At 39.9% G+C, this 564408-nt stretch overlaps 20 protein-coding genes across 47 annotated transcripts; 5 read left to right on the top strand and 15 right to left on the bottom strand.

Moving 5' to 3' along the window:
- The first annotated feature begins 1182 nt into the window (after nt 1-1182).
- On the top strand, nt 1183-5534 carry LOC147326361 (ubiquitin-conjugating enzyme E2 L3-like). The gene is made up of 4 exons (XM_086301565.1): nt 1183-1338; nt 3953-4048; nt 4792-4978; nt 5080-5534. Exons 1-4 carry the CDS (start codon nt 1312-1314, stop codon nt 5232-5234), a joined length of 465 nt encoding a protein of 154 aa, XP_086157691.1. The 5' UTR covers nt 1183-1311; the 3' UTR covers nt 5235-5534.
- A 1510-nt stretch (nt 5535-7044) lies between these two features.
- On the bottom strand, nt 7045-16031 carry ckmt2a (creatine kinase, mitochondrial 2a (sarcomeric)). Of its 2 annotated transcripts, XM_086301564.1 has the most exons (10): nt 15888-16031; nt 14206-14382; nt 11197-11395; nt 10602-10697; nt 10286-10507; nt 9407-9492; nt 9032-9155; nt 7905-8039; nt 7510-7635; nt 7045-7393 (listed from the first exon to the last, which is right to left on the bottom strand). In XM_086301564.1, the coding sequence occupies exons 2-10, from the start codon at nt 14346-14348 to the stop codon at nt 7277-7279; spliced, it is 1248 nt and encodes a 415-aa protein (XP_086157690.1). In that variant the 5' UTR covers nt 14349-14382; nt 15888-16031; the 3' UTR covers nt 7045-7276. The 2 variants fall into 2 exon arrangements, with proteins under 2 accessions (XP_086157690.1, XP_086157689.1); XM_086301563.1 differs by lacking the exon at nt 15888-16031 and having other exon boundaries at nt 14206-15304.
- Nucleotides 16032-17230: 1199 nt separating this feature from the next.
- rasgrf2a (Ras protein-specific guanine nucleotide-releasing factor 2a) lies at nt 17231-66799 on the bottom strand. Of its 8 annotated transcripts, XM_086301561.1 has the most exons (30): nt 66020-66799; nt 57461-57567; nt 50792-50939; nt 50457-50546; nt 50126-50379; nt 49672-49751; nt 45393-45586; nt 44599-44708; nt 41192-41310; nt 40939-41102; nt 39325-39391; nt 39093-39220; nt 38926-39008; nt 36762-37010; nt 36484-36576; nt 35892-36400; nt 32957-33082; nt 32217-32306; nt 27739-27845; nt 26091-26141; nt 22688-22800; nt 21686-21746; nt 21559-21588; nt 21232-21335; nt 20579-20663; nt 19824-20021; nt 19661-19740; nt 19465-19582; nt 18749-18817; nt 17231-18524 (listed from the first exon to the last, which is right to left on the bottom strand). In XM_086301561.1, exons 1-30 carry the CDS (start codon nt 66308-66310, stop codon nt 18429-18431), a joined length of 4014 nt encoding a protein of 1337 aa, XP_086157687.1. In that variant the 5' UTR covers nt 66311-66799; the 3' UTR covers nt 17231-18428. The 8 variants fall into 8 exon arrangements, with proteins under 8 accessions (XP_086157687.1, XP_086157681.1, XP_086157680.1 ...); XM_086301555.1 differs by lacking the exon at nt 26091-26141 and having other exon boundaries at nt 39325-39388; nt 66020-66796; XM_086301554.1 differs by lacking the exon at nt 26091-26141 and having other exon boundaries at nt 66020-66795.
- A 17253-nt stretch (nt 66800-84052) lies between these two features.
- Nucleotides 84053-94524, top strand: ankrd34ba (ankyrin repeat domain 34Ba). Its single transcript, XM_086301553.1, has 2 exons — nt 84053-84263; nt 90077-94524. Exon 2 carries the CDS (start codon nt 90125-90127, stop codon nt 91721-91723), a length of 1599 nt encoding a protein of 532 aa, XP_086157679.1. The 5' UTR covers nt 84053-84263; nt 90077-90124; the 3' UTR covers nt 91724-94524.
- A 2591-nt stretch (nt 94525-97115) lies between these two features.
- oclna (occludin a) lies at nt 97116-106414 on the bottom strand. Its single transcript, XM_086301552.1, has 9 exons — nt 106300-106414; nt 105715-105792; nt 104682-105345; nt 104431-104598; nt 102878-103008; nt 101869-102051; nt 101487-101658; nt 99413-99454; nt 97116-97794 (listed from the first exon to the last, which is right to left on the bottom strand). The coding sequence occupies exons 2-9, from the start codon at nt 105765-105767 to the stop codon at nt 97696-97698; spliced, it is 1512 nt and encodes a 503-aa protein (XP_086157678.1). The 5' UTR covers nt 105768-105792; nt 106300-106414; the 3' UTR covers nt 97116-97695.
- Nucleotides 106415-108851: 2437 nt separating this feature from the next.
- Nucleotides 108852-120580, bottom strand: marveld2a (MARVEL domain containing 2a). 6 transcript variants are annotated; one of them, XM_086301549.1, is made up of 9 exons: nt 120457-120576; nt 119011-119069; nt 117108-118076; nt 115640-115860; nt 114546-114581; nt 114257-114420; nt 112027-112198; nt 111378-111428; nt 108852-109284 (listed from the first exon to the last, which is right to left on the bottom strand). In XM_086301549.1, the coding sequence occupies exons 3-9, from the start codon at nt 118057-118059 to the stop codon at nt 109165-109167; spliced, it is 1716 nt and encodes a 571-aa protein (XP_086157675.1). In that variant the 5' UTR covers nt 118060-118076; nt 119011-119069; nt 120457-120576; the 3' UTR covers nt 108852-109164. The 6 variants fall into 6 exon arrangements, with proteins under 6 accessions (XP_086157675.1, XP_086157671.1, XP_086157672.1 ...); XM_086301545.1 differs by having other exon boundaries at nt 118978-119069; nt 120457-120575; XM_086301546.1 differs by having other exon boundaries at nt 118978-119567; nt 120457-120541.
- Nucleotides 120581-127558: 6978 nt separating this feature from the next.
- On the bottom strand, nt 127559-169142 carry pi4kaa (phosphatidylinositol 4-kinase, catalytic, alpha a). Of its 3 annotated transcripts, none has more exons than XM_086301542.1 (54): nt 168693-169142; nt 164844-164960; nt 164648-164741; nt 164473-164561; nt 164126-164198; nt 163750-164012; nt 163589-163655; nt 163310-163458; nt 163168-163233; nt 162984-163080; nt 158626-158817; nt 158437-158537; nt 157835-157964; nt 157620-157749; nt 156955-157050; nt 156699-156882; nt 156053-156153; nt 155524-155692; nt 154864-154914; nt 154649-154757; nt 151632-151768; nt 151410-151543; nt 151186-151268; nt 151035-151105; nt 149731-149855; nt 149543-149624; nt 149382-149465; nt 149008-149097; nt 148789-148908; nt 147096-147188; nt 145823-145979; nt 145571-145698; nt 145320-145478; nt 145069-145220; nt 144869-144976; nt 144089-144309; nt 142770-142925; nt 142264-142343; nt 141974-142173; nt 140653-140740; nt 140399-140566; nt 138847-138900; nt 138504-138624; nt 134824-134953; nt 134648-134718; nt 133738-133810; nt 133455-133635; nt 133260-133364; nt 132290-132415; nt 131318-131438; nt 130896-131055; nt 130617-130706; nt 128616-128699; nt 127559-128398 (listed from the first exon to the last, which is right to left on the bottom strand). In XM_086301542.1, exons 1-54 carry the CDS (start codon nt 168789-168791, stop codon nt 128347-128349), a joined length of 6381 nt encoding a protein of 2126 aa, XP_086157668.1. In that variant the 5' UTR covers nt 168792-169142; the 3' UTR covers nt 127559-128346. The 3 variants fall into 3 exon arrangements, with proteins under 3 accessions (XP_086157668.1, XP_086157669.1, XP_086157667.1); XM_086301543.1 differs by having other exon boundaries at nt 144182-144309; XM_086301541.1 differs by having other exon boundaries at nt 162984-163233.
- A 151-nt stretch (nt 169143-169293) lies between these two features.
- On the bottom strand, nt 169294-181405 carry slc25a1b (slc25a1 solute carrier family 25 member 1b). Its single transcript, XM_086301544.1, has 9 exons — nt 181010-181405; nt 177518-177625; nt 174928-175027; nt 174186-174324; nt 172973-173057; nt 172682-172786; nt 172461-172576; nt 172303-172376; nt 169294-170823 (listed from the first exon to the last, which is right to left on the bottom strand). Exons 1-9 carry the CDS (start codon nt 181119-181121, stop codon nt 170709-170711), a joined length of 954 nt encoding a protein of 317 aa, XP_086157670.1. The 5' UTR covers nt 181122-181405; the 3' UTR covers nt 169294-170708.
- A 3709-nt stretch (nt 181406-185114) lies between these two features.
- Nucleotides 185115-197899, top strand: LOC147326353 (non-selective voltage-gated ion channel VDAC2). 3 transcript variants are annotated; one of them, XM_086301539.1, is made up of 10 exons: nt 185142-185247; nt 185725-185820; nt 187928-187998; nt 188724-188773; nt 192861-193013; nt 193100-193152; nt 193981-194202; nt 194678-194828; nt 194930-194987; nt 196650-197899. In XM_086301539.1, the coding sequence occupies exons 3-10, from the start codon at nt 187932-187934 to the stop codon at nt 196739-196741; spliced, it is 846 nt and encodes a 281-aa protein (XP_086157665.1). In that variant the 5' UTR covers nt 185142-185247; nt 185725-185820; nt 187928-187931; the 3' UTR covers nt 196742-197899. The 3 variants fall into 3 exon arrangements, with proteins under 3 accessions (XP_086157662.1, XP_086157665.1, XP_086157666.1); XM_086301536.1 differs by lacking the exon at nt 185725-185820 and having other exon boundaries at nt 185115-185247; XM_086301540.1 differs by lacking the exons at nt 185142-185247; nt 185725-185820; nt 187928-187998; nt 188724-188773 and adding an exon at nt 188784-189368.
- tor4aa (torsin family 4, member Aa) lies at nt 194892-207659 on the bottom strand. The gene is made up of 4 exons (XM_086301535.1): nt 207422-207659; nt 207273-207293; nt 202588-203055; nt 194892-200993 (listed from the first exon to the last, which is right to left on the bottom strand). The coding sequence occupies exons 3-4, from the start codon at nt 203053-203055 to the stop codon at nt 200136-200138; spliced, it is 1326 nt and encodes a 441-aa protein (XP_086157661.1). The 5' UTR covers nt 207273-207293; nt 207422-207659; the 3' UTR covers nt 194892-200135.
- Nucleotides 207660-208611: 952 nt separating this feature from the next.
- On the bottom strand, nt 208612-223967 carry brap (BRCA1 associated protein). The gene is made up of 13 exons (XM_086301534.1): nt 223520-223967; nt 223182-223343; nt 221237-221438; nt 220797-220986; nt 220287-220400; nt 218552-218700; nt 218112-218187; nt 217861-217999; nt 217039-217148; nt 216874-216963; nt 216134-216237; nt 215322-215461; nt 208612-210749 (listed from the first exon to the last, which is right to left on the bottom strand). The coding sequence occupies exons 1-13, from the start codon at nt 223596-223598 to the stop codon at nt 210520-210522; spliced, it is 1785 nt and encodes a 594-aa protein (XP_086157660.1). The 5' UTR covers nt 223599-223967; the 3' UTR covers nt 208612-210519.
- Nucleotides 223968-225012: 1045 nt separating this feature from the next.
- naa25 (N-alpha-acetyltransferase 25, NatB auxiliary subunit) lies at nt 225013-245186 on the bottom strand. Its single transcript, XM_086301533.1, has 24 exons — nt 244993-245186; nt 243377-243462; nt 238493-238631; nt 238297-238415; nt 236744-236818; nt 236550-236657; nt 236125-236203; nt 235740-235851; nt 235510-235599; nt 234178-234350; nt 233958-234070; nt 233657-233864; nt 232249-232338; nt 231986-232166; nt 230266-230365; nt 230004-230155; nt 229795-229920; nt 229458-229701; nt 228527-228650; nt 228369-228434; nt 228187-228284; nt 227983-228093; nt 227718-227858; nt 225013-227090 (listed from the first exon to the last, which is right to left on the bottom strand). The coding sequence occupies exons 1-24, from the start codon at nt 245048-245050 to the stop codon at nt 226968-226970; spliced, it is 2916 nt and encodes a 971-aa protein (XP_086157659.1). The 5' UTR covers nt 245051-245186; the 3' UTR covers nt 225013-226967.
- An 11484-nt stretch (nt 245187-256670) lies between these two features.
- On the bottom strand, nt 256671-279544 carry pitpnb (phosphatidylinositol transfer protein, beta). Of its 2 annotated transcripts, XM_086301532.1 has the most exons (12): nt 279450-279544; nt 273874-273904; nt 272778-272923; nt 267550-267641; nt 266890-266897; nt 266128-266202; nt 265650-265733; nt 261886-261963; nt 261684-261788; nt 261169-261291; nt 260876-260962; nt 256671-259333 (listed from the first exon to the last, which is right to left on the bottom strand). In XM_086301532.1, the coding sequence occupies exons 1-11, from the start codon at nt 279467-279469 to the stop codon at nt 260915-260917; spliced, it is 810 nt and encodes a 269-aa protein (XP_086157658.1). In that variant the 5' UTR covers nt 279470-279544; the 3' UTR covers nt 256671-259333; nt 260876-260914. The 2 variants fall into 2 exon arrangements, with proteins under 2 accessions (XP_086157658.1, XP_086157657.1); XM_086301531.1 differs by lacking the exon at nt 260876-260962.
- Nucleotides 279545-282163: 2619 nt separating this feature from the next.
- ttc28 (tetratricopeptide repeat domain 28) lies at nt 282164-446072 on the bottom strand. Of its 4 annotated transcripts, XM_086301527.1 has the most exons (36): nt 445972-446066; nt 445816-445876; nt 437967-438329; nt 359837-359984; nt 355197-355469; nt 354989-355119; nt 333264-333485; nt 332197-332385; nt 332000-332096; nt 313949-314145; nt 313715-313868; nt 313460-313631; nt 312804-312972; nt 312541-312704; nt 310752-311240; nt 309297-309489; nt 309069-309149; nt 308675-308927; nt 303376-303485; nt 300430-300559; nt 299959-300186; nt 297506-297680; nt 295629-295769; nt 294313-294457; nt 294013-294192; nt 293286-293854; nt 292949-293196; nt 292158-292282; nt 290836-290913; nt 290582-290741; nt 289999-290075; nt 288569-288592; nt 288153-288282; nt 284679-284786; nt 283951-284578; nt 282164-283869 (listed from the first exon to the last, which is right to left on the bottom strand). In XM_086301527.1, exons 2-36 carry the CDS (start codon nt 445843-445845, stop codon nt 282759-282761), a joined length of 7692 nt encoding a protein of 2563 aa, XP_086157653.1. In that variant the 5' UTR covers nt 445846-445876; nt 445972-446066; the 3' UTR covers nt 282164-282758. The 4 variants fall into 4 exon arrangements, with proteins under 4 accessions (XP_086157653.1, XP_086157652.1, XP_086157654.1 ...); XM_086301526.1 differs by having other exon boundaries at nt 445816-446072; XM_086301528.1 differs by having other exon boundaries at nt 312541-312701; nt 445816-446072.
- A 1142-nt stretch (nt 446073-447214) lies between these two features.
- Nucleotides 447215-455377, bottom strand: pla2g3 (phospholipase A2 group III). Its single transcript, XM_086301525.1, has 7 exons — nt 454673-455377; nt 453086-453218; nt 452852-452986; nt 451151-451497; nt 450941-451064; nt 450513-450623; nt 447215-450017 (listed from the first exon to the last, which is right to left on the bottom strand). The coding sequence occupies exons 1-7, from the start codon at nt 455190-455192 to the stop codon at nt 449801-449803; spliced, it is 1587 nt and encodes a 528-aa protein (XP_086157651.1). The 5' UTR covers nt 455193-455377; the 3' UTR covers nt 447215-449800.
- A 2605-nt stretch (nt 455378-457982) lies between these two features.
- Nucleotides 457983-514432, bottom strand: rph3aa (rabphilin 3A homolog (mouse), a). Of its 3 annotated transcripts, none has more exons than XM_086301522.1 (16): nt 514245-514432; nt 482209-482340; nt 481935-482064; nt 474509-474592; nt 473922-474066; nt 472990-473175; nt 472626-472853; nt 472447-472526; nt 468392-468466; nt 466795-466904; nt 466579-466705; nt 464769-464822; nt 461500-461651; nt 460990-461071; nt 460807-460903; nt 457983-459358 (listed from the first exon to the last, which is right to left on the bottom strand). In XM_086301522.1, exons 1-16 carry the CDS (start codon nt 514430-514432, stop codon nt 459225-459227), a joined length of 2004 nt encoding a protein of 667 aa, XP_086157648.1. In that variant the 3' UTR covers nt 457983-459224. The 3 variants fall into 3 exon arrangements, with proteins under 3 accessions (XP_086157648.1, XP_086157649.1, XP_086157650.1); XM_086301523.1 differs by having other exon boundaries at nt 482209-482337; nt 514245-514371; XM_086301524.1 differs by having other exon boundaries at nt 472626-472841; nt 514245-514357.
- An 8985-nt stretch (nt 514433-523417) lies between these two features.
- Nucleotides 523418-544811, bottom strand: ptpn11a (protein tyrosine phosphatase non-receptor type 11a). 3 transcript variants are annotated; one of them, XR_015130445.1, is made up of 17 exons: nt 544334-544811; nt 542760-542882; nt 539271-539465; nt 538693-538885; nt 537867-537986; nt 537612-537725; nt 536153-536249; nt 535945-536042; nt 535594-535755; nt 534440-534571; nt 534082-534236; nt 533936-534003; nt 532647-532798; nt 532450-532568; nt 532257-532363; nt 523766-523928; nt 523418-523680 (listed from the first exon to the last, which is right to left on the bottom strand). XR_015130445.1 is itself a non-coding variant. In XM_086301520.1 (16 exons), the coding sequence occupies exons 1-15, from the start codon at nt 544345-544347 to the stop codon at nt 532294-532296; spliced, it is 1812 nt and encodes a 603-aa protein (XP_086157646.1). In that variant the 5' UTR covers nt 544348-544811; the 3' UTR covers nt 528030-530717; nt 532257-532293. The 3 variants fall into 3 exon arrangements, 2 of the variants coding, with proteins under 2 accessions (XP_086157646.1, XP_086157647.1); XM_086301520.1 differs by lacking the exons at nt 523418-523680; nt 523766-523928 and adding an exon at nt 528030-530717; XM_086301521.1 differs by lacking the exons at nt 523418-523680; nt 523766-523928 and adding an exon at nt 528030-530717 and having other exon boundaries at nt 535963-536042.
- Nucleotides 544812-547577: 2766 nt separating this feature from the next.
- Nucleotides 547578-550865, top strand: tmed2 (transmembrane p24 trafficking protein 2). 2 transcript variants are annotated; one of them, XM_086301518.1, is made up of 5 exons: nt 547578-547935; nt 548455-548647; nt 548779-548796; nt 549169-549276; nt 549366-550865. In XM_086301518.1, exons 1-5 carry the CDS (start codon nt 547756-547758, stop codon nt 549488-549490), a joined length of 624 nt encoding a protein of 207 aa, XP_086157644.1. In that variant the 5' UTR covers nt 547578-547755; the 3' UTR covers nt 549491-550865. The 2 variants fall into 2 exon arrangements, with proteins under 2 accessions (XP_086157644.1, XP_086157645.1); XM_086301519.1 differs by lacking the exon at nt 548779-548796 and having other exon boundaries at nt 547581-547935.
- A 1860-nt stretch (nt 550866-552725) lies between these two features.
- Nucleotides 552726-558893, top strand: ddx55 (DEAD (Asp-Glu-Ala-Asp) box polypeptide 55). Its single transcript, XM_086301514.1, has 14 exons — nt 552726-552953; nt 553035-553085; nt 553743-553829; nt 554098-554189; nt 554989-555051; nt 555319-555468; nt 555881-556073; nt 556149-556231; nt 556412-556543; nt 556637-556729; nt 556821-556935; nt 558017-558185; nt 558301-558587; nt 558665-558893. Exons 1-14 carry the CDS (start codon nt 552846-552848, stop codon nt 558812-558814), a joined length of 1773 nt encoding a protein of 590 aa, XP_086157640.1. The 5' UTR covers nt 552726-552845; the 3' UTR covers nt 558815-558893.
- On the bottom strand, nt 558894-563233 carry eif2b1 (eukaryotic translation initiation factor 2B, subunit 1 alpha). 2 transcript variants are annotated; one of them, XM_086301517.1, is made up of 9 exons: nt 562930-563232; nt 562741-562842; nt 562169-562305; nt 561054-561170; nt 560845-560957; nt 560688-560756; nt 560519-560594; nt 559176-559301; nt 558894-559092 (listed from the first exon to the last, which is right to left on the bottom strand). In XM_086301517.1, exons 1-9 carry the CDS (start codon nt 562940-562942, stop codon nt 558937-558939), a joined length of 909 nt encoding a protein of 302 aa, XP_086157643.1. In that variant the 5' UTR covers nt 562943-563232; the 3' UTR covers nt 558894-558936. The 2 variants fall into 2 exon arrangements, with proteins under 2 accessions (XP_086157643.1, XP_086157641.1); XM_086301515.1 differs by having other exon boundaries at nt 560519-560756; nt 562930-563233.
- Between the last annotated feature and the right edge of the window lie 1175 nt (nt 563234-564408).

The following is a 564408-nucleotide window of genomic DNA, read 5'->3' as shown; positions in this document are numbered from 1 at the left end:
CTGGCCTGTCTCTTTTGACCTGTAGCATCAACAAGGTATTTCTGCCCAGAGGAATCTTAGGACCTTAAAAAGAAACAGCTGGACTTCTTTAATTTTGTTGAAGACATTTCACCTCTCATCCAAGGCTAAAAAGTGGAGAGTCACAGATATTTAAATCTTAGTTGGTAGTGTCCCTTAGGAGGGGGTAAGTGACCCACTATTAGTCATGTGACTCATCACATAAGGTGTGAAAAAACCACTTGTGGTTTCAGGTGAAATCAGCGTGATCCCTTAACCCACCCTAACATGTGAACAATTGAGGTCACCTGATATAAGATGCGACTGAAAAGAAAACTGCTCCTCACTGTGAGTCACACTTAAAAGGTTGTAATTTAGAGAATTATGAGTAAATTAGAACATTTCTGATAGCTAGTGAGAGTAGGATGTTCTTAGACTCTGTGATTCTTTTTCTTGCATTTTCATTATTATGTCATTGTATCGTCAATTCAATTAAATTCAGTTTTATTTATACAGCACCAAATTACAGCAACAGTTGCCTCAAGGCAATTTATATTGCCTACCCAACAATCATAAGACTCCCTATGAGCAAGAACTGTGGTGACAGTGGGAAGAAAAAACTCCCTTTTAACAGGAAGAAACCTCCAGCAGAACCAGGCTCAGGGAGGGGTGGCCATCTGCCACAACTGCTTCATGGTGAGGGGAGGAAAACAGGACAAAAGACGTGTTGTGGAAGAGAGGCGGAGATTAATAACAAGTAATGATTCAGTGCAGAGAGGCAAGGTGACAAACAGGTGACAAAAAATTTAATTTAATAGAATCACTTTTCAAAAAAATCCATAAAGACTTTTTGATAAAAGGACATTCACCATTTCATCACTTTGAAATGTGGGGAAATTATCTTTTTTTTTCTTTAATTGTCTTCTAATTTCAAAATAATTCATGTGTGCTTGTTTTTTTTATAACTGTTTTGCATCGATTTTCCACATCTCCTTTAAATGAGCCATGGTTAAATGAATGTATTAGATAAACAGAACTAAATACTGGACTAGCTTACCACAATAGATGGATAAATATAATAGTTTTATTCTAAAAGGATGTCTTAAAGAAATGGTGATACCTAAAAGGAAACAGGAACACATATCCAAAGCAAAGCGGTAAAAATTTGGTTAAAATCTGTAACCCTCCGGGCCCAAAGAGGGCGGTAACGCAAGAGAATCCCGCCCGTCATCCGTTTTAAAACAAACTGAAAAGAAGTCGAGGTAGAGCGGAAAGAAAAAGGAAGAAGAAGGAGAAGACAGAATCGGTACCACAATGACTTCGGCTCGGAGACTAACTAGGGTAAGAAAAAGATCTTAGTTGTTGGATTTCTGCAACTTTGACATGGTTTAAACAATGGTTTCGACTTTATGAGTGTAGCTACAGATTCGTGAGCAAAGAGAAAATGTCCGGGTGTTTGTCGCTCAAGTGTCTGACAAAACGAAAGGATAATGACGGCCGATAGACGGTGACTCGGGGTTTAGTTGTTAATTTGAAATGCCAGCAGAGCGTGATTAAGCTTTAAGATAAAACTGTCATCTACGGCTTTAAGTCGGAAAGCAAGCTGGTGTTTAATAGGCAAGCATGGTGGAAACTGTAGCAGCTCGTTTTAACCGCTTTCGCCGTCTGAAGGCAGCCGCGGAGGCGAAAACATGGAGACTTTGGGGTTGGGACGTGACGTCAGACCTCATCTGAGCCGTATACGTTTAATAAACGTTTAATAATAAAAAATATATATATATGAATGACATTATTCTCTTGTTTAGGGGATTAAGAGTTAGTTATTTGCAAAACAGTATACAAAGTTATTTTGACTTGGTCATGTACTTGCATGTAAACAAACGCAATATAAAACAAACAGAAGGAGTAATGCCTTTATTCAGCTTTTTTCAGCAACAAAATAGAGTAGTCAATAAATTATGAAGAATTAAGTGTAACAATTGGAAAGAATTGTTCCTGTAAGTTAAAAGAGTAAGTAGAAAAATGTGGCTATTGTAGACATTGATTTTTATTTTTAAAGAGAGAAAAAAATGAATTGTATGCTAATGTTGTAAACAGTGTAGTGGCTGGCCAGGCGTTCATACTTTCTTTTGTTCTGACTCGTTTTAGTTTTGATTTGCTGTATGTTAGTAATTTCCTCATACCAAAAAGAAAATGGTGAAGTGTGCTGTCACGACTTCTTGAAATCTCCTGACAGTTCAGTTTTACAGTTCACGTAAATTCCAAATTCCACTGGGAATTAGAAAATAACTACTATTTGCTTTCAGTTAAAACTGTTGCAAGAGAATTATCTGAAATGACTGGGACTGTAGGGCATGTACAGCTTGAATTGATCGGTATAAAATATTATGACTGTCACTTTCTTTCTGCCAATCACTTGCAACTGTAGGACCTCAGTGGTTTGATAACATTTACTAGTTTCTTCCTCCTGTTTGTCTATCTCACCTATATGTTCTTCTGAAATTTATACTGGCAGACTTTTTGACCATATGAATGAAAAATATTTGATCTGAGTAACCAGATGGATTTGTTTTGTAACGCTATTTTTTTTTTAAACTAATGCTAGTGCTAGTGTTCAGCTAACAGCTGGTTGTGGTGGTTGAAGGTGACTGTTATCACAAGGCTGCTCCTTGATATTCTCTGCAACTGCTTTGCTTTATACCTGAAATCAGTCAACCGCAAACAAGGTTAACAAGTCACAAATTAAACACTTTTTGTTTTTTTGTTGTTGTTTTTTTAAATAACTAAAAGTAACCATCATGGAACCATTAGTCCTCAGCCAATGTTGCTGCACACGCACATTTTAAAGATGCAATACCCATTTAAGTTTGAAGCTGTTTCAGGTTTTTGTTTTTTAATTTTTTTTCTTTAATTTGTTGAGGGTTATGTTAAAAAGCTTAGTCTATATGAATCCTTGAGTGTTTCATACATCACAGGCCTTCATAGCAAAAAACTGAGTTCTCCACCTCTGTCTGTTTGCCATACACACATGTCATTGCAAAGGTCACACTTTGGCAACCCATTATTTAATTAAATTTATTTATTTATTCATTAATTAATTTATTTATTGTTAATTAGTATGAATCTATGACTGCTGCCCTGTAAGTATGCAGAACTGTATTAGTGGAGGTGAAGGTCTCACACAGGCCATCATTGTCCGATGTTAATAAAATTTAAAACACCATAATTGTTTTTGCAGTATTTATGTGAACAGCCTGGAAGGAAAAATGCATTGTGTGAATAGTAATCTGAACCGAGGAATGAGCGGGTATGAGTCATTGTGGAGGAAGTGATGTAACTGTTTACTGTCTGACGGGACTCGGTCCATCAGGGCCATATTACACAGTTCCTCTGAATCACCTACACCCAGCAGATTGTATTTCTTAGCTGGTTTCTTGACTTTTCCTCACGTTTTATCGACATCAATCAGCCACAAGTTTAAAACCACAACCTCATAATGTGGCGCTCACCCTAATGTCACCAAAAGAACACACCTTAAGTCAGTGTGTGTGTGTCCGTGTGTGCCCATCCCAACAATGCTTGTCTCGGTTGAGATCTTGGAAATTTGGGGACCAAGTCAGCACTGTGTTGTTCATGTGGTCATTGTAGGTTCTGACAGTCTGCATTTGTGCAGCGTCATGCACAGCAATTTGTGTGCTGACACATTTTTATCCTAGCCAGCTGAAGACTGTTTTTCTGTGGGCTAAAACGGCATGGTCCAGTACTGCCCTTTCTGAACCTGCCGAGTCACCATTTCTCCTTCCTTGGATCACTTTTAGTAGGTTCTGGCTACCAGTTTGGAGATGTTGTGGCTGATTACTCTACGTTATACATTCACGCATTTGTCTGTTTGTTCTTCCTGTTCTGTCACTGCATAATTTTGCACCAAATTTCAATCAATTATGTTTCGTTTCAGGAGATTCAAGACATTCGCGATTCTGGAATAAAGAATTTCCGAATCATTCAAGTGGATGAATCTAATATTTTGAACTGGCAAGGGCTTATTGTTCCTGTAAGTATTGACCCTATGTAACTATACATTTTTCCCACTTTTGTTTCTCTAATGGCTCAAATTTCAGATCACACATTGTGAAGTTCGAGAAGAACATTTTGGTAGAAATTTGGGTTGACTTGTATGAAAAATATTGTTTTTTATATATATATATATATATATATATATATATATATATATATATATATATATATATATATATATATATATATATATATATATATATATATATATATATATATATATATATATATATAGATAGATAGATAGATATATAGATATATAGATATAGATAGATAGATATATAGATATATAGATATAGATATAGATATAGATATATAGAGATATATAGATATATATATCTCTATCTATCTATCTATATATATCTGTTGTGAACAGTACATTATCAGCTTACTTGTTTTTTGTTCACTTATTTTATTTTTTTAAGGTTTCTGTTTTGGTAAGTGTCAGACACAAGTTTTGGTTCTGTTTAATGCTGTAGAGAGGGGCATCCTTGATATGTTCAGAAGTATAAAAAAGAAGAACATTATTAGAGAAGAACACTGAAATCATTTTAGCAACATTTTTAATTTTCACTATTAAAAGTATCAAAGCGCACATAAAAATGACCCCCACCAAGTCATCTTAAAGTCAAAGAGCATTATTAATTAAATTATGTAATTATTGTTGACTAAATATTATTCCGATTTTCCTGAAATTAACACATACTTATTTTCTTCAAGGACTGTCCTCCATATGACAAAGGAGCATTTCGGATTGAGATCATCTTCCCTGCAGAGTATCCTTTCAAGCCACCTAAGATAACCTTCAAGACAAAAATCTACCACCCCAACATTGATGAAAAGGGCCAGGTCTGCCTGCCCATCATCAGTGTGGAGAACTGGAAGCCAGCCACGAAAACCTGCCAAGGTGAAAATGGACATCCACATCTTATTATTGTTTTCTTATCTGTTCCAAAAAGTACCAAATATGCTCACAAATGTTCTTTTCTCATTCCCTCTGTCTGCCAGTGATTCAGTGTCTGGTTGCGATGGTGAACATGCCTCAGCCAGAGCATCCACTGAGGGCTGACCTGGCAGAGGAGTACACTAAAGACCGTGCGAAATTCATGAAGAACGCAGAGGAGTTCACAAAGAAACACAGTGAAAAGCGACCTGTGGACTGACGATCCGCCTCTTAGACTTCCTTTTTGTTTCCTGTTCAAAGAACCCAGCCTGACTCTCTGTTCTTATCCCCTTATTTCACAGAGATGGCCTGTTCTCCAAACCTGCATTGTTTAGCACTGTCCAACCACTCTTTAATAGAGGCTTGTGTTGCTCTTTCACTTTGCCAAAAAGAAAAGCAGGACTTTTTGGTGCACAGGCAGGCTCTGGCCTCAAAGTGTCACCTTTTGGTTGTTTTTGACTTCTTTCTACTGATTTTTTTTTTCTTTCCTTTTTAGAAAAAATAAAATTTTCTGAGGTGGCATCGTCGAAAGTGAAATCTCTGAAAAGTGCTGTTCTGCTTACTTTAATGCTGAATGTGTTCTTAGATTAATCATTAGCTTATGCACACCTGTTTACAGATTTTTAAGCATTGTTTCAAATCTTGACGGCATTTATGCTGTGGGTTATATTTGTCGTCTACTCCTTTCAGTCGTTTTCCCCCTAGGATACACCGTGATCTGTAAAATCACCCGTGGCAGTGGCAGAATTTAAATTTGTTGCTCATGCAAAATTCACACAGGAGCAAAGAAACTTCTGAAAATGCAACAACATTCAAGTCATTGAATCATTTTTGTATCTTTAGAAATATTATTAAACTTCTTCCACCTCTGTTGGCCCCTTTGTAAAGTGCATGTTGTCAGTGAACAGATCCATTATTACTGATGTAAAAACAAGATACAAAATTACTGATGCTTACAAATGTGAGAAGCCAGTAGGAAATACAGAGGCATATGCAGGATCTTTCCTATTCCTGTAGTGGGATTTTTAGGCATAATCCTTACCAGATTTACAGCTGGGTCCAGCTTTGGAGAGGTAAAGAAAGGCGATTGACATTACTTTGATAATGTCATGGTTGTTGATGCTATAGATGGGCTCATCTAAGGATTTCAAAAACTGCACATCTACTGGGATTTTCCTGCGCAACCATCTCTACGGTTTAGATAATGGTTAGGAAAGGAGAGCGTATTCAGTTAACTTATAGATTTTTAGAGGTCAGAGGAAAGGGACCAGACTACTTTGAGCCACTAGAAAGGTGGCAGTAGCTCAAATAACTACTTGTTACAGCGACACCAACTTTGAATGTTAAGCGTTGAAGCTGATAGGCTACAGAATTAGAAGACCATACCAGATGGCGCTCCTGTCAGCTAAGAAGAGGACACTGAGGCTACAATGTGCACAAGCTCACCAAAATTGGCCAGCAGAGGACAGGAAAAATCTTTATTTCTACTGTGATGTTCAGATGGTAGGGTCAGAATCGGCATGAACATAAAAGCATGGATCCATACTGTGTCAATGTTTCAGGATGATCGTGGTGGTGAAATGGTGCGCAGGGTATTTTCTTGGTACATTTTGGACCCGTAAGTACCAACAGAGCACTATTAGCCTACCTGAGTATTATTGCTGACCATGTCCATTCCTTTATAACCATCACGTGCAACTGGAAAATCTGCAGCAACTGGTTGACGCTATCATGACAGTATGAACCAAAATCTCAGGAATGTTTCTAGCACCTTTTTGAATCTCAGCCACTAATAATTAAGACAGTTCTGAAGACAAAAGGGTTTCCAACCCAGCACCAGCATGGTTTACCTAATAAAGTGGCTGATGATGATAGGAAAATAAACTGACATCTAATAACTACAAAACTGACATTATCTTCATACAAACAACAGACCGTGCTTCAGTGAAAGAATTCTGAACCACTTTCTACACTTTATTGCTCAGCCAAAGTGAAAAACAACAACAGCAAAAAACAAAATGAAAGCAATAAAATGTTGTATAGTGTTTATTCATTGAACTTGGGGTTACAATTTTCTTGAGGTAGAGTTTTCCTCTAAAGAACACGTCTAAGATGATTTATCTTAAAGAAATGCACTCTGTCTTGGAAACTTAAAGAGAATGCTTTCTCCTCGCTGATGGGAGTCCCTCTCAGGTGCTCTAGCAGGCTCAGTTTGAGAGGGAGGACTGATCAGGTCACCGAGGAAACTGAGGAGTTCAGTTTTCATTTCCTAAACTGAACAATGGGAGATGGGATTTTGATATCCTGGCCTTTTTCCAGCCGTTTCTCACACTCAATCAGGTAGTTGACGCCGTCAACCAACAACTGGACCAACTCCACCTAGAAGCACACAGCAACAGAATAGCTCAGACAGGGCGTTATATAGAACTGATGCATGTGAGCTTATTAGCATGAAAAAAGAAATTGTGCAAAGGGCAACAAAAGAATCTCCTCACTTCAGATTTGCCCAGACGGTCAAGGTTGGAAATGTCAAAGGTATCACCAGTAGCAGCCGTGTCGACTCCCCCTGTGCCGCGTTTCTGCAGCCGCAGGTTGTCAAGGATTTTGCTGAAACGTGTGTCCTGTAAGTTGGAATCATTTATAACATGTTGAAACTGTAGTTAAAAGATTTCTTTTTCAAGAACAGAAATAATAACATGAATAGAAGTTGGGTTTTTTGGGGGATTTAAAAAAAATTCTAGATGAGATCATGAGGAAGAATTTGGATTATAGAAACCTTTAAAAATTAGCTGACAGAAGTCCCATGAGACAACTGTTGTCGTAAATTGAAAATATTTAAATAAAAGTGAACAGAACTTAAAATTATAGTGTTATAGTGTCATTATATTACCTTGCTTAGTTTTGGCAGGCGTACATGGACACCCGCCCTGAGGCCGGTGCCCAGGTTGGACGGACATGTGAGGACGTATCCCAGACGTTCATTCCACATGAATTCCCACCCTCTCTCCTGGATCAGGTGCTCCACCTGTAAACAGTATGTTCATGGTTGCCCAATCACATTTTATCTATACATAATAGTTGAGAAAGATAATCACTTTTTGCAGCGCTTTAGTTGAGAGCTGAGAAGTTTGAAATTTGAGGAGTTTTCATGTTAACAAAATAAGTACATAATGAAATAAATGCAGTTTTCTTTTATTATGAGTCAGGATAGATAATATATAACATTTGTTCCCTTTTTCAAACGTAGACTGTAAGTAAACTAGTCATCAAACAGAAATTATTTATTAATAAACAGAATTTTAAAACACTCAAAGTGCTGGATCAAAGACTCAGAATTATGACACTTGTTTTCAGATGCCCCAAATGACCAAAATTGGATAGTGCTGACATGTGAAGTAACATAGCTAAATTAATGAAATGCAGTTCCTCTAGTGGCCACTGGAGCCTGGCTCATAATCAAGCCAATGCACATAATTTTGGTGAGTGAAATTCTAGTATTTTATAAGTCTGCTACTTAACAGGTATATGTCTTTGAATAGTTAATGGATCCAACCTGCTAATCGAGCTAGGTAGTACTAGCTAATAAGTTCTACCCTCTTGTCCAAATATGGTTTCTTTTGGTCCCCAAAAACAACATGACAATGACTAAAATGCTGAAACGTTATTAAAACCTGTCAGGAATGGAATGGTGGCTTTGCCCATCTTTTATATACAGTTTGGGAGTGTGATGCATTTATTTTTTAAACCAGTGGCCAAACAGAGTTACAACAGCTGAGTTTGCACCTCACAGTGGATTTAATGTGTCACAAAGAATAATCCTTTTTGATGACTGAAATGAAGATGTGTCAAATATGAAATTTGACACAATTCGTGTATAAACACGAATGTTTATAAACTGAGTAATAATTGAGATATTTCAGCCTGATACAACTCAGCAACATTAGCAGCCACAAAAAAGACTGTCTAATTATCAAAATGATATCCCTTTACTCTGTTTGACATCACACTCCACTGTACCTGTTTGAGTCCGTTGCAAAATCTCTCAAACACTCTCTTCATGTTGCCGCCCTTCTCCATGGAGATAACTCTGGTGTGGTCCTCCTCATTGACCCAGATCAGGAAGGTCTTATCATTGTTGTGCCTGAGGAAAAGAAAACAAGAAAACTACTCGTCTTTCATTACTGCTGATGACTCATGACACAAGGCACTTTGATATTCACACTTGTCGTCTGTGCAAAAACATGCGTTTATAAAAAGCTATGCACACCAAATGGAAAACACAGCATCAAACTTCCTGCTGTTTTAGTGGCTCAGTTTCCAGGAACAGGCACAATAATAACTCATACATGGTCACACAGCAGCGGACATGCACAAGAACTGAATAGACCATACCAGATCCCCCTGGCATCTGGCCAGTCTCTGGCCATAAAGGCACATGTCAACAGTGGAGAGACAGGCTTGTCAAATAAGAAGTGATCCTACAGGTGGGAATGGTTAAGGGAGGATCAAGAAGGAAAGAGATGTAGATTTTTAGATTTTAAAGGGAAGAAAGACTTCTTTACAATTTGGTGATGAAAAGATTTCAAAGAGTCATATATAAAAGGGCATTGGTCTTTTTTAATAGGTATTGTTGAGGCTGCAATGAGATTAGTCTTTAAAAAATGGATTTAAAAAATATATTCTCAAAAAATAAATAAATATATATATATAAATATAGATGAACAGCCTTTACAGAAGCTACACGGGGTTGCTGCACCATCTTGTGGTTCAAAGTGGTATTATGCAAGAGTACAGCTTATCCCATTTCACTGTCAGTTGATATCCCTGCAGATGACCTGAACATAAAGCCACAGCTGCTGTTTCTTCACCTTCTGTTGAAAGCCTTATTTCAGTTTGGAAAGTTTTAAACTCTATTTAAGCAACATATTTTGTTAAGATTTATTTTTGTCCTTATCTGGCAGTTCAGCAGTGAAGAGTAGACAGGAAAGAGGGCGAGAAGGAGAAGGAGAAGACATACAGCAAGGGGCTGCAGGTTAGACTGAAATCAAGCCACTGCATTTCAGCTGTAAGGCATATGGTGCCTGTTTAACCAGTAAGCTAAACGGATACCCAACAAAGTGCTGGGTGCCAAAGAAACATCCACCCCATAAATCTCTATATTTACCATTTTTAAATTTACCATTCACACAAAATAATAATTACAAATAACATTAAATCATAAGTTTAAATATAAAGGAAAGCGTATACATTTCTCTGAAATGATTAACTGACATCAATAAGTTGCTGCTGCTCCTTTTCCGTCATGTCTCCTAGGCTGTAGTAGTGTCCAGCCAGGTCTCCTTTAAGGCCAGCTAGGGCTGTCACTACTACCCGCTCCACCTCACGGCGCTCAGCCCTCGAACAGGCTGGGGGGAGGCTAAGCCCACGGATACTACGGCCAGTACGCACCCGGGATGACAGAACATAATTCTCATCAAACATGCCATGGGTTATCTGGAAAGGACAAAGGCAAAGACAAGTGTTTCATACGTGTAGAAATCAAATATGGATGCACTGAAATTATAGTGGCAAGAAGCTATGGTCTAACCTTGGAGGCATCCAGGTCAGTAGGATGTTTCATGACTCTGGGGTCATAGCCATTATGTCTGTCTTTGATGACAGGGTCAAAGAGCTCAGCAAACACCTAGAAGCACCAGCAAACAAAGTCTGCAGTGTAGGTTTGTTTCAGGAAGTCAGAAGTTTACTTTGACAGTTGATGTCTTATGATATAGACGGTTTGGAATTGCACCTTTATAATAAGGATAATCATCAGCTCTATGACAAAGAATCAACAGTTACTGGCTTAATGGGGAAAAAAGACTGTTCCAACCATACTTTCATTCAGGTACTACACTCTGTATAATGACACATCATTTCTGACAGTATGCATGATACTTTAGCTATGAACATATGAATCAGTTCATAAAAAGTCTTCTGCTATCTTCTGTTGTCGAAACATTTTGTAGTGAGTAATTCTTATGAAATGTGCAAGTGATATGAGGCATGCTTTTTTTTAACCTTACTGCCTCAGTTTTTGAGTTCTCACGTATTACCAGATTTACAATTAATCAATATACTGATTATTATTAAGATAAGCACAGGTTATTCAGTGGATAATTTAAACAAAACCCACTTTGTTTTACCTCATAGCTCTCCTCGTCACCAGCCACGCAACCCACTGTCTTGATGAAAGGGTGTCCAGGGTTGTCGACTCCCGTTTGGATGCACTGGTCAAGGGTCCAGTTGTTGGGGGTGACTTTGTCCCTCAATTTGGCATAAATAGCTGGAGTAAGAGCAGAGGCCATGCAGTTGTTGTGCTTCCTCAGGTCAGGGTAATCAGAGCTTCAAGAGGAGACGGATTGAAGAAATGTAAAAGTTTTGAGAGTTACGACACCCCTGGAATAATATTCCTTCTTACTCCAGCTAATGTTGACAACATAATTTTCCCTTCAACGTATTCAGTGCTGATCTAGCATATAGCTGTGGTACAGAATACCAGTTGGTTAACCTGGAGATATCTCATTTGTAAGCAAATAGACAATTTGATGTGTACATTGTTGGTTTGGGGTTGGGGGAAAGATTTTTAGGTAATTTTTGTTCTTTTATTTTGCTAACTTAGGGGTTTTTATTTATTTATTTGTATAGCGCCAAATCACAACAACAGTCACCCCAAGACACTGTATATTATAAGGTAAAGACCATACAATAATGGAGAAAAACCCTAACAATAAAATGACCCTATCTAAGCAAGCACTTGGCAACAGTAGAAAGGAGAAACTCCCTTTTAACAGGAAGAAACCCCCAGAAGAACCAGGTTCAGGGAGGGGCAGCCATTTGACAGAACAAAAGACATGCAATGAAAGAGAGCCAGAGGTTGATAATAGCTACTGGTGGCTCCCATTTGTCCTCAACTAGCTGCTAAACTTAGCTGCCATTTAGGGGGTAAGAGTACTATAACTCTGGAATCAGAGAGTTCATCAATATCAGGAATCTAATATTGGACAAAGAGTATATGGAGTCAGTGGCTAAATTCTGAATCTTTATATTGTGTAAAACTATTAGGAACTTAAGGTGCTTTTAGATTCTGATCCAGCATGCAGTGGCACTAAGTAGGCTTCAAATCATTCCAAATTTATCCTGGAGCCTAAATATGAGCACACTATCAGAAAAATCTATCTTCAGCCACCAGAGAAGCAAGTGTACTCTATGTATGCATAGGATGAGTGGGTAAAGGCAGTAAAAGGGGAGAGCATAAAATACAGTGTGAAAAAGTAAGTGAGAGTGAGCCAAAGGTAACCCAGATGAAATGTGAGAGCGTCACTGATCTTGCAAGACATCGCCAGCATATCTGACATGACATTGTGTACTCTTTGAAACTCTCAGATGTTTAGTTGGACTGTGTTGACACAATCCACACATGTTTATTAATGCTGCAGGCTCAGTGCATAAGATGAGATCAGAAAGCCCTTATTTATCCCAGAAGTTGGAAAATTGCTGTGAAACAATAACTTGTTATATAGAAAATACAAAACAGTATGCAGGGTACTTTTACTTTGAACACATGAATCAGTTCATAAACAGTCTAGTGATGTCACCTTCTGCTTATTTCTGTTATGGAAACATTTTGTAGTGAGTCACTCTTATGAAATGTGCAAGTGATGTGAGGCACGTAGTTGGTCTGTCTGTTTTTAAGGGAGATAATTGCAGTCTAATACCTACTCACTGACTGGTCAAGGTCATCTACTGCAGAAAGAACTTTTTGCTTCAATCCTCACATCTCTTATTGTCATCAGTCCCTATGATGTAACCTACTCTTTCACCTCACTTTTGACTGTCTTTCTTCTTGCTTAAGCATAGAGTGTATATGAAAGATGTACAAAGCCACTGTGACATCATTCTATTCAATTCAGTTTTATTTGTGTAGTACCAACTCATGCTTGAAGGCACTTTATATTGAACAGTAAACACCCTACAATATTTTAGTGTAAAGGCACAACAATATTAGAAAGTCAACCCCATGAGTAAACACTAGATGACAGTATAAAGGAAAAACTTCATTTTAACAGGAAGAAGCCTCCAGCAGGCTCAAGGGGAAGTTGGGGGAAAGGGAAATAGAAGTGAGCAGGGAGAGACAGGACAAAAGGCGCGCTATGAAAGAGAGAGCTATTAACTATTAATGGTTAAATATAATAGTGGTGTATAGCATCACCAGAGAGTGAAAAGATGACGCAGCAGAACTAAGGATTGAGGTTCAGGGTCACTAAGTCAGCAGTAATTATAAGCTTTATCAAAAAGACAAGTTTTAAACTTAATTTTCAATTTAGTGGTATTGCGCAAATGGATGAAGATATCCCTGCAAATGTTATCAATGGAAGAACATATCCTGGTCAAAAATGACTCCAAGATTCCTCACACTGTTACTGGGGGCTAAGGTAATGCCACCTAGCATAAGATTCTGGTGAGAGGCCATGTTTTAATATTTTTAGGGTAGAGTAAAATAACCTTAGTTTTCTCTAAATTTAGAATGTCATTCAGGAACTTCATGTCTTTCAGACATGCCCATAGATTAACTAGTTGAATTGTATCATTTGCCACTTGGTATTTTGAAACCACACATCAGGGGTGTCCAACTCCAGGCCTCAAGGGCCGGTGTCCTGGAGGTTTTAGATGTGTCCTTGGTCCAACATAGCTGATTTATAGGGCTATATAAATGGCCTGTCTTAAGGTTCACCAGAGGCCTGGTAATGAACTAATCATTTGATTCAGGTGTGCTGACCTAGGGTGATATCTCAAACTGGCAGGACCCTTGAGACCTGAAGTTGGACACCCCTGCCGTACATAGCCAGTGAGGGGCAGATGTGACTGAGCGATGTGTAAATATACTGTAACAACCTGTCAATAACAAGGTAATGTAGGCTGAATCTTAGAGCACCCCTGGTTTTATCCTCCTTTTTTAAATTGTTGTCATATTTTACAAAGTAAAGCTTTAGTTGCACTGAGATCATAAATTCTTCAAAAAATAAAAAACTATTAAGGTCATAGAACAAGGAAGCCAAATGGTAATGTTCTAACAGATTTCTAGCCAACCAAGTTCTTTTTACAACTGGTCACCCCTTGGTGGCATTAGTGGTGCTAATGTTGACCTGTCTTACCTGGGAGGGTAAAGCTTCTTCTTTGCCTCAGCAGCCAGAGAACTGTTTTCACTCAACAAGAATCCAGCTGTTCCTGCTCCCAAGCCGGCCAACAGCACAGCTGTATTGCGCTTGGAGATCAGGCGTGTGAAAGAGCTTGCCATTTTTCTGCTAGCTGGGTTTTCAGTAGCAAAAGGACTACATATAAAAACACAAAAGCAAGGTTTTGTTGATGACTTGTGAATGGTGCTAACATATACACGTACAGGCAAAGTGGAAATGGACACCTGATGTGTATCTAGTATCCTCATGTTGTGGTGTCCCTGGATCATCATAATAAATGTTGCTGTAAATTCAGCATTGCAAGTGACCAATCACATTGTCATGATGTTATAGTTTTGGGGTGTAGAATAAAACTGCGAAAAAAATCCAAAAAAGGATCAGGTCAGGGTTAGGGCTGAGGATTGGGATGTGATTGTAGTGAGAGTTCTAAAGATTAAGGTAGGATACCCAGAACAATCTAGGCCTAACTTGCTCTTATCTAATGACCTTTCACCCATGAAAAGTTTTATTCAATATTATATCAAGCTTAGACCATGGGAGGCTCTGGCAAACACTCTTAGTGTTATTATCGCAGTCTGAATGGCAGGTTTCATATGACACAGAATGGCAGGTTTCATATGACACTAATGCTTTGCTATTGAACAGTGAGAAGTCAGCCGTAAGCTAACAAAAAATGCGACATTTATTCAAAAAGAAATGGCTTTAATAATCATTCTTGTTAATTTTGTCGAAATGTCCCACAAAAGCAATTCATTTAGTTTCATGGACCTGGCCTGGAAGGTCAAATTTTAGCTTATCCTCTGTGGATTGTGTCCATGAGAGTGTGTCTTTATATAGAGGGGAGCTGTGAGGTCGTTGTTAGTCCTATTAATCAGAGTCAGACCTGAAATTAAAAGTCACTCAGTTAGTCACATGATTTTTATGAGCTCCGTTTGTCCCACTCTAAGGCTTTTCCTTTCTCTGTGTAGGTTAAAGGCAGTTCACTCTGTGGGTCAATGGGCGTAGTATTTATAGATTGGTGGAAGGCGGTTGCACTGCCAGGATTCAGTGTCAAGATCCAAGCCATGCCTGGCTCAGACGGTGACATTCAGAACTGGTCATAAGACCAGAACCTCATAAGGCAGTGGGACAGACAGATGGAAACAAGGCAGTTGGAAGGTGAAGTGTACAGGAGAGCTGATGTATCAGGATGAAAAACAGGTGGAAAGAGAGTGCAAGAGTTCTTTCTAGAGATCAGCCTGTGAGAAACCACCTCTACTAACCAACACTGAAAATTATGAGATCTTACAGATGCTCTAAGATCACTGTCCCCTCCCCTGGTTGCTGTGACCTTTTAACTGGAAACTTTTCATGTAAAAAAAAAAAGCACCTACTCTCTGTTTGATTTTCTACGTTTCTTCCTGTTGTTTGCTTACATATCACCTTGAAATCATCATCAAATCCTGCTTCACCTTCCACCTGCTTTCCTTGTCCATAGCTTTTAAACTTCACATTAATTTTGAATGTCAAAAGCATGCAATTTTTTTGTATACAGCCTGGATCTTTAATACTAGCTCTACAACCAGCTCAATAATTTTCCCAAGTATTGGAAGCAAATGAAGGCTTTCTGTAGGAGAAATAAGAGAAAGGAGATACAGTACCTGTAGAAAAGCTGCTGCCTTCTTGCTCAGGGTCTCTTGTTAAACAGCTTTTCACTCTCCTCTTACACAAGGCTCCACCCCGTCATGTGGGATTAGAAGGTCGGAGCCAATCAAAAGTTCAGAAAGAAATAATTATAAGCCAATGGACGTATAGTATGCTTTCTGCTGAGCCATGATTAACCATGACCACCAAGGCTCCAATATCACTGTCCAGTTTGACCTTGATATTTGAAAATGATCTCTTGTTCCACTTCTGTGACCATGAGAGCTATGTACAGCAGCAGCCATGCCCTGAGTTAGAGGATTCAATATTTGCACATTACAAAAATCCCATGGATAAAATTTAGTGAGAAAATCCTATGTGGATAGGTAGTTAAACTAGACTCACTGTAGCCAATACCAAGAGAAACTAGATCTCCCAGTATAAACCTTAGAGTTTTGTACACAAGTACTGTCCTCCCAATGCACTGTCAGCTAATAAGCTGCATGGGTATGGGTAAACTTCAGTGCAGCTTGTTTTATTTGATTAAGATCCAGCAGATCCCAGAAGACTCTCTGTCCAGAAGACTTCAGTCTTTGGAACAGCAAAGATGCAGGAACCTCAAGGTCCCAGGAATCTGGTAGAGGAACCGAGCTTTAAGTAGGGGTAAAGACCCCCGCAAGGGCGAGAGGGAAATGAATTTAGAGAGAGAGAGAGAGAGAGAGAGAGTGTAATATTATGGCCGATGGCTCAACTCATACCCTGCTTATGCTTATGTAGGGCACACAATTTTGGCTGCTTTCCTTACAGTTGCTGCACATCTGCAACCCAATTTTCAACCCACTTTTTATTTGGTTTTCTGTTTTTGTGCCATGTTTTTTACTGACATTTTCCCACACTGTCACTCTCAGTGCTGACATCATTAATCTAGTCCAATCATCTTCTTGCAATCGTTAAACCAACCCCTGTTTCGCATAGTTTAAATATGGGCTCTCAGTCATTCTCCCTTTCAGGCTCTCCTTCATACAACCTACCTGCTCCCCGTCTAAACCTCACAGACCCTCAGTCTTCATCTTCACCAGCAACCACCAGCATCTAGACTTTGGGGGTGGGGTGGGGTGGGGGTGGGGGCGTCCTAAATCCTATGACTGCTGAGATTCTGGTCTGCCATGATGGGTCATGAGTCTAATTATGAAATCCATTATTTTTCAATATCTCAGTAAATCATGCTCAATTCTTCCAAGTGATCTCTTCTCAGTGAACTTGCATTAGTCTGTGTGCAAGTTTTATTTTGGCAACAATGTGTGTTCATTTTTTTTCTTTTTGATGATTTTATGTGTCCTCTTTCTGCTTGATAAAACAACAATGTGCATCAGAATTACAGTTTGAACAGTTTATTTTTTATTTTATTTTTAAGCTTATAAATACATTAGCAAAACTGTAACTTCAAAGTATGCAGCAGTGTAAGAAAGCAGATTCCGGACCTTTGAAATGGCAAAAAATACGCCCCCAGACCCAATAACCCATCCCTACCACATCCCAAAGACATCAAACAAGCACAAAATTTTAAGTTCAGGGGAAATCACACTATATTCATGTTATAATCAAAATTACAGTCTAATGAAAATCTTTGAATTAATAATAAATTAATAATGCAAAGATCTTACTATTTCACTAATACACTCAATAGAGTTTGAAATATGAATATGAAAAATTGATCACATTGACGGGAACTATTAAGAATAGTGCCACATATCAAGAATATGTGGCACTATGCTTTTGTAGCATGAAAGAACCCCTTGAGTCCAACTCTCAAAAAGTGAAGCTCAAAAAGTTTTGTGTACAAAATCATAAACATTAAAAAACTCAAAAGACAGGATCTGATTGTAAAGAGAAAGAAAAATGTCTTAAAAACTGTAATGAGCATATTTCAAAACCTGCAATGTGTTTAAACTTTAAGGATTTTTGCTCTGACATGCGAGAGAATCTGTAAGAACATAAAGCTTTCATTTTTCCTTTTTATCATAGCGTAAGATTAAAAAAAGATAAAAAGCGAAGCGTTAGATAACGTCTCCTGTGAAACAGACAGTATTAAAGTAGATAAAATATGTGACGTACTCCAGCTGTTTAGGAAACCCAGCATGTCTACACACACACACACACACACACACACACACACACACACACACACACACAGAGACTTTCTCAGTTACTCAATTATGCAATTACTTGATTACTTGCTACAGGGTCCCCAACAACCCCAACAACCCCAAACTTACTGTGTAAACTAGTGCAACTAGTTTGTGTTCATTTGATTTGTGTTACAGAAAACTGATATGTTGTAAGGACAACTTTGAATAGGTAACAGAACTGTACCACTGTTTTATAGTCTGCTCACTAAATATACACTTCAGTAAGGCACATTTTCTCCTGAGTTTCCCAAGCGCAGTGATTGATGGCATTCTATGTAACAACCCCTGCTGTGTAATGAATGAATGAATGTGTTGCTCTGAGCTAGAAATTGTATATATATCAACTATATGTCTGTTTAGAAGATGCAGTTAGCCAGGTGGTAGTCGGGGTTCAATCTTGAGTGAGAGTTCATAAAGGGTATCTTCATCAATCACTAGGCTTTTATCCAGCAGGAACTGAGTCACCTGGAATGGAATGAGATAAGTTAAATTTAAAGATTTTGGATTTTTTGAAGGTTAAGCAGTGAAAAATTATACACTTACTCTGATATTGACTGTTTGTTATTAAACACATTTTCCTGCTAAACTGGCTTCAGTATATTTTTTTAATTATGTAAACAGCTCATATAAATCTGCTTAAAAAAATCATTAACAATAATTACACGTTACAAATATCTAATTAGACACACCTTTGGTTGGTGCTCTATCCTGTACGGTGTTTGCTGGAACTGACGGATCTCCCGGATGATATGAGAAATCTGAGATACCAAGGACAAAGTTACTGGAATGCTTCAGACATGATGTTTTTTTCTAGAGTGTGTGTGTGTGTGTGTGTGTGTGTGTGTGTGTGTGTGTGTGTGTGTGTGTGAGGGGGGTGGGGGGTTCACTCGCTGTCCTGGTAAGAGACTTGTTAGTCTCTAACCAATAACCTGAAATTACTCCCTGCTACATGCTTGTATTTCGAAGGAAATATCTGAAACAAGCTCATTAAAAAAGATGCACAGAGTACAGGCCTTTTGGAGAGCCAGTTCAATAGTATTGTTTAGGCCTCCAGCAGTAGTAAAGGTAGATATTCAGTGCAAGTATTAAATTATTTAAGACAAAATTCTGGAAACCATGACTTTAGGTATTGTAGTATCATATCACAAAGATGGACAAAAACAGGGGCTGTGTGCATAAATGTTCAATGTCTAAATAGATCATCATAATCAAGTCCTAGATGACCGTTAGTCAGTATTCAATAGAGTATGGCATATGTGCCTCAAACGGATTTAAGCAGCTCAATAACTGACATCCAGATTCAAATTTTATGTTTTTAAAGTTTTTTCTGCTATATAGACCATTAAGGCACAGTGAATTGTGAGTTTTGTGCCAAATTCCAGTTTTTGGAAAGTGTAATCCTTACCATCCTCATCTTAGAGAAGTTAACAAGGCCTTCCTCTGTAAAGTTGGGTGTCCCCTCCTCAATGCAGGCCAGGTCAGTGAGGTACATGCCCAGGTAAGGGACACATGGAGGATTACAGCTGTGCAGACAAAGCAGAAATGTACAGTGTTTATGAACTGATTTGAGACATTTTCCTCTGCTCACTGGCTATATTTACTTTTTCAGTGTCTCTCTGAGGTTCTTGAACCGTCCCTCTGATGACACAATCTTCTGAAGTCTGTCCCTCAGTCCCTTTGTCTGAAAATAATGAAAAAAAGAGTAATTTTTTCAGTACACAGATGTGGTATTATTTTCAGCAGCTCTCTGAAAGGAGAATCAACCTGTTTGCAGACTTTTGCCCAGGTCTTTTTAAGCCTGTAGATGGCACTGCCTTCGAGTGCAGCAATGATCTCCAGTACTCCGTTGTAGTTATTGAGGCAGCGACAGATGTCAGCCACTGCCAGCCACTTCTCAATGGAGCTGGCTCTGGAGGCCACATCAGTATGGGTCATTATCTGAGACGCTACCAGGTTGCTCATCTGTGAAGCAAGGTATAGAGAGATGAGAGATGTGTCCAATAATCTGTCTGCCTTCAGTGATATGCCAAATTATGTCACTGATATTAGTGGGCAAAAGAATACACCACCAATCTAATGTGGATAATCATATATATTTAGTTTGATTGTGAAAGCTTTCTTCTTTATAGACTGAAATTTTAGGAAAGACAGCTATTAAATGCAGCTCGTCCTTTGATTCTTCAGCATTGAGAATCCAGTATTTAAAATGTAGAAATATATTTTAATTAAAGGCACTGCTCTTACTTGTATTTTTCCATTTCCACTTTTTGATTACTGAATGCTTTTGTATTATTAAGTCTGTTAAATCCTCTTTTTCAGTTCTGTCTCCCTCTAGCTTACAGAGGGATGTCATGTGTACTGGACTCTAAGTAGTGGTCACTGGCCACTTTTTAAGAAACTGTCTGGCTTTTGCCCCTGACTGAACAAGAGAGACAACTGTTGTACCACAGACTTTTTATAAAACTCCCTATAAGCCCCACCACTACATCACTGCTCAGGATAAAAAGTCACCGTCTTACATCATTAAAGTGCTGGGTGGTCTTCATGATGTATGGAGTCCTTTCCGTTTTATCCAGCTTCATAAAGCCCTGACCTAGGAACTCCCTGCAGGACAGAAAATATCCAAAATCATAGGTTACACATACTGTATGTCCACATGTCATAATCTGTTCCCTACAATCTCTGAGCTTTACTCCTCCAAATCTTTAGCCCCCTATGGGAAGTTATCTTTGAGTCAAATACTATATTTCTTTAAGTGTAATTTTGTTTTATGCTAATCATATTAATCAAGGATATTGTTAGTTCAGGTAGACCATAAAATCAAACAGCCTAGATCCCAGCAGATCAGCTGATATCATTGGCAGCCTACATCAACTAGATGTAGGCTGCCAATGATATCAGCTATTCTGCTGGGATCCAGGCTTATAGTCCTCTACACATCTAATTTAAGGTGTTTTAGCAGGCCAATAAATCCTAGTTAAATTACTGTATAATTTGTTAACTTGCTAACTTACTATAAACTGGGCAGCTGTATTCTTAAGGCACGTTGAGATACCCAACTAGACTCAATATAGGCAAATGCGCTGTACAAAGACATTTTAAAGAGATGATCATATTAAATAACTCCAGGGTGATGCAAGGAGAGCTTGAATGTCTTGTATAACATACTTACTCATAAGGAATACTCCTGAACACAATATGATCCAGCAAGGTGATCTGTTCTGCTAGTTCTAGGGCTGAGAGTGACTCAAAACACTCTGATTTAGGACTCTCCGCCTTGAAAACACAGACAAACAAACTGCATGTGTAAAAAACAGTACTAAACTGCAAAGCTCTTCAGGGGACTACAGTACCACACAAACACAAATTAAGTCCACATATAAGGAAACGACCTGTGGATATTTGAGGAGGGAGGTAACATAATTCTCCTCAATACAGAGTAACCACAGCGGCTATTTTTCACAAGGCAAGGACATGACATTACTGACATTATTCTTACCACAATGAAGTGTAGAAGCGGGCAGCTCTTCTGTGTCATTCATGAGATAAAGGATTTCGACAAACAAGTTATAAACTTGTCAGGAAAATCTTTTATGAAACTCGTTCTGCTAAATGACAGTACTGACCATTTGTAATATGCCTTCCATCCCGAGCTGAGCATCATCTTGTTCTTCTTGAGAAAGTGCACTGAAAACCAAAAATGACATAGCATTACATACATGCAGTGCCAGTCATATGAAAGCTGATCTCATGAACATTATGTAAACCTCTACAACACTTTGTGTTGCAATGAAAATAACTCAACTAAACATTCAAAATCATGATCTAAAATTTGCATGAATTTTTGAAAAAGTAATTCATCCATAGTTACGTGACAACAACAAGGGTCTTCACTAACTAATGGGTGACAGCACAGTAGCTATGCCTATCTTTCAGATAAAGTTTATTTTATTGAAAGGGACCTGCAAAAGCAGGGTCATGAGGCTAACAACACAGGGAGCTGAATTAGCAGTATCAGTTCTTTTTATATGTAATCTGCTGTTTACCTACTTCACCCTAGAGGCAATCTGCTATAAATGTGACTTTGTCTGCATAAATTCTAGTGTTAAAATGCCTAGGTTAACGGCACTCAAAACCCTGTTTAACTCACTCATCCTAGATTTACACTTGTATGACTTAAACTGATTGGACTGACAGGTGCACAGACACAGGCAGCTGTTCTGGATAGACCATCACAAGAAATTTGTGCTTCAGTTTTGACGATTGAAATTCTTGTCTTGGATAAGTCTTTTACTAATTACAGATATTTACTAATTGCACTTTGTCTGCACATTGCCCCCTTACAGTTTATCAATAACAGCTATAACCAAACCCACTAGAATGTGCTATCTTAGCACTCCAGCTTCTTTTCCAAATATGGAAACTTTTACTACAGAAAAAGCAAGGTAGGGTCTTAAACACTTACACTGAAGTTTCCGCCTGCAAACTAATGGGTGACAACATGTTAACTAAGTCTATTTTGCATGCACAGTCTATGGCTTCACCTTGCCTATTGCAGAAAAAAAATTCTAGGACAGTGTGTAGATAAAAAGAAGTACACAATGATATTTACAGCAATCCCTTTGTACCTTAATATGTTTGTTGTAGCTTTCCTCTCTTGCGGCAGCAGATCTGGATCTCGCAACACCTCTTCTAGTAGACTGATCACCCCCACCTTCAGCTCACTGTTCATTTCAAAGTCCTGATTGAAACAACACATGCATATATATTTATAGGGAAGCTTAGACTTGAAGTTAAGATTAGAGTAGTGGGCACTCACAGAAAGATTCATTTCAGTGGTTTATTGTGTATTTAACATCTAATTAAGCTTGCACTCATATATGACAGTGGGAAGGGGAAAGGGTGAGGTTGTACGTGAAGGGAACAGAGGTTATGAGAGGTGTTGGATAGGTATGGTGTTAAGAAGAGAAATACAGGGGAACAAATAGTAACCAGAATTTGCCAAGGAGATGGAAATGACTTTAGTGAGCATGTGCTTTAAGATAGGGAGGAACATGGGGTGAAGCATAAGAATGGAGGAAAGTGAACACAGCTGGACTACATCTTACACAGAAGGTGGAATCTGAAAGGCTGAAAAATGCAAGGACATAGTCTTTGTGGAATATGATGTTTGCAGATGACATTGTGATCTATAGTGAGAGCAGGAAGCAGGTGAAGAGATGCAGGTCTGCGAGACAGACACATCCAGATTTTGTATTTTCGAGACAGAACAAACCCTATTAGCAGTTCACTATGATGTGAACCAGTGGGGGGACTGAAAACCTATCTACACCTTTACCTTAGCAAAAATTTGATGTATTTGTGCCCGATTCCATCCTCCAGTTACTCCAGTTCTCATTCATTACTGACATTATCCTATCATACCTCAAATTCTCATGTCTTGAAATAAATTGCCCCAAGACCATTAATAAAGGCGTCTGTGTTCAAAGATGACAGCACCTCCAGTCGCACAGCTCTCGCTGTAAGACGCCTTTCACACTTAACCTAAGAAGGCCCAAAGCAATCCTCTCTAATCTGAGTAAATGGAGATTCATCTGGAAAGATCATCAGCTGACGTCCCATTGCTGCTTGAAGTCTATATTTAGCTAAAATCCTCCTTATATTGTAGCAGTAGTTGCACCTGGAAACAAAAAGCTTTGCTGAAACTGAGAAAGCATGTGATAATGTCCACTCTGCCATGTTTTTGGATGTACATGTTGAAGCACAAGGTCAGAAGTGTGAAGATCCCAAGCCAATAAAACCTGATGCCTTGCCTCCTCTGGTATAGCGCTCTACTAAGCCTAACCCAACTCTCAAAATGCCATCCATAAGCTTGAAAATAAGCCTACTGAGGTGACTGCTCTTCTTCATATTTCACCTTTCTGCAAACCACTGATCTCATCTGAATATTTCTTCTTCTGAATTAGCAAATAGCAACTAACTCTGAAGCCTTGCCTCAAGCCAGGCAAGCTGACCTAGGCTAGATTCAAAGCTGTTTTTAGCTGTCTCCTTCCTAAGCTCCAAATGAACCTAATTAACCATGCAACCCTCCCCCGGATCAATCTAGAAAGAAAATTAAATGATGAAATCCAAAAGTTTGTCCAAATATTAATTTACATCACTGCCTTGACTCCTTTCTAAACACCTTGTCCATTCTACTCGCAGCTAAATGAGCTGTACATGTCCAAGGGCATGTGAGGAATGCTAGTTTGTTTCAGTGGAATTACACTGAGCAGAAGCAGAAGCAACATCTCCAAAGTTATAAGATTTAAAGGGCCTCTCAGTATTATAATGTACAAGCTGTCATCCATCTAGATTGTCCATGCTTGTGCAAGAGTGGGTGGCAACATGTCATCCCAGCCCAGATGTTAGTAGATACCATAACACAACATAACAGGTCCCGAAAACTTAAATGGGTCATAGAGAGGACTTACAGTGGATAATATCCTTCTCCTTGTGAGAGGTTTGCTCTTAAATGTTATTTAAACACTCAATGCTCTCTCTACTGGCAAGTTTTCACTGTCCAAATCCAAGTCCTTAACCTTTGATCTCTCCTGCTGAGGTATGGTAGCAAGCATAACTCGTCTGTTACTAATCTGTTGCTTGTTGGTGAACTTAAAGCCTCCTTAAGCACAGAGAGGACCAAATGCTTGAAGCTGCCTCCTCTTCAGAACCAATAGTGACAAGACAATCATCTACATAAAAACCACATAGAAGAGTGACTACAACCTCTAGTCTGAATTGCTGCCTGTTATCCTCTGTGCATTTCTCCAAAACAAAACTTACACAGTTTGGAAATGAGGTGCCTGCAAATCTGTACTGCCATTCTGCATTCTAACTGACCTGGTGTTGATGAACATTAAGGTAGAGTGAACATGGATCAGATTTAAGGCTAAAATGTTGGGTTCTGACTGAGTCAGCATCTTAACATCTGCATGGGAGAGCCACAGGGCCACCAGAGAAATAACAGGTCCAAGTCAGCTGTTGGTACTTTGATCTGACCCGTGCTCACCTCTTTATAGTTGTCAATGCCAGGTATGGTAAACAGGTGAATACAACTACCTTGCTCCTATAATGACGACACAGGAACAACACCAACACAGGGATATCAGATATACCTACTAATTAGACACATTATAACTCTAACATGCACTTTTGAAAACTTTACCAATGGTTTTTAATTTTTCTGTGTTCATTTGTTTTTAAATTTCCCAGCATCTTTTACATCCCATTGGGGTACATTGCCATGATAACATAGACTGCAGGCCTAACTTCCTCTAGAGCAATGAAATTATGATCCATTAATTCTCTGTCTCACCATTCTTGGAAGATTCCTTAGACCTTACTGGATGGTTAGCATGAGGCTCTAAAGTACATTTCTCAAAAATAAATAAATAAATAAATAAATAAATAAATAAATAACTGACAACACTTGATCATTACAGTATAACACAAAGCCAACTTCAGGGGTAATAATCTTTCCAGTTATGAAGCATAGGTCAATGTGAATCAATTTCACCCGCTTTGAAAATGATAGTGACTGCTGATGTCCTGGAAATGCAACAACAAAATAATCCCAAAAGTACTTGTCACTTTTTAGGCTCCTTTTTATCTGTTAGAGCTGCAATTTGCAGATAAGTGTTAACAATTAAGACCATGTTTTTAGGAAGAAGTAGCAGTTTTACACTGTTTACAATGTTGTTATAATAAGTTAGATGTGGCAAAGCATCATAAAAAATTAATAAAACTGTCTAGAAAATTACATCAAAACTATAAGACCAGCAGTAGTAGCGTGTAAAAAGCCACAAACTGAACTGACTTTTGTAGGATGATATTTAAAAAAAATTAAAGGTCATGGCCACATAACACTTAACCTAGGACCAACCAACAGAAGTTTACTTTCCAAGCTAAATATTCAGTTGCAAAAATAGCATCTTATATAATGTAAAATGAAAATTATAATCTTTTCGCTACCCTGGGGAAGATGCTGACCTTTTTCCATGCTTCCTGGGTGGGAGACAAGACATGAAGAGCAAAAAGTACCTCCATGAGGGAAAAAAGTGACGGGAGAAAAGAAACAATCAAAACAAACACAACAACAAACTCTTTCAGGTGGGCTGAGCAATGGTCCAGTTAGCCAGCTCTAGGTTTCTTATAAACTTTCTAGAGCAAATGAGTCATTACTTAGGTCACATTTACTTACATGGCTGACTTTTTTATTGTCAGCTATATACACACAAGGCAGCAGCACAGTATTATTCTTGGTTAGATGCTCAGCATGAAGTTCCTCCTCCCACAGACAACAGTGTTTTAAAAACTTCTTCATGGAGATGACAAGAGCCATGAAGGCAACATTTATCTTCAGTATAATTGCTACCAATTTCTACTACCTTAGCTTTATAGAGAACACCTAAAGTCCAGCTCTTCATTCTGTTAATGTAGTAAAATCTTTCTGTCGTGATGGGTCCAAAATGCTTGATGATTCAATGGCAACAGATCTACCGTGTCACTTCTCTCTGCAGTGGCAATAAAACGTCTTTATTCAGCAGGTCTCTTCCTCCAAAGAAGCTTTAATAGAATGGACGAAACTGACTAATACCACTTTCACCCCTCACAAATGAAGCTAAAGTGGTTTATTGCACCATGCACTAGGGCTTGCTGTTATATGTTATAGAATATATATATATATATATATATATATATATATATATATATAAATAAATAAACTTCAGCAACTGTAGTTTCAAAGAAGACAATCACTAGAGCCCTGGACGAGAGTGAACTATAAGGGTGCAGACGTCTGCAGAAGACACAGCTTCAAGCCAGTACGCGAAGGACAACCTGGAGACCGATTTTGCATACTGGAAGTGCATTCTTAGGTGAGATGAGAAGAAATTATTGCGTTTTTTGCCTATACAGATGCTGCCATGTTTATAGAAAGAAGAGAGAGGTTTCACTCCCATAGTGAAACACACTAGTATTATGCTGTAGGGATGCTTCAGTGCATCTGGAAATGGGAATCTTGTCAGTGTGGAAGAAATCATGAAGACAGAAGGATATGTAAAGATTTTGAATGAAAACTTCCAGCAGTCAGCAGGAAAACTGGGTCTGAGTTGTTGCTTAATCTACCAAATTGCTAACGACCCAAAACATACACTGCTCCTGATAAAGAGCTATCTCCAGAAGATCAAAGGTCCATAACGCCTTTCCCTAAAAATTAGTTTGGCAATTAGCTTAACTTTAATGTGTGTTGGACCATATGTTCTCAACTAGTGTGAAGCATGCAAGGAGTTTTGCAACTATGTTTCCAGCTAATGAAAACACATTTTAAAATACCACATTACTCTTAATTAAAAACAAAAAGGTTTTCATTAGTCACTTACATGCAAGTTTTTGTTATTTAGCTTTTGCTTGTTCTAATGACACCATCAAAGACTACCCATGTATAAATATTTTTGTATAAATATTAAATATATACGCAAGACAAGAAGACTGCTGTCTGGGGACTCCTGTCTCTACTACCCAGAGTTCTCAACTATACAGCTACAGTGACATTACACAGGAACAACTATTTATACTGAAACAGAAAATCACCAGAGTCCTTAAATAGGTGAATTTATAACTTAACTGGAAGACTTACCTGGGAATGCTTAGAAACCCAGTGGCGCAGCACATTGAGAACTCTGTTAGTAGCAGCTCTGCGGATGATGAATTCTTTGTCACAGGCTTTCTCAGAATTGTTAAAACCTAGAAGGACAAAACAGAGATCATGGCCATTAAAGATGTTATGTCAGGCAACATTTATTATTTTGGTATCAAGAAAATTTTCATGGTCCTTTCAGGGTTTGGCTTTCATTTTAATGTTAAGTTACTAGCACTACTCAACCTACTCATAAATGTGTATATGTATATGTGTGTGTGTGTGTGTGTGTGTGTGTGTGGTGTGTGTATTTTTTTTAATACATATTTATTTTTGGCTCTTAGCTTTTACTGACAATAAAGCAGAGGGAATGACATGCAGTAAATTTCCCAGGGCAGAGTTGAACCTGCACCTGTCCAGTAGGTAGCCTTATAACATATAAGTGGTCCATTCAACTAAATGAGCTATATCCGCACCAAAACAGCAGAATTATTTACAAAAAATGGAGAAGACAATAAATCATAAAGTGTTGCTAAAGTTTACAAGGTGCAAAGGTTAATACTGGTGCCACTTGTAAGAAATTAATAATAAGCCTTAGGGCGTCTGGGGATTCCCTAGGGACGTTTTCCCTGGAGGGCCTAACCCGGGGGATGTGGCCATGACCTAGTTAGGGGCTCTGGTGGCTCTTAGATGGTGCTTTCCTTGTGGCTGCGTACAGCGGAGATGGGGGAGGGTCTGTGCTGGCGGACGTTGGTTACTGGCCTGGTAGCCTGGCTGCCCCTGGGTGGGTCCGGGATGGGCGGGGAGGCTTGGGGGTCTGGGGGTGCTCCGCCCCTGGTCTGGGGCTCTGGCTGGGCCTTGGGGGCTTGGGTCCTGGCTGTTGTGTTGCCGGAGCTGTGGGCGGGTGGGTGCAGGGGGTTCAGCCCCAGTGCAGGGGACCTCTGGTGCATCGGCCCAACTACGGGGCTCTCTAACTGGTGGGGAGGCTGTTATATCTTTGCAGGTGGTCTCCTCTCTACAGGAGCTCACTCTGCAGGTGGGGGAGATATATAGGAGAGGTAGAGAATGAACTCAACCTGGGTGTCTATTGTCTTGTGTAGTTTGGGAGATGATTGGATGATGGGGTGGGTGCAGTTTTCTCTGGGGTGGAGTCGGGTGGGCTGCCCCGGACTCTGTGGGGCTGGGCGGTGCTGCTGCTGCAGGCCCCGGTCCGGATGGGCCTGGGCCCCCTTGCCCTGGTGGGTTCCAGAGTGTGGGGGTGCCTACTGGGGTCAGCAGGGGAGCTGGCCCCAGTAGGCCGCTTGCCCCTCCCTTTCTTCCCTCCCCATCCTCAGCTGCCTCCCTCTTCCCGCTCTACCACACCCACACACACACGCAGGGCTTGGGGTGCAGGTATGTCACCAGGGTGCAGGGGAGGTACTCCCCCTCTGTCCCCTTCTGTCCGCCTGTGCCTCAATTTTATTCTGCAACCTAGACATCCACATTACTCACACTCTCACATAACACATACATATAGGGCCTTAGGGGTGGGCACGTTTTATAGCATCCAGAGGATGGTCGGTGTACTCCAACCCACCTCTGGCGCTGGTGCCCTACCCTCAATTTTAAATGCATATAGACACTGAGGGTTTTCGGGAGGAGCCGTGCTGCTCTCTGATAGGAAGCTAGTACCATGCTCTCCTGTGTTTTAAATGCACTTTAGAACAGCACACAGCAGCACTACATATGAGCGGGCGGAGGGAGGTTTGGGGTCTTCACTCACCCCGGTTCTGTTAGCCGTCAGGGCTGGGGGGCTGGGAGGAGGTGCTGGCCTCAGACTGGGGTCTGGGATGTGGGGCCTCCCTGCTACTGCAGATAAGGAGGTGGTCCGCTTGCCTCCACCCCAGAGAGAAGGGTTACATCTCCTGGGTCTAGGTGCAGCTTGCACCTCTGAGGGCGGGGGTACCTGGACCTGGGATATAGAGTATGTTTGGGGAGTGTGACTGTCTGTGCAGTGTCTATTTGTGTCTGTCTACACGTTGGGTGAGTGCCGAGTATTTGGTTGTGTATATGGGGGTGGCAATGCACGTTTGTGTCCGCGTGCGCCTGTTCGTCTGTGTCTATATGTCAGGTTGGGTCTTAGACTCAACCTCTATGGGTACATCTCAGGCCCTCCAAAGTACGGAGGCCTATCTCCCCTCACCACACTCCCTGCCGGTGGCTGATGCCCTCAGACGTTGGTGTGTTGGTGGTTCTTGTTGACTGGGGCTGGGCGCTCATGTATGTACCGGCTCACTCCTGGTGGCCGACTGGCGGGGCTGGACCCTTTCCGGGGGGTGGGGTGCCCTCGGGCCTCTGGGCCGGAAGCTCGGTCCTCTCTGGCACAGCTGGCTGCCGGCAGAGCCCGCGGGCACGCCACTGCAACCCCCTCTGGCCTCTGCTCCGTAGCTGCTGGGTGACCTCTCGTTTGGGGCTCTACTCAGCTCTTCCCAGGAGGGTGGCACGGTTCCCCCCCTTTGGTGGTCCTCCTCGGGTCCTCGTACTCTGGGGCCTCTGGATGTCTGGGGCCTGGATCTCCTCCATACCTGCTTCATGCCCTGGGGGACGGGGCTATGGCTCCCCACACTCCCTAGCAGATCGTTACATGGAGAAACCTTTGGAATACAAGCATGCTGATCCACACAGGTGTGCACACAGGTGTACCCACGGGTGTTCACAGACGTGGACTACACCTTTCTTGGCTGCTGCCTCAAAGCACATTGTGCGCTGTCTATCTTGCGTGCTGCACAATAGCGTTTAATATTTAGTATTAAACTGTTATCTACTGCTAGCTAGTTTATTGTGATGGCGCTGTATTTATTATGTTGCTCTTTTTTGTTTGTTTTCGCTTCTGTTTTTTTTTCTCCATACAGGTGATCCAGGTGTTTTGTTTGTTTTTCTTTCTTTCTTCCCCCCTTTCTCACTGTCTCTTCTCCCCTTTGGTTTTCTTTCTCTCCCTCTCTTTCTTTCATTCTTTCTCCCTGTCCTATCTCCCTGTCATTTCTGTCCCGTTTGTAGCAACCGAAAATAAAATAAAATAAATACATAATTATAATAAAGGTCAATAAAATGGACCAATATGGCAAGGCCATGATGATCCACTTGGTAAAATAAATCCGCTTGGCATCTTTCTTGGCCTTAAGACAACAATTCTGATGGCTAAAGATCCAAACGGGACAACAAAAAAAGAAAAAAAGAAATTAATAATAAGCCACTAAAACAACAACATTTCCAGTTATATATATTTTTTCTTGGACTCTAATAGAGTAGCTTTGCATGATTCATTTATTGATGCATATTTGTCTTATACTGGGCCTTGGTGAAGCTCCTCAACTTTCTAAAGCAGGGGTCTCAAACTTAAATGAGCTGTGGGCCACTGCTGACACTGTCATCTTTATTGCTCAAGTAGTGCAAAAAGCAAACAAACAAACAAGAAAACACCCACAAATATTTCAACAAACAACAAACAAATCCTCCCTAACAAAAAGTAACGGGCTAAATTGCATTATTTTTCTTCATGTCAATGTACGGGCCATGAGCAGAGGTGATGTGGGCCATGAGTTTGAGACCCTTGGTCTAAAGGAAACAGTTTATTTCGATTTTCTGCCTCCAAAAAATTAGGTTTTGAAAACTAGGTAGCCACATCAGTGTCTGACTTCACAAATGCACTTCTGGAAAAATCGTCAAAAATCCCCATAAACACTCTCTTTAACCTTGTGGGAAGCCATCCCAGAATTGCTGAGGCTACTATAGCTGCAAAACATGGGTCGACATCATATGAAATCCTATGGATTCAGAATGGGATATCACTGAAGTTCATGAGGGTGTGAAGTCAGACCAGTGAATATTTTTGGCAGGATAGTGTTTCTACTTTCCGTGACATCATAAAGAGCCAGAGTAGGAAAAAAAACTCCCTCAAAATGCCTGAGTTTGTTTCCTGAGCTTTGGGCTCACAGAGTTTCTTTACAATCATATTTATCTCATAATTTGGAACCCTGGGAATGGAATATGAGCATTCACCAGTGTAACAGTATATACATGTCAAAAAACAAACAAAGGCATAGTACTATTAAAAATGGAAGAGTATTAGAACTTTGAGACTTTTACAATCAAATACATCATCACAACAAGGCGACTGCACATACATTTTAACTAATAAAAGTTTGTAAATATAGGCTTTTAGCTACTGTTTTTAAAATCCTGATGGAGTCCCGAGACAAATAAATAGGGTCAACAATTTCAATATCCTCTGAATCAAAGTTTTTTTTTTACCTTCTGTATAACATTCTTGAGTACAAGAGTAGAAGCTGTGAATTTCTAAGCACTAACATTTTTGCAGCAGATGATTTGAGCCCATCATTACATCTAGCAACCTCTTAATATTAATTTAAATGACACCAAAGCAACAGTTCCCTTCCTCTGGTGTGCATCTTTGGATCTTGATGAGTTGACATGCTCACCCTGGGAGCTGCTATGTCCAGCAGCAGCAGTGGCGATTGCAAAAGCTGAAGCTGGTGACATAGAGCAGCGAGAGGTCTCCCCTGATGTAACTGCAAGGAGTCAAAAACATTAAAAAACAGCAAGAAAAAGAGAGCCTGCTCGCTTTACACAGTCTGTTATAAATAATGTGTAAATATGTTTGTGTTATTGGTAATCATCATATTATGAGGACAAATCTGTTTACATAGTCATCTCATGTGAAAGTTGTTTGGCATGGGGACAAAAAAGAAAGTCACCAAAAATAAAATTATTAAACAAATATAAGTGGTGTTGTGAAGGTACCTGTGGGGTTTCCACAGCTCTTCACACACAGTACCAGCATACACCAGCAACCAGTGTAATGAGCAATCAAACCTCAAATCAGGAAAAAAATTACTATAACTATAAAATTACAATAGAAGTGTAACTGGTAGGGGTTACACCTCTATTGTCAGCCACCTTGACCATTAAAAAGGGTCTGCCTCAGCTGCCATACTCAGATCCCAACATTTTTGAAACATCTTGCTGCCATAAAATTTAAGATAAGCTAATATTTTTCATGAAATAATGAAATGAATCAGTTTCAACAAATATATTTTCTATGCTGCACCATGAAAAAATAAAACCATGTTTAGTGTACTCATTGTTTTCCATGCCTCTAGAGATTTAGAAAATTGTGTGTGTGTGTGTGTGTGTGTGTGTGTGTGTGTGTATTTGGTACCTCCCGATTGACGGTAACGGAGATGCCTCGGTGTTGAAGGCGAGCGGCAGGGGGATGTGTCACCTGGCTCACTGGTAGCTGGTGACTCAGGAATGAATTTGTCCAGGGATACTGACTCCAGGACAGCTGTTAAGGAATATACTGCATGTAACATCTGAAACAAGTATTGGAGCATTTTTTAATGAGTATACAGTACTGAGGGTAGAAAACAATCACGTGGGAGTGTAAAACACACAGAGAACAAAAGTAACTTAAAATATTATTAGGGACTATCGAGCACATGCTGAAAATAAGCCATCTCCTATCTAAGATTAACAAGTTAACTGAGCCGCCAAGCAATCCCAAGTGACATGGACCAAACACAACCCCAATTACTGTTACACTGGTAACCTAGTCTCTTAACCCTTTGAGATCGGGTGGCTGTAGCTCAGGTGGCAGAGCAGGTCAGCCACTAATCAGAAAGTCGGTGGTTCGATCCCAGGCTGCCTCCTAGCTGCATGCCAAATATCCTTGGGCAAGATACTAACCCCATGTTTGCCTACTGGTGGTGGTCAGAGGGCCCGGTGGCGCCAGTGTCCGGCAGCCTCGCCTCTGTCAGTGCGCCCCAGGGCAGCTGTGGCTACAATGTAGCTTGCCATCGCCTGTGTGTGAATGGGTGAATGACTGAATGTAGTGTGAAGCGCTTTGGGGTCCTTAGGGACTAGAAAAGCACTATACAAATGCAGGCCATTTACCATTTATCTATGATGACATAGATTTCAAAGGCCCTAACTGTACTCTAAACATACATTTAGGAGAAACTTTTTTGAAAAAGAAATCTGTGTACTTTATGATGTGCATCAGAATGATTTCTTTCTTTGCTGCCTGACTCCTAAGACTGGGGAAAACAATGTAAGAAAAACCAAAAATGATATTCTGATTAACAGGGATAATGAGGGGATTAACAGCTTGAACCTAGTCATGACAGTACTGAAGTTTGTGTTGTCTCTGATACAAAACGTTTCCTAGTCCCTAAGACCCCCCCCCCCCCCCCCCCTCTTCCCCCCTTGTTCTGCTCTGCAGTGTTAGTAATCTTTTCAAGGCAGCATATAAACCTGTTCTCTGCCTGCTGCAGGTTCAGGATAGAATGGTCCTCCAGTTTGCAGTGAAACCCCAGAGCAGAACAAGGACAGTCATGGCCACCTATAATCCAAGACACTGGAACATGGGTCAAGAGACTGTAGAGGCAGTTAAGTGACATCAAAGACCACCAAAAAAAATTGCTGTGTGACCCAGTGTTTTGAGTTTCCTTGTATTTTGATATTCGTTGTTTATGTTTTAGTCTCATTTAGTTAGCTAAAGCTCATTCTATTTTGCTTAGGTTGCCATGTTAGTTCTTTGTTTATTAGGTTCCCCTTGTATCTTCACCCCCTGTGTTTAAGTCTCCCTAACCGTTCATGTGTTTCAGTCTTTGTCTCCCATCTCCTCCTCTTGTTTACACGTTTTCCCCTTGTGACCCATTCCTTCTGTCATTTGTTTCCCCCCCAGTCATCTTGTTCTGTTTGTGCTTATGTCCCTGTGTCATCTCCAGCCCCTTTTTCCCTCTGTATGTTTTTACAGTGTTCATGTTCCTTGTCTGTGCACCATGTTAAGTCCGCGTCTTAGCCTGTCATGCGTTTCATGTCTGCGTGTCCTATGTTGTCAAGCTCATGTCATGTCATGTCATGTCATGTCATAAAACAGGAATATAACGGGTTATGTTCCTGTTTTAGTTTGAAGAGTTGTGGTGTCCCATGTTCATTCTGTTTAGTTTCACTTCCCCTGTGGTGTCATTATTCTAATCAGCTCCATGTGTTTCTACTAAGTTTAGTTTTGCATCAGTTTAGCTTGCCCCTTCGTTTGCACCTTTTTATTAGCCTCAATAAACGGCTTGCCTTTTGTTAATTCAAGTGACGTTCCACATTCCGTTTTGTCTGCATTTGGGTCCATTATTCCCTCAACACACAGTCAGCTTCCGCCTGGCTGTGACAAAAAAAAGCAACCTGCCTGCTGGTAGGGAAAAACTAGATATAACAAGGCCAGTGGCTTACTGGTTTGCTGTAAAAATAAAAGTGAAGGTTTACAAAATAAAAGTGTGAGGACTGTCTACTAGTAAATTGATCATGGTCTCAGACAACCCTAAAATGCTAAACATGCTAAACCATTAATATACACCCCCCCCCCCCCCTTCCACCCACCCACCCAAGAAAAGTCTACATGGAAAACACTTTGATGGTAGGAAAAAAAACATGTCTGCATTAATTGTACAGCTCTACATATCTTTTGTGACAGTTTAAAGAAATCGTACCAACAGTTAGAAAATTATAATTGTTATTATTTTTAATCTAAAAGGCTCCACAGATAACTAAGCTATGTATTCAAAAAAGAAAGCAACCTTCAAATGAACACCAGACAGAGTGTTCATGTGAATGATTGAACTTGTGGATTACAAGCTGCTCTTCTGACTGCTATTGGACTTTGGAGAGGGTCAATAGCAAAGTAGAAAGCTCTCTTTATCTCCTTATTGTCATTCTCTTCCTTGTTGTTTGTTAGAGAGTTTCTGATCTAATGCTTCAGTGCTGTTTTTATAGTGAGCAGGCTGTCAGCTGTGGCCAGATGGTGATGTAAGAGCACGATTATTCCTGTGTTGGGTAATGGTGACCCATTTATGTCTTTCACTGAGTCTGTTTAGGTGGGCAAGCCTTATCAGGAATAAATGAATGATTAGAGGAGAAAAAGTTCATTAGAGGAGAAAAATGTAAGACTACTTCTGAAACAGATGATACAAATTTTTAAACATACTTGTTTTTAATGTATTATTTTATACTAGTTGACTCTCAGGCATGTGCTTACAAATGTGTTGATATAGGGGTCTCACAGAGTGTGACTCATATGTCTTTGTATTGCAGATACCCACCCCTGCGGAAGCTGCGCCTCAGCTTCCCACAGAAGGCATCAATGCGAGGCGGCTCTCCACTGGCATCCTCCCCTGCAGCTGGACTCAGCTCTGGGGAACTAGGACCACGGCTGAGATCCAGCGGTGCCTTGGTGGAGACAGGGGGTGGTGAGGATACCCCAGAGGCCTGGGGGAGGCTAGGAGACCTTGTGGCGGTGGGTGGAGGGGAGGAAAAGCCAGAGGGCGCTCTGGTAGAGCCAGGTGGAGGAGAGGCAATGGATGGGCTGTGACTAGAGGTTGGGGAGTTGGCTGCAGAAGAGGAACGAGTGGTGGACAGGTCTAGGGCTCCTGTTTTCACACTGATAGGGGAGTTCAGGGAGAGCTTTCGGCAATGCACAGGGGAAGCGGTACGAGAGGGGATGGACAGAGGAGGAGGAGAGGAAAACTTGCGGCACAGCCTTGGCGATTTGTTGTTCAAAGGGTCAGTTCCCCACACGCCCTGGTTGGTTGCAAAGAAGAGCTCCAGGGATCTAAGAGAAAGGAAACTAGCTGATGTGCAGTGCTTGACAAGAACACACTCAAATGATTCATCAGTCCTACTGAGGGTCTTTACTTGGACTGGTCCAGTGCAAGTTGTGTGATCTTCAGACTGTAGTCAGGACAGAGTGACATGATGGACAGACGGTCACATGAATGTTGCTCAATTCTGGGGCAGTGACAGAACAAAAAGAGCATGGAAAAAGGAAGGAATGAGGAGGATGAAAGGAGCAACACAAAATGTGGAAATGGAAAGACGTGCTGCAGGCAGCTATACGTGCTAAACATGAAGGGGGGGAAATACATAGAGGATTCATGAATATTTGGATGCCTGTTACAAATGATGACATGTACCTTACAGGTATGGAGGTGAACGGCTTCTTATAGATGTCAGCCAGCTTGTCGATGACCACAGTAGCTGTGGTGAAGATCCTGTAAGTGTGGAGGAATGTGTTGAGGAAATCTATGGAGAGGAAGCGCAGGTCTGTCAGACGCTCTAGCAAGCGCTCCACACTGGCGTATCGGATCTGCGGGACTTTGCAGGAGTTGAGCGTTTTTGAGAAGCAAATGTCAACATCGTCTTTATGCAGTCGAGCATCAGACCTTCAGAAAGAAAATACCACAGTCAGGTTAAATCAGAATGTTTAGGGGGGTGTCTTTGCTTAGGCTGCTGCCCCCGCGACCCGGCCCCGGATAAAGCGGATGAAGATGGATGGATGGATGGATGTTTAGGGGGGTTAATCAGCCATAGTGTTGTGCAGCCCTGGTGTTCTCCCATATGCAGCTGCACAGACTGACTTTTTCCACCAGAAAAACACCCAGCATGTAGCAGCAGCTTAAACCATATATTATCTTTCATAGGATCTGTAGTTGATAATATATGTGCTGCTTTTGAGAGATGACAAGCTGTTCTGTTTGTTCAGAAGTTGGAAGCGAAAGAAAACTTAGATGTGCCTAAAGACCCCATAACAACTGCCAAGACACTAGTGAGTAATTTAGCCAAGTTGGGAATTGTAGTTTTGAAGAAGACTATCTCTAGAACCCTGCACAGGAAGGGAGAGGAGAGACCATCAAATCTGTATCTGCTTGGCAGATTTGTCAAAGAAGAATAAGCTGGGATTGCTCAGGAGACGTGTGAGACTTCTTGAAAACTACAACAGATGCTGCAGGCTGTTCTCCAGCATTTCTGGTAAAATTTCCATTCACTGAATATTAAAACAGTTAGATGATGAAAACAAAACGGAACACTAAAACATATATTTTAACGAATAACTTTTTTATTAATGTCCATACCTAATATTCATCTTAACCTGGGTTGTTAGGTCATGTCACCCACGGCACTGACAATGACCACGGATGGTATAACAGAGGACTAAGTCAGGCACATAGGATTTTATGTAGAACAGTCGAAGGGAGTCATACTTAGTGCTATCAGGAGGTGAGGTGAAGGAAGGCCAGACATTACAGCAGAGGTGAAAGTTCAGAGGAAGACATGCCAGATTTTGAGGACAGTGAGCTTGGGCAAAATGAAAACCTCCTAGGTTGATATGGACAAGGACAGCTCTGGAAGATAAGAGTGTGTGAATTGGAATTAACAAGTTCTTATTTCCCTTTCTAAACATGTCTAAAACCTTCAGAGCCCTAGACTGCAACCTGGGTGCCTCAAAAACTGGTCTTCTCCAGAGTGTTTCACCTTCCAGTTCTAATGTCTGGCCTTCCTTCACAACATCTCTTGACAGCTCTGGGTCTGGGTCTCCTACCACAATTTCACCCTTTCCTCTATTACCCTATTTCTGAAATCCTACCAAAACAAAGTTTAGGCTCTCAAATTGAAGAAACAATCAGATTTTTAGCAATAGAATCACAATATCTGAAAACGATGATCACTTAAAAAAAAAACTGCAATTCCTGTTATTGTTAAAACAGAGTTCATATGCGTTGGTACCCCAACCCCCACAAATGTGGCATCAATAGAAAGCCCAGGATGTCCTCTTGAGGATGTTAAGAATATACTACATGATGACGTGAAAGTCTGGTTCATCCCATATTCTATTTCAATTGTCATTGCAAATCTTAAGAAATCAGGAATGGTTCAAAACTTTAGCACAGTACTGTTAATTTAAAGATACAACATCTCACTGCTAGATTCTGTAAGATTGCAAACTGCAGTCAACAAAGTATAGGCTTTTCCCCCTATAAAACTGGCTCTGGTAAATCTTTGTGAAAGAAGTCCAATATGAGTCAATGACTCAGTTAAGTTCACTTCCATTCAGTGGTAGCAATACTGAGGTGAATTGTTGAGCATATACTGAACTTTTCTATCGGACAAGTGCTTCTGTTTTTGCTGTTAGCCAGCGTTAGTGAAACTTTCTTTGAAGTAGTTCTAACATTGTTAAACTCCCAAAATAAATTCAGAGTTGTACAACCAATTCTTCTTTTTATGACCATGACAAATATATAAACTTCCAACTACGACTGTAGTTATTTATACTGCACTTTTTCACTCATTTTTTCTTACTTGATCATGTGTGGCACAGAAACTTTGGAGTTTTCCTCAAACACGCTTGTCATCAGGCCGTTGCATCGGATATTATCAATGCACTAAAACACAAAGCAGAAAAAAAGCATGAAACCTTGCCACAGGTAGGTAAATTCAATTCCATCTTTGTACCATTGACTTCTTACCTGGCTGATATCACTTGTCCAGGCAGCTTTCTCCTGGCGGGAAGGAGCCAGGAGAACAATGGAGAAGGACTGACCATCAGGAGGCTCAACCACAATTTTAAACTCCAGATGGTTAAATCCTTGACTTGCTGCATTGTCGGAAATAACAAACAACAAACCAAAACATTAGTCGCACCTCAGTTGAGCTATTATGCATGGAAAAAGGAAATAATGACTGAAGAAAGACACTCACAGTCTTCATCAGTGGCATCCAGTTCCTCAATCAGAGTACACTCGATCAGGGACAACATTCCTCCCTGCTGTTATTGGAAGAGAAAACACAGCTTAAGTTAGTTATGTCATTTTTTATTTAGAAGAATATTTCCCAAAGGAAGAGGGAAAAGCAAAGTAAAAATTCAAAATAATCGTTAATATTATAATATGAACATTTCTAAATAAAAAATTAGGTTTTTAACATTTCCTCAAATATTCCTCAAATATCCTTGAAAGGATAAAGAGCTGGTCCAGTGTACTGCATCCAGGACAAAAGCTGGATTGTTCCTCCTGTATTCAAAGTTCAACTAATCTACATCCTCTCTTCTCTAGTACGGTGGCATAGACCTTCCAAGAGAGGCTGAGTAGTGTGAACCCCTATAGTTGGAGCAGATCCTCTGGTCTCCCTTCTTAAAGAGAGGAACCACCACCCCAGTCTGCCAAATCAGAGACGCTGCCCCATAGCTCCAGACAGTATTTCCAGAACCCCACTGGTTTGGCCAAAATCACCATGGCAGGGACCAACCACCTTGCAGCCACAGCTCCTTGCTACAGCCTCAGCAATGGAGGTGCTGAACAATGTCCATTTGGACTCAATGTCCCCAGCCTCCCTTGGAATGCTTTTGAAGTTCAGCAGGAGGTGGGAGTTATAGATCTCACAGATCAGGGCCTCTGCCAGGCGTTCCCAACACACCCTCACAATATGTTTGGGTGTGCCAGGTCTGTCCAGCATCCTCCCCCATCACCTGATCCAACTCACCACCACAGCTCCTCTCTTCACCCAAGTGTCCAGAACATGCAGCTGCAAATCTGATGATGCAATTACAATATTAATCATCAACCTGCGAACTAACATGTCCTGGTACAATGTGCACTTAGAGACATCCTTGTGTTCTCTGCAACTAACAGAGAAGGCGATCGTGGCTCAAGATTTGGGAGTTCGCCTTGTAATCGGAAGGTTGCCGGTTCGAGCCCCGACTTGGACAGTGTAAAGCACTTTCCTCAGGGACTAGTAAAGCGCTATATAAATACCGACCATTTACTAGAAGTCTGTGGCTTGGCTCATATAGATATGGTTTGTATCAGACAGATAGCAAACTGAGGGGCTACACCAAAGCCTGGTGTGAGTTAAAAATATTTTGAAGTATGAATCATGGAAGATTCCAATAATAAAAATGTTGAGATGGGAATTAGCATATGTTTCCTTTAATATTTTTCCCTATTATCTTAAATCACAAGACCGTTATCTTTTGTGTGTGCTGATGCAAAAACAGAGCAAGGAAGGCATTCAAGTTTTCTGCTTTGATGGGAAATAATATTCATGAACATGCTAACCACAATGGAACCAAGATGGCTCCTTTTAGTTTTCATTTTGATTTTGCTCATTTTAACCTTGAAAAATGGTATAATTGTTGAACCTTTAAAGACCACCAGTTGGCTTTTACTATTGTTTTATTTTTGATATTATGCTTAGTGGTTTAAAACTTTTAATGCATCAGTGCTGGTTAGGTCTACCTTAGCAAAGAGTTTTCAAACCAAAGGGCACTGCCCACTGAATAAATAAAATGCAAAGTTGTGAACAGGTGAAGCTGACCTTGAGCAAGTGAAGCTTCCCTCCCGATGTTCGGGTACAGATGAGGAAGTGTTTGGTAAAGAGAAAACATTGTCGCTCTCCTTCCTTCCTCAGTGAGAGAGAGCCCAGGCGCACCTTACTGAGAACACCCCGTTCACTGCTGGATGGTAAATGGATGAGAGAACCTGCCCACAAACAATGAGAATGAGTAAACTGATTAAGAACTGGAATAACATGACTTGGTAAAGCATGAAATACAAAGACAGAAGCTCACCTTGTCTGACGAAAGTTTGACTTGTGTCTAAAAGGATGTCACAGCCCTCTACAATCATCCTTTCAATGGCCAAATTCTTCCTGATGTTCTCTGTGTCGCTGACTTCATCATGTATCATCCTGCCAAAACAAACAATGATGGATGGACAATGGATGTTCTGGGGCCTGTTCTTCGTACCGCGCTAAGTGAGTTAGCTGGATGAGATTGTTGACGATTTCGCGTGATCCTGGATCGTTCGGTTCCCCGAAGCCCATCCGGGACTTGCTGTCATAGCAACAGAGCCGTAAGCGTAAACCTGCTGGGGAGCAGGTTTACTTTATGTAAACAGGATTAGATCGCGGCCACGCAGGTATGTCCGCGTCATTCATACGAAAGCAACAGCGATATTCCACCACTGTTTCACCATAAATAAATAACATCAATGTAACTAAAGATAATGCAGCACTTGATCCTTTTATTGATTTCACACAGATACATACAGGTCATTCCCTAAAAAAGGGAAATGTACTATTAACATTCTATTACATGTATGTGATTATTACAGATGTAATTCATATTTCAGAGTAGTAATTGTAAATTACTTCGTGTAATCAAGATGAGAGACCACGGCTATAAAAGCGAAGGTGGATTTGGGAAGTCTGTCGCAGTCATATCCTGTCCGTTTACGCGAGCAACCCATTGCGGAAGGTGCAAGATTGATAAGGAGAGTCCTCAGAATTCAGCGTATATTGCGGGACAGACAGGATCCTTTAGCTCAGCGCGACAGTGTGCTCATAGAGAGATATCGATTTTCCCGTGAGGGTATTATTTACTTAACCAACTTGTTGACGAGGGGGTGCAGGACCACCACCTGTCTTTTTTTTTGCTCTGCCCTTTTCTTGGTTGCTGTTATGAACAAACAAACAGAGTATTCCAGGGTCTCTTTCCAAGAGACGACAAGCAATATAAGTGATAAATATTACCATTCTGTAGAATATTCTTATATTTCACTTTTACTTGTTCCCATGTTCTAGTGGGTCCTGTTGTGGCTCTAATGTGAAAGGGGATATAATATAACATATTATAATATAATATAATGTAATATAATATTGGATAATATGGTGTGATATGATAAATCTACCCTACCGCCTACTGGTGTTGGCCAGAGGGGCCGATGGCGCAATATGGCAGCCTGGCTTCTGTCAGTCTGCCCCAGGGCAGCTGTGGCTACAACCGTAGCTGCCTCCACCAGTGTGTGAATGTGAGAGTGAATGAATAGTGGCATTGTAAAGCGCTTTGGGTGCCTTGAAAAGCGCTATATAAATCCACTCCATTATTATTGTTATTATTGAATTACTTACGAGTTTGATTTGTCAGCAACTTTCTGCCAGCCCTCTCTCCTTGCTTTTGCAGCCTTTGCAGTGTTCCCTTGCGTTTTAATTAAACTCTGAAACTCCTGAAATCCCTCACTCAAGAGTTCTTGCTCTGCTGCCGAAAAATACCGAGCGCGCTCCTTCGACATTTTCGCCGACCAATCAAAGGGTTGCCGATCAATGTTTCTACTATCGATGCGTAGCCCCTGTTGGGCCACCCAGTGATCTCACATTACTTCATCCAGCTATACTAATCGTCAACAACAGGTGTGTTCGGGGAACCGGAATAGCGAGCTCAGAGTTAGCGCAATGATTTGGTCTTGGATGTTTCATTTGATCTTGGATGTAGTAAGCGACGTACGAAGCACAGGGCCCTGGTCTGCTAGTCATGCTCTTTAAAAATATTTTCCTTCATGGCTAATGTTAGTGTGCCTAGGTCTAGTTTTTATTTTGTTTGTTTATATTTCTAGCGCCCTAAGTTCTTTAGTATCTCCTGATTTCCAGTCTTAGGTTCTGTTTAATATGCCTTTCCTTTATTCAGTGTTATGCCTTTTTCATGTCTCTATCTCAGTGTCAGGTCTGCATCGCCATTCTACGTCCCATGTTAATATTTTCAGTTTTGCTTCCCCTTGGTCTTGTCATGTTCGATTACTCCCAGCTGTGCTCTCCTCCTGTGTCTAATTTCCCTCGTTATCACTCTCTGTATTTAAGCCCTCTGTTTTCCTTGATTTATCTATGATTGCCATCATTCTCTGCCGTGTGTTGTGTCTGCCAGCCTGGCTGCTAGTTATTTGTTTTCTCAGTTTAGTCAGCGTTTTGGGTTTTTTTGCTGTGCCTCCATGTTTGCCTCCAGAAATCTGCATTTTGGGTCCTCTACTCCTGCCTGCTGCACACAGACCATTACACCTAAAGCCTGTTGAAAGCTGACTATAACGAAGAGTAGACATCAACCTAATTCGATCCACGAACTCAGGTTTGCCTACAGCAATTTCATAGAAGTCCAAAGATTACACAGCCAGACATCCATCAAAGCTTAACATATAAACCTCCAAAATTAAAAATGACTGGTTTCTAATCCAAAATGTTTTTAAAGCTTGTTTGTAGCTTGACATTGTTGATTTGGTTGCCTGGCCCAAGTATTACTCCCAAACTTTTAAATTAATTTATTTCTGATCTATAAGTATTGAATAATTATTCCATAGTTTACTTACGAGGAACACACTGATACAGTTTGTGGGTTTATTTTTTTTTCCTAGAAGGTTTTGCTGTTATATTACTGGCTACATCATCAGCATGCACTTCACACGCTGCTTCTTTGGAGGTGTCTGATAAATCAGAAATATATGGGTTTCTCTCACAAAATTTAAACCTGCAGATTCCCATTTTGCAGTTTTTAAAGAATAATTGCAAACCATTACCTTTCAATACACTGCTCTCAGGATTAAAACAATGTCTTAAAATAGCATTCTTGTTCTGAGAAATGTAACTTTTTAAAGCAACAACATGACTCACAGTACTCCTACTACTTAAACAACATCTAGAGATTGCTTAACTTCTGTTAGATGGCGTGTTGCCATTTCACTTAAGTAGCTTGGTAGATACTTGTCTTTCATTTCATTTTCCACCTAATTATTGCCAGCATAAAATCTTTACCGTTCTCCTTTCAATAGCCACTTTGTTTCTAATATGATATGAAATCTAATATGGGGTAATTGTTTCTATATAATGAAGAGTTTAAGAACTTTCACTACTTTTCAAACACTGTTGTTGTTTTTATCTCTTCTTTTTTTTTTGCACGCTCTAGTCTAGTGCACTGTCACTTTTCATGTACTACATCAGTACTGAGGCTATTGAGGCAGTTATGTGCTGCAGGTGAAGCCAATTTTAAGCAGAACACTGGTAACTCATGTTTATGTGGTTCATATAAACCTCAGAAACCAAATAACTGATTCAAGCTAACCATATTTTTTTTATTATTATTATTATTCAACAACAGTCTGAGTATTTAATCAATACAATCATTTTCTTAAACTGTATTCATAAGCACACACTCACTTTGACAGTTCCTCCAGTTTGGATTTGGCAAACTCAAGACTCTTGCGCTCCACATGCTCATGAGGTGTGTGCGCCAGCAGCTCGTGGAGAGTTCTGATGTAACGGGGAATCTAAAATGTAAAAAAAAACCATGTGACTATTTGTGAAATACACACAGCACTTCTATAAGAATTAATTGTAAATGGTTAAACGATGAAATCCCATCCAAGCTATTCCAAAAAAGTTCCGAATGGGAAATTAACTTTTTAAATAAGAGACTGTGTGAAAGATCCACCACAGACCAAACCATGTACTCATGCTTTTCAGCATCTATTATTAATACGGTTGCAATACACTTCAGACGGCTGCAGCTTTGCAGCCACACACAACAACACCAACACTGCAGGACCTAGTTCAGCCTTTAAGCCGACGAGGCGTGATTGCAGATGCCGCTCAGGTGTCTGCCTCCCCTGCAGTGGCACTGCAGACCACGCCCCACCACAGACTGAAACGAAGATATTAGAGATCTTTGAATGACGAAAAAACAAAGTTATTTAGATTCATGCAAATAAATTTACTATCCTGCCATTTGAGCTCATACACAGTATATCAGTATATGAGGGCAAATATATCAGGTCAAGGCATTTAAAAGTAACCATGTTATATGACTAAATATTATACTTTGACTATATAACGCTGTCTTTATTTATTGTATCATCAGTGTTTGTTGCAAATTATTAAGCCTTACAGTTAAGCATATTACATAGTTTTTATAACAGCAGCTAATGGATTACATTGTTTAATGTAAAAAGTACCTGAAGCATTGGATAAGTGAGGAATGTCTCCAGCATCCGACCCTCGCAGGCTGCGTTGGATTCATACTGTTTCAGCAGCTTGTCAAAGTCTCTGTTCTGTTTACAGTTTGCCAGCACCTGAAGACTGTACTGGTGGTTACGCACAAACTCCTGGTAAATGTTCAGCATCGGCAGTAGAATGTCAAACAGGTCCGCTGGGTGTCAAAAAGAAGTTTAAAAGACAACATCATTGAAGGTTTTCTAGATTTTATTAAGCTTAAAAAAAAAAAGAAGATCACATGTAAAAATCCAAGATGTATATTTAACCTCCTAGGACCTGGCGTCCACATGTGGTGGACATCACATTTTGGGTTGTCTAGACCCAAATACTAAATTTTGCTCTACAAGGGCATGCTATCCACTTACGAGGACATTATACTGCCACTGTTCTATCGAAATTTAAAACAAATGCCCTCAATTGTGGATCTCATTTTTCTCAGAAACAAAAATCGGGTAGAAAAAAAAATCTTGTAATTCTTTGTTTTTACATTCATCATGTCCCAATATGTCCAAATATCAAAGAGAACTTAAAATGCATGCCATTGAAGAGTTCAGGTCTTGCATACTGCATACTACACAATGTATTATCAAAAGGTTGTTCTACTATAAAAAGCAAAAAAACAAGTGATTTATAATAATGGGCCACTTTATTTGTGGCCCACACATATCTACTTTAGGGGTGCAACGATACACAAAATTCACGGTTCGGTTCGATACTTTGGTGTCACGGTTCGATATTTTTTCGATACAAAAAAATGTTCATGCCTTTTTAATTTGTCATTTATTAAAATTATAAATATATATTTTAACTCAAAAGTACAGTTTTTAAATTTAACCCTAACCCTTGTGCGTGTTTTTTATTTTGACAGCGAATGCGCACCTGCGGACCACTTATGTGCAGCCCTGGTTATTTAGCTCGTCATATCGCAGCCACAGAAATTCTTTTGTCCATGAAACCATAAAGCTGCACTTTCTTTTTGCCTTATAGTCTGATTTGTCATAACTTCTCCGTTTTGTGGTAAGCTTTTCTTTGGCTGTCACTTCTTCACCCTGACCTGTCTTATTTGGCTCAGCAGAACTGAAATGCTTTTACACGCTCACTCACATAAGCTCAGCGATTCTCTGTGCGATCAACCTCTCACATGTTTAAGTTTGCTGCGGGAGATTTCACTTGTCATGTTTGCATAGTAAGCTAACGATTAATAAGACGATGTCAGAGGAATTGGTGCACAAATTATCATCACTCACAGATCAGTGCTGTCGCTCTCTATACACAGTTCGCACGATTGCAAAGTGAAAGCAAAAAAACGAGCGCAAATTCAAACGCGACTTCAATATGTCACATATTGACAGTGGCTCACCGATGCCAATGACATAATTACCCAGCTACATTTCTGAAAGAATGCAAAAGCATTGACATATATTTTTCCTACAATAGCCCGACGGGCAGGGCAGAGATAGATTTTGGTAGCCCGACTGAAAAAATCGCTAGCTCCAGGACGTCGGGCTAGCGATATTGCAAGCCCTGTATCTGATTGAGGAATCACTCATCTTTGGAAAAGAGAGTTTATTACAGAGAAATGGCTCTTTCCAAAATAAAAGCTATACTATCCGCTTCTTCTGGGCTATATTCTCAGCAGCATAAGGAGAATCATGTGCTAACAGCTGTCTAAATGACTCGGCTAAAGTTAGTAACATGCTTGCTTTTTTTTGTCTGCTTCCACTTGTCTTTGCACTAGGATGATGTCGGTGTAAATGTGCAGTCATATTCGTTGTGTTCCCACTAGTGCTTTCAGGTTAATCTCGTTGAAATGACCTTAATGCCACAACACGGCAAATCTCCGTTAACGAGCTACCGCCGATCGCTCTGTGCATGGGGCTAGACGGCCAACACGTTAACGAGCTAACTGCGCTAGCACACTAGTTCACACCAATGTAATTGAGCATTGCATGGCACATCCAACATACTGTTTTACTTTAGTCCATGACTCGCTTACCTTCAGGGTCATACGTCACATGAAAACCAAAATAATTCCAAACGCCAGATCTGAATGAGGGTGGGGGAGGTGCCCTGCGCTCTTCCTTCTGACTATGCTGTCTGTGTTGAGCGCTCACTGGATCTGCGCTGGACAGTGCAGCCTAGGCGGAGTAGTTGAACACAGATTCACTGAGTGCTCAACACAGACAGCATCGTCAGAAGGAAAATTGATAAAATAAATTACAAATGTTGTATTGTTCGATACATATGTGTACCGAACCGAAAGCACTGTATCGAACGGTTCAATATCGATACGAATATCGTTGCACCCCTAATCTACTTCATACAAATCATAATGCAGCAATTCAGTGCATTTATCAACGTGACCATGGTCAAGAAGACCTGCTAAATTCAAACAATGTATTGAATAAGCAAGATTTAAGTGACTTGATGCGTGGTATGATTATTGTCTGCAAACAGGCTGCTTTGAGTATTTCACACACTGCTGATGCACTGATATTGTTCTACATAACAATGTCTAGGGTTCATGGAAAATGGCCAGTGGAGAACATATCTGGCGCGATGCAAAAATATCTTGTTGATGACTTCAGAATAGAATGGCCAGACAGCTTCAAACTGATAGTAAGGCGACAGTAACTCACCTTGTTACAAACAAGGTATTTCTGAAATCTGAACACACAACACATCAAACCTTGAAGCAGATGATCTACAGCAGCAGAAAACCATACTGGGTGTTAGTCTTGTCAGTGAAGAACAAGAAAGTGAGCCCACAATTCACACAGGCCATCTGTCCTGCCATCTATCATGTGCCATGTTCAGGCTGATGATGGTGGTGTTCAGGATGGTTTCTTGGCACACTGTGGGCTCCTTAGGACCACAGCCTGCTTCAGTACTTTTGGTAACCCTGTTCATCCCATCACATTACATGTTTAGTTCAATGTACTAGAAATGGCCTCCACAATCACCAGATCTCAGTCCAATAGACCACCTTCGGGATTTGGTGAAAACGGGAAACGTGCAACCAGCTGCATGCTGCTATTGTGTAAATGTGAAAATCTCAGAGGAATTCCAGCACTTTGTTGAATCACTGCCATGAAGAATTAAGGAAGTTCTGAAGGCAAGCGTAGGTCCAACCCACAACTAGACAGGCACACCTGATAAAGTGATCAGTTTGGTTGATCTCCCTTTCAAGTTATCTGTTCAAGCATTCCTGCATCAATCCCATGTCTTCTGCTAATTTGCAGATCGATCCCTGTTTGTCCCATTCTGACCAAAACAAAAATCCATTAAACAATCTAATTTTGCATTCACCTAAAAAAAAAACTTTGCAAATAATCCTGCTCCTTTGATATGCTATGAGTAGGCACCTGATGACACATGCTGCACTTTAGTTCATTTGCACCAAAAGCTCTTCCTCAGATGCCTTAGGATGTAATAGTAGAAGTTTGCATCCATTAATGGTGAACAACCCAGTGAATCTAACAAAGAAACCATTAACACGCTCCCGGTGAAAGCTCCTGCTGGCTTCATGTTTCCAAACTTAAAACTTCTATTTGTTTTCTGTCTTGCTGTCAGAAACTCAGTTCTCATCATTAGCCTTGACCATCGTAAATGAAAAATGGAGAGATTCTTGTACAGCACTTTCTACTCTACCACTCAAATATATACAACATGTCTAACTCACCCATTAACACCGGCACTTTTTTCCATGCTTTTTCTACCCACGTGCCTTCTATCCAATCAAGATTTCAGACAGCAACTTGGGGTGGCTGTAGCTCAGGAGGTTGAGTAAGTCATCTACTAATTAGGAGGTTGGTGGTTCAATCCCTGACACTGCTGCAGTCTACATGCCAAATATTCCTGGGCAAGATGCCATTCCTAAGTTGCTCTTCAGTGCATCCATTGGACATATGAATGTTTGTGTGAATGTTAGACAAAAAGCACTTGCATTAAAAAAGTGCTTGACTGAATGAAGCAACTTGTTGACTACTCAGGAAGTGCAGAAAAGAACCAGTTCATTTATCATGTACCACTCTAGTCTACTTCCACAGACCACCCTGTTCTATGCAAGCAGTCAGAAAGCTCCACTGGAAGCTTTGATATACAAGGAGATGAGCTACATGTAAATCAGAGGTGTGGTTTTTGTTTTTTTTGTTTGTTTTTTTTGTCTCTATACATGTAGTAGTAGAACCTTCTGACCACAGCTTATGTTAAAAAAAGTGTAAGCTTGGAAACACTCACCCAGAACTAGAGTAGGCCAGTTGGCAATTCGGGCCTTCAGACCTTGATGGAAGATTTCATGCAGAAACATGATGGTCTCACTTCATAGCGAAAGAGAGGGAGAGGGAGAGAGAGAGAGAGAGAGAGAGAGAGAGAGAGAGAGAGAGAGAGGAGTGAGTTCAATTCACCAAGAATGAGTTTAGTAGTATAACTATAAGGCCAGGAAGGCCGCAAGAAGGATCTAGGTTTGGTGCGTTACACCTAGACAGTTTATAGAAGCCGTTTGCTAACCAGGCTGGCAAGTGTTAGCTGATGACTTACTACATTCTCATATTTGTTCAGAAATTGATGTGTGACATCAGTATTTTATATCTAGTATATAGTTTATTACAAACTTTATTATAAACTATTACAAACAGCTGAAATACAGGATTTGTGTGAAAAGTTACGCAAAACAAAAAAAAGAGAGTTGCACCTGTTGAGGAAGATGCTGCTAACATCATCATGGCGAATGGGAGGTTTCTTGGAACTGGCAGCCATGCGGAGCGGCCTAAGGAAGCAATTCACCAGGATGGAAAGCTGCTGCACGTATTCTGTCTCTGCTTCCACCATGTTGAACACAATATGGTTCCTCTTCCTCATGCTCTCAGCGTGAGGGGAACAGATATAGTCCTGGACAATGATTTTCCACTTCCTCCGACACAGCCAGCCACGCATGAAACTCTGCACCTGTATAGCCATTGCACACTAAGTTTCTCTCACAACCTTGTCTCTCTACATTTTAATATGCAGTTACAATTCTTTACCATTTTAATTTTTTTAATATCGGGGTCTTCCTCGTCTTGGTTGTTCTGGTGCGGCTGCATCCTTTCCTTGGCTTTGTTCAATACTGTAATCTGCAACAACACAACAACAGCGTCCATATGAAAAAATGTGCAAAATATAACAAAATATAAAACATTCATGGGAACATTTTAAAAGGTAAAAAAAAGAAAAATCCCAAATAATAGGCCCCAGAATCAGTGGAGTCCTGCTGTGATTTAATTTAGGAATCTGCATGCTTTGATTTTAGAGTGCATGTGGGTGCCTGTGTGTGACAGTATGTGCATTTATGTAGCCATGCAGATGCACTCATGCATACTTCTGCTTTGAGCCTCTCAATCTCTGTGTCCTGGTCCTCCAGCTGAGTACGAAGCTGATTGGCTGCAACCTTCTCAGTCTCCATGATCTGGTCCAGATGGATGTACTTCTGCATCAGGATGTCACGTTCAATGATGATACCAGAGTAGCTAAAAGGAGCACAGGAGGACAGTACTGAAGTCGGTTAGTGTGGTAATTTAACATGTACAGAGAGCTTTGTGTGCCAATTTGTTTTAGTTATAGACTTAAACGAATGATCAGGCAGTAGCCTGATATTATTGACACCTGCAGTAATATGTCATTGTGGGCAAGTAGAGGCATACTTTCTACTGAATGTTACACTAAAAATAGGAAAGACACAGAAAGTGAGACCAGAGAAAAACAGAGGTCGAGTTACGAGATCAAGTCTGTGATGTAACCATGCAGCACTACAGCACCAGTGTGACCTAAATGTGAACCGCTGCGAGCAGAAAGAACACACACTTGCACACAAATGCACACAGGCATGTTAAACAAATATGGAACAACATGAGGTAGTAGTGTCAAATCTGCATAAACACACAAAAAGAGCAGAAGGTAGAGTTTGAGTCACACTTTTCAGCACAGCACATTTTCTCACAAAAAGTGTAGGAACAACAAGATGAAATTGTGGAACATTTTTACTACAAGATAATAAGAAAGAAAAGATTTTCATTGTAGTGGAAGGTAGTGAAACAAACAGCATTATCATGTACATACATATTTCATTACAAATAAAGGCCCTGTGTTGTCAGTTTTACCATCAAAATGTACCAGAAGTATCAAGAGTAACTTCTGCAGTATTATGTTACACCTAACATTATAAGAAATGTCTTCATCCCTGAAATGCCTTCATTTGATCCAAAACACAAAACAATAATACCTAGAAAGAAAGACAACATTTCTCTCAGGAACAGAGAGGGGGGACAGTCCAGTCTCTATTCTCTATTCTGCACACCTCAGAATTCCACTGAATTGTGCTAACAGCACACTTTACTTTTTGAGGTTCTCCGAATCTCACTCGCACTGACTAAGCTGTAAAACTGTGAGGAACCTTGGAGTCATTTTTGACCAGGACATGTCCTTCAATGCATATATTAAACAAATATGTAAGACTGCTTTCTTCCATTTGCGCAACATCTCTAAAATTAGAAATATCCTGTCTCAGAGTGATGCTGGAAAACTAGTTCATGTATTTATTACTTCCAGGCTGGACGACTGTAATTCATTATTATCAGGAAGTCCTAAAAACTCCCTGAAAAGCCTTCAACTAATCCAAAATGCTGCAGCAAGAGTACCGACAGGGACTAGAAACAGAGAGCATATTTCTCCTGTTTTGGCTTCCCTTCATTGGCTTCCTGTTAAATCCAGAATTGAATTCAAAATCCTGCTCCTCACATACAAGGTCTTAAATAATCAGGCCCCATCTTATCTTAATGACCTTGTAGTACCATATCACCCTATTAGAGCACTTTGCTCTCGCACTGCAGGCCTACTTGTTGTTCCTAGAGTATTTAAAAGTAGAATGGGAGGGAGAGCCTTCAGTTTTCAGGCCCCTCTTCTGTGGAACCAGCTTCCAGTTTGGATTCGGGAGACAGATACTATCTCTACTTTTAAGATTAGGCTTAAAACTTTCCTTTTTGGTAAAGCATATAGTTAGGGCTGGATCAGGTGACCCTGAATCCTCCCTTAGTTATACTGCAATAGATGTAGGCTGCTCGGGATTCCCATGATGCATTGAGTTTTTCCTTTCCAGTCACCTTTCTCACTCACTATGTGTTAATAGACCTCTCTGCATTGAATCGTACTTATTATTAATCTCTGTCTCTCTCCCAACCGGTCGCAGCAGATGGCCGCCCCTCCCTGAGACTGGTTCTGCCGGAGGTTTCTTCCTGTTAAAAGGGAGTTTTTCCTTCCCACTGTCGCGAAACTGCTTGCTCATAGGGGTCATATGATTGTTGGGTTTTTCTCTGTATCTATTATTGTAGGATCTACTGTACAATATAAAGCGCCTTGAGGCGACTGTTGTTGTGATTTGGCGCTGCATAAATAAATTTGAATTGAATTGAATTAAGCTACCCTCCATAACTGGACGAGTAAATGGTGGATAGAAAGTAATTATGTACTTACATGATGGATGCAGGTTGCTGATGAACTACAAGGATAAGTTACTTTAGTTGTTGTTAAACTGAAGTGTTAAGCAGTTATTTTATACTTTTAGTGCAAGTTTTCAAGGAAACTAATACCTAGACTACTTTTGTGCTTACATTTGGCTTATAGTATATTGTGTCATGGATATAATATCATATGTAAGATTAAAACAATAATCAATGGTAAGACTTTGAGCAGTAATGAAGGAGTGGTCTCTAACAGACACGTTGATGGTTTGGAGGAAATGATTACTGAAGTTAACTCAGAATCAGTATCAATCAGGCGGAAAGAAAATTAGTATCAATAGTATAGATAGTATGTGTGATGTTTATGAGTCATTTCTTTCGCAACTGTTAAAACCTCTGAAGAAATTCATGACGTCATTACTAGTTAAGTTCCAACAGAGCTCTGACTCTTGGCCAGCATGGCTTCAGTGCTAGAGAGAAAGGTTTTTCTTATTTTTTTCAATCAGTGAGGAGTAGTACGGCTTTTTAGCTTCACAGTTGGCTTTTTTATAGAGCAAAAAAGCTTTTTTCCACAAAATAAAGATCTTCTAAATTAGTGAGATGTAATTTTTTACGCGTTACTTATGGGTTATCTACTTTAAGGTTCACGTTGAGACTCTAAAACTACCCTAGCCCTCTGATGCATAGTGGTCACTGGAGTGGACAGCTACTAAAACGTACATATCTCTTTAATGCATTGGTTTCTATGGTGGAACTGCATATTAGCCTCTAGAGTGCTCTCTGCTGCCATGCTCCATTGAGGTCAATTCAGTGTTCAGTTAGTGCAACTGCAAGTAAATTTCCTCTGAATCAAAGATGGCAGACAAACTGTCACCCCTGCCGACCACTGCTGGCATATCCTGTCAATCCTTCTATGCTAAAAGAGCCCAACAGGTAAAAAAAAAAAAAAATGATGATATGCAGTAACATCTAGGGAAGGATATTATCTGTTTGGAATAAGAAATTGTTGTGTCTAATATGTAGAAAACTATGATGAACCATGTGTCCAATGAAGTGGACATCATGCATTACCCACTATATTTTTTTTAACATAAGTCATAAATTGTCTCACTGTTTTTTGGGACTGTTTTGGTTATGAGTAAGCATATAATTGTTACATTTATAAACTACTCATTTAAAATATATATTTTTGTGCAGATCAGCTGTAGTTTGAGTTACTATAATAATTATTTTATCATATTTTGTAGACTTCAAATGCAGCAAAGAATAAGGCAGGGTACAGAATAGTCCAGGAAATTCCATCCAGCTCCAGTGATGATGATTTCATTGATGAGTGCAGTGATGATGAGTTCAGTGATAAGTCCAGTGATGATGAGTGGCTGCCAGAGCAGAACAGAGACATAGGAGCTACGGATGATGAAGACACAAACAGTCAGGATGCAGAAAGTGAGAACGATGAGGGGCAGGATGAAGAGGAAGGTCAGCATGATCAGGGAGCTGTGGGAGATGGGTACATGGCACCTGACCATACTCAAGCCCGCAAAAATATTTGGAAAGTCCAAGACAATGACTTTGATGGAGACTTGCCTCCTTTTCTAGGAGAGTGGAAATTGAATGTGGAGGGGAAGGATCTCATAGATTTCTTCAGACATCTGTTTCCAGCAGATCTAATTGATAATATAACATACAACACCAACTTGTATGGGAAAGAACTGTCAGTAACAGGAGAAGAGATTCACCCTCCAGCAATGCAAAAGAGGAAGACCCAGTGGGACCCCACAACCCGTGAAGCGGAGAGCAGTCACCAAAGTAGCCTGTGAGGTCAGGTTTGCCACAGGATATCACTGGCCCCAACTGACCGAGGTGAAAAATGCAAACAGATGCCATGATGTTGCGTGCACACGGAAGACCAAATACATCTGCATGCAATGCTGTGTGCCATTGTGCCCTGGATGCTTTGCAAACTTTCACACAGCCTAGCTGTGATGAACATAGAAGTGTTCGGAGATGCAGAGACTAAGATGTCAGTTTGTGTTTTCTTCCAGCATGCTAATAAGGGCTTGGTAATACTGTCCTGCATCGTTATAGAACTGTGTAGACTCAAAAATGTTTCTCTTGTTGGAGATAGTTTGCCATATTCAGGTGTAGGATTCACAGCTAGGACTGTTGATTGGTTTTGTTATTTACGTCTAAACATTGGGGCCTTATGAGTTGAAAGTTCCAAAAAAATTGCTGAGATGTTTTTCAAAGGATACAAGCAAACAAGTGTTTGTATATTTACAATAGAACACAAGGTAATTAATTTTTACAGTAAATTCACAGTATTTCATGCTAAGTGCTCGGGCGCATGTAGTCCACTGGAGTGGACAAGTTTATAACTTTATAAAAAAAACTTATTTTTGGGAAAAAAAGAGTTGGACATTTTTTTTTTCATGTCCTGAGAAGAATAAAAGCACTTAAGAAAAAAATCTTGACCAAGGCTTTCATAATTCATGCATCAGAGGGCTTTAGAGCCCCCGAGAGCAGCCATTTGGCTTTTCTACCTTTAAAACTCGCCTTCCAGCCAAATGGCTGGTAGGTGTTTAGCTAGGCTTTAGCTTCAGCCAAGTGGAAGCTAAATTGGCTAGTCATTCATATGTAAATTAGGTTGTTACATGAGAATTCTGGAGGGGAGTGGGGGTGTGTGATTGAGGGTGTGGGGGAGCTGCTAAAAGCTGTGCACTTCCTTTTGTGTTTCATCTTGATGCATTCTCAATCATCAAGGGAAATAAATCTCCAAAAGTCACCAACTTGGAGTGTTTCAGTTTGCCATCTTAGGGAGAAATCAACACACATGGGTGTATGTCCTTTGTTGCTGAGATTTATTGATAAAAACAGTACAAAAAACCAACCATTTGTACACATATTTACAAATAATAATAAAAAGTGAGTGAGTACATTTCAACATTTTCAGCAATCACTCACAATCCTGGCACTGCCATGGTATCTGTAGTCTGCATTTACCACATGTGTATCTGTAGCAGTGAACACATCGCACAGTGGCATGATTGTTCTTGCATTTGTGTTTGACCTGACACATGGCTCTTTTTCCAGGGCTAGGTGTGGAGGGTTGTGTCCAAAGCAACTGTTCTTTTCTTGCCTTCTTCCCAGCTTCCCAACACTACCAAAAGGAAGCCAAACACTGTCACCCTTTACAACAAAACAAAGTGTGGCGTGGATGTGATGGACCAGATGGTTCGGGAGTACACTGTCTGCAGAGGAACACGGCACTGGCCAGTTGCCGTGTTTTACAACATGATTGACATGGCAGCACTGAATGCACATGTGCTGTATCAAGCATACACCGGGACGAAGGAAAGACGGGTGGACTTCCTGGTGGAGCTTGCAAGAGAGTTGGCTCACTCTCATGTAGCTGGGAAAAAGGCAAGAAAAGAACAGTTGCTTCGGGCACAACCCTCCACACCTAGCCCTGGAAAAAGAGCCATGTGTCAGGTCAAACACAAATGCAAGAACAATCATGCCACTGTGCGATGTGTTCACTGCTACAGATACACATGTGGTAAATGCAGACTACAGATACCATGGCAGTGCCAGGATTGTGAGTGATTGCTGAAAATGTTGAAATGTACTCACTCACTTTTTATTATTATTTGTAAATATGTGTACAAATGGTTGGTTTTTTGTACTGTTTTTATCAATAAATCTCAGCAACGAAGGACATACACCCATGTGTGTTGATTTCTCCCTAAGATGGCAAACTGAAACACTCCAAGTTGGTGACTTTTAGAGATTTATTTCCCTGGATGATTGAGAATGCATCAAGATGAAACACAAAAGGAAGTGCACAGCTTTTAGCAGCTCCCCCACCCCCTCATTCACACACCCCCACTCCCCTCCAGAATTCCCAGATAACAACCTAATTTACATATGAATGACTAGACAATTTAGCTTCCACTTGGCAGAAGCTAAAGCCTAGCTAAAAGCCTACCAGCCATTTGGCTGGAAGGCGAGTTTTAAAGGTAGAAAGGTAGAAGGCTGGGCAGTGCTGCTCTCGGGGGACTCTAAGTGCTAGACAGGTAAAGCCGTCTGGTGCTGGTTTAGCTCAGTGGTTGAGCTGGTAACCATATGTTACATGGCCTGAGTGGAGCAATGCAGGATTGAGTCTGACCTGCAGCCCTTTGCTGCATGGCTTTCCCATCTCTTAATAATAATACATTTTATTTAAAGGCGCCTTTTAAAATACCCAAGGACACTATACAGAACAAATGAGACAGGCATAAAAACAGGAAATAAACACACTCTTGCTCTACAGCAGGTATTTTTCAGAGTTTTATGCTACATGCCCTTCCTGATGCAACCAAGGGAAATTTGAATCGCTGGCTGGAATTAAACTAAAAACCTTTCACTTACAAGGAAATATCTAAACCACTGCAGTATGGAGCCATTAGAAAGATCAAGTCGTATACAGATGAAAATACATAAATTACAATATTTTATAACATTGTAAAAGAGTGAAAACTCTTGTCACTTCATACCTGGCCTGCTGGATGCCCCCCACCCATTCATTGCAGTCCAACTCATCCTCTGTTCGCATCTCTAGAGGTTTCTGCCCATCGTGGCCAAAATTGACCATGAAGTAGTACTATGTGAAAGAAAAGAGACAAAAAGTAATGTGACTTCATGCTTGGAAAAAAGATCTCTAATCTTAGGTCAGAGTATTTTTTTCAACAGGTTTATTCAGGCTTACAATCTAGACAATGACGGAATTATTATATGTTTTTAACTCAAGTTTAATGAAACTACATTAATGTATGTGTGCAACATACAGTCCAAATCAAAAGATTAAGACCACTTGAAAAATGGAAAAAGAAATACTATTTTGCGTGATTGGATCTTAACAAGGTTCCAAGTAGAGCTTCAACATGCAACAAGAAGAAATGGGAGTGAGACACCGACGCACTTTTAATTTCCCTTTTTAATTTCACTTGTCTTGTGAATTCTTGCTTGATGTCATTTTTTGTTGCTATTATCTTTTGTTTGTTAAAGGTCTAGTGTTGGACACATAAATAATTCAGTGACAAGGCCAGGAAACAGTCCAGATTTCAATCCAGCTGAAACTCTATGGTGGAAATCGAAAGAAATTGTCTTTGACAAGAGTCCTATAAAGCTGATCTCTCAAAAGAGAAAACTAGAACCAGCTTAAATATTATTTTTTATCAGTAAGTAAATGCCTCAAAAAGCCACTTTCCTTGTATGTCTCAAAAATTAGAGTTTTTGTGTCAAATCTGTTATTTGTTTATTGGCAACAAAGTAGAAAAGATGAATGAACATCCTCCAGCTGCGGTGATAAATTCCATAATTTAAGCCAATTGTTATACACCTTGTATACACGGACTAATGAAAATAACTGTTGGCTGCAGCCCTAAGGAACATCCACACTTGGTTCACATTTTCATATTCAGCTTCCTCGTCAGAGTTCTTGCCCCAAGTAACAGCACAAAGAGCACAAGTAACACTAAAATAGCACACAGAAAACAGACCTGCTTCCTCATGAGTGGAGGTAATAATTGGAAGAGTACAAGGACTCCACTTCAAAATGAGAATTAGTGCAAATAATACGAAGTACATACAGATGCACTTACACACATGCATCTGTAAAGATGAGGACAAAATGATTAGTATCCTCCTAAGACCTGAACGCTTCCACAGCATGCATTTTTAATTTTACTTTGCTATTTGGGCTGATTGGCACCTGATGAATGTAAAAACAAAGAATTACCACTTCTTTTTTTTAACCTAATTTTTCTTTCTGAGAAAAATGAGATCTACATATGAGGACATTCGTTTTAAATTTTGATAGAACAGTGGCAGTATAATGTCCTCGTAAGTGGATATCAGGCCCTAAGTATTTTTGTCTGGACATTCCAAAATGTCCACATCCCAATAGGAGGGTATTACCCCTAGTTTTGTCAAAATTTTCAACAAGGGCAATTCTAAACATACTAGTTTTCTTTAAAGTATTCTTATTATTGTTATTATTGTTATTATTATTTTTTCAGAAAAAAATTACTAGGGTCAACATTTTTAGCCCATGAAAATCTTTTCTGTGCAATGATGTTCTTTAGTTTGGTTATCTCCACACACAGTGTAAAACTTCAGCAAGAGTTGTCACTTAAGAAAGCCACACAGTACAGAACTCTCCTGGAAGAGGTTTGGAGTAAAAGATTGCAAAGAATCAGGAAAGAAAACTAGAGAAAAATGTGTCTTAAGACCCTTAGAACAACTCCCAAGACTTGAGCAAATGAATGAGAAAGTCGGGAATTGTATTCTCAAAGAAGACAATCCCTAGAAACCTACACAGGAATGGCTGCACAGAACAGAAAACTACACTTCAAAAGTATTTCTTATCCATTTACTAGATGCCTATGTTCAAATTATGTGATTTGCACAAAGGCGTTGACAAGGCTTGTACTTCCAAAGATAAAGTTGCAAAATTAAACCATGACACCAATGAGTACTTTTCATGAACATGGGCGTAATTTTCACTGGCAGCCCGGTGGCACGGTGGTTAGCACCGTTGCCGCACAGCAAGAAGGTCCTGAGTTCAATTCCACCATCAGGTCTTTCTGTGTGGAGTTTGCATGTTCTCCCCGTGTTTGCGTGGGTTCCCTCCAGGTACTCTCCCACCGTCCAAAGACATGCGGCTTGTGGGGATAGGTTGATTGGATAATCCAAATTGTCACTACGTGTGAATGGTTGTCTGTCCCTGTGTGTTGGCCCTGTGACAGACTGGTGACCTGTCCAGGGTGTACCCCGCCTCTCGCCCTATGATAGCTGGGATAGGCTCCAATGCCCCCCGTGACCATGAAAAGGATAAGCGGAAGCGGATGGATGAATGGACCTGGTGTCCACATATACGGACATCACATTTTTGGTTATTTAGACCCGAATACTCAATTTTGCTCTACAAGGGCCTGATATCCACTTACGAGGACATTATACTGCCACTGTTCTATCAAAATTTTAAACGAATATCCTCATATGTGGATGTCATTTTTCTTAGAAACAAAAAGTGGGTAAAAGAAAAAATCTGGTAATTCTTTGTTTTTACATTCATTGGGCCCCAATCAGCCCAAATATCAAAGAGAAATTCAAAATGCATGCTGTGGAAGCGTTCGGGTCTTAGGAGGTTAAATAAAATATGAAGTAGAAAAATGCAAATATAAAAACAAAGCCAGCTGTGTTAAAGCAAAACTATATCAAGCTAAATCGTTTCAAGACTGAACAAGGTAATCATAAACCCACTTCAACTTCTGGTTTTTAGTCATTTTACTTAGTGCTATTTAGTGCTTCTGCAGCAATTGTGGCAGCCAGCATGACTGCCGAGGACACTCAGCAGATGAGCCTGTGCATGTAAAACTTTGGGAGCGCCATGTATCTTTAAAATTTAAAAAAAAAAAACGGTCATTGTAGCGGGGCGTGGCCTGTGGTGCCGTGCTCTTGGGTGCAGGGAAGGCAGACGCACCTGCACGGCATCCACAATCATGCCCCGCCATCATATGGGACTGCGTCCTGACTCGGGGTTGGTGGTGTTGATGTGGATGTGCACAAAACAATAAAAATATACAGAACACAACTGGGTTGGATGTTCACAGTGGTGCCAAAACCCAGGACGGGAGGCACGGCAGACCCAGGACTGGGCCAGCAGAATGAGGAGCTGGCCAGAATGGTGGCCGAGCTGGCGGCCACGCAGCAGTAGCAGGTGGTGGTGGTAGCACGCCGTTGGCAGGAAGAGGGGCTAGGGATGCCTGCTCCCCTCGCGGGGGGAGGGGAGCAGGATCAGCCGGATGGCTCCCTGGCCTGGCGATGGGGGTATGTGGCGGGGCGTGGCCTGTGGTGCTGTGCAGGGAAGGTGGACGCACCTGCGCGGCTTCCACAATCATGCCTCGCCATCTTAAATATGGGACTGGGTCCTGACTGGGTTGGTGGTGTTGATGTGCACAGAACAATAAAAATGTACAGTACACAACTGGGTCATGTTCACAGTCATTCATTTGTTTGTGAAGCTAGTTTTACAGCAAGGTCTTAATGGAAAATTTCAAAAATAAATAGAAATTTGTTAAGGATTCTGTGAGCTCACAATCAACTATCCTGTGAGGTCGCTGAGCCCCTTCTGCATTTAGAGAAAATGTCTCCAGGTTTTCTCCCACTTTGCCTCTGCAATCTAAGGCTGAGATCTTTGCAGTTTTAGAACTCTGATCACATTTTTCTGAGTATAATCTGGATGTATGATTATAATTATGCACATGGTTTTTGCTGATTTTTTCTTTACATTAGCATTAGCTGGCCGTCCAGTTGATATAGATTGCTGCTGCCTCTGCGGTAAAAGACTGCCTAACTTCTCATTTTAAAGCCAATTTGTTCTCTTTTTGTGTCGTTTCTGAAGACAACAATACCACCATTGACTCCTAAGCTTATGAATATGCTGTAATATTTAAGCTCAGTAGGGACTTCTACTTCTATATATTGCAGGCTAAATCTATTTTTTACAAGTACTTATCGTGTTTAAGTTCACTGGGGCATTTGACAAGGGTATACATAATTTAGAAAAGACACAAATACAAATCCTGACTCCACCTGTTCCACTTTATGCATGAATACAAGATTCTAATCCCTTTAAATCATAGTGAAAATCCATCCCATATCACATTTTCAAATTTCATATTTCATTTACAAGTTTGTTTGTTTTTTTAAAAATGCACTAAGTAAAGTCTGACAGGAATGAGCCCATCATCAAATACTCAAAAAGCAGTCACCAGTAACTCAATGCATGTTTCAGTCCTTTTTTTTTCATTTGTCATATCGTTGTCCCTTCAGCTGTTTGCTAAACCATACTAATGAGGTTAGCACGTGTAACAAGGAACAGCAGTTCATCAAGACTTGGATTTCATAATACACCAAACTCCTTTGCATGGCAGTTTTAGGAGTACTTATCCATTTAAAAGCAAAAGACACACAAAAATAACCTTACAGTAACCTGAAAACTTTAGCATGTCTCTAACTACCTTAGCTAAACCCTGTATTTCAACATTTCACATAAAATAACTTGTATTGTTGCATTTGTCATAAAAAAATAATTAAAACTGAGCTTTAACACACACCCCTGCGTTATATTTTACGGTCTTACCAATGTTCCACACTGGTAAGCTCATAAACATAAGGGACCCTACGGGCTCAGGAGGAAAAAAAATACAACAAAACGTTTAAAAAAAGAATTATCCAGGAGTGACACAAACTTTCAATAGGCAATATGTTAAAAGTAGAAACTGCAGAGGTGCATTCACATGACAAACTCTGTTTTTTATTTAATAAATTAATATGAATTCAAAATAAATTGCTGTTTTTTCTCAAGGACAACTTAACCCAATACGACTGCAGAAATTTGAACATGGTTATGCACTAATTTTCCAGGAAAATTACTATTTTATTAATTCAGCGAAATACGATAGATTTTCTCTGAGGTCAGGCAGTAGAGATCATCTACTAATCCGGAGGTAGGAGATGAATCTCTGGCTCCTCCAGCCCATACATGGGTATGTTACTAAACTGAGTTGTATTTAAGTCATTATAGTCTGTATTTGCCAAATACAGACTGTGACTTTGTTAAGGACTTAATGGTCCTTAACAAAGTCACAACCCTCTAATCCATGAGATATGGGTCAAATAAACATATAAATTACTTGCTGAATATCAGTTTTTTCCTTTCCTATGTCTGACAATATAGTTTGCTAAAAGGGTGCCACAGAGAGAAAGCAGGTCTGTATAGTAATGATGTAACAAAAAGCGGGTGAGGGACACTTGCTAGCGTGTGTCGGCTACAGACCAGAGAGGCTTAAGGGCTTGTTTGTGTGCGTTGGGGGGTAGGGTGGGGGTTACATAACCATCAAGGCTTGTGCAGCATCCTTGCATTGCTAATGCGGCTTCCCTGGTCACAAGCCTGCTTTAAGCACAAGGATAACAATAAGTGAGACGAACAGACGGACAGGGACAGACAGAGTGAGAAATAGGGAGCTGTAAGCTGCCTTGCCCTGCATCGAGCATCACCGCGTTCACTCACAAAAAAACACTTCATCAGTCTGCTATGCACAGATGCAAACATGAGAGCTCCCGCTTACAGCCAGGACCACTTTCAACACGACCTGACCTGCAGGACAATGGTGCTGTGTTACTTCCTTCGTCTCTCTGAGGACATAAGCTGCAGTCTGGGCTACTTTTTATACTATGCAATACATATTTGTGTGGTTTTCACTACAGTTATTTTCATGAATCATTGTCTTTAAATTATATAAAAAATATAATAGACATTAACTATATTATTAGGATGTCATTAAAATCTGTTTTTCAAAGATAATATCATCTGTGTATAAAGAGTATAAATAATTTTATTTAATGTGTAATTAAATAAAATGTCAATAAAATGTCAAGGTAATTACAAAAACACCTTTGGGACTGAGAAATTCACATGTACCCCACTCAATTCATTAAAAAGTGTTGAAATGAAGATGAAGCAGTGTGCTTGTGTCACACATGGAAGATTAAAGTAAATATTTAGTTGATCTGAGCTAAGGTAACTTCTTGTCTCATTTTTTGGCTAACATTTCAGCTGTCCCAGGTTGTAATAAGTAGCTGCTGTTTGTGAAGAGAGGCCTTCGTTAGTTAGAAAAGTGATTCATAAGCACTAATTCTAATAATAAGTCAGCTAAAGTGGTTATAAACTGGAAACCGGTCTCAGTGTTTAAACACTCACAGAAATAAAACACAACACAGTGTTTTTGTGACATTTAGCTTGTTTCTGAACTTAAACTGACATGAACAGGAGTTAGGAGTTATGATTGCTAAACTCAGTAATGCAACAATTATGAATGCTCAGAAAACTAGAAAATGGGAATATTTGATGATTTGTATTAGAAAAGACTACTAAAAAACTTGATCTCATGTTATTGCACTTTTTAATGCTATTAAATGAGCAAAAATGCACACTCATTAAATGATCAACCTACATTGTGGTTATAAAAATTACTGTTGAAATAGATCAAATAGATTTTCTATTAAAGCTCAGTTACAAACAGTTTCTCTATTCCCGAATGTCTGTCAGTATGAGTGGATCTCCCTAATATGGTCCACACAGTGCACTTCCATTTCTAAGAAGGAGCCAATCAAAAAAGGCAAGAGGAAAAGAAGAGTTGCGGGGCAGCACCCAAGCTTTGGTTATTTTGTACTCTGAATCATCCAAAGCTACCTTACTAGAATCCAAGAATAAAAATATTGAGGTAGAAATAAGCATTACAGATCAAGCATTATGATCAAACACAGGATTTACATCACAACTTCACTGTGCAAACACATACCAAGGAGGACTGTGCCATATTTAAAATACGTACATTGTTTTGGACTTTTTCACTTAACTTATTTTGAAGAAATTACACTAGGTTTTGTTGTTATTTGGTTACACGTGTACCATACTCATAGAAAGGCAGTAGAGTACAGTAAAAGGTAGTCTCCCAATAGCACAGGTAGCACTAGTGCGTAGCAGCATCCATGTGTGAGATGCAGTTGTGTTGACTTGGTATTCAGACAGTGACTGCAGGCAAAACAACGAGCAAGGATGCTATTCTTAGTCTAGCACAGCATCATCCTAGAGCAGTACCACATGTCGGATACAAACTCACAAACAGAAAGTATTACATATTCACAGCAGAATCAATTTTCATTATTTAAAAGCACACTAGTGTGATTTATCACATTTAGCCTTTAGCCTCAGTTAAATATCCTTTCAAGAAAACGTCCATATTTTCATATCTCTGATTGTGTAACGTCAAACTTACTGTATGTCCCATTTCACCAACTACCAACTTCATCACTATGGAAACACATCAGTCAAGTGGCACATAGGTGAGGCTATAATGGGCAGCAGCATTAGCATTAAGCATGGTGAGAAGGGGGAAGAAAAAAAAGATCTTTTAGTTGCTTTATATTTTCCTACTACTAACTATAGTACAAACGGTTTTAGCAATTATTTTAATATTATTTGACAGTTCATTTTAGCCTCTTTCAGCTCATTGTTCTGATTTATATTGGTGATTCTAAATTGCCCACGAGTGCGCATGGTCTCTCTGTGTTAGCCCTGCAACCAACTGGCCACCTCTCCACGGTGTATCCTGTATGTGGCAGGAGTATCAGAACAGTTGAGACACATTTTTTCTAAACACCGCGTCTCCGTGGCTTTTAAACCCCAAAACAGGATGCCCCCAAAATTGGTCCCTGACATATGCCTGACATATAGACTTTAAATCACAAAAGAATACAACAATGAACACAACTCCCTTTGTGTGACTTGTTTAATAGGTTTCTCTTGAAATTTCTGCTGTTTAAATAGTGACAGAATTATTTACTAACTAAAACTGCTATACATAATTCTTACTAATGGTTCGTATGTTTTTATAAGCACTGTAAATGTTTGTATTTATTTAGTTAGTTAGTTAGTTAGTTAGTCAGTCAGTAAAGTTAATAACTAACTTTAATGACGGTGTTCTTTCTCAACTTTTACTAAGTAATTCTTGTGAATGATGGTGTAACTTTTCATACCTAAAAATACTCACCATTTAATAGTGTTGCATAAGTATAGTTGAGCAACTGCCAGTTTTAAGACAAACCAGAAACGAATTATTTTATAAGTATATTTGAATGTAAACGTGTATGCATTGAGTACAAAAGGGACACAGTTTCGAATGAAAATACTTTTTAAGTATAATTAGGACATAACACTTCATTTTAAGCGCAAAAGCTTTAAACCTAAATTCATCAAAATTACCTGGTGGGATATTCCACCATAAGTTAAAGGTTGTATCATGAAGGATATCTAATTACCTTCTGAATTCCTGATAGCTAGAGTTTTGGGAGGGAAAATAAAGAAACGCTGAGCAAGACTCATGACACCGTGTATGTGTGGTGAGGACTTTTTAAAGGGACTCAAGAAAGACAGAAATGAAAGAGCAAAGAAAATTGACGGTTTTTCACGCTAAAAGCACGTTTACCGTGGGACGCACCTGCTGCTTCTCAATAGCATCCTTGCTGATGGCGGACACTTTGGACGCCGGCGCCCTCTCGCATGTGCATCCCTCCAGCAGGTATATACCTGAGGGCCGTGCGCTCTGGTCGTTCTCGAAGTAGAAGAGCACATTCTGGTAGAGGGCGAAGTACTTCTCAGCCCAGCGACTGTTCTCTGTGGTCTTCTTGCTCAGGTAGCCGCGCTTGGTCCCCTCTTTGCGCGCAACCACTGACAGATACAGAGCGTGGCCCTCATTGTACCGCACGCTCTTCTGCATTATGTTTACACTGAGTCCTGTCCTTATTTTGGTCCCAACTTCAAAGAGCAAACATATGTATCACATCACGCATCCTCGATATCTCTACCGTTATCTCTACCGGATGGATACTGAAGAGAAAGTGGTTAACATCTCAACTGCAGAAAAAGGTAATCCAGGTTTACCATGGCATAAAAAGTTGGAGAGTGCACCACTCTTACCAGACTGTCAAATACACGCTCCAGTGTCAGCTGAACCGTTGAAAAGCAGCACCGCTTCAACACATCTCCATGCTGCAAAGTTCGGACATGACCTAGAAAGCCAGTGTGTTTCTGTCCTGGTGGTTAAAAAAATGAGGAAAACGACGGAGTGTGTAGTACCGCCAACAACAGCACACAGAAATAGACTCAGTGAACAGACGGTGAAAACAGAATCACGACGGACATCAGCGCTAATCGGCTTTGACATCAACTTAGATCGCCGCAGCCCGCGCGCTGCTCTCTGAGCGCGGAGCCTCGCAGGAGTTCCATTTAAGCAGCGCAAACCAAAGTGCACCAAAGTTTACACACCCACAGTTTTACACAGCACACGTTTCGCTGTGAAAAAACAAAAAAAAGACGTCCCTGCTGAGGAGGGCTGGTTCCCGCTTTGCTCAGGTCCAGTTTGTTGGTTCTCTCAGGTGGATAGTGATATTTTTCATGAAATCTGCCTCCTTTAGAGGTTTGGTATAAAATTGTTCGCAGGTTTGTTGACATCAAACTTGGGGATTTTTTTTTACTCAGCAGTTTGGATATTGGTGCCCATATTAAACCGGATAAATCTTGTAGCCTACTTTTTTCTCCAAATGCCTCTTTTTGGTTTTTGATGACCAAAAGCAAGCAATTTTGTCAAAACAAGAGACCAAAGTATATGTAAGGTGTATTGCTATTAAGTGTGTGTGTGCAATACACCTTACAAAGTATATGTAAGGTGTATTGCTATTAAGTGTGTGTGTGTGTGTGTGTGTGTGTGTGTGTGTGTGTGTGTGTGTGTGTGTGTGTGTGTGTGTGTGTGTGTGTGTGTGTTGGGGGGGAGGTGGGGGTCCGTTACCAGCTATTTCAGCCTAATTTTGTTACATTTACATGAGCATTATTCCCTGACCTCTGAAATCAGCAAGGAACCTAGAGTTGGTTGTGTAACAAAAATTCCAGCAGACCAACAGTTTCAAACCAGGCTGTATTGGGGTTTTTGAGACAAACAGCACACGTTAAAAACCCATGTCAGTTTGAACTTCAGTTCATTTTGACCATGTCTGTGGTTCCTACCTAAACTAGTGCCATGTGTGGCTGATTGATGTTTATGTTAGGGAGCAGTTGATCAGGTATACCTAACAAAGTGGCCAGAGAAATGGATATGTGCAAATCACAATAGCATGATAAACAACTCTGGTGATTTATTTCAACTTAGTCATGTGGCTCTATGAGTAATGTTAATTGCAGTCCTCCAAAACATTTGGTGAAATTTGTTCCATGAAATAGCAAGTATTGCAGTGACTTTTCAAAGGTCTGACTGATAGTCTGACTGATATACATTTCAGACTCCAAATCACCTAAATCAAAAGCAAACCTACTTACTTATTTCTAAGATTATTTCTTTTACAAAATAAGTTGTTATACTAAGTGATGTCTAAGCATAAGTCAAGTCAAGTCAAGTCAAGTCAACTTTATTTGTCAATTCTGCCACATGTACAGGACATACACAGAATAGAAATTGCGTTACTCTCAAACCCTAGTGATTAGAAAAATGCAAATAAAATAATTAAAAAGTAAAAATTTAAATAAATACAATACAATTTTACGTATAACAAAAAAAAGCTATGCAATATACAATATACAATATTCAAGTAAGAAGGCATAGTGGTGCAAAATAGGCAAATAGTGCAAATAAAGGGGATTTAGTAGTGTACGGTAAGAGATAGTGTAACAACAAAGTCTTATGAGGTCCAATGCTTAAGCAGTCCAATGCTCCACAAAGTGACTGGAGCAGGCCAGTGAGTGCGTCAGAGAGTGAGTGTGTGTGTGTGTGTGACAGAGTTCAGTGAGACCGTGGTGGAGAAGAGGGGAGAGGGGGGCAGAATCGGGAGGGAGTTTAGCTTCCTGACAGCCTGATGGATGAAGCTGTCCTTCAGTCTGCTGGTCCTGGCCTGGAGACTCCGCAGTCTCCTCCCTGACGGCAGCAGCTTGAAGAAGCTTTGCATTGGGTGCGTGGGATCAGCCGCTATGCAAAGGGCTTTTTTAGTGAGACGGGTGCTGTAAATGTCCTGGAGGGAGGGGAGAGAGACACCAATGATCCTCTCTGCAGCTCTCACTATGCGTTGGAGGGTTCTATGGCAGGACGCATTGCAGGCTCCAAACCACACAGTGATGCAGCTCGACAGGATGCTCTCGATGGTGCCTCTGTAGAAAGTGTACATGATGGGGGCTGGAGCTCCTGCTCTTCTTAGTTTGCGGAGAAAGAAGAGACGCTGCTGTGATTTCTTGGCCAGTGCTGTGGTGTTGTACGTCCAGGAGAGATCCTCTGTGATGTGCACACCCAAGAACTTGGTGCTGCTCACTCTCTCCACAGACGCTCCGTCAATGGTCAGAGGAGCATGTTGGGTGTGCATTCTCCTGAAGTCCACAACAATCTCCTTCGTCTTCTCCACATTCAGAGAGAGATTGTTGTCAGCACACCACGTGGCCAGGCGTCTCACCTCACTTCTGTAGTCGGTCTCATCCCTGTTGCTAATGAGACCCACCACCGTTGTGTCGTCCGCAAACTTGATGAAGAGGTTGGAGCTGTGTGATGGAGTGCAGTCATGGGTCAGCAGAGTGAAGAGGAGGGGGCTCAGCACACATCCCTGCGGGGCCCCCGTGTTTAAAATGATGGTGCTGGATGTATTACTGCCGACCCGTACTGCTTGAGGTCTTCCGGTGAGGAAATCCAACAGCCAGTTGCACAGTGAGGTGTTGAACCCCAGCTGGACCAGTTTTTGAGTGAGCTGTTGGGGGATTATAGTGTTGAATGCTGAACTGAAGTCTATGAACAGCATTCGAACATATGAATCTTTTTTGTCCAGGTGTGTGAGTGCTGAGTGGAGTGCAGTGGAGATGGCATCATCGGTTGAGCGATTGGGCCGATACGCAAACTGGAAGGGGTCCAGGGAGGGGGGCAGGACAGTCTTGATGTGCTGCATGACTAGTCGTTCGAAGCACTTCATCAGGATGGGAGTAAGTGCAACAGGACGGTAGTCATTAAAGCAGGAGGGAGATGACTTTTTTGGAACCGGAATGATTGTGGTGGCTTTAAAACATGTGGGGACGACAGCCTGGGTGAGTGATATGTTGAAGATGTCTGTGAAGACATCAGTGAGTTCCACTGCACAGTCTCTCAGTGCACGACCAGGAATGTTGTCAGGACCCGGAGCTTTACGTGCATTGATCCTGCTGAGGGATCTCCTCACGCTGTATTTGTATCAAGATTAGACCTTTAAAATCAACATATCACTTTGAGCACTTGTGTTCTCAAGGAGTCTTAAAATATAACAAAATAAATATTTATCACTCTTATGGAAGTTCCCTTTAGAGTAGATATGCCTTCAGCACTAATAAGTGTGTGTGTGTCTCTGTGTGTCCATTTCTAACACACATTTGTAAGGTGGACAAAAGCAGAAGTTTCTATTTTTATAAAGTGGTTATTTGCATCAAAAGATGGCTGTTGAAAGTCCCATCCAGCCTGAAACAGATGTTGTAATGCTTTAGTAGTCAGTGTTTGTATGTGTCGCACACATGCAGAGACAAATGACTGACGGAGTTAAGGTGCCACAGACTTTGCATTTCACTTGTGTGCGTAGATCTCTGTTCAAAACCTCTTAGGAAACCTCTTCTTTATGTCAGACTGACAAAAAGTAAAAAGCAGTTCCTGTATTTTATTTTTTTAAATTTCTTTTATTTAGGATAGTTTTGTAAGCACACTGTATAATTTCAGCTAGCTCTTGTCTATTTTTTATTTTTATTTCATCCATCTTCTTCTGGTTTCAGGGGTGCTGGTGCCATGGGGCAAGAGGCAGGGTACACCCTGGACAGGGCTAACACAGAGAGACAGACAACCATTCGCACTAACATTCATATCTAAACCCAATTTAAAATCACAAATTTACCTTACTCCACTATCTGCATATCTCAGGACTGTGGGAGCAGTCACAGTACCTGTAGAGAACCCACACAGACATAAAAAGGACATGCAAACTCCATGCAGAAAGGCCCACCAGAAAAGAAAGAAAGAAAGAAAGGCCCCAGTCGGATTGTAAATTTGGACCCAAGACATAGTTGCTATAAGGGAAAAGTGCCAAACACTGCACCACCTCCGCCCTTGTTGGATTTGTTTGTTAGTTTAAAGTTAAATAATATATTTTTTATACCTAGTTTTAGTTTAATCATCTATGTCTACTTTCAGTTATTACAGATTATTTTATCAAAAGGCACAGTGAAACAGAGCCAATGCCTGTGTAATCTGTTAGGCAGCTTAGTATCAGTTACCATGATGAAGTCTAACTCCACTCCACTCTGCATTGACCTGTTAAAAAGGTTATATTCTGAGAGGGGTCAAAATAGTACTGTAAAATAATAGAAATTTGAATAACATCATGGAGCAGCTATGGTTAGCACTGTTGCCTCACAGCAAGGTCCTGACTTCAATTTTACCATCAGATCAGGGTCTTACTATGTGGAGTTTGCATGTTCTCCCGTGGTCCCCGTGTTCTCTCTGGGTACTTCAGCTTCCTCCCACAGTCCAAAGACATGGAGTGGGGGGAGGTGAGGTTAGGTTAATTGATAATTCTAAATCGTCCATAGGTGTGAATGTGAGTGTGAAAAGTAGAAAAACACTGCCACTGTTTGATTTTTTTTGTTATTAAAAATCTAATTTAATCCATATTTGTTCTATTAAAATTACATACAACCCACATAAACTGTCAGCAAGACTCTGTTCAAGGTGCTTTATATTATAAATCTAAGATCTTACAATATTAGAAAGAAACTCCCTCAAGCACATGGAACCCCACAACCAAGCTACTGGCAATAGAGTGAATGAAAAACTCCCTTTTAACAAAGAAAAAATCTCAGGCAGAAGCAGCCTCACGAAGGGGCGGCCATTCCCCACAACCAGTCGGGGGTGAGGGGAAAGAGAGAGAGAGCAGAAAGAAACAGGACAAAAGACACACTATGGAAGAAATAGCTTAGTTTAATAGTTTAATAAGTATTTATGATGTTTAATAAGTATTTTTGATTAAATATAGTAGAGGTTTATAAATACATAGAAGCGAAAAGAAATGAATGAAAAAGAAACAGTATATCATGGGAGGCCTCCCAACAGCCTAAGCACAATGCAGCATAACTGAGTGAGGGTTTTGAAAATTCTAGTAACCACAAGTAAACCTACAATGAGAGAATGAAGTCCTCTTTTTGGATAGTAAGATACTACAAGGTCTTTAAGATATAATGGGTCCTAATTATTCAAGATATAGTATATGAGGAGATGGATTGTAAATGCAGTTCTGAATGAAGCCAATAATGAGAAGCTAATAAGGGAAAAATGTAACTGGAAAAACTGTAGAAAGTATTTTCTATGTATTTGCACCTGTGTGTGTGTATGTGTTTGTGTAATTTCTCCTAGTTGTATTGCCTTTTAACTCTTCCTTAAATCTATGTTTATAATGATCAACTGGTAATGCTGAAGTGTTTTAGTAAGCACTTTGTAAGCACATTCTTTTCCCCCTAAAAAGGTAAAAAGTGAGAATTAATGAATGTGTTGAGACTGAAAGTAAGGCATTGATATTGCACATACATAATCCCCGCTTTTGTAAACAGCCGACTATGAAGTCCTGGTGAGCTAGCCCATTAACTCCTGAGGTAGATTAACCTCATCCTGTCATGTCTGATCAGTTTCAGAGCATTAAAAGGCCACATCTGACTACTGTGTCCACAGGCAGACAGTGGCAATGCTGACAATTGGGGGGAAAAAGTCCCTTTGCAGCTTAATATCATGAGCAGAGCTACAAGGGGAAGAGCAAATAGGCAAACAAACCCTGTGAGGTTAAAGGAGTGGACAAGGACATGTTGCATCAGCGCCTGCCGTTAGACACATAGTGCTCAGTTTAAATTGTATTTAGCTTGGAGGGGAATACTGCTTATTCTGAGAATTTGTAAGCTTAAAAGCAGTATAATCATCACACCAACTGTCAGAACACACCTTTGTTATACACTGTAGCAGTATGCTGTAATAAATGTACAATTTTGAATGTACATCAGTGAAGCTTTTCCTCTACTAAATGGCTAAGAACCTGTATCATTTAGAATAAAAAGCTAAACATTATACAGCAAAGACTATGTGGGCAAGCTAACAAATTATTTTTATGCACTGTGGGTACCTTAATAACTAACAAATGTACTGAAAGTGTTCTTTTATCTTTACACAACATCTGCTGTTGGATAATTCATATTGTACATTGTTTACACCTTCCATCAGCAAAGGAGAGTGAAACAGGTAGCAAGACTGTATAATCCATTGCATGTCTCTTTGTGTTCATGTACAATGTAAACAGAGGCATTTATGTACTCATAAAGACAAGGTTTTACAGCGTTATCTTAAAATAATAAAACAGTAATAATTGTTTACTTTTATTATGGCTGTTTTGTTTGGGGGTTTATGCATGGAAGTTGTTCATTGTTAGAAAAGAGTTACTTTATTACACATCTAACAGATGTCTAGAGTTCAGAGGTGGGTTTTTGTAGTGATGATAATAATGATGATGGCAAACAGAAAAAAATAAAGCTGTTAAAGTGCTGTTAAAATAGTCTTCACCACAAGTAACTCTCTTTTTAATTTCTCTTTTGAAGTTATGAAAACTGTTGAGTATGTATACAGAGCCATGTGTAGGCTCATTTGTGGTAAAAATTTGTCAGCCAAAATTATTTCTTAATTTCAGCTTTCCCTTCATCAAAACTGTAAGAGCACTGTGAAGACCCTCTGCATGCACCTCCTTCACTATATCCATAAATTTTCTGTGTGCCGTTCCTTCTTTCCTTCTGCCTGTCAAAATAAAGTAAAATGTTTTTTACATTTTAGGCAGTAAAATACACCATGCAAGCAGCATTGCATGGTGGGTGGTCCTTAGTGGGGCCATACAGAGTTTTAATACTCTCTGTAGATCTCCATCTGACAACTTTAGATATAGCCGGCAAAGGATTAAGGAGGATTACTATTTACTACATGCCTACCACTATGCCTGAAACATATACTATACATCTCTAAACATTACTGACCATAATCTGTATCCATATGTTATTGGGAAAAAGTGTAATAGCTTCCAGTTTTGCAGAATATATATTACTGTTTTCTTATTTCATAGCTAAACTTAACACAAAAGTTAGGAAATTTATGCTTGATCAATGTATTAAGTGTTGTAACAGTGCTTCTTGGCAATAAATCGTATACTGTTGGAAAGCCTGTTTACTTTCGCTTAAATGGTGCCACATTTGTAATGAAAATGCATTTGTGTGTTGAGCAGCAGAAGGGTGGTTTATACCCATGAAAAAATTGCCAACTGTTCCCTGCCAATGCCAAACAACTTATTCTGTTATTCACTCTTGTTTTGAGCTGCTGACACCCAGATACCGCCAATCTAGCTGTGTACCCAGGCAATCCAGAACAGACTGCACACAACTAGTCTCACAGGACTGCTAGTTAGTAGGCCTGCTATTAGTGCCTTTCACAATCAGGAATGTTTGGACTGGTGTCAACAACTTGTGCACTGGAATCTGAAGGTTGTTTTCAGCGATGAGTCCAGGTTCTGCCTATAGCAGTTGGATCATAGGTTCGATGGATGGAGAAGAAGGTGAGAAGGCTATTCTGACTGCTGGACCATTAGGGTAAAAGGTTTTTGTTTAGACAGTGTGATGATGTGGAGCAGCGTCTCCTTTCTGGAAAAACAAGTCTCATTATCGTCAAAGGCAATCATAAGCCAAAGAGATATTAAGATAAGATTCTTCCACCAGTGTAATATTATGTAATATAATAACTCCATAGCCTGGGAGTGATCCATCAACAGTTTCTGACCAAGCTGACAATGATTTATATGGCTCATTCTTATACTACATAACACAAACAAAGGGAATCGGTGAAAGAGAAGTTCTGGTGTTGAGCCTTGTTAGCCACATGAATTGGATATCCTCATCTTTTTTTCTCTCTGAATATGTAATATGTAATTTTGTAATGCATTTTAATTACAAATGAACAAGCGAGTTGCGCTAATGTAAAAAGATACATGTACACCTCCATAATTTCTTTGTTCTTTTCTCTTCTAAAGCAGAGTGTCAGTAATAGACCTGCTATTCAGTGAACTTAGCTATAAAGTTAGCTATAAAAAAAATCTCAAAAGTGTGTTCTTTCCCTCAAAGGGAAATCAAGCAGGTGCCTGGTTAGTCATGATGGCTAAACATACAGTGCTGTGGGTGTCTCTTGCTTCCAGCTGAGAGTACTTGTTCAGAGTGGTGATTTTCATCAGAACAGGGTAGAGAAACTGCAGGTAATAGGCACTTGTTTTTGCTGCTGTGCAGGGCTCAAACACTCCATATGGCTATATCAGGCAGCAGTTTTGTGGTTTTTGAACCACAGAGGATCCTTGCATAGGCATGCATGATAAACAACATTTACTACTGATACTGTAGAGTTAGACTGAAATAAAATTTAAAAAATGACACATTGATAAAAGAATATAAATCATGTGTTTCCTAAACACTAGTGTAGCCCAGATGAAAAAAACACTTTTACACCAATGATAAAGGAAGAGAGGGTATTATTTCCTTTATCTTAACTGTTCACATCAGAGGGGGGCACAAAGAAATACTTTTCTTTCTTATTCTCATTTAAAATATCTAGCTTTTAAAAAATAATTATCTGAATCTTACAACAAACAATTTATAGATTGATATATATATATATCAATCTAGGCAGAATTTCCGAGTTCTGAGTTCTGAGTACAATCGAAAGCACCATGACTGCAGTTTTCGTGTTGAATGTAAAAAGCGCACATGACGCTGTGACGTAGGCTAGAATCATGGCGGCAGTCAATGAGGGTCCAGGCGTGGGATTTCTGTCGTGGAAATATGTACATTATTTTTTCCTTTCTGTTGGTAGATGGTACAGTGCATTTGTGGCAAGTAAGCAAGCTAGAAGACTGGCAATCTTGCTGGGGAAGTTAGGGAAGCAACACATTAACAAGAGAATTCTGAGTAAAACCAAAGTTACTTTCTCTAGTAACTAGTTACTTTGAAAGTAACGAGTAACTTGAAGTAACTGAGTTACTTTTGATAGAAGTAACTAGTAATGCAACTAAGTTACTCATTTAAAGTTAATTACCCAACACTGATGACCAGTTTGGATTTCATACAAAAGTCTGCTGTTAAAATATCTAATGCAGTTGTTGTCACTGGGATAACACAGGTATCTGAAAAAGACGAACAGTTCATTGACCCCAGCATTGTCTATGAAATTAAGACACTCAGTAGCGTGTACACTACCAAGGTTGGGAGTAATGTTACGAAGACCTACTTAGCTGAGCTCAAGGAACTAGCTAAGCTGAGTAGCAAAGACTATGGTGAGGTGCTGAAGGAGATGATGTGTCATATTGGGGGGGGGATGTGGAAGCCATGCCACCTACCACTGAAGATCCTTCCCCCACACATGTCGAGACCACTGACGCCCCCAGCACATTCCAGAGGTTAATGGAGCATGGGGGATATGCATTTGAAGGAAGCGTTGGTCTTCCTTGATGACGTGATAGTATTCTCCCGAACCCTTGAGGAACACGAAGAAAGACTCATGAAAGTTCTCACTCTTCTGAAAGAGTTTCGGTTAAAGCTGTCACCAGAGAAATGCGTCTTCTTCCAGACTTAAGTCCGTTATCTGGGACATGTGGTCTCCAGAAATGGTGTTCAGACTGACCCTGAGAAAATTTCGGCTCTTAAAACATGGCCTGTCCCTCAGACTGTGCGAACGTTAAAGTCGTTTCTTGGTTTTGGTGGGTACTATAGAAGGTTTGTTAAAGGGTATTCCAGCATTGTGAAACCTCTCCACAACTTAACCTCGGGGTATCCACCTAGCCACAAGAAATTAAAAGAAAACTCAAGACAAAATGCACATCAGTACCATGACCCAAAGGAGTCCTTTGGAGGTCGCTGGACGCCAGCTTACCAGCAAGCCTTCATGTCAGTCATCAAAAGGCTCACCACAGCCCCTGTACTTGCCTTCGCTGATCCCCAGAAACCCTATATACTGCACACCGACGCCAGTACCACCGGGCTCAGTGCTGTGTTGTATCAGGAGCAAGAAGGCCAACTTAGAGTCATAGGCTACGCAAGTAGAGGGCTGCCACGGAGCGAAAATCGCTATCCAGCGCACAAGTTGGAGTTTTTGGCACTCAAGTGGTCAGATACAGAAAAGTTCAGTCACTATCTCTACGGCAACCACTTCACCGTGATAACGGATAGTAATCCGCTGACTTACATTCTGACTTCAGCAAAACTTGGCGCAACTAGCTATAGGTGGCTAGCAGCACTGTCCACATTCTCTTTCAAACTCCTCTACGTCCAGGGAAGCAGAATGGAGATGCGGATGGATTATCACGCAGACGACATGGAGGGCTAGCGGATGAGCTGAAATCACAAAAAGAGATTGAACGCATACAACAGTTCACTCAAGATCACCTTTGTGATCCAGACAACGTCAATGGAGTCAATCAGTCTGTTGTGAAAGCAATCTGTGAGAGGCAGTTCACCTACAGCGTCAGTCCTGACGATGAAAGAGGGGCAGATGCAGATTGTGTTGCCTTGGTGGAGGTTCTTGCAATGTCTCCTAACGCTGTACCTGATAGCTATGGGCAAGAGGAACAGTTTGGAGGTCTGCCAACCAGCCCCCATCTAACTGAGGCAGAGCTGACAGACGTGCAAAGTGCCGATCAGTGTATAAAGCATGTTATTTCCCAGATCGAACATAGAGACACACCACCTCCAACCATGCGTACACAGCCAAGACATTGTACAGGCGACGCCAAGAGGGGTCCCAGACAACCTACCAGCTTGTACTTCCAGCTGAGCTTCGCAACATAGTCCTCACCAGCCTGCATGATCATATCGGTCACACTGGACCTTGTAAGGACCAGATTTTATTGGCCAAGGATGGCTCTGGACGTGGAAAGGAAAGTGAAGACATGTGGCAGGTGCGTGTGGAGGAAGGCACAACCTGAAAGAGCGCCCCCCTTGGTCAACATTACCACAACACGACCTCTTGAACTCTTGTGCATGGACTTCTCCCTGGAAGCTGAAAAAAGTGTAACCAAGGATATATTGGTGATCACAGATCACTTCACTAAATTTGCCGTTGCTATCCCAATACCTAATAAAAGGCCCGCACAGTGGCAAAGTGTCTGTGGGAAAACTTTATGTTACACTATGGCATCCCAGAAAAGTTGCATAGTGACCAGGGTCCAGATTTCGAGTCCCGCACAATCAAGGAACTCTGTCAGGTGGCTGGTATCCACAAGATGAGGACAACCCAATACCATCCTAGGGGCAACCCGGTGGAACGATTTAATTGTACCTTGCTTGACATGTTGGGCACTCTACGTGATCAAAATAAGTCCTGTTGGCGTGACCATGTAAGACCCCTGGTCCACGCTTATAACTGCACCAGGAATGAGGTGACTCGTTTCACCCCATACGAACTGATGTTCGGACGCCAACATCAGTTACTAGTTGACCTTGCGTTCAGGAGGAACAGCACTCGTCTCACTCTGAATATGTGCAAAAACTCAAGTCACGTCTCAAAGAAAGCTACAGGCTAGCTACGGACATGGCTGCAAAGATAGCTCACAAGAACAAAATGAGGTTTGACAGATATGTAACTGCCTCAGACTTGGAGCTGGAGATCAAGTATTGGTCAGGAATGTCTGCATCTGGGGGAAACATAAGATTTCAGACAAATGGGAACACACTGTGCATGTAGTGGTGGGTAGAGCAGGCAACTTCCCAGTATATACAGTTAAGCCTGAAAGCAAAGATGGTCCCCTAAGAACACTACACTGGGATCTGTTGCTATCATGTGGCTACCTACCTGTGGAGGAAACCAGTGAGCATGTACAGAATCCAGTGTCAGCAGGCCAAGAACCCATGCAAGTCCTGTGCTAGAGGAAGAGAACTCCTCAGATGAAGAAGATGATCTGCTCATCCCAGTTTGGTTGAGCACCCCTGTCCCCACGGTCAGTGAGAGTCCTCTAAATGTCCCTGATATTGACAACCCACCTGATTTTGACAGCCAATCTCATTTTGGCAACATACCTGATATGCCGGCCAGTACTACAGATAATACTGAGTACTTACCCACCGATGGAGTCACATCAATCGAACAAGTGGATGAAACAGCCTCGACTGAAAATGACTCACCCGTTGATGATCCAGACGTCTAAGAAAAGCAACTTCCAGTTGAGGAGGCTGGCACCAGAGGTGCGAATCCTGAGGAAAGGATGGAGGAAAGGGTCCCAATGGATACAGGGGAAACAACAGATACAAATGATTCTGTCAGGAGATCTGAGAGAAACCGTCGTCCGCCACGACAGCTTGATTATACAGAGTTAGGGAATCCCCTGATCACAGCAGCAAAATCATTCGTGCAAGGACTGTCTTTAGCTTGGGCAGAGGTCATCAGTGATGGTGAAGAGCCTGTTCCCACCCCCTTCCTTGACCCCCTGAATAATCATCATTTAACTGTTTACCATGCACAGGGATGTGCATGAGTTCAGGAGGGGAGGGTGTAGCCCAGATGAAAAAAACATATTTACACCAATGATAAAGGAAGAGGAGGTGTTATTTCCTTTACCTTAACTGTTCACATCAACAAAGCATCATAAGTCCTATGACAATTAAATGCACCTCTCAGTTCACCCCACGTGGGGGTACCTAGCACTCGGCGACCAATCAGAGCCTATGCAGGCCGCATTCACCTTGTCAGCCAGGAAGTGAGGTGAAGGTGCGTGGTCCTCCCCGGTTTTTCTCATCTCAGGAACAGGAGTGGAGGCATCTCCTACTTAAACTGAGAAACGCAGGGACGAAAGAGAGCAATAATCCAGAATTGAGAGGAAGGAAAGCAAGAATACTTACCTGCTGGAAGTCCACAGTTGAGTGGCTGGATGAAGGAGAGAAGCAACGTTGGTAAGACAAGTGTTATTCCTTTTCATACGCACATGGCGGAAAAAGTATGGCAGCAAATGGAGAATGAGAAGGGCAAAAGCGGATCGTTGAATGAAACGGATGAACCAGAATTGGTTTGTAAAAATGCTGCAACTTAAGTGGTGTGGAACTGGTTTAGCTTTCGTCCGTCAGATACACAACAAAGCACTACTTTTGGTAGAGCATGTTAGCGGGCCGTCGTTATTACCGTGTTGTTTGGAAAATACGGCACACTTAAAATCAATCCTTTGATTTTTCTGAAAATCGACAGTGCCCCTTATAATCCCGTGTGCCTTATGTATGAATTCTGGTTGTGTTTACTGACCTCGAAATGATTTTACATCGTACACGGCGCTCGAAAATCTGTCAAATGTTTTAGTACGACTGTGCTAAGCTACAAACCCGCACCGCTTGATGGATTGTCGGAGCATTACTGCTATCGTAGGCAGGAGCCTCGCGGAGTGAAACGTACTGTGTTTCAACATAATATTACCGTATTGTGTGTATAACCTCTTTTTAAGTTTTGTGGATATTATACATGGTTATGCTGAGGATATGTCGGCCAATTTCCACTGGAAATACCTTTTGGTTAAACTGTCAGCAAGGAATTTGCACTGTTAAATTTTTATATAACTTTAATGGACATAAAAAACAGCTGCTTGTTTAAGTGAAAATACATTGATGGGTTTTTGGGGTTTTTTTGCACTAATAAAGTTGTGAAGTATTTTGTCAAGTGTCAATTATATCGTCAGTTATATCGTTATCGCAAATTTTCAAATGTATATCGTGATAAATATTTTTGGTCATATCGCCCTGCGCTAATGGCGAGCCAACCATTTTGAGGACAATTCACCCTGAAGAAGATACACACCCACACACTCGTACTTATATTCCAATTACACTCAAAAGGACCTTTGAAGTTGGCTGTTGTCAACATAACTTGAATTCTTAAAGGGCCCCAACAAGTACTTTTATTTTGTTTAAGTGTGCACACTATTTATTTTATTTTATACTCTTTTTCTTTCCCCTGTACAAATTGGACACTGTTTTTTACACTTTGTAACAATACAACAGTGGCTACTCAAAAGTTAATTCCGTGTCCGAGTCATTATTGCTGCTCAATACTTTGTCCCCTCATGAATTTGGTGTCTTCTGATTCTGGCCAGGGTTTTATTACGAGCCCAAGTAGTTATTGCGCTGTAATTCACCTTTACATCTCTAAAGTTGGTTACACTAGGATTTACTGGTTAAACTTGGGAATGCAACATAATTCATACTCGGGTTCCCAGTACTACTGCTTTGAAGCAGATGGGGCAAAGGTTGTCAAAAAGCAAAGAACAGTCACACTCACATACACACCAAAAACGCTGGGTGAAAAATAACCCAATTTGTAACAGGGCTGGGTTATTGGTTTGACCCAGCACACTGTGGTAGGATATTTATCCAAAAATGGGTTAAACTGACCAAAAATTGGGTTGAAACTCATAACGCTCCATGAGGGTTATATTACCATTAACATTTGGGTTAATCTTCGATTTACTAGGTGCTGGTTTAGCTCAGTTAGATGAGCAGTTAACCATATGCTGCATGGCTGAAAGCAGTTCGGCCTGGGTTCAAGTCTGACCTGTTCCCCTTTGCCGCATATCTCCCCCTTTTACTTTTCTGTCAGTCTTCACTGTATCTGTCTAATAAGGCTAAGAAAAAAAAATTCAGCATACAAAAACTAGATTCAAAGCAGATTGTTCTTTCATTACCCCAGCGCGCATGACTTTGAAATTGTTAGAATTCACTTTTTACTTACCATGTTTTATTTCATAGTAGAGGAGAAGTCCAGTGATATCTGATCAGGTCACAGTGTAGTTGAAAATGGCAGTTTGTGAAGAATGATGTTGCTTCTTCTGAGGATTGTCTTCAATGCAAACAATTGGGTAAAATTCTGACCCAATACTTGATCAAAGCTACCCAACTTAATTATTCAAACCGGGGAGTTAATTAAAGAACCCAGCATATTGCCAACCCAACTCCTGAGTCATGACTTTTAAACCAATATTTTGTCAAACTAATCCAACTTACCCATGACTTTTCCCCAAAAGTTGAGCTATGAAAATAACTCAGCATTTTTTAGTGTGTATATACACACATACAAAGATCTCAAGATTTTAGAGAAATTTCTGTTTCACGTACAATAAAAATATCAATAACTTACAAGTGTGTATTTATCATTTTCTTTTAATCATGGGAATGTTTAATCTTTTACTAACTAAAATGAGAAAAAAAAGCAATTAAAAAATAATAAATATGAGCTGCATGAGTTAATATAAAGTGCTTGTTTAAGGATTCTTTTTACATATACTTTGAAATAGTTTTTTTAAACTAAATATAAGTATTTTGAAGGACCATAATTTGACATAACCTTTACAAGAGACTTAGTAGCACAGAAGTGGCTCAGTAAAATTGCATTTTACTCAAATAATTTGCTTTATTTATATTCTAAGTCAAAAACTGAATAATAAAAGTATTTGATTTAATATACAAACAAAAGGCGTGTTTACATTTTTTGCTTTTATTATGGATAAATAAAATCCAAATGACCATAAAATATCAATAAGACCTCATATGGAAAAACGCTGTCCGATGCTAACATCTTGTGGAGGGATTATATATTGCACTCTTAGTTCCTCTTTCCGAGTTCCCACTTGGGATTTCAAACTGGAATACCCCTTTACAGCCTACCTAACAATCTAAGATATAAGACTGGGCTTGCAAATATAAGTAAAACTTGCAATGGATACTGTCACTAGTGTGTGGGTGTGGCTTGCTAAATAACAATAGAATTAAAAAAGAAAGGTAGAGGAAAAAATACCTATTCCGAGTAATCCATGAATTGCTCTACACTGTTGCTGTAAGCAGCAAAACCCTGTTTTCTTTGCTCAACTCGGAAGTGACATCACTTCTAGCTCAGACTTCAGAGGTGACCTCACACTTGTTTCTATGGCTACAGCAAAGTGATAAGAACCATGTACCATTGTTTGGACAATTACTGTAACAGCTGGGTTACAAACAGCCTTAGCAGAATGTGCAAAGAATATAAAAAAGTCAGAAGCATGGCAGTTTTTATAAATACTGTGCTCTAATGGTTTTGCATTTATTTATGGCCATTCATTTCATTATAACCTGTTAATTGTTTCCCCATCTCTGGCATGATCTTTTATTGAACCATTTAAAACTATTGTTTTTGATTAAAAGTAGCCAGTGAGTGAATTAAGGATGATCCAACCCAGTCACCTTGAAATGGCATATTTATCTGCACTTGCTGATTTGTTTAAGTGTGCATAGACTGTATATGTAAGATGGACGTGGCCACAGTGATATCACCTGATGGTTTTTGAACTTCACATTTTGAAGCCTCAAACTCATTCTGGCCACCTTCATGGTATTTTTTGGAGCCAGAAGTGACTATATTTGGCAGTAGCGGCACTGGGTCTGTTGCAGTTGTAACTTTAGGCCTTAAAAACTAAACTAAAAGAAAGAACGGAAGAAAGAAAGTATGTTATAAAACCAATTTATAATTTGTAAATTAGTTTTAAATGAGGGAACTATTCACTGACACTAAAACAATTTTTTTCTATCTGCATTTAAAGCTTTTAATTAGTTAATTTAGCTTTAACATTTTACTATGAGACTTCTGGAGCCAGCCTAAGGTAGCCACAAGAGAAACTGAAGCTTTTGAAAACTGTTATGAGGCTACTGACAGCTTCCTGCTGAGCATATTTTCCTACTGGGTGGATCACAGTAAAATAGATATAAAACATACACAACCACAGACAGCTTTTACATACTATATGGAAAACTGAACATTTGGTCCAGCTGGGCTGGACAACACAAAGTAAATATGATCTATAGAGCCACATTACTTGCATTAATGGGAAACACATCAGACTTAAAATAATAATAGGATAATTATAGGATAATTATTTGTTAAGATCTACAAGTCTTTTTATGGTGAATAAATTGTAAGTAATCCTTGTCTTTCTTGAGTCCCTGTTACAAGCCTTCACATTCAAGCATTCATATTACAAAAAATAAGGTACATGCAAAGAATCTGGTTCTCACAGAGGTGTGTACACACTCTCCCCCCACACACATTCATACAGACAAAGAACAGTTCCTCCAGCACAATTACAATGTGTGCCGTCATTCAGCCTTCTTGATGGTTGTCATGGAGATATCATTGATAAGGTGGAGAAAATGCAGTTTCCTTTCTGCACATAAGTTAAAAAAAAAAAAAGTCCTTTGTGGCTAATTTCACAATTAATAAGCCTTTGCTGAATCAGACCCCCTTTGATGAAAGAACATGTTGTTGCTATAGTGCTTCACCTTGTGCGTTCATCTTTGTCAACCTTCCTTGTTTTCTCTCTCTCTGCAACTGCTGCTGCTGCTGCTGTAGCGATGGATTAACCATTTCTTAGACCTCCCTGAAATCAAGTCTGTATCACTCGCGCTCATAACACATTTTGTCTGAGAAGCAGACTCATTCTGGAAAACCTTGGTTGCTGCAGTTTCTTTCTCCTCTCAGTTATTGTGACACAATCCTTCCAGCATCACGCCAGTCGCAGCTCTGCAACAGGAGAGTGAATGTCTGCAGGAGAGGACTAATCTTAACTGACTGGAGGCTGGTGAGTCACACAGATACACAGTAGCGATTCTTCAACTTCGCAACTTAATTTTATTATTTTGCTTATCTTACAACCAGTTAATAACTCTGAATGGAATTTAATGTACAAAAGATGTTAATCTTTGAAGTAACAAAGATAGCATTGTAATTATATGGCTCTAGGATCCTCACCATGAACAACACACTTGCAGTAAACATATATCTACACACACAAACACACACACAGTGGTCTTCCACAGGATGAATGTTGAGCTAATACTGTTTAGGTGAGGTGGATTTTTTTGATATTCAATGTGCAGAACTGTTAGAGATCTGCAGAGAGGAAGACAAAAGGTGTAATGTTTGCACTGCAGTTAGTAAGCATTTGAAGGGAAAATAAGGACAGCATAAGGGTAGAGTGAAGATTTTAAGCTACATTGTAGATTGTCATCCCAAATTGTTATCCCAAATCTGTTGTATGCTAGTTTCATGCTACCTTAGAGATCCACATTTATAATGTGCACACTATAAATTATATATGTCAGTGTCACATCTGGGCTTGTGAGATACTGCTCGAACTCCTCTGCTAATACTGTAATAATGTGGCTGAAAAGGTTATGAAGACACAAATGCCAAAGGCCAGAACCCAAGAGATGCATGTATACAGGGAGTGCAGAATTATTAGGCAAATGAGTATTTTGTCCACATCATCCTCTTCATGCATGTTCTCTTACTCCAAGCTGTATAGGCTCGAAAGCCTACTACCAATTAAGCATATTAGGTGATGTGCATCTCTGTAATGAGAAGGGGTGTGGTCTAATGACATCAACACCCTATATCAGGTGTGCATAATTATTAGGCAACGTCCTTTCCTTTGGCAAAATGGGTCAAAAGAAGGACTTGACAGGCTCAGAAAAGTCAAAAATAGTGAGATATCTTGCAGAGGGATGCAGCAGTCTCAAAATTGCAAAATTGCAAAAACCAAGGCGCCAAATAACTGCCCATGAACTGAGAAAAGTCAAGCGTGCAGCTACCAAGATGCCACTTGCCACCAGTTTGGCCATATTTCAGAGCTGCAACATCACTGGAGTGCCCAAAAGCACAAGGTGTGCAATACTCAGAGACATGGCCAAGGTAAGAAAGGCTGAAAGACGACCACCACTGAACAAGACACACAAGCTGAAACATCAAGACTGGGCCAAGAAATACCATACCACCTTTATTTATAAAGCACTTTAACATAAAACCAGAGTTCACAAAGTGCTGTACATGCTAATAGCATAAGTAAAGAAAATTAAAATGAGATAAGATAAAATAAAATAAATAACTAAAAAACTAAAATTAATTGAAACATGTTAAAACAAATTGAGTCAACCCCTCTAATCAATGCCAAAGGCAAATATCTCAAGACTGGTTTTTCTAAGGTTTTATGGACTGATGAAATGAGAGTGAGTCTTGATGGGCCAGATGGATGGGCCCGTGGCTGGATTGGTAAAGGGCAGAGAGCTCCAGTCTGACTCAGACGCCAGCAAGGTGGAGGTGGAGTACTGGTTTGGGCTGGTATCATCAAAGATGAGCTTGTGGGGCCTTTTCGGGTTGAGGATGGAGTCAAGCTCAACTCCCAGTCCTACTGCCAGTTTCTGGAAGACACCTTCTTCAAGCAGTGGTACAGGAAGAAGTCTGCATCCTTCAAGAAAAACATGATTTTCATGCAGGACAATGCTCCATCACACGCGTCCACGTACTCCACAGCGTGGCTGGCAAGAAAGGGTATAAAAGAAGAAAAACTAATGACATGGCCACCTTGTTCACCTGATCTGAACCCCATTGAGAACCTGTGGTCCATCATCAAATGTGAGATTTACAAGGAGGGAAAACAGTACACCTCTCTGAACAGTGTCTGGGAGGCTGTGGTTGCTGCTGCACGCAGTGTTGATGGTGAACAGATCAAAACACTGACAGAATCCATGGATGGCAGGCTTTTGAGTGTCCTTGCAAAGAAAGGTGGCTATATTGGTCACTGATTTGTTTTTGTTTTGTTTTTGAATGTCAGAAATGTATATTTGTGAATGTGGAATTGGTTTCACTGGTAAAAATAAATAATTGAAATAGGTATATATTTTTTTGTTAAGTTGCCTAATAATTATGCACAGTAATAGTCACCTGCACACACAGATATCCCCCTAAAATAGCTAAAACTAAAAACAAACTAAAAACTACTTCCAAAAACATTCAGCTTTGATATTAATGAGTTTTTTGGGTTCATTGAGAACTTGGTTGTTGTTCAATAATAATATTATTCCTCAAAAATACAACTTACCTAATAATTCTGCACTCCCTGTAGTTCAGTAACCAAGTGATTGACCTGGGCACCAGCAAAGAGGTTTTGACCAAATACGGAACAGGATAACTGAATGCACACCACCTACACCTCATCTGTCAAACATGGTGTAGGTGGTGTGTTTTTCTGATGGGTAATAGCTGCCAGCAGACAGACTTTACTTCTGACATCAGTTGCAAGATGAAAACATGTTGCCTGCTCATATGAATGGTAATGCAATCAAGAAGTAAGGTTCATTATATGCATAAGTGGCACAACATCTGTGATTCCCACCCAGCACAGCTGATGTCTGTTTTCTCATGCAAAACCGCAATAACTATATTCTGTAGTTCAAATCCAGAAAAATTAGACAACAGCAGTAATGTTTTCCTGAGATATATATATGTGTGTGTGTGTGTGTGTGTGTGTGTGTGTGTGTGTGTGTGTGTGTGTGTGTGTGTGTGTGTGTGTGTGTGTATTTTCACTGTCATCACAGCTCTAATATGACTGGTAAAGCAGGTATCTGTATGTCCCACATAAACGCCCTGTCGGAATGAAATATTATTTTACGTTCATAATCTATGTTACTATTCCTAATCCTTATTATTACTGTTGCATCATTTGTGATTTATCATTATTGTCATTTCATTGACACATTTATTGAAACTGGTGATGTTATGTTAAAGTCTGTATTTCAGGTGTTAGCATAAGCACATAATAATCTTTCACATATTGCCTGTGTGCATTCAGCAGCTTGCTGCATTGGAGTTTGCCTGGTAACAGATGACGTAGAGGGAGGTCATGCACTTAGGTTAACAACACAGACACATAGTCTGTCTGGGTAAACTGATTGCAAATGTTGTGCAAGTCCAGAAAAGTGTAATAACAGGATGCATCTGGGAGGCGGTAGAGGAACTGAGAAAGGAACTGTTATGTTTTAGACTATCTCCTGACATAGAATTACTGAACATGCATGTTGTTTTTCATCTGCGGTGACGCGAGTTACTGGTCATCATAAGTATACAGTGGGGCAAAAAAGTATTTAGTCAGCCACCGATTGTGCAAGTTCCCCCACCTAAAATGATGACAGAGGTCAGTAATTTGCACCAGAGGTACACTTCAACTGTGAGAGACAGAATGTGAAAAAAAAAATCCATGAATCCACATGGTAGGATTTGTAAAGAATTTATTCGTAAATCAGGGTGGAAAATAAGTATTTGGTCAATAACAAAAATACAACTCAATACTTTGTAACATAACCTTTGTTGGCAATAACAGAGGTCAAACGTTTACTATAGGTCTTTACCAGGTTTGCACACACAGTAGCTGGTATTTTGGCCCATTCCTCCATGCAGATCTTCTCGAGAGCAGTGATGTTTTGGGGCTGTCGCCGAGCAACACGGACTTTCAACTCCCGCCACAGATTTTCTATGGGGTTGAGGTCTGGAGACTGGCTAGGCCACTCCAGGACTTTCAAATGCTTCTTACGGAGCCACTCCTTTGTTGCCCGGGCGGTGTGTTTTGGATCATTGTCATGTTGGAAGACCCAGCCTCGTTTCATCTTCAAAGTTCTCACTGACGGAAGGAGGTTTTGGCTCAAAATCTCACGATACATGGCCCCATTCATTCTGTCCTTAACACGGATCAGTCGTCCTGTCCCCTTGGCAGAAAAACAGCCCCATAGCATGATGTTTCCACCCCCATGCTTCACAGTAGGTATGGTGTTCTTGGGATGCAACTCAGTATTCTTCTTCCTCCAAACACGACGAGTTGAGTTTATACCAAAAAGTTCTACTTTGGTTTCATCTGACCACATGACATTCTCCCAATCCTCTGCTGTATCATCCATGTGCTCTCTGGCAAACTTCAGACGGGCCTGGACATGCACTGGCTTCAGCAGCGGAACACGTCTGGCACTGCGGGATTTGATTCCCTGCCGTTGTAGTGTGTTACTGATGGTGACCTTTGTTACTTTGGTCCCAGCTCTCTGCAGGTCATTCACCAGGTCCCCCCGTGTGGTTCTGGGATCTTTGCTCACCGTTCTCATGATCATTTTGACCCCACGGGATGAGATCTTGCGTGGAGCCCCAGATCGGGGGAGATTATCAGTGGTCTTGTATGTCTTCCATTTTCTGATGATTGCTCCCACAGTTGATTTTTTCACACCAAGCTGCTTGCCTATTGTAGATTCACTCTTCCCAGTCTGGTGCAGGTCTACAATACTTTTCCTGGTGTCCTTCGAAAGCTCTTTGGTCTTGGCCATGGCGGAGTTTGGAGTCTGACTGTTTGAGGCTGTGGACAGGTGTCTTTTAAACAGATGATGAGTTCAAACAGGTGCCATTCATACAGGTAACGAGTGGGGGACAGAAAAGCTTCTTACAGAAGACGTTACAGGTCTGTGAGAGCCAGAGATTTTCCTTGTTTGAGGTGACCAAATACTTATTTTCCACCCTGATTTACGAATAAATTCTTTACAAATCCTACCATGTGGATTCATGGATTTTTCTTTCACATTCTGTCTCTCACAGTTGAAGTGTACCTCTGGTGCAAATTACTGACCTCTGTCATCATTTTAAGTGGGGGAACTTGCACAATCGGTGGCTGACTAAATACTTTTTTGCCCCACTGTAAATATCACACCCACCTGTTGTCAGGCAGGAGATCGAGGCAGATGTTTTGCAGAGCCCATCTTCACCACATATATGTGCTTTAATAAAATCATTTGTGTTGACTCACTATGGACTTTCAGTCGTATGTCTCTTCCTCAAAAATCCGAACCACGACAACCCACTGTTGCTACTTTACATACAAAAAGCAGAAGAATTACCAAAAAAACAGTCTAGGAATGTTTTTCATTGTAGTGTTTTGGTTTCTGTGACTAACTGAAGAAAATGTGTTACTGTCTGAGACGTTGTTAACTGCAGCCTTTTCTCGCCTGATAGAAAAAGGCAAGGACAAACAGCACAAAGGCGGATAGAAAGAGGCTGGCTCTGCTTGTGCTGCAGACATAGAACTGCTGAAAATGAAGATGACAATTATCAGTTTCTTGCTTTTCCTGACTATTTGTTTCACACTTTGGTAAAGAAACTGTAATATATGCAATTCATTTGAAATTATCACTTATAAACAGAGTAGATTAAATTAAAAGTTAATTAATTAAAAAGCAAATTGTAAAGTAAGACTAAAGATAACAAATACATTAGCACATACATATAATATGCGACAGGTGTCGCCATGCGACACCTGGCACTTTCTTTTTTTTCAACTTTTCTAACAACAGCCCGAAGACTGGAATTTTAACCCACACCATGACACTTATCTAAGCTCTAACTGTGTCCTTTTGCACCTTGACGTAACTAAACAAGAATCATATTGGTATAGAATTAAGGAAGATTTCTAGAGTTGTATGTGTGGGTTGCTACTGTTTTTCGACAGGTTTCCTGCTGATATCGTCATCATGGCAAGCAACTGCTCTTCTTCTACAGAACCTTAAATAGTTTTGTTATTTTCCACAGAAATCTGTCTTTCTACATCTTCAAAATCACCATCTGTGACCAAGAAGCATGGAGGCAGAAGGCTGTAATCCTGGTGTAACCATAGATTCAGGTAATCCACTACTAAAAGCAGTGTTTCTCCGTCGCCTGCGGCTCACACGACTGCTCCTGGAAGGGGGAGCCTACATCAATGAGAGTGACAGCCAAGGCCAGACCCCACTGATGGTGGCCTGCCGTACCCAGCATGTTGATGCCCAGAGTGCCAGTCGAGTCAAGCTGATACAGTTTCTTCTAGAGAAGGGAGCAGACCCCAACATCCAGGACAAAGAAGGTCGATCTGCACTGATGCATGCCTGCCGGGAGCAGGCTGGCCCAGAGGTGGTCTCTCTGCTTTTGGCCAGTGGGGCAGACATCAGTCTGGAGGATCAGTCTGGGACATCAGCATTGGTTTACGCAGTCATGACTGGAGACCTAAAGGTGCTGAACTTGTTGCTTGATGCATGCAAAGACAAGGGAAAGGAGGTGATCATCATAACAACTGACAAATTCCCATGTGGTAAACTGCAAACCAAGCAGTACCTCAGCATGCCTCCCCTTCGTCCTCTTGACCAGGCAGAAAAAATGACATTACCAGCTCCTGCATCTCCATCTGAAATCCAGCTCATCACATCTCCCCAGTGCACCTCCTCTACCTTGTGCCCTCCAAAACCAGTCTTTTCTTTTAAAGAAGCACAGATCTGTGGCATAAGCTCCCATCCGTGCTCCCCGTCAAGATTTCGCGGGCTTTGCCAAGCACCTCTAAATGGACTGCAGCAGCCTCTACTGAGGCTGAATTCTGAACCCTGGCTGAAGATCCCAGCATCTCTGCTCACCCAGCAACCTCTTGAAGCTTCAGTCTCAGAAAAAGCCCAGGATTTAAGTCGGACTGATAACTTCTCATTCAGAGTTCCTAGACTGGATGAGGATAACAGCCAAAACTCTGACAGCTACAAATGGTGTGAAGCAAGTAATGAAAAAGCAAGAGATGGAAAAAATGATAGTGCCAAACAAGTTGGACAAAAGATACCACTACCAGGTCTCATTTCATCTCACTCTGCCTCCCATCCTAATCTGCATTCTGAAAACCTTGGTACAGATTCAGTCCCCTCCTCGCTTTCCACTGGTAAAATTCTTGTAACACAACTGCAACCTTGCATGGCTTCATCAAGCCTTCATAATGTCATTCAAAGACGCAAGCTAGGTGCAGACATATACAACTCTGACCCACAAATAGCTGTAAACATTCAAAATGTCCCTGAAGAGCAGAAAGCTAGAGACCTGACAGATGGCAAGAGGCTGGCGCCTTTGCATTCCTCTAGCACAATGGGTTCCAGGGAGTTGGTGTCAGGAACGAGTCAGAGAATCCTTTCTGGATATGAGCGCAGAGGTTCTGGTGCCTTCTTGCTGGATCTTAACTCACAGGCCAGACCAAGATCTCTCCCACCTCTTACTAACACCCCCATCCTTAATGTTTGTAACCTCAGCAATGGAAGTAGTTTTTCTGAGAAAGAGTCTGGCCAAAAGCAATTTTTTCCCTCTGCTCCTCCTGGGCCCCGGAAAGAGCTTACTAGGCGGATGCTTCTAAGAAGACACTCAATGCAGACTGAACAGTTCAAGGCCACAGCTTGAAATCTAGCCAGGATGCAAGAAAAGTGCAAGCGTGTTCCGACGTGAATTCTGTTCTCCTGTGAGCCATGGTGTGTGCATATTAATTGAGGAAAACCAAAGAGTGTATGCAAAATTATTGGATCCTCAGACATTCATGGATTTAACAACATATAAACTATAGATTTTTCTGTGCTTTGGTGTGCTGTCTTGTCAAATAGCTTTAGTGTGCAGTTCTTAAATATAGATCTTCTCTCAAATTATATTTAGACATTTTGGTCACTCGGATGACAGAAAGTCCAGCTAAAAACCTGCTTGTTTGACTTTAATAAATTGTTCTGGTGGAAGAAAGTTAGTAGAAAGTATATCCAGGGGAGTTAAAGAAATGTTAGCTTTAATTTGCAGGCATGCCTCTGGTTACTTAACAATTTTAAGTTTAATATTCAGTTCTTTTTGGTTTAGCTTTTTCTTTCACCAACAGCTGAAAGAAAAAAATGCCGGACATTCCACTCTCTTAATTTAATTACTTGTTATCTTTGCAAATCATCTTTTTATTGCTGTAGGCCATTACACACCAGAACTTCTTTCCACAAGACATCGATAAGAGTATGTGAGTTCAAAATCGAATGAAATGCTAAACTACACTCAAGAGCTGAGTTAATGCAGCTTTAAAATCTTTATGTGCAGAAATGTGCTAACAAAACTTTCAGCTTTCATTGAAAAGGTGTAACAAAAATATTACATTAACAGTTTAGTAATTACACCAACTTTTATACACAGTACCATTTTCAGAGGGTCTAAAGTAATCAGACAAATAAATGTATTTTTAAATATCAGTATTGTTTTTTATTCAATTTATTTCAATTCAATTTTATTTATACAGCCTCAAGGCGCTTTATATATTGTAAGGTAGACCCTACAATAATACATACAGAGTAAAACCCAACAATCATATGACCCCGTGTGAGCAAGCACTTGGCAATAGTGGAAAGGGAAAACTCTCTTTAACAGGAAGAAACCTCTGGCAGAACCAGGCTCAGGGAGGGGTGGCCATCTGCTGCGACCAAAAGACAGGATAAAAGACATGCTGTGGTAGAGAGCCAGAGATTAATAACACATATGATTCAATGCAGAGAGGTCTATTTAACACATAGCGACTGAGAAAGGTGACTGAAGAGTAAATACTCAATGCATCATGGGAATCCTGAGCAGCCTGCACCAAAAGTGTAACTAAAAGAGGATTCAGGGCCACCAGATCCAGCCCTAACTATATGCTTTAGCAAAAAGGAAAATTTTAAGCCTAATCTTAAAAGTAGAGATAGTGTCTGTCTCCTGAATACAAACTGGAAGCTGTTTCCACATAAGAGGGGCCTGAAACTGAAGGTTCTGCCTCCCATTCTACTTTTAAATACTCTAGGAACAAGTAAGCCTGCAGTCAGAGAGCAAAGTGCTCTGAAAAGCATGCTCCCTTTCAGTTGAGTTGAAGTGACTGGCATGGCCACTGCAGAATATACCATTTCTTTATCATGAGGAATTCTTAGGTTGATTTTACTGTAATGCTTTGGGTTGCATTGTATTTGCACCGTAAAGTGCTGGCAAATGTGTTTTGCTGCATTTGGCTGAATCTAAGCAGAGTATAGTCAATGCAGTGTTGTGGCATGTGTATGTTAGCACATACCATAACATTGCACAATCTTTGGCAGATAATGTGGTATCCTTCAGACAGCACAGTGACACAGTCCTTCTCCATAGTTTTCTTTTCAGATCATTCTTGTAAAAAAAAAACTAAAAAACTAAAATGCATTTTTGGAATAAGGCTGTAACATGACAAACTGTGGACCAAGTGAAGCACTGTGAATACTTTCTAGATGTACTGTAATTTTAATTTGGGCTGTTAAAGAAAACAACTATGTTAAATCTTGAGTAATTGAAGTCATTTTTAGACACAGTCCTTACATTCAGGGGCTCAATTGGAATTGAATGATTCCAGTACAGTACTATTGAATACTAAAAACAAGCACACTAAATTGAATGATTTAGTATGCTTTTTCCTTTTTCTTTTTTTTTTTTAGAATAGCTCATGTCCAATTTGTACCTTGTTGTTAACCCTCTACATTTTCTCCCATAATGTCTTTTTGGGTAGAAGTAAGGTTATAATACGTTGACCTTCCTTTTCAGGGTGTTTAGAAACATTCTTTTATACCATGGAAATGATCCTGTAGATCCTGCAGAATTTGGAAGATCAGTTGTTTTCTTCATTCTCTGTGTTCTATGCTAATGATTTGCTATTTTCTTGTTTTAGGTTTAAGGATTGCCTGTTAGGTTTGCCGCAGTAGCTCATGTCGTGTGTTAAAAGAAATGGATTCAAAATGCAAACTGAACTCCAGAATAAACACTCTGGAGTTCAACTGTGCAATTGATTAGAATAACGAAACAATACCCTGCAATTGTCCACCAATGGCTTTTAAAAAAGTGTTGCAGTTAATTTGTACTCTTGAAATTAGGGTATTGTGTATAAAAATGGCTGTAACAAACAGTTAATACAATCTGCTCGATCGTCCTCTTAAAGCTAAAATCTGGATCGTTTCAGTTTATATTTGTTGTTAAGTACAGAATCAAAACTGTCACTGTTCAAATAATTCCAGATCTATGTACGAATTAAATCAGGTAATGATGGGATTATAGTTTCACTTTTATTTCATTACATTTCACAAAAAAGTCCAATGAAATGATCCAACATTCTTCTCAGCTGCAATGTGTTCATGTGCTGCAGATGGTGCATTATATACAGGTTGAGCCATTTATATGGATACACCGTAATAAAATGGGAATGGTTGGTGATATTAAAGTCCTGTTTGTGGCACATTAGTATATGTGAGGGGGCAAACTCCTCAAGATGGGTGGTGACCAGTGTTGGTCAAGTTACTTGAAAAAAGTAATCAGTAACTAATTACTGATTACTTCCCAAAAAAGTAATCCCGTTACTTTACTTATTACTTATTTTCGAAATTAATTAATTACTTAGTTACTTAGTTACTTTTTAAAAACGATTTACAACCTGAATAGGTGATACAGCGATAGATCTTTCAGCCCAGTTCTACTTTTTCTGCATAATCCATCATACAAAATGTAATCAAATGGAAAAGTCTCTTTTTTTTAACTTTTACTTTTATCAGTTTTAATCTTTTTACTTTATGCATCAAGTAAATATTAAATTATATGCACCATTCTCTGACTTGAATTAATTAGTTTAACATTTAAACCTATTTTCTGCACATTCCAGCACATAAAATAAAATATTTTTTGTGTTTACACTCACTCTTTCAAATAGATGCAAGTAAAACACAGCAGAAAATAAATAAAGTCAAAGACTAGTGGTCCTTTTGCTCTATTTTCACCTGTAAAGCAGGAGTGGGGTATGCGGAGGTTTACCCTGGTGCAGGTGTGCGGCAGCGGTCAGTGGAAGAATCCACGAGTTTCTCTGTGAATTTCCCATTACGTCGTTGCGCACTCGGTGCTTGCTTGGAAGTTTAGGGGTTTTTTTCGCTGTAAAAAGAAGTTTTCTTCCCACGCACAACGGACACTAATGTTTTTCTCACTTTTTATGGAATCAAACTCAGTAAGTAAGGTCAGTACTTTAAACGCTGCACGCTCATACTCTCTCCCGTACTCGATATATTATCCATTGTTGATCTGCACATAGCTGTTGTCACGAACGTCACACTCGCTTACGTCACTGTCATGAGACATTCTCGCAAAAAAATCACGGTTTTAGTAACTAAGCAACGCAGCGTTCCTACAGGAAAGTAACGGTAATCTACCGTTTTTGCGATAGTAATCCCTTACTTTACTCGTTACTTTAAAAAAGTCATCAGATTACAGCGTTACTGCCCATCTCTGGTGGTGGCCATTTAGAAGTCGGCCATCTTGGATCTTGGATACAACTTTTGTTTTTTCAATAGGAAGAGGGCCATTTGACACATCAAACTTATTGGTAATGTCACAAGAAAAACAATGGTGTGCTTGGTTTCAACGTAACTTTATTCTTTCATGAGTTATTTACTCATATTTCAAGTTTCTCACCACTTATAAAATGTGTTCAATGCTGCCCATTGTGCTGGATTGTCAATGCAACCCTCTTCTCCCACTCTTCACACACTGATAGCAACACCGCAGGAGAAATCCCAGCACAGGCATCCAGTATCCGTAGTTTCAGGTGCTGCACATCTCATATCTTCACACCATAGACAATTGCCTTCTGATGACCCCAAAGATAAAAGTCTCTTGGGGTCAGATTGGGAGACCTTGGGGGCCATTCAACCGGCCCACGGCGACCAATCCACTTTCCAGGAAACTGTTCATCTAGGAATGCTTGGACCTGGCACCCATAATGTGGTGGTGCACCATCTTGCTGGAAAAACTCAGAGAACGTGGCAGCTTCAGTGCATAAAGAGGGAAACACATCATCATGTAGCAATTTCAAATATCAAGTGGCCTTGAGGTTTCCATTGATGAAGAATGGACCCACTATCTTTGCTAATATGTTCAACTTATGCCACTCTCCAGTGACATGCGGCGAGTGCTACGCTGTGGGCTCTTGCTGAATGAAGCTAGGACAGCCACTGATGTTTCTTCATTAGTGACAGTTTTCTTGTGTCCACATTTTGACAAATCTAACACTGAACCAGTTTCACGAAACTTAGCAAGCAGTTTGCTAACTGTAGCATGGGAGATGGGTGGTCTCGTAGGGTGTCTTGCATTGTAATCTGCTGCAATGACCCGGTTACTGTGTTCACCAGATATTAACACAATTTCGATCCGCTCCTCACGTGTTAACCTCTTCGACATGTCAGTGGCTGTGAACAAAGAGAAACTTGTAAATAACTCATGAAAGAATAAAGTTATGTTGAAACCAAGCACACCATTGTTTTTCTTGTGACATTACCAATATGTTTGATGTGTCACATGGCCCTCGTCCTATTGAAAAAACAAAAGTTGTATCCAAGATGGCCGACTTCTAAATGGCCACCATGGTCACCACCCATCTTGAGGAGTTTGCCCCCTCACATATACTAATGTGCCACAAACAGGACTTTAATATCACCAACCATTCCCATTTTATTACGGTGTATCCATATAAATGGCCCACCCTGTAGATTAGAATTGGAGACACACTGTTTTATAGGTTGTGTGATGTTACAATTTTCTAACAGCACTAAGCATTATTTATATTATGCTTGGTTTATTATGCAAAACATATTTATTGGCAAATGTAAGGTAACATATGTTTATGTAAGGTATCTGTGACAGGCCAAATTAGCTGATAGCTCCCTGCAGGTAAATCAACCACTTTGAATGTTACGCTTGTTTCAATTAAACATCAGTTAAAAAACTGTCAGCTGGAAAGGACACTGAATTGGAAGGAAAAAAATGATTTTATTATATTAAAAATGTACCACAAACCACTGTTAAAAACACATCATTATGCATTAAACATGCTTAGTCAAAATGTCTATTCTGTCTTCAATTAACAGACTTTAACACATAAGGTCACTTATTACCACAAACTGCTAAAAACATTGTTTGCTACAGATTTACATGTTTTTGTTTATCGTGTAAAAGTAGAATGGACTTAAAACTTCAGAGACAGTAAAAGCAAGTTACTGTGAGCAAAAAACATTCAAACTTGGAATTGTGTGTGATTTTGTGCTCAACAGTCTATAGCCACGTAGTAGGACTGATCAAATGGGGCTAAATAAACACATACAATATAATCTATGAAAGTCCTTACTTATACCAATACAAACAGTAGCACAAAATACAAGACAGAAATACAATTTGGGGTTTTTGTTGTTGTTGTTTTTTTCTGCTAAAATATGAACAGCTAGGCAGTTTTATCTCTTTCAGTGTAAGTCACAGTAGATTTATCCAGCCGTTAACCCCAGAGTGACTCGATCCAGTCTCAGACAGGCGTACAGTCCTCACACATTTTTATTTCAGGTCCTGCGGTCGTAATCACTGACCATCTTCTTGATATGGTTCAGTTTGGACTTCAGATATTTACACCTGCGCTTCTTCACCTGATAATCTGAAGACTGTGGATAAAAAAGGTGAAGCTTGTAAATTATACATACAGCAGAAGGCACCTATATATCTTACGTCTATCCAACTATTTTCTTTTCCAATTCAGGATGGGTATGGGCAGGTGGGGGTGGGGCCTATTCCAGCTGTCATAGGGTAGAGGCAGTGTGCACCCTGGACAGATGACCAATCTGTCCAGAGAAAACTTTTTACAGTCACACGTATGGTCAGTTTAGAGAGTCACCATTTTGTCTATAACGTTTCTGCTATCCATTAGGGCTGCCACAAACGATTATTTTGATAGTCAACTAGTCGCTGATTATTTTTGTGAATAGTCGACTAATCAGATCATGCATCCATTGGACGTAAAACTTAGAGCTTATTGCACCAGCATGCATCTGCAATTATATAACTATTATTAGCTTACAGCTTTAAGTGTTTAAGGTATGTACTAACTAAAAATAAAGACAAGATGATGGTTTATTACATTTTAATGAAATTTCAGATTGTTTTGGTGGAGTTTAATAAACTCAGCCGTCTGCTCCTTGCTATCTAAAATATAACAGGACACCGAAGTATATTCACAAGCATCTCACACTTCTGATAATCAGTCGTCTGCTTGACGTTTATTCAGCTGTCTAAAAACTATAACTTTAATCTCAGCCAAACCGATTTACTCAGGAACAAATAAAATACTGAAAAAAGCCAAACAATAACATTTTTAAGTTATCTAAGTGTCTTATATATCATGTTTAACCTGAGTAGCGAAAGACGGTGGTGGGTTTGAAAACGATTTGCCGGGAGTCCGGTGTTCTCACCGGCTCTAGTGAGCCTTGAACCCCGGCTAGCTATCAAGCTGGTGGGTAACAGACGTCTCCGAAAACGTCGGAGCGCTTTTGAAAATATGTGGTGTCTTGATAAACTGAGCAGATATTTGAAGTTTACACAGCTACATTCTCGCCTGAAAATATGTTAAAAGTTTATGTTGTGACCCAGAAAGAATAATAACAGTAATATTAAAACTAACTAGCTGCTGCCATTGTTGGAAACTGAGCTGGGCCGCGCTATGAATTCTGGGATAGGTTGGGCCAAGAAGTATATGCCCGACCCATCCTTCAAATCTAGGGAAATAAAGGACGCATTTGTCGGCGGCATTTGTCAGAGTCTTCAAATTTGGACAGTCTTCGTCGTGTCGCTGTAACGTAATTGGCCTACTAATGCGGGCACAGGAGGATGCGGTTCCTGAATTTGGACACAGGTACGATACTGGACACTGCTTCTTCGGAGTTTAACGACAGCTGGCATCCTTGTACACGCAGTGCTGCCATCTTCTGTTTCAGTCCATTATTACACTCATAAATCCTACTACTTATTCCTGCGTCTTTAGGGATCTTATAAAGCTTCAAACGACGCGATTTTGATAGTTGACGTAATCGTGACCAGTCGACTAATCATGGCAGCCCTACTATGCATCAGCGCTGAGTTATTACAAGAATGTGTCTACAGCTGATATGGATTCTAACAAGACACCAGCATGATAAATTAGTGTCCAGTCACATGTATCACAGTGACAGGACATAGATAAAAAATAAATGAAAACTGACAAGTATAGATTAAATATTCCCCACATACCTTTTTCATATTCTTTATCTTGTTGTACTCATCCAAAGCATCCTGTTGAAAGGGCAGACAAACATTTCAAGTTTAGTCAGATTACTAAAGTCTCACATTTAACTTTCATTGATTGGGTGACAGGTGGTAGAGCGGGCGTCTACCAACTGGAAGGCTCGGCCTCTTGTCTCTCCTTCCATGTGTTGAAGCATCCTTGATACTGATACAAAATACTTGCACCCGATGCATTTATCGGAGTGCGAGTGTGTGAATTTTAGATAAAAGTACTGCATGACTGTGTGTGTGTGTGTGTGTGTGTGTGTGTGTGTAACACCATGGACATCATGGGTAAATGAAACTTGCAGTAGAAAATGCTTTGAGTGCTAAAAACTGAGAAAAATGGTGCTACATAAGTAGCAGTCAATTTATTACTGATTTATTACTTTTTCTTTTTTGTTTAGAAAAGCTTTAATTTAGTGAAAAAGCACTTTTTCATCATCACGCATCCAATATCCAACATTTATCCATCAGCAACTTGGGTTTTCAGATTATCAATGTCAGAAGCAAGGCTGGACTGGGACAAAAAGTCGGCCCGGGCATTTTGACTAGAGACCGGCCCACCAGGATAAAGATTGAAAATGTGACGTCATTCAGGGGTAAAACCGCAAAGGATTCTGGGAACTTGTGGCAAGAGGTACTAGCGCACGCAGGCTTTCAATTGAACTCAGTTACACAGCGATAAAAAGAAACACAAAAAATGGCAAGAAGCTGTTGTATTATTAACTGCAATAGCCGGTCGCATGACAGCCACGGGAAGCCGATCGTTTTTGGTTTTTTTTATCGGATTACGTCGTTGAAGAGAAATTTTTTAAACCATGTTTCCGAAGTAAGAGCCGACGGATGGTCTGGATATACCAAATATAACGTCCCAGAACACTCCAGCTCACAGGTTAGTCTGCTCCAAGCATTCCCACAAAGGTCAGAGTTTTGTAGTAGTTAATACGTCATTTTTCTTAACATAATTGGTGATATAGGTTACAAGCAAGTCTGGCGCTGAACAGAAATTGTTGCGCTATGCTCCTTTGTTTATTGTGCATAAATAGTAAATTGTCCTGACACAATATTGTGTTTCGCTTCTGTTATTACCATGGTACATTGACAAAAACATACTTTTATTCACAGGATAAAACAGTTGTTTTGTATCACTAATTGCCCAGTACGATTACAGCATACAGTATTATTGTCACTGCTACATTTCTGTAATGAACCAGAAATTATTTCCACTACTAATTAATTACCGTTGAGCTCAAAGGTCCTATTAATAAACTGTTAACGAATGTGTATTTATGAAGACGATTTGTGAGACTGGTAAACTTACCTTTGTTCGTACGATGGTCTTTCGTTCTACACGGTGCATTTCAAGGTCCTGCACCCATCCGTCGGTAAACTGTACCTGGGCTTGTTGCAGTGACCTGAAGTTACTAAACTTCATGAGTGTATGCACTCACTCCAAGAACCGTATAATTATAAATATGAGCGTGGTGAAAGTTGGGCAGCACGCTGACGTCTTTTGTCCCTCTGTGTGCTCGTAAGGGTAACCCTTTCACACCTTTGATTTTTTCCTCGTATCTTTTCTTTGTCTTTTCGTCGAGTCTGTCTTTGTACGGACCGGCATTGTTCTACTTTTGTTTTGTACATTCCTTTTTTGTGCGGCAAAGAAAAAACAAGAAGGCATTGGAACCGGAGAATGAACGTTTTGTGGTGCTGCAAATGCTTGCATTTGATGCGGTACTTGGATTGTTTCGCCACGAGTTCCCGGCCTGCAATGCGCGAAAAATCACGTGATTGCTAAACAAGGGGGCGGGTGCATTCGGCCTCCTCGGCTGTAATTGGTCCAGCCCAGAGTCGATCATGACCAATTGGCCAATCCAACACCTTTCATTATATATACCCTTCCTAAAAAAATAATAATAAAAAAAAATCCATCGGCCCATAAAAATAAAAAATTGCCAGCGGCCCACCGGGCAAATGCCCGGTATGCCCGATGGCCAGTCCAGCTATGGTCAGAAGTACTAGAAATATTTTAAAATCTCACCAGGTACTGTGGGCTTCCCTCCTCCAGTTCATCCAGCTCTCTGTCCACTGCTGAAAGGCTCTGGTTAATTGCATCAAGCTCTGCCTGCAGATCTTTGTACTCCTGATGGTCGTGGTCAAATTCACGCTTGTAGTCATTGCGCTCTTGCTCATTTGCAATTGGAGGAAATTCACTGGAGGAAGGAAATGGGAAGAAAGAGAAGAGAAAAGAATGAAAATAATTATAATAATATTAGAAGTTCATATGTGAAAACATTCTTAAAAAATTAAAAGAAAAAAGAAAAAAAGACCGATATATGATAGACTTGACTTGAGGGGTAATAATGTTTCAAAGATGATCAGTTCCAGCGGTCTGGTTATGAGGATTAAAACTTATGTCTTACCTGTCAAAGTCGTTGTCATCCAGCTCGTCTCCAGACGAGTTGTAATCTGTGTCGTAGTCCTGTCCGTCTATGTGGCGAGGCCGACCTGGTCGTCTCGTTCTGGAATATCCGGCTGAACTTGCCACTTCTGAGATACTGCTGTAGGGAGGCCTGCTTTGCAGTGGCAGTTCCTGGACAACAGGCCTGTGTGACAATAATAACAATAATTACTTTAGAAAATCGATGTCAAAGGTTAGTACATTAATAGAAGATTTTGACTATGGAAGATTTTAATGTAAGACGAGTGTCAGGAAACTTCTACTAATGTAGGAGGAAGTAAAACACCGCCATAAATAACCTGCAAATTCATACTGTATGAGACAACCTTTAATAACCTCCTAATTCCTTATAGCTTGGTGTGTTACCTCATCAATACCAGGCCAGCACTGACATGTTTTCTTCATATTCTGTATAATAATATAATAATCAGCTCATTCTGCTTAGGTCTGGGTCATGAGAAAAAATTTCAATCAGTTTCGAGGAGCAAAACAAGGTTGCATAAACAAGGCTCAAGCTGAGTCTGCAATACACTGCAGCAGACCAATGTCATACAGATTGTACTGATAGCACTGTGACCTAGGAGCAGGGCCAGTTTCCCCACAGACGTCTACACAACTGGAAATCTTTTGGAACCAGAGGAATCATAATTGCAGGCCGTTATGAAGAAAGCAGGTTTCCTGCTTTCTTCCTCACTGGCTTCACTTTTCAAACCCAGACATTATGTCCATTTTTTATATACTCTACGGTTATATGCAGTAACCGCAGTGACTGCTAGCATGGCTGCAAACACATGGATAATTAGACTCCCAGAATCAAGACTTCAGTACTGATTCTGGGAGGAAAACTGTGATGCGTATCTGTGACATCTCAGTGGTCTTAGGGTGCTGTCCTCAGTCTTACAAAATGAGATTCAGTGTTGAATTAGGATTGAGAAATAAACACCTGCACTTGTATCAGGGCGCATACTCACTGAGGGCTGTAGCTGTATGGTGGTTTGTCGTAGTTTGTGCTTTCATCATCCAGATGACTCCTCGAGCTCCTTAGTTTTTCTGGGTAGTCTGAAATGGGAACTTCTCCAGGCACAGCAGACACATGGTTCACCTTCACAAAAATGTAAACAAATTAGCAACATATTTTTAAATAATATATAAAACCCATATCCAAAACTTTTACTGCACATCAGTAAGTAGCTACTTTCATGCTTGATTTGGCACATTTACGCCAGATGCTTTTCCTCATGTGACCCCAAAGGGGACTAGTGTCTCTGGCAGGAAAGCAGCAACCTTTCATTTGTCAAGTGAATGTGTAAAGGTTACAGTGCCAACATCTAGCCAAAACTCACTGGTCATTTGCAAGTTTGAGCAAAATCATTAACTATTAAACCTCATCACTTTTTCCATTCACCAGCTAGCTTTAGTTTAGCCAACTATTCATTTTCTTCTTTCAGATACTTTCTCTCACCATTTGATATGCATTTTAGTTAGCTAAATCAAACTATATATCACAAATGAGATACACTTTAACTGTCTACATGTACTGTGTGTGCTGCATTCACACTGCCTCAGCACTTTCAGGCAGGTTCCCATAAGCTCCAGTAAAGTAAATACTTTCTAAGAATCAACTTGTTTATGTGGAGTTACGCATGGGCTAACTGATGACTTTTTCCTTTCTTTCGTTCTTTTTTTTAATAAATACAATTCAAAGTACCAGTAGAACCTGCTTTTCCTGTTCACTACTGTAAAGTGAAGTGTACAGCAAGGACTTGGCTGTGGTGAATATCATCACGACTTTCAAAATGACTCACTGTCTCGTTGCTACTCACTAGAATATATTGCTAAACCCCAATGAAACTCGTTTTACATCATTCATTGTGAAATGTAAATACCTTTGTTTTAATGCTTGAACATAGTAACAATAATAAGCTCTGGTTCATGTTGTGTAAATTCCTTCCTTACTTCATGACATGCCAGCATGTGACTAAAGACATGCCAGAGTGAGACTGAAACTGTTATCTGAGAGCACGCCACACCTTGAAACCAAAAATACAGTGCTAGACAGAAAGAGCTCATTGGTCCACATTTCACCTTCTCTGCTGATAAACAAGTGACTACCATCAAACTGGTTTTACTAGTCCTCTACTGCTGCATGACATCAGATCACAAAGACAGTTCTGGGCTATAACTTCTCTTCTCAGAAAATGGCAAAAATGCTCCAATCCTTTATCATATTTATCATATGTGTTCATATGTGATACCACAAAACAATCATTGTAAACTAAATGCTTTGGACTGCTGGGTGGAATTAACACTAAACATAAAGGCCTAACAATGGATCTTAAGAAATTGAACTGATTACTCAATGAAAAATAATGAAATAAAGGCTTCAAATGCGCTGTCCTTGTCAAAAAAATAGCTGTTTTTACGTCATTGGAAATGAATTGTTTTGTTTTTTTATGTCATTGCAATAACAAATGTTTTTGCGAAAATGTATCTTTACAAAAGCCCATATAAAGCTGTCACTCACCCATGCCTCTACATCCTGAGGTGGTGCCAAGTCATCAATGACTTTCACTTTCTTCCACAAAATGTTGCTTTTGCCAAAATTTTGGATTTTCTGCCGCGTCTTCAGTGCAAAAACCAGCATGATAAGCAGAGCTGCTGTCACCAGGAAGCCAAACACAACGGCAATGGCCTGGAATGGGAAATAAACCACCACATTAGAAACAGAAAAAAGTTAAAGACAGAAATGGACATAAATCAAATCTGTGCCCTCACCTCTTGTGGCTCAAATACACAGTAACGGTAAAGGTATTCATTAACAAATAGTGCTGAGGACTGCGGTTGTTGGTAGGGAGCACACAATGCAGTAAGGGTGTTGCCTTGAAGCGTTCCATATGACTGTGCCGATGGGTTCACTGCCACCAAGTATACTATGGTGGCTATAAGCATAAACAGGGCTAGGATGGCAGAGATGATCACCACAGCCAGGTAGAACCTCCTGCTCTCTGATAGGCTTTGACGGGATACAATGACGATGAAGACCGTGAGTACGAAGATGAACACAATGGCTGACATGGCGATCATAAACCCTTTGCCTGAACGTGGTTCAACATAACTATAACCATATCCTCCATATCCATAGCCACCGCCATAGCCGCCGCCAAAGCCACCGCTATAGCCGCCACCATAGCCGCCACCATATCCGCCACCATAGCCGCCACCATAGCCGCCACCATAGCCACCAATGCCTCCAAAACCAGACAATGCTCCCCGAGAGTCATAAGCCAGTGTGGAGGCAACGCAAGCAAATATAAGCAAGCACAAAAAAGTGCAAATGACAGCCATGATTTTGAGGATGCCTGGTGGAGACGTCAAGCGGTAGAAATGCTGGAACTCATCATCTGGGTAGTAAGAATAGGCAGGCTGCGGAACGATTTTACTGTGTAGGGGGGAGAGACAAAAGAGACAGTGTTTATGGTGAGATATATATATATTATATATACACACATATATATAGTGATAGTGATTATTTAATAAGATAAACAACATTTCTACCAAGATTTGTCAAAGTTAATTAGTTTGTAAATATTTTTAATTATATACCTTTTTTATTTGCATGTAAGGTAAATTAAAGCTACAACAAAAATCTTAACAAAACTGATTTCAACCCAAAATAAAGACAAACTAAAAAAAATGACAAAGTCAGAAAGAAAAACGTAAATACTCTATATTATCATCTTGAACATTCTGATGAACACTTACAATACAAAATGATCAGCAGTAGAAATATTAATCGAAAAACACTCACTGGTCATCATCTGCCTCGTAAGGAGGAGGGCTTCCTACGGGACTGGAAGACATAACTTCTGATCCACTTGGTGCTGATCTGTAAAAAACAAGAATATTTATGGTTAAAGCAGATCTCATTTAGGGTTCATAAGTGTTGTCATAGCTATTAAGTATCATCATTGTTAAATGGTGATAACTGAAGTCTTCCTAAGGTCCATGGATCTGCTGACTTTATTATGACATTCACCAAGAAAAAAAAAAAGGCAGCATTTCAACTAAAAAGTGGAACAGAACATTTCTTTTATTTACAATGATTGACTCTATTAATTACTCTGCTGCAAACACCTACATAGTAAGATATTTGTAAGACATTTTCAGAGACTTATTCCCCACAGCATAACCGTGCTAGTATGCAGCGATAAAAACCCAAGATTACAATTGCTAGCATGACAATCCTCCTAGCAATTTTGCTTCATAGAAGAGATAATAGGGTTAATAGGATAATTGATTTGAGTATCCAACGACACACTTATCTTTAGATCGTTATTTTAAAATGAAAGAAGCCTCTGCTGATAGTCCCACAATTTCAAATCGATACACTAACCTGCTACTTTGTAAGAGTCCTCAGCTGAAACAGCTCAAGTGAAACTGCGACTTCCAATAAAAACATCCTGACCACACCTAGACAGGTTCGTCTCTCGCTCGGTAACAGCACGCCCCGCCTCACAATCACATGTCACATTACAGAACATGAGCGGAAGTCAGCCTTTTCCCTCTGAATTAAAAAACAAAACGTTTCTATAAATACTTTAAGTTGGTTGTGCATGTCTCTTACAAATGTTAAACCAATGTATTCTAACAAACGTGTCCAACAACTTACGTGCAAACCTATTTCGCCTGGCAAAGAAGGAAACTAATATGAGTGACATTATAAAGAAGTTCGCCAATCTTTGAGTGTCACTCCAACAAACGTATCCCTCGTACACAAGTAAGCAAGAGAAGACTAATTAACACGAACTGAATAAAATGACAAGAAACAAGTTTGAATGTATTCTGAGCTTTGATTTTCTGTTAATGTTCGCACATAACCCAGTGCAAAATGTTTTTAATAATGGTAAATGGACTGGTTCTTATATAGCGCTTTTCTACTCAAAAACACTTAACACAACTTTTCTCATTCACATCAGAGCTTTTTTCATTCTGACAGTTACACACATGGATGCACCTTGTCTATGGATATTTGGCATGCAGAGAGGAGGAGATGCGATCGAACCACTTACCTTCAATTTGGTAGGTGACCAGATGTCGATCTACCTAATTGGTTAAACATTTAACTTTAGAGTCAGGATTTTCATGTTATGATTAAGTCCAGATTTGCATCAACTAATATTTTTACTATTAATTAAAGAATTGTCCTATTTTTGTCTACAAAATGTTTTTTAAGTTAACACTACATCTAAAGCAAGAGCTTCTTTAATTTTTTTTTTTTTTGAAAAAGTATTTCAATGGGCTCATTTGCACTATAAAGTCCAAAAGCCAGAAAAAGTATTACTGGGAAAGCAACTCAAAAGATAAAATTTGTTTAATCAGTTGATTACTCAGTCACTTCTTTCATCTCCCATCCAGCCTTTTGTTTTCTTTGGTGTTCTTGCCCATCAATATTTTATTACTTTTTGCCACAAAGCAAAATGGCTGGCTGCTGATTAACAAAGAATATAACTACACCATTGTCCAATAAGCAGAACTGTATTTGGAGAACAGAAAGCATGAAATTATGAAAAAATTATACACATTTAAAGAGAAAAAAACCTTGGAAAATATTTTCTGTTCAGTGAAAAGGTTCACAGTGTTATAAAGCAAATAAATTGAGATTTTTAGGCAGTTACGTGACTATAATGTACAAAATGTTTTTTTCCACTCAAAGTCTGTGCAAGTTGCATCCAAAGTACACATAGCAAACAGCTACAATTCTACAATTCCTTACTTTCAGATTCAGACACTGCAACATAAAAATGTATCCTAATGTAATGCATCCTAATTTCCCCTTGGGGATAAATAAAGACTCTGATTCTGAAAACGTGCACTTAAAAGAGTATATAAACAGTGGTTTTCATGAGGTTAAAAGTAAGAAAAAACAAATTACGCAGACAACTGACAAAAACAAACAAACAACGGATTAAACCCTGACAGAAATAATGCAGCATTATCAATAATTATACAGACATTCACTTGAAACTATTGTCAGATATGAAATTAAATGGACAACCTCAGCTACATTTTTTAGTCACAGCATCACACACATAGAATTTTTTGGTTTGCATTCAATCAAATTATAAAGCTACAAAGTGACAGCAAGCTTAAAGGGTGGTACATAGACAGAACTGTGGTCTGGCTGGGGAGAGGGGTATTTGGGTTTTTTATTCAAGTTAGGGATTTATTAAAGTTAGCCGTGCTATTTATCCTAGTTCCTTAATATCCAGCTAAGCTAATCACCCAAATTTAACCCTGGAGAACCAATGGGGTCAGAGTCGACCCCATTGGTTTTCTAGGGAAACCATAGGGTCAAATTTGACCCCATGGGTTCTCCAGGGTTAAGAGTGTAGCCTAGGGAGTGGTGAGCACTCATATAGCAAAGTGAGACTAACTGGCATGGGTGATGAAGATTGCTGGCAGTCACTGTGAAATCAACTGCTAAAGAATTATTCACTAAGGCCTAAAGACATGTTAATGACACACTGTCAACCTCTATTCACTAGGGAAAAGTGTACACTCTTAACTGGTTGGAAAGTAGTTGCTAGAAATTGCTGACAATTGTTAGCATGACATTGGTTGCATAAGGGTATATGGTGCAGCACCGGAAAACTTGCAATTGCTTCAGTTGCTAGCATTGATCTAAGTGTGCTAGTAGTTTACATTGAAGACGCTAACTTGTCTGCAATCACTCACAAAACTACTCACTAAGCAGTAGCAAACCAGAAATGTAGACAATTCACCTTCAAAGTATAAATTGCAGATTTTGAAATGTGTTGGTTGTAGAAGTCAGGGACAACTTTCACTCTGAAAGCAAACATTCTCCATTTCCAGTTTGCATCACATTTTTTTAAGATTTACTATAGCTGCAAGTTTGTATCATCCACGCAACCCCCCCCCCCCCCCCCCCAAAAAAAAACAAGCTATACATATATATAAGGTATTCCTATTAAAGATGAAACATTGTGGTCATTTGCTTTGGACTCTAAAGCTTTAAGAAACCACACATTCAAAAGAGAAATTGTTGACAGATGTGTTTTCTTCCAGTTATTGTCGCTGAACAGATTTCAAAAGGCAGGGAAAGCTTGATAAGCTCATGGTTTTGACTGCATTCAGCATCAACTTGCAACATCAAGTGTTCATTTTCAGCACTGGTGATGTAGAGATGGCGACAGCAGTTCAGTATTTGTGCTGCAGTACAGGAATTTCTCAGAGGTTTTCAGCTGTAGCCATCATTCCATTCCATGACTTTATCATATTCTTGGATCTTCTGTTTGATGTGTGATAGCTTGTTCTTCAGATACTCACAACGCTCTTTCTTTTCTAGGAAAGTGGGATCCTGTAAAGGTAAGGCAGAAACAGTGATCAGATTATAGTCTACTGTTCTTTAACCACCAAAAGACAAAGCCTAAATAAACTCCTTGTTACAGGAAAAATGATTCTATGTTTCTTTACCTTCTTTTAAATGTACAAAGATGCCTTTTGTCTGCCCTCTGCCTATGGTTAGATTAGTTTAGAATTATCTTTTTAGACTTTCCCAGCAAACACATCTTGTTTCTGGGACATATTGTTTTAGATTGTTTTATCTTCCCTAGCCCTCTGCTGACGAGACTAGCACCATATATGGAGTTGTTTTATTTTATCTGTTTATTATTTGTTATCCTGTTCTCACTGTCTCTGTGCTCTGTGCCTATAAAAATTACCAAGCCACTGTGCATGGTGTGAGTTGTTCTTAGCAGCTCACCCGTGTACACGTTTGATAAAGAAAGTAACTTTGTCTCATTGTGTCTTTATTTCTCCTGGGTTTTTTACAGAGTTTTCCCCCAACACTCCTAAATCTGACATTGCTGTCCATCAAAAACAATGTGCAACGCTGTTGCAATAGGCAACATGTTGCTTCATTACAACACTGTGGTTTTCGATGACTCCATAGATAGTCCTGCTATCCCAAATACTCAACACAACAATAACTACATTCTAAAATTACACAATATCCGTGGAGATTAGTAGACCTTTTCATAACAGACCTCTTGACTTGTAAATGCAAAAAAAGCACATGTAGAATTAATGATGGCTGAAGTTACAATATACTATGTCAGTGGATCCTCTCCCAAAAGGAATCAGGCCAGCATTAACACCTGATACATTACAGCAGAGACAGCAAATCTTTTTGATTTTGATTATAAATTTGACAGGTTATTATATCCCAGTGACCACTGAAACTAAAGTTAATTTAGCTTCAAAATAACTGAACAAAAAAAATTTGTTGCAGAGGGTCACTTTTTGAAGGAATAATAAGAATCCTGTACTTTTCCTGCAAACTATTAAAAAAATTCTTCTGTCTACAGCTTTTGGCTCACTTTTGTTTCTCTGGACATTTTTCCAGCTGTATTTGACATAGAAAGAGCTTCCAGTTTTTTTCCGAGGTATACGCATAGGACCTTTGTCGACCTTTAGCCCTTCAAAGCTCTGTTAAACCTGATCATTTATGGAGCAATAAAAAAATATGTAAGAGCAATAAAAGATATGTCTGTAAAAATTACACCATGTTTAATCAATAAAGACTTTATAAAGGTATAAAAAAAGTATCAGAGGGCTGTGGACCTGAGAACATTTCCATTCAGTTTAATTAAACTTTATTTATATAGCACCTAATCAAGAAAAGTCCCCTTAAGGTGTTTCATAAAAACCCAACAATGTAAGAATGAAAACCCTTGAGAAGACAAAAAAAAGCACATAGCAGCAGTGGGAAGGAAAGATTGTCTACATGTTGCAACTGTTTACTGTCACCAGGGGGCAGTGTCACAAACAGTCTTTGTCATGCAATCCTTGTTGATGATCTGATCTTTTCTTTGGGGTTTTTTTTTTTTTTTTTTTTTTGCTCCTCCCTTGTTTATGGTTAATGTTGCTGTTGCACAGTTTCAAAGAAAGGAAAAGCGTTTTATGGTAATTAAATTTTTATGGAAAGTTTCGGGTCACTATTCTGCTAAAAGACCCATCTATGACTATGGTTCTCATCCATTTTAAAGCACATAGCTGCTCCCCATGTAAGTTAAGCCATCACCATTAGCAGAAAGTGGACAGGTTTTCTTTCTACACATGATGAGTTCAGATCAGGAATATCTTTAAATGACTGACTGACTGTAATCAATGCAAAAGAGGGACACTATTAATATGTGAGCGCCAAAATTTTGGCTGGGTTGTAGGGGTTTCAATATTTAGTTCACTCAGTGACAAGGAAATCAATTTGTAACTTCTGTAATGTGTTTTTATGGAATTTTGTGGTCGACAATCTGTCTCTTCTGCATTAAAATGAAACTAAGAAGAAGTAGAGACTGTTTATACTTTTGTAAGTGAAGAAAATCACAAATTTGGTAGGGAAATAATTACTTCCCCCCATTGTATAAAACAGTAACAAGACAATAAGCTCACATTTTTCTTCCTCTGGTACTCCTGGAGGATTCTGTTAATGCGATCCACCTCCTACAAGAACAGAAAGAGAGGCATAGTTAACTCAAACACTGAAACTCAGTATGAAAATGAGTTGCAGTGACGCAGTACCAGCAGCTTTCTGATGAGAGTGAGGAATTTCAGGGTGGAGGGGAAATGCAGAGGGGACAGGAAGTCCAAACAGGGGAAGTTACGGGATGAGGAAATGAGGTACAATTTCAAAACAAAAAGACAGAGTGTAATATTCCAAACATGCAATCAAAATGCATCCTTATTCCATTTAGTTTCATTTGATTCCTGAGTGGGTTTGCTTGTTTTAGTTTAGCTTTTATAGTTTAAAATGTTTAATTTTAGTTTCATTTTATTAGTTTCAGTGTAACCTATTAGTGCCTTTTATTTTTAAAATAATTACTGTATTTATGCCAAATGCAACAAGCAAAATTTAAGGGAGTCAATGTAGATATAACAGTACAAACAGAACTTTTTGACGGTGGCTAACTCAGTCTTGTAGACATCTATACACATCCAAAAAGGCCTCAATGGGTAGTTTAAGCTTAATGTGAAGCTGTGCTAAGCAAATCAACATCAGTTCTTGTTAAATTAAATTTAAGAGGTGTATATAAGCAATCACCATCTGGTTGGTAGGGTGCTGAGGTAAACTGCCCATCATAGCGTCCATCTCATTAAACTTCTTGAGGGTTGCCTGCACCTCTGAGTGGAGCTCTTTGTACTCTGCGTACTGGTCGTTGAACACGGCCCGGTACTGGTCCCGCTCCTCATCTGACCGGATCACTGGGTACTTACTGTAGGAAACAGGAATACAAAGAGCACAGTTTTAATGTCACATCTTTTCCTAACCATATTTAAGTTATACATGGCGATAGTGGAGATAAAGATCCAATATGCTATCATGGTTGTGTTTTCTATTTATAGTGTTTTACTATTCATTTATTTCATTAAATGAAATAAGTATTTTTTTTGTCTGAAATATGAAACTTTAAATCTTTCTCATAAGTGTTTAAAAAAATGGTAAATAGTTAGACAAATTAGAAAAGCTTTTAATTTGCGATTTATTTTCATGGAGTTTTAATTGCCTTGTACATCTATGTGTGTATATTGGTTTATCAGTTTTCTTTGTATTTACAAATGTGTTCCGAGTAAACAGCTGTATTTAATGCACACTGTGAAAGGAAAAACTTCAGTGTTAATCAAAAATTGCTGTTTGGTTGCTGGAGGACAAGATGTGGTGGACAAACTGATATTCATCTACTACTGAAACACCTATATTACAAATAATACACTTCATGGTAACTGACAAAATGATTGCCAGTTTATATTAAAACCATTTGCTAGTTGAGTTTCAGTGTGTTTGACTTTGTAAAAACAAAATCAGTGCAAACAAAATAGAAAACTCACAGAAAAAATTTCCTATTAGAAAAGCATTATACATGCTTCCCCTAGGCAGTATCATCAGAAGACATAGCATACATTTTCACTACTATGCTGATGACACCCAGCTCTATCTATCCATGAAGCCAGATAACACACACCAATTAGTTAAACTGCAGGAATGTCTTAAAGACATAAAGACCTGGATGGCCGCTAACTTTCTGCTTCTTAATTCAGATAAAACTGAGGTTATTGTACTCGGCCCTGAAAATCTTAGAAATATGGTATCTAACCAGATTCTTTCTCTAGATGGCATTACCTTGGCCTCCAGTAACGCTGTGAGGAACCTTGGAGTCAGACTGCTTTCTTCCATTTGTGCAACATCTCTAAAGTTAGAAATATCCTGTCTCAGAGTGATGCTGGAAAACTAGTTCACACATTTATTACTTCCAGGCTGGACGACTGTAATTCACTATTATCAGGATGTTCAAAAAACTCGCTGAAAAGCCTTCAGCTAATCCAAAATGCTGCAGCAAGAGTCCTGACAGGGACTAGAAAGAGAGAGCAGATTTCTCCTGTTTTGGCTTCCCTTCATTGGCTTCCTGTTAAATCCAGAATTGAATTCAAAATCCTGCTCCTCACATACAAGGTCTTAAATAATCAGGCCCCATCTTATCTTAATGACCTTGTAGTACCATATCACCCTATTAGAGCACTTCGCTCTTGCTCTGCAGGCCTACTTGTTATTCCTAGGGTATTTAAAAGTAGAATGGGAGAGAGAGCCTTCAGTTTTCAGGCCACTCTTCTGTGGAACCAGCTTCCAGTTTGGATTCGGGAGACAGACACTATCTCTACTTTTAAGATTAGGCTTAAAACTTTCCTTTTTGGTAAAGCATATAGTTAGGGCTGGACCAGGTGACCCTGAATCCTCCCTTAGTTATACTGCAATAGACGTAGGCTGCCGGGGATTCCCATGATGCATTGAGTTTTTCCTTTCCAGTCACCTTTCTCAGTCACTATGTATTAATAGACCTCTCTGCATTGAATCATATCTGTTATTAATCTCTGTCTCTCTTCCACAGCATGTCTTTTATCCTGTCTTCCTTCTCTCACCCCAACCGGTCGCAGCAGATGGCCGCCCCTCCCTGAGCCTGGTTCTGCCGGAGGTTTCTTCCTGTTAAAAGGGAGTTTTTCCTTCCCACTGTCGCCAAAGTGCTTGCTCATAGGGAGTCATATGATCTGTATCTACTTGAGGCGATTTTTGTTGTGATTTGGCGCTATATAAATAAAATTGAATTGAATAGATATGTTTATGTTTAAGTGTGTGCAGGTGTGATTTTCCCTCGTCTTCTGTGATGTCTGAGCCTTTTTATTTAACATTTGAAAGGAACAACTGCAGATTGACTGTGTACTGTATCTACTTTTGTCTGACTCTCTTGACTTTTTTTTTCTATTTTCTAGGTAACACTTACGCAATGTAGTCTGGCACTATAACAGGTTTAGGAATGTGCCCCGAAGGTATAGCTCCCTGCAAAACCTTTGCAGGAACTGCTTTTGGTGCAGTATGGATGGGAACCACTGAAGAGCCCTGGACCTTTTCTGGAATTCTGGGAGCAGGAGCAGAATCTGTTACCATCTGCAGAGACACAGCAACATGTTTACTGCATTACTGTAATACTTACAGAGAAATCATCAAACAAGCATTTATTCTTTCTGCATTCCATCTTTAATGTGTGAAGTCTTTTCTTACAGAATCCTTACCAATGACTGCACAGCTCGTATGTTTGATGGCTGCATCTGCACATGTAAGATATATAAAAATATAATTCATTAACATGTGATTTATATTTTTTACATCTCTATGTTTTACTTTTGAGCTGCCATTAAACCCTACAATAACAATAGGAGTTTGTAAATTTTGTTTTTGCTCTGTTATTTTTAAAATGTTGTCTTGTGTGCCTACTGAGCTCATATGTCTTGAATTGACGGCAAATATGTTTATTTTATTTTTTATATAAACCCCCAAATGGACCACAAGCCCACTGGCTTAGTGTGAAAAGCAGGACTATACATCCAGCACACATGTATTTAACCTTCATTCAGGGTTTTGCAAGCAAGGATACTAAAGCTACAACTATAAGCTAGCTAATCTGTACTATTAACCAACTGTTGCCATTAGCCATTACAAAAATACCATAAAGAAATTTAAAAAATAATTAATAACCAATTAAACTACATTAATACCCATTTGTCTGATATCCTTCCACTTGTAAACAATAATTATGGAAGGCTTAATTGTTCTTTGCTACATGTGAACAATGTTAACTGTGATTAGGCGCTTACTTGCAAATGACTTAAGAAATAAACTCCCTGGTGTCTCCCTCTCTCTTTTCACCCACTATGTGCGCACAGAGTACCTACACAAACTGTCCCTCACGATTACAATTTCAGTAGGTTAACAGTGCTTCCAATTTTAGTGCATAACTAGGCAAAATGACTAGTGTAGTTATGACCAGTGGCATAAATCATCTCCTTTAAATCTCCGAATTAAAAACGGTCACTTGCATGTTGCACAATTAATAAAAGAGAAAGAATACAAGGCAAAACTAGAGTGAACTATGTGTACCCCTTTTGGCAACACATGGGCAGGACTGGCAGACCCCACCCACTCACTCACTCCCCTGGAGCTTGTGTGCAAATTATGTGGTTTGTTGTTGCAGTGCAGTCTGCGTCTGCATGTGTGGACATGTTTGAGACTGTTTTTAAGTTATCAAAGTGAAGAACTCTTGACTGAATGTAAGGAATCCCTAGACCCAATTTCATAAACAGAGCAAACCTAAACAAAGCAAGCTTACCTCCTGGCCGTACCTCTCCCGGTATTTACGTGCAGCTTCGTGTCTCCACAGCTTGAGGCACACAATGGCTCCAATCAGATACACGAGCATTGTGACAAAGAGGAAGATAATGGCAGCAATCTGGCCTGCTTCCGTTCTGCAGAACGCTCCGTTAATGCCATTGTTGAACATTGGGTAGGAGCAGAGACCTCCACGAGTTGTGTCTCGAACATAGACAATGCCTGGAGAATAAAAATATTCTATTATATATGCAGATCAAAAACTGATTTAAAAAGAGACTGAATATTTAATTCATTTTAATTTTAAAATCATTACATTATACCACCAGACAAAGTTATGCACTGGAATTACCTCAGTTTTACCTGAATCTATTTTTTTTTACTTGATGCTTCAATCTCTGCAATACTGTATTTCTAAGCACAGCAAATTAATCAGAGTTGTAGTTAATATTAACATATCTGACTTCTTTATATTTGCAATTCAGTGTTTGGTTCTATAGAGAGTATGAGAAGTACATGACATGACCCAGAACCCCAAATCACAGCCTTTATCTTTGTCTTTCCTTTGTCAATTTTCACACACCCTTGGGTTACTGATTAACTCAGACTGGCTCCACATATATATTGAGAACCAAGTTGTCATTAACCCAAGTATACCTAATAGCTTCACTTCAACCTTGCTACAATGGCAAAATAGTTGAACTGAAAATTGTTTTCTCTTTTACATTTTTAACTGCATTCCACCAATAACTGGGTTTGAAATACAGGACTTGCCTATTAATGAGTCTATCATGCCTATCATGCATCATAACCGCTTAAGCTTTAATTAAGAGGGAGTACTGTGCCAATTTCTTGCTTGATATTATTTATTTCTGGACTCTATTAAAGAAGATTTCTATGATTCACAGTTTAAAATAATCATTCATACTGGGCCATGGTGCATTTCTCAGTTCACTGTCTGCACAAAACAAGATGTTTTTAGGTCCCCGGAACAACTTTCACTGTATATAAAAGATGAATGTAGGCATTGAAAAGTGACCCACTGACTTCTGGACTATGCATTTTGAAATTAATGCATAATTTTTAAGTCCTTAGTTGTCAAAGGAGTCTTGGCAAACTTGGTTAGCAAGCCACAGAACACACTGTAAAGAGTTCAACTTTCTTCTAATTTCAAGAACATACAGCTGTCTGGGTAAAAATCCAAGTAACTAGACCTAGAATTGCTTTAACAAAATTTATCAGGTTGAGTAAAAACAAACAAAACAGTAAAATTCCAAGATTTTAGCACGGCAGTCTATGGTGATGTCTGGGTACTTTCTATAACCCTTGCTGTAAAGTCTTCAATGAAATTACATTGATGGTGTCTACCACGCTGAAAAAAACTATTTAAAAATATTCTTTTAAACAACAGATTCTCTAAATAATCCACTGAACTGTCTTCAATGACAAGATGCAGCTATGTTTCCTACCTGCTGCCATGTACAGCAATGCCAAGGCCAAGTTTATGATAAACTCAGTCAAAGGCCACCAGGAGGAGTCCAGCAGGATGGTGCGGTAGTACATGGTCATCCCGAGCACTAACATGATCACAGTTACCACCCATGCCAGCCCTGCCACTACCAACACAAAAGGGGTTTTGGGGCCTGTGTAGTAGGAGGTCCCGTCTATGCTGCCACCATAGTAACCTGCTCCATAAGCTCCACCAGGAGACGAATATCCAAACATGTTGAACCACTCATTGTCTTTGTGGATATAAGCACAGACACAGGCAAATACACCTGCTCCCAGCAGCAGCTCCACACAGCCCAGAATCCTCAGCAGTCCTGCCCAGGACTTCATGTAGGCATAGCGCTGATGGTACTCCTGCACTCGCTCACTGTAGGTCAGACCTGTATGGTAGGTGTGCCCAGACACAGAGTCGTGCCCATCCCTTGCTTCCAGAAGCTCTTTGCGTGAATTGTAGCTGCCGCCTGATCCGCCATATTTATCTTGGAATGACGCAGGAAGAGAGGGGGAGTGTGGGGGGGAGCAGCGAACTCCGTCTGTTGTGCTGTTGTTATTGCTTGAAGACGTAGGCATGGACCACGTCTTTTTACTACTGCGATTGCTTCCTCTGAAGAAGTTCTTCCATGAGTTGGGGATAAAGCGGTGGACTGGTTTGATGTCAATGGCAGGATCAGGCTCTAGATCAGTGTTGTCTTCACTTCCACTGGGGTCAAACTCAAGGCCAACAGGAGGCTGAGCAGGCAAAGGCGGAGGTGGAAGAGGGTCGGTGCTCTGAGCAAGATGAGGAGCTCTCTGCTCTCTCAGGGGCTGTTGATCATAGGAGTCTGATCGGGGTAAAGAGCTGGGTACCTGGTCATAGTGGGGCGCATGGCGGACACGCTCAGTGCGTCCGTAAGAGCCTCCTCCATAGGACATGAGGATGGTGATGGTCCCTAAATGCACAGACATGTTTATAAGTAAATATTTGGTGTACTGTGATTGATATATATATATATAGAGAGAGATATATATAGAGATATATATATAGAGATATATACACATATACACACACACACACACACACACACACACACACACACACACACACACACACACACACACACACACACACACACACACACACACACACACACACACACACACACACACACACATACACATACATGTACTATTTAAACATACATGGTCCCTAACAGACAGTGCCTTCTGATCCTGTTAATTGTAACTTCTCTTAACAATTCATCACTGAGCAAGTCCATTAATTTTTGAGACTTGAAACATAGTTGACTGGTTGAATAAACACTCCCTAATTAAGTATTCAATGAAGTGTGATCCATCAAGTAATTATGAAGTGTGCATTTGTTTTAGCTTCATTCTTATTATCAACTTAAATAACAGAAGAAAGAAAAAAAGGAGAAAGAAAAAAGGAAGAAAAAAATCAAATTAAGTCTCAGATTGATGATGATCTCATAAATGATACTCAAGCCCAACATTCACGAGGAGAAAAAAGTACACCAAACTAAAAAAGATAAGCCCCAGAGTACCAGAAGCCACCAGCAAAAACCCTCTTCATACAAAAAGCCCTTGTGATTTATGATGTTATCCAAGCCTCCTCCATGCAAGCTGAATAAAGACTGTATTTTTGTGCTGCAAACAAGTATGGAGCATGAATTCCCCTGTTGCCTCAATAAGCTATTCAGGAATGCTTTACTTACTGCAAGCTGCTACTGCAGACAGCACAAAAATACATTCTTACTAACTAATGAGCCTTTGAAAGACAGTTTCTTGTGGCAGATTTGATCTTGAGAGGTTAAAAAAAGTATGCTTGAATACCTCGTTTACACGCAGTCACTCAACACGACTTACATTGGCTTGCAGGTCAGAATGCAAACCTTGTATGACTATACAGTGTACAGATGAATCACCTGTAGAGACAGACAAGGGAAGATATGAAGATGAGTTGTAAACTCCATGCTTTGATCAACTGTCTTATCATTTAATGCACTGTACTTAGGCTGAAGCTAAACTGGCGAAAGCTGGCAATGTTTCTCACACAAGCACATTAACCTTACCTTAGTTTGAAAGTTCAGTCTCTGCTAACCAGCTACTTCTGTTCCCTCTCGCCTCTCCAGCCAAAACTAACATAAATTGAGTTGCCAGTCAGTGAGTGCCTTTCACCTGACCATCTCAGAATCGGCTGTTTTTTGTATGACCTAATTATGCTTAATGAAGCTATTAAACAATCAAAATTTTACTGTTGTACTATGAGAACTATCCAAGGTACAGGACCTTAAAGTACACTGGGGTGGACATAGCTCCAGAGTTGTCACATCACTAGAATTTCAAACTCTATACCCATACCCAGGAAATGACTTGCTATTCGATACCATTTTCAATATCACTGGGAAGATGTTGACTCTGCCCTGCAACAACATAAGTAATGAGGAAGAAGTCACATTAACTAGTTAATGTTCAACTAATTTCACCATTGTGAAAAAGATGTAAAATAAAAAGTGTAACAGGTTCACTTTAAGCTTTCTCAGAGTATTGACCAATCAAACGTCTCCTTTGGTTCAGGCTTATCACAACTGGTCAATGCAAGGAGAAAAATATTCTTTTAATATCACATAAAGGGTCAATAATGAAAATAACCGTCTTATTAATTTATTTAACAGATTATTATCATCAGCCGTAGAGTAGTATTTTAAATTCTAGTATGGTATTCATAGCTGGAGTAAAGGACCTGAATTCTTGAGCTGTGACTAAACTGTAGAGTAGCGGCTCACGACGAGGACTGTTAGTTCACTTTTGACTTTATCACCAGTTCAAGTCAGACAGACGCCTGCTACTGTTATCACGAAGCTGTTCCCAAGCTCTACTTGCTTTAATAATAAACAGGTAACGAGAAAATAGGATCACTTTGTAGTCCGTATCAAATGATATCACTGCGCGCAAGGAAGGAGGCCTGGACCTGTGGACTTCATAGTTTGAGCTGGCACACAGCATGAGGGTTCGGGCAAGAGAACAGGTCAGCCCAATATTCTGGTCTGACTCTATGTTAAGCTAATATCGTTTTCAACGTAGTTTGGAGACCGCGATATGAGTTTTTCTTCCGAACACAGCTGTTTTCACATGTTTGGCTGAGTGAACTTCACTCGAGCACTCAACAATTTGACTCAGCCTTCTGTTTACCGCCTACTTTTCGACATAAAAACTTTTATTCCGACACGCCAACCGACTCCTTCTATTATTCTGCGAAACACATAACTCCGCGCTCTGTGTAGTGGAACCATCGCGTTGGAGGTCGCTTACCTTATTCGCTTTCCTTCCTTTTCCCGTTCTTCTCTCTCCCATTTCAGTAACGTTAACCGCAGGTTTCACTCGAAGGCAAGCACGTGACTCGCCCATCCCTTTGACGTCACTACACAGAGGAGCAGTTTACCTGGTTGGAAAAAAGAGAAGTTCAGCAGCAGCTCACCTGACGCCACCACAAACTGACGCTGGCTCGTTTAGATCTTCATCCATGTAGACGCTACCACTTTAATCTGCAATATAATAATAAAGTGTCACTGCTGCTGCTGTCAGGACAGTAATCAAATATAAGACATACTGTGCTTTCGAATACCACGCTAATAACACAACAATAACAGAGAGAACTGGTCCTAGCTGGCAGCTTTTTGAACTGTGCGGAATTTGAACTGTTGACATTTCTCCTTAGATGTACAAAGAAAAGTAAATGATCAAGGACAAAGTATGACAAAGTTCTCAAAGACAGCTAAAAAGACACGTATGACAACAGAGAGATCCAGTATACCTACACAGAGACATAATTTTCACAACGAGACAGAATGGTTAATAGAACACGTCAGTGACAAAACAACGACACAATAATACACACTTAAATTATTATTTTATTTTTATTTATTTTGTACTGTAAAATTAATATTTTGTCGAGGGGGTGCAAACCTAGAATTAAATATAGCATATTATTAATTCGTAAAGATAAAGGTGGCTTCTCTCACACAAGTCTCCGAGATTGCTACTTTGCTGCTCAACTCAAAATAGTTATACAATGGTGTGATGATACTTGTGAGGCCCAATGGAAAAGAAATATATAATATGTGTGGGGTCATTCCAATACAAGCCCTGATAGGAGATCAGAAACTGACAACAGCTTGTCAGAAAGAACTGAACCCCTTGGCATCTTTTACATTGCTTATTTGGTTTGATTGAGTAAAAGAACTAAACCTAAGGAACCACATTTTCAAGTACTTAAGTGGGTGGCTTATGACTGTGAGTTTAAACCAAACCAAATGGATTTAAAATTTAAAAACTGGTCACATAAAGGGATTAATGTATATTGTGAAATTATGGATAAGAATGGCCTTCAAAGTTTTCAAATATTAAAAAATATATATGAGTTAGGAAAAAGTGACTTTTTCAGATTCCTGCAATTACAGCAATATTTGTCCTCAAAAGTGACTAAAGAAATTAATACTCAACCTAATGAAATAATGAATCTGATTTTGCAAACATACTTTAAGGGATGTAAGTCAATAATCTCTAAACTCTACCAGAGTATATTAAAAAGTAGGGGAACATCAACAGATTATATTAAAAAAAGATGGGAGAAAGAGTTGTCCACTGTTATATCTTCTGAACAATGGGACAATATGTGTGAGACTGCTACTTCAACCTCATCTTCTGCCAACTGGCAAAAATTTAGTTGGAAAAACTTGGTATGATTTTTCATAACACCAAAACAACAAACAGGGGGAAATTCCTCATGCTGGGGGAGCTGTGGGAAACTGTTGCAAATCATACCAACATATTCTGGTCTTGTCGAAAACTCTCTAAATTTTGGGGAGATGTCAAAGATAGAATAGACTATAGGCTTTAAATCAAAACAACGGTCCGTCATAACATTTTATTTAGGAGACTTACCCGAAGAATTAATTAATTAATATACTGACCCTACTGTTCTGGATGACTGGTTGAGCGTTGTTGAGGAGATTCATAAAATGGAAAAACTTACCTTTTGATTAACCCTTGGAGGCTTTAAGTCAAAAAAGGGACCCTTTTTTGACTTAAAGCCTCCAAGGGTTAAGGTTGCAAGCTAATATTTATACCACAAGATGGTGTAATCTATCCGAAATGAGTATGGGTCTCTCTCTCTCTCCCCCTCCCTCACACACACACACACACCTTTTTTTTTCTTTCCTGTTTGCGCCTACTCACAGCTATATAAACTTCTGCAGGCCTCTCCTAGGCTGTTCATACATCTGTATATGTGTTGTCAATTCATGAAAATAATGTCATGTTCTCATTGCCAGAATTGCTTTGTAGGGGAAAAGCTGTGTTTTTCAGTCGACTGCTTGTTTTGTTATTTGTTGTTTGTTTGTTGTTTTCCTTTTCTGTTATAAAAATATTTAAAACCTTTATATTAAAAACTAAGTAATAAAAACATTTTATATTCTGTTTTGTCTTGTTTGTTTTTTAATGGAAGAACTGTGCAGACTGCTTAAAGCTGCTTGAGAGTTTGAAGAGTGCATGATATTGTTAAAGGCACCAAATGAGGGGACTTCATCTGGCGCAGCCAAACTAAAGAGGTAAAAATAAACAGAATATATTCAGCAAAATGGAAACCCAAACACCAGAGGAAGAAGCGTGGGACCCCAATTGGGGGCCTTGGCAACAATGTTGGCCCAATCCACACTTTATACCCAGTGAAGGGCCTTGGCAGCAGTAGCCCAATGCCTAATTTATACCCAGTGATAGCAGACCTCCATTTAATATGAGAGATAGGTTGCTGCACTAAGATTCCAACTGCAGGAATCTCAGCACATTCAGCCAACAAGTCATTACAAAATGGTAGCTGCAAATCACAAAGCTGCCAAGTGTAAAACCCATAATGATTGGCTTCGCTTGCAGTTAAAGTGCTGCAGAGAAAATGCAGAAAAATACATTCTCGAGCTCCAAGAACAGCTGGAAGAGGCTCACAGAAACAGGCCTGAGTCCAGCACAGAGGAGAACTCTCTGAGGAGAGTGATGCTCCTGTTGAAGAGAGCAACACAGCTAACACTGCTGTGGAGCTGAGTGTGAAGGCTTCAACACAAACCACAGAGACTCCAGAGCTGAAAATAACTGGAGGGAGAAGCTGAATTGGAATCCAATGTAAGAAACAGCAGCAGGAGATTGAACAGCTCCGTGAGCAACTCCTCAAAGTAAAAAAAGATATAGAAGAGGAAGTTGCAGAATGCAAGAATAAGAACAACAAGCCCACTGTGAGTTCACAGACCTCAAAATCAAACTCTGCACCAGTAAAGCCCTTTGTGGAAAAAAAATCAATTGAAGGTGCAAAACTTTTAACAAGAACTGGAAAAGACCGAAGCTTCCTAATGGAAACTGTAGCAAAACCAGGAGAACACAAACATAAAAAACAAACTCCAGGAAGCAGAAGAAGAAAAGATAATACTGCAGCAGACTGTGCAGTCTCTGGAAGAGACAATGAAAAACCAAGAAGAGTCCAACGTTACCAAACCAGATAATTGGCAACATCATCCCAATTCAAACAATGTATCCAATGATGAGTTGTCACAAACAGAACCCAATCCAAACTTTATACCTAATGATGGGTTGTGGCAACCAGAGCACAGTGCCCACTTTATACCCAATGATGGGCAGTGGCATTACTAAACTAGATCATTCTCAGGCCCAAAATGAGACACTCGACGAGACTGTGCAAGAAAAACACATAAAGGAGGCCAGCAATACCAAACAAGAAAATCCAGAGGCCAAAGATGAAAACATGTGCAAAAAGAAAAAGAACAAGAAGCTCTGCTGGCTGCTTAGACTATTCACTTAACTGACTTCAACTCCATTTCCTATAAAATAATCAATTATACACCACTAAATATTAATAGCAAATAACTGTGTTAGCCAGAGAGTTACTTCCAGTGCCTAAAGGTCAATTTTAAGGCATATTTGCTTTAATTTTCTGACATATATAACCCCCTCCCCCCAAACCACAGCAGATGCCCACCCGTTCCCCAGCCTGGTACTTTGGGATGTTTTCATTTCCACTGTCGCCAAGTGCTTGCTCACAAGGGATTGTTGTTTTTTATCTTTAATTCAGTTGTATGAAAATTCTGCTGAATTGATTAACTTCCGCTTATCCTTTTCAGGGTCGCAGGGGGCACTGGAGCCTATCCCAGCTGTCTTAGGGCGAGAGGCAGGGTACACCCTGGACACCAGATCAACACATAGACCCACTTTCACACCTATGGGCAATTTAGTGTTTCCAATTAACCTAACAAAACACAGGAAGAACATGGGAACTCCAAACAGAAAGACCCTAGCCTGATGGTGGAATTGAACTGAAGACCTTCTTGCTGTGAGGCAACAGTGCTAACCACCTTAACTTAACACTAGAAATAAATATCTACTGTTGATAACCTTTGGAGCAATATTAATGAAATCCATATAACAACATGCCTGGCTCAATGGTTCATGGAACTATTAACAGTTACTGCACAAAAATATTATGCATTATTGATTTCAATATATTGATTTTTGTATCTTGCTACTAGCTAGCACTAAGTCCAGTTTTCAGAGTTTCAGAAAGACCAGCTTGAACAAGAAGAGTTCAGTTCTGCCAGCTATTTGTCTTAGGGCTTCTTTGTGAATGACAATTCATCCCACAATCATCATGTTCTTTGTGCTACTGGTATAAACCACCAGTCTCTGTGATGCCCAGTGTTAAATAAAGGTTTGTTATTTTACAAATTTTTGGTTATTTTTATGGATATCAGATGACCACATTTAGAACATAATTACAGAAATTTAAAAAATCACATTGTTTAAGTATGGAAAAAAAACCTACTAAAATTAAACAACTGCACTTTGTGCTTCTTATTGTTCCAACTGTTGTAAGGAGTCTGCTTAAGTTTCTTCAGATAGGTCAAAGGTCAGTGCCGTTGGCTTTATGGTCTTCCAACTCTTCCTTCTTGCTTGTCTTCATTCAGTGGTTGCCAGGCTCACATAACCTATAAAACTAATGTTATCTGATACCTTCAAACACTATTATTTTAAGGAAAGTTTGATTTTTTTACGGTTTGTTTTGTCTGCTATGATTTTTTTTTTTACTTTTTTTTTTTTTTTAACTTTTCTTCTCTTTTTTTTTCACCTCAGAAAGAAATGAAAAAAAGGAGTAGAGAAAAAATAAAAGAAAGGGGTAAAAGAAATAAACATTAACAAAGAAAAGTACAAAACGTATGTAAAAGAATGAAATGAAAAAGAAAACAAGGAAAAAACAAAAAAACAAAACAAGGAACAGCTAAAAAAAAAAAAAGAGCCAATGTAAGGAGAAAGGAAACATGTCAATGAAATAAGACTTAGAGGAACACAAAAAAAAAGAATTAATGATACACTGACAGTCTGATTCTGGTGAAATGTTAACATTTATTCTGACAATAACAAGTTTCCACACATTAGCAGAAAAAAAAAAAACGGATGCTCATCTAAACAATGCACTAAACAACTGTCCCCCCCCCCCCACACACACACACACCATATGGCTATTTCTATGAGGGCATTAATGAATGCACTCCCAGGCTCTTAATCCTGACCCATACTTAATTCTGTTCTGAACCCTAGAACAGCTCAATGAAGGTCTGTCACAAAATGATGACCAGAAAAAATTCCCTGACTTCACTCCCAGCTAAAACCCAGACTGTACCTCACAAAGACAATCATATATGGGTAAAGCATGCAAGATGACCAAAGCTTCAGAGAGATATTGGTTAACATAAGGGATGACTTACATGTTTAAAATAACAGAATTTCAGTAAAACCTACTACTGACCTCAGCAGGGACATTCTCCCATTTAATTTCCATATACTCAAACGCTTTGAGAAATACAATAAGAAAACATGGCTGCAGCATTAAACTTTTCACACAAGGACTAGGACAGAGGGAATCATTGCAATTTCATTTGCAGAACACAACACACAGATACAAGATTAATACACATAAATATATATTGCATAAAGTTATTTTTATGTCAAGTATTACTACAGTTGTGATTCTATGGGAAGGAGAAATGGCTTTTTAGGTATAATCATCATCTGCATCAGTAAGCCAAGAGGATTGTTTTGATACAAAGATTAATAATAATGTTAATATGAGGAATGCTTCCAAACAGGGTTTTGCAGACATGTTGCACACATGTATTCTGACACATGCTATCAGACAGACAGAATAGTAGTAACCAATGGGTCATGGTCCAGCCTGTGTGCTGTATTTAAGCATTTAATACTACACGTGGGGGAAAAAATGTAAAAACAAACAAATAGTGCAGGAGAAATAAAGAAAAAGACAAGAAAAAGAAAACAAGAGATGGAGAAATAAAGAATTAAAGTAATAAGAAATGATAGAGTGGCGTAAAGCTAAGTAGGAAAGAAAAATGAAAGAAAAAGGGATCGGAATGAAAAATTAAAAATGGAGAGAAACATGGAAAAATCTGGAAGAAGGGTAAAGAGCAAAGTAAAAAGTGAAAAGAAATAAGGAAGTAGTAAAAAGAAACTGAAAAAGTAGGAAAAATGAATTTCTTGGTTAAGTTTGTGGGCCTATTTTAGGTCTATTCACTACAACACCTTGTGCTTTTATTTCCAGTGTTCTCTAACCTGGAACTCCTTTCTGGTGTAGCAGCTGATTCAAATTTGGCTCCTCTCGAGTAATAAAGTAGGCCACAGATGTTAAGCACTGTGTTTCAGTGTACATGGAATTTCACATTTGGACTACCTGGTTTTGCCACCTTTTTGGATCCATTCCAAGAGTTTATAAAAATTTCAGTGAAATCAAAGATACATTATTTGCTCTTTTCCTCTTGGAAAAATATTGCTGCCACCAAATTGTTCGGACTCTTATTCATTGCATTTAATGTACTAGCACCATGGCCCCTCAAGTAACGACAACCTATAACCACTATAAAGTAAAATCTTGTTTTTTTTGCTCATTAACACTGTAAGTCAAGATAAGATAAGGTTCACTTTTCTTTTTTTTGTCTGAGTTGTGCCTCTATTTTCTAATCTAAAGACAGGCAGTAGCAAGAAAAGACGCACAGTCCTGCACAATAAACGCTGCATGAAAGTCTTTTAATATTGCTCATATTCGCGTATGTTAATGTAACTATTTTGTTCATACAAAATAAGTTTTGTATTTTGATTGTGAGTAACATATGCCATGCACATTCCAGCTGCAACACTTGCTCTCTTTATGTGTTATTTAACAGTAATTGTACTAACGTGAGCTGTTTTGCAGATTAAGTAAGTGCTACTTAAATGTATAACTTCGCAGAACTTTCTACTGTGTGCATCTGCTCTAGACAAATAGAGATACAATGACAACTATTGGTAAATTAGTGGAAACAAAAGGCTCAACCAGAACCAAAGTTTAGTGTAAAAATGCCTCCATACAACAGATATGACATATAAAGACTTGCATGAAAAGGTGTAACCATCAAATTAGCACAGTTAAAAGTTTGTCACACATAACTCTACACATATATCACAGAAACCGCCTGTGCTGATGTGATTCTACAGCAAATAATCTACAGTACAAGCTACAGCATGAGTATGTCTGATTCTCTAAACACCTTTACATTTCTAAAGACTACTGTTAGGTTAAATGTTGATTGACTGCTGCGTTCATTTTGGATGAATTTAAAAACATCTACATTTTTTTCAGAGTATTTTAATGTCTTACATTTGAGCTTTAATCTCTCGACTGTAGGCAGGTGAAGCTGCAGAAATACTGTACTCAATAAAGTGCATCGAAATGGGTAACAGCATAGGAACAAAATGATAACAGCTGCTTTTTACAAACACTGTAAAGATGGCTCCCTTTTAGGCCAAGTTCCTCTAATGTGACCCTTAAGTTAGTGTTTGCACAGTAACAAGTAACAGCATCAAGAAAATACTTAAAGGGCGTTTCAGATACCTGTTTAGTAAACGACACACATCATTTTTCAGTCTTGTGTAAGTAATTACATGAGAATGAGATGATTTAGCGTTAAAGTGCATCATTTTTGCCAAAATCTGAGGAGCAGAGTAGTGTTCGGGACCACCACCTCATTCAGTTTTATAAAAACACAGCATTGCTCGTTTGTTCTGGATGCACAGTGGAAGGCTGACAGACGATCTTCAGTATGGAATCTGGTTTTGGTAGTACTGCAGCATGTCGTATGTCTTGCTCCTGTTAAAATGAAGTTAACAAATATTTATTAGAAGGAACAATGTTAAAGCAAAAAGGTGTTTCTATATTTTTATTATTAACTATGGGTGTGTTAATAAAGTTATTTAATATCCCAAAATGACACTATACAATATTTGACCAATTTTGGCAATGGGCTTATACATTTGTCTTCTGTAACAACTGCAGCACAAATTAAGTAATGCAAGTATTTTGTCACCTGCTACTGAGGAAACAGCTTTGGATGACTTTGATGATGAATGCTGCCGCTTCTTTTTCACTCATTTGTGGATTAAAACGTCCTCTGACAAAAAACAAAAGAAAAAAACAATCAATGTGAACACATTTTGGGTGGAAATAACAGTTTCACAGTCCAGTGGCACTGGAAGTGTGCCTTACATGCTGCACTCATTGTTTTGTTTTTTTTAACTCCAGGTGGCTGCGTTTTGTTTGTCTTCCTTTTTTGACACCTACAGAATAGCTGTCAAAACACATACAGGGAGTGCAGAATTATTAGGCAAATGAGTATTTTGTCCACATCATCCTCTTCATGCATGTTGTCTTACTCCAAGCTGTATAGGCTCGAAAGCCTACTACCAATTAAGCATATTAGGTAATGTGCATCTCTGTAATGAGAAGGGGTGTGGTCTAATGACATCGACAACCTATATCAGGTGTGCATAATTATTAGGCAACTTCCTTTCCTTTGGCAAAATGGGTCAAAAGAAGGACTTGACAGGCTCAGAAAAGTCAAAAATAGTGAGATATCTTGCAGAGGGATGCAGCAGTCTCAAAATTGCAAAGCTTCTGAAGCGTGATCATCGAACAATCAAGCGTTTCATTCAAAATAGTCAACAGGGTCGCAAGAAGCGTGTGGAAAAACCAAGGCGCAAAATAACTGCCCATGAACTGAGAAAAGTCAAGCGTGCAGCTGCCAAGATGCCACTTGCCACCATTTTGGCCATATTTCAGAGCTGCAACATCACTGGAGTGCCCAAAAGCACAAGGTGTGCAATACTCAGAGACATGGCCAAGGTAAGAAAGGCTGAAAGACGACCACCACTGAACAAGACACACAAGCTGAAACGTCAAGACTGGGCCAAGAAATATCTCGAGACTGGTTTTTCTAAGGTTTTATGGACTGATGAAATGAGAGTGAGTCTTGATGGGCCAGATGGATGGGCCCATGGCTGGATTGGTAAAGGGCAGAGAGCTCCAGTCCGACTCAGACGCCAGCAAGGTGGAGGTGGAGTACTGGTTTGGGCTGGTATCATCAAAGATGAGCTTGTGGGGCCTTTTCGGGTTGAGGATGGAGTCAAGCTCAACTCCCAGTCCTACTGCCAGTTTCTGGAAGACACCTTCTTCAAGCAGTGGTACAGGAAGAAGTCTGCATCCTTCAAGAAAAACTTGATTTTCATGCAGGACCAATGCTCCATCACACGCGTCCACGTACTCCACAGCGTGGCTGGCAAGAAAGGGTATAAAAGAAGAAAAACTAATGACATGGCCACCTTGTTCACCTGATCTGAACCCCATTGAGAACCTGTGGTCCATCATCAAATGTGAGATTTACAAGGAGGGAAAACAGTACACCTCTCTGAACAGTGTCTGGGAGGCTGTGGTTGCTGCTGCACGCAATGTTGATGGTGAACAGATCAAAACACTGACAGAATCCATGGATGGCAGGCTTTTGAGTGTCCTTGCAAAGAAAGGTGGCTATATTGGTCGCTGATTTGCTTTTGTTTTGTTTTTGAATGTCAGAAATGTATATTTGTGAATGTGGAGATGTTATATTGGTGTCACTGGTAAAAATAAATAATTGAAATGGGTATATATTTGTTTTTTGTTAAGTTGCCTAATAATTATGCACAGTAATAGTCACCTGCACACACAGATATCCCTCTAAAATAGCTAAAACTAAAAACAAACTAAAACTACTTCCAAAAACATTCAGCTTTGATATTAATGAGTTTTTTGGGTTCATTGAGAACATGGTTGTTGTTCAATAATAAAATTATTCCTCAAAAATACAACTTGCCTAATAATTCTGCACTCCCTGTATTACCAAATATTTATTTCTATACTAGTTTTTATAGTGCTCTAGTCTCAGATAAATTGGCAGGATTTTACTGCATGGGAGATTTTTGACATAATATTGACTACATACAATATAACTCACCACAGAAGCAAAAACACTCAGATGTCACACTGTTGAACTTACTTGAGAAGTTTTATGGTTTGTCCTCTGAAACATGGGAGTCCAGTGTCCAGCATAAGGGTCACTAGAGAAACTACTGCATCCATGTATGGGCTGTTTGACCAGAGAAAACAAAACATAAACTTACAATACCAACAACTTCTTCGCCACTACTTTCTTCACAGATGAATCCCATGTAGCACAAAAATTAATTGACAGAAACCTTTAAACAACCATGAAAGCCTTTTTGTTTTCTAAAAAAGTACGCGAGACACTTGTTTGTTTGTTTTTTCAGCTTCATACCGTACAGCCAGATATCCTCTGACACACATCTCCATGAACCATTTAAAAGGTGTGGCCTCCATCTTGCCTCCCATGATCATCACCATCTCATCTGTCAGCTTGATGTCTGGCTCCCAGCCCAGGTTACCTCCAGGAGAGCTCTCAAACATGAAGCCAAAATCTGCAAACAAAATATGCCAAACCTTCACCATTACTCTGTAAAATTGATGAAACTACTCTCTGGTGTGTACAATCTTGTTTTAAAACATTGTGCCCAGATTTGAGCAATAATCAATACAAGTTAATAATGATCATAATTACTGAAACAATAATAACTACTGTCCATCAAGTGTGGACATTCAAGAAGCTTACAGTTAAAAAAAAAATCATAAAATAATAATAGTTAAAAAAGGAAACATCCAGATCAAACCCATACACCCCACCTATGTGAATGAGGTGGCCCTTGCTGTCCAGCATGATGTTGCCATTGTGTCTGTCTTTGATTTGCAGCAGGAACAGCAAAAGGCTGTAAGCGGCCATACTGCGGATGAAGTTGTAACGAGCCTGCAGAAAGAACATACACGTGATAATGAGGTATAATTATGCCCATTTCCCACCACATTCAAAAATCTCTCAGATGACAGTTCAGTCCATGTTCCCCAAAGCATTCACACAAGGATCATGGATATGCCTTTTTCTTTTCATGTCAGGAACTCATTATTAATTTTATACACATCTTATCCATTCTCACAAGGAACATCATAAAGAGTGACAGGTGTCAGATTTTACTAGTGTTTCAGTACAGTTTTAGATAAGCAGGTTAAGTTCGTCTATTAAGAGAAGTGACTGTTAAGAAAGCTTCACAACAAAATTGTTTTTCAGTTAGGTCTTTTGTATGGCTGGTTACACTCAACTATAGCTTGATAAATAGTTAGTTTAGTTTGTCTCATAAGATGGCTCCTGTGTCACGCTAAGAGATAAGAGAGTCATATATCTCTGCTGTGACCACACAAACAATGTATGTGATTTCTCTCGCTTAAACCACAACGTTGTGTGTTGAAAACCGCTTTGTGCTACTATTGGTCCACACATGCTGGTCACTGTTACTGAACTGATGTTTAGGAGTCTTAGCAGACTAAGCTAGCAATATACACCTTGCTTAAAATGGCAGACAGCAAACCACCAACCACAACGTGTCCCTGTGATTACTAAATTTCAGATTAAGACACTCATGACACATGTCTGTAGCCATATGGCTATTCCACTTTTACTTTGAAAAGACTTTTTGGCAGGCTATCCTACTAGGCTAGCCTGTCATACTAGAACCATCTATGAATCCTTCTGAACTATTAATAAATCCTCATTATGAAATATGCAAAACTGATTTGAACAGTCCCATAATTTAAGCTCCATACCTTCTGGAAGGCGAGGGTGGATTCATCACCATACTGATTCCGGAAGTAATCATACATCCCAAAGTCAGTCTGTCTACCGAGCTGGTCCCTGGATTTACAATCTGGGATGCACTCAATCACACCACACTGAGAAAGAGAAGATGCGATGATGTGTGACGTTTATCAGAATATCCTCCATTATTATCCCAAATCAGCTACAGAAGCTTACAGGAAAAGTAACTTTGTGGCAGATGCACAAAATGTCAAGTCGACAATTTTCTCTGATGTACATTAGTTTGTAAAACATACATCATGTTTAGGGTCACTTTCCAACATGGTCTGTCTTTAGAATAACAACAACAACAACAACAAAACTGGATATGCTCATTTACAGTATTAAAAAAATAATGTGGAAGCTTACTGGCATTTGTTTTACATTTAAAGATGATATTTTATACAAAATTAATGTTTTCATTGTTTTAGAGTACAATTACAAAGTATGTAATATGACGATACCATTGTTTTTTCTTTCTGTGTATCTGAACACTGTACTGGTTTACAGTGATGTCAAACCAGGACAGGTACGCACAGCTGGAACAGAGCCAAGCTGGCAGTTGCTTTGCATTGTAGCATTATATTTATTTTTACTGAGTAACTAGAAGAGTTGTTCTAGCATGTTCCAGTTTGTCAAGATGCTGCTGACCTGCACAAACACTGAAACAATAGGGGGATGTAGATGTGTCAGAATGAATTTTACATAGTATTTTAAGCTGTAAATAAAATAAAACATTTTGGGGACAATGCAATTTGAATTAGAGCTACATAGAGCTGTATTCCATTCCTATAGTGTTCTATTTGGATTGTTTTATTATTTTTATAAATAAAATGATGAAAAATCTTTAAAAAAAAAACAAACATTAAATTTTTTATACTTAGTACTGAAGTAAAAAGGAGATGAAAGCAGAAGAGATAATAGAGAAAAGAACCATACCCCTGGTGCAGTAGCCACCACTCTGTAAGGGAAGACGAACAGATCCAGGCCGACCAGCTGGAAGATATTCTTAAAAAGCCCTATGATCTGCAGTGCAAGCATATCCTGGAGAAATGAGAAAAACACAAAGGGAAATTAGTCTGAGTATGAAGTATGAAGTGTCAGACATTGATCAGTCAAAGAAAAATGTTGTACCTGTCTGCAGTCATCTCCCACTTTGAAGATGGCTGCCTGCCAGCAAACCTTCTTTGACCCATCTGGATTCTCCTCTCCATCTTCCAGAGAGTCTGATGGGCAGCGGAGACCCTCCCTCTCTAGTTCACTCACTCCGCAGCGCTTCACCTTGAACTTGGCCAGATAGGGAGCCTTGGCAGCACTGCAAACACAGAAAACACACACAAACACACACTCCCATAAGTTACAGTCATACTTATCATTGAAACTACTCTATGAAACACAAATAAAGACCCAACATTACCTCTGCATAGGTGTTCCAGACTTATAATCAATGTCCAGTACTATGGCTTCAGGATTACTAGGCAGGTAACAACCTAGAAAACAGCAAGACAAGATACAAACATAAGACTCAAACTCTGAAAGGACAGAAGGGCCTGAAGCACAATGACTAATTCACAGCTTCTGCCTTTGCAAGCAGACTAACATTTCAGCACTGCTGTGTCTTTGTCAGAGTAAACAGAGCAGTGTTGTAACCTTAAATCTGTTTGCAAAATTAAAGGGTGTAAATTAAACACTTTAATCTGTCCCTTCAAAGCTTGCTCTCCTAAGAAGCACACTATACAGGCAGGAAGAAATGCCTGACCTTATAAGAATACACCTTTATTTTACAACACAAAGGGCTTATGCAATGTTTTAATATCACAACACAGGCATGTGTTTGTCTGTATGGACAAAAGGTATTATATATTGGCCAAGTGGTTGGAAACAAAACAAACTGATTCTGTGAAGTGAAGATATTTTATCAATATCATTTGACACAATGAAAGAACATTATGTCAGTCTTTAAGGGACAGTCTGTAAATAAATAGCTGCAGGATCCTTATTCAGACCCATACAATATGACTAAGAGCAAGCAAATATATTTATTCATCTTCATATTGATATTTTTTCTTTTTTTGTGCTCGGTACAAGCTCGGTACAGAGTTTTACGTTATAATGTATTATAATGAATGTAAAGTACTGGTGGATGCTCATAATAAACATGACCAAAGTCATTTTTTCTACTCTCTATATGATGTCATTTTGAGCACCCCACCCTGTTTATACAATGTGATGTTAAAATATTTAGATTAAAACTGTTTTCACAGAAGATTTAACTGAAGTTTACAGTTTACAGAGTCACCCATATTTACTCTCAGACAGTTCCTTACCTGGCTGCACTTTGATATCGGACAGAGCTTTGAGGCAAGCTCTCTTTCTCTCCTCGCCCTTTGGAACTGGCCTGGGGAAAAACGCAAGCAGCAAACACAGCAGAATTTAAACTTCTCTGTGGTTGTGGCACATACATGACCCTGACGAATAGCAGAATACTAGCTAACAGACTTACTTGATAATAGCAGAAACGTTGGTGATTTTGTTGAAGAAGTCAAACTCTCTCTGGTAGAAATCTTTGGCAGGACCTGACAGTGAACCTATGATCTCCTCAACCATCTGCTCCAACAGCTCCCCAATGTCAGCTATGCAGAAACATTCATTTTAATTTTAAGTTTTTCTATTCTACTTGAGAACGCTCTTTATACAGCGTGTCTTATTCACACACACACACACACACACACACACACACACACACACACACACACACACACACACACACACACACACACACACACTTTTTTCTATGTCTAAGCTCTCTCTCTATATATATATTTCACACAGATTCACATTTTGAGAAACACAGTAGGGGCAACTCATGTATCATGCCCAAGTATACTTTAATATGCAGACTAATATACATGGTTGATGTGGTTGATTTCGGAAGAGAGCACAAATAGCCTCCACTTTGCTTGGCTTGGTTTCATCTGAAGGGTGAATTACTCTTTAGTACGCTTAAATGTCTGATGTCAATAGGAGATCAACTATGGTTTCTCTTTAGTGCAGCAGGGAATGTGGTTGAAGACAATATCGCGAGAGCATTTCTCTGGTTTCCAGAAAGTCTATTGTACCAGCAAAAGTTGATCATACTGGTGGTGAATATTTTCACCACCAGTATCTGTCTATAATTTGAACTGATGAACTAGAGCTGGGGAGCGTGGGCTCTATTGCTGGTGCTTCACCACTTCATTTGTCTCATGGGTTGTGGCCTTACAGAACACATGACTGGACTTTTCAATAGTGGGCATGGTTTACAGTACTTATCAGAGGTGTGGACTCGAGTCACATGACTTGGACTCGAGTCAGACTCGAGTCATTAATTTTATGACTTTAGACTTGACTTGAAAAAATGTTCTAAGACTTGTGACTTGACTTGGACTTTTACACTGATGACCTGGGACTTGAATTGGACTTGAACCGGTTTACTTGAAAAGACTTGATATTTCACCCCAAATATATAATTTAACATACATATTATATAGAGATTGAAATGTGACGTCATTCAGGGGTAAAACCGCAAAGAATTCTGGGAACTCGTGGCAAGAGGTACTAGCGCACGCAGGCTTTCAATTGAAATCAGTCACACAGCGATAAAAAGAAACACAAAAATGGCAAGAAGCTGTTGTATTATTAACTGCAATAGCCGGTCGCATGACAGCCACGGGAAGCCGACGGGTAAAGAGATCGGTTGTTATCGGATTACGTCTTGAAGAGAAATTGTTCAAGCCATGTTTCCGAAGTAACAAACAGGCGACGGGTGGCCTGGATTGCAGCCATCCAAAGACCAAATATAACGTCCCAGAACCCTCCAGCTCACAGGTTAGTCTGCTCCAAGCATTTACACGAAGGTCAGTGTTTTTTAGTAGTTAATACGTCATTTTTCTTAACATAATTGGTGATATAGGTTACAAGCAAGTCTGGCGCTGAACAGAAATTGTTGCGCTATGCTCCTTTGTTTATTGTGCATAAATAGTGAATTGTCCTGACACAATATTGTGTTTCGCTTCTGTTATTATGGTACATTGACAAAAACATATACTTTTATTCACAGGGTAAAACAGGTTTTTGTATCACCAATTGCCCAGTGCGATTACAGCATACAATATTATTGTCACTGCTACATTTCTGTGATGCTACCAGAAATTATTTCCACTGCTAATTAATTACCATTGAACTCAAAGGTCCTATTAATAAACGGTTAACGAATGTGTATTTATGAAGACAATTTGTGAGACTGGTAAACTTATGATACGTACGATGGTCTTTACTTTCTACACGGTGCATTTCAAGGTCCTGTACCCATCCGGCGGTAAACTGTACCTGGGCTTGTTGCAGTGACCTGAAGTTACTAAACTTCATGAGTGTATGCACTCACTCCAAGAACCGTATGATTATAAATATGCATATAAATATGCTACGATGAGATAGCTGACTTCATCTAACTAGCAAATGTTGTCCAGGCTACGTTGGTGATGCAGTTTTTTTAATGTATATGATATTTTTGTCATGCGATTTTAAAGCCGGTCCTACAACCGCATCCAAGAATAACATGCAGCTTATCTCAGAACTCTCGGTGAAAATTATTCTAGGAGCTAAGTTTAATTGAGCTGCATTTTATAGAGGTGCAATTTCACAATTTGTGTATATTTTCTACGTTCACTATTTCGTCATGTGTTGAGAAAAACACAGATTTAAAAATTACATGGTCTAATATTTACATTTAGCATATAACTGCAACATTATTTTTTCGTTTTTTTTTTTAAAGACTCGAAAGGACTTGAAATTCAAAGTTTCAGACTTGTGACTTTACTCGGACTTTTACACCAGTGACTTGAGACTCGACTCTGACTTGCCTGACATTACTTGAGACTTGACTTGAGACTTGAGGATAAAGACTTGAGACTTACTTGAGACTTGCAAAACAATGACTTGGTCCCACCTCTGGTACTTATGTCGATAGACATAACTGGTAAGAACTGCAGAGCTGATCTTGAATAGTGCGGTAAAGAATTAACTTGGTAGCTTGGTCTAGTAGCTTTGGTGTAGAGCTCCTTAAATGTACTTTTAATAGGTGCGAACATTATTGTAGTTTGGTTCCCTATTTGGTAATGTCTTGGACATTATGGTTAGTGTGGCTTGTGATTCTAGTTCTTCAGATCTGGAGCAACCCTTTGATTTCTTCCCCCCCCCCCCGCTATTATGAGGTTTAAGAATTTTTCCTTATAAAACCTATTTGCAAGAACAGATTTGCAACCTGGGGGAGATACCACTTGCACTCTTCTATATGCCAGTTACACTATTAGAAATCTCCAGCTATATCTAGCATTTTTACTAGCGTTTTCTTTTGTCCTCTTTGAATTTGATCCAGGTTACTCATGTTGCTGGCTAGAGGAATTGGATTTGGTAAGGGTGTTGGTATCAGCTGGCTTGATGGATCAGCTGGCCATTTTATTAAATGGGATATGTTTTAATGTTGCGTTATTGTTAATAAATTATGATTTCTTTTAGATTAATTTCCAATGTCAAGGTGGAACACTGATTTTTTAAGAATGGGGGTGTAAAGCCCCTCTCACTCTCAAGAAATTCCTGGTCTGCTGTTACTGATGACTGGCATGTGAGGATCGTCAGCTAATGCAGCTCACCTCAGGCTATAAAAGTTGGCCCCGAAGAACTGTTAAGTCTGTCTCTTCCAATCCATCTTGCATCAATACATTGGTTATCTTTGTTTTTTTGGTTAGGTTATGTTGAATAGATTATCTTTTATTTAAGTAAACTTTTTGTGTGAACTCTTTCTTGGTTACCCACTTTCAGTCAATTCATGATAATAGAATATGTCACTTATTTCTTATTAAACTTATTCTGCCTTTACTTTTTTATGGTCACCTTTTATCTATTACTTATTTCTCAAAAAGCTTAAATTGGACTTAACTAGGTTAACTTTGTACGAGACAGATGAAGGAGCTTGAAGAGCTGAATAGAAACAGTTTCATGTTTTACTCTGAAAAAGTATTTTTACTGAGTGTGTTCATGTAGGTTTTAATATAACGGGAAGTTAGGGTGAAACTAAATGTTTTTCATTCTTTTCTTTCTTTGTTACTCAGACTAACTAACACAATTTGATAAGTCTCTACTCACGGTCCTTTTGGTGGCCCTCTTCATCCATAAAGATGTTGGTCTTCATGTTCCAGATGAACTGGTGGGCAAGAAGCTGAGACTTCTGGGCTGCCCACAGGATATATTCTCTCACGTAACCCATCTAAGCGAGATAGAGAGTAGACAAAGCTTATATTGGTATTATTATTATAGTTAATTATATATCTCTCCTTTGCCTTTAGCAAAAACACAAATATCTCTCTTTTTTTTGGAAGGGAATATGATGAACTTCTTGTAGAAGGAAAAAAAATCTCCCAAGTTATCACAAAGTAGAGCATGGAATTTTTCGTCATGAAATCAGCAAAGGTGGAATTGTTAATATTACCTTGTCATAACGCAGAGCCTGAACAATCTGAGGAATGTAGAATAAGATGGCATCCTAGGAAGAACAATGAAGAACTATTAAGAAAGATTTGTTTTTATGAAGTTGTATCCTCCATCTTGGTGCTGTGACAGTGTTAAAGGAGGAACAAAGTAAGTTCTCCTCTGAAGTTGCTGTCATACATGAACTCAGGTCAAGACACTGCCTCATGATTCTCTCTCATGTGGCCCATCGGAAGCTTGTTTTATGCCGGGAACACTATACCCTATACTGCCAAAAGTATTCACTCAAATAATTGAATTCAGGTGTTCCATGGCCAAAACAAGCACCTATGCATTCAGACGTCTTCTACAAACATTTGGGAAAGAATAGGTTGTTCTCCGGAGCTCACTTAAGTCCAGCGTTGTACCGTGATAGGATGCCACCTGTGCATTAAGTCCAGTTGTGAAATTTCCTCTCTACTAAATATTCCACCGTCAACCGCTTGTGGAAGTGATTGGGAATGACAACAATTCAGCTACAAATTGGTCAGCCACGTAAAATCACAGATTAGGGTCAGCAGATGGTGAGGCCCATAGCGCGGAGAAGTCGGCTTTCTGCTGAGTCAATCACTACAGACGTCCAAACTTCCCATGACTTTCAGATTAGCTCAAGAACAGTGCACAGAGAGATTGGGAGAATGCGAGCCAATGCAAAGAATGCCACGACTAGAATCTAGAGCAGTGAGGATGTGTTTTCTGGAGTGACGAATCATGCTTCTCTTTCTGGCAATATGATTGACGAGTCTGCCAAGAGAACAGTATCGGTATTTGTCTGATTGCACTGTGCCAAGTGTAAAGTTTGGTGGAAGCGGGATCATGGTCTGGGGTTGCTTTTCAGGAGCTGGGCTCAGCCCCTTAGTTAATATGAAAGGAACTGTTAATGCTTCAGCATACCAAGACATTGTGGACAATTTCATGCTCCCAATTTTGTGGAAACAGTTTGGGGATGACCCCTTCCTGTTCCAACATGACCACTGCAAAAAGCAAGGTCCAGAAAGACTTTTATGAGCAAATTTGATGTGGCAGAACTTGACTGGCCTGCACAGAGTCCTGACCTCAACCTGAACACCTTTGAGATGAATTAGAGCGGAGACTGTGAGCCAGGCCTTCTTGTCCAACATCAGTGTTTGACCTAACAAACGTGCTTCTGGAAGAATGGTCAAATATTCCCATAAACACACTGAAATCTTGTGGAAAGCCTTACCAAAAGAGATGAATTTGTTATAGCTGCAGAGGGCCAAAATCATATTAAAACCTATGGATTAAGAATGGGACATCACTAAAACTCCTATGAATGTGAAAGCAGACGAGCAAATACTTTTGGCAATATAGTGTAACCGATAATTACTAAGCAATTCTTGGTGCAAATCCACATTGCTTTGTACAGGAGAGCTGGCAGTTTAAAGAAGACATTTTAATGTCTAATCCTTTTAAAAAGTTCAGCACATTAATGAAAGCAGCTTGAGTCAATGCCATGCTGAGCCCAAAAAACCCAAAAACAAATCTTGACCTACTGGAGGAAAAGAGCGTAGCACTTTAACCCCATACTGAGCAGTAAGGGGATGAGGAGGGTACATGCTGCTGAAGTAGGACAGACCAGTGGGCGGGTCAGCCGGAGCCCAACACAAGATGTGGCTCAACTCAGGGGAGTCAGCATCAATAGTGTGCCATGTCACCAGGAACTAAAGAAGGATAAATATATAACATTCAGTCACATTAAACATATAAGATTTCCAAAATCAAGCTTTACAAGAACACCTGATCTCACCTTGACAGCCTCAGGCACATCACTGACTGCACCGGGGTCCAGTCTCACAAGTCTGGTCACTTCAGCAACAATGGCGTCATTCTTAAATCTGGAAAATAAGACATTTAAAATGAAAATCTACACTCTAGTACAAGAAGGATAGTCACACCTTTACATTAAGCACTGGTTTCTTCTTAGTCAGAATTTCGACTATTACAAGCAGCAGACCACAAGGAGGGATGTTGTGTCTTGACCTTTTTTAGTGGCAACATTGTTTTCAAAGCTTATTGTTATGTTTCGGTGTTGTCAGTTTTTTGTTTTTTTGCGTGACTGTCATGTATTTCCTGCTTTACTTTGAAAGTCTGTGTTATCTTAGTGTGTTCAGTTTACGTTTCCTTGTCTCGTCAGGTCTAATTTGCCCCAGCTGTGTTTCCCTCCTGTGGTCCATTCCCTGATTGCTCCTTCTATGTATTTAAGCCTTGTGTTTCAGTATGTCATGGTCGCGATCTCCCCCTGTGTTGTAAATAAATAGTTTGTTGTAAATAGCTGTAAATGGGTTTTGTCAATACTTTCGTTTTGAGACACTTCCGTTTTGGGAATTTGGTGGAGAGCCTTAGTGGTTTTTTTTGTCGTGTGTTTTTTCCTTATTTTTATTTTCCTGCGTTGCACGCCGGTTGCCTAGGCCGGGGTGTAACATTATGTAGGGTGAGTCAAGTGATAGGCTGTTAGGTTTAATGTATGTGTTGTAGGTTGCCATTTAAAAAGCTACATAATGCCATTTAGAAAGCTAGAATGCTTCTGTTTGCTATCTAGGTAACCTACGCATATGACTACGTGCATGACATTGATAAGGGGAACAAGCAGCCTTGAGAAGAACAGATTCTACCAACGACAATCTGGGAGAGCTGCACTCCCATCATATAACCACACACAATGTATAATCATGCTTGCACAGCACAATCACCCTTTGTAACCAGTTATAGTAATTTCTCATAGGTAATACAGCTTTATGAATATCCATGTGTGTAACCAATAAAAACAACCTGCAGGGGGAAAGCAAGTTGAAGTGGGTTGGAGACAACTGCTTCCCTCTCGCGAGTGAAAACTTGAGCTCTATGTGACCTGGTTCCTGAGTGAGTTTATCCAGCAGTATCAGGGGTAAAACTCTGACAAAGGCCTTTAAGATGATTTGATCTATCTTATGCACAAAATGGACAGTTGGCCCTGATGACTCAGAACAGTGCTCTCATGGATTTAGTTAATGGGAAATTAAATGGCAAAAGCGGTTTAATACTCATTTAAACAAATGAGTTATTAGAGATTGTTCTTAGAGATTGGCCACCTTGTTGGTAATTGCATAGCCAGGTATGGAGCGATACTCCAGGCCAGGTTGACGTGGTCCTTCCACTGTTTCTCTGTCAGGCTGATGTATTTGGACCTCCAGTTGGCGATGCTTGTCTCCACTGACTGCTCTGTGGCAATGGCCAGCTCTTGTGTGGAGAGGGGGTTGTACCACGTTGTCAACCGTTCGATCTCACTAGCCTGGGTACACAAACCAGAGGTCAAGAGCATTAAGAAGGTTTTATCATGAACAGGCATCTTAAGTGCAGTCAAAACACTCATATTACTCACCAGTAATGCCAGCAACAGAGTCCTGCGTTTCATGTAGTATTTGTGAAGCTGCGTTCCTCTGTTACTTTTTTTGGATGTGCCTAGAAAAAGAAAAGGTACAAAAAGTCAGTCCATAAGTCCTTTATGGACTGACTTTTTGTACCTTAATGTCTCACAGACATTTCCCATCTGTGTTCGTCTCTTTGATTTGGAAAAGGTGATGGCTTGGATATTTCACCAGTTCAAAGTCTAGAGCAGTGCAGTCCAAATGACTGCAAGAGTTTTTGCTATATCAAAGATGCTTTTAATGTCCATATTTTCATTTTACATTTTATGATGCCACCCAGACCGAAAGGAAATGTCAGTCACACTCTTAAAACAAATGATATGACATTGTGATATGACACACTTTAGCAACATTTAAACTATATTTGATTATTGAAGGAAGTGCTATTATCAGTTTCGAAAGGCTCTTGAATAAAATATTCATTCTTTGTACTGTCCGAAACACTGAACCTAGGTTCTACCTGATTTTTTGGATGTGGTGGACATGCCACTCGACAGCGGGTACGTATTGATCCATCCCTGGCCAGTCTGTTGGGTGCGGGAGCTGGAATCCATGTTGCCCCTTAGATCAGCAGCGTTCATCACTGACAGGCTGTTCAAAGATGCATCCTGATTATCTGTTCAAATGCAAACAGAATCAGTGTGGCCATGAACGCAGTGGGTTACTCTCAGCACATCTACATCTGTGCTTTATTAAACTTATACAAGAGCGTTCCTTACACATAAAACAGTCACAAACAATATGAGCGATAATGAGGGAGTTGTTGAAGAGCGAGATGAACCATGTCACTTAGCCCTCTGCTGATGTCATGATCATGTATTTGAAATCGAGGGACTCCGGAATAAATGTAGGTAGCCGGTGCACTGATACTGGATCGGATGCAAGTAATCTGAGCCAGAATTTGCACTGAGGACCTGAAGAGGTATGCTCTGTATGAGTATGAGACAATGTCTAGAGAGTATTTTAAATTCAGGGAATTTAAAATTAAAATAGAAAGTAGCTCGTCCACAGAAGGACTGGTAGCTCCCCTTACGATAAGGGTTCAGATCGCGCGAACAGGTGTGGGATTAGAGCTCTGGGTAGCTCCCCAACTGGGTCTAGACTGGGTCTAGAGAGTATTTTAAATTCAGGGAATTTAAAATAGAAAGTAGCTCGTCCACAGAAGGACTGGTAGCTCCCCTTACGATAAGGGTTCAGATCGCGCGAACAGGTGTGAAATGTGTGTGTTTAGTTAGTTTGTTTGTTTTAATCAATTTTAAATCGTGCTTTTTATTTGTTTTTGTTTCTAATGTCTCTGTCTCTGAATTGTGCTATACAAATAAATTTGCCTTGCCTTGCCTTGCCTTTTGTCAAGGTCTTTGGGTATGAAGAGGAAGGAAATTTCTTGGTTGGAAGAAAAAATTTTTTTTCAATTTATGGTTTCTTTAAAAATGATCACTTGGGGGACTGGTGGGCTGATATGATGAGTAGTCATGCATGTTGACGCAGCTGACAAATTTGTGCTTTTCCTCACAGCTTCTAAATATTTAAGACAAAAACTGACTTAAATTTTATGGATCACAAAGTAGAGGAAATGAGTAAAGAAAGAGTAGAAAAACTGAGCATATGAGAGGAACCAAAATAAGAACGTTTAGGGAAAAGAGAAAAGAAAAGTAAATTAAATCAATATCAAAGATGCATATATCAGGAGGACTGTGAGGAAAAGCAATCTCAAATTTGACCCACGTAAAAGCATGCCCCTGCTGCAATGCAGTCGAAGCTCCACTGCTTTAGGCTTACTTAAGATAGATATTGGAGAAGTGCTGGACACGATAAGCGATCCAAATATCCCAGCAGAGAGCGTGCTCGGGGCTGGGGTAGTACCAAGCTCACCAGGTGGGACCAAATGAGATGCTGCCAGGTACTTCTTGTCAGACAGGATGCTGGCGTAAAAACGGATTATGATGCTGATGTCCTCACGGAGACGCTTGTCACCCTGGGTGGGGAACTTTGGAGCCACACTAGAAAGACAAAAACATTAAATGTCTCACTAGGGTTAGATTAGGGCTAATACTACCTAAATCCTGAATTAGGGTTAGGGCTAACCCTAAGGCTATCTTGGCTCTAAAGGTTGGAATGCTGGTTAACTTACTTCTTTGGTCCAGATTAAAAGAGCTCAACACGTTAAAGACAGCGAGAATGACAGAGACCTGACTTTCGTTCCAAAATGGTTCAATTTTTTCCCCTTTTCATGCAGCACTTTTTCAAGTTTTACATTTTTTGTGATTGATTAACTGCCTTGCCAGTTGTTGGATGAATTGATGAATTGTCACTAGTTTATAGTTTATTTATAAGTTTTTACTTTACAAAGTAATAATATATAGGATGGTTTAAAAAGTTTCAATGTAAATTTAATTACAAACAATAACAGAATACAAATAAACAAAAGCTAGGAGGTTGGGTGAAAGATTGAAGACAGACATGCTGAAGTTAGCATGCTAATCAGCTAGCACTGAAAAATGTTAACTTGTTGTAAGCCTAGATTTGATTGAAGAAGAGCAAGCATCTGAGTCTGACTACCTGAAGTAATCAAAGGCAGTAGAGTAGATCTTCTCCCGGAGCACATTTCTTACAGTTGCATTGGTGACGACGTCAGAGTGGAGCAAAGCCAGACCAAGAGTGAGCAGCCTAGAGCACAGAGAAAGATGGTTTTCATAGAGGAAAGAGATTTTGTATAAGCACACCATAAATACTATGTAAACACTGTGACTGGTATATACCTGAAGCGAGGTCCAATGGCAGCTACATGGCGGTTGAGGCTACTCTTAGCCCCACCAACATCTAGAGACAGAGAGCGCTGCATCAAACTGCCAAAGATTTCCACTTGATCTGCACTGGAGTATTTTGCGATCTCAAATCTCTGGACCAGAAACTAGTTGAACAGGGAGACACAGAACAAGGCGAGAATTTAAAAAGAATTGACTAACAAGATAACACATAAACAACTCAAGCAGATTGGCAGTTATCCAACCTCTATCCAGACATGGTGAGGGGTGACATTTGGAGGGCAGGGGATGGGCTGGCTTTCCTCTGAGGCAGCGAGAGGATCAGCCTCCACCTGAGCATCCGAGAACAAGCCCATCTTCAGCTCCACAGTCATCTGCCATGCTCCTGCCATCTCTCGCATGAACTAAGCGGGCATACAGGATACTGACACTATGTATGCAATTCAAGTATGCCGACAAGAGAGAGAGAGGTTTTTGTTTGTTTGAGTATATGTACCGGTACTTCCATTCCTATACGTGCGGCCAGCAGCCACTCCCAACAGGCAATTGCTGTTTCCATACCATGTTCTGTAAACATCTTGAGTGGAGACCAGCACAGGTGGTGCAGGAGCTGAGGATCACAATCTACAGGCAATTCAGGAGAGAAAATGCCACCCCACCCCCCAAAAAAAGAGAGAGACATGAATTTGATACCAACATCATCACTTATAATACCAAAATACCAAAGTAAATCATAAAGGAAAATAACCTTTGGTGCTAATGAGCAAGGCAGTCAGTTTGAACATGGCCTCAGTAAAAGCCTCAGGCTGTGCAGAGTCTAATGCTTCTCCCAACTGTTTAATCATCAGTCGGCCCAAATCAGACTGTCCCCGGACTGCCTGGGCAAAGTGGATCATGCCTGATACCTACAAATGAAAGAGAACATTTATGGGTATGAAAAATGTATCTAATAAACAGATGTTATGTTTCCAAAATCTGCCTGCATCATATTCTGGTTTCACTCTGGCACCGTTATGAGCCCTTCAAGATTTCAGCATTCACCAAACAAAATTTCAGAAGGATCTGTGTTTTTTTCAACCAAAATAATGTGGCCATGATCACTAACGCAATAGCTAACGCAGTCCAACTTTTCCCCCTTTGATTACATTACAGAGATCTCTGGACCATTAGATCAGGTACTGGTCCATTAGAAGTGGCCATTATCCACAGTGTGATCAACAATGGCCACCGACAACTCAACTAGATTTTGGAACCTCCAGGATCAAAAATTAAGCCAACACATAAATGCCAAAAAACAGCCTCCAGATCTGTCTAGTAGTATTGCTTGTGATGTTAATTATACTAACAACTTACCCAATGAATTAAACTCCAGTATTTTACTGGCATGTTACTTTGTTGTAGTTACTCTAGCAAGTATATGTTCCTGTGTTGTGCACTCTTAACTAAGGCTGTTAGCATTAGCTGATCCTTTCTCAGGCCACCCTTTTCATGACAATATCACCCCTTCACACTTTTGGGGGGGGGGGAATCTACCACAGGTGGAGGATGGACTCAATCTGGGTGACTTCTATTGTCTTATGTAGTTTGGGACTGATTGTTGGAGTAGGTGTAGTTTTTCCTTTGCTGTGGAGTCAGGTGGGCCACCATGGGCTGCGTGGAGCTTGGTGCTGCTGCTGCCATGGACCCCCGTCTGATGGGCCTAAACCTGCCTGTCCTTGGTATATTTCGGGGAACAGGGGTGCCTATGGGGGTTAGCGGTTGGTACCCCAAAGTACCTCCTCTCTGGCTTCAGGGGGGGGAGTACTTTGGCCACCCCGATCCTTTCCTCCCCATCCCTAATGGCTTCTCTCCTCCCACTTCATCACACCAACACACATGCGGGGCCTTGGGGTGCATCACTGAGGTTCAGGTTTCTCTTCCTCTCCCTCTGTTAACTTTCTCCCCAACTTCTCTTTCTTTTTTTTTTCTCCATCCCCCAGTCTTTTAGTGAATATGGGTTGTAATATTTATTGTGACTTTACCTCTCCAGCGTATCTGTTCCTGAGATTGAGGGAGGCCATGAAGTTTGAGTAGTCCTTTTTCACACAGGCTGGTCTCTCAGTTAGTTGAGTGGACTAAAGGAGAAAGTGACAAAGAAGAGCCTAATAAACCACGCTGTTACTATAAGCATAAACTGTTACTAATAAAAAACAGTCATAACTCATTTGTGCTCAACGTGACATGACAGTTACCAGAACAAAAGTTTATCTGTCAAGTGTGAATAGAGTACTGAATAACTTGTTGCAGATTTGCTAACCCTATTGTGTAAACCAGAGCACTTTATATTTTAGGTCATATTTTATGCACTACTGACATTTTAATGTAATAAAACAGATTTAACGATTCACATGCATAGTTGTTCAGTTGAAGACAAACAAAAGCAACAGAGTTATTACACACAGCAATGTTACCTTTACAATGACAGAAGGTTTATTTGATGAAGGTTTTTAAATCACATTTCTGCACTAGGATCAGTCCATAAAGAAAACTTAAATGGCAAAACTCTCCCAAAATCACTAATAATGTACTCTGATAATTAATATATTAAAATATCTAAGAAAACAAAGAAAAAATTCATGTGACTGACTGCACTGCCACTAATGCTAGGGCAACTTTGAGTGTAAACATCTGCACAGACAACATGCTATCACAAAGCTATCAAACAACCCAGGGTGATGTAAAAGTTGAGTACATGCCAGCCAAAAAAACACAACCAGAACCTGATTGTGTTATCTGCAACAGATAACAAAAGCTGATATAAGGAGTCAGGCTTGCAGTATTGCAGCCTTCATTTCTATCTGTACATGTTTCTGGAGAAAAATCATTGTAAATGCATTTTAATATTAAAAGATAACCAGAATAAATAAAAAAAAATTGAGTTTTTAAATAATGACTTCATGACTTCATAAAAACTGTGTTCTGTATTTCTGTCCAAAACTAAAATTTGTTTTATCTGAAACATGTTAGTATGAAAATGATGCACAAATAAAATCAGGCTGGGGGAAAATATTTTTGGAGCACTGTATGTATGCCCTCCTTATGATAGGATTATGTACTGGTGTGTGGGACCGTTATCTCAGGTTTACATGGCTGACTGATAGTTATTTATTTCAGGTGATGTTATGGAGTAACTCAAAGGTAATGTAATAAGTAGTGTAGAGTAGTGTAGTAGTAGTGTTGTAAAAGCTCACCTTTCAGAACACTCACTTCACCAGATGCGCCTTGTTTCTTTTCCTCACCTTTGATTGGGTGTGGTGCTTTCCCTTAATTGCACTCGCCTGTCACTCGTTATATAAGGACTGCACTCACCTACAGCTCACTCTTTCTTCACATGAGGTGGCAGCTGAGGTGAGTTTCTGTTTGAGTCTCCTGAGTTTATGTATTATTTTGAGTTACTAAGTTACTTAAATCACACTTTATTTCCTTTCAGAGATAGCAGTCCGTGTGTCTTTCCTTCAATTCATTCAATAAAACGAAAAACCCTGCAAGTGATTACTGACTGTTCATTCTCATTCTGACCGGATGAGCCCATGATGGTAACAATCTCCAACCTCCTCTGAACCTTCCTCCAAAACAAGTAGAGAAATTACTACTAAAATAACAAAACATGTAACTTTTTTTTTTTGTAGCAACCCCAACACTTGAATTTGTAAAAATGATGAGTGTATCACCCACCCCAAGTGTGGTGCTCTGCCTGTTGTAACCAGCAAAGTGCAGGATGCTTTCTGTGGCCATGGCTAGGCCTGTGTGCTGGGAGAGGCCTGATACCCAGTTCTGATGTTTGTTTAGATACTCCTGAAAAGACCAGGTAAAGCACAGTGGTTTAAAGCATGTTTAAGGCAACATGTGGAGTTTTGCATGTTACAGACTAGAATGTTTCAAAATAAATGTTACCTGTAGGTGGGATTTGGTCACAGATGGAGCCCACTTCATAGCCTCTTTAAGAATTTCTCCACAGCGTGCTGCAAAATCCTTCACTATGCTCTAGAACCAAAGAGACAATAGGTCTTTTATATATGAGAAAAAAAAATCTACTACATAGACAATACATTACAAAAATCTATTATCTAATAGTGCTTGCTCATAGGGGGTCATATGATTGTTGGGTTTTTCTCTGTATCTATTATTGTAGGATCTACTGTACAATATAAAGCGCCTTGAGGCGACTGTTGTTGTGATTTGGCGCTATATAAATAAAATTGAATTGAATTAATACATATATAGGGGAAAGAACTGAAAAACACAAATCATAAGTAAAGCAACATTACCTCTCTGGCTTCATACGTGTCTGGGACAGTGATTCTGTATGGTGTATCTGGGATGTCATAATAAGGCTGGTCTTTATGAATGTCCTGCAATAGATCCAAATTATACAGCATAAGTCATGGTATACAAATGCAGTATAACAGTCTTAATGATCATCACATACTGCACTGAGTGAGAGGGAAAGAGTCTGCAGAATGTCCAACATAGTCTTCAGCACACGGCCACTCCACAACAAGTGGGGGAAACTAAGTAGAGAGAAAATACAGTCAATTAGGAACCTGCTTTTGTACAGTTAATGTGACTCTGGGTGATATTTTAAGTAAATTAACATGTGCATCAAGTCTTGCTCACGTTTCAGCCAAGCCAGACAAGTATTTGTCAGCCACTCTACGGATCCTTTTGTGGATGTGGTTGAAGTTCACCAGGAGGAACTGAGCGTGGCGTTCAAGCTCCTCCTCATGGGCTTTGGTTTTTGGCTAAAAGTGTGACATTATGTAATTTTATTGTAGAATATTTTCAAGATTATGTCATTAAAATTGTTTACAGTGATATACATGACATGAAACTGAGAAAAGCAGTAAATCCTCACATTTGAGAGCTGGAAATTCACTTTCACCGAATTGCTTCTGTAAATCATGTAAAGCAACTCTATTGGAGTCCAAAAATAAAATCTAAATCTAAAATCAGTATATCAGGAGTCCTTTAAGACTACAATTGGGAACCTTTCTAAGTGTAGTTTATGTGTACAGTAGGTCATTTATTTTTGATTTGTTTCTCCCTGGAGAGCAAAGTCAGAAAAGAAAAACTGAATCAGTTTGACTGCAGTCTATACACAATCTGGTTGGGTGCTTGTCTTTTAACTGCAGTGTTTTTCTATTAACTGTGTGTTCTATTTGAGATGAGTGACTAATATTGATTTAATTGGGTCCTGTCTACTTTTGTTCCACAACCAACATGTTTTTAAATGTTATATGATAATCTTCCAGCGCTCCTGCAGTAGTTTTTGGATCTGATGCGTATGACTTCAGCTTTGCTTAATGTTATCTAACTGTTACAAAACATTTGATTTACAACTGAGTCTCGAGATGGACCTTTAGTGTATGTGAGGGGTTATGAATAGCACACCTAAAACACCCAAATTGTTAAATCTGTGCAGTTTATCTTCTGTTTTGGTTAAGGGTAAGAACCCTGTCTTATGGGGGAGAGTGTGACGGCTGCATGGCTGGTGTTGGTTTTCTGTGTCTATCTATTCCAGGTAATTGGTGGGTGGCGCTGACCCAGTTTAGGACGCAGCACACCTGAGCAGATGGTGCTGAGGAAAATCAGTCCCTTGGGCTGACTCTTCTCTACTCATATCCTATCCCCTTGTTTGCTGACTGGTAGAGCACTCTCTTTTGTTTTTGCATGCACAAACTCACTCATACATTTTCCCTGCAATCAGACACTGCATATATACTGAAAACCAGTATTTGTTTTTTTATTTAAATAAATCATTTAACAGCAACCTAATGCTATGTATGATCGCCCTTTTTTGATACATTCTTTTGAGTCAGGTCATGACAAATAATATGTATTTAACCAAAGAACACATTGAATAATAAAGTAAAGATATAAATGCACTTAAGATATACTTTGACTTCTAACATCTTACTTACTTTTTCAGCCATCATTTGCAGGAAGACCTCAAAAACCTTGTCGCTAACAGCAATCACACACTGCATCATACCTGAAAACATTTGAATGTGCAGAATAAATGATTGCCAGTAAATTGGTATTTTTCAATGTTTTTTTTTTAGTTGTTCTTACCAGATTTATCCTTCTGTATTGCTCTGTCCTCAAAGTATCGAAACATAACCTGAAAGCGGTCCAAGTCCAGAGAATGCAGCATCCTAACAGATGTGAGAAAAACAAACCAGAATAAAGGTTAGATATATATACTAGTCAAGTTTTATTTGTCTAGTACAAACTGGAGAAGATGTGCATGAGATTTTATATTAAAAAATAAATAAATAAATCTCATGCTGGCTTACCTCATATACTCCAATCTGTAAACAGACAGCAAATATGTGGACATGGCAAAGTCCAGCTTGTTGATGAGAGCAGCCACCTCTGGAGGAGGATCCAGCAGGTTGATGATGGTACTGCGTAGATCATTCAGCTCTGCCTGGAATTCAACAATCAATCAAAAACTAGTGCCAGCAGGTAAACTACAAAATATCTGGGTGTTTGTCTGCATGTGGGCATTCTCATACCGGAGTGACAGTATCATTCTTCAGGGCAGAGTTGTACTGCAGCTCTGAGCGTAAAGGTTCTCCACTGGGAAACGTGAGCAACGGTGATTTGGTCGCTATCTCACAAACCCCTTCATACCACTCCTCTGGCCACAAACCTAAACATTTCAACAGCAGCAAATTTAGGATTTACATCTTTAAAATGAATGGTGTCATGTGAGTAAATGTCCAAATGGTTAATCTCATCCACATATTACTGTATTTTTCAAAGCTTCCTTACTAACTCACTAACAAATATATCACCCAATGTCTGTTAGAAAAAAAAAAAATTAGAAAAATAAAAACTTTGACTCCTTGGAAGGAAAATGTGGTTTGAATCATATCTAGCTAGCACGGTTAAATTTGTTCATGTAAATAGGGTGTCTTCTTCATTATGGAGTTCCCCAGGGTGCTATGCTGGGACCCGTTCTATATACGTTATATATTCTTCCCTAAAGCTGTATTTTTAGAAGGCATAGCATATATTTTCATTACTATGCAGATGAAACTCAGCTTTATCCATCCATCCATTTCCTTCCACTTATCCGAGGCTGGGTCACGGGGGCAGCAGCCCAAGCAGAGAAGCCCAGACCTCCCTCTCCCCAGCCACCTCCTCCAGCTTATCCGGGGGAACACCAAGGCGTTCCCAGGCCAGCCGAGAGATATAATCTCTCCAGTGTGTCCTGGGTTTGCCCCGGGGCCTCCTCCTGGTGGGACATGCCTGGAAAACCTCACCCAGGAGGCGCCCAGAGGAAATCCTTGTCAAATGCCCGAACCACCTCAGCTGGCTCCTTTCGATGTGGAGGAGCACCAGCTCTACTCTGAGCCCCTCCCGAATGGCCGAACGTCTCACCCCATCTCTAAGAGAGAGGCCAGCCACCCTTCGGAGGAAGCCCATTTCCGCCGCTTGTATCCGCGATCTCGTTCTTTCGGTCACTACCCACAGCTCGTGACCATAGGTGAGGGTAGGGACGTAGATCGACCAGTAAATTGAGAGCTTCGCTTTTACACTCAGCTCTATCTTCACCACAACAGACCGGTACAGCGTCCACATCACTGTAGCCGCTGCACCAATCCGTCTGTCGATCTCCCGCTCCCTTCTCCCATCACTCATGAACAAGACCGCGAGAGACTTAAACTCCTCCACTTGGGGCAGGGTCTTGTCCCTGACCCGGAGTGGGCACTCCACCCTTTTCTGGCTTTATCTATCTAATATATTTCATCTATCCAAAGCAAAAATGACACACACAAAATTAGTTTAACTGCAGAAATGTCTTAAAGACATAAACCTGAAATTCAGATGAAACAAAAAAGGTTGCTGTACTTGGCCCTAAAAACCTTTGAAAAATGGTGTCTCTCCAGATACTTACTTCGGATAATATTAACTTGGCCTCCAGTAATACTGTGAGGAATCTTCACATAATTTTTGATTAGGATAATTCTTAATAAATAAATAATAAATATTTTGGACTGCTTCCTGGCATTTGCATTGTATCTCTAAAATTCAAAACATCCTGTCACAGAGTGATGGTGATTGACTAGTTTATGTATTTACTATTTCTAGGATGGACTATTGTAATTCATTATTATCAGTTTGTTTTAAAGGCTCCCTGAAAAGGCTTTAATGGATCCAGACTGCTGCAGCGAGAGTAGTGAAAGGGACAAGAAAGAGAGAGCCTATTTATCCCATTTGTTATCTTTGCTGGCTCCTTGTTAATCCAGAATGAAATTAAAAATCCTCCTCCTCATATACAGGCCTTGATATACTACCTTTTCACCGCAATAGAGCACTAGGGTATCCTAGGGTATTTAAAAGTAAAATAAGAGGCAGAGACCTCAGCTCTCTATGGAACCAGCTTACAGTTTAGATATAGCAGACAGAAATCTTCTCTAGTTTTAAGTACTGTATATGCTTTAAAAAAAGGGAAAGTTTTAAGCTTATAGTTAGGTGAGTCTGAACATTCCCTTAGTTATGCTACAAAATGCCTAGGCTACTAGCGGGTTCCCATTATGCACCAAGTGTTTCTTCTTCACTCACAGCTTTTCATTGTCTATGTGTATATAAACCACTTTGTGGAAGAGAGCCAGAGTTCAATAGTAACTAATGATTAAATCCAGTGTGTCCTTTGTCCTATTTCTTTCCCCTCATCCCCAACTGTTCACAGCAGATGGCTGCCAATCCCTGAGCCTGGTTCTGCTGGAGGTTTCTTCCTGTTAAAAGGGAGTTTTCCATCCCACTGTTACCAAGTGCTTGCTCATAGAGGGTTGTCCGATTGTTCCGGCTTTCTCTCCATTATTGCAGGCTCTTTCCTTTACAATATAAAGTGCCTTGAGATGGGACAATCACCGCACCACTAGCACTGTTGCTTCACAGCAAGAAGGTCCTGTTTGATTCCACCTATCCTGGCCGGGGCCCTTCTGTGTGGAGTGTGCATGTTCCCTGTATTTGTGTGAGTTCTCTCCAGGTACTTCTGCTTCCTCCCACAGTCCAAAGACATGCAGTAAGTGGGGTTAGGTTAATTGGTAATTCTAAATTTCCCATAGATATGAATGTGAATGCCCCTGACAAGGATAAATGGAAGAAAATGGATGAATGGATAAATAAAAATTAAATTAAATATATAAAGAATAAGGGGTGGATTAAGACTTTTGCACAGTACTACATTTAATCCTAAAAAGAAGCTACAGATATATGAATTCATTAAGGCTTTTATAATAAATTAAAGATAATGGTGATTCCAGGAATAAAAAAATGTTTGCTTGAAAACTTTCCCACAAATTCCCACTGCATTTCCTAATTTAAAACAGACTGATATGATGAGACTACTAAAATAAATGGGAGACAAAATAGTAAAACTGACATTTTACAGGACTAAGGATGCAAAACAGAAATAGAGCTACAAAAATTTCAGTTTGCTTTACTGTGATAAAACAAACAAAATTTTGATATTTCTGATATTTTTGTACACAACACAACAGAAATAAACAACTCCTTCTACCTGAACCCTCCACAGCAAATCCCATGACTACGGAGTAGAGCCAGAAGTCTCTAAAGAGCTTCTGCAGGCGTGGCTTTGCCTCCTTGATTGGTGGTAGCCTCTTTGTCAGCTAAAAACAGAAGAAGAGGAGGGATAACAGACCTTTTAAAAGTGCTAGGTTTACACTAACTCTGAATTATCAAAGATTATATGATGAAAATACACAAATCACTTACCACTGCAATGACTGGAATAAGGACTCCAAGATTTCCGGCACTGCTTGATGCCTGAAGGTACAGAGCTGAATTAGCCACTTGAAAATAGACTACCACTTTATTTAATTAATGAGTTAACTACATTAAATATTTTCTACACAAGCAAAAGTTTCAGTGTTTAACAAATTTATTAAACACCCTAGCATAAAAAAAAAAACCAAGAAACCTGTAAATTCCCATGCTAATAAAAATATTAAAATTTGAAAAATTTAATTTATGGAGCACTGTAAAAACTATAAAGTCAGGGGGGTTGGGATCTGAAGGAAACTAAATACAGTGTGACTTAACAGCTACTATATGCATCACCTATGTTTCCTGGCTCTAGCTGCAGGAAAACTGTAAAAATCGGAATCATTTCCCAATTATAGTATGCTGTTATCTTATGAAAGCAGATTGCCAAGAAAATGAAGCAAAGCCATTTAAGGTAAAAACTTCCTCTTGCATGTGTTGACTTCACTTGACTTGTTTGACCTTATACCTAACTACCCTATGTTGTTTTTAGTTCCACTTGTGTTGTTTTTCCTTCCCATTATAACAAATTTCCCACGTGTGGGACTAATAAAGGTTATCTTATCTTATCTTATCTTATACTGGAATGTGCAATGTGAGTGTGTGCCATACCTTCAGAGTTGGGCCCTTGTCTGAGGCCCTTTCACTGGCTCGCTTGCCTTCTAAGCCCAGCTGAACAAAGAGTTCTAGCAGGTTGACTAGCAGCTCGTCAACCATATGCTCAGCCTGAAGGTTTGCTGCTATGTTACCCAGTGCATTTATAACAGCCAAGGAACAGTGTCTGCAGAAAGAGGAAGGAACATTTATGTACGAGATAAGCAGTAGCACATGCGTTTCTGTAACAGCGGGGGTATGGTTCACATTCAGGCTCCCATAAGAGAATTGATACAGTTTTTGCTTGCTGATGCTCAAGATGGAGAAAAAAAAACAAAAGAAAACTCAGCTGCATTGAAGCTTGAAATAAACATTTGAATGCTAACACAGGACTGTAGAGCAAGTGGCCAACACTTGCACTGAAATGACAATAGTAAAGAAAAAAACATGACGCCAATGTGAACAAGCAAAACCATAACACCAAGGGGGGGGAAAAATGCTCTTTTAAGACTAAAATTCCTCATCTGCCCTATAAGGTGATTCTTACCTGTATCCGTGATCTTTGTAATCTTTAGTAGAGTAAACCATGGAGCTTGCCTTGACACTGATCTGCTGGAATAAATTCCAAACTTCCTGGTAGATGTATTGCTAAAGTGGAAGGAAAAAGAGAAAAAAACCCACAAAGTTCCCCTTCAAAAATAAAAATTACACTTTAAAAAGGTTAGATTTGGGTCTAATATCACTGCATATGATGTCATATACTGTCCTTCCTCTGAAAAAGAAAGCATACCACAGAAGCTTGATTCCCTTGTATAACTCACAATTGTGCGTAAGTATTAAAAGGAACTGCACTGCAGTGGTTTAAATCACAGAGATTCCTATGATTCCAATTTCTTAATATAATTAGGAAGCCTTCTTCACATGCAAAAGTTAGTAATGGAGTTCCACAGGGTTCTGTGCTGGGAACCAAATCTGTTAACATCATACATGCTTCCCTTGGGCATTATTATTGTAAGACACTGCTATGCAGATGATACCCTAGTTTTGTTTAGCCATGTCTTACCCTACAATATAAAGTGCCTTGAAGCAACTGCTGTTATGAATTGGCACTTCATAAATAAAATTGCATTCAATTGAATTACTCTAGAAGCTTGAAGTTCTAAGACACATGAAGTTTGAAGATAAACACTCACATTCCCTGTGATGACCATGCAGCCAAGTTGGTCTATGATGAGGACATCAAGCTGGGAGGGAGGCTGGCAGAACTTCTGCTGCAGAATCTGAAGGATGGGCTCCATTACTCGGGGGGTGTCCCGTAAGGCCACAGCAATGTGACCCAAAGCCCTGATTGTGTGGTCTGGAATCAAGTGAGCATCCCTGTGGGGCAATATCTTGGTTATTTTAACTTCACAAGTCAAGAGCAGAGTATAATTTCGGTGAGAGGCTTACTTGTCATTTTCCTGATAGATATAAAGACGATTAGACAGACTGGCGAGAAAAGCTTCAACAATGACATTATCCATAGTCAGGCCAGCTTTAAGGCACCTGAGAGCAGAAGGAAAGACTGGGAGTGAAGGCTTTGTTGACAATGACATGTACACGCAAGTGGGATGGGTTTCGTTCAGCAATGCCTTATATTAAGGGGAAGCACGTTGTACACCTGTGTGGATTCACAGTGGACATTTATCATTGTTTTTAAACACACTTTCATCTCTTTGTATGTTATAACTTCAGAGTTTTCCACAGCTTGCTGACAGACCAACAACAGCACAAGCAAAAATAGCCCACATACTGGTCTTGATGCATGCTCAATCATCCAGAATCAACTTTTGGAGAGCACACATACTGGTTATAACACATATTTTTAGCACTACCCACATTTAACAAAACAGATGCTCTCTGCAGATAGACAAGCAGTCTGCAGGTTCTGTGGTATGCCGATGCACTACAACTGCTGAACCATTATTTCTCCTTCATAAAAACTCTGTGGGAGTAAATTGGATCTTAAACGGTTCTATTTATGAAGACTTCTGTGAACCTGTTATTTATACTGTTTTCTTGCAAACTGGAAAATGGAAAGCTCCAGTGCCTAATGTACCTGTGGGGGAACTCACCTGCAGATGTTATCAATGGAGATGTCCCGAAGCTGCTCATACATGGAGGGCTGGCTCTTCTTGCTCGAATGGGTGCTGAGTGTTGACTGGGAATGTTCATTGGTCACATGAATCTTTATTTCACTACCACCTTAAACAAAATCATAATCTTGTAAGAACACATTAAACTGGAAGGAACATGGTTGGCTGGCTGGTAGTGGTGGAGCATGAGTTACCTGGGGTGTATTGGCTGTGATATTTGTACAACTTCACCAAAACAGGAGAGGGCACCACCAAGAAGTCTCTCAGGGATGTGGTAACAGAGTGGGCCACCACTGGAAAGCGTTCACACAGACGACCCAACCCCTGAACACAAAAAGTATTTCTAAATGTGCATTTGTAATAATAATATTTGCATTCCTCCCAGGTTTACAGCTATTTACTGTGAAGAAAGCAGGAGAAACATTCCAACAGGACAGCCACAATAGATGTTACTTTAAAGCTTTTAATTTCTGATTTGATACAGTCTGTGATTACCTAAAGCATCAGTGATAACCCAGAAAATCAAGTACCACTAGGTTTCAGAAATTTGTCATCAACACCAAACTACTGATCGTTATAGCTCTAATGTGAGCATCTTAGCCCGATTTCAGCATTGTCAAAATTCTCCTGCTATACCTCAGAAGTATAAACCATACTGATTGGCTTGAAAAAAAAGAAAAGAAAAGAAAAGAAAGAAAGCACTAATCTGTCAAAGAGAATCAAAATCTTAACAGGACACAACACTTTTCTACTCCTGCTCCCACATCATTTTCTTCCCTCTCTGGTAGTTCTTTACCTGTAAGCAGCAAATCAGGAGGGGCATGTGAGCAATGATGACTTTACTGGATGTCTTTGATTGCAGTTTCTCTGAGAGCTTGGTGCAAAGATTCTCAGCTCCTGGCAAACAAACAAAAAAAGGTTTACAATCAAGATTATCGAGACTGATTACTCACTGTTGGACTAAGATACAGGAAGCAAGACTTACCCTGCTCCTCAGTAACAGCCCACACCATGAGGTCCACACAGGCGGCATTAGCCTGACAGCGCAGTTTGAGTGGGCTCAGTTCACTCTGGAGGTACTCGACATCATGAAGAATCCTTTGCAGCTCTGACTGGCTGCTGCTAAACTGCTCCAGTACAAAGTCATGAACCTCCTTCACATAGTCTGTCTGAAGTTCTGACAGAAAACAAATTATGTTTGTATTATTATTATTATTATTATTATTATTATTATTATTATTATTATAGAGACATTAGGGAAGGAGAAATTGTGATTTTGTTATTGAATAATATAAAAAGCACTTATTGTAAAATCCAGTGTTAAAAAAATACTTAATTTTAACAACTCCAAAATCAGCTAAAGCTATCAACAGAACATAAAGAAAAGTCTCCTATTTTCGAAAGCAGCAGTACTTTCATCTAACTCCATTTTGAACCATGTTATGGTTGCTGACCTCTAGTGGCTCTCCCTCTGTGAGAGTTTTTTTTCTCCTTTTCCTATGTTACAGGTCTTCCAGTGAGCAAATCATCCAGGTTGTGCTGTGAGCTAGAGTGGTTTGGGCAGCAGGCTTTAGTGTGTGTGTGTGTGTGTGTGTGTGTGTGTGTGTGTGTGTGTGTGTGTGTGTGTGAGTGAGTGAGTGAGTGAGTGAGTGAGTGAGTGAGAGAGAGAGAGAGAGAGAACTTAAACTCTGTGTAACTTTGGCTTTGGCTTTTTCTTTTTCACTTTTCCTAAGTGTTTTAAAGAGGTAAGTGAGATAATAAACAATAAAAAGGCACACAGGTTTTATCTTGAGGATGGGTTACTGGTGAGGAAATGGGTCTCAAGACCTGCTTTACAGCAGGAAGGAGGTGATGAGGGTTGGGGGGTGGTACGCCAAATAGCCATTCCTAGGGGACAACCGGGGCGGCATATTGCAGCTTGCGCATGAACACCCGCGGTCAGGTCATTTAGGAACCACTTTAACCTATGACCGCGTTCTTCAGCACTTTTTCTGGCCAGGTCTGAAGAAAGACGTTGCCAAGTTCTGCAAAACATGCAAGGTTTGCCAAATTGTGGGTAAACCTAATCAGACGGTGCCACCTGTTCCTCTTAAACCCATCCCGGTAGTTGGGGAGCCTTTTGAGCGTGTTTTAGTGGACTGTGTGGGTCCTCTACCCAGAACAAAAGCGGGTAATCAGTTCCTCTTGACAATCATGTGTGCCACAACCCGTTTTTCTGAAGCCATACCACTTCGAAAAATCACCGCTCCCACCGTAGTTAAGGCTCTACTTAAATTATTTTCAACATTCGGTCTGCCCAGAGTTGTTCAAACCGACCAAGGTAGCAATTTTCAGTCAAAACTGTTCAAGCAGACTTTGCAATCACTTGGTATCAAACACATCCCTTCCAGCCCTTACCATCCCCAGTCATAAGGCGCACTAGAAAGATGGCACCAGACCATAAAGTTGATGATGCGAAAATATTGTCTGGAGACTGACAAGAACTGGGATGACGGACTGCCATTCCTACTGTTTGCAGCTCGTGAAGCAAACCAGGAGTCCCTTGGTTTCAGCCCTGCTGCAGTTTTTATCTGATGTGCAGCCGCAATCAAATGTGCTTGAGTTTGTCACGCAGTGTCGGGAATGTTTGTACCATGCTTGTGCAATAGCCAAGAAGTCTCTGTCAGCAGCCCAAGGGAAAATGAAGCAGCAGTATGACACGAAGGCAGTGCAGCGTTCTTTTAAACCTGGTGATCAGGTACTCATGTTGGTGCCCACCTCTGGTCCATCTCTGTCAGCCCAATTTGCAGGTCCATATGTGGTAGAGAGCAAAGTCAATGGCACAAACTACATTGTTCGCACTCCGGATAGAAGGCGCAAAACACGGCTCTGCCATATAAATATGCCGAAACTGTTTCACTCTAGGGAAGACGATAAAGAGGGCTCCATCTCACTCATTTCTGTGCCCATAAACCATGATGATGGTTTGGTAAAGGGCAGTGAAGGTCAGCAGAGTGGTAGGCTTGTGAACTCAGAGGTTCTTGATGCCTTAGACACGTACCTCTCCTATCTTCCCCATGACGAGAAAGATGACGTGAAAAACCTGATCCAAGCGCACCCTAGTCTGTTTGGGGATGTACCATCTAGAACCCCAGTGTTAAAGCACAACATTGACGTGGGTGATGCGTGCCCTATTAAGCAACACACATACTCAAGAGGGAGTTAATGAAAAAAGAGGTACAGTACCTGCTTGAAAATGGTTTGGCGATACCTAGCCATAGCTCTTGGAGCTCTTCATGTCTGCTGACACCAAAAACGAGGAGAAAGGTTCTCCTCGTTTTTGAAACGAGGAGAAAGGTTCTCCTCGTTTTTGTACTGATTTTAGGAGGGTAAATGCAGTCACAGTCCCTGACTCATACCCATTGCCTCGCATGGAAGACTGCATAGACAGCATTGGAGCCACCACCTACATAACAAAGCTAGATCTGTTACTGGCAGGTTCCTCTAACTAGCAGAGCCTCTGATATTTCAGCATTTGTTACTCCAGACCATTTCTTGCAGTACACAGTGATGGCGTTTGGTACGCGAAATGCACCAGCCACTTTCCAACGACTTATGAACTCTGTGTTAACGGACATTAACAATTGTAATGTGTATTTGGATGACATTGTGGTATATTCTTCTTGCTGGACTGATCATGTGAGTACTTTGAGGGATGTTTTTGCTCGTTTAACCCAGGCTTCCCTAACCCTGAACCTGGCAAAGTGTGAATTTGCCAAGGCGGTAGTGACATACCTCTGAAAACAAGTAGGACACGGCCAGGTGCGCCCTGTGAATGCAAAGGTGGAGGCCGTACTGAGCTACCCGGTGCCCACCACAAGACGGGAGCTCAGGCGCTTCTTGGGTCTAGTGGGCTACTACAATGTTTCTGCCGGAATTTTTCCACAGTAGTGGCTCCTCTGACTCATCTGTGCAGTCCAAAGGAACCCTTCGTATGGACTGCTGAGTGCCAACATGCATTTGACTGTGCCAAGTCTCTCCTTTGCAGTGCCCCTGTACTGGCTGCTCTGGACTTCAGCAAGGTCTTCGAGCTAGAAGTGGCACTGGGGCAGGACTGCTACAGGATGGAGTTGATGACATCAGTCACCCGGTTTCCTACTTCTCAGCTAAGTTCAAGCCTCATCAACTCAACTATTCCACCATTGAGAAGGAAACCCTGGCCATGTTGCTTGCTTTGCAGCATTTCAACGTGTACGTGGGGTCAACCACCACTCCTGTTATGGTTTATACTGACCATAACCCTCTGGTATTCCTAAAACACATGTACAATCACAACCAAAGATTGATGAGATGGGCGTTGCTTGCTCAGGAGTACAACATAGACATCCAACATCAGAGAGGTATGGACAATGTGGTGGCTGATGCACTGTCAACACTTCGTTTTTAAGTGGGGCGTAACAAACCACAAGATGATGTGGTGAGTCAATGCAACTTGCATCCACTTTTTCTTCACCAAACATGGAAGGGAGACAAAATACAGATACTAATGTGAAAGAATCGATGGGCATTCTTGAGAGCTTTACAAGGAAGCTAATGTGTAAGTTGTAATAACTGCAGTTCCTCTAGGTTGCACTTAAGGCTGTAGTTTATGAGGCCCACATTGGCCCTATGTACTAAGAGTCTTAAACTGGACCTCTTCACTTTGTGTGTATGATTCAGGCAGCTTTTAGAGTATTTTAATCAAAAACTCCAAATTAGATTGGTAAGTTAGCTTTGTAATACAAATTTCAGAAAAACAAAATCTATATATGCAACTGACCTAATTTTAGCTCAGTTAGCTGTTTATTACTCTGTTATCTGAGGGATCTCAGATCCATCTACTTTTCTGCACATTTTCTGCAATTAATAGGTAGGGTTTTCATGACACTAAAATTTCAAACACTATACTAATAACCAGTAATATACTCAATACCATTTTCAAGATCACAGTAGATTTAAAAAAAACAAAAAACAAAAACATCACAAAATTAAAAGACAATTTTAAAAATAAAAAGTTAGAATATTACTGGTTCTCATTTTTGCAATCAGTTACAGCACTGTTTATCACCTGTAATTCTGGCACCATATTTTTATTCCTGATCAAAGTGTGCAATTGAGAATGCAGACCACCACTGTTTCTGTAGTTTCTGGTTAACTTTTCTCTTCATCAAATAAGGACTTTACGAGAAACACAGCACTTTTTAGATACAAATAGCAGAATCACCTTGTTAATTTACCACTGCCTGAAGGTGTTGAAAATATTAGTTAGATTTTGTTAAGGGTAAAACTACCTTTAATTAAAGGATCTATTACAGATTTCCTTACCTTTCATATTATAAAGAGTGTCTCTCAGCATTTTAAATATGGCTACATAAAGAGGATCACTGAAGGTTTTGTAGTAGAGATGAAGACCAGGATTCACCTGCAAAGAAAGCAACAGAAATTTACAAATAAAGCGTAACATGAAAAGTAAAGTGAAGAGAAATCTGAGTGGACTTGAGAGGCATACCACTTGAAGTTCTGCCAAGGTGTCATCCAGTGATTTTAAAAACGACTCAGAGACAATCTGTTGAACCTGTTCAAAAGAAGTAATACAATGTTCACCTTGCATGCATGTACAAAACCAAACTCTGAGTGTGGTTACTGCTGACCATGTGGAGGAGTTGTCTGAGCATATCTAGAGGGACGTGAAACTCTCCAGTGCTGCTTCCAGTGAAAAGAGGGGACACAGAGAAGCTGGAGCTTATGGTGGAGAAGTAGTAGTCAGGGTCCACTGCACTGCCATCGGGGAGGTAAGAACCTTAACATAGAGGGAAGAATAAATTATGTACCGTAAAAATGTCTATTCTGTTTGCGGTAAAAAACAAAACAACTTCTGAAAGCATGAAATACTGCACCCAAAAAGAGGTGTCAACCTGATCTGAAATTACCTTCAAAGTACTGTGCAGAGGGATCAGCGGGCGAGTTGGGTGTCAGACCTGCTCTCTCTGGACTGGCCTGAAAACAAAATCAGGATTTCATTTTTTTTTTTTTTTTTTTTAAATAAACACATGTTGTTAGTTTTGCCTTCTTGCCCGTTTCATTTTATTACCTGCTGTGACACACTGGACACAGAGGAGCCTTTGCGTTTCAGAGAGTCTCCCTGACAAACTGTGAGCAAGGAGCTTGGTAGGATTGAACGAAAGTCATTGAAGGACCGTCGCCGGACAGTATCGCTATCATCATTTGTGGACAGTAAGGGAACAACTGGTCGAGGAAACAGCTTGGATAGTAACGGCTCGTCAGTGTTGCTGTATCGGCCAAATGCTCTTGCAACACCAAGCAAGGTGGGCACAGTGTACCTACATAGGTATTCTGTACAAGAAAAAGAATAATACAAGAATACGTACAAGAATATTGTGGATGTTATTTAGCACTGGAATGATCTATAGCAGCACTTAACGGAAGAACGAGGTCTCTGTTGGTACCTTTGTCATGAGCTTCTGGATTTTTGCAGATATCTTGCAGGACCTGCATGATGTCCATAACTGCTTCCAGGATCTGATAACATAATCATTTAAATAATATTTATTAATATTTAAACCATTTTGATTTTTACTCTTCTGAAGCAACAAATAACTTCCAGGAATTGCCAGCACACATGTTAACCAATTGGGGAATATTTGTTTTCTTCCCTAGCGACCGGTGGTTGTCAAATGGTTGCTGACCAGGCTCTAGGCCTGTGTGAATGAGAGCTTAATGTATTTAAAAATCTGAGTACACATGAGATAAACAGCATCTATACCCATGTATATATAGAGTCATTACCACACACCTGCCCTCGTAAGGTTTCATCACATTGGGCGACATCTGACAACAATGTCACAAGACAAAAGCTGAAATTCTCTGCCACAGGAAGGGTATCTGCAACAAAAATAAAAAATGACTAAACAGCACCTCTAAAATGAAAAGAAATGACAGGATAAAGTACATGTAAGACTGTTACCCACCCCTTCCTTTGCGTTCCGAGCTTTCTTCAATCCACTGAACTTTAGGGAGTCCTTTAAGCAGCCCAAGAAGGTAGGGAACAATAGCATCTTTGTGCTGAAATACATGTATTCCAGAGTATAAGAAAATGAACATCCTTAAATTAATACAAGCACAAAAGTACGACAATGAGGAGAGGAAACGAGGTACGCTATTTACCTGCAGGTTTGACTCGACTAGAAAAATGCCAACTGCAATCACAGCATCTCTCCTTCTTTCATCTAGCTGGAAGATTCCTCTGAAGTCCACTGGACACATGCATTGTAGCTTCTGAACCTGTGGGAGGACAATGTGGGTGGATGAAGAGGAGTTGTAAACATTTCTCAACTTTAGGAAGCTATTAAATATAACAATATTTTAAATATAGAGAAATTTCTTGCCTACTGCCCATACGGAAAAGAAATAGTAAAAACTTATATGTGGCCACTTTCATGAGTAAATCATATAAGGCTTACATGATTTACTCATGAAAGTGGCCACTTTGGCATTACTTTCATACATTGTTTTAGTAAGTATCCAAAACATACAAGATTCATTATATAATTTTTCAAGGGATCTTATATCTGTTTTCACACTTATATGCTTTTCATACAAGTTTCACACAAGACAGATACAAACTTTATAAGATTTATATATATCTTTTCCATATGGGTGGGTTTAAAACAGGCACTTTGTTGTCCCATTAATGTTAATGATTTTGACTATCTAAATGGGCCTCAGGATTTGAATCCAATTAAAAGTCCAGTTGAAAACCTGCCTGTGGCATTAATTAGCCCCATGATTGAGAGTTCAGTGAGGGATTAACCACCATTTAAACAGAGAGCAGGGCCACTACTTCCTGTTTGTTTTCCATGAGAGGAGAGAGAGGATATTTTAAATGATTAAAGCCCACAAAGGGGATGTTGTGGAGACTTCACATAAAACATTCCACTAAAAACTATTTGATTTCAAAGCCAAAGACCAAATCAATCATCCAGGTAAGATGACTGATTTGCTTATTAAGACTAAATAATATCTCAATAAGCTTGAGACAAAACACTAATAAATGAAAGAGAGGGAAATGAGTATTCAGCAGGTTATTACAAACTGCTGCTGTCTTTTTGGCTTAGACACCATTGAAATTTTTCATTAAATCTGACTTTTGAAAAATGTCAAAGAAAAGATAAGCAGAAATTAGATTAATAGGACATTTCCATTTTACAAACTGATTCTGAAATTAAACAAAAAAAACACAGGACATTCTAACATCCACTGAAAGTAACTCCGTAACTCAGACAACAAGCAAGAAGTATAATAATAATTTATTATTCATTAATATTTTTAATCTTCAGAAAGAGTTAAAAATCCCCACTCAAAGATGGCTTTTAAGTAGAGTCCCTCCTCTACAGACACGGTCTCCAATACCAGATGTAGTTCTTGGCTAAAATTCAGAACAATGACTAATAAATAAATTTTGTTTATCAGACAACCCCTTAAACATCCTACATCTCTAAAGATAATCAATACGATCACATACAGATTTATAGAGCAGGTTACTGCAGACAGAAAAACAGCAAAATAAAGTCCACAAACTGGCACACACTTCTTAAACAATAACACAATGGGCTGACGGGTCATTATATTACTGCAGCCACGGCTCTTTATCAAGGAGTGTACTTCCTGTTTAGCGTTTCCCCCTTCTGATTCTCAGTAAATGTATTTTCTAATCAGTTCAACCTCTGCATTCTTGTAGAATTTTACAATACACTCAGCTGCTTAATCTCTGAACACATATCCTAACGATTCAACTGAGTAACACTGGCTCATCCAGAAGAGAATTGGCTGTACAATTTAGGTTTCTCAACAACATTCAGTGTCACATTTTCAAGACTGATCCACTGTAATAAAACAATTTCAAATCAGTGTTTGTTAAAATCATGCCATTCAAACAAAACCACTTTTTGCTAGTTGGCATCTGCAGTAGGTTTTGGAACTAGATGGACTCGTGTGAAATTGACAACCTTAAGGTCATAATTTGTTCCCTCTTTGTGTACCTCTTGCCTTGTTCCTCTTAATTTGAGAGAACAGGGAAGTTGCCCCTCTTTCCTGTCATGAACAGATTAACCTGTTTGAGGACCTTGTTACCCATCAACTACACTAAAAATATCACCACAGATGACAGCTTTATCCTACTCCAAAAGGGGACTCAGAATCGAGCTAGTACTCCTATAGTGAAACTCCACCTTACCATATATTCTGCTACCTTCTGCCAGCAATATTAACGCTATATTTGTCAGCTAAAACTTCTGCATGTGACTATGGATTAAAATATTACTTCAGCCCTCATCACTGAAATGTTTGGGAACAGGATCAGAATTTATTGGTCTCACAGTTTCTTTCCCTGACATAAGACCTGGACACATTGAATACAAGCAGAAGTGAGAAAAACTGAATACACTTGTTGTGTGAGCCATGTTGGATTTGGTAACATTACACAACATTGGACAATGAACTTAAAGTATGCTGACACTGTATTAGAGCAACTGATATGCCCTAGGCATAGCCAAGTCAGAGTGTGTCTTGATTTTTTGTCAACCATTCATTATCACTGTAGTGTACAACAACAAGGAGGTAAATACTACATCATTCATCTAAATCATTCTGTCAAAGTCAAATGCTGGATACATATGCTTTTGTTAACTGACTGTAAGCAGTTAAAGAGTTTAATTTTTTTACACCCTCAGCCTCTGGACGACCACTTTGGGTGATAAGGTCATGATGGCACGATATAAAATACACTATTGGAGCTTATTGGAAAGACTAAAGATGTCATTCTAGGTACAGATGCTGAAAATATGCAATAAAACTCTTTCTGAAAGTGCAATTGAAAAAATAACTCATGACACGTCAACAGTTTTAAGCAGATATGAATACAACTGTCACTATAAATTTTGGCTTTCACAAAACTTTGAAAACCACAAGGCTAAAGCTATGACTACCAATTATGAACGTATTAACCTTTCCCATTAAATACGAGAAAACAAAAAACTGATAATGATTTGAGCTAAAGTACAATTTTGTCTTGGTCTTAGTTTACTTAATTATTTACAATATGCTTACTGTACTAAACACACACAGACACACACACTATACAACAGCAAAAAAGATGTTGCTGACCAACAGTGGCTAATATATAATTTATATCTTGATCTGTGTGTCTATTTTGAAGGTAAAGAGTTTAAAAGCAGTCATTTTTACATAACTATCGTTGTTTTCCTGCCACAAATAAATAAAAATACACGCTACACAAACAAACAAATACATAAATACATTTAAAAACAAATTCATTTTGAAGTCAGCCAAATAAACAGCTCATTGGAACAGCTCCAAAATATTTAGGTGACTGGACAAATCTTGATTACGTCATACATATTTTATTTCTTTATACATCGTATAAATTACAGATAAGTAACGCTTTTTAACATATTTTCATAACACTTGTATTTATCCCGCACCTCTCCTGACAACATTGACTACACATGTTGGTCCATTCAAAGAATGTTCGGACCACAATGATTAAAGATCTGGTGCCACCATATTTGGTAATGACCCTCAAACTAAAAGTTTAGAATACCGTGTAAATGTATAACTGTACATACAGCGGGTGTTCGACTGAATCAGGACACAAAAAGGGTTTGCTTTCCTGTGCCAACATGTACGGATGAAGAGTAAGGATCTAATTGTTCACATGAGGGGAAAAGTTGGGTTTTTTTAAAAGGAAAACTACAGGCTAAAAACAGCTAACGTTAGCCGACATTAGCAAGGTACCAGTGATGCTATGTGGCGCCCCTTAATCCTGAAATAACTCTATAATTTATATATTGACAAAACAGTCATGTTTAGAGTCTATTCTGATTCATAACACAGACCACACTGGTAGAAAAGCGGTCTGTGACGGGTTTTACTGTCAGAGACTATTTAGGCTATTAGCTGGTCACCGGTAGGTCGCTAGTCTAACTGAAGCGTTACCTTGTCTATAGGTGCCTGCCGGTGAGCTGCCAGCGACCTTGCCAAAGACAGGACGGTGTTGAAATAAAATCCTCTGCTTCCACCTCCATTGAGAGACATGTTAACTACCCTTGGAAGAACTACAAACACACAAGCATCTTCTTTCAAGCGTCTCTCAACGAGTAGCTAGTGAATACCAATGACTGTCATTGGGCTGTACTGACAGCTACGGCAGGCATAAGGTCCAAGAAGGGCAAATCGACAATATGCCAACAAATAATCCATCCATGGGTTCCGTAGGATTTTGGAGCTTATCTCAGCAGTCACAGGGCAAGTGGCCATAATGTATATAACAATATAACAGCATTTTATCACATTCTGTCAATGATAGCTAATGTCTGTTTGGTGACTGTTAGCAAAGAAGATAACATTTGTGCACAGAAAACCACAAATAACCACCAGTACTACACACAACAGTAAGTAATCACAAAAAATTAATATAGTACAACACAAATAGCACTATTATTATTATTAATCCTACACATTCAAAGAATACAATGCTTATTCTGACAAAAAGTTAGGAGAAATTTGGATGATGGCTTGAAAGAAAAAAGACCATACCAACAGTCTGATCCATGTTTATTTCTGAGCATTGATATTAGAATTAAGAAGATCGAAGGCACAATACCAGCTTTTAACTCCTGGTATATTTTTCATAGAATATTCACCTGTTAACAAGAAAACTCCAGAAATATTTAAAAATCTGTGACAAAGTGTGATGCTCCTGTAGGGTCTGGTTAAACGGGAGGCTGAAAAAGGCAACATGTGGTAAACATTGTGTCTCCTCCACAAAGAGATAAGATAAGCAAACTAATTTAAAAGGCATTGCATGTAAACAACCAGACTCCGTGTCTAGAACTCCAGTTAATAGCATGGCATTATATTTTCAAGCAGCAGTTGGCACATTGGGTCATCAGTTGATTAAAAAAAAGAAAAGGCAACTAATATTACACAGTTAAGAATAAAAATAAACTGCAATTAAAAGTTAATGAGAAAGGAACGAGATGGAAGGCACTAATAACACCATTTCTCAATGAATGAAAAAAACAACAAAAAACTAACAGTTCGAAGGATAATAGAAGACATGAACTTATTAGACACTGACTGGAACAGAGTAGTATGTGTAAATTATTCTAGTCTTTAGTGACAACATTAAATAATCATTCTTATTCGCAAAACACCACAAAATTCATTATACAGCACGTAGGCACTTTTAGTGACATTAGTAAGTTAACTGATTTAAAACATCTCTGCAACTTAATAGTGAACCCTCTTTACCCACAAACACTTTCTTTATGGAAATGTGCATTTCTAAATAATGTGAACATGTGTATTATCATTTAAAGAAATGCTGCATCTTCCACAACTGGTTACTCTGTAATCTTAGCAAAAAATAATTTTCTGGCACAACTTCACCTGCTTCCAAGGTGCATGGAGAGGATAAAAGAAATCACAAAGCAGATTATTCTGTAATCTTGACTTCGGCCATGCAGTTCTTAATGTACCTGCAGCTTTTGGAGCATTTCACATCCTCAGAATGGTTTCTAACCTCTCTGACAACTTGCATATAAAAGGGGTTTAAATTTTTGATTCAATAAATTTGAGTCAACTCCCCATAATTTTTTAACCTATAGTTTATATATTACATTAGGTAAGTAACTGGTTTGTCTTTGATTCAGTACGTACAAACTTTAGTTCCTTGTTTGTGTTGAGAGCACTCTCAGTTCTCTGATTGAGCAGGGTGAAAAAATGTTCTGTGGAATTTAAAAAAAAAAAAAAGAGCATCTGTAAGCAGTGATTCTGCTAGATAATAGTTCCAACTACTGTTTGCTGGGCTATAAATCAATCAAGAACATACCAATCCCTTTCTTTCTTTCTTTCTGAAAAATCACTTGGAGGTAGATATTTGAACCTAGAAACAGGATTTAAGGAGATTGGCCTGTCATGACAGTCCTGCTTATTTAGCACAACTTGATTTTAGTCCGTCTTCCAAACCAAGTTCAGGAGCTTCACAACTTCCTCGTAGATAATGAAGACTATTGCGACATCCATACACACCCGACCCAGCCGAGGCACAGTACCTTTGTAGAACCTAATGAAGTAACAGACAGTGAATGTTACATTAGGCAACCATGATATCAGAGTTTCACAATACTACAGGGTCAATAAAAAATAATTTTAAAAAGTTAGTGGCAATAACTCTGTAAGCCAAATTTAGTCATTTCTGACCAAAAATATCTATATGAAGCCGTAGATCATAGGTGACAGAGCCTATAAGTATAAATTCAGCTTAACTAAAGTTTTAAATATTTAAATGTATAATATGTTGCTACTCTGCAGTAAATTATTTTTATTTTTGTGCTTTGTATATTCATTTATTCATTCCCTAGTTTTTGTTATATTTATGAAATTACAGAACTGTAATGAAGTAATGACAATGTAAGGCACTTGCAATTATACAGTGCTTTTCTAGTCCTACTAACCACTCAAAGCACGTCAGACTATAAGTCACATTTAACCATACAACAGTTTATTCAATATACTTTGCACACTTCATCTACCTCACACCCAATGTCCAGCCACAAGTTGACCTAACATGGGCGCTGTTAAACTGTGGGAGGAAGCCAGAGCTATATTTTTATTATTATTATTATAGTTGGTTTTTTTTTTTTTTTTTTTTTTTTTTTTTTTTTACACCTGATGATGTGACCCTAAATGAATTAGTCTCTCCTGGGGATCTTTTGCTTGTTAGACAAATGTGTAAACTGCTACATTATTGAGCCACTACGGGGAAGGCCGGAGTACAGAGGAGAAACCCCCGCAGGCACAACAGAGTGAACATGCAGACTCGACCCAGAAAGAGCCCAACCAGTGTTTGAACCGGTCCCGTGACGTTACAGTGCTAACAACTCCACTACTGTGCTGCTGACTACTTTTTTAAAGAACAGTTATGAAGTGGAGGATAAAATATCAATTAGCAGCTGTAGACCTAGTCTGAAACAGAGCACCTATAAAGCTATACAGACGAGCCATACAAAGTTTCCCTGTGAATCAAACTAAAGCAACTTTGACATTAACGATAACACAACACCTTGAAAAAAATGGTCAAAATGAAGATAAACAGATGAGTTTTCAGTTTGTGTTCCTCTGGTTATCCAAATCTTACATCATTTTGATTCTGAATTGTCTGCAGATGTGTTCTGAGTTTAAATACACCTTTGTTTTTATCATTCCTACAATGAACAGGCTTAATCTCAGTCTATAGTATAAAGTGGGTTAATGGATAGATGGATAAGTCACCACACACATAGGATTCCCTTCCTGAAACATCCTCCAAAGGATGTATGTGTCCTACCAGGCTTGAACCAGGTATGTTAGGCAGATGTGTAAACCACTACACTATGCAGTCACTAACTAAATTACATGATGTTCTCACCAATATAAATGTGGTAACTGACAGTTTAACAGTTCAAACAAGGCCAGATCCAACAGTGAGAATAAATAGATATATATTTAAAACCTTTAAATCATTTTTCCCCAGATACTATATCAACCAGGCACATGAACTTACGCCAGTGGTCCCTCATGCTTCAGGATCTTGACCGCACAGTCTACTGTGCTTTTGTACTTGTGCGCTTCAAGGCCCTGTTGGAAAATATGCATATATACATGTTAGTTGGAAAGCTAAGGGATAAACTAGGAAAACTGGAAATATGTTAAGGTACTAACCTGCATTCTGGTCTTAATGACATCCAGGGGAGTGTTTCCGAAGACACTGGCAGCCCCGGCAATAGCTCCAAACAGTCCAGTTATCAAAGGGTTAATGGCTTTGTTGGGGTCATCACCTAGGCGTCAGAAAAAAAAAAAAAAGAAACAAAAAGAGTTTTTTGTTTTTTTTTTACTGCATTTTTATTTGCATCAAGTGGTTGCAAATGTATTGACTCCCTTACCTTTGTACCAGTTTCTTAGTGAAGTCATGACATAGAAGCGGATGGCCTGGTTTGAGCCTTGTTTTAGGACAGTGGCTGTTAACCCTTGATAAGTCCCCTTTAGTCCTAAAAGTGCAACAGTAAAATAATCACTTTTTCATGACAACCTTCATTACAGCTTTCATATTTATCACCTAAAATGAATTCATGAACTTCTCAGAAGTCATAAGGAGGATAATTATCTAAATAACACATGTGTATAAATGGTAGGAACAACAGGTGGCAGTATAATGCAACTGAAGCCCTTCTTACCTTGGGATCTAATAATCTCCCTCACCCCATGGAAAAATCCCCTGTACTTTGGATTTGCTGATGTCTGATCATGGATGAATTTGACCTGCAAGGACAAAGCTGAACTGTTAAATGACTGCAGTATCCCATAACTTTAATTTTCCAATTGTGTTCGCACCAGGGATATTAGTTTTGTGTTTTTATTGTGTTTATATTTTCTATTTTGATGCCTGAAGTTTTTAACCGTATAAAAGGTTTATGTTTGATTCCGTTTTAGTTTATTAGTTTCCATTTTAGTATATGAATTAGATGTTAGATTGACTAGAAGTTCTATAATACAACAATACATGCACATCTTACTTCACCCTGACTCATTCTTACTGTATTTCGTTGTGCTGTACTTCAGATCAATATAAATGAGAACCATGAAAAAAATAATTGTGTCATTCCAAAGATTTAACATATAACCTATAAAATCAAATTTATTGCATTTTATGTTTACTCTCTGGGGAGATGATTCAGTGTGAAAGCTTTCATTCTACCTGTTAATGCTTTCAGTGGAATCTTAACCAGAGGAAAATGATCCAATTTAGAGTTCAGCTGTGGGTTCGACAGCCTGTTTACTGAAAATTTAATACATGTAGCAAGTTATGGTACGAAATGGAAAATGCACCTATAATTAACATTACCATTATGCACCACTGTCAGTTTTGTCGATGTTCTTTGTGAATGCATCACTCTGATCCCTTGGTCAAGTGTATTTATTCCTAATAGAGCTAATTAAGGGAGCACTGAAGCACTTTTTCTCAGCATTTAGAGAAATCAGCTAGCCTTTCTTGTGGCTGCCACACAGGTATTTCTGGGTCATTTCACTTAGTTTGGAACCTGTCTAAAGAAACTTTATCAAGGTTAGGGTGACAAATGTACCTACCCAGGCAAAGGCTAAAACTAACAACATTTCCTCTATATTGTTATTTTATGTTACTGTAATACCATGCCAAGATTCATATACCACACAAGTAAGTTTACTTACTCCACTAAAAGCTACATTTGGCTCCTTCCTTATTCACAAGGGACTGCACCAATGGGTTGTTCCATTTATTTGATTTGATTTGATAGAAACACCAGATATCCTTCCTGATGTAAGCCCAGAGAGATTTGTATCTCCACCACACGTAATAAAAAATATTTGAATTGAAACACACAACATGATGTGTTCAACTTATTTTTTTACCTTAATTGTTTCCATAGGACAGACTACAACCACAGCCTCTGCCACTCCAGCTCCAAGGCCACAGAAAAATCCTTGCTTGCTGTCTAGTTTGCCACTCTCATCACGCATCTTATTACCGAGGAACTCAAACATCCCAAATCTGTAGAAGTGAGAGAATTTTTTTAAACAAACTCAGAGATACATTTCATCTCACTTAGAAGCCATTAATAGTAACAACTTTTGGGCTTTCCTATTGTGAATTGCACTAACTAATGAATTAACATTTGGCCTTTCTTACTACAACCATGGCCTGTACTAGGAAACTCCTGAAGAAGCTTGAGGAGAATATAGATTAGGTCTGGATGAGAAAAAATCCTGGCAAATCATCAATTATTATTCACAAGTGACAATCAAAACTAAGAACAAATAAAAAAATAAGCAATTACCTTTATTTACTCATATGGCTATAAATTTTAAATCAACTGATCAAATATTCAGTTAATCATAAAGCAAATACAAATCAATGACAAATCTTTTGATAATATCGTGTGATAGCTACAGTTTGCTTCAAAATTAGAAACATTTTTATTTTGAGTTTTGATGGCATGATGTTATTCCTACACTGTAAAACAAAGTGAAAAACCCTGAAAAAAATCCTGAAGTTAAGTTGGAAAAAAGTTGCTGTAAAGTTAATAGATGACTGTGCACATTCCAAAACGTGTTTAGTGTGCTCATTTGCTTTTTGTTTGTGGCGCTGCAGTACCTGACAGCTGCTTTAGGTATAGAGCCATAGACCAGCGAGCTTAGACCTCTATAAAGACCCCTCACACCATGACCTTTCACTGTCTGCTTCACACAGTCAACTGCAGAGGGAAGGAAACAGGATAAATGACAAGAGAAAAAGCAAAAGGAAGCAGCTTTTAAAAAGAAATTTACTTTGATCCACTGGTATCAAAGATCAGTTGTGCATATGCACAGTTATTTAAAAAAAAAACCAAAAAAAAACAAAACAAAAAAACCTCTAATAAACTGTTAACAGATAAGACTGAATTTGATGGAAACAACAAACAGTCCTTTGTACCGAGGTTTGTACTGTGTACTCAGTTTCAGTACGCAAGCACGATTTGTGCCAAAGTTCATGAGCAAAGATCAATTTACTACACAAACACTATTTGCTAATGTCTGCGCACTCACAATGCTTGTTATTCCAGGTGTGTAAGTCAGGAGAGCTGTGCAAACAGCCCAAAAGATTGCGACAACTTCAAATCAACATAAATGATTAAACAATTAATGATTAACACCCAGTACAGCTGATCCTTAACCGTTTCAAGTAGCCATTAAACAAATACGTTTTTACATCATTGGAAATTCTGCATTGAGCCGAGTCGCGGTATCTTCATGCAAACAACTTTAAATGTGTTTATTACAGTGTTGGTGTTATTTGCTTGTTCTGGTTTTTCATTTTCAAACGCATTTTCTGTATTGTCTACTGTATGTCTCGAGCAATAATTTAAAGATGATGTTTTGTTGTGTTTTTTCTCACCCATCTGAGCCATTATAAGGCCCAGTCCAGAATGCCCATTATCATTGTTTTGTCAATGAGTTGAACTTTTATCTATTATTATTCCATGTTTAACATCCTTTTCAGCTATTTAGATCAGCATGTGCAGCTTTGATTCTCCCCCAGATCCAACAGGAGTCAACTGCCATAAGTACAAAGCCTGATTACTAAGGGATCAACTGTCTTGTGAAACTGGCAGAGCAAAGTTCAAAGGACAGAAATGGTAACTTGGCCCACCTCCTCCACGTTGTCTGCTTGTAAGGGTCGCCCACAGTCATTCAGATCTAGATTAGCCACCTAACGTCAATACCTGCGTATACATAGGTCCTTACCTGACCTGAGAATTGCAATTTTGTATTTTAATAAGTAAAGAAATCCTGAAAGTATTATTCATTCAGATTTTTTCCTTCAACAGTATCTATGATTTCTGTTTAAATAATTAATCTTTGAGATAGATTGAGAGATTCAGAAAGATTTCTATGGTAGTTAGATAAGAAGACTGATACCAGTTTTATCTCTGTGAAGTTACAGATACTCTGCTAAACTGATATCCATATTACCGATGCTCTGAAGCCACTATAACAACAGATAAGTTCTATTAAAAATGTTAACTCTACATCAGCACTGTACTTTATGTAATATAAAGTACTGAAGCATCATAAGTAGGGGTGCAACGACACTCGTATTGATAACCGTTCGATACAGTGCTTTCGGTTCGGTACGCATATGTATCGAACAATACAAAATTTTTAATTTATTTTATCAACTTTTCTTCTGACGATGCTGTCTGTGTTGAGCGCTCAGTGGATCTGCGCTCGACAGTGCAGCCTAGGCGGAGTAGTCGAACGCAGATTCACTGAGCGCAGGGGAAGCTAGCGAGACAGAAGCTCTCCTTGCAACATGGCAAATTGAACCTCCCCCACCCTCATTCAGATCTGGCGTTTGGAACTATTTTGGTTTTCATGTGACGTATGACCCTGAAGGTAAGCGCGTCATGGACTAAAGTAAAACAGTATGTTGGATGTGCCACGCAATGCTCAATTACATGGGTGGGAACTAGTGTGTTAGCGCAGTTAGCTCGTTAACGTGTTGGCCGTCTAGCCCCACACACGGGGCGATCGGCGGTAGCTCGTTAACGGAGATTTGCAGTGTTGTGGCGTTAACATAATTTCAACGAGATTAATGCTGACAGCACTAGTGGGAACACAACGAATATGACTGCACATTTACTCCGACAGCATCCTAGTGCAAAGACAAGTGGAAGCAGACAAAAACAACAAGCACGCATGCTACAAACTTTACCCGAGTCATTTAGACAGCCGTTAGCACATGATTCTCCTTATGGGGACCTGATATGTTTAATATGCTGCTGAGAATATAGCCCAGAAGAAGCGTATAGTATAGCTTTTATTTTGGAAAGAGCCATTTCTCTGTAATAAACTCTCTTTTCCAAAGATGAGTGATTCCTCAATCAGATATTTTTATTTTTTTATTACTTTTTTGTTTCAGCAACATTAAATTTAAAAACTGTACTTTTGAGTTAAAATTAATATTTATAATTTTAATAAATGACAAATTAAAAAGGCATGAACATTTTTTTTGTATCGAAAAAATATCGAACTGTGACACCAAAGAATCAAACCGAACCGAACCGTGAATTTTGTGTATCGTTGCACCCCTAATTATAAGGTATGTTAAATGTGTTTTGTTTTGTTTTTTTGAATTGTGATATCATCAAAAGTGCTAGAACTAAATAAAAAAAAGAAAAAGACAACATTAAACAAGGACTCACCAATGCCTTTGTATTTAGGAGGATTGGCCTTTTCATCTAGCTGCAGTTGTGTTTTAACATATTCTGTTGGGAAGGTGATGCAGATCTCTATGCCTCCTGCAATCCCACCTAAAGAACGGGCAAGGAGGAGGGGGGAAAAAGAAAATGCTGGTTTCAAAAGAGTCAAAACGAGCTATTTAAAAGACTAAAAGGTTTATTTTTGCAGCTCACACAAAATAAAATGCAATAAATTTAAAAAACAAAATCAATTAAATAAAATACACACAAGATGCAAGCCATGTGACCATTTAAAAGAAGCTCAAAGGAATACAGATAAAAACCTTGGTGTGGTTAGGTGTGAAGGATATCTGATACGGCTTGTAGAATAAAAGCAAGTGTGAAAAGAAAAGTCGCTTTTCAAAAATGTTAGTGAGGTGCACATTAGCATTCACCACATCTACACTGCACTGTTTCACGGATGCCTGCTATAGTTATTCATGTACAAGTGCAGACTAGCTCCACCTTAAAAGCCTGGTTGCTACAGATCTGCAGTTGAACAGCTAACAAGCATCCTGCAGCTGATTGGCTCAGCTGTTTTTTCAGTTGTTTTCTGACTACAGATACTCCCCTTGGCCCATCTCCAACTCAAGGGGGTGTGTACTCTCCATACACATTAATGTGCAGCAGGATGGATTCAGCAAGGTGACAGCGGACCAGTTCCTCGACTACCCAGAAGGGACAAGTTTAAATTACAAGTAGTAAACTGTCAAAGCATTAAGAACTGTAAAAAGTGGGGTAAAAAGGGGAAAAGCTAGACAAAATATAGGTTGTTTTGGCCAGTGTGCTTCTGGGTTCAATGTGTTGAGAGTATCTGGCAATAATGGGGAAAACTAAGAACTCAGTGGATGAAAATAAAGGCTTTAATGTGCTTTTTCACTCATGTTTACTTTTGGATTCATTCACAAGTTCAGTTCTGTGTTGTTGTGTAACATGCATTCTTTCAAACAAATGTCATGCAGAAAAATCCAACACAACAATGATTCTAGCTCACACGCAAACAAGCAAGTGGGGCTGTTTGTGAAAAAAAAAAAAAAAACCCTTAATTACAGTCTGACTAACCACTGTCTTCACAACAACATCAAACATGGTAGCATTTTGGCTACCAGCCCATTACATAAACGGTGCCATTTATGACACACCCAGGCATAATTCTGTCTAAATAGAAAAAAACAAAACAAAACAAAAAAAAAAAACAGTCTGCATCAAGACGCAGCTGAGTAGTACCTGCAGCTCGTTCCCCATATTGAAGCTGGAAAAAGATACAGAACTGGTTTATTAAGTCCAGCATGTACAGACATGCCGAGCAGGAATTCTGAAACTACTTTTTCCTTTTTAAAATTACTTGCAACAATAACAAAAATTATTTCTATAAAGAGAAGGCACGTGGTTCCTTAGGAAACATTAGAACAGCAATATTTAGTAGTATCTTTTGGAAATGTTACAGTAGGAAGGAATGTAAAACAGACCCAAGATATTACTGGTGTAAAAGGTTATTAACATGACCTGTACTTTTTCAGAAAAAAAAAAAAAAAAAAATCATACATAAGTATTTAATTTACATTTACTTTTTTTTTTTTTTTACTTCATACTAGCAGGATAAGAGCGCATATTGTGCCAGTAAGCTTATGAGGTAATAGCAACATATAGTAATTCTAATATCTTTGAACAAGCCAGGCTAATTGCTTCATCTTAATGCTGTGTTAACCAGTGAGTGACATAAAAGTGGCCATGTACATCTTTTACATAGTCTGTGACATCACATGGTGTGTGGATAATCTCCCATTCACACTTGCCAAACACTATCCAAGTGAATAAGAACTTCAACTTTCACATGAAAGCTATATGAAAGCTGTATGTTTGGAAAAATGCAGTGAGTCAAACTGTCAAACTACACCTTAAAAAAAAAAAGAAAAGAAAAAAAAGTAGAAGATGGCATTTCAGTGCCAACAGAAAAATGGGATTTCTTGGCAAAAATGCCTCAACAATAGCTCCATCTATGTACATCACATATATACTGGGTTATTAATAGTGTGTTTTACAGTACTTTTGATACAGCCAGATTATTCCCATTATACACAAAGTTGGATATATAAAGTCCTCTTCTAGTGTGCTTCTAGTCAACAAGTGGTCATTTCTGCCAGGATTCAATGAGAGAGAGCAGGAGAACCATATTTGTGGCTGGCATGTTGGAGAATGCATGCAAAGGGTGAGAGAGCAATGTGCTTTGTCACTGTGGCTCATTATAGGGAACATGGAGAGCTGGGCCTTTGAGGACACCATACACAGCCAGCACATCAGCAGAAAACACCCACTGAACTGCTGACTGTGACACAGAGAAAAATCACACGGACATGTGCGGCTTTATCTTTGAACTTTTATAACAAGTTTCACAAAAATGGATTAAAGCTGGACCTAAAAGCAAAGTTCAACAGAAAGCTCCACTTGACATTTATAATCTAGGACAAAGCTTAATTGATATCTGGCATACAACCAGATCCTAATGTTAAAAAATAAGCTTAGTAAAACTGGAGCATGTGTGTGCATGCTAACAATGTTGCAATGTTGACTGTCCTCTAGTTAGTACACACTGAGCTGTGCAAAATATGTGTATGTCACTGACTGACCCGTGAAACCTGCAGGACACCAGAGTTCATTTCACTCAGCTGTCTGAATGCTAGAGTCTACAAGTCCCAGATCATACCAGCTCCTCTGGCCCCAAGCTGAGGAGCAGGGTTTGTCACAGCAGGTGCTCTGTGCAGGCAGGTAAGTGTTTTGTACCACAGCAGACTCACATGGACCTTCTGTTCATGTCTTAGAGGCCATAATTATTCCTCTGTTTAGAAATACTTTAAATTTTGTTCTTACCACATCAGAGTTTGCTTGCTGTAATTATTGCTCCTATTCAGACTGAATCCTGGTTTAATGTTGAACTCTGACATTATTTTTTAAGACACTTGAAAACTTCAGATATGTTTATCTACCCGCTATTTCCTGATTATGGTGTTCACAGATAAGCCTGCTGCAGTCGACTATAAAGGGTGGACTGCTAACTTCTCAAAATAACCATGCTGTACTTGTACAACAGTATAATACTTAGCAAAATAGTAAGACGTGTGCAAAACCCCCTTTCCTGGATCCTGGGTCATAAAGAGGCAGACTTATTTTAAGTTTATCATTTACCAAATTGCTAAATGTTTTGGCTGAACAGACCAAATCTACCAAATGTCAGGTTTTCTACAACAAAAAGAGAAACAAGCAAACACTTTAGCCTGAAAAGATAAAAAGAAGATAATAATAGTGATAACACAGAGGCTGAGCAGCAGATGTTTGCCGGAGACACTAGGAAGTGATTACTGCTATGCTCTGATCCCACCTGCAATTAAAGGCTCACTGTTGAAACTTCGAAACAAGTTGCAGGGCGGCCTCTGCTCAGTCCCACATCAACTTTCTTACCTGCTAAAATGGCCTTGCCGGGATGGGTAAGTTTGGCTTTCCCCGCGGGAGCTGCAGCAGCCAAACACTGGGGTCTGTGAAACGGGCTGACAAATGTGTTTTGTCCAGACATGACTGCGGTACCCCGGCCTAACTTTCTTTTTGAAGTCAATCCGGACCTCCTCTATCGCCGCAAACTCAGCCAGCTGTGAGTCCTGGTGCAGTCTGGGTGTTCAGTGCAGCGGCGGCGGAAAAATAAAAAGGCGAGCAGGCGGTGCTGAACATTGGACTTTTGATGCTGGCTAAGAGTGCGTGTCTGTGTACTTTTGACAGGGAACTTCCCTCCGTGCCATACAGAGGTTGGCAGCATCGACTCAGTATTTATTCAGGGCGAGGCAGGACGTGTCACTTTCCCCCCCAATACCGCACAACGCCATGTTTGTCACAAACATTTAAGGAGGACCGGCCTCATTAAGCGACATACTTGACACGCCTTTAGAGGGCGCCGTTTCTCTTCTTTTCATTCTTCTGTGCGGCGATTAACCTCGTATAATTAGACTTATTTCCGCCACCTGCTGGGCTGGAGTGAGTGTACAGTACAGGACTTTATTCTGCAATATTGCAAAAACAGAGTTTGTACAAGTTCTAATGAACTTTAAAGTCAATATTTCATATGACTACCTTTATTCTTAACACGGACTGAACTTTCTTATTCCTTGTTTCCCTTCGTCAAGACAGTCACCTTGCCACTGAGACCATTTCTGATGAGGAGTCAGTAACAGCATATGGATAAACTATAGGGTTAGATTCACCTCTTAGTTCCTGTGCAAATCTTTTTCCTTTTTCAGATTACTTTGAAAATCTGCTGTTGATTTTTTTTAATGGTCCTAAGTGACTTAACAAACAAACAAACAAAACATGTGTCTGAAAACTGTAAGGTACAAGGACTTGACTGAAAATGACAAGCAGCCAGTGTCCAGTGAAACACTCTAAATGATGGAAAACTATTTCACAGGACCACTTTAAAAATTACAATAAGGTAACTTCTTGGAAGTAAAATATGATGAACTGTGCAGTGGCTCAAGACCTCCGCACAGAGCTCTAGCTTAACCATTAATTTTCCTATAGCTTATCTAACATCACATTAACTGAAGTTGGATGAAGTTAAACTTTGATTTGTATTAATGTTTAACCCTGTACCCATTTCTTCAAGAGGCTTTGCCTTTTCCCAGATGCCATTTGGGGACAGAGAGAGATTGAAGTCCTCCCAGCTTCTCATCACATCTGAGGGTAAAAGGTCTTTAACATCCAGCCTTATATGTTAAAAGTGATGCAGAGTGCTGCAACAGACTTTTTTCTATATGTGCTTTTGAAAAATATAGTAAATCATCCTTATTCTTAATCAAAGATATAATAAAAGCATAAGTCTGATTAATGTGCTGCATGAGAAATGCAGTTTGAGTAATTAAAACTGTTCTAATGTCTGGATTATGTAGACATGATCCAGTTTGGACCTTGGAAAATAATGGTTCTAATGACAGGCCTCTGTCACACTGAGAGTCTGCCTTTGGAGTGAGTGGGTGAGGGAGGGAGGGAGGGAGGGAGCAAAGCTGAAGAGCCACGGATCTAAAAGAATATCTGATTTTAACATGACTGATTTGATAAAAGAAATTGTACTGAGTATAGTGTGATCAATAAACACTGAGTTTGAAGTGAGAGAAAGTATTCCTTTGTATTTGAATTAAAAAGGGATTTACTAAAATGGATGTACATATGAGAATAAGCTAATTGAAATAAAATTGCATAAACTGAATGAAACATGAACTGAATTGTATTTATATTTGATTGAATGTTCATATGTAATAGAATTTTCAACACAAAGAATAACACAGCAAAGAAGAAAATGTAATTAAGTGATTTTAAAGTTTAAACTTTGCTTTAAATCATGCATGTGGAAAAGTCAGAGAGAGGATGATAAGGTGTGACTGGACACCGGGTGATTAGTAGTCAACAACAGTCTATGGATGTCAGAGTGGGTGAGGCCAGATGTCATCTCAGAAAATGTAATGTCCAGAAAGAGAAGGGATGACTGGGTATAAAAATCTTGTGCAGATGAGATAAAGATTTCTGCCCTTTGTAAGATGTTCACGGCCGAAAAGTGCTGCAGAGATGCCAGAGGATTTAACAGCTGCCCAAACTATTAACCTGCAAATCGGTCTTGTATTTTTTGCCTTTTCCTCTGCTCATTTTTGCCGTGTTATATTATAGAATCAAGAGGACTTCACAGAGCACAGAGATAAGCACAACTTCAGATCTGGATGTGCCTGTTCTCTCCAACTTTTCTCCTCACAAAGATCAGACAAAAGTTAGCATTAGCTCAGAGTAGGTTCATTAGATAAGTATAATTCAGATGATTTGATTCCCCCTTTGCTTTGTTCTTGCTAAATTGTTCTAATAAAAAAAAATCTAAGGAGTGGACATTCCCTTTTTAACCCTTTGTGAAAAAGTAAAGGTTAAAACCTGAGTATTAATCTGCATTAGTATAAATAACTCGTACAGGTTACTCCAGCCCTTTAAAAGTAACTGACCCTTGGGGCTTAGTTTTCCAACCTGTTATATTTAACACAGTTTGTTACCAAGTGCACTAATCTACAGGGCAGTTGTCGGAATTGGTGTGGCTGGTAAGATACTGACCGGGCATGTAAAACTACTCAGAGTCTGGTTTTTATCTGTGGAGGCAGGGTAGACACATGGATGACTTTTGAGGCAATTAGAACTGGGCGAGTCCCCTCAACCATCTGCCCCATTTAAGCTCTGTATTGCCGACTGGGTAATACCCATAGGATCAGAGATTAGGATTAGTTAGAGAGCGGATCCAGACTTCCTGTATTGGAGTGCTGGTCCCAGAAATAGACAAATGTTCTTTTGAGTGTTTAAATAAAAGTTGCATTGACTCACTATACCAGTAGAATGGGTCATCTATCAAACTGAAGGTTGATGGATCAGTTCCCCCGGCTACTCCAGTCTATATGTCGAAGTGTCCTTAAGGAAACCACTAAGTTGCCATCTATCGGAATGTGCATGAAGATTAGACAAAGTGCTTAGGTATAGAGAAAAATCCTTGAATGAATGTCTGATGTCTGCTTGGGTGACTGAGGCTTATAGGAAAATGTGCTTTGAGTGCTCAGTTTAAGCACAAGGGTTCTATAGAAATAGCATTTAAAATCCATTAAAAAGTGGTATTACATGAGTTCAATTTCAACTGGCATTTCTTCAACACCAAAACTCACAGTGGTTCTTTCCTCACAATCTCTTTACAAGCTGATATATCAGACTAATTCAGTTTTATTTCAGATAACAGCACATAAAAGTAAATGACCAGAATATATGTCCAAAAGCACAAAAACTGTATGACGACTGATGTTTCCACATTCATTGTCTTCCATACTTAGCAACAGGATGTTGAAGATGGAGCTGCCAATGATCAGTCATTCCTCCACTCTTATACCTCACCCTATATTCCCTCCTATTTTTTAACTTTGTGTTCACCACAGCTATTTTCATCCTTTTTCCAAAATCCACTACCATCTGTCCTGCATTTCTCTCTTTAACACCACCCCTACCCAACCCATCCTCATCACATGTCTTCCGTTCACATACATTTCCATTCCATCCAAGTCTGTTCACCAACCTATCTATCCTTGGGATACTCTCTACCATTTCGTCTAACTTACTAAATTCCTCTTTCTCTTCTTTGTCTTCCAACCTCTGGGATATATGGATTGACAACATTTTACATCACCCCTTTGATTTCCAGCTTCAAACTCATGCCTCATGCCTTCTCTTCCTTCAAAACTACCTCTGCTCCATTTCTCTTCCCAGGTGGAAGGGAAGAACTTGCTTCCTTTCTGCCACGTCTCCTGGACACACAGTGTATCTATCTACAGTAAGATACAGTAAATGTGACTGACAGTCTGAAAGCTGCATTAATGTCCAAAGACTAAGCGTCCACGAAGTGTTCTAATAAACGTTTACTGCCTCACATTAACAGTGTCTCAGATATATCTCTTGCTCTTATAATACCTCTTTGTTCGCTTCTAGTCGATAGCGCGCATGCGCCATGATAGATCTCCTTCATTGTGCCCTGTCCCCGTTATAAGCATTTCCAAGCTAGGTTAGCTGTTAATTCACTCCACCGCATCACGCCAGGGACGCTCCGGGCTGTGCAGACTCCTTTTGCAAATACCTTTGCTGCATCGGTAACAGTGCTGATAAATGTTAAACACATCGCTGATCTTTATAACCCCTGCGTAGTTATTTATATGTGCTGTTGCTTCTTTGAGAATTGTGCGTTTATCTCCAAGGTTAGATGTCCAGCTAGCATGTTGTAACGGTATAGCTAACGGTATCTGTTATGTAATGATGTTTAGCTTTGCAGTGCACAGTTAAATCCTTTGGTTCATTGGTTTCTAGAGCTCCATTGCAGCGACACAGAACAGTCAAGCTAGGCACGGATTTAGCAGCCGTACCAGTGGGGTTTCTGTTTAGCTGGATATAAAAGTGTGCGTGCGTGTGTGTGCTTGGGAAAGGAGTAGGGTGTCACTAATATGCTCGCAACTATCATATTTTTTGCTTGTTAGTGTGTCAGTGCAACTTAGACAGCAACCAGCTAACTGACTGTCAAACCCCCTATACGCCTTCCTCCCGGCCATCTGCTATCCTTTGTCCCAACTAAGAGATGCAGCACTGAACGTTTGCGATGAGCAGAACGAGCTGTTGTTTAGCATTGGTCACTTGGGAACTTATCTATACCAGCTGCTTGTACACATAAGGTAATAGTCCGATTATAACTGCAGTATATTCAGTAGAGAAAGAAACACGGAGCCCCCCTTTTGTATGCTATCCCACATTGAGTTTTTTGTTCTTCATGCAGCAATCGTAGCCGGTTCATGAGTTAGCGCGCGTGTACAAATATATGGAAATGTGGCTTTATCTTATTTACCAAATTATTTTGCACATGTCTCGTTTAGAGCTCCGTGTGAGTCTATTTAGAGTTACATCAGTCATCAGTACAGTACCGCTAGTTTCTCATTTCCTTGCTCTTACTGTGAGTGCATATCTTGTCACACACACACACACCCAAACGTGTGTGCAGTGGTTTCCTATAATATAATATAATATAATATAATATAATATAATATAATATAATATAATAACAACATAGTAGGTAGGTAGGGTAGGTTACCATAAGTGCAGTAATAACAGCAGATGTTTCATCAAATATAATGAGAGTAAGAGAGAGCCAGAGCCTGATAATTACAGTACTGCTGTCAGAACTAAAGTCAACTCGCTTTACCACAGTATATGCTTTAGTAGAAGACCATTACAAATACGCAAGAAAGAGCTCTTGGCGTACAGTAGCTAGAGGGAATTACCTACAAACTGCTGCCACTTTGCTGTTTGCACCCTGCATACTAATTATCAAAGGTTTACTCACTTTAACACCTTGTAAAAGTCATCATCATCAATGGCATGCATCTCACAACAACCAAAATGCAGCAGAACTTGATTCATGTTCACTGTGGCAACTGTTTAAATTCTTATGTTTCGTGGAAACTGGTTTGAATCCAAGTGGACATGTTAGTTGTGGTTTTAACATTGGCGTAGCTTCTGTTAGGTTGACACTGTGTAAAACACAGCTTAGCTTTGTTATTTGGTCCTGTATTGCGCTGTAGATGTTCATGTACAGGTTATGGTTCATTCTTATATTGTCTGTCAAAGCTCTTGAGATCACGAGGAAAAAGAGATACAGAACAGAGCAGTTAACCCAGGTGTTTGTGCAGCTTGTGAATCCCATGTGAAACCACTGTAGCTCTCCAGGTCGTAACCGCTGACTGGTGGTGTAGTAAACACAGAACAGCATAGAGTTGAACCTAATGGATTGGGCATTGAAACAGTTTTCTGCTTGAGGTTTTTTGGACCTTCCTGACTCAGTGCATTGCTTGGTGGCTCTTCTTGCTTAACCAAAGTACACCAGTTTCTGCCTGAATACTGTTGTTTGCTTAAAAGGAGTGTATCAAAGAACAGCTTGTTCCCTTCTGCTGGATGTCAATAGGTAACCCGACTGTTTAATCAGGTACAGGCAGTTATTGCATTCAGTAGGTACACGGGAGTCCATCCTAACAAAATGGGGACTTCAGCAAAAAATCTCAAACGTCAGCAACTTTCAAAAAGGTTCTGGTGACTGTAGAGACAGTGAAGAATGAAGTACAATGAAAATCATTATCATGTTCAAGAACCCAGTTTGAGAATGGCTTGTGATCTTGATGGAACCTGTTTCCAGTTCTTGGCTGACAGGCGGTCTTCTGCTGCTGCAACTCATGTGCTTCATGGTTCAACATGTTGTGAATTCACAGATGCTCTTCTGCATACCTTAGTTGTGATGAGTGGTTATTTGAGTTACTGTTGCATTCCTGTCAGCTTTAAGCAGTCTGACCATTGTGCTCTGACTTCTTGCATCAAGGCATTTTCATGGAGAACTGCTGCTCACTGGATAGTTTCTCTGTTTCAGACATGCTCTGCAAACATTCTCTGTTCTCAGTTTAAACTTTAGCAGGTCATGACCATCTTTATACCCATGCCTTAATGCAGTGGCCTTGTTATTGGCTGATTAGATATTTTTTTTAAAAAGCAGCTGAATATGTATATCTAGTGAAGTAACCTGTGACTATATACAAAAACCACTGAGACTTTAACTTTTGTTAAGTGCTCATTCAGTATGAGCACTTAACTGAGCAGTATAACCAATTGATGAACAACATGGATGGTCATACCCTGTTTCTAAAGATGAGTTTTTACTGCTAAGCCTTTAAACACTTGTGTAGAATATTGTGAAGTTTCAAATTTGACAAAAGAAACATCTGCCTTTATCTTCTCCAGCACAATGGCTGTCCCTCCAGCATACTCAGACCTGGGCAAGGCCGCCAAAGATATATTCAGCAAGGGATATGGTGAGCACTGTTTTAAGCTTAGGAGTAAATTATTAACTGTGGGGAATTCCTAAAGTACAACTTATTCTGTGTGCTTCTTATCCACACTACACATTTAATAAATACACTGATGTGAACAGAACTAAAAGTCTGGATATAATTTCAGACATTAGATACTCATTTTTTGAACGCTGAAATTACAGTTTTGTACATATAAGGTACATATTTGTTTTTTGAAGGAGATACCAGTATGTACAAAAAATATATAATTTATGTATGAATTCATGGAGTATATAAATTGTATAAATCTAACAACAGACAAGAGTCTCTAAAGGAAGCTGAATGAAATGGAGAACTGTCAGAGCAGCACCTCGAATGTGGTGAAGCACTTGAGAATGAGCAGATGTAACTGGTAAGCAGTGATTGAATTTTAAAAAACAAAAGAAATCAACTTGTCTTTTAGTAAATAAATTGGGTGCCCGCCAGCATACCTGGGCAGCCTGTCCAAGTAAAGTCTGTGTAGGAAACCGTGAAGGAAGGTTTACAAGCTCGTCTGTTGCTCGTTTAACATTTTAAAATGATGTTACAGCTAGTCTGACCACAACGTGGCTTAGTCTTTACAATTAATAAACCACCTTTGTGGAGGAAATCTATCTAAAAATGTTAAATTATGCCTTTTTAAACCTTCCTGTCTCTGATTTGTCTTGCACATAATAACTATTAACTCATATTTTGTAATCAATCAGGCTTTGGTGTTGTGAAGCTGGACCTCAAGACCAAATCACAAAGCGGAGTGGTGAGAACACTTTTTTCTTTTCATGTTCTTTCTTTATTCTTCACCTTTCCTTTGCCTTTTCATGCTAATCTCTAACCTCCAAATCCTGCTGCACAGGTACCCTCTCATGCTCAATGCCTTATTTAATTACAGTAACTGGACTCCTGCTGTGACTCGGAGCTGAAAGGGATTTAAAGCTGTTTTCACACATAAACTATACCTCTGAACTCTTTAGACATTGTGCTGCCTGCACGAAGGCAGAAGTCCAGACAGACTGGACATTAAATCTCTGTGTGGCAATTTGATAGGTGATTGTTTAGAGAATTCATAGCAAGTGACTGAATGTCATATACTGTCTGTGCTGCTTCCTTCAGGTGACCCTCACCTTAACCAAACAGAGTTATTTCCATTAGAACACGTCTGTTGAGTTCGTGTGTAAAAACATCTCAGGTGGACGAATGTGGACCTGCTTGGCTTAATGTGCTGTCTGTTCTTGAGAAACATGACAGGCCTGCAGGTGTGCATTTGTGGCTTGTCTGTCTCTCTGGTCACCTTTCCTAACCCCTGCTCTGTCTCCACGCTGCTGCCCTGGACTGCTCGCTCTCTAATGTAGATGGTAAGATCGGTGTCAGGGCTGACTGCTCTGTCTGTCTGTGTAACTCAGAACAAGTTTCCATGGATTTCTGTTCTGTTAACTTACCTAAACCTTTGTTCAATTACAAGTCATTTTTTCAGTTGTTATTGTGGTTAATTTGTTTTTTTGTCTTTATAATATTCATAAAGCATGAAAAAATGATTTTCTCTCTCTTCACACTCATTTATACTATTTCCATTTCTTTATGGAGATTGTCTTTACTTTGGGTTGTACTCCTTTACATTATTTTTGCATTATTATACCTGACCAAACAGTATGTTGTATGATTGATAAAATGCCAGAAAATGGAGAAGAATATTATTAAGCTATTATATTAATTTCAGGCTCAATATTTACATTTTTTGTGCTACCTTTACTGCTCAAAATAGTCCTGTATTTATGTTTTACTTGGTCTTTATTTCACTGGTGGAAACGAGACATTTTAGCTTCTCTTCTTTTTTAGCCACTGATTGGTTACATTTTGAACAGAAAAGGTTTGAACAGTGGGTGGGTGGGGCTTCGGTGCTCATCACTAGTGCTGTGTGCCTGAGAATACCATGTGAGGGATATTTCCCTGCTGACATCATGCTTAGCCAAGAGTTAAAAAAAAAAACTTCTGAAAACGACTGTTTAGAGCAGTCAGGGTAGTTGTAAACAACCAGTCCTCATTATTTGAAACTTTGAACATGTTCAGTGGTAAATGTCTTTTTACTCAAGCGTCATTCACACAATCTCACACACACACACTTTTTTCTGTATCCAAGCCCTTTGTCTAACATTTGCACATACACTCCCACTTCAGCGGATGCATCAGAGGCAACTCGGTGTTAAGTATATTTCCCAATAAATTGAGAATAAATTGGCGGGGAATCGAGGCACCGATCTTCCTTTACCTCCTGAGTCACAGCCATCATTGTAATAAGATATGTATGAGAGAAAATAAGGAAAAGAAGAGACTTGGAGGAATTTAAAAACGGGAAGAAAGCAAAAAGATGCATTGGGTGGCAGGGCTGCACTACACTTTTATAGCTATTTAAAAAAAATCTGAATGGCATTGTTTCATTATTCTGTCAACAGCCCCCTTTACTCTAGAGCAAAACAGCTCAGTAACTTTGATTGTCGTGTTCTGTATTATAGGATGAATCGAATGACTTAACACTGATCAGTTTGCAGTTACCCAGGGAAATGACTAGGGCTGTTCCTGGTCAGTTACTAGGTAATTGATGAGGTTCTTAGTCACACAATCTTTCTTAAATGCCATAAAATGTCACCTGAGTGTGTTAAAGATGGAAGCAGCATCTGTGTTTGTTTGGTAGCTTCAGTAATGGTGACTAAGCTTTTAGAACAGTTTAACTTGGACATTAGGGCTGTTTGATATAACGATATATATCGGATGATGATATAAAAACATCTATCATTTCATTTTACGCTATCGTTTGTTTCGTGGTGTCGCAAAATAAACTGTTTACGGCAATATTTTTTCATCATTTTGATGGTCACTGTTACAACTCCAGCTACACGACGCCCAGCTGGAAACACTTCAAGCAAGTCGAGCTGCCCAAGATTCATAGAATTTACAGAAAATGTTACATTTTTGTGATTTATATCGTTATCGACGATAGAATTCTTATATCGGGATATGAGATTTTGGTCATATCGCACAGCCCTATTGGACATCATGTGCTATGAAGGCCTTTGTCACAACATGATGCATGTATTAGTCAGTCTCTAATACAGCTGCATTGACTTTTCTTATATTTGTGTCTGAATTGAGATTTGCTAAAGGACCATCTCTTTGGACTCACAGAAGTACAATCACAGAAACTGTGCTGCCGTTGTCTCAGTTCGTTGACAGATTTTCACACAGAGATATGTTGTTGATTCATATACATATGTTGTTTTGCGACGCATACATAGTGTGTGGTGATGACTTATCTGATCATTACCTCAGGTTTTTTTTCTGCTTTGACATGTAAAATGAAATTAGTTATCGTTAGCACACACTGAAAGACTTGTCGATACAAAAATCATCAGCAGGGCACCACTTTAAATGTACTTTGTAATAAAGAATTTATTTAGAGAAAAGCCCTGATTGTAATTTAAATCAAATATAATTTGCTTTGAAAATAAAATTTGAAATAAAAAACAAAACAAAAACAATGCCACATGTTGCATTACTTTTTAACAGATTACAGATTTCTGTACAATGCTACCTTAAGTAATTTGGAACACTATCTAACTCGTATTACCTTTCAGATATTATTTTACTGGCAATGATGTTGGCAAGCTAGATACCGTTAGCTAGCTAGCTGTAATTGGGCTGTGCTGTATAAATCTGTGATCGTTAGCTGAGAGGGTTAGCTTATAAAATACATTGAAAAGTGCCAGCTAAATTCAGGCTCAGGATATGGATTAATTAGCTGACCTTACCTTCTGTTATAAAGTACTTTTTTTTAATTGGTGGTTCAATCCCTGCCTTCTCCAGTCTGCCAAAGTATCATTGGGCAAAGTACTGAATCCCAAGTTGGTTTTTGACGCATCCATCACATGAAAGAATTGGATTAATGTTACACAGAAAGCACTTAGGTATAGAAAAAAGTGCCTGTATGAATATAGGTTAAAGAGGCATGTTGTATAAGATCCAGTCCATTTAATATTGTTTACATTTGCTACAGCATTCATGTGTGGTAGCTGTATATATATCTCTATTCTATACACATCCGGTAACATTTAGAGGGCTCTAAAATCATCTTGGCATCCGGTAACATTTTTGACAATATTGTGATTTTAGTGACACAAGGCTAAAAGCCAATTCTGAACCATGCTGCGTTGAATTTGGTGGAATCTTCATTGTTGACTTGAATGGGTGTGATCGGAACTAGAATACATTTCTGCTGGTAGGACTGATGTTGATATGCCAGTACAGAAAAATGTCTTATTAACATTGGGAGGTGGATTTGTGTTTTTCTAATGACTTGGCACTGTTCTTACTCATTTCACTATGCATAAAAGCAGTCTAATCTTATTTTAATAAATGCAAGTCAGGGCAACAGCCACTGTCTGAGAATTACATTGCATTCTTACATATATTTTTCAAGGTTCTCTTTTTTCCTTTGTTTTTAAGCATGCACTCTTGTTTAGAAAAAGTGTTCTAGTGCTTATTGTCAGTGGCAGTTTAGATAATCACTTTGTTGTAATCATCATGTTTATCATAGTTTTTGTGTTCACTTTGTTTGTCTTCTGCCTCATTAGTGTCTTGCATGCATTCATCTGTGAGACTGTCTTATTATGTCAGTGTATCTGTATTGTTTAATATGTAGAGTACATGCTGATGATTATCACTGTATTTTTGACATGACTAATTATATTTGGTCTCAGTTCCTTTTTCCATTTTGATATCCAACAATTCAACAATCTGCGCAACAATACCCTGCGTTCCACACTCATGCTTTGTGCTAATTGGTCCTTCACCAGGAGTTCAACACATCTGGCTCCAGTAACACAGATACAGGGAAGGCCTCAGGGAGCCTGGAGACCAAGTACAAGATGAAGGAGCTAGGCCTGAGCGTCAACCAGAAGTGGAACACAGATAACACCCTGGGTACTGAAGTCACTGTGGAGGACCAGGTGTGTGTTTGTGGTTAAGAAACTGATTTAATTGTTTAAATGTTCCTAAAAAAAACTATTGACTCCAAGTTTTACTTTACCTATAGCTGGCTCAAGGACTGAAAGTTGGCTTGGATACATCTTTTGTACCAAACACAGGGTGAGACTCCATTTATTGGTTTGTGTGACTTATACTGTGTTATGTAATCAGTATTAACTTTGGGTCAATCCTGGATAAACAGAGTGCTGACTCTTTTTTCCACTCTTGCCTTGTTAATAATTAGCTGCATGCTTTAAACTTCTTGTATCCTCAAATTCAGTCCTCCTTTTTAAACCTTTAACTACCGATATAGTAAAAGCTGTACACTTAGTTTGCTAATATTTTCCAAATCTGATAGATCAACAGATAAGAGAAGTTTTCATCCAGCTGACCTCACTCTTTACATGTTATTGTGTGCTGACAAAAGATGGACACACATAGAGGTTCCTATAATTATTAGTAACATCTAACAACTACACCTCGAATATATTCAAATTTGAAAGTTCTTCTGCGTACTTCAATGCCTCTAATAATTAATGTTGTTATTCTTACTTATTGTATCCACGTTGATGTATAGTAATGTACCGCTACAGAGTCTCAAAGAATAAGCTGATTTCTCAGTGTCTTATATTTCCTTTAACTTATTGGCCACTCTGTTTCTCTTGGCATGCCCTTATCAAAGCATTCCCTCTCTACTAATATATTTTTGACTTTCCTACTCTGTCTGTGTCAGAATCTAATTAGAGTTGTGTTTACAGTAATAACAGAACATGTCAGCTTATGCAAAAGTGTGGCTCATTCATGTGGTTTAAATAGTTTTTTAACAGCATGGAGCTGTGTGATCTGGGAATTCAATACATCATATTGTTTCCAGATAAGTTGGAATTTATTGTTGTCATTGGTTTTGGTATTTTAATGGCTCATCACTGTGATTAACCAACTTTTCAGCAAGAAGAGTGGCAAGCTCAAGACTGGCTACAAGCGTGACTATATGAATATTGGCTGCGATGTTGACTTTGAGGGTCCCATCATCCACGCTTCTGCTGTGTTGGGCTATGAAGGCTGGCTGGCAGGCTATCAGATGGCCTTTGATACGGCCAAATCCAAACTGGCTCAGAACAACTTTGCACTCGGATACAGGGCCGGGGACTTCCAGCTTCACACCAATGTGTGAGTGATTTTACATACGTACATAAACAGTTTGTGAAGATGCTTTGTTGCTTTTCAAATCATGGGCATCACATATCTAACTTCTGTTGCTGTAGTCAAAGCTCTGCACAAAAACCTGCTGGGTGGAAGCATTTTTTTTAAAGGTTGTTCAAACCCACAGACAGAATATCCTCATATTGGACTTGATTTGCTTCTACCCCTCTACCCTTCTACCCCAAGAGCAACTACCCCACAGGATTTGTGTCTCCTCCCATCTCGAACCAGACTTTTCTCATGGAAATGTTCACTTGGAACTGATTTGAATTTAGTGGCAAATTGTCCCAGTGACCTAAAACACATTTTTGGGCATCAGTTACTAATTTCATTATGGGTTGTCATAAGTGGAATACAAAGAGGGATGAATTTATAATTTGGAGACTGGTCTGCAGGATAGACTTCTGTTTGCTTAAGTAAATAAATGTCTGTTCTCTCTCAGTAATGACGGGACTGAGTTTGGCGGCTCCATCTACCAAAAGGTAAATGACGAGTTGGAGACAGCGGTTACTCTGGCCTGGACAGCTGGCAGCAACAACACTCGTTTCGGCATTGCTGCCAAATACAAGCTGGACAAAGATGCCTCTCTGTCTGTGAGGACTGACTCTTCACATTCACATGCACTGTTGCTGAAGCATATTCTCACAAACCGTTGTGCTGTTGTGTCTGACGCCTTGTCATGTTTCCCCTACAGGCCAAAGTGAACAATGCCAGTCTGATCGGAATAGGCTACACCCAGAGCCTTCGACCAGGTGAGTTACCTTCCTCAACTGTGCCATTGGCACCCAGCAAAATACTTTCCCAACCTACACAGGAAGATCTTGGTTGTTTAAAAATACAACCCCATTTCCAAAAAAACTGATATTTTTCAATTAAATTCAATTTTATTTATGTCGCACCATTTACAACAGCAGTTGCCTCAAGGCGCTTTATATTGTAAGGTAAAGACCATACAATACAATGGTATATAATATGTAAATCCATGACTTGCAAATCTCACAAACGGAATTTTTATTCAGAATAGAAAGTAAAAAAAATCACTTGTTTAAACTAAGTTTAGTATAAAAATTCTAAGAAAAAAAAATAGGTCATAATGAATTTGATGGCAGTAACACAGTAGTACGTTAATGTCTAGATAATGAGGAAACCAGCTGCTGGACATTTGCGAGGGGAATGTTTTCATATTCTTGTTGCATATATGATTCTAAGCAAACAACAGATTGTGATGCACCAAATATTTTTAGTTGGTTTAAGGCAGGGGTGTCAAACTCAAATACACAGTGGGCCAAAATTCAAAACTGGAACAAAGTCACGGGCTAACATTAATATTTATTGAAAAAAAAATCTTCCTCCAGATATAAGAATGAATCTTTTCTTATGGACTCAAATAAGTTTTGCTGAAAAACTGAATATGGAACAAGCAAAGCTTAATACTAAACAATATATATATTAGCTGTATAATACCAGTAGGCCAGCTCTAATAGTAATTTGGTATGGCTTCGCGGGCCAAATGTAATTAGGCTGCGGGCCAAATTTGGACTGCGGGCCAGAGTTTGACACCTATGGTTTAAGATCTAGACTGCAGACAGGCCAGTTAAGCAGCTAGAATCTTCGAATATGAAGCCATGCTCCTGTAACATATACAGTATGGAGTTTAGCACTGTCTGAACCATGAACGCTCTTCCCTGTAAAAGATCTTGTCTGTTTACTAAAACCATAGAACTTTCCCTATTAATGGTGCATTTTAGATCCTGAGATATTCAAAGTCTTCACAATTATATATTACATCTTAACGTAAAATTAAAGTACATTATTCTAAAAATATTCTGAATATCAACTTTTTTCCCCCCGCAGACTCAAATATCTCCCTGTCTTTACTTCTTAGAAACTCTAGCTCTCTGAAATGCTCTCTTTATACCCATACCCCCATACTCATGTTATTGACCTTTTGCTCTTGTCCCAGCTATTTTGAAATGTATGGCTGCCACTAAATTAAAAGCTAATAGTTTTCATGAAATAGTAAAATGTAAACATTTGAAATGTTTGTGTTTTTTTAATGTTCTAGTGTGAATAAAATATGAGTTTATGATGTTTGCAAGTCATTGCACTTTGTTTTATTTACATGTTACACAGCATAACAACTTGTTTGGTTGTACAAAATGTTTTTATTTTAACCCGTTTCAGTCGATCGAAAATTTGAAGCTTGTGAGGGCAACCTTGACTAAGAAATTCAGGAGTTAAGATCTTGATCAAGCAAGAAGGGGCAAACCATGTGCTTTGAAATTTACACCACACACTTATACAGGATAGTTAGGATAGGATAGATGCACTGATACTCGTGCCCCCATGTCAACTTTTTTGAACAGGTCTAAAATTGAAAGTGTATCTACAACGTTATGACTGTGTCTGTGCAGGTGTTAAGGTCACCCTCTCAGCTCTCATTGATGGCAAGAACTTCAACGCCGGCGGACACAAAGTCGGCATGGGCTTCGAGGTTGAAGCGTAAACACGAAACCTACCAATAAAGAAGAAGAAGCCCACTTCAGCACTTAGTTTTCGGCACCCTCCTATCACGATAACTTGTCTCCTTCTCTTGTCTCTGGACTCTCCCTCACACACCCCTCCCTTTTTCATACTTCTGATGAGCATTTCTGACAGTAATAGTCAAGTCTTAGCATTATGCTTAAAAAGTTGTGTGGCTGATCCTGAAACTGGCGGTGCATAGTTGTGGAGAATTGTTTTTATGGCGTTTGAAATAACTATTTATTTCCCTGTAGGTCTTGAATGAAGTAGTTGTTGGTGTACATGTGTAGCTCATTTAAAGCTTCAGTACTGAGTTATTACTGCATTCCTAAAAGCATGTCAAATGAAGGGTTGGATGCAGAGCTTAAAGCTTATTTGCTTGGTTAAAAAAGGTGCAGAGTGTCGTCGCTTTATTTTTGTATCCATTTGAACGGTTTTGGCTTTTTTTGCTGCAATCCAAGGACTATTTAATCCATGTCATTGTTTTCATACAACACATATCATTAAATATTGAAGTAGTGGTGGATGAAGTTAAAGACCGATTTCTGGAATGACGACATGAACGATGTTAGATCTATTCTTGCACATGTCTCAAAATGCTTTTTTAGCCCTTTGTGACTTCTGTTTTTGGTAGGTGAAATCAACATAATGGAATCTTCTGGTAGCTCTTTGGGTTTGTTTGTGTTTTTACATTTCTACAGTGTTGTTTTCATCTATCTGTCTCAGCTCAACGGTTACAATGAAAGTGAGGCTATTTTGCTTCTGTATCTCAGAGGCACCAGTTATCTTAACTTGACTGCCAGCTGTTTCCTCATGTTGCTCGGGGACCTCACTCGTTGCTGTCAGTGATCGTGTCTTCAAAACTATCTCCACTCTTAAGCTCTGTATATTAAAGTACAGGTGCTTGTCCTCCAAGTAATTCCAGTCGAAACACTTGAGGAGTGTTGTGTCCCCAGATGTCTGTCCTGTTACTTTGGTTGGAAATCCTGCATCAGAATGTTTCTTTTTCATCTTGTGTTGTCATTATTATTATTATTATTATTATGAGACTTTCTTTTCTTTGTCACATAGACACAGTACCTCATTTTTTCCAGTGTAAACTAAGAGAACTCTAATAATAAAAAAAAATGGGAAAACAGCACCTATTAATGAATTGAATTCTTTGTCTCAATTAATGCCTTCAGTATTTAGTATTATATTGCTCTTACAGTGCAGTGGTGGCCAGGCTTCTGTAGCTGTAGCTGAGCTGAGCATGACTTTTACTATCTTGGGATTTTAAAGATCTAAATGACAAGTGAAGATTGGATCTAACTTAAATGTAGGAGTCATTTTCTTTGCCATTACATACCCTAATAGAGAAGCTTGTAACAGTTGTCAGGCCAAAATACATGTACCCTTACTACCATTACCACACATGACATGAATGTTAATAACAAAATCTATCTTATGTAATTATACGTGATAGCTTATTGTTCCTTATAATTTAAAGCAATTATCTTTACATGGGGCTGTTAAGCTAGTTGTTAATCTGTAGCCACCTTATTGCTAAACTGAGCTAGCTAGTTTGTGCCACTAGCTTCATAACAAATGTTATGTGCTATCCTTCGTGCCATGTCTGTTGAGAAGAAAACAGATTTCTTAAAGTATAAAAATATTCTTTTAAAGTTGCACTTGCATCAAGAAGAATAGTGTTGGTGTTTAAAGTGGTGAATTCTGCACATAAAGTTGATATCAATTGGACTGAAAGATACCTTAAACAATATGGTCATTTCCACCCAGGTACTAGCAAGTTCTTGTACTTTGATTTAGTACCTTTACATGATTCACGGTTTACTTGTGCTGGGCTTTGGTGGAGCCCCTCAATTCTTCCACTGTCTGGAACAAGAGGTTTTTAGCTCCTTCCCATTCAAAGTTGTCTTCCTATACCAATTCTAATTAACATCAGAAGCAAGAAGAGCAGGAAAAAAACAGAAAGAGCATTTAGAGCACTACATTGATGTCATTTTATGCAAATACATTTAGTATGATCATCCTCCAATGTAACTGGGTGTGTATTATATATAGGGAATTTATATATAGTATAAGTAAAATAAAAATAATGAAATAATGAAAATAAATAAAATATTAATATATAAAAGAAAATAAGGAAAAATATAATGGGTCCAATTTAACATATATGGTGATGCCCATCTGTGCTGTCTTTGTTTGGATGACCCTACCAGAGACCAGACTTCAAATATATTGATTGCCTTCAAAGACACTTTGCTACCATGTGCTCTTGCGCTGTCTTGCATTATCTGTCACACATCCTGTGAACATCCTGTAATAGGTATTAGTAACTTTTGCATTATGAACTTCCTCCTTCATAAATGAGTGAATATTAATTTTACACAGCTCCAGTGCATGTTATTAACCTTATCCAGGAGATTTCTCAATACCACAAAAGACCATTAGTAAGGTGTATATCCTTCACTTGTTTTTCTTTATTAGCATTCATGACTAGATAGAGCTGCTTTTATAATGCCCCACATTTAAAAATCAATTAAAAAAATTCACCATGAGTGTAACAGACACTGACTGATACTCAATCTGTAGGCAAGGGACAGCTAGGAATAATGGAATAGGACTCCGGTTCTATTTTGTGGGTTTTCTCTCTGAACTGGGGCCATGATTAAGAGGGACGGCCGGGGGCGTTTGTATTGTGCTGCTGGAGGTGAAATTCTTGGACCGGCGCAAGACGGTCCAAGAATTTGGAGCCTGATTTAAAGCACAGTCCAATAACTGAGGGTTTCGACCACAGCCCAGGCCTGATTTATGTATACAGAAGAACAGTCAGTGGGATTTATCCTCCCAGATTCTTTTGTGTCTGCTCCAAATGTCAAGGTGGTCAAACCAGAAACTCTTAGCAGTGTCTGAATGTCTGAACATACCTTTGTGCCAGTTCATTAAGTGTTTGGATTGGTTTAATTAGACAGTTACATTTTACTTACTGGTAGTGCTAGGTGAACTGTCCCTGGAGTTACTGAAATATCCTCTGTGAACCAGCACTGTACTGATGTCTAGGTGTTCTCCTGTTTCTATGCAGCTATTCAGAGGTATTTGGGAGATACAACAACAGGGAACTTAAATCATCTTTTATTTATGTACACTGGGTGAACCCACCCTTCAGGGACTGCCTGCCGCATTTTTAGTGTTCACCAAATTTATTCCTTGTTTCCCCCAACAAAGTTTAATATTCCCACCTTTTTGTGTGTGAATTTTTTTTATTACATTCTTACAAAACCACTCGCGTTGGCTTTGAATCGTGTCATTCAAGTTTCATAATTGTAAATTCAATCCCTTTTCTCCATGTTTAAAAGAATGCAAACAAGAGCATGTCACAGCAGGTTGACTTTAGCCACCACTTGCTTGCAGCCTGTCTGGGAATATTCGTGCCCCCCTACTGCAGGGTAGTATTCAATCTCCCCCGCAAGCCGCTCTATGTTAGCATGATCCGGGTAGAATCCCTCTCGAGTAATTTCGTCCAGGAAGCACTCCATTACGTGACCTTTCTCCAAAAGACTGAGAGGTAAGATATCAGCCTCTGTCCAAAGCGGGTGAAGCTCTTCCAGCATGCTACGTAAAATAGGAGTCAGCTCTTTTACCAGATTGCTATGACGACCTGATGCTGTCATCGCCATGGAAATACTCGAAGAGTTGTGCAGCATATGTTTGGTGATGTGTGCATGACCCAGGTTGCTTAGAAACAGGTAAATAGCATTCAGGTATTCATTGGACTGGTTGGAGGACACGAGCTGCAACAGCGTGTCTAGGATCTCGTGGTGCATGTGCTCTGCCTCGTCGAAGATGAAGAGCGGAATTTTCTCCTCCTCCTCGGCTCGTTCCACCATCTCCGAGATTTGAGCTGAGAGGTCACTGGCACACTGCAGGGCGTTCGCCTCCTGGGGGCAGTGGTGGAGCACATAGTACTGCAGCACAAGCGTGTCACCCACCACGGAGCGGAAATGTCCGGCCAGTAGGCGTCCCAGGTGGCTCTTACCTACCCCGGTCGGGCCGTGCAGGGATACCACCAGAGGCTTGTTGTGGACGTAGGTAGACAGGTAGTCCTTCAGGTGGGACAGCAGGCTCTCCACAGCTCCCTGCTGCCCAAACACTTCCCTCCTCAGTGTCTTCTCTAATCCCTCCAGGTCATATCTAAGAACGTGGTCATCCAGGTTCTCTATGGCGTTGTAGACCTGAAAGAAACAAACCACAGCTATTAAGAATATAGCCGAGTGCAGGGGCATTTCGAGGATTCATTAAAAATGGATGCACTCCTTGGACCAAGAACACTGAAAACAAAGAATTATTTTAGACTCATCTGCAGTCCTTGAACCTTTATATAGACAGTATTACATATAAAGTGAAACTTCAGAAGGTTTTAAAAAGAAGAACAATTGTGTACTTAAATAAATGTAGAATATAATGCTAATAAACTTGTTGAATTTCAATCATTAAACTTCCAGATATGTCAGAATATACAGTTTAAAAAAAACATCTTCTTATTGAAAACAAAAGAAAACCCCCAATTTCCTGGTGTGTTACACAGTTTATTGTACTAGATCAATTCATATATTAGCAATTCAAATTTTGCCAAAGGTAAAACACAATCTCACTGCTGTGTTGGGGAAGAAATAACTGACACGTTTACAGACGCATGCGTTATGAAGTGTTACGAAGTGAAAGTAGGGGTGCCTGTTGCTCAGGAGGCAAAGCACATCATCTGCTTAACAGAAGACTATAGTTGTTCTAGATTGATTATCTTGCCCAAGGATACTGAATCCAAAGTTGCTCCTGATGTATTCATCAGTGTGAATCTTTAGATAGGAATGCATGTTTGAATGACAGTTGTTCTACTTTGAGTGTTTAAGCAGAAAAGTTCTGCGTAGCAGCCAGTCTACTGCTAACGTCATGAATCCAATTTAATTAATAGTATACAGAATTATTTAATTTTGAAATTAAACTGTTAATAATAATATTTCTGCACTAAGTAAAGTATTAAATATGCAGGGTGATTAGACAGTGAGGTGTGTGGCTATGTCCTCGAAGGGACCATATTTCTTACAGTTTTTAAACCTCAATTTCACTCCACCAAATATGTGTTTTTTATAGAGTATCCAAATTTCAGCAAGCATACTACTGTATAAATACTACATTCACAGGACTATATGGCGTTCTGTGAAAATGTTCTTTTTGGCATGACTGTATATCTTTAGAAATATATAAATATACTGATATACAGATTATCTCCTTGGAGTTATACGGCAAACAGCTGAGAGTGATTTCCGCCCAGCTTCTCACTTTGGCAAACTAGAACAGGAAATACACTTGGACCAGTTTTAAATATTTACATTTGAAATGGCAAAATAAACCATAAACAAAGCTGCAAGATACACGTGACAATAAAGCAGCTCGGTGACGGCTAGATTAACCAATCTCTGCTGAACAGTGCCTCAAGGTTCCTCAAAGATGAACACACCTTAGACTGATTCATGGCATGTTGTATTTCTCGTCTGAATGAATTAGGACATGACTGAGCAAGTAGAAGGTCTATATTTAATCATACACATGAGCTGAAGATAGCACAATTTTCCCGCCCTCCCTATTTATACTGTAGCTGGCGACAAAAGAAGCAGACTAGCAAGAGATGAGTCATAATAATGGAAGCTATTCATTCATTCATTCAATGTTTTTGCAAATCAAATTCTTAATGGCACCAGAAAAAGGTCAGAGGAGCACATTAGAGAAGCATTCCACCACTTGTTGGAAAATGTGTTGTTATTTATTTACCTGGAGAAAGACGATGGCAAAGAGCAGATACAGGCAATATTTGGCTCGGCTGCGGTCCTGCTTTGGTGCAGCCCTTCGTCTCCCTCCTTCAGGAAACAACACCCGTTTCTTCTTCCTCCTCTTCTTCCTCTGTGGGATGCTGGATGATGGAGAGGAGAAAGCAGTGGGGGTGATTCCATCAAAGGTGAAGATTTTGGGGCTGGTTCGTCCTGGGGCGCCTGTGAGGGGACACTGGCCCCCCAGGGCCATCTCTTGACGCCGTTTCTTCATCGCTTGGTACTTCTGTTTGATGCGTATAACGGCGCGCAGAGTGGAGGAGATGTTGGAGAGACTGGGGGCCGGACTGCCTCTCCCATTCTCACTTTTCTCTTCTTCCATCTCCGTGTCTCCCTCAAGCTCTTCATCCATCTCTCCCTCGAATTCTCCCTCTGTTTGAGAGGCAGAGATGCTGCTGTCTCGGTCACTCATCTGCAGAGAGGAAATAAAGGACTTTGAAGAAACTACACCAGTGCATCTTAAAAAGTTCACAGTAGTCCAAAGTCTTCTACTTAGGTCAAAGTAAACTTTGCATTTTGGGATAACTTAGATTCTGGAGGAAGAGTGGAAAAGCACAGATTCAAGGTGTTTGAAGTTTAGTGTGAAGTTTCCACAGTCTGTGATAATCTGAGGAACCATCCATCTGCTGGTGTTGCTGATGCTTGGTCCACTGTGTTTTACCAAGTCCAAATGTAATGCAGCCATCTACCAGAAGATTTGAGAGCACTTTGTGCTGCTGAAAAGCTGTATGGAGTAACCAGTTTTACTTTTCTGACAGGACTCAGCACGTGCCCACGGTACCAAAGCTACTACTAATGTTTTGCTGACCATGACCAGTAAAAACTCTGCAGCAGAGGAGCCCACAACCAAGTGCTGAGTGTATAACGGAACATATTTTTCAGATATTCAACTTTGCTATGTTATAAATCTTTTCTTTGATTGCTTTTTAGCAATGTGTAACTTATGTATAGGATATGTGAATGTTTCAGCTTATTTTCTGTGGTTTGAACAAAAAATAAAAACATGTTACATTTTTATGCACCAGTTCAATATGATAGAATCAGCAATGAGAAATCCAGTTTTGGGGAAAACTCATTTTCCCTAATCTTAATTTTGATTCCAGTCCCTATGACGCAAGACATCAACTTCCTCCAAAGTTTCCTTTAATAGTGGTTTTGAAGGCTTTAGTCTTCTTATTTACCTGAAAAGGGGGTTTCTGTTTTCAGTGTTGCCTTTCTGCTTCCCCAGAGTGGCCCAAGAATCAGGGTTAATAATATCTTACTCATCATGGTCACATAGGAACAGGAAACGAAACGGATGATGTAAAAAAAAAAAAAAAAAATCTATTTTTTTTTCACCAGCAAGGTGATTTTTATCAGCCAAAAACTTATATCTGTCAGATATTCTCGCATACGTTAGCATGGTTTGCAGTGTGTCGTGAACAATTTGAGGAAACGGAACAAGCAGAGGACAAAAGAAGAAGTGGCAGGCCTTCAAAACTATCGATTGCAGATGAATGGTATCTGAAAGTCATGTCCTTACGAAATAGGAAAAACTCCAGCAAAGACCTGACACAAGACCTGAGAGATGCATCTGGCCTTTCAGTTGATCCATCTACTGTTCGCTGAAGCCTCATTAGAAATGCTTTCAGTGGAAGGGTGGCTGTCACTTAGAAACTGGAAAACAGGCTGAGATATAATAAAATTACACAAGAACTGGAAACTGGAAATTAATGGCAACACTGACTCTGTAGATATCGTCGGTATGCGTGGAGGTGGAAGAGTGAGTATCTACGGGCATCTATAAAACTTGATGGTGGCTCTGACATATTTTGGGACTACATTTCACCCAGTGTGTTGGGGATCTTGTCACAATTTATGAAATTATAAATGCAGAAAAATACCATCAGATCTTGATCCACTATGCAATACTATCTTGGAAGCATCTGACTGGCAACAGTTTTGTTTTTCAGCTGAATAATGATCTCAGACACACTGCTATTGCATTCAACGTATACCTTGATAGCTGGAATACCTTTAGTATTAGTATTAGTCTTGGATTGATCAAGAGCGCAGTCCTAATATTATTAAAGCAGTGCAGGATAATCTTGACAGAAAATGGAACCAAAGCCAGCCAAAACCCAAAGAGCTTTGGAATGTCCTTCAAGAAGGCTGGAGAACCATTCCTAAAGACTACTTAACCTCCCTGGCATCCACATATGTGGACATCACATTTTGGGTTATTTAGACCAAAATACTTTTAAACGAATATCCTCATATGTGGCTCTTATTTTTCTTAAAAATAAAAATAAGGTAAAAAACAAACAAACTGGTAATTCTTTGTTTTTACATTCATCGGGCCCCAATATGCCCAAATATCAAAGAGAAATTAAAAATGCATGCTGTGGAAGAGTTCGGGTCGTAGGAGGTTAAAGTAATTACGAGAAGGCTTGCTTAAGAGAATTCAAGCTGTGTTGAAGCATAAAGGTGGTCAATTAAAATACTGACTTCGACTTTCAAGCTCAATAGAATTGTACAACTTTTTTTCTCCTTATATACTGCATTTCCATGGATGTTTGAAAGTTTCAGTTTGCTTCTATTTCTCATTTTCATAAAGAAATTAAGACTTTTGCATTTATTGGGGAAATATCTGTCTTTAAGCAGCCATGCTCTATTATGTTACCCTGTCAAATAAGAACTGTGTACTGAAAATTTATTGAACAGCAATGCTAAATGTGCACTGTATTAATGTCATCTTATTTACTAGATGAAATACACATTATTTTCTTCTTTGCTAAGTTAGTGTATTCTAGCTTTATCGTCATTTTCTGTATATCTATGGTTGTTTTGTATCCCTTGGTATAAGTTTTGCATGAGCCATAGATGACAAAATTGATACCAGTATCATATGGGTTTGGAACTTTCCCCCCAAGAGCCAATTAGCATAAAATTAGCATGAAATGACTGGAAACAGGGGGAAGCTAGGCTGCTACATATACAGTACACTTTTAATCTCACCAGTAGAAGCAGTGGATTTTTAGACACAGCAAGATAATCTACTGGCACTCGCTAATCTATTGTAACTTTTGTAAATAACACATAAGTGTTGAAATATTGCCATGTTTTAATTATATATACAGTATATCTTTATTTTTAGTGTTCATGAAAAAGAAAGGACTTTCTAAGCATCCAAATAAGAAGAGCTCAACTTATACACCCAGTCCTCCTTTCTCTTAAAAAAAAAAAAACTTTGCTCAATTTAAGTAAGATCCTCCCACGCTAACCCCACGCTGATATTAGATACTGAAGTGGTGGACGTCAGAAGACACTAACAATACAGCTGCTCCTATGTTTTGAAGCATACTGGAACTCACAGCTGCATGAAATTTGCACGTGAGGAAATGAATTCTGAGAACAGCAGGGTGGCAAAAATGGCAAGGAAGAGAGACCAAATGTGAGAAATAGCTGCAGATATAACAGTGAAGAAAAACAAAAGAAGGATGACACATGCAGCCTCAGTGGCTGTTAAAAATGTAGCCAGCATTTCCGGTAGGGTTAGAAGATAAAGATCACTGTTCCTTTTGATGTTTAGTATGCTACATTTTTATTGAATTTAATTAATCTATTTAATATTTTAGGCTGATTTTTTTGTATTTTATTCATTTATTTATGGGTTTGTTTTGGGGTTTTTTTCACAGAGCTGTTTTGTTTTTCTTCAAAACCAATATTCAGATTCATTTTGGAAATGTTGTTCCACGAAGAGTGAAGTGAACCCTCTACTAGAACCTTCTATGGCAAACCAAAACGCAAACAAGTGAGTGCAACCTTCACAGGAATCTTAAACTTCATAAGTTCTGCAAACTCGTGCGCTTGAGGTTCTGAAGTAGGCTGTGGTTACAAGCTTGCATTTGTAACCGTTTTTGGTCATCAAAGGCTGTCAGGTTGACCCTCTGATGGTGTACTTGATGTACTCCCTTGGGTATTCTGCACACACAGAAACTGTAGTGCAAAGGCCGTCTGCAGTATTATAGCGCACAGGCTATAGGAAAGGAGGAACTTTAAGTGAGTTACAGAAGAGCTCAAGACAGCAGACAAGTGTCACATATAAATTAACACAATCGCACTACAGGATAGAAAATAACTTCTGCTAAAAGTTTTTGGTGCCAGCATTAATGTCAATGAGAACTGAGCAGAGCACATGAACAATGATTGGAATCTGAGTTGGCTTGTTCATCTTGGCAAAGAGGCAGCGTCATTTCCGGAAAAGTTATAATACCCCTGTGTCCAAGCCTCTTTTACTTCAGCATAAAAGAATTCAGGACAGCACGTGAGGGTAGAAAGACTGTATCTGTGCTCTTTCATATCTTTCTAGTCTTTTCCACCTGAAAGATACGGCATGCCAGAGATTTTATTGCTCATGAAGTTGACTTTACAAAAATATCTCTTTGTAGTGAGCAGTTCTTTCTTGTTTCGTGTGTTTTGGCCGTGGAAAGTTGAGCAAATATACACAAATGAGCCTCACGCAGAAAGTTAGTATCCTTCTAAAACCTTTTTCTTTGTCTTTGTATTTTACATACACAACAGTTGATTCACCAAGCTGCACACTCTGCTTGCAAAGCTGTTAGGCAAAAAAAGGTTTTTTGTACTTACCTTTATACGTGTCTAAAGCATCTAAAAAAAAAAAAAAAGAATTTTAGTGCAAGACTAATCCATAGCTCAGCACAGCGGTGAGAGCAGAGAAAACGTCCATATAGTCAACAGCTCAACTCAGGAAGAGCCTTTCCCTCTGACTATCTTACCTCTAAATCCTGTTCTCGGCCATATGCTGGCTCCTCCTCTGGCTTCCTCTTTTATTCTCGCATTCTTCTGTCCAGCTGCAGCTCAGGCTTTTTCACAGTTAGCTATCAGCTTTCACACATGGTTAGAAAACAGCTCAAATGTACCCCAAGTACTTTCATTCCCACGATTAAAATGATATCTTAGGTGACACACATATCTTTTTAACTGCTGGTAATCAAGTCAACAAACAATGCGTTCAGAATTTGTTGACGTGGTTTTGGTTTCTTCTTGGCTATGCCAGTAATGAGAAACGGGAAATGTCAATCATCTCACGAGAACCCACAGACTTTGTTTCTCATTAGCATTTATCACGGTGGACTTATTTGTATATTGGTGCAAAAGATCTCATATACTTGATGTAAGGAAGATTTCAGGAGGCTTGTTTTCCTTAAATTTAGACCACACATTCAAGTCAATTTAATTTTATTTATATAGCGCCAAATCACAACAGCTGCCACAAGGTGTAAGGTAAAGACCCTATAATAACATAGAGAAAACCCCAATAATCGTTGCATTTATTTCCTCTCTATATGATTGTAAATGTTGTTTAGGGAAATATTTGGGGACATTTAGGGCTGCTGGAAACTGTAACCAGCTTGCTCCTGATTTGATTTTTCCTCAAGGATTAATCAATAACTTGAAATGTCTGACCCTTGTAGTTCCACTGGCTGATGAAACATTAGAGGCCATACTTGGGGATATAAATAGAAAAATAAAAGGTGTGGAAAATGTTTGCATGCAGTATCATTTGCCTGTGACTACAGTTGTTACTAAACACAGGCACAGGATTGAAATGTCATCAGGGGGGAGGTATAGAGTGTGACAAATGACAAGTTCCTAAAACTTGTCTTGGAGTGTAGAGAGAAATGCATGCCAATTACCAGGTAGATGGTGTGTCTACGAAGACCAAGCTTTTTAATCTGTCAGCGTGTCTGTGTTTTCCAACTATGTACACAGTTTACTTTCAACAGGCTGCTGGTAATAAACTGTGAATGTAGTAGACTGCAGAAGGATTAGTTAGATCTGACAGTCTGCACTTTAACATCACAGCTGCGTAGTATGTCATTTCAACAAAGATCATTCGTCACTTGACGGCAACCTAGTATGCATCTGTTTCAGCTTAACACACTTTTTACCCCAGAACAAGAAAAACTTCAGAAAATGTTTTATTGAAAGTGGCAGCACAGTTTTAGTGTTAACAACAAAAAACTGAACACTTTCATGGCAATAAAACAAACAACAAAACCCCAGCATGAACGGATGTTTTCAGGAGCATGACTTACCGTATTTTGTTTTTAAATGAAAGCTTCTATGGCTGAAAAAAAACAGCTCTTTATCTCCTCTCTCAAAGCAGTCGCTACAGGTACATTCCAGCTTTTCTCTTGATGATCACTGTGGAAAAACATCTTTTCATTTAACTTTCGAGAGCGATACTATACTCATGTCTACAAACAACAGTAACCAGCAAGCTTGGTTCCTGTTGGCCGTCACTGGCTATATGCGTGAAATATCTTGTCAGACAATGTCACAGTTAGCATCTCAAATAACTGACAGCAAATCTCATATTTCTGAAATTATTATGTTCCTTTTAGAGGGCTGTAAAGAATCTTTTGCATAGAATGATCTTTTGAGTGGCTGTTTATAGAAAAAAAAAAAAAAAAAAAAAAAAAAATCAATGTGTGCTTTCTGCACCAGTTTTTAATTAAGGCCTTAGGGATTCATCTAAAACTTTATTGTGAACATTTTGCAAGGGAAAAAAATCTTAGTATTCAAGGAGGGAGCTGAGTCACTTATTTCATCATCTAGGTTATGACACCATGTTCAGGATTGTAACTGCAAAGGTCACAGTTGCTTCTGGTGTTTTTTCTGGTATGGTATTGTATTTAACACATAACCAGGGTACAACTAATGTACCCTGGTTATTTTAATAATTTCTCTGAAAATCTTAATGTTTATATGGCATAATAATACAGATGCTTATCATAATGTCTTAGAGCCAAAGGTCAATGTCATCAAATGGCACAATATTTGTAATTTAAAATCATCTTTAAATGGAGGAATAATAGAATAGCAGCCAGTAATATTAAGAGTTTTAAAGGGTAAATTAAAAAAATCATATTAGACTTTAGTTTTAGAGTCAATAACTACAGTCTTGGGAATATTATGGGAGAAATTCTGAGAAAGATTTCCAGGAAATTAGCTGGAAAATAAGGGATACTGGGACAATACAGATTGATGGAAGGAGCCACATAGTTTCAATAAATCATTAGCAAACATACACAATCCTTTGAACTACTTCCTGGTAATGCTGTAGAATCCTCTGAGGTACACAAGTTGTACTAGTGGTTGGGAATCACTAACCTAGATGGTGAAAACATGGCAAAACATGCTTCCTGCTCCTCATACAAAAATACTGTGCATTCTGTGAACACTGACTCCTGTCCCAATACAATGCACTGCTGAAAAAGGCATTTTCTCCTCCATGTTCTCTGACGAGTGTTTCTACTTAAAGTGGAGGAACAAAAAGAGAAACAAAAAAAACATTGGAACATAACAGATGAAACAGCCGAGTCCAAAGAAATGAAGGAAAAACTCAGAAAATGTGGACATAAATTTCCTTGATTCTTCTCTCACTTGTAAAAGAACCATCTTTGCATTTTAAGATAATAAAAAGATCACGCAGTGTTTGAAAAGAAGTACTATAATATGGTACTACCTGGGCACAGATGAAATATTTCTGATCAAATAAATATAAATTGTGATCAAAATATATACTTTTAAGTTTTGGAAAGAGAAGAGGACATTTAGATCACACTGATGTTTTGAGTGACTGAGCGATCTATCTCTTATGCTCTTCTTGTAGGAGCTAGGAGTTATGCTAGGAAAATGTGCAGGTAAATATTATCAACATTTACTCCTTCTTCCTGCCTTTACCCTATTAAGAATTACAATAATGCAGATACACATTGAATAAAGGGCTGGGCTCAGTCACAAACATGTCCACAGTGAGAAGCAGCAACACAGTTTCTAGCATGTTCCAGTTGAGTTTAGGCCATGCCTACTTCCTCTTCCTGCCTCGGCCTCTTCTGCCCCTGCCAGAGGAAGGGCCTGCTCCTGCCGAACCCAGAGCGCCGTCAGATGGGCTGGCTGGGATGTTGATCTGTCCCTCTTGAATTTCGCTGCGAGCCTCTGGTGGAAGATGTTCAATCTGCTGCTGGGTCTCCAGATAAAACATCACGTCTCTCAGCTGTTCCTGCAGTTCTGCTATTGTTCCATCTTTACGATCGTCTATAAAAGAAGCCAACAAGGAACAAACAGTGAACAGGTTAAAGTAGAGCTAAACGTGTTCATTCATTCACTCATATTTATCCAGACAGATGATAACAGTTTTAACTAACTAGCATTTATTGAGTAATGATATTATTTAAAGGCCCAAGCAGTGTCAGTTGCAGGAACCCTGTGTTTATACAGATTTGTTATTACTATTACTCCAACACTGTGCCCTTTACTTTTTTCCTGTTCAACAGTCAGTCTGCTTTACAGGTCTTAGATGTATTAAGTTGTGATCTTACACATCTAGTCATTTGCTAAATCCTCAAATGACACAAATAACCAAATGAGTTATGTGTCACTGAGGGACAGACAGCCATTTATACATATACAGTTTGCTGTGAAGCTCTATAAACTTAAACACTGTTGCAAAGTCAGCTGAAGTCCTCTCAAACACTGTTTGAAATTTTTCACCTGACAAACTTATCATTAAAAACATCAAAAGCTACTTTAAAGCATTGTGGGGGTGGAACTGCTGAGGCATTTACACGAGGCTGAACTCGTAAACACAATGTAAAAGAACAAATGCTTTGCTTGAAATGGACTTGAAACATGCTACTGATTACATGCAACCCCCATTGCTGACCTTGTTGCGAACTTCCATAAACATGTAGAATCGTAAGCATTAGAAAAGCTATACAAAAAGTATGGAAATCTACAGAGATTATAATCATAAGGTCTGAAGCTGACAATCTAAATAATTTCTTCCCTAAGAGCTGATGTGAAATACAATGTTCAGTGTTCTATTTCCTGTGCTGATCAGCAGTATACAACGAGGAAACAAGGGGCGTAAAGTCACAGATCTTGGAGGGAAATTCTCAGCCACACACAAAATAGAAGAAATGGGGGAGAAAAAAAAGTGCAACCCTCCAACAACCACGTCACATTCCACACATCACTGGAGGTCTGCCTTTCAGCTGTTATTATTAGCAAACATTATCGCTGATGTATTAGTGTTGCCATATATGTCAGCTAATTAATCACAACAAATGAAAGCTGAGACTGGCAAAGGTGATTATCATTATATCATGCTGGCACTGTACCGCAGGCGTTCTGAAGACAGACAAGAAATTGTGACACTTGTGAAAGTGTGACTGGGAGAAAGGATACTCCTTCTTAATACCCTGCTTAGCCGACTGCCACCCCAAAACGACTTCTGGTGTTTTCATACAGACAAGCTGGTTGGTATATTATTGATCCCATTCAGCTGTCCTAAGTCAACTCCACAGTCTTGGATTTTACCAGTCTTGGACGTGATACTAATATTTGATTAGAATGCTGTCACACTTATGTCACTGTGGATTAAGTTTTTCCGTTCCTAACCCAGATTACTGATTTCTGCATATCCACCACCTACATATCAGCTGCTAATAAATGAAGCTGCACCACAATTACTCTAAACAAAGAAAAGACTGCTATACCTCTGCCAAGAACAGATCACTGTGTTAACATAATCAGTGGCTGCACTGTTTGCAAAAACCTGAAAGAGCAGTTCAGTTACTAAAGTTTACAGAACATAAGAAGTAGGGGTGCAACGATACTTGTATCGATATTGAACCGTTCGATACAGTGCTTTCGGTTCGGTACGCATATGTATCGAACAAGACAAAATTTTTAATTTATTTTATCAACTTTCCTTCTGACGATGCTGTCTGTGTTGAGCGCTCAGTGGATCTGTGCTCGACAGTGCAGCCTAGGCGGAGTAGTCAAACGCAGATTCACTGAGCGCAGGGGAAGCTAGCGAGACAGAAGTTAAGCTCGTTGCAACATGGCAAATTGAACCTCCCCCACCCTCATTCAGATCTGGCGTTTGGAACTATTTTGGTTTTCATGTGACGTATGACCCTGAAGGTAAGCGAATCATGGACTAAAGTAAAACAGTATGTTGGATGTGCCACGCAATGCTCAATTACATTGGTGGGAACTAGTGTGTTAGCGCAGTTAGCTCGTTAACGTGTTGGCCGTCCAGCCCCACGCACGGGGCGATCCGCGGTAGCTCGTTAACGGAGATTTGCCGTGTTGTGGCGTTAATGTCATTTCAACGAGATTAACGCTGACAGCACTAGTGGGAACACAACGAATATGACTGCACATTTACTCGGAGGTAGGGCTGTTCGATATAACGATATATATCGGATGATGATATAAAAACGTCTATCGTTTCATTTTACGCTATCGTTTGTTTCGTGGTGTCGCAAAATAAACTGTTCATGGCAATATTTTTTCATCGTTTTGATGGTCACTGTAGTGGCTATATTAATTTCTTAAAGTTCTCTCTTTCTCTTATATTTAATATAAACACACTACAGACGGACAAGCCCCTGTTTTTATGCGTTGTGGTTAGCAACAACGACGGTAACAGCATCGCGTGTCCGCTTGTTTATGTTCCACATAAACCTTTCACAATAAAGCTCACGATTCTGTTGAGACTTTTCAAAATAAACTGAATCACGTGAAAGAGCAAATTATTTACGGATGAGGATTAAAAAAGAGCCGCCATGTGCTAAAAAATTAACCATAGACTCAAATGTTAGAACAGGCTTTTCCCCGCAGTACACCTATCTATAAATACTCACAAAGAAAACTGCGGCCGTTACAACTTATGTCTAAAAATGTATCGTTTCATGCATCAGTTAAAACACTCAACTCCAGCTACATGACGCGCAGCTGGAAACACTTCCCGCAAGACGAGCTGCCCGAGATTCACAGAATTTACAGAAAATGTTACATTCTTATATCGGGATATCAGATTTTGGTCATATCGCACAGCCTTTTCAGGAGGACTGTGATCACCTCAATTCGAGCCCAGTCAGTTCTAACAGGAAAGAACATGTATGTCTGTGGTTCAGGAGGCAGAGCAGGTTATTAACTATAGCTTTGTGGTTCACCCCCCAGTCAGCATTCCAAAGTATTTCAAAGCATCCCCGGGCAAGAGGCTGAACCTTGAGCTTACCCCCAAATACATCCTTTGGAGTCTGAGTGTCTATGAGTATGCTTAGGTGAATTGAAAAAAACAAACAAACAACCAAACCAGGCACACACACACACACACACAGGTGTGTGACATTGGGTAAATGAAGCTTGTAGTAAAAAGTGCCTGAAGTAGCAAACTGCTATGCAAGTCCAGTCCATTTAGAATATAACATTCTGTGAAAGAGTCAAAACTGACATTTTTACTATATTTTTTTTCTACATTAACACACAGCACATGCCCAGGAGGATATTTGTTTAAATAATCTTGACCCTCACAACTGTGTGTGCCAGGAAAAATACAGGTATGGTGAAACTGTAAACCTAAAATTTCCATTCAAACCTCTGACCTGATACTTAACTTGCCTCAGGCAAAACAGTGATGAAAGCCGCCTTGTGTTGAGTCCAGAGCAAATGGTGCTCTGATAGTAATACACTACAAAGTAGGTGTCAGTAAATGCTTTACACTGCAGATTTTAATCATAAGTAAAGAAGATTTTAATAATCTGAAAATATAGACTGAAGCTGGTTTGAAAGCAGAGAGACTGCTTACAAAATTTATGAATCTCCTAAGTGTTTGACTCTGTCCATCTATATTAAAAACACTTCTTTGGTGTATGTGGTTCCTGTCTGCTTGCAGAATGACTGTACTCAGCCGCAGGCTAAGCAATTTGTTAATGATTTGCAAATATTTCTGTGCAAAGAGGAACTAGTTTCTCACTACAGCCCTGAAATAAAAATAACCCATGCTGTTTCATAGTCAAAGGTCCTTTTTTCATTTTGAGTATTTACATATTCTAAGCAACCAGCAGCCAATCATTGGGAACGGTCCTGTTACTCATTCTTCTCCACCAACCCGTTGCTCTAGATTCGCAACTACTTTCATCAGTTTCTGTTTAAAGCAATAGGTGATGCAATAGTGAACTAGCAGGCTTGAAGTTAAAATATCTAAAAGAATCCTTTCTGTACTCTGGCCACCAGTGTTGTACCTTTACCTCATGCATTTGGAGCATATACACACTAAAATTAAAAATATACAAATGAAAACTAACAAGAAGTGTACAAAGAATTCAGGTTCACATTTATTTGTAGCCGGTGCTATTTAATGCCAATTAAAGAAAACCTTGAAAAAGTCTAAATTAAATTCTTCTATCAGCATGTGTAAACATGCTGTGCCAAATTGAACATGCTACACTTCCCTGTTGGTATATGTTACTCTGAACATAGGGTATCACAACGGTTTTAAAAATAAAATATACAAATCACACATTAATCATGGAAATATTGCACTGCATTGTTCACTCTGAGGCTTCTTTCATTTGTGAATTTGGCAGGCTGACAAAATAATACGTCCAGCACTTGAAGCGTTTTTGTTTTTTCCTCTCAGTTGAAGCATCAACATCCTCAGAAGTTCCATTTTTTGCTGTGCTTCGACAACTTGATATCACCACTGTGATAAAACTGTTTATACCAGCATGCTACAGTTTTCAACCCACTGAGTTAATACAGAGCATCAATATTGAGTACTACTACATGACTTATTGGTCTCTCTTTACATACCGCTTTCTTTTGCTTTGCGTTCGTCCTCTGACAGCTGTACCTGCAGCTGTGCCTGATTGGCTCTCAGACAGCGGTTCATCTCCTGCTCCTCCGTCAGCTCTTGGCTCAGCTTCACCACTCGACTGTTCAACTGAGTGCATCTGAAAGTAGAAATGCAGCAGTGCTGCATGTTGTCAGGTTCCATACAAAAACAAGCCCTATAGATTATTTGGTCTAAAGTCTGGGTGTCTGATTGGGTTTAACTAAACTAAGAAGTTGTAATGTAAATAAAGCTTTTAACAGCAGAAACTTTGGCTTGTTATAGCAGGAAAAGCAATGTTACTATCAATTTGAGCCTGCATCATAGAAGTGACACACCCAATACCTGGTTGACCATGCAGCAACAAAGATTTACTGCTCCACTGCACATTTTGCAAGCCACAATGACAACTCTTCAAATAAGGCATTTAATCCTGTTTCCTCTGTAGTTCCAGTTATTTAAAAAAAAAAAAAAAAAAAAAAGCACAAAAATGGGATCTGAGTAAGTGCTTGTTAGGGCATTTTCAGCTGTCAAACAATCGTTTGCTAAGGAAATGAGGAATTTTCCCACCTCAAGACTACATATTGAGAGCCTTGGTTGAATTGTTTTATGTGCTGTGGGGATATAACTTTATCTCCTCCACTAAATAATTTTTAGAGTTTTAGTTTGCGTTATACACTCAAGTCTATAGTGCAACCACACTGTCCAATTGGTTCATAAAAAAAAGAGCACAGATACCAACAACTACTGGGACCACTGAACACACAATATAAAAAAGTAACCGAACACCTACTTTTTCTCTATGCTCTGTTTGTCTTTGCTCATTTCTCCTAACCGTCGCTCTAGGTTATCACAGCGCTCCAATGTCTCCTTAAATTTCGCTTTCATGTTGTTTATCTGAAATATGTACAAAAAGATAGAGGTTAGAAAAAGGCAGCTGGGACAAAGGACCTGTGTTTTGCATTTCCACAAGAGGGCAATAGATAAATCGAGATGGACTAAGCCGGGACTGGGGTCCTATACTACTGCACATGTGCTGCTTAGCAAACCAATCCACTCTAAACTGCTAAGAAATGTACATTTTTATAAGTGAATAAGTAGCTGTAAGTGATAAGTTATATTAGTGTCTGTGGCGATTGTTCATTGTATTTGGGGCAGCTAGTGAGTCCTTTGCTCTCAACAGTTCTCCCATGAGTAGATATAAGCCAATACTGTTCAAGATGTTGTCAGCAAGAGAACATGATGAAACACAGTCTAACTTACAAGTGTTTACCTTTGTGTTTGCTATGAATTGTTCATTTGTGATTATTAGTTCAGATGTTGTATAAAGTACTTTGAGTGCTCCAGGAGAGTAGAAAAGCGCTAAATAAGAATCAGTCCATTTACCATACCATCCATGTGTATCAGTAAATCGAGTGGAATCTAGAGCTCGACTTCTATGCCTCAGTTTGGTTCTTCTAAACTTTACAGCCTGATATAAGTCAATATTCATTAAGGGATTGCAAAACTTGTGTTGCATTTGTCCACAAGTACCTCTTCAGCTGTCTCCTTCTCCAGATGAACAATCTTATTCTCCCAGTAAATTCTTTGAGACTCGAGCTGACTTGTCAGCAGGTATGAGTACTGCAGACAGAGAGAACTCATTTAGAACATTTTGATGTCGATTGCCGTTACAAAACAACAACAGCAGATGCTCACCTCTAGCTGGAGTGCATCAATTTTCTCTGCCTGGCAGGTGTCTCCCTCACACTCATACTGCACCATCTTCCCGTCAGTCTTACTGGCCACAAGCCGATGTACATAGTTATCTACAATACCAGCAATAGCCTTAGTCAGGTATTATACTTTCCAAAACACATTTCAAAAGACATCAAATAAAATCATTACAGACTATTCTGTCATTTTTACACTTTGCCTTCTTGTTTTTGGCTTCACTGTCTCTCTAGTTACTACAGGGCAGAACTGTTTGCTATCAGGACTTCATAAAAGCTGATAATGAGTCTGGCTCCAACTTATTTAGGTATTCTTCTGCCCCCTATGGGGAGAAAACTGATTATAGCAGCAAATTATTCTGGTAATTTACAGCCACCCTCCTTAAAGAGAAACCATTCTGCTCATTTTCAGCTTCATACTTTTTGTTTTTGGAGTCTACCAACAACTTTGCCTGGTTTGCGGTTCAAAATAATCTTTGTATAACTTTGTATAAAGTGTTTTATCTCTTCTCCCTTAAAACCAGCTTTCTGGTGATAGGTTTGCCCTTGTAAACAGAAGTTTTGAAGATATAGCACATGAGGTTAGACTTCTGTGACTGAGATGGCCATATTAGAGCTATTCTTTCTCTATAACATAGACAGAAAGAACATACATTTAGCAACTGAAAAGCAGTCTGAAGGCCGAGCCCAATATTGAACTCCAGTACAGTATATGAGCATCAACTGCTGTAACAGTATAAGTACAACAGAAAATAAGAAAAAGCAAAACATGCATCATTTTAACAGCAGCATGCACAAAATCCAGTACCTCCTGCGTAGTCCCAGACTCGGTGATTGGTGAGCTGCATAGCGTAGGTATGCTGTGTTTCTTCAAAGTGCTTGTAGGCATGGCGGCTAACGTAGCGACCACATCCAATATGACCGCAGATCAAGCATATCCACAGATTCTATGAAGAAAGATTCAATGAGGGACAAAAAAAAAGAAGGTTAAAAGCAAAAAGCAAGAAGATCAAGTGATTATCTTCTATTACACCACTGTGGGAGAGTGAAACAGCTTACCTCCTGCACTCCACATTCAAAGCATTTGTTCTCTTCAACTGGTTCTGGTGTTTGACAGTACCTACATACAGGACACCTGAAAACAACACACATTCGGCTTTGTCACAAACATGCAGTTGTCTTTTGTAAATCAGGAGAATGCATGTAAAGAGCAGGACAAAAACAACACATGGCACAAAATGACAAAGCCTGGAGAAATATCCAGTGGAGTGAATATCAGGTGAATGCATTTAAACTACATCAGAGAAACTATCACACATGATTGACTTAAAGCTGGCAGATAAGAACAGATCTTTTCACATACTTTGTTAAAGTAAGTCAGAAATAGGTTTTATTGTCTAATATCAAGTGTTTTAAATTGAGTAAGCAAAAATTAGCTAACTACCAAGTTGAAACTGATGTAGTAAATACAGGGGAACTTGTATGTGCATTCAACTCACGAGGCATCTTCCCAGCGCTGGAGACACTGGCTGTGAAAGCTGTGGTTGCACAGAGTGGTGAGGATGCCATTAACAGACTCGTCCATTCTCTCCAGGCACACAGTGCACTTGGGCAACTCAGTCAGCTCCATCACTGGAAGACTGGCTCCCTGAGGAGACGGAGCAGGAAGGAAAGAACGGAAGAAAGGAGGTTGATGGTAAGAGACAAGAAATCACTTTAAAAAAAATTCTGGGTTTTAATACTGAAACAACAGAGAAGGACTGATTTAAACGGACTTATATTCGTTCTGGCTGCACACAATGTAAAGGGTGTAAACAGCAAACACCAATAGGTGAGATGATATAATGTTATTTTTGTGCCTCTATTCTGAGTGCATGTAAAAAAAAATTGCAAGCGCAAATGTTGCATTTTGAGGAGAAAATGATTTTGAGGGAAGAAAAGTTTAATTTGAGCGAACAAAATTCATTGCTGCATGCAAGAAATGTATTTCAGTGTTTGCCATTATCCATATACACACACAATAACGGCCCCTCTCGCTCAGTTGTTGATATTTGCTCTTGCTCAGATCTCTGCTCTGTGTGCTGACCGACATCTGTGGACCTGCTCTCAGTGTGTCGTTCCCGCTCTCAACATCCCTGCTTCCTGCACGCTCAATTCTTTCTGTAAGCCGTTACAAGTGTGCCACAAAACCAACCAATCACAGACTTGGATACAAAAATTCTGACTGGAGACCAAAAGAGCCAATCAGCTTTCTAGCCACTGCATTCCGAACACACGGTCCAGAATGTAGCTAAATCCATTTTCGGTTAGTATGTTTAATTATTATATTTTAAAATATATAATTTTTATTTATTTATTTATTTATTTTTTTTGCTGGTTTTAATCTAGTTTAAACTAAATCACTCCACTAGATTTAGCTACATTCTGGACCGTGTTTCCGGAATGCAGTGGCTAATGCACAGAGCAGATATGTTGAGAGGAAAAGCGACCCACTGAGAGCAGGTCCACAGATGTCTGTCAGCACACAAAGCAGAGACCTGAGCAAATCCAACAACTGAGCAAGAGGGACTGTTATTGTGTGAGTGTATATGGATAAGAGCAAACACTGAAATACTTTTCTTCACTCAAAATTATTTTCTCCTCAAAATGCAACATTTGCGCTTGCAATTTTTATTTTTAACATGTGCTCAGAATAGAGGCACAAAAATAACACCATAAGATGACAAAAGCACCTTTATTAAAGCAGAATGAGTAATATAAAATGCCAAAAAGGGGTTATATTTAAATGCAGTTCTTAGAAACTGTTGCAGTTTAGAGGAAAAAAAAAATCAGTATAAGTTATGGTCAATGTGATATTAAAACATTTTTGGCACACTGCCTGCTGTAAACCAGCTGTTTCACACCAGACACCACTGACAAAAAAAGTAAGTAATTGTAAAGCAATTCTATCTCCCAAAACACAGGATCTAATTAAAAAACACAAAGCAAACCAAACCAAGTTTTTGTTAATGGACTCTGTTGACTATTTAAAAAAAAAAAGAAAAAAAAAAAAGAGTGACTTGTTTCCACAAATCACCAAACTTTTTTGTTTTTGTTCCCACCAATGCACTTGTAACATTAACTAACGTGTATCTCTAATATTCTCAGATAAATATCCTCTAATAACTTCACAAACACCACCCACCTGCTGCAGACTGAATAATGTGTAAAAGCTAAAAACCAAAAATCACTCACTTCTTCAGACTTGATGACCTCTGCTCGCTCCACATAGACCAGCTGGCACACTGCTTCCTCTATAGAGTTGAACTGGCGGCCATTGCATGCTGTGTAAAAACTGTCTGCGTCTGCCTACAAATAAGAGAGCCGGAAACGTATTGTATTTGGAACAGTTATATACAGTTAATTGTATTAAAGCAGCAGTTAATACTCTGTCATCTCTAAGCATGAAGCTCTCAGAACTCTGAATTGATCAAAATCCCAAGGTCTATTGCCAAAAAACTGCGAGAATAAAATAAAACTGTAAAAATCAATATTACTATAGTTGAGAAACAAAACTAAAACATTTTGCAATATGGCAGCATTTGTTTATGTTACAGAGAGGCTGAAAACCCTGAACTGCCTAAACCTCACATCAAGTACCAACAATTATTACTATTCATTGAATTTTTTGATGCAGGCTTACAAAAACATACACCAACATCCTTCAAACTTCACTTGCGGAGGGAAAAGTGAAGGAGATGATACCTGTGTGCAGAATTTAATGAGAACCATGTATTGGTTAGGGGTAGAGTCCCGTATGATCTTCATGTGCTCCATGACATCATTAAAAGGAGCCATGAGCTTCATAAGGTCATGGCTGGTCATGGTCGCTGGGACGGTGATGATGCACACCATAGCGCTGCGCCTGACATCTTCAGTCAGTGATGTCATTTTGCTGCAATAAAGAGCAGGGAAAAACAAGAAAACAAGAATTGTGACTAAAACGTCAATGTTAGCTTGAAATGGTGGAAGTGAAATTGTATCATTACATGCAGTTTGAGGTGGACTCTGGAGTTCAATAAAGAAAGCATCAGACTTTTATCAGCTGCAATTTAGCCGACAATGATCTGATAAAAAGTGCCCAAATACAGATCCCTATTGTTCACCTCATCACATCTGTCATAAACACACCAGATGAGACTCACTTGGTCTTGTAGAGGTGCATGATACCGTGAATGATCTCCACTGACGGGTTCCCGCTGAAGAAAGAGATCTGGTCCGGGAGCTGCTTGGAGGGTGAGTCCGGAGCTGTGCCTGTCGTAAACCTATCCTCTGCACCCTCCTGACTGTCTACACCAGTCTTTGCATCCTGAATTTCACTGTTCCGCTCCTCACGTCCACCTGTGTCTGGAAGAGAAATTCAGCAATTTAGATTATATATATTTTTAATGTGTATGAACAGACAAAACCAACTTACTTTCATTCCTGCTTACAAGAATTAAAAAACAGGTAGAATAGACATGCAGGCCTATTCTACGCCTAAATACGCCAAATGTTCTAATTATTTAAAATGGCTTTAAAATTCGTTGCTTCCTCAGCTCACATCTCTCGGAAGGAATGAAGTAAGATGTGAGTAGAGGCGAAAAGAGAAACTGAGGCTCTACAAACTAAGAAATGAGAGGACAAGAAAGAGGATGAATATGTATAAATGGCACATTTTATTTATGGAGGCCAAAGGTGACTTAAATTACTTTGAACATGTCATGGTTGTTGGTGCCAGAAGGACTGGTATGAGTATTTTAGAAACTGATAATCTACTGGGATTTTCCAGCACATCCATCTCCACAGGCTACAATTCAGACAGACTGACCAAAGCCAAACAGTTAGGTGGATGTGAAAAATGTTGTCTGCTCTGATGAGTCTAGTTTTCTTCTGCGAAATCTGGCTGGTAAGGTGAGAATTTCAGGCAAAAAACATGAAAGTATGGATCCTGGCTTGCATCAATGGTTCAGACTGGTGGCAGAATAATACTGTGGGGGACAGTTTCTCGGGACATTTAGAGTCAAGAGCCTCTCAGTATCAACTGATCATCGTTTTAACACCACAGCTGCTGATCTGAGTATTGCTGCTGACTATTTTCAATCCTCTGATGGCTGCTTCCAGCAGGGAGAATGACCTTCACAGACACCACATCTCAATCCAATAAAACAGCGGTCCCCAACCCCGGGGCCACCAGTCCGTGAGTCATTTGGTACTGGGCCGCGAGAGTTGCGGCTCTGCTGTGAAATTTATGGTTTTCAGGGTTTTTATCGTTACCTTGGTTTCCCTGGGTCTTTTCCCGTGTTGTAGTTGTGTGTCTTATTTTGAAAGAAATATTTCTGCATTACCATAGTGACCAAAGAGCATTAAGGGGCAGAGAGGAGGATGTTACTCTCAATGTTGTTGGCGCATTTCAGGAGGACACTGCTAATAAAGTTACACAATTACACAGTGAATCTGCATTTATTATTATATTTATAAAATACCACAGTTTTTGTCTTGGTCGTATCATTTTATTTTGTTGTATTTATCCGCGACACCTTAAAGGCCGGTCCGTAAAAATATTTTCTGACATTAAACCGGTCCGTGGCACAAAAAAGGATGGGGACCGCTGCAATACAATATATTTGGGATGTTGTGGAACGGGAGATATGTGTCACGAATGCGTAGCTAGCAAATCAATAGATTATAGACCAAAAACTGAGTAACATTTCCAGCACCTTGTTAGCCCTGTGCAATGAAGAATTAAGGCATGTCTGGATGCAAAAGGGGCCTGACATAGTAGGTGTAAACCTAACAAAATAGCCAGAAAGTATTGTGTGTTTTATACATGATACACAGTCACCTGATGACCACATATGGAAAAGATAGTGTATTTTACTGGTGTCAGTATTTTACACTTTCATTTTCTTCCCTGTTATTTCTCACCTGCCTGGCTTTTCAGAAATATTATTTACTAACCATACAAACGTTGACATTAATAGTTATTAAGATGCTGAATTAGGTTCAGTGTGATAAAAACACTAAAGTCTTGCACTCAGAGCTGACCTTTTATGCTTTTCATATTTTATGTCATATATAGGTACACTTAAACATCAGGAAAATTCTTACTTGGGCTGGGCTCAAAGGTCTCTATCACCATGTCCCCCATGGCTCTGCTGCCGATGTGCTGGTGCAGCACAGCTGATCTTTCCAGGTCGGTTTTTCCACTCAGACTGTGTTTGGCTAAACCCAGAGCTTTCTCCTGCAGCTCCTCCTCTGACATGCCTTCAACTGCACACGAGAGGAACAGAGTCAGGCATTAGCTATAATGAAGCAATTCGTTAGTTTGAAATTACCTTGTGAAAACAGTAAAACGACTAACAGTGGACAATTGGGTCTTCACGCCTATTGTTGGTTAGCTGTTTAACTTTCAGCAGATATTTGAAAATTAAGAGAATAAAACTCACCAGCGCAGTACTGGAAACCTTGTGGAAAAGGTGACTGGTCGGCTAACTCCAGACGAATAACGACCAGCGACACACTCATGTGTTATAACTGGGGATGCCACTTAACACAGAACAAAACAAGCCGCTGACAGCTGAGCTAAAAGAGCTAGCACGTAGAGCTAGCTGGATGACTGGCAAGATATTCAGTTCGTGTCTAATTACAGTAAGCAGACAAATACAGCAGAAGCAAAGAGCTTTCAGTTTAGCTTCAAAACTTTCATTTTATGCACAGTTTTTTTCTTTCTTTTCCGCGCATAAAAACACAAATCAGATTTGTTTTGAATACTAATACAAGCTAGCTGTGTCGAACCACTTCCCCTTCTTCTTCGTCTTCTTCAGCTTTTTCTTCTTTAATTTGAGTAAGGCAGAGTAGACGCTACAGCGGTGTATTACTGCCCTCTGCTGTTTGTTTGTTTTGTTTTTTTTAAATTCTTGTTCCCTTTTCCCCTGTGGTGTGACAGAAAAAGATACTAAGAACAGATGGAGGCAGATTATTTTGCTGAGGCGACCCCTAAAGAGAGCAGCCAAAAGAAGAAAAAGATGATGGTGACTACTTTAACAGGAAAAGGTGTTTTTCCTTGTATTGCAAGGCAAAATGTCCCACATTTCTCCCTTTGTCGTAGCACATTGACATTTTTATGACTGACTCACTCATGACTGAAGTGCATTCTCATTATAGAGCAGTCTCTTTTATTTCCTTACAAGAAACCTTTGACAAGTAGACACATATGCTGGTCTTCAGATAAAACCTGCCTCAGAACCTCTTTAGAGACTTCTGAATAATATATATGCCCGCCAAAATATGAATATTCAATTTTACCTTGAAATGTTCTTAATATCTTCCACCAACCAAAAGGCCCCCAAAATTTCCATCATCTTCATTTTAAATACTGATAGCTGACATGGAGTTCAAATGCCACGTTCTCTGTCTCCACACTCTCGGATGTTCATCATCATCTTATTTTGGCTGCTCCCTCTAAGGTGTCACCACAGTGGGTTTTCTACCTTCTCTCCAGTTTTGTTCATCATCTTGTGTCAACTTTTCTATTACACTCTCCATCCTGGGTTTGAGGTCCTTTGTATGAGTGGTTCTTACAATTTGTTTAAAAATTCTTTTCTGTTCCCAGCGTTTCATCCAATCTTACTGTTGCCCGTGTGTATAGGAGAACTTCATGATTTGGGTTTAATCACCATGAACTGACTAACTAAATAACATCAATTCTCTGTACTTTTATTTTGAGCTTATTTCCAAAGTTTCAGTTCATTGTGTCTGAAACAAGCTGGTGTAGCTTCCCTCCTTTTAAAGCTAACTTCTTCTGGTTGGCTGGTCCTGTTAAACAGCATCTGTGGAGATATCTGTAGGACTACAATTTAGAAAAGTTGTCCAAATCTAAAGCAGACTTTTCCTTTTCCTAGTGTTGATAATAACAAAAACATAAAATACAGCAAAATCCTCACATTTACCTTGTTTTATTTAAAAAAAGCTTTGACATTCCAGTGTTTCTGTTTTCCATTTTCTAACAAAAGAGGGTGGCAAGATGACACTCCAGATTGTCAACCATTATTCTCAACACATGTAATCAGATCACAGACACCTTCTGTCCAACCACTCAAACAGATGGGCTCGACTCTTTAAAGAAAAAAAAAAAAGGAAAAAAAAAGGCATTTATTAGCAGATGTGTATGCCACTGAATGTATATTCAGGACTAACAGGAAGGGGAAGAGTTTGTCATTTACTCACATATTCACATTGCTGTGCCAAATTCTTACAACAGTATAAATAAAACTGCACACAACCTGCAGTGCCATCAGTGCCCCTTGGTATTTGTAAACTATGCCTCCATTTGCTTCTTTCCTCCACCTCCTGTTTACTGATGACAGCACAAGATGCTAATTTTGCACAAATTGGGAAGATGCAGCAGCTGATGACACCATTTTGGTTCACGAGTCTTTTAGTAGGGGGAGGAAGGAAGATGAGGGAATAAAGCGGGAATGACAAAACCATTAACACAGGACAAATCTCATAGCATCTACTGCACCTGCTTTTAAAAACACACTGAAGTCCTCACTCACACACAGTACTTCAAAAAAAGGCTGCCTCAGCTATTTACAATTAGGTCCAATGTCTGCCTGTGAAACACACCTGAGACAGAAGAGTTGTCCCAGGACAGTTACTATGAAGCTGCATATTGGCTGGACATATAATCTGGTCTAGTATGAACATGAGTGTCAGTATATCCAGTCTAGTCACAGTCTCCTTTGCATTTATCTTTATAACTGTCACTTTTTCTTTTTCCTTCAGCAACGCAAATTCAAGCAGTTGCATATTCGCAGCCTCAACAGAAAGCATGTTTTTGGTGAACATTCATGTTATGATAGTCATAGATGGTCTCTTAAATAATTCTAATCATTCCTGTCTCTAAAAGTTCTGAAGCCTGATTTCTTCTTTGTGCTGGAACAACCTGATTCCACAAGACCGTGTTTACAAGCACCGCTTCCACTAATGGTGCCACTAGTATTAAAAAACAAACAAAAAAGAAAAAAAACCCAACCCTGATTAAGTAACTCATTCCAACATTGCTCTTTGTAATACTGCAACTACAGAGGTGGTTCCACTTTTAGTGCTAAAGTCACATAAACACACAGGGTACACGAAGCAAAGGAATTTTTTTTTTTTTTTTTAAATGACGATGACAATTTGTGTATGGGGAAACATCAGTCTGAAGGCTTCCTGCAGGCGGTCAGGCGTCCAAAGAGTTACAAAGAGTTCATTGCAAAATTGTGCCCATTTGCTCTCCAATGTGCTGGAAAAGCAATCCTTCAACTGCGTTTTTCTTTTTTTTGGAACTCACCAGAAAATAATAGAGTCAAAAATAATAAAAAAGGAAACATAACTGACCAACACACATAGTGGTTTATTGTGTCTTATATTCTCATTTAGTCACGGAGTTGTGGTTGTTGCTCTTTATTATGTACAATAATTTATTAGATTAGCTGTTCTAAAACTGCGTATTCACTAATTTATTTATTTTTATATATTTATTTTTATTTTTTTTTTCTTCTTCTTCTTCTTTTGCACCTGTTAAAGGAACATGTCTCTTTTCCTCATTTTTACTTAGAACTGTTGTATAAATTCATGAATTTCATTACAAGCTTATGTGCTATAAGAGTTGCAAATGTTCCAGAGGTGTGTGTTGAAAGAAAAAGAAAAAGACATCAAAAACTCACAAACGCCGAGTGAGAATTTCAAGGTCAGAAATGACTGAGAACATGGGAGGCCCAGGAACTTCCATCATCAGTGAAGAGGGAAGGATTTGTAGGATAGCTGGTGGGCTGACAGTAGATGGTGGTGTGGGGCATTTAGGGGTGATGGTCGAGGGCGAGTTATTCTGGACATGCGTGATGGCATTCATATCTTGAGGTTCTTTATAGTTTCTGTTCTCTTCTTGAGCAGATCTCCCACCTCCTGTAGGGAGCGGAGGTAACTGCACTGCACCTTATCCGTAGCAGCTTTCGTAAACGACACTTCCTCCTGAAACACATGAAAGAGGAGGTGAAACCTCACAGTCGGGCAGGAGATACTACAGTTAAACTTTGGATTTGAGGCTTAAAAGATTTAAGATCTGTAATATCCAAACCCTGTTATGTCTTTCTGCAAATTAAGGTATAAATTCAATCCTAATAGAAAATATCTAATGATTATGTCTGTGAAGGTTTCTCAGTCATCCAGGTCATCGTAGTCAAAGGAGCTTGCAAAGAAAAGCGTCTGGACTTCTTTAAGTTGCTTGAAACGTCTTCAAGCAACTTAAAGAAGTCCAGACGCTTTTCTTTGCAAGCTCCTTTGACCATCTAATGATTACTAGTGTCAGGCAAGAAGGTCCTGGGTTTGAATCCACCATATGGGCGGGGCCTTTCTGTGTCTGTGTCGTTTCTGTCCGGGTATTCCGGCTTCCACCCACGGTCTTCTAAATTGCCCATAGGTATGAATGTGAGTGAATGATTATCTGTGTTAGACCTGTGACAAACTATCCAGGGAGTATCCTTCCTCTCGTCCTATGGCAGCTGAGACAGGCTGGAGATTTTGTCAGCTACCAAACCTGTGTTTGTTTCTATTTAAAGAACAAAAACAGAACAAAAACATATTTTTCTCTGCACTAACCTGTGTGTATCCTTCCAAGGTTAAAGTGGACAATTTAAGTGATGTCATGGCAGTCTCTTGGCCCTTTATATGCTCCATGGCCTGTGTCAGCAGGTCTTGCAAATTCCCTGTCAGCTCCTGGAAGCCACACATCACCACTGGCTGGAAAAGAAAAGACACAACAACAGTGTTCAGGGCAAGTAGGTGGACAGCAGAGTATTGTTTATGAGTCCATATGCAGATACAGTACACCTAAAAATGGAAGGAGTGAAAGGGGCAACTGTACCAGAGCTGTGTTTGCATCCTTTTTCTTCTTTTTCTTTTTCTGTAAACTAGTCTTCAGTGGTCGAAGGATCTTGGCACAGTAACTAGCCATCCACAGGACTATGCACACAGTCTGAGCAAAATAAAGTGGTGCATATTATAGACAGCATGAGATTTGGTAGGAAACAAGTTGTAAACTGTGTGTGTAGAAACTGAGATGTTTCACCTCAACAAAGAAGACTAGGTTTTCTAATAAGGACGGCTGGGTTTTTAATTTGCCTTCTTTCATTTCCAATAAATCTCCTTTGCATTTATTCAGGATTTCTGTGGACAGAGGAGGAAAACATGAAGCATCCCAGATGTACAATAATGTTTATTTTTGATAAAGAAAACCATCTAGTGACTCACCTTGAAGCTGAACTACTATTGATTTGAAACCGTTACAGATCTGTGTCTGAAGCTCGGATGACCCATCTAGGAGGGTAAATAAGGAGTGGAGAGAAGAAAATTATCAGGCTAAATCCAATTAGTTTGTTAGTCTTCATGTTACCATTGTCTCTTCTTACCAAGTCCAGCCGTCTCGAGCTCATGTAGGTGGACAGACAACTGCAGGGCTGCAGCCTGACACTGACAGCTTCCACTGGACAAAGCTAGGACCAGACGGGTCGAGGGTGGTCCCAGGAATGGATACTGGAATAACAACATCACCATTACAGCAAAGCACTCCAGTCCGCGCAAATATACAGCAAACGTCATGTGAAAATATGGATGATGTAGAGATTTGGTCGAAACTCTCATCTGACCACTTGGGGTTGCTGTAAATTAGGTTAATTCCAGTTACCCTGTGCAACATGGATCCAATACATTTGGGGAGGATGTTAAAATTGATACATGATGATAATTAAAAGATCATAAGGTGTATTCCTGATCAAAGAGTTTCTGTTTAAGATCGTTTCACTGCTGACTGGGACACGGTGAGCACACCATCACCACACACACACTAACCAGCTGGAGGAGATTTCTTGTTGAAATATTGTGCCTTCGTATTGTTTGATTCTTGAATCTAAAAATAAACTGTTAGTTGCCCAACAGTCACGATTTTAAAACTCAAATCGGACAACTCTAGACTAATGCACTGGCTCCTTCCTGGAGAACAGAATTCATTTTGTGCATTTTCTGGGCAAACGTGTGGACTAAGAAATAGACAGTTGAGATTCAGACTTTGTGTCTAAAAGAAAAATCCTTCAAATTCATTAGAATGCATATGCCATCACCTTTCATGTTTAAAAACAATAAATAAATAAAAATAATCACTCTTTGCCTTCTCTTTCATGTATTGCTGTGAAGTGAGCCTTTGTATATGGGACAAAGGAGTCAGTGAGGTTGACTTCAACTCAAATGTATTTGTGTAGTACAAAATAATACAGTCGCCTCAAGGCACTTTATACTAAACGGTAAAGACGCTACAATAACAGAGACTTGCTTGTTTGTGTGCACCTGTATGTGTTTTTCTGCCATCTGAGCTGCTGTCTGTAGAGCCTGGTTCAGCTGGGAGAGCAGGCTGCTGAGAATTGAGGTCTTGTCTCCCACTCCGTTCTCATTAGATATCTCAGAGTTTTGCTGTGAGGGCATATGTGCCAACGCAGCCAATGAGGCGAGGAGGCGAAGCGTTAGAGAACGTATTCTGAGCCACATGGACTCTTCCTCTAGAGACTGACGTCTGTGTTCATCTGTTAGCTGTCTGTAAACAAAAGAGTAGCACAGGGTTGGATTGGAGACTGTGAGTGAGTACCAGCGTCTCTGTAACCAAAACCCCCCCAAAAAAGGACTATACCTGTCTTTAGGATCCCAGCACGTAAAAACAGTTAGGTCTCTGTTGTCCCTCATACTATCCCAGGGGATGTCATCCTCTTCTGCAGACAAAGACATGGCCTTCACACTCTCTTCCAGACTCAAGACACTGTAAAACAGAAAAATGCAACATCACAATCAACTATAGATAGAAATCCACAAGTTTATGTAAATTAGTGTGAATATTCTTACATATCAGCCTCAAGGAAGAGGTCGAGCAGCATCCTCTCAGTGCGGACCTGGGCAAAGTGCAGCGACTGGTTTAACCTGTTTCTGAGAGCAATGAACTCTGGGATTTTCTCAAACGCTCCATACTTATATGCCTGGATGATATACTCTGAGGTCTGGTGGAAAGAAGACAGAGGCAAAGGAGAGATAAATAAGGAAGGTAACGTAAGAGCAGGAGATCCAGTAAAAGTCTCTGCAGTTAAATCACAAAGAGGGATAGACTTACATCTTTCTGGTTCGAGTGGAAAAACCTGAGGGAGAAATTACAGGACTGGGAGGCTGCAGCAAACTGACCCAGTGACTCAGCATAGCGCGTTAACAGAAAACTGCAAAAATTAAAAAGATGTTTTTAATTAAAGTATCTGAGTCAAAGCTCAGATAATTTCCTTGGGGATTAATAAGGTATTCTGATTCTGATGAGGGCAAGGACACATTCATCCGAAGTACAAAATTAGTCCGAACATTCTTTTACTCCAAATTAGGGCTGCCACAAACGATTATTTTGATAGTCGACTAGTCACCGATTATTTTTGCAATTAGTCGACTAATCAGATCATACATCCATTGGATGTAAAACGTACAACTTATTGCAGCATGCATCTGCTCTTATACAGCCATCATTAGCTTACAGCTTTAAGTGTTTAAGGTCTGTGCTAACTAACAATAAAGACAAGATGATAGTTTATTAAATTTTAATGAAGTTTGCAGATTGTTTCGGTGAAGTTTAATAAACTCAGCTGTCTGCTCCTTGCTATCTAAAATATAACAGGACACCGAAGTATATTCTCGAGCATCTCACACTTCTGATAATCAGTTGTCTGCTTGATGTTTATTCAGTGGTGTAAAAACAATAACTTTAATCTCAGCCAAACCGATTTACTCAGGAACAAATAAAATACTGAAAAAAGCCAAACAATAACATTTTAAAGTTATCTAAGTGACTTATATATCATGTTTAACCCGAGTAGCGAAAGACGGTGGTGGGTTTGAAAACGATTTGCCGGGAGTCCGGTGTTCTCACCGAGCCTTGAAGTGAGCCTTGAACCCCGGCTAGCTATCAAGCTGGTGGGTAACAGACGTCTCCGAAAACGTCGGAGCGCTTTTGAAAATATGTGGTGTCTTGATAAACTGAGCAGATATTTGAAGTTTACACAGCTACATTCTCGCCTGAAAATATTTTAAACATTTATTTTGTGACCCAGAAAGAATAATAACAGTAATATTAAAACTAACTAGATGCCACCATTGTTGGAAACTGAGCAGGAATTCTGGGATAGGTTGGGCCACGAAGTATACACCCGACCCATCCTTCAAATCTGGGGAAACGAAGGGTGCATTTGTCGGCCGCATTTGTCAGTCTTCGTCGTGTCACTGTAACGTAATCGGCCTACAAATGCGGGCACAGGAGGATGCGGGTCCTGAATTTGGACACAGCTACGATACCGGACACTGCTTCTTCTTCTTTGGGGATTTAACGGCAGCTGGCATCCTTGTACATGCAGTGCTGCCATATTCTGTTTCAGTCCATTATTACACTCTTAAATCCTACTTATTCCTATGTCTTGTGGGATCTTACAAAGCTTCAAACAACGCGTCAACTATTAAATTAGTCGTCGACTTGTGACTAGTCAACTAATCGTGGCAGCCCTACTCCAACTTTTCATTTGATTCAACTTTATTTTATATAAAATTGAATTGAAGTCAGTTTCCTAACTTAAGGAATACTATAGATTTTATGTTGCAAACGATTGAAGCAACTACCAATTAAAGTGAAGTATGCTGTTGACCGACATATGACATGGTAGCAGACATGTTAGATATATAGTTAACTAAGCAACCGGAGCCTAGAACGCCAAGGAGCGACCAACCATCGGCAACAAAGTGTTGTGTGACGAGAAATCCGCTTTCTTTCCATGTTTCACCACAGAAACATGTTCTGTACTGACCCTATGGTGTCATGCTGTACATGCTTGGCATCCAGGCTTGAGTAAAGGTCCACTACAGGCTCAAACGCTCCCAGTCGACAGTACAGGAGCAGTAACAGCAGCTTGAACTGGGCGTTGGAAGGACTGTGAGATAGTCCCTCCTGGAGGAGACCCAAACACTGCCACATCATGTCCTCATCTCCTACAAGCATACAGAGACACACATTTAGACACATCACATTACTGAGAGACAGGAAGTTCTGCACTGAAAAAGAAAAACTCACCGGTCTCTGTCCATAAGTCAATGTATACATGAGCGGCCATGAGACAATACATATCAGAAAACTGCAGCTCCGTCTTTAGAGCGTTCTTTCCTGTTCAGAGAGACCAAGAAGTCAGAACAAACAAAAACATGCACAAGGAACACAAGAAAAATCTTTAAAAGTGTTCAGTTCTTGTACAGTAAAGTCACCCTACAATTCTTAGAATGTTGACTGCAAACGTCCAACAAAGTCACCTTTATATCTTAAAAAACATGCCAAATATGACCAAGAAAAGTATGCTTGTCTGTAAAAATGAAAATGAAAAAAATGAAGCCAATACCCAAGTGCTACACGTTGTATATGAAAGACAGGCAAAGCCACTGTGATGTCACCTACCGGTTAGTGAAGACCTATCTGAAACCTCAAGCTGAGCATTTTTACCTTCACCTTATTAGCTAACCGTAAACTGAGGGACACTATCTGCTCATTGGCTAACAGCTTATCAATCATAGCAAAGCATACCCTGTGTGTATCGTCCCTTTTTATTCAAATTGGGACCATAACTTACAAAATGGCCTTTAGTTTGTACTCAATATTGGTCACTGAGACCACAAAGTCATTAGGCAATTGTTGCATACGTGTCTATATATTTGGATGTCTTATTGCAAACATCACAGGAGCTCCCTCTTGCTAATTAGAAAGAATACATGTTTGCTTTGCTCTTCAGACCCAGAAGCTACATCCATCTGCAGTCCATCTAATAGCCACTTTGGGTTGGCTTAAACCAAACCAAAACAAAAAAAACCCCCAACATCTTAAAATGTCTTGTTTTAGTAAAGTAAGTAATACAGATAATTAGCAGGTGCACCTGTGGTATCAATTTGAAACTCCTGAAGCTCGTTTCATTCTCAAGTTACTGCATTCATAAACTTAAATGTCCACATTGCCCGCCCACCTCAGCTTTTTACGGCTGTAGAGTAACAAAACAAGACAGCAGCTTAAAAAAAAAACCCAAACAAACAAACAAAAGAAAACAAACATCTGACACTTGAAAATTTTAAGTCCGTAAACCAATAGATGACATAACGTTACCAATGTCTTTCTATTTTACAGTCTATGTCATGCATAACTGCAGTTTTATAACTTTATTGAACACACAAAAATGTATGAAAGCACTTTTTTATTCCTGGAATTTCTGAGAAAGAAGCCCTATTAGTAATCAACTATCAGCATGTTCAACTGGATGCTGCTGTTATCAGAAGAAATGTGCCAGCAAACAAGGAAGGCATTCACACTTTGCTGTTGACAACATCACATATCTGTCTGGCTCCATGACAAGATTTCACACCTCTTGGCTGTGGAAAATCTGATGATCCTGAATGAATGTCAATCTTATGGGTCTAAGAGTGAATAAAAATGTTGCTCTCACCAAACTTAAGCCCATGATGATAGTGAGCCTTAAGCTCTGTGATAAGATGAAGTTTGCCATCCACGTCGAGGGAATGATGCAGCCCTAGTGCACGGCTCAGCTGACAAACACACAAATGCCTCTGCAGCGCCTTGGTGTCCTCTGGAAAAGCAAATCCTTCCTCTTCCTGGTTGCCCAGTGGAACTGCTTCACTAAGATGATTAATGAACTAAAAAGAATTCAAAGACAGAAATGTGTTTCACGACCATGCTTTTCATTCTGCAAGAGGCAGTTCCACAGTTCTGCTTTAACTTTCTCTCACCTGAACGTGCTGCTCAGGAGACAGCAGGTGTAGGTATATTTTTAGGTCAGTGATGCAGCAGGGCTTGTCTCCAAACTTGTTGAAGAATTGCACCATTAACTCTAAAGGCTCACCTATTTATGGCCAACCAACAGACTGTCAGACTGAGGCAACAGGACATACATAAATACATGCTTATTCAGTATATATGTGTGTGTGTGTGTGTGTGTATGTGTTTTACCTAGCAGGCTTTCCTCAGGACAGCCTCTTTCTCTCAGTCTGTGCATTAATTCAAGACGAGCCAAGTAAGGCCCTCTGAGTGAGCGGGACTCTTTGTTGTCCTCCCCCTTAATCCTCTCCTCCACAAACCTCACCACCTCAACCACAGTGTGATGTACTGAACCCTCTGAACAGCTACAGGATGGACAGAAAAAAAACAAAAAACTTCAGCGTGGACAAGATATAATATTATGAAGAAATAAGAGATAAATTGGACATATATAATATTATATAATGTCTAATTTGGAAAAAAAATATCCTCTATAAAGTTTGGAGAACAGCACAGCAGACGGTCATAGACACAAGGTGTTCCACATCTTGTTTGTCTTGCTGAAGGATGTGTGTATTTTTTAAATTAATAATTCATTTAATAATTAACACATGGCTTTCAGCAACTAGTAGGGATTTTTAAGGTTAAATAGGAGGAATGCCTTAGTGAAGGGACTTTTAACCACAAGGTTGGGCGATTGGACGAATATATCGACGATAGACTCAGCTTTCCGTTGATCGTTTTTACAAGAGTGATTTATTTATTTGCACATGGGTAAGTTTGCTGATAATGTTGGTTGAAGCTAAGAGATGCAGCTGCGAACAGATGCACCCTCCTCAGAGTGCGCTCAAATGCAGCGATTCATTTACTCACAACAGAAAGAAAGAAAGGCAGTAGCCTATGTTCAGAAAAACACAAAAATATTTTATTTAAATAAAAAAACCACAATGGTGGGGAGGGAAACAAAGAGAAACTGGCTTCTTTTTTCCACGATAACAGTGTTTATAGGCTGTTCCAGAGTTTATCTGTCTTACACACTCGATCAAACAACAAAAATTAAAAAGTTAAAAATCAAAATGTCTCTTTCATAACATAAAAAACCCCAAAAAACAACTTCCAACGTAATGTTAAGTCTTTTGTGCGATTTGGCGCATCTCAAATATATAAATGAACAATCCAAAAAGTAGCTATATTAATACTGAAACAAACAAGAAAAGAAAGTCAATTATTAATTATTAAATATTAAAAAGAAATATTCCTTCCAAACCAGACTTACAAATTCTAAACGCGCAAATCAGTCCATACATGGTTATACTGCTCCTCCCATCAAAAAGTCAGCGCATGCGCAAATATATTCCGTCCAATAATCGTTGGTTATTGGACTGACGATTTTTGGTTGGAAAACCGAATTGCCCAACCTTATTTAACCATCATGTGTGGGTTTTGTTAAAGTAAGGGAACAGATGCAGAGTTCACACGGATGGAAATCTTTATGCATTCAAACTCAAACACCTGCGTACTCACTGTTCGCCTTCTTCTGGCGGGCTCCACGACTGATCCACCAAGTGAAAGAGAGAGTCAAAGTAAGCCGGGTAGAACTGCCAATCATCAGGACTGCAAAGAAACACATTTTTTTGGTTGTTGTTGGCTGATATCTGTACTCCATCAGAAGTGATGTGCATCGACTGATGCCATGTTCTGATCAGTTATTGGTCTTGGACAGCTTGTGCACTGTTAAGATAAAACTCACTCACTTTTTAAGTAGCAGTTTGTGGGCCAAAGCGTTGCACTCTGGCCAGCGTTGCAGTCGCTTGTACAGCATCATACATTTGTTTTCTCTGCTCTGCAGCTCACTGGTCAGCTTCTCTGTGCAAAAATACAAGTATTAGCTGAAGAGGAATTTCAGGATGCACAGCATCAGATTTATAAGCCATGTGTGCCACATTACTTCAAACTATCCCTGTTATTTTATTGAGAATGCTGTTTAACACTTTATGTTCTCACTACAGCTTACTTTAAATATAAATAACTTTTTCTTTTTCCTGCCAAACATGACTGATACTATTTCAAAGTGTTAATGTCACATGGTCAATTTAAGAAAGTGTGTGTGTTTGTGAGTGTGTGTGGGGATCTACCTACCCCCAAGTGGGCCCCGGATCACTTCAAGGGCCTCTACACATTTCCCCAAGCGCTCTAGGATCATAAAATACAGTTGCACCTACAGAACACAAAAGTCAAAGTGAAAAAGTAAGGACTGTGCAATATTCTAACATTTGTATTTTCATCTTAAACATGTATGCAGTTAACACTAAAGTGCAGAAATCAGGGTTTTTTTTTCTGGCAATTAATGTGCCATGGGTTTCATTCACTAAAAGTTTTTTTAATGCCAACATGACTACTGTAACTTAAAATATAAGACTCTCTCAGCTGTTAATGAAAATCCAAAGGAAATTCTGAATTTTAAAAATAAAAGTTGAGTAACTGGGATTTTGCCAGAATCCTGCTGTCCATTTAAGTTGGTTTCCATTGTCATAACACTGAAGTCATAAAGCCAACATACTCACCTCTGCTTCTGCTTCAATCTTTTCCTCCTTGACCATTTTTTCCACCATGCGTTCAGCCAGAGGCAGGAACATGGTCTGAGCCAACTTTTCATCTTGGGCTGAGATTGCCTTAGAAACAAGCACACAGTACTTTTACTGTCTGTTACCAATCATTCTAATATTTCAGCATTCATGTTATAAAAGCTTTCTTGTACCTGCATCACAAGACTCATGACCGACCAAAAGTAATAGGGATTCTTCGGGACAATTTTATACAAGGCCATTCCTGCCTGTAAATAGGAGGATGTAGCCATTAATACATTAATTCTGCTCCTAAATCAATGGAATTCATTTTCACGTAGAGCTGGGCGATATGAGATTTTTTTCATATCACGATATGTTTTTTTTCATTTCAGGCGATAACGATATCTATCACGATATAGGCCAAATAACTATATTTGTAAGATTTAAATGTGCCGTTGCTCACAAGTAAAATGTGAAATAATCAGCAGCTTGTTTTTATTTAAATATTTATTTCCCATAATAAGTTCAACAGGGTAGATGTACTTAAGGAACATGAGACTTTTTCAGATAAATAAAGGCAAATATTGCAAACTACACAAAAGGCAGCCGCTAAAGCGTTTAAGTTTCAAAACAGAACAAACGAAACAGACTAAATTGTCAATTCCACTTAGAAACAAAATATTAATTCTAAAAATAAATCTTAGTTTGTTTTACAGAAGAACAGACAAAACTGACTAACTTTTGTCAATATCAAATAAACTGAGAACTAAAAGGAAATTCTCAATCTCTCCTTGTTGTATAGCTTAGCTTTTCAAACAGTTTTAACAGTTACTTTAGTCTGACAAAAGCCGAATGACGAATTAGCGCTTCCAGTCAGAGACTGAGGCTACGTCCACACGTACACGGGTATTTTTGAAAACGGAGATTTTCCGTTTTCGTTTTAAAAAAATAATCCCGTCCACACATAAAGGCAGAAATGAAGGAAAACGCTGCTATGAACATGCCAAAGCAGCAGGTGGAGCGAGATTCCTAACCGTGCAGAAATGTTGGCCAATCAGAAGTCTAGAAGCCTCGGTGGGAAAAAGTAAACAAAGCTGGGGCATAGAAGCAGAACCGAGTCGTATGTGTGGAGGGACAGTAACTGTGTGTATATGTAAGCATTTAAACACTGCAGAGAGTAAAATTAACAGTAACAGTATTGTAGAAATTCATTTCACCGAAACAATAACGTGGCGCACAGTGTGACGCATGCACCAGTTTATTGTATTTCCAGACTTGCTTTCGGCACAATTTACAGTGCACGCTACTCTGTTTTTTGTCAGACTTGAAATAGCCGAAATACCTTCACACTACGGAACTTCTATGGCTCTTCCGTTCGACAATCTCTCCGGCATTGGAACCAACATCTGTGTTCCCTTCGGTCACGCTCGGTTGATTTTTCTAGTCGGCACACGTGCAAACACACGTGCGGCTTGGCACTTGTGCTGTACCTAACAAGTCACGCGACGTGACGCTGCGGCTGTGATTGGTTCGGCTCTGCGCTACTTAATTTGGATTGGCTGACCTTTTTTTTTTTTTTTTAAGAGGACAAGAGCGGCGAGGTCTATCGCGATAGCTTAATTTCTCTATCGCGTAAAAGTTATATCGCGATACATATCGTTATCGTTCTATCGCCCAGCTCTATTTTCACGTGAGCCCATAAACCTGCTTGTTGCTCATATTTGCTCTTTTTGAGCTGTCTCACCTGCTGCATCTTTTTGTATTCTCCCACACGAGCGTACGCCATGAAGAGGTGAGAGTGATACTCTTCGCTTAGAGGAACCTTCTTCACTGCAGCCTCATACAGCTTGGTGACCAACTCAGCTGTGGACAACACACATATTCAATATTCAGTCATCCAATGTTAATACCAGCTTTCATGTGTGCGCATATATACTCACGACGATGCATCTCTCTGTACAGTATAGTCAGAGCCTGAAGCGAGTTGTCATCAGTGGGCTCGAGAGTGGCCACTTCCTGGGCTAAAGTGAAAGCTTCATCCTGCTTTCCAGTCCTCTGAAGGCCAATCGCCTTCAGGACCTGGAGGAAGCAGAAAAGACTGAGTTATAAAACTGAATGAGAAGGAAAAGGCAAAAAAAGAGAAAAAGATAAACATTACAGATTTCATTGGCACGAATAAAATGGCAAGCCATTGCAGAGGTTTTCAGTTAGAGCTAGAAGCACAATGGCAACCCAAACAAAGGTTTTCAACAAGACAATTCCAAAGACAAGGATGCACTAGGAACCTAAAACCTTCTGATGTCAAAAACAGTTTAATAAACAAATTAAATTTCTGCTGTCTTGATCATTTTAGAGCCCCACCTGTAACACTGCAGCAGTGGCCCACCTGTAGTTCAGTGTACAGTGTGCCTTAAGCATGAATTCACAGTACTGCAATGATACTCTGCCACTTTGGCTGATGATTGGCTGATTGCTTGCAGTCTGGGAATGGCCCATCTGACTGCAGAGAGCTCTTTCATTGATGGAGGCAGTGTACAAAGTATGTAATATAAGTGATGGTGATACAGCTTCAACTCCAGGATGAAACTTGGAAATTTTCCCAGCTTCTGGCTTCACTTGGGAATTGGATCAACCCAGAATCAGACTCTTCCTTTTCTTTTTTAAGAAACATCAGGACCTTCTCATGATTGCCTGATGCTGACTTCATTTTTTTTTTTTTTTTTTCACGGTGAGTTTTCAACTAAAAAGCAAAGCGTTTAGTGTTTATATATGTTACGCAACAAGTTCATATTTGAATTTCCTGTTGCTTTTTTGCAGCGGTGTGAAATGGCCTTAACTGTTACTTTGCTACAGGCTGCAAAAAAATAGCGAATGCCAACATCTTTATGCTTTTGTTGTTTTAGAAAATAATTTTGAGATGAGACTGTGATTATGACTGGATACCATTGTCACACCTTGGACATACAGAAGTCGTTTGATCATATAACACACACACACACACACGCGCACACGCACGCACACACGCACGCACACACACACGCATGCGCGCACACACACACGCACGCACACACACACGCACGCACACACACACGCACGCACACACGCACACGCTCTGGAGAAAAACAATGCTGAGAGACAACAATGTGGAAACTTGATGGGCTGACCCAACACACAAATACTGGATGTGTGTTACTGTGTGTCCAAGCGGACTTCAAAAAGAGTATAACAAGAATAAACGCTCGGCCGTCGGGTCTCCTGCCTTCTGTGTAACCAACAGAGTATTACTGAGGAGTTAGAACCAACAGAGTCTCGGGGACTAAGGATGTAGACCTGCTACATCCTTAGCAATCTTATTTTTATTGAATGAGCCACATTGCTCCTATTGGCTGCCCTTCTCTGTCTCTCACAGACCTCTTGCTGAAAGGGGTGAGTGCAGTAGCATTTAAAGCTACAGACACACAAAAAAAACAAAAAACAAATAAACTGGGGTATTCAGGCATGGTCCAAAAAAATTGTGTGGTATTTAGTAGAGCAGGGCGATATGACCAAAAATATTTATCACGATATACATTTGAAAATTTGCGATAACGATATAACTGACGATATAATTGACACTAGACAAAATACTTTATAACTCCACAACTTTATTAGTGCAAAAACCCCCATCAATGTATTTTCACTTAAACAAGCAGCTGTTTTTTTATGTGCATTAAAGTTATATAAAAATTTAACAGTGCAAATGCAAATTCCTTGCTGACAGTTTAACCAAAAGGCATTTCCAGTGGAAATTGGCCGACATATCCTCAGCATAACCATGTATAATATCCACAAAACTTAAAAAGAGGTTATACACACAATACGGTAATATTATGTTGAAGCACAGTACGTATCACTCCGCGAGGCTCCTGCCTACGATGCCGTAGTGCTCCGACAATCCATCAAGCGGTGCGGCTTCGTAGCTTAGCAAAGTTGTACTAAAACATTTGACAGATTTTCCAGCGCCGTGTACCACATAAAATTGTTTCGAGGTCAGTAAACACAACCAGAATTCATACATAAGGCACACGGGATTATAAGGGGCACTGTCGATTTTCAGAAAAATCAAAGGATGCCGTATTTTCCAAACAACACGGTAATAACGATGGGCCATTAGCATGCTCTACCAAAAATAGTGCTTTGTTGTGTATCTGACGGACGAAAGCTAAACCAGTTCCACACCACTTAAGTTGCAGCATTTTTACAAACCAATTCTGGTTCATCCGTTTCATTCAACGATCCGCTTTCGCTCTTCTCATTCTGCGTCACCGCCATTGGCGTATGTAAACATAGGCACTGCGCATGCGCGTTTTACCCATATTCTATCGCGATATTTCATTTTCCTATCGTTGCCCAAAATTACACCAGTATTATCGTGAACGGTATGATATAGCCCAGCCCTAGTATTTAGTGCTGAAACTTGTAATATACATTCTGAGAACAGGGAATAACACATGTCCCTAAGTCTTAAGATATGGGACCTTAACTTTAAAAACAAGATGGGAGAAAAAGTCACTCTAATGAGTCTGACCTACTCAGTCGTCATTTATCAGTTTTAAAACTTTCTTACCAAGATCAGGAATCCTACCAATTTTTACATGTTATATTAAAAAGTAATTATTTTGTTATAACTTGGTAGCAATACAGTGAGAGTAGCTGAAAATAAACATGATCTAAGGGTGGGTGGTATAAACGGTATACGGTAGAAACAATATAAATTTGGCCAACGGTAGAGATTTTGACTATACCACTCTATCGCGATAACGCATGTTGATGTCGTCATCAAGCTGCGCCTGTTTTGGTTGAAAGCATTGCAGCAGCTGCAAACAACATCATCTGCAAATTATGCTGGGCGACAGTAATAGCAAAGAGTCGAAGCACTTTTGGAATATGGGGAAAGCCAAAAACTGCGCTTCCTCCACTTCCGTACCATTGATTCATTAATGCTGAATTCTCTCGCGGCTGCTCTATTCCCATGTTGTTGCAGTATATTAATGACTAACCTCGTAATGTGGATGGATTATCTCAGTTGTTCTCCTAACTGAAGTTTGGTCTGTTTATAGCATCCTACCATGCAATTGCATTTGTCCCTAACCACCAGAAACCCTCACGTTAACTTTTATCGAGTAGAAAAAAAGTTTGCGTTCATCCTTCAGCTTCACTGTGCTAATGTTATGCTAACGTAGCTGTTTTGCTAGCGTTCAAGTAGCACATCATTATATACGAGCTAGTCCCTAGTAACCCTACAAATGTCACTGCTGTTTAGTTTTCTGTCTTCATTTATGTTGAAAGTGACAGCAGAGCTGCACGTTTTAAGTTTTTCAGAAACCTCTCAGTCAGAACATGCTATATCATGTTTAGGTGGAAACTAGCGAGCTAACTTCCTGCTAACTTCTAACTCCATTGAATTTCATAAATTCTGTTTTCATGGATGTCTGGATGTTAAACTTAATTGTTACACCTGGTAAAGCAGCAACACTGATCATTTTATTAAAGATGAAAAAATTTAGACTGTTGTTAACTCTCAGTGATGCCGCAGTGTTCGTTTGACTTTGGGACCTGAAGTTGACAGAGTTTTGGACCCAGATTACTCCGCAAGGCCCTCGACTACGGCAGCCGTAATGCTCCGACAATCCATCAAGCGGTGCGCCTTCATAGCTTACTAAAGTCGTACTAAAGACAGATTTCTGCGCACACTGTCGATTTTTGAGAAAATTAAAGGATTTTAAGTGTGCCTTATAGTGTGTAAAATACGTTCTACAGAAGAAAAGAAATATATCGCGATATATATCGTTGCCGCACATGCTTCAAATTATACCGTGATATGGATAGTAGGCCATATCGCCCAGCTCTAGATCAAACCAGTAAAACAGTTTATTTTTGTGATCTGCAGCGGAGATGAAAGTCAACTTCAAATTTTCAAACTGTTGGACATCTAAAGTGTTACCAGAGTGAGAGTTAGCCGAGTTAACTGAGAGAGTTAGCTATCATTGTGGGACTGAAAATCCAGAGTGTCTATAATCCCAAGATTAGTAAACTCAGTTTTTACTAACACCGGGATTATACTTTCTACATCCTTGAATTTCATTAGACGGCAAGTGTGAGTGTCCACATCAATGTTTTTTGTGACTGTGCAGACTGCTCCGAGAATTTACATTACAAATATACATTCACTCTAGACCGGGGGCTTCAAAAAAGCATAACAAGTATGACTACTCAGCTATCAGGTTTCCAGGAGGCTTTGTCCGCAAATAAGTATAATGGAGGCCCAAATCTGCCTTTTGGACCATGCCCACTTTATTAAGAAGAGGAAAAAAAAGGGGACAAACTGAACAGCAGTTTGGGAAAATGGCACAGCCCCACTCCTGAGACATGCTGAACTGACAAGTGTACCTCTGACCTGTTGTCCAGACGTTATTTTAATTCTGTGACTTTAAGACAGCTGTCCAGTCCTGCTGCAAATCTCTAATAGTGTGCATGAATATTCCGCTTTACAGGTGCTAGATGTGCATGAATCCACTGGATTATTGCAACACCTGTAACTAGCACTGAAATTCAAGCCTGAGCAAAACCTTGATGCGTCCCTCTTCATATTTTGGGACTTCAAATAATGTGATTATTAGAGCAGATGAGCACTGACACTAAAATTTTATAAAATATACTGTTTTTAATACATAAGCTCCACTGACCTACAGACCTGTACAGGTTCCTTGCAACAGTGGAGGAACCCTCACAGAACACCAACAGAGCTCAACACTTTCAGCATGAACAGTCATTTAGTCACCCACCTTGGCACAGTGCAGGTCCTTATGTTTCTTCAGCAGTTTATCTGCCTGCTGTATCGCCATTTTGTTATTGCCATTATCAAGGTAATCTGGGAAGCACAAGAACAACATCGCTTTTATTTAATATTTATTTGGGGGATTGACAAAGTAATTCAGAAACTATTTTGGTTTTGGATTCATTTTTTTCCTGTTTTCTAAGCAAAAACATCAGAGTGGGCCCAGCTTATCAGGGTTCGTGTTGCAGAGCAGGATAGTATTTGCAAGGGTCTGGAACGCTGTTTAAACAAAATTTGAAATTTTACCATATTAATCTGAGTTACAGATGCTTTCACGTCTATCTGACCTGTAAAAATGATCGGCAGATAATGAAAATAACTGCCAGTAAATCTTTCACTATAATTAAATACAGCTTATCTTAGTGAATGGTTAAAGTATGCGGCTTCAGACATAGACAAGAGATACCTCAGTACAGCTGAGTGCCAAAATTAACCGTACCAGACAGCAGTGTGCTTATGTCATGTCTATTCTCTCGGTTTAAACTGTCATCACAGGAGGGAAAAGTTGCCAAATCCTACAGAAACCAGGGGAACCCTGAGGTGTACTTAAGACCCGGTATTGATCAAGTTTCAGCTCTAAGTTGCAGTGAAACTGCAATAACTGCATTACAGTTTAAGCTTCACTCCCAAAGTAACACGGGGGGGGGGGGGCGCAAAAATCCCCCGCGCGCACACGCACACAGATATGTATACACACATAAAACAATGCGTATTTTCGGTTTGTAGACTTGAAATACTATTTATTTTCCATCAGTGCAAAACTAGCAGTAAAAGAAATTAAAACAGCTTCAACTGGTGTGAACTGTTTTAATTTCCCCTCACGGAACAACACCAAATAGTCCATTATTTACGTTATTCATCAGCACTGTTACTGAAAGGTCCGCGAGCTGACAGCTAGCTAGCAAGCAAGCATTACATCTCAACCGCTAGAGTTAGCTTGAAGCATTGTCCTTAAACTACTATGAACCTAAATTTAGCTGGGAGTTAACAGTGGAACCTTCAGTCTGCTACAAAACAACTAAAGCGTCACAGTGGCGTTAATCGCAAAGGAAATATATGTCAGACAGTGGAAGCCAACTTGCATCAACGAACAACTTTTCTTTTTCTCAACCTGCAGCATGTGCAGGAGCTTATTGATTGACTGCAGCTTAGCTGACACACTAGCAAGCTAAGCTACGCTACGCTGTTAAATAGCGCCCATGAGCTAGAGGAGAAAGCACTTCGACTTTGAGAACGAGTCAAGCCGAACGACAAATAATGTCCACACGTTTCATTGCAACAACACCACCGAGAATCTCTATAGATTTAAAAGGGACAGGCTGTTTCATTCAGAGACCCGACACTGGAGATGTGTTCTACCCCGGCTTGGTTGAAAACCGGGTAAGGTGCACTGTCATTGGGCGCTGCGGGCAGCAGAGTCCGTGGCTGCAGCTGGAGGGGCCGCATCGCTGCCCCACGACTCCAGCAGCCTCTAGTTTAAACATATTCTCCAGGACAGGGCACAGCTGTGTTTACCGAACCTCCACACACAAAGAAATGTGTAACTTTCCATTGAAAACTTACCGTATATAGGTCTGAGCCTCCTGTCGTTTGGATCTTGCACATGGCCTCTCGCCGCCATGGTGTAGTTTACCTGCTGAGTAGATGTTCACGCATGCGTATTCGAAGCGACCTCAGGAAAGACTAAAGGATTTTATTTCTCGCTGAAAACGCAAAAGTATTGTCAGGATGAAACCTGTCTCAAGTTTTGACTTTAAACCTATAATAATACAATATGAAAAACAGACAACTTGCTAACGATAAAAAATTTATTTCATAGCCAAGGAAAGTAGTTTTAGAATAGTTCGTGTATTTGTGGCAGATTAAATGTTTCGCTATCCAGATAGATAAAAAAGAATTGTAAATATTGTTTAGCTGTGTTTATCACCTAATAAGTTTAAAAAAAAAAACCCAGTTAGGCTGTGACTCAAAACAAAGCTAATTCGGGGCCACAAATTGTAGTAAGACTGGCTATTTTACTAATAATTCAGATTTAGTCAAAGCCCGGCTTTTAAGATTTTAGATCATAATTACAAGTTAAAAACTGAAACGTATTCAATCAAAGCTCAAAGTTAACAGATACAAAGCACAAAAGCAAAGCCAGCATTTTTTTTACTATAGTTTTTGTAAGATTACCGCATGAAAGAACAACGAACTGTCAGGTCAGTTCCTTGATCATTAATATGCAAATTTTCATGACCATTGATCAACAACCACTGATCAATGGCCATGAGTACCATTCACAGAGAGTTGGGGAATGGCTGCACTCATATCATTGTAAGATGGTGAAAGATGTACCCTTAGTCCCCTACTCGATTTGGAGATGGTCTTTCCCTTTTCACGTAAATGGCCTCCCTGAATCCCTGCTCAAACCAGCGTTCCTCCCTGTCCAGGATGTGTACATCCTCATCATTGAAAGTGTCCACTGGCCTGTAGGTGTAAATAGACTGCGGAGTCCTGGCCTGGCAAGTTAGCTCTTCTGTGTTGTGCCATCCGCTTTGCTAGAGGTTGTTTGGTTTGGTATGAATTATGGCAATCCTCCTGGCACTTAACTCATTCATTGCCATTGACGTCTATAGCCGTCAATTGCAGTGAATGAGTCAATGGGTTTAACTCATTCACTGCCAATGGCTGGCAGTGAATGAGTTAAGAGCGTACACTACATTACTATGTTTGTGTCGGAGGACCCGATCCGGACCAATTTTTGGCGCATCGTGTTTTGGGGTTTAGAAGCCAAGGAGATGTGGTGTTTAGAAAAAAATGTGTCTCAACTATTCCAATACTCCTGCCACATACAGGATCACTAAGGGTTTTCACTTAGGCAGCAGCTGTCATTCTCTCCTGGATAAGCTGGAGCTAGGTGTCTTCCTAGCTTTGACAAATGTCCATTTGGGATAACCACATTTACTCAGAGCCTTCTTGACGTGATGTTCCTCTGCTTCCCTGGCTGCAGTGTCTGTGGGGATGGTTTTCGCTGTATGTTATAGCATCATAGCATCCTGATGACACCCAGCTTTGTGTTCCAGTGGATGGATGAGAGTCAAACCTTAAATACTGATCCATATGCGTAGGTTTACGGTACACATCAGCTTTTAAATGTCCCCCATTACTGATGGAAATCTCACAGTCTAAGACAGGGGTGTCGAACTCCAGACACCGAACTCCGGTGTCCTGCAGGTTTTAGATATCACCCTGTTTCAACACACCTGAATCAAATAATTAGTTCATTACAGGGCTTCTGGAGAACTTCAAGACATGTTGAGGTGATAATTTAGCCATTTAAATCAGCTGTGCTGGAACACGGACACATCTAAAACGTGCAGGACACCGGCCCTCGAGGCCTGGAGTTCGACACCTGTGGTCTAAGATGACTAACCTGCCACTTTTCATATCCTCCCTGGTGAATCTGATGTGTTGGTCCACTGAGTTAACCCTTTAGCGTTCCAGTCAACCATTTGGTAGAGCACATTTTCAGGCCCTATATATAACTGAGGCTTTCACTGAAATTGACCTACCTTGTTGAGTCTTTTCTACCAATTGGTTTACATCTGTAATGCCAAAAAGATCCACCAGAAGGCACTGTGAATGGACACTGTTGCCTCTCCTTATACCTCTCCCAACCAGGAAGTCAGAAACAAAAAAACATCCAAAATATTTTGAGTGCTTTTGATTAAACTAAGGTAGGAAGATATAATTTTTTGATATATGATAGTGTTAGAGGACATACTAAACAGATGTATGTCACTTGACTTGGTCAACCAAACGGCTGATTTGTCCCTTTATGGTGCTAATGCTAACATAACCCAAATGTTATTAAAATTGATTATTTGCCACAAAATCAGACCACTAGACCCATTTTGTTTGTCCATTGCGATTGATAAATCACATTAAGTGTTAACACAGCAAGAATATCCTGAAATAATTTCCTCAGTAAGTCATTTTTGTAACTTTCTGAGTTAATATTAGTAAATATTGTAAAAATCAAGAATAACACGTGGAAATCACAAATATCACAACTGATTAAATTTTAACCAAATTATAGTAGCTGGTAAATTAATATTACTAAGCATATTGAACAAGTACTATATGGATGCTAAACAATTATATGGCTAAAAATCACATGGTCCTGTGGCATGATACTCATGATACCATCCACCTTCAACCACAGTGTGTTTGAGGTCATGGTTTCATATGAAGCCACAAGGGCTGGCACTCTCCACCAATATATTGCCAACGAACCAGATGAGTGGGGCTTTAAATTGTTCTGCCAAGCAAATTCATCTGGCATCATCCATGACTTGCTGCTGTATCAAGGGGGATCTACATTCTTCAATGCTCCCCTGAGTGAAAAGGAACAGAAGCTACCTCTAAGGGGCCAAAGTTGTAAAAAACACTAGGCAAACCCATAAAAGAACCTCAGCTCTTCACAAGTGTCTGCTTGGTCCAGAACTTGCACACCTCCTTGGGTGTCAGATGCATTGGTACTGTATGACCAAACTGCACCGGTGGAGCTCCCATGATGGCAGACAAAGACCTGATGAAGGAGGGCCATGGAGCCTGTTATTACAGGTCTGATGAAGGTCTGAGTGCAATGAAATGGTTTGACAAGAAATGTGTCAATCTACTGAACAATGCCTGTGGGTTCATGCTTCTTTCATCGGTCAAACGGTGGAGCAAAGAGTCCAATGCAAAGATCACCATTCCATACCCATCACTCATCCCTGTATATAATTAGCATATGGGAGGAATTAAACTTTCTGATATGCTATTACACCTGTATAAGACAAGTTATAAGTTACAAGTTAAGGAGATGGCATATTCCACTTTTCGGGTACATCTTTGACTTGAATACCTGGTCTACAAGAGGGACTGTGCCCTACTGGACCAGAAACCGATGGCTCTCAAAAGGTTTCCACCTGGCTGTGTCTGAACCAAGTTAACAAGCCAGCATCTAGAGTTGGACAACCATGATCCAGCTCTCCAAGACCACAGAATAAATGCTACACCCTAAGACCCCAATGACCAAAACCACAAGCAGATGTGCTAGATTTGCACTTTTTTATTTTATTTTTTTAAAAACAAAACTGATTTTGCACAGTAGCATTCAATCAGAAGTGGCCTGTATGGCCAGTATTTTGTGCTGCAGCACATTTTTCACATTTGCAGATGAAAAAACTATGTATTTTGTTGATTGATATATTACTTTGCTGTTTTCATTCCATCAACGGAATGTTCACTGGCATGCTACTATAAATAAACTGTACCCAGGGTAGGATAACAAAACCCTCTTTTCCATTTCTTCCATGTACAAGTTGGCCACAATGGGTGAAACTGGGGAACCCATGGCACACTCATGTTTCTGTCTGTAGTTATCAAGTCAAGTGGCTTTATTATCATTCCAACCATGTGCAGTGGTGTAGTACACAGTGAAACGAGACAACGTTCCTCTAAGACCATGGTGCTACATATGACATATAACACACAATCAACATAGGACTACATAAAGTGAAATGTGCAAAGCTTGCAAAAATTGCAGACAAAACAAGACAGTGCTACACCAGTGAGAACTACCTCCAACGCTTCAGTGACTGGAACACAAGTGAAGAGAGATGTAACATCATATGAGACTATTGTTCACCTGCCTCCACTTGACATCTCTAACCTTCTCAACAAAATCCAAGGTGTTCTGGATATGGTGTTCAAAGTTGCCTACCAACGGGTTGAGGATCGGAGCCAGAAACTTTGAGATGTTAGAGGTGACGGAGTCGATCATACAGACAATTGGTCTTAAAGGTACACCCTGTTTATGTATCTTTGGTTAACAATACAGACCATAGATTCCCCTGGGTATAGCCTGTAGTATTAGGTCCAGTCAGTAGCATTGTCGTCTTCTAACTGCTTCAGACAGTCTATCACCTTCTTCCTGTAACCAATTCCTGGGTCTCATTTCAGGGGCCCATAAGTATTTTTGACATGACAGTGAGCATTTTTAAAAAATGATAAAACAGTTGACAGATTTGTACTTTTTTTTTTTTTTTTTTGCCTGTCCTGTTTGGATCTTTAGCCATCAGAATTGTTGTCTGAGGGCCAAGAAAGATGCTAAGTGGATTTACTTTACCAAGTGGATCATCATGGCCTTGCCATATTGGTCCATTTGATTGATGTTTATTATAATTATGTATTGATTTGATTTGATTTTCGGTTGTTACAGACGGGACAGACATAACTGGGGGAAAGGACAGCGAGAAAGAATGAAAGAAAGAGAGGGAGAGAAAGAAAAATAGAGGGGAGAAGAGATGGTGAGGGGGGGGGGGGGGAGAAAAAAAAAAGAAAAACAAACAACACACCTGGATCACCTGTATTGAGATAAATAAAAAAAAAAAGGAGAAAACAAACAAAAAAGAGCAACATAATAAATACAACACCATCACAATAGACTAGCTAACAGTAGATACTAAATATTAAATATTGTGCACACCTGTGTGGATCAGCACGATTATATTCAAAAGGTTTCTCCATGTAACGATCTGCTAGGGAGTGTGGGGAGCCATAGTCCCGTCCCCCAGAGCATGAAGCAGGACGAGATCCAGGACCCAGACATCCAGAGGCCCCAGAGTACGAGGACCCAAGGAGGACCACCAAAGGGGCAACTGTGCCACCCTCCTGGGAAGAGAGGGCCAGAGGGGGTTGCAGTGACGTGCCCGCGGGCTCTGCCGGCAGCCAGCTGTGCCAGAGATTACCGAGCCTCAGACCCAGAGGCAAGAGGCCTGAGGGCACCCCACTCCCCGGAAGGGGCCCAGACTCGAGCCACCAGGAGTGAGTTGGTACATACATGAGCGCCCCAGACACCAAGAACCACCAACACACCAACGTTTGAGGGCATCAGCCACCGGCAGGGAGTGTGGTGAGGGGAGATAGGCCTCCATACCTCGGAGAGCCTGAGATGTTCCCAGAGAGGTGGAGTCTAAGACCCAACCTGACACAGATGAACAGGCGCACGCAGACACAAACGTGCAGACACAAACGTGCCTTCCCACCCCCATATACACAAACAAATACTCGGCACTCACCCGATGAGGAGACAGACACAAATAGACACTGTACACTGTACACACATTCACACTCCCCAAACATACTCTATATCCCAGGTCCAGGTACCCCTGCCCCCAGAAGGGTAAACCGTACTTAGACCCAGGAGATGTAACCCTTCTCTCTGGGGTGGAGGCAAGCAGACTGCCTTCTTATCTGCAGTAGCAGGGAGGCCCCACATCCCAGACCCCAATCTGACGGCCAGCACCTCCTCCCAGCCCCGACGGTTAACAGAACGGGGGTTCATATGTAGTGTTGCTGCGTGCTGTTCTAAAGTGCATTTAAAACACAGGAGGGCATGGTGCTTCCTGCCAGAGAGCAGCACGTCTCCTCCCGAAAACCCTCAGTGTCTGTATGCATTTAAAATTGAGGGTAGGGCACCAGCGCCACAGGTGGGTTTGAATACACAGAGCATCCTCTGGACGCTGTATAACGTGCCCACCCCCAAGGCCCTATATGTATGTGTTATGAGAGTATGAGTAATGTGGATGTCTAGGTTGCGGAATAAAATTGAGGCACAGGTGGCCAGAAGGGGACAGAAGGGGAGTGCTTCCCATGCACCCTGGTGACACACCTGCACCCCAAGCCCTGCGTGTGTGGGTGGGTGTGGTGGGCAAGCGGCCCTCCCTGGGGCCAGCTCCCCTGCTGACCCCAGTAGGCACCCCCACATTCTGGAACCCACCAGGGTAAGGGGGCCCAGGCCCATCCGGACCGGGGCCCACAGCAGCAGCACCGCCCAGCCCCACAGAGTCCGGGACAGCCCACCCGACCCATCATCCAATCATTTCCCAGACTACACAAGACAATAGACACCCAAGTTGAGTTCATTCTCCACCTCTCCTATATCTCTCCCCCACCTGCAGAGTGAGCTCCAGTAGAGAGGAGACCTATTGCAAAGATGTAACAGCCTCCCCACCAGTTAGAGAGCCCTCCAGTTGGGCCGATGCACCAGAGGTCCCCCGCACTGGGGCTGAGCCCCCATGCACCCACCCGCCCACAACCCCGGCGACACAACAACCAGGACCCAAGCCCCCAAGGCCCAGCCAGAGCCCCAGCCCGGGGGTGGAGCACCCCCAGACCCCCAAGCCCTCATGCCCATCCCGCACCCACCCAGGGCCAGCCAGGCTCCCAGGCCAGTAACCAACGTCTGCCAGCACAGACCCTCCCCCATCTCCGCTGTACGCAGCCACAAGGAAAACACCATCTAAGAGCCACCAGAGCCCCTAACTACGTCATGGCCACAACCCCTGGGTTAGGCCCTCCAGGGAAAACGTCCCTAGGGAATCCCCAGACGCCCTAAGGCCGTCCCTACCCCGATATCAACCACAATAGCGGAGGCAGGAACAAACCATGACCCCCCACCCCCACTAGGTGATGAAGCTGATCAAAGGAGCCCAGAGGGATTGATCAAATGTGATGGCAGAGGCTGTATCAAGACTAATGTGATCTATTAGATGGTTTTTATATTGGTTAGAATTAAGATTATTTTTTATTTTTTCAGTTAATGAGGACCGTTTTCTTGGCAATGCATAGGGCCGTAAAAACAATGTGGGCTGTGTTTATTTCTGTAGTGACCTCATCCAAGTTGCCCAGCAAGCACACTAAAGGGGAGGCGGGAATATTACATTTCAGACACTTTGATAAGTCTTCACATATCTCGCGCCAAAACATCTGAACTGGTGGACAGAACCAAAGAGCGTGGATATAATTTTCCAGTGTATTTGCTTGACAGTGTGAGCAGTTGTTGGAAGACGTATAGCCCATCTTGAACATCCTATGACCAGTATAGTGCACTCTATGTAATATTTTGTATTGTATTACTTGCACACTGGGATTTCTGATCCACTGAAAGGTTTTTAAGCATATCTGAGACATATTAGATTAAAAAATTGTACCACGTATTTCAGCTTCACTGGAATTAAATTTCTTTTTTACTATGGATTTCAATTTTTGATATTCCAAAAATCTTTTCTTGTCGATTCCATATTGTATAACTAGTCTGTTAAATGAAATAAAGTCTGTTCCTTCCAATATATGTTCCAAGTATTTAATTCCTTTATAACTCCAATATGGCAAGTTGATCATTGTTTTGTAATATGTCCGGATTGTTCCAGATAGGTGTACGTTTGCATGGGATTAATGAAGACTCTGTTATTTTTAGAAACTCCCACCATGCTGTCAGAGAAGAGCTGATGTTGATGCTTTTAAAGTATTCATGTCATTTGATGTTTGAGCTGATAAATGGTAGGTCTGAAATTTTTAGATTACATAGTGCCTGTTCTACAGCTATCCAGGGTTCATCTAAGAAGGTGTGTTTTAACCATCTAGAGATGAACTGAATCCTGTTGGCTAAAAAGTAGTGATTAAAGTTAGGCAGATCTAGTCCTCCTTTATCCTTGGTCCTTTGTAATGTTTTTAAGCTGATACGTGGGGGTTTATGTTTCCAAAGGAATTTAGAAATATACGAGTCTAGAGATCTGAACCAATCTTGTGATGGCTTACTTGGGATCATTGAAACGAAATAGTTTATTTTTGGCAAGACCATCATTTTTATAGCGGCGACCCTTCCCATGAGAGATATGGGTAAAGATTTCCATCTAGCCAGATCGCCTTCTACTGTCTTTAAAAGTGGGATGTGGTTTAATTTAGTTAATTCTGCAAGCTTAGGAGAGACACTGATACCTCCAGATATTTCCAGATTGCAGTCGGGTAGATGAAGAATTATGGAAGGAACAATTAATTGGAAGAACTGTAGATTTTGACCAGTTAATTGAATAATCTGAGACTCTTGAGAAAGAGTTTATCAATGCAATTACCCCAGAGAGATTGGTTTGTGAGTTTTGGAGAAAAATTAACACAGCACCCGCATAAAGGCTGATTTTATGTTCTACATTCTTACATTTTATTCCCTTAATTGTTGTAGCCTGTCTAATTGCTGCTGCTAGTGGCTCAATAAAAATTGCAAACAGTGAAGGGGAGAGTGGGCATCCCTGCCTGGTGCCCCTCAAGAGACAGAAGCTGGAGGATGTTTGGTCATTTGTTTTGACACAAGCTGTTGGGGAGTTATATAATATTTTTAACCAGCTTACGAAAGAGTTTCCAAAACCAAATTTGTGTAAAGTTGCAAATAGAAATTTCCAGTTAACTCTGTCAAACGCCTTTTCTGCATCAATAGACAATATTATGGTTTCAATATTTTTACTGCATGAGTAGTCCTATTAAATTAAGGAATCTACGTGTATTTGTTGATGAGTGCCGACCTTTTATGAAACCAGTTTGGTCAGGATGAATTAAAAAGGGGGCTATTTTCTCTAATCTCTTTGAGAGAGCTTTGCAGATTATTTTAAGGTCTACATTAATAAGGGATATTAGACGATAGCTTGCAGGAAATACAGGGTCTTTGCATGATTTTAGTAAGAGACTAATATTTGCAGAATTTATATTTGGTGGTAGTCTGCCATTTTCTTTGATTTCCTGCAACATTCTGTGAAAATTGGTGCCAGAATCGTCCAGAATTCTTTGTAAAATTCTGCTGGAAAGCCATCTGGACCTAGAGCCTTATTATTGGGCATACTTATCAGGGCTTCCTGGAGTTCACCTGGCATCAGTGGTGAATCCAGTGCCATTGCTTGGGTGTCTAATAATTTTGGAAGAGTTACATTGTCGAGAATTTGATCAATTTCGTTTTTAGATGAGTTTATTTGTTGGTGTATATAAAATTTCATAGAAATCCCTAAAAATTTTGTTTATTTTTATAAGGCCATATATTGTATTCCCAGATAAACCTTTAACAGCACATATGGTTGTTTTTTCTTTAGTGATTTTTAACTGGTTAGCTAGAAATTGTCCGGATTTGTTACAGTGTTCAGAATTTTGCAGGAAGTCTTTGTACTAAGAATTTAGTATTTTTTATTAATAATTTCATTTAATTCTAGTTTTGTGTATTTTGTTCAATATTTCTTGATCTTGGTGTGATACATAGGCTTTTTCTAAGGATTTGATGTTTTTTTTCTAGTTCCTGAACATTTTTGTTTTCTTCTTTCTCCTTATGTGATGAGAAAGAAATTATTTTTCTTCTCATCACAGCTTTCCCTGCTTCCCAGAGGACAGATGCTGATATTCCAGGAATGTCATTATAGCCTAAATATAGAGTCCATTCTTTTTTAAAGTATATGATAAACTCTTCATCTTTGAGTAGTGATGTATTAAATCTCCAGTTTTTACTTGACGTAGTATTCTTCTTGTGTATTAGTGTTAAAGATACAGGAGCATGATCGCTGAGAGCTATAGGGTGAATCTCAGTGTCTGAGATGTTACTCAGCAGTGAGCTGCTGACTAGGAGATAATCCAGACGGGAGTAGGAGTGATCAACATGCGAGAAAAAAAGTATATTCCTTACTGTTGGGGTGAAGGGAGCGTCAAGCATCGCAAAGACCAAAGTTGCTCATATACTGTTTGATTATATTTGTGGACTGCCAATTGTGCTGAGTTCCTGCTGTGTTGAGCCTATCCATTTCTTCATTTAGCCCCAGGTTGAGGTCGCCCTCAAGAACAATTGTGCATTCTAGGTGTTCGGAGAGTGTACTAAAAAAATTTGTGGAAGAATGAGGGGTCATCAACATTTGGACCATATATACTTGCAATACATAGCTTTTGGTTAAGTATAGATAGTTTAACGATTATGAATCTGCCCTCTGGATCTATAACTATGTCGAATATTGTGAAATTAATATTTTTATGTATTAAAATTGCTACTCCTCTTTGTCTAGAATTATAAGAGGCTGAAAACAGATTAGGAAACTCAGGTGTTTTAAGTTCATTCAAACCTGTCACAGGCCTATGAGTCTCTTGTAATAACAGATTTGTGACAGATTTGTACTTAACGCAATGGAAACTCTAGGCTCCTCACCACATGTGCTAAATAAAGAGGCAATTTTAAAGCAAGGCTTTGAATGGCTACTTGCAGCAAATAAAAGGAGACTTCAATTAAATAATAATAATTTTAAAAAAAGCTTTTAACATAAGGTTGGTCATCTGTGCATTTACATTAAACATCGATGAGATGATACAGACAGAATGCTGAGTTGTCGTCTCAGAAATCAGAAATAGTGGCTATGACACTCACTGGTCCTTGGCCTCCTTCCTTCCGCTTAGCCTAGTCTCAGGGTACTGGATTTGGGGTGAAGCCCTCCATGCACGAATTACACGAATCACTAGTGACTACTAGTAAATGGTAGTTATGTCAGGAACTCCGATTTACTATCCATTATCTATATTTACAATCTACATTTTGTGTTATAACTCTGCCAAATGATACATGCATGAAGCATATATATATTAATGTCAAAGTTTATGTTGGCTTTTGGCCCACAGCAGCAAACACTAACTATTATTTAAGACTATGATCATGTTTAATATAAGCATTCATCATTGAATGGAGAAAGGTTTCAGACGCCTTTTTCATTTTGTACAATTCTAAATTGGTGAACTTGCCAGTTTAGTCTAACAAAATGAAAAAAACAACCCTGAAATCTTTGCAATACATCTTATTTAACCATTTATAAGATGTCTTGATCATACACCATAGCAACTGTGACATCACCTTATTGTTAATGCCTGTTTTCCAAACTTCAATGCTAATCATCTTTTTTTAACCTGATTTGATGAGAGAGGTGGATTCCATATGGTAGAAACTTGTAAATGACAAGTTAGCCCTGCCCTAAACCTTGCTTTATCATCCTTTTTGACTCTAATGGGAACCAGAATTTACAAAATAAACAGTAAAACTTTAAACCAGCAACTGAGATCATAAATTGATCAAAAACGTTTGGTGATACAATCCAACACCAGAAAGGCTGTTTTCTGATAGACTTTATTCTACTGGACAGTTTTTTAATCAGTTACTCCCTGTAGGCCATTTCAGGTGTTTATGTTCTGGACTGGCTTACCCTTTTCAGGTCAACAATTTCCATCTTATCTTAAAGTCTATGTTCTTGATTGGCCAACTGAATTGATTAGATATGCAAAATCTATTGTATGGCAAGCTTAAAAAAGCAAAATAAAAGGGAATATCATCCCCACAAATAAACACACAAATGATTCATAAACAGAACTGATTTGCTTATTTTTTTAAATTTATTAGATATTTTGTTATGTTCCATTGTCTAGACCTTCTGTCACAGCTTGGACGCTGCAGGAAAAAAGAACTAATTTTTATTACATTCACTACTAATTCCCCTGAATTTTGCCTTATCAGAAAAGAAAAGACTGAATACACTGTGAATCTTTGTCTTTCAAAACAAACAAAAAGAAAACAGAGGGAAAAAAAAACAACAGTAGATTTTGCAGATGCTTTTTCATGATTACAATAAAGAAAACAGTATTTTTGACTCCGTCTGTTCCCTAAGCTTCTATCCCTCCCCTCACAGTCATACCTGGCATCACTGGTAATGCTACAAAAGGCGACTCCCGTCATCAAACTCAGGCTTTTCACTCCTCGTCATATAATTCAGAGGTCAAGCTGAATGGAGCTGGATTTTGGGAGAGGCCACTTCCTTCTTGTGTGATGCAATTCAAGAGTTTCTTAAAAGCATCAAGAGATCAAACCGAGAGAAAAAAAACCTAAAGAAAAAAAAAAAGAGCATGCAAATTAGCTGTTTTGTTAAACCTATTTGTCCTCGTACTGGTGATATAACAGGTCCATGTCATGTTTGTACAGGTGTGAAACATGTCAGTGCTCCCGGAGTTATTAACATCCTGTAAAATCTATCCCTTTATCTGTGTAGCTGTACATTCATAAGCATGGATGAGGTACAGTTCAAGACGTGAACAGTTTGCTCTGCTTTAGCAGCATGCTATCCACAAAGCTGTTATGTGCTCCACTGACATTCCAACTTCCTTAGAGTTACTTGTAGCAATACAGTATTAAATGATAAACCTGACAATGCTGATGAGCGCTTTATCTGTAAAATCGGGCCTTTTATAAAGTACACTTAAAGGCTCTCTTTTACCTGTTAAACAGAAACACACAGAGATAGGTTCTATCAAAACCTACAAATTCTGAGACACACACACACACACACACACACACACACACACACACACACACAACTGATCAAAAGCCTTAACCAAACTGCGTCATCATAAAAAACATCCTAAATATTTTACATTGAGCCTGACCTGATCTGTGTTAACTTCAATATATATATAAAAAAACTCAGCCCGTGCTGTGATGCACTGCTCTAACCTCAAGTCCATGCAGCCAGAAAAAAAAGTTTGTGACAGAGGGAAGTGATCAACACATTTTCTAGATGAGGCTCTGACTAGCTCACTGCAAGAGTCAAATTTGCAGTGCGACCTCATACTATACTACCTTCTTGTAGTTAGTTAACTTAGGTGAAAAGCTTTAGAAAAAAAAAAAGTAATTGTGTGTGTGGGTGGACAAACAAAAAAACTAAACTAATCCACATCTGTAACAAACATGGCAGATCTGCCTGGACCCATTTGTTCTGTCAGTAGAGTGGAAACAGTAGTTTGAGAAAGATATTTAAAAAAAAAAAAAAAACTACCTTGATTCATGCACGCAGCAGTGCACAGACTCTCATCCTCATTTAAATCTAAAACAGAAAATTAAAAAAAAAACAAGAAGAAGCTTTTGGGGAGGTTTGACGGTCCTCCAGTTAAAGCCCTAGCCAAGGAGAAAGGCCATGCAGCGACAGCATGAGGCAAAGTTCAAGAGGCTGCTGGTGGTGTGAGAGCACTCAGAAGCCTTGATCTTATGCTGAATGTTAACCATCTCAGTCCCCAGACTGACAGTTTTAAGAGTGAAGGCAGTTAAAAACACAAACAAGCACACAGATGCGTACGCCAACACAGAGGTGTAAAGTACATACTCTCGTGGAGGGTACTGACTTGCCCTCTAAACAACACACACAACACGCACTGCAGTGGCTGTAGACATGCAGCGACAGTTTAAAAGTGAGGAGTTGCTGTTGTCCACATGCACTTGTGTCGAAGAAAGGGGTGGGCAAAAATAAATTACCCATCATGCATGAGCATCATCTTTGCTTTTAAACCATAAAAAAATAGGCATGGATCTGCCTGAGAATTCAAAATAAAGAAGAAGAAAAAAGGCCAGACATAGTGGGCCAGTGGAACAAGGGCAGAGAACCGAGAAAAACCTTTTACCAGGACAAGTATATCGACAATACTGAGGGGAGAGACGAGGTTTAAAGTAGAGACAGACAGTTATAATACAAGGAGAACGTGGTGAATTCAATTGTCTGATACCTGCTTCAATCATCTCATAGAAATTTGTGTGGGAACGTGTAGCTAAAAACATTCTAATGAATTTAAAAGGCTTGACTTTGTGAGTCACCATTTACACACCTGGATAAAAACAAAGCCCATTGGAATAATCAACTAACAATTACATATCAGGCAATTTACGATCTGTGCAAAGTTTTTTTTTCTTTTTATATGAATGCAAAACCTTTTTTTTTTGTTTTGTTCTTTTTTTGATTTTTTTTTTTTTTTTTTCTTCTCTGAGTGAACAGGAGGCTTGTGACTGGGGGTAGGATCTGTACAGTACTGTTAACCAATCATTTCAAACCCCCCAATGAATCATGTGAGACAGGAAGCGAAGAGGCGACAATCAGGGCCATTTCCTCAGCGTGGTGGACATGTCTCTGATGACATCATCGTGACAGGGTTTGGTTGATTTGCCTCACTGCTCATGAGCAGCACTGGTGCCTCGAATCTGACCTGTTTTACGCAGCTGAATGAAAAAGAAAAGGCAGTAGTCAGCTTGTGTGTTGAATGTGTGGAAAAAGTCAAGTGATGCTTAAACTTTTTTTTAAACAACTTTTTTTTTTTTAAACACAGATAACATTAAAAATAAACATTTTGCCCCACTTTAGTTCACATATTTTAGTTCAATGTACACAAACTAGACCTAAATGAGAGGCAGAAAACTGACATATGGCTAAGCCAAACACAAAAGAATTCTCTTTGCCAAACTGTTGATGTTTTAAGTCTGTTAGTAAAGAGCAATGTGCATGCAGCCGACTTCCAAAAATCAAAGAAAAAAAACAACAATAAGCATCACAAACACAAAACATGAGGAGGAAAAATGAAAGTGCCTGACGTGAAGGTGTGGGAGCTGAAAGAAAATCTTAAAATGTGAGCGAAAATGACAAACAGTAGCAGGCAGGAGGGGGAAAATGAAAATGATCACAATCCTATTCCTTATCTTATCATTGAAGGTTTTTACATACAATGTTTAAAATGTATTGGTCATAGATATTGAGAAGAATCTCTGTCTTACATGAATTTGTTGCAAACCCTCTTTTACTTATAACTTTCACTTATTACCTTTCGTTACCCCCATTCACAGAGGTTCAAATTATATTGCATTACATTCAGAGACATAACTACTTGTATAGTAGGTGTGTCAATTTCAACAGAAATATGTGTTAAAAATACATCCCACCCACTAACACATTACAAAATATGCCAAATAATTAGATTAAAGTGTTTAAAATATGAATATTTGATTAAAAAAGATTAAATTCAATTCAATCTGAAAAACTGCCTAAGAGAGGACTGTAAATCTGTCTTTGTGGAGTTGGCTTGTGAACACTCTGCCATCATTACCACGCGGTTGCTGTTAAATTATTTCAGACCTAATTACACTCCCATTGGGTCTAAGTATTTGAGAGTTTTATTTTGAAGAAAAACTACAACCATTAAGCTAGCTAATATATGTAATTAGGCTGCTGTTATTAAGTGTCATAAAACATAAAATTACTGAATAGAAGAAAAACCCTCAAACATTATTAATATGTTTTGCCTTTTTTCAGCTGACAGCAGCCTACTTATATTCCATAATTACAACATGCTCTTTCTCTGCGAGGGACATATCCATCTACCTGATATAGCTGGCTTTACCAGGTAGGTGGATATGTCCCTCAGAGGTACCTACTGCCCCTGGTAGTGCTGCTGAATATAATTAAGAATCCTCATCGACAGCCTTAACGCTCATTCTAGTTTTGATTGTCATGAATACAAAAAAATAATTAAGAACTGAAATCCACACATTCAAAGAAATAAAAATAAAAATAGGAAATAAAGGAGATAAAGGGATAAAAGGAGAGGAAGGTCAGAATGAAAAAAATGACACTGGGATATAAAGTGTAAGAGACAAGAGAACACTGGTTGGTTCCAGATATAGGTTAAAAACAGCAGGACGACAACAGCCTGAAGCCATGGAGTGGAGACTGATCCATGCAGTGTAACCATCACTCATGATGAAACTTACTCAGCCTGCCTCTAGTGTCAGACCTACAGCAACGGGGTTCTACTCATCTGTGGCACAGGTGCCTCGAACATCTCCTTTCTGACGCATCTAATGTGAAATTCAGGAGCAAAAGGGTTAAATCGCGAACACGAATCATGTTGTGTCTTCTCCAACAGCCCGGTCAAATATTTCAAACCATTACCACAGATTTCCAAACATTTCTAAATATGGAGACAACTGTATGTAATTTCAACTTTAAACTACCCCGAGACAAGGACAGTTATTTCAGATTGGATTCTGTTTGAGTTAATTACCTCCTCAAGCTCTTTTTGAGTCTCCTCTTCCATCCGCCTGATGTCCTCCATGGTCAAACCCACCCATTTGTCAATCCAACAGAACAACTGGCGGTGGAAGTTGGTGAAAATACGCTTTTCTTGCTGTGGAAAACAGACAGACATTTAAATGGAAAAAAAAAAGAAAAAAAAAGAATACCATAAAGGTTGTACAGCAGCTGAAATAAAGACAGATTTTCCAAAATACAGAAGTGCTTTAGTGACCAACAGCAAGAAAGATTTGTTTCCTTCATGTCTTTATGTCACATTCATCACACTTGTGTAAAACACAAGCCACACTCAACTGTAGCATGCAAAGACAGGACATAAATTGAAAAGCTTATCATGATAATAAAAACACTAAAAAAGTTAAATGTTTTTTTTTAAAAAAGAAAGAAAGAAAGAAAAAGAAAGTAGTGTACCTCAGTGACCTTAAAATACTTAAAGACTATATAAGACTTCTCCTTTATCTGATGAGAGAGGAGAGCATATGTTACCCTGTGGATGAAGTTTTCCACTTTGGTCTGCAGACCCCACCATTTGAACTTGACAGTGACCAGTTTGTATGCACACATGTAAGGACAATCTGCCTTCAGCTCACTCTGCAAAGAGCACACAGGAAAAGCATAAATAAAGACAGGATTAGGATTAAGAAACAAAGGACAAAAATGAGCAAGATTCTGTGTCCATGTCTGGTACCTTCCATTCAGGGCCTAAAGGTCCTCTGTCTGTTTTGGCTGAGTGAAAAAGCGCAGGGTCTTCTTCTGGCTTATAGTCCTGCAGGAGAGTCAAAGGAAAAGAAATCTTTAAATGTTGCAGAACATCAACTTGTCTGCTGCAGGAGCACAGAGAAGGCACGATTCTTTGAAGACTGCAGATACTACACAGACTAGAGCCCAACGATTTTTCGGACCAATGTGATATTTGGCGATTAAAAATCTGATATCCCTGAAATTACTTCTTTACCCTCTACCAAACGTTGCTAGCTGGTTGTTCTGTTTGTGGTGTCCCAAATGTGTTGTCAACAAAGAAGATGCAGAGTCCCATCTAGTGGATAAACTATGGAATATCAACACTGAGTATTAAAGGGTGCTGTTCCTGTCTCTTTTTTACATTTTTAATTTTCATTTCTTGGTCATAAATCCAGACACAAATATATCAGTTAAACTGCCAATATATCAACACTGACAAAGAGCAACAATCTCTCTCTCTCTGTTACATGCCCTAAATCTTGCTGTCTCAGTCACACTGAATCCAGCCTACCCTTTCAGCAGAGTTCAGGATGGCCTGTAACACTGAAGAAGAGCAAGAACGTATCTCTGTTACATGCCCTAAATCCTGAGCTCAAGGTTTACTGTGCTGTTTTAATCCATTAGCTTTGTTGGGAAAGTGTGGCGAATAGCTGGAGCAGATGGACATTTAGATTAAGCCTTGACCTCCACACTGATCCACTTAAGTCATTACTTTACAGGAGTCAGTATAAGAAACACTGGGACAATCGAGACCCACCTCAATGACAATGCCTTAATACCACCTTTAAAATTTTCAACCAGAAGTACAATGATTTATGTTCTAACTGATGGCCCAATGGATTACTGAGCTGCTCCAAAAGACAGATTTATAGTTTATTTAATAACACAAACTATAAGGGCATTCCTTTCAAGTCAGACGGTGACAAAATGTTAAATTGACAGAAGCAAAAGACATAGATCATAGTCACACAAAAGACAAATGAATAGATTATGCAGGGAGAAAATAATAAAACCATCTGCTGGGATACTGTGATAGCAGAATTAGGAATTTTAACAGGAACATTTTAAGCTGGACATACACTGCGATTTTTTCAGTCGCGTTATTCAGCTTCTACTCAAACTGCACGATTGACTCGCAGGGGTTAGACAGACACTGTGCGTCCATAACATGGAGGTTATAACAGAAAATCTGTCGCTCGCTCTCCCTTTTTCTCCCTCTGTCTTTCACGCACACAGACATGCACACCGCCACCATCAACTTTGCTAAATTGCTAATGAAAAACATTGATCAGGCAGCTGTGATTGAGCAGCAATGTCCATCCACGGTCGTTGTGGTCATGATAATTTTGTGAGGCCACGCTGACAGTGTTAAAAGTAACCTAGTCAGTTTTGCAGATTAACAATGGCTAACACTGAGCAGTGCTGGTTTTCTAACACTGGAATATTTCTAACATTTTGAGTTATTTTCCAGTGTTAGCCATTGTTAATCTGCAAAACTGACTAGGTTACTTTTAAACATATAACACTGTCAAAAGTGTTAATTTAACACTCAACAGTGTTGTATTTAACACTCAGAGGTGTGGACCCATATAGACACTCTCTAGTGTTAATTTAACACTGGAGATTTTGCTGTGTACAAAGCTCTGTGTAGCTTTGAACATAATTTGACTCTTCTCCTGCACAAAATGAATCAAGCGAGCACAATTTACTCCAAATCAGTTACTCCAAATGTTATCAGATAACAGATGACAGAGCAAAAACAAGATATTTTGGTACTTATTCTTTCAGTTGTTTTCAGTGCTAATGACAGAGGTTAGTATGTATGCAGGAATGAATATAAAACCATATGCTTGACTGTGTTTTTGCACTTTTGGACATATAAACTTGTCTTTAATGTGTGATTTTATTCAATAAAATTCAAGTTATTTATAAAGTGCCAATTCACAACAGTGGTTGCCTCCAGGTGTTCAAACTGTAAAGCACTTTCTCAAATGTTATTACTATTGTTATTATTCAAGTTTATGAAAATATAATGGCAAAATGCAACAATCCTGTAAGTAGGGCTGGGCCATATTATACTGTTCATGGTAATACCGGTATAATGTTAGGCAATGATAAGAAAATGAAATATCGCGATAGAATATGGATAAAACACGTATGCGCAGAGCCTTTGTTTTCATACACACATGGTGGAAAAAGCATGATGGCGACGGAGAATGAGAAGGGCAAAAGCAAATCGTTGAATGAAACAGATGAAACAGAATTGGTTTGTAAAAATGGTGCAACTTTGGTTTTTGTCCGGCGCTCAAAAATCTGTTTAAAAAATGTTTTAGTGCGACTTTGGTAAGCTGTGACGCTGCACCGCTTGATGGATTGTCGGAGCATTACGGCTACCATAGTGAGGAGCCTCGCGGAGTGATATGAACTGTACTTCAACATAATATTATCGTATTGTGTGTGTATAACTAAATTGTGTGAGTAAAGTTAGACTTATCTGACTGTTTTTTACTGCAGTTTCATGTTCCAAACCACCTCTTTTTGTGGAGTTGTAAAGTATTTTGTCTTGCATCAATTATATCGTCAAGTTATATCGTTATCGCAAATTTTCAAATATATATCTCGTGATAAACTTTTTTGGTCATATTGCCTTGCCCTACCTGTAAGTAAGGAAATCCTGCACAAAGTCATTTATCTGGTGAGCTGATCATCACAACACAGAGCATGTGATAATCAAATTAATGTTATCATGGTGATCCAGCCAGGTAAAAAGAGAACCACCTTTGTGACACTAAAAAGTTTGGTACCTGGCAAACCAACTAATCTATCTTCATAGTACAGCCCTCAGGTAATATAGTCCTGTTTGTGCTCTTGGTGATCCTTACATTTGATTTTGTTGTAGACATAGACAGGCTAAAGAACTTATTTTTGTAGTGAAGTGAAACTGAGTATTGATGGACACCTAATGGACCTACTCTCCTGTGATGGGTCCCTTTCAGATATCCTTTGAAAGCAATCAGCATTCAAACTATGCAGAGTCTATCACTCTGTTGCCTTCTCTCGAAGGTCCATACACGAAAGCATCTCATAGCCCCTGTGTAGGTTAAATTCCCACAGTCCTACTTTCTGTGGAGGTGGAGAGCACATGGACAATAATGTGGAAAAAAAAACAGCCTTAAGGCTGAAAACAAATTAATTCAAAGCTTTGTAAATTAGATATGGACTGGTACTGCTTTTATACTCAAAGACTTGTAAGAACACTCAAAGAGCTTTTTACAAGCCTCATTCACCCAATCACACACACATCCATATAAGTGATTTTTATTCTTTAGTCAAGCACTCTTCTAACATGTACAAACAGTCACACTAAAATGGATACATACAGGCAAACTCTGAATTCAGCATTTTGCCCAAAGATACTTTGACATGCAGACTAGAGTAGCCAGGGATCAAGCCCCTAACCTTCTGACCCACTCAAACTCCTGAGGCACAGCTGCTTTACCTGCATAAGCAACTGTAAATACATAATTTTCTAGTTAAAAAAACAAAACAAAACAAAAAAAACCCATAAAGCCCTCACTTTTTTTTTTTAAGAAATGTGTTCCAGCAAAAATATTGTCCCGTATTCAGGTCTATTAAACTTTTTTTTTTTAACTTCTTAATGTGTGGCTTATAGGAGATCTTCATTAAACATCATCCATAATCAAGACTCACCCCTGGGGCCACTTCTTCTTTGTTTGCAATATCTATGGGTACGACTTCGACAGTCCTCCACGTCTGCTCATCCAGTTCATGGACCTGCATAAAGAAAACAAAGTGGAAACATTTCAGTGCAAAACAGGGAGAAAAAGAGGCATTTGTTTTTCATTCAAATTTGTTGAGTCCAAATCAAATCACATGCAAATTCAAAACTGCCGTGTAAACTCTAACTTGGACCCTTCTATCATGCAAGTGTATGACAGAAAGATTTATCAACATAAGGCTGGCCAGCCTGTGTTTTGTGGCTTTTAAATAGGAGCCTGTATCTCAACATAGGGACATAAAAATCATGGACATTTCTCAGGTGTCTAAACATTTACTTCAACCCGCACTATCCAGCATTTCTCAATATTATATAGATTTTCCTTCCCCCTCTCATTTGACAGAATTTCAATGCACTTCTGGGATACCCCCAGCATTCCTTTTCACTTACATTTTCTACTGTTCCCATGTCAGGTTTGTGCCAGGTCTCGATCTTAATCATGAAGTCATCCTTCATGTACTCATTCTGAAAAGTAGGAGACAAATAACATTCTTTATTTGTTGAAGTGAAGCAATGACAAGCTGTCACTCAGAAGTCAGGCAGGTCCCCTACACTGACAGTTACAGCTGATCTTGGCTGGTACCAACAACACTATGAATGGAAGGTTGTGAGACGTAAAACCTGCAGCTAAATCCAATTAACCAATCAGACTAAAGCAACACTGGTGATGCTATACCACTCAGCTCTGGTCTATTTTTAATATTAGTAACGCTAGTTAACTTGCCAGTAATGTAAAGCAATAGTGGGCTCTGAACTTCAAACATCAAAAGGACAGAGAAGCAAATATCAAGGAACAGAGAGTGGATCAAATATTTGTGGCATATGCTGATGAGCATTTGTTGCATACATAAAGTAATATCTGTTTACTTTATGCAAATGCAAACTGGCCTTAGTAAAATTAAACAAATATGTCAATGAAAATTGTAGATTAAGTTTTATGTTAAAGGATTTGAAGCAGGTAGTGGAAGATGTCACATCAAACTCAACTTTGTGGAAGTTTCCTGGCATAAAAATGAGCTGTGATCATCTAACTTGGTGTTAGACCCCTCCTGTCCTAGAGGACATGGAATGGCTAATGGGTGGATTTTCTGGTGGGACTAGGCCTTTAACAACAACAAAAAAACCTCCAAAAAGAGGTAATGAGTAACTCACCGTCACAACTGCAGAGTAAAAAGGAAAAGAGAAAAAAAAAAAAAGAGCATCAGTATCAAATAATTAACAAAAAACTGTACATTTTTAGTATTATTTGAAATGCATTTATAAAATGCCTATTTCTGTAGTGGCTAAGTGCACTATCAAAACTATTAAATAATAACAAGTCTAAGTTTCTTCTGTGCAAACAATTTATTTGCCAAGTATTTTGTAGTAAATAATAGAGGAATACGAGGCTCTTGTTCTATGGATCTCTCAAATTTCCCTGTCTCGGACTGCAGCTGGTAGTCCTTCTTCCTCAGCCTCGATGAGTTGGTCATAGCAGCGCATGAATCAGCCTTCCACCTGCTGCAAGTTCTGGTTAGAGTGATTCTCCCACTTGCAGTGGATCTCTGAATCAAAAGGTCTACTGTTGTCAGCTGCAGTCCAGGATGGTGAAATACTGGGGAAAACATCTGAATCATACAGAGGACTTCCACAATTGCAGCCTGGCTGGCAAGCCAGCTGGTAGGGAAACATGAGACAGGAAGGGCTGTGGGTAACTGGTCACTAGCATCTACTAGTGAATCAATTGCATATTTCCTCACTGACAAATTACTTGCCATAATTTTATCATTAATGCAATTCAAATAACACAAGCACACTTCTGCGTGTACTTACTAGTGCGACAGTATGGGTAGGCATTCCAAGCCTTTTCGTGAAAAACTAATGCTCCTTCTGGTGCAATCATCTTCACGTAACCCGGGACTTTACTGTTATGAAAGAGAAAATTAGACAATACTTATACTTTCCAACTTGTGTCTTTCAAAGGCCATAAAACATTGTAACAGGGAGCCGACTGCGCTCTTTAAAACTAATAATAACTCTGTTTGTAAATGGCTATTATCTGAAATATTTAATCAATTCTCATGCTGTACATGTCTAGAGCTCTTACCCAAACCCATTTCCCGTAATCACATAATCACAAAGACCATACAATATACATACGGTGGACAAAATAAGTTTAAACATCTGACATAAAGCCTGAAACTTTATGCACATTTTATCTATTTTCAGTTGAGGGACTAGACTTTTCATTTAAACTAAGGGAAAAAAAACCAGTCCCCTAAATGCATCACTTGCAGCGCGAAAGTAATTAACACATATACATCTAGTCTTAGACTATTAAAGTGATAAAAAATTGTAACTTTTTGACCAGCTCTCACGTTCCCTTTCAGTCGATTCACTTGGTACAACACATAAGTATTGGATATCACACCCTCGCGTGTCCTGGCTGAAGAAACTTTTATTCACACCTTTAAGGCAGATGACGTGTGATGACACACGCACGGCCCCGCCTGCACATATAGCCGCTTTCATCACAGTCATCTCTCAGTTCTTACGCTCTTCACCTCGCTGAGAACACCTCTGCTGAGTTGGTCTAGCTAGCTGCTGCTAGTTAGCGCCGTTGTCTGCCGACTTGAACTTAGCTTAACTGCCCCTGTTGGTGTTAGCCTCCAGTGCGCAGTTGGTGTGTAGGCTGCCCGCAGAGCGCTAATTTCGAGTTTTTCCTGTACAGCGTTTGGCTTTGCGGTTTGGAATAGACTCCTAACCGAAGCGAGCAAAGCAGAAATCTTCTGTTCGCCCCTGTCCTCAGGGGTGTGGTTTCTCTTTGCACAAAAGTGACCAGCACGATGCCTGCCCTGTCTGCCTGGCGATCGTCAACGCTAGGAGACCGTTGATGGAGCCCAAAGCCTGTGGGTTTTGTCGACGCTCGACCCCGGAAAGACAGGTGACGTTTGTGGAAAATGTGCTGGGAGGGACGGCTGTCGCACGGCATGACCTTTTCCTTTTCGAGTCTGGAGCCCTGGCTTCATCAGAGTCCGAAGACGAGGATTATCCGGTCGATGTCCCCGCAATTAGCTGGGCTGACCACATGGAATACGGTGATGGGTTAGCTGATGATGAGCTGGAACCATGCAGGAAGACGATGACGTGCTGGACATCGGCCTGGACATCGATGGTTTGTCAGAGGATGAGCAGGAGTGTTCACTGTTCACATATGCCGCCGCTGCTGCGCCGGTCGGGAACGATGACACTTCTCTTTTTTTCCCCTGTTTCGCCGTGCTTCTGAAAAGCTGCAATTGGACTGGCCCTCTCCTCCGACAGCTCAGAAGCCATTCAATTGGCAGGCTTTTTCCTCCCTCCGGAGCCCGCAACGACCAAAACCCGCCTTCCCATGTTCCCATACTTTGTCTGCCAGCTAACGGCATCATGGGACAAACCTGTCTACCTGCGTGTGATGACAGGTAGACAGAGGTTTGTCCCACTGTGCCCGGCTATGGACAGTGCATGGAGGGCGACGGCACCAAGGAGACTGGCTTAGCTAACCCACCCCTTATGGAGCCATCACCATGCTCCAGACGTACCAGGTGATGTGCCTGGTTCCTGGTGACAGCACCGCTGGCACCTCTTCTTAACAAGGTCAGAGTTGCCATGGATTACACCCTCTGCACTGTGCAGTGCTTTCCCTGGGCAGACGGATGGCATCGACAGTAGTGGCGCAGAGGCACCTGTGGCTGACCCTCTCTGACGTCCCGGATAGGGACAGAGCTGTATATCTGGACGCACCAGTGTCTGCGGCTAGGTTATTCGGACATTCACTTGAAGCCATTCAGGCTAGACTCGACTGAAGCAGACAGAAGCTCTGCGCAACATCATCATTAGGCGAAGTCCAAGCCCGCAGCTAGCTCTCACAGGCCCACCGCTCCTCTGCCGACTGGCAAGAGACCGGCGCCCACTGCTGTAGTGGGTGTGCCGCCAGCGGGGGCACATCCTCCAGCCCGAGCTCCACGCCAGTTGGCCTAGAACAAAGGCCCACCCTCGGACCCCCGGCAGGACCTGACGCCCAGGAGGAAGAAGCCTCAGCCCTCCTAGTTGTGGTTTCGAGGGGTCTAGGGGCAGGAAGACGCTGCTCTTACCCCTCTGTTGCCGCCCAAGAGGTGCCACTTAAGTTCTGTTCAGGTTGTCAGCCCCAGAAGGCGCTGCACTTTCCTAACACTGTCTCCCAAGCACAACGCCCTGCACACAAAATGCCTCAAGTTGTAAATGTTCAGGTGACCACATCAAGTGTTCCACCTGTTTTTCATTGTTGTGCCCCAGGAAAGGTGCCTCCAACAAAATGGATGAATGTACATGTTCCCATATTACAATCAATAAAGAGTGTTGTTTATTCTCAAACAATCACAAATGCTCAGCCTGCAGGCAGAACGAGCCAGGTCAGCCAGCTGGCTGCTCTCTTGCCTCAGTGGTGGGCTTGCGCCCCTCTCAGTGAGTGCTGCGAACCGTTGCCATGGGTTACCGGTTGTAGTTCAGGGTCAAGCCGCCTCTTTTCCGGAGAGTCGTAAACACGACTGTCGGCACCGAAGCGGCCATGATACTTAGAGGAAATAAAGTTGTATTGCAGAAAAGAGCAAGACGAGTGGTCCCTACTTTAGAGACAGACAAAGGTTGGTACAGCCGTTATTTTGTTGTTCCGAAAAAAGGGGGAGGGCTTTGGCCCATCCTCAACCTGCGAGTCTTGAACACGTATCTACGAACGTACAAGTTCAAGATGCTAACACTCAGACAGCTCTTGAGTGCAGTTGGCCCAGGAAATTGGTTTGCAAGAATCGATCTAACAGATGCTTATTTTCATGTAGCTATACACCCGAAACACAGGCAGTTTCTGGGGTTTGCATTCAAGGGCGTAGCCCTACAAATACCTGGTGCTGTCGTTCGGGCTGTCACTCGTTCCTCGCACCTTTGCGAAATGTGCCGAGGCAGTGCTAGTGCCCCTCAAAGAGACAGGCATCCGCATCTTAGCCTACCTAGACGACTGGGCTCTCGTAGCTTGCTCCAGAGAGCAGGCAGAGACACAGCTGTCGCTGGTTCTGTCACACATTCAGACACTGGGGTTCTCTGTGAACTTTCAAAAGAGCTCGCTTATCCCAAGTCAGCAGATTTCTTTCCTTGGTTTGGAAATATGCTTGCTTTCCAGCCACGCATATTTGTCGGAGCACAAACTGGCCGCGTTTCATCGCTGCCTCGCTCAGTTTCAGCTTGGACGCAGACTCCGTTTCCAGATATTACATTTGTTGGGCATGATGGCATCTATGATCGCCGTAGTGCCACTTGGACTGTTAAAGATGAGAGCGTTTTAACGCTGGACTCTCTCTCACCGCCTGTGTGCATCATGTCTCCTCCTAACTGCGTCTTGCATGCTAGCGCTCTGTCCTTGGAGGGAGCCCGGGCTGCTGCATCAGGGCTCTCGGATTGGGAGGGTGTTGTTTCGCAAGGTGGTATCCACAGATGCTTCCCTAAGAGGGTGGGGAGCGCTGTACGAGGGTTGCATCAGTGAGAGGGATCTGGTCGACAGCCCAGTGCGAGCTGCACATCAACCACTTAGAGCTGTTAGCAGTGTTCTTAGCTCTCAAACATTTTCGTCCAGTCCTGGAGGGCCAGCATGTCTTAGTCAGGATGGACAACTCAACAGTGGTATCCTACATAAACAGGCAGGGGGGTACACGCTCTCTTCCCCTGTTGACACTATCTCGCTCTCTGCTGTTATGGTGCAGTGTTCATTTTCTGTCTCTAAGAGCCACCCATGTTCCGGGCCACCGGAACCTTGGGCAGGACCTTCTCACGGGGGGGGGGGGGGGGGGTGTCCTCTGGTGAGAGAATGGAGGTTACACCCTTTAATAGTGGCTCAGATTTGGGATCTATTTGGTAAGGCTCAAGTAGATCTTTTTGCCTCCAGGGTAAATACTCCCTGGCCCCTGTTCTTCTCCATAATGGACCATGATGCACCCTTGGGCATGGACACACTAGCGCACCAATAGCCACACGTGCTCCTGTATGCATTTCCCCCAGTGGAAATGGTATCTCCAGTTCTAGAGAGAGTGCATCAGCAGTCTCTCTCTCTGTTGTAGTGGCCCCTTGGTGGACCACAAGGTCGTGGTATGCAGAGATAATCAGCCTGCTAGCAGCGAGTCCTTGGCAGCTTCCTCTCTGCAGGGACCTCCTCTCTCAGGCGGGAGGAGAAGTGGTTCATCTGCGCCAGGATCTGTGGCGTCTTCGTGCTTACCTGCTGAGAGGTTAAACTTGATTGCCAAGGGTTTGCCGCCTAGTGTGATAGCGACAATTCAGAACACTAGCGCCTCATCTACTAGAGGCTTGTATGCTTACAAATGGCGAGCCTTCGAGCAATGGTGCCAGGTCCGCCATACTCTCCCATTTCAGTGCTCTATTGTGGATGTTTTGATATTTCTGCAGGAGCTGCTGGATAAGGGCCTTTCATTTTCGACAATTAAGGTTTATTTAGCAGCTATATTTACTTGTCATATTGGCTTTGACGGGGTGACACCAGGTGTACATCCGCTTGCCATACATTTTCTGAAAGGAGTTCGCTGGCTGAGACCCGTGCTTAAGTCCAGTGTCCCTGCTTGGGACTTGTCTTTGGTGCTGGAGGCCCTTTGAAGCCCCACGTTTGAACCCATTGAGTCTGTGGATGTGAAATTTCTTTCATATAAGACTGCATTACTTCTCGCTTTGGATTCGGCAAAGCGAGTGGGTGACCTTCATGCACTGTCTGTGCATCCCTCCTGCACACAGTTCTCTCCTGATGGCCACATGGCCGTATTGCGTCCAAATGCTGCCTATTTTCCCAAGATCATGCCTGCATCTTATAGCTCAATGGAGTTGATGAAACCAGGAACAGACAAGAACTTTGCATATACAGAGCCTGTCAATCAAACAAATCATCCTTATTGAGTGTTTAAGTAATTAGGTCAGACTAATTGTCTCTTATAGAGGACCCTATAATTTCCCCTTCATTCCTCTACGAAAGAAAATTAATTTCAAAGCCTTGCCTTTTTAGATGATATATTTTATGTGTGTACTGTCCCTTCTCTCCATCCTTCTCATAGGGTTCATTCTTCAGCACTTCAATGCCTTCTCCTCCTCCTGTCTCATTTTTGCTGGCCTCAGCCACAGAGTACAGTTGCCCTACTTGATACTGCAAGAAATGGGAACACAAAGAAGACAGAGTGGAAATCAGCTTTGACTACAGTGAAAAATCCTTAGATTAACTGGAAGGATTGCGAAAGGCTTTGCGGGCCCTTGAAGCCTGTGAAGGCACATAAGTGCAAAGATGGAGTATCACTAACAGCAACTAGAACCAACATAGGAAGTAATTGTCTGTATTAATGTACATTAAAAAAGCAATGTTGGGCTGCACGTACGTTTACAAGAGTCTAGCCACATTTTAAACAGCATTTCAGTCACTGAGTTGTACACTTAAAGGTTTTAAACACATTTTTACAAGCCCATCAATAACATCTTTATATTTGTACATTTTATCTTTAAAAAACAAAAACAAAAAAACTTTGTCCCTTTATTTGGACTTGTATGCCTAATGAAGTCCACCATCCTGATATTAATGGTTATTTGACACAATGTGCTTCACAATACGAGCAGTAACAAACTAATAAAAAAGACCCAAACAGACTCATATAGAAAATCCTTCACTGTGTTGAGAAAAAAACAACACAACAAAACAATTATTTCTTGTAGAATCCCAATAATAACCTCCATTAGAAGTGAAAGTTATTAAAGACTAAACAGAAGTCTAGTTTTGAGATTACACACACACAAAAAAAAAAAAAGAGCATAAAAGCATCATTGCTGTTAAGTCAACAGCCAGAATGCAGTTCAAAAGGTTGAGTCTACACCCCAGTGTAACTCTGATCTCTGCAACACACAGCCTGTCCCAATAACATCAGTAGTCTCTAACAAAGGCTTTTTGTCTTAATATGAGGTTCAGACTAAAGCCAGCGTGGATGAACATTTTCTGTGTAAGACAAACACAATACTCCCTCTATTTTATCAAAATATAACAATAGCACAGTGAATTTAAATAATATGCCCATATATATTTTAAGAGAACATGTAGGCAATAATACTCACCTCTTCCACAGAGACTGGCAACACTACACGGCTGTAAGGAGGATATGACAGGAAAAGAAGAGAGAAACAAATAGGTTAAAGACATAAAAGATATGAATAAAATATGAATAAAATTCCATTTTTAAAATAGAACCAAGCTGATCAAATGTTAAGGATTAAACACTCTTTTGGATGGTTGTAAGGAGACAGATGCCACTGCCTAGAAACTTTTATGAAATGGTTCAACATTCCTAAAATTTTGCTTCTTTAAAAACATTTTTTTGCTATAAATGTTTACCAGTCTGAATGTTAACACGTCAGTGAGTAACTGAGTATAGTATATGGCTGTAGCTGAACTCCAATTACTAAGTAGCAATAGTTTTCTGATAAAATTATGAGCAAGCACTTGATAACAGTGTGAAGGAGGAACGTTGTTTCGAAGAAACAGGTCATCTGCTGCCAGAACCTCCGAGGTGAGGGGAAACAGATGCACCTAGCAGATGCAGCTATGGTCCGAATTTCAAAATCCTACGTTCACATATACAAGATTTTCAGAAAACGTGACAGAGAACTCTCAGTGACCTTAAGGTCGAGGTCACTGAGATTTTAACTTGTACAATATTTTTAGTAGATACACCTAGGGCTGTGCTATATGACCAAAATCTCATATCTCGATATAAGAATTCTATCGTCCCGATAACGATATAAATCACAAAAATGTAACATTTTCTGTAAATTCTGTGACTCTCGGGCAGCTCGACTTGCGGGAAGTGTTTCCAGCTGCGCGTCATGTAGCTGGAGTCGAGTGTTTTAACAGATGCATGAAACTATACATTTTTAGACATAAGTTGTAACGGCTGCCGTTTTCTTTGTGAGTATTTATTACACAGCATGCTTCGGGGAAAAGCTTGTTCTAACGTTTGACTCTAAGGTTTATTTTTTAGCACATGGCGTCTTTTTTTTACTTCTCATCCGTAAATAATCTGCTCTTTCCCGTGATTCAGTTTATTTTGAAAAGTCTCAACAGGATCTTGAGCTTTATTGTGAAAGGTTTATGTGGAACATAAACAAGCGGACACGCGATGGTGTTACCGTCGTTGTTGCTAACCACAACGCATAAAAACAGGTGCTTGTCCGTCCGTAGTGTGGTAATATTAAATATAAGAGAAAGAGAGAACTTTAAGAAATTAATATAGCCACTAGAGTGACCATCAAAACGATGAAAAAAATACTGCCGTAAATAGTTTATTTTGCGACACCATGAAACAAACGATAGACGTTTTTATATCGTCATCCGATATATATCGTTATATCGAACAGCCCTAGATACACCTATAGTATCAATTTAAAACTCCTATGCCACTTTGTTCTCGAGTTATTGCATTCATAAACTTGGGTGTCTGTATTGACCGCCTGCCCAGCAGGTTGATGACAATAGATGGGGGTTAAAAGTGCAGCACAGAGAGACAATGATCAGGATAAAACACAAACTATTTCTCAAATCAAATCAAATCAAATCACTTTTATTGTCACATCTAATGACTCAAGTTGGCTTCAAGTTACAGGCTGTCACTTGATGAAATCTGTTGTAGTAGGCATTAAAAAAAACATCTCATATTTAATGACTTTTTCTATTGTTGTTGTTTTTTGGGGGGACTGGGGGTCATATGATTAATTTTGGGGTATGTGGGACCTAGAACCAATGAAAATGACATTTAACCCCATAGAAATTAATATCAAACAACAATGGCAGCATGCCAGGTTGCCTAGAAACTTGTACTAAAAAAAGAAACAAGAATTGGTTCCACAAGTTTGAATTTATTTTTGCATTTTCTCTAACCCACCCAGGATCAAAGAATACATACAGGCTCAAGTGCATACATACACCCACACCAATACTCGGTTAAATGTCCCTTAGCAAATTGGACCTTGGCCAAATGCTTTTGGTAGCCATCAACAAGTTTCTGGCTGGATATCTGGCCACTCTCAGAAATGGTTTCATTTAAATTAGTTTGTTTCATCCAGCTTTTAGGCATAGTTCACAAGTTAGGCATGAGGTTGGAGCTTGGACAGTCCATTCCAGAATCTTAATGAGCCATTTCTAAACAACTGCACATCAGTTTAACCTTCCTGTCGTGTTTGGGTCAACTGTACATGAGTATAAATTATTCAGATGTGTAACCACTTTCCCAAGTGGTTCAATAAATCAAAACTTGTGATCAAATATTCAGCCAATTTCATGCTAGATGCTTGTTAACGCCTACCAAAAACATCTTTCAAGGTGCAGTTGGCTAAGGGACATTTAATAAAATATTGAATGCATTAGTAAAAATCCAAAATAATTTCAAACTTCTGCAACCAGTTCCTGTTTTTTAAAGCCAATAAAAGATACATTCTGTACAATCATTTCATCTTAGCTAAAGAAGAGTTGTAAGAAATCATTAAACCCCCCAAATTACCATCAGATATTGTGTATCTATTAAGCTGTAATCCCCACTAAAATTGAAACTTAAATAGTTACCTTTTAAAAACTAGATTTGACAAACCTAATGTTTCAAGACAATTTAGTAGTAGTAGTTCTAGTGTTAACCTTAAACGTATTAAAATAAGAGCTACTAGACCTGAACTATTATATGCATATTGCAGCTTAATTACAAAATGAAGAAAACCACCAAACAGACAATAACGAATTCTTTCTTGCTTAGATCTTCATGTCCTCATTAATAAAAAATACTCCTAGACTGGCAGAGTTAGCACCCCACCCTTTACCTAAACATCTACTGATTAATCAAGTGTGTGTTCTCTTGTGTACTCAATGTCTACTGTATATAAACACTACTGTGTGCTACACAATATTATACTTCAGAATATCTACATAATTTGCATAATGCATGCAATTTTCAAAGGTACAAAAAGTTGTGTCACTGGTAATCATTAAAGGTGACTTATTTGCTCATTTTCACCTAGTTTTTGTCAGTACATCAATAATCAATACATTACAACATATATTTAAATCTTCAGCATTTAGTGTCAAAGAACAATCATAACCCCAAACTGTATTTACATTGACTAATACTCACTATGTGTAAAAAATAATGGCAGCGAAAAGGTCTACACCAGCGGTGTCGAACTTCAGGCCTCGAGGTTTTAGATAGCACCCTGGGTCAACACACCTGAATCAAATGATTAGTTCATTACCAGGCCTCAGGAGAACTTCAAAACATGTTGAGGAGGTAATTTAGCAATTTAAATCAGCTGTGTTGGATCAAGGACACATCTAAAACCTGCAGGACACCGGCCCTCGAGGTCTGGAGTTCAACACCTGTGGTCTACACTGAAAATGACCTTCTTGGGTTAAAAAGGCCAAAGGCCAAACTGGCTTGTGAAGACATACTTGAATTTCAGACATCACAGACAAATGCAGTACAAGTACTCTGGTGCTCAGACACAACCTTTATTAAAGTTTGAATTATAAGCAGCTTTATTTGTTTCTCTTGCTACAACAAATAACAGTGTAAATTTATAGCTAAAATAATGAGTAAATGAATTGATTAGTTATAGAATGAATTAGTAATAGTCAGTTAAATATTCATGTAGAATCCCTTAAAATGTCAGGATTCTTAAATGTAATAATATGACTAAAAAAAATCAATTTCTACAGTGATCCTACAGTGATACAACAGGCATCTTTTCATCCTAAGTGGAAATTCATTCTACCATTTTTTCCCACAGTCTGAAAGCTCTGTATTCATATGCACATGCACATCCCTTAACTATCGCTTTGAAATTTCAGCAAATTGTATTTGCTGATCATCTATATATTTCAGCTGCTTCTCCAGTGCAACTGTCTGGCAATGTAGCTGCAGAAGGTAGTCCTTGCTCTGCTAACGAATAGAGGGCCTAACCAGATTCTTGAGCAAAGGAAGAACTGCTACATGTGCCGTTAAATCCAACATTGCACATTTTTCACAAAGTCAATTGAAATAACTGCACCAAAGCTGCTTTATAAATAGTATTATTTAGTACCGAAAATCGGTTGTACTAAGAAAGTAATTATGCCTGACATAAAAACATCATAATTAATGCTCATGTTCAACGTATACAATCACACACGTGGCAGTGGGCTAAACCAGCCCAGTGTAACATATCAAAATGTAAGGTCAGCCTTACAGCATTAATATTAGTCATCTGTGACTCAATTCTATCAAGTCTAACATCAAAAGTACCACACATTTACCAGTGGCAGTGGCTTACAGTTATTTTTTGCATCACACCAATTTTGCATGGGCTAAATGTTCAGTGTCATGAAAGGCTGAAAGACATTAAAGCTGTAAGGTTGTTTTGTTTTGAACTAAAAATCTTAAATTATTTAAAATTGCATTATCCAGCAACAAAAAGAAAAGAAGATACATACTACAATCAGTTCAGAATTTTAAAATACGTGATTAACCAGTAACAACACAAGCTTATGTTTAGGAATTTTTTTAATATATTGAGATATAAGCCATTAATGAAAGATTAATTTCAGTAACCAGTATATTTGTTTCTCCCTCCGTGAGACTACGTTAGTTGCTTTTAACCAACAATTTTTATAGATATTAATAGTCCTGGCTCTGATACTGAAGTACTGTATGGAATCGAACCCATTCTGTGCTATCCCCTAACAACAGGTAGCCTCCCGTTATATGTAGGCTACACAGGTTAGCCACGCAGTGAATGCTAGATTTAATAAGAAAGAATGAAAACGTCCACTGCATAGTTTCAATCCACCCGATTGATGGGCAGAAATATTAAGAGTAATTGTTTTAACAATTAATATAGTGTTCGTGTTAGCTGCCCAGTTTTAGAGGGTTAACTTTATACCACTAGCGCAACAAACTAACAGCAAAGTAGTTAGTCCTTCCATAACCCCATGCTAGCTTGTAGGCTATAGCTGACGTATGGTACGGGGGAGTACAGACAATAAACCCTGCATAACTATTTCCTAACAATAAGCTCTCTTCTGCTTTAACAATGAGTTGTACTAGCAGCTGATTGTGGACTTTTAAATAAACTCGGTTGTCAGAGAATTGCCATGCTAGCCGCTACAGCTAACTTAGCCAGCTAGCATAAATGGTAAATCCGACAGAAGGACCCTTAATCTCTCACTCACGGGACCAAAGCTTAACGTAACGGCATTTCAGAGATATAACACGCTGCTACATGGCTAGCTGCAGTCACGTTGGCAATACAGCAAACCGTCAAAGTAGTACTAACTCGCTGAATGTGCAAAAGGCTTATGTGTGAGCGGTGCAGCCTTTTTATGTAACTCGTTTTCATTAAGAAGCTAATTATCCCCTCTGCATCTACAACTCAGAAGCTAACTGTAGCTTGTACTAGCAACGCCTTAAAAAGACCGGTGGGTCCCGTTATCCACGTCCTGATCCAACCTGCTCAGAAGCTGGCTTTTTACAGACTACAGGAGCGTAAAATACAGCGAACGACAACGCTAAATGAAACACACATGCGTACTTCTCAATAATCAAATGTGGGACCGATCTGAATACCCCACTAAACGCACTAAAAAAAACATTTTTTAAAAACATTTTCACACTCACTATTCCTTGATGAGCACCATCTTCGTCACACGGGCTGCGGCTGCGCAGTGGTAATCGACACCCGATCAACAAGTCAGTTCCGCCCTCCGGGAAAAATCTGATTGGCTGAAACATCCACACCATTGTTCATGTAATACTGTACCTCTGTATTCCATTGAACACTATGTTAATGTATTTGTCATATACTACTATGATATGTTCAGTGATATTATTATGGCGAAATATACATAAATACAACTCACTATTTGCCATGTTTTTGGAATAAAAAACTAACAGCAGAAACAAGTATAGTAATTAACAAACCACTGTTTGCTCTCAGGGTACTTAGTGGACAATTTGTTTTCCGTGATCTAAACTTTAAAACTTAATTTTGGTAGGTTTATATCACAATTAGGTTTGGTAGCTTTTGGTCCAGATCTAGAAAAATACTAACTGGCTTGGCTTGCACAGCACTTGGAATTTCCATAATATATTTTAATATGTACCTATATTTTAATACTCATACTTTTCTATAAATTCAAGACTTTTACTTCTAACAGTGTGATATAGCAAGTTTTTAAAAATAAGTAATTGATTGGGTGAACATCGATGCAAGAATATACATGCTGCCTGCTCTATGGCTTATCGTCAGACTAGAGGAACAGGGCGTTGTTTGAAACAGGGCGGATCGCTTGGAACGCCAGGCTAGCAGGTACTAAAAAAGTACCTGGTACCTATGAACTAATGGAAAACCCTGAAAACCATAGCGAACCATGCCGATTGGATCCCAGTAGGTACTAATCGAAAAAGGGGATCAAGGAAAAGGTGTAAGCCCTGATCGCACCAGTCTCAGGGTCCTTTAAGTCCTGTGCTGTTTAGCAGTCAGCCATTCTGCAGTATCTCTTTAGTCTGAATCTGCTCCAGGAAAAGGTACCGATGGTAAGGAAGACATCATGTTTAGTGCTGGTTCCAAAGAAAGCCACCTCTTCTGGCCTTAATGACTTCAGCCCAGTTGCCTTGTCGTCATGTTATGAAGGTGTTGGAGAGACTGATTCTTGCTCAGCTTAGCTTGCAGGTGAAACATCTTTCAGGTGGGGGTGGATGATTCTGTTATCTACCTGTTGCAGCATGCTTACCTGGATAGTACTGGTTGAACTGTGAGAATCATATTCTTTGATTTTTCCAGTGACTTATACCATTAATACCATCAAGCCACTTCTGTGAAAAGCTGCTCAGGATGGGAGTCGCCAATTCTACATTCTCCTCGATTGGTAACTGTCTCTCAGAAGACACTGCATTAGTTGGGTGTATTAAGGGTGGGCAGGACATTCAGACTCCTTCTGAATGTCAACAAGACAAAAGAGATGGTGGTTGACTTCTGGAGGAAATAAACTGCGACTAGGCCATTCAACCTTATGGGTGAGTAGGTGGGGACAGTGGACAGATACAGGTACTTGTGCGTAGTGGTAGTGAGTGCCATCTATTTTGCTGTCGTCTGCTGGGGGGACCTGAGTGCCAAAGATGCCAGCAGGATCAACAAACTCATCCGCAAGGCTGTAAAAAATTTGGAGATGTTTGAGTCAGTGAGGGACAGGAGGTCACTAAACAAACTGCTACATCATGTACAGCCCATCACACCTGTTCCACTAATTTCTGAGGCAGCAGACCTCCTTCTCCCTCAGACTGATTGAACCTCGCTGCCATAAGGAAATCATTCTGATATCTCATAGCACAAAGCCCTTAACAGGGTATATCCTGGATAGGTTGCAAATATATAATAGGGCCAATATGGAGAGACAGACAACCACTCAATCTAAAACTCACATCCATTGGCCAATTTAGAATCACAAATTAACCTAACCTGTGAATGTTTTTGGACTGTAGGAAGAAGTCTGAGTACCTGGTGAGAACCCATGGAGACATGGCGACAAAGTGCAAACTCCAGACAGACTGGATTTGAACCTAGGACCTTATTGCTGTGAGGCACTGACGACTGTGCCATTTTTTTCATATTTTGCAAAACTGCACTAAATTGAATCACTGTAAGAGCATTAGCATGAACTCTAAATAACACTGGAAATTAAAAGAACACTATGAACAATAAGACATTTGTTACTGTTAAGTATCATAAAAGCTCTATAAATATTTACTGTACTGTGTTAAGAGTAGAGCAATGGTGAAGAAACTATTAAGATAAGCTGCTGAAGTAAAAGTACTCATAATAGACTATAAAAATACTTTAGTACAAACAAAAGCCCTGCATTAAAAAGTCCAAAGTAAATATCTATTACTAACGAAAAGTACTGGAATACCTAAGAGCACATAAGACAATGATGGCTAATTTAAAGTGTCTAATATGCAATAATGTGGTTTAGAAAATATTAATTTTTTTTATTACTAATTCAAGTACCGGTATTGCACCTGGTTAGCTTGTACTCTTTAAACACTTTTAATATCTGTATCTACAAATGGTTTCATAAATATCCAGTATATCCTTATAATACGTTAAGAATTACATTCACAATTCTTCCCTTTACCCCCCCTTTTTTAACTAGATTTACTATTTTGCTTTTATTATAAGTAAAAAGAATGTGTGAAGATTTTTTTCATTATAGAACATTGCTGTATGTGATCAAAGCAAGACAAAGAAAGGAGCAAAACTGCATGTTATAAAATCAGTTAAATACTTGGGCACCATGCTGGCAATCACACATGAAACCAAACTAGCATAAAATATCAAAAAGTTGTCTTTACTTCTTCATTGTTTTAATTGTATTTATAAATTGTGTGACGATTATATTAATAATAATTAGAAAACACTCAAAATAAATGACATCAGTAACCAACAGTAATGACATTAAACAATAATTATTAAACAATAACTCAAGATTGAATCCAGGCCAGTACAAAGAAAGCAAGCATTTAGGCTGATGTAAAATGTTCATTCAGTAAGCAGACTGCAGGTTAAAAGCATTTCTGTTCAGTGTACATGGAGGCATTGAGACACATGCCCTCTAGTCAGTCATAAAAACAAAATTAAAGCTAGAGATTCAACACTTCTCTTAATTATTATGCCCTTCCATTTCTCTCCAGAAGAAGGCACAGTCATCACATTCAAAAACATTTACATCCCTTCACAAAAAAGTAACATGTAAAATCACCATCGGTATGAAATGAGTACTTTTTCATTCCTGCAACTCAGCAGGGATTGCTAAAAATGTAGTTGTATTTCCACTGAAAATGGGCAGATTTTATCATTGAACAAGCACAGATATTAACCAGAAGATTGATCTCCTAAATCTGTGTTCAGGACTTTAAATATTCAAATTCTTAACATTTAGAAGATGGAAAAAAGTGTCCAGGTGAGAGAAACTTGTAGCCATTCCCAGAGGGAAGTCTGACACCTCCTTTAGAATGTGTGAGAAGGCCAGCTGGAGATGGAGGTGGTTTAGCCTCCAGGTTTGGGTGAACATTTGGTCTGTCATCAGTGTTGTGGTCTTCAGGTTCCCCTACATTTTTCCTGATAGACTCATTTCTAGGTGAGAGATTCAGCAAACCCAAAACATCTTTCTGAACTGTACTCATTTTTTTATTCTCACCTCGGAGTAAGCTGGCCGGACATGGCATGTTGGGTTTCTGGCTGGCGTTGGCCCAGTAGGTTTTTAAATTGTGGATTGCCTGGATTTTGCTATCCTGTTTGGATTGATGCAGCTTAGGGGTGATTGCTGGGCTAGAAGAGGCTGAAACAGATCCTGCGGAGGAATAGGAAAGGGCTGGGGATGGAGCACTGTCAGCAGGAGAGCGTGAAGGTGAGATGTGGGCAGTGTAAGGCGAGCTGGGGTATTTCAGTTTGAGCTGAGCCTGTATGTGCACATCTGGGGAGACTGTAGGGAGAGGTGAACCCTGATCTTTTACTGAGAGAGATAACGAAGGGGATGAATGAGCTTGGCTGCTGTAGACTGAGCTGATTTTCTGCAGTGATGAGGAGCGAGATGGTGGTTTAGGCCGAGTTGGAGGAGGGATTGAGACAGAGGTAGAGAGCGGTGAAAGATGACTAGAGAGTGAGAGAGGAGACTTTAGACTTGCCCTACTTGTTGGTCGGCTAAATGCACTGGTCTCAGAGGGCTGAAACCCTTGGGCTCCATTTGTAGGAGTCAAAGTTGGGGTTGTTGGAGTGGACACCGATTTCTGTCTGCTGAGAGACTCATCTCTGCCCTCAGCTCCCTTCAGTGTCTTTCCTCTAAGGTTTGCCTTCTGCAGGCTCTCCACAGCTTGCATGTGGCTCTCAGTCTCCTCCAGGATCTTCTGGGCCAGCTCCTGGGGATCCAGTTGTCCTGCAGGTCCTGTCCTTTCCTCTTGGGATTTCACTGTGCTATCTGTCTCAGTGCTCGACTGGTCTGACTCAGAGCTGCTGACTTTTCCTTTCCGCTGAGGAGTTGAGCTGGAAAATGAAACATATAGATACATTTAAAAGAAGTTCAAGAGTAACTCTTTCTGACTTAACAAAAAGTATTGAACTTACATTTCCTTCTTGACTTTGGGGTTATTCTTAACTGTTAGTGGCAGCGTTGGAGCTTTTATTGGAGATGTAGGTGTGCTGATGCTTCCCTTTGAGGAAACTGTTAGAGGATACCCATGCCGCCCGGCAGATGCTCTCCCAGCACCAACTCTGCCAAATCTATGTCCTGCAGGTAGAGGCAGAGTGTCACACTCGCTTCCTCCTCGACCTAATGGCTCACTGCTTATAATGGAGTACCCCGCATACTCCTCGTCCTCTCCTTCTCCCGATAATACTCCTCCATTACTGGTCAATCGACCTCTTGATACACCACCTGAATGGGTGTAGAGGCCCGCGCCTTGACAAGGCTTCTCTGGCTGTTGATGTGAGCGCTGGCTGATGATGTCACTTCCTGCAGGCTCAGGTCTAGACAGGAAACTGAGAGATGAGGCAAGGGAGCTGAGGCTGTACACTGAGATGGCATCGCAGGAAAGGCTGTCAGGGCACATGGGGGGCAAAATCGAGGGTTGAGGTGGGTAGCAACCTAAGGAAAGGGGTAAAGAGTGTGGCTGGGAGGCTGACTGGGAGGAGGACAAAGACTCCAGGGAGGATGAACTGTCTATGCTAAGTCTCTTGGGAAGCTCTGTTGAGTCTGATTAAAAAGAGAGAGAGAGAGAGAGATTTGAAAAATTTGTTGAAAATTGGGAAAGATTTAGTAAAAGAGAAAGTCCAAAGTCATAACTTATTTTTACCAAACAGTGCTAGAAGAGACTGAAGGGCAAAATGCATGATGCGTCTGCTGGCCTGTTTTCCAGTCTTCAGCACCACTTCCTCCTGACCAACTTCACAAAGGTCAAAACCTGACAAAGACAGAGCACAAAATCCAGCCAAAAGCCAAATCTGAGTACTTCAGTGACAAATAGTAAGCTTTATGTTCTTCACTGCTAAAGTAGTTAGTTACTTTATTAATTCATTTTAGATTACAAAATGAGTATGATGATTCTATATAACCACCAATTCCCAAAAATGTTGGGATGCTGTGAAAATGTGAATAAAAACTGAATGCAAGGATTTACAAATCTCGTATACCCATAATGTATTCACAATAGAACACAAAAAAATATCAATTGTTTAAATTGAGAAAATGTACAGTACCATCTAAAGAAACATATTAGCATGGGCATGAATTTGATGGTAGTAACACGTCTAAAAAAAAAAAAATGTTGAAATAGGTCCATGTTTACCACTCTCTTCTTTTGACAACAGTCTGTAAACGTCTGGGAACTGAAGAGACCAGCTACTGGATTTTTGGAGTGGACTGTTGTCTTGTCTGATGTATGAATCTAGCTACTTAACAGCTGGTTGTTCAGTTGTTGTATTTTTCATTTGATACGCCAGATGTTTGCAGGTGATCAAAAATCTGGATTGCAAACAGGCCAGTTCATCACCTGGCCATATTGTACAACAGCAATGGTTCGTTGTACAGCATGGGTTCATTATAATTGCGGTATGCGTCTTAGCATTGTCTTGCTGAAATATTCAGAGGCTTGTCTGAAAAAGATATAATCTGGATTTGAGTATACACGGCTCTAAAATCTATATAAACAACACGTTCTCACTCTCGAGGCGTAATATTTTACGCTAGGTGTCAAATCGTCAACATGTTACGCTTCCTGGCACCCAACATATTCCTAAATGACAAGATTGGAAAAATGAGGAAACATGAGAACCGTTTGGAATCAATCCACAGATGTTCGCTCATTTTCCTCAAATTGCTTTGGTAAGCACTATTTAACGTCATTAAAGTGCTGATGTTTTTGACACTGTGGGCATGAGTTTGCTGTCTATTGTCAATAGCAGTCTTCAGTCCGGGTGAGTCCCTACTGTGGTGGAACCTATTCTTAAAAAACAAAACATGGATCCAGCAATTTTATCCAACTACAGACCAATTTCTAAATTGTCTTTTCTTTCTAAAGTCCTAGTCCTTCTTCAGCACCACAACTTTCTATATAAAAATGGCATTAGTGAAGTATTTCAGTCTGGTTTTAAAGCACACCACAGCACTGAAACTGCTCTTTTAAAAGTTTTTAATGACCTTTTAACTTTTACTGACTCGGGAGATCCTGCCATTTCAATACTATGAGACCTCAGTGCTGCCTTTGACCGTAGATCATAGGATTCTTATCTCTCGGCTTGAACACTGTCGGAATCGAAGGGACTGCATTGGAGTGGTTTAAATCTTACCTGTCCAACCAATGCTTTTCTGTTAGATTGGGGGATACATCATCCTCAAAAAACCCACTTTCTTGTGGGGTCCCCCAGGGGTCCATTCTTGGCCCAGTTCTCTTTTCAATTTATATGCTCCCTATGGGTTTATTTTTTAAAAAGGATGTTAAGGCATGGATGACTTTAAACTTTCTTAACCTAAATGAACAGAAAGCAGAGGTGATTGTGTTTAGTTCCTGTGACCACTGCAACTTTGGCCCCTTAGAAATTTATAAAAAACCTTCTGCGAGGAACCTAGGAGTTATCTTTGACTCTAATCTAACGTTTGACAAACAGATTAATGCTGTAATCAAATCAGTTTCTTTCATCTTCGGCTACTTGCTAAAGTGAAGCCATTTCTCTGTTTTAGAGACTTTGAGAGAGCTATCCATGCCTTCATTTCATCTCACCTCGACTACTGTAATAGTCTTTACTCTGGTATTAGTCTGTCATCAGTTAGCTGTCTACAGCTGGTCCAAAACCCTGCAGCACAGTTACTAACTGGCACACGCAAGCGAGAACACATATCCCCCATACTGGCATCATTACACTGGCTGCCAGTTAGTTTTAGAATTAGGTTTAGGATTTTATTATTTGTTTTTAAGGTATTGCAGGGGTTAGCACCCTCATACCTTTCTGATCTTTTAAATTGGTACACTCCTGCAAGGTCTGCGGATCAATTGCTGCTGGCTGATTAAAGCACAGAGATCGGGCCTTTGCCATGACTGCTCCTAAATTATGGAACAAACTGCAGGACCTCCCCAACATTGGACACTTTTAAAACCTGTCTGAAAACCGACTTTTACTCCATGGCTTTTAAATCAAAATGAGTTTGTATCGAAAGGAGCCAGCTGAGGTGGTTCGGGCATCTGACAAGGCGCCTCCTGGGTGAGGTGTTCCAGGCATGTCCCACCGGGAGGAGGCCCCGGGGCAGACCCAGGACACGCTGGAGAGATTATATCTCTCGGCTGGCCTGGGAACGCCTTGGTATTCCCCCGGACAAGCTGGAGGAGGTGGCTGGGGAGAGGGAGGTCTGGGCCTCTTTGCTTAGGCTGCTGCCCCCGCGACCCGGCCCCGGACAAAGCGGATGAAGATGGATGGATGGATGGAGTTTGTATTACTTTTATTTTTCTTATTCTTACTCAAATCTTCTAATTTTATTATTCTTTTTCTTAACTTTTATCATGTCTCCCGATGTTTTTATTTCTTTTGATTACCTTAATTGTACAGCATCTTGGTCAACATTTGTTGTTTTAAATGTGCTATATAAATAAATTTGACTTTGACTATTTGACAGATGGTGGTATGAGGCGTTTGTGCTAATATGGTGTGTTCGGTTTTTGCTGAAGGTGGTGCTTTTCTTTAATGCTAAACATCTCCACTTTGCTCTTGTCTGTGCAAAGGACATTGTTCCAGATTTTTTATTTTATTTGTTCAGATGCAATAAAACAGCCATGCTGTCATGTTCTTTTTAGAGAGAGAAGGCTTTCTTCTGACAACCCTTCCAAACAAGCCATATATGTTCAGTGTTTTTCCAATTCATTACAAAGAACTTTATCATTTAACATACTAACTGTAGAGCTTGAGTCCTTTCTCACAAACATAATTCAGTAAAAAGCAAAAGTGTCTGATAAGGGGTGTTCAGTAGGTGATATGAAAGCTCACACAAAGACAAACAGGAAAATAAGTAGACATATAAGCATCAAAGACAGATGGAAAAGGATAAACAAAAGTATTTACAATGTAAACCAAGAAACAACACTATAAAAGAACCTTAATCAGAAGCTCAATGCATATAGATGTGTTTCAATATGTTCTGAATATTATAACATAATTTTTTGCTCTGTGCTAGTATTTACCGACATTTTCTTTACTTACAACTGACATGGGTGATGCAGTAGATCACTGACAAGGAGGTATAAAAAAAATGTGAAACTAAGTTTCTTTTAAGGATGACTCACCCAGTGCAGCCAGGAACTCGTGGCAGCCTGGCAGCCTCCAGAGCTGCACACTAATTGACACTTGAATGGGAGCCAGTGGAAAGTCTTGCTCTTTGTCGCCTGACTGCAACTGAACCAACACTTGGTGAAGCTATGGAGAGGAAAGAAGATATAATGACTGGAGTGCTGGATGAGTGTTTATACTTTTTCAGTTTTTAACTTATTTATTACCTCACATTTGAGAACATATAAGGATTGTATTAAATAAAAATACTCCAGTGTAAATCAACAATTCTCAATAAACAAGGACAGATAAAGCACGCACTTCACAAAGAATATTCAAATAAAACATCTTAGTGTCTGAATGTGTTTGTGCCTGCTTTGACGAGTGTTGTACTTTTGAACTCAAGCCAGAAGTTTCATCATGAAACACTTACCATTCCTGCCACACTTTTAACTGCCTTTGTGAGGTGTGTATGACAGAAGAAGAAACAGAACTTTAGTTATTTATTTTTGTGTAATTGTTGTGTTTGAATTACTGTATTCTCAGCCATGCATGAATGATGATGTGCTTATGCAGGCAATTCTTGATGATACCCATATAGTATTTATGGAGGGCTACAGCAAGCAAAGAATGATGAAACCAAACAAATGACTGCAAAATGAAAAATTAGAGTGAAGAGTGGGGGGTGCTCTGCACTTTACCAACTAGCTATACAAGCAATCTGTTTTAGTTATGAGTGGTTAAAAGACAAGTGTGCAGAATATCTCATGACCATGCTGACCAGATGCATGCTAGGGTTGGGAAACAACAATGCATGCAGTGTTGAGTGTGTTTGCAGAAAGCAGTCATGCAAATGAACTAGATTACTAACCATATTCAGTAAATTTTACTTCCCTACAGTTATGGAAAAAAATGGAAATCTCTCTCTTTCTGTATATATGCAATGCATGTGGGAACTATGGATGAATAGAAATATAACATCCTCACTGACTAAGAAGCACCTAATAGCTCAGGGCATCAATTAATGGTGCAACATCAGTAGAACACAGTTACTATCAAAGCTAGAGGTTGAGAGGCTACAACCCAGTGGGAATGAGTGAGCAGTGTGGACACAATGAGCCGACCCTGATAGAAGAAGCATTGGAAGTGAACTAGATGACGCTTAGCTACCTACAATGACAGAATTGCTGTTTTTACACCAGGACTCTAAGATCAGGCAAGCCGACCGGAGCTCTGCCTGGATTGACCATAAGACTCAGCCTATGACTCAGTGCCTTGAATAGTGTACAGGAACATCTGAGCTGCATATGGACTAAAAGTCCCCACTTTCAGATGGGGGGAGGGGGGGGGAGGCACTGCAAAGGTGGTTAAGAATAATAGGGGTATGGTCATGTCGGACTTTGAGTTCCAGACAGACAAGCAGCTACTGGCCAACCAACATGACATAGTGGTGGACAGCAACACTGGGAAGAAGGGCCACAAGAAAATAGAGAGTTACCAGGGCCAGGAGGAGAAACTGGAGTAGATGTGGAAGGTAAAGTCCAAAGTTGTCCCAATGGTAATAGAAACATTAGGAGCTGTAACCCCAAAACAGAGGTCTCTGTTCAGAAGAGTGCATCTGCACCAGTTGGTCCTTCAGCCCCTGGTACAGCTAAAATAGAACACCCAAACTCCGAGGCCTCTGGTAGAGCACCCAAGTTTAAGCAACACAATAATACCATCCCCCAGCTTTTTGAGCTTGGAACTCTCAACGTTACTTAGGTAAAGGCCAAGAATAAAAACAGGTGGTGGAGGGAGATCTTATTTTTTGATGTGCGTAGTTCTTCAACCACTGTCATGACCACCTGTCCAACATGATAGTACCTTATGAATGAGCTGTTCTCCAGCCTCAGATGCTGTGACCAGCTTACAGAGTGCCTGTAAGGCTGGAGGAGTAAGACCTGGGGATGCACAGAAAGTTAATCAGAAATTTCTATAGCACTGTCATATCTTGATCACGAACAACTAATACAACCTAGTGTAACATTTTACAAAAGAGCTATAAGTTGAAATAAAAATATAATCTGAATTATTCTCTTGCTAATATAGGGTATCTTGCAAAAGTGAGTACACCCCTCACATTTTTGTAAATATTTCGTTACATTTTTTCATGGGACAACACTGAAGATATGATAGTTTGATACAATGTAAAGGCAATAATGGCTGTGTGTTAAATTATTTAGAGGGGACAGCAAATTTACACTGTTGTACAAGCTGTACACTGAGTACTTTGCATTATATCAAAGTGTCATATCTTCAGTGTTGTCCCATGAAAAGATATAATAGCATTTTTACAAAAATGTGAGGGTTGTACTCACTTTTGTGAGATACTGTACATTAAACAAATATGATTTTATCAGTATGACTGACATAGGAGATGTTTTGAATAATGGAAAAACTCTGTTACCAAGCAGTGACTGTAGAGTGGTACTGCACTGCTGCAGTCGATCCCCAGGATCTGACATAGGAAAAAAAACTGCCGCAGGGAGTCCAGCAACACTACCAGAGAAGTCCAACCGAAAACCCACTGCAGAGAGTAGGGCCTGCCACCCAGGCACCCCGCCGACCTTACCCAGCACAGAGGAGACATGTGGACATGAACAGAGAATACACAAAGGTTGACATTTAAAGAGAAGGAGAAGGAAAGACCAACACACAGACCTTATTCTCCACACTTTGCTGCGATGTGTACATTGGGTTACACTGGCCACTCTGAATGCGCTGTAGTGATTTCTCAACCTGTGGACAGAAACAGGCACAAATTGTGTTATTTAATCAGACTGGAATGTTCAGATGTGGGAAAAATGTGTTTTGAGGTGCCATTCACAAACAATTTAACATTTTCTGGACAGGACAAAACTGAAAGAAAATTAAAAGAAAACATCTTGATTGATAATCATGCATTTCATTAGCAATCAAGATGTTTTCTTTGTGTTGAACACAATCATGGGTGCTTCCTTAAGAAGCATTTTAATTCCAGAATTCACCAGAAAATAGCTTTACCATTTCTCATTGATACCTCAGATCTCTGTGCGTGGATTGTGGAGTGATATTTATACAGCAGTTTTCTAGTCTAAGCTCTACTACAAGCCTCATTCACACATTCATACTGCACTTTATTCCATAAAAGAGGACCGTAGCCACAATGGCAGCACTCACTGACATCATTCTGGACTCTGCATCTTTAAGGCTTTAATGTTAGGTTAGCATTTTACCCCCCTGCCATGCTATTTAGAGCCAGACGTGACCATAATGCTCTAAGGTATCAGCTAACACTAGCATGCTGGAACCGCAATGACTGTGAAATTTCGGCAACATGCTCTGATGGAAGTCTGATGATGATAACTAAAGTTATGATTCACTGTATTAGATTTTTATTGATCTTCATGAGAGCTAAGTATAGTCTCCCCAGTCTGTCTCGCTAACACATTTGAATTCTTTTTCCTTAGATGGAGGGAAAGTGATGTCCCCAAATCAAGAGGGGTAGAGATAAGAAGCACTGCAGAAAAAAAGCAATTTGCTGTCAAAGTAGGTTAACACGTTCACACAGACCTTGCGCTGAATGTAATGACTTTCTTTATTGTTCAATACTTCTTTGATGCAAAGTCATAAAGTCATTAAAATAGCTCAGTATGAATTATCTAAACTTAATATAATGTTTTCATATGGGTTTTTAAAAACTTTTTTCAATCAACAGTCTTTAATTAAATGACATAAAATAACTGCTATAAAAAGCAGTTAAGCCAGTATTCACATTTGTGATCTTTACAATAGTTAATCTTTGGATGCTCTGACAAAAAATAAAAGCCACATTTCTAATTAAAGTGATTAAAGTCATGCTCATTTAAGATTTTCCAGTAGTATTTATGACAAATCGGCTGTCGTTTTATTGAACTGATATCTAAATTCATCTTTTGAATTTTAAACTTACTAATAGAGAACTAATAGAGAAAGCGAGACTGCAAAGTTTGAAGAAGTCTTACCAAGTGTAACAACACTCTCAGGGCATCCCTGGCCCTCTCTGGGTACTGAAGGATCTCTACCAGGGCTTGGCCAACCAGTGACATGGGACTGTTCAGCTTTACATCATTGCCAATAAGCATGTAACCTAAAAAAATACAACAAAACACATCTTTCGGTTTCTCGTGCATATTGAAACTGTGTTTTTTGGAGTTCTGAAATGTAAATGTAGCCGTCTCCAAAGCACCTTGGGTTAGCTTCTGTTGTTTAAATGTGCTGTAAGTTATGAATAAAATAGGCATGACATGTTTAAGGTAAAATTTTCATCGCCAGTAAATAACTTATGTAACACAGTGGGCTACATAATAAACTTGAAGAATAGAAACAAAGTGTTGATCCTGCTGTACTAGTATCGACCCAAAATCAATACCAGCATTGGTATCAATGCTATCGATAATTGGATTGATCCGCCCACTTCTAGTTCATGGTTTGCTCTTTCTCATACCTTGCTTGAACACACATATCACTGCTGACCAGTAACACCCCAACAGACTTGCCATATTGGATACAGTGGCCACAACAATTATTCTTTTTTTTAGTTTATAGCGTTTACGTATCATCTAACATATCTCAGACATTGACATTGCTAAGTTGTACAAACTAATTGGTTCCTTTTAGCTCATTTGAACGAAGAAATTGGTTAGCTGATAAATGCTCCACTATATTTTACAACTACTCCTCTTGTGTCTGCGTGCTGTGGCTCAAAGCAACTGAGTCAAGCTTTAGTATTTTACATTAATGATTGTTTGCTAACCAGCCCAGTTGGAGGGGTGTGAGAAGTGCTTGCTGCTCTGCAGTGTCTTCATGGCTTCCGTCAGAGCTGCACTGGCTTTGGTCCCATTGTGAAGAGCTGTGTAGAAGGTGTGTGTGAACAGTTTAGAGGCAGCTACTGGCACAGGCCACAAAGAGACACACACACACTGGACCCCTGCAGCCAAGAACGCTCGAGTCAACCCCACAACTCCATCTGCTGTTACCTTGCTGCCGGACTCTGGGTACAACCTGAGGTGGCAAAGGGTCAAAGAGTTACATGGGACAGTCAAAAGCTAAGAAAAGCCTGTGTAAAAAACCAAATCTGTGAATAGTTATACCTCAGGACCACCAGTTTGACAGTCAGACAAAGGTCCAGTATATCAGCAGCAGTAAGAAGGAAATCTTGAAGTGGTGGACTATCACAGATACTCTCTACCTCACACACACTTTCACCATCCTCACTCCTTTCATCTGCTCCTCTGAGTCTCTCTGGGCTGCTCTTTGAAAACAAACCCTTCACTTTTCCACCCTGATCTGCTGCTTCGCCTGACACTGACATCCTGCGGGGTGATTTCTCCTTTGGTCGGCCACCTGCCCCATCTCCTCCAGCATGCTCTTGGCTAGGGGCAAGGACCAAAGCTGCAAGCTTCCAAGATATATGTGTGGCAAAGTGAACACACTCTGCTTGACTCAGAGCTGCTAAAATGCGATCCTTTGTGGCATTGGCTCCCGTTAGGGGATGACATCCCAGCTGCTCTCCCAGCCACAGGGCTTCCTCTTGGGCTGAGGGTAAGGGCCCCCATAGCCAACGGTCCATGACACTCGGTGGCAAATGAGGTGCACCGACCACTGCAGCCATTGAGCCTCCATCTGGACAAAATAAGTGTCCACTGCGTCGAGCATGAGGCTGCAGTTTGAACACATTTGATACAGAAATATTATAATAAGCAATAAATATTTTAAATAATTAATTGAATAAACACATATGTCGGAATAGTTTGACAAATACAATATATGTTACTTTACATCGATTATCAGAAATCAAAGGGTACCAAAATGACTTACCTTTATTGTTGCTCCCAGGCTGGCTAAAGAAGGTACAGAAATTAGACTGAACCTTTCATACAGGTACTCATTAGAGGAGCTGCCTTTGAGCAAGGCAAATGGAATTAGGTATAATTCTCCCTCCAGAACTAACACAAGTTGTCTGTGTCTACCCACGGGTCCACTACTGTGCATCAGGCCCTGTATAGAGAGAGGTGGAGGGCAATCGTAACACACAGATTTGTGTGAAAAACCATAAAGAAGACAAATTCAAATCGTGAATTGAAATATAAGTCTTTCCTTGGAGACACACATACATACCCCTTCCATTGGCGCTATGAGCAAGTCATAAAGGGCCCGCAGAGGAGGTTTGCCAGTGTTACTTGGTCTGAAGAGGGGAGAAGATAAGCCGTCCTTTACTGGAGATACAGTGGTACTGTACAGACTCGTCATGCTCTGACAGCTTCTATTAGAGGCAGAAATACACAAGAAATGTAATACACTCCAACATATAGTTATCCTGTTTGAAAACAGCTATGAACCTATAATCATGATGATGTTATAGTCATGCAGCTCTATGAAGCTCTACTTAAGCACTGGTGATATTAACTGAATGGTAATGTTAGCTTGCTAACTTGCTCATCAGGATTTTGAGTAATGTGTTATAGTTTAACATTTCCTTTTTTGTCACAATGAACAGAAGTTTTGCAAATTCAAGTAACTATAAAAACATATTTGCAATGTTTTTGTTTCCCTTCAAGTTCCTATGCATACAGCTTCTTACAAGTTAAATGTATCTAATCCTATGAAGACCTTTGTATTATGACTGCAACTGCAATATTTTGTGCCCATATTTTGTATCATGATGATCTGTTTAGTTTCCAATTAGATCCGATTTTTCACTGCATGTTTCAAAATGTTTTAAATGTTTAAATTATTCGTTGTGTAGCAACACCTTGTAGAGTTTGTGTTATGTTTAAATGTAGTGGGAAAAAAAAGTTGTGAAAAATGGACTTCTCATAGTTGTAGATTTCTGTTTAAATACTGTATTATTGAGTTATTCTTGGTCATTTTGGACTTATGTCAGGTTCACTTCCTGTCGTTATCATTTGTCCCTTCTTAGTAATCGTCTGGGGTACTGACTTGATTCGAATTTGTCTTGCCTGTGTCCAGTTATCCAGCCAGCCTTCCCAATGTACAGTATACATGCACACCTCCTGTCCGTTAGTTCACACTTCATAGACTGTCCTGTTTTCTTTGGAGCCAAGTGATCCAGCAGTTTCTTGTGGTCCTTGTTTATGACCTTTTGCTATGATTCATGAACTTGGTTATTCTTTACCTGTTTTATTTTCCCCATTGCCTGTCTATCATCTGTTTTGGAATTAAAATTAGAACTTTGGGCTTTTTCTTTTTCTTGTTTTGCATTTTTGGTTAGCCACTAGTTAGCTTTTAGTTTGGCCAAATCTCTCAATGTAAGATAAATTGAAAAAAGCTTGTTGCTAATAATGTAGTAGAGGAGATGCAGTACCAACTCACTATGCAGTGAAGTTAAGTAAAGTCAGAGCTAAACCTAAAGTAGCACCCTCTGGACATATAGCCAATATACTCTCGCAGTTTACAAGAACTCTGAGTCAAACCTGTTGAAGAGATTATTTCTGGACACCATGTGGAGATAGCCTGTAGGGTCTGTGGCAGAGATGAGTTTTTTGTTCAGCTCCTCAAACTGCTGCTCCAACAGATCTCCAGCTTCACTCTCTGTCTCACTACTTGAGAAGACTCTGCAAAATGGCAATAGAGACAGTGATACATAATTGTTCTATTATACAGCCTTGTCTAAAGATTGCAACCAAAATGCTAGGTGCATGCATATATCTCTAACAGTGTCAACTCAAAAGCATAAGTATGGTCAAACATTCTGTTTACAAGCAGAAGCCAATCAAAAGAAGGCAGGCTTAAAAAGAGGGCGGTCTTAAAGGGAGAGAAGAAAGTAGTTTGTTTCAGACTGATGAATGAACTGACAATCTTAGGAAAATGTACAAAAGGAAGAAACAAGTAGTAATTAATTACTGGAGCAGTATGTGATAGAGCGATGACTTGGAATTAAAATAACTTTTTATGGAATCCTCTGGCTGTAGATTTTACACACTCAGGAAGGTAATAGCAGTTTCTGATACCTGGATACATGCTAAAGGGCAGTAAAGTGCTACTAGTGGTTTGGAAAACATTTTTATGCTGTGTATCTGCAAAAACTTGTCATGCTTAGATGAGTGGGACTCATAATAAACCACACACAACAGCGTGAATCACCACAATATCAACACACACACACACACACACACACACACACACACACACACACACACACACACACACACACACACACACACACCAGAAGTAGTGAATCTGCTGGCTGCAGTGACTCCACTGCAGTGGTTTTCACAGTAAGTTGAGATGCAGTTTGTATGGGGGAACATTTGCTGGCACAACACATGGTAGTGATTTACAAAGTCATCCAGCTATGCCAACCAAGGCCTGAGAGTTGTGGGCAGTATAATTGAGAATAGAGAAAACTGGCAGGAGAGAGCAGGAAAAAAGGAAGACAGACACAAAGCATGCGTCTTCTCTATCATGTTTTGCTCACTTTTGTTTAAATGAGAGAAGGTTCACCTACAATCTATTCCAAAAGTTTGTACAGAACTTCATGGAAATCTTGGATTGCCCGATTAACTCTAAGCCTCAAATGTCAAACACATGGTAAGCCTACAAAAAAAGTCAATGTCTCCAAAGTCAGTCTGACTCTTTCTTTGTATAAAATGTAATTGGAGTCCATCAAGCTAATGTCAAGACAAATCATCCAAAGCCTCAAATATTAACCATGCTAGCCCCAGACAGAAAAGTCATATCTCTACAATAACTGAGATTTATCTTCTGTAGACAATGACATGTACCACATTACCATAGGGTGACTTAATAACAATGATCTTAAAAACAGTTCCACAGTTTAGCACACCAATGAAACAATTTTGACCAGATTAGAGGTTTTTCATTATTTTTTTTATGCCTGTGTTTTCTGGGCTGACAGTCTTTCTCTTGGATACTGCTAGACTCTGCCTGGAAGCCTATCCTTTCTTCAGATATGTAAAATGTACTATACACAGAGGGAAATACAGATTGAAAATGCATCTATAGTGATTAATAACATATTTACCATAGTTGTTAAGCTCAACACAACTGGTCAACCACGTAATTTTTCTTTGTATGTGTGCTAGTAGTCAGACAGGGATTTAAGACATGTCACAAAACTTTGAACATCAGCCTCGTGGAAAGGCTTAAACATATGCTCATGAGACCATGAAATATCTGCATTACGCTCCATTAACCTGTTTAATGGAATAAAGTTGTCACTGTCAGCTACAAAGTTATGTCAGCAGTATGAGGCATAAAGAAAATACTTCATTGAGTTAAAAGGTGCTGGTAACAATCATTCACTGGCATCTATCAAAGGTGGCACTACCTGTTATAATGACTATCCACTCCCAGAGCCTCTCTAGCATTGTGGATGTATTGCTCCAGAGAAAGGGAACCTCCAACAGCTCCTTCTCCACTTTGTGGGCTCCCACTACCATCCTTGAACTCAGACACCTCCAGTCCTGCTTCTTCAAGATACACCTCATTAAACTTCACGATACCTGTAACATTTCAGGAAAAACATAAGCAGGTTACAGCACTATGTGTGTGCCCATTTGTCAGCATGTGTGTGTGTGTGTGTGTGGCAGTATGTAGTGCAGACACTAAATGGTGCTTCCGTCGTTGTTTCCTTAGAGGAAAAGCCATGCAGCCAAAGAGTGATCATCTTTGCAGTATAAATTTCCTCAAATGTCATATCTGATATATGTAGATATAAGTGACATTTCAGCCTGCAGGTAGCCCTGGAGGAAAGACTGCAAAAAGTGTTCACCCTTTGAAGAGAATTAGTGGTAAATGTCACCCTAGCATTACAAAGACCTTAAGGATGATCGTCTCAGTCAAGACCCTTTTTGGTTTTGTCTCACAGAACTTAAATGAATTCCCACTGAAGTCATGACAACATCACTACATCTCAGTATCCCATGCCACAGCAGTTATGACAACTCATAGTACAACACAGATAGTACAACTCTGTTTTTTTTATACCAAAGATATAATCCCTGCTTTTTTTTTTTTTTAACATTTATACATGCTCTTATGCCTTCCCATCCCATTGGAATGGGTGTAGGACAGGTGGTAGAGTGTGTGTGATAATTATAAAAGCTGCATGCATGCAGTGCTTTAAGTAATCAATAAGCCTTGAAAAGTGCATATAGATCCAGTCCATTACAGACTACTGTAGTCATATTACTTAAATGTTATTGATGACTAAACTGAAAAGTTCTTCAGGCCCATGGAAACATGAATCCCTTTCTACAACAGCTGTGTTAAGACCAATTCCAAATGATTTTGCAAACCTGAATTTCATACTTCTCATTAAAGCATTACTTAATCATGATTATTGACTTAATTGGAAGTGGACACCAGTATCAGTACATTTATAATTATGCACCTATTAATCCCTTTAAAAATATGGGACATTTTATTTACAACTATTTTAGAAAAAAAGCACAGAAATATCTGAACGTCTTTTCTCATCTCCAAAATCTCAGTAACGGAGGGACGGAACATGGTCCACTCTGACTCAGTGTCTCCAGCCTCACTTAGTGTGCTGTAAAAGTTCTGCTGGAGGTGGGAGTAGAAGATCTCACAGACCAGGGCCTCTGCCAGACACTCCCACTGCATCGTCACTACACATCTGGGGACATCAGGCCTGTCCAGCATCATCCCCATCACACGTGAGACCTGATCCAACTCAGTACCAAGTAGTGATCGCTTGAATGCTCTGATATTATCTTTACCCGAGTATCCAAGACATGTGGACAGAGATCTGATAATATAATTACGAAATCAATCATGAACTTGCATACTAGAGCATCCTGTGTTAAGTGTACTAATGGACACCATTATACTCAAACCAGGTGTTCAGGACAGACCAGTCCTTGGGTTACATTGAGTAGGCCATTTCTTTCAATGTACTCCAGTATAACAGTGGAGTCCCCAGCAGATACAGGGACTCTAAGGAAGCCAGGCACACTGAACTGTTGGAAGGTGCAAGAAAGAAACAATCCTATCCCCTAAGGAAAACCTGAGCGTACAGGCACCAAGCGACAAGTATGCAAATATACCCATTTCTTCTCACCATCTATCACTGAGGGTAGCCTCATGCATCAGCTTAGGCTACTTGAATCACAAAGTGCAGAGGATTAGTAAGGAGGTAGTGAGGGTAACTATGAAGAGGATGAAGAGTGGAAAGGGTTAGATGCAGGATGGAGTGGCTGGAGATGTGTGTCAGGCAGAAAGAAAAGGTTTATAGGAGGATAGTGAGGCCTGCTATAATGTATGGCTTGCAGACAGTAGCACTTACAAAAAGACATGGGGCAGAGGTCAAGCTGACTAAATTTAAGATGTTAAGATTTTAACTGGTAGTGACCAGGATGGACAACATTACAAATGAGTACATCAGAGAGACAGCTCAGGTTGAGCAGTTTGGAGAGAGGGAAGGTTGGAATGGTTGGACATGTGAAGAGGAGGAATAGTGGATATATTGGATAAATGACTTTGAAGATGGAGCTGCCAGGAAGACCACAGAGGTAGATCACTGGAGAGGTTTAATATTGTCACGTAAGAGGTCTGAGTATAGAAGATGATGGTAGGAATAGGGTGAGATGGAGATAGCTAAAGGGAGCAGCCTCAGGCTCCTTCCCAACCAGAAAAGTGATGCTCCATGTTCCTAAAGGCAACTTTGTCAGTCTACGACTCTGAATCTGAATGAAAAAAGCATCTTCAGTAATTTTATAAAACCGATCAGCTTAAGTTTGTGTAAGCGTGGCAGTGAACCTGTGCCTGGAGATATTAGCCAGCTGTACAGAAAGCCTTCTGCCAGAGAATAGTAGAGAACCATGGCCCTCTGACTGTTGACTGTTTCCAGGATGTGTTCTATGGTGACCGGGATGTAAGGGTCAGTGCTCGCTGCTTGCTGACTTCCTTTCTGGCGTTCCACTAGGAGATCAGCAAAGGCACGTGTGCGCCCTCGCTCAGCTATAGCTAGTGCCTCATCGTGCCGGCCTGAAAGAATAGGAACATGTGGAGCTGTGAGTTAAAAAGGAGCAGATCTGAAAGAGCAGACTCTTTATTCTGGTAGCATTGATAAAGAAATACAACTATCAGACATTAGGTGATAATTTGTGCCTTATTAACAGAGACCAATGTATAAGATGCAAAAATGAGAACAGCTAACATACAAAGTGATGTACAGTAATTTATGCCACAAAGAAACAACACAACAGGTCAAGAGGCCAGTTCTGTCACCTAAGCTGACGAGGACTCTCTGGAGAGCCTGGTACGAACTGGTTTGCAGATCAAACAGGGAGAGCTTGTAATCCATACTGTGCTGCATCTCATGACGAATTGCCTCAAATAGCATAGATGCTTTGTATAACTGGAACAAATATCAAATAAACATACATTGCAATGAGTACCAATCCACAAATATACAAACCATCCATTGTTCCAGTGTTCAACTGGATTTAGACTGTGAAGACATTTTTATACTCTTCAGACCTTTTAATGTGTCTCCATGGTTTGTTGTAAATCACCTGCATTTGTTATTCGTTAACAACTTTTGTATTTATTTTTTGTGTATTGTGTGATCTAAATGGCCAGGCTTTATTTCAAACCTGTTTGAGCATATAGGTACAGTGCTGGCCACTGGGTGGCAGTATATACGCACAGCAAGAGTTGGGAGTGTTTTGGCTCACTTTTCACCATGAAACGGAGAAGCAAAGTTATTATAATTGTGCATTTTCTAAAAGCTAAAAAAATATTTTCAGTTTTTGCTTTCATTTTATTTACAGCATAGTTCTTTAAAACAGTTTTAAATGAAGATTATGTTATGATATGTTTAATGTTTGTCATTATGTTAGTTTTAATACATTCAGAACCTTACAATAACAATACAGCAAGAAAAACAAATGACACACAGTCACAGATTGTATTCATAGGTAGTCCTATATTCAAAACATCACACAGATATATTCCATTTTGATAGAATGCATTTAGTTATGTTATATTTATCAATTTTTAATAATAAATTTTTTAACCTGTTACTGTTACAGACAGTAACTCTCTTCTCTTTTCCTTGTTGCTTAACTTGCAGTTCTAGTTATAGAAAGAAACTAAGAAATAAACATTAAATTGTTTAAAAAATTGTCTTTAGTGTTAAATGACAAAATCTGATTTGGCACCATTACCATGAAGAACTGAAGGCGGTGTTAGTTTTAAATTATATTAACTGTCATGGTTCCTGGTTGCTGGCCCAAGGTTTTTGCGTTTTCAGAATGTTTTGCGGTTTTCTTGTTTGGATTATCTTTCTATTATAGTTCAGTTCTCTTTCTCTTGGTCTTTAGGTTTATTTTGGGTTAAGATAAGACTTCTGTTTGAGTTCCATAAGCTTCTGTTTATGCTCTACTTTCCTAGTGCCTCTGAGTTTTATTTATTTTCCTAGTTAATGGTTTCTTGTTTAATTATGTTAATTCCCTTTCGTGTCCTAGTTTCATCTCTGTGTCTTGTTCTCAGTGTCTCCTGGAAGTCATTCTTCTCTCCCTCTTTAACGCTCTGTCTCTACAGTCGTGTCCCTGACAAAACCCTGACAGTTCTGTCAAGTTCATATATTTTAGTCTGGGTCTCAGTGTTTGTTACTTCCTGTTTCATTTAATAGTCCGTTATCCCATGTGCATAATGTTTAGTTTTGCCTCCCCCTCCTCATTAGTCAGATTCAGTTCAGCTGCGTTCCCATGTGTCTCCATTTCCCCTAATCAACAGCCTGTGTATTAATTGTATGTCTCCCCTTGTCTTTAGTCATGTTCTCCCTCAAGCTGTGTGCTCTGTGCGGTCCATGGTCTGGGTTGTCTGAGTGATGAAATAACCAAATTATAATCAAAAATGTCACTCACATATTCCATTTTGATAGAATGCATTTAGTTAGGTAGCATTCTCTTACTTCTAGCTGAGTATTTATACAAAGGGTCATTTATTTACTTCTTTAACCCATTACTGTGTGTACTCAGACTGTAACTCCCTCGCCCATTTTCCCTCTCTCCCTCAGATTTGTGTTATGTATTTTAAATTTCTTAAGTTCAGCAATAAAGCAGCCTTTTGAGTTTATGTCTTATCTTCAGAATCCCGTGTTTGTGTCCAAAACCTGCCTGCCGTACAGCAAACCTGACACTGACAGTCATTTAATATCTTTTAAAAGTTTATATAATAAAAACTATGCAAATTCAACAATAATACCAGGTATTAATAAGACATAGTAATGCAGTAGAGAAAATTATTATCTGTCATAGATCAAAACAGTCTTAAGCAGTATTCTACACTTCTACACTGGATTTCTCACTTATGCAAACAAAGCTGGGAAACAAAGAATAATGAGGAAAAACCAAAGCTCTCTGTTAGCCTGTTAGTTACTGTTAGGCATTAGTAAAACTTTTCTTTGAAGTGGCTCTAACGCTGGACTCTAACACTTGGTGAATAAACTCTCATATGATGTGAGAATGTAACTCAACTGTTTGTCTGAGGGAAAGCATGACTTTAAAAACACTCGTGGCTAACATTAGCTGGCATAATTTGGAGGCATAATGGCATAATGTGGAAGATATAATTGCACATTATTCTATGTATATTTATGAGTATGATATCCCTTTTTCTATTAAATAATCTAATAAAATCACCGGCTGTATCTTTAATTATTTATAGAACAAAAAGAGGGGTACACCCATTCACACTCACATTCACATATATGGCCAATTTAGAGTCACCAATCAATTTAATACATATGTCTTTGGGTTGTGGAAGGAAGCAAGTTCACCCAGAGAGAACCCACACGGGCACAAGGAAAACATGCAAACTCCACACAGAAAGGCACCAGCTACCTAGCAGGTTCAAACCAGTAACTTCATGCTGTGAGACAAGTAAGTTAATTTGTAAAATATGGTTCCTATTGCTCCCATATTGGTTTGAGTCTATAAAGACAGTATAGAAGGGTTTGCTTTATGGTTCATAAATTGTAATTGACAATTTGCTTTTTCAGTTGGATCTGCCCTGTGCTCATGGTGCCTATTTTCAGATGGCAAGGTAGAAAATGGTTCCTTGAGGTTTCACAAGATTTAACAATGTTTCTCTTAAATCTTAAATGCACACACACAAATTGCATCTTTGCAGTTGAGAACACATGCATAAATGCATACACATACACACCTGGTGCTGTGATTCCTCCAGGTTTCCACTGGCCCAAAGAGACAGGCCCAGGCGATGGCGTATCTTTGCTTCATCTTCTCTCCGACCTAACTGCTCAGCCAGACGCAGACCTAGGGAAACAGACAGCAGAAGAGATCAGACGCTAGTTCCAAGAGGCTGATACGAAAATCATCTCTTCCAAAGTCCTGGCACTTTGACGCTTGTGACAACTGTTGCTGTACTGAAGTGAATTCTTACTGACTCAGCCAGCAGCACTCACATTTGCCATTCCTTTTCTCCCACTGTTTCTTTTGTCTTTCTTAACCCTTGTTTTTTTATGCAGCTGATTCAAATTCAATTCAAAAGTCTTGAAACCTTCTCCTTCATCTCAGATATGTTTCATCTACTCCTGCTGCGAAGGCGCAGGCAGTCATAGCAAGTTGTATTTAGTTCTCATTAGGCTCTCAGATTGTGCAGAAGCTCATCAAATATCAAGTTTTCTTCACGCTTCTCTGCCTGTTTGTCTCTGTCTGGGCCAGTGATGGTCTGTGTGAGTATTGGTTGGGAAAGTTAATTGGAGACACACAAGTGATTTTTTTTTTTTACTCTGTCCTAACCTCAACTCTGAGCTGAAATTCTTTTTGCTTGTCGAGCTAATGATCAATTAAAATCCAGAGGATCTGTGAGCCAAGTGACAAAGCATGACTCTGTCTTAGAGGCTCGATGAAGCCTGGATGAGTTCATAAATTAACCCAGTCACTCATTTTAAGATCCATTACAATTAGACTGTATTTTAATTTTATCAGCCTTTTAATGTGCGCATGTCTTTTTAATAGGAAAGAGATCAAAATGGGATTATTTTCAACAAGGTTGATGAGACACAAATATGTGTTCCAAAGAGAAGTCTAGTTAGAGATGTAGTTAAATCAAACAGGATTATCGACAACAACCTGCCTGAAGGAAACCACACTCCAGGGTACACAGCTGAGCACTGATCCTGTATTAGCCTGTGTCAGACTCATAAATACCTTTCATGCTTCTTGAGGATTTCAAAAACACCTCGCAATGTTCTCAGTCTTAAACAACTCCGACTTTAAAGAAGATACTCACACGTAGATCAAAGTATGTGCTAAGAGCCAGAGCCTCCCTACATGGTCTCTGTACGACTGCAGGGGGAAAATGGTGACTAAGTTTTTGCTCGCTTTTCATCACAAGTTTGTGGATACATGTCAAAAATGTATAGTGCTTTTGAACACAGTGGAAAAGTTTAGATCAAAAATTCCTATCCTGCTGCTTTTGATTCAGATGTTGGTATCAAACAGTATGCTATATAACTGTTTCTTGTTGTTCTCAAAGCTTTGAAATTTAGTCTAGTGAACAGTGTTTCTGCACAAAAATTTCTCAATTGTTTTCTGTTCCTGGACACAAATGTAGAATCCTGGCATTATTTGGACTTTTGAGTTATGTTTTCACTTGCTGCTGGTTAGGTTAGGAAGCAAAACTACATATTTTTTTGCTTGGTGGTAGACAGACTTGGTTAGGTTTAAGTAAGATTACGTGGATTAGCATTAGAGAAAAGAAAATTAATTGGTCAGGTTTAAACAATAGTCACACTTAGTTAAGGCCAGATAATAAAACTCCTGGCTTGGGCCTTTTTGTGTCCCGTTTATCAAACTATTAATAAGCACTTCAGCACTCACAATCATGTATTTATAATGTACTTAATATAAGATGGCAGTAAGAAAAAATTTCTATCTTTCTTTCCTCGCAGTTTCTGGTTGTAACCCACAAAAAAGACAGACCTAGTCCCTAATGAACACAGACAGCAACAATCATTAATACCCACACATTAACAAAAGTAAGTACTTGTTCATAAACATACCTCATTCAAGCATAAAAACGAGATTAACCAGTGTTGTGTCTACATATATGAGAAAAAAAAAGCCGTTGCTGCAAAACACACACAGTTAGTTCCAGTTTCATTAGTTGAATATATGAAAAAGTAAAATATAGCACAGTTTGACAGACATAAAATATTAATTTTGCATCAACAAGGTGATTCCCAAAGAGCTAATAGCCAAAAACCTGGTATGTTTTAGCATGGTGTCCAGTGTGTGTTAAAAACTTTTGAGAAAACTGGACCTCGATGAACTATTGCTTTCGTAGGTCCTTCATTCCGGCAGCTGACTGTACAATGCTCACACAAGATAAATACCTGCTAAAATATATATGTGTATATTATCACTCTAACTGCAGTTTAATAGATAAAATAAAAAAATCTCTGTGACATCTCTTCTAGTGTATTTTACTGTATATGGCAACCAGTTGTACATGGTACAAATCACTCTTGTATAGTATCTTGGCTTTAAAAAAAATATTATTCTCATTGATTTTTCTGTTCCACTTTTTTCATCTATTCTTCCCGACCCTTTGCTTAACACACCAAGGGAGTTTCCCAAGTCTGGGATATAGGAAGTCTATCTTTGGTAGGATGCTAACTATCTAACTAGTTACCTAACTAGTTAGATAGTTAGCTAACTAACACCACCTGGGTCTGGGTGCAGTTCCCCCCTCCAGGGGCAAGGGTACCTAGACCCGGTTCGTAGAGTACGCTTGGGGAGTGTGATCGTGTGTACAGCGTCTCTTTATGTCTGTCTCCACGTTGGTTGAGTGTGGAGTTAAGTGCATATGAGAGCATGAGGGTGGGAATGGATGTTTGTGTCTGTGTGTGCCCGTATGTCTGTGTCTATATGTCAGGTTGGGTATCAGACGCCACCTCTCTGGGGACATCTCAGGCCCTCCAAGGTTTGGAGGCCTTTCTCCCCCCACCACTTCCCCTGCCAGTGGCGGACTCCCTCAGGTGTCGGTGCGTTGGTGGTTCTTTGTGTCTGGGGATGGGCGTCCGGGTACACACCGGCTCACTCCTTGGCGGCCGCTTATCGGGGCCTGGAGCCTGGGGCTCGCTCGGGCCACTTCAGAGGTGGGGTGCCCCCGGCCTCTCGGCCTGGGGCTCGGTCACTCAGGCACAGCTGGCTGCCGGCGGAGCTCACGGGCGCGTCACTGCAACTCCCCCTGGCTTCTGCTCGGTGGCTGCTGAGTGAGCCCTCATCTGGGACTCTCCTCAGCTCTTACTGGGACAGTGGCGCGGCTGCCCCTCTGTTGGTCTTCCTTGGTCTCTTGTGTTCTGGGGGCCTCTGGATGTCTGGAGTTTTGATCTCCTCCATACCTGCTTCATACCCTGGAGGACGGGGCTATGGCTCCCCACACTCCCTAGCAGATCGTTACATGGAGAAACCTTTGGAATGCAAGCATGCTGATCCACACAGGTATGCACACAGGTGTACACACGGGTATTCACAGACGCGGACTACAGCTTTCTTGACTGCTGCCTCAAAGCACATTGTGCGCTGTCTATCTTGCGTGCTGCACAATATCGTTTATTATTTAGTATCTACTGATATCTACTGCTAGCTAGTTTATTGTGATGGTGCTGTTTTTTTTATTATGTTGCTCTTTGTTGTTTGCTTTCTCTTCTGTTTTTTTTCTCCATACAGGTGACCCAGGTGTTTTGTTTGTTTTTTTTGTTTTTTTTTCTTTCTTCCCCCCCTTCTCACCGTCTCTTCTCCCCTTTGGTTTTCTTTCTCTCCCTCTCTTTCTTTCATTCTTTCTCCCTGTCCTATCCCCCAGTCATGTCTGTCCCGTTTGTAGCAACTGAAAATAAAATAAATTCATAATTATAATAAAGGTCAATCAAATGGACCAATATGGCAAGGCCATGATGATCCACTTGGTAAAATAAATCCGCTTGGCATCTTTCTTGGCCTTAAGACAACAATTCTGATGGCTAAAGATCCAAACGGGACACAAAAAAAAAAAAAAAAAAAAAGGATGCTAACTATCAAGAGGCAATTCTTAAGGAAGGGAAATATGGAAAAAACTATCTCAAATTAGACAAGAACTGGACTGAAAATCAGTGTCAATTGGTCTGATAATAATAATAATGATCCCAATAATTCTGTCTCCTTAAAATATACACCCAAGACCACAAAAGATGGTTACACAGACCCCACAAATTTCCTTTAAATTAAAGTTTTACAACTCTGTAAAGACTACTGTTAGTATTAATGGAATATGTTAAACCCTATGATTGTAACTAGTTTTATCACTACCCTGCCTATCTAGCAAAGCAACAGAGCAATTAATCAATTAAGATTTGTCATCCACCAGAAAAGTGGGTAACTTAATTGGACTGAGCATTGGGGGCTGTGTCCATAGGAAGCAATTTTCGTGCTCCCAGGACCTATTTTCTTTATAAGTCCTATGACGTTTAGTAGTGACAGCTCTCTAAGTGTCCTCAGTGCATCACGTTTCTTCCCGTCACACTAGACTATCAGTTAAAAAATAGTTTTGGACAAATACCACACTTATCAATGTTACTTCTATATATTACCAACCAATGAAAATCACACCATCAGCCATTGTGGGAACACTAGAGAGTTATTTCTGAAAATCACCGGGTCCTTCCCACGCGTTGACCTCTTGAACGGCATGGGGGACGCCTCCCTCCCCCATGTGGTCAAGGGACGCTGGTGGGGCCTGCTCCACCTGCTTATGGTGTTCACTTTATGCTTTAAAAATCAAATATAGAAACCAATGGCTTACTTCACACTGTCCAAGAGGTCTTACATGGTCTGTTATTTACATGCAGTGCTGTGATATTTCCCCCTTAATTTTAAGCAGTTGTGCTTATTTAATCTTATAGAAAAGAGCAACTTGGGGTTACTGAAGACTTATTTTAGGTTATGTTGAAATCAACTATCATTTGCACATTTACACCTATTTCTAGTGGCCTCTAAACATATACAAGAGTGAAAGCATGTGCATGAAAGTGAGTGGAAAAAAAAGTGGGAAGCATAGGCGTTTCTGACTGACTGTGAGGACTAGGCCCTTAGAGTTATTTACATACAGAGTTATCTCTGCTCTCTATTTTAATTCATTTTCATTAATATTATTTTATATCTCTTAATAGAGGCAGTGCAACATCCAATAAAAGTTAAAATGTTAAACTATTTGAACATCAAACAAGCAATACTTGTCTGAAGTTATACTGTTATAAATAATACTTCTGGAAGCAAGAAAAATGGTATAATGGAGATATAATGACACTGATTGCTTGGGACAGCTGTGAATCAAAGCTGCCATGCCTCTATACCCAGTATCTTTGGATCCCAGGGGTTTGTTCTTTTTAAACTTTCATACATAAACACAGCAACTGCAATATCATCATGCTCACTATTAATTGTTGTAGCTAATGTCTTACCCTCCTGTAGATACATTACAGCCTGCGCGTAGTTTTGCAGTGCATGATGTGTCCTCCCCAGGCTTCCATAGGCCATAGTCTTTGCTATCAGGTCATTGGTCTGTGCTGCAACACTCAGGTGTTGCTCCTGGAAGACTACTGCCCGTTCGTACTTCCCTAGAGCTTCGTAGGTCAGTCCCAAGTTGCCATAGGCTCGACCCTGGCCCCTGACACATCCAGTCTGTTCTGCTATATCCAAAGCCCTTTGGTGCCACTACAGCAGGAAAAATTAGGTTGCTTAGAGGAGAGACTTGACAACTGATAAATTCTGTTTTCCCTGTTAATCAGTATAATTAAAGAATTTCATAACAAGGGGGCTATCCTCTGCACATACAATGATGAATGTGATACAGACCTGTAGAGCTGTCTCGTTGTCTGCCATCAACTGATAGACACCTCCAAGTGCATTGCTTGCCTCTGCCTCCAGGGATTTATCCTGATAGTTCAAACAGAGTTTACCTCATTCTATGGGCATTATGTGTTTTTAATATATACCCCCCCCTCCCCATATTAATTATCATATTCAGCAGGGCAAAACAAAATATGAAACAGAAACAAGAACATTTTGCTGGTGAAAACCTACCCCTGCTATGCGTGCAATGTTAAGCTGGTGCTCCAGACAAGAGAGGGCCTGCTCATAGTTGCCCAGCTGGCTATGTAAGGTGCCCAGCTCTCCATAAGCCTGAGCCTTACCTTCTCCTTCACCACCTAGCTCATGAGCTACTACCAACCTCTTCTCAAAACATACCAGTGCTTGCTGGAGACTACCCATGGACCTGAAGTAGGAGAGGGAGGAGAACAAAAAGGGGAGGAAAAAGACCTGGTATGATAATGCATTTTTTTTCTGCACTTTGCTTGTTCTTGAAAGCAGGCCTCCTGTTTTTGTTGTTTCTGCAACATTTAAAGAAAAGAAGACAAACTGGTCCATATTAACAAAACATTTTTCTCTTTATATCTACTCAGAGAAAAACTCAGAGAAAGAAAGTCTACGAAGGTTTGTTATAAATCTGTACTCTACATTACCATTTCATTCACACTCAGGAGCAACAGCTGGATAAAGTAAACCCAACGGTAAGCCTTGTTCTTCTGTCAGTGAGCATTACTTATGTTGTATCATATGAGAGTTGCCCACCGTGGGATATGTGTCTGAAAAAAGGCTTTTTGCTTTTAATACGCTGCAGAGTTCTGACTGTATTTATTCTTATTATGACTCTAATTAAAATGTGTATAAAATGCTTGTGGCAAGAAATGCTCATTTAAAACTCTTGCATGAATGCTATTCTGTATTAGAAAGGTGTATCCTAACTAATAGGATAGAACATAAATGAACACAACATACATTTTTACGCTGATGTAAACAGAAGTCTGCAGCACTGTAGGTTTGAATTTATTTCTACATTTAGTGGGAAATCCAGGGAGACTTCAAAACCCTGAAAAATTTCCTAATTTTATTTATCCTCTTACTAGAGTTAGCTGAGAAGGAAAGAAGGAAGAGAAGCAGTTGGTCTATGGAGAATCATTTTAAAATTTAAATGCAAATTTTATTTCAGTAATAGAAACAAAAAAAAAAAAAAACAAGACAGGAAATTATAAAATTAAGTTCTGAAATGAATTGATAGTGATATTTAAATTAAACACACTATAGATTATTTCAGCCTTGCTCATTTCAAATGAATTTGGCCAATTAGGATTTATGGGTCATGGCAGACTTAGACTCTCCACCTCCTCATGAGCCCCCTCATACAACACTGTGTATCAGGACAGCAAGTGCAATCTCCTTGTACGTTTCTAGAAACAGAATTTTTATTTAAATCACATATAATGCTTTTTTATTTCTGACTGGAACAGTGCAAGCATCAGTAACAGGAAGATACAGCAAGAAAAGAAGAGCTGGTTTGGAGGTGGTTTGCAAAGTGGCTTGCAGATGCACAGTACCCTAATAGTGTGCCCTGTATTAAATTTATCAAATGCATGTATAGAAGGGTATCGTCTGAGCCATAACCTCTTATGTTCTCAATTTGATTTTAGTTTCACCTACCTGTGCGCATTGCCAAGTCCTCTGTAGGCTTTCTCTTGGTCCTGGACATGATTGAGACTCTGACCCACTGCCAGATACTTCTCATAATACTGTATAGCCTCCTCATAATCTCCCAAAACATCATAGCAGTCTGCCAGGTTCCCATAGGCCCTGCCTCTGTCTAGCATGCTCTCAGTTCCACTTAGCTGCTGCAGCATGGCCAGCTGCTGCTCAAAATAACCAATAGCTTCCTCAAACAATCCCATGTTTATCTTGGTGATGCCCATGTTTCCATGGACCTGTGCCTCCAAACGGGCATCCCTGAGCCCCTGTGCCAGGCCCAGCTGGGTCTCATAACACTGGAAAGTTGTAGCATAGTCTCCCAAGGCCATATGAACAGCTGCTAGGTGGCCAAGAGCACGGCACTCCCCCTGCTGATCACCTAGATCCTTTCGGATGGTCAACTCCTGGCTGTGGAACGACAAGGCCGTATCCAGCTGGCGGAGAAGCCTAGGTGGGAAAAAGTGCAAGAACACTGAATTAAGATGAATCAAGGGAACTAGAGCAAGTCACACATTAGTTATAGCCAACACCTGGTGTCCTTTGTATAGTATGATATTTCATGTGGTTTATTATTTTTAGAGCCAGTCTGTTGCAAAGGATGGATGCTTATATGTCACTTCTCTTTGTTAATAACTTAATAATAAGTTAATACTAAAAGATATGCTTTATTGAAAGATACAGTTTAAATTAATAATTAGTTTTCCAGCTGTGCCCAGTATGCAAAAAGGTACTGTTTTTGGGAAGGACAGAGGAAACTATTGTGGATAAAAGATTTCTTGGAGTACCAAGCTTAACCAACTCTGGGAAAACTGAGGTTTTAATTAGTAAGCTGCACCTTGAACTGTAAGTTTAAATTAACTACTATTCATAGGAATTTGTGGAAAGCACAGAACACTTCTATTAACTGCTGAGAATTGGCACAGAATCTCTTGTCAGTTGGCTGAGACTTTTTAAACTCACATGTTTTTGGAAACAGGCTTTTTCTTTGTAACTCCAAAGTAAATAGCAGGCATTACAAAGAAAATGGTCTACAAGCAAGTGGCTTTATAAAGGTAAATAAATACATTCTCAAACCGATGTCCCTTTTGCCTCCATAAACTCAGCTGAGCTTTCCCCAATATATTAATTATTCATATTTGATTATAGTTTAGCCCATATGGAAAAGAAATAGTAAAAACTTATATGTGATTACTCATGAAAGTGGCCACTTTCATGAGTAAATCATATAAGGCTTACGTGATTTACTCATGAAAGTGGCCACTTTCTCATTACTTTCATACATTGTTTTAGTAAGTATCCAAAACATACAAGTTTCATTATATAATTTTTCAAGGGATCTTATATCCGTTTTCACTCTTATATGCTTTTCATACAAGTTTCACACAAGACAGATACAAAATTTATAAGATTTATATATATCTTTTCCATATGGGAGCAGATAAAATGATCATAACACAACAATATTTAACATCATTTGAAAAGTACATAGTAATAATATTGTGCAGATTTTTGTTTCTTTTATGTAAGCATTAATTAGCAGCTAAATTTCTGCTTTTGTGAAGCACAATCTCTGCAGCTTGATCTGGTAAGTTAATATTTTAGCTCTACAAACTTTCGACTGCCTCCAATAAACAGGAATGGCTATATTACTAAACTTAGGTTTTAAAACAATACAACACATTCATTTGTTCATTTTTTACATGCACTGTTTGTGTGTGGTTAAAACACTGGTTAACCAGTTTATCACCTGTGAACTGAACCAAGTGCTGAATAGGCATCAGCCTCCATCTTCTGATCGTTGACCTTCTGAGCCAAGGTTAATTGCTGCTGGTAGAACTTCACAGCTCCTGGAAAATCACCCCGGCACACGCACACATCACCGAGATTCCCAAAGGCCCTGAAAACTGCCTGCTGACAAATATAATCACACAGATACTGATTAACAACCTCTTTTTGTGCAAAAGACAGAATTTCAAGGTTTATGAAATGAAAACATAATTAACAGGTGACCTGTGTGTTGTCCAGGGCTTGTGCTAAAGAAAGCAGATATCTCTGACATTCCTCTGCTTTGTTGTACTCCCCCAGTGCTTTGTGGGCCAGACCAAGGTTGCAGTAGGCTTTTGCCTGTGCTAATTTGTCCTGGAGATCCTTAGCCAGGGCCAAATCCTGTTCATAATACCTGGAAAATTTTAAACTTTTGTTTTTTATCGTGCATCTTGTTTCGATGTAATATAAAAGCACAAATCCTTAAAATGAGAAATTAAAGTCTCATTAACATCCATCCATCCATCCGTCCATCCACTTTCTGCTGCTGGGCCTGGTTGCGGGGGTTGTAGCCTAAGAAGAGAAGCCCAGACCTCTCTCTCCCCAGCTACCTCCTCCAGCTCATCTGAGGAACATGGGAGCTTTCCAGGCTAGTCAAGAGATGTAGCCCCAGGGCCTTCTCCTGGTAAGACATGCCTGAAAACCTTGGCCAGGAAGCATCCTGAAGGCATTCAAGTCAGATGCCCAAATCTCCTCAGCTGGCTCCTTTCGATGTGGAGGAGTAGTGGATGGATGGATGAATGTATGTATGGAAAACACAACACATGTTTTTCGACATAAGGCCAACGGGGTCATTTTCATTATATGAAGTTCAGTTTTGTAAGATTTATTTAGTCTCTGACCTGACAGCATCTCTGTACTGTCCAAGACAGTAGTGAGCATAACCCAGGTTATGGCAAACTTTGCCTTCTGCTTCGAGGTCCTGCAAACCTGGCGCCAAAACCAGGTACTGTTGGTAGTAGGGCAAGGCCTGAGCATATTCACCTCTCCAGCTGTGAAAGTTACCCAAGTTTGCTGCAAAAGAAAATAACGGTGAGCAATATTTTTCATGTTTCATTTAACTCAACTCAAGTGCATTTATCTCTTGACAGGTTTACCTAAGGCTCTTGCTTCACTTTGAGTGTCTCGCATCTCTCGTGCAATGGTCAGGTGGTGCAGGTAGTGCTGGAGAGCTCGGTCGTGAGCACCCAGCGCTTGGTAGGCCACAGCAAGGTTACCGTGCGTGGATGCCTGAGATGGACGATCGTTCACCTGATAACACAAAGACACATCGTGATTCTGCTTTCCACACAATCGTCCACATGTTTTTTGAAAAGGGTCATAAAATTTACCTCCAGAGAGATTTGCAGCTCTTGTCTGTGGTACTGGACTGCTTGGTCGTACATGCCAAGCGCATGGTAGGCATTGCCCATGTTGCCATAGGCCCTCCCCTGGGCAGCGTAATCACAAAGTTCTTGGACGAAGGACAGGTGGGCTTTGTGGAACTTTAGCGCAGTGTCATACTCTCCCTTCATCTGGTGTATGATGCCTGTGATAGGAGATGAGAGGAGGCAAAAACACAAACTATTGAACTAACAAGGAAACCATTAAGATGCAGGTAAACTCCAAGTTTAATCTCTTTTAGCATACAACATTTGAACGTTCTTGTGATCGGTCATGTTCTCAACTTTAGTCACAACACTAATCCTAACCATATGTTTTAGCAAGTGGCATGGACAAAAACATTTCAATAGGACAAACAAAGTCTATGCAAAGCGCCCAGGTAATACATCTAATCTAGGAAGTCTTGTAGCATGCCAACTACAAGCTGTATCAGGTAATGCTCGTATTAAAATAAAGCTAGTTCATTTCAATTTCTGGCCTCTGGCTGGCAAGTCCATCCTAATGATTGATTTTCCAAGAATTATCTTAATTTTATGTTTCTAACTTGTTTCATTTAAAACAGCACAATACCTAGCCCCATCATTTAAACTCCTCCAAATGTCCATTTCAAGAGGAATGGACTTTGTATACAAAAATGGTCACCACGGCAAAAAGCTGTAATGTTGAAGTGGTCAGACAACTCTTTGATAATTCCAGTTCCAATAAAATCAATATTTAGGTGTGTTAGTTAAAATGATTATTTCCTTTGTCACCAAACCACAAAGACTGGAGGCAACGTTTTTTTAAGAAGAACAAAAATGACATATTCTGAAAGCATACAGTTATTGTTGATCACCCACATCTCGGAGGATCAAGGTCATAAAACCCAGAAAAATCTTCCATGGACATAGGGGAATTTTAAAGTCCAGGCTCAAGGAAGTCAGACAAGTGAAGTTTAAGTCCTCAGTTTTGTGATTTTTTTGGTCTCCAAGTCTCAAGTCTCCACAGCTCTGTAGAATGGTTTATCCAGCGCTGTTTGGATTTGTAGGATTCATCAAACAGCAATTACTGCACATGTAGGGAGCATGATGAACAGAGTAAATTCCCAAAATGACATTAGGAGTTATAAATATGCAGCATCTGTATGGTGGTGAATATAAATGCCCACATGGTTTCTTGAACTGTAAAAAATCCTTTTTGAGCAGAGTGGTGAATAATTAAAAAGCTACAGTGGGAAATTCAACAAATCTAATAATATCTGCTGCTGTGTCTCTTCAAACTTTAGTATAACATATGCAGAAATCAGTCTCTCTGTCCAGGGAAAAAGAACTGGGAAAACTTAAGTCCCAGTCGCCTTCCCAACTTCTTCTGTCATGATGTGTCTTTGCTGTCAACAACCCAGTTTATGGAGCCAGAACAGACAAAAGTTGGGAGAGAGAATAGTTAAGGAAGAAACTTGGGGCACAAGAGAGGAGAATGAAAATTTACATTTTATGCTAGTTATTTCCTGTACTCCAAAATATAGTACTTGTCACCCTCCTGCATTTAACTGACAACTGTGCACACTGGTTATTTGCAATTTAAAATGTACCTACTTTGCTTTTTTCTTCATTTTCTGTGATACACTCTGCTACAGTGCTGGATACTCAAACTGTGGATATGGCCACATATTGCAAATAATGAGATCAGTGTATCTATAACTAATTCTTTTGAGCCATGTTTTGAACAGTTTTTTTCTATTCTGCATGATATAAGAGTGAAAATCCAGGCTCTCTGGTTGGAATCACAGCCAAAGAGCCTGGATCATACAGAATCCCTGCCCACTTGCTGTTCATGTTTTTATTTATGAGGAGCAGCCAGTCAAAAGAACGTTGGCTAAAAAGGAGGTGCAAGGGAACTGAAATGGCTTGTTTTACACAATGGGTGAACTTGGGGTTGCACTAAAGCCCAGTATAAGATTAATAATGGTAATTTTGTAAACATGGAATTAGGGATGGGTATCGAAAACCGGTTCTTGTTGAGAACCGGTTCCCACTGTTTCAATTCCTTGGAATTGTTTGTCATTTTTGCAAACGATTCCCTTATCAATTCCAGTCGCCCCAAATGATGTCACCACGTTGCGGAGCGTCATTAACCTGGCAGGAAACATGGCGGCTCAAACGCTCAAAAGTTTGGTTATACTTTACGAGAACGGATGACAACAGGGCAACTTGCAATACTTGCAAAGTAGATATTTCATTTAAGGGAGGAAACACCACGAATATGCAAAAGACACGCGATGACCTTAAATAAATGTTGTGTTTTTAATTCCGCTCCGGACTCGTGAATCTCAACCCAGCAGCAGCGGTAACGTTTGCCCGTTAATGCGGCAGGTAAATAATCAACTAACAGTGCATATTATGTTAGCGCGATCTGCCTTATTACAAAACCTGCCATTACTGTGCATTTAGGTGACCATGATGAGAGAGACAGACGGAGTCTGGTTGGCTCAGATGCTGGCAGTTCTCGCTGCAGTCTACCGGTAGCATCTCCTTTCAGGCCAGGATAGACGAATGTCACCGAGCAGTGACTGAGTTTGTGGTAAAAGGCTTGCACCCATTTCCCACAGCAGATGCCCGATTTTCGGTAAGTGAATGTGTTTAATTGTAGGCAGGGACATTACTGGATATTCTTGTGTAATTGCTACAGAATAATTTATGTTATACTTTGTTATTGCTACAGAAGAATATTTATCTTATTATTTTACATTTACAATTTTTTTTCCCGGGAACCCTGTGACACCCCCATTGAAGAGCCGTAGGCTGTGGATCTAAGCTCTAAGCTATTCGACCTTAGTGTTCTCCTTTTTTTTAAAAGAATCAATAAGAGAATCGATTAAGAATCGAATCGTTAAACAGAATTGAAAATGGAATCGGAATCGTGAAAATCTTATCAATACCCATCCCTACATGGAATACTACTTTAGAGTCCAATAATAAAAACAAATGAGCAGAGTAGAAAATGAGCACATGAGTTCCTCCGTAAGACTTTATTCCAAACATTGCACAAATCTAAATCTTACCATATTTCATTGGCATATTTTTGCTTTGGCATATAAAAACCATGCACATTGTACATTGAGCTCTACCTTCATCAGTAAAGTCCTGCTTAAAGTTGAATGCAGACGTGAAACCTACAATTGCTCACAATGAAAGTCAATGCAATGACTTTTCCTTGAATGATTTATGTTATTCTTTCCATCACAGCAAGCACATTTCAATCAAGATTCAACACAAAAGACACACACACATAGAACAGCTGTAATCTTCCCTCTTAATGCTATATAGTGTGATTTATATGCAGGGGTGCGCACCAGATAAGAAGTTGCAACGCGCATTTGCGTACATATAAAAGGCACTGTTTTTGTCCGCTAGAGTGGGATGTTCACGGCATATTCTGCACCACATCTCTGTGCGTTCATCATTTGTTTGAAGCCAGCTCAACTCCTGCAACCACTTTTCTGAGAATACGCGCTTCTTTTGTGGTTTGGACTCCTTTGGACATTTCTTTGGAGGTGGAAGAACACCAGAGTAATTGCTTAAAGGAGCTTGCTTCTTCGACATCTTTAAGAGTTCTAAACAAATGTCTGTCCTCCTCCAGAAAATCTTATGTACGCAAACATGCGTTGCAACTTCTTATCTGATGCACGTCTTTTATTTTGACAGCGAATGTGCACCTGCGGACCACTTATATGCACCCCTGTTTATATGTATGCCAAAAGCCTGATTGTAAGGAGATTGAAAGAAAAAAATTATAATTATGCCTTCCCTATAGTGGCATATTAGTACAAAGTAGAATAACCCCCCCCCCCCCAAGGTTAAGGTAAGATTAGAAGAGTAAGGTTACATTCAAAGTGAAAGCTGGCTGTTAACATTTCCATTACAGCCCAAATCTGACAATTTTTCTTCTTCTTTTTTTAAACAATTGGTCTTTGAAGAGGTCCACAAGTAAACTCCCCATGTTCTTATAATATATGTTGTGTTATAGTCTCTATTTTGACTTATACAGATATCGTTTCTTGTATTCATTGTATTCTTGTGTTTCTTTTTAATTTGTGTTTCTGTGTTTTGTATGTGTGTAGGTGCCCTTCCTTGTTTCTACTTTATTTTATTTTGGTAAATGCTCTTCTGTGTGTGTCACCTGGGCCTTAACTTCCTGTCTTTGTTCTCATATCTCAATAACACATTACTGTCATGGTCTGTGTGCGGCAGGCAGGAAAGTAGGACCTAAATGCAGACTTGTGGATGTGAAAATTAAACTCAAAGACCTCAGCTTTATTGCTGACATAAGTCAAAACAGAAACTAAACTGGGAAGGCTAGAAACTGAGCCTGAAACAGAACACACAGGCAAGTATGAGGGACGATGCAACGACAAACAGGAACACACGCAGATACTAAATACAGAAGGAACTGGGCAAAGGGCAAACACCTGGGAGACACAGCTGACACTAAGTACGAAGACGAGATTGGGAGGAAGCAAAACAGAATACATTGTCCTTCAAAGTAAAACAGGAAACAGACTGGGCACAGAACTAAACCTATACTAAACACGAGGACACCGGAACAAAATTAGAATACAAAAACAGAAATCAGAACACTAGAAGTCATATACAACGAAGAAATCATAGAATAACAATAATAATACACAAAACACTGGGTCACTGACCAAGGACCTTGACAATTACTCTGATAATGCCTCAGATTGGTGTAGGCGATCTATTTTGTGTGGAAAAATAGTCAGATCTTTATCTCAGATCCTGAAGCAGAAAGCCTTAGTTAATAAAGTTAAAAACCACCACCATGATACCTGTCACTGTATCTATGGCATTTTATTTTTATCACACCAGCTCACGCAAAGAAAGCCTAACAGTGTCGAACTTGCTTAGTAGTAGCATTGGCATATCAAACCACAATACAGGGAAATACAGATTCCATATTCTAGTGAATTTGGTCAACTAAAACAATAACTTTTGTTAACTGGTTTTCTGCCATTATACCAGTTGAAGAAGGTAAAGTCATGGTTGCAAGTGTTCAAATGCAAGCTAGAGTGAGAATAAAGGTGTGGAGTTTTGGGGTGGAGATTCGTGGGCCAAAGTCAAGTTCTGTTTCAAGATTTACATGTACATGTTCTACAAGACAGAGGGTACAGCTAGCACAATTCTAGAAAATGGGCAATAAACGTTGTAAAATGAATTAAACTGTTCAAACATGACCCTGTTTTATTATACATAATGCATGTTAATGCATTAATACAATAATGCAAAACTTTTTACCTACATTCATCCTGTGATTCCCTTCATTAAACTGTTTGAGTAACCTGAATTTTTCACACAGAAATCCTAATAATGCCATCCATAGGAAGTCTATTTCCAAAAGACAATAATTACACTGCGCCAGAATAATTTATAACTGCTCTGAGAAATGTTGAAATGAGGCCTTATATAAAATCTGCTTTTTCTACAATAAAGTCACATTGGGAAAACAGATGAGAAGGGGTTATAAGTGGGGAGGAAGGGATACGGAGGGGTATCCAGACACCAGATGGAGGAAGTCACATGTGGTCTTCATGTCAGACTGTGTAATGAGAGAGATGACTGGGGTCTGATCCACCGAGTGTAAACTGTGAGCCATCCTTCCCAACTCCTTGGCTCATGTCCACCTCTATCTCTACATTTCTTACTGTAAACACTTTTCAAATGTGTGACTTTAACAGTCCAAAATCAAGATTTACAGATTGTGTTAAAAATATTGACTGACTAAATCATCATTTAAAAAAAAGATTCACATCCTTGATAGGGGTGCAGGCAGGGTTCCTAAAAACAACAACAACAAAAACCCACCTTTTAAAATAGCTCTCTCCTCCTCTATTCTAAGCCTCTTGAGTTTTAGCTGCTAATATGGAACCCCCACTCTTCCATGTGGAAGTCCACAGCCTAACTTGCATCCTTGCAGTTAATTTCAATCTTAAATACAACAAAAGCAGCAGATCACCTGTAAGTAGGATTTATTTCTGAATCTAACAGGGGACGTAACAGAGACAGAGTTTGAAGAAACTGGAGTGACTTTTTCTGTGCATGACGTTACACTTCTCATAAGACAGATGCTTTCACTTTAAGCTGATTTCATATCTATAATTCACAAATCCAAAGGTTACAGAGTCATACTCTTTCTATGACTGCCAAAGTCCCTGGTTTTGGTTTAAAAGTTGCTTGGGAGTTTTTGGATTCACATTTATGGAGTTTTGGCTACCAGTTTAGATTGCCTTAACATTCTATTGTTAGTTTTGTTTTCATGGTTTGCATTAAATTTCAGTTAATATTTTAAGTTTATTTCTTGCATATTTAGATCCAAAAGTGATTCCATAATGTTTCTTCATTTTGTTCTTTGTTAATTTGTGGACTTTCCCAGTCTGAATAAAAGACATACTTTGTTATTTCTGGATCTGATTCCTTTACTCTGCAAGCCCCAACAATGACGTCCTGACTTTGAAATCATGCAGTGCCAAGAGTATCAAAAAACTGCCAGAAATGGAGTATTCAGTGCAGTCGGAAGTCTGAGTTCTTTTTATATATATATATATTTATTTATTTATTTATTTATTATTAACAGGGATTCCTGGTACACTCACTGAACCCAATACTTATATAACATATTCAATATGCTACATATAAAATAAATGAACTACTACTTCAATACTTCTTTTGTCATATTAAGTGTAAGGGAAAGCATAGTGGGCCCCCTTTAAGCATGGTGCTATAAAATTCAGATTTTCTTAGTATTTATTATACCTTCTGACACATAATTATAATTTATTATTATTATAATTATAAAAATATAATTAACAGTTTTCATGAGTTTTAATTCAAATAATTTTTCTCATATCAATCATCTTTTGCAAATTCTTGTTCTCTGTTTATCCTAAACAAAAACATATATGGGGGGGTAATGGTTAAAAAAAGGTCTGGTTATGACTTGGAGAACTTGCTGATGCCACAATTTTAAATGACATACAGTGCATTGTAAGTAAAGGTCACGTCTTGGCATTTGGTCGTAAAGAATAGTGTTTAAACCAATCCAAAGACTAGAAATGTCATAAGTGGGTTTAGATTCTGAAGCTCAAATCCATACATTGACTTAACCATGGATGTGACGCATTTGAGTTTACTCCGTTTGCTTCTACAGTCTCTACACAATACAATGAGAAGAACTGCAACTATTAAAAAAAGCATTTGAAATCTAAATTCAATACTTCATCGGCACCTCATCTTCATCTCTGATATCTCATCAGCACCATCATCATGACTCAGAAAGGTAATCAGTGGTGATTTAGCTTATAGCACTCAAATCTAACGATGCAAAGGATTTCACAATAAAGGTTGAAGGAAATGCAAATAGCACACGATTTACTTTTAAAACAATGAAAGCTAAGAGAAAACAAAATAAACATTTGGTGAAAAAAAACACTTCCTTATTTAATTTGCTAATTACTTTCAGTGTGAACTGCATAAAAAATAATTCTGTCAAACTAGCAAACAACCTTAAATGTTTTAAACAAACATGAAGTCACATTGTTAATATAAATGTACATGAATTTAAAAAGGTCTCATAAACGCTGCTGGCAACAATATGTAGAAACCGGGTTATGCGAGGAGGAGGAGGAGGTTGGTGATATAGAAAGGAAGACCTTGTTCATCGGGGTCTTGCATTAAGAGGATTACGGAGAAGCCTGCAGAGCTGGCTAGAATCACTGGTTACACATCCTCCTAAACTCTACAAACACAGGTGTGCACATTAGCACATGCACAATCTTCCTCTAACCTAAAGCCACACTTCTCTGAGGTGTAAGGGTGCCTGTAGATTTCCTACAGATTCTGTGGGATTCCCCAGCGTGGAGGGGACACAGTGTGAAGACAGCAGTGCTGCAAGGATTAGAGGTGTGGAAAATTAGCTGAGATCTGATGACAGGTATTCAGCTGAGACAGCATAGAGAGATTAGAAAGGAGAAGAGTGGTGATCCACAGTCCCCTTTCTCCATAGTAGGATAAAAATTGCTCTGTCATCAGTGAATGAAATTGGGTGTGGCAACTTGTGGGTCAGGAGCTACATATCATGGACTATATGCAGTTATTTCTGTCCGACCATCATAAAGAAGAATACATGTTTATTAGCTAAAGTTAGCAAATAACTCGAGATGAGAGAGAGACACACATACATTTTGGAATATTGTAGAGAGTAAGTTAAATATAAAGAATTTATTATTCAAGTAGGCAAAGAAATTACTTCACACATGTCTTCTGGGTCGTTTTTTTTTTTTTCTTGCTTTCTGGTTTGGAGCATTTATTGACATCTGCAGCAGCCTTACAGCACATGGGTCACCTGCTTAACCGAGTGAGGTATACTGGAAACCATCTTCTGGATCCTTAAATGAGCGCTGTACTCTTACAGTAATGGACCATATCTTCAGGCCCATAGTAGCAAAGAATCAGTAAGTATCTTTCATTTGAAATTAAAATATAATTTCCATATATGTCTTGTTCTAGTTCAGTACACAGAATCAGTTGTGGGAAAAACTGCTTGACTTAACAGTTGACCAGATGTAGAGACACTGACACTCTCCACAAGAAAGGCTGTCTGCAGAGTGCTGTATTAAAGCATACCAAGGGAAGGCTCACTGGAAGGGAAAAGCATAGCAAGAAAAAGCGCACAAACAACAGGAAACAGCTTGAGAGCATCGTCAGTAAAAGTTGATTCAGTAACACGGGAGAGCTTCACAAGCAGTGGACACAGACTGGTGTCAGTTGTAGCCTTCAGGAAAGGGGCTATCATACTATCATACCCCTACTATCAAGTCACTGTGATGCCTAGCCTAGCCAGGAGGAGCCACAAGAGTCCGTTCATATGGGACTACCCTGAGAGGAGCGACAAAGATTTGTGGACTGGGTCACAGTCAAAGGCAGACATACAATAACACAAGATACTGCATGGTGTGCTACCAACACAAGAAAAAGGGTAATTAAGATTTAAACGGTACCATCACAGATCACTAAGGAGTTCCACTGGGCAGCCAGACACTGGCCTAGTTTAGTTATTTTTGGACTTTAAAGGTGCTGCTATGTAAAATACAATACAAGTATTATATGGTCTAATTTAGGTTGAGATAATCTCCAAATTTCATGTTTCATACAGAAAGGAAGAGGTGAAGGAAGGAGATATAAGAAGAAAACAAAAAGGTGAGGAAAGAAGAAAATAAGAGGGAAAGGTCAGACTGGAAAAGAGGGGACTAAGAGTAAACAGAGAATGAAACCCAAGAAAACAGGAGAAAAAAAACACAGCAAGGAGAAAACAGGAGACACAAGAAGAAGAAAAAAAGAATGGCAAGGAGATAAGGAATGCACAGAGAGAAAGGGAGGAAGGAGTAAAATCAGGAAGAAAAGAAAGAGGAAGAATGAAGTAATGAAAACATGGGAAATGTAGTGAGTGTAAAGACAAAATAAGGTAAAAGATAATAGGGGACGAAATCATTATGAAACAAAAGATGAAATGAGAGGAAGAAATTAGGGTTGGAAATTGAAGAAGAGAAGAAGAGGAAAGGAGGAGAGAAAATATCAGAGGAGAGCAGAGTGAAAGGTTGTCAAGTCAGCATTCAGAGTCAAAGAACCGTAATCATCCATAAATGATGATGTGAATCATTGATCTGAAACACAGACTGAAGCTCATCTGTCAGGAGAGTGTCAGCGACTTCAGCAGTAGCCTATAGTCACACATCAAAGTATCTATTGAACCACTGCAGTGTGCATGTTTTCCTTTTACTTACTTCAGATAGAAAATAAAGCAATTTTCACTCATTTGCCTACAAAAAAGCTCTGCAGTGACATAAAGTGAGAAGAGTGGTGGAAATCGCACAATATTACCTGAGCAGAGTTTAATAGACTGTATATAAAAGATAGATAAAGCCATTATATAGTTATCCTCTGATTTCTGGGCTTTACGTTATAAGGCCTCATTTCTTTTCCTGCTGCCATGTTGGTTTTTGGAGCCAGAATGTCTCATATTTGGAAGAGATCATAGTGTTTGTTAATATTGTGAAGTTTGGCATTTTAACATGGGAGTGATTTGCTTTTTAGAACCAGCTTCATGTAGGACTGCAGTTTTTTTGGCATTTCAAAGTCTGATCAGAGGAGGTATTTGCAGAGGGTTAATTTATTTTCCACCATTTATTAAATAAAAAAACTACTTTTGGAACACTTTATGTTGGCATAAACTGTTCAGTGAACGCTTAATGTGCTCATTTTTGAGATTTACATAAAAACTGTTCTTTAATGCCCCTCAGTGTAACCATTTAGCCTATAATTTGTTCTAATATCAGTCTTCACTCATGGCTCTCTTACAACCATAGAAGAGATTTTTTTCTTATTGAGTTAACGTTGATAGTGATAGTAACTGTTTCGCATTTAACTTCCTGACATTTGTGAACACTGCTATGATGCTATGATTATTATTCCTTGAACTCAGAAGATGATTGTTATTCTGTCACTGATACCTTAAAAAAAATGCATGGCAAAAAAGTAGCTGAAAATCCCAATTTTTGCAGGCGATTTTAATGAGAGGTGTAGTTTAAATTCTAGGGAGGTGCACATCAGGTTACGTCGTAGGGTTTTCAGCTGGGTTTGCAGTTGGAGTGTAGCTATGGTGTAAATTTCCCACTATCAACTCTTTTTCCTGGAATATGGCCCTAGTAATGAGCAAATACATTTTTTGTGTCCATGAAAAAACTTTAAATTGTCAAATGGCATCTGTTCTTTTTTCCATGACTGTATTTCCATTCTTTGAACAAATTTAGGAATTGAAGAAGGGCGCTGCAGTTCAGAACACCAGAAAGAAGAATTCTAGCTTCCCTTTTATTTTAAGTTGCAAAACAATAAAAAAAAAAGTCAACAAAAAATAAAAAACATTGAGACAGTCTAAATCCCCAGAAATCTAAGATGGCATCCTCACTTTACTTTTAGTGCACAGTGCCGTATACATGCACAACGTGGCAAGTTGTCCATTCAGCGATGGATTCAGGTTCACAGCATCTCAGATATCACTGTGGCCGCAGAAACCAGAAACCACTTAATAAAACATGAGTGTTGATTGTCCAGAGAGACGCTACTGCAGTCAAATGATAGGCCCTTAAGAAGCAGGACCATCGCATGATATAAAGCTCCCATCCTTGAATTTGATTTAACAAGATGTCAAAACTGCAGCATCTACGTGTTGTACTAGGCCACTACAGCTAGTGCAAACTCACACAGGTCTGCAATATAACAAACAAATAATGCTTTGTGTGTACTTAATGTTACAGATCGATGTAGACCGAGTTGTCCTAGCCCAGGACAAGAGCCCAGTCAGTCTCTCCCAGGGATCAAGCTTCTTAAATATCTTCTGAATAAAACACAGGATGCAGTTTTGTATTTTTTTATATCACTTGAAGGGTTTTTCATACCAAACTGAGGGCCTGTGAAGACTTTCAGATTTGAGGATGATGTCACATAAAACCAAACATTTAATCAAGGATGAAAACACAAGCACAGATAAGACCAGACAATGAGGTAAACTGTCCTGTGAGGACACCTCATCTCTCATCCCGAATTACCAGAGTTCAAATATCCAAACAAAGAGAGAACCCACATGCACCTAGAAAACCCAGGTGGTCGCAATCAATAGCAAAGGCCAAGAAGCCAAAACACCAGCATGAAGTGTGGGGAAAAAACCCAGCAGACCCATAGATGCGTCAGGGGCACCCAGAGAGAAGGGCCACAGCACAGGGAAGTGAACAGACCCGAAGCCCAAAAGGGACACCAGCCAGCAAAGACCCAGGCACCACAGCACACCCCCGATGGCACATGACAACCAGTTCCAGGAGGCACCCACCCGAGCCCCCCATTCCCAGTACCCCCACCAATCTTGGAAACGGGAGGTACCCATCCCATCCCAGAGCCATCATCTTTCATTCAATCATTCTTTCCTGAATGAGTGTATACTTTGTGAATAAACTTTTAGCACTCTCACATCAGTGTCTCGCTTGCTGTTGACTATAATGCCAGATCATGGAATGAACTGAATATGAACTAGTGATTTAAAGGCATACTGTAGAATTTCAAAAGCCTTTTCTTCTTTTGTTCATCTGAGGCAGGGGCCCTCCGTTTTTTTTCTCTTTTCTTTCTAAGGTACAAAGCATAGAAATAGCAATTTTACACCGTCCCTCTTGTCGTCTATGTACCTTCTAGGGCAGGGGTCGGCAACCTGCGGCTCCGGAGCCGCATGTGGCTCTTTAGTCCCTATAGTGCGGCTCTGCATGGTTTGGGAAAATAAATTAGAAGTATTTAGCTGAAGTGTATTTTATTTATGTTAGTTCTTTTTTAACTTGTAGTTCTAAATTGGAAGATTATTGTAATATATAAGGTCTCCAACAATGCTAGTGTTAGCGGCGCTAACGGCTGCAGACAGGAAGATACTGCCAGCACCGGAAACGTGCTCGTCATCTCCGAGCATGACGTAAGGAGAGCCTTCAAGAGAGTGAACACCAGGAAAGCAGCAGGACCAGACAGCATCCCAGGTCGTATCCTAAGAGACTGCGCATACCAGCTAGCTCCTGTGTTCACTGAGATATTCAACATCTCTTTATCTCAGTCGGTGATCTCCACATGCTTCAAAGAGTCCATCATTGTTCCTGTCCCGAAGAAACCCCACCCTGCTTCTCTCAATGACTATCGCCCTGTAGCCCTCACCTCAGTAGTGATGAAGTGCTTTGAACGCCTGGTCAGAGACTTCATCATTTCTTCACTACCAGACACACTGGACCCACTACAGTTCGCTTACCGTCCAAATCGTTCCACAGACGATGCCATCTCTCATCTCCTCCACACATCACTCACTCACTTGGACACTAGAAGGGGGAATTATGTTAAAATGCTCTTCATAGACTACAGCTCTGCATTTAACACCATAATTCCCTCCACACTCACCACCAAGCTGGAGCATCTGGGACTCAGCTCATCTATGTGTCAGTGGATCTCCAACTTCCTAACTGGCAGACCACAGGCAGTAAGGATGGGCGGACATGTCTCAGCCTCCACCACTCTCAGCACTGGAGCCCCCCAGGGGTGTGTTCTGAGCCCCCTGCTGTACTCTTTGTACACATATGACTGTGTGGCCACTACCAGCTCCACCACCATCATCAAGTTTGCTGACGACACCGTCGTGGTGGGCCTGATCTCTGATAACAACGAGACGGCCTACCTGAAGGAGATTAGGAATCTGGAGAACTGGTGCCAGAGGAACAACCTCCTTCTAAACGTCAGTAAGACAAAGGAGCTGATAGTGGACTTCAGCACTAAGCAGGAGAGGAACTACCAGACCCCGTCATCAACGAGTGCCCAGTGGAGAGAGTGGACAGCTTCAAATACCTCGGAGTTCACATCACGCAGGACCTGTCATGGTCCTGTCACATCAACACCGTGGTGAAAAAGGCCCGACAGCGTCTCTACCACCTCAGACGCTTGAGAGACTTCCAACTGCCCTCCAAGGTGCTCAGGAACTTTTACTCGTGCACCATAGAGAGCATCCTGGCGGGAAACATCTTAACCTGGTTCGGGAACAGCACCATGCAGGACAGACGAGCTCTACAGAGGGTTGTGCGGTCAGCTGAGCGCACCATCCGCTCCGAGCTCCCTGACCTGCACTCAATCTACAGCAGGCGGTGCTGGACCAAGGCCAGGAAGATCGTGAAGGACCTCAGCCATCCCAACAACAGACTGTTCTCTCTGTTGAGGTCAGGAAAGCGATTCCGCTCCCTGAAGACCAACACAGAGAGACTGAGGAGGAGCTTCTTCCCGCAGGCGATACGGTCTCTCAATCACACCACCACACAGTACTGACCCACACATATGGTTCTTACACACACACTGGACTTTCTGGACTTTGGTTTTGCACAACACTGGTCACTATATTCTTCATTTCCGGTTAATACTTGTACAGCTGCTGTTATTGTGTATATATTTATTTATATTTAGATTTCTTCATACATTCTTATATAGTTCTATATTGTGTATTTTGTTGTACAGTTATTTTATTTTCAACTTTAATTTATATATTTATCTTTATCTTATTCTTCCCAGTTAAATTTACCCTTCATTCTAATTTGTGTTGTACAGTTATTTCATTTTTAACCTTAATTTATATTTTATTCCTTCCTAGTTAAATTTACCCTTTTTAATTTTTCATATTTATTTCCTTTCTTATTCATAGCCTTTTCCTTTTTTGTTTTCTTTAGGTCTCGAGCAGTTGTCCAAGCATTTCACTACATATCGTACTGTGTATGACTGTGTACGTGACAAATAAAAATTTGAATTTGAATTTTAATATTGAAATATAAAAATAAAATTATATTCTATTATTTTTTCATCGCTCAAAATAAGCATCACACTCGCAGAAGCCGGTGTACCCGCCGAAACGCCGTGCATTTATCGAGACTTTCAACCGAGGCCCATTATGGATCCTCGGATCCACATTATGTCAGCAGCTCCACCGTGAACTATGTTAAAAACAAACACCGCTCACGCCTCACAGATGACAGCTTACAGTCCTGTGTAAAGATGAAAGTGACTTCGTACAGCCCCAATTTGCAGACGCTGTGTGCGGAGGTTCAGGAGCAGAAGTCCCATTGTAAACATATCACGGCAGACCCGACAATGTTTCCATGAACATGCTTTTCAGCATCTCTTTATTGACCACTTTTCACACACGGTTGCTGTACACATACAGCCGGCTGCAGCTTTTCAGCTCACAGCCCGACACATACCAACACAACAGCATAGATAGCACAGACGTTAAGGCGGCGAGGCGTGATTGCTGGTGCCCCTTAGGTGGGTCCGCCTCCCCTGCAGCGGCGCTGCAGACCACGCCCGCCACACACATTAACCAGGTAAAGTACATATTTAGGCAGAATTCTGTAAATATCTATTTTTCATTTTTCAGCAGCATAGTGCTTTTTTCCAATTAGTTTTTAAAAGTCAGGTCAAGGCTCCAAAAGCCCAAAGGCGATATAAGGGGGGCGGCTCACAACAGTTTTTGTTTGCTGGATCATTTTACTTCAGCTTGGTGTCTTTCCTTTTGTTATATTTCTTTAAGAGTTCAAAATGTGTTAATTACATAAATAAAATGTGATTTTCTCTGTAGCACTTCATGGATTTCATAAGCAACACACCTTAGTTGTTTATACAAAGTATAAAGGTAAAAAAAACAATATATACAGTGTTATCTTAATTTTAGATGTCAGAAAGTATTTGTGGCTCCCAGTGTTTTCTTTTGCGTGGAAACCGGGTCCAAATGGCTCTTTGGGTCTTAAAGGTTGCAGACCCCTGTTCTAGGGTAACAGTGCAAATTGATTACATTTCCCACATTTGTCTATTTCATCTTATCGTTGTTAATTTCATTGCTGTTGTTTAGCCCTGCGACAGACTGGCGACCTGTCAAGGGTGTACCCCGCCTCTCCTCCTATGACAGCTGGGATAGGCTCCAGCACCCCTTGCAACCCTGAAAAGGATAAGTGGAAGCGAATGGATGGATGGATGCTGTTGAGAATTATGCCTGTGAACTATTACTATTAAAAAAGTAAATAAAATATCTAACTTCCTTTTGTGGTGCACCAGCACACTGTTATATTTTGCACTCTGGTCCAGCCTTTGGCCAATTTCGTCTATTTAATTTTTTGTCTGTACTGTAAGCCCACTCTTTGTCTTGTATGGTATGTGTTTTATTTTACATGTCTTTCTGTCTTTCAGTTGTGCCCACATATATCTGTTTGGTTTTGTTGATTCATTTGATATGCCACCTACAGTGGGGCAAAAAAGTATTTAGTCAGCCACCGATTGTGCAAGTTCCCCCACTTAAAATGATGACAGAGGTCAGTAATTTGCACCAGAGGTACACTTCAACTATGAGAGACAGAATGTGAAAAAAAAAATCCATGAATCCACATGGTAGGATTTGTAAAGAATTTATTCGTAAATCAGGGTGGAAAATAAGTATTTGGTCAATAACAAAAATACAACTCAATACTTTGTAACATAACCTTTGTTGGCAATAACAGAGGTCAAACGTTTACTATAGGTCTTTACCAGGTTTGCACACACAGTAGCTGGTATTTTGGCCCATTCCTCCATGCAGATCTTCTCGAGAGCAGTGATGTTTTGGGGCTGTCGCCGAGCAACACGGACTTTCAACTCCCGCCACAGATTTTCTATGGGGTTGAGGTCTGGAGACTGGCTAGGCCACTCCAGGACTTTCAAATGCTTCTTACGGAGCCACTCCTTTGTTGCCCGGGCGGTGTGTTGTGGATCATTGTCATGTTGGAAGACCCAGCCTCGTTTCATCTTCAAAGTTCTCACTGATGGAAGGAGGTTTTGGCTCAAAATCTCACGATACATGGCCCCATTCATTCTGTCCTTAACACGGATCAGTCGTCCTGTCCCCTTGGCAGAAAAACAGCCCCATAGCATGATGTTTCCACCCCCATGCTTCACAGTAGATATGGTGTTCTTGGGATGCAACTCAGTATTCTTCTTCCTCCAAACACGACGAGTTGAGTTTATACCAAAAAGTTCTACTTTGGTTTCATCTGACCACATGACATTCTCCCAATCCTCTGCTGTATCATCCATGTGCTCTCTGGCAAACTTCAGACGGGCCTGGACATGCACTGGCTTCAGCAGCGGAACACGTCTGGCACTGCGGGATTTGATTCCCTGCCGTTGTAGTGTGTTACTGATGGTGACCTTTGTTACTTTGGTCCCAGCTCTCTGCAGGTCATTCACCAGGTCCCCCCGTGTGGTTCTGGGATCTTTGCTCACCACCGTTCTCATGATCATTTTGACCCCACGGGATGAGATCTTGCGTGGAGCCCCAGATCGAGGGAGATTATCAGTGGTCTTGTATGTCTTCCATTTTCTGATGATTGCTCCCACAGTTGATTTTTTCACACCAAGCTGCTTGCCTATTGTAGATTCACTCTTCCCAGTCTGGTGCAGGTCTACAATACTTTTCCTGGTGTCCTTCGAAAGCTCTTTGGTCTTGGCCATGGCGGAGTTTGGAGTCTGACTGTTTGAGGCTGTGGACAGGTGTCTTTTATACAGATGATGAGTTCAAACAGGTGCCATTCATACAGGTAACGAGTGGGGGACAGAAAAGCTTCTTACAGAAGACGTTACAGGTCTGTGAGAGCCAGAGATTTTCCTTGTTTGAGGTGACCAAATACTTATTTTCCACCCTAATTTACGAATAAATTCTTTACAAATCCTACCATGTGAATTCATGGATTTTTTTTTTCACATTCTGTCTCTCACAGTTGAAGTGTACCTCTGGTGCAAATTACTGACCTCTGTCATCATTTTAAGTGGGGGAACTTGCACAATCGGTGGCTGACTAAATACTTTTTTGCCCCACTGTACCTGCTATGGACTGCAGCTGAAAATTAGCTCTGCTGAATCTGTTGTTTGCCAAAAGGGGAAGAATGGCATTGATGCAGTCTTATTATCTGAAAAAAATGTTGACAGGAACCAAAGGTGTACATGTCTGTTTTAGTTGATCAAATGTTTGCAGCTGCATAGGATACACAGGTGCACATCCAAGTGAGAGTAGTATTGTGCTATTGATGGCACAGAGAGTGAACCACTCAAGACCTAAAGTAAATAACGGTTTACTTTTTTATTAATTTTGTTACACAGTAGCTGTCAACAGGTTCTGGAGTACCACAGTGTGTCAAACCTGCCATACTTTGATTTTACTGTTAGTAAAAGATAGATTTGCCATTTAAAATGACCAAAGCTAAAAAAGGCATACCATTTTAGTTTCCCACAACAAAATCCCAGATTCAGACGCCAAATTAAAAAACCTATTACCTCCAGCCAGGTGACCCCTCTATGACCCTCCATCAAACCTACCCAAGTTGGATGAGGCTCTGCCCTGTGCTGCTCTGTCTTGCAGTTCCTGAGCAATTTCTAGCTGGTTTTGGTGGTGCTGACGAGCCCTCTCCAAGTCCTGAACCGAACAAAAATAATGCATTTTTATCAGACTGTGATTCATTATTTCGTAGTTATTTGTTTTTCAGTTAACTACACCTTTATAGTTATATACCAACCTGCATGCATCGGGCAGCGTGCCCCAGACCAGCATATGCCCTCATCTCAATTGCTCTGTCGACCAGCTCTTGGGCCAACTCCAGCACTCTTGTATGGTACGATATGGCCTTGTCAAAGTCCCGCTGGGAGTGGTAAGCGCTCCCCAGGTTGCTGTACGCTCGTGCCTCCTCACGTCGGTTCTCCAGACTCTGCCAAACAAACCACCATTTCACCGTCACTAAGAAATTACCTTTGTGGTTATTTATTGGCATGCAATGGAATTTCCACAGAGATCACAACATTTATATTTTCTTTTGCTATCCCAGACAGTTAAAGATGGACATATTGCTAAAATGATCCTTTAGTGTATTTAAGCTAGGTTCTCAGGAAATCATTATCCTGATATAAACTGTGTAAATCTATGTGTTGTGTGAATGTCTAAGAAAGAAGAAGAAGAAATCAAACCCAGTGTTGTATTAGTGAGTGAGTTAGGCATTCATAATTCTGGCCACTAACTTTTAGTTAATGTTAGTCAGGGGGACTAGCAGTGGATTAATCTGAATTTGGTGCTGTGATGAGTATTTGTGGCAGCTGCAGAGTGGTTATTCAACTGAGTCAAAACAAACCACTATATCTTTTAGGCATGACCTTTTTGAGATAAACTCCAAAATTCACTGTGGTCAGTCAAGAGGTGCTTTTTGTGAATTAATTAAGTAGTTACAATAAAATAAATCTATTAACAGAATGTGAAGGAACAACTTATATATCCCAAACAAATATAATGCTAAAAAGATATCAGCTAAAGCTTTAGCTGGGCTATACTTTTGTGTAATATATCCTTTTACCAGAAAATGGTGCAGATTTAGTCAAATCTTTTGTGGAAATGTGGGCAGGACTAAGAAAAAATATCAAAAGTTTACAAAATAGCAGCACAGATCTCAAAACACCAAAGGCTAAATAGAAATACTGTTGCCTTGTCATGGTTAAAATATGCAGAGCTTAAATTAAAACTGCACCTTTTAAGAGATGAAAACCAAAGAAAAACATATTGGTAATGTAATATGAATATATTACATTACCACTATACCTTTGCAATGTCCAGATGCTGCTCATGGCATTGGACAGCATTGGTGAAGTCTCCCAGCGCAGTGTACACAGCACCCATGTTGCCTAGCTGGCGAGCCTCGGAAAGCTTGCACTGACTTTGCCGTGCCAGCAGCACGCACTGTTTATGGCTGGCAAGTGCATTAGGGTAGTCACCAATAGCTGTGTACACATGACCCAGACTGCTTAGAGCACTAGATGCAGCCTGAAATCACACATGCACAACATACATACATTGATCAGTGTTCAGTAAAAACAAACAACAAAAAAAAGGTACACAATAATTCACATGCTTATAATAAACAGGAACACAATCATGTAGACCAGAGGTGGCAAAATAAATGTACTTCATGAACCGTACACAGACCAATTTGATCTTAAGTAGGTTTGCCAGTAAAATAAGTGAAAAAATTCTTACATTTTTACATTCTTAAAATGTTCACACTTTCAGTTTTAATTGTCCATCCATTTACATAAAAGATAATGAGCAGCCAGAAATGTATTCAGAAAAATAAGATCAGTTTCAATTGATATCAGTTATAATTTTTGGGGAAAAAAAAAAGCATTGTCTAACATGCCAAATAACTAATCACTTCCTTGTTATGTTGATAGAAACTATAATCCTGTCTGTGCAATTAGCTTTCCTTCAAAATGTAATTTGTGTTTACATTTTGTAAACACAAATTACATTCTGTTTTTATTTTCTGTTTCTGCTGCAAATCAGCTGTATAAAAGTGTCATTTCTGGGTAAGAAAGGGATAGTTCAGGGAGAATGGGAAAGGAGGCAGGATAAACAAGTGAGGAAAACAGGCATCACCTCCTCCCACCTAAAATCTTGCCAATGGAGGACACGCACATCTTGGCGGCGCCACGAGTGAAAGCTCATCCTTCACATCTTATTTAGACCCTGCTGTGAGAGTCTGACCCTCTGCCACCACCACCTCAGCTTTGTATCAGGTTCTAGCAACCCTATTATTACTCTGTTTTAGTTAACACATGAAACCCTTTTATAGCTCCTTGAGCTGCCTAATGATTTCTAGCACCCCTCATCCTGCTAATTACAGAGCTTCTTCAGGCATAATACCATGCAAATCAAGATGAGGGTTTCATCTTAAGCTCGCTCGTTGCTGTCTTCATGCCTGCATGTGCATGAAAATAAGAACTCATGTCCACACACACACTAGTACTGCCACAAACAATTATTTTGATAGTCGACTACTCACCGATTATTTTTGCGATTAGTCGACTAATCAGATCATGCATCCATTGGATGTAAAACCTACAGGTTATTGCACCAGCATGCATCCGCTCTTATATAACTACCATTAGCTTACAGCTTTAAATGTTTAAGGTATGTGCTAACTAAAAATAAAGACAAGATGATAGTTTATTAAATTTTAATGAAATTTGCAGATTGTTTCGGTGAAGTTTAATAAACTCAGCCGTCTGCTCCTTGCTATCTAAAATATAACAGGACACCGGAGTATATTTTCGAGCATCTCACACTTCTGATAATCAGTTGTCTGCTTGATGTTTATTCAGTGGTGTAAAAACAATAACTTTAATCTCAGCTAAACCGATTTACTCAGGAACAAATAAAATACTGAAAAAAGCCAAACAATAACATTTTCAAGTTATCTAAGTGACTTATATATCATGTTTAATCTGAGTAGCGAAAGACGGGGGTGGGTTTGAAAACGATTTTCCGGGAGTCCGGTGTTCTCACCGGCTCTAGTGAGCCTTGAACCCCGGCTAGCTATCGAGCTGGTGGGTAACAGACGTCTCTGAAAACGTTGGAGCGCTTTTGAAAATATGTGGTGTCTTGATAAACTGAGCAGATATTTGAAGTTTACACAGCTACATTCTGGCCTGAAAATATGTTAAACGTTTATTTTGTGACCCAGAAAGAATAATAAGAGTAATATTAAAACTAACTAGATACCACCATTGTGGCATGAATTCAGGGATAGGTTGGGCCACGAAGTATACACCCGACCCATCCTTCAAATCTGGGGAAACGAAGGGTGCATTTGTCGGCCACATTTGCCGGCCGCATTTGTCGGCCGCATTTGTCAGTCTTCGTCGTGTCGCTGTAACGTAATCGGCCTACAACTGCGGGCACAGGAAGATGCGGTTCCTGAATTTGGACACAGCTACAATACCGGACACAGCTTCTCTATCTTCAGGGTTTAACGGCAGCTGGCATTCTTGTCCATGCAGTGCTGCCATCCTCTGTTTCAGTCCATTATTACACTCTTAAATCCTACTATTATTTCCTGCGTCTTTTGGGATCTTACAAAGCTTCAAACGATGCGTCGAGTATTAAATTAGGCGATTTTGATAGTCAACGTAATCGTGAATAGTTGACTAATCGTGGCAGCCCTAACACACACACACACACACACACACACACACACACACACACACACACACACACACACACACACACACACACGGAATGTCAGATCCATGTCAGATAGTCTTGTCTGCTTCTCAGATTTTTTCTGTCAAATATGAGAAGCAGACAAGAATAATAAAATGTGACCCACTACATTTTTGCCTTAGTAATTTAAAAGCAGCCTACTGATTCATAACTAATCTAGAGATTATTGGGATTGATCTGTTTGCTATCAATGGAGGCATATGAAAAAGATGTGAGGTGTGAGCAATGGTTTGTTTCAAATTAAACAAGAGAATGAGACAAGAGCAGCAGTGTGTACTGACATATGTCTTATTAATTAATGTATCTATACATGACAGATCCCAGAAGTAAGGGAAATATATACCAGATATGGGTGCACCTATCTTGGTAAGTCCTCAGTCATGCAGGCCAAGAGGCCTTGATGAACCCCTGGCAACCTATAGTCACTAGCAAAAAAATATGTATTCCCCACTTGGGTGGCAAGTGGTTGGTGGAGATCGCTGTCTACTGCTGGGTGAAACTGCCATAACAAAAACCTCTTTGATTGCTTGATTTAGTAGCAGACTCACAGACTAGTGGAATTGCAATTTGCATGGAAGATACCAAATTTTCTACAAACACTAACTAACCACCAAACAGCACAAATGCAAGCCAGAAACAGAGAACAGCATTTTAGACAATAAGAAACCAAAAGATTTCAAATTGTATATAATTTGAAGACAAACAGTTGACATTTCCAGTTTGTGTGACATTCTTCAGTTTCAGTAATTTAATGAATGGTTGATGATTACCTGTAGACTAGTTGGCGTCTTTCATACAAACTATGGCTGATTATGGCAATCTGCTAGCAACCAAAGCAATCACAAAAAGGTTTTCAGTGTGCCAGCATATATCTTGTTGGGATCAATTTTACTGATGGCAAGCATTCTCCAGCAAACACTTGGAACTGGTTGGGGAACACAGGCGATTGCCAAGCAGTTTCTATGCCTGTGTGACTGGGACCTAACATTATTTAAACTAGAGAGTATTCTGTGGTGAAAGCAAGGAGTGGCATTAGTCCTGGGTCTGAAAAGTAAAGATAACACTGAAGTGCCTAAATCCATTTGTATTTGTCCCAATGACCAGCCGGGGGTGACTCCTCTAATTGAAATATGCGATCGTGGCTCAAGAGTTAGGAGTTCGCCTTGTAATCGGAAGGTTGCCGGTTCGAGCCCCGGCTCGGACAGTCTCGGTCGTTGTGTCCTTGGGCAAGACACTTCACCCGTTGCCTACTGGTGGTGGTCAGAGGGCCCGGTGGCGCCAGTGTCCGGCAGCCTCGCCTCTGTCAGTGCGCCCCAGGGTGGCTGTGGCTACAATGTAGCTTGCCATCACCAGTGTGTTGATGTGTGTGTGAATGGGTGGATGACTGGATATGTAAAGCGCTTTGGGGTCCTTAGGGACTAGTAAAAGCGCTATATAAATACAGGCCATTTACCATTTACCATATAAAAGTCTATGAAAGAAAAATCCCTGGGTTTATGAACACAGTAAACACTTTCCTGGTCAGTCTATATTCTTAACAACAAGATCTTTATCTAATTGAATAAGCACAAAATTCATTTTGTAAATTATGATCCTAAATAGAGTCCAACAGCCATTAAAGCATGGCAACCTTGAGGATTGATCAACTTTCCTCAAGTGCTTACTAAATGTGCTATATCAAAGTGGCTACTTTATTCTTTTACACACAGTCTGATTACGTTGTGTACCATGACTTACACAATGTTATGTTATTCTGAATTTATGCCACAATTGAATTACATAAAAAAAAAAAAGAAATAATAATTTTTGCTTTCAATACACTGAGCATCATAATTAAATACTATCTTATATGATTTGGCCAATAAATTAATTGAAGAATTTCTATCAGGCTTTATCGCTCTCTCCTCAGTGTTTAGCGTAAAGGCCTGCAGAGTCTCAGCTTGTTACAGCAACACTGAGACAGTGTGCTGCAGTCTAAAACAACACCTCAAATGACTCACACAAACAGTGTTATTTCCTTGGCACTATGATAATGACTTCAATCTGTTGAAGTCCAACAATGTGCATATCTGTGAACACACAGTGAGAAGTAATAATCAATAAACCATGTCCTAAGGTAAAACCTCACACAGTAAGAACCATTTCTTTGGTTCATTCACAGTGAAAGTAATTAAGTTTAGAGGCCATCTGAGCACAAACAGCAGCCTATCTTTGATTCAGACACACACACACACACACACGCACACACACACAAACTTAAAAAGTAAAATGTGAATTTGACCTTTCAAAGAAAATCACAAGGGACAGACAAAGCTTAGTCAAAAGTTATGTTTAAAGGTTTACAGAATTTGTAAAGAAGTAAAAATTAAAATAACTTTTTAAAGAGGGGTTATTAGCATGATTATAACCAATATAATAGCACTTGAGGTTGCCTTTAAATGCAGTTCAGTCCCTCTATAGATGGCCATGTTAAAATGTTCAACTTCAATGGTGACTGTTAGTGTACATGTTGCATGTTTACAGGCTAGACCAGGAGTCCCCAATCCCAGTCCACGAGGGCCAGTGTCCCTGCAGGTTTTGATCCATCACAGCTGATTTAAATGGATAAATTACCTTCTCAACATGTCTTGAAGTTCTCCAGAGGCCTGGTAATGAACTAATCATGCGATTCAGGTGTGTTGACCCAGGGTGAGATCTAAAACCTGCAGGGACACCGGCCCTCGTGGACTGGGATTGGGGACCCCTGGGCTAGACTATAGTTAATTTTTTAAATTGTATAACAACTGTGAGGTGGATAATTTTTGTAGAGGTCACCCATTTAGATTGTGTTAGGTGTGCAGTCAATTATTGATTAATTAATAAATGGCTTCAATTTTTTTAAACCAGAAATGCAACAGTCTATTTTAAAAAATATTTGCTACTTTTTGTTGTCAAGTTTGATAGGAAAGTTGATGTGTTTTGGATAAGTAAACTAAAGCAGGTTATTTGAATTTTTTCTTTTTGATCTGTGTTCAATTCTAAGCAGCAGTTTTTAAAATTGTTTTCTGACATATATAGATAAAAGTAATTGATACTGCAATGAAAATGCAGTATTAGTTTGAGCCCCAGAGGAATTTGATAGAAAAATCTATTCCTTCATTTCAATTGCAGCCTATATGGACAGATAATACACATCCATGTCCTTTTAAATCAGGTTTCATCAGTGCTAAAAACTGTCACTGAAAACAGCCAAACTGACCTTTAGTGGAATTTACCACTTGTGATTAACATCAGAATACCCTGTTCTTTTCTTTCTGCTCATGTGTGTTCACAAGTGAGCGCATGTTTGTGAAAAATACGACAGCACACATCTACAGAAATCCATGTCCCCACCCAAGTGATGAGGGTAAACACATAAAATCCAGTTGACACATCTGTGCTGGAGCTCCAGGCAGGAAACGGAGATTTAATAAATGACGACACATCTGTGTCTACAGTCAACTGGCCAGACAAGTCTTTGATTTCCCTTAAGAACATCTTACTTTAAGAGAAAAAACACAGGCGTACGCACGCACGCACGCACGCACGCACGCGCACACGCACGCGCACACGCACACGCACACGCACACACACACACACACACAAATACAGTCATATGTCTGGACCAGTCCATGTACACAGACATACATGGACTGGTCTAGACATATATGTTTTTACATCTCCCTCTCTCTCTTTCCTATATACAGGGAGTGCAGAATTATTAGGCAAATGAGTATTTTGTCCACATCATCCTCTTCATGCATGTTGTCTTACTCCAAGCTGTATAGGCTCAAAAGCCTACTACCAATTAAGCATATTAGGTGATGTGCATCTCTGTAATGAGAAGGGGTGTGGTCTAATGACATCAACACCCTATATCAGGTGTGCATAATTATTAGGCAACGTCCTTTCCTTTGGCAAAATGGGTCAAAAGAAGGACTTGACAGGCTCAGAAAAGTCAAAAATAGTGAGATATCTTGCAGAGGGATGCAGCAGTCTCAAAATTGCAAAGCTTCTGAAGCATGATCATCGAACAATCAAGCATTTCATTCAAAATAGTCAACAGGGTCGCAAGAAGCATGTGGAAAAACCAAGGCGCAAAATAACTGCCCATGAACTGAGAAAAGTCAAGCGTGCAGCTGCCAAGATGCCACTTGCCACCAGTTTGACCATATTTCAGAGCTGCAACATCACTGGAGTGCCCAAGAGCACAAGGTGTGCAATATTTAGAGACATGGCCAAGGTAAGAAAGGCTGAAAGACGACCACCACTGAACAAGACACACAAGCTGAAACGTCAAGACTGGGCCAAGAAATATCTCAAGACTGGTTTTTCTAAGGTTTTATGGACTGATGAAATGAGAGAGAGTCTTGATGGGCCAGATGGATGGGCACGTGGCTGGATTGGTAAAGGGCAGAGAGCTCCAGTCCGACTCAGACGCCAGCAAGGCGGAGGTGGAGTACTGGTTTGGGCTGGTATCATCAAAGATGAGCTTGTGGGGCCTTTTCGGGTTGAGGATGGAGTCAAGCTCAACTCCCAGTCCTACTGCCAGTTTCTGGAAGACACCTTCTTCAAGCAGTGGTACAGGAAGAAGTCTGCATCCTTCAAGAAAAACATGATTTTCATGCAGGACAATGATCCATCACACGCGTCCAAGTACTCCACAGCGTGGCTGGCAAGAAAGGGTATAAAAGAAGAAAAACTAATGACATGGCCACCTTGTTCACCTGATCTGAACCCCATTGAGAACCTGTGGTCCATCATCAAATGTGAGATTTACAAGGAGGGAAAACAGTACACCTCTCTGAACAGTGTCTGGGAGGCTGTGGTTGCTGCTGCACGCAATGTTGATGGTGAACAGATCAAAACACTGACAGAATCCATGGATGGCAGGCTTTTGAGTGTCCTTGCAAAGAAAGGTGGCTATATTGGTCGCTGATTTGTTTTTGTTTTGTTTTTGAATGTCAGAAATGTATATTTGTGTATGTGGAGATGTTATATTGGTTTCACTGGTAAAAATAAATAATTGAAATGGGTATATATTTGTTTTTTGTTAAGTTGCCTAATAATTATGCACAGTAATAGTCACCTGCACACACAGATATCCCCCTAAAATAGCTAAAACTGAAAACAAACTAAAAACTACTTCCAAAAACATTCAGCTTTGATATTAATGAGTTTTTTGGGTTCATTGAGAACATGGTTGTTGTTCAATAATAAAATTATTCCTCAAAAATACAACTTGCCTAATAATTCTGCACTCCCTGTATATATATATATATAAAATTAAAAAAATTCCCCAGCCGCCCCTGCTGGCAGTCAATCCTTCAAGCTCGGGACCCTCAAGCCTGGGAGCTTGAGGGTCCTGCGCAGTATCTTAGCTGTTCCTAGGACTGCGCTCTTCTGGACAGAGATCTCAGATGTTGTTCCCGGGATCTGCTGGAGCCACTCGCCTAGCTTGGGAGTCACTGCACCTAGTGCTCCGATTACCACTGGGACCACCGTCACCTTCATCCTCCACATCTTCTTGAGCTCTTCTATGAGCCCTTGGTATTTCTCGAGCTTCTCGTATTCCTTCTTCTGATGTTGCTGTGATTCGGAACCGCTACATCGATCACTACGGCCGTCTTCTTCTGTTTGTCTACCACCACTATGTCCGGTTGGTTAGCCACCACCATTTTGTCCGTCTGTATCTGCAAGTCCCACAGGATCTTAGCTCGGTCATTCTCCATCACCCTTGGGGGCATCTCCCATTTTGTCCCCGGGACTTCCAGGTTATACTTGGCACAGATGTTCCTGTACACTATGCCGGCCACTTGGTTATGGCGTTCCATGTACTGTATGCCTTGCCTGCTAGCATCTTGCACGCTGCTGTTATGTGCTGGATTGTCTCTGGGGCATCTTTACAGAGCCTGCACCTGCGGTCTTGCCTGGTGTGATAGACCCCAGCCCCTATGGATCTTGTGCTCAGTGCTTGTTCCTGTGCTGCCATGATTAATGCCTCTGTGCTGTCTTTCAGTCCAGCTTTGTCCAGCCACTGGTAGGATTTCTGGATATCAGCCACCTCCTCTATCTGCCGGTGGTACATACCGTGCAGGGGCCTGTCGTTCCATGATGGTTCCTCACCTTCCTCCACTTTCTTGGGTTTCTGCTGCCTGAGGTATTCACTGAGCACGCTGTCAGTTGGGGCCATCTTCGTGATGTATTCGTGGATGTTCCTTGTCTCATCCTGGAATGTGGTGCTGACACTCACCAGTCCCCAGCCTCCTTCCTTCCGCTTAGCGTACAGCCTCAGGATGCTGGACTTGGGGTGAAATCCTCCATGCATGGTGAGGAGTTTTCTTGTCTTTATGTCAGTGGCTTCTATCTCCTTTGGCCAGCCTATTACCCCAGCAGGGTACCTGATCACGGGCAGGGCTTAGGTGTTGATGGCCTTGTCTTGTTCTTACCGTTCAGCTGACTCCTCAGGACTTGCCTGACCCTCTGCAGGTACTTGGTGGTTGCAGCTTTCCTAGCGGCCTCTTCATGGTTCCCATTCGCTTGCGGGATCCCCAGGTACTTGTAACTGTCCTCTATGTCTGCAATGTTGCCTTCTGGTAGTTCAATCCCCTCAGTTCTGACTACCTTGACTCTCTTTGTTACCATCCGACTACACTTCTCCAGTCCGAACGACATTCCAATGTCATTGCTGTATAGCCTGGTAGTGTGGATCAGTGAATCGATGTCTTGTTCACTCTTGGCATACAGCTTGATGTCATCCATGTACAGGAGGTGGCTGACAACTGCTCCATTCCGTAGTCGGTATCCATAGCCAGTCTTGTCAATGATCGCACTGAGGGGGTTAAGGCCTATATATATATACATACATGTACATGTATATACACACACTATATATATATATATATATATATATATATATATATATATATATATATATATATATATATATATATATATATATATATATAAAAGAAACAATATTATCCTCTCATTAGATTAGATTTATATTGTGGATAACAAATCTCTTCAGAAAAGCTTGGATGGGTGGAGATCGGGAAAAAAAAACAATGTAAGTACAAAGGTGTAGGAAGATGGGCGCCTAAATCTTTTGCATGGAAATAGAATAAGACAGATGAATAAAGACAGAGAAAGATTACTGCTGACACTGCTGACACTGCTTCCCCTGCATGCTTGATAACCAGATGTAGGAGGTTTGGGAAGGTGATGTCTTCTGAGGTCTGCTGATCTGCAGGGACTGCAACTTCTTGAACTAATGCCATACTTGATTTGATGGAAATGTCTTTATTTGTCCCTTGTCAAGATCTTTTCCTTTTTAAACTATTTTTTAGACTGATTTTGATTATTGTTCAGGGCACAAATGCAAATACCTATCATTGTTGTTGTTATTATTATTAATGTTATAACTGTAATGGTAACTGTACCAAAGCTCCTGCCAGTGTTCTGCAGACGAGCACTTTGTTCGGAAGCAGGCAGTATTGAAGGCTTCTCACACCACACAGATAAACACAAATAACACAGTTGAGCAAACACACAGTGGGAGATATGGATTTCTGTTGATGACCGTGTTCGAGTCGCCTTAAGCTGCACACCTGTGGAGAAGAAGGTCGATAACTGTCTGTCAACAATACACGTGCAGGAGTCTATGGTGCATTTGCAGCTTCCAGACAGACACACACACAAGCAACAAAAAAAGAGAAACAAGAGGGTTTGGTTTTGATCCAAGCTTTCCTGAGCTCTGAGCTCTTCAGAAAAGTTGGTAACTGTTCCTCATTTCTTTTACTGACAGTGGTTCAATCAGGCTCTTTAGATTTACCTAGAGACAAATCACATGAGATAAATATAGGATGCAATCACACGCTATTAAGTGACTGCGTGTGCATGTTCAAGTGTGTGTTCAACTGCAAGGGTCCAGCAGAACTTCAGAGACCATTAGAGAGGTCGAAACTCTGATATAATAAAACTTTGCAGTAGAATATCCTGCTGACTTTTACACATTAAAGATAGTGTAATTCCATATTTCTGAGGAGTCGTGTCAAATTGCAAAAACACACAGAGAGTACCTTTAATGTCATGTAAATTTTAATTAAAACACAAATTAGTGAGAGATATTCTCTATTGAGCATGCAGACATGTGACCATGTGTAACCCGGGTTAAAAAAGATGCATAAATAGTAAAAGATAAGTGAAATCTGAGAATATAAATATCAAAGAGTTCATTTATTTAAATTTTCTTGTATATTTAAAAAGGTAAGAGTTCATGTAAAATGATTAAAAACATGTTTGCATTGTTTAAAATAAGTTATCTTTCTTTTCTTGTGAATTGTTTGTGAGAACTGTAATTTCCTACGGGGGTAAGGTCTGTGAAGGTAACACAGGGTGGAGAAGGAAAAGGAAAAAAGAGACGAGAGCGCGAGAAGAGAGGGCGGTGGTGCGTGAGTTACACGGAGCATCCGGAGAAGTTAGCTTGTTTTTTATGTGCTAAGAGTAAGTGTGTTTTGACTTTTCGGACAGATAAGTCACAGTGTCGGTAAGCTAGTGACATAACACGTAAAGTTTCAGCGTGAGTCTGCTGGACTGTGTGCTTTGTTTCTTGCGGCTGTGCACGCATTAAAACCCCGAGGCTTTCATTATTATATCTGGAGACTTTAACCATGCCACACTGGATTCTACTCTGGCTGCTTTTCACCAGTTTGTGAATTGTCCCACAAGGAGCAACAGGACAATTGACCTACTGTATGCTAATGTGAGAGATGCATACAGAGCCACCCCCCTCCCCCCACTAGGGAAGTCAGACCACAACCTGGTTTACCTACAGCCACAATACACACCCCTCGTCCAAAGGCAGCCTGTCACAACGCGCTCCATCCGGAGATGGACCCCAGAAAAGGAGGATGCTCTGAGAGACTGCTATGACACCACAGACTGGGATGTGCTCCTGAGCCCACATGGTGAGGACATAGAGGGGGCGACACACTGTCTTACAGACTACCTCAACATTTGTGTGGACACAGTCGCCCCTGCTAAGACGGTACGGTGTTATCCTAATAACAAACCGTGGGTAACACAGGAAGTCAAAGCTGTCCTCAACATGAAGAAGAAGGCTTTCAGGAGCAAAGTGAAGGAGGAGATGAAAGCAGCACAGCGGGAGGTGAAACGCTGCCTGAGGGAAGCAAAGGACACCTACAGGAGGAAGGTGGAGCAGAAGTTGGAGAGGAACAATATGAGGGAGGTCTGGAATGGTGTGAAAACCATCACAGGCCACAACACCAAGAAAAGCACAGTGGGGGGGACTGTGGAGAAGGCAAACGAACTCAACAACTTCTTCAACAGGTTTGACCAGCCCACAACCCCCCCACCCTCACCCTCACCTTCACTACAGAGTCCTCCCCCCACTCTCCTGCCTCCCTCGCTTCCCCCCCTTCCTGACACCATGACACCCCCCTCCTCCAATCCCTCTCTCAGCAGCAAGACATCTCCCCCCCTCCCCTCCTCCCAAACATCTCCCAGTGTCACAGTGGATCAGGTCAGGAGGCAACTGAGGAAGCTTCGCCCCAGAAAGGCAGCAGGCCCAGACAAGGTGTGTCCTAGGATGCTAAAGGTGTGTGCTGCTGAACTTGGGGAGCCGCTACAACGATTCTTCAACCTCAGTCTGCGACTGGGGAGAGTGCCCGCCCTATGGAAGACATCCTGCATCGTCCCGGTCCCCAAAAAGAACCGGCCCAATGAGCTGAATGACTTCCGACCGGTGGCACTGACGTCACATCTTATGAAGACTCTAGAGCGGCTCTTCCTCAACTTCCTCCGACCACAGGTACAACATGCCCAGGACCCACTACAGTTTGCATACAAGGCGGGTGTCGGAGTGGAGGATGCCATCCTGTACCTCCTACACAGAGCCCACTCACACCTGGATGGGGGAAAAGGCACGGTCAGGATACTGTTTCTTGACTTTTCCAGTGCCTTTAATACCATCCGGCCCTGTATGCTTCAGGAAAAACTGAACAGGATGGAGGTGGACCCCTGCCTGGTGGCTTGGATCTCCGACTACCTCACCGACAGACCACAGTACGTCAGGCTGAAGGACATCACGTCTGACACTGTGGTCAGCAGCACAGGAGCACCACAGGGAACTGTGCTGTCCCCTCTTCTCTTCACCCTGTACACCTCTGACTTCTGCTACAACTCTGAATTATGCCATATTCAGAAGTTTGCAGATGACACGGCCATCATGGGGTGTATCTGGGATGATCAGGAAGAGGAGTACAGAAGTCTGGTGAGGAACTTTGTCGCATGGAGTCACACAAACCACCTGCAACTCAACACCTCAAAGACTAAGGAACTGGTTGTGGACTTCGGGAGGTCCAGAGAAGGTCCACTGCCGGTTCAGATAGAGGGGGAGGAGGTGGAGGTGGTCAACAAGTACAAGTACCTCGGGCTGTGGGTGGACAATAAACTGGACTGGTCATGCAACACAGAGCACCTGTATAAAAAAGCCCAAAGCCGACTGTACTTCCTCAGGAGGCTGAGGTCTTTTAACATCTGCAGGAAGCTCCTGAGGATGTTTTACCAGTCGGTGGTTGCTGGAGTACTTTTCTATGCTGTGGTGTGCTGGGGGAGCAGCACAGCAAAGAAGGACTCATCCAGGCTGGAGAAACTGATCAGGAGGGCTAGCTCTGTGGTCGGCATGAAGCTGGACACTCTGGTGACAGTGGCAGAGAAAAGGACATTAAAGAAACTGATGGACATTATGAACAATGCTGGGCATCCTCTGCACACGGCCATAAACAATCAGAAGAGTCTGTTCAGTGACAGGTTGCTTCTCCCCAAGACAAGAACTAACAGACTTAAAAACTCCTTTGTCCCACACGCCATCAAACTGTTTAACTCCTCTCTGGAGGGGAGAGGGAGGGGAAACAGGAGGACAAAGGAGGGGGGAACAACTAAGCTGTAGTGCCTCTTCACCTCACTGTACAATACCTTGTGCAATACTTTTTGTAAATAGTCAACAGTGCAATAGACTCAATACTTGAAATGTGCAATTCACTTGTATTTTTATTTTTTATTCCTATTTATTCTATTTATCCCCTTTGTATATTTTATTTATATTTGTCTCTGTATTTATATATGTGTGTGTGTGTGTGTATATATATATATATATATATATATATATATATATATATATATATATATATATATATATATATATATATATATATATAAAAAAAACACCCAGCACGCCCCTGCGGGCGGTTTATCCTTCAAGCTCGGGTCCTCTACCAGAGGCCTGGGAGCTTGAGGGTCCTGCGCAGTATCTTAGCTGTTCCCAGGACTGCGCTCTTCTGGACAGAGATCTCCGATGTTGTTCCCGGGATCTGCTGGAGCCACTCGCCTATCTTGGGAGTCACCGCACCTAGTGCTCCGATTACCACGGGGACCACCGTTACCTTCACCCTCCACATCCTCTCGAGCTCTTCTCTGAGCCCTTGGTATTTCTCCAGCTTCTCGTGTTCCTTCTTCCTGATATTGCTGTCATTCGGAACCGCTACATCGATCACTACGGCCGTCTTCTTCTGTTTGTCTACCACCACTATGTCCGGTTGGTTAGCCACCACCATTTTGTCCGTCTGTATCTGGAAGTCCCACAGGATCTTAGCTCGGTCATTCTCCACCACCCTTGGGGGCATCTCCCATTTTGACCTCGGGACTTCCAGGTTATACTCCGCACAGATGTTCCTGTACACTATGCCGGCCACTTGGTTATGGCGTTCCATGTATGCCTTGCCTGCTAGCATCTTGCACCCTGCTGTTATGTGCTGGATTGTCTCTGGGGCATCTTTACACAGCCTGCACCTGGGGTCTTGCCTGGTGTGATAGACCCCAGCCTCTATGGATCTTGTGCTCAGAGCTTGTTCTTGTGCTGCCATGATTAGTGCCTCTGTGCTGTCTTTCAGTCCAGCTTTGTCCAGCCACTGGTAGGATTTCTGGATATCAGCCACCTCCTCTATCTGCCGGTGGTACATACCGTGCAGGGCTCTGTCCTTCCATGATGGTTCCTCGTCTCCCTCCTCTTTCTTGGGTTTCTGCTGCCTGAGGTATTCACTGAGCACTCGGTCAGTTGGGGCCATCTTCCCAATGTATTCTTGGATGTTCGTTGTCTCATCCTGGACTGTGGTGCTGACACTCACCAGTCCCCGGCCCCCTTCCTTCCGCTTAGCGTACAGCCTCAGGGTGCTGGACTTGGGGTGAAACCCTCCATGCATGGTAAGGAGCTTTCTTGTCTTTATGTCAGTGGCTTCTATCTCCTCCTTTGGCCAGCCTATTACCCCAGCAGGGTACCTGATCACGGGCAGGGCGTACGTGTTGATGGCCCGGATCTTGTTCTTACCATTCAGCTGACTCCTCAGGACTTGCCTGACCCTCTGCAGGTACTTGGTGGTTGCAGCTTTTCTAGCGGCCTCTTCATGGTTCCCATTCGCCTGCGGGATCCCCAAGTACTTGTAACTGTCCTCTATGTCTGCAATGTTGCCTTCTGGTAGTTCAATCCCCTCAGTTCTGACTACCTTCCCTCTCTTTGTTACCATCCGACTACACTTCTCCAGTCCGAACGACATTCCAATGTCATTGCTGTATAGCCTGGTAGTGTGGATCAGTGAATCGATGTCTCGTTCACTCTTGGCATACAGCTTGATGTCATCCATGTACAGGAGGTGGCTGACAACTGCTCCGTTCCGTAGTCGGTATCCGTAGCCAGTCTTGTTAATGATCTCACTGAGGGGGTTCAGGCCTATGCAGAACAGCAGTGGGGACAGAGCATCTCCTTGGTAGATCCCACACTTGATGGTGACTTGTGCTATGGGCTTGGAGTTGGCCTCTATATATATATATATATATATATATATATATAAAACAATTCTGTAACTGTAACTTCGGTCGTTGCTGTGCTTTTTGGAAGTCGAATTTCCCAGAGGAACCCACCCGAGGGATTAATAAAGTTCTATCTTATCTTAAGTTAAAGTGAGGCTAACCCAGCCGTTCGCTAATAAGGACTACTGTAGGCTGCCGTTTCGCTAATAAGGACTACTGTAGGCTGCCGTTTCGCTATAGTTGTGGAACGTAACAAGCTGCAGAGGATCGTTACCGAACTGGATAACGACGGACACACCCCAGATAGTCACTCTGAGTGCCCGCGTCACTCAGAGTACCTCTGGCAACGTGGGAAGCTAAAACAGGTAGCTTGTGGAGCACGTGGAGATCACGGACCTTCCTCATCTTTGTGCTACTGCATTCAGAGCGGAGTGTTTCTGACGGAGCTGAAGACAACTTGTTACCTGGATTAAGCTGGTGGGAATTGCACGTTTCACAAGGTACTGAGTTTATTTATTTTTTGCTCGTTGAGTGAAGAACTTCCGGTTGGGAGATCGTTTTGGATTTATACTGGAGCAATACAGGCCTGCAACGTAGGGTTTATCTCTGCCGGCTTTAGGTTTAGTTTGGGACTATAATTGTTTTATCACTGGTGGTTTACACTGTATGTGTGGAGATTCTGTGTACAGTGGGTAAATTGCTGTGTGTGTTTTTGGTTTGCCTGAATACTGAACTCTGCCATTTTATTATTTTCTTGTTTTCATTGTTTGGTAAATTAAAGGAGGGTTGCAATGCTCTACTTTACATGGTGTATGACATGATTTACTGCACTATAGACACTAGTGTTAATTTTCGCGTGTAGTGCTACTGTTAAGGAATAAGCTTCATTGATCCCAGAAACAAAAGAGAAGTTAATTTAAAACATCGTACGAGAGTACACTAGAAAAAGAACCCAAAGCCCATTTATTTAATGGTATTGAGTAAATGAGGGCTACACATGTAACCACGTTACATGAAGTTGTTTGCCATTTTGGAGGTTTGGCAATCATGGTGACAATGTAGGATCAAATGAATAAGGCTCCCCTCACACAGACCCAAAAATCTACTTCTGATAGCTTTGGTCATTAGCATATTGCTGTGGTCTTAGTTTAAATTTGTTAGCATCTTATTCAGTTGCTCACCTGTAGGTAACTGTACTTCCTTCACCAGCAGTTACACTCCCCACAGTTGCTGGTCCACACATCACTTTCAGTGTGTATGTAGCTTAACACGCAACATAGAGGACTGCAATGGAGGGTACATCCATCTAAAACATCAAATATAAAACTACAAGACTGCTTAACCCATAATTACCAGAAAACCCAGAACTTAGAATGCTAGAATAATCACTGAAAGAAAGCTATAATGAAACTCTTCCAAATAGTAATCAAAATGAGAGCTGAAGAATAAGAGTGAAAAGCAAACTAAAAAGTCAACAAATAACAATAAGTAGAAGTCCTCATTGGCCTAACAAAATCTACAGACCATGACGTTAACAAATTATATTATTTTCCTGAGTACACAAAAGAAAAAAAGACATGAATAAACTGGAAGAAAACAGTGAAAGGAAAAACAGCATAATGACAGAAATGTAAATCAAATCAGACAAAAGCTCAAATATTTACTAATCTAGTTGCTACCAGAACTGTCTTCTATACAGTGTAAAGAAACCAGTGATCAGTATGGTTGTTTAGATTTATCCTACAATATTAAAACACCAATAAAATATTCCTTAAAATGAGCCACAAGCACAACTCATAAGATTCAACTACATATGAAATCCAGTGAGCCATAAATACATCTGCCATGACTCCATGTTGCACACTCACCAGCACACATATACACATTTGTATGTACACACTCTCACAAACATATGAAAGTTAAACGTAGGGAAACACACACCAACAACCTGACAGCTTTACTTTGTGCTTTTAGACGTAAAGTGGTCCGAAATCTAATCTGTAAAAACAATTTAATTAACTACGGTTTTCACAACTGTCCAAAGTGTTTCAGGAGAAATGTGAGGTGTTTAGCTTTGGACTGGCATAATGAAAAACTGCTTTCCAGGAAAAGTTACAGAAGATAAGAGTATAAGTCAAAACAAGTGAATGTATAAGAGCAAATTTGAAGTTTGTTCTTTGGTTTCAATACATTTTTATGACAATGTAATTTCTCGCAAGATGATTATATGTAATTAAAGTTGTTCTTATTGTACATTATATACTTGATCAGCCATCACTCTAAAATATGAAATATATTTAAAATATTCTAAGTTAAGCTCCCAAAGAACAAATCAACAAATCATTGCATTACATAACATGCAGTCACTGCACGGATGCATCATCACTGAAAAATTAATTGATTAGACAGAATCTCTTATGTCAGGGAGAAAGTTGAACAGAGATAAATATCTGCATGCCTTTTCTTTATTAAATGTGATTTTAGGTTGGTGACAGTACCAAATCACAACAACAGTTGCCTTGAGGCGCTTTATACTGTAAGGTAAAGACCCTACAATAATACAGATATCAAATGACCTGTATGAGCAAGCACTTGGTGACACCGGGAAGGAAAAACTCCCTTTTAACAGGAAGAAACCTTAAAACCTTAGGCAAAACCAGGCTCAGGCTCATCCTGTCATGGCCATAGCTGGACTGGCCATCGGGCATACCGGGCATTTGCCCGGTGGGCCGCTGGCGATTTTTTGTTTTTATGGGCCGATGGTTTTTTTTTAAATTTTTTTTTTAGGAAGGGTATATATATAATGAAAGGTGTTGGATTGGCCAATTGGTCATGATCGACTCTGGGCTGGACCAATTACAGCCGAGGAGGCTGGCTGCACCCTCCCCCTTCTTTAGCAATCACGTGATTTTCGCGCATTGCATGCCGGGAACTCGTGGCAAAACAATCCAAGTACCGCATCAAATGCAAACATTTGCAGCACCGCAAAACGTTCATTCTCCGGTTCCAATACCTTCTTTTTTTTTTCTTTGCCGCACAAAAAAGGAATGTACAAAACAAAAGGAGAATAATGCCGGTCCGTACAAAGACAGACTCGACGAAAAGACAAAGAAAAGATACGAGGAAAAAATCAAAGGAGTGAAAGAGTGGACAAAAGACGTCAGCGTGCTGCCCAACTTTCACCACGCTCAGATTTATAATTATACACTTCTTGGAGTGAGTGCATACACTCATGAACTTTAGTAACTTCAGGTCACTGCAACAAGCCCAGGTACAGTTTACCGACGGATGGGTACAGGACCTTGAAATGCACCGTGTAGAACGAAAGACTATTGTACATATCATAAATTTACCAGTCTCACAAATCGTCTTCATAAATACACATTCATTAACAGTTTATTAATAGGACCTTTAAGCTCAACGGTAATTAATTAGTAGTGGAAATAATTTCTGGTAGTGTAACAGTGTTTATGTGGTATTATTCCACTTGCCACAAATATCAGTGTAATGGGGAAACAGCGCCCCCCTCTCGGTGTGGCTGGCTGCAGTAATCGCTGCCAGTCTGCCGTACGAGCCATACGAGAGGTGAGTTGTATTGTTCCGCACACAATATAGCTAAGTAGTACAGACACATAAAACATGTTTGATTAGCTGACGAGCACCGAGTGTAATAAGTGCTTAGTGGACACATGTCCAACACCAGTTTTATGTACTTTTCATTTGTTTATTAATGTGTGAAACTGTATGCTAAAGCGGAATGCTAATGAGATGTTCTGCCGTAGTGTGCTGTGCGGAGTGGTGTGTGGCGAGCCTGTGCACTGATAATACACCGTTGTTTCCATTCAGGTACATCATTTGTTGTTGCTGTTATTTTATTGTATATTAGAAATTGTAATATTGCTGCAGTAATCGCTGCCAGTCTGCCGTAGCCATACGAGAGTGTGCTGTGCGGAGTGGTGTATGGCGAGCCTGTGCACTGATAATACACCGTTGTTTCCATTTAGGAAATAAAGTGGCAACGATCGATCAGAGACTCCTTGTCTTTTTAAAAACACTACACAACGCAGAGTCGAGGAGTCTGTTTGGGCCGAACTGTTGCAGCGGGATGAAGCAGAAACCGGTTACAGTAGCATTACAGAAATGTAGCAGTGACAATAATATTGTATATTGTAATCGCAATGGACAATTAGTGATACAAAACAACTGTTTTATCCTGTGAATAAAAGTATATGTTTTTGTCAGTGTACCATGGTTATAACAGAAGCGAAACGCAATATTGTGTCAGAATAATTCACTATTTATGCACAATAAATAAAGGAGCATAGCGCGACAATTTCTGTTCAGCGCCAGACTTGCTTGTAACCTATATCACCAATTATGTTAAGAAAAATGACGTATTAACTACTACAAAACTCTGACCTTTGTGGGAATGCTTGGAACAGACTAACATGTGAGCTGGAGTGTTCTGAGACGTTATATTTGGTATATCCAGACCATCCATCGGCTCTTACTTCGGAAACATGGCTTAAAAATTTTCACTTCAACGACGTAATCCGATTAAAAAAAAAAAAAACCGATCTCTTTACCCGTCGACTTCCTGTGGCTGTCATGCGACCGGCTATTGCAGTTAATAATAATACAACAGCTTCTTGCCATTTTTTGGGTTTCTTTTTATCGCTGTGTAACTGAGTTCAATTGAAAGCCTGCGTGCGCTAGTACCTCTTGCCACAAGTTCCCAGAATCCTTTGCGGTTTTATCCCTGAATGACGTCACATTTTCAATCTTTATCCTGGTGGGCCGGTCTCTAGTCAAAATGCCCGGGCCGATTTTTTGTCCCAGTCCAGCCTTGGTCATGGCTGTGCTGTGGCAGGCAGGATGTGGGACCCAGGTGCAGGACTCGAACGCGAAAAGGTAACTTAAAGTGGCAGCTTTATTCACTAGGAAAACTTGAATACTAGATCTAAGAAACAAAACATAATAACCGGGAGCTAGGAAACTAGGAACTCAGGAGACCAGAAACTAGAAAACAAAGAAACTAAAAAAGTAGGAGCTGACGAGAAAACAAACACGGAGACCAGGAGCAGCACAGAGAGGGTATGACGCGACAATGGGCAGAGGAAAACACAGGGAGTAATGAGGGAATGGGAAACAGAAAGGAAACACAACACTGGGACTAATCTGACGTAACGAGATGGGGAGGAAGCAAAACTGAGTACACTGAACACAGGACAAGGAACTATCAAAATCAAACAGGAAACACACGGACCGAAATGCAAGCTTAACACAGTGACTGGGGACACATAGAGAACATAGAAACAAGGGGGACTAGACATGAAACGTGGGACATGGGCACAGCACAGAGTAGACATGGGAACAGAGACTAAACACAGGCTGAGATAGAGACTAAGGGAGGAAGGACTACAGTCACTAAGAACATAAGAAATAAAGATAACCAAAACCAGCAACAACAATAATCAAAAAATATAATTCCAGAGTCTGAAACTAAATACTGGGTTGCAGACTCAGTGCCGTGACACATCCGGTGTCTCCCTGGATGAATTGGAAGCAATGACTGAGTCATTGGTTGGAAGAGGTGGTTGACATGAATGAAGTTTGAGACTTTATGCCTATACTGCTGCCTCCGAGATCCAAACCCAGAAAAGCGGTAGAAAATGGATAGTATGAAAATTTCTTTTTATTGTCATCATTAGAGTTCCACCTAGAGCTGAACAATAGACTGTGAAACTAAACTCCCTATATGAATGTGAACAGTCATTCTGTAGACAAGGGATAAGTCTTTTTGGTACCAGACGTTTGGCTGATTTCTGCTTATAATATGCTTTTGGTCTGAATTGCGTTGTCAAATCATGTTTTTGTTGAATACAGGTAAATGGTACATATGAGGAGCTCTTTTGGGGAGCAAAAGTACTTATCCACAGGTTCTGTCTGATGACATTTCAGCTTTTTATTTGTTTTTCTTAATTTATCACCCGTCTTAAAAAAAGATTTACACCAGCTGGTTGTTTCCTTTAGAGACAAGGTCATCAAATAGTATTAGATGTCATTTGGTATTAGATGTCAATATACATCTTATATTCTTTTCTCACTTTAAAAAATAATTACTTTCATCAATGTCTTTTTTTCAATGAGCAGCATACTAAATGTTCTCCTTAAGAATGAAGCTCTTTAGACAAATAACCTGTTGTTAATGTAATGTCAAGAACCATGTTAATATCCACTTTGCTACACAGCAATTGGACTGTTATTTCTAACCTGCTTCCTTCAGAAGCAAAACACATTTAAACCAAGATGAAGTGGGTGTATGTCTAATGTGTCTTATGAATACATGCATGCAAACTTACTTCTCTGTCCTTGAGCTTCATGGCCAGTACTAACTGGTTTCTGTGATTGGCCAGTGCTTCTCTGTAATTGCTTTTGGAGAAAAGGGCAGAGCCGAGGTTCCCATGAGCTCGACATTCCCCTGACTGGTCACCTGTGGAAGACGAATTTTACCTACACTGTAACCGTTTTTCAACACACCATAAACTACTACTTTCAAGTTTTCCATACCTAGAGTCTTGGTCACCTCCAGGTCCTGTTGCATGTAGGCCATACTCTTCTCTATATTACCTAAAGACCAGTATGCAGAACTAAGGGCAGAGTAGACGGATCCACGCAGCTTTAGTGAGCACGTGCCAATCTTCAGCCCTGCCTCCAGAACTACAGCTGAGGCTCCATGGAAACCATGTGTCAGTAGCTCCTGGCCGATGACGGAGACAACCACAAACGGACTCTTGTCTAGCTTCATCTTCTGCAGCTGCTGGTAGGTGGGCTCAAGTGTGTCTGTGAAGATGTGACAGATAGACAAAAACACACAGGTGATTTAAGAAAATTCAATTATTTATCATTTTATGTGTTACAAACATTAATATGACCATTCTTAAGCGCCATTGGACAAGATACTGAGTGTGTGGCCTGAAAACTTCCTTGGCCCTGTGGCATTCGGCTGTGGGACTGTAGCATCCTGCTGATACAGAAAGAACACTACACCTGCCCTGGCTCTTTTTCTACACAGAAAGTAAAATAAAAGCAGAAGCCCTGGAACTTCTGTGTTTGTGCTCGTGCACACTTTCAAAGCAACACTATGCAACTTTTAAGAAGTAATATCACACTTACTCTTACAAGTAGAGACTTAAATTAATAAGCGATAAAATGCACCCACACTTACAAGCAATGCTGGTAAAGCCTCATTAGGTCTGGCATGACCCATTTTAAGCTTATGTAAGCACACTTTAAAGTCTATATTGCTCTGTAAGTGCTGTGTAACTTCAGAAAAGTCTGAAGTTAAACAGCACAGAATCTTATATCCTTTTGCTACTATGTTATAGTCTCAGAGCAAACACACAAAAATATGCATCTGCTATCTGATGACAACTACATCTACAAAATTCTGCTTCACAGATGACATTTTCATATAATTTAAGCTAAATGTATGTAGCCTCAAACAACAGTTTTCTATTTAAAGACATAAAGGACTTAAGTTCCATGTTCCATGTTTTGGAAAGATTGCAGCACATCTCAGCTTTGTGTTCAACTCTGTGTGCAAGCAGGCGCGCGTGTGTCTCCTTCACTATGTGAATATCATAATGAAGCAGACACACAGAGCAGACATGAAGTAAAGCTATTGTTATTCAAGTTGATCGCAACTCTTTGGGGTTCTATGCAATTAAACAATCCCTAAATTGGAAAACGATTGCTTGTGGAACATCTAGGAGGAAAAAAAATCCACATTCACCCATAACAAAGTATGTAATTGAAATTGCTGCTGCTGAAAGGGACTAACTGAAATATTTTTACAAAAACAAATATATCTATTCCAAGTTCAATACCCCCTCCCAACCCCCCAAAAAACAAAACAAAACAAAACAGTTATCTTGTGTCAAAAGTCATATTTTGTAGTATTTGAGATGAACTGTAGCAGTTGCCATTTGCATTTTTCGAGTCTTTCATTCTGCTTTGTCAAACTGAAAAGTTTTGTTTATCAGGCTAATCTGAGGAGGACCTAGTAGATAGCGTTCTGTTACAATTGTCTACCCTAGAGGCCTAGAAAGACAGAGGAGCCTCCTACTCTTTCATGCTGATAACAATGCAGCTCCTTAGTGTGTGTGTACTGCACACTATACTGACATTCTCTATGGTCCAACATGTTGCCCTGCCTACTGCTTACTCAAGCATTGCAACTCAATTTTACTTGGAGGCTTGCTTTGAAGATTATAAGAGATCAAGTTTTGAAGGGTGCTGCCCTTGGGTGGGAGAACAACCTCCTGCAGTGCAACAGACCTGCGGGAGAGCTTTGCTGTAGTCCAGGCTGGACTCAGTTATGATATACTGTTTGCTGCTGCCACTGATTCAAACATACTGTCATCATTTTCAAAATGTGCATTTTTTGTTTTCCATCTACTCCATTCTTCTGGCAGCGCTACTGCTTAAACTTTGAAACAATGTCTTTTGTTTTCTGTTGTAAATTTCTAATTTGAAACATGATAATAAAGTCCATTATCAATAGCCTTGTGCTCAACCCCACTGGATACACAAGTTGGACCTCAAAGGGAAATAAGATGAAGGGAGGTTGGCTGGTGCAAGAACACATGCAAATGCCCAGCTCTAATTCAGATACAGCTGAAGGGCAAAACAACATAATCCAGTGCAAATTCTAGCCTGCAAACCATTCTTGATTGTTTGTACTTTTCCTTCATCTTTGTGTGCTGTTGAGACCTACACATAAAAGTACACTGTGAACTGTGGGGTGGTTAGATCAATGACACATGAGAATCTACCTTGTAAATATTTCATCATGAACCCTGCGAGAAGCAAATTCATGTGAATAAACATAATGATAAAACTAACCTAGACCCTTCAGTGTCCACAGCGCTTTAATTTAAGGATGTTTGTGAACTTCCTAAATCTGGAAGAGGACATAATCAGGAATTAATCAGAACACATAATAAGTTTTCTGTGCTTCAGAAGTGTGTACACCCACTGAAATCTTTCAAATGTCAGTCATTATTTCTAGAAATTAGTATTTGGCCTTAAAATTAGCATTCCACCTCTGTGGCCCGCTTCAGCCGCTGGCAATGTGCTGTCTGCAATTAAAGAAGCTGCAGTTTACGATCTGTCTAAAATGTAATCTCGGCGCTGAAGTGTACCTTTAACTTAATCAAAAACCCACAAAATTCAACACCAATAGAAATGGAATGTAACAAAGTACATATACATTATAATTCTGCTCTACTACATTTCTCGGAGGCTAATGTGCTCATTTATCCCACAGCTCTATTTGTGTATCAAATTACATTTTTTCATAACCGTCTTGCTCAGTATCTACAGTTTGGGGTTTAAAAGTAAAGATGATGCATCCCTTTATGGCAGAGAATTATTTTTCTATTTTACTGGCTTTAATTAAAAAAAAAAAAAAAAAATTCTCCCCTATAGCCTTTTTTAATTGCAGTTTGGTCCATATAAAGCTATCAAGTCATAAAGCCACCAAGTTTCCTATTTATGACAATCTGTGTTACTGTATTTTGCCTGCTACAAGCCTGTTTAAACACGACTCTGTTGTTTATTTGTATGCATGCTGGACATGTGGAGGTCTATAGTGCAACTACAACTGGACAGGTCCAAATTTTTTGTGGGCCGACACAGCGGTACAGTGGGTAGCAATGCTACCCACAACAAGGAAGAAGGTCCTAGTTCAATTCAATTCAATTTTCAATTCAATTTTATTCATATAGCGCCAAATCACAACAAAAGTCGCCTCAAGGCGCTTTATATTGTACAGTAGATACAGAGAAAAAGTTGCCTGGGGTCTGTCTGTGTAGACTTTGCATGTTTTTTTGCCATAGTCCAAAAACATGTTGGCTAAGTCAGCTGGGGCTACAGCTTCCAAACAGTAAGGATAATGGATGGATATTTGGACAGATGGTTGGTTTTCCTGCTTTTGCTTTGGCACAGATTTTATACCAGATGCTCTTTCTGACACAATCCTCCCATTTTGTCTGGGCTTTAGGAGTACTCTACCTTACAATCACTGTAATCACATTACATTTTTTCATAGTGCATTATTGTACTAAATTCAACAATCACTTTACAGTAACAATTGTGTAATTCTTTGTGTTACAAAGATTTTGCCTAACAAAGCTATATTTCTTGAGGGTTCAAGAACTGAAGGAAAGTTCAGCTTCAACAATCAAATCGTATTTATTCAAATACACCAGTGCTGCTGCCTGTCAATCAAATTATGTTATGACATGTAAACATAACTTGTATCTAGTTGTTGGTCACTTCAGAGAATCATCACCCTGTTATGCTGTTGTTGTATAAGCAAATTTATAAAAGGCAGCTAGATTGGCTAATCCTTACTCCTTTAATCTGTTAGGTTGTGTTCTGCTCCAGCCTAAATATAAGGCACACCCACAGTCAAGAGCTGAAACAACATGTGAATCCTGCCTATGTCTCAGAAAAATCATACCATGTCATATATACCTATTCATTTTTTACCTTCCTTAACTTAGATGGCTTCAATAATGCTATGTTGACAGCATTAATACTGTAACTTGCTCACTCACTCACTCACTCGCTGTACCTGAATGTAAATAAATATGACTGTGGGAGACACCAGACAACAACAGTCTTTATAATTGGCAGTAGATGTGACACCTGTCACTTCATTGTCAAGAAGATTCATCTGAAGCAGGAATGGATGAGAGTCATTCCTTTACTTCCACAAGTGGAAGCTGGCGATGACTACCTTTTATCTCCACGTTTCTCTTTCCGTTCTATCTAAGATGCTTGTTTTATGCATTTTCTGAATCTCTCTTTTCTCTATATATCTCTCATCTCTCGTATCAAACATGCATCCCTTTCTTTGTGCGGCCTGAATCATCAGAGGGATCTTTTTATTTTTTTTCACATCCTAGTCCCGGAGGAGGGCTACTGAATAAAAGAATAAAAGAAAAGTAATAACTTGGCAGTTTCCCTAGTGCATACATCTAACTTTCCTTGCCTACAAGTTTTCCAGCACAAAATTGTAGTTTTCTGCTTATGATGTTCTTTTGTTTGTTTCTCCCCTTGTAAATGTGAGTCATGTTGTTTCAGATGTGTTGGCACAGTGAGAGAAAGGCGGAATGAAGTCCGGTGTTAGACATGCCCACCTCTTAGAGGCGACTTCATGGCAGCCTCCACCATACCAACAAGCAGCTGGAGACTCTTGGGGTCTTGGGCGAGGCCGGAAGCGAACGCTGCCAGGGCATCGGCATGACGACCCAGGTACTGTAGGGCAACACCCTGACGAAAGTAAGCCTGAAAAGAAAAAACACAATTATAATTTTTTTTACATTTTTTAAATGTCATATTTTTTGACATTTTGAAACACTTGTTTATTTCTCTTCTGAGGTTTGTTGAAATACTGCAAAAATATATAACTGCAGTTTTATGCAAAACAGCAATAAAGCTACACGTATACATAAAAGGGCATAGCGGTGATTAATTTAGCAAAATGCTAAATGGACGGGTACTTATATAGCACCTTACTATTCACTTTCAGCACTTTATATTACAGGTCTTATTCACCAAAGCAGACACGCATTCATACTGCACTCTTTTTTCTTCTTCTATGCCTAAGTGCTTCTTATCTAACATTCACACACACACTCGCACTCTGGTGTATCCAAAAATATGGTGACACATGGAGTGGAGGAGCTGGGGATCAATACACTAACTTTAGACCATGTTTAATACAAACATTCACCATATTAACACTACATAACAGAACTTTCACTTTAAATGGTCTGTTTGGTTCTTTGTTCACACCATGAAAAGTTAAGTTTAAAAAAATGTAATATCCTTATTTATCATATTTATCTCTAAATGTGGATTGTTGCTTTGAAGTCTGACTGTTGAACAAAGACATTATAAATATTACAAGTTTTGTTTCTTCATTTATGTCCTTAACACTTGGGATTCGACTGTACTGTTAGCTCCACTGTTAGGGAATAGCCTCCTGTTCAGCAAGCCAGAAGTCTTTCCATTTTAGATTTTTGACTGTCTTTGAGAAGGCTCTGAAAAAGATCCAATAGTTTAAACATTTACAGAACCCATTCTGAATAAGGAGAACAGTTACACTTGATAGTTAACAGAGTTTGGCACAGCTGTTTTTGTTCTATGGTTCCAACAGCTGTATTTGAATTGTTTAAAAGCACACAGAAAACTGTGCTCTTCTCTAAAATATTTTTACTTTAGTCTAATCTACTTGCTAGTCCACACACTACTGTACTGTTTGATTTATTTGCACATATGTGTTAGCCATGCATCTATTATTCTTTGTTTTTAACGTGGGGTATCCTAAATGTTCCCTAATGAAACCTGTTCTATTTATAGATTTTTGATTTGCTTTGATATTTGGTCATCAAACACAGCAAGACATCATTATTCAGTGTCTGAAAAACTCAGGTACATTAGCTGTAGTTGTTGGGTCTGCGCTTCCACAGCCCCACTGGTTTAGAGACTTATTCCCGATAACGAAGCAAGATGAACACCTCAACCAGTTTTTCACATGCTAGCAAGGGAAGGATCTCAGAGCAGCCCTTCTGCCCTCGGTGTAAGACCACTTCGAAGAACAATCACCCCACAGCAGCCTTTTATTTCTGTGACACACAGTTTCACAAACACTCATTGTAAAAATCCCCCTATGGTGTCAGGCACTAGGTGTGTATGTGTATGTATGTGTATGGATGTGCACGTGAGAGTGTGAGTTTGTGTCTGGGGGTGCGTTGGTGTGACCTCCTGTCCACAATAGGGTCATAAAGGCAGGAAGTTTACTAAACAAGAAAACAGAACCCTCACATAGGATGTGCTCCTATAAAAGACTATAGCCTCCTCCACCAACACGCTGGGGAGAGAGTCAGAAACAAAGTAATGTCTTTGACCATATAGTTTGAACCAAGCCTTACAAATTTAAGTACAATAATGGCAACATTTAACAATTTGACTCCAACAGTAGTAAAAACAACCTTTGGATTAAAAGTAACTTTTTAAGAAGTGCTCAGTGATTTTCACATAACCTTAAATAATGAAAAGGTCGAGCACCGATGTGGCATTTACACATTGGTTACACACTCTTTCCATATAACACACAGCAACATGCATTTCATTAGGACCCCTTGTGCATTTCACAGCTGGATTAGAGACAATGCATCATGACATCAGATTCATGAAGACAACTCAAGAGACGGCACGTGCAACACAAACATATCTTCTTCTCTCACTGCTGACCTTACTGTAACCTAATTGTCTTGCCCCCTTCTCTCTTCGCCTTCATTCCTCTTCTTTTTACTTCTCATTTATCATCCAACCCTCCCTCCCCCCATTTAAGCACAAGCTCTCATGACAGTGAGTGAATTAAGACAAAGAGGAGATCAATTAGATTACATGCTAGCTGCTGTCCCGCCTGCCACTTTCTACAGCCATGCCGTCTTTGTCCCATCCTCATCTTCAGACAGCTTCATTGAAACAAATGGAGTCTGAGGTCAAGTCTCAGTGCAGAATGTGAACAGACCACGGTGTCATTTCACTGATGATTAACACGAAAGTGATTTAAATGGTTGGTAATTACAGCTGAGGCCATATGCCTTAACACACTCATTATGAAAATGCCTCAGTCAGTCACAGCAGGCTAATATTATAATATTCTCTATTTGTGGAGCACTTTTCAAAAAATCAGAGTCAAAAGTTAAATTGCTACAAAATATGAAATACTTAAGCTGTCCAATTAAAGTGAGTTTTAAGAAGCTGGTTTAAGGTTTTAATGTTGTGGATCGTTGAGCTATCTGAGTTCATATTGCCGGCAAAATCCTAGAGTTTGTTCTCAAGTCTCCGTCCACTAGTGTTCCTAACCTGATCTCTCTTTGTACATAGATTTCTTGGACCTGTCCCTTAACCAGTTTGGAGTGTCTGTTTGTCAGAGTGGCATAGAGCGTGGAGAAGTGTGAGTGGCAGAAGAGGAGTGATTGTGTGAGCAAGAAGAGGAGAACAGAGACTGTGTGGATTCCCCACTTTCCCCCCTGGAACCCTGTGCCCCCTTTCCCTGCACCTGTAAATATACTGCACCATGCAGTTAATCCCCTTTGACAGTTTTCCAACAGTCTTCAAGGTGTTCTCAGAGATGCTGAGCACTTGTTGGCCCTTTTGCCTTCACTCTGCGGTCCATCTCATCCCAGACCATCAGAACTGGGTTTAGGTCAGGTGACTATGGAGGCCAGGCCATCTGGTGCAGCCCTCCATTACTCTCCTTTTTGGTCAAATAGCCCATATACACTCTGGAGGTCATCGTCCTGTTGAAAAATTAATGATGGTCCAACTAAATGCAAACTGGATGGGATCGCTGCAGGATGCTGTGGCAGCCATAATGGTTGAGTATGCCTTCAGTTTTGAATAAATCCCCAACAGTGTCACCAGCAAAGCACCCCTACACCTCCTCCTCTATGCTTCACAGTGGGAACCATGCATGTAGAGACCATACGTTCACCTTTTCTGTGTTGCACAAAGACATGGCAGGGGGAACCAAAGATCTCAAATTTGGACTCATCAGACCAGAGCACAGATTTCCACTGGTCTTTCATTCCTTATGTCTCTTGGCCCAAACAAATCTCTTCTGCTTGTTGCTTTTCCTTAGTAGTGGTTTCTTAGCAGCTATTTGACAGTAAAGGCTGATTTTCGCAGTCTCCTTTGAACAGTTGATGTAGAGATTTGTCTGCTACTGGAACTCTGTGTGGCATTTATCTGGGCTCTAATCTCAGATGCTGTCAACTTACAATTTCTGAGGCTGGTGACTCAGATGAATTTATCCTCAGTAGCAGACTTGACTGTTGGTCTTCCTTTCCTGGGGCGGTCCTCATGTGAGCCAGTTTAGTCGTACAGTAGATGGTTTTTGTGACTGCCCTGGCTGTTAGCAATTTTCCGAATTGAGTGACCTTCAGTTCTGAAAGTAATGATGGACTGTTGTTTCTCTTTATTTAGAATTTATATTATGGTGAGAACCAATCAGCTAACAGTTGTCAGGGCTGTGAGCTGTGTACCAACCTGCATTCTGCACAACACAACTGATGGTCCCAACCATATTAAGAAAGCAAGAAATTCCACAAATAAACTCTGACAAGGCACACCTGTGAAGTGAAAACAATTTCAGGTGACTACATCATGAAGCTCCTTGAGAGAAGACCAAGGGTTTGCAACGCTGTCAACAAAGCGTGTTTCAGTGTAGCTATTTTCAGGAATCTAAAATATAAGACATATCTAGAGTTATTTATCATTTTTTCTTTGCTACATAGTTCCACATATCTTGTGTCATATATTTGATGTCTTCAGTATGTATCTACTATGCAGAAAGTAGTAAAAAATAAAGAAAAACCATTAAATGAGAAGGTGTGTCCAAACTTTTGACTGGTAGTGTATATTTTAAAAATACATTTAGAAATTATAAGAACTCTTTCATTAGGAATATCATAGATGTACTCCAAAATGATTGTCAAATAATGGGTATATAAATACTGAATAAATGCTTTAAAGTGGCAGGATTAATTCCAACAGCTCTAAGTCATTCCTGTTGACAACCACAACTTAAACCATAACACCAGGCAATCAACATCTGTTGATTAAATTAACAAATTTTCTGGTTCTCTTGGTTCTCAGTGACAACTGGATCACATCTTGGAGAAGCTCACTGCAGTCGTGAGTTCTCAGATTCGGCTCTTTGAGCACAAGAATGACAACATCACGTCAGCGTAAGCTCACGGCTCTCCAACGGGAGATTGAGAGACCAGTGTCGGACTGTTAGAACAACTTTAAATTCCCATGAGTTGTTCGCACTAAAGTAAAAACCACCATCACTTCATGCGGATACCCCTTCAGCGCCAGCTGCGGTCTCAAGGCTGGAGCTGAACAACAACACCCTGATATGGACTGTGTTTAGACTGTTCTTCCCATTCTATGCAAGGCCACCCGGGTTGGCTGGAAGACTGTTTACTTAGCCTGGCAAGGCTAAGGACACTGTCTCAACTGAACTCTGGACACACACACACACAGACATATATATACACATGCAGATGTACACTCATCCCCCCTTACCCCTCCAAACGCCTTCGACGCTTATTCCCTTCTGATGCTGACGGTGGATCAAGGAGTCTGGCTGTCTCTCACCCTTTACCCATCCCTGTTGCTTGTCATGTGTTTCTTTGGTGTATTAAGAGTTTTTTCATGTGCTATGTGCAGAGGTGTTTTTTTTTTCTGTTCTCAAACTGATCTCCCTATTGGAGCTCAGTCTGGGGGGAGTTAGTTTTTTTCTCCTTATCTTTCCTCATGTGGTGCTTTTCCATTGTTATACCTCTCTGACCTGTCTTCCCCATGTGATGTTTTCGTGTAATCTATGTATGGTCGGAGGGAAAGATGGCGCCGCCATTGCGTGCAATAGGTCGGCAGCCTTAACATGAAATTTCCCCTTGTGGGACTAATAAAGGTATCTTATCTTATCTTAATAAACTGTGTGTGTCTGGGTCATGCACTAGACTGGGAAAAAAATTTAATTTCCATTTGATAATTGTATCTATTGTAAAGTAGTATCAACTACCAGCAATGATGCCAAGTGTCCGTGCTGGGGATAGAGATATAGCAACCTGGCCTCTGACCCTCATGCAGACTGGAGAGGATAGAAGAGGAGCTAGACTGGGATGTAGTGCTGGGGTGACATATGGACACCCCACCTGTGTGCCTACCTCTACTTAGCACTGCCCCTCAAAACTGTTGCCTTCATGCTGATCTGGCTAGTATGTGGAGGATGCAGTGTTTCTCATTTAGGCATTCATGTTCTATTCTGGACCTTCTAGGGGGAAAATCCAGTCAAAAAGGATAATTATATCAGAGGAGGAAAGTTATAATCACAGTGATGATCATTATCTCTGCATGAGCAGACAAGCAGCATAATGGGTAAGGTTGAGTAGCATGTGTGCGTATGGGAGTGAGAGAGTGAGGATGAGAGGTTAAATCTATATAGGTGTGTGTGTGTAAGAACGTTCTACCCCTATCAGTGGCGTAAACATGCCAGATCCAGACAGAAAATGACAGCAGGAAGAGTCTGCCTCCACCACCACCTCCAGCCTCCTGCTCACACACATCCTGCCTATTAGCTCAGTCTGGCTACGCTGCCCACTAAGCACATGCAGGGGGTGCAGACAGCCTTACAGAGACACACACACAAACACACTCTTGGTATTGTTTATTCATTCTTTCTCTCAGCGGTGTTCTGGAACATCTCTGAAAAATCCTGTCAGATTACAGAGTCTCTTCCCAAGCTGCTGCGGTTATGTCTGGTTTGCAGGTATTTCACACTGATTCCCAGTTGAGCACTTAGACGGGCCCTTTAACATGACAGGTGAGCTGACATGTTTTCTTTGTTCATACTTACGTAGAACTCAAACATTGTTTATGTTATTAATTTAAATATTTTTAAAATACCAAATGATTACCAACAAAGATTTAAGTGAATCTACAGGTCCCCTACCTTTCTGTGAGTTTTTAGAGATTTTCAGCATAGAGATAAACTGTTCGTTTCATTGATTTACTGTGTGGTTCAATCTTGCTGCTGTCATAGAAAAAAAAAAAAGAAAATTCTGTACACAGACAGAATCAGTGAACACAGTGGGGCATTTAGTAGCTAAAAAGATATTTCTTTAGAGAGTAGATGGGGACAACCAAAAGTGCTAAAAGAGACTCAGGACTGAACTTTGACCAGTGACCAGAAAAGTGGTCTTAAATGACTGCCTGTGTTCCGCCCATAGACTTTATAAAAAGATGAACATATCCACCATAACATCACTCGCTGGATGTAAACTCTGCATTTTGAAGCCTCAATGTTATAGTGAAGCCAGAAGTGACCATATGCACCTAAATTTGACTGTATCATGGTAGATGAATAAAAATGGACAAATTTGTTGGGAACTATTTTACAGTAACAAAATTACTTTATATCATACTTTAAATGTTTAAAAAGTAGCCTGTTGAAAAACAAATGAATTTGATATGGCTGTCATATATTATACCTGTGAACACAAAGAGAGATCCCCAGTGCTTTACTGAATTTGTTATTGACTAAAATAACAGCAAGTCAGTAAAGACCTGTTAACAGACGCCTTTAAAATTACAATTACTGTTTACCTAAAACTAGTGCTATACTGTACTGCATCAAATAAAAACTGCACTACCACAAAAGCCACAAGTACGAAAGAAAAAGTTGGCTGGTTGAAATGTCGTTTGCACCAGAGAACTAGATTATTCAGGATTTTTATATTTAGTATTTAGAGCAGATTGTTTTTCAGTGATTTCTTGTTTCTTGATTCATTTCGTCGTTACTGTTTAAAATAAATATGATGTGATAGTGTTACTGGCAGAGTATTTCAGTTAAGTAAAAGTCTAAATGTTTGAGGTGTTGCTGTATTGTGACTTGGGACTTAATATTGCTTTAAGAAGGTGAGCTATTTTTTCCATTCTTTACTTTCATTGCTTTTTAAAAGTCTTATCCAAGTTTCTGAAAGACCCGTGAAGTACACAAATAAAATGAAACAAAAGTGGAGATGTTGGTGATATCTTTTATCTTTATTTCTCTGAAATTTCACCAATGGGGCTTAGTTTGTAATGAAAGTTTTTATAAATGACATTAGACCAACTTTACGCTTTGATTTACACTTAAATCCCTGTTCAAGAAAAGTAAAGATATTAATTAATTAATAATTAAAAAGAAAATAAAGCCGTTAGAAATAAAGGTAAGGACTCACTAAATATGTGACACAAAATCCTACACCTACATTACCTACTACATACACAAATGCTTTGTTCCATCCATTTTAAACAATAACCAATGACCAAGTTAGAATCACCAACTGACCGAACAGGTGTGTTTTTGTAATATATTTATCTGTCTGGCAACTGCTGAGACATTTTGTCTGAAGCAAAGTGTCGAACCAGCAAAAAATAATAGTAGATCGAATCAAAGAAACAAAGAAAATGAAGGTGAGAGATGGTGACTGAGAGAGGTGCTGTGTGTCAGAGCAAAGGATGCTCACCAGATGAACAGCTGCTTCAATTACTGCTCGTAACTCACATTAATCGAGAACAGATGGCAGCACAAGTGGCGAGAGAGAGAGAGAAGACTGTGAGCAAGAGCAAGAGAGGATCCCATAAACGAGACATGATAGAGATTGATGTCTTTGGAAATCACAAAATCTCCCTCCAAACACACAACAAGATCTTCATTCTCATTTTATCTCGAGCCAACATGGAGTAAAAAAACTCTTTTTTTACCACTTTGTTGCTGACTGAACTGATTTATGTTTTAGAAGCTACAGAACAGCGGGGATCAAAAAGGGGCTAGGGGATAATAGCCACTAAACTTTTAAAATATAGCCAACAAAAGAATATTCGTATGTTCAAAATGAAGTATCATAATTAGTTAGTGACATAACTTAAAGTCTTGATCAGTCCTCCAGTGCCAGCTTAGCGAAAGATGCTATATTATAAACATAACTTAAGTTACAACAAGAACAACATCCGACCTGAGGGAAATTATTCTCTTTGTTGAAAGTTGCTGATGTCACCTGGCCATTGCTAAACAACAGCAGCTTCATTTTGCTAAGCCAATACCCCACTTATTCCACAGTGGGTGATAAAATGACATGCTGTGTGAGTTGTGAGCTGTGTGCTGTGTGCTGTAAGACCTACAGAGTGAGATCATTATTTAGGAGCGTGAGACGTTCTGAGGGAGTCATTAAAAACAGCAATCTGTATTGTAAGGATGTCTCTTTGCAGGGTTTAATGCACATTATTACCAGGCTGAAGTATGATTAAACCCTGTGAATCCAAACGAGCAGATTTCTACAGCAGTGTACAGTTACTCACAGGCTGGGAATTAGCAGCCCTCCCATCTTGCACAGCAGTGTGATTCAAACAGCTTCTCTTAAAAAACTAGTCAGCCTGTAAAGTATTATGGTAGATGAAAATGGTGCTGAGTATGCATCTTCACAGAAAACTGGAAACACATAATCCAGTATGGATAAGAAACAAAGAGACAAAAACCTAATTTGAATTTTTAAATCTGACTTTGTAAGTAGGAAAAGCACAAACATTGGGTGGTGAAGATTAGGAGGTAATTGATCCTGCTTGTCCACAAACAGACAGACATCTTCAGTGGCAGAAATAAAAGTACAATGCCATAGGAAAATAAAACTTTTTGTTGTGAGTCATTCTGCTGTTGTTAAACAACTGTTTAGCATCATACTGCAGAATCATTTGTTTGGGTTGGATGTTGCCATGCTATATAAAGAAAGATACAGTAGGCCATAAAGTAGAAAAAAAAGATTAAAACCCCAATTATCTTATCTTCTTTCTGATCATAACTTACTAAATGAACATTATTTGGGTTATAACATAAAACTAGTGAGACCAAAGATCAAGTGAGCAGAAGGGTTGTTTTTACATAGATTCTCCTGCAATTTGAGTTTGTCTAAAAAAAAGAAAGAAAAGGATTCACCTACTGGCAGTCATTAGAAAGGCAGATCAAAAGCACTTCTGCATTGGGTAAAGTGACTCCAGTGGTGAAAATTAAAGTCGATGTGCAACTGCCACAAACATAAGATCTTCAAATCAGATTGAGGCTAGCTCCAAATGTGAGCTAGTCCCTATACACTCTCAAAATGCCTATGAATCTCATACACACACACACACACACACACACACACACACACACACACACACAAAAAATTGTTCCCCGGTTAGTCTGCATGAATATTAATCATTGTTTCACTGGGACACTAGCTAAGATGCAATAATTGAGTTAGAGTGGCCATAACTACCATTTCCACTGGGACCAATAAAGATGTTACACGGCCAGCTGTGGGCTCTTCCACACAGGCCAGCAGAGGCAGTCTAATGGCTTTACAAGTCTGTGCAGTAGAGTGTTTGAGTTAAAAGCCAACTACCAAAAAACCAAAAAATTTTTGAGATGGAGATGCAGATCCAGAGACTTAAAAAAAAGACATCGGTGCGTTGGTGGTTCTTTGTGTCCGGGGATGGGCGTCCAGGTACACACCGGCTCACTCCTTGGCGGCCGCTTATCGGGGCCTGGAGCCTGGGGCTCGCTCGGGCCACTTCGGAGGTGGGGTGCCCCCGGCCTCTCGGCCTGGGGCTCGGTCACTCAGGCGCAGCTGGCTGCCGGCGGAGCTCACGGGCGCGTCACTGCAACTCCCCCTGGCTTCTGCTCCGCGGCTGCTGAGTGAGCCCTCATCTGGGACTCTCCTCAGCTCTTTCCGGGACAGTGGCGCAGCTGCCCCTCTGTTGGTCTTCCTTGGTCTCTTGTGTTCTGGGGGCCTCTGGATGTCTGGAGTTTTGATCTCCTCCACACCTGCTTCACGCCCTGGAGGACGGGGCTGTGGCCCCCCCCACACCCTCTAGCAGATTATTACATGAAGGAACCTTTTAAAAAAACAAAAAACAAGCGCGTCCATGCTCACAGGTGTACACACGGGTGATCACACCCACAAACTACACCCTTTTTGGCTCCTACCTCAAAGCACACTGTGTTCTGTTGATCTTATGTGCTGCACAATAATGTTTAACATTTAGTATTTACTGTCATATTCCCATATATCATTGTGATGTTGTTTATTCTATTACTCTTGTTCTCTTCTGCTTGCTTTCTTTTTTCTTTCTCAGCAGGTGATCCAGGTGATTGATATATGCATTTTTTTTTCTCTGCCCGTTCTGTTGGTTTTTGTCTTTTGCCCTTCTCCCCCGTCCCTCTTCTCAGCTGTTTCTCTTTCCCTCTTTCTTTCTCCCCTTCTTTCCCCCAGTCAAGTCTGTCCCGTATTCAGTAAGTGAAAATAAAATAAACAATAAAAGGTGAATCAAATGGACCATTACGGCAAGGCTGGGATGGTCAGTTTGGTAAAGTAAATCCGTTGGGCATCTTTCTTTGCCTTTAGACAACAATTCTGATGGCAAAAGAGCCAAACGGGACAGGCCAAAAAAAAAAAAAAAAAAAAAAAAAAAAAAAAAGAGACAAACATCTAACATACAAAACGTCGATTTTTTTAGTGTTAAAAAAAAAAATTTGAAAAAAAAATTGAAAAAAGGATTTTAAAAGCACAAAGGTCAAGGACAAGGATGATTTCATCTCTCTTTTGTGCATGTGTTCCTGAGTTTGCACTGATGTTAACATGTCTGAGTGTGGGTAACACATGCAGGGTCAAGACAGACACCTCTGGCATCATATGTTGAGGGACCACAGAATTTATCCGGATTCAATGGTTGAGGCGTCGCTGTCTGTCTGATGTAATCAGTCCAAGGGTAGCCACAGGTCATTAACTATGTTTGGCATGGAAAAGACACAACTGGGCTGCAACGTAGAGTTATTAGTAGACACAGAAGTGTCATTAGTGTTTCTTGGTTCATTTCACTCATTATACACACACCAGTGAATCAAAACACTATGATCAGTCACACATGAAGACAACAAAAATGATATTGTAACAATGGATCCTGAAAAGCTAAGCAACATTATTAGACCATAAAGAGTTAGTTTTCATACTGAGTGTGTTAGTTACAGGAGAAAAGACCTGATCAACTTGATGAGGGTCAGATTGTATTCTCTAAAACAGTAAGTTATTATCTGGTGTTCCAAGTCAACCAAATGACAGTGGCCCAATAGAAACTATGAGCCAGCAACAAATCTGATCCAGACTTAAAGAAACTATATTTCAACTTGTTTATACTATAAATGTCTGCTCCCACTAAAACATGCTGTTAAAACAAAAATATTGTCAGTTTCAAAAATCCTAACCGTTTAAGACATATCAGGGCATATGATACCACAGCTATAAATGCATAGATTTCATGAAGACAGACCAACACAACATATTACACAGGACACATTTCTTTAAAATAATGCAGTACTTTACTCAGTTACTCCCAGGAGAAAATAATTTGTTACGGTACTTTTCATGTTACTTATGCATTTCTCTGTAAAATGACTTGAAACACACTGCCTCATAATTACCATTTATCAATATAAACCTATAGGCTACAGTCCCACACACTGATATGGAGGTGGCTATCTTTGGCTGTATCCCAATTCAGGTTCTGCAGCCTTAAAGTACGCAGCCTTAACGGTCCACACGGGCCGCATACTCAAAGACCGCTAAGGCCGGAAGTGCGAAGCTTATGAAATGGGACAGTCTAGCCTCCGTTGTGCTGCCCAGGTTGCCAAGCAACCATGATACTAACAGCTGGAAATGTTTCATACAGCTTTGCTTGACAGAAATGAAGGAGAAAATCTTTTGTTCATTTGTTTGTTTGTTTCTACATGAGTATCTGAGGCTGAGACCACGGGACTGTGAAATCATGATTATTGGGCCTCATTTCTGTGCTGAACAGTCATTTTAAGATTAGCTAGTAAATAACAATTAGCTGATGTTGTTCATGAGACTAAAGTCATCTCACTTTGGTAATGTAAATATAATATGGCCAATATTAAAGTTATTATTTCAATCATTATTAGTTATTACAGCAGTGAATGAACTCTGTTTCAAATACTGAGCTTCAGTAAAGATTCAAGCTGCGTTTATTTATATTTCCTGTCACCTTAAATCTTCACTCAAAGACAGGTTCCTTTTACACTGCATATATAAATGTATTATATATAAGAGACAGATATTGTTCTTTTAATATGTTGGCATTACTAAATTTCTCTCAGTACATACTTTAAATATCCATGAAATCATCATATTCTCTGTAAGATTAAGGTCAACTATTGAACAGCGTATATTTTAAAATAAAGGCTGTAAAACCAAGTTAGTACAAACATCGCTAATGTCACATAACTTTCCCGACATGTGGCCAACAGTAATGTTTTAATATTCTTCGTTATTAAACATTTGCACATAAATAAGTGACATAATATTCAGTACTTACTTTTACAAGTTTACTCTTTGGCCGCTCCGCTTCCGCTTTTTTTTTTTTTTTTCGGCAAAATTATCCACACCCACCGCCGCGCTATGCATTCTGGGGTATGTTGGACCACGAAGTCTACACCGCCACATACTTGAAATTCAGGGAAATGAAGGACGCATTTGAGGGCCGCATTTCGAGCAGCCTTTGAATTGGGACAGCCTTCGTCACGTCGCTGTGATGTAATCGGCCTTAAAATGCGGCCTTTGAGGCTGCAGACCCTGAATTGGGATACAGCCTTCGTCTTTTATCCTGTCTTCCTTCTCCCCAACCAGTCACGGCAGATGGTCGCCCCTTCCTAAGCCTGGTTCTGCCAGAGGTTTCTTCCTGTTAAAAGAGTGTTTTTCCTTCCCACTGTCGCCAAGGTGCTTGCTCATAAGGGGTCATATGACTGTTGGGTTTTTCTCTGTATGTATTATAGTAGGGTCTACCTTACAATATAAAGTGCCTTGAGGTGATTGATCTTGTCATTTGGCACTAGGGCTGCCACAAACGATCATTTTGATAGTCGACTAGTCACCGATTTTTTATTTTTGCGATTAGTTGACTAATCAGATCATGCATCCATTGGACGTACAACCTACAGCTTATTGCACCAGCATGCAAATGCTCTTATTGTCATGGTCGGCTGTGTGGCAGGCAGGCAGGAGTGGTGGACCCAAAATGCAGGATTCTCAGGACACGAGGTTTAGACAGAAAATGCAGCTTTATTGCTGGAGCAGAACATCAAGATAAAATAAAACTCACAAAAGCAAACAAAACTCTAAACAGAGATGCAGGAGGACTGGAAATCCTAAACACGCAGCAAGTGAGGGTGAACAGACGTTAACGATGCGACACCGAGTAGGGGAAGACACAGACACTAAATACAAGAGGTGAACGGAGCAAAGAGGAAACAGCTGGGAGACACGGCTGACGTTGATTACACTGACGAGACAGGGAGAGCACAAAGCTGAACGCACTGACAAAGGACACAGACCTACAAAATAAGACAGGAAGCACACGCCAGACAGAGACAGACTCGTAAACAGGCATAATGACGTCATGGACAAACAGAGGGACATACGGGCAGAGAAGACCAAGCACAGGCAACCTAAACCAAACATAAGGGCAAGATAACAAAACCTAAACCAGACATAATCATCATCGTCATCAACATCATCATCATCATCAGATAACTAAAGAATCAGAATATAATTGTAATCAAAACAGTATCACCAGAGAATAACCAATCCATAATGCAAAAATAAACCAAAACATAAGAAACTCAAAATGCTGGGTCGACCCGACCCAGGACCGTGACACTTATAATAATAATAATAATAATGGATTCCATTTATAAAGCACTTTTCTAGGCACCCAAAGCGCTTTACAATTCCACTATTCATTCACTCTCACATTCACACACTGGTGGAGGCAAGCTACAGTTGTAGCCACAGCTGCCCTGGGGCAGACTGACAGAAGCGAGGCTGCCATATCGCTCCATCGGCCCCTCTGGCCATCACCAGTAGGCGGTAGGTGAAGTGTCTTGCCCAAGGACACAACGACCGAGACTTATATAACTATCATTAGCTTACAGCTTTGAGTGTTTAAGGTATGTGCTAACTAAAAATAAAGACAAGATGATAGTTTATTAAACTTGAATGAAATTTGCAGATTGTTTCGGTGGAGTTTAATAAACTCAGCCGTCTGCTCCTTGCTATCTAAAATATAACAGGACACCGGAGTATATTCTCGAGCATCTCACACTTCTGATAATCAGCTGTCTGCTTGACGTGTATTCAGCTGTGTAAAAACTATAACTTTAATCTCAGCCAAACCGATTTACTCAGGAACGAATAAAATACTGAAAAAAGCCAAAGCCTAACATTTTTAAGTTATCTAAGTGACTTATATATCATGTTTAACCTGAGTAGCAAAAGACGGGGGTGGGTTTGAAAATGATTTTCCGGGAGTCCGGTGTTCTCACCGACTCTAGTGAGCCTTGAGCTAGCTATCGAGCTGGTGGGTAACAGACGTCTCCGAAAATGTGGGAGCACTTTTGAAAATACAGTGGCTTGCAAAAGTATTCGGCCCCCTTGAACTTTCGCACATTTTGTCACATTACAGCCACAAACATGAATCAATTTTATTGGAATTCCACGTGAAAGACAAATACAAAGTGGTGTACACGTGAGAAGTGGAATGAAAATCATACATGATTCCAAACATTTTTTACAAATAAATAACTGAAAAGTGGGGTGTGTGTAATTATTCAGCCCCCTGAGTCAATACTTTGTAGAACCACCTTTTGCTGCAATTACAGCTGCCAGTCTTTTAGGGTTTGTCTCTACCAGCTTTGCACATGTAGAGACTGAAATCCTTGCCCATTCTTCTTTGCAAAACAGCTCCAGCTCAGTCAGATTAGATGGAAAGCGTTTGTGAACAGCAGTTTTCAGATCTTGCCACAGATTCTCGATTGGATTTAGATCTGGACTTTGACTGGGCCATTCTAACACACGGATATGTTTTGTTTTAAACCATTCCAGTGTTGCCCTGGCTTTATGTTTAGGGTCGTTGTCCCGCTGGAAGGTGAACCTCCGCCCCAGTCTCAAGTCTTTTGCAGACTCCAAGAGATTTTCTTCCAAGATTGCCCTGTATTTGGCTCCATCCATCTTCCCATCAACTCTGAGCAGCTTCCCTGTCCCTGCTGAAGAGAAGCACCCCCAGAGCATGATGCTGCCACCACCATATTTGACAGTGGAGATGGTGTTCAGAGTGATGTGCAGTGTTAGTTTTCCGCCACACATAGCGTTTTGCATTTTATCCACAAAGTTCCATTTTGGTCTCATCTGACCAGAGCACCTTCTTCCACATGTTTGCTGTGTCCCCCACATGGCTTGTGGCAAACTGCAAACGGGACTTCTTATGGTTTTCTGTTCTGCCAACTTTGTGCAGTGCACAACTAATAGTTGTTCTATGGACAGATTCCCCCACCTGAGCTGTAGATCTCTGCAGCTCGTCCAGAGTCAACATGGGCCGCATTGGCTGCATTTTGGATCAGCGCTCTCCTTGTTCGGCCTGTGAGTTTAGGTGGACGGCCTTGTCTTGGTTGGTTTACAGTTGTGCCATACTCCTTCCATTTCTGAATGATAGCTTGAACAGTGCTCCGTGGGATGTTCAAGGCTTGGGAAATCTTTTTGTAGCCTAAGCCTGCTTTAAATTTCTCAATAGCTTTATCCCTGACCTGTCTGGTGTCTAAATCCAATCGAGAATCTGTGGCAAGATCTGACAATTGCTGTTCACAAATGCTGTCCATCTAATCTGACTGAGGTGGAGCTATTTTGCAAAGAAATGTAAAAAATGTTTGGAATTGTATGATTTTCGTTCCACTTCTCACGTGTACACCACTTTGTATTTGTCTTTCACGTGGAATTCCAGTAACATTGATTCATGTTTGTGGCTGTAATGTGACAAAATGTGGAAAAGTTCAAGGGGGCCCGAATACTTTTGCAAGCCACTGTATGTGGTGTCTTGATAAACCAAGCAGATATTTGAAGTTTACACAGCTACATTCTCACCTGAAAATATGTTAAACGTTTATTTTGTGACCCAGAAAGAATAATAACAGTAATATTAAAACTTACTAGCTGCCGCCATTGTTGGAAACTGAGCAGGTCCGCGATGGGCCACACTATGAATTCTGGGACACTGCTTCTACTTCTTCTGGGTTTAATGGCAGCTGGCATTGAGCATCCATTATCATTTATAATTTCTCCTTCTAGGTTGAAGCTGTTAATTTGGGGCTTTTTCCCCCCTACAAACATGTTTTTTTATTGTTTTATTGTGTGTATTATGTTATAGTAAATCTTTCATAACATTCGTTTTGTAAGTGCTATACATATAATGTTTAATATTATCAGAAGTAGCAACTATGAGAACTCCTGGACATAAAAAAGTATTATCAGATCATGTAGTTTTTATTACATATTTTGGAAAACAAACATATGGGGGATCTTTTTCTATTTTAGTCAAGACTGTGGGATCAAAATACATTCAGTTAAGTGGGCTGCTGATAACATGTGGTTGCTTAAATCTAAATCAACACATAAGGAATTAACAGAAGAGGCCTTTTTTCAATCTGCCTTTGAAATGTGATGTCTGGAGGTCAATATAAAGGAGCAGCTGACGCATTCTTTCTGTTTTTATCTCCTTCTGAAGAGCTCAGGACCTCTTCACCGCAGCTGTTCAAACACCTGATCCCCACTTTAAATTTTCACTCCACACTAGCTTCTAGTAACACCAGCTCCATCTTCAACACCACCGTATGTCATCACGGCAAAACTCTGTGAGGATAACCTGAGATGGATGTCAACTCAAACATTTAACCTTGCTGTACAGAATGAGTCACTCTGAACTGAGCTCTCTGAATTAAAGAAAGCATTTTCTCTGTCACACACAAGTAATTTAAGTTGACCTGAACACACCAGCTTTAGTCCCTTGGTGACCAGAACCAATCCCTTTTTTTTCCCTTCTCCTTCTTTATCTGTAGAGCCAGACCCTGAGTCATTCCCTTGACCCATTCATGTATGTGAATATCACTATCAGCCACCATCTTTAGAACAGCCTCTCTCAGCACCACATGCAGACACACACAGACAAACACATATATACACTCAAGTCGCTGCAAAAAATATGCATAAATGGGCAAGTGGGGAGGGGAGAAAGACAAGTAACCTTCTGATCTGGTTAACTGCAGCGCAGCAGAGGGGTTTGGTTCTCTTACACCGGGTAATTAGGCTGTCACTCAGCAGGCTGCTGCTGCATTTGTGTTTGCGAATGAGCTCGTGCAGCAAGGCGGGTGACCAGTTGATTGCCTTGGTGACCTTCAGCCCTAAAGAAAGCAGGTATTCCAGAGCCAATCTACAGAGAACCATCCCTGTTCCTATTAATCCCATTGCACTGAAATTTGCTGCAATTTAAATCAGAGCCTAAACAGAGGGTGCTCGCAAGATCCTCAATGAATAGGAGGTAATAGAGCTAATGAACTAAAATAATTATTCAAACCCATTTCTAGACATAAAAAGCCCACACGTTCACAGATATAGTATTGACGACCCATAAAACAGTAGCATTCAACTAATTCTGCATTCTGATTTCTTATTTAAGGATTTAGGACAACAAAAACTAAAACAGACAAAAGAACCATATGTAAATCACACCAAAAATGTATGTGTGTTTTAAAGAAGCAGGTAGTTGAGGTGGTTGCTGATAAAAAAAAAAAAAAAAAGAGTCTCTGCTGCTGCTTGTTTCATGTGTGAAGTCATGTAAATTATGCTGGAATTGCTGGCGTGAGATGTTGAAGGTTCACAGAAAGGTATTTTACACAGTACACACATGAATACATACAGTAACTTGATTTTATCACATGCAGTGTCAAACCAAGATGTTCAGATACTGTAAAGCATCTAGTAAATTGTACTGTAAACTGGGTGATGCTGCCTTTTAATTATGAATTTAAACTATGTTAAGTAGTGTATGTGTCACAGAGAAGAAGCGTCTAGAACACTGTAAAAGATATACATATACATTAAAGAAAAATACAAACTTGTGCTCATCTAATGAATATACTTCAGTGCTTAGCACATAGCACTAAGAACAATAACAAATAGGGCTGCTACGATTAGTCGACTAGTCACAATTACGTCGACTATTAAAATTGTCGACGACTAATTTAATACTCGATGCGTCATTTAAAGCTTTGTAAGATCCCAAAAGACACAGGAATAAGTAGTAGGATTTAAGGGTGTAATAACGGATTGAAACGGAAGATGGCAGCACTGCATGTAGAAGAATGCCAGCTGCCGTTAAACCTCGAAGAAGAAGAAGCTATGTCAGATATCGTAGCTGTGTCCAAATTCAGGACCCGCATCCTCCTGTGCCCGCATTTGTAGGCCGATTATGTTACAGCGACACGACGAAGACTGTCCAAATTCAAAGACTCCGACAAATGCGGGCGACAAATGCGCCCTTCATTTCCCCAGATTTGAAGGATGGGTCGGGTGTATACTTCATGGCCCAACCTATCCCAGAATTCATAGCGCGGCCCTGCTCAGTTTCCAACAATGGCTGCAGCTAGTTAGTTTTAATATTACTGTTATTATTCTTTCTGGGTCACAAAATAAACGTTTAACATATTTTCAGGCGAGAATGTAGCTGTGTAAATTTTAAATATCTGCTTGGTTTGTTTGTGGCAGCCCTAATAACAATAATAACTCCAGAAGATAAGCCCCACTTTTTTTCTATTGTTCTCCATCCATCCACCTTCTTCCGCTTTATCCGGGGCCGGGTCGCGGGGGCAGCAGCCTAAGCAGAGAAGCCCAGACCTCCTTCTCCCCAGCCACCTCCTCTAGCTTATCTGGGGGAACACCAAGGCCTTCCGAGGCCAGCATCTCCCCAGCGTGTCCTAGGACACGCCCAGAACAACTCAGCTGGCTCCTTTCGATGTGGAGGAGCAGTGGCTCCACTCTGAGCCCCTCCCGGATGGCTGAACTTCTCACCCTATCTCTAAGGGAGAGGCCAGCCACCCTTCGGAGGAAGCTCATTTCCACCGCTTGTATCCGCGATCTCGTTCTTTCGGTCACTACCCACAGTTCGTGGCCATAGGTGAGGGTAGGGATGTAGATCAAGCGGTAAACTGAGAGCTTTGCTTTTACACTCAGCTCTCTCTTCACGACGACGGACCGGCGTCTGCATCACTGCAGCCGCTGCACCAATCCGTCTGGAGTTGTTTAACTGCCTCAGTGACCTCGCCCCCAGAAATTGGCGGCTCATCCCCCTCATCCCCAGACTCTGCTTCCTCCTTGGAAGACGTGTCAGTGGGATTAAGGAGGTCCTCGAAGTATTCCTTCCACCGCCCGACAATTTTCTCAGTCGAAGTCAGAAGCACTCCGCCAGCACTATACACAGTGCAGGTAGAGCACCGCTTTCCCCTCCTGAGACGCCTGACGGTTTGCCAGAATCTCTTCGAGGCAGTCCGAAAGTCTTTTTCCATGGCCTCTACGAAATCCTCCCACACCCGAGTTTTTGCTTCAGCCACTGCCCGAGGCGCATTCCGCTTGGCCTGTCGGTACCTGTCAGCTGCCTCTGAAGTCCCACAGGCTAACCAAGCCTGAAAGGACTCCTTCTTCATCCTGGTGGCTCCCTTCACCTCTGGTGTCCACCATTTGGTTCGGGGATTACACCACGACAGGCACCAACCACCTTGCAGCTGCAGCTCAGTGCAGCAGCTTCGGCAATGGAGATGCTGAACATGGTCCATTCGGACTCAATGTCCCCAGTCTCCCTCGGAATGCTGTTGAAGCTCTGCCGGAGGTGTGCGTTGAAGAGCTCACGGACTGGGGCCTCTGCTAGGCGTTCCCAGCACACCACTCACTATGCATTTAGGTGCACCGGATCTGTCCAGCATCCTCCCCTGCCAAGTGTCCAGAACATATGGTCGCAGGTCTGGTGATACGATTACAAAATCGATCATCGACCTGCGGCCTAGAGCATCCTGGTGCCACGTGCACTTATGGACACTCTTATGTTCAAACAAGGTGTTCATTATGGCCAAACTTTGATTTGCACAGAAGTCCAATAACAAAACACCGCTTGGGTTCAAATCAGGGAGGCCGTTCCTCCCAATCACGCCCCTCCAGGTCTCGCTGTCGTAACCCACGTGAGCATTGAAGTCTCCCAGTAGGACAACAGAGTCTCCAGGTGGAGCACCTTCCAGCACCCCGCCCAGGGACTCTAAGAATGCTGGGTACTCTGAACTGCCACTCGGCGCATAAGTGCAGATGACAGTCAGGACCAGTGTTGGTCTAGTTACTTGAAAAAAGTAATCAGTAACTAATTACTGATTACTTCCCCCAAAAAGTAATCCCGTTACTTTACTGATTACTTATTTTCAAAAGTAATTAGTTACTTAGTTACTTTTTAAAAACATGATTTACAACCTGAATAGGTGATAAAGCGATAGATCTGTCAGTCCAATTCTACTTTTTCTGCATAATCCATCATACAAAATGTAATCACATGGAAAAGTCTCTTTTTTTTTAAACTTGTTTTATCAGTTTTAATATTTTAACAAAAATTAAATTATATGCACCATTCTCTGACTTGAAGAAATTAGTTTAACATTTAAACCTATTTTCTGCACATTCCAGCACATAAAATACAATATTTTTTGTGTTTACACTCACTCTTTCAAATAGATGCAAGTAAAACACAGCAGAAAATAAATAAAATCAAAGACTAGTGGTTCTGTTGCTCTATTTTCACCTGTAAAGCAGGAGTGGAGTAGGCGGAGGTTTGCCCTGGTGCGGGTGTGCTGCAGCGGTCAGTTGAAGAATCCTCGAGTTTCTCTGTGAATTTCCCATTACGTCGTTGCACACTCGGTGCTTGTTTAGGGTTTTTTTCAGTGTAAAAAGAAGTTTTCTTCCCACGCACAACAGACGCTAATGTTTTTGTCACTTTTTATGGAATCAAACTCAAAGGAAGGTCAGTATTTCCACGCTTTAAACGCTGCACACTCATACTCTCTCCCGCACTCGATATATGATCCGTTGTTGATCTGCACACAGCTGTTGTCACGAACGTCACACTCGCTTACGTCACTGTCATGAGACATTCTCGGAAAAAAATCACGGTTTTAGTAACGCAGTAACGCAGCGTTCCTACGGGAAAGTAACGGTAATCGAATTACCGTTTTTGCAATCGTAATCCCTTACTTTACTCGTTACTTGAAAAAAGTAATCAGATTACAGCAACGCATTACTGCCCATCTCTGGTCAGGACCCATTCCCCGACCCTAAGGGCGCAGGGCACAAACCCTCTCATCCACTGGGAAGAATCCCAACATACAGGCAGCAAGCCGAGGTGATATTAGAATACCCACCCAGATGTTTGCGCTTACCTACAAACCTCAATGAACTAAAGAGATGTCCCATAGACAAAATTTCTCCACAACAATGCAACCAACCGTCAAGTTTTTGTTGCTAAATGTGGTTCAAAGCTGTCCTTTGCACATCACTGTATAGCTTTTTAAACACCTTTATATAAAGCACTGTGTATTTAACCAATACTTATCATACATTTTTGTCACGGCTGGGGCAGCATTCGTGTGGTGTATTGAGAAAAGGATCCAAAATGCAGGTACTGGCTGGGGTGCGAGTGAGTGTTTATTTACAGAAGTGACAAAGTGGCAAAAACAGGAAGAGCAGAGCGGGGAGTTAACAAACCTAAACTGGGGAAAACTAAAGAATGAATACCAGGTTAGACAGAGTAAAGCAGAAAACACGACGAGGAAGACAGGCAGACACAAGGCTTAAATACACAGAAGGATAACGAGGGAATGAGACACAGAAGGAGGGCACAGCTGGGAGAAATCAGACATTACGGGACAGGGGGAACGTAAACTGAACACACTGAGATCAGACACGGACCTTCAAAGTAAAACAGGAAAGACACACACACACACACAAGGACACAGACTCAGAGACGCGGGCTTAACACAGAGACCTGACTACACTAGAGGGGATACACAGGCAGGGATGACATCAAACAGAGGGAGCACAGACTAAACACTGGGAAACCAAAACACAAACAGTCATAATACATAAAAGTATCAAAAGTAAAAGTACAAAAACCAAAAACACTGGGTCACCGACCCAGTACCGTGACAATTTTATTCTGTCTGTCAGCAATAGAAACTGTATATTTGTGTCTGTCTCCACGTCCGGTGAGTGCCGAGTATTTGTTTGTGTATATGGGGGTGGGAATGCACATTTGTGTCTGCGTGCACCTGTTCGCCTGTGTCTATATGTCAGGTTGGGTCTTAGACTCCACCTCTCTGGGAACATCTCAGGGTCTCCGAGGTATGGAGGCCTATCTCCCCTCACCACACTCCCTGTGCTGATGCCCTCAGACGTTGGTGTGTTGGTGGTTCTTGGTGTCTGGGGCTGGGCGCTCATGTATGTACCGACTCACTCCTGGTGGCCAATTGGCCGGGCTTGGCACCTGAGGCTCGGTCCTCTCTGGCATAGCTGGCTGCCGGCAGAGCAGATCGTTACATGGAGAAACCTTTTGAATGCAAGCATGATGATCCACACTGGTGTGCACACAGGTGTACACACGGGTGTTCACAGACACAAACTACACCTTTCGTGGCTGCTACCTCAAAGCACATTGTACGCTGTCGATCTTGCATGCTGCATAATAACATGTAATATTTAGTATCTACTGTTAGCTAGTTTATTGTGATGGTGTTGTATTTGTTATGTTGCTTTTCTTTGTTTGTTTTCTCTTCTGTTTTTTTTTATTATTATTTTTATCTCCATACAGGTGATCCAGGTGTTTTGTTTGTTTTTCTTTTTTTTTTCTTTTCCCCTTTCTCACCATCTCTTCTCCCCTCTATTTTTCTTTCTCTCCCTCTCTTTCTTTCTCCCTGTCCTATCCCCCAGTAATGTCTGTCCCATCTGTAACAACTAAAAATCAAATCAAATAAATACATAATTATAATAAAGGTCAATCAAATGGACCAATACGGCAAGGCCATGATGATCCACTTGGTAATCTTTCTTGGCCTTCAGACAACAATTCTGATGGCTAAAGACCCAAACGGGACAGGCAGAAAAGGAAAAAAAAGAAAAAAAAAAAAAAAGAAACTGCAATAAATATTTGTGTTTTTAATATGTTTGTTTTTGTTCCCCTACTTTACACCTCTTGCATCTAATAGCGAGTCGAGTTAATGCCCCCTCCTTCTTTCTCGGCGGTAAACTGTCTTAATTAGCGCCAAATCGTGCAGAGAAAAATGAGGAGCAGTGCAGGAGTGCAGGAGAGACAGACAGAGCCGCACTGAGACCAGCGTTTACTCAAGGGAAGAAACCAAGCATACGGTTCCCACTCAGTGAATCAGGGCGAGCAGAGAACACGCTCCTAATGATTCCATACAAAACTAATTAAAAACCGCTCTCTGTTTCAAATACAGCCTAATCACACTCACAGGTTCTGATAATTCATACAGAAGCGGCTACTTAGAAAAGATCATGTTGTTCATACCAAAACTCTTTTTTCGCCCCCTCAAACACTTGTGTTCCTCAGACTCAGTCTTTACAGTGGTCCTAGAATGTGTATAAGAGTTGAGGGTTCATACACTATCTTTTTTTCTATTGTAACTGATTTATAGACAGCTCTTTTATGCAGCCAGACTAACCTCATTAAAGGATTATCAGTTTTCAGCACAGTGGTTGTTAGTAAAATGAACAAAATATACAGGGCATTCCAATTAACTCTCTCCTAAACTCCTCCCTTAATTTTTTAACCACAGTTTAGCAACTGTAAGTACACGCAGTGAACCTGTTGGATTTGAATTTGTCCACATGTTTTGTTGACAGATTTTCTGTGTAAAGACAAAATAGGTTCAATAAACACAAAAATGAGCAAAGCTGGAATGGTTATGGTAAGAAGAAGCTATCTTTTTTTCTTTTTCTTTTTCTTTTCTTTTCTTTCTTTTTTTTTTACAGCAAATTAGCTTACTACAGTGATCACGTTATACACCCAAGGCTAAGGATATCATTAATGCTGGATAAAGGGAAAAAAGCTTTGAACACTTACCTCTATTTTGATCCAGGGAAACCATGCATGTGTGTCAACTACAAAAAGAAGCCTGTCCCCAAGTAAGTGGATTGAATACTGTGTTAATTTTTGAGCCATCTAATTGTTTTTATTGTTAGTTGTTCAATCTTGGCGATCAAGGCTTTAGACATGTTGGGGCACTTTGAAAACAGTGGAACAAATAGCAGCAGTGTTACTCAAAACAGTCTTGTTGTTGTTATTATTATTATGATTATCAAAGATGTTCTTTTTTGGCAATTTGAAAAAATGGGTTGTCTGCATGTGTGTGTGTGTGTGTGCGTGCATTTGGGGGGGGGGGGGGGGGGGGGCTGTTGTCATTTTACTGGCATTTGAAAAGGTGGCAAAATCTTCACAAGCCTGTCAGCACAACAATCCCTGAACTCCAGTCAGATTCTTGACAGATATTCTATTTCTCTTGACATTTAACTCTCTTTTATTTTTGACATACTTTTTTCTCTATTCCTCCCTTCCATCCATTGTCTCCAACCAGGGCTCTGCACATCTTTGGATGACGGGAAGGGAATGGGTCAGCATTCACTCTGGGTTCTTGACTAGCTTAGTATTAGCATGCTGTCTATGCAGCCAAAGTTCTGTTAGCAGCATAATACAGCTGTTTATATCCACACTGTACAGTGTGCTGCTATTGTTTTCCTCTGACCCATAAACTAAAATCAGCAAATTGTAGCACAAGTGGAACAGGAACCAATCAGCGGGTTCGATAAACAAGCAGACTAACAATTCTGAGGAACTGGACTACTGGGAACTGATTCTCTACAAGAATCACAACCGGTTCTTGATTCCCATCCCTGCTTGCCAAGATCTAGATATGCTCACCACTCACTTTGGTTCAGTTTGGTTCAGTTCAATGTTAATTATCTAGCGCCAAATCACAACAGCAACAGCATGAAGGTTCTTTATATTTTACGGTAGAGACCCTACAACAATACAGAGAAAACCCCAATAGTCAAGTGGCCCCCTTTAAACAAGTACTTGGCGACAGTGGGAAGGAAAAACTTGGTTTTAACAGGAAACCTGAAAGGGAACCAGGCTCAGGGAGGGAAGAAAAACATGGTGGAGAATTCCGAGATTTATAATTACTGATTAAATGCAGAGTGGCTTATCAACAGATAATTACTGAAAAAAATGTGAGTAAAGAAGAAATAGTTTTGAGCCTTATCTTAAAAGTAGAGAGGGGGTCTGTCTCCCCAATCCAATCTGGGAGCTGGTTCAACAGAAGAGGGACCTATGGTACTTAAATAATGCTAATACTGAGGGGCCAAATAAAAGTGTGCAAATAATATCAGCCTGACACCACTACCTGCTTGAATCTTTGATACAAGGTGAGATAGATTTATGCACTCAAGATTTTGTTTTGTTTTGTGTTTTTGGGGGCAGAATCCCACCCTGCCATCCAAATATTGTATCAGAAAGATGTTGTCCATCTGCTTAAAGGTTCGACATGTTGTATGTTCGGAGATACCCTCCTACATATCTTGCCTATATTGAGTGGTTATTTGAGTTACTGGTTCCTTTTATCAGCTTGAAGCAGTCTGACCATTCTCCTCTGACCTCTGACACCAACATGGCATTTTCACCCAGAGAACTGCCCGATATTTTCTGTTTTTTTAAGACCAGATGGATGAGCAGAAAAATATTCAAACCAGCCTGTGTGACACTTACAAATATGCTACATTCAAAGTGTCTTAAATTAACTTTCTTCCTCGTTCTGATGCTTGGTCTGAACTTCAGCTGGTCATCCTGACTGTGTATATGTATAAATACATTGATTTACTGACATGTGATTGGCTGATTAGCCATTTGCTTTAGCAAATAGATTAATAGGTGTGCCTAATGAAGTGACCGGTGGGTGGAAACTAATTCATCGTACAGATGTTTTGAAGTAGAAAACAGTACATACGTTTCAAAACAGATTTTTAAGCCAGGCTGTCGACATTCTTTTCAATGCCATTTAGTTGGGTATTGAAATGTCGGAGTTTATCGGGATTCATTTGCTTTATTTAAAAAAAAATCTTATTTGTGTCACGGCGGGGTGCGCCGATGTGTATGGAAACAGGACCCAAAAGCAGATGAAGACGAGGAGTTGTAAGATTGTAAGAACAGAAAAGTGATCCTTTATTGAGACGACGGTAGGGGTAAACCAGGAAAACCTAAGCAAACGAAATAAAAACACTAAGAAACAAATCCTAAGAAGCACTGTGGAGCAAACTGACAAAAAAAACTAAGAAACAAAATACTATGAGGTACTAAGACCAAAAACTATAACTATGACTGTGGTGGAAATAAACAGGCAAAGACTATGACTAAGACTAACGTAGAATAACAGACAAAAACTATAACTATGACTGAGGTGAGGAAAACAGGCGAAGACAAATACTATAACTGTAACTCTGGTGAGATAAACAGACGACCCGAACCATGACATGCAGAAAACAGAAGGCTTAAATACACACATGAGGTGATCAGGGGAAGTGGAGACACATGAGGAAACAGCTGACTGACATGAATCTAATGACAGGACCAGAAGGAGTGAAACTAAATACAATGACCAAAGAACACATGACACTGTCAGAATAAAACAGGAAACACTAAAACTAGACATGACAACACAAACTTAACATACCTAATACGTGATGAATAATGCAAGAACTCAAACATAGAAAACCAAGGGAACAATAAACAATAACTGCCCAAACTAAAGCTAGATAGGAAATGACACAAAAACTAATCACATATCAAAATGAGAAAAATACAAAAATGACCTCAGAGCGCTGGGTCAAAGACCCAGCCTGTGACAATTTGTGTTTTTTCACAGCATTAAGATCAACTCGTTACTCTGTTCTATGACAGATTGAACTCTAGAATGGATCATTTTGGTTCCCAGACAGACTTTGATGAACCCCTGCCTTACCACTGGGAGGCTGACATTTATGGTTGAGATTGAAATGTCTCAACAGCAACAAAATGGATTGCTATGAGACTTGGCGCACACATTCACATCCTCTCTGACATTAACATTTAGCTCAAAACACCACCGTAACCTCAGAGCCACTAGTCAAACTGATTTATTAATAGGACATTATTAAAAACATCAAACCAAAGTCACTTACTTAGAGATTATACATTATTGATGATCACACAGATAAAAATACAATAGGAAAATAAATAGTAAGATTACACTAAAAATACCACAACAACACTGCATAGAGAACAAATAGAAACGAATAAAAGAGAGTGGTTAATAATTTCTTCATGATTTTCTTCATGACTAAGATTAAGTGACAAACTGCAGCAGAGTTTGGAACCAACAATGGAAAATTAATAATCACAATGAATTTTAACAGGGACTGTTGAAATGAATTTTAGCATGGCTGTTTTAAGTAAAACAGAGTAAAATCAGCAAATATTAATGATATTAATTAATTCAAGCAGTAACCACCAATACTAACTGTTAGAGCCAATCTATAGAGAAATATTTTTGATACTGTTTCAGTTATTATGTTACATGTTTAATTTCGTATGATATGTTGTTAGAGAATAAATGCTGCGGGTTTAATTTGTGTCGGGTAAGAAAACATTACAGCGCATGTGTGGTAGCAGGTTAGAGTGAGCCAGGACAGCAATGGAAATGTGCGCTGTAGGGCTTTGGAGCGTGATGTCACGGGGGTGGGCGTGGAAAGGATTTTGGCCCGATCCGCCATTTTGGGGGTCTAAGTAAGGAGCGAAAGCATAGCCATGGTTCGTACTTGCTGTGTGGTCGGCTGCAATGTTCAATCTTACGACCGGCACGGGAATAAGTTTGGATTGTCTTTTTATGCTTTCCCAACCTGGAAGCAACATGAAGGAGCTCATGTATCGGATATTACCAAACGAAGGCGTCTAGCCTGGATAGCAGCCGTGAGACGAGCTGATATCAGTTGGTGTGCTCAAGACATTTTCATTCCCGTAAGTTCTAAATATGTTCACATCACACTTTATAGCTGAATAATATCATCGTTGGTGGTCTCGGAAGTTATAGAAATTGCGATCAAACATCGAATGGAGTGACTTGATTGGTTGATGTAAAGACAATAAATGAAATGAGACAGGAAGGACACAAATTGGCGTTAATAATTTGCCCGATTATCAATGTGTTAATTTGCATGTACTTTACAATTACGGGCATATAATATGATAACGATATTTTAGCAGTTCAATGATAAATGTATAACATTAATTATGGTGGGGGGTGGAAAATGGCTATTTCACTCGATGCACTCCAGCTGACTTACTTTCACGACGTACTCAGAATTTGGCGGCTTGAAAATTGCCAAATCTTGCACCCAGCCATTTGTAAATTGGATGTGCGTCTCCAGTGACTTGTAATTACGAAACTGGTTCGCTGTGTAAGCGCTTACTCCACAAACAAGATACGTGAAGATATCGAGGTAGGACAGTGGCGGTAAGTCGTCTGGGTCTTTACTCCACTGCCGTATTTCATATGGGTCCAGATTTGCGATGCACTCTATTTTTTTTCAAGTACCGCTGCTTCGCCTCTGGACGCAATCGGTCTCTATACCGTCCGTTTTCTTTTGAGCTGTTTTTAAGCATGTTTCTTGTCGTCGTCGTTCCAAAACAGTGTGTTTGTTTTGATTCGTAGACCCCGAAAATGGAGCTGCGCTCCCACAATGCATTGCGGCGTGACGTCAATTCCAAAGCCCCGTAGCAGCAAATAGTTTTTTGACCGTGACATCTTTTGTTTGTATGTACGAGTCAGAAATAAATCTGAACAGCTCACATTAAGAAGTGGAAGAATAATTTTTTCGAAGCTTGGGACAGAAATTCGCCACTACATAAAAGTCAAAAAACTAGCGAGTAACGGAGGAATGTTTTCCGCGGTGGAGCCACCGACTGAGACATAGAAAAGTCACCGGATCGTCGGCATAAGGACGCCTACACACAACAACACGGCGAACAGCTAAGTAAAAAGTGTTTTGTCAGATGCATCTTACCTGTGGAAGTAGCATAAAGGAGTTTGTGCAGTACACCACCTGACAGCTGTGCCGAAGAAAATCATTACGGCTTAGCGGTGTTATATAATTACAATGGCGGACGACATTAATAACAGTGCGGGTGTAGTTACGCGTGATGACAGCCAGAGGGCGATGACAGACAAAGGTCTGGAGTTCAAACTGCATCAGCTCACAAAGGTGAGAAGAGGCAAATTAGGACAAGTGACAGCACAAGAAGATGAAACTGAGCGACTTTTGAGCCGTGACATTCTGCCGGCTGTAAATGATGTGAGAGAGGCACTGAAAGTTTACAAGAAGTTGTATGAAGAGTTTCAAGAATGCAATTATGCAGTGTTGCTGTATATTAAAGATGAGGAGGAAAAGGAGGCTGACCAACAATTTTGGTTTCAGCCAATGTCAGAACGATGTTTGCAGTTCATTAATAGAGTTAATACATGGATTGAAATACAAACATGTGATCAAGAGATAACTCCCATGGACAGTGCATCCAGAGTGTCAAAAACATCTAGAGTGTCAAACAAGTCTAAAGTATCCAACACGTCAAGGGTGTCGACAGCATCGTCAGAGCGCGTCAAGGAAGAAGCTAACAGAGCAGCTCTGATGGCACGAGCAGCGTCTCTGAAAGAAAAACAGGCTCTAGAGTTAAAAGAAGCAGAAATTAAAGCTGCAAAGGAAAGACTGGAAATTGAAACAGCCATTGCAGTGTCTACTGCCAAAGTGAAAGTGTATGAGGAATGTGAAGGGGTTAAGTCTCAAGTGAGTGAAACCAGACTTACGGTAATGCCACGTCGTGACCTCCTGAAGATGAATAACGAAAATGGTCATGGCAACGTAAAACACACACCAGGGAAGCCAACAGAGATAGAGAGGTCTGCCTCTTGGAGGAATCCTGGTGATCCAGGTACTGCAGCAGGGGCCATACCTAAAACACATAGAACTCCACTGCAGGGGCCGAGCCAACGCCAAGATGGTGTCTCACTTCAGGAGACCAGACCAAGTGAGCTTTATCAAGCTATGCAGAAACAGGCAGATATCACGGAGATGCTTGTAAAGAACCAACAGCTGGCTCGGTTACCACAAAGGGATGTGCCAGTGTTCCACGGAGATCCTTTGGAGTACAGGTCGTTTATGAGGGCATTCATGCACGCTATTGACACCAGAGCTGATAGCAATTCAGACAAGCTATATTTTCTGGAGCAGTATACTCGAGGCGAGCCTCATGATCTTGTGAGGAGTTGTCAGCATATGCCTGAACATCGGGGGTATGAAAGGGCTCTGCAGCTGCTTCAAGATAAATATGGAAATGAGTTACAGATTGCTAGCACACTAATTGAGAAGGCATCGAAGTGGCCACAAATTAAGGCTGAAGATGGAAAGGCGTTGAGCGCATTCTCTGTATTCCTGGTGAGCTGTCGTAATGCCATGGAGGATGTGGACTATATGGAAGAGATGGACAACCCTGCAACTATGAGGGTCATCATTTCAAAGTTGCCATTTAAAATAAGAGAGCGCTGGAGAGTCCATGCATATGATATCCAGGAGCGGCGCTGCAACAGAGCAAGATTCACAGAGCTGGTGGCCTTCGTTGAACGCCAAGCAAAGATCATGTCCGACCCACTCTTTGGCGATCTTGAAACAGCAGTGTCAGACAAGGTTATGAAAAAGCCACAGCAAGGAAATAAGTTGAAGAAAGACATTAGACATGGGAGCAGCTTTGCTATCAAGGTTAACCAAGGTTCAGAAATGGACAAAAGAAGCAGAGTGAGTAAGAACCAGAGTGACCTTTCACTCAACTGCGCCTTCACAAGACCTTGCATGTGCACTGCAAGAGTGTTACAAGATTAGAGAGGAGACTCATAAGGATAGAGTGGACTACTTGAAGAAAAACGGACTTTGCTTTGGATGCCTGCTAAAGGGTCACATGAGCAGAGATTGCAAAAAGAAGATGGTGTGCGAGGTTTGTTCACTCAAGCATCCAAGTTTGTTGCACTTCTCAAGTTATGAGGAAGAGAAGCCTCCCGATGAGGTCAATATGGGTAGCACTGCTAAAGGCCCAGCAGGGTTGTCTGAAGAAAAGGAGACAAGTGCCTGTACTGGGGCTGGAGGCAGCTGCGTGCTTGCCATTGTACCTGTAAGGGTGAAGTCCTGCAAGAGTGACAAGGCTGTGGAGGTTTACGCTTTCATTGACCCAGGTAGCTCTGCATCGTTCTGCACCGAAGCCTTGGCAAGGCAGTTGAAGGTGCAAGGCAGACGAACCGAGCTAACGTTGAGGACCATAAATTCCAAAAGTCGAGAGGAGAGTTATGTGCTCACAGAATTGGAAGTCAGCAGTCTGGCAGACAACAACTTTATCGCACTGTCAAAGGTCTTCACACAGAAAAGTATTCCTGTTTCCAGAGAGAACATCCCACTCCAGAAAGAGGTTGACAAGTGGCCGTACCTACGCGAGGTGAGGTTGCCTCATATTGAGGCTGAAGTGGAGCTTCTCATTGGAACTAAAGAATACACCATATTGGAGCCATGGAAGGTGATCCCAAGTGAGGACAATGGTCCATATGCCGTAAAGACAGCACTTGGATGGATTCTGAATGGACCACTCAGAGAAACGGATACTGCAGCCAATGATGTACAACCATGTGCTATTGTGAACAGAATAGCCATCGACAACGTGGAACAACTGCTTGTACGACAGTATAACCACGACTTTCCAGAGCGTCACTGTGATGATAAAGCAGGAATGTCTCAAGAGGACCACCACTTCATGGAGTCTGTGTCAAGCTCTACTCGTCTCACTGATGGACACTATTCCATAAGTCTGCCTACGAAGAAGTCGTGCGTTCAGATGCCAAACAATCGAAGTGCAGTGTTACAGCGTGCACTGAGCCTTCAGCGCAAGCTGAAAAGGAATCCTGCTCTCCATGAAGAATACACTGCCTTCATGAGTGACATGTTGAGCAAGGGATATGCCGTTGAGGTTCCAACAACACAGTTAAACCGCAAGGATGGAAAACAGTGGTATATTCCCCACCATGGGGTATACCATCCACAAAAAAAGAAGCTGAGGGTGGTCTTTGACTGCGCTGCCAGCTACGAAGGAGTTTCACTGAATAGTGAACTTCTACAAGGGCCAGATTTAACAAACTCATTGATCGGAGTGCTGACACGGTTCAGGCAAGAGTCTATCGCCTTTACAGCAGATATCGAAGCAATGTACCATCAGGTGTGTGTCCCGGATGACGATGCTGACCTGCAGCGCTTTCTGTGGTGGCCAGCAGGGGACCTCAATCGAGACATTGCTGAGTACAGGATGATGGTGCATATCTTCGGTGCGACTTCTTCTCCCAGTTGTGCCAACTATGCACTGCGAAGAACAGCAGAGGAGAACCGCAGCAAATCATCACCTGAAGCTGTAAGCACAGTTCTGGAAAATTTTTATGTTGACGACTGCTTGAAGTCTGTTGCCACGGAAACTCAAGGTATGCAGTTATACACAGACCTCACTGAATTGTGTTCTGGTGGAGGATTTCACCTAACGAAATGGACAAGCAACAGTCGTGCCTTGCTCTCATTCATCCCTGAGCATGAGAGAGCCAAAGATGTCAGAGACCTGAACTTGAACCATGACCTGCTGCCTATGGAACGTGCTTTAGGAGTTCTATGGTGCCCTGAGTCTGACGCATTCAAGTTCAGGATTAACATCAAAGAAAGACCTGTGACGAGACGTGGAATACTTTCCGTCACCAGCTCCATCTATGACCCACTGGGATTCCTTTCCCCAGGAACTCTCCCTGCAAAAATGATCTTGCAGCAGTTATGCAGGGAGGGTCTTGCTTGGGATGATGAGATCCCAGAACAGCTCAGTCATAAGTGGAACAAGTGGTTACAAGAGCTGTGCCAGCTGTCAGAGGTAACCGTACCCAGGTGTGTGAGACCATTGGACTTCGGTCCTGTCGCAACAGCACAGCTCCACCATTTTTCTGATGGGAGCGAAAGTGGATATGGAACAGCATCATACTTGAGGATGGCCAGCAATGACGGACGGGTTCACTGTACGTTAATGATGGGAAAATCCCGTGTGGCGCCCCTGAAGCAAACCACTATTCCACGAATAGAGTTGACTGCAGCTATGGTTGCTGCAAAGACAGACAAAATGTTAAGAACGGAGCTTCAGATGAATCTTCTTGAATCTACATTCTGGACTGACAGCACAACTGTGTTGAAGTATATTGAAAATGAAAATCTTCGCTTCAAGGCATTCGTGGCCAATCGCGTTGCGGTCATTAGAGAGCTAACAAATCCTCAGCAGTGGAGGTACGTTGGTACAGCAATCAATCCAGCTGATTGTGCATCCAGAGGGCTTGCACCATCTAAGCTCATGAAGAATCTAAGCTGGTTCCACGGCCCAGCTTTCCTGAAAACCCCAGAAAGACAGTGGCCAGAAAGACCTGACAAGGAAAGGATTGATAAAGATGACAGCGAAGTGAGGCATGCAACCATGGTACATCTCACAAATGCAGCTGAGAATGTTCACACGTTGAACAAGCTGATTAATCACTATTCCAGCTGGCATCGAGTGAAGAGAGCTGTGGCATGGATGATCAAACTCAAAGACTTACTGCTACGACGATGTGAAAAAAAGGTAAGAGACGTACGTTAAACAGAAAGAACAAGACAACGAATCAATGCAGACAACACTTACCCTGAAAGATCTGGTGCAAGCTGAGACGGAGATCATCAAGTTCTGTCAAAGTCAACAATTCCAAGAAGAGATCACCATGTTAAAGAAAGGCAAGTGTGTGACAAAGACTAGTCACTTGAGGAAACTTGATCCCGTGATGCAGGACGGAGTTTTGAGAGTTGGTGGTCGCCTCGCAGCTGCTGGAATGCCAGAACATGTGAAGCACCCAGTCATTATCCCAAAGGGCTCACATATCACCACACTGATCTTGCAGGATATACATGAGAAGATTGGGCACTGTGGAAGACTGTATATGCTTTCACGGCTGCGACAGAAGTATTGGATTCCATCCGCTAACTCAGAAGTGAGGAAGTTTCTGTCAAGGTGCGTAATCTGCAGGAAAACTAGAGGCAAACCACTGGAACAGAAGATGGCAGATTTGCCAGAGGATAGGCTTCCACCTGATGAACCCCCCTTTTTTAATGTTGGGGTGGATTACTTTGGACCGTTTAATGTGAAGCATGGCCGCAGCACAGTAAAAAGGTATGGCGTGTTGTTTACCTGCCTTACAACAAGAGCAGTGCACATTGAAATTGCGCACACTTTGGACACTGATTCATGTCTGAACGCCATCAGACGCTTTGTGTGCAGAAGAGGTCAGGTATCTGTCATGCGTTCAGATAATGGCACCAACCTAGTTGCTGCTGAACGGGAGTTACGCGAAGCCATTCAAGAGTGGAATCAGTCAAAGATTCTAGATTGTCTCATGCAAAAGGGAATCCAGTGGGTATTTAACCCACCCGCTGGTTCTCACTTTGGAGGGATATGGGAAAGGCAGATCAGAACCGTGAGGAAGGTCCTGAGGTCTATACTGAAGGAACAGTTGGTCAATGATGAAGGTTTACTGACACTAATGTGTGAAGTGGAGTCAGTACTAAATGACAGACCGCTGACTACAGTAACAGATGATCCAACAGACCTGGAACCACTGACGCCTAACCACTTGCTACTAATGAAGAAAAAGCCGGGTTTGCCTCCTGGACTTTTCAGAAAGGAAGACTCATACTCCCGCCGCCGTTGGAAGCAAGTGCAATATCTTGCTGACTTGTTTTGGAAGAGGTGGGTGCGCGAGTATTTGCCTACGCTTCAAGAGCGTCAAAAGTGGACTCAGGTCAGAAGAAACGTAACTGTGGGGGACATTGTAATGGTGGTCGACGAGTCAGCGCCAAGAAGCTCGTGTATGTTGGGGAGAGTTCTTCGTGTCATTCCAGATGCTAAGGGTCTGGTGCGGCGTGTGATCATCAAGACAAAGACTAACACCTTAGAGAGACCCATTGACAAGCTATGCTTGATCTGTGAGAATGTCATGTAACTTGGAATGAGAAAATACAGTATATGTTCTGATCGGTTACAGGTTTTGTGAAAGATAATTTGAATGACCATGTGTGATACAGGAAGTGTTAATGTTATTTGGCTCTTTTGTAAGTGTTTGCTAATTGTCAGTCTTCACGCCCTCCAATTAGGGGGCTGGAAATGTTAGAGCCAATCTATAGAGAAATATTTTTGATACTGTTTCAGTTATTATGTTACATGTTTAATTTCGTATGATATGTTGTTAGAGAATAAATGCTGCGGGTTTAATTTGTGTCGGGTAAGAAAACATTACAGCGCATGTGTGGTAGCAGGTTAGAGTGAGCCAGGACGGCAATGGAAATGTGCGCTGTAGCAGCAAATAGTTTTTTGACCGTGACATCTTTTGTTTGTATGTGCGAGTCAGAAATAAATCTGAACAGCTCACATTAAGAAGTGGAAGAATTATTTTTTCGAAGCTTGGGACAGAAATTCGCCACTACACTAACAAATGAAGCCATGAAGCAGAAGTACCAAAAATTGTCACTCGTGTTGGGCCCCAGTTTAAAATGTGCCAAGAAATAGCATGTTTACAACCTAGTACAAGAAATTGACCTGTTTTCTATGGACATTTCCCCCCTTCCTAACACCCAGGGAGGCTAATTCAAGTTACTGACCTGGACCTCTTGACTGTGTTTATGCATCTAATGCCTTTTAAAGCTTTTTTTAATGGAACTACTTGGCAAATGAAATAGCTTGCACAGTCAATGTGGTACTGGCCGTCTAAGAAATTAGTGGTTCACCTTTTGTAACTAAATCTCTGTATATGATTGTACTGTTACTTAGCACTAATTAACAGGTACAGTATGTGTATCTGTATTATCCATCTGTGCAACTTTTGAGCGCAGCTTGTTTACCAAACATGTTAGTATTAGCTGATATCTTAGAAGTCCATCTTCTCTTACAAACATAACTTCTTGGTTCAAAACAGCAACATGGTGGTGGCTCAAACATTATCCTTGAGGCTTCAAAAATGCTGTTGTCTCTGTATCTAGGTTCATGTTTTATATACAGTCTATGGTTTTACTTCCAACTTGCAGTGGTTCTGGTGTCCCTCAGTTTAAGAACCACAGCTCCAGTCACTACTATTTGCTATTGCACTGCAAGGCTTATATCAACATATTAGGAACATATCACAAACTTCTTATATTAAGGTCATTTCCTCAATAGGGTGATAGAAAATGTCATCTTGCCAGAAAATATGTTCCCTTCAAAACATATTTGCTATTGTAAATTACTTAAATATAATTTCTAAGAGACAGCACTGTTCTGATCATTCAAACACTTCTTCTAATAAAATCTCCATTACTGCACAGGAGATCACTCAGGTATGGCTGTGTATACAATGAGAAAGTAAACATTCTGCTGCTGCTCCTGTCAGATGCAATAATTATTAATAGCGCCGGTCCCAAAGGGCAATTAATTTTCAGAGTTAGCACACCTCCCTTTCTCCTCTGTCTCTAACCGTCTGGGCTCATCAGTAAGCATAACCCTCTTATAGCTCAATTCTGACGAGCTGCTTCTATATGAGCCAGCTAGTGAATTGTGATGTCACGCCCATTGTCTGCCAATTACAATTCAATTTAGTATTCTGAATGCTCTGGAATGTGATTATGGGCAATAGATTGAGTGTGTGTGTGTGTGTGTGTGTGTGTGTGTGTGTGTGTGTGTGTGTGTGTGTGTGTGTGTGTGTGTGTGTGTGTGTGTGTGTGAGTGAGTGAATGAGAGCGACAGAGGCAGGAAGTCTGACCAAGCAATCACTGTATGTAGAGATTTGTGCATTTTTCCACCGTTCACTTAGTATTTTTATATTCTGAAGTGGCCTCCAGTTTGTGTTCCTCCTCCCAGTCCTCTTGAGACTTTCCATAGTCAACTGGCTTAGCTTTTTCAGAGAGCGTGACATTTGCACCTCCCCACTGCCTTGCTAAGCCCAAACATTGAATACAACAGGCAACAACACACACAACACAGTGTTAACCAATAATACAAACACGCACATGTGCTTTAGCTGCAGGGACAGATGAACAGTCGGATAACATGGCTGCCTTTTATATGAATATGTCATATTGTCAGTAGCTTTTTAGCAGCTAAAATGTATGCTCCAGTGCCTTTAGTGCCTTATACGTACCAGTTAAGCATGTCTCAGATTGTAAAAAATAAAGACTTGAGGCAAATAACAAGGATCTCAAGCCCCCTAAGGGGAAAGTTGCATTTATTATTACTAGCATTGGTAGCGTTGATTCAGATCATTCATAGTGCATGCACAAAACTCCAGTAATAATTACACCTGAATTCACTTTAATCTTGTCCAGACCGAAATACATACAACAACAAATCTTTGAACTCTGAATTACTATTGGTTGACTGTTTTTTCCATGACAACTACTTTCGGATGCAACATATTCTAAAAAAAAATAATAATCTGCTTGTGCTGTGATCCAATCTGCTTGTCTTCTTTCTTAAATGTCATTGGACATGCTTCTTGAACTTTCTAGAAAAGGCAAATGCGCATACAAGAAGAATATTTTAGAAAAGACTTTCAGAATATTAAAGAATATTTTGTCAATTAAACAAAAAAAGAAAGACAACTTTGTTGTGAGACACATAGGATATGCATGAACACAAAGACCTCCTGCTATATAGATCATTTCTTCTCACACTAAGCTAACTAAGGCTACAGTTACACAAAGGAAAACAGTGGTTGGAGACCATGTGCAAAGAACTTGGATTTTCCTTGCCTCTGAAATGGTCACGTTGAAAATGTGGACAGGGAAGTCTGACAGCACTTGCGCAAACTAACTTTGGTTTGTCAAAATGATGATAAAGCACGGATAACATGGCTGTATGACTTGAATGGGGTCAAGTTGGCACTTACATGCAATCTGTTCACAATATTATCACAAATAACTCAGATAAATCGCAAATCTGTTGCACAACATCAGAGGTATAGTGTTGTGTCAGAGACAGGGGTAGACTCACCATCAACAGACAGCAAGTCTCTCAGCCTGGCTAGATCTAAATTTATAAATTAAAAAAAACAAAAAACAAAGATGCAGCTAGTTCACCAAGAGCAGCATAAAATTCCAGTTTAAAAATAAGGGAGAATATTGTACTATAGAAAATAATATAGGGTTGGTGCAGGTGCCTCTATAAAACAGTGTGGCAGTTCAAATAAATGAGAATTTGGTGAAGACGAATCAATATATTTAAGATAGGCCACATAATTTCCTCTGGGAATAATGAAGTATTCTGATTGTGATATAAGGGTGGAGTCTTCAGATAGAAATTGACTGAGACTCAGGCGCAGTGCAGGATTTATCCAGAGAAGAGCTTCTTTATTACAAACTATTCCTCCATATAAACCTGAAATTTATGTGTAATAGCTGAATGTACAATGTGTAAGACACAAAACACAGTTTACTGTCAGATGCTGAGCTTCGCCGTATTAATGAAGATACTGTTACTGTGCCAGGTGCATAAATGCATGCATCGCTCTGGGTTTTTCTGTACTGTGTCAAATTGAAGGTAGCCTACTTATTTCAGTCAATATTACATACTATCATGGTGCGATTTGCTGGGAAGGATGGGATGTATTTCCCCCCCTCTGGTGCACATGTCGCTGCCTCTCCTAAATTATCTTTTTTTATCCCCAGTAAGGATAAAAACATATCGCCCCTTTGATTTTTCATGTAACAGTTTAAAATGCAAACAAACTTTCACTTTCAGTGCTCACCATCCTGTCACAGTATAGACTGTTTTGACTTCTCATTTTACTACCAAGCACCTCTGTGTGAGAGTGTCAGACGGGAGTTTTTAATTTTAGCATGTTATACAATTTGTATTGCTGCATTTTAGAACACTGTCTGAAGTAACAGTGCACACTACACTACCCCGAAACATACAGAGTGCTAAGTCTTGATAAAATGTAAGCACAAGCAAAGGGACACTCTTCAGTCAGTGCCATTATTCTGTTTGTCATAACCAGATCAGCTGTTTAAAAGAAACTATGAGTCATGCAATTGGTTTCTTTGCTGCAATAATGTGATCACGATTTTTCGTTTTATAGGACAAGTTTTGACTAGAACACTGCTGTTTCAACCATGTTTGCTGTGTATCTTTCCTTTTTCCTTGTCATTTCCCAGAAGGATATTTCAGTATTTCAAGAAGGATATTAGGTTAGTTACTTTCTAGAGAACATTAAGCCAATGTGTGTTTACTGGGCAGCATGAAGAAAATCAGCAAATCTAAAAGTTAAAAAAAACTGGTAGAAAAAAATTGCTAATGCCTAAAACCCCATGTGTTTTCAAAAATGTGTACAGAGGCTTAAAATGTATGGCCGCAAGACCAAAAACCAAAGATATGCTTCAGAAATATGTGTGCATGCAAACACACACTGTATACACAGAGTGAAATAGTGGAGTCCCAGCACTGTTGGGTCAGTTCCACTGAGACTTCCAAAAGTCTCAGTATGTCTAGTAATCAGGTATGATACTAAAAATAGGTTCTGCTACCTATTACACACACACACCCACGCACGCACACACACACACACGCACACACACATACACACACACACTTTCTATTCTTTCTGTAATTCCCATCATAGCATAGGGCAGCCTTTCCCTCTGTGCCTCTCCCTTTCACCTCATCCTCTGCTATTTATTTCTTGTCAGTATCCTGTTTGCAAAGTCCCCCTCTCACTCTTTTAGGTAACACAGACCTTGGATGGAGGCATCCTCTGCACTTTTCTGGGAACTGAAATCCAGCAGTTAAATCTCCAAAACTGTAACTTTGGCAATGCATTTCTTAACCAGTCTCAGTCAGATTGTTACAATTATTGTTCATGACTTATAAAGAACATAATTGACTTCTACTCAACACCTCATTAGACATTTTAAAAATGGAAACTGACAATTGTACATCAGGTGAATGAGAAGACTTAAGTGGCAAATTTCCAGTAAATGCCAGAATCGTTTTGAGTTTGAACACTTGTTTGTAAAAGATTAATCAGGAAAGAGTTTTCAAATAGGTCCAGGATCAAATTTGTGTGAACAACACAGTCAAAATTAAATTTGCTGCTAGTGTTCTTATAATGGCATGCCCTTGAGTACACAGCCATTTGCCTTTTTCAGAGTAGTTTTGACTGATAAGCAGATAAAGAAACTTACTTCTCACTGCGAACATTTGGAAAGCAGTGCTCCTTACCTTAAATAACACTGACTTCATCAGAGTAGCACCAAGGTGTTTCCTACACATGCACTGTACTTTGTGATTCATTTGTATTTTTTATGACAGCACGAGTGATTTACCTTTGGACAGTTGCTCACTCTTATTACAAATGTTCAGTTAGGGCTGGTTCTTCAGGTCAGGTTATGTTTCCTATACTATATACTATCCTGTTCCTCCTCTTTCAGGCCTTAGTGTTGCTCAGCTGACCATTCATTCTTTTTAAGATTTTACCAGGCTTTCTATTTGGTCACACCTTAAGTTTTTTGGTATCTCTGTAGAATAAGTTTTGGTTTTTCAGCTAATGATGGTCTCCCTATTCATACTCAGAATCATATTCAGTTTTATTTATATAGTGTCAAATCACAACAGTCACCTCAAGATGCTTTATATTTTAAGACCTTACAATAATACAGAGAAAACACCAACAATCAAATGACCTACTACGAACAAGCACTTGGCGACAGTGGGAAGAAAAAACTTCCTTTTAACAGAAACCTGTAGCAGAACCAGGCTCAGAGAGAAGGCAGCCATCTTTTGCTACTGGCTTGGGGTGAGGAGAGAAAGACAGGACAAAAGACACAATGTGTGTCATGGTCCCTGTGCCTCCCCGGCCAGCCCAGTGTGGCCACAAGTGTTTGTTGTTTTTCTCTCACTCTGTCTCTCCTACCTGTCTGCCTGGGCAGAGCTCTGATTGGGCTCCTGCCCTTGGCCCACGCACCTGCAGCTGATCTCGAGCGGATTGCAGTTCTCTGGCTCTTAAGGCTGGGGCTCTGAGCTGTTCGTCGCTGGAATATTGAGTAACTCTCGTTAGTATTGCCTGGCTTCCTTGCGATTCTACTGTTCCCGTGTTTGCCTTCGACTTACCCTCGTCTGTGTAAACAGGTTTACCTGGATCAGCCCTTTTGTGACCCCTGGACCCCGTGAGTAGGAGAGTGAGCTGAGCTGCTTGTGTGGAGACTGTTTGGACGAGGAGCAGAGCGAGTGCGAAGAAGTGTGTCTCCCCAGCCAAGTGATCCCCGGGACCCTGGTGTTCCCCCCCCCCCTTCACGTGTATATAGTGCACCAGTGTGATTAATAAAGTGTCGTTGAACTGTGCTACCTCAGTCTGCGCCTGAGTCCGTTCCACTCCCGTGACAATGTGAAAGAGAGCCAGAGAATAATAATAACTAACAATTAAATGTAGCAATTGCAGCATAACTAAGGGAGGACCCAGAATCACCTGATTCAGCCCTAACTATATGCTTTATCAAAAAGGAACGTTTTAAGTCTAATCTTGTCTGTCTCCTGTTCCACAGAACGCTGGCACACTGAAATCTGAAGGCTCTGCCTCCTATTCTACATTTACATACTCTAGGAACCACAAGTAAGCCAGCAGTCTGAGAGTGCTCTATTGGAGTGATATAGTACTATAAGATATAGCCTGATTATTCAAGACCTTGTTTATAAGGAGATGGAAGCCAGTGAAGAGAAGCCAAAATGTCCGAAGAGATGCCACTTGCACTGACATGCTTTTGGACCTCATATGTAAAATTACAGTGAAAAGCTATAAAATACAAATTCAACTCTTTGAATCAATTTCAGATATTATGGCTGCTTCATTTGTCATGGAACAATGAGGGGACCAATCTCATATGACCATGAAAGTGTTTGTCAGTCATTACATTTGAGGTTCTGAAAGTGGGGGGACTATGTATAAAAAAGGTTTAATTCTGAAACAGTTTTTATGTGTTATGTGTTGGATTTAAAATCCACTGTGGTGGCGTACAGCGGCAAAAATACAAAAATCTGTACTGATCATATAACAATAGGTTATGAAAGGTGCAGAAAAGAACAATAACCATTGCCGAATAATAACTTCATCAGTTGCAGTGCATGACAGTTGAACTTATTTCCTATTTCTCTTTGACCCATTCATCCAAACCAACCTCCTCAATACACCAACTTTCTGACTGTATAACAGTGTACCCCGACCACTGGAAGGTGAAGTTACAGTGACAAGTAACAATGGTTTCTGGGAAAGAGGTTTTAGGAGTATTGCACCAACAAAATAATGACTGCAGCTTATCTTTCATTCATGTGCCACAGAGTATGTTCTAATGAATAACCCATTTAAAAGGAGTTTGTGACTCTCCCTGCATACTCCAGCTACTTAAATCCCATTTGTTTGCTATAATGAACAAAAGTGCACAGACTGTCTACGCACACATATGAGAGCATATAGAAGCGTCTGTCCTTTAGGGACACAAGGCTTGCTCTGCCAAGAGTAAAACAAAGGTAAAGAGAGACTCTTTTTTCCCTGTGGCACACACACTGAGGATATGGCAATTTGTGAGCTTGCACCAGAAGGAAAAGAGAGGGAAAATCACAAGCAACTACAACACTTTTTGAAAATAAAAAATAATCTCTACTTGAGGCAGGCTGAACTGTGGCACATAAAACTCTAAGAGCCATGAATAAGTGTTTTTCTGTTAGTGAAAGGAAGCATAACCACTTTAGCACACTCGAAGAGATTTCAGAAAAAAGAAATAGCCCAGTTGACACACATTTTAAACACATTCACAGATAAAGTGAGTCATTACAGGTAGATGAAGTGAGACCAGGCTGATGTTACTGCACAGCTGTTCTGGTTCAGTAAGTGTAAAGTACAGCAAAAGACCTATACAGTGACTGTGTGGTGGCGTGTCATGACAACACTCTTTTAAATGAGGTTACAAACAAAAGGAGGGAAAACGCAACACGGGAGAAACAAGAATAGTGGTGATAGAGTTGGTCCTCCTCTTGTCCATATTCTGCTTATGTGAAAGAAAAACTGCTTTATCCTTGCTCCTTCACTCTGGAGAGCAGTAAAGGGAGGAGCAGCTGAAATGGGGAGAGTGGTGTGAGAGAGAAAGACAGGGAATAACATTATCCTTGGGATGGATTAGGGATCAGTAAAAGACAGTATCTCTGAGAACAGACATGGTGATAGGCGTGAAATAAACGAACAGATAAATCAAGAGGGGGAAGACAGTGGAAAAAAAAAATGTCCTGAGGATATTGGAGGCGAGCAGCTCTATCAACATGACAAGCTCCTGGAGAAATGTTGTCCTCTCAGCCTGGAGATGCACTGCATCTCTGAGGGAAGCAGAGAGAGAGGAAGTCAAGCTTTGCTCAGCACTGAGGGAATTCCTTTATGCATCACCATTTTCTGCTTCTATCACTCAAAGGAGGAAGCGTAAGCAGCAGACACAAGGACATTTTAAATGTAACTCTGTTCAACCCAAAATTTAACAATTTAGTTACACGCTGTACATGCATCCATTAAGACTGAGTGAAGATTCAAGCGAACATTAAATATCTCTGGCAAGCTGTGAATAATAGCAGTTAAGGACCAAATCACTCCTCATGCACTTGTTTAAATGATCAGAAGGACAAACCTTTTTGAAAATAATAGTCATGTCTCCTCCATCCTCTCAAACACTCTAGATTGAAACATAGAAACTAAGGCTATTGCAGCTGTGATTTGGCGCTATATAGAATAAAACTGAATTAAAGAAACAAAGCATATCAGGTGGTTTTCACCCCCTTTCTATGCAGGATCACTGTTTAGACTGGCATATTAACGCATTGTTTATTTCAGGACAATTTGGGCCATCTTTAAAAGTTTTCATTGCTCTTACATACTACGGTTGAGTACCAAACTCGACTTACTATTTTTTTGGGTACTAAAAGCCAGCTTTCAGTACCAGAGTGCATATGGATTAGAGGGAGAGAAAGTGAAACCATGGACTGTCGCTTAGTCACAAAGAATGTTTAGTCACAGATGTTTTAGTTCAGTTGTACAACTTAAAAAATAGTAGGTAACAGTCCACAGTCAAAATGTGCAGCTGCGAACACTTGTAAGAGGAAGATTCCTGATCTGAACTTTGTGGACACTGGTTTGACAGAGGAGAAAAGGTGAGTTGTAACACAACTATATTTTGCATATAAAATAAGAAGCTGTAAAAAACAAACAAACCCCAAAACAAAACAAAAACTACTGCTCTGCTATCCTTTGTACAACTGTTTCCTCTGGGCTTTCATCATTAGGCTCCGCAGAAGAAAATGGCACTCTATGTAGATTCAGTAGCCTTGCAGTGGTGATTATTTGGTGGACATTATCAAAGGGTATGTCTGGGAGAGTCTGAGTGAGCCCTTATACAAAGACTGAGGCCTAAGTGTTAAATCAGAGGCAGGAGAGTAGCTTTAAGCAGCTTAGCAGCATTCTAAGTAAACACATCACACCCAGAGTCCTGCCAGTCTGACCAAGCAGAGTAGAATTTGAAATGTTTTATGAACTCCTGTTGCGTAAATAGCAGTGTCTCAGAGAGATTGAGAGAGAGATAAAGCAAGACAGAGAAACCACTCATTTTATATTCCAAAAAATAAAACATGTATGTTAGCCTACGGTAGAGCTCCTGAAATTAACCTGCATTCATTGTTTCACTTAGTTATGCTGACTGGCAAATAAACTAGCCCCCCACCTCCACCCCCCCAATTTTTGCACATGTCGAGGAGTGTGTCAGGCTACATTTCACTGTGTGTTATACTTGTATAACTATGCATGTGACAAATAAAGAACCTTGATTGATTGATTGATTGAACTAAACTGACACTAATATTTAATACACCTCTGACTACTCTAAATACACAGGTATAAATCACAAGTCACATATGGTACTGGGTAAAACATTGAATCTACAGTGTATTTTATTGTGATGCACTTAATTCTTAGTACAGTCCATTAGTTATGTTTATTTCAGAATGCTTTTTACTCTGAAGTTCCTTACTCTGGGACATCTCTAACTGTTCCCATGAATTCCAATCTTTCAACTCTCATTCAAGACTTTTGTGTAGGTCTAATACCACTGGCTAGGCCCGATCAGTTTGAAAGATATATTCACTTCCAGGTTAGTCTCATAGAGAAACATGAAATTCTTGCAAAAAGTTAGTTGTTTTGGTACATGAACACAACTGACCCAATTTCATGACAATCAGCACAATTAGTTCATTTCATTAGAAAGAACATTTCCTGTCCACAGCACGTTTTCAAAGAGGACATGCCATCCTGAAAACCACAAAAACAAAGATTTGGAAAAAGTGGCAATGGCTTTTGGCTCTTATTTTGGATTCAGGTCAAGGTCACTGAGATTTGCGTCACTGACAACTCATCCAAGATTTTCAGTAGATGCATCAATTGTATGAATTTCAGTATCCTATATCACCTAGTTCTTGAGTTATCGCATTCACAACATGTGTCCACAACCACTGTCCGCCTGCCAGCCCGGTGGGGTGATGACAATACCCTGGGTATCGCTTGGGGGTATTACCTCAGGGGTAATTGCAAAAGCACTAGCATAGCACAATAAAGTCATTTTGGTTTAACAAAGTCTAAAACTCTAGGTATTTTTACAACAACATTATCTGCTAAAAGCAGAGACATCTTGAAGCCACTGAAACAAAAACCCTCTTAATAAACACTTGGCTAGGCTTAGTAATAAAGTTATGAATAGTCATGAACATAATCAAGCATTACAAGCATTAATGAAATTACGAATGTGTCAAATTTACAAACTAAAGTTCAAAATTCTCTCTCCTTTTAATTTGTTCAAAACCAGATCCTGAAGCCAAAAAACATTGCCTTGTTAGCTTCTTAATGTGCCACTACGTTCTCCAGCTTGCTTCTAACATTGGCACTTTGCTATTAGTATTGAGCATTTAGTATGTCTTCCTTCATCTTTCCGGCCCTTCTGTGAAACCAGCTTGCATTCAGGAGACAGACAGCCACGCTAAAAGTGGGCTTAAAATGTTGCATTTAATGACTAGTTATTCTTAATCCCCTACCTGAGACTGTTTCCTTCCAGGGTTTCTTCCTTTTAAAAAGGAGTTTCTTCTTACCTGTCGCAAAGTGCTTGCTCATAGGGGGTTGTCTGATTGTTGAAGTTTTCTCAGTATTATTGTAGAGTCTTTAATTTAAAACACCTTGAGGTGACTGCTGTTGTGATTTAGCGCTATATAAATAAAATGTCATATAATATCTGCTGGAAATAAAGTGGCAAGAATTGATCAAAACAGTTAATGCATTCTGCAAAAAACAAAAACAAGCAGCTTGAAGAGCAGAGGGGAACTCCAGAGTAGGTAATAAGTCTCTGTGAACTTTAAAAAAAAAAAATTATTTAGATAATAAATGATTCCTTTGTTGATTAATAAAGTATTCTGTTTCTGACATAGCTGTGCTTTAAGCATCTATTATGAAACATTCACAGTGGATTCAAAATATATAGGTCAAGGAGGGATACAGTAAATGGTCATAAATCAGACACTAATGAGGACAAATGTGAATGTATGTATGTGGTGTATACACCTGCTCGTTAAAGTAAAACTCCAGAGTATATGACAATTGAGGCCAAGTAATTGCATATTTCAGAGAATATTCAAAAACAAACCTAAAGACAGATATATGAATAGATCCAGCTGAAATCATTATTATTCATTATTCTTCCTTTGCCTCCTTCATCCCCCTTTTAATTCCCCCTCTTCCCACATGATTCCAGCAGTGACAGATTTCAGTCCAGATTCAACTTGGCTACTGATTTTGCATAATTTTGTATCGCCTACATTTTATTTTTCTGTTTTGAACTCCATTTTGCTTTTCCCTTTCTTTCCTTCCAGCTTAATTTTAATTCCTTTTCTTAGATAAGATGACCCAGAAGTCCAAGCTTGCACAAGCAAACTGTGCATTAAAAGGAATTTGCAAAAGCGTGTGCTTTTGCATATGTCTGCATGTTTGTGCTCATGAGTTGGCTCTAATTTGTGGTACGTGGTGTTGAGCAGAAAGGGAATATTGATTTTATGGCATATTACATCATTAAACACCAGTCTGATCCAATTTATTACACTGCAGCTCATCTCACAGTGACTGCCCTAATTCACTATACCTTTTTCTGAGAAATAAGAACATTTGTCTCTTCAAAATAAAAGCACCTAATCACAACAACTACTGTTTTATTGTAACCCTTAATACTCATCCTTGAAACAAGTAAAGCATTTTAAGGACCATCAAATGAAGAATACAGCTGTACAGTAAAACTAGAACAGTGCCAGCATGCACTACAAGTGGTCGACTTGGCATCTTACAGAGGTCAAGATGGGAACCACAGCAAGATGTCAGGTCAGCATGGAACTACCACAGAGCAAACCATGCAACTCTTGTTCAAAGTTGACACTAGTTAAAAGTACAGTTTTCAAAAAAACAGCCATTCTGTGACATAAAATTCATAAAATGAAAACAGCGTCCTATGCCCATGATGGAAATATCTTTAAAATCTATGACTAATCTATAGATATGACTCCTTACTGTTATAGTTCCACTCTTTTTGGATATGGGTTAAGCGGTATGTCCCATTTGGGGGAATTTTTTATTTCATGATACACAATATTTTGTCGATTGCTTATCAGTAGATTAGCTGTTTTGACGCACTGGTCTACAGGCACACCAGTTCAGCCCCAGGACTCTTCTACTACAAAGCCATGCAGTGTGTGGTTTTAGCATTGTCTTGCTCAAATATGAAATGCCTCACCTTTTGAACTGAGCACTGATAACAAGCTGTGTGATCCCTCTCCTCTTTAGTGTGGAGGAAGTGGTGTCCATATTTTCCATAAACAATTTCAAATTTACATTTTTCTGACTACAAAATAGTTTTCCACTTGCCAGTCTATTTTAAATTAGCTCTGGCCCAGAGAAGAGAGTAGGATTTCTGGATCATGTTCACATATGGCATCTTCTTTACATGACAGAGGTTTTACCTGCAGTTGTGGATGGGTTGGCGAACTGTGTTTGCAGACAATGATTTCTAGAGGTGTTCCTGTGCCCATGCCAGAATGCCTGCATTTTATACATGGCCGCCTCAGGGCCCAAACATCACAGTCATCCAATATTGAATTTCGGCCTTGTCCCTTGTGCACGGAGATTTCTCCAAGCTGTCTGAATCTTTTACTGATAGTATGTAGTCTAGATAATGAGATATTCAAAGTATTTACAGTTGTGCTTTGAGAAACATTATCCTGAAATTGTTCCACAATTTCTTTCTGTTTTTTTGCAGATTGAACCACTTTCAAAACTCTGCCTCTCATAGATGCACTTCATCAATAACCTAATTAGTTACAAAATTCTCCTTCAGTTGTTTCTTTTTAGTGCCACTTACTCTTCCGGCTGCCCCATCCCAACTTTTTGTGAGCTAATATTCATGAAATACTAAAATTCCTCACTTTAAACATTTGATATGTTTTCTTTGTTCAGTTGTGAATAAAATATAAGTTTTTGATATTTGCAAGTCATTGAATTCTGTTCCATTTTACACATACTCAGCTTCTTTGAAATCAGGGTTACATTTTCTTTTGACAAACTGTCAAAACTCATTGTTCCATAAGCAGCTGAGCTAATAATCTTATTATAACAAGCTTGCTAATTAGCAAATACATTATTTTTTATTGAATAAAATTATCCACTTAAACAATCTCCATGTGAATCAGTGTGATTTTGATTAGCCCACCTTTGACTCACAAACTTAAACTGATTTAATTAAAAAGAAGATATTAGACAAGCTCATTAGAGCAAGAACATGTTGTTTTCCTTGCTTCCTTTACCAAGCAGTATGTAAACTCCTTCCCTGATTTAAATATACATGTGTATTTTTTATTTTTTTTAACATTACCAGCGATTCACTTTTTAATCACAACAGTGGACTTTGACTCTAAAACACAGATGGTGACGAAGATTTTAAAAATAGTCTTGGAAATACAATTTAAAAAACCACATACAACAAGTGGATACACTGAATTATACAGAATAACTCTCTGGTTCCTTGTCTCCTCTCATCATGACCATTCAAACAGCAGTTGCTTTCTAAAACATCAGATATATATCGGATTCAGTACCACATACGAAAGTGACACAGATCGGATTTGAAAATATTGGATTTGTGCTGTTCACACTGTCATACCATAATCGAATATGGGTTGCATAGGATCAAAAAAGGCGGATTTGATGCGCTTTCGCGTGCAGTGTGAACGTAGCCTAACAGCTGACTGTCTGGCCTTTATTCCCACAGGGAGTTCTCTAGTCTTTATAGCTGGATCAACCACCTCGAGATCAGGGCTAACACTCTCTCCAGAAGAACTGCCGCTCCCTGTGATCTCTGAGCCAAAAACAAATTTGGTGAGGCATCGAATCCCTTGCCAGTTCACACTACCCACTCAGTAGATTGAGGTTTTAAAATATCAGCAGCTGCCTTATCTTAAACATTTTTTTCCATAGGGGTTGCTTATTTTATCCAAAAACTAATAATTAAAGGTAGCACTTAAATATTCTGAGGATTTCCATAATCTGGTAGCTCTGTTTTACTACAATCCACAAGAAAAAACTTGGTGCACTGTTTTGCTGATATTAAAATGAGCAACCTAAATAATGTTCATTTTAAAATAATTTGCCACACTTAATATGCATTTCAAGTAGAAAAGCCAATGATGATACTAGTTATGCACACCAGTAGATGAGCAGGCAACCACATGCTGAATGGCCAGAGATCAGGAGCCCAGATTTGAGTCCTACCTGTGGTCCTTTGTGGCGTGTCTTCCCCTCTCTCTTTCTCCCTGTCTGACTTCACTGACAATCCAATAAAGGCAAAAAGTATTATGCCACTAAAACGAGTTTGCTTTTATAGTGTAGAAATTAGAAGACCATTAAAGTTATTAGACCTCATCTTCTTAAACATGAATATGCCAAATACAGTGCCAATACATTCCATAGTTGTTGGAACAAATATAAAATAAATATAAAACAACCAAAGATGTATAAAAATCACCCTCTGGCGAGCCTACTGTAAGTAAGTTGGGTGATTGCCATAGTGATTAGGTTTCATCCTGCACGCTCAAAAACAGAGAAGGTAAATGCCAGTACCCTTGATGTACCGTGCAGAACTAATGGGCTGATCTCCAGGTGACAATGTTTAATGTTTTAAAGGTAAAAGGTCACATATTCTCATAAATTTCATTCTGTATTTGCCTTGTATACTGGCAGCAGTGATGTGCTGATGGTAGCACTAATGTTAGTGCCATCACCTCAGAGCACTGGTTAAATGTTCCTTGGACTTTCCTTCTTCTCATGCTTGGTATATTTAAGGGACATGGGTAACAGAGGCCATGGTTAGTTACGTGGTGACTGTAAGATGTCCGTCAATGTGAATTCAAGACAGAAAAAGCTGTAAGTGGTCAGCAAGATTAGAAAAGTGCCATATAAATGCCACAAAAGTATAAATATATATCCCCTTTCAAGGACACAAGAGTAGTACCTTAGAAGGTATGTTTTGAATGACAATTGCTTTGTATAAAACAATTAAGATAATTATTGCAACATAACTGTTCTTCCATAGAGATGTGGTGTGTAAGATGTGGTCAATATATATTTGACAGAATTTCATATATGGAATAACATGAATAATAAGAAAGGTTAATAACAATGACACCAATCATTTGGCTGGAATAGAGTTAGAGGCAACAAGCAAGAGGTGTTTGTTTGTTTTTACGTCAGTCATACATAGTAGTTTTCTCAAGCAGAGGATGAATGCAAAGTGCAAGACAAAATACATGGATATTTACTTGTGCATGATGTCTACACTGACTTAATGGTATTTTTTTCTATTTAAGTAAAAGTAAGAAATATATATGCCTCGTGTACTTCTGCAGCTGTCCACTATGAGCCCGTTTTGTATGGTTTTACTAAAGAGAATCGTAGTGTTTCTGGTAGTGGATGGTAAGGTTACTGGGACTTCATTCAGCTTTCTGGAATTTTTTCATCTTGTGCATAATCCTCCAATAATCCTACACAGACACATTGCTGCAGCGCCTCTCTGAAATGCGGGCTATTAATGGATTATCCTTAATAAAGTGTCCGTGCCTGCGTTTTCTTTCTCGGTGTTTAAATAGTCCCGTTGATCCCAAAGTCAGTGCCAGTCAGTCATCCGCCACATTCCGCTACAACTTTTGGAGTAGAGTCAACTTACAAGCCACAGTTTACTCACCTTCTTCCTGGGCTGCCATTTCATCATATTTGTAAGACAGATACGCGCAGCAAGTGTCACAGCAGCCGATGTGGCATCTCAAAAACGCGCGTTAAAAGACTGACTCCGCCGGCTCGCACCGGACCCGCCGGATGGAGAAGCGCAGACGCGACGGATGCAGAAGTGAGGTACTTATAATCCCTTTTATAATGTTACTGGAAACCACGGGGTAACACCTGGTGCAGTGTGTCCTGTCATCGTACACAGCATCATCTGTGCGCTCTAGCAGCTCCAGCTTCGAGAACGCAACTGAGCCAAGAACCGAAAGAGCCGAGAGGGTAATCCAATCCCGCCTCTCTCTCTCTCTCTCTCTCTCTCTCTCTCACACACACACACACACACACACACGGTAACCACTGTATTACGTACGATTTCATTTAAAAGAAACTGATGCGTTTTCACTTAACAAGCATATGATTACAAAAGCCTACATTCAGAATTGCACAGTGAAGCATTCATTCAGTAAATATAGGAAGGTTCGAATTGACGGATCTTTTATTTGTGTCTCAAGCAGCCACTTTGCATTTAGGGGAAAAACACATACTGAACTAAACATCTGTTAATATATTGTGAAAATAATGGTAACTATAAATTAAAATAAATTCCTTGTTACATATTAAACTTTGCAATGTCTGTTAGTTCACAGAAACAAATCGTTTTTTTTTGCTTGTTTTTTAAGGCAAGTGTGCTGCCTGTTTAGTGGTTATATTTTCTTCTCAACTTATAAGCTGAAAGAGTTTTGTTCTCTCGCTTCCATATGAGTAACACCAAACCTTCAGTAGGTCAAAATACTCAGCAGAATGAATAACATACCTGTGCCAAGGGGGTGTTTGGTATATCATCTGAATGGAAAGTACAAAAAGGCTAGCAAAGAAAAAAAATGGGATATGTATATATAGATGGAGTAAAGAAGAAGAAAAGTACTTGTATTGAGGGGCTAGTCAGAGAGATATGAAGCTGGAAAGGACATCAGCAAGTTAGGGTGATTAAGGAGAGAAATGGAAATGTGCTAACCAGTGAACAGAGGAGATGAGAAGCTGAAATGTGGTTTGCTCTAGCTGTAACTCAGGAGGGAGAGCAGCTCATTAACTAATTGGAAGGTTGGTGGTTCGATCCCTGACTGGATACCCAGTATCCTTGAGCAAGATACCTAGCCTTAAGTTGCTTTGTTATGCATTCATAGGTGTACAAATGTGTGTGAATGTTAAATAGAAAGCAGGTAAGTATAAAAATGAGTGTGTCCATTGGAGAGTGAGTTGTACTTCGAATGCTCTGTTAGAGTAGAAAAGTCCATTTACCATGAAAGGAGTATTTTCAGGAGGTGATGAATACAGAAAATGAGAGAGTAGGATAAACAGAGGGAAGTAAGTGAATCAGGAAAAGTAGAGGATTACTAAGGAGGAAGTGAGGGAAGCTATGAAAAGGATAAAGAGTGAAAATGCAGTTTTTCCAGATAAACACATACATATGGAGGTATGGAGATGTGTCGGAGAGAGGGGAGAGGACTTTTGAAACAGACTGTTTAACACTACCCCAGAGAGTGATAGGATTCTTCTGGTACCATGGTGTACTGGTACCATTTTTAAAGAACAAGGATGACGTGTAGCACTGTAGTAACAATAATAGGTGGACATAGCTGAGAAGCCATAGCTTCTATGGATGTAGCTAGCTATGAATGTAGTGAGGACATGGTTGGTGCAAAAGAAGAGGATGATAGAGATAGGGTGGTAACCTGTAAAGGGAGCAGCTTAAAGAAGAATGATCTGAATTTTGAACATGTGCAAATTAAAAGGCATACTAACTTCCACAGTCACTTTACTTTACAGACACAAAAGCTACATCTATCTTTTATACTGTCTAAGGTCAAATATTAAAAGTCAAGCTGTGGCTCCAAGCACCATTGCTTTTTCTTTGAGGTGGTTTGGAGCCATTTTTGTGGTAATGTCTGCCTATTTGAGGTCATTTAGAGTCACCTTTGAAATGGTTTTTTGCATCTCTTTGTGGCTTTGCAACATCACTTTGGTGTGCTTTTGAGCAATATTTCATTTTGAAACCTCTACAGGGGGGGTTTGCATCTTCTTGTGGCTTGTGATTTTTTTGGTCAATTCCAGTTAGAGCTTGTAGAGTTTTTGTATATTTGAGGTGGTTATGAGTCACCTTTCTGATAGTATTAAGTCAGCAGTGACGGTCACTTTGAGTCAATTTGGTCATAATTTGCTCTCATTAACAGCAGTAGTTTTGAGTCATTTTTCTAATGTTTTGAATTTTTTTGTCTGTTTTGCATCTGTGAAGCTTTTTGAGTCACTCTTGTGTATTCATCTCTTTGAGCTCATTTTGACTGAATCTTTTAAAAATTGTTCCACTTTTTAAAAGTGTTTTCAACTAACTTTGGTTAAAAAAATCAACTGGCTCTGGCCCTCTCCTTAAAAGTCTTAACCACCATCTGATATTTGACATTCATACCTAAGGGCTAGGTTGGAGAAAATATTACATTACTTTATATTCTAATTCAAGGACTTGAAAATGAGACTGGTGACTGATATAAGCTCTGACAAGTTTCTGTGTTTGTGTGTGTGTCTGTGTCTGTGTGTGCATGTGTATTTTATTAAAGACACTGAAGATTGAACGAGGCAAGAGGCTGGAAACAATACTTTATTTCATTATACGCCTTCATCCCCTTTCCTTGTCAAACAACATGACTGTCATCTGCATTCTGCTCACAGAAAAAGGACTTATAGAGGCAAACACATGGTCTTCCAGAAGACATATTGGCATAACCACATTAGCAATGCACATGTCCATGCAACACCGAGCTCTAACTCACACACAAAAGAGAAGTCAGAACCTCATCAAAGTAGGTAAGTTATGCAAATATGTATTAAAAAATAGTTACAGTTTGTTTGTTACAGTATAAAACAAAAACAACAGTCAATATGAAAAAGGCAATAACTATGTCAGTGACATGTCCTGGTATGAATTTGCTCTTTGGTGCCCTGTTTGAGGTAAAACCCTTGAGGGGGAAGAAGGACTCCTGCTGTGATGATGTGAACATCAAAGACAAACTGACTCTTATATAATACTGAAAACCTTCTTATCTATTAAAGAAACCAAGCTTTAAACTATACAAGTGCTCCTGACATACCAGCTTTTCTGTTGCTATTTAATAGAGCTACTACTACTACTAGTGCTTTTATGGCCTCTTCGAATGTCTGTCATACTGTTTAGGTAGCTCACACATTAAAGGAAAGCTTTATTTTTAGCATTTCTGGTAATATAGCATACATATATATTTTCTTCCTGAGAGTTAGGCAAGAAATGTCTGATCTTTGCATGATTAATGCAGTGATGTGTCTTTTTATTTTGTGAGGAAAATGAAAATGGGTGCAGTAATTGATTGAAATGTGTACACATACATAGAAATACAGTATACGAAGCAAAAACAGAGTTTGTGCATCCTAATGAGGTTGAAAGTCATTATTTGGTATGGCCAGCTTTATCCTTCAGCACGGTCTGCACTCTCTTTTAATTTTTTTAAGTAGTCTGCAGGAATAGTTCTCCAGGCCTCTTGAAGGACATTCCAAAACTCTTTTTGGATGCTGGTTGCCTTTGGTTCTGTTCTCTCTCAAGATGATCATTGGTTTAATAATATTCAACAATGATCCTGTTGCTGGGGAGGCCAGTCCATGACTGATAGTTTTCTACTGTGTTTGTTTTTTCTATCTAGGTTTGTTATACTGCATTGTACTATGCGAGTGATCTTGAGCTATTTTTGAAGACCACTTTAAAAATGACAAGAATTTCTGGGTCTTTGGAAAAGAAGAAATGAGGGGTGGCTTGACACTTTTGCGCAGTACTATATACAGCTGCAATCAAGTGATAGTTAGTTTAGCTTAGAATAAATTGACCAAAGACAAAAATGTGCTGTGCTTTACCTGTTCCTGAGGTGCCAGAAATACTACTTAGTTGGCAAACTTCCATTATAAAATCAATTTAGATGTTTTTAAAAGTTAATGCGGCATTCAAAATACTACAGACTGTATGTAATACAGTAATACTACCAATGTTATGTCACATATGTCACGTTCTTTTAAGGTTCCATTTGTGAAGCCTGGAGGTGGATATTTTCGAAGTTACCATCTTACGTTTTTTTTTTTTACTAAACATGATGAGGACTACAAACACTCACAGTAGCGACTATTACCAGTCGTTAGACCTATCCAAAATTATGCCCTGCTTTGTTGTGCTTCTGTACACCAATGGAGAACATAACAAAACATTATTCTATACTGAATTAGACTTGAGTGATCAAGAAGATAACCTCATAAGTAATTTTTTTAGTGAGGTCAAGGGAGCCAAGTGCGATTTTTACATAAACATATTCCTTTTAATAACAGGAACCCTTTGTGGGCCATTAGGAAGGATGCAGGTTTACATAAATAGACATCTTTTATTTAAAGTTATACAGTTACCGTGTCCATGCCATTAGTGTTGTACAAAAATATGTTTATAGAGAAAGCGGTGGCTTGGAGATCCATTTTTAGGTGTCAAATGAGGATTAAGTACAGTTAATATAAAGCCTGACAATATGTGCCTTATGCTTGCACCCAAAATGTTGTTGCATGGATGCAACAATCTATCTTTCTTAAAGCAGCAATGCTTTACATGGAATGAATGTGCCAAGCTGCGGGAAAGGGACTGTCCACTCTGAGGATATCTGTGTGACTGTTGTGCTGTATGCTGGTTTAGTGATCACACCAGGATCTGTAACAACTGGCAGTGGTTTAACTGAAAGAAGATTTTGTCATGTTGCTATAGTTTCATCATCACCAAAAAGAAGAACAAGGAAGAGAAGTAGGAGAAATACTATCTCCCTTTTTTTCAACCAATCCAGTGTTGAACAGTAGTATATTTGGTTTCTTAAAAAAATATTTCAATTCACTACATTTCAAAAAGAGAGATTAGTTCTTTTATTTTTCAGGTCCACTTTATTTTTAGGATTAGGCAGTGTCTTTCTCTGCACACTGTGTGCTGTTTAGTGTCATCCTTTTTCATATGTTTTTTCTGTTTGCATGGACATGGACTGTCCTTTGAATATACAGCTGATTTCAGGTTTACTTTAAAAAATTTTTACCTGTTATTGCAAATACTTCTGAAAACAAAAGCCAAAATTCTCAATTACTGATAGTTTAGGTTTAGGAGTTAGGGTTGATTAGACAATTTCTTTAAACTCAGGTTGGAATAGTTTGATCTGGAATGTGTTGCATGTACATATGTAGACACATGTATGTTCTGCTTGTACATGACGCCTTTCCATTGAATTAGGCAATCACGATTCTCTTGAATCACACCACGCCTCAGATGCTATCAATAATTTAGTAGCTATTTTTCAGTGTGTGTGTGTGTGTGTGTGTGTGTGTGCGTGCGTGCGTGCGTGTCTGGAGGTGGGGTTGTTTATGCTCATGGCTGGTGCCAACCTCATTGTTTTTTTATGAAAACTGTAAACCGTATATCTGTATATTTACAACCGGTTACAAGCAGCAAACAAAGGAGACAAAAGGGCACATACAAGAAACCAAACGTATGCAAATAGCATTGCATTTGAAGGATGAATTCATTAACATAAACTGCAGGTCCACATTGTTGTTGTTACAAAAATGTAATGAAATGATATGTAAGTCATGTATTTCATTTACTGTTTCACTACAATGTAACCTACAGCAAACTCCCCCAAACTGACTCCTTGGCTTCCCTGGCAGTATTTCAGTCATGAGATAATAGTGTGACCTCTGACATTTGAACCTTGACCTTTTCTTCAGATACAGAAAGAAATGTTTGTCAGAGGAGCTGAGAGATGAGGAAAACTGCATATCTTTATCAAATCTCCATCTTATTAATCTCTCTCAGAGGCATTATCACTTTGCCATTACACACTCACACACCTATCACCTCGCTAATAGATACATGGAATATGAACACACACCTACACACTCCATATGTCAGGAAAGTCATTTTGATGAAGCACTTTCTACAGTCAACATGGCTACTAAACTCACACCTTGGCAGTGATGAATGTAGTGGTTTGGTGTGTGTGTGTGCTGGTGTGTACTGGACTAGCAGACACAGATTTAGGATGTGTCTCTTGATCATCTCTGTTCTGCTTGTACTGACCCTTAATCACAAAGACCTGTAGAGCCACAGAGGGGAACGGAGGCTGGAAGCAACTACATGTTAGAAATTAAGATGAGAATCTTCACAGATCAAACACTGGGATTTAATCTGTTGTCTTTCAACGTAAACTCATCTATGCGGGAGCAGAATTGAGTTGTTTTTAATCCATTGTGAAATTAGTTGAGCACTCAGTTACAGATGTTTTAAGGTAATTCTCTTCGAAGTAGTCAGTGCAAATTATAACTTCAATTATATAATCTATAGTAAAAATATGTTTAAAATGAAAATGATCAATATCAATAAAAATTGATATTCTGTTGTGAGAAGACCAGCACTTCTTTGTTTAGTTTAATATAAACTATTGTGATGGACCGAGCAGCGAAGGAAACATAGGCACAGGTTAAAGTCCAAAAAAAAGGGATTATTTTTATTTAACACAAAAAAATATTTGGTTAACTCATGCAAAAAGAATTAAAATCTTGGGCCCATAAAAGAGGTCAAAATAACAGAACTCTACTCAAAATTGACAACAATACTGATAACTCAAATGAACTGACTTCCTTAACGAGACAAAGGGGAAACTTAAATAGTGGCTGATCAGTCCACAAAAAGGGGGGAAACACATAGAACCTAACTAAACCTAACATAATGATCTCCAAATCCCCCCCATGGTCCCGAGTTATGGAATGAACCAATTCGCAGTCTTCCTTTAAAGCTTGCTCCACCCCTTTTCCACCTCTTGGCATCTCAATCAAGGGACTGGAGTAGCTGCAACAAAGGTAACTCAGAAAACAAAGATTAAATCATACATAAGTGTGTGATATGATATGACTGCATTTTAGAATGCAGTGTTATGTGAGTATGTGAATTAATTCTAAACCAAAACCAGTTATTTATTGTCCTGTAAATTAATTCCTATATTTAAAGAAAGACGAATGTGAATGCAATGTTATGTATAAGCCTCTACACTAACATGGTGGATATTACCACTGTGTGGCTGTAAGTGCAGCCATCACACAATCCACAACTCAAATGAAAGAGAGAGAACTCATCACTGCTACAGTCTTCCTGCCTGTCCTGAATCAAGGAACTATGAATTATCGAACAAAAAATTATAATTACGTGACTACTGTGGTAAGACTAGACTGAATGTATTCCACAGTTACAGTATATATCTAAATCCTAACCTTTCCTGAATAACCTTAGCATAACAATAGTTGCACAATAGTCTTTGTGTAACTATTGCCTACCGAGGGCTGCCGTCCTAGCTCGCTCTCAAGCTTTAACGAATGATTCAGTAACTTAGCAAACTAGCCAAAATATTCAAAACTTGAAATAAACTCAATATCACCACAACTGGGTGCTCGAAAATGCTTCACACATATAAGAATCTCAGCTTCCTGGAGACTCAGAGCCTGCTCAGCTCCATTTTGTGCATAGCTTGGGTTGGTCTTCTAGTTCAGCCTGTTGTTGATGTAGATGCCCTGGTACTTGTACTCCTCTACCTCATCAACATCCGATCCTGGAAAGGCACAAGTTGTGTAGTGATCTTCCTTCTGAAGTTTGAAAAATATGATTCCTCCCAGAGTGGGCCATAAAATCATCCACTAATGCTCTGTACACCTCCTACCTATCACTAATAGGTAGGACATCCAATCAGTGCAATAACCATCAGAGTAGCTGATATGGCAGAAAGTTTGAATGAAATTCTGAGGAATAAGAGGTGAACAGATGTCCTAATATTGGATAAGGCTGTAACAATTCTAAAACTGAGACTGTGAAATACAAACAGCCACTGTGTCATAATACTGCCCTACCCCCAACTCAACTATGCTAATTAGGAAAAAAGTCACAAAGCTGTTAGTGCATCTTACAAATTTGCACTTGCTATGTTGAGTTTATACTTTCAAGCACCACTCCATGAGGAGCCACAATGGGGTGACAGTAGAGCATAGTGAGAAGTAGAGCAGATCATCTGCTAATCTCTGACCACTCCAGTCTGCAAGCCAAAGTATCCTTTAGCATGATGCTGAACCCCAAGAGGGACCAGCAATAATATTAATTCCAACAGTAGCTAGATGGTAGAGACTTTTTTTTGACTGCATTGCAGGTGAAACCACACTAGTTGTAGCAGTCGTTAGTGTTTGTGTGTTGATGTCTACCCAACTGATGTCTCAGGGTCAGGTATAATTATGTTTGCTGCAAAAGAATCATTGTTTATTTGGGTTCATTCATTCATATTATGTATTTGTATTTGATTTCAAAATAAAAGTCTTGTGCTTCTTTTATGCATTATTGAAATCTAATTTTTGGTTCTAAATATTTAGTAACATACTTCACCTGCACCCTGAGAAATCAACTTCTGTGTTGGCAGGTTTCATAACAAAGTTTGTCATTTTTCAAAATAAACAGCTGCACTGAAAATATCATCAAGAGACACAACGTCTAGATCTTTTTTGCACACATCCAAGGGGAATGGTAAGGTTGATAAATGTGAGGAAATCTTAGACAGTGTCTGTGTGCATGACTGAAGGCGAAGGTATGATCTCAGCGACTCTATACTCCACCTCTACAGGTTTTGCAGGAGGAAAAGAAAAAGACCTCAGAGGAGGTTCATGGATGTGATATGCAGGCATTTGGTGCAACAGAGGAGGTAGACGAGCCACTGTGGTGACCACTAAAGGCAGAAGAAGAAGTGGGGGGGGGCAACTGATGTACAGCTAAGCCTAGGCCAAAGGGAACAAAAGGCTCGCTGTCAGACTATTGAGGAATATATTAAGCTCTAGAGTAAAAAAATAGCCTTAACAATCGCCTCTAACTGACAACTGTCCTTTTATTAATGTTATTATTATTTACCTCCACTTGTGTTTCTTTCACATGTCATGTTTAACGTATATCACCCATATATAACTTAATGGTTGTTTCGGCTGACACTAAATCTGGAATGAACCACTTGAAGACAAAATGGGCCAGTAGGATGGGCTATTGCTAGTATAATAACTTAAGTTTGTTTTATTCATAATTTTGACACTGACGTTTTTATCTTTTACTGCAAATGTATACCAGTGTCAGAGTAAATCTGTAATTTTAACATGTAGGACATATAACAAAAACACAACAAAACTGATGAACGAGAGAAAGAATGCTGCTTTTTATGGTTCTGAGATTTTACAGCAAATTCTGAAAACACTCTTGTGGACAGAGCCCTGTTTGACACACAAAGGTGTTTAAATTTGTCAGCATTTAGTGTGGACATAGTCTGAGTGTGAGATAAAGTCTGCCGCAGAGTGGCTACATCAGTCTGTGTGGCCTCCAGGCACCCACCACAAATGAGACAATTCATCTTTGCTCCCATACATGGCCACAAACACTGCCTTTCTTTGTGCACGCACGCACGCACACACGCACACACACACGCACACATAGCTGTCTAATCTGCTTCTTCTCTGCAACCACAGCAGGTATTTCACCTGCTGTTGTTTCTCTTTTATCCACCTCCACTGCACAGACAGCGTCCACTCTCGCATCTTAGAGCTGCCTCTTGTTATCGGTGCTGCCCTGGTTTAGAAAATTCAAGATGATGTTGTTTTTGAGGCAAGTCTTTGTCCTCAAAATTATGTTTATATAAAACACAACTGTTTGCCTAATAGCCTATGCTGGGAAAACAACAAATGATCAAAATTAAGTCTTGAAAGCATTGGTCATATGTTTGTCACTACTACATAATACCAGTAAGATTAAATGTCCTGTAGATATAAAAAAGAATATTATTAGCGATAACACAAAAATCTAGACACCTTAATTTATGTTGTTGTACAATTATTGTTGTTTTGTTTTTTTTCATTTCAGTTTCTCTGTACAGACTGGTAGATTTAATGTTTATTTTGACCACTGCTAGTCAGAGAGTACACAGTCATGCTCAGACTCTGTGTTTTTCACAGATATATACATATAGATGTAGCATCCAGGCTTATGAGATGCGTGTCTAGTAAAAAATGTTTGCTCAGGGGTTAAAGGTACACACAATATCCAATGAAAAAAATTCCAAGACAAAAAAACAAGGAAATGACACTTTAGGTGACACGAAGCTGTACACTATTTTACTGTTGCAAATATGTTTATTTTACATATATCTCATTTAGTAATCCTTTTGTAAATTTGATTTAACACTGAGTGGACTGACACTGGCTTAAGTTACGCACACCAGAGTCCCCATCTCAGCATTGTGACGTCAAGTACCAACCAATTTACTGACCAGTTGATTAAAAAGAAATCAAACTGACACTGACTTAAGCTAAAGTTGGCTTATGTCAATTATGTTATTTAAATGGTTATTTAAATGATCTGAGTGTTATATCAGTTGAATGGCACTGACAAAGGAACAATTAAATTACATGGGTAGAGTACCAGAACTGTCGCTACATCAGCATAAAAGACAGTCCTAAAAGATAAAGTTTAAAGAAATCCATGCACTGCTGCACCAAGGAAAATCGATTAAATCCCTCATCTGCAGCTCTCAGGACAGTAAACTAGTTTAAATGGTAGAGTAATTCTGCCAGTCTCTTAGATTTTACAGCAGAACATCACAAAAACAACTGCACAATTTAACATTATATTATATAAACAGCACAGTTAACATAGGAAGAATATTTTTGCACAAGAAACCCCAATTTTTATCCTAACAATGTGTCCCATGTCAAAAGTGTCAATATTAAGCAAGTTATGATGTTTTTGTTACTTGAGTAACAAATACAGAAAAAAAAAAAAAAACACTGTTTGTCCTGGCTTTTTTCAGCTGAGGTGATGGTGCATAATATCTAAAAGGCCCTTAAAATGTTAAAAGATTTATGACTGTTGAAGAATAAAAATTTTTACCTACGTCACTAGGGCTGGGCCATATCATATCACTCACGGTAATACCGGTATAATGTTGGGCAACGATAAGAAAATGAAATATCGCGATAGAATATGGGTAAAACGTGCATGCGCAGTGCCTTTGTTTTCATACGCACATGGCGGAAAAAGTATGGTGGCGACGGAGAATGAGAAGGGGGAAAGCGGATCGTTAAATGAAACGGATGAACCAGAACTGGTTTGTAAAAATGCTGCAACTTCAGTGGTGTGGAACTGGTCTAGCTTTCGTCTGTCAGATACACAACAAAACACTATTTTTGGTAGAGCATGCTAGCGGCCCATCGTTATTACTGTATTTTTTGGAAAATACGGCACACTTAAAAATCAATCCTTTGATTTTTCTGAAAATCGACAGTGCCCCTTATAATCCCGTGTGCCTTATGTATGAATTCTGGTTGTGTTTACTGACCTCGAAACGATGTTATGTGGTACACGGCGCTCGAAAATCTGTCAAATGTTTTAGTACGACTTTGCTAAGCTACGAAGCCGCACAGCTTGATGGATTGTCGGAGCATTACGGCTATTGTATGCAGGCGCCTCGCGGAGTGATACGTACTGTGCTTCAACATAATATTACCTTATTGTGTGTATAACCGCTTTTTACGTTTTGTGGATATTATACATGGTTATGCTGAGGATATGTTGACCAATTTCCACTGGAAATGCCTTTTGGTTAAACTGTCAGCAAGGAATTTGCAATTTTTATATAACTTTAATACACATAAAAACACCTGCTTGTTTAAGTGAAAATGCATTGATGGGTTTTTTTGCACTAATAAAGTTGTGAAGTTGTAAAGTATTTTGTCTAGTGTCATTTATATCGTCATTTATATCGTTATTGCAAATTGTCAGATGTGATTAATATTTTTGGTCATATCGCCCTGCTCTATACGTCACATTAGAGCCCCGTCTCACTTCCAACTTGTCACTTAGCGACGTTATGTCACATTTTAATCCGTTGGGTATCTTGCAGTGTTATTTTCAAGCAAGAAAGCTTTACCTTACTAGCAGGTGTTTGAACCATGACAATGATCTTTTTACTAAACTTAGCAGTTTTGGAATCTAAGTCTAACCAAACAGCAAAAACAAGCAGGCGAAAAATGTGAAGGAAACTAAACAGAATGAAAACAAAGTCAAAGTCAGCACAAAAACAGAGCTCCTACACAAGAGACAAACTGTGGTCTCGTAGCTGACAGTTTTGTGAACGCCACCACTACCTCTCCTGCTCTCTTGATACAGAATTTGTCACTCTCGTTCATACAGGAGCACTAGCTCTTGGCGACATATGGCAGCTGGTATACCACAGTACTAACAACTCTGGACACCTTGAGAGCTGCCAGCAGCTTCAACAATATGACCCTGAAAATGTAATGGGTTGGAAAACAATAGGATTAAGCCATGGTTAGGTTTAGATACAAAAAGAACTTTTCATTTACAGATTTTGTTTCCTTCCATTTCCCAGCTTTCCCAGCTTGGCACTCTTAGGCTACAAATCTCTTCTTATGGAATAATGGGTTGTTTTTTTCTGAAGATGGTGGTAAAGTTACTGACCAGAAATATTTCCTCCTTCTGCACTGTCAAGTGAAGGTGGAGCAAAAACCAAAAACATCACAGCAAATGCACCAGTGCTTCGCACCCACTTCCAGCACATGCTGAGGAAGCTATAGTTAAAATCTTTGATGAATTATATATCTCCTGCTAACAGTGAAAGCTGCAAAAAGAACCTTGATTAAGACCTTTCCTTAATCAGAAATGATCTCAATCAGCTGGATGGGGAAAGCGCTGCATTTATACCAAGACTCATCATTGTGTGGCTGTGCAAAAAAAATCCTTTAATCCTGTTACTTCTTATTGACACTTTTTCTTCTAATGTTTTTCCTCACTCTGTTGCTGCATGTTGATTCAATTTGTTTTATATGTTTGTTTGTTAGTGTTTTTAAAGACATGATTACACATTGGGTTTGGGTAGTTTCTGCACAGATCATTTTAAGATGCAGCGCACACCGCTGCTCTGTGGGGCTACAAATTGAACCTCAATACCAGACAACTAACCTAAATGTGTCAGACATTACTAACAAATCATACTTTAAGTAAGGTAAGTGAAAAAGTACTGGCTCTGAAATATATAAGAGTACAAAGGCAAAAAGTAACTCTTTTATCTACCAGCTACTGTACAAAGTAAACTGTATTTCAGCCCATATTAATATAATAATAACATAACATTAATACGCAGGCATCCAAGTTGTTGGACGTTAAGAGTTTAAAGGCCAAAGCAATCAAGATTTTCTGTAAATATTTTCTATTGTTTACAACAGACTACACGTATACACATGGGGACAGAAGATACCACCACCAAATCAGCCATCTTTAGCAGAAAACCTGACTCACTGACTGAGCTACAGGAATCCATTATGAGCCACTTGAACTAGTTCACTAAATATAAAATAGGTCAAACTTCAACAGGTCGACCTCAAGCAGCTTAAATATATGTACACAATACATGCATCAATATTAATAATCTTTAAAAATCATGCATATTATAATAGATATTATAATAGACAGAAGTGATATTTTATTGCAGAGTATTTATTTTAAAGACACCATTCCTTGAGCCAGTGTCCTAAAACCACAAATTTCAAAAGCATGTTGGTTTGTGATTCTTTGCGAGAGTAGAAAAAAACCTATTAGAGCATGTTTAGACTCACAAGGATTTTATTCGCTAAAATCATTATATGAACCTTTGGCCATATTTAATACGGCCATCCATTACTGTATCAGAATATGTATGACAGAAAAAAAAACATGAGATACTGCATTTTAGATCCCATTAACAATTATGCTGTTTAAACTTTTGAGTGCAGACCTTCACAGGGTACTGTGAAAAAATGATATTTAGTTTAGTAAAGGATCTGACCACTTCTACTGCTGACTATTTGTGATCACGGTCATCTGACCATAAAACAGCTGTTATATCCCCTCTCTAACCTTCAGCACCTCTGTCTCTGTCTTTCAAACACAAAATAAATCAATGTGACCACAACACAAACCCATCCTTGGCTGTGAAGGAAAGGGCTGGTCAGAGGTCAGATGCTGGGGTGTTGCTTTTGGAGAACATGATCACATGGGGGTGAGCAAGGGTCAAAGTCTAGGTGCAGCAAATGAAACCAAATAACGCGGAGAGGGACGTTGTTTGCTTATCAGATCTGTCCAGTTGTGCATGCGTCTGTGTTGCACTTATCTGTGTATACGTGTGTGCAGTTTAAGGAAAAAGGTATTGATTTAGTAACAGAGCTGAAAGCTTTCAACATTGATTTCTTCCTCTGGATGAGAGCAGGAAGGATCTGGAGGAGTGAGGGGTCAACACCTCTGCCCTGCTGGCAGTACTGAACAGTAATAGGCTAATAAAACCATACTCTCCACCCCCCCCAAGCCATAAGTTCAAGGTTTAATGTGTTCAGCAACACACCAGTTCTTACTGCAATGACTAAAGAAACAAAGTCATAGGATATTCGCATATTATAATGATAATATTTTAAACAATTTTCAGGCATTTGCAAATCACATTCAAAGTCAATTAATGCACTTGTAAATATTTTTACAAAAGAGATCATTAAATGATAATATTCAAATGATTGCTTTCCCCAAAAATATTTAGCAATTTACACCATACATTAACATGAATTTAAGTTAATTATTCTAAATTAATAATGCATAAATGAATTGATTAGCATTATTATTTGAATTCTAAATTGTATGTATGTTTTTTGTCATCAAAAGAGGTGTAAAACCTCTTCAAACAGTTTTTACAGGGATAAACTAATGGATAATCACAGGGTAGTATAAGTTCCACTTAATCAGCTGCCTGCTGTTAATAGTGGTCATGCAAACAACAAGAAAAAAACAAATCAAAATCTGAAATCTGAGTGGGGAAAATGATGTTGATAAATTTGGATTCTTTTGTCATTAAAATAGCGATCGTTGTTGCTCCAATTTCACAAGTAGAAAATTGAGAAAAATGTTTACATAAATATATTCCTGAGTGTAGAAGATTTACACAGATTGTAGTGACTGCATGCACCACTGGGCAAGCTAACAACGCTCAGCCTTGTATGTGTCCATGAGAAAATAAATTACACTATGTAGTCAACAGAAAAGATAAGAAAGGTAGGTGTGTGTGTGTTCTATTTATGTTTCTATGTTATGTTATGTGCTAGTGCTAACTAATAGCTAATTTGATTTGTTCATGCCTTATGGCAAGGTTGTATTAAATTGTGCTATTATGCTCTTTCACACACACACACGTACACGCACACACCAACAGGTAACCTCAGCTCGTCTGATATTTGACTATATTAGCAGCTTGTGCCTGACAGGCGTGTCACTGGAGTGGTGCACACTGAGCCTGCTCTCGTCCCTCAGGACACTTGTGAAGGTCATATTTAGCCAACTGACAAAACACTCCTCAATTGCCTCTGAATATTACAGAAGCAAAAGCTTCAGAGAGGAGTAAGTACTGATAGCATTCTACAGAAATTCACACCTTTGGCTCGAACACTGTTATTCAGCAATTAATGCTGGATGATGGAGTGAACAAAGCATCCCAGCATTTTCAACACCCCGGTGCAGGAACAGTTTCATTTATTATCGGCTGGACGACTCCACATTTCAGTCAGGTAACATGTCTCTTCCTGTGTAAAATAAAGGCACATGCAGCTTTTCAAGAGTTTCATTAATATACAATTTCATTTTTTTGAGTTGAAGATAAGCTGGAACATACAAAAGAGAATTAACCCTGTCTGGCTATGAAACTGTTGAGCTCCACATTTATTAATCCTTTGATGCCTGCACATTGTGTCATGCAAGACGTCGACATTCTCCTCCTAAGAAAGACCATACAGTCTACATGATCATGTAATAAACATGATCATGTAGACTGTATAGTCTTTCTGTTTTTATTGATACGCTACACGGGTCCCAGCTCAAACAGACAGTTGGTGGTACATATGCCCAGTGAAGCTCCCATGCTTGGCAGCCTAGCAGTGTCACTGGGGCCCTGCCAAACACATGAGCTTATAATTGTATTTGATTTAATGCGAGGAAAGTATGCATAAGGTTTTACACATTGACTGACAGATTGATCATCCATCAGCATGCATTAGTGGAATGCAGGTGTTTTGTGGCCAGAAATATGATGAAACAAAAGGACATAAATGTTGTTTTATTTCAATTCAGACAGATTTCTGGTACCCTACTTGCAAAAACTACAATAATATGAAGGGTTTTTTTGTCTAGAAAATCTGTAGGTAATTATTTTAGTGATTAGTTCCTCTAGCTCTTGCAGCTGAACTGCTGTTAACAAACACCCAAGATGCTAATTGCATCAACCTCATTAACCTCAGCTGCACAATACAATTAGCATTATTATTATTTATTATTATTTTTATTCACATAGTATTTTTTGTTGTAAGCATTATTTGCATTTTGATCTGCAGGATTCATCCTCATATGTCGCTTTCCCCATGGTGTCGTCCAGAGTGAGAGAACGATAACTAACATTTTCACACATGAAGAGATGAAGAGTCCGAGACTGACTAATTGAGCAGTTTTGAACTGTATTATGTGTACTATAAAAAAAAGGAGGCTGCCTGCCAGGATACGAATGTTGCTTATATTGTACACATTCCTATCACATTTACAAGAAGTGCTCTCTTTGAAGCTCAAACCCGGTTGCCTCCAGAGACTCCCACACAGACATCACAGGAGTCCCAAAGATCTGATTGTTCATTAACCTCGGCCTCTGCCTGGAAATAGCAACATACAACCTGTCATTAGTGAGTCATTCACTCTTGCTGTTTATCTCTCTTCTCTTTTCTCTCAGGTTTTCTTTTTTTCTGCTCCATTACTCCGAGGCTGCTCAATTCCAAATGTTCAGAATGTAAGAAGAAAATCGCAACATCTGTGGCAAGGATGACAAATCCCAAAGCAAAGCCGTACTTCAGTGAAACATAGTTAAGCATTTTTTGAGAGAGAGAAAGAGAGAGAGAATGAACAACAACAAGATACACTAGGTGGACTGTCGTTAGATTTTACACACAAAAAAGTGATTTATCAGTTTATCACAGTGATTTATCCCCAGAGAATAATCACTGTGGTAATCTCGTAACTTTAGCGTCTTTACTTCAATCAGGTTGGCAAAGAGCTTTGGGTTAGGAATAAGGTTAAGTTACATTTTAGCCACATGCTAAACAAGCATAGCTTAGCATAGGCCAACACTGCAACAGGTAGAACACTGTTGTTTATTTCAAAATAGCCAAAAGCTAATAAGATTTCCATCAGTTTCTATTCAATTTTACATTGTGTATAATGCTAATTAGCAATCATCAGCATGCTAGAAAGAATTGGCTTCTCCTCATTGGCACTCTGTTAAATGCAGAATTGAATTTAAAAATACTTCTCCTCACATACCATATCTTGAATAATCAGGCCCATCTTATCTTAAAGACCTCATAACACCATACTGCCCAAATAGAAGACTTCGGTCAGACTGCTGGCTGATTTTTTTTTTTTTTTGCTCCAAGAGTATTTAAAGTAGAATGGGAGGCAGAGCCTTCAGCTTTTTGTCCCCTCTTCTGTGGAACCAGCTCCCAGTTTGGATTTGGGTGATCTTTCTTCTTCTTTTTTTTTCAATCATTAAATAATTGCAGTTTGTCTTTGTTTTTTTGTTTTTTTGAAGACCCAGATCTGCCTCATGGGCACATCTAATTTTTCTGCCTTTGCAAATAAAGAAAGCAAACTAGATCCATTTTTCCAGCTGTCTTAATGTCCTTCCCAAAAATTAACTCGCGCAGAATATTATCATAATCAATAGAAATGATCTACAGAAATAAGACCCCTGTTGCTTAAAAACAGCTGAGACCAAAATCGTGATCCTGAGATGTTCTTTTTTACTTGCTCACAGTCTGATAGCAGTCACACCATGCTGTGTTCAAGTCCAACTGAGTCACTCTTTCATTATCTCCCACTGCTCTTATCTTTTTCTTTCACTGAAATTCTCTTTGCACAGACAGCCGAGGCACCCAACTGTGTGCAAGGGAGATGTACGCAGAGAGAGGATAAAGGACGCGTTAACAAACTGCAGTAGCTAAGCAGGATTGCTGAGACAGCAAGCTATGGTCAAGTCTAGAGTGTATATAAACCAATGCTGCAAGTCGAGAAGTAGAAGCATATCTCCCAATTAATGCCAGGCAATTAGGCCCACTGCTCTTCTAGGCAAAATTAAAAATCATTACAGTCTGCAGGATATGTATGAGTATGGGTGTGTGTGTGGCACACCGTAAGCAGCAGGTGATATAGTACTGCTGGTGTGTGCTTTTTCTCCAAATATGTTATCACATTTGATTTTCATGAAAAGATGCAAAGTAGCTCCATCTGGCCTTTATCTGCTGATAACGATAAGGGGGGGGGGGGGGGGGGGAAGCTAGTATGATTATTTAAATACAGACATAGGCAGACAGTCCTTTACTGTTGTCCAAGAGGTTGTGAGTGGGGAGTTTCCTGACATATCATTGCTGCTCTCTAGTGGTTGCTGCAAAAACTTGAAATGTAAAAATGATCTCAGTCCTTTTGCCTGTATCTTTCTTTTACTACTGAAATGTACTGTTTGTACTAAGAATTCATGTGAAATAAATCATTTTTTAAATGACGTACTGATTTATTTCTTAGCAAATGTAAAACCTTTTTAACAATGAAATTCTTAACATATTTATTTTCTTAACAAAAGAAACAAATAATGAATTTAAAGCATAATGAGCTATTCTTATTTACTTAACTTGTAGTACGTATTGACATAATGAAAATTCAGTATTTAATTTAGAGACTAAAACTGCTGAAAAATTAAAGCAAAATGAATAGAAATACAACAAAAATCAAAAGGTTTGTTTATTTTTCTGACAGTTATTTTCATTATCAATTATTTACATTACACTCTCGATTGCTTTTTCAATTAATTGTTTTGTATATTAAATGTCAAAAATAGTGAAAAACATTTTTACACTGCTTCTTTTCACTGTCACCTTTGTTTTTGATTGATTAATTGAATCAGAATTTCAGATCTAGATGACTTTTTGAAACTGGTCTGAAAAACTATATGCTTGAATACAATGGACAATACCACCAGTGTCTTTGGTGGATGAAAATGATCAAATTGATACACAAAGAAAACAACAGTGTGGTTCAATGTACAGTGGGGCATACACAATGAAATGTTTCCCTGCTGTAGACTGACTCCTCCTTCACCTCACATGCTCTGCAGTAAGTCCTGGATTACCCTACTGACCCACGCTGAGTTCTCCGTGACACAGATTCACTTATAGCACAAAACCAGCAGAGGACATTAAAATCACATCAACACAACGTCGGTCATAGGACCTTAAACTCACCCAACCAGGGAGGAACCCAAACATGCGGAAATTGAATGTTTTGCCTTGTTTAGATCACATTATAATATAGCCTCTGTCATGTGGGGAAGCTTCCTAAACAGGACATTTTAAGCCCCAAGACCTACTTAAAGAAACAGGGCTGTGCGTTCTCTGCACGTATGCTGGTAATATTTTTGCCCCATGTGGTTGCAGAGTAGTTTCTTAATGACAGGGGAAGCCTGAGCAGTGCGGGGCCAGCTCCACGGCCCTCTGCATAAACAGCCATAGCTGGCTGCCATCTGGTTGGCTCCTACTTCAGAGCAGAGAACCCACTGAATCCTTACTGATCATCTCCACTGATTCCTACATTGAACTGCTGGAGTATGTAGGAACAGTTACGGATTGTAACATCAAACTTATACCCAAATAATTAAAGGGCTGGTATAACCAAACTAACAAAAATCTAAATTCTTGCTTACTTTAGAGGATTTTTAGGGACACAGAAAGCATTGGTTTAATTTGACATATTCTTCTTTTCAGATTTCTGCCACAAATCCAGTGTATAAAGTGTATTCAGTGTATAGTGTAATAAAGAGAGGGACTATTACAAGCAGTACATGTAATATTGATTATTAGTATATTTATAACATTAATAGTGCAATCATTGATTAATTATATCATCAGATAAATCTGATTACTAGTTTTTCACTAATCTATTATTTTCAAGGCCTATGGAGTGTCTCACACACACTCAAATGGCCTTCAAAGTCATTGCATTTTAAATGACTTCGCAGTTCCCAGTAACTACACTGCAGCGGTATTTAAAAATCTTCAAAAAAAAAAATCTTTTATGATATTTAAAGTTCAGATTTCTGAGCTGATTTCTTAAGCAAACCAAAACTAGGTAACTTATCTTGTCTCCTGCCACACCAGAGGAGACAAGACTTTAGACCATGTGTATTCCAACCTGGCTGGAGCCTACAAAGCCACACCCCTCCCCCACATTGGACAATCGGACCATCTCTCCCTGTTCCTCACACCTCGGTATTCACCACTCATCCAACGTGTGAAACCTGCTGTGAGGACAATTAAAGTGTGGCCAGAGGGGACAGACGCAGTGCTCCAGGACAGATTTAAAAACACAGACTGGAATATGTTCACCCACACAGACCTGGACCAGTACGCCTCATCTGTACTGGATTACATCTCCAAAACCACAGGCAGTGTCACCACCCAGAAACGGATCACCATGTACCCCAACCAGAAGCCTTGGATGAACCGGGATGTTCGTCTCCTCCTGAAGGCCCGCAACACTGCCTTTAGGTCAGGAGATGCACACGCCTACAGTACAGCCAGGGCTAATCTAAAGAAGGGCATCAAAAAAGCCAAACACCATTACAAAAAGAAGGTAGAAGAACACTTCTCCAACTCCAACCCCCGACGCATGTGGCAAGGACTCCAGACCATCACAGACTACAGGACCACCAAACCCTCCCCCGCATCCTCTGATGTCTCCTTCCTCAACGAGCTCAACAACTTTTATGCTCGTTTTGAGCGAGGGAACCCCACAACCACAACCAAAGCAGACATGACGCCAGACCACCAACCTATGACTCTCTCCCCCACCGATGTAGGAGCGGTGCTGAGCAGGATCAATGTCCACAAGGCTGCAGGCCCTGATGGCATCCCCGGGCGTGTTCTCAGAGCGTGTTCTGGGGAGCTTGCAGGAGTGCTCACAGACATATTCAATCTGTCCTTGGCCCACGCTGTGGTACCGGCCTGCTTCAAATCCACCTCCATCGTCCCGATACCCAAAAACTCCAACCCATCTTGCCTCAATGATTACCGCCCAGTAGCACTCACCCCCATCATCACTAAGTGCTTAGAGCGACTGGTCCTAGCACACTTCAAATCCTGTCTCCCCCCCACCCTGGACCCCCACCAATTCGCATACCGCCGGAACAGGAGCACAGAGGATGCAGTCTCCATCGCAATGCACTCTGTCCTCTCACACCTGGACAACAACAACACCTACGCCAGAATGCTGTTTATAGACTTCAGTTCAGCATTCAATACAATCCACCCCTCACAACTCATCAGGAAACTGACAGACCTGGGTATCAGTTCCCTCATCTGCAAATGGTTACTGGACTTCCTGGCCAACCGCCCCCAACATGTCCGGCTGGATAACCGCTGCTCATCTACAATCACGATGAACACCGGTGTACCACAAGGCTGTGTGATGAGCCCTTTCCTCTACTCCCTCTTCACCCACGACTGCAGACCTGCTGATGGTTCCAACACCATCATTAAGTTTGCAGATGACACCACGGTGATTGGCCTCATCAGTGACAACGATGAGGCCGCCTACAGGGAGGAGGTGGATCGTCTGGCTGAGTGGTGCGACAGAAACAACCTGCTGCTTAACACCGAGAAGACCAAGGAGCTCATCGTGGACTACAGGAGGAATGCTGACCCACATCCACCCATCCACATTAAGGGGACGGCTGTGGAGCGTGTGAGCAGCTTCAAGTTCCTGGGAGTCCACATCTCCGAGGATCTCACCTGGACGACCAACTGCTCCAAGCTGGTCAAGAAGGCTCACCAGCGCCTCTTCTTCTTGAGGACTCTGAGGAAGAACCACCTGTCCTCAGACATCCTGGTGAACTTCTATCGCTGCACCATCGAGAGCATCCTGACCAACTGTATAACAGTCTGGTACGGGAACTGCTCTGCCTCGGACCGGAAGGCGTTGCAGAGGGTCGTGAAAACTGCCCAGCGCATCGCCGGAGCACCACTTCCTGCCATAAAAGACATCTACAGGAAGCGGTGTCTGAAAAGGGCTGGGAAAATCATCAAAGACCCCAGTCACCCATCACATGGACTCTTCACCCTCCTGCCCTCTGGGAGGCGCCACAGGAGCCTCCGGACTAAGACCACCAGGTACCGGAACAGCTTCTTCCCCACAGCTGTCAGACTCCTGAACTCTGCCTCCTGACATCTGACCCACGTTAAACTCATGGACTGAACATACACACACCCACAATGGACAACTGTACCCTCAAACACAATAATAACATGGACTGAACCACCACTCACAACCACTAGCACTTTATATAGCCTCTGTAGAAACTATCTACACCCTCACTTATCTTAACTGCACTACTGTATAATTCTGTGTAAATAATCATTCTGTACATTCGATAATCTTTAATCCTACAACTGTTTACAACTTGCATAGTTCCCATTTCTGTATAGCTGTATATCCCAGATTCTGTAAAGTTATTTATTTCATATTCTGTATAGTTTTTCATATTTATATCCTGTTCATATCCTGTACATAGCTTGTACTCACTACAGCCTGTACATACTTATAGTTATAGAATATTCACAACATACTTCATACCGTGTACATTATAACATACCATAATAGACCCATTTCTGTAATATACTCACATATCTATATTATTGCTAATATATATTGTAATATATCTATATCACTAAAGCACTTCTGGATGGATGCAAACTGCATTTCGTTGCCCTGTACCTGTGCATGTGCAATGACAATAAAGTTGAATTCTATTCTATTCTATTCTATTCTATTTTCCACATTTCTGGGTTTTGTACAATCACTATCGATTCTTACTGTTAATGTAAAGCTTAAAATGTCTCACAAACACCTGCACTGACATTTTTCAAATGCAAGGAAAAAGAACATTTGTTTGGGACTACATTTAGTGACAGATTGATCTGGAATGATTATATGCTATATTTACAAGCAAAGAATGCTTTACCCTAAAATAATTAGTCACGATAACTGGACGGACAGCAGTTCAACAGTCACTGATATTTTGGAGGGTACGTGCTCAAGCACAAAAAGGGCACATACTGTAAGTAGTATTTTAAAAAGTACATTGTGCACAATAACAAATGTATTAGCTACTTGCTTGCTTTTCACAGTCTGACCTTTGGGTGAAGTTATCAGAACATTCACTCCTGGAAAGACTGTCTTGAATATTTTAAACTGAATAATCGTTCTCACTAGAATGATGGACTTCCCAGACTGATGGGAAGGTTTATATTCACCATGTTTTCTCTTGCTGGCTCTCTGCGTTTTCAGATTTATATTTTCTGCCTATTTAAAACCCTTTTCCTGCCATCATTGTGCAGTGTTCTGTGTTCTTTGAGCTACATTAGTAAGTCAGTCACTCTTTTGACCCCCTACAATACATCCTGATTTTCTAGAGATGAATTTAGATTTTTGGTTTTGGCTCAACAAACTCTTCAGCAAAAACATTTCCCATCAGCATCATAATCTCAGCTGATCCATAAACGATACCTCATCCAAGATCAGTTATCTAGCCTTTAATCTGCTACAATGCCAAGCAGACGTCTTTACTTGTGGGACCCAAAAGTACGGCAGTCTGTGTGGTGAAGCAAAACTTTCCCATACTGCTATAAGCTTAGATATTTGAATAAGTAATGCACCTGTTTTCAGGGGGGAAAAAAAGAAAAAGCTTCTGTGAAAGCACTTAACAACTTCTCAAAAACACACAAAGCCCGTGTAGGCATGACAGAAAACATTCATACGCAAAAGAGCCAGATCTACAAAAGAGAGACACTTTCACAAGAAAAGCTTTCGCTCCTGCAGCAATTTTACGTCTGTGATGTAACTTCATTTGAATCACAAAGAAAGAAAAAGCTTTCTCAAATCTTTGCACTGAATGCAGGAGAGAGAGAAAAGGACGAAAACAAAATCAAAAATGCAAAGAAGTCCTCCTTTTCTGTACGGTGTTGTTATCCAGATAAGCACACAAATATAAGCGACTTTTGACCAGCTACACCCCTCAGTTCCCATGACGGAGTCGACTCATTTTGTGTTTGTGATACAGAGACTGTGTGTTTGAGCCTGTTGTGCCAACAGAAAAGTCGACAGGGGCAGCACTAGGGCAAGCTGTGGGAGGCTCACAGAAAAGAAGAAAAGAAAAAAAGCAGACACCGAGGCCGGGTTGATGAAGAGCCGAAAGAAGGAACTCAAGCAGAAATAAATTCCCCCCCGCCCCCCCCCTTCAGAAAGACCCCCTCTTATTGGTAGTTCATTAGTCTTGATCTTGCCTTTGACCCACAGTAAATGCTGCAGCAAGCACACTGCTATGACACCGCCACTATACAAGCACAGACACAGGAATGCTGCTTCTGTTATTGTCTTTAAGTGCCAAACTCAGGCCAAGGCCTAGCCAGGGTTTCAAAAACAAACTAACAACCGTGCAAGGTTTTCACTCACTCACTCACACACACACACACACACACACACACACACACACACACACACACACACACACACACGCACACACACACACACACACACACACACACCACTTCCGTCCATTCTCTCTCACAGAGAAAGGAAGTGGAGTCGAACTGGCCGAGCCCCAGCTGTCCAGACAGAGGTAGCCTGGCAAACCCAGTCTCCTGCCTGCCTACTTCCTCCTCTGAATGGCTGTAAAAGACTCACAGAGCATTTGCTGTCCTTCAGTGCTCACTGTTTTGTAAGATGTAGAGAGCCACTTCAAGTGTAAAGAAGTACTTAAATGTACTTTCTGCGATGCACAAGAGTGATAGTCTCAACCCTAATTTTTACGTGATCACATTTTGTCCCCCGCCTCTGTTTTGTTTTTAGGGCAAACCCAATAGAAGTTTTGCTCTCTGGGACTCAGAAGTTACATTGTGGGACCCTCTTTGCTTAGTGAACATCTGCCTACATTTTCCATCAGTATTTATCCCCACAGTGGGCTGCCCACTGTGGGTCATGTGGCTCTGGCCATAGTGCCCCCACATGAGACCATAAGAAGCATGTTGCTGGGTGTTAGCACCATTGTTTCCTTCACTAACAATGCTGGGATTGTGATATAGTAAGAAAAAATGTGTGATAGCTGAGAAACCTACTTGTTACATACTTCTTCAATATCCAAAATATGATCTTTGTACAACAGGAAAAAAATAGTACTGATACATTAGCAGTGAACATAAATAGTCCAGCTCTCTATCATCACTGTCATCACAATGTTTCTCCTAATCCTTGCATATTTACAGGGACATCTCTGAGATCTATGTGTGTGCTGTCCTTTTTAAACAGCTGCCAAACAAAGAAAGACTATAAAGGACAAGATAAACAACATGTTATAAAAAGCACAACAAGCAGGCTGCAGCATCTAAATAGTAGACCTCTATTCAGCTGCCACACACTGTTAAAAATTCAAACTCTAGAAAAACACACCATCTGATGAGATTTTGAAAGGAAAGAGAGAAAATAAGGGTCTGCTTCGTTCTGAGCTGCACGCAGATCATTAAAGTCCAAGTTCAAAAATGAACTTGATCAAAGATCACCATCACATGACAACCTGCGCATAAAATGAGGCTGAGCTTTCACAGAGGATAGCATATTGATTCTAAGTGTTTATAGTTAGCAGTTTTTTTGCTTTTCAGTATACACACAAGCCATACATCCTTCTCACATTCATTTAAGAAAGTCTCAGGAACAGCAACTTTACCACAATCTCATTTGAAATGTGTGATTGGCCAAGGGTCCAACCTCTTACCTTGGGCCATTTGGGGTTGATGAGTCGTGCTTTAATTGCATCATCCAACGCGGTGCTGTACTCGCCCAGTCTCAGATATGCTGCAGAGCGGTTACTGTACAAAATGCAGTTTTGGGGATCGGCAGTCAGGGCTTCACTGTAAAGGCGAACAGCCAGTTCAAATTCCCCCTGCTGGCAGGCCTGATTACTGCGACGCACCCGCTCGAGAAATTCAGCTTTGCTAAGGGCTGGGGGTCCAGTGCCAGACAGTCGATCGGCTCTTTTTACCATCTGGGCTGAAAGGATCACAGGTGCAGGAGAAGAGGTCGATGACGAAGAAGGGTCGGTGGTCCTGCTGGTGGAGCGAGAACCAAAAAGAGAGAACTGAGGAGAGAAGAAGCAAAAGGGAGGAGAAAAAGGGAGAAAGGGGAAGAGCAGGGTTAAATGTTTTGCAACTAGAGAAGAAATCTTTATTTTACTCACTGTTTGACATAAAATTTTTGGCAAATGAAATAATAAACCGTTATCACCATCAACAAATGAATTCATTACTTCATTCAATCATATTTATATAGTGCCAACTTATTATTTGAAGGTAGAGACCCTGCATAGAAAAAAACTGATCATGTGCCAATAACCATGAAACAGCAGGTCTTCCTGTCTTAATGGGCAGAAACTCTTTTAGTAGCATTTGTAGGACCAATAGCAATGATGATTATCATGAAAGCATATTGTCAATCAAATAGATGAGTTATATAATCGATTCACCTAGCATGCAGAGTTGTGAAAGGAGAAGTATACAAACTGTCAAAACAGTTTTCCATATCAGGATGTAAGCATGTTTTTAATGCATGTTCAGCATTTTAACAAGACACCCTGTGGGGATTGATTACCTTATGGAGCCAGCCTCAAGTGGCCATTAGAGGAACTGAGATTTGTGACATTTGGTTTTGGGTTCAAATTTCATTTCCAAAGGTAGCTGCTTTGGGTTTCCCCATCTCCCACTGATGAATATCATTGCTCTTCAGACATCACCTCTACAAAACAACTGTGATGCTGTTCATTTTAATAGTCTAAATGCTTCATTTAATTATTGCTTAACTGGTGAACTTGTACTAATTTTTCATATCATTATATTGCTGCGGTATTAGAGTGGTTTGCACACATTCCTGGTTTAATCCCTGGAGGAGCCTGACCCTGAACTGCATAGGTGGAATTAAATTGATGGACGTTACCATGGTAAACATAGATGTTAATATTAGGAAGTTTAGAATTTTCATTGCATAGCCCTTTTAGTGGAAAAGGGTGGAGTGCCAACTCGGTGTCAGGGACAAGACCCTGCACCAAGTGGAGGAGTTTAAGTCTCTCGGGGTCTTGTTCAAGAGTGATGGGAGAAGGGGGCGGGAGATCGCCAGACGTATTGGTGCAGCGGCTGCAGTGATGCGGACGCTGTACCGGTCTGTTGTGGTGAAGAGAGAGCTGCGTGTAAAAGCAAAGCTCTCAATTTACCGGTCGATCTACGCCCCTACCCTCACCTATGGTCACGAGCTGTGGGTAGTGACCGAAAGAACGAGACGGCGGAAATGGGCTTCCTCCGAAGGGTGACTGGCCTCTCCCTTAGAGATGGGGTGAGAAGTTCGACCATTCGGGAGGATGACTACAGCATGTGACCAAAAGCACCAGAAAAAACTATTTCATATAGTATTTTTGGATGCTAGTATTTGTGTGTTTTATAAAGGCATCGGGTGATTTGTTTAGAATTTGGGTGCACTATTATTGGGTGTAGCAGCTATTTCAAATCTCACTGAACTGAGGTGCATAGGAGCAAAGGGTGACATGTACAAAAGTTGAGCCCAGCTATCACATATTTTTAGCTGTTTCAATAAAAAAGCTGTTCACAGTGTTGTTTCAAAAGAAAATGTTCTTTCAGTGCTATTACAAAAGTTATTTTAAAAAAAAACCTTCCTGCATGCAGATTTCTATCCAACACAACACCAAACTGAAGCTGTTTCATTTGCATGATATGATCCAGTAGTTATTAGCAAATGGGATACCAAACTAGTGCCAGCACTTTTTCTTTCTGCACACTGGTACCAGCTTGAATTCCTCCGAGAGTTACAGAGACAGAAAGGAGGAAAGTCAGAGACTTAGTAAGATACAGGCTCTGTTCTTCTTGTCAGTTTCCGTCTCTGAAACTTTGTGTAAAATGTGCACACTGAAGTTCCCTTTCTGTAGCTTTAACATTGAAATGCTGCCTCCCTCTCTGATCTGGTGTTTCCAAATTTGTCCTTTCACCAGTGCTTACACGAAGGCTTTCATTATCTCTCTCTATTTCCCTTCACACACACACACGCACACACACACACACACACACACACACACACACACACACACACGCACACACACACACGCACACACACACACGCACACACACACACACACACTGAATTGTTTGGATACGCATTTAAAATATGCAGACTGGAAGGATTCCTAAAACTTGCAAATGCATCACCCAACAGTGGATTGAGAGGAGTAAAGGAAATGAAGGTTTTTTGAAGTGTACTGATTATTCACCTCATGTATGCATATATCACATGAGTGACATAAGAACTAACACTGATTTATTTCTTGAAGAATACTGTCTCATTAATTAATATCTGCTGATAAAGTAAAACATGAAATAAATATATGTATTTATAAGTAAGCTGACTCAGTAAACAAATGGAATTAGATGAATTATAAAAACTTTTTACAGATCAAATATTCATGATAAACTTTAAAAAATAACACAAAACAATTGAGGAGAGCATTGCATTCACAAATATATTGACTTGAACTTATATTTACGTGTATTCATGTCAATTATCCTTTTTTATTTTAGTATCCTTTGCTTTTAACTCCAAACCACGTTAGCCACTTCAGTCAGCTGTGTTTCTTGTTCCTGCTGCTTATAAAAAATAAGGTAAAAGAGCTTTTGTGTTTAAAGACTATCAGACTGGAACAATTTACCTGTTGAGAACAAACCAGTTTCATTACTTGCATGGCTTCTCTTCCTACTTTGAGAAGCAGTCGTCCTGTTTACTTTTTTATTAAAATATTTTTGATTCTTTGCCATCTACCTGCATGGGTTTTTTTTTTTCATTTACTTACTTTTACATTAAAAGCATAGTAGTGATTTGTAATGGCTTTAAAATGACTTTTAATGATTTCATTGAACTGTTCTTTTCCAGAGTGAAATGATTGTAAGGCATACATCTTTAATGACTTTAATGACATGAATTTGAACTCAGAGACGATTTAAATTTGTTGGTCTCATGGCACAGACCCACCTTGTTTGTGTAGTCTACGAGTTTTCAATAGGGTTGAGCTTCGGGCTTTGGGAGGGCGATTCTGGAAACTTAATGGTTGCCTACTTTATTCAGTTCAATTCAATTCAGTTTTATTTATATAGCATCAAATCACAACAACAGTTGCCTCAAGCTGCTTTATATTGTAAGGTAAAGATCCTACAATAATACAAAGAAAACAGAGAAAACCCTAATAGTCATATGACCCCCTATGAGCAAGCATTTTGGCAACAGTGGGAAGGAAAAACTTCCTTTTAACAGGAAGAAACCTCTGGAGGATTCAGGGTCAACGAGGGGTGGCCATCTGCTGCGATCAGTTGGGGGTGAGCGGATGAAACAGGAGAGCAGTTTTGATGCCTGTTGTGATTATTATCATGTTAGAAAAACTTGTGTCCAAGTTTCAATCATCTAACTGCTGATTTAAGGTGAAACTCGGTCCTTTTTTATTATTTCATCCACTTTGTGCAATGTATCAGTACCATTGGCAACAAAACAGCCCCAGAACATGATGAATTTAGATTCACTACCACCATGATGTTTGAAAGCTGGTACAGTGCAAGTACAGTACAAGTTTGAAAGCCTAACCTTTACTTTGTGGCTTGTCCACACGAGCAGCTACAAATTTCAATCAAGTTTGAGAGTGTCAAGTTTTGTTCAGGGGCTTCTCCATCACTATCAATCTGCCACTCCCGTCATTCATGACCCTGAGATACTCAAACTCCACTTTGGTCAGCAACTCATCCGTGAACCAGAGTGGGGACTTCGCCCTTTTCCTGCTGAGAACCATAGCCTTGGACTTGGACGTGCTAATTGTCATTCTCGCCACTTCATCCTCACAAGAGCATCACCTGATGATGCCAAAGTGGATGCCTTATGCCACTTGGCTCTGCCTAAAAGTTCTGTCTGAAATATTCTGAAGAGAATCGGTCACAAAATAAATTCAAATGTGTGCATCCAATTCTTGTTTTTTAAAGTAATTAAAGAGGTATGCTGTGCAACCATTCCACTATATAAAATGCAGTGTTTGAAGAAATCACTAAAAGCTCCAAGTTCCCATGAGATTCATGCCCATGATTACAAACCTCTGACCACAGCTACATATATATTGGGACCTGTTTGAAAACAAGATGCTGCTGCTGTGTGCCCATGTGCTGTAAAGATTAAAGTCTGATTAAAGTCTCAGTGTAAGCCACAGTTTAGAAGAGCACTGCTATACACAAGTTTCCACATAACAACAATGTGTGAAAATGCTAATTTTCATTGTTTTTCTCTTTTATTACATTATTTTCATTAATGTGCCAGGTTGTTATGAGGTTCTAGTTCTGGTATGACGAATGTTACATAAAACACAGGTAAATAAAGAATATCACATACAGTATTGTCTGTACTGAACTAAAACTGTTCCTGAACTTGAATGCAACTAGTAGAGTGCAAGAAGAAAAACTACTCTAAGTGGACTTCTGCATTCATACACATTCCACTGATAGCTGTGTTATACACATTTTTGTGTTACACTGTTCTTAAACAGAGCTCTGGCTTAACTGAAACTTCTCTGTAATGTTGTGCACCTGTGGGTAAAATACTTTGTTTCCAAATGGAGAGGATATGTTTGTGTATGAGTGAAAACTGGAAAATAGAAACCTGGAGTCTAATGTATCAAATGGTTAAGTGCTTATTTGGCTAATCACTCAATACAAAAACAATCCTGCCAGTTCATCTAAAGGATCAGTTATGATCACCTTGTTTTTATGTCTGTTTTTAAATCTATCTGTGATATTTTAGTCACCAGAGCTTACTTACATTTCCCTGAATGCAGATTGTTTTTTCTAGCCCAATTTCTCCTCTATCTTTCTATAGCTATTTACATATAAACTACCGTACAAATGAAAATCTGCTCGAGTTGGCTGGAGGTTTGACCATGTAGGTTCACCTCAGTCTTGCATTACAGACTTGTGTGTCTACATGTTTAAAAGCAGAGGTTTGTTGGTCTGGAGTATTCAGGTGTGTTAACACAATGACACAATTTTTGCAGGAATAGATGTCCCAACAAATTCACACCAATGTGAGACCATGCAAAGAAACTGCAACAAAACAAAACAAAATGTTAAAGTTCTTGACAGTAGAATTATAAAAAGAAAGAACAAGCATGGTTAATGCTGCTGAATGCTGTGTTCTACAATAATAATAATAATAATAATATTATTATTATTATGGGCCATACTTTTTTTCCACATGACTTGCATTAGCATTTATGGTTTGTAGAGGAGCAGAGTTGAGTCATCTGTTTGTTTCATGTTCCTGTAGCAGCTTATTAATAATGTTGCTGCTTACACACAGACACACCCACACATACACACACACACACACACACAGCTGTCCCAGTATGTAGACGGTAGCACCAACTCACTCAGGAGACAGAAGTGTCACTGCTGATATATACTTTCTGCATTTGGCTGTAGAGCAAAAACTACAACACACACACACACACACACACACATTACAGAAGAAAGTGTCAGGTTGCATTCCAGAAGTTTACAAAGAATTTATTTTTGAGGAACAACACTGCCAAACGACAGGAACACAACATGAATATCCTGTGGCAGTCCTTCCACGATTACACACAAACACACACTTCCCCTTTGTTCTGTCTTACTACTCCCAGCCCCATTTTCAGCCCAGGTCACAGGGAATACATTCCTGGTAAAAATATAGAGACAGAAAGAGACTGATGGGACGAGTACCTGAAAGAGAGGAAACTGTTTGCCTAAAACTGGCCGTTAGATCTTTAATGTGTCATATCGTCGATGGGGCGTCAATGAAACAAGCTGTAGCTGTATGCAGCTGTATGTATAAATGTGTGACATAATGCTAAGGGCAACAAAGATGGAATAGTTCAGATTATGTTTGAAAGGTACTGGAAATCTGACTAAACTGAATATTAGCAGTTAGTTGCAACTGTGATACTATAATGTACCTGCATGCGTGGTTTCAGTTTCTCTGGTGTAATGTAATTTATTTATTTTTTATTTGTCAGTCAGTTGTAATATCAAAAATATATTTGAGCTTTTGGACTGTTGAGAAAGATTATTTAAAGGATATGAAATGTGTCACTATTTTCTGACACTTTATAGAATAAAACAAATAATCAGTTATTTAAGATTTTCACATAAACATGCTTTTGATAAATATACATTTTATTGTGAATGTTTTTTGACAAATATGTATACAGTAAAAGAAAGGAGAAAAAAAAAAAAGAAAAATGGTCTTGACCAGTCACACCTGGTGATTATTATCAAATCATCTAATAGTTTAGACTCTTTACATGGTGGGGCAAAGGAGGGGCAAGAGGTCTAGACAGAGTGGCACATGCCTCTTTAGTAGTGAAAATCTCCTATGTAACTGAAGTCAACAAAATATCCACAAAAACACTTTAAAACTCTTTATGGCATCATTATTGCTTCTATCTCTTTTCTTCTCCTTTAGATGGGTAGGCTTAGAGAATTAGTTTTTACAAGTATTTTAAAGACATAAAAGTTGGGGGGAGCAAGAATCTACTCACTTTTTAAAGATGGCATTGCTTATTTCAGCAAGACAGTTCCACGCAGCAGAAAACTGTCTGTCGCATTATGAAACCAATGCAAGGACACAGGAGTCCTTAACCTGTATAGCCAAAGAAATCATACTACAAGAATAGGAAAACCTTAGACAGAGTTTCTTGAGTTTAACATTTAATATGTTATTCTTGTAATTTCTTCAGTTAAAGCTACATTTTCTTTTTCCAAATTATTGTTCTTTAAATGTAAGTTTTTGTGTCACTTCTACAGAAGTGACAATTTTTACATTTTAAAGCTGAGAATAATTCCACTTACCAAAACCATTAAAATTTAAAATAACTCTCTACAAAGCTCTCAGATATTTATTTTAGTCTGTATAACAAAGTATGTCCTGCCAATTTCACAGTGTAGCTCTGAAAAAAAAATCCCTGTCACTTTGTAAATGAAACTTCTGAAACTCGTGTCTGCGCCTTGACACTTTCATTTTTGTTTTTTGTACTGACTTTACTGTAACTTTAATTTGCTTTCTACATTCTGATATATTTCACGCTGTAAAAACAACTTACAGTAAAATTACAGTTGGCAACTTAATGAGCTCCTTTGTTTATGTCTTTTGTATTCCATGGTGTTCCTATAATGTCGTTTCCCTTTTAGTCTTCCTTGTATGCATTTAAGGAATACATGCAGTAAAGATGCACTTCTATTCTATTCTGTTTTTAGTTGTATTAGTAAATAAAAATCTGTTTCACAACATCCACAGGTATAAATGAGCCTGTCAGAGCTCAGATGGAGCTGTCTATGAACTCCATGTTTCAAAATAAGCCCTGCACGATGGCAGCTCATCGTGAGATGTCTGTGTGTAAGCGACTTTTTTTTCTCTTCCCAGCCTCTTACCGATGGCGCTGAGCAGCCGCGGTTTGTGTCCTCTGTGAAACCACAAAATAAAGCGACTGTTTCCACTAGCCTTACCTTCTCTTTCCTCGTTCTTGGCTTTTCCATCTCTGCTAAATCCGGCGACCGGAGCTCTAAACTTTCATCCCGCAGCAGCAGCAGAGAGACAGAGAAAAACAGTCATCCAAAGCCAGGGTACAAGTCCACTGTAGGTTATCCAGCGGTATATGTTACCAATAAACTTGAGAGTGAGAGGCTTGTGTGCTATGCAGCGGTGCTCCAAAGTTTCTCTGAGTGAAAGTTAATCCAGACTGCGTGCGCCATGTTCCCACAGGCGAACTTCTCCCCATAGCGGAATTTTTGTCCGGTGAGAGGCGGGGATCCGGTCGGCTCACCAGCTCACAGCAAGGTTTCAATTACTCTTCATGACATCAGAGAGGAGTTGAGTTACCTGACAGATATTCATTTCAGCAGACTTTTACACTGTGTTGGTGTAGTATGTTAACAGGAAGCCATACTTTGTGTAGGAATGAGGACTTGTTTAAAAATATATTATTTTATAGCATTTGGAGTCTATTGTAGAATATAGCCACCTACTCCGAGTGCTAGTGCCCTATACGGTTAAAAATAACGTTTGTTTAAAAAGACTTTAGACTGGAAGAAACATTATTAACATTATTGTGATTGGTGCAAAATTCTATGGACATGTAGACAAAGGGAACAGAGGTATTTAGTAGGTAAGGTGTTAGAGAAATGCAGATGGATAGATAATAGTACATTCTGCAAAAAGGATGAAAATGTCTGTACTAAACATGCACTTTAAGAAGAGGGAAGAACACAGGGTGACATATAAGAGATGAGGAAGGTGCACACAGAGGGTCCACATCTTATGCAAAATGTGCAATCTGAATGATATAGGAGACTGCAAGGTGGAGAATGTCGCTAAACAGCATCAGATGGTTGTCTGTAGGATGCCTTTGTACATTAAGAAGAGGAAGAAAGTGAAGGCAGAGGCAAGGAGTAAGTGAAAGAAGTTGAAGAAAGAAGAATGTTGCACAGAGTTCAGGAAGAAGTTGAGGCATGCTCTGGGTGGAAGGAAAGAGTTACCCGATGTTACCTGTATATTAAAGATGGCCCACTAACAAAACAAATTAGCCTCTTTGACTGTGGTAATACAAACTAAAATATCAAGAAGGTAGGTAAGGCTCTTTGTTGATACTGATTTTTTAATATTTTATGGAATTATACATAAACTACTAACTTTTAACTACTAATACTGTACACTTCACTGTGGTGTGAAAACTACTTTAGATCAAAGCATTTATTGACCAGACATTAACAAAAAACTGAGCACTGTCTCCTAAAGGAACCACGTGACGATCCCACATTCTGAATCATCCAGAAGGAGCCCCATTTGCATATACAATGGTCCCTCGTTTATCGCGGGAGTTACATTCTAAAAATAATCCGCGATAGGTGAAATCCACAAAGTAGCCAGCTTTATTTTTTACAATTATTACAGATGTTTTAGGGCTGTAAAGCCCCTCACTACACATTTTATACACTTTTCTCAGACAGGCATTAACATTTTCACACTTTTCTCTCTTTTTTAAACACTCTCAAAGTTCCAACCTTCGTAGAAAAAAAAGTCCAGTATTATACAATGAAACCAAAGATCAAACCCTGTATTCAGGTCAGGTCAGGACGCAGAACACAATGCACTGAAAAAAAAAAGAAAGCATGCAAAATTGCACACAAAAAAAATCCAGCGAGGTCGCAAAGGTGTCCCGCGTTATCATCATCACCTTTATTTATAAAGCACTTTAAAACAACCACAGCTGACACAAAGTGCTGTACATTGGAACTATATAATAAAGTCACATAAGATATAAATAAAAAGCCAAATAAAAGAAAAAGTAAAATACTTAATTAAATAACTAATTTAGTTACAAGAGAAACTAAGTCTCACTGAGGTTAAAAGCCAAAGAATAAAAGTGGACAGTGAAGGGGCCTCTCTAACATGCAAGGGCAAATTATTCCATAATTCAGGACCCACAATAGAAAAGGCCCCTCTGAGCTTCCTCCTGGATCTCGGTACCTCCAGGAGCAGCTGGTCAGCTGACCTGAGAGACTGACAGGGTGTGTGGGGATGAAGATGCTCACAGAGGTAAGGCGGGGCAAGATTGTGAAGGTATTTAAAAACAAACATGAGAATTTTAAAATGAACTCTAAAAGACATAGGCAGCCAGTACAGAGAGGCAGAGAGTGCAGGCCAAATGTCTTACTTACTCATTTGTGGCAAAAAACTGAGGCCGTCATTTTTATAAATGCATTTTGTTTCTTATTTGTATAGTTAAATATTACGTTCATGCTTGTGATGTGGACATATGCAGTTTATGTGAAGAGATGCCTAACTTAAAGAGTAGAAGCAGGATAATAGCCAGTCTGATTCTGTTTTTATGTCAGTAATGATGCCTACTGACAAACACCTCTAAAGCGCAACATGTGACATTTAAGATCTGGAACTCTCAAGATGTTAAATAGGTTTCATTTTATGTTTTACACTGCGCAAATAAATCTTGAAAGTTTGGCTAAACTTAAAATTAGCTAGCAGGTCTATGCAAAACAGGGAGAAACTATTTGTTAGTTTGTTAGTGAACACTACTCTGGGTATTGCTAGTAACGGCTTTCAGTCTTTAGCCTAAGCTGCATTCATCACTGCAGTCCTTAGCCTCACATTTACCATACAGTGTTGAGAATGATATTGATTGTCTCGTTTAACTGTTAACAAAAGTAATAACAATAATAATAATATATAATAATAATCTCAATTATTTTGAGAACATTAAGCAAAATCTACATTGCAATCCTTCACAGCGTAGCAAAAATATAGCATTCAAGTCATAAAATTAACAGGTACAAAGAAGACAATGATAACAATGTATCTTAACATTTAACAATATATCTTAACAAACTACTGTTTTTAAATCTAATTAGTTATTTTTTTTTCTTTTTACATCTTACAACATAAAGTACATTTCAACATTTATTTCTTACGTACAGCTATTTAAGTAATTTTTTCTCTTTCATAGCTTTACTTACAACATAATTTGCAGCATTCTGCAACTCATACAGTACAGTGCAAATACTTACATATAGGCTACACATGTGCTGAAACATGAATATAAAACGCATCTACAGTATAGGGTACAGAACTGCAACCATGATTTTATTCTGTGAATACTGAGGTCAACAGTAACCTTTCTTCCAGGACAGCCAAAGCTCCTCCTTTTTAATGAGATGTGTTTTCATGGCAGATATCTCCATCTGTCATCTCAGGAGAAGCACATGTGTTACTATTCATTTTAACAATGGCTCAGCTGAATTGAGTTACTGCAGTGAGTCATTATAGTTTGCCAGCATGGATTATTACAGCTGGCTCTTGAACTTGCACACCTCAATAAAATGCTCTTCTTATTAAATGTTAGTTAGTAAAAAACTATGGTGTCCTGCTAAGACCTACCAACATTTCTGTTACACTTTAGGAATAAGTTTATCTTGTCCTCAACAAGGCCATTTTGTTCCTTAGGTACAACCTCCACAACATCCCATATAGTAGACACCATAAATACACAGTACAATATTTCATAGTAATCCAAAGTTTTCAGTATTGGATAATAAATAAAGAATTGTAACAAAAAATATATATATATACACATATATATATATATATTTCCTTCTCTGTAGGTTTTGCCTAAATAGTATAAAGTCAGTGGAAATAAATCTTCTAAGTTTGTATTGCTGATCTAAAAATTAATTAAATCAAATTAACATGATCTGTGCAGGCCTTAGAACATCAAACGAGAGTTGAAGTTGTCCTGTTAGTCATTATTGACAGAAAGACTTGAGCGTAAAGACAAATAAAGCTTTCCATAAGAGAGACTGACTGTGAAGAAGATTCATCAGGAAATGAACGGGAAAATGTTTTGCTAATCCATGTGAAAATAGATTTCATAGTGTCTTATGTATATAATATTGAACATTAGGACGAGGTTTTTTCCCTTTAGACATTTTTTCTCTTCTTCTTCATTTGTCTGCGTCGGGTCAATCTCAGACACAGTTTGTGGAGCCTCACTTCTCTGTCTTTTCTCTTAGCTCTCCTTGGGTTTGGCCTCCTGAGGTTCAGTTGTACTGCCTGTAGATGGTGTTGCTCCTCCACTGCTACGCTGGTCCACTGATCCTGCTGAGGAAGCTCGGCTTTTACCACGACTAGAGTACAGCTGTTGAATGAAGCAGAAGAACAAATGTTTTGTGATGCTACTTAGTATTTAGTTTTAGTGTTAGAGTTGACATACCTTTACTTTACTTAAAAATGTATATTTCATGCAGTTTTTCTAATCATCCACTACATGGGATTATTTACATACAGAACAAGTATAAAGCTTAAGAGAATGCACGGCTGAACATGTATTTTAAATCACTGTATGCAATGGAAATGTGTGTAGCATCATCTCATGATCCGATGATCAGTATTTCCATTTTTTTAGGCACCAAACTAAAATATGTAGCTGTATATGAAAGATTTAGAATTATAGCTCCATGTCCACAGACTGATGCATGGCCATTTTGACCATTAATGCTATGTCATAATATATCAGTCATAGTGACTGTGTACTTGATCTGACTTCTTCTGTTATACACAGTGATATAACTGTATTATATTCTTTAAAGCTAGGCCAGTTAAATATATCTACTGTATATGTTTGTATACTTACTTGCTGTCTGCCGTGCATTCCTCAAGCAGGAAGCAGGACTGAGACACATGTCCCAGAAGATGAGCTTGCACTTTGGTCAGTTGTCTCTGTTTAGCCAAAGTCTGGAATATTCTAGAAGTACAAAAAGCCCAGTCAAATGAAATGTCCGAGCACATGACAAAGGCAGAGAGCATATGAAAAGGCCACTAGAACAAAAAGAGAACTGGAGAGAGTATCAAAGCAGAACAAAGCCGAGTGCGCTGTTATCTCAGTGTTTGCACATGCCCTGTAATTACTAAGTAAATGTGTGTATTTTAGATATGGTGTGACACATGCTGAAAAATTACCCCCGATCAGATTATTCTAGAAAAAAAAGCAAGTAAAAATTCTCCGTATGACTTCCCTGTACTGGTAATAATACAGAGAATTTACACAGTGTGTTGCCTTACCTGACAGTACAGTTGCAGTGGTAAAGTGTCTTTGGCTCCTGGTTGTAGAAGCCATATTTCTCATGCTGGGATGGGATCTTGTCCCTACACTCATCGATATCCTTATAGATACCACATGACATTGCTGTAGAGAAGCATCGGCAGAAGTGGTCAGTTACTCTGTTGTAGGAAAATCAGTGAATATACTGAGATGTGGTTAGTATCAAATACCTGTGATATCAGGGCCTACTTCAGTCACAGTATGATTTTTGGTTGGTACAATGTTCTCCAGATTTTCTCTTCTGTCAGGAACAGATCCCAAAGGTGTCTCTGTTGCATTACTGCCTGTGTATGTTGTAGCGTTAGTAAGAGGAATGATGGAGGCAAAGGGTGTAGGGACTGTGAATGCAGCAGCAGTATTGGAGGAAAGCTGTAAATCTGAAGTGCTATTCTCTAGGAGTTCTGCAGTTGTGGTAGAATTGATCACGGAGCTGTTCATGGTTTCATCTGTTGGCTTAGATTTGTACAATATGGGTGAATGAACCTCAGCATACAGAGCCATTTTAGTCTCCTTACACCTGCAAGTGAACCCAAAGGACGAAAAAATTACAGAAATATTTAGTTTTCTTATTGTTCCCAAGTGTTGACTTGGAAGATGGATGCTTTCTCTCAGATCAAAATTAAGTTACAAATACCAGCCTGAAACCAGTCTGAACCAAAAGAGATCAAAACTATAAACTGTATAGAAAAGATGGACTTAATTCAATTCAATTCAATTTTATTTATATAGCGCCAAATCACAACAACAGTCACCTTAAGGCACTTTATATTGTAAGGTAGACCCTACAATAATACATACAGAGAAAAACCAAACAATCAAATAACCCCCTATGAGCAAGCACTTTGTCAACAGCGGGAAGGAAAAACTCCCTTTTAACAGGAAGAATATCCTCCGGCAGAACCAGGCTCAGGGAGGGGCGGGGTCATCTGCTGCAAACGGTTGGGGGGAGAGAAGGAAGACAGGATAGAAGACACTTAGCTACAGTGACTTCGCCTATTACTTAGTGAGGTATTCACTAAGTCTGGAAACTAGTGATTGAAGCCATGAACTCATCAACTAATCGTTTAAAGAGGTCATAGAGGATGAGAGACTTCACTACAAGCAGACTTCTATCTATCTATCTATCTATCTATCTATCTATCTATCTATCTGTTGCTGAAAACAAGGAGTAATGGCAAGCTTATCTAGTTTTAGTAATAATCAATACTTCATGCTTTATGTATTGATTAGCTGTATATGTAAACTATAATATTCACTAGATAATTAGTTTGGATTTAGCTACACACTCAAAAACTCTCAATTTGGCTATAGCCAAACCTAGAATTAAGTTGCCTGACTAAATTGTTTGAACTAATCCATTTTTGTCATATGAAAAATTATCTTAAAACTTGGTCTTGCATGGAAAAAAAAAGAAAATGTAGCTTGGTGTTTTGACATTACAGGTGAGGTAAATAAGTATGGAGTTAATTTAAGTTAGCTGGTTAGTTGGCTGATAGAGTCAGGCTAGCTTTTTTTTCTTTCTGACTCAGTAAAACTGGGTCAAAAAGATGACACCTTATCAAAGATATTACCTTTAGTCCAGGTATATGCTTTTCAGACTTTTTTTCTAGATGTAAAAAGAGGCGAAAGTCTCCACTGTTTCCTGTAATTAGCTTGAGATCCAATTAGCTTTATCTCGACCAAAGTAGTGAACTACCAAAGCAATTTGTAAACCTGCTCGCAATCTAAGGGACAGATGCCTCAAACCCAGAACAAATAAAACTATAATGGCTGGATACCATGAGAGGTCAGGGAGAAATAACAATACTGGATGAATCATAGACCTTCACAATTACACAAAGTCATTTTATTTCCATCACAGCTTTACTTACATTCCAAACCAGTTTCTCTGTGTACACTGAAGCCGGTGGGAGAATGTAAAGCAGTGCATCTTCAGCAGGTTAAAGAAGGTATATCCCACTACATCAGCTATGCCGTCATCCGCCTCCACCAAACAACTTCGAAACCTTTAACATATTTGATGCCATCATTTTAAGAAAGAATCAACATCAAAGCACATGCAACAAACCAGCTGAAAAATAATCAGGAAAGGATAGGATAATTACTTGTTATCACAGTCACAATGAGACATGGTGAAGATGTTGCTGTTGAAAATGCCAAACTCTGAGTGAAAGGACAGGATGGTGTGTCTGCACTGATCGTGCTCCCGGCAGCAACGGTCGGTCCCTGAAAACACTCCTGCAACAGGTCAAAACATATATAGAAGGTGTGGATTAAAAGACTGTAACATGATTGAAACTCTCCAAAATGTAAATGTCAGTTTACTTGTTGTGATCATTGTTTTTTTTTTTCCTTTCTGTCAGTAATGTTCTTGGGTTTGTTCCCATTCTTTAAGTGTGCCACAAGTATATATATATATATATATGTATATAGATAGATAGATAGATAGATAGATAGATAGATAGATAGATAGATAGATAGATAGATAGATAGATAGATAGATAGATAGAAATAAAATATAACATTTACATATATTATTTACCCAAAAACCTGAATAAGGTTTATTGCCTTGTTAAGGAAGTGTGGATTTATCTTTTTGTTTGCTGTGAAAAACTGAAACTTCAAACAGGTAAAAATATATGTATAATAATATCAACTTTTTAAATGCTTCTTCAGAAAATTATTGAATTTCATTCAAATTAAAGACAGTCTAAATGGTCATTTTAGTGACTAAAATTAGCAGACAAGAGGGCTAGCAGAGGTGAACATTAGCAGAAAGCTATTAGCAATGACATACCTGTCAAAGCAGCCATATCCTGGAATATCAAGGGGAGAATTATTCCCCATAGAAATTTTTGTAATGGGCTGTAAACATACTTTTTAATGCAGGGATGTTTTGCTTTTTTAGTATGGGAATCTACTCTCTATTTAAAGAAGAGGGCTTTTGAAGAAGGAAGTAAAGCAACTGTAGTTTTTGGCACTTCTGCATAAGCCTCACTTTTCAGCTCCAGAGAGTACAGCTGTGATATTACACAGAAGAGGGAACACCCACTACTTTTTCTGTCTATATCTATATGTACTGCATGCCATCCATCTATTTCAGTTTTTCCTTATCTTCTTCATGGATAAAATATCTACCCTGGACCCATTGTGAGACTAATTTTTAATTTTGGCATTTATAAATGAAATTAGCTACACTTTATGTAGAGACACACTTTAAAAGATGAATACTAAACACAAGGATTTAGCAAGCAAGAAAGGCAGAGGTCAGTTAGTTGAATTATGGGAAATATATGTCCCTAGGCTGTTTCTGGAGTTTGGGAGAGAAGGGGCTAACATAGTTCACTGTCTGTGGCTTTCATTTTGCTCATTTTAAGTCTGTCTCTTGCATGTGTAATAACTTAACTTTTTGCTAAACTTGTTTCATCAACTCATTAACACAGAGTATTTTTAACCCCATATCACTGGTTTCCAACTTTTGAAAGAAATGAAAAATATGTACTTGTGAGCACCATAGCAAGTCGTGCCCAACAGATCAATCAGAATTGAAAGAAAAAATTCAGAAGAAAAATTAAACATAGTTTTGTTTTTTTATCCTTTAAATGTTAGAGCAAACTTTAGTATTAAGGCTCCAAAGGTGGGAAGCACTCCCTGTACATAAGTTCAAAAACGGAGTTCATGGATCCACATACCCAGATCTGAATATGAGGGTGCCTTGTTGCCAGAGCCGCACCAGAGAGTCCCGGGTACAATAAAACCGCGCTTTACACGCTTACGTCTGCTGACCTCTGACCTCTCATCTTGACCTTGAACACGAACACTCCTCACCGACCTCTTTCCTGTGGGTTCCCCGAGAGACGCCAGGGAGACGCACTGCCCTTCTGTCTCTAACACGGAGTCCAAATGGACATTTTCATTCGGATGCTCTGAAAAGCCCCGCGCGCGCTCCCGGCACAGAGACAAATAGTTCTGGGTCACCGCTGTGTCGTCGCTCCAAGTGCAGCCAAGCAGAGCGCGCTCCCCGGACCAGGCGGTGTGGTACAGCCGCAGAGATGGAGGGGTCTGCTGCGGGTCGCTACGGAGAAAATTGTAGTGCATTTCTCCGTTAGCAGAAACTTTAGTCCACGTGCAGAGAACCGAGGCTGCTGCTGCGGTGCAGCTCAGGAGTAATGATGTGCAGATGAGAGTAACAAGTGGAGCGATGCGCATCATGGTGGCGGCGGGTCGAGGAGGAAAGCAGCTGAAGGAAACAGGCTGGGAAACGGTTTCACTTCAGTATTGTTGTTTCACTCTCTGAGGACTTACGGACAGATCGACAGATTCCAGGTCGATTTTAAATGAGAAGAGGAGGAGGGGGGTGGTAGAGGAGGAGGAGGGTGCTCGGGTGATCCGGTGGTACTAAAATAAACACAATATCCAAACCACCCATGTGACCTGTTAGCATAGCCAAACACTTTACTCCCGCCCCCACACAGCCAAGCAAGGACACACACACACTATCTGTCCCACATCACAGACAGTGACCATGATACACACTATTGACAACACTCACCAAACCCACCCAGACACATACCCACAGGCAGCACGCTGCTACCAATCTACAAATGTATCTTTAAAAGTGATAGACACGCCCCAAAAACATTCTGACAACCTTATCAGTGTTTTCTGACTGACAGATGGAAATCTCTTGGAACTCCTGGGAGATTTACTTTTATATTCAGTCCTTTCTCACTTTCTCCAACCTATGTCAAGACAGAAACTTTTAAACCATAATCCAAAAGCCTGCCTGCTTTTGGATTATGGACCTTTTACTACTATTTCTCAATCTTTTTTTTTAATTGACCTAAAGTGAAGCACTGCCCTCTTATGATCTCTAATCACAGGTTATGTCATTAGTGTTAGGTACACTAGGCTGGTGCCAGATTCTGTTGTGCTTTTAATCCTTTATGGGATAAATTCAACAAGCTGTTAGAAATATTCCTCAAAGATTTTGCTCCATGTTGACAGGAGCTGTCAATTACACATCCATGATGTAACTCTAGTTCAACCACATCCCAAAGGGGATCTGTTGGTTTGAGATGTAGTGACAGTGGGGACCATCTGAGTACAGTGAACTCATTGTCAAGAAACCAGTGTCAGAAGATTTGAGCTTTGTAATGCGGAGCGTTATCTGGCTGGAAGCAACTATCAGAAGATGTATGGTTATAAAGGTCCTCAACAACACTGAGTAGTTAGGCTGAGAAGTTTAAATGGTACTCAGTTTATACTAAGGGGTCCAAAGCATGACAAGAAAAAAACTCTTGATAATTTGATGCAAACTGTAGCCTCGGATTCCTGTTCTTAGCTGCCAGAAGCGTCACCTAGTGTGGTCTTCTGCTGCTGTAGCCCTTCTGATTCAAGGTTGAATGTGCTACGCATTCAGAGATACTCTTCTATATACTTTGGCTGTAATGACTGGTTATTTCAGTTACTGCTGCCTCTCTCTCAGCTTGAAGCAGCCCGTCCATTCTTCTCTGTCTGCTGGCATCAACAAGGTGAGAACTGCTGTTCAGTGGATATTTTGGGAGAGATAGTTGAATAGGAAAACCCCAATAGAACAGGATCTGAAATATTCAGAGCTGCCTGTTTGGCACAGACCAACAAGCATGCTTTGTTCAAAATCACTGAAATCACCTATTTTGATGCTCAGTTGTAACTTCAGCAGTCCTGACCATGTCTACATGCAAAATGCACTGAGTTTCTTCCATGGGATCTGCAGGTTACATATTTGTGTTAATGAGGCGTTAAGCAGGTGTACCTAATGATGTGGCCAGTAACTGTATTGCAGTGAGCAGCCCAACCAGGCAGACTGTTCTCTTCAAGTGTGCCTAAAATAGTATTTGAGTGTTGACATAGTTTTGTGATAGAGAAAAATATAATCTGTAATCTTATATAATCCGTGGACCCAGAAACATCCTCACCTACAGAAGATACTTGAACTAAAAAAATGAAAGACCACAGATGGCGTTTTGTGTCCATTTGACCTTTTTTTTCCACTCCGCTTGTCTCGTTCCAGGGTCATTTTGTCTTTTTTAGCAGCTTTTATTTTATTTTTCAATGACTGCCACTCTCTGTAGTCCTTTTGCATCTTGTTTTTGCAAGCTTGCATACTTATGCTACATTGCTCTATTTCTTATGATTTTTTTTGTTCTTTTTTTGTGGTTGTTTTGTTTGTAGTCATTGAGTCTCCCCTTGCGATTTGTGTCTTTTTAACCTCTCATTATAGTAGGTTTCCTCTTTGTCTATTTTATTGTCATTTCACCTCTCTTTTGGTGATTTTGTTTACTGTTGTGGTCATCTTTTATCCTTTTTCTCTTTTTCTGTTCTCTGTTTGCTTCTTTTATTACCAGGTCATCTGTCTTTATCCCTTCTTGTGATTTTTGTGTCATTTTGTGTCACTTAGTAGCTATTTTGCATTTTTATAGCCATTTTATTACATCATTGTTGTCTCTCGTGTGTTGCTCCTGTGATTGTTTTGCTTATCTTTATATATTCATTTAGTCTCCTTATCTTTTTGTTGTAATGGTCTGTAATGTGTTTGTGTGTTGACATTTTTTGCTCTTGGTTTTTGTGTTTGCATTTTTTTTCTAGAGTCAGTAAAGTGTTCTTTGCCATTATATAGTTTGATGCAGACCTTTGCAGAGTTTCACAGCTTAATTCTACACAGCCTTTTGCTCTGTCTGAAGGTCTTGGAGTTGAAATGTAAATATTGGAGTTCTTGCCAGGCCTATCTTTTCAGCTGTGGTAGAACCTTTCTGATAACATCAAAAGTGAGATCATAGCTCGTAGATCATTCAAGATCAGACTTTTTTAGAGTGTAATGAGTCTATAAACTTTCCCCCAGTTAGACAGAAGAAGTTTTATCAGGAGAAGTCAAAGTTCACAAATTTTTCAGCTGCGTGTCTGTCTGAGCTGATTGGTTTGAACCTCACCTGATTCAGACAAAGTTTATGCCATGTCATACACAACAAATGCCGAGCAAGTTTCATCAGGTCTTTATTTATTAACCATGTGTTGCTACAGACATGCACCAATATCAGTACAGACAGGACAATGTTGAATATGTAACTGAAAACAACCTGCAAATGTATATAAGATATACCCGTGGAGCAATATTTCATCATATTCCAAAAACAGAACTTCCGGTGACCAGATATTCCACTTTATGTGAGACTGGACATAAAGTGGAACCCTTACTTAAGCCCTTAACTCCCTCTTCCTATATATTCATATATTTAGACAATGTCACACATTTTAATTAGTTCTATTAGTTCTTGTTTACCAAACTCATCTCCTAAAAGTCTCACAAAAAATAGAACAAGAAAAATGATCAATAATAGATTTGCCAGTATATATGGATGAACACCTTTTCAACTCCAAAGATGAATACTAGACAGAACAGTGTTGTCCGTTTAAATATTCTGAACAACTGAACATGAGGTATAACCCTTAGTCTCTGGGTTCAAATTCACACAGGCCACATTGTGCCTTTTCCCCACATTTAGTTTCCTAGGATCTGGTCAACCTAACAGCCACTGCATAATTAAACTTGTTTTTGAAATAATCATTATTATAATTTCATGCAGAAACATTTTAGGTTGTTGAATACTCCCCACATGCATGGAAGAAGGTGATGTAGCGACCATGAAGATATGGAAAACAGTATGTTATCTGCATGTCACATGCAAAACAAATGATTGTTCACTGCAGTGCCTAACGTAATATTTAACAGATGCATAAAGCAGAATAAATATGTACCACAACACATGAAAATAAAAACATAACACCCATACCCAAACAATATGGAAAATCAGATGATAACACATGACCTTAGGTGACATGGATACATATCAATATCAGTATGTGTAAGTTCTGTAGATACTTGACTTGATGACGAAAATAAAGGGCTGTTATCTTGTCCATAAAACACGATAATCAGTTCAAACATTACTGCATGTCAGAATATTTGTTTATAGTCTGATACAGTTTATGATATGATAAACTCCTTTTGACAAAAAGCATAAAGGTCAACATCCATGTTGGTCACAAAAAACAATAGTGCTTAAAATGAAGCTTTCATATAGCATTTTGCAGCAAACTACATTGAAAGCAAGAGTACATTATTTGTCTACCTGCACTCATGGAAGACATTTTACAGAGAGATATGGAGAAAAAAATACAGACAAGAGTTGAAGATTTTAACTTTCAATCCTCAAACTGAGTGGTGTTGTCATTTAGAAGAACATGCCAACGCTCAATCTTCTTGTCTTTATTCTTGAGGCATTCATACCAGTGCTTCAAACACTCTCCTTTAGCCTGGATGCCTAACTGACAGCCACCTGAAGGTAGAAAGGAAACCATTATAAAAGATGAATATTTGTCTATTTCATTATGTACAAGCTTATTTCTAAATTTATAATACTTGCAGTGGCAGCATGTTCACATCTGAGGGTTCCTAAAACAAGGCAGATGTATAGCTGTGGGCTAGGCTTTAGAATTGTGTAGTGGTCAAACTGTGCTAAGATCAGTCAATGGTTTTCTGATAATTGGCCAACTTCTATATAAATTGCCTGGACAGAAAAATGAAAATCTTTGTGACACTAATAAGTCTAATAATGCACAACATTAGGAGCTTACAGAATTGACTGCATGTAAAAGACAGACACAGATACGTGGTCTTATAAGTGAAACCTATGCAAGAAGGGCTTCAAATCTTTGTCTTTGAACTCGCCAGCAAGGGGGTTCTCTGGTAGGAAAAAAAGTGACGGTTATATATGTCTGTGGGCAAACAATTCTCAGCAGTTCCAAGTGAGTTCGTGGCTTTTAATACTGGTTTCAAGTTATACTAACTACAACATTAAGTTCTTTTTATAGTTTATGGTACTTATTAGAGTCAGAAAAGAGGATAAACCAGAGCATTCTTATTAGCTAACATCCTGTGATTGACTACTCATTAGAACACTCAGATCCACCCCTCACTTTCAACATCCAAAACACCATGGTGATGGCAGTTACAACAGCCAGATTGTGGCTTCATGACTGGACTTAACTAACAAATACGTGATACAACAGTGGCTACATCAATACAGTAGTGTAACAAGTGTGTGCCCCCTTCCCGATTTCCTAATGTTTTTCATATTTGTTGCACACATGTTTTATATCATCAAAAAAATTTTAATATTAGCCAATGATGTCCTGAATGATTGAGTTGAGCTCAATTTCACTGTTCACTGCTGTCTATCAAAACATCCTGAAGGAGAATGTCCAGCCATCTGTTCAAGCTGAAGGGCACTTGGGTTCTGCAGCAGGACAAATGATCCAGGACGCAATAGTAAGTCCACCTCTGAATGGCTTAAGAAAAACTAAATGAAGACTTTGGAGTGGCCTAGGCAAAGTCCTGATCTGAACCCGATTGAGATGCTGTGGCATGACCTTTAAAAGGTGGTTCATGCTTGAAAACTCTCCAGTGCGACTGAATTACAACAAGTCTGCAAAGATGAGTGGCCCAAATTTTCTCTGATTGGTAGTTATCGCTAACGCTTGATTGCAGTTGTTGCTGCTAAGGGTGGCCCAAGCAGTTATTAGGTTTAGGGCACAATCACTTTTTCATTCAGGGCCATGTACGTTTGGATTTTTTCCCTCTCAATAATAAACACCTTCATTTAGAGACTGCCTTTTGTGTCTAAATTTGTTTGATGATCTGAAACATTTAAGTGTGACAAACATACAAAAAATCAGGAAGTGGACAAGCATCAATAAGGATATGTGATCAAAGTTATTAACTTACCAATAAAATCATTGGATTTCCCCATGTCATAGTCCCAGACTGAGATGTCAAGTGTTTTCTTGGCTAGCTCACCATGCTTAATTTCATAACTGAACTCCTATAACATAGTGACAGAAGAAAGTTTATTACAAAACTGTGAGTGAAATCTGGATGGGCAGAAAATGGCAAAATCCGCAGACTCACCTCATTAAACTCTGGGTTAAGTGTCTTCTTTTTGATCTGTGTCTTGTTTTTAGCTTTCTTTCCCATGTCTGGCTTGAGACATCTATCAAAGAGGACAGAACAACAAAGGTAAAATGCCATCCCTTGGGAATGAAGTTCAAGATTTCTGGGAATGTTTATTTACTTTGTTGAGCTCACTGACTTTGCTCGAAAATTTAACATCTATTTAAATGTTAACGAAGCACATTTCAACAGTTAAGTCAGATTAGCAGTGATAATCATAATCAGAAGTCTATTTTGAGTTTATTCCATATTTTTAACTTTGACGGGTCTAGGCTAGTTAACTTAAGAAACTGTCACTCCAGCTTCATATTTACTGAGGAGGCAAGATGTGTTACTGATACTTGTGTCCAATTCTTAGCAAAGCAAAGTAAAAAAAACCAAACAAATGAAAAAAGGATTTCCCCACTGTCATAGAGAGTTTATCTATGTAGTGACATTAGTGCAGATGCAGCTGGAAAAAACACATACACTTTGACAAACGGGTCAGAGTATCCATTGGAGTCCATTGCAGCCAGGTGAGCACATCGGACCACACCCACTATCAAATGACTCTGCTGGCTGTTGTACATCAATGATATCAAGATACGGCCCCTCTCCTCTGAGTTTTCAACTTCTTTCAGCTGTGAACACACATGCGTAAGTGACATGTACCAAATAACTTTAACATAAATAAATGAAAACTATTTCAACAAATTTGTCTTTGTAGTAAACACACTAAAATATGTCACTGGGATAAATCTCTACCCAAAAGTTCACCATGGAGTTCCACAGGGTTCTGTCCTAGGACCTATGTTTTACTCTGCGATGGCTGGAGAATTTGCATCTGTCTGAGATGTAACTAGAAGTACAAATGAGGATAAAACTATGAACCCCGTTATGAAATTTTTTTTTTAAGTAAGTTCTGTTAAATAAGTTCCTCCACATCTGATGGTCTTCAGCATAGATCTTGGTTTTCAGGCACCCCACAGATTTTACACAAATCTTCACATATAATTTTTTCCTCATGAGTCCTTCCACCTTGACAAGATTCTCTGTTCCAGATGCATTGAAGCATCCCCACAGTACAATACTCTTAGTGTACTCCTAGTGTGTTTCACAATGTGGATAGTTGTCTTTGGGTTGTGCGCCACTTCCTTGTTTCTCTAAACATAAGCAGTGTCACTGTGACCAAAGAGCTCTATTTTCAGCTCATCTCACAAAAGGATGCACGCAGTATCCAGCATCCATAATCTTTCTCCAGCCTGTGTTTACTTAGCAAGTTTTAGCGTCATTTCACTTGAGACTTCATCTCAAGCCACCAGTTGCTTTCTATTACAGAAATGTTGGGATTCTCTTTTTAATACAGTAAAATCTTGAACCTACTATGTAAAGCACCATGTTCTTGCTTTGTTTATTTTTTTATATAGTGCCAATATGAGTTGAAGTTTTTCTCTTACTGAACTGAAAACTCATAGTTTTTGCCTGGATAGTGATGCAACCACTTTCATGCCTTATTTGAAAGACAATAAACCACAATTTGAGTATCTAATGAGGCAAAGTGTCCTGTTCCCAAAATCACATAGTAAGATATCTGTATAACTTACTGAAACTCATCAGACCAGTTTTATGTAAGATAACATGAGACAAAAGGATTACTGGGACAGAAAAAAGTGAGATCTACCATGGCTGTTAAATGAATATAACTGATGACAGAAAAAGTAAAATAAATAAATAAAAAATGATCAGTAACATCTGTCTGATATAATTAACATAGTATGTGATCAGGTCATTGTCTGGCACAAAGGCAGTGCACAGCAGTGGTTAATAAGCAGTGGTAATACTTGGCTTCACCATAAGAGCTGAAGCCGGGGAATCTGAAGAAACTACTTTAGGCTACAGTACATACAGTGGGGCAAAAAAGTATTTAGTCAGCCACCGATTGTGCAAGTTCCCCCACCTAAAATGATGACAGAGGTCAGTAATTTGCACCAGAGGTACACTTCAACTGTGAGAGACAGAATGTGAAAAAAAAAAAATCCATGAATCCACATGGTAGGATTTGTAAAGAATTTATTCGTAAATCAGGGTGGAAAATAAGTATTTGGTCAATAACAAAAATACAACTCAATACTTTGTTGGCAATAACAGAGGTCAAACGTTTGCTATAGGTCTCTACCAGGTTTGCACACACAGTAGCTGGTATTTTGGCCCATTCCTCCATGCAGATCTTCTCGAGAGCAGTGATGTTTTGGGGCTGTCGCCGAGCAACACGGACTTTCAACTCCCGCCACAGATTTTCTATGGGGTTGAGGTCTGGAGACTGGCTAGGCCACTCCAGGACTTTCAAATGCTTCTTACGGAGCCACTCCTTTGTTGCCCGGGCGGTGTGTTTTGGATCATTGTCATGTTGGAAGACCCAGCCTCGTTTCATCTTCAAAGTTCTCACTGATGGAAGGAGGTTTTGGCTCAAAATCTCACGATACATGGCCCCATTCATTCAGTCCTTAACACGGATCAGTCGTCCTGTCCCCTTGGCAGAAAAACAGCCCCATAGCATGATGTTTCCACCCCCATGCTTCACAGTAGATATGGTGTTCTTGGGATGCAACTCAGTATTCTTCTTCCTCCAAACACGACGAGTTGAGTTTATACCAAAAAGTTCTACTTTGGTTTCATCTGACCACATGACATTCTCCCAATCCTCTGCTGTATCATCCATGTGCTCTCTGGCAAACTTCAGACGGGCCTGGACATGCACTGGCTTCAGCAGCGGAACACGTCTGGCACTGCGGGATTTGATTCCCTGCCGTTGTAGTGTGTTACTGATGGTGACCTTTGTTACTTTGGTCCCAGCTCTCTGCAGGTCATTCACCAGGTCCCCCCGTGTGGTTCTGGGATCTTTGCTCACCGTTCTCATGATCATTTTGACCCCACGGGATGAGATCTTGCGTGGAGCCCCAGATCGAGGGAGATTATCAGTGGTCTTGTATGTCTTCCATTTTCTGATGATTGCTCCCACAGTTGATTTTTTCACACCAAGCTGCTTGCCTATTGTAGATTCACTCTTCCCAGTCTGGTGCAGGTCTACAATACTTTTCCTGGTGTCCTTCGAAAGCTCTTTGGTCTTGGCCATGGCGGAGTTTGGAGTCTGACTGTTTGAGGCTGTGGACAGGTGTCTTTTATACAGATGATGAGTTCAAACAGGTGCCATTCATACAGGTAACGAGTGGGGGACAGAAAAGCTTCTTACAGAAGACGTTACAGGTCTGTGAGAGCCAGAGATTTTCCTTGTTTGAGGTGACCAAATACTTATTTTCCACCCTAATTTACGAATAAATTCTTTACAAATCCTACCATGTGAATTCATGGATTTCTTTTTCACATTCTGTCTCTCACAGTTGAAGTGTACCTCTGGTGCAAATTACTGACCTCTGTCATCATTTTAAGTGGGGGAACTTGCACAATCGGTGGCTGACTAAATACTTTTTTGCCCCACTGTATATACATACATCCTTCAGATAAAACCTGAAAATAAGCAAATGCAAGATACATCGAATAAAAGAACATAAGTAACATCAGTATAGAAGATGCCTGTAAAAGGAACAGTGGCCTTAAGTATATTACCTGATTTTTATTTGAAACTGTGTAATGTTATATATTTTACATTTACACAAATGTAGCTTATATGTTTTAATTTCTATTTTTTAAATACGTATATTAACTAATGCACAGTGGTAAGATCTATGTGAAGGTCTTACATCATCCTCATAAAGAGCCATGCCACGGATGGATCCTCCTACAGCCTTCTTCACCTGTACAGAGAGCAAACCATCATCATTATCATCATCATCCTCATCATGATTGAAGCTAGAGCCTTTATCATTAGTTTGTGTGTATAGAAGTAAAATAGGAAATGTCCCTGTTCAAGGACTACTTCAGCATTTCTTAGTATAAGAACTAAAACCTGGGAAAACAGCTATTTAAGCACGGTTAAAGATCAGTAAGTAACATGTTGTATCCCATTTCCATAGACCATACAAAACTTAAGGTGTCAAGCAGAATCCAGTCATACTGTAGAAAATGCTTTCCTGTTTCCAGTATTTATGAGAACTTTTCAAACAATTCGTCAAAGACTTTCACTTCTACAATGTATGGCCTGCAAACTATATGGACAAAGTATTGGGGTACCTGTATATGTATGCATAAAGTACAAAATAATACATTTTATCTCTTCAAGTGTCTAGCCATTTGTGATTAAAACATTCACGTTTAGATCCATTTAAGGTCCACCTGAAGATGTTCAGTTTTCAATGAATAAAATGTTATTATATGAGCACTATAAATAATAACTGTTTTAAAACAGCTGCTCTGGTGGTTAATCCTACTAGAGGATCAGCAGACAGACCTATCACGAAATTATACATACCGAGAATTCCATTTATACTAGTGTTTTTAAAAGGGAACTAATACATTAGATGTATTCTTGGCCACCAAAGTAGTTTTTGTCAGGGTTCCTGGGTGGTTCACCAGCTGTATTCAGTTCATGTTCAGTTTATGTTCCACATTCATATTTCCCGCTTCACCGTGCCACCCCTCTGTTTCAGTGTCATTAGTTCTACTTCCTGTTTCATTATGTTCAGCTGTGTTCTCACCGGTCCCTAATCATCATCATTAGCCAGTGTACTTAAGTCCTCAGTTTCATCCTGGTCTTTGTCGTCTCATTGATGTTAATGTTGTCTACTCTGTACGTGTGTTCAGTTCAGCCAGTCATTTCAGTTCAGCGAGCCATCTTATGTTCAGCTCACCTGCTCGTCATAATAAGCACCAGCCTTCACCTACCTGTGAGTCCAGCGTTTAGGTCCTCCTTTCCTAGCATCCACACAACACCCCTGACAGTTTTGGGTGATTTGTGGTTTTAAAAGATTCTCATTTGTTTTATACTGAGCCTTGGTGCAAGCTCTCAGTTCATTCACTATCTGAAACAAGCTGTTTTAACTCGCTCCCCCCTTAAATTCGATTTCTTTTCATTTGTTGTCCCTTAAGCAAGTTTAAACCGAAGCAAAATGGGACTTATGCAGCTATAGCCAGAGCTGTGTCCCCTTGGTGTCCCTGAGGTAACCACTTACACTGTAATGAGTAATCTTGTGGCCCAGACTGACCACGTACCTACACCAAGCGGAAAATGTGAAGATTTCACTCGATTGCAAAAGTACTTTATGCCTTTGGAAGCAGCAAGTTACTAGTGCTTTACTAAAATGTCTAAGGAAAGAACAAGATAAGATGTTCTGAACTGCTTTGTCATCCTCTAAGATGCTGTTTTGCACCAAAATACAAAACAATGTGTAACCTTCATTTCAGATAATGTGTGACTCACAGTTTAAAAACACTGGCATCTCTTGTGATCTGTACTCATTTTTGCATCTCATGTACTTGAGCTGTGCTGTGAGTTCATCTGCCAGTGCTGAGTTAAACTTACAGAAAAACAGTAGCTAACTGTGTGCCTTATTAAGCAAATATTTAGAGCAGGTCAAAACCTCATCGTATTGTCGGTTTTGCCCTCAGACTTACTGGGATCACTCTCTCCAAACAAACACTGAAGTTCTTCTTCTCATTAAATTTCAGTTTCTTGAGGGCCACTCGTGTCTCTCCTATGAATTCATTGTGTCCAAACTTGTCCTCGTCACTCACCGAAAGCCTGCAAACAACAAACGATGCACTCCATGAAAGCTTTTATTTTGATATAAGTAGCAAATCAGTGTTAAAGTATGTAAAAGTCGTTCATACCGGAGGGTTTTGCGTGACATTTCTTCATCTGTGATGCCATGGTAAACCAGGGTTTCATTCCAAACAGGATTCAAGGTGTTTTTAAGTGTCTTGGTACGAAGCTTATTAGACTAAAGATAAGAAATTCAGATGAATTTCTCAAGTAATAAAAGAAACTGAGGAATAACTGAGAACCAATGCCCATCAGAACATCAAACACTTAGCTCAAAGCAAACTGATTATTCTATTTCACTCAAAATGACACAGTACTCCTATCAGCGATGTACCAGCCAACCTAAATTTAAGGCTATGAGCATTAGTCAGTTTGTTATTGCAATATTATATAATATAAGAGCATTTCAAATCAAATAAATTCACCAAAACACCATCTTCTCAAACAGGATTGTCATTAGGAGCTTTCTAACACTGTATTTACATTTATTGGGTCACATTGCGTACATCCCATCCTCCAATTTCCTGCTAATGTCAATTTCTGTTAAATTAATACAGTTGGTGAAACAGTTAATCAATCCTCTGCTGAATTTATAAATTTTCTTAATTATAAAGAAATGAACAGTCTTAACATTTCCATCGTAGCTTAATTTTAACGGAGAGAAAAATCCAGAAAAAAATCACACATTTTTTCTGTTTGCAAATTTACAAAACCCTCTGAATCTTTACGGTTTTTCAACTGCTCCTCGGCAATTTGAAGCTATGATCTCTCCATAGATTTTTTAAATAATTGAAGTCTGGCGACTGGTGTGGTCACTCCATGATCTTAATGTGCTTCTTCTTTAGCAACTCCTTTTGTTGTGATATGCTTTGGGTCATTGTTATGCTAGAAGATCCATCCATGTGTTTTGGCTGAGGGAAGGAGGTTGTCGTCCAAAATTTTAAGGTTCCCTAATGGACAGGTAATCTGTGTGTCTTGTGGGTGCTGCAATATTTCAATTACAATCTAGTGTCTTACCAATGGTGTTCTGGGTGACTGTGGTGTCAAATGTCTTCAGATCATTAACAAGGTCCTCCCATGTAGCTTTTTGGCTGATTCAGCACCTTTGTCATTATCATTCTCACCAGGCAAGATCTTGCATTGAGCTTGAGGGTGACCGATGGTCATTTTATAGTCTTCCATTTCCAAATAATTGCATCAGCAGTTGTCACCTTTTCACTAAGCTTCTTGCTGATGGTCTTGTGACCCACTGTAGCCTTAGCGCAGGTCTACAGTCTTCTCACTGATTTCCTTTGACAGCTCTTTGTTCTTGCCCATGGTGGTGGCGAGGTTGGAATGGAAGAAACTGATTTTGTGGACACGCGTGCTTTATAACAAATTGAGATCAGGAATATCTAAAAAATGATTAACTGATTGACTGTAATCTGAGAGCCACACAGGTACACAGCAAATCTGTGGGAGCCAAAATTATTGGGGTGGGGTGGGGGGTTGAATTCTGCAAAATGTACAAATTCAGCAGGGAATCAAATAATTACTTCCTACCCTGTATATAGGCAACATTTTCCTGGCTATTCTGCCATATTTATTTGTACATAAAGATTAGCTTGTTGTTTTTAAAATCTTACTTCTTAAATGAGTAAAATAAATAAGTAAGCATGTAAATACCTTACTGGCTCCAGGTAACAGGTGCAGCTTAACATATGGGTCTGCAAGTCCATTTGAGTCCATTGCTTTTAAACCCTGAAAAAAACAAGAAACACAATGCTTGGATTCATTCGAGATGAAAATATTATTATTATATTATTATTTTTGTTTGTTTTTATTGTTAACGTCTCTCTTATATCCCATTTTACCTTGTTCTGTCTTGTGTATACACTGTATTTAAATATGGATGTAAGTTCAGGGTTTGAAAATGAAGCCTGCCAGAAGTGTTTTAAACCTCCCAGTGACCAAAAAGAAGGCTTTGTGTAAACAGCCTTCAGCTCCTTTGTCTCAGTAAACATTTTTCTATAGATTTTATGGCCTTAATCATCCATCCGCTTCTGCTTATCCTTTTCAGGGTCGCGGGGGGCGCTGGAGCCTATCCCAGCTGTCATAGGGCGAGAGGCAGGGTACAACCTGGACAGGTCGCCAGTCTGTCGCAGGGCTAACACACAGGGACAGACAACCATTCGCGCTCACATTCATTCGCACCTAATAACAATTTGGATTATCCAATTAACCTATCCCCACAAGCTGCATGTCTTTGGACGGTGGGAGGAAGCCGGAGTACCCGGAGGGAACCCACGCAGACACACAGAAAGACCCCGGCCTGATGTTGGAATTGAACTCAGGACCTTCATGCTGTGCGGCAACAGTGCTAACCACCGTGCCACCGTGCTGGCCTTAATCAATAGTTTCAAATAACTTCAAATCTTCTTGAATACAACATCATGTGTAGTTTCTAAATTATGGCTCCCATTAGTGTCTACAGTGATGACAAAGCATTGCATGCTCTATGTGACCCACTTTGAGATTGACAAGTCTCAAAGTAGACTCAGTCTCTGTGCTTGTGACATCGGGTTTCAGAATGCTCAATGAAAACATTAAGCTCCTTATTTCTTCTTGTCTATTCTCATTTCTTCTTGACATGGCATGTCTTGTCCCAATTGTCCCTTCTTGTTCTTCTTGTCTCATTTTGTCCTGTCCATTATTAGTTTGGTTGGACCTGAGATGTTTTGTTTTGGCACATATTTTCCTGTGTTGTATTGTGTCCTTTTGTCTTCTCCTTTCAAGTACTCGTTTACCTTGTCCCACTTTATAATTTTTATGTTGTTGCTTTTCCAGCCATCACCTTAAATGTTTTGTTTTGTCTTATCTTCTATATGGTCTGTTTTTATGAGATGAGATGAGATGAGATGAGATAGCCTTTATTTGTCAGTTGCAGGTCTTTTGCCCACAACCGAGATGACAGACCTTGCCGACCATACATACAATACACAAACATCACATTGGGGAGACAGGTCAGGCTAGGTAGCGAGGAAAAAAACATCGAAATGTGTAACATAAAAGGATAATACAGGAATGCACAGATATCAACACAACATAGCACAATAAACACAGACAAGCAACATGGGAAAGTGTTCCAGTGTGTACATCTGATCTGGGATCGCTGCAATCTTCGACTGCGCCTGCAGGTGACCCGATGTCCACATCAGAGGGGAGGTAAGTGTTGGAGGTGGCGTTGGATCCGGGGTAGGGAGGGTGATGCGTCAGTGAGTGCTTATCAGTATCAGTATATGTATGTGTGTGCGTGTCCATAGTTCAGCTGAGACAGTGTCCTTCGCCCTGCCAGGCTAAGTAAACAGTCTTCCAGCCAACCCAGGTGGCCTTGCATGGAATGGGAAGGAACAGACTCAACACAGTCGTTATCAGGGAGTTTTTGTTCGGCTCCAGCCTTGAGCCCACAGCTGGCGCCAAAGGGGTAGCTGGATTGTGATGGTAATTTTTCTTTTGCAACAACTCGTGAGAATTTCAAAGCTGTTCTTTAACACTCCGACACTGGTCTCTCAATCTCCCGTTGGAAAACCGCGAGCTTCCCCATGATGGTATCAAACTTGCGTTCCGTGGTGTTGTCATTCTTTTGCTCAGAGAGCCGATTCTGAGAACTCACGACTGCAGTCAGCTGTTCCACGATGTAATCCAACTTAACAAAGGTGTTATTCTTAGCAGGCCTCTCCTTGATGTAATCCAATGTACACTCAGAGGTGTTATTCTGAGTATTCACGGCAGCTGTAAGAGTCTCCAAGGTCTTATCCATGCTGCTCTCAATGAGCCTGTTCTGAGAAGTTGCGCCTCGTCCCATCGTTTCAATCCCAGCAGGCAGCCTTGGGGGGGTTTGAACAGCCGGTTCCACTTTCTTAATTCCAGTGTTGGGGAGTAACGGAATACATGTACCGCCGTTACGTATTTAAAATACAAAATATGAGTAACTGTATTCCGTTACAGTTACCGTTTAAAAAGGTGGTATTCAGAATACAGTTACTTTGTTGAAATAAATGGATTACACTGCGGTACTTTCCTGTTTCATATTGTCGCGGACTGTTTGGGTTTTGTTTGACAGCTACGTTCTTTTGTTCCAGGCGGCAGCGTTACGGTTGCCATGGTTACAGGGCGACGCTCTCTCTCTCTCTCTGCGACTGTGTGTTTCCTGGGTGAGAGAGCGCATTTCCTTGTTGTTGTTGTTGTGCTAAGCTAACAGGCAGAATGCTACAAGCATAGCTCTAAAGAATGTAGCATCATGGGCAGTGTAGTCCGTGTTGCAGGGAGAATGGACTGCCATACCCGTTATATGTCTGTGAGCGCGAGGAGGGAGAAAAAGGGGAGTGGAAAGGTACGAGTTGTCATCGAGCAAAAACTGGAGCTGGAAGCATGTAAATATAATAATAACCACTTCAGCCAAGAAGAGTGCCTGACGAGCCCAGTTGTAAGTAAGCTATTAAGACTCGACAATAAGTTCCGTTGGAGCAGCCTTTCAACGCCTCTCTCTGTCTCTCGCAAGAAAAGTTGACCCACACAACAAAGTAAAGCTATTTTTCGGCTACGAGCCGACACGGACCCCGCCGTATTAGTCAGAGGTCCCTTTACTACAGTTCGGAGTCGCGGACCTTCAGTAATAGTAATAAATCACCCAGCAATAGTACATTCACGTTGTTGTAAAAAGCATGATAATATATTAAGTAATCCAAAGTATTCAGAATACGTTACTGTCATTGAGTAACGTAACGGAATACGTTACAGAATACATTTTGGGGCATGTATTCTGTATTCTGTAATGGAATACATTTTAAAAGTAACCTTCCCAACACTGCTTAATTCTCAGATAAGCCAGGGCCAAGCCAGCTCCGATCAGCAAAAACCCTGTTATCACGGTTCCGAATAGGTAGATATCTTCAGCGTCCTCGATCGACAGTCCCGCCAGGCACACGATCCTCCATGTCTGCCACCCGTCCATCGTGTATCCGGCAGGGAAAGTCCCTCCAGGGCACTCGGGCTCTCCCGAGCCCAGACTTCTCGTTGAGAAAAGGGTGTCAATAGCATTCAGAGACCAGTTGATCAAATCCATAATTCTCTTTAGGTTTTAGAAACAGACTGTGAGAGAGTGTTCCAGGGAAAGTAATACAAAAAACACAAGACTAGACAAGGACATAAAAACTAAGCAGGGAAGATAAGGGAGAGGAGAGGAGAAAAAGTGCGTCCGCCTCCTCCGAGAGCCAAAACACAGATTTTATCTTGTCTAATCTGTCTGTATAATATTATTATTACTATATCATTTCCAATCTTCATTAATAATGAATTGCATTTATATAGCGCTTTTCGAGACCCTCTAAGCACTTTATAATTCCACTATTCATTCACTCTCACGTTCACACACTGGTGGAGGCAAGCTACAGTTGTAGCCACAGCTGCCCTGGGGCAGACTGACAGAAGCGAGGCTGCCATATTGCGCCATCGGCCCCTCTGGCCATCACCAGTAGGCGGTAGGTGAAGTGTCTTGTCCAAGGACACAACGACCAAGACAGACAGAGCTGGGGATCAAACCGGCAACCTTCCGGTTACAAGATGAGCTTCCCAACCCCCTGAACCACGTTGCCCGAATTACTTATCTTGTCCTATTTTAACTGATCTTTTATTTTGTGTTGTTATCTCATTTCTATTCATACATGTGTATGAGCGTTCACCTTAGCTTTAACAATACCGCAGTGTAGTGCATGGTTCTCCTGTTCATAGAGTAGAGTGAACTCCAGAGATCCCAGAGTGGCTGTAAGAAACACACAGACATACACGTTGCAAAAAATAAAAGTAATAATACATTTGTCTTCAACAAATAAAGGTTTTAAATTTTGAGGAATAATCTTACTGGCATCATCTGAGTCATAGTCATTGTTGTCTTCCTCTGTTTGATCTGGTGGGGGTCTGGGAGGAGCAGGGTTGTTGGCAGGTGGGTTAACAGGTGGACCAACTCTGGAGACAGGCTTATGAGATGAAACAGAGCCAGAGATAACAGGTGGTCTTTTTTCCTCCACAGCTGGAGGGGGCAATGTTTCTTGACTTTCCGCGTGATGGTTCTCCATACCTGCAGCAGGTACTTGAGATTTTATAAAATATAATCAGCAGTTAACACAATCTGAAGTGTCTTTTTATGTATCAGTGTTCATTTGGAACATTTAGAAATTAGCCTTGTAGTGCTGGGCTTATTCTTAGAAGGATCAGTGTGACTTTACCTGAGTTAGGGGTTGTGTGCTCTGTGTTTGCCTGAGGTGGTTTGGAGGCTGACACATGTCTCTCTGTCTTCATTACAGCGGCTGGATGGGAATGACCCTCATTACAACTGTCAGCTGTTGTTTTTGCTGTCTGTTCCCATTGTTCTGATCCAAAAGACTTGTGCTGCTGTGACCCTGCAATGCGCTCTGGGAGTCAAAGTAAGATTATCATCACTGTTAGAATAATGTTTCACTTCAATAGATGCATTACCGAATGGGACTGCCAGGTCCCCCTGGGACCACTAATATTTCATGGTGGAAAGTTACAACTCCAAAAGACAGAAAATAACCACAAAGAGACCAAAAAAACCCCAAAAATTAGTAAAGCGGTCACAAAGAACTTAAGTACCTCTACCTTTGACACATTGCACCATACTGCTTCAGCTCCTCATGTGGGTGGTGGGTGCAGGACCAACCAGAGCCAAGCTGGGCCCTGTGGGTTAGGGCCTAGTCACCAGCACTCTCCCCCAGGTCTGACTCCAGGAGACTCCCAGTAACCCTGATCCAAGCAAACTACCATTGCCATGCCATTGATATCTTCTGAATTGTACTTAGTTTGGCCCTCACCTCAGGTGAGCAATCAGGTTGCTTTGGGAAACCCAACCAGAGACAAATTGCTCTGGTATCATTAGGGATCAACCTCTACCACAATAAGGTGGCAATTTTTCCATTTTTTTTTTTGTCTGACAACACCTTCAAAAACAAGGAGATGCATCCCAAGATGTTTATACGCTAATTCAGCTTTTAAATAAAAATAAAATAAAAGAAGCATATCTCTGGCATAAGATCAAAAGACAACTCGTATTTAGCTCTTATGGTTTTTATCAGTTCTTAAGAGGCATATCTGAAAACCCATGCACAAATGTGAGAAACATTCACTTCCAAAAAAATACCGTATCCCTGATGTGATCCACTGTAGCCTGCTGGAGTAGAGCAGTTTTCTGTGCTCGACTGTCCAGGTCTGGACAGAGGAAGGGGGGCAGGCAGACCCAGTTGCTCTCTTCCTTTAAAGAACCAAGCTCCTGAACGCTTCTGTACCTGCAGTAACACAAAAATTTGCATCACTGGAATATTTTCCAAGAATGGAAATGGCTCACACAATTCAAACATGTGTAACATGTGTTACAGGGACAGTGCTTTGGCAGATATTGTATAGACATACTGTGTTTTTAAGCATAGCTGAAGTCAGTTTCTAGTGGCCAAAATTTTAACTCCAATTTATTTATTTAATTTGAATTCTTTTATTTGATGCAAAAACATGACCTCTTTGTATCTGCAGTATTACTGAGTACTTATTCTGTATGAATGATAGGAATGAGCATTTGTTTAAAGAGTTTGGGCTCCCCAGGGCAGCGACCTCAGCAAGCACAACATCATCATAAAAACAGAATTGTGTAACAGTATTATCGTGACAAAAGACTAATGGCAGACTAATGTGGCACAACATGGAATCTGTTCTTCATCATTCCTTTTCCTTCACCTCTATCTGTTCATTGCAGATCTGGCACAGCCACACAGGGCATGTCCTGCTGTTGCTTGAAATTCCACACTTGGTACACATATGCTGCGGGAAAGGAAAAATAGACATTAAGACATACTCGTGCACAGAGTTGCAGTGTCACACAGATTTAGTCTTCAACAGCAGGTGCGCATAAAACATAGGTGTCAAACTCTGGCCCGTGGGCCAAATTTGGCCCGCAGCCTAATTACATTTGGCCCGCGAAGCCATACCAAATTACTATTAGAGCTGGCCTACTGGTATTATACAGCTAATATACAGGGAGTGCAGAATTATTAGGCAAATGAGTATTTTGTCCACATCATCCTCTTCATGCATGTTGTCTTACTCCAAGCTGTATAGGCTCGAAAGCCTACTACCAATTAAGCATATTAGGTGATGTGCATCTCTGTAATGAGAAGGGGTGTGGTCTAATGACATCAACACCCTATATCAGGTGTGCATAATTATTAGGCAACTTCCTTTCCTTTGGCAAAATGGGTCAAAAGAAGGACTTGACAGGCTCAGAAAAGTCAAAAATAGTGAGATATCTTGCAGAGGAATGCAGCAGTCTCAAAATTGCAAAGCTTCTGAAGCGTGATCATCGAATAATCAAGCATTTCATTCAAAATAGTCAACAGGGTCGCAAGAAGCGTGTGGAAAAACCAAGGCGCAAAATAACTGCCCATGAACTGAGAAAAGTCAAGCGTGCAGCTGCCAAGATGCCACTTGCCACCAGTTTGGCCATATTTCAGAGCTGCAACATCACCGGAGAGCCCAAAAGCACAAGGTGTGCAATACTCAGAGACATGGACAAGGTAAGAAAGGCTGAAAGACGACCACCACTGAACAAGACACACAAGCTGAAACGTCAAGACTGGGCCAAGAAATATCTCAAGACTGGTTTTTCTAAGGTTTTATGGACTGATGAAATGAGAGTGAGTCTTGATGGGCCAGATGGATGGGCCCGTGGCTGGATTGGTAAAGGGCAGAGAGCTCCAGTACGACTCAGACGCCAGCAAGGTAGAGGTGGAGTACTGGTTTGGGCTGGTATCATCAAAGATGAGCTTGTGGGGCCTTTTCGGGTTGAGGATGGAGTCAAGCTCAACTCCCAGTCCTACTGCCAGTTTCTGGAAGACACCTTCTTCAAGCAGTGGTACAGGAAGAAGTCTGCATCCTTCAAGAAAAACATGATTTTCATGCAGGACAATGCTCCATCACACGCGTCCAAGTACTCCACAGCGTGGCTGGCAAGAAAGGGTATAAAAGAAGAAAAACTAATGACATGGCCACCTTGTTCACCTGATCTGAACCCCATTGAGAACCTGTGGTCCATCATCAAATGTGAGATTTACAAGGAGGGAAAACAGTACACCTCTCTGAACAGTGTCTGGGAGGCTGTGGTTGCTGCTGCACGCAATGTTGATGGTGAACAGATCAAAACACTGACAGAATCCATGGATGGCAGGCTTTTGAGTGTCCTTGCAAAGAAAGGTGGCTATATTGGTCGCTGATTTGTTTTTGTTTTGTTTTTGAATGTCAGAAATGTATATTTGTGAATGTGGAGATGTTATATTGGTTTCACTGTATGTCTGTGAAGGTTCTCAGTCATCCAGGTCATCGTAGTCAAAGGAGCTTGCAAAGAAAAGCGTCTGGACTTCTTTAAGTTGCTTGAAGACGTTTCACCTCTCATCCGAGAAGCTTCTTCAGTTCTAAGGTCAAATGGTGGAGAGTCCCAGATATAAACCTAGTGGGAGTAACCCCCCACAGAGGGACAAAAGGACCCCCTGATGATCCTCTAATCGCCTGAGCCAAGGTGGGAAAGTGGGCGTGGGTCCCAATCAGCCAGAGTTTCGGGTGTGTTCATTGTGAAACCTGGCCCCACCTTATCATGCGAATTCCTGAGGTCAGATGGCCCAGGATGTGAGTGGGCGTTAAGGCGTCTGGGAAGGGATCTCAAAACTGGATTATAGATGGCAGAGAGTTGGTGTCGTAAACCCCCGCCTCTGTTCAAAGATGGTCGCTCACAGTGGACATAGATGGCTTCTTTCACTCCTCTTTCAAATCATCTGTCCTCTCTGTCCAAAATGTGAACATTGGCATCCTCGAAAGAGTGTCCTTTATCCTTAAGATGCAGATGGACTGCTGAGTCTTGTCCTGTGGACAAGTGGACAATCCAGTTTTGAGATCCCTTCCCAGACGCCTTAACGCCCACTCACATCCTGGGCCATCTGACCTCAGGAATTCGCATGATAAGGTGGGGCCAGGTTTCACAATGAACACACCCGAAACTCTGGCTGATTGGGACACACGCCCACTTTCCCACCTTGGCCGATGGCAGCTGAGAATGTCCCAGTTCTCACCGGACATGTCACCCATTGAGCATGTTCGGGATGTGCTTGACCGGCGTATACGACAGCGTGTACCAGTTCCCACGAATATCCAACAACCTCGCACAGCCATTGAAGTGGAGTGGACCAACATTCCACAGGCCACAATTGACAATCTGATAGACTCCATGCGACGATGTGTTGCACTGCATGAGGCAAATGGTGGTCACACCAGATACTGACCGGTTCTGGGTCCCCAGACCCCCAATAGCGCAAAAAACTGCACATTCCAGGGTGGCCTTTTGTTGTGGGCAGTCTGAGGTACACCTGTGCACTACTCATGATGTCAGATCAGCATCCTGATGTGGCACACCTGTGAGGTGGGATGGATTATCTCAATATGGCAGATGTGCCCACTACCACACATTTGGACTGATTTGTGACCACTGTTTGGGAGGGATGGTTATATTGTGTATCTGGAATGAATTTTAGGTCTCTACGTCCATCCCATGGGGAATGGGAGCAGTAACAAAGGTGTTGCGTTTATATTTTTGTTGAGTGTATAAGACCCTGAAATGCACCACGTATGTCCAGATTTGTTTGCACATGGCCCAGCAGTTTTAAGAGCTGTTGAACAATATAGAAAACACCGTAAACAGCCAATGTGTCAGCTGTAAGAGAACATAGGAAAAATGTACAGAAAGTATTAAAATAATATCCCCTGTGATATCTGATTCTATTTGACATTATTGGATCATGTGAACTGATGCATCAGTTTGTAAGCTTTCCAACTGAGTCGTGTCACAGTGCTGGGATTTTTGATTTTTACTTAATGTTTATTTGATTAATTGTGCTTTTACATTTCTGCTCTAGGCACAGCTGTTTTACAGGATGGGTCATTTATATGGATACAGCGTGATAACATGGGAATGGTTGGTGATATTAAAGTCCTGTTTGTGGCACATTAGTATATGTGAGGGGGCAAACTCCTCAAGATGGGTGGTGACCATGGTGGCCATTTAGAAGTCGGCCATCTTGGATACAACTTTTGTTTTTTCAATATGAAGAGGGCCATGTGACACATCAAACTTATTGGTAATGTCACAAGAAAAACAATGGTGTGCTTGGTTTCAACGTAACTTTATTCTTTCATGAGTTATTTACAAGTTTCTGACCACTTATAAAATGAGTTCAATGTGCTGCCCATTGTGTTGGATTGTCAATGCAACCCTCTTCTCCCACTCTTCACACACTGATAGCAACACCGCAGGAGAAATGCCAGCACAGGCATCCAGTATCCATAGTTTCAGGTGCTGCACATCTTGTATCTTCACACCATAGACAATTGCCTTCAGGTGACACCAAAGATAAAAGTCTGAGGGGGTCAGATCGGGAGACCTTGGGGGCCATTCAACCAGCCCACGATGACCAATCCACTTTCCAGGAAACTGTTCATCTAGGAATGCTTGGACCTGGCACCCATAATGTGGTGGTGCACCATCTTGCTGGAAAAACTCAGGGAACGTGCCAGCTTCAGTGCATAAAGAGGGAAACACATAATCATGTAGCAATTTCAAATATCCAGTGGCCTTGAGGTTTCCATTGACGAAGAATGGACCCACTATCATTGTACCCCATATACCACACCAAACCATCACTTTTGTTGTTCCAACAGTCTTGGAGGGATCCATCCAATGTGGGTTAGTGTCAGACCAATAGCGGTGGTTTTGTTTGTTAACTTAACCATTCACATAAAAGTTTGCCTCATCACTGAACAAAATCTTCTGCGTGAACTGAGGGTCCTGTTCCAATTTTTGTTTTGCCCATTCTGCAAATTCTGTGCGCCGATCTGGGTCATCCTCGTTGAGATGCTGCAGTAGCTGGAGTTTGTAAGGGTGCCATTTGTGAGTAGCTAATATCCGCCGAAGGGATGTTCGACTAATGCCACTCTCCAGTGACGTGCAGCGAGTGCTACGCTGTGGGCTCTTGCTGAATGAAGCTAATAAAAATAATAATGGATTGGATTTATATAGCGCTTTTCAAGGCACCCAAAGCGCTTTACAATACCACTATTCATTCACTCTCACATTCATACACTGGTGGAGGCAAGCTACAGTTGTAGCCACAGCTGCCCTGGGGCAGACTGACAGAAGCGAGGCTGCCATATCGCGCCATCGGCCCCTCTGGCCAACACCAGTAGGCAAGTAGGGTAAAGTGTCTTGCCCAAGGACACAATGACCAGGAGAGAGAGCCCAGGGATCAAACCAGCAACCTTCCGGTTACAGATGCGATTCCCAACCCCCTGGGCCACGGTCGCCCCACAAGCTAGGACAGCCACTGATGTTTCTTCATTAGTGACAGTTTTCTTGCGTCCACATTTTGGCAAATCCAACACTGAACCAGTTTCACAAAACTTAGCAAGCAGTTTGCTAACTGTAGCATGGGAGATGGGTGGTCTCGTACGGTGTCTTGCATTGAAATCTGCTGCAATGACCCGGTTACTGCGTTCACCAGATATCAACACAATTTCGATCCGCTCCTCACGTGTTAACCTCTTTGACATGTCAATGGCTGTGAACACAGAGAAACTTTTAAATAACTCATGAAAGAATAAAGTTACTTTTAAACAAAGCACACCATTGTTTTTCTTGTGACATTACCAATATGTTTGATGTGTCACATGGCCCTCTTCCTATTGAAAAAACAAAAGTTGTATCCAAGATGGCCGACTTCTAAATGGCCACCATGGTCACCACCCATCTTGAGGAGTTTGCCCCCTCACATATACTAATGTGCCGCAAACAGGACTTTAATATCACCAACCATTCCCATTTTATCCATATAAATGGCCCACCCTGTACTTTGGTAAATGCTTTTCCTTATGTGTATTTTGTTGTTTTCCTTTCTGTCTTTTCCTTTCTGTCTTTGTCCAATCCCCTCCTGTGAGTCCGTAATTGTTTCCACCTATATCTCATTTTCCACTCAGCCTTGAGTGTGAAGACATGAGTTTCCCTCTATACTTGCACTCCCAGGTTTCCATCTCTGCCTTTTTCAGTTTAAGGACTTTGTATCCTGTCAGTATTTTGCAGCACATTTTGCTCACATCCTTTGTGAGTTTGTTAAATTAATTTTGTGCTGCATTTGGGTCCTCTTTTGAACTCTTAGGCCCAATGTCCACTGTCACAAATTTACAGACATTGAGTCATGTTTCCGTTAAAACCCTGGAGGATTCAGGACTGTCCCACTGTCAAATCATCAAGTGCATGAGGGCTCCCTGCAGTGTTGGCAATATGGGTGGGGCTTGGGGGACCGGGCTGTCCAAAAAGGTCGCTCTGCACCCTCAGCTAAATTCTACTGACACACTTTTACAGACATAAGTAAAATTTGTTCATATATTTTGGTAAAGAAAGAGTTGAATGAGCAGATCAATAGTGAGTCATTTCAGTAACAACCAAACTTAGGTCAGAGATGCAGTATTAGAAGCTTAGTGCAGCTGCAGCGACAGTAAACTAGTACAAAGAAGTCACTGACCCCACCAGGGTGTCAGCTTTTATGTTTTTCGGTGTGATTTCTAGCATGACCTCACTTAAAAATGTGCGCAAGTGCATTGAGGACCTGTCCTAGTGTAATGACTTCATCATTCCAGTGGTGCACTTTGACAAATTTCTCTGCACTTTTGTATTTCTGCCAACATTTCTATATGGGGGCACCACATGCCTGTTTATTCTTTATCCTTCAATTTGTTTTGCCTCTTTAGCCCATAAAGGTGGTCCAACGTTTAGTTTGCAATACTGTTTTAAGTAAAAATGTAACTGGTTTCCTATTGTTTATAAATGTAAGCAAACATGACATATGAGTGCAGACTCAGATGTACAAGTAGCATGTACACCTCTGTCTGTTTATTTCTTATATGACAAAGTAAAGTGACAGAAAAGCCAGCAAACCAACATGCCCCTCGACTTTGCCAAAGGAAATTACCGACAATGCATTGCACTAAATATGAGGTTTGAAATGCACATAGGAGGGGCAACCAACCTGAAAGTTGCAAGAAAACAGAAATGTATCTGACACTACAAGTATGTAGCAGATAATAAAGTGATTTAGCTTGCCAAATAATTTCAACTCTAAATATAATCCATGATACTAACTTATTGCCAATGTTAAACAGTGTTCTTTAACTGTCAGTTAAATCATTTTAAACCATAAAGCAAATATGTGTAACACTGCTACCTACAATAGCTTGAATTGTGGCTTTTAGCCAGTTAGCTGTAACTTAGCTGTGGTGCCTAATGTGTGTTTTTGGGAATGACTTTTTCATCATCTCTAAGTCAACTTCATTATACTCAAATATAAAGTAGAAACTGGTCTCCCGTTGTTACACAAGAAACATGACATACACTACATAAGTGCAAGGTGGTTGCGCTACTGCACGCAAATAGGAACAACACCTAAAGGCCATGGGATATCTTGTACTGTATATCATTAATCACAAAAAAGCACCAATGGTTTCCCATATATATATCATACAATATATATCATAAGAAAATTAGTATAGAACACAGGAAACAAGAATTCTGTTTAGGGGGTCCTGAATAAGCTTTATTTTCGTTTTTCATCTTTTTGTGACGTGGCAGATGTCCAAATGGTTGGTTATCACTCATTTAATTAATGTTTAACATCAGATTGTATTTTAGTATACATGTTCAATTATACAATTGACCAGAACTTAATATTAAACCCTAATTGTTTTCTTTACATTTGTTTCAAACTGGTGTCGCCCTTTTGTGGCTTTATGGGTCATAGTGACTTACAGTAATCACCACCTGAACTCTTCAACAACTTAAATGAATCAAGAAATTGCACTGGTTACTAAAAATGTCACATAAATCTCTGGAATACCATTAGGTAGAAGGATGAAGTAGAGCAGAATGTTAAAGAAAAGGTAATGAACCTGAAAGTTGTGCTTAAGTATAGTATTTGAGTAAATGTTACTTTCCAAGCAGTGGTAAAGAAAATTCCAGTCCAGGCACAGTCCCTTCAACCCCTATGAACAAAAAAAAGTAACAAAATCCACCTACTTTTTTGCACTGCACACAGAGGACAGCTGTGACCCCCTGTGGTCCAAACGACGCACCACACAGCAGACAGTGCATCTCTCCATCACCACACGCTGTCTTCTTGATATTATCCAGACGACTGGAAAGACGCCTGAGAGCACATGCAAATTATTATCAGCACAGGGACACAAACTTGGCACAGGTTTGTCACCAAAAAGTTGTTCATCTCAGTGAGCATCTGTGCATGGTTGGTGATGTGATTCAGTGCAACAGAGACAACGGTTTTCCATCTCACTCAATCCTCTCTTGCTCGATGGCCTCCATCATAGCTGCCCGAGCTAGCACACTGTTGATGATCTCCTTCTCCTCATCTGTGAGCTCCTCCCCTGGGGTGCCGCCAGGCATGTTCATTGTCCACCTAATTCTGCTGAACCCAAAGCGCACACACACAAACACACAGAACAGACACAGAGTACAAGTGACAAGCAAAGTGAAAATAAGACTCAGACAAATGGCCAAAACATCCAAAAAGTGCCTAAGGAGTGCTAGACACTAACATCAAAGCACAGCTGGAAACATGTTGGACTTGAAATAATACTGAGCAGCTGCAGTTGTTTTCATACACAATAACACAAATGATGTCCAATTTTTATTTTGCATCTTGTGACCAAAACCCACATAAAATAAGCCTTTTAATTAAGAGTGATCTGTGATCTGAAATCCATTAAAGTTTAAATGGTTCACAGATTCAGTGACAAGCCAGTGGGGATCAGTCACTTTTCTTGCAGGTCATACTCTAAGCTTGCTTCACATGACCTGGTCATTTTTTAAACTAAAGCTACGGAGAAAAGGCCAACAGAATATGCTTAATAAATGTAGTTAATTAATTAATCAGTTAGAACATTTTGGGACTGTTTTATCATCACATTTAATCCTACAAGATAGGATTGAATATTTTTTTGTTTTATTCCTTGTTTATTTTTTCAACTGGGCCATGAGCTGCCAAAAAAGATCATTTCCCCCACTGCGGGTAAATAAACTCAGCAGACATACAGGGGCATTTCCAGGATTTCTTGTTAATGTTGTTGCTCAGTGAAGACCAAGAACAAAAAAGGGGGGATGACCAAATAAGATTATGTGACACAGCACCAGTCTTAACAATAACACATTACAAAATAACACATTATACCCATTACTGTCATTACAGTAATGTGTTACAAAGTAACATTACATCACATTTCTACAGTACTACAGTAATTTTTGTCGTTACTTGTGCTACAAGGGTCCCTCAGTTCTCTGCACCCTAGACTGAGAGCAAAAAAAAAGAACAAAAGATCAAACGTATTTCTTCCTGCACACTATAATCAGCTCTGTACCAGGATCAGGAGATATTATAGAATATCATCTTCCACCAATTTGGTCACAGAGTACATAAGTCCACTCAGTGCCAATGTGGAAGCTTCATATCAGTGTCGTCAAATTAAGACTAGCTGCAAACAAGAATCTTGCGGGTTTCTAAACATGTGTCTTTGGCATATGGCTGATAAGAACAATCTTAAAATTTCATTACAGAAAGTAAATATCTGGATTTTTAAACAGCTGTACTGAGACAAAGACAGACCAATAATTTAGTTTGTCACTCACAAGATGACTGTCTAAGAAATTTTACTGGCAAAAAAAGATGCCACTAGTGCAAATGCTGCTGGATGGTTGGAAAACCTCTGGCATATTCACTCGGAGAGCAGCAAAAATAATTTGGCCAATGAAAATCAAACTCATCAGTCTGTGAACTAAAGTGTTGGATTTTCCTGGGAAAGTGTCTATGGTGGTAATTTCAGTGACGGTGGGATTTTCTGGCGCAACCCACGCTTGCTCTGAAAAATGCATGTCTCTTAGATTTCTGACAGCAACAGTGTCAGTAATAATATCTTCACAAGATCGAGGCAGCAGCAGTTCTTGAAACCAGGCTGCACAGTTGGCCCTCCACAATTACAAGACCATGGGGCATAATGGGACATGGCTGGCTCCATCGGTGGACCGATGGTGATTTTTCGTTTTTATGGGCTGATGTTTTTTCTGGGTTTTTTGTAACGGTATAAACAATGAGAGGTGGTGGATTGACCAGATGCTGGCCGATGTGTAAAAATAACTCCGTTGTTTGGTGGTGGCTATGGCGGAGCTTCCACAGAGGCCAGCAGGTGGATGAGGGAAAGGGGAGGCAGGAGGAGGAGAGACCCGAGGCGGCCGCAGGTCCGAGTGTCAGGTGAACTGAACTTCAGGTAAGAAGTTATATGACCTGCAGTCTGTCTGGGTCAGATATAAACCAACTTTAGGGGTAGTTTATTTTCGTTGTGCTGACTTTTTACTGTCAGTTACAATAACTCGTACTGCGTGAGCTAGCATGACAGTTTCTATACAGCTGGGTGGGTGCTATGATGTTACCAATAGTGAACTTTATTTTATTCATAAGGTTAGTTAGTAGAGTTGCCAACCGTCCCATAAAAAAACGGAATCGTCCCGTATCCAGAGAAAATATTACGAGTTTTGTATTGAGCTGAAAGGAAACGCAGTATGTCCTGTACTTCAGCCAGAATGGAAAAAGACACAAAGCTGGAGTTATTCTGTCTTTACGCTGCACAGCTGCTTCTCCTTCTCCTTCTCTCATTCTCTCCCCCTCCCTCTCCTGTTGCTACTTCAGTCATGATCAGTGATCAGCTGATCAGCTTTTCTCTCTCATTTATTTATCGCCCACTTTGCACCAGAAAGAGGAAACCAGCGGATGTTGCGCTAAACAACAGCAGCACGTTTAAGCTTGATCAGCTGCTGTTAGAATTTATTTAATATTATTTTCTAGTATCTGCTGATGTTTGCTGGTAAAAGCTGCTGGTCATGATATCGGTTTGGATATGTGGTGAGAGGGAAACATGAAGATGAAACCAGGAGATGTCCTTACTGAATCATCAGAGCTGAACAGGTGATGGAGAAACAGCTTTATCTTTAGGTGACATGAATGAGTTGAAGGGAAGTTATGAACTGTTTCTGAGAGACAAATAACACCAGGATCCTTTGTAGCTGACAGCTGGTAACTATGCAGGGGCGGGTCTAGCAAAGTTTTGCCAGGGGGTCAGGTAGGGCATTAACAGGGAAAGGGGGGCACAAAGAAATACTTTTCTTTCTTGTTCTTATTTAAAATGTCTCGCTTTTAATAAATAATTATCTGAATCTTACAACCAAAGTTTTTATCTGACATAAAATGTATAGAAATCATACATATACCAACAAGACAGTGTATCACTGTCACAACAGCGTTTGCTTTCATTCAAAGGCCCTATGGCTTTAATACCTGGTCTCTTGTCAAAATGCCCGGGCCGATTTTTTGTCCCAGTCCAGCCCTGGCTGGTTTTCACCTGAGTTAACATCTAATTGGATCTGATAAACAACCGTGGAAAAAAGAAAAGAAAAACCTCAACATGTGGTCAGCAGGTCCCTCCATAATGATCATGTTTACGTCACTTAATGTATTATTCTAATTGCCTGTGGGCATTTTCTTTCCAACAAAATGAATGTTTGTAGTTTCAGTGGATTTAACAAGGATTCATTATTCATTCAATCACCACAACACTTCCTTACTTATAATTCTGCTCTGTCCAAGCTGTAAAGAAAGCTTTTCACCAATTTATAAAGATATTTAACTTTTGCAAGGTTTGATCAAGGTTATAGATGCTGCATGTATAATTGTCAAACACATCCCTTTGGGCTACATGGAACTCAAATGGCTGCTTTGCTAAACCTGGGATAATTATAAGATCAATTATAATCTACTTGCATCCTGCAGATTGTTCTTGTATGCATATTATAGAGTGAGGCAAACCTCAGCAATATGACCTTTTTTTCTTCTCTTTTTGTTAGACTTCTCTATTAACCACGGATGTGAATATGTGCCCTCTTGTCTTGAATGTCTCTTCATTGTTGTATGTTTGCTCTTTTACTTTACTAAAATTAAGGTAGCAACACTGCATTCAGCAAATTAGTTTTTTATCAGGTAAAAAACATTATCCAATATATGGCAGTCATTTGTTACTGAAAGAAGTTAAATCCTGTCTGAATTTTACACCAAACGCCTTTCCTGATCCAACCTCGGTTGTGTCTCTGGTTGAAATTAATCAAGTGGCCATTCACTTGCCAAGCAAATATGTAAAACACTACACTATGTCCAACAGATGCAAAGGAGCTCAAGACTCAACAGCCAACTCAAACAGTGTTACCATTAAGTTAATACGGTTGTGCCACATTCATAAACATTCACAACTCTGTATTTGGGGATGTACACATGGATCATGTGGAAAACTATGATGATGCAAATATTTAATAAATTCATGCAGCTTAAAGCAACAATATACAACTACACCGCCTGTTAACATCTTCTCTAATTCACTTGAGATTTTACTGATTTTGATTAATATCATCTTAAGGAGAATTTATTGTTTTAATGAAAAACTGCTTGTTTTTCAACATGCATATTACATCTTATATTTTATTCATGTTTTTCCTGCTGAAAGTGCACTTTAAAAGTGATTCACAGAATAACTAAATGGCAAGAATGAATAGAACAAGCTGACATCAATTCATATGAAGAAATTCAGAGTAATATATGTGACTGAGTGATATTTCCATTGAAAGCAGCTCACATTATTCTGCTTGTAAAGACATGACTGCAGGGTTTTCGCTGTCCATTCAACTTTCAGTGTGCCACGGTTGAAAAGGTACGCCTTTAAAAAGGTCTGAGAGGAGTTAATTTGGTTACCCATGATTTATGTGAGCTCGACCACACCTACTGCTATATTAGTGCTTCTGGCCATTAAAACCTGACTGTCTGCTGGTCCACAGGCACATAAATTCTGTACTTGTGCTTGAAAAAATGAGGCATTAATTGAAGCTGACTGCTGACTGTAGTAAGTGAACTGTTAGCAGTAATGTGTTGTTCAAGTCTGGACTGCAATGTGCATGCCTGAAGTCATTTTCACTGTAGAGTAGCACACTCATTATCTTTTGACAAGAACATTGTTAAGAGAAAAGAATGACCTCAACCTCTTGCTTCTGGACCAACCAGTCATTTTCCTGATCCTGCAGACTGCATCTCAATTCCAAGTAAGTACAGAAGGAAAATAGTTTTGCTCCACAGTTAGCACATTTTATTGTCCAAATTCCAACTATATCTGCTACCTGCCTCATTAATGTCCAAGCATCAGACATTAAATCGGGCAGTGGCTGCTGAGTAATGCCTCACTTACTTCACAGCTGACTGCTTTTCTTCTTTCTCATCCCTTTCCTCTTCAAAAGAATATCCTGTCCCCAATGCATGTAAATGTCAGAGGTTGCTGTCATTGCAGACAATGTGGCAACCTGACAGATTGATATCTGCGACTTGGTGTGTGTGTGTGTGTGTGTGTGTGTGTGTGTGTGTGTGTGTGTGTGTGTGTGTGTGTGTGTGTGTGTGTGTGTGTGTGCTTATGTGCCTTGAAGGGTTTGAGTGAAAAACAAAGGTGGGGGGGTCAGGGAGAAAGGAAATGTTCAGAAATGGCAGACACTTTCAGCCCATGAGTCACTACACTCAGCGGGTAGCACACACACATGCTGTCATCATGAGTCAAATCACTGCAGTTACAGCCTGGACCATCTGCAAATAAACAATTTTTATGCCATGAAAAAAAATTCCGTTATAGCAGAAAATTAATTTGCGCTTAGATTTTGCTGTAAAAAAACCCCCAAATGATCTGTATGAGTAAAGTCAGTAATATATCTCTATCAAAATATTTTGAACTGTAAGGAAATAAATTTAGGATATTGAATTTGCATATACGTTTGCTAGTCACAAAACTACAGTCAGCAGGTTGCAAGCTTAGTTCAGCATATAGAAAACAGCTTGCCTTTGAGCAAAACTACAAAAAAAAGGGAAAAATCTACTTAGTTAAATCTGTTTCACAAAGAAATGACTAAAATGTCAGAATTTGCTTTTATGCTTCACATTAATTGTGATCAGGCTTGTTGATGTTAATGTAATGTGCTACTGGCTTCATATTTGCCATGCAAAGGCACCAACTATTCCATAGTTAGCATCAGTCAGTCAGACTACAGATAGTTATAGCAGAGAATATTGTTAATTTATACTGCACATAATAGATCACATAAATCATGAATTAGAGTTCCAATTGGTTGTTCCTCATCATCTCTGCATCATCACTCTGCACACACACACATGCACGTGCATTATAAATTGACCATTGAGAGGAGAGCTCACTGCATTAGAGAAGATCAATGTGCACTTGGGCTCTGCAGCAGGGCATGACACTCCTATCTGGTTCTCAATGTCACATGCTAAAAAGGCCAAACCGCTTACACATGACAGCATGTCAGCATTATCCCTATTTTCACCCCATGCCCTTTTGGTGTGTCTCATTTACTGATTTTGTAGCAGTGATACCATTACAACGGAGCTGCTCTACTCATAATTAAGCTGCACTGGTGGGTCTCCATGGGCCACCAGCATTCAACTATGTGAATGTAGTTGTAAAACTTTATGTAAATGATATTTCTTTAGTCATATATTGTATGTATGTATCAACCTTGCAAATAACACTATGGGATTTCTTTTTATTTAAAGTTATATTTTGTTGGTATTTTTATCTTAGTAGTGTCTGTCTGCTGCCATCCTCTTGGGGCACATAGAACCAACCATGAATGAAAATATAAAACTTTCTCAAATCTTTTTTTTAACCAAGTGAAAACAGTATGGAGGTTGGGGTGATGGATGGGTCAACAAAATGCTGGGAAAGCATTGTCCTCTACTCTTAACCAAGAAAAATTTAAAAACCCATAGTATGATCTTTCCAATCCTCATAGCTGTCATTTATAATTGTCAAAATTAATTCAACCTTAATTAACAGAGTGCAAACTAGTTACATAAATTACAAACTAGTATGTGCATTCAAAGCAGTTGTGGGATACTTCGTGTGTGTGGGCCCTGCACTTTGTTTTCTACACTCACTGAAACAGAAGCTCCTTGTCATTTTAATCTCAATTAGCTTGGAGTAAATGGGTTCTAATTTTTTTAATTTAAGGTTATTTTTGTTATATCATGGGTAGTAGTGTTTACTGATTGGAAGGTTTGTGGATTGGTGACTGGCTCGTCCTGTTCATGTACCAACTTACTCTTGGCCAAATTGAAGCTGAACTCCAAGTGGCCCCTGATGCATATATACACCATGTAAATAGCACTTCTTTGCTGTAATGCTACAATATTTTACTGTTTTAAGAATCCACCATGATCCATCAAAGACCAGCAGGTGCCTTGGGAATATGGTGGGAGCACATAAAGTTCTCATGGCAGCCTGAAAGTACCCATATAACTCTATATAATGTATGTAATCTATAATCTATATAATCTATCTATATAATAAGAACAGACATGACATCTGTAGACTGACAATTTCAATATTCCTAAAACTACTATTTAGCTAATTTGACTCATCTCAATATTAAAATCAATCTAAATAGTACAATCAATATGCAAGAATTTGCATGCAATTTTATGCAATGCTATAAAATTTTCATTTTTGTGCATTTTTGTATAATTTCCAAAAAAAAAAAATCCAATTCAAGAAAAGAATGACATGTTATTCTTATGACTAAATATCAAAATGGATTCAATTTGAACCAAACACAATGTGAGGTTTAAAGTATAGTGAGCAAAGAGCTAAGGGAGCTGACATTGAGCAATGACCAAACAGATGACATCAAAGATACAATCAGTTAAGATGACCTTTCCCTGACAGATGGCAGGTTACAGTCCACATCAATGTGTCAAGAGCTCAGTGACTCGAAAAGACCTCAGTGGCAAACTGCTGCTCATTTGAACTGAAAGGGACCTGCAGAGGTGTGTTGGTCACCTATAAGTGATGCTTCTGGACACATAGGAGGGAGTGTATTTATAGAACCACAAGAAACAAAGCTTCTGGTTCACAAGCAAAATTGCAAAATGTTAGGGAAGAAAACCCTACAAATGCATATCAGGTTACAAAGCCACAATCTGTTCCATGTTTATGATGAGAGAGATGATGTGCTTTCCTGAGAAAACCACATAAGAAGACCACACATCTTGAACTCCTGCCCTACACCAAGGACACATGTCACCACATTAAGCCTGGCTTGATTTAGAACTTTTTTATAGTGTAAGTTGACAGAGAGGTGAAATTGGCTCCAGGGATCACTGGCACTTACATGTATGTGTGTGTGTGTGTGTGTGTGTGTGTGTGTGTGTGTGTGTGTGTGTGTGTGTGTGTGTGTGTGTGTGTGTGTGTGTGTGTGTACACTGAGATTAGAGGTCATAACTTGTGAGGTGAAGCCAGGGTTAATGACTCTATAATGATGGCGGAGAGTGACAGAGAAATTTAAATCTACTGTACTGGAATAAAATATAAATAGTAGACAATAGGAATAAATGACAAACAGGAGAAATATATAAAGTCAAGAGGGATATACAAAATAAGAAAAATATATACAAACAACTATTGCTTTGGTTTAATAAATGCACAAAAATATGTGTTCATGTGCTTGTTCATTCAATTAGCCTGCAAGTGTTACTTAAAATGCTTATAGGTCTTCTACAATCACAACTCTCGCCAGTTTCTTATTAACATTACAAGTACTGCATTACGTACTATAATAAACATGCATACACTTTTTCCCCGTGAGTTTCCGACATACGCGTGCCACAGACTTTATATTCAGAGTGAGTGGCCCAAAAGAAAACCATTGCAAACTGAAGCAAAGAAAAAGGAAACCCAAACAGTATCTGTACTGGGGCCATAAAGGTCGTAGTCTTAGTCTGTTCTTACAGTCAACTGGTCTCCCTTAGTTTTTGCTTCAGTATTTACTCATTATCCAAAAAGTACCTTTCATATTAGTTTTTAAACTACACATTAAATCACAAATTAGTAATCCATCACAAAACATGAAGATGCAAGCTCTTTTGGTTGTGTACAAACTGACACTTCTGTTTACTGCCATCTTTACTGTGTTAGAAATGCACAGTAATTGGAGTTATCATTTGTACCTGACTTATGGGTGGCTGTAGCTCAGGAGGTAGAACAGGTCACCTACTGATCGGAAGGTCAGTGGTTCAATCCCTGGCTCCTCTAGTCTGCATGTCAAGTATCCTTGGGCAAGATACTAACCCTAACTTGCTCTCCGATGCATCCATCGGAGTATGAATGTCGTTAGAAAGCACGAAGTGTAGATAAAGTGCTTGTGAGAATGGGTGTGATTGGGTGAATGAGGCATGTTGTATAGAGTGCTTTGTGTACTCCGTGAGAGTAGAAAAGCGCTATATAAGAATCAGTCCATTTACCATTACTTAGCATCATTCATTATCTTTCAGAGGGATGTTTTTAGTCACTCCAATGATTAGGATTTCACATAATAATGGATTGGATTTATATAGCGCTTTTCAAGGCACCCAAAGCGCTTTACAATACCACTATTCATTCACTCTCACATTCACACACTGGTGGAGGCAAGCTACGGTTGTAGCCACAGCTGCCCTGGGGCAGACTGACATCCCACAGATGTTCAATTGGATTGCCATCCAAGGAAATTGGAGGCCAAGTCAACACCTCAAATGTGTTGTTGTGCTCCTCAAACCATTCCTGAACCATTGTTGCTTTGTGGCAGGGGGCATTGTTCTGCTGAAAGACGCCACAGTCATCAGGGAATATCATTTACATGAAAGTGTGTGGTCTGCAACAATTCTTATATCCACATGGATGGCAGGATCCAAGGTTTCTTGTTAGAACACTGCACACAAGTTAAGTGAAGCACGCACATCCAGCTATCTAGATGATGTAAAAGAAAACGTGATGCATCAGACCATCAGGTCACCGTCTGGCATTGCTCCATGGTCCAGTTCTGGTGCTCACATGTTCATTGTTGGCACTTTCAGGAGTGGACAAGGGTGTGCATGGGCAATATGATTAGTCTGTAGCCCATATCCAGCTTGAGCTACAGTAGTCCATCTGTTGGATTGAACCATATGGACCAGCCTTCACTGCATCAGTGAGGTTTGGCAATCCATGACCCTGTCGCTGGTTCACCAGTGTTCCTTCCTTGGACTACTTTAGATCGATACTGACTACTGCAGATTGGAAACACCCAATAAGAGCTACAGTTTTGGTGATGCTCTGACCCAGTTATCTAACGATTAATTTTGCCATTGTCAAATCTGCAAAAAAAACTTACAATAATCCTTATTTCCTGCTTCTAACACATCAAATTTGTGGACAGAATGATGCTTCCTAATATATTCCACCCACTAACAGCTGCAATGATGAAGAGATAATCAGTGATTGTTGTATATAATACTTTTCTTGTCTTACTTACCACTCAAAGTTTTTATGACTAGAAGTCACATTTCACCACGTGTTCATTCAGTGCTTAGTTCTACACATTTTATCTGCTTCACAACCAAAGCCAGTGTAGACTCACCAAGTAGCCTAACATGCTTCATTTAACTCTTGGACATCTCAGTCAGCATCGGTGACAACCCCAACCCTGGGCAATCCCACTTTGCATTTTTCATTTTTATTGCATTGTTGTCTCTGAGTCCTGGCAACCAGGGAAAAAAGAAAAATATAATTCTAACTGACACACAACAAGAACTTTTTCCTCAAAAAGAGAAGTCTGTTTTGCTTTTCTCCAATTGAGGTTTAAGGTTAGGGTTGCCAATACCACCTATGATGACTTGAATCAATTGAAAATATTTGTCAGTACTGTCAAATAAAACCAGAAGGCTTTAAGATAGTAATGGAGTTAAATAAGATTAAGACTAAATGAGTTTCAAAGATTTCAAAGGGACTCCGGAGGCAGCCAACAGGTATCGACAGGCCAAGCGGAATGCGGCTCGGGCAGTGGCTGAAGCAAAAACTCGGGTGTGGGAGGATTTCGTAGAGGCCATGGAAAAAGACTTTCGGACTGCCTCGAAGAGATTCTGGCAAACCGTCAGACGTCTCAGGAGGGGAAAGCGGTGCTCTACCTGCACTGTGTATAGTGCTGGCGGAGCGCTGCTGACGTCGACTGAGAAAATTGTCAGGCGGTGGAAGGAATACTTCGAGGACCTCCTTAATCCCACTGACACGTCTTCCGAGGAGGAAGCAGAGTCTGGGGATGAGGGGAATGACCCGCCAATTTCCGGGGGCGAGGTCACTGAGGCAGTTAAACAACTCCTTGGTGGCAGAGCCCCTGGTGCTGATGAGATCCGCCCCGAGTTCCTGAAGGCTCTGGATGTTGTAGGGCTGTCCTGGTTGACACGCCTCTGCAGTGTTGCGTGGAGATCAGGGGCAGTACCTGTGGACTGGCAGACCGGGGTGGTGGTCCCCATCTTTAAGAAAGGGGACCGGAGGGTGTGTTCCAACTACAGGGGGATCACACTCCTCAGCCTCCCTGGGAAAGTCTATGCCAGGGTGCTGGAAAGGAGAGTTCGTCCGTCAGTCAAACCTCGGATACAGGAGGAACAATGCGGTTTTCGTCCTGGTCGCGGAACACTGGACCAGCTCTTTATCCTCTCCAGGATACTTGAGGGTGCATGGGAGTTTGCCCAACCAGTCTACATGTGTTTTGTGGACATGGAGAAGGCATTCGACCGTGTCCCTCGGGGTGTCCTGTGGGAGGTGTTGCGGGAATATGGGGTGTCTGGCCCATTGCTACGGGCCATTCGATCCCTATCCAACCGTTGCAAGAGCTTGGTTCACATTGCCGGCAATAAGTCGGACTCGTTCCCGGTGGGTGATGGGCTCCGCCAGGGCTGCCCTTTGTCTCCGGTTCTGTTCATAATTTTTATGGACAGGATTTCTAGGCGCAGCCAAGTGGCGGAGGGCTTTCGCTTTGGTGGCCTCAGAATCTCATCTCTGATTTTTGCAGATGATGTGGTTCTGTTGGCTTCATCGGGTGAGGGCCTCCAGCTCGCACTGGAGCGGTTCGCAGCCGAGTGTGAAGCAGCGGGAATGAGGATCAGCACCTCCAAATCTGAGGCCATGGTTCTCAGCCGGAAAAGGGTGGAGTGCCCACTCCGGGTCGGGGATGAGTTCCTGCCCCAAGTGGAGGAGTTCAAGTATCTCGGGGTCTTGTTCGCGAGTGATGGGAGAAGGGAGCCGGAGATCGACAGACGGATTGGGGCTGCAGCTGCAGTAATGCGGACGCTGCACCGGTCCGTCGTGGTGAAGAGGGAGCTGAGTGTAAAAGCGAAGCTCTCAATTTACCGGTCGATCTACGTCCCTACCCTCACCTATGGCCACGAGCTGTGGGTAGTGACCGAAAGAACGAGATCGCGGATACAAGCGGCAGAAATGAGCTTCCTCCGAAGGGTGGCTGGCCTCTCCCTTAGAGATAGGGTGAGAAGTTCGGCCATCCGGGAGGGGCTCAGAGTAGAGCAGCTGCTGCTCCACATCGAAAGGAGCCAGCTGAGGTGGTTCGGGCATCTGACAAGGATGCCCCCTGGGCGCCTCCTGGGTGAGGTGTTCCAGGCATGTCCCACCGGGAGGAGGCCCCGGGGCAGACCCAGGACACGCTGGAGAGATTATATCTCTCGGCTGGCCTGGGAACGCCTTGGTATTCCCCCGGATAAGCTGGAGGAGGTGGCTGGGGAGAGGGAGGTCTGGGCCTCTTTGCTTAGGCTGCTTCCCCCGCGACCCGGCCCCGGACAAAGCGGATGAGGATGGATGGATGGATGGATGGAGTTTCAAAGATGCAATGAGTCGAGTAAGACAAAATGTTAAGGTTGTGGGTTGTGCCATATTATATCCGTTGTTAGACCTTAAATGAGGTTAGCCAGCTCAGGAAGCCCAGGCACCCTCATCTACTACAACAGCAAAATCCCAGTTATTTATGGTACACAGAACATTCCCCAAGGAGCTCAAACACTCCCATCTGAATTAGACTGGAACATTTCAGCACTCCTATGTGCACGCACCCTCTTCTATTCAACACTTTCATCATCCCACTCCACGGCATCCCCCTGTTTATTATCCCTTTCCTCACACTGCCCCCACAGCTGTCATTTCTGTAATCATCACAGATCGCGTTGACTTCTTTACCAGCGCCCTCTGCAAAAGCTTCATCCTTTCACCCATTCATCATCATTTGTCCATCTATTTAGGCGGCTGTGCCATATGTCTCTCTTTTCCTCTGCTGAGGCTTGTCAGACTTGTGAAGTAGCAGCTTACAGAGCTTAGTTTTACAAAGACCCATCACCACCTACTTTATCCCCTGCCTGATGATTCTTCTTAAACCTTAACCCACATGCACACAAGCACCCCAGCCCTGTGTCTAACGACTCTTGGTAAAAAGCACAGTAATCTAGTCTCCAAATACCAACATTGGTGATTCAAAGCTTTGACACATAGCTGAAATGACTGTATTTAGTCTGCGTAGAAGAGGAATCAGCAGGACAAAAAACATATTCCTGTCAGAACATATTGTTTACAAGTAAACTGAGGGATGAAAGCAGGACAAGACAGTTTAGTTGCTCATGAGGATGCATTTCATTTTTTTTTTTATTTAGCCCTAGACTCTGGAATAACCTGCCACTTGATCTTTGTTCTGCAGAGTCTATACAGTCTTTTAAATCCTGTCTTAAAAAATCACTTTTTTTACTTTGGCTTCTAATTTGAGTTCAGTTCGAGTCCCACAACGTTTTTTACATTGCGCTCTATTATTCTATTTGTTTGATTTTGTTTGTTGTATTTATTTTTATTGATGCATGGTTTTATCTTGTTTGTTTAAACTAACGTAAAAAGCAAGTCAACCTCAGTAAACCTGTTTTTTTTATGTGCAACAGAAATAAAATTTGCACTGACCTATTTTTGCCAGTGGAATATTCACTATTGTATGGAGTAGGATTTAATTTTTTACAGTTTTTCATGTTCCCCAGAGGATAAACCCACATACTTGTGTTGATTCCCTCAGTTTTCATTTAGTCCCACGATGGGGTTGACATGTTTTGTTTCAAGTGAAATGAGAACTTTATACATTTCAATTTAAGTTTGTTCATGGTACAAAAAGGATGCATTTATCTAAACTTCAATACAGCACTAACTTTAGTACTTTTAATTTATCAACCAAAATAATGCAATAAGTACTGGATGAGATTACATTTAACATTACATTTACACAGACATTCATGATCTCAGTATGATGAGTCTCCTGACTTTAGCGAGCCCCTTACTTCTCCTCTGACTGACATTGACATATTTAGTTTTTAGTGAAATATTTTAATACTTGGGGAAAAAAGCAGCTAAAAAAATTTAAATGTAGCTGTTCATTTTTCAAGTCAGGTCAGCTTTATTTATATAGCACATTTAAAAGACATCAAGTATCGGCCAAAGTGCATTTGTGATTCAAATATCAACTACTACTACAATGATCACATTTTGAGCAGATGTTCAGATTACCAAAACATATTTCACCAGAGTTTGGTGGATTAGCACAATCAGTTCCTGAACTAAATTCAGACTGTGTCCGTATCCCAACATTTACATAAGGCTAGATCTATGCATAGATTCAGTCCTCAAACTTAAATTTCATTATTACTTCTGGAAATAATGTGTACAAATATGTAGTGGTACATTACAACAACACAAGCAAAAAAAAAGTTGTTCATATTAGTACATTTCTTTAATTTAATGGCTCTCACAGTGCCTCAGAATGTTTTTGGGTAATGTACTGAACCCCAGTGAGGCATCTAATATTCCATTTGTCTGACAGATAAAAAGTGTTGTATGCATGGCAGTTATATAGCACAGTCTTACTCACTACTTAAAGCACTTCTAGCCACACATTTCACTGATAATTTACATAGCACTTTTATATGTACTATACCTTGTACCTTGTGTTCATGCAACCAACCAACAGAATAGCCGTTTACACTCATGTCTTAGGACTATTGGAGGGAGCCGGCGGAAACTCACAGAGCCACACAAAAATACCCCAGCTGACAAGGAGATTCAAACCTAGAACAATTTTTCTGTGAGATGACAGTTGTAACTACTGTGCCACCGTGCTGCCCGAATCTGTTTGGATTTATTGTCTGTTTGGATTTAGAGCATTCTGATAGCTTTAAGCATAAGATACCTACCATTCATTAAAAGGGTCATTTGTTGCATGTGTTCTTACTTCCTGTTTTCTCTTAGGTTTTTACACTAATAAGTATTTTTTATTTTATTTTTTATTGTCATTGTCAAAGAACAATGAAATTGCGTTTGGGGCTTCCGTACAACCCGTAAAAAAAAACAAAAAACAAATACCCCTTAAAACCCAAGTGTAAATATTTATTTAAAAATATTTATTTAAAAATATTTAAAAATACATTTTTATGCAACTGCAGCATATATCTAAAAAATATGTTGTCATTGGCAGGACTTTTTATTAAATTAAAAGCAGATACATGGAACAGGAAAAAATATCGTATCGGCAGCAGTGTGTATACACTGTGTTCAGTTCACTGTGGCTGCCGTGTGTGTGTGTGTGTGTGTGTGTGTGTGTGTGTGTGTGTGTGTGTGTGTGTGCGTGCGTGCGTGTGTGTGTGTGTGTGTAAGAGCACATGCCCATATGGTGAGCAAAGAGTGGAAATCACAGTTTCTGTCTATGTGTAAACACCAGGGGCAGCACTGAAACCATTAAACTGAGCAAACCAGAACACGAACGTCAGACTTCCCATGTCTGTTTCTCATCTGTGCTATCTCTCACACTGCTTACCTTAATGCAAAAGAGGTTGGTTTAAAAAGGGTGGCAAAGTTATAGATACTTTTAATTTTCAAGCCAAGATTGTTTAGAAATCCATTAAGTCCTCAGAAAAGAAGAACATGATCTTCCAATGAAGCTGTTTTTCTTTGCGTCATCAGATGCAAACTTTCTTCCCCATGCCCACCAATTAAGGATTAATTTTTCAATGCATTTGAGAGAAACGCTTGAAAAGCAGCAGGTAACATCTATAGAAATGAATTGCTGCAACAATTTTCAGATAATGTGCATTTTTTTTTAAATCCAATTGATTTGTCTTTTGGATCTTACCGTTATCTCGAGAACTGGTGATTTCAGACAAAAAGATCGCTGTGAGAGAACAAAGTGAGCTTTTCAAAGTTGGCTATTTCTCAAGAGCTGAATTTACTAATTCAGCTGAATGACAAAGAGATTGACTGTCTGACAAGAGAAGAGGTGCTACAGTAAAACTGTGAGTCCAGAGAGAAACTAATTGTCTAGACTAAGAATGCTATTTGTTCTTCACATATTCTGTTCTATTCTATTCTTAGCAACAGTGGGAAGGAATAACCTATAAACCTATATAAATATTTATTCACAGAAAGAGAACTCTGATAAAACCAGGCTTAGGGAGATGCAGCACAGTTGAATTGTGAGAAGAAAGAGAAGCAGGAAAAAATAAAGTGAGAATTAAGAGAAAAGCGCAAAACACAAATTACAAGAGAGAAAAGTTAATGATATGCAGTAGCAGGTATACATAAATGCATCTGGACTAAAAAGGGGTAGGTGGAGAAGAAAGGAAGGAACAGCTCGTCCTGCTTTCACACCTCAGTCTAGGAAGGCCCACAGCAACTTATAGTAACATATTGCTCAGGGTCACCTGCACTATAAAGCTTTATTTTAGGCCATCTGTTTCTTGAACCCAAATAGGGAGCTGGTTCCATGGGGGAGTAGCCTGATAACTAAAGATTGTGCCTTCTTTCTTGCAAACTCTGGGAACCAGATGTAAGCCTACAATCGGAGATAAAATACTCTACTTGGATTATATGATATTTAGAGGTTTTTAAGATATGACGATCATTCAGGGTTAGGTGTTCTATTGACTAGCTTAGGAATGGTAGCTGCATCCAGTAACAACTCATAGACGAGAAATGAACTTGGTGCACTACAGGGAGTGCAGAATTATTAGGCAAATGAGTATTTTGTCCACATCATCCTCTTCATGCATGTTGTCTTACTCCAAGCTGTATAGGCTCGAAAGCCTACTACCAATTAAGCATATTAGGTAATGTGCATCTCTGTAATGAGAAGGGGTGTGGTCTAATGACATCGACAACCTATATCAGGTGTGCATAATTATTAGGCAACTTCCTTTCCTTTGGCAAAATGGATCAAAAGAAGGACTTGACAGGCTCAGACAAGTCAAAAATAGTGAGATATCTTGCAGAGGGATGCAGCAGTCTCAAAATTGCAAAGCTTCTGAAGCGTGATCATCGAACAATCAAGCGTTTCATTCAAAATAGTCAACAGGGTCGCAAGAAGCGTGTGGAAAAACCAAGGCGCAAAATAACTGCCCATGAACTGAGAAAAGTCAAGCGTGCAGCTGCCAAGATGCCACTTGCCACCAGTTTGGCCATATTTCAGAGCTGCAACATCACTGGAGTGCCCAAAAGCACAAGGTGTGCAATACTCAGAGACATGGCCAAGGTAAGAAAGGCTGAAAGACGACCACCACTGAACAAGACACACAAGCTGAAACGTCAAGACTGGGCCAAGAAATATCTCAAGACTGATTTTTCTAAGGTTTTATGGACTGATGAAATGAGAGTGAGTCTTGATGGGCCAGATGGATGGGCCCGTGGCTGGATTAGTAAAGGGCAGAGAGCTCCAGTACGACTCAGACGCCAGCAAGGTGGAGGTGGAGTACTGGTTTGGGCTGGTATCATCAAAGATGAGCTTGTGGGGCCTTTTTGGGTTGAGGATGGAGTCAAGCTCAACTCCCAGTCCTACTGCCAGTTTCTGGAAAACACCTTCTTCAAGCAGTGGTACAGGAAGAAGTCTGCATCCTTCAAGAAAAACGTGATTTTCATGCAGGACAATGCTCCATCACACGCGTCCAAGTACTCCACAGCGTGGCTGGCAAGAAAGGGTATAAAAGAAGAAAAACTAATGACATGGCCTCCTTGTTCACCTGATCTGAACCCCATTGAGAACCTGTGGTCCATCATCAAATGTGAGATTTACAAGGAGGGAAAACAGTACACCTCTCTGAACAGTGTCTGGGAGGCTGTGGTTGCTGCTGCACGCAATGTTGATGGTGAACAGATCAAAACACTGACAGAATCCATGGATGGCAGGCTTTTGAGTGTCCTTGCAAAGAAAGGTGGCTATATTGGTCGCTGATTTGTTTTTGTTTTGTTTTTGAATGTCAGAAATGTATATTTGTGAATGTGGAGATGTTATATTGGTTTCACTGGTAAAAATAAATAATTGAAATGGGTATATATTTGTTTTTTGTTAAGTTGCCTAATAATTATGCACAGTAATAGTCACCTGCACACACAGATATCCCCCTAAAATAGCTAAAACTAAAAACAAACTAAAAACTACTTCCAAAAAGATTCAGCTTTGATATTAATGAGTTTTTTGGGTTCATTGAGAACATGGTTGTTGTTCAATAATAAAATTATTCCTCAAAAATAAACTTGCCTAATAATTCTGCACTCTCTGTAGTGTACCCATAGAGTATGAAGACATCTAAAGTCCTTTCAGTTTCAACTGCATCTTTTAGTGGTGAATGCTAATTTTTGGTAGCTAAGTTAGTCACTTTTCTATCAAGGCTCTTCTTGCCTCTTGTCTTTGTGTTAGCTTGTTTCTAGTGCAATGATATGGAGGTCTCCTGACGTGTTCTAGTAATTACAAAACAAGGAACATTCCTTGCAAAAGCATATGAAGTATTTAATTCAATGCATCTGTTCTTCTGGAATCCATTGGCACTAGGACCCCTGTATGTAGGGTTTGTTTGTTTTTTTAACTAAATAAGCAACCCAAATAACAGTTTGTTGTTAGTTGATGCACAGATCGCTGGTGGCATATTATGTGTTGGACATTTTTGCCCTGAGGCTCCTGAAATAATATTTGGGTCATGCGAGGGACAGACAACAGCAGCACATAAAAGTGTCATATCAGTTTTCTGTTTACAGCTGTGCTTCTGTTAGATAATCACATCTGCCCACCTATTCTTCCTGTCTGTGAACAATTTAAGTGTGCTCACAGTACACAGCTAATCAAACAATCCTAGCCACAGTGGATTTGTGCAGCACATCTGCTGTTCCTGCTGTGTTGAGACAATTCCCACTGAAAACAATAATGCCTCAGCTGCAGAAATGAGGAAGAGTATAACCAATTCAATGGTCAGTATTGCTACATGCTCCAGTGAATGAGCTCATGTGGAAACAGCCCCCACTGGAAGTAATGGGAAATCTGAAATTCATCAGTTTCAATTGATTGTTGTAATGGATTAGGGCAAAATGGACACGACCCCTACCGCGGCACCAATTTATCATCAAAAAGGCGATTTCACTCACTTAACTGGAATGGTGCAAAACATATGGCAGCTGTTTATTTTTTACCCTAAAACATACAAAAGATTTGTGCCCTATGAATGCATTTGATATTTATTAGATGAGGTCCTAAGTTGGAGAATGAAGATGTCTTAGATACTCTGCCATAAGCTAATGCTGCAGCATTTCTCTTGTAATCAGTTTTAGAGTAAAACTGTAACATTGTCTCTTAGACTTTGCAATAAAATGTCTGCATGTAGAAATCATAAGTCAGGTTGCAACAAACTCTAAGGGAACTCTACTAATGGTAGGTTAATTTACAATTATTTTATCATTAAAGGCTGGAACTATAACAAAAACATATCTTTTCATTAATTTCAGCTGGTATCAATACTCAACAGTTTTGTTTTTATTTACCATCTCTGTAGTCCTACTAGGGTTTTATTTTTTTTAGTTTGTTTATTTTTCTGTGTTCATAGGCAGGTTGACATATACTTATGCTCTCGAGGCATTGGATTTTAGGAAATACAAGCTTCTCAGGGTGGAAGTTTTTTTAGTTAGTCAGTATTATTGTTTAATATTTAAATTATAACAACTATAATATCTCCAGATATCCGCAAAAGCACCTTTATTCTCTGACCCACAAGGCAACCTCTGGGGCCTTTGTGCCAAAAACTGCAGTTCTTCTAATGGGCATTTGATGTCAGTTTCAAGAGCAAGTCAGTCCCCATAGATGCCCATGTTAAACTGCACAACTAAAATAGCATGTATACAGCCTGGTAAAAGAAACCATTTTGGTAAATGGAATGATTCTTATATAGCGCTTCTCTAAATGGTAATGGCCTGTATTTGTATAGCGCTTTACTTAGTCCCTGTGGACCCCAAAGCACTTTACACTACATTCAGTCATCCACCCATTCACACACATTGTAACCACAGTTGCCCTGGGGCACACTGACATAGGTGAGGCTGCCAGACACTGGCGCCACTGGGCTCTCTGACCACCACCAGTAGGCAACAGGTCAAGTGTCTTGCCCAACGACATAACGACCAAGACTGTCGGAGCTGAAGCTCGAACCGGCAACCTTCCGATTACAAGACGAACTGCCAACTCTTGAGCCACGATCGCCTGTACTCTCCTAGAGCACTCAAAATCCTTTATACAACATGCCGCATTCACATTTTTTATGCTTAAGTTTTATACTTAACTCTATTATCTATCTTAACTTTATTAGGAAATAATACTTTGACTAATACTTTGGCTTGCTGTGAAAAATTTGTGTACTTATTAGCATTACATTTTTTGTCTCTGTGTTGCACCTGTATAGTTTATGGATTGCTTACTAACCAAGCTAGCTAGTTTTAGCTCAAGTCCACCCTGTCATCCAAATATTGTCACTTCTTGTTCCTGAAAACCAATAAACACAACTGCAAGTCCATCATTGTTATCAGCCCGTACTCAGAGCCAGTGTCAGAATACGCACTGTATGTAAATGCTGTTAAAATGTTAAGTTACATAATTTCATGAATATATATAGTTTGCGTTGAAATGTCTTTATTTGAAATGTACATGTGTAAGGTGAGAGCTAGTGTCTCGTGAGAATACCCTTAACGAGAGCACACGAGACTTTTCATGGACTGCGAGGGAGCAGATGTCTCTCATGAAGCGATTTAAGCTAAAAGTTTACTAAAAGAAAGGGCAATACAAGGACTTAAGGACCTCTTTTCAGGACAAGCAGCCAACGAGGTATTTGTCATTTGAGAAATGTTTTTTATTTGTGTTTGGACTTAATATGTGTACTGTAAAGTTGCTAATTGTTTGTACTGTTCGCTCGTGACCAGTTCTCACGGCGTAATGGCGTATCGGCGTACTGGTGATGGTGAAGCTGAGGAGAGAAGGCCCAAGTAATAAACGCCCGTTTCAAAGAACCGACCTGTGTCTGTGTTGTCGTGAAGAGAGCTACAGTGAGAACTCGCCTGCTCAACACGGGTAGGAGAGGACAGGATCGCCGCGGATGACGAAACGACGCGGATCCGGTGCATCACGTCAGATAAGCAGAGTGCATAACGCATATCGGCACAGCATTAACAAGCAACGGTGGTTAGACTGAGTTAAAGCGCTAATTTTCACGTTTAAGATCAGGAGAAGCTCTACCACAAAGTGAAGTTAAGGTGGTGTGAGAAGTGGTTAAATGTGAAAATTGCAACTAAGGGACTCATCTGTTATTCTTGCTTGCTTAATGTAGAGATTAATCCAATGTGTTTGCATTTATAGTTGTTGTACATCACAAGGTTTATAGAACAAACAAGTAAATATTTAACAAGCTCACAGGTTATGAGTAATTTTGAGTTATACAAAATCTGCTGAGTTTAAAGGGCACCTTATGTGAATTTTAAAGGGGTACTATACTGATGTGAAAACTTGAAAACCTTTAGTAATGTAAATGATAAGGATTTAAGGTATTTCTAAGTACATTTACACTGTTATTGTATATTTGTGATAAGGTGATTTTTGTTGTTCTTGTCTGTTTGAAACTTAAGTTCAGTATTGAAGTCAACAGTGTGTTGGAAGACTCATACATACATTTATGAACCTTAATTCAAATTAAGTTTATTGCAACTTTCACTTACACATAGTCCAGAAGAAATCTAGTTGAAGTTTAATAGCTGCACAATCACACTGCTATAATCTCAACATGTCTAACATAAGCAGAGAGACCTGCCATAAAGATGCTGAACAATCCGCTCAAGCTGAAGCTACTGTCACTGAATCTGCAGCAGAACTAGAGGGGCTTCGAAGAAGTGAGAGGGCGCGTACCCTAACAGAAAGGGGAAGAGCATACCAAGATGAGAGACTGAAGCACATTCAACGCAAATACAAAATCATCTATGAGAAGTGGAGGTGTCATGCACGAATAGGCAAAGAGTTATTAAGTGGTGATGCTTCTAAGGATGAGTTAACTGAGCTTATTGAGAACATCAAAAGCACCTGTTCTGATGTAAAGGTGGTTTATGAGGAGCTGCGTCAAGCGCAAACCCCTGAACCAGACCTGCGGCGCAGGGTTGATACATGCATGTCATTCTCAGAATTTATTATTCAAAGAGCAGAGAGACAGCTTAAAGGTCATGAAGCAGATAAAGATGAAGAGTCTTGGCCTGATGCTGGATCTGTTCTAGGCTCAACAGGTTCTGTTTCTAGACCACTGTCTCGTCAAGGATGTAGTTCTACCCACTCTAGCAGCCACTCTGTCAAAAGAATAGAGGCTGTAGCTGAAGCTGCTGCAACTCAGGAAGTCTTGGCAGTGTTGGAGGAGCAAGAAAGGGAAGAAACAGAACTTCAAATGTTAGAGGCTGAGAACCTAGCCAGACAGCAAGCAATCCAAGATAAACGTAGAAAACTTGCACGCCTAGAAGAAGTAAAGAAGCTAAATGCTGCTAGAGCTCGAGTGAGGGTCTATGATGAAGCTGAAGAAAACATAGAAGCAACTGATTTGTCGTATGGTAGTGAAGTACTGCCAGAGCTTAGAGTCGCTGACTCCACAGTACTTCCAGTCACAACCCATTCTCTCAATGCATCAAGTCCCCCATTTATTCCTCAATCCCTAGCAGTCACAAGTCAAGCTCCTTGTCCACAACAGCTACCTCAGTCTCCTCCAGCCTCAGTGTTGAGGCCTCAAGAGCAGAATAGCTTAGATCTAGTCAATGCACTAGTAGAAGCTATGAGTGCAAACCGGCTCCCAACACCAGAGCCTGGGGTGTTTACAGGAGATCCCTTGAAGTTCAAAGACTGGCAACTGTCCTTTGAAACATTAATAGAAAGGAAGAACATCCCAAAGAATGAAAAACTGTATTACCTAAGAAAGTACTTAGGTGGCACAGCAAAGAAGGCCGTGGAAGGATTTCTTCTATTGGGCACAGAAGCAGCATATGACTCAGCCTGGAAGCTTTTAGAGAAACGTTTCGGAGACCCATTCCTAATTGGGAAGTCACTCAGAGACAAGCTGCATGCATGGCCAAAGATAGGTTCTAAGGATGCTTGCGAGCTAAGAGAATTTGCAGACTTTCTCAAGAGCTGTGAGGCTGCCATGTCTCATGTCAAGATGCTGGAGGTCTTGAATGACTGCGTTGAGAGTCAGAGGATTCTGCTGAAATTGCCAGATTGGTTGGTTTCCAGCTGGAATCGCAAAGTGATGGAAGTCAGACAAGTGAAAGCTGAGTACCCACCATTCAAGGTGTTTGTTGACTTCCTATCAAAGGAAGCAGATCTTGCTTGCGATCCAATTTCCTCAATACAAGCACTTAAGAGTGTTGAAAGCGAGAAACCAAGGCATCTACGAAGCCAAATAGTTCAAGCAAAGACTCTGACCACAACTACAACACAGAGCAGTATTACATCATGTGTTTTCTGCAAAAGGACAGGACACATCCTAGACAAATGCCGAAGTTTCACAGAAAAGACAGTTCAGGATCGTGTTAAGTTTGTACACACAGAGAAGCTTTGCTTTGGATGTTTGAAGACCGGTCATCACTCAAGAAAATGTGATAACAAAAGCACGTGTGAGAAATGCCAAAAGAGACACCCAACATGTTTGCATGACGATAAGTTCAAGGAACGTCAAAGGCCAATCCACCTAAATGCAAGTGAAATTTCAAAGGACAAGGCAGACACCACAGAAAGGACCGCAACAGCCACTTCCAACAGAGTTATTCAAGAGGGTCTAAGCACACGAACATCTTCTATCTTGCCAGTCTGGGTGTCATCTATTAAGCAGCCAGATCAAGAACTGCTAGTTTATGCACTCTTAGACACACAGAGTGATACCACCTTCATACTAGATGAAGTAGCTCAAGGCCTGAACACAAACAGAGAGAATGTCAGTCTGCGACTGTCCACAATGTCTGCCAAGTCGACAGTTATTCCATGTCAGAAAATGACAGGTCTACAAGTGAGAGGATACAACTCAGAGAAAAGGATTCCACTACCACCTGTTTTCACAAGAGAATTTATTCCAGTAAACAGGCTGCACATTCCTACCTCTGAAACAGCTCTAAAATGGCCACATCTAGAGCAACTGTCAGAAAAGATTCCACCACAGTTGGATTGCGAAGTAGGCCTTCTTATAGGCTACAACTGTCAACGAGCCCTCCTCCCAAGAGAGATCCTGTCTGGTGACGAAAATCATCCATATGCGCAGCGGACTGATCTGGGCTGGAGCATTGTTGGTTGCTCACATTCAGCAAGCGACAACAGCGATCCAATAGGATTCAGTCATAGAATCATAGTACGACAAGTGACACCAACTGTGCATCCATCAGTTCAGCTAAAGAAGGAAGTGCACTTTGCGTGCAGGACTCAAGTCAAAGAGATCAACCCACTTGACATAATTAAGACTTTTGAATCAGATTTCACAGATCACTCAACAGATGATAATCCAGTTTCTCAGGAGGACCTCCTCTTTCTGTCTAAAGTGAAAGCTGGAATAAGACAGAAGGAAGATGGCCACTATGAACTTCCGCTTCCTTTCAAGACAGACAAACCTAATCTTCCAGACAATAAACAGTGTGCAGTTCACAGGCTCAGCTCATTAGAGCGTCGACTGAGGAGAAATGAACAATATTACACGGACTATGTCAATTTCATGAATGAAATCATAAGTAGAAGAGATGCTGAGAAGGTGCCACAGTCTGAATTAGACAACCAGCCAGCATGGTACATACCGCACCATGGTGTCTACCATCCCCACAAGCCCGGGAAGATCCGTGTGGTTTTCGATTGTTCGGCACGCTACCAAGAAACCTCTCTAAATGACCATCTCTTGACAGGTCCAGACCTGACTAACACATTAGTTGGTGTGTTGTGTCGATTTAGAAAGGGTCCTATAGCCATAATGTGCGACATCGAAAAAATGTTTCACCAGTTCCACGTTGCAAGGGAACATCAAGATTATCTCAGGTTCCTCTGGTGGGATGGAGGTGATTTGGATTCTGAACCCTCAGTGTACAGGATGAAGGTACACCTCTTTGGGGCAGCTTCATCCCCCGGTTGCTCCAACTTTGGACTGAAATACCTAGCTTCACAAGGCCAAGGCAAGTTCAGCAAAGAAGCCATTAAGTTCATCCAAAGAAGCTTCTATGTAGATGATGGCCTGACAAGTGTAAGGTCGACTGCTGAAGCTATACGCCTGGTAAAGGAATCAAGAGCTCTGTGCAAAACAGGAAATCTACGGCTACATAAGTTTGTATCCAACGATGAGAGTGTGATTGCAACAATTCCACCACAAGAATATGTTCAGACCAAAGATCTAAACATGGCTCTAGGAGAACTTCATATCGAGCGAGCACTTGGAGTTCAGTGGTGTGTTGAGGCGGATGAATTTCAGTTCAGGGTGGTGGTAAAAGAAAACCCACTGACAAGGAGAGGCGTTCTCTCAACTGTTGCCTCAGTCTATGATCCACTAGGTTTCGTGGCTCCATTCCTACTTATCGGCAAACAGATTCTTCAAACACTGTGTAGAGACAAGGTAAGCTGGGACGAACCTCTCCCCGAGCACATCCAGCCACAATGGGAGTCATGGCTCAAAGATCTGCCTCATTTGGCAGTTCTAAAGATTCCAAGAAGCTACCTTCCATCAAACTTTGGTGAAGTCTCACTATATGAGCTTCACAACTTTTCTGATGCAAGCTTCAAAGGGTATGGTGCATGCTCATACCTTAGAGCGGTGAGTGAAACAGGACAGATAAGTTGTTCACTTGTCTTGGGGAAAGCAAGAGTAGCCCCTACCAAACTAACAACCATCCCAAGGCTTGAGTTATCTTCAGCTGTGACCTCAGTCCGCATTGGTGATATCATTAGAGGCGAGCTGGAGATTGAAAATGTGCAAGAGTATTACTGGACTGACTCAAAGGTGGTCCTTGGCTATGTGAACAATGATGCTAAAAGGTTCCAAACATTCGTGGCCAACCGCATCCAGCGAATAAGATCTAGCACAAAACCTGAACAATGGCGACATGTCAACTCTGAAAACAACCCAGCTGATGGAGCCTCAAGAGGATTGACTGCAGTTCAAATGAAAGAATCTAGCTGGCTGAAAGGACCCAACTTCCTTTGGCAGCAAAATCTCCCACATGAAGTGGGAATGGTGGGAGAAGTTGAGGCTACTGATCCTGAACTTCGGAGAGCACATGTTCATGCAGTTAAAGCAAGAGAACAGAATCCAATGGTAAACCGTTTAACTAAATTTTCTGACTGGTCCAGAGTGGTGAGAGCCATTGCCAGGCTCAAGAGATTTGTCAGAGAGTTTAAGGGATTTCAGTCGAGAACTAATGAGTCGACTAATCTTGAAGAACGAAGAGAAGCAGAGATCTTCATCATCAAACTCGTACAAGAAGACGCTTTCGCTGAAGACATAAAGAAAATAAGAGGCAAGAAGGAACACACTTTGAGCAGGCACAACAGGCTACGCCAGCTGAATGCTTTCCTGGACGAAACCAATGTTCTTAGGGTGGGAGGACGGCTGTCTCAGTCAGCCTTACACCATGATGTAAAGCATCCTGCGATTCTTCCGAAAAAATCTCATGTGTCAGCTCTGCTGGTCAAACATCATCATGAGCTTATACACCATCAAGGAAGGGGCATGACCATGAACGAGTTGCGCGCAAGCGGAATATGGGTCCTAGGATGTGGAAGTGTGGTCTCCTCACACATTTACAAGTGTGTAAAATGTAGACGATACAGAAGAACAACTGAGGTTCAACAAATGGCAAATCTACCAGGAGAGAGAATTGAGACATCTCCCCCCTTTACTTATTGTGGGCTTGACTGTTTTGGCCCCTTTATTGTGAAGGAAGGAAGGAGAGAGTTGAAACGATACGGATTGTTATTCACCTGCCTATGTTCTAGAGCAGTTCACATAGAAACCCTTGACGATTTGACAACAGACGCATTCATGAATGCACTTCGATCATTCATAGCTATTCGAGGACCCGTGCGCCAGCTAAGATGTGATAGAGGCACAAACTTTGTTGGTGCTAGAAAGGAGCTTTCTGAATTGCTTGAAGGAATGGATCAAGACCGTACAAGGGCGCTTGGTTGTGAATTTGTGCTGAATGTCCCATCAGCTAGTCATATGGGAGGAGTTTGGGAACGCCAGATTCGAACAATCCGAAGCATCCTGATAGCTATGCTCGACAAGTCCGCCAGCAGACTTGACACCACAACTCTAAGAACGTTTCTGTATGAAACAATGACCATAATCAACAGCAGGCCACTAAGTGTCGAGCATCTTCACGATCCTACTGGTCCGGAACCCCTCACTCCCAACCACATTCTAACCATGAAATCATCTGTAATTCTGCCACCCCCTGGACAATTCTGCAAAGAAGATCTCTATCTGCACAAAAGGTGGAGAAGAGTACAGTTTTTGGCCAATGAATTTTGGCAACGATGGAAACGAGAATACCTGCTAAACCTCCAACAACGACAGAAATGGCAGAAGCTGTCACGAAACTTGCAACCAGATGACATTGTAATATTAAAGGATGACAGTGCACCAAGAAACCAGTGGAAGCTTGCAAGGGTTGTGGAAGCCCTGCCCAGTGCAGATGGCAAGGTGCGAAAGCTAAAGCTTCTGCTCAGTGACACTACTTTTGATAAGGGAAAACCAATCACTAAATCAGTTTTCCTTGAGAGGCCTGTTCACAAAGTAGTTACATTACTTGAGGCCACCTAAAACACACGTAAAGCTAAATGACCTACACTTAAATGTACACTCACACATCACTTCCTTATAATTTTCATTGAGGAAAATCTCTCATTTTAAGTCAATGAGTGATTTTGGTGGGAGTGTAAATGCTGTTAAAATGTTAAGTTACATAATTTCATGAATATATATAGTTTGCGTTGAAATGTCTTTATTTGAAATGTACATGTGTAAGGTGAGAGCTAGTGTCTCGTGAGAATACCCTTAACGAGAGCACACGAGACTTTTCATGGACTGCGAGGGAGCAGATGTCTCTCATGAAGCGATTTAAGCTAAAAGTTTACTAAAAGAAAGGGCAATACAAGGACTTAAGGACCTCTTTTCAGGACAAGCAGCCAACGAGGTATTTGTCATTTGAGAAATGTTTTTTATTTGTGTTTGGACTTAATATGTGTACTGTAAAGTTGCTAATTGTTTGTACTGTTCGCTCGTGACCAGTTCTCACGGCGTAATGGCGTATCGGCGTACTGGTGATGGTGAAGCTGAGGAGAGAAGGCCCAAGTAATAAACGCCCGTTTCAAAGAACCGACCTGTGTCTGTGTTGTCGTGAAGAGAGCTACACTGTATATGAGTACAGAGACCAGAACTCTAGAGTTGTCTAGTCTCTGTGCTGTAATGTGATCTGAAACATGACTGAAACTATCCTACGTATCATGCAAGTTAAACAAAAAATGTCTGAAGCTGGTCAAAAAGGACTTTTTCAAGAATCTTAGTAAACACAAAATGCACACAATTTTAAGTGAAAGTGTTTATTATTGAAGGGGGGAAAAATCCAAACCTACATGACCCTATGTGAAAAAGTGTTTGCCCCCTAAACCTAATAACTGGTTGGGACCGCCAGGACTTAAAAAGCCAGTCCAAAGTCTTCATTTTGTTTTTATTAAGAGGTGGACTTGCTGGTGTGTTTTGAATCATTGTCCTGCTGCAGAACTAGGTCATGAACAGACTGAACAGTGCCATTCTTCTTCAAGATGTTTTGGTAGACAGCACAATCCATAGTTCGATTTACCACAGCAAGTCTTCCAGGTCCTGAGGCAGCAAAAGAGCCTCAGATCTCACTACCATCACCATATTTTACTATTGGTATGATGTTCCTTTTCTGAAATGCTGTGTGGGAGTCAAATCTTTTTGGCTCTTTTTGGGGGAGGGGTTGGCTAATGTGAGATGAGCCTTCATGTTGTTTCTGGTCAGGACTGGTTTTCTCCTTGAACCCGTGGATGACATTTTTGCCCAGACTCTTTCTTATTGTTGAATCATGAACTCTGACCTTAACTGAGAAATCTGAAGCCTGCAGTCCTTTATTGTTGTTCTGGGTTCTTTTGTGACCTCCTGGTTTGAGTGCCATTGGAGTAATTTTGGTAGGCCGGTCACTTATTGGAAGCTTCACTGCTGTTCTTTTTTTCTGTTTTGTGTATAATGACTCTCACTGTGGTTCAATAGAGTCCCAAAGCCTTAGAAACATCTTTGTAACCCTTTTCAGACTGACAGATGTCGGTGACTTTATTTCTCAGGTATTCTTTAAAGCGTGATATGAAGTGTTGCTTTTTGACGTCTTTTAGCCTGTTTTATTTTGTCAGACATGTTCTATTTAAGTGATTTCTTGACTCAGCAGGTCAGGCCTGAATGTGTTTAATGAAACTGAGCTCAGCTTTCCAAAGCATGTGGTTAATCACAGTTAATTCATGATTTAACAAGAGGGGCAATTACTTTTTCACACACGAGCAGTAGGCTTGGATAACTTTTCTGAATTCATCAATGAATTCATCATTTAAAAAATGCATTTTGTGTTTACTCAGGTTACCTTTGTCTAATAATAAGAATTTGTTTGATGATCTGAAACATATAAGTGTGAAAAATATGCAAAACACTATGAGGAAGCAAACACTTTTTCACACCACTGTATATACATATACATATGCGATGATCATTAACAGAAGATAATATTCACCTCCTTTTCTTTTTTTCTTTTTTAAGACAGTACGAGAGGTATTTGGTAATAATAAGTTATAAGTTATTTTGTACTTCTGTCCAGCGCTTTGGTCAGTGTTGCTGTTGTAAATAAATGTGCTATATAAATAAAACAAACTTGAACTTTGAACCTTTCCCCCTCCTCACTCCATTCATCCCAGACTGAACAGAAATGAGCATCCTCACATTAACCACACCCACTCACATTTACACCTCCCCTCTTTTCTTCACCAGCTCTGTGTTGTCTTGTTGTTTGTCTAAGTATTTAAATCCTGTGATGTACCACTCTAAATGTATTCCTTAAAATACTGCTCACAAAAAAGAGAAACAAAACTGCTGTCAGATCCCTCAATAGATGGTGGAGACCAAAAAGTGAAACAAAGTTTAGAATGTCTGACTTACATTACGTTTGTAGATACAAAAAAACAAGTGAATGAAAATGTTTCCACTGCATTAAAGGTGCAAGCATTAAAAAGCAGGTATTGCTGGTTAAGATAGCTGTAACTGACCTTATATTGACAACTCTTTTATCACCAAACTGCTTTACTGCAAAAAGCAGCTTTCAGGACAATTAGGTATCGAATGGAAATGTCCCAAAAAACACAGACGCAAGAAAAAAAGCCAAGCAGTAAGATGGTTTTCCCCTGACTTCAGCAGTCAGGGTGTATAGAGCTAACGTTGACCATTTCTCCTCAAGCACATTAGCCACATCAGTCAGGACCTGAGAGATCAGCACCCTGTAATCCACAGGCATCCATCTCGTTCAAACTGCAGCCAATGCACCTGATTTCAAGGCTTTTCAAGGGATTTTTAGCAGGGATTATAGGCTGCATGGGAAAGAAGAGGGGGCTCAATGAACCCAACTGTTAGAGACAATAGAACGAAGATTAAAGAAAGTTATAGTATTGCTTATCAATTTTACACAATTCTACATAAATTTTCCTCCTCTCCTTTCATCTCTGTGTCCTCAGTGTTGACTTCTTCAGTGTCACTGCATATTACACACTAAGTTGTGGGTTCATTCCCTCTGCAAATAGATGGCAGAACCAGCCCAGTTCTCAACTGCTGTGAGATTATTGCAAACTCTAGATTGATTTCTCAAACTTATCATTACAGTGTCAAGAATATTAAAAGATAAGAAAACTAGCTAAGACAGTAGAATAGGTAACTTCAGCTAAGTTAACATGATACAGCTAGCTAACACCCATAGTGTATAGGAGACTATCTAGAGGTTATAGTGATAAAATAGAGTAAATTAACTCAATGAAGTGTGGAATTACAGTGCCTGCGTCATTTTATTGACTGCTGCAGCTGTCTACCATAATCATTATCAAAATGATCATTATCTGTGTTTATATGTTTAACATTTCAGAAATCACTCAAAGAAAATTCTGAAGTGGAGTACAGACTGAAGGGAAAGCCCCTACCACCTAAAAAACATACCAAATATAATAATATAATTATATATTATTATATTATATATCATATATAATAATTCATTAAAAATGGTGGAACATTTATGCCGGCTCTGTCCAACACTAAACTAAAATAATAAATAACAGATAAAAACAGTGTTGCCCTTAAAGCAAAAATTTTAAAGCAGTTTCCATCCTCTAATGTAAACCATGACTGGAAAGGCTTGTCATGAGTAGTTAGTGTAAAAGAGGATAAAACACACTTGACTGCTTGTCTACTAAGCTTTTACATATTACAGAGCCCGACTGACTGGTTTTAGCTTATCACAGCTACACCATTGTTAAGTCAAATGTCAGCCAGCAAAAAACAAGAATTTGTAGTACAGGCATTAGGTAATTTGTTTAGTCAAATGCAAAATACAAAAAATAAAGAAATATTTTTGAAATATTTATCATGTCTATATTAATGTAATGTCATATAACTGTATTAAAATGAATCCAAAATATGCTAATATGGATAAAGAATTTTCTAAACTTATAAACTGGTGTCAGAGCTTTTACATTCTTTTATTATTTAAAAGAAAAAAATCAGAGCTTTTAGGAAAATATCTAAATTTAAGTGTTTTGAGTTAGCACTCATTTTTTAAAGACTGCTTGAATAACATTTAAAGTAAACCAGAGACTACGCAAAATTCAGAGGTAGCAGTGAAGCAAGGAAGAAGTAAAAGAAACAAAAATGAAAAAAAAAGTCTAAACTAAAAGCTTTCCAAGGTCATTTTCTTCTTCTCATTAAAATACATGAAAGAGGGTGTGAGGACTTACCTGAGGTGTTCAGACAGATGTTGTGTTGTTCTTTTTTTCTGCCAGGAGCAGGCTGCTTCAGTGTGACACAAGGTATAATGCCAACAGCACAGCTTCAGCATCCTTTGTATCACTATCCTCACTGACAGCCTCCTCAGCACACACACACTGTAGTAAGAGCATCGCCCCTCCTCCCTTTCTCTCTTCATTTCCCCTTCTCTCTCTCTCTCTCTCTCTCTCTCTCTCTGTTCAACTAAATCCGTCCACTCTCATTTCATCAGCAGAAGATGAAATGGTGAGGTCACAAGTGCTGCCAAAGTGAGCTATTTAAGTCAACCTAAATACAATTCACCATGCAAAGTATTTGTACTCCACTGTATCTCAGATACAAATGTTGCCTTTTTTTTCCTACTACATTTACATCTCAGTTAATGTATTGATGGATACATCTTATATGTAATCAAATGATACGTTTTTGCATAGTTATATAGACTACATTAGATTTTTCTTGCCACAACCTTATTTTGGAATTGCCATTCCAAATTGTTTATTCTGTTTTTAAAGCACTACAGAACTATATGAAATAGTTACTGAATAAAATGCATATTTATTGACACATAACTATTAACAATACAATCATGTCACGTGACATCACATACAAGCAAATTCCATGTTGTCATTTTTTTCATCTATTTGCTTTTAGTCCTTTTAGTCTTTCACTGGTATTTATTATCTTTTTCTATTTTTTGCTTGTTGGTGTCGTTAAAATTAGTCTGTAACTTAATTGTATTGGTCTTACTTGCTTTATAAAGAAAGCTTAATATATAATAGTAGTAGTAAAATATATTTTATATTGTACTGCTACTTCTACAGGAACTGAATGTTTTTCCTTTTTGTTTTATGGATTTTAAAACCACTCCCATCCATTAAAATTTTCTTCTTATTCATGCACTGCAAAAAGCTTACATTAATGTACCATATGGGAATATTTTCTAATAGGTCTATTTTTAGTGCTTTCTTATCCCTCAAGCAAAACAGCTGCACTTATTATGTGCAATACAATGCAAATCCAATAGGCTTTCTGCACTGTGCAATTAGGGCCCATAATGATTATGTAATTCTATTATTCCGCAAAGGTAGCCCAGAGATAACCTTAAGCAATTTTCTAGGCTAGTCACTGGAGCAACAAAGCCAAACGCTGTTATTGTAATTCACCCTAATATGTGAAATGCACCTTGGGGTCGCAGTAGTGAAATAAGGCTCACTGTGAGTGAAGCCACTTTGATTTACTGAATTATGGTTGGTGAATCCCACAGATCTGCTTTCTGTCATCTAAAAGTTCAGCTTAATCTGAACAGCTGCCAGTCATTCAAACTGTGCAAAAGGCTGACCCGCCATTGCCCTCTTGTGGCTCTTTCATTGTACAGTGAGTTATCTGCCAATGGCGTTCCCCTCTCTGATGCCCTGTAATAACACTATATTACAGACTTAATTGACCATAAATTTCCCTGGTTTAGAGAATTGCTCAAAATTATAACTTAATTCAAGCTTGAAAAAAAGTGCCACAACAGGGTTTTTGTAAACCACAAGATTTGAGCAAAGTGTCATGCAACAAAAAATGGGCATTTGAGTTGGGCTTACATTTATTAAAGAATAAAAAGTCTTTTCTTAGTCTTCACATTTCAGATTTTTGCATCCTCATACAAACACACAGGAAGTGAAACAGACTTTAAAAATTAATGAATTACTTAATTAAATGGTGCAGTTTTATTTACAGAATACTTAGGGGGATTTTTTGTTACAAGCGAAACTTCAGAATAAATTAAATAAATAAATAATTTAAATAAACTAGATCACTGTGTAAAACTATATGTAAACACAGAGAAAAGTATTTTTATATTTTCTGATCCCCTCTTTGTTTGTTTGTTTGGTTGCTTGCTTGGTTTTGTGTATTACGTGTTGTTAAAAGCTAAATCATTCTTTAAGCGTTTTTATATCCAACAGATGTGAGAACTATTGATGAATAGAAGACCAACATCCACCCTGATTAAGAAGTGCCTGGAAGCCTAGTGCAATAACATCAACACAAGACCTATGGCCTATGGGGTTAGGGTTGGCCTGTGCCTCAGAGCCCTTGGTGGCCTGATTGTGCTGGCTGGTATCCTTCCTGGGCTTTAGTTCTGTGCACTGTCCTTTGACTCCTGCAGTGCTGTGGGTTCCTCTTCCTGTCTGTCCATGCTGCCTGGGTTACAGCTGGTTGTTGTAGATTGTGTAAAGGTGACCCACAGACTAGCCAACACATAGTAGCAGGAGGTAAGATGCAAGCTGGGACAGTATACACTCAGAGAATAAGTGGTTGTACAGAAACCAATGGTGGTTGAAAACAGGACTAAGGTCCTGTGTAATGTCACGTTTCACCGACCAGTAAAGCACTTTTGGACCAGGACCAAGCACAAGGAGCTGTGTCATGGGTTGTCATTGAGTGGTTGTCAGTTGAGGCCAACCACACATGATCGCAATCGGGATTCACCTGCTGACAACGAGCCTTGTCAACAGTCAGCTATTTAACAGTGTGGCTGGGCTTCGATCAACGCTGGATCGTTCAGTGTATCTATTAGTACAATTCCAGCTCATAAAAACTGAAGTGTGTCACAGTCCGTCATGTTGCAAAGAACTCTTGTAAAATCATTACGTCTTGTTTTGTTGGGTTACCACGGGAGGAGAAACGAAAGGAGTGAGCACTGCTGTTTGGATTACTCTTACACAGAGCACCACACGGGAGTCAGGAATTTTGCCATGGAGGAAATTGCTGTTTGGGACACTGTTTGCTTCAAGTTGGTTATTCTTACACTGTAACTAAATTCACTGTGGTTCACCAGGAAAGTCCTGCGTTTGGGTCCTGTCCTTAACAAAGCATGTCAAGCTGAAGGGTACAGTTGTGATAGATGTGGCAATCCGAATGGAGACAAACATCAGAAAGAAGAGGAATGAGAATATAAGTACAAAGTGCTGAAGGAATAACTAGACCAGATGCAGAAGGTAAAATCTAAAGTAGTCAGGTTTGGTTGTAAAGAGGTGGTAAAGTAGGTCATCTACCAACTGTAAGGCTGGTGGAAGATATTATAAACATACATGTCAACAAGAAATAAAATTGCTCTGGTAGTATGTGTGTCCTTCTCAAGCTCAAATCCTCTACATAATGGACGGGAGTTTTGAAATTCTACTTGGTATATTAATTGTTCCTAGAACTCTGATCTTCTGGATAGAGACCTCAGATGTTTTGCCTGGAGTCTAATTCAACCTGAGCTAAGGGTAAAAGACAGTCACAGGTTTTTGGGGGTTTTTTCCATTTTGTTTAGGGGTTTTGTGATTTTTGGCAATCGTGGAAGAAAAAATAAAAGTGTGTTGAGAAGATGGAAGAATTGTTCCATATCCATTTTCCATATTTTCAATATATTTTTCTTGGCCTCTTCGGCCAAGAAAGGTTATACTGGGCTGGAGGGAAGAGCGTTGATGCAGTGTCAGGGAGAGTGCTTTTTCCTTACTGAAAACACCTTGAAGGTCATGATACTCCTTAGGAACGAGCGAGAGATCGGGAGAGGTTGTGTCCGTGGGCTTAGTGGAACTGGGAGTCAAAGGCAGAGCTGGATAAAGACAGAGGGAATCAAAAGTTAAATTCCAATTAAATACATTGCCCGTAGTCCAGTACAAGTGCGGGTTGTGCTTCTTAAGCAAGGGAAAAGTGAGGATAAGTGGAGTGTCTGGGGATGGGAATGTGAAGAAGGTTATAGTTTCCCGATGTTTGCTTTATATGATAAGCTGGACGGGTTTGGTTTTGTGAGTGATGTGAGCAAAAACCTTGTTATTGAGGGCCAAGGCTGGGATGGGAGGTTCAAGGGACACCAATGGGAGAGCCAGCTGAGGGGTAGACCCATCTATTAAAACTGCTCACAACCAGAGTCCACGAAGGCTTGGAGAGCGTGAGAGGTTTGAAGTTAGTTGAGTCTCACAGGAAGCAGGGTTTAGACTAACCTGAGCTGCCCACCAGTACCCCTGAAACTACTGCCAGCCAGGGCTTTTTGGCAGGCGGGCAGGCGGCAATGAAATTCCCAGGGCGAACACAGTACAGACATTCCTGAGCGCGAAAATGCATCTCTCTCTCCTCCAGAGGGAGCCTCAATTGCCTGATTTGCATGGGCTCAACAGGCTCCCCTGGTAACAAGGTAGAGGGCTGGGCGGTTCTAATGACTCCAGCGCGAAAGACACTGGTGGGGCGAGGAGCCCTGACCGAGGGTCACCAACTCTGGGTTCCTTTTCGGCTTCTCTTTCACTCAATTGATTATCGATGCAAAGGGCTAGTGCAACTGGCTCCTCAAACGAGGTTTGAAGATAGAGACATCCATGCCGCACTCACTCCTGCAACTTCTTGTATCCTGCATACTAGGACGGCTCCGGCAGAGGCTGCCGAAGTTGCGGGAGTGAGTGCGGCATGGATGTCTCTAACGACCGTGTACATTTCCTTCTGTGTGCCACTGATCGCCTAGCACTGCTTATCCATATATTGCAACACTTGCTCATGAGTCCCTAATAAAACTCCCTGTGATTTCACTGCGGTCCAGAGTAAGTCTGCTGGGTCCATGTCTGCCCAGATCGTACTTTCACAGGCAGCACAGGAATAAACCCAGAAGCAGACACTGAATTCAAAATTATTCAATGCAAAGGTGAATTTATCTACTAGTGCACAGTGAATATAAACGCGGCGATTCTCGCGGAACGGCGGGTCTGGAATGAGAAAGGGAGAGAGAGAGGAGTTAGTGATGTGCACTTCCCCGGTGGGAACGTGATCGCACTATGGAATGTGTGGGGGGGCTTACTTGACACCAGGGTGAGCGGTACTCTGGGGGAAAGCGGGCAAAGGTCCGGTATGTCGGGAAGACGAGAGAGAAACGTCCTTCTGAGCGGAACTGCTGAAGATAGCGGACAGGAAACAGGAGGGGAGGTGAGTGTTCTTCTGATTATACAGCTAAGCAAAAGCGAGCGTCCTTACTGATGAGCAGCCTTTGAGCAGCGACAGGGCTGACTAGGTGAGTATTGAGAAGGCGTGGAAGGTGAACCAGGAAGCCACTACTGTGAACTGTTACTGTGAACATAACATACAACTACTCAGAAAACAACTCAAGGAAAACACAAGAGAGCCAGAGCCAATTTTACCGCCATAGTAAGGCAGACAATGTGGCAAAGAGTGGAGGTCCGGGCTGCTCCTTAAAACTGCTGCCTTACTGCCGGTAATGAGTTACAGGTGGGCTCGAAAGTTGCCACCCCTGGGTGCACAGCTCTCTCAGCAGGGAAGAGTAGTAGATCCCCGAAAGCTGACACTTAAGCCATGTCAGTAATTAAGAAATAAAAGGCTGTTGGTCCTGATAATATACCTTTCGAGGCACATAGATGTGTAGGAGAGAAGGCAGTGGACCAAATTGTTTGATATGAATGTCTTGGACGTCAATGTCAAACGTTTTTGGACTGAAGGTACCTGCATTGCAACCACACATTACTCACCAAATTTATGGGATTTGAGTTATTGCTTACTTTCTTCAAATTCCCCCCCAAATAGAGGAAAAGTTAAATGGATTGACTTATTATTATTTTTCTTGCTTGTAATTTTTTGTAACTAGTCACAGTTGAGCTAGTCAGTTTTATGGTGGGGTTTGAAATAAACCAGCCTCTCTTTACTAGAGGATGTGTCTTTTGATATTCAGGCTGTATTTTGATATTAGAAATATTAACCGCTTTTGCTGAATGCAGAAACATCACTTGACAGCATTCTTTGTCTTCATGTGGCTCACAAATGGGAACACTCACATTGGCTCCGAGAGCACGGTGACTGACTAATAAAGCCTGGGACTATTATGGTCTTCCACCAAGCTGATATTTACTTCGGGAGATTCTGAAAATATCCTTTCATCTACAGAAGCCTCTGAGGCAGAGGTTCCAACATGATTCTGTCACTTGCGTGTATTATTGCCACAACCCTCATTTTTCAGGATTTAGAGCTGGGGGGTTAAGTAAAACGTTAATCATAGTTTATCAGATAAATTCAAATACAATGCAGTTATCCTTAGTCAAAGTTAAATTTAGGAAGGTAGAGGAAAATTCAGAGGAATGAAAAACCTATGTCATTTAAAAAAAAGAGAAAGGAAAAGACAGAGAGCCATGGTTAATTACAAGTGACAGATAAATGCCAAATTCATGACCGGGCATGCTGAGAGCTTAAGGTCAATGACGTGTGGACCCTGTGTGTTTGTGTGTCTGCGTGTGCGCTTATAACTGCCTGCCTACCCAGAATAAAACTGCATGTCTCTGTCTAGTAATGTCATTAATCACCTTTGGTAATAAACACAGTTGACGCCAGGCCCAGAAACTGTACAGTTTCTTGATGGTTTGCTCTATATGCCAGAATCCCTGTAAGTGTGTGTGTGTGTCTGCAGCACAGATGTCATAACCAATTAACAACTTAGTAGCAACATAAAATACCCCTAATGAATTGTATCTGGTAATGCACTGAATCCTGTGAATGTGTGGTTGCGATCTGAAAAGGTGTCTTGTAGCAGAACTCAAATTGTCCCGAAAGAGTAACATTATTTTTCATTAGGAATCAGGCAGTATGTCTCCCTCCATCACTGAGTGTTACACTGAAATACCTAGCGAGAAAGAGGGAGGGCAAAGAGGCAATTCATATAAAGAGAGATACAACTAGAAAAATTTAAACTGCAATAAGTGTTATTTTCTGTTTTTTGTTTGCCACTTTGAAGAAGCAGAATATATTGTGACATCACATTACTGGACCATTGTTCATGCATGTCTGATTTGTGTACGAATATACCATGTTGTGGCAGAGGTGTGATCTCTGGCTCTGCTGCAGGGGAGGGGTGATATGGCAGGCTCAAAAAGCAGGGCTGTGCAGGCTGCCAGGGACGCTGTGGACAATCCAGTAATCAAAATCTCCCATATTTAAATGACGCTGGGACCAGAGCAGGAGAGAGCTGGAGAGCTGTCCAACTGGAGCTGAAAAGTACCAGTAAAGTTTTACATTTACAATAAAAATTGCTTCACAAGCACATTCTGTCTAGTGTGTGGTGACTGGGGTTCACACATGTGTTTGAAAGTTATATTGTGGACGCTGGCCAGCCACTGAATGGTGAGCTCGTGTGTTGTAAAATGACACAGCCATACATATGAGCGAAATGAAAACCGTTCACTGAATGAAATGAAACTTTCCAAATTGGTAGCAGCAACTAGGGGTCATTGAGTCAATAATGCATGGCTAGAAGAAGGAAAAAAAGCATCTTGAAGAACATATATTAGATCATATATTTGTGTGATCACAGCACTGTCTTACTGGCTGGAAGAAGGAAAAACATTTGCTTAAACAACATTGGTACTCCTGTCTACTTTATTACAACACCTTTAATTGCTGTAGTTTCATAATGCTGTGCTACGTTTTGCACCTTACATGTGACAGTTATCTTGGCTGGAGCTACATAGTAGCATTGCTAGAATCAATGAAAATCATTGTGCTTTGTTAAAAAAAAAATCGTTTTTTTTAAAACAGCTTTTATGTTGCAACAGCAGGCTTTTGTTCCTCAGCTAACAATGTAAAGTATTTTAATATATAACAGCATTTCATTATATACGACTTTTACATTAAGACTTTTTATCAAGGCAATGGCTAAATGTAAAAATGCTGTAGGGGCAGAAATAAGTAGAAGTATTTTTGGCTGCTCAGCTGTATGAAATGAAGAAAATAACATGTCTAGCATGTCTCATCTGGTCACAACAGCATGCTCTGAAGCTGTCATCCTGGCCTCGGGTCAGTGAGATGTCAGAGAAGCGTCTGGGTGAGCAAAGACACCCAGGAGCAAGGAGACAAGGAACCCTTTAAACAGATTAGGAACTAGGTGATTTATTATTTAGACTGTGTTTAATGAAGCACTTTTTAATTGTGTGTAATTTTACGCTAGACACTGCACTTCTTCTGATTCATCTGCAACACTGTGGAAACAAAGGGCAGCCTCTGGAGATGAAAAATTAAGCCTTACTGCAGTTCGTCTAGGTACCAGTTGAGGCTGGGTGCAAATGAGATTCAGTCCCCTCTAAACTTTCATGTTGAAATGTCTATCATTACAGGATTTAAAAAGCATTTTTATGACATGACATCAAACAAAATCTTAGCCTCTAAGGATAGTTTCCTTTATAACAACTCCAGGGCCAACACGTTGGATCAACTTTTTTATAACTCATCCACCTGGATAATTGAGTTATGGGCATTACCATATTGATTGACAGATGTTCCAATCCTAGTCATCATCTCTGAGGTCTCATCCACTACCAGGGGCAGATCTAAAGAAATTTTCTTAGGGTGGCATGGAAATCAAGTGGGGTGGCATAATTACACAAATGCAGGAGTTACATTCCGCATGGTTAAAGTACATCAAATGCAGTAAGTATAAACATGTTTAATATAAATATACTTTGTAACTGTAATATTTTCTTTAACCCACATAATTAAACATTTCAGTTACATAAAACATGCAAATTTTGATTTTATGTACTATATAGTCTATATAATAAATATGTAGTCCGGTAATTCTTAAAAATGTAGTAATCATATAACTCTTAGTACCATTAATGTTATTATTATTATTATTATTGCTGTTGTAGTTATCATTTGATCATTATTTACATTTCCAAAACACCATGTGCCAAACGATTCTTAGAATTACAATTTAAAAAAAAGTTCTGAAAATGGCCATAAGGCTCTTGTTCTTTCCTGGTTTGCACATCTCTGCAACATTGTTTGGAAGTCTGGTGGTGGAACACGGCACCAGCACTTTATCCTCTGAAGAACAGTGTCGACAAGTTTGCCCAATTGGTCAATATGTGTGTGTGTTTTCGGACTTTGAGGCCGCATTTAACTGCATCTCTTAGGGCTGTTTTGTAGCATGAGGCATCATGTCTGTTGTTACAAACTGGGCATTAGTAGAGTTGCAGTGACAGCTTCAGGTTCACATTGTTGGAATGATTCTGTTGATGGTTTTTGAACAGAACTTTTACGTACATACATTGGTGTAAAAAAGTGTTTCAGATCATTGAACAAATTTAAATATTAGACAATGATAACACAACTAAACACAAAATGCAGTTTCTAAATCAAAGTGTTTATTATTTATGTCAAGGTGCGTGGTGAGAACAGGACCCAAATGCAGGACTTTCCAATCAAAGACAGTGCGTTTGATTTACAGTGAGACATGTAAACAATCGTGAAACAGCTTTCAAAGAAGTGGTTTCCGTGAACGTGCTCCCAACTCCCGCTCCGTGCTCCGTGGTGTGACAGGCAAACAACTCCAACACTTGATATTTACAAATGCTCCAATCCCATGACACACTCCTCTCCAAGTTCCTAACAAGACAAGGTGTAGAGATCAGTTTGGTGAACTCACAAAAACACACAGACTATTTCCACTCAGAACTGGGACTTCACTAACTCAGTAACTGAACGATCCAGCGTTGACTCAAGCTCAGTCAAACAGTTTAGTAACCACTTTGCGAAAGTGATCAGCAGCACCTGGAATCTAGAAGGAAGACAGGTATGGCTGGCTTCAGCGTGGGAAAGACCTTCTGGCCTGATGACGCCTATAAACTGGCACACTGGAAAACACACATAGACATAAAGGAGGAGCCAAAAAAAAAAAAAAACACAAAGAGAAACACACACACAAGCAGCAGATCGACTGGCGGAGACGATCACAATTTAGGAGGGAAAATCTAAACCTACATCGTATATAGTGAAAATAAAAATGAATATTTAGGGAAAGAGATTGAGAGATATGTCACTGTAAGACACTATATAAAAGTTACTAGACCAGTTCTAGGTTGCAGGAGTGGTGGAGCACAGCACAGTGAAGAGACCAGAACTGGAAACCTTTAAATGAAAAGCTGGCATAAAACAAAAAACATATAAACTAAACAAAATCAGTGGGAGCTAAGTAGGTCACACTTAACTTTTCATAGTTCAAGATAGTTTTATAACTAAAACTATCAAACCCAACCTTGTTCCAGATTTTGCTGTCAAAAAATATTTGGCATGATGTCTTCATTCAGACTGAATTCATGTATTATTTTCTCCCTGTCTATTAGTGCCATCACATTGGATGAACTGGTGCGACTGATCCCAAAACTCAAACAAGTACGAGAGGGACTAAAGCTCTGTGATTTAGATGATGTGTGGGCACACCCTCATCAGATTTGCCAGTAGCTCTTAGATTTAAAGCATTTAAAACAAAAGGCAGAAAAGCAACAATAAAAGTTAAAACCTCAAGATGTTTTCCAACATTTTCGGACATCATTTTAGAGACAACCTTAAACATTACATAATACTTACCACTTTGTTAATTCTTGTTGATGGCTAACATGCAGCAGAGGATAATTTACACTTGGCACTGTCTTTATGGATCCTTAGTCCATTTTGCACCAATTTACAGTTGGCTCTACAATAGATGTGCCTGGTTCAACTTCCAGTCACAGCCGCGACAAATGTCCAACGCAGTTCATAGAAGCAGTGCCAAAGTCTTAAAACTATTAAAGTCTTGAGAAAATAGGTTCTCCAGAAAAGGCTTCACAGTCTGAAGTGTTTCTTTGGTAGAGTGGGGCTTCTGCTGCTGCTCTCTTCCTCTGCAGCCTCTCTCTTCACACCCTGTACAAACATCTTTAGAAACTGACAGAGCTCCGACATGATACCTCTGCCCTCTGAGCTGTCCGTGACTCTCCAGCGGTTTGTCATTTCACTTCTCTCTTCTGTGCGATAAATATATATATATCTTTTGCTGCTTTTTATTAACCAATCTTTCTTCACACAGTAAATTAAATAATTTGTGCATTACAGCTAAACTAAGCTTATTTTAACTGAGAATCAATTGCTAATGGGACCACAGAAGAAATATTTGCAGGAGGATGTTGGACATATGTCATGACCCAAAATTCAAAAGATTAAATAAGCTGATCAGGGCTTAACAGAAATTTTGTGCAAAAAAAATTGTGCAAAAAGTATTAAATCACCCTTCATTTCTTTATGTTTTGCTTCCAATGAGATAGACTGTTTTGACCTTTTTAAAATTGTCTAAAGTAATCTGCTCCTGTGACAGATTGGCGACCTGCCCTCCCATACTGTGATAGCTGGGATAGATGCTGAATTGAATACATACTTTTCAACAACTGTGAAATTGCTTTGTTGTTATTTTGGTTGGTACTCCTCAGTTAATATCACGCCCTCTCTCTATCTAAAAGCTGTTTTACTCATTAAGCACTGAGCTCATGTCAGCTTTATTAAGCCTTGCCCTCTGAGGTAAATGAGATTAGCCTAAAAAAGTCTATTTATAGCCTATACAATAATATTTAAGTCTTAAAGATCTCAAGAGGTTATGCCAATCATGCATTATACAACAAAAGGGGTTTGAGAGTTGATTGTGAGAGGCACATTTAACTCCAACAATAACATTTCTTTAACTGGTCACATTAAAATTGAAAAAGACACATTTTCTCTAATTACTATAAATGGAATCCATCTGTGCATGTTTCCAGCTGTGTGTTATGAGCATAAATCATGAAAACATGGACAAACTCTCTCTCACACACTGCAACAGATTACACCACATAACCAACAGTTTGTAACAGTGCCACTTACAGCGATAACAAAAACTATTCAGCTTTATTAACTTTGATACTTTATCCATCAGTTGTCAGCCGACACATTATTCTCATAATTCTCACATTCGGCTTGTTTCTTACGTTTCTTGTATTTTTGCACACCACTGTTGCTTGTGAAGCTTGCACAAAAGAATCTCACTTACGTGTGCTTTACCAGTGTACCAGTAATGTGACGTGACAATAAAAGTGATTTGATTTGACTTTACTTAAATACTTCACTCATTCTTTGCAAACTAACACTTTGATGAACACTTGAAAATGTTTATTTTTTTTGCTCATCTGCTGACATTCGAGCTCCAGTTAGTTGCCGCTCCGCAACTTTTACTCTTCATCCATTATGTTTTCATAATTGACGGTTTAATGGCTTTTATGACTAAGGTACAACTTAATTTGCATTGCAGTTCCATTCATGTCACAATTAATCTGGTTCAGTTTAGAACAGTCTTGTCCACAACACCAACCCTGGAGTTATCAGCAGCAAATTTGATGCTTCAACTAGAGTATGGAGCTGGCATTGATGTTCATGCTTGATTACATAATTTCAACACATTTGGTAAACAGTGCAGTTATGTATACTAATTAAATATATGTGAAAAAATAGCAGTAAACTCTGGAGCAGAGAGTCTAGACAAAAAACTGCAGGTTCTCTAATGACTCCAAAATTGTCTCTCGCCACATCTTAGCCCAGCAACAGATTAGCAACCTATCCAGAGTGTTGATGAGGTGATGAGAGCTCACAAGCCCAGAATCCCAGTTGGTCACAACCAATAGCAAAGACCAGGAAGCTGAGAACAACAGCGTACTGTGTGAGAAACATGCAGGAAAGTCTGCACCAGCGTCCATAGCCCCCACGTTGATCCAGAAAAAGTCAAGCAGCATGTATGTATGGAAGAATCCTAGATGAATGCAGCATGAAGTCAATTTGAAGTAACTGAACATGTTTCTGCAGATTCACCTGTATTAGTGTTGCTTAGCATAACTTTGCAACAGTTTGTGTCATCCTCAAGGCTAAAACCTTTATGGTTCCAGCATGTGATGTCCATGTGATATTTTAATTTCCAGCTGACAATTAAGTAACCATTTATGCAGGCACTGCACTATTCTTGTGAACAAGTGTCAGCACCAAGACAAAACCTCTACATCAACATTAGTATACGATTAAACGTCCAAACAGGAAACAAAACAAACTTTAACTTTTAAAGCAGCTTCCCCTTTTTGCTTCTTACTTGGCCAACTCAAGTTTATCACACTTTTCAGTGCTTAAATTTCACCAAGCATATCAATTTGGACTATCAGTATAATTTTAGATTAATATTTCTCGCTAAAAAAAAAAAAAAAAAAAAAAAGACAGACAATGACTTAATGAGGCATTTATCAGCCATTTATTGTTAATTAAGGAAGTTAACATGGTTAACTGCATTGAAAGTCATACAATAAACCTTTAAGCGTTGTGAGAGGTTCCTCCCCATGCCAGAGGAGGAAAGCTGCAGGAATATACATACAGTATATTTTATTGGCAAGTAGATATGTTTAAGTACATTCTCCTCTACCTGGAACTCATGTACAATTTAAAAAATAGATTTTGTTTGCATTGCGATCACCTTTTTTTTGTTTGTTTTTTTTGTTCAGGATGTTAAGGATGAAAGTATTCACATTTAAGTGTTATGGGTTCTTGAACGGCGGTGGAACTAAAGAGCACTGTTAAGTTGGTTTGTTTCTTTTTAATAGCCATCACATACACATAGACTCGCCTTCTATGCGTATGCCTATGTATCTAAATTGCTTACATGATAAATGGAAAGCAGTTTTATCATCTCAGGGAGAAAAAACAAAAACAAAAAAAACAAAGCCAAGAATGTAACTTAGAACAAGTATGGCCGTCAGCAGCCACAATGTCACAGCGCACGCACGCACGCACACGCACGCGCACACACGCGCACACGCACACACACACACAAAAACACTGTAAGCACACATTCCACAAAACATTAGGCAGGTACAAAGTCAACCATTCAACGATAAAAACTGCATACAGTACACCACACTACAGAAGATCTCAGTCAGATGATGGCGTTTACACGGGAGATGTTCCAAAGAACACTTGCTGTGGAGCAGCCACATATTTGCAGAGTCCTCCAATGAGAGGAAGCAGCTCCCGGAAACACTGATGTCATGATTTTTTTTTTTTTTTTTTTTTTTTTTTTTTAAATCACAGAAAGAAGCTGTTCAGTCCAAAATCAGTGGTTACGGAGAACTATTCACAAGGCAAGCTGCTTCTTCCTTTTTCTCAAAAGGAGAGATTCTGAGTCAGCACTGTTACAGCAAGTTCAATCGCAAAACTGCAGTTTCTCAAGGCGTAGTGATGGTAAGCAAATGTGCAGAAACTGACAATGCTTGACAAAATACTGAGGCCACATGTTTGAAAAAAGTGACTATCCTAATATTGAAGCTGATCGTGAAGATAAAGAAACAGTGACATTTAAGAAAATACATTTTCAATTCTTACTGTTAGCTGATAAGATTCCACTCTCATATCTGCACTTTGAATATAAAGCTGGCTTAGCATAAGGCTAGTCTGTATAAGCACAGTCAAGAATCGCTTCCACCATACGCTTCCTCAAGGTGATGTTAGTCATCCTTCGAGCACTGCACTATAGATGGCAATTTCAATCAGTCAGTCCACTGCCTTAGTCCAGACTTAAATCATCTCAGTAACTAACAGATGAACAGCCATTAAATTTGGTGCTAATCTTGAATGCAAGGTACATTCAAATTTCCCTGAGGATACTCATGTAGTGCCATTATGAGATCAAATTGGTGAATATCTACAAAAGTGATGACATCTTTAAAAACCCTTTTTTTATTTTGCATGCGATGCCAAATGGTAAATATTAGTAAGTTACATGATAACAATACAATTTTCATATACCCGGCTGGGCCTAAGGAGGACCTGATAGCTGCTCCATGCAGACTCTACAATAAACATCACAAGTTACGTAAAAGTGAACAAACCAAAAAGAATACGGGTCAATTTGAACCAGGTGTCTATTACTATTATCTGAGAATAAAGAGCATCCAGACATTAGCAGATATAGAAAAAGTAACACAAGTACTTTTCATAAGTCCAATGTGTAACTTAAAATCAGCATGGTTTTATGGATTTGATAGAACGAAAGTACGTTTCTTTACAGATAATTTAGAATAGTGATGTCATTAAACATGTATACAAATACTATTAATCCGAATATTTGTTTTATTGATTTACCTTTAAGTAGATTTAATATAGCCGTTCCCTCGTTTTCAGTCTCTAAGCAAAACTAAGCTAAACAAATAGCTACTAGCTATAGCTTCATAGTTTACAGATGTGAGAGTGGGATCCATCGTATTATCTGGAGTAAATGATTGTTTTTCTCCAAAATGTCAAAGTATTCCAATAAAACTGTTCACTTTGATTGACACACAAAAGAAAGACCAGAAAATACTCTCCTATAAAATGTGTGAATGTTTGTTTGTGTGTATAAGCTCCTGAATCCAACTGACCACAACCATAACAATTTATCTACTACCAAAACTGATGTGTGATTACTTCCTAGAACAAACTTTTAAACTTAAGTACATGTGGTGTTCAAAATAGGCAATGGTATATAAAGGCATTTATCTTTAACAAGAAAAGAATAATAAAAAAAGGGAAAATGCACTTACAAAAAAAAGGGGAAAAAAAAAAAAAAAAAAAGAGACATCTTTTTGGCAGCCATCAGCATATGGCAATGCCTGCAAATGACATACAGAGACTCCCCTGAAGTCCTAATATGTCAACATCCTGACTTTGCAACATAAGTGCATAGCTTCAGGAAACTCCTCCCAAAAATCCAGATTCATAAATCCACCAGATGAATCAAGGCTTAACTGAAACTAATGCTGCCAATTCAAAGTGCAGCATTAAGGACATTCGGCTTGAGCTCTGGAATGATTAACCAACACTGTTAATCCTAATGAAAGCGTACTAAACTCGTGAACTAGGAGACAAAGAAGTTAATTACACTCCCAAGAACCTGAATTTTTGTTTCTCTTTGAGGTGTTTTTGCCACAGAAAAATTAATTTGTGTAGTTACAAATCAACAGTAAAAACCACTGGAAGTTTTTCCCCCACTTTTGTTGAGCCCAAAGACTGTATAACTAGGTGCAAAATGTGAATAAAATTATGTGTGGGTTTGGCACAGGCCTTTTTCAGTAAACTCTTCACTTCCATCTACAAACGATCAATTTCACTTTCCTTTGGTTAATTAAAAAAAAAAAAAAAAAAAAATTACACAGAAGAATGAGAGATGAGCAAAGATTAGTTAGGTTCTTTTCCCTCTGAGGAGGGTGCTCGCTGTTGGCAGCCCTTTTTGCAGTGAGATTTACAAAGCCTAAACCCAAACTGTGGTTTAGTAGTAGATTTAGCATGTTAGGCTTCTCAAAGGCTCTTCTGACGATCACAGTGGTTTAGAATTCAACTAGAGGGAAATTGTTCACTTAAGAATAAGCAAGAACAGGAGGGGAACCCCAGTTTCTGGTCTCCCTCGTATCTTGTGTGTGTGTGTGTGTGTGTGTGTGTGTGTGTGTGTGTGTGTGTGTGTGTGTGTGTGTGTGTGTGTGTGTTCTTGTTTTCTTTCCCCCATTGTTCCATATCATTATGGTCAAGTCTCAGGCTTCAAGGTGTGGCTGGCGAAAAAACTGTCAGGTATCAAGATCCTAAAAAGAAAAAAACAAACAAACTTGATTTAATTTGATTGTCTGGATGCAATACTGGTCTGTGTTAGATAGGGGTGGGGTGGAGGGTGGGGGGTGGGGGGGGTGCAAGATGTTATTTATGCACTGAGGATTATTTACATGCATTGTGACAAACTGGCAATTTTCAGTTGTAGCATTTTCATATCAGCACAATCCTGAGGTGAAACATTGGATGGCACTGCTTAAACATTGCTTCTTTTCTCTAGTCAGATATATCAGTCAGTTAAACTAATTATTTGCATTTTAACTCTTAAATGACTGAAAGGGAACACTTAAACATTGAAAATGTACAACTTGTTATTGTTTCATAGGAAACGTGTAGGATCATTTATGCTTCAAGGAAATATTTATGTTTTGAACATTACATACTTTAATTCTATTGCAATTTTCCACTAATCACTGCATTGTAATCCCACTGACAAAAGTCACTTGAATGAATGATGAAAAAATTTCTCCTACTGAAAACACTCCTTCCAGGTAAAGTGAATGAATTTTCTTACCTGGAATATTAAACCTGCATCAAGATTAAATTGTAATGTCGTAGTTTTGATGCAGTAGTGATTGGTTAACAGACTAGAACACGATTCAGAGATATCCTGAATTACATGTGGTTTAACAACTGAAAAAACAGAGCAGCAGGGGACACCATGAACAAACCTACAGTTTTCAACAACATTTTGACAAAGCCTATAGCTCAGTTATCCAAAAGCCTTTATCTCTAGGACTGATCTCTGTGAGGACGAACAAGTTGTTAAGTTTTCAGAGGAAGGTGCAGGTTTCTAAAAATGGAATAAAGATCTTGTGGAATGTCTTTGTGCTTAAAATGATTTAAAAACATAGTTAAGAGCATTAGAACAATTAGGTACAGATAACAGAAACAGTGTAGGTATGAGAAAGATAAATGACCCCACTTAATAACTTGATTGCTTGACATTTAATGTACTAACAGTAGGTATGAAAAAATGCAGGAAAGAAAAGAAAAAAAGGACTGGCACTTTTCATCTTCCAAATAAGGAAACAGATTACAAGTCTTTAGCAGAAATGGTCAGAGATGTTACATGGATATTTGAGGTGTGCTTACTTAATCACAATGTCAGCTCATGCATTAAGTGACAATAATAATAATAATAATAATAATAATAATAATTTAAAAAATGTTTTCCATTATTATAATTTAAATTTCCCTTCAGTAAATTTAACCTTCTTCTCAGCTATATATAAACTACAAAAGATTAGAACACAATATTTAATTTTTTTTTAGGTAATCTAAAAAGGTAAAAGTTAATCAAAGCTAGTTTTGTTGTTTTCTCCTTAATTAACAATAACTCTGTATTTAATGCTATAAAGACTGACCTTTATTGTTTTAACTACTGTAGACAACTGTCTTTTTCTAATTCCTTCTCTTTGACAAGCAGAACTGGTTGTATTTTTGTTTTTTAGATCAGCTTCCTCTCATTTAAAGCTATGACAGTTCTCTCCGTATGTTCTTCATGGATTTACCTGGAGCTGATAGAGCACTGGTATCAAAAGGTGAATCTCATCTGAAGCTCTTCTGTTGCTGCATCAGCCCCACATTTTCATACACCCTGGAGCTGTCCTCCCTCATCCTGACAACAAATACAAATCAACAAGAAACTGTCAATGCTTTCTTTACAAGGGTTTAAATGCCACAGGTCATTTAAGAGGCACTTACTCTGTGCAGGTGGGAGTAGGAATAGGAGTGCAAGGAGGCAGAGGGCTCTGCTCTCCTCCAGTCAGGTCAGACAAAGAGTACTTAATGTTTGTGTACTCACGTCCCTTAATCTTACTTTTCTGTGGAGGAGAAAGCAGATGAATGGTATAAGTGTGAGTAGAAGTGAGGTGAAAAATAAAAAACAAAGTGCTGCGTACCTGCTCTTCTTCTATGCGCCTCTGCAATGTTTCTATGTAGTGCTGTACAGCCATGTAGATGAATCTGTATTGTGCCTCAGTCTGCACCATCCCAGAACGCTGAGAACGAACCATCTGTATGGTCTTCGGCACATCAATGTCACAGTCCACTCCTGCACCAGGAAAAATAAATAAATAATTTAACAAATTTAATGCATTTTGCATAGTCAAAAATAGACTCCAGACTGCAGTCCAGATCTTGTCCCAAACACCATTCTTTATAGAGTTTATAAATCAGGGAAACCAAATATGCACATTTTTGTTGATGACAATGTAATAGCGTAATCTTCAAACAGCTGGTCACTTTTTCAAGAGAACCTGGAAAAGCGCTTCGACGTATTTGAAAATATGAGACATAACAGTCCCCTTATCTCTCAAGGTATCAGCTGACCAGGCACTCATGACATCCAGGCATGAGTGCAGAAACATTTGGACTACATTCTCCAGAAATGATCAAATTATATATATTTTTAATGAAACAACTCGGCAAGCAAAAGGGGAGATACAAGTACTCTGTGGGATTGCATCAGGAAGGTTCATCTCGCATAAAACTCTGCTAATATCAAATATGAGGAGCTACCTGCTGTAGCAACCCTTTGTGACAAGGGAGCAACGAAGCTTAGATTATTTATTCTAAACATCAGTTGTCTCTTATAAGTTTTTGAAGTCTAGTAGAATTTTAAAAACAAAACAAAAAACATGTAATCTGTGTGTGTTTTTTCTTGGATAAGCAGAGAGTTATGTAGACGTGTATAAGACATCATCCTCACACGTCTAGACTGCTGAGTGTTCGTTTCAAGTACTGGCAAGAAACTGGCAAGTATGCAAGCACAAACTGTGTAGTTGCTATTAAGAAGCAACCAATGAAAGAACTGGCCCTAGGCCAAAGTAAGTTTTGACTAGATCAGTGTTAGCCCTAGCCCCTGACTGTGACAGAGGTTAAGGTTGACAGATAAAATAAATTCATGATACAGTGCAGGACAGGTACCATTAAATTAAATACAAAGTTATTTAATTATTTCACCAAATATATATCTGTCCTCACAATCACACTTAAAATGCTCAGACTCAGAGCAGACATTAATATGTATGCAGCCTGGAACAAAAATCAATTTTGGGAAAAAAAAAAAAAAAAAAAAAGAAAAAGAAAGAAAAAGAAATGCATTTACAGACTAAGAAAATATGCAGAAGAAAATATGGAGAATTGTGAGCTTGGTGCTACAGTGGCCACAGAGTGCATGTGTACTCACCTTTTTCTCTGATCACATCTATTAGGATGTCAATCACTATAAAGGTTCCTGTCCGCCCAATCCCTGCACTGAAAAACAAGACTTTGAATAACCATATCTCTTTCATTATCAATGATAAAGTGTTCTGACTGTGGAATTTGAGGTACCTGCAATGTACCGTTATTGGCCCAGCATCCAATATGCTCTCCTGTTTAAGGTTGACCTCTTCTAAGAAGTCAAGTACACCACCTGGGTCAGTGGGGACTCCATGATCTGGCCAGGCCCTAAAGTGGTACTGCCAAACTGTACGTTCTGTGTTGCCCTGAAAAACAACAACAAAAAACAAAGAGTCCATAATCAAAGGGGTTCATGGGATTTGAACAGGTTTTAAATCTGTCATCTTTAGTAATTTTTGGCATTTATTGCAGTGAACTTCAATGATGGATAACAACTTTTTTTTTTTTTTTTCAAACAATCATCATGTTAGATTTGCACAGTATATTTTCATACAAACAAACAACTTACCTGTCCAACTTTGGAAAGTTTCAGTTCTCTTAAGATGTAGTCATGTGCAGACGTCTCTCTGACATTGCGAACACGCATAGCCCCATACTCCTTCAGCGCTGACACGTCTGGCCAGTATTTCACACACTTACTCTGTTGAAACACAATCACATAGTTACACATTACATATTCATCAGTAGTAATAGTAGAACATTTGAAGTTCCTGTGAATGTCGATATTTTCTGTAAATATGTTAAACACATTTTAATTTTTTTAAAGGAAACATACATGCATACATACATGGAAATTTCACATACTAGAAGTTACTGCTAATATTAGCTAAGATAGCTAGTTATCAGGAAGTTGACTATTTTTGTTTTTTTACTTTTTCCACACTATATCCTTTACTTTGAACTTTTGTATAAAATTTTGAAGTTTTGTAGTTTTTCTTTTTGTATTTGTACATTTTTCTTATTGTGGTTCTAATTGTATTATACTCAACTTTTTGCATGGCATTCTATTCTGTTGTTCCCTTTGGTGCATCTTTATTTAATTTTGTTTACTGTGCTCTACATTCTAATTTTATATTTAACTTATTGAGTCGTTTTACTGTCAAGATATTTTCTCATGGGTTGTGTATGACATTTTGGCTGCTGTAAAAGGATTTTCCAACTTTTGGGATGGCATCTATCTTGTTTTATCTTAAACACGTCAATTTAGGAGCGTTGATAGTGTCTCACAGAAGTTCTTTACCTTTGTTTTTTTTGGGGGGGGGGGGGGGGGTTGTTTTTTTTTTTTTAAAGACACTGGGAACTTTTAAGTATATTTTCTAAACATGCAGGGTTAAAGTTGTGATCAGTGCATTTCAGCTTGAACCATGATAAACCTGTCATGCAGTTTTGGTGCTTTAACTTTAAAGGTAGTTTCAAACTGTTAACAAATTAATAAACATTACTAATTAACTTATTTTTATTTAATAAAATACTAACTCAAGCTTAATGACCTAACAGTTTAGAATTTGTTAACAATGGTGTTTATCCCTGACAATCAACCATATTGTCTGCTTAGATTAATTATTTTAAGAATTTGAGCAGCACACAAAAACGGCACATCTTGAAATAGTATCTTAACCTTTAAGGTAGAATTGCAGTTCCGTGATCAGTCGCTTTGCTTACCTTCCCTCTTTCTACCTCTTTGGTGGTCATGACGATGACTCGAGAGTCCTCCTGAAAAACCATCCTCCAGAAGTCACTGATGGTGTTATGTAGACAGCCCTGAGTGGCAATGTAGCTCTTCTTCACCTTGGTGCCTTGATTACACTTTGAGTCCAAATCCGGCTGCATAAACACACATAAGCATGACACAATCAGCAACTGAGAAATACAGCAAACAAGAACACAAACTGACTGATCACACAGGCTGATGAATAGCGGCGTGAGTGAAAGTTGACATATGAAGCCATCTACATACTATCACATACATATGCAGTGTGTGCAATGTGTGTCCCAAAGATGACATGAGTTTACCATGACAGTGGATACTACCATGATGATATTGGCGTTGATATAGTCAGAGCCTGGCTCATCTGGGTCCCCGTCTTTCAGCACCACGCGTGTGTGGTCGACTGGAAATGGAAATAAAATCAGTAGTTAGTTGCCTCAAAAATCCCTTCAGGAGGTCCTTGAGCAGTTAAACTGGAGGGTTTTTATAGACAAAAATGAGTGATTTTCTTACAAGGCAGAATGTTCTTGTATCGGTTCTTGTTTTTGTTCTCTGGTCTCTGGCCCTCTTTGCGACTGTAGAGCAACTTGCACTCTTGTTGCTGTAAGGTCTGAATAGGAAAAAAAGAGGAGAGTCACATTTTAAAATGCCATTTCCAACCAAGATTTCTAAAATTTTTAATCACACTTTATCCAGAGATGGTTTTCTGGGGGAAATAACCCAGTAAATGAGCAGTTTCTGAAATACTCTGACATCAACAATCATGCCACATTATGTTAGGTGTCAAGTTATTTGTTAGCCTTAGCAGGCAAGCTGAAGTTAGCCGACACTAGGCATATTTGTTGAGTGAAGCCTTGCGAACACGAGATTTGGCCTTCAGGAGAAAATTATTGTCAACATTAACAGGAAATTCAATACATAGCAAGACTCAAACCCTTAACCTATCGCTCTTCTGGTTAATGTTAGTGAATACAACTATCGCTGATGCAGACAAATCACATGAAATCGTATATAAACAAATACTATCTTGAGTAGAAAAGGTCAGCTAATTCCAAAGTCTGCCATTTTCAAATTACTTTATTAGCTTACATTACTGTATGTTGCCAGTACAGGCATAAGGTTGCAACTAACTGCAATTTGCTTGCTAACATTATTCCTCCTGAAATCATGTACGGTACGTAGAAAAGCTAATTCGCTAGCTTGCTAAATTATTTCACTGGCTACTGTGATCCATGACACTAATTTACAGTTAATGTCCAACACTATTAATTTTAGTCAGCTGTCAATTTTATAATTAGGGCTCCACGGTGATCCTTATCACAATTATTTGGTTAAATATTAAGATCACAATTACCTATGATTATTCATTGATTATAGTGACACCAAAAAAAATTTATCATGTAAACAGAACCCGGTTTTCACTAACTTCACCTAATTTATGGTTATAAATTTATCTTTGCAGACAAATAATGAAGTCTTTCACTTCATTCACTATAACTCCATGTCTATGCAAGTATGAGGCTTCACAATGGCATAAAAATGCTACAGAAGCTATGTCCATATTTTAAACTGTCTGCACATAAAATAGATATGCATGAAAGCATGAGCAACAGGAGGCAGTTCACTTCACATCCAGAATCAGAATCTTTATTGTCATTGTCATGAGAACAACGAAATTAAGAATGGTCCCCGATCATTGCATCATCCCTAGCAATATCAAAATATAAATAAAACAATAAAATTCAATAAATAAAATAGATAGAATACTTAAAATACTAATAAGATATAACAGTAAAACATTCACATACATTCCCACACACATGCTTCAGACCGTGCATAGATTAACACAAGAGTGGCGTGATGGACATTTAATATGTAATAAAGTTATGACTATTTACTTTCATTTTTAAAGATGTCGATAATACAAAAGTACACGAATAATAAAAATTAACACAAACGTAGGACCACTCACCTCAAATTCTTCCCAGAATCCCTGTTTGACCTTGTCTGTTGCCTCCGCTAGTTTGCTAAGCTCCCTAACTCGACTCTCAATCTCTGCTGCGTTAATACGGGTAGTGTTCAGAGGCTGCAAAGACCAAGAGTCAGAAGAGAAACAAATCAGGAAATGTTTCCAATGTTTCTCTTCCTTTACAACTGAACAGATTCTGAGGCAGGTAATATAGGCACAAATGCTTGGGAACACATGGCTACAGGAGATGGGTCAAACCTGTTTAAGCTGAAGCACAGTGCCCAGAGTTTCAACCATAGGGTTCTTCTTGTAGTGCTCTACCAAGTCTGTGAGGGAGTCAAACTTCTCCCCTCCACCCACATCATACTTCAGGTCATGCTGAGCAAAAGGACACAGGTACATCAGCAATATAATTAAAAACAGACTAGCCTTATGTTACCAGAATCAAGATACAGATGTCTTTTGTATACAACCAATTCATATCTATGTATACAGTCCTCAAGACCTAGGTGAAATTTTACAAGGTATGTTAATTGACTGAATATCTTGTCTTAAAATACTGAGATGTTGTTGCTTTCAGTAATGTGCAAAAACTCTATATTATAGAAAATGAGTGACTGCAACACAACTTCTAGCTTATCCACCTTGGGTAGCAGCAGCTATACCACTGGGTATTATTAAAAAGTATTTTCTAAGAAAGTACTCTGCTTCTGAACTTGAAATTTTCATTACAAAAAAGAAAAAATCTAGGTAATCCATGTCATGATTTTGAAGAGGCAACTAAGTAATACTGAGTAATGCCACAACACCAGTCTGGCCTGTTAAGCAGCCAAAAGTTAAGAATAATTAAGGGCCAGGGCTAGCTGGTTAGCAAGGCTTTTTAAAAAAAAAAAAAAAAAAAAAAAAGTCAACTAATAAATCTGCTACCCTTGGAAAGATGGAAAAGGATAAACTAAATTTCTAAATATACTTGGGTGGCTGCTGGTATACCTGCATGCTACATGATGCACAGAATTCAGACAAACTAAGAGGCAGAGTTTAGGTGTGGAAAACACACGGAGTGTGTACAAAATCTGGATCTTACCTGGCAGCGGATCATGACATGAGTGACTTTAGGTTTACTGTCACTGCTGTCTGTTTTGTCATCTCCAGTACGGACCGATAGAACAAAATCTCCCGGATGGCTCTGGCTCTCCCTCACCAGGAAACTGCCATTCTTGCCTTTCTCAGTGAGCAACTTCTCAGCCTCCCTGCCCGACAGGTGTCCGTGGAACCATCTGCAATGGGAAAATATGAAGGTAGTAGAATATATCACGTAACAGAGATGTGCTCTCATATTATGTAAACGGCAAGATCTGCCTTAGTTAACTTGAAGCAAGCACAGCTTATCAAAGATAAAAGACATAACATTAAAATCTGAAGCTTATAGTTCTTACTTACTGTTTAAGTGTGAATTGAACTGGCAACTATAGTGTTATCAAATAGTTTAAAAAAATAAAAATAAAAAATAAAAAAAACAACACCTGTGTCCAAAATGGTCTTATGTAAATTTAATATACAAAATATACAAGGTGTTCAGAAATTATTGACAACTCATTTGGAGTTTGTTTTTTTTTAGAACTTTTCTGCCACAAAAAATATTACATGAACATTAACACTTACCTCTCTGAGGTGGGATCTGCACAGTTGAGTGGATACTTCAGCTCAATAACATCACCGTTTTTCTCTTTCAGTTGTCCATGATGTTCCATGTAATACTGCACCAGCTCTGCAAGTGTGGCAAACTTCTCCCCGCCATAAAGGTCATAGTAATCTCCTGTGTTCTGGATCTTAATATGGGTGACTGCTCCATTTCGCCTGCAGAACAGCACAAACATTTATGTTACTATCACATGAAAGATCATCATCAGGTTACAAATGTAGGAACAACTGGCCTATGATCCATTTTTTACTCATATTTTGAGCTCAGATACAAGCTAAACAGCCAAAATATTATGTTACATATTATAAGTTATATTATAAGTCATAAAATTTGCAGAATTTTTCAGCGTGTTTTTCTCTAATTATTTTAGTTCTACCACCATGTTCTGTCCATTTTTGTACACACAAAACTGGTCTGTTTTTCACTCTTCACTGCCCTCTTCTGTCTTCAATTATATGACTGAATATTTTATTTTAAAAAATAGCTTTAATAATCAGTTTTGGGGAAAGGGTTAGGGAGGGTTAAAAAATAAAATAAAAATGAGCACCATTAGCTCCAGTTATGTGAAAAGAAAACATAACTGGAGCTAATGGTGAGTTATGCCACAACAAGCTGATGGAGGACTTCCATGACGCACTCAGCACCTTACTCATCACTCACTACTACTGCATTCAAATCATTACTAATTACTAAACTCTTAATCTTTCTCCCATATGTGTCTTTTGTTCCATTTCCCTCTGCACTCTTCTCTTTCCCCTCACTCACAAATGATTGTGGCAGGTGGATGTTTTCACCCTACAATATAAAATGCCATGAGGTAGGTGTTCTTGTGAATTGGCACTAGATAAATGAAATTGAATTCATTTAATTTAATTTGAATTAATTTAATTAAAAAAAATGTATAAACAGAAGATGATTACTTTGCAAAAAGTTGCAGACAGGATATAAACTGCCTCTTAGCTCTTGAATCACAGAAGTTACATTAAGCTGTAACTTGATAACAAACAGGATGAACCTACAAATGACAGTGTTGTGAGTGTCAGCTTTAAGAGGAGATGGCGTCATGAAAGTACAGAAAGCTATAGGCAATCAATCTGACCATGATTAATCCCCAAGATTAAGATGTTCACAGTATTTCTCACTTGTGAAAATTAGTTCTTTTGATCTGAAAAAACAAGATTTTATGACATTTTTCAGATGAAGTAATTCATTGGATCTCAATCAATCAGGACATTAGGTGATAATGAAAACTACTCTATGGAGGTACTCTGTGCCTCCAGCTTTCGTCTTTCAAACAGAACACAAAATTTTATACTGTCACCAACTTTAGGAAACTGTTACAGGCACGACATTATATTAACTGAACTGAAACAACCCTTAGGTTTGTTTCTGTTCCAGCCCTTCTGATGCAGAGCGAGAAATGATACAAAATTAGCAAAGTGATAATCAGTTTAACACTGTGTAACACCATAGGTATCATTTCTATTGGCATATGTTTTTTGGTGATACAAACCAGACTAACTGTTGAGTAATTATAGGTGACTGCCATCAACACAGAAAATAGAAAAAAGGAGAACTTGTGTCAGATATGCGGCTCAATAACTGTCAGTGACTTAGTTTAAAATAAATAAATAAATAAAAACAATTTTTTTAAAAAGGACAAGACACGCTGATTTAAACTAGCGTCCTTGTGGAAATGTCAGTTTCCACACGAGAAGCATGATTTGTTTTGTTTCCATAGGAAGTAAATATGGTGCAAGATGAGAGACCGTAGAGATGAAATATGTGGCTGTTTCAAAAATAACACTGGCTACATCAGCCAAACTGACTTAATGATACTTTATCTTGAAATAGAATTTATGACTTGACAGGCCTCAAGAGAAAAATACAAAGCTGTTTGGGTTTTTTGCATCAGCAAACACTGGTCTTGCCTTCTTCAGATAATACTGGATTTCTCACTATCGTCCAAAATTGTAAAGGAAAGACAACAATTTAATAGTCCAATTATGCTGCAAGGGACAGAACATAAAGAACTAATACAGACATATTGTATCATGTTATTACTTAAACAATTCCCTCTTCACACACCAAGCAAAGCTATTACTCTTTTCCACTCATGTTTGTGTCCACCTGTTAAATATAAGTCTAATATTTACTCTCAGGCTTGCTCTGCACCAGCTCCTAAGTGAACCATCTGGCCATTAAGCTGCTAGATGTAGATGTGCTAGTTTCCAACTTTGACTGCTTGTTAGTTTAGTGCTGGGTACCTAATGTGCTGCAGGGGTTTATCTGTGCTTGTTCACTCAAAACACCTGCCTGCTGCTCCTGGAAACGAATGTGATGTGGGCAGAGCGTGGAAAACAGACAATTATACTGAATAGACTAAAACATCCTACAGAACTGAGGGATAATTCTCTGTGGATTTATCAAAACCTAATTCAAGTTCCACAGTCTTTTGACTAACTGTTACTGCTGAAATACTGATTAGTCCAATAGATTAGTCAAATAGAACCACGAATGTGGTTCTATTTGAAAGCAAAGTAGGTAGGACAATTTTGCTGTGAAACTACACTGTCCTACAAAAAGTGTGTCTTAAATCTTGCTTTATGCAGATCATAAAACAGAAGAATCCAGTAAATTATTTCACTCTTGCAAAATTTTAGTTTAAAAAAAAAAAAAAGAGAGAATAAAGAGAAAGAGATAATAAAAAGAGATAATATATGTAAAGTGAAAATTAAACGATTTGTTGCTCATTCAATCCATTTATATTTTCTCTTCCAGTCGAAGGGATAATGCTGTATAACTCCTGTCTTTTGAAAGTCCTTCAGCATCTGTGACCAAGCCACAAAAAAATAAATAAAAAAAAATATTAGGAAAAACCTAAAGGCTGGCAATACTGAAATGTCCAACCATTCAAAATTTACTTTGATCACCTTAACAGAGCTCATAGTCTTTCTCAAGTTGATTTGTAAAAATTATTTATAAAGTGCAAAAGCACATTTTATTAAAACAGCAGAACAATCACAGTTCATCCATTGCTTCCTGTATTGTAATGGTTTTTAAAACTCTTAATGCACACCACAGGGATAGCCAAAATATCAAAGCAAACCTCTGTAAAGTTGACTCTGACAGTCAACTTTGTATGTTCCTTGTTTCCTTACTTGTTTCACAAGCAAGAATGTTTTGTTTTATTTTTATTTTAATCTAACTTGTAAAAGGGTAATGCAAAACAATTCTTCTGTTATAAAGTCAAAGAAAGGCATCCAGATCATTAAAAGGGAGGGGAAAAAAAACAAAAAAACAAAACAAAACATTGGATCAGCAGACAGATTATTCAATGTCCAAATGTTTGCTCCAGCAACACTGTTTAGTTTTCACAATCCCACAGTACACTAGGGATGCACCTCTGGAGTATGGTGCTTTGTACAAACATGTGTAACGTCACTTACCGTACTGAGAGCGTGAAGTCTCCTGGATTGCTTTTACTGGGTCTGGCTAAAAAGCTCCCGTCCACTCCACGAGTCAGCAGGAGGTTTTCAGCCTCCACACCTGTGATGTTGGGGTGAAACCACCTAAAAGAGGACAAGTAAACTAACAATTTAGACTTACTGTTAAGTACATGCATTTCATTTTTACTCATTATATAGTGCATTGTGTGAACTTTTTGCCAAAAATCCATACATTGCACAACAACAACATGACATAACTCAGAGTGGATGGTCAATTATAGTACTAAGAGGTGTTCAAAATTATGAATTAACTGCTTAAAACTTGATTATTTGCAATTTTCAATCCACTATTCAGAGACAGTATTATCAAAGTTCTTCTAAAAGCATGTAGTTTCATCTCCACTCACTTATCTGGGCATTTTGAAGTATCAATCAAGTTTAATTTTAATGCTCACCTGGACATGAAAGTTAAATCTGATTAAAACAGCTTAAATGTGTCAATGACTTACACATTAATGAGGATTTCAAAAGGCCACTGGGGAAGTTATACTCCAATCACCATCCTTGCTGTTAAAAATTTCTTGCCTAGATTTCAATAAAGGATTCCTTTGAGAGTCTTGTCTCTCTCTTATAATGTTTCTGGTATTATTGCACAGGATGCTTGCTGACAATGAGACTCATTTGGAACCAAGGGTAAAAAAGAGCCACACTGTCTCTGTCTTTCTTCACTTCCTCTCTATCCAACTCTGTATATTCCAGTAAAGACATTCAGAGGCTGACTGCGCTCTTTCTACAAGTTGCCACCCTGCACTCCCCCGAAAAGACTGCCTGCCTGTTTCACTCATGCGTCCATTGTGGTCATCTCCTGCCTCTGCCTCCCTGTGAATATTATTTTCATCTTTTGCCTCTCGTCTGTACAAGAAGTCTGTGTTCTGTGCACCATCTATGTGAAATATATTTATTCCACTCGCTAACGATGACTTTTTAACGCGTTACATTTATTACCTAAGGAATTTAATTTACTTAAAATGTTGAAACTGCTATGACTTCTTCCTACTCTGCACATATCTACAACGTCAAAGTACTTCATTTCCGTTATTCTGATGCACTCCTGCTGTTTTCCCGTTTTCTCGTTAAAATGACTCGTTAATTTTTGTACCAATATGGGGTGTCTTATGCTCAGTTATTTGTAAATACAGCTGGTTTGACTTGGACAGCAGCTCAAACCATAACAAATCAATCCAGCAAGATGCATCTGTTAACAGCAGCTGTAGCAGAGTTGGTTAACTTGAACTTTATCTATTAGTAACTACAGTTTGTGGACAGCTTAGCTTTGTATGTTCTGTACAAATGTTACAGCGCTGTTTACTTAACAAGTTGAGACTGCCTTAAGTTGCCGGTGTAACGCTAAATGAAGCAGCCCTACACTACCTATTTCTGTCTGTCCAGAAACGTCGGAACTCTCATTGACTGTCTACCGACATACCAAGATCCAAACAGCTGAGTTCACTTAAAGTTAGCAGACTCAGCTAGCATTATCAGCAGACATTGTTTTCCAGACAGCCCCCGCTTACCTCCGAGATGTCATTTTTTTTCGTTCCTCACTTCCTCGCTGGCAGTTAGCAGTAGCTTTAATTAGCTGGCTAACGTTTCCCACCGTTAAAGCTTCAGTTACAGTATAAAGTGCTTCATTGGTTCACATCCGGTCAAAACGGGCACCTTAAATGTAGTTAAGCATCGACACCAATTTTTTTTATAGCGCCCGTTACAAAAAAAATGTCTCTAGGCCTCGGCCCCGGAGACTTCACAGCAAGTCGATTATTGGACGTCACCAAACCTGCGACAAAACAGAGGGTGTAATGGATTTTTTCACCCTGGGCGTCCGTTTCTCGTGGTCGCTTTAACCCGCTTAAATAAAAGCTACAGATCTCAGTCCGTCCGGTAAACGGCGTCAGATAAATTAAAGAGCCAGATCACTTTCACTCAGCGCATGCTCTTTAAAGGTTTTTTTACGATACAGCGGCGAAAGCGGTAAACGACGAAGAACGTCTGCGAAGGCTTCTCGAACAGTTCGTTGACTGTCTGTACTCACGGCAAAGGGAGATAAATTACATTTCATATGTTATTTGTGACGTAATTAGATGCGCTACCATTTTAAAAATTATATTATTAAACTTTCGTAATGTTTTGTTGTGGCGTCTAGGGTTATTAGAAACGCGTAGAAATAAATACAGATAAAAAAAATTAGTATAACAATTTATTTTCTATTTGAACATTTACTTGCAATCTTTGAGCTATCTAATATTTGTCATTTGCTTTGTAAGCAAAATCATATAAAATATTTCACATAAAACAGACTAACTTAGGAGAAAGTCAAGTGGTGATGTAAGTAACTTTATCACTGAAGCATTGTACTCTTTTCCCCAAAATAGTACATCCATAAGACTGGTGAAAATGCATCTTGCTTTTAAATCCTTTTATTTATATTTGATCCAACAAATATAAATATTTGGACAAACCCATTAAAACCTTGGCCAACATTCAAGTCATGATGGATGAGATTTCAACCTTTCAAACAGGGTGCTGGTGTAAAATGCTAATATTGGCCATAGACAAAGGAAAAGAAGAGGAGGAGGGTGTGTTATGAGGCAATGAGAGCGTAGGAAAGACAGAAGTCTGGGGGTTAAAGTTGGCAGTATAAATATATTGTGGTAGATATATTGTTTATGCAGGAGACCAGATGGAAGGAAAGCAAGGCCAGGAGTATTGGAGGTGGATTCAAGCTGCTCTACCATGGTGTAGATAGAAAGAGGAGTGGAGTAGGGGTAAGGAAGAGTATGTGAACAGTGTTGTGGAGGTGAAAAGTGTCAGGCAGGAACATGAGTCCGAAGCTGGAAATCGAATGGTCGATGTTGAATGTTGTCAGTGCGCATGCAACACAGGCTGGATGTCAATTAGAAAAGAAAGACAAATTCTGGGGTAAGTTGAGTAAGTTAGATGAAGCAATAATGTCACCGGGGGGGGGGGGGCATTATTGTGATTGGTGCAAAATTCTATGGACATGTAGACAAAGGGAACAGAGGTATTTAGTGGGTAAGGTGTTAGAGAAATGCAGAGGGACGGATAATAGTACATTCTGCGAAAAGGATGAAAATGTCTGTACTAAACATGTACTTTAAGAAGAGGGAAGAACACAGGGTGACATAAGAGATGAGGAAGGTGCACACAGAGGGTCCACATCTTATGCAAAATGTGCAATCTGAAAGATATAGGAGACTGAAAGGTGGTGTCAGAGGAGAATGTCGCTAAACAGCATCAGATGGTTGTCTGTAGGATGCCTTTGTACATTAAGAAGAGGAAGCGAGTGAAGGCAGAGGCAAGGAGTAAGTGAAAGAAGTTGAAGAAAGAAGAATGTTGCACAGAGTTCAGGAAGAAGTTGAGGCATGCTCTGGGTGGAAGGAAAGAGTTACCTGATGACTGGGAAAGTACAGCTTTAGTGCTGACACTGGTGTTTGGTGTATCCTCTGGACACAACCGGGTAAAGCAGACCTGGTGGTGAAATGATGAAGTACAAGAAACTATTGAAATGAAGAGGTTAGTAAAGAAGGAGTGACATATTTAGGAGATGAAAAAAATAGACAGGAAGGCTAGGAATACAGCAACGAGAGAGGTGGCAAAGAAAAAGGATTGTAGTGTGTTGTAAGTGACGCTAGAAATTAAGGAAGGAGAAAAGGACTTTTGCTGATTGGCTAAACAGAGAAATTGAAATGGAAAGTATATGCTGCAGGTTAGAGTGGTTAACCATAGAAATGAAAATGTGCTAACAATAGAAGAGAGTGTGTTAAGATGATGGAAGGAGCACTTTGAGGTGCTGATAATGCCAGAAAATGAGGACGATAGGAAAACAGATGGAGAAAAGTTAGTGAATCACAAAGAGTGGAGGATTAATAAGGAGGAAGTGAGGGCAGCAATGAAGAGGATGAAGAGTGCAAACCCAGTTTATCCAGATGACACACCTGTGAAGGCATAGAGATGTCTAGGAGAGACGTGTTCCAGGAGGTTGTGCTAAACAGTCTTTTGGTTCAAACTGTTTAATGTAATGTTGTAGAGTGACAGGAAACCTGAGGAATGGAGAAGAATCAAAATACTTTATTAAGCTGAGGGGAAATTATTTGGTCACTGTCACTCCAAGACAGTAAGAACAGTAACTTACTAAACTGAATTAAATAATACAAAATATTATAAAGTTACAAATCTAACAAAAAAGTATTCAAGTCTGTCACTCATGCCACACTACAAAAAAGTCTTACAGTGATGCACTGTGTCTTCAAGCAGTATTATCTTCAAGTAGAGTTTTGAACTGCTATGCAACATTAATAAATTACTATTATCATTATTATTGTTGTTATTGCAAAATGCTGTCAACTGATATCAATTGTTTTCATAATCGTGTACTATTACTTAGATGACTTGGTGCTGTTGTTTAGGATATTTTGTTATTATATTCTTATTATATATTTGTATAAACATATGTATTTTACTCATTAAATTAGTGCATTTTCACTTATGTTCTTTTGATTTGATTTTTTTATAAATCAATAAATAAAAGTATTTACATTCAGTGTAAAAACACAAATTATAGTAAACTAAAGAACATGAGTCTTTAAGTATTCGCGTTGCACATAAGGAGTCTTTACGGGGTTGACTTTGGCAAGTTTACATAGACTTAAGGGACTTCTTCCAATAACAAATGAGAAAACGAAAAGTTGCCTTTCACTTCCTTTTCAGTGTGTGTCACGTATCCTCGGAGGTTTGGCCCTCACAGGTACCCGTGCAGTAAGCCCGTACGTGGCAGTCTGAGAGCAGCACAGAGTAGCCGAGCTTGTTGCGGCTCCTCTCCTGCAACAGTCCACTCACACAAACTGGATATACAGTAGCGAGGAAATTTTTTATACCGTCAGATTTATTTTTACGCTTTCCACACAACCACTGAAACATGTTTACCTTGTCGGAGCTAGTTGTCTTGCTGGCCGTCTTGTCGGCCACTGCTTCTGGTTACTTCGTTAGCATAGACGCCCATGCCGAGGAGTGCTTCTACGAGCGGGTCAACTCCGGCACCAAGATGGGCCTCATGTTTGAAGTGGCCGAAGGAGGCTTCCTGGACATCGACGTCGAGGTGAGATGTTTCATTCGGATAGCAAAAGAGTCACCTAACGCGAGGCAGGATGTACTTGTAAATCATAAAATGCAATGCAACACAAGGCCTGTGCTAATGCTAGCTATTAGCCGGTACCGTTTGGTAAAACTAGTTGGGTGCAAAGCAGGTGTAAAGGATTTAACATACAGTTGAATGGAAAACGTTAGAATTTACATCTTACAGAGTTGCTTTTTTTAGTTTCCCGCTAAGAGCTGCTCCATAATGATGATTAAATTACCCATTATATAGGAAGTGCAGCATTAGCATTGTTTCTAAGTTGCTAATTATGTAGCTAATACGATTATTGATTATTGAATAGTTAATGCGCTGTAGACGTTGTAGGATTTGTTTATTTTCGCTAGTTTTAAGCAGAAAATCTAGCTATTTCTGCAGTCTGACTTAGTTTCTGCCATATGTTTCCTAAAGCACATCATGCCCGTCATGTTATTCTCCAGTCATGCAGCAATGTCAGTTATTCAGAAATTCTTCTATCTCCAGATAACAGGACCTGACGGTAAGCAAATTTACAAAGGGGACAGAGAGTCCAGTGGGAAATACTCGGTGGCAGCGCACATGGATGGAACCTACAAGTTCTGCTTCAGCAACAAGATGTCAACCATGACACCCAAGATTGTCATGTTCACCATTGATATCGGAGAGGCTCCCAAAGGCCAGGATATGGAGACAGAAGGTACACAGTGGGGATTTATGTAGTTTAACCGCAACTCTTTTTATTCCCGTTGCTTTTAAAATGATTGTTCCTTTTATTAATTTCTTATTTTTTGACTTTATTATGTGGATTCACTGTTTCCCTCTTCGTAGGTGGTGACAGCTGGGATGGTAGGGCACAGCAGGCTTTGACTAAACTACTGTTGTGAAATAAATTTTTGAGCTTGTGATGCACTGCAGTCTTCTCTAACCAGAGTTGCTTCTGTAGTAAAAACTAATTAAGCATACATAAGACAGACGTGGTGATGTTTGCGAATGATTTGACTTGTTGCACATGTTGAGAACATGTATGAAGTATAAATGTCTCTGATAATGGGACAGCACTGGCAGATACATGCATCACAGGTGTGAAAAGGATATGCACATCTTGCATGTTTTTGTTGTTGTTTGTTTTTGGGGTTTTCTTTTTCAAATGGGGGTAGCAGGGTTCCTTACCACTGTGTTGTGACTCATCACTGACAAGTCACTTTTCTCTTGTTTCAGCCCACCAAAACAAGCTGGAGGAGATGATCAACGAGCTGGCAGTTGCCATGACAGCCGTGAAGCACGAGCAGGAGTACATGGAGGTCCGTGAGAGGATACACAGAGCAAGTAAGAGCTTTTACATTAAGTCCAATAACCATTGTAATCATAAGTGTAAATAAATCTTTATAATTGTTCTCCTCTTCTTCTCCATCCAGTCAATGACAACACAAACAGCAGAGTGGTCCTGTGGTCATTCTTTGAAGCTCTGGTTCTGGTGGCAATGACACTCGGACAGATTTACTACCTGAAGCGATTTTTCGAAGTGCGGCGAGTGGTGTAGTGCTATTCAAATGATACTCCTCTGTGACCTCCACTGTACTGTTTTGTTTTGTTTTGTTTTTCCCCTCCAACACCAAGACAGTTATTTACACTGTGGAAATGAGAGTGGCAGTTTTGAGTAAAGCCTACATGTGATTGGATCTCAGAGGTTTTGTTCTCTTGTTATCTGTTTGGTTTCTTCTTTATAAATATAATTTATGTTTGGAACGAATGGCCAAAAGATTGTGGGATAAATTTCAGTTTATTAGTTTTTCTTTTTAACAGATCTGTTTAATTACAGTTAGTACAGCTGTTTCCTGTGCAAATGACTGTAAGGCTCAGTGTCCGCAGTCAAATGAAAGACTTAAAATTGCACATGAATGGACAGGTATGTGTGGCGTCAGAGTGGAATGTTGCCTATATTAAGTTTGAAATGGGAACCGTTTTGAAATGATAAAAATGGCACATCTGAAAACATCATTGCATTAGTTTAGTGTCTGAGATAGGAAAAGTTTGATTTCAGGTGTCAAAGCCAAGTCAGACTGGCAGATACTGCCAATGTGTTAATTCTCAAAAACCACAAATTGCACTCCCGATGAACTTGTCTAGCTATCTGAAAAAATGTACATTGCAGCTGGTCTTTAAGGGAAACTATACAGCTTCTAACACTGTCTATTGATTCATAGCGATTTGTGGCACAGGTGGGTGGACATCTTTTCCAGGGGAAATTGTCTGGCTCACTCCCCACATAGTTCAGAAATAGAATTCGACAGGGAAGTCTTTTGTGTTGCCATAAACTAACATTTATGATTTTCAAACTCTTGGATTTTAAAAAGTTTGGCCTGGCTGTAAGATCATAAAAAGCAGAGGCAGGGTTGAATTTTAACTGAAATATTTGGGGTGCCTCTCAAAGTATAGAGGAATACTGAAATCCATGTTACATGTTGATTTGGGTGGGTTGGGTAGGTAGGGGGTTTAAACACTTGACTGCTGTGTTCTTTAGTTGCTTCTATAGTTATTTTTGTTAGGGTTGGGGATTTTAAATTATATGTATAAAATTTGAACTGTTAATTCGCCCCCCCCCCCCCCCCCCCCCTCCCCCCCCTTGAGCATTGCTTGTGACAGCTGTTTGGATGAAGTCTTTCTTCCAAGTATATACGTCCAAGGCAGTAGATGTTTCCATTTAGCCACACCATGGTACATGCACTAGATATGCTCCAGATTTGTATTTCAAAGACTTTATGGTGAGCTCGGGCAGGAAAGTTGCTCTGTACACAGTCTCTCCTTTTTGTGAGTGCAACGAAATCAGCTAAATGGATCTTTACAAATGTAGAAGTGTGGTCTGTAAAAAAAAAATGCCCCAGGTTTCATAATAAAGCCAAAATTCTGTACAATTATTTTTGATGTCTTTATAAATGGGTGTGATGTTTCATTATGATTAGAGAGAAGGGACTTGTCAACAGGTGTAATTGCACCATTACATTAAAATATTCCTTGGAACACAGCTGCTCCTATATTTTTTCAAGATTTTAAGAGGTTTATTATCCCAGAACATAAGGACTAGTGAGGCAACACTGTATCAACTTAACTTAAAATGAGTAATACAAATTAGGCAATCCAATCTAAATTTAGAGGAAAAAATGCATATAAATAATTCACATTAATATCCAATGGGTTTTACATGAGAATTATACTTACGCGTAAGCTCTACATCATAACTTGCACCATAACCAGAGCCTCTTTATAGCAGTATGTCCTAGCCTTCTACATAACTTGATATGCACTTCCTGAGAAATGTAACCACACGTCGGGTGGACACATACCACAAGGACTTGGAATGGCATGGAAGGTTGCAGTGTAGGCATTAAAGGAATTTCCTGTTAGGATGTAAATTTCCTTTACAAGCTTTAAGCTTTAGAGTGCAAGAGAGGGCTGGTATGAATATAAATATAAACTTTAGGAATTACAGTATATAAGAAATTGTCATGTGTAATGTATTATGATGTGTCCCTGATGTGTGGATATATGATTGGTGCTATGATGCTGCACATCCTCCTTTCTGCTTCATTAATGAGCAGGGTGAGAAGATTCCTGCATCTGCTAGCATTGATGTCTTTAGTGAATAGAAGGCTGCTGCCAATGACCTTCTGTGTGGTACTTGGTCAGTGCATTGCCTTTCTGTCTGCACCTGAGCCATGATGAAAATGCTACAATACAGAGGTCAGCCTGCTCAAGTATCCTAGGTAAGTAAAGATAGTTTTCCAGATGACAACGTATTTTATTTGAATCCCCATTTACTTGAAACTGGTGATAACCTCTACAGCAGCTCCTCCAAAGTAGAGGGGCAGGAACTCAGTCCTGTTTATTTTGTCCATGACAATCCACTCAAAGCACTTCATAACTATAGGAGTTATTAGGTGATGGTCATTCAGGCATGAATGCTGCTGAGGTCTTTGGAACAGGACTGATGGTAGCAGATTTAAATTGTGTTATCTTAGCTTGAAAGAATAAGATGTCAGTCTGTGGCTCTGAGAGCACCTCTGCGGCCAGAAAACAGGAGAATCTCTGGCAGAAGAAACTAAAGCAACTGTGTCCAGAGAGGAAGCCAGAAAAGCTTTAGTTTTCTAAAGTGTTTCCACATGAACTGTTTAGAGAAAAAAGTACTTTAACAAAAGTACCAATAATATAATATGAAAACACCTGACTGCTGCCAAGCTGCTGCTGCAGATGTTTAAGATTAAACTCCATTTAAGTACTTTATTGTCCACTAATGGATCCTACTCAGATGTCTGTGGTGGCTGTCCTGTGAGGAACACAACAGCTTTCCCATCAGAAACACTACATATTGATTTTTTTTAAAGTATATTTAAAAGCAGATGAATTAAAAAGATTGAGGACTGTGACATAGTTAACCGTATGCATCTACAGGAGGATAAAAATGAATGAAAAATGTATGTAATGTAAAAATGTACATTTGGTGAACCAGGTGATTTTCCAGAGATGTTAAAAGTGCTGGTGGAGTATGCATCTTGCAGCTTTCACTTTGGTACGTTTTTATAGATATCTGTTTTTAGATTTTGTTAGCTCTCGCTTTCCATGGCAAAACACCACTATTGCAGGGTGCCCAGAATCTGTGGCAAAACAATCCTAAATCATAATGACAATTGCATTGTTCAGGAGAACGACCAGCAACTGCAGGAAGGTTTTATTTATCTTGTGTACAGTCACTGGGAACCATGCAGTTTGGAGAGCTTCTGTTCCCACCCGGCGTGTAAACAGCAGCGGACCCGGAAACAGGAGCAGCGTGGAGTGCGACTGTAGCAGACCCACTGTGAACTACTTTAGCTTCGAGCTCTGCTGAATGTTTGGTTTCCAGCATGGATAATACAACAGACGGGACGTGGGACAGATTACCAGTTAAACTCAACGAGAAGATTTTGCAAACGCTCGATGAACTGAAATTCACACACATGACACCTGTACAGGTCAGTGAACACTTTCAGCCCGTGGCTCACACCTCTCCTCAGTAAACACTAAATCTGATCTGTTGGAATTTTCCCTTCTAGTCTGCCTGTATCCCGCTGTTCATGAGTAACAAGGATGTGGCTGCCGAGGCGGTAAGTGCGCCATTTAACCATTAAAAATAAAGATCACTGAATTTTATTATTGCAGATGTTTCAGAGTTATGGTAAACATCCTCCCATCCACCCGCACATCCAGCCAGCCATTCAGTGTCACGGGTGTCTGGATCCTCTCCCAGCTGTCCCAGGGCTGCAGACAGGGCACACACTGGACAGGTCGCCAGTGTGTTCCCGGGCTGACAAACGTGGTGACCATCCATGTGCACAGTATACATTATACCGATTAACCACCACTGCAAGTACTGACATTTGAATTTAACTGGACAGGAAAAATTGTCTTGACAGGGTCATTCCATATAAAATCCACCCAATCTGGAAAAGTGGACCCCCAGACATATCCGCTGGTTGTTGTATTTTCAATGTATGTTATAATAAATCATGCTATTTTACCTTAAGAATGTGAACTTTTTCAAAAACCTCATTTATCATCAATAATTTTAAATATGGGTTTTTGATGCTGCCTGAAAGTAAACGCAGAAATAAGCTTCCGGAATCTCAGAGGTGATGTAACCACCTCAACCTGACACCCCCGTCTGCCGCAAGGTTATCTGCTCAGCACACGTGTAGAGAGTGGTTGTCCTGTGAGTTATCGCAGCAGCCTCTTGTAGCTCACTGAGTGTCATTTGATTGCAGGTGACTGGGAGTGGAAAGACGCTGGCTTTTGTCATTCCTATTATAGAACTCCTCCTGAAGCGGGAAGAGAAGCTAAAGAAGATGCAGGTAAGATTGAAAGCGAAGCAAAGATGGCATTTAACCCCAGTTTAAAAAAAACAAAACAATAGGATGACTAGCAGTGTTTGAAGTAATTAAAATGAGCTTTTGTTCTTTTTTGTGATATTGTTATAGAGTTTAATACCTCCTTGATCCTGAACAGCTGAACTCTGAGTTATGATAGTTCTTGATATTTTACAGATAATCTGTGAAATATACAAAGCCTCAACAATATGATTTGGACACTTTGTTAAGCCCCAAATAATGTCTTTTGCAGGTTGGTGCCCTTGTGATCACTCCCACAAGAGAACTGGCCGTACAGATCAGTGAAGTGATGGAGCAGTTTATTGAGAAGTTTCCACAGTTCAAGTAAGTAGAAGATACAGTGTGAAAGGGGTGTTGTATATAATACAAACCCCTTAGTTAATAAGATGAAAAATTCTTAAAGCCTATTTAAATGAAGTGTAATGGTAAAAAAAAAAGTGTGAAAGTGAACATGTTTGGTTGCACTCCATATGTCAGAAAGAGCAAATAGTGGATGGAAATTTGTGATGTGCTCGTATGGTGAAAAAATCTGCCTTTAAGAGTGTGGTTAGAAAAGTCCGAAGTTGGTGAGGGTGGCCTCTGCCTCTACAGCTATCCTTGGATAAAACTGGAAACTATTCTAATGGCCGTTAATTCATTATTGATATATACTGAGGTGTCAGAGGTTGTCAAATGTCGTCATCATCATAATCTAAGAATGAAAGTGTTTTAGATTAATGTCGAAATTATCCCAGTATATAATACTGGCTTTAATAAATACCTGGCATTATATAGCAGACAGGAAAAGACCATGGCGATGTGCCCATTTACATATGTGACACAGTTACTGTGGTACTGTCACAGTTACTGAAAGAAATATAAAACTGATGAATGTGTGCAGACAGAGGATATACAATGTGTAATAGGTAAAGTTGCCACTCTGCTCCTTAAACAAATAGCAGTGCATCACTGATCATGTTATTAATGTGAACCTATGTCACCCACAAAATACAAGTAAAACCCCTTGAAAAACATAATTATTATTTTAACTGAACTGTGACTGAAATAGTAACCGGTTGTATAAACCTCTACTTCATTAATGATCAGAGAAGTCTTTCATGTTTTCCCACTTGGTATTTTTCAGGCAGATTTTACTTATCGGTGGCAGTAACCCAGCAGAGGATGTGGAGAAGTTCAAGGATAAAGGGTATGCGATGATCTGAGGGCCTTTCCACTAACACACAACTAGCAGAGTTTTTCAGCTGGACTGAAATATATCCATTATAAGCACAATGATCCACAATCTTGTTCTGTTAAGAAGTAAAAATTGGGCTGTGTTAATGAAATTAGTTTTTCTGAATGGCTCTTCATATCAATGGACCCAGGAGTATTATATCAAAAACTCCTGTGCTATCCATCACAGAATCATATTAAAAACATCCAAACCGCTTGAATTTGTGCATCTGTGTCTCAGAGCAAACATTGTGATTGCGACACCGGGACGCCTCGAAGATATGTTCAGGAGAAAGTCTGATGGTCTGGACTTGGCCAGCTCAGTTAAAAGCCTGGATGTGCTGGTTCTAGATGAGGCCGACAGGCTGCTTGACATGGGATTTGAGGCTAGGTATGGAAAAACTCTTAACATTTATTGTTTTCAATGCCAGAAGAAATTATCCTGAGGCCTATAGCACCTCTTCAGAAAGCTACTCAAATGCATATGAAACATGGAGCCCACAAAATGAATAGAATTTCACTTGATGGATAGAATTTCACTTGCCAAAATAGTCAAAAGGACTTTGCTTTTTAATGCTTTAAAGTTGGACATTTTAACATGTGAGTCTATGGGAATTGACTCAGTTTTGAAAAAAGGTCTAGTGACTGTTAGAGGAACTGCAGTTTTTTGTGCGTCACTGCTGGTGAAGTCTAATGTTAAAGCACAGAGCACGACAATAAGAACTATCCAAATACTTTGTGTGTTTGAATTTTGTAGTGCGTTTTAACTCGTTATGGGTAATAGTCTGTATTTGTGTATCCAGTCTAAACACCATCTTAGGTTACCTGCCTAAGCAGAGACGTACAGGCTTGTTTTCAGCCACTCAGACCCAGGAGCTGGAGAAGCTGGTGAGGGCTGGCCTCCGCAACCCCGTACGGATCACCGTCAAAGAGAAAGGCCTGGCCCCTGCTGCCACCGCCCAGAAAACCCCTTCCAGGCTGTCCAACTACTACACTGTGAGACAATTATTTATTCATTAATGTAGAAAAGTGTAGCAATGACACAAAAAAAATCTCATGCTTTTATTTCAGATTTGTAGAGCAGAGGACAAGTTCAACAACCTGGTGGCTTTCCTGAGGCAGCACAAGCATGAGAAGCTTCTGGTCTTCTTTAGGTAAGTTAAAGCGGTACACAAAAAAACTTGGTAGCTTTCAACTTTGCTCGTGTGTTGTGTGAACCACTGGACTGCAAACTCATTGTCATGACAACAGTTTCTTTTATTGGAAAATGTTTTTCTCCGTGACATGTCCGATTAGGTCTGTTATGACACGATTCCTTGTCATCTCGTCTTCAGTACCTGTGCTTGTGTGGAGTATTACGGTCGAGCTCTAGAGACGTTGGTCAAAAAGGTCACCATCCACTGCATCCACGGCAAGATGAAACATAAACGCAACAGTATCTTTGCTGACTTTCGGAAACTAAAAAGGTAAAATTCAGTTTGTGTGTACAGATACAGAAAATATGGCTGTTTTGGGGGGGGGGGATTCGTACATCATTTTTTTGCTTGTGTGTCATGCAGTGGGATCTTGGTGTGCACGGACGTGATGGCCAGAGGCATCGATATCCCTGATGTTAACTGGGTGCTGCAGTATGATCCTCCCAGCAGTGCCAGGTGAGTCAGTACTAACTACATAACTGGATCTTTTGGTCACTGTATGCACCTCTTGTTTTTGCATTTTATTTATTTATTTGGTCTGACTCAGTGCCTTTGTACATCGATGTGGGCGAACAGCAAGAATCGGTAATTATGGCAATGCTCTCGTCTTCCTGCTTCCAATGGAAGAAACCTATGTTAACTTCCTGTCCATCAATCAGAAGGTGAGTTCAGCAGAAACTGAAAGTGATCAGTAACTTTTCACACCACCTCTCTGCTCTGGTTGCTCCTAACCGAGAGTCTGTGCTAGTTCAGCATACTTGAGACCTCTTTACTTGTATGGTTCACTTACTGGGGTGGCTGTAGCTCAGGTGGCAGAGCAGGTCATCCACTAATCAGAAGGTCGGTGGTTCGATCCCAGGCTGCATCCTGGCTGCATGGCAAATATCCTTGGGCAAGATACTAACCCCGTGTTTGCCTACTGGTGGTGGTCAGAGGGCCCGGTGGCGCCAGTGTCCGGCAGCCTCGCCTCTGTCAGTGCACCCCAGGGCAGCTGTGGCTACAATGTAGCTTGCCATCGCCAGTGTGTGAATGTGTGTGTGAATGGGTGAATGACTGAATGTAGTGTGAAGCGCTTTGGGGTCCTTACGGACTAGAAAAGCGCTATACAAATGCAGGCCATTTACCATTTACTCAGAACATCAGCAGTCGGGTTAGGTGATCACATGATCATGAGGACTATGGAAGTAAACAACCTCAGTATCACAGCTCCTTCATTGGATTACTGTTGCATATTTGTAATTTGTTCAGTTGTAAAAAGCAATGTGTTTTTTAAATGAAGGTCTTTAACCAACATTTAAGAAAATGTAAGCCCCCTTTCACCTGCATGCTCAGTAGTGTTAAATGATCTGTAGGCAAGTAATGTCCCACACCTTTAAAAATCCAACCCAAGTACAAGGTTTAAGTTTACTAGGATTATATTTATATGAAAGCTCAGAATTATTTTAAAATTGCTTGCAACCAAAAAGGAGAAAAACAGAAATAAATTTGCTGTTGATAATATTTACCACAGGATTTCTAAAAGTACACATTTTTGCATGTTTTGGTTTCTGTCAGCTTGTCCTTCACAATATATTCAACTGTAGTCACGCTTACTTTTTAAAAAAAAATTTCAAGTAATAATTTCCATCAAATTGCAAAGGAAATTCTTGGAAATATTTTCCATTCACAGCTAAATTCTTCAGAAAATTATAAGGTGCACAATATGGAACCTGCAAAATCTCATCTTGTTCATCTACTCCCCAGTGTCCACTCCAGAGGATGTCCCCAATAAAAGACGTGGTGGATGTTCTGCCAAAAGTGAAGGCCATGGCTCTGGAGGACCGGGCCATGTTCGAAAGAGGGATGAAAGCATTTGTCTCATACGTCCAGGCCTACGCCAAACATGAATGTAGCCTCATCTTCAGGACCAAAGGTTAAAAAAAACAAAACAGCAAGCACATGTGTAGAGCATCCTAAATATTATTCAAATACAAATTTGTTGTATCCACAAACAGACAAATGTAATGTGTCACATTTTCGATGTCTAGATCTGGATTTTGGCTGCTTGGCACATGGCTTTGCACTTCTTCGCCTGCCCAGGATGCCTGAACTGAGGGACAAAAAGTTTCCTGATTTCATTGAGACGACAGTGGACACAGACACCATCCGTTACAAAGACAAGAACAGGGAGAAGCAGAGACAGAAAGCACTGGCTGAGCTCAAAGATAAGACTCCCTTTCCTAAAAAGAACTTTATAAAGAATAAGGCCTGGTCTAAACAGAAGGGCAAGAAGGAACGCAGGCAAAAGATGGCAGCCAAGAGAAAGCACAACGAGGTATTTCCGTTCATTCATCATTAATGTTTAATTAAAGACATCTGATGACTACAGTTTTAACTTTTGTGTTTTTGCAGGATTCTGATGTGGATGATGAAGACCTGAAAGAGCTTTTAGATGACACTCGTCTCCTCAAGAAACTAAAGAAAGGCCAAATCAGTGAGGAGGACTTTGAGCAACAGATAACAAGTGGAGCAAAGTCGAAACACAAAACAGAAGAACCGTAACAGTTTGGAAGAAGACAATGGACAATATAACAGCTATTCAGATGTATCCACCGGAGTTGAATTAAATCTCTGACACACATTTAGTTTTTGTTGGTAGTTTTTATTGGAGAATTGTGAAGCAGTTATAAATAAAGTTTGATGAGTTCATCGCTGACTGCAGATGGGGTAAGGACTCCCAGGTCAGTGAAGAGGAGGGTGATGAGGGAGGGAGGTGTGTAATCAATAATTGGATGTTCTTCTGACAGGTTCTTTGCAGTCTTCAAGGTGTCTGCTTTGTACTGTTGAGCCCCAAAATAGATATGTAAGGAAAGCTTCTGAATATAAAATAAGGGGGAGAGAAAGAAAATCTGTACAGTTTTACCTTAAATTTATCTGGCACGTCCTGTTGGTTGAGCGGGTACAGACGTACGAATTTGAAACTCTCTGCCACGACGTAGAAGGGCTTGTTGTGTGCCTTGGAGCACAAAGCCATCTGATAAGTGCCGATCTGCAAGACAAAACACAAAAGTCTATTATTGTATCACAAGCTGTGTCACATTTATCACTTTTAGGGTGAACAGAGTGCAACCCGTGTCACAATTTTAAAATGTCCCATAAAGACAACACATGCGAGCAAACATTAAGTTACGGTTTTAAACAGACTGTATATCGCGGTCTCAAACTCATATATTGAGGTGAATAATTATAAGTCAATTTGGCACTTGAAGTTACTTTTTTGTTAGAGAGGATTTGTGTGTTGTTGAGTGCAATGTTAAGTTCTTTAAAAAGCAAAAAAATGATTTAATACAAAGGCAATATGAGCAGAAAGCACAAACAGGGCTGGCTGTGTTAGAGTTATTTGTTAAGAAAACTATTTTCACTAGCAGTCAAAAACTAATGTGTACACTTATGTCTGCATTTTTTTTGTTTAATACGAACAAAATTATAGCAGAACTGCTACCACGTGTGGTCAGAAAGAAAGTACCAATTTGTTTTTTGGTAGTTCACTGAAAGGCTTCAGTTAAGAGTGAGAAAAACATTTTTTTTTTGCCTTGTTATTCAATATTTGAAATTTAAAAACACAAACAAACAAAACACTACATTCTCAGAAATATCTGTGGGTGTTTTGTTGCTTGTTTGGGGTTTTTTTTGTACTACTCAAACACTAAAGTGGCCCTCCAATGAGATGACAGTGCCAGCAGTGGCCCACTGCTCATTTCAGTTTGATACCCCTGCTCTATATTAAAGATGTAGCTGCCATGATATCACTGAGGCATCATTGGTTAGCGAAGCCCTGTTATGAAGCTGCAAACTAAACATTTCCATTGTCTCCATGTTGGTGTCTTAAAACAAGATATGAAAAGTGAGCAGAGCCACACAGTAAAGCATACCCTGCTTTATCGGGACATTGATGGAGACAATAATTTATAAAATGATCAGAATACAACACAGAGAACCCTGTGCTGTAACCTGACATGCACCACGTTACAAATGTAACTACAGATCACCTTCAACACACTTGGTTTATCATAAAGCGTCATTTATGGCTTGCCTAGACTACAAAATGTTGTGACGTATGGTTTGGAGTTGACGGCACTAATACAAAAACAAGTAAAGAAAAACAGGAGGCCAAGAGAGGCCCAAAGAAGAAGCAATAACCAGCATTTTAACACTGATTTGAATTTGATTCAATTGAAGAGCATCTGAGTTTTTACTGGAACACACCTTATTGATGATCCCACCACTCTCCACAACTCCCTCAGCACCAACGATGACTAGATCCACTTTTTCCAAGACGTATCTGTAAAGAATGACAGAAAATACAAAACTAATGCAAATGACATTGACAAGAGACATGACATTAAAATCAGACGTTATTAACATCTGTATCCACCCCACAGCTGCGTCCAGCACCACCGTTACTGGAACATTGAGTTTCCTCAGGGCTTCTGCCATGTGTTGCCTGAATAATTTTTAAAAAAAAAGGACATTATTGAGCCTGTGTCCTTTCAGAGTAAGACTACAGTACAGTATATAGACTGCTCCCTCACCCAGCTGCATCAGGCTGTGATTCAGTCACATAGACAGAGAATCGTTTCTTCTCAGCTGCAGCTTTTTCCAGCACCCTGAGGACAACTCTGGAGTAGGAGTGAGTCAGGATTTTCTGAGAGAGACAGGGAGAAAAACAAAAATAAAAAAAAATGCATCACTGAACCTTTTCCCTGTACAGAGCAAGAATTAGGTTGTGTTCCATACTTACAGCGCCATCTTTGATAAAGGTGTGACAGAGCTTGGCAACCTTGGTCCTTGACATGGAGATCTTCTCTAAAAATAGTTCTCCTCTCTCCTCCATCACCTTCTTACAGCGAGACAGGTCCTGAAAAGAATAAATGTTAGCATCTGCCTTGGATTAAGATAACGGGTCTGATCATGCAACCTCTTTAAATCTGGCCAATCTCCATAGCAGTTCCAGCAGGACTGCTATTTCTAAGTTCCTTCTAATGGTCTTTTTTTTTTTCTAAAATCTTGCATTTGTGCATCTACAATGTGTGCTAGAACTTCTTTGATTTGGATTCCTTTTTGGGAAGGAGAATGACATTTCAAAACTGCCAAGGACGACAAATAAAAGGCTCAATAAAACATGGTGGAAGCAGCATAACGGGAGGGGTCCCTAGTGAGCTTGGCTTCCAGTGTCCCTAGGTCACAAATTTTTATTAGTGATGTGAAAAACAGAGCTGAATCTATACTGAGGTATGCAGAGCTACAATTTCTGCTTACAGCAAAAAACAGCCACATCCAGCAAAGTCCCACAGTGACCCAAAACACACTCTAAAAGTAGCGCTGGAGTTTTTGATGGTCAGGAAATGGAATATCCTGAAGCTGTTGGTTCAATCACGTTATCTTAACCCGATCAAACTGTGTTTCACTCACTGAAGACAAAACAAAATACAGACCCATAAACAAACAGTAACTAAAGACAGATGCAGTAATGGCCTGGCAAATGTCATGAAGGAGGAAACACATTCTTTGGTGATGTCTGTAAGTTCCAGGCTTCAACCAGGCATCGACTGCAAAAAAGTATGAAAAATAGTCACAACTACTTTCATTTGTCAAATTGTGACACCTCCAAACCTAACAGTTTTTTCTTTACTTTGATTATATTTGTTCTCCTGTATGAACCACAATTTTGCTGTAGAATTGCAGTGTCTCTTTTAATAAAGTTCTTTCGAGAACAGTAGCACTTGCACAGCATCCATAAGGTCTGACTCGGTAACGTACAACAGATCTGGTAGTGCTCTGATGATTTCACTCAAGTTATTCACGCTTAATCTTGTTCAATGTTTGAATGTCCAACGCCAAACTGTCTTCACTCACCTGGTGCTCCAGAGATGTGAGGCTTATGAAGCGCAAGAAGAGCTCCCCTCCCGAGGAGACAGCCACAGAGGAGTCCACTCCTGTAAGGCAGTCTGTGGCTGACGTCAGGCTCTCCCTCAGGCCCAGGATTGTTTCACCTGAAGGGGGAGAGACAGCTTTGTCATCCTAGTAGTTCCTTACAGTGCTCTTTGATTGATTGATTGATTGATTGGTAATTTATTTCAACATGTGAACAATATACAAGTACATTTAGAAAAGAAATAAGAGAGAAAAAAAATACTATACAAATTACATACAAAAATCTGTGAAATCTTTATTTCATTTATGGTAGAAAAATAATAATTCTTATTAAAACTGTACTTGACATGTGGGCTTCAGTAACTTTTTAAAGCACTCTAGATGCTGTTTTCAGATCTTGGCCCACATGATTATCGCAGAGAAACGACAAAAAACACTATTTACAAATTGAGAAAACACAAAAAGGCTATATTTCACGTCTTCTTCTCCACATCCAAGCGAGAATAAGAAAAGCCGAGAGGTGTCTATATTAACACCAAGGGCTTAACACTAACCTTTATCTCTCTTTAGGAATTCAAGCAAAGTGCGGATAGCAGCAACAGCAGAGGCCATGTCCGGGTCTTTCTTCATCTGATCCCTGAAATACTCCACCAACTCTGTCCCAGAGATAGAGGCACAGAGATATCCAGTTAATATTTCTAACACAAAAAGCAGAAAATTATTTTTAAAATAGAGTAATTTACCTTCGTTGTTCATCCTGAAAGCAACAACAGCGCCTAAAAGATAACCACAGAAGATTTCTACAGGTTTCAGTCAGTGCGCTCTTTCTAACACATGCCAGAGCGGCTGACTCCGCTCACTGTCTCTTTCTTTCAAACGAAAATATTCACAGCGCTTGAAATATTGTTTTAAGTCAGCCCCACTCTGAATGGCAGCAAAACCCCGCTGAACTCTGTCTAAAAGTTGCTCCTGTCACTATTTCCAACTTACACACCATTAGCTCATCCTGCAGAAGGCAGGTTGACGTGTCGCAGAGTAATGACGTAGACAAAAACGTCTCCCAGACGCCGTGCCGTTCACGTGAAGTTGGAAATGTGACTTTAATTCGTTCATGTGTTTTTTTTTCTGTTTTCGTTTGTTTGTTTTTATAAACCACAAAATAACAGCAAAGATTGTAAAATAGTAACATAGTAATGCAGAATCTCCACAAAGTGAGTGAAATGACCATAAAGCAACAACAGAGAGATAGAATTGTCTATTAAAACCTCAAAGATATTCACTTACCTATAACGAGAGACAACCGCACCATACGAGAGTCAGAGACAAAACAACTGGTGAGGAACCATTTGAACTTTTTATTGGTGTCAGGTCCATCCATGTTAATGAACAGTACAGCACAGACATTTAATAAGTTGCTTATTCCATTCTGTAATGTAACTTAAAGGACATATAAGTGTTTCTTAGTGTGCTCTGGGCACAGTGGGTATAAAGAGGTACAAGAGCATAAAACAACGTTTATTATGAAATTATTATAAAATATGTCTTCATACCAGCAGTTATGATATAATGACATTTATAATAATGATGTACCTTAATTGAACTACACAGCAATATTACGGGCCATTTATGAAATTAAGTATACTGCTTACACAGGGTGAAGTGTCAACACATACTTTATTGTTCCATAATCCAGCTTCCAGTTAATCTCGATACCTTTCACAGCCACAAATATAGCTAAACTGGTCCCAAACCTTTAACCTGTACCACAGTATATGAACTAAAAATGTAAACACCAACGCACATAGCAAGAAAATACATATTTTAAAATGTTAATGAATTAAATTAAACTTGCTAATTAATGTCAATAATGATTTTTAGTGGGCTAACTTGATTCCAATAGCTTGTAAGCACATGAAGGAAAAGCCAAAGATTAAATGCTAAAAGTTAAAGAAGGAAGAATGTTATACAGAGTTCGTGGAGGAGCTGAAGTATGTGAAGGAAGAGACTATTAAAGAAAAAGTGGAATAGTCAGGGAAATGAAGAACACAGACAGGAGTACTGGGAGGCTAGGTGTATGGCAAAAAGAGATGTGTCAAAGGCAAAGGCTAAAAGCTCATTGTGAGGCTGGACACTAACAGCCTCACAATGAGCTAAGGATAAGGGAACTTGTGAGGATAAGGGAACTTGTGAGGATAAGGGAACTTGTGAGAGAGACTGAGCTG

Source organism: Aulonocara sp. 'chitande type north' Nkhata Bay, linkage group LG7 (assembly GCF_057382095.1).
Source record: "Aulonocara sp. 'chitande type north' Nkhata Bay isolate Kocher_YH1m ecotype deep benthic linkage group LG7, A_spYH_male_GT1.1, whole genome shotgun sequence".
NCBI lineage: Eukaryota > Metazoa > Chordata > Actinopteri > Cichliformes > Cichlidae > Aulonocara > Aulonocara sp. 'chitande type north' Nkhata Bay.
Note: the sequence above shows the minus strand (reverse complement) of the source record. Positions and strands in the feature narration are given on the sequence as shown.

Coding starts and splice junctions, on each gene's coding strand:
- LOC147326361 (XM_086301565.1), top strand. CDS start 1,312: ATGACTTCGGCTCGGAGACTAACTAGG. Junction 1,339..3,952: donor CGGCTCGGAGACTAACTAGG/GTAAGAAAAAGA, acceptor GTTTCGTTTCAG/GAGATTCAAGACATTCGCGA. Junction 4,979..5,079: donor AGCCACGAAAACCTGCCAAG/GTGAAAATGGAC, acceptor TCTGTCTGCCAG/TGATTCAGTGTCTGGTTGCG.
- ckmt2a (XM_086301563.1), bottom strand. CDS start 14,519: ATGATGATCCAGGGACACCACAACATGAGGATACTAGATACACATCAG. Junction 9,493..10,285: donor AGCAGCAGCAACTTATTGAT/GTCAGTTAATCA, acceptor TCCCACCTGTAG/GATCACTTCTTATTTGACAA. Junction 9,156..9,406: donor CCAGATGCCAGGGGGATCTG/GTATGGTCTATT, acceptor TCTTTTCCTCAG/GCACAACAATGATAAGACCT.
- rasgrf2a (XM_086301561.1), bottom strand. CDS start 66,310: ATGCAGAAGAGCGTGCGGTACAATGAGGGCCACGCTCTGTATCTGTCA. Junction 49,752..50,125: donor AGCAGCATCTTCCTCAACAG/GTGCAACTCTCT, acceptor TTCGCTATGAAG/TGAGACCATCATGTTTCTGC. Junction 45,587..49,671: donor CTGGCCTACTCTAGTTCTGG/GTGAGTGTTTCC, acceptor TTTGACACCCAG/CGGACCTGTTTGACATTCTA.
- ankrd34ba (XM_086301553.1), top strand. CDS start 90,125: ATGGAGGCAGAAGGCTGTAATCCTGGTGTAACCATAGATTCAGGTAAT.
- oclna (XM_086301552.1), bottom strand. CDS start 105,767: ATGTCTTCCAGTCCCGTAGGAAGCCCTCCTCCTTACGAGGCAGATGAT. Junction 102,052..102,877: donor CCATACAGCTACAGCCCTCA/GTGAGTATGCGC, acceptor ATTGTCACACAG/GCCTGTTGTCCAGGAACTGC. Junction 99,455..101,486: donor AGGGAAGCCCACAGTACCTG/GTGAGATTTTAA, acceptor CCCTTTCAACAG/GATGCTTTGGATGAGTACAA.
- marveld2a (XM_086301551.1), bottom strand. CDS start 118,059: ATGTCCTATGGAGGAGGCTCTTACGGACGCACTGAGCGTGTCCGCCAT. Junction 111,429..112,026: donor AGCACCCTACCAACCAGATG/GTGATTGCTTAT, acceptor CTGTTCTTGTAG/GAGGTGGATCGCATTAACAG. Junction 109,285..111,377: donor AGTACCAGAGGAAGAAAAAT/GTGAGCTTATTG, acceptor TTACCTTTACAG/GATCCCACTTTCCTAGAAAA.
- pi4kaa (XM_086301541.1), bottom strand. CDS start 168,791: ATGTCTCTCAATGGAGGTGGAAGCAGAGGATTTTATTTCAACACCGTC. Junction 164,742..164,843: donor TAGTCGAGTCAAACCTGCAG/GTAAATAGCGTA, acceptor CATGTATTTCAG/CACAAAGATGCTATTGTTCC. Junction 134,954..138,503: donor AGAGGGCCACCAAAAGGACC/GTGAGTAGAGAC, acceptor GTTTCTGCATAG/CTGACATTGGGGAGCTGTTG.
- slc25a1b (XM_086301544.1), bottom strand. CDS start 181,121: ATGTCTGGACAAAACACATTTGTCAGCCCGTTTCACAGACCCCAGTGT. Junction 173,058..174,185: donor GTCCTATGGAAACAATTAAG/GTAAAAAAATAA, acceptor TTGTCCTTGCAG/GTCAAATTCATCCATGATCA. Junction 172,577..172,681: donor ACTAAGAAACTGGTACAAAG/GTAAGGGAGTCA, acceptor TCTGACGCCTAG/GTGATGACCCCAACAAAGCC.
- LOC147326353 (XM_086301536.1), top strand. CDS start 187,932: ATGGCTGTCCCTCCAGCATACTCAGACCTGGGCAAGGCCGCCAAAGAT. Junction 193,014..193,099: donor AAGTCACTGTGGAGGACCAG/GTGTGTGTTTGT, acceptor CTTTACCTATAG/CTGGCTCAAGGACTGAAAGT. Junction 194,988..196,649: donor CACCCAGAGCCTTCGACCAG/GTGAGTTACCTT, acceptor GTGTCTGTGCAG/GTGTTAAGGTCACCCTCTCA.
- tor4aa (XM_086301535.1), bottom strand. CDS start 203,055: ATGAGTGACCGAGACAGCAGCATCTCTGCCTCTCAAACAGAGGGAGAA. Junction 200,994..202,587: donor TTGCCATCGTCTTTCTCCAG/GTAAATAAATAA, acceptor TGTTTCTTTCAG/GTCTACAACGCCATAGAGAA.
- brap (XM_086301534.1), bottom strand. CDS start 223,598: ATGAGTGTGTCGCTGGTCGTTATTCGTCTGGAGTTAGCCGACCAGTCA. Junction 216,238..216,873: donor AGAAGGAGACAGCTGAAGAG/GTACTTGTGGAC, acceptor TACATATTTCAG/ATAAACAACATGAAAGCGAA. Junction 215,462..216,133: donor AAACAGAGCATAGAGAAAAA/GTAGGTGTTCGG, acceptor TTCTACTTTCAG/ATGCACTCAGTTGAACAGTC.
- naa25 (XM_086301533.1), bottom strand. CDS start 245,050: ATGGCGGCGAGAGGCCATGTGCAAGATCCAAACGACAGGAGGCTCAGA. Junction 236,658..236,743: donor TCATGAGTCTTGTGATGCAG/GTACAAGAAAGC, acceptor CTTGTTTCTAAG/GCAATCTCAGCCCAAGATGA. Junction 228,435..228,526: donor GCTCGAGACGGCTGGACTTG/GTAAGAAGAGAC, acceptor TTACCCTCCTAG/ATGGGTCATCCGAGCTTCAG.
- pitpnb (XM_086301531.1), bottom strand. CDS start 279,469: ATGGTGCTCATCAAGGAATA. Junction 261,964..265,649: donor AAGAAGAAGTGGCCCCAGGG/GTGAGTCTTGAT, acceptor ACTCTCCTGCAG/GACTATAAGCCAGAAGAAGA. Junction 261,789..261,885: donor CTTTAGGCCCTGAATGGAAG/GTACCAGACATG, acceptor TGCTCTTTGCAG/AGTGAGCTGAAGGCAGATTG.
- ttc28 (XM_086301526.1), bottom strand. CDS start 445,845: ATGGAAAAGCCAAGAACGAGGAAAGAGAAG. Junction 292,283..292,948: donor ACACCCCTCCAACTGGGCTG/GTTAGCAAACAA, acceptor GTATTTTTTTAG/GTTACATGCTTATTGGCAAT. Junction 290,914..292,157: donor TGAGAGTGTTGTTACACTTG/GTAAGACTTCTT, acceptor TTCTGTCCACAG/GTTGAGAAATCACTACAGCG.
- pla2g3 (XM_086301525.1), bottom strand. CDS start 455,192: ATGATGCGCATCGCTCCACTTGTTACTCTCATCTGCACATCATTACTC. Junction 451,498..452,851: donor CAGAGAAACTGGTTTGGAAT/GTAAGTAAAGCT, acceptor GTTCACTTGCAG/GTGTAAGGAGACTAAAATGG. Junction 450,624..450,940: donor CACTGCAACTGTACTGTCAG/GTAAGGCAACAC, acceptor TTGTACTTCTAG/AATATTCCAGACTTTGGCTA.
- rph3aa (XM_086301522.1), bottom strand. CDS start 514,432: ATGAAGAGAGAAAGGGAGGAGGGGCGATGCTCTTACTACAGTGTGTGT. Junction 464,823..466,578: donor GTTTGGAGAGAGTGATCCCA/GTAAGTCTGAGG, acceptor CTCTCTGTACAG/GTGAAGAAGGCTGTAGGAGG. Junction 460,904..460,989: donor TTAACCCAGAGTTTAATGAG/GTGAGTCTGCGG, acceptor ACTATGTTATAG/GAGTTCAGTTATGAAATTAA.
- ptpn11a (XM_086301520.1), bottom strand. Junction 537,726..537,866: donor CTGTGCTTCAGCTTAAACAG/GTTTGACCCATC, acceptor TGGTCTTTGCAG/CCTCTGAACACTACCCGTAT. Junction 536,250..537,611: donor GATTCTGGGAAGAATTTGAG/GTGAGTGGTCCT, acceptor TTTCCTATTCAG/ACCTTACAGCAACAAGAGTG.
- tmed2 (XM_086301518.1), top strand. CDS start 547,756: ATGTTTACCTTGTCGGAGCTAGTTGTCTTGCTGGCCGTCTTGTCGGCC. Junction 547,936..548,454: donor TCCTGGACATCGACGTCGAG/GTGAGATGTTTC, acceptor TTCTATCTCCAG/ATAACAGGACCTGACGGTAA. Junction 549,277..549,365: donor TGAGAGGATACACAGAGCAA/GTAAGAGCTTTT, acceptor TTCTCCATCCAG/TCAATGACAACACAAACAGC.
- ddx55 (XM_086301514.1), top strand. CDS start 552,846: ATGGATAATACAACAGACGGGACGTGGGACAGATTACCAGTTAAACTC. Junction 555,469..555,880: donor GACATGGGATTTGAGGCTAG/GTATGGAAAAAC, acceptor TTGTGTATCCAG/TCTAAACACCATCTTAGGTT. Junction 556,074..556,148: donor GGCTGTCCAACTACTACACT/GTGAGACAATTA, acceptor CTTTTATTTCAG/ATTTGTAGAGCAGAGGACAA.
- eif2b1 (XM_086301515.1), bottom strand. Junction 559,302..560,518: donor GTGGTGGGATCATCAATAAG/GTGTGTTCCAGT, acceptor TTTGTCTTGCAG/ATCGGCACTTATCAGATGGC. Junction 559,093..559,175: donor ACGTGCCAGATAAATTTAAG/GTAAAACTGTAC, acceptor GGGGCTCAACAG/TACAAAGCAGACACCTTGAA.